The sequence below is a fragment of the Erinaceus europaeus genome, chromosome 21 (assembly GCF_950295315.1).
Source record: "Erinaceus europaeus chromosome 21, mEriEur2.1, whole genome shotgun sequence".
NCBI lineage: Eukaryota > Metazoa > Chordata > Mammalia > Eulipotyphla > Erinaceidae > Erinaceus > Erinaceus europaeus.
Genome location: NC_080182.1, coordinates 20907983 through 21484698, shown reverse-complemented (window position 1 = coordinate 21484698; position 576716 = coordinate 20907983). Strand labels below are relative to the sequence as shown.

At 42.2% G+C, this 576716-nt stretch overlaps 5 protein-coding genes, 1 non-coding gene and 1 pseudogene across 11 annotated transcripts in view; 2 read left to right on the top strand and 5 right to left on the bottom strand.

Annotated features, from left to right (window-relative positions):
- Positions 1-7400: 7400 nt before the first annotated feature.
- Positions 7401-83602, bottom strand: GPD1L (glycerol-3-phosphate dehydrogenase 1 like). 2 transcript variants are annotated; one of them, XM_007524047.3, is made up of 8 exons: positions 83383-83602; positions 70637-70814; positions 47499-47639; positions 44578-44716; positions 37681-37793; positions 27913-28146; positions 27339-27445; positions 7401-10461 (listed from the first exon to the last, which is right to left on the bottom strand). In XM_007524047.3, exons 1-8 carry the CDS (start codon positions 83427-83429, stop codon positions 10365-10367), a joined length of 1056 nt encoding a protein of 351 aa, XP_007524109.1. In that variant the 5' UTR covers positions 83430-83602; the 3' UTR covers positions 7401-10364. The 2 variants fall into 2 exon arrangements, with proteins under 2 accessions (XP_007524109.1, XP_060036471.1); XM_060180488.1 differs by lacking the exon at positions 83383-83602 and adding an exon at positions 77395-77505.
- Positions 83603-165568: 81966 nt separating this feature from the next.
- LOC103108571 (heterogeneous nuclear ribonucleoprotein A1-like) lies at positions 165569-167292 on the bottom strand. The gene is made up of 2 exons (XM_007517531.3): positions 166871-167292; positions 165569-166342 (listed from the first exon to the last, which is right to left on the bottom strand). Exons 1-2 carry the CDS (start codon positions 167230-167232, stop codon positions 165742-165744), a joined length of 963 nt encoding a protein of 320 aa, XP_007517593.2. The 5' UTR covers positions 167233-167292; the 3' UTR covers positions 165569-165741.
- Positions 167293-200930: 33638 nt separating this feature from the next.
- OSBPL10 (oxysterol binding protein like 10) lies at positions 200931-506361 on the top strand. Of its 4 annotated transcripts, none has more exons than XM_060180485.1 (12): positions 200932-201724; positions 315617-315792; positions 322594-322673; positions 363511-363702; positions 428275-428485; positions 445010-445164; positions 477220-477369; positions 489466-489670; positions 499141-499327; positions 501367-501549; positions 504412-504565; positions 506247-506361. In XM_060180485.1, the coding sequence occupies exons 1-12, from the start codon at positions 201447-201449 to the stop codon at positions 506289-506291; spliced, it is 2016 nt and encodes a 671-aa protein (XP_060036468.1). In that variant the 5' UTR covers positions 200932-201446; the 3' UTR covers positions 506292-506361. The 4 variants fall into 4 exon arrangements, with proteins under 4 accessions (XP_007516900.1, XP_060036467.1, XP_060036468.1 ...); XM_007516830.3 differs by having other exon boundaries at positions 489466-489946; XM_007516838.3 differs by lacking the exon at positions 363511-363702 and having other exon boundaries at positions 200931-201724; positions 489466-489946.
- Positions 207777-207910, bottom strand: LOC132535381 (small nucleolar RNA SNORA70). The gene has a single exon (XR_009547161.1). It is a non-coding gene; the product is annotated as a small nucleolar RNA SNORA70 (small nucleolar RNA).
- On the bottom strand, positions 433316-433840 carry LOC107522228 (large ribosomal subunit protein eL39-like). The gene has a single exon (XM_060180486.1). The coding sequence runs from the start codon at positions 433642-433644 to the stop codon at positions 433489-433491; it is 156 nt and encodes a 51-aa protein (XP_060036469.1). The 5' UTR covers positions 433645-433840; the 3' UTR covers positions 433316-433488.
- A 20982-nt stretch (positions 506362-527343) lies between the features above and the next one.
- The window catches only part of STT3B (STT3 oligosaccharyltransferase complex catalytic subunit B), an 82216-nt gene continuing 32843 nt past the window's right edge, over positions 527344-576716 (bottom strand). For both annotated transcript variants that reach the window (XM_007516848.3, XM_060180483.1), the window contains exons 4-16: positions 565914-565979; positions 563973-564072; positions 553358-553456; positions 551062-551208; positions 549527-549575; positions 548021-548175; positions 545445-545656; positions 541304-541491; positions 540588-540759; positions 539480-539653; positions 534840-534953; positions 531847-532059; positions 527344-528966 (exon numbers count right to left, since the gene is read on the bottom strand). In XM_007516848.3, coding sequence (XP_007516910.1) covers positions 528886-528966; positions 531847-532059; positions 534840-534953; positions 539480-539653; positions 540588-540759; positions 541304-541491; positions 545445-545656; positions 548021-548175; positions 549527-549575; positions 551062-551208; positions 553358-553456; positions 563973-564072; positions 565914-565979 — 1770 coding nt within the window. In that variant the 3' untranslated portion in view covers positions 527344-528885. The remainder of the gene's footprint in view (positions 528967-531846; positions 532060-534839; positions 534954-539479; positions 539654-540587; positions 540760-541303; positions 541492-545444; positions 545657-548020; positions 548176-549526; positions 549576-551061; positions 551209-553357; positions 553457-563972; positions 564073-565913; positions 565980-576716) is intronic.
- Positions 556322-556408, top strand: LOC132535356 (small nucleolar RNA U3; annotated as a pseudogene).

The following is a 576716-nucleotide window of genomic DNA, read 5'->3' as shown; positions in this document are numbered from 1 at the left end:
ATAATGCCATCTTGTATAGGTTTACTCTACTCTGATGTCTTTTTAAAAACATTTTATTTATTTATTTTTACCAGAGCACTGCTCAACTTTGGCTTATTGTGGTACAGGGGATTAAACCTGGGGACTTTGGAGCCTCAGGCATAAGAATGTCTTTTCATAACTACGCTGTCTCCCCAGCCCTTTAACATTTACTTATTTATTTGTTGGATAGAAACAAAGAGAGGGGCAGAAAAGAAGTACCATTTGTGAAGCATCCCCCCTGCAGGTGGGGACTGGGGATTTGAACCCAGATCCTTGAGTACTGTAAAATGAGATCTCAAAAAGGTGCACCACCACCTGGCCCCCCATGCTGGCTTATTAATTGCCTCACCCACACACCTCTGCCTGCCTGCCATCCCTTCTGATCTGTAGGCCAGAATATTCTCTTGTCTCTAGATAGGCTCCCTCCCAAAGGCCCCAAGCAGTTAAACACAAATATAAATTTGGCTCTCCACCCAGGTTCTTTCCATCCGGATAGTCCCTAAAGTGCTCATGGGACTGTAAGAAAAATTACATTATTTTTCAGTTTTTCAAGCAACACAAATTCCTAGATAAGAAAACCATAGCACAGAGAGGTTTGGTAATCTGACCAAAATTACACAGAGTCCAACATCGGAATTTCCATTTGACTCCAAATTCCTGAAACAGTTTTGGACTTTAAAAGGTCAAGACTTCCCTCCCAATTTCTCTTTTTCTTTGTCCAAAATAAATAAAATAAAAATATTTTTAAACTATACATTCCTGGAGTCTTTCCTAAGAGCAAAATAGTGGATAGCAGATGTTTATGCTTTTATGAGAATGTGAGGGTCAAAATGAGAGGAGACAAAAATTTAACAAAAAAGCACACAAGAGTGAGTGTCCAGCATCAAGGAAGAGAAAAAGACCCAGAGAAATAAAATTTGATCAAAAGACTAAGTGGACACAGACCAGAGGGAAATTAGAATTGCTGTAGTTTGAGTAAAAAAAAAAGTCAAAATAAGACCTAGAAAACTGCCTGGAACAAACTAAGCTTAGTGCAGAAAAAAAATGTGTGTCCTTTAAAAACCTTATCAAAGAGTCAGATTATTCATTTATTCATTCATTTATTTATGTATTTATTTCAGGTTGCTAACTGCACTTAGAGGAAAAGATACTCCCCAAAGAGCAGCCTCTAGTGGCCATGATAAGAGTTTATGAGACAAGTATCTCATCCAATTGCAGATTCTGTTTTGTTTTGTTACAAGAACCTTCTGGGGTTTTGCTTGACAATGAAGTTTCTTGGATTTTTTTTTTTTTAATTAATGTCTCTAGTTTCACCATTCCTTTTCAGTGTCTTATTTGCCTAAGTCATTGTGTGCCTATATCAACTTTTTAAAAAATTGCCACCAAGGTGCTGGCACTATGAATCCAGTGTTCCTGGCAGCCATTTTCTCTTTTCTTTTCCCCTAGTATTTATTTAATGAAACTGAGAGAAATTGAGAGGGTAGGGGAAGATAGAGAGGGAGAAAGAAAGACACTGGGAGTTGGGCGGTAGTGCAGCAGGTTAAGTGCACGTGGCGCAAAGCTCAAGGACCCGCGTAAGGACCCCGGTTCGAGGCCCCGGCTCCCCCACCTGTAGGGGGATAGCTTCACAAACGGTGAAGCAGGTTTAGGTCTGGAGATGTCTTTTCTCTGTCTCCTCCTCCTCTCTCCATTTCTCTTTGTTCTATCCAACGGACTACTACATCAATAAAACAACAAGGGCAACAAAAGGGAATAAATATTTTTAAAAAGTTAAAAAAAAGAATAAACAATAAAATCCCAAGCAACTGATATGAAAGAACATTAAGATATAATATGAAGGGGGCCGGGTTAAGCGCACATGGCAGCGAAGCGCAAGGACTGGAGCAAGGATACTGGTTCGAGCCCCCGGCTCCCCACCTCTTGCGGGGTTGCCTCACGGGCAGTGAAGCAGATCTGTAGGTGTCTATCTCTCCCCCTCTCTGTCTTCCCCTCCTCTCTCTATTTCTCTCTGTCCTATTCAGCAACAACAACAGCAATGGCAACACTAACAACAACAGCAACAACGGTAACAACAAGGGCAACAAAAATGGGAAAAAATGGCCTCCAGGAGCAATGGATTCGTAGTGCAGGCACCGAGCCCCAGCGATGGAGGCAAAAAAAAGATATTACGTGGTAGGGTTTGGGTCATCTTGTACCTGGTAGAATGCACACATTAATAGCACAATGACCTGGGCTCAAGCCCCTAGTCCCTACCTGAATGAGGGAAGCTTCACAAGTGGTTCTGAAACAGTGCTGCAGGTCTCTCAATTTCTCTCTCCATGCCTCCTTCCTCCTCTCAATTTTTGTCTTATCAAGTTAAAAAATGACAATTATAATAAATGGTAAGTAGCAAAAGATGCAGAAATAAGCTCTGCTTTGTGTAGAAAAATGGAGGAGGGGGAATAAGAAGGATATGTGTTTGTGGGAGTCGGTCGGTAGCGCACGTGGCGCAAAGCGCAAGGATCAGCCTTAAGGATCCCAGTTCAAGCCCTCCGCTCCCCACCTGCAGGGGAGTCCCTTTACAGGCGGTAAAGCAGGTCTGCAGGTCTTTCTCTCCTCCTCTCTCTCTGTCTTCCCCTCCTTTCTCCATTTCTCTCTGTCCTATGCAACAACGACAACAACAATAACTACAACAATAAAACAACAAGCACAACAAAAAGGAATAAATTAAATTAAAAAGTTTTTAAAAAAAAAGTATGTGTTTGCTTATAGAGGATGAAATTCTAGAAAATGGGAGGTGAGATTAATTTATTGATTTACCATCGGGGTTATGACCAGGACTGTGTACCGACACTACTTTATACCTCTCCTAGTAGACATTTTTTTCCTTAGGAAGTCAGAGAGGCCAGGTGGTGGTGCACCTGCTTAAGTACACACATTACAGTGCACAAGGACCCAGGTTCAAGCCCCTGGTCCCCACTTGAAGGGGGGAAAGCTACACAAGTGATTAAGCAAGACTGTACGTGTCTCTCTCTACCTCCTCCTCCTCCCCTCTCAATTTGTCTCTATCCAATAATGAATAAAAATATATAATTAAAACAGAAAGTCAGAGACAAGTGAGGGGAGAGAACACAGCACCACTCCACGGAGCTTATGCACTGCAGGTAATCCCCTGTGGTGGTTCAGGGCTTAAACCTGGTTCCTTGTGCATGGTAGTGTGTGCTCTCTACCGGGTGAGCCACCTACAAGCCCCAGACTTTTTTTTTTATTTTTTATTTAAGGTTTTATTTATAAAAAGGAAACACTGACTAAACCATAGTATACAATTCCCACCAGAAGAACTCTGTATCCCACCCCCTCCCTTGGTAGCTTTCCTATTCTTTAACCCTCTGGGAGTATGGACCCAAGGTCATTGTGGGATACAGAAGGTGGAAGGTCTGGCTTCTGTAATTGCTTCCCCACTGAACATGGGCGTGGCAGGTCGATCCATACTCCCAGCCTGCCTCTCTCTTTCCCTAGTGGGAAGGGCTCTGGGGAAGCAGAGCTCCAGGACACATTGGTGGGGTTGTGTGTCCAGGGAAGTCTGGTCAGCATCATGTTCTGGACCTGGTGGTTGACAAGAGTTAACATACAAAGCCAAACAAATTGTTGACCAATCATGGACCTAAAGGCTGGAATAGTGCAGATGTAAACTTGGGGGGGCCTTCCATTTTGTAGATAACTAGTAGGCCTATTTTAGTTATATTCCAAAGGGCCTGTGGCTATACTAGTGTTTTTTGTTTGTTTTTTGCCTGAGCTTGAAATCTGATATGCAGGTGGATCCTAATTATTGTCTGGGGAGGTGGTGTCATGGCTGGCAGAAGGACCAGAAAGCTGGATCAGGGAAGAGAATAGCTCCCTAATATGGGAAAGGGGTATAAATATTGTTGACTGTAAACCCCATCGATTTGATGTGATCTGGGGCCCATATTCAGATTAGAAGCCTATGCGACCTCTGCATCCCTGTAGATCTGATTCTGTGGTCATGAGTAGGAATGTTTGAGGCTGCCCCAATATCAGGACCCATCTTCCTCAGATGTAGCATAGAGTATGTTATCCAGCCTCCCTTCGGAGGATGGAACATTCTCTACTGTTGTTGATCCAAGTTGAGGGCAAGGCCCTACAGGGGACCCACAAAGGGGTCTATTGTGTTGTTCCTGCTAGGAATGACCGGTAACAGTGGAGAGAGGGATTTATTTGAGGTCTAGGCCCTAAATCATGTCTATATGGGAATCTCAGGACTCCCCGACTAGGGCTCCAGCTGACGGTGTGGCCTGTTAAGTGACTAAAGAGTCATCATTAAAATATGCCAGTTTCTTGCCCTTATTCAACTTTTGCAGTCCTTGCTTTGATGAGTTTAGCTTTGGAGTGACTGAGAGAACTATAATAGGAAGTAGGTAAGGAGGGTATCTAAGTCTACCATTTCATTATGAACTTTATACTGACTCACTACAGACTATTGTGTATTTTTGCTTTCAGGTATATATTTTGCCCTAATTTATGGATACATGTGAATATATATGCTCTATCTTACAGGACCTGTCTATATCCAGGTTTTGGGATTTTGCTAGGAAGTGAACCTCCTGAAATGGAATTTGAGAATACAGAAGCAAGCGGTGGCACAGCTATATACAAATAATGTCAAAGGACATAAATTATGGTGATGTTGTGTATTATACAGCAAAAACTAACAAAGGGATATTTCAAAGTTAACCCAATTGCCAAATAATGTGTTATAGTAGTAACTATCTATTGCCTTCTTAAACCCTAAGACAGCAGAAACCTCCCGCTTCCTCTATAGAGCCTATATTTCCCCCAGTTCTGGGACCTCTAGGATGGGGCCCACTTTCCTGCATTCTTCTCTCAATTCATACCAGATGATATTGCATCCGCCAATCCCAACCTAATCAACGCAAGGAGTACCACTTCAGCATGCTTCACTTCAGATTGTGTCCAGAGACATGGAATGTCAACCCTTCAGCCTCATTACTCAGGTGAGACCAGACTATTTTTTTTTAACCAAGTGACTTTTACCAATCCAAAAATCACAGGTAGAGCATGAGACCTGCATTGCCTAAAATCTCTGGTTCAATTCCTGACACTACATATACCAGGTACAAAATTATAAAGCCTATGTGGTGAAATTTTAATAGAAATTCATTATAGAAAATAACAAAATTGAGGGGCCAGGCAGTGGCACACCTGGTTAAGTGCTCACATTAGAGTGCATAAGGACCCAGGTTCAAGCACCTGGTTCCTACCTGCAGAGGGAAAGCTTTGCAAGTGGTGAAGCAGGGCTGCAGGCGTCTGTCTTTCTTTCTCCCTATCTCCCTATACTCTCTCAATTTCTCTGTCTCTATCCAATAATAAAAAAGAAAATAACAAAATTGATTGTACATAATTCTAAAAAAAACTTCAGCCTCTATTTTTTTTCCCTTCCCCTAAGTGATTCTCCCTCTTCTCCCTATAGGAACTCCTATTTGGTGAACGTTGATTTTTAAAATTTAATAATCTCCATTCCTTACCACTGATGTTGCCAATGTTTTTCCTTGATACTGTCTGTTAATATGTTCAGATCTGTTCTCCAGTTTGTTAATTCCATCTCCAGTTTTGTCAAATTTACATTTTATTCTGTCTGATGACTTAATTGAACTTAAATTTATTTCTAGATGTCCAATTCTACTTGGACTTTTCACAGAATTTTGTCTTTAATACTTTAGTCCTTTTATAACTTTACTTTTAAAAATATTGAAACTAGGTATCAATGATCTGAAATCTTACATATTAATTCTATTTTAAAAATCAACTGATTTTCACCTAGCAAATTATTTTTGCCTCCAAGGTTATCGCAGGGACGCAGTGCCTGCACCACAAATCCACTGCTCCTGGTGGCCAACTTTTTTCATTTTTGTTGTTAGGTAGTACAGAGAGAGAAATTGAGAGATGGGGAAGACAGAGAGGGGGAGAGAAAGACACATGCAAACATGCTTCACTACTTGCGAGGGCACCCCCCTGCAGGTCGAACCAGGATCCTTGTGCTTAACCCAGTGTGCTACCGCTCAGCCCCCCCCCCTTAGTGAACTATTTTCAAACCATTTTTATACTATTTTCTTTAAAAAAAAACTTTATTTGTTAGATAGAGACAGAAATCAAGACAGAAGATGGAGATAGAGAAAGCTACAGCACTGCTTCACCACTCATGAAGTTCCCCCTGTAGGTAAGGACAGGAAGGGGTGGGTTGAACCCAGGTTCTTGCATATCATTCAACAGGGTGCCTGGGCCCATTTTATACTATTTTCAAGTGGGTAACCCAGATCCAAACTGGACTTCTGCAATGTCTTTCTGTTGGCTTCGAACAATCATGTACTAGCATCACTGACAGCTTCTAATTTTTATGCTTTTTTTTTTTTTTTTGGCAGGCAGCCTAGATATAAAAATTCAAACCCAAAAGTCTTCTTGATGTTGGACTCATGGTGACAGACTTGCAGCAGGCATTTTTTTGTCTACCTAAAGACTAGTTTTCTCGTATGCATCTGTAGATAAGATTTCCCTTCATTCATTCCGCCCCACCCCCTTGGGGAACCCAAGTTTTAGTGTGAGTTTCACAACTCAAACCCTTAATGAAGGGCATTCCCATTGCTCTTCTGGTGGCCACAGAGCCACTGCCTTGTGATGTCACTACTCTGTTTTCCAGCCCCTCTGTGTTTCAGGCTCCTGGGAATTTCACTCACGCTTTCTGTGAAATTAGTTCTGCATACATGGCATACAGTTCTGCATTGATGGCTACCAGTTATATTATATTTTCCTGCCTTTCTACATATTGGGGTGGAAGTGATGAATATTCAGTTCATTAGTTTACCAAATACTGGAATTGCAAGACCTCCAACTTATAACTACAGTTATAAACAAATATCAGCAAGCAATGGAAACAGAAAAATGGGACAGCTCTGTGTGTGTGATTATAAAGGAAACCTTTCTTTGTAAAAGATGCCTTTTAATGATCATTTTTAATGCAGTGCTGGGGAGTGAACTCTGCGCCATGCACAAAACCACTTAGTTGCCTCCTTGACCCACTTTTATATTTTATTTCTTTGTGTGTGTGTGTGTGTGTGTGTGTGTGTGTGAAAGAGAGAGAGAGAGAGAGAGAGGGCCCAATATACCACTCCACCAAACATGCAGTTAACACTTAAGTTCGTGGTACTACTATGTGATGCTGGGGACTGAACCCAGGGCCCCATGGATTGCAAAGTATGTGATTTACCTGTTGAGTTACCTCCCAGCCCCCTCTATGATAGTGCAACAGAAGACAGGAAAATAAAAAAACAAGCAGATTTTTAAAAAGATAGTAACTGCAGTACGGGTTTGGGGGAGTTAAATGTTTATTAAACCAAGCTCTTAAATTATATCCACCTATGGTTTATAAACAAATACAGTACACATGTAAGTAAAAGGCTCTTAGATTAGAATTAGTGGAAAAACAAAAGATCTTTCTGTACACAGGCACCTTAGCACTCCTTAGGCCATGTCACAGAGCCGTGATGTATTTGAGTTCACTGGAAACCTAGAAAGAGTGTAGCCTCAATTCCACCAGCCAGGATAGATTTCCAGATGGGAATCTGTTCCACATTACAGTAGGGCGGATTATTGCAAGGCAACAGTGAAGTTTTACATTCACAGATTGGCTGAAACAGTATAAATTAAGCTTCTCTCCTAGGTCTCTTTCCCTATTTACCACAATTAATAACATATATGAATTAAGATAGGTGATAGACCACAGGTGAATACAAAAATAGATAACTCATAGAGTAATAAATATCTATAGTCAGCAGAGCACAAACATATCATATTTGCCTTCTTCTATATGGGGCAGAAAACTCAAAGTTAGTTCCAGAGGTACAGTCCTCAGATTTCAGAATGGTTTGAGAGCATTTGTAAAGCAAGGCAACTCAAGTACAATACTCAGAATTAGAAGCTGAATGCAAAAGTCCGAATTTCTCACATCTAACTGTCCAGCTTAAAAGACAAAATTCAATTGCAGCCCTTTAAGTATCTTAAAAAGTAACACTTTGTTACCTGTGTATAAACTTTTAAAAAGATTACTCATGAGACCAGAAAAAAAAAAAAAAGATTTAATAGTGGCACTCACCAAAATCAATGAAACTTGTAGTATTCTATGTGCTTTCATAAATGTGTGTGTGTGTGTGTGTGTGTGTGGGGGGGTGTTTAAAAATGCCCCTAAAGTGTCCCAGATGGAGTGTTGAAAATTCCTACAACACTTGCTTCTACATCATTTCAGGCATATAAGGAAAAAGGCTGTCAACTGGAAAATAAAAAAGCTCAACCTTCTGACTAAAGCGACTAAAAACCATGAATATATAAGTGATATCCATGTGTTCCCTCAGCACTTATCAAATTCGATAGAAAGCAACTGTAATGCTACCCTGAAACCAACCTCATTTAAGATGACACAGTAATTCTCATCCTAGAATTAAAAGCACTCACGTGACACATAATGCCTTGCGTCGAGGGTGACATCAAATGGCTTGTACTAGACAGTGTCATCTTAAAACTTTATCAGAGATTCTTGGCAGACCTCAACTGTGGAAGTTCAAAACTAGCAGGCCATAAAAGAGGGAAGAGTATAGCATATACTCTAAGGTCACCTTCAACAGAATAATGTGATGTGTTTCTAGGAAACTTTGGCAAAAAAGGGGGGGGGGAAGGGAGGGAGGGAGGAAGGAAAAAGGAAGAAAAGAAAGAAGGAAGAATCTCTTTAGGCTGAGCTGTTGAGAGACTGCTGGGTAGAATAAACAGGTTCCACTGACAGACATATGCTATACCTTCAAGAGGGCCGTTACAGAAGTAGCCTTCTCCCAAACTCACTTGGCCTTGCCAGGAAATGCCCAGAACAACCATTGGTCTGAGGACACTCATCATTTCCTCTAGAACACAGTTTGAGAAGTGCCAACCTAAAGGAAACATTCTAAACGAGTGGTTCTAAAAGTACTTCGAGCATCAGATACAAAGGAACATATTTAAAGCAAAGACACTCTACCTAAGTTCAGAGGTCTGAGGTGTATTCTTTTCCTTTTTTTTTCTTTTTTTTTGGGGTCTGGGGGGTGGGATGGGAGGAGGCTGGTGGGAAACCCATATTTCTAAGAACTCCAAATGAAGCTGATGTTCTGTTGAACGGAGAACCACACTCTGAGTAGCATCTGTTTGGACAATGATTCACACAAACCTCTCTCATCTAGTGTCAAAGGAGTTGCATGTGGCATTTGTCACGCAGCCAGTTAGCTGGAGGTCAAATCAGCCAGCTGATGTCTCAGAAGCTTCCAGCACTTTGGTGGGCAGAGAAGGTTCAGGGAGGAGACTGAGCTATGCTGGACTCCCCTCCCCAGACAGCTCCTGACTCCACCCCAGTTTGCCAGGTGAGCAGGCACAGTGACTGCTTCTTAAAAGATCCCAAAACAGCAGTCCTCCCCACCCCCCAGGGGATCTGTGAGGTTGCCAGAAAATGTCTACACAGAGGTACTCCCCAACACAAAACATCACACTGGCATTGTCAATCAGAAGAATGTGTCCGTCACTGCAGGAAACTCCCAGATGGGTTTTCTGTCTTCTGCCAATAACTGAGCCTTTGTGGAAGCACATTCTGGCAGCTAATGAAGAGAAAGTGAGGCTAAAAATACAGGAAAGTACAGCAAGAGGGAGACACTGAAGTAGGTTACCTAATTAAAACTGTCTAGCTGTTAGAAAGAAGATCAACCTACAATCGAAGACGTTAATGATGCTGGCTTTGGGATAGTGTCGAAAAGTTACAGTATGTTGAACACAGGCATTCCTCCTCTCTACCATGTTAATGCTGGTTACATGTTAACATCAAAAAAAGTGAGAGAGAGAAAAATTCCCTCCCTCAACCACATATGAATTAGATCTAAAAATTCAGTGGGTAGGGCTCCAGTCTTATACCTTACCACAATGGGAAAATTTCAGAGTATTTTTTTAAAAGTACATTTAATTTTGATTCATAGACACACTCACAGAATGAGAACTGGACAGATGGACACACACACACACAGACACACACACACACACACACACACACACACACACACACACACACACACACACACACACGCCTCTAGCTATTGCCTGGTTCACCTTAGCCAATGAACTGCTTTTGGCAATTCCAAAATGAACCAGCAAAAATTCATCTATATTCAAGATGGGTTACAAACATTGTGTTGCCAAGTCCCAGTTTCCATGTGAATCCAAGAGATTGATCAGACAGGTAGAATCCTCATGCTGTCGCAGAAGTCATATTATATATGCTCTGGGTGGCTCTGGAGACAAGACAACATCTCTTTCACGGGTTTGCCTTCATAGCAGATCTGGTAGACTGCAGTAAACAAGGGAAACCTAGTTGGGGTGGGGGTGGGGGGTGAGGAGACATGAAAAGACAAGTTAACCACCCAGATTACCTTTATAGCAAAAGGTAACTTCTCTGCTCTGTCTAACAGACTGCAGGTTAATGTGCTACTTGCAGAGGGCAAAGGCATCACCTTTCTTTCTTTCCTTCCTTTCCTTTCCTTTTTTTTTTTTAAATAGAGGATAAGAGGCAGAGGGAAGGAGCGACACAGCACTGCTCAATTGCTCATGAAATGATCCCCGTGCACATGGGACCCAGGGGACTTGATCTTGGTAACATATGTGCTCTACTTAGTGCACCAACTCCTGGCTCCAATACTGATCTTCTTCTCCCTCTCCCTTTCTTCTTCTTCTCCTTCTTCTTCTTTTCTACAAGAGCACTGTTCAGCTCTGGTTTATGGTTGTGTGGGGGATTGAACCTGGGATTTCAGAGTCTCGGGCATGGGAGTCTTTTGCATAACCATTATGTTATCTACCCCTACCCCTTCTACTTCTCTTTACAATTTGCTCTGCAGAGAGCCTGTAAGATCTTGGTATGATCTAAATCATTTTTGCCTGGTTGTGGAGTATATTGTCTACAAACAAAGCATAAAAGAAGATCTATGGGAGTCGGGCAGTAGTGCAGGTGGCACAAAGTGCGAGGACCAGCGTAAGGATCCAGTTGAAGACCCCGCCTTCCCATCTGCAGGAGAGTTGCTTCACAAGTGGTGAAGCAGGTCTGCAGCGTCTATCTTTCTCTCCTCCTCTCTCCATTTCTCTCTGTCCTATCCAACAACATCATCAATAACAACAATAATAATAACTACAATAATAAAACAAGGACAACAAAAGGGAATAAATATTAAAAAGAGAGAGAAGCTCTAGTGGGTATTCTAAGATCTATAAGAGACTCAGGCTCCTGGTCAAATCCTGAAAAAAATTCCAGTTTCTGTCACAATTTAAAAGCCTGGAGGGCAAATGTTAAATTGCGAAGCAGTATGGCTCCCCCTTCTCCAGAGAGGATCACCCAAGGATGAATCTGTAACAGCCCACACAGCCCCAGAAATAATTCAGGCTGGCGTATTCCTGCAAGAAACAACATGTGGACCCCACAATTAACAAAACACCGAGCTTACACTGGAGGTTGAGTTTATTTATTTTTCTTCCCTTATATGAACAAAGACAGAAGTGAAGTTTGAAATGAATGAGGGTAGAGACACATGGTCTAACAGTTCACAGGAAGAAAAGAAAATATTTCCCAAGGTGCAATTTATTCACCATTTTGTCCATTTGTTTGAATGCAGCCCCAGGGAATGAATCCAAAGTAACCTTTGTGGATTGATTTTTTTATTCTTATTCTCATTTATTGAGAGGGAGAGTTACAGAGGGAAAGATCAAAATACCACTTCATCATCCCTGGGGCTCCCCATGGTGTTCCCACGTGGTGTTGGGACTCAAACCCTCAAACCTAGACCCACATACACTAGGATCTGCACTCTGTCAGGTGAGCCATCCATCCCTCTGCCTCAAGCTTTTTTTTTTTTCCTTCAAGTTGTCAATACAAACGTATGTGTGCTTATACCACTCCTAGGTTTGTTTTTCTCTCCTTCTTATTTCAGATAGACAGATAGAAAGGAAGACAGAGGGGCAGAGGGAGTGGGAGAGATACCACAGCACTGCTTCACCATCATGGAATCTGTCTCTCCCAGCCCCCACCTACTATTGTGCTCTCATATGACACACAGTCTATCAGGCCAGCTACCTCCTGACACCACAGGTATTTTTCACTGGAAGAAATACAACCAAGTTAATTTTAATCAGTTTTTTTAGTCCACACACACAGTTCCAAGTGAACCTGACAGAATAAATAATGTTACCTTAAAGGTCATTCCAAGAACCACCAAGTTATATATTGATAATTTAAGAAGAATAGTCTGGGGAGGTGGCTCAGTGGTAGACAGCATTACTATGCATTGCATAAACAAAAGACACAAAAACAGAACTGGCTGGCAAGATAGCTCACTTGTATAGTGTACTGCTCTGAAATATGTGTAACACAGGCTCAAGCCTGGCACCCACCACACTAAAGGAAGCTTTAGTGTTGTGGTATCTATCTATCTATCTATCTATCTATCTATCTATCTATCTATCTATCAAACAATAGAACATCAGAAATTATAGAATAGTGTTTTGTTCTCTGTCTCTCACAACATTAAAAAAAAAAAGCAAATAATACCAGTAGGTCATGTAACATTATGATAGTCTATTATTTTTGTCTTTCCATGAGAAAGGCTAAAGCACCATTCTGCCATTTATAATGTTTCACTTATTTTGCCTTTTGTGCTTGTGCTTGTATGTGGTGCTGGAGATCAAACCTAGGACCTCATATGCACAAGGCAAAAACTCTGGGCTGGGTCACCTCATGGGCTCCATTGCTGTTTTGCAAACCTTAAAATGTTCTATCTCTTTGGAGGAGTTAAGTAGACTTAATAAAATAGGGCTCCACAGCCCCTTTTTATTATTTTTTTTTGAAATTTATTTGATAGAAACTGAGAGACACTGTGGTCTGGGAAGTGGCACAGTAGATAAAAGATTGGACTCCCAAGCATGGGGTCCTGAGTTCAATACCTAGCAGCACATGTACCATAGTGATGTCTGGTCCTTTCTCTCTCCTCCTATCCCTCTCATTAGTAAATAAATACCCCGACACCTATGGACATCTAATCTTTGATAAGGGGGCCCAAAGTATTAAATGTTTGAAAAAGGAAGTTCTCTTCAATAAATGGTGCTGGGAAAACTGGTTTGAAACATGCAGAAGAATGAAACTGAAACACTTTATCTCACCAGAAACAAAAATCAACTCCAAATGGACCAAAGATCTGGATGAACAAATACTTAGAGGAAAACATTGGTGGAACACTTTCCTACTTAAACCTCAAGGACATCTTTGATGATACAAACCAAATTGCAAGGAAGACTAAAGCAGAAACAAAGCAATGGGACTACATTAAATTGAAAAGCTTCTGCATAGCCAAAGACAAAGAGACCCCTCACAGAATGGGAGAGAATCTTCACATGCCATACATCAGACAAGAGACTAATAACCAAAATATACAAAGAGCTCAGCAAACTTAGCACCAAAAAAAGCAAATGACCCCATCCAAAAATGGGCAGAGTATATGAACAGAACATCCACTACAGAAGAGATCCAAAAGGCTAACAAACATATGAAAAATTGCTCCTGGTCGCTGATTGTCAGAGAACTGCAAATAAAGACAACATTGAGATACCACCTCACTCCTGTGAGAATGGCATACATCAAAAAGGACAGCAGCAAAAATTGCTGGAGAGGCTATGGGGACAGAGGAACCCTTCTGCACTGCTGGTGGGAATGTAAATTGGTCCAGCCTCTGTGGAGAGCAGTCTGGAGAACTCTCAGAAGGCTAGACATATGATCCAGTAATTCCTCTCTTGGGGTTATACCCCAAGGACTCCACAATGCCCAACCAAAAAGATATGTGTACATCTATGTTCATAGCAGCACAATTCGTAATAGCTAAAACCTGGAAGCAACCCAGGTGCCCAACAACAGATGAGTGGCTGAGAAAGCTGTGGTATATATACACAATGGAATACTATGCAGCTATTAAGAAGAATGAACCCACCTTCTCTGACCCATCTTGGATGAAGCTAGAAGGAATTATGTTAAGTGAGCTAAGTCAGAAAGATAAAGATGAGTATGGGATGATCCCACTCATAAACAGAAGTTGAGAAAAAAGAACAGAATGGGAAACTAAAAGCAGGATTTGACTGAACCTGGGGTGAGGGTGAGGGTGGATCTTCGGCTTCCCAGGGCAGCAGGGGATGGGGGTGGGTGGGATGGGACACAGTCCTTTGGTGGTAGGAATGGTGTTTATGTACACTCCTATTAAATTGTAGTCATATAAATCACTATTTAATTAATATGAGAGGGGAAAAATTGATTGTATGTCTCAAACTTTTTAAAGCACAGACTGAGTCTTTTTAATACATAGGCTGAGTCTTTGATACCTTGACTCTCTTGAAAGCCTAGACCAGGGAGAACAGAAGCAACCGGTGGCACAGCTATATACAAATAATGTCAAAGGACATAAATTATGGTGATGTTGTGTATGATACAGAAAATCCTAACAAAGGGATTTTTCAAAGTTAACCCAATTGGCAAATAATGTGACTATAGCAATAACTATTGTCTTCCTAACCCTAAGACCACAGGAACTTCCCATTACCTCTATAAAGCCTCTATTGCCTCCAGTCCTGGAACCTCTAGGGTGGGGCTCACTTTCCTGCATGCTTCTCTCAATTCATACCAGATGGTATTGCATCTGCCAATCCCAACCTAAGCAACGCAAGGAGTACCACCTCAGCATGCTTCACTTCAGACTGTGTCCAGAGACGTCAGGCATGGAATGTCAACCCTTCAGCCTCATTACTCAGGTGAAACCTTTCCTTGATAGGGCTCTAATTCCATTTCAGGTGGTTCACTTCCTAACAAAGTCCCAAAACCTAGGTCCCATGAGATAGAGCATATGTTCACATGTATCCATAAATTAGGATACATGTTCACGTATTCACATGTATCCAAAATATATACCTGAAAGCAAAAGTACACAATAGTCAGTATAAAGTTCATAATGAAACACTATCTAATTAGACGTAGATACCCTTCTCACCTACTTCCTATTACAGTTCTCTTACTCCAAAGCTAACCTTAGCAAAGCAAGGACTGCAAGAGCTGAATAAGGGCAAGAGACTGGCATACTTTAATGATGACTCTTTAGTCACTAACAGGCCACCCCATCAGCTGGGGCCCTAGTCGGGGAGTCCTGAGATTCCCATATAGACATGATTTAGGGCCTAGACCTCAAATAAATCCCTCTCTCCACTGTTACCAGTCATTCCTAGCAGGAACAACACAATAGACCCCTTTGTGGGTCCCCTGTAGGGCCTTGCCCTCAACTTGGATCAACAACGGGAAACAATGTTCCATCCTCCAAAAGGAGGCTGGACAACAAACATACTCTATGCTACACCTGGGGAAGATGGGTTCTGATATTGGGGCAGCTTGAAATGTTCCTACTCATGACCACAGAATGTGAGCTCAGATCTACAGGGATGCAGAGGTCACATAGGCTTCTAAGCTGAATATGGGCCCCAGACCAAATCAAATTGATGTGGTTTACAGTCAACAATATTTATACCCCTTTCCCATATCAGGGAGCTACTCTCTTCCTTGATCCAGCTTTCTGGTCCTTTTTCCAGCCATGACATCATCTCCCAAGACAATAACTTGGAGCCACCTGCATATCAGGTTTCAGGCTCAGGAGAAAACAACAACAGCAGCAGCAGCAGCAACAACAACAATAACAACAACAACAACAAACTAGTAAAGCCACAGGCCCTTTGGACTATAACTAAAATATGCCTACTAGCTCTCTACAAAATGGAGGAACCCCAACTCTTCATCTGCGCTATTCCAGCCTTTAGGCCCATGATTGGTCAGCGATTTGTTTGGCTTTGTATGTTAACTCTGTTTTCAGCCACCAGGTTCCAGATGCTAGCAGGATGCCGACCAGACTTCCCTGGACAGACGACCCCACCAGTGTGTCCTGGAGCTCCGCTTCCCCAGAGCCCCACCCTACTAGGGAAAGAGAGAGGCAGGCTGGGAGTATGGATCAACCAGTCAACGCCCATGTTCAGCGGGGAAGCAATTACAGAAGTCAGACCTTCCACCTTCTGCATCCCACAATGACCTTGGTCCATACTCCCAGAGGGTTAAAGAATAGGAAAGCTATCAGGGGAGGGGATGGGATACAGAGATCTGGTGGTGGGAATTGTGTGAAGCTGTATCCCTCTTATCCTATGATTTTGTCAATGTTTCCTTTTTATAAATAAAAAATTAAAATTAAAAATAAATAAATATTGTGGTCCGGGTGGTGGTACAGTGATAAGACTTTGGACTCTCAAGCATGAGGTCCTAAGTTTGATCCCTAGCAGCACATGTGTCAGAGAGATGTCTGGTTTTTTATCTCTCCTCCTATCTTTCTCATTAATAAATAAATAAATATTTTTTAAAAAATGAAGAAACTGAGACACCTGCAGCACTGCTTCACTGCTCCTGAAGCTCCCCCCTCTGCAGGTGAGGACTGGGGGCTTGAATTTGGGCCCCAGTGCTACTCCACCAGGTGCACACAGCCCACCCCTCCACAGCCTTTTAACACTGGGCAAGTTTCACATTCCTTTTAATCCTAATTGTTCATCTGTAAAATGGACCTTGGTGCTCAGATCTGTTGTGTTAAACAATGCTTGTGTGAAATATACTGTGTTACTTGATATGTATGCAGTATGTGACAGTTCATAAATGCAGCCACAAGATGGCCACTAAGTCCTGTATCAGGAGCTCAGGCTGACAGCCGAAGGCTGTTTTGCTTACTTCTGTATCCCGGGGGTGTGGCACCATGCATGGGAATGGTGCTCAGTATCTGTAAAATTGACTCTTGGGAATGAGCGTTACAGCCTAGAAACTTGTTTCCTCCTATGTCCTTCCATAGTTTAGTCTTTTCTGTTACTAAGATGAGAACAATTTTGTCCCCAAAGCAGGGTGGCAACTGATGGTGTCAAAGCCATCCTTGTCCCCTTCTCCTCTTAATAAGGTTGGAAATACAAAATGCTCATTGACCTAGTCTGTCTTTCACTGTACTGAAAGTTGCAGAAGGATATATTAGAGTTGCAGAAGGCTTCCTTCAGAGGAAGTAATTTCCCTCCTTGAGAAACTTATACTGTGTATAGTGTATTATACCAAAGCAAAGGACTCTGGGGAAGGAGAGTAAGGGACAGGATGAAGGAGCATTGGAGTCCAGTGTGTCTCCTAGACACCAATCAGGGGAAGATGAGAGGCTGTGCCAGCCAATGTACTAAAGACTATACTGTAAATCATTAACCTTCCAATAAAATAAAATAAAGTAGAAAAATCTGCTACCCCAGACTGTTCTTGTTCACTGCTACTGAGAGTAACTGGGTGAGTATGTAATGCTGGGAACTGTTGCAGCCATCTTGTTGCAGGCTTTGAGGAAGCTAAAAGAACTGCTGAGGTTCTAATTCAGAGGCAATGAACTAACACCAATAATCTCCATCTCAAGATTCTTGCTATCTGAGAAAAATATTTCAACTATTCAAGGCTATTATTATTATTATTATTTAATTGCAGTACCTGGGTCTCATGTAGGTATGATTTTCACAGCTCCTTGGCTGACTTTTTTTAGTCATTATATTTCAGATAGGGAGAGACAGACATCACAACACCACTCCATCATCTGTGGAGCCGTCCTGGTGCTGTGGTGCTCAGATACAGATGGGGTGTTGACAAATGAGATGTGGGAACAACTAACTGCCTTAATCCTCACAATCAAAACATGAGAAAGGGAATATTATCTCCATTCTATAGGTGAGAAAACTGACTTAGAGTTTCTGACTTTGGTGTTAACACTCAAATATTAGGCTACACTACCCATCTTTTTTCTGTAATTGAAAATGCTGTAAGTTAGGGCTGGGAGGTGGTTCAGCACATAAAGCAAACACCTAACCATGACTGAGGCCCTCTGTTTGAACCCCAGCTCCACATGGACAGTACCTGGGGGAACTCCATGGATGGTGGTGGTGGAGTGCATTGGTGTCTCTCCCTCTTGTGAAACTATACAGAATAAAGAGTGAGCCAGGGAGGTGACTCAGTGGTATGACACATGCATAAAATATGCACCAGACAGAGAATTTCTAAATGCCATAAACCAATTAGAGGGCTTGGGAAGGCCTATAAATAAGGTCATAGATTAAGAAGGACAAAAGACAATAAAGTAGAGGGGAAAAAAAATAACATAAACCAGTCAGCCATCCATCTCATTGATGAACACTGAGAACTTTAAGATATGTCATGTTTCAAAAAAGTGCAAGATGAGTTGTGTTTTAAATAAGGCCCAGGTCTCAAAGGAACATAAAACACTGTGAGTAAACTCTGACCCTACTCCCAAATGCATCCAATGAAGAAGTCCTAGCCCCATGTACTGGGAAATATGGTTAAGGAGGTAACCAGGTTAAAAACAGTTTCTTAGAGAGACATGTGAAGAAACAGGGAGAAGAACACCATTTTCAAGCTGAGAAGAGAGACTATGGGAGATGTTAACACTGTGACAGCTTGATCTTAACTACCATCCTCTGGAACTGTAAAAGGTAAATTTCTGTTTTAGAAGTCACGTGATTTGTGGCATTATTAATGTGGCAGTCTTAGCAAAGACAAACACTTCACACTCCCGTGTATTCATAAAGCTGCAAGTACAAGGAAATATAATTAAGCTAATGATTTAATATCAGAAAAACACAGGTAGCTTTAGTATCTATCAGAAGGAGCTTGGTCATATATTGGATTATTGGAAAAGTTATGATGCATTTTTACTAAGGAAAACACAGAAAAATACATCACGACTTTTCCAACAATCCAATATATGCTGTGCTTCTTCCATACAATGGTCAGTGAAGAACAGAGATATTGTCACATATATGGAATGGTGGCAGGGGGGTGGGGGACACACACAATCTTTTTTTTTTTTGCCTCCAGGGTTATTACTGGGGCTTGGGGCCTGCACTGTAAATCCACTGCTCCTGGAAGCTATTTTTTCCCCTTTTTTGTTGCTCTTGTTGTTTGTTGTTGTCATTGTTATTGTTCTTATTGCTGTTGTTGTTGTTGGATAGGGCAGAGAGAGATGGGGAAGACAGAGAGGGGGAGAGAAAGTCAGATATCTACAAACCTGCTTCACCACTTGTGAAGCGGCACCCCCACCCCCGTAGGTGGGGAGGCGGGGGCTCAAACTGGGATCCTTACGCTGTGCCTGTACTTCGCGCATGTGTGCTTAACCCGCTGCCCTACGGCCTGCCCCCCCCCACAATCTTAACCCTGCCATTAGTCCCCACCCACAGGGGTGGAGGAAGCTTCCCAAGTGGTGAAGCATCTCTGCAGGTGTCTTTCTGTCTCTCTCCGTCTCCCATCATTTACTTACTTACTTATTTATTTTTGCCTCCAGGGTTATCACTGGGGCTCAGTGCCTACACTATGAATCTACTGCTCCTGCGGCCATTTTTTCAAATAGCACAGAGAGAAATTGAGAGAGGAGGGGAAGATAGAGAGGGAGAGAGAAAGATAGATACCTGCTGACCTGCGTTTCACTGTGTGAAGTGACCTCCCTGCAGGTGGTGAGCCAGAACTCGAACCAGGATGCTTGCATGGGTCCTTGCGCTTTATACTATATGTGCCTAACCCAGTGTGCCACCACCCAGCCCCCATTTCCCATCCTTTATAGAGGAGGGAGAAAGAGAGGAAGAAAGAAAGGAGAGGGAAGGGAAGTGGCTGCCAGGAACCATGGAGTTAAGTACACAGCCTAGTATTAACTCTGGTGGAAAAAAAAAAAACAAATAACACAGACTGGTGGCAGCAGGGATTGGTGAAAACAGTTAAAAGATCGAAGATTACAATGCTAATCTAAGTCCCAGTGGGTAAGATACAGCATGAGACTACAGTTAATAGGACTACAGAGGGATATATATGGGCAAGAGAACAGCAGACCTTAATGATGGCTCTTTCGCTAACTAACAGGCCACCTCATCTCCCTGGGCCCTAGTCAGGGAATCCTGGAATTCCCACACAGAACTCTAGAACTCTAATAGATCCCTCTCTCCACTGTCACCGGTCATCTCACCAGGAATAACATAATGGGCTCCTATGTGGGCCCCTACAGGATCTTGCCATCAAAGTGGATCAACAATGGTAGGGACTGCCTTATTCGCGGAAGGAAAGCTGAACTAAAATCCTCGACCACTCGAGGAAGATGGGTCTGACAATGGATGCAGCCTAGAACACTCCTAGCTACGATCACAAAATGTGAGCTCAGACCTACAGGGATCCAGAGGTTACACAGGTTCCTGCACTGAATACAGACCCCAGATCGATGGGGTGTTGTTAAAATTTGGAGGCTCCAGCTGGCCGGGCTAGCTTCACGGGCTTCACATAGGTAACAGAGATGACCAGAGACATACGGCTGGGCAGGGAAGCTGTATTTCTTTATTCAGGAACAACGATTCATAAACTAAACCAAACTAATCACCAGACAGAACTCTGCTGCTTCTTTCCCCCCGCTGCGGCGCCAAGCACTTTCTCTAACTCTCCAACTCTGGAACTCTGGAACTCTCTCGGGGTTCCTTGGGGCGGGGCCAATCGGGCCCGCGACTAACTGGACTGATCCAATTCTCTTGGCGGGGGAGAACTAGAACAACCCAATGTAAAGCATACAACAATTCCCCCTTTTCTTTTTAACTAAATGACTACAGTATCAAGGGTGTGAGGTGAACAGAAACCTATATCGTACAGGCAATTAAAAAAAAAGAAACTGGCACAAACATGGAGAAACATGCAAGCAAGTAACAAGAACCAGTGTGCTGCCAAGGGAAGGCCTGAGGGGGCCTTTTTTGCCTCTGTGGGCAAAACTTTATCAGCTTAAAAAAAAACATTTCTTGCCTCTGGGGGGTGTACTTGCCTCAACGGGCATTTGCTTGGGGGCGGGGAACGGCCTAGAGTCCCAAAGGCAGCTGGCTGCAATTTACTTACTATGAAATAAAACTTGTTATTAGCATCTTTAAAACCTTTTGTTACACCCATTCAAGATGGAGACACACCCTAGGTGTGCACAGGAAAGGAAACCTCAGGCATGAGAATAATTAGCATAGCCATTGTGCGATCTACCATTTCTAATAGAGAAGGTAATGGAGAGTTTTACATATCAACAAGTCTATTTAACCTTTTGTTTAGACCAACTTAGTTAAAATATATTGCTTGTTAACTAATTTTTACCTCAGACTTTAAATGTAAGTTAATTTTATCTTTATGAGAATTACGTTGAAAACGTTTTTCATTTAACTTTGACTAGTAAGAATTTAGCCTTAAAGTTAGTTTACCAAACTTTAAACATACACATAAACATGGTCATTAATACACAAGGAGAGAAACCTTGGTTACGAAGACATGTCATTTTAAACACGAATTTAAATATGTACTGTCTTAGTTGTTGGGGGGGGGGGTGCGTTGTCCAGTGGTGGTCTCTTGGGCATCTTCACTTCTAGGAATCGCAGGTTGCAATCTCTGTACAAATCTCTGTGTACTCCAGCTTGTCTGCCTTCAGACCGGAGCTAAGGATCTCTGCCAGGATGTCCAGTTTCGGCAAGGAGCCCGGGGGTCCGGGAGGTCCGGGATCATTCCAGAATTCATAGCAAGAGGGCGGGCGGGCCAGCTTTGTAGAAGGCGTGGGCCTAGGTGCCCAAGGGTGGCGGCCATGATAGGCCGCCGCGGCCCTGCCCCATGGCCCTGTCATGTCTGCTGCCCTGCTCGCAGTGGCCGAGCAGCGTGGAGGGATCACGCGTCCAGTGCCCTGTGCCACGCGGTGGAGAGCCGGCTCCTGTGGGCTGGCCTGCGTGCTGGCATTGGGCTCCTGTGTGGTGGCATCGGGCTCCTGCGTGTTGGCATTGGGCTCTTGCGTGCTGGCATCGGGCTCCTGTGTGGTGGCATTGGGCTCCTGTATGGTGGCATCGGGCTCCTGTGTGGTGGCATCGGGCTCCTGCGTGCTGGCGTCAGCCTCCTGCGGGCTGTGGGGCTGCAGGCGCGGTGTGCGGGGTTGTCTGGGCGCAGCCGGCTGGCTGGCTGTTTAACCAGGTGGAAACAGCAGCTCCGCGCCTCGCCTCCCGCCCGCTGGCTATTCCCGCTGGCTGTTCTGAGTTTGCCCGAGCGAGTGGAAACCACAGAGTGGTCCAGAGATAAATGTTCCAGAAACAGCAAAACAGTCTCGTGAAGAAAGAGCAGAGGCCTTTGGAGATCTCTTCACAAGCAGAAGAGAAGGCCATAGTACATAGGTAGCCAAATTGTCTTAACTTATCTGAGAGATGCGCAGGTCAGGTCCACGTGGGCGCCATTTGTTGTTAAAAATTCGGAGGCTCTAGCTGGCCAAGCTAGCTTCACGGGCGGGTAACAGAGACGACCAGAGACATACGGCTGGGCAGGGAAGCTGTATTTCTTTATTAAGGAACAACGATTCATAAACTAAACCAAACTAATCACCAGACAGAACTCTGCTGCCTCTTTCCCCCCGCGGCGGCGCCAAGCACTTTCTCTAACTCTCCAACTCTGGAACTCTGGAACTCTGGAACTCTCTCGGGGTTCCTTGGGGCGGGGCCAAGTGGGCCCGCGACTAACTGGACTGATCCAATTCTCTTGGCGGGGGAGAACTAGAACAACCCAATGTAAAGCATACAACAATGGGGCTTACAGTTAATTGTATTTTTAAAATTAAAAAATTAAAAGTATTTAGATACTTTTCCCAGATTTGGGAGCTATTCTCTTCCCTGATCCAGCTTGCTAGTCCTATTTCCAACCCTGACACCATCTCCCCAGGTAATACCTTTGGCCCGCCTGCATGTTAGCTGTCAGGCTCAGGTAAAACAGTAAAGTCACGGGCCCCTTGGAATATACCTAAAATAGACCTACTAACTTTTTCCAAAATGGAAACTTCAAACCTCATCTGCTATATTCTTGCCTTTAGGTTCCTAATTATTAAACAATTTGTTCTGTTTTTATATCTTAATGCTCTTTCAGACACCAAGTTGCATATGATACTATGATACCAACCTGACTCCCCCGGGGAGATGATCTCACAAATGTACCCTGGAACCCCATCTTTCCAGAGCCCTGCCCCACTAAGGAAAGACAGAAATAGTCTGGGAATATAGATTAACTTGCCAACACCCATGTCCAACGGAGAAGCAATTACAGAAGCCAGGTTGTCCACCTTCTGCACCCCATAATGATCCTGGGTTCATACTCCCAGAGAGGTAAAGAATAGGAAAGCTTCCAGTGGAGGGGATGGGATATGGAACTCTGGTGGTGGTAAATGTGTGGAATCTTACCCCTCTTATCCTATGGTTTTGTCAATATTTTCTATTTTTTATTTTATAAACAAATTAAATAAAAATAATATACTTAGGTCATATATTTGAAAGTTGCTAAGAGAATAGATCTTCAAAGTTCTCATCACAAGGAAAAAAATTAACTATGGGCAGTGGTGTTATCTAGATTAATGGTAGTCATCATTTTGCAACATATCAACAACAAATTATCACGTTATATGCCCAAAACTAATATAATGAATGGTATTTGTCAATACCCACCCACCCCAAAGAAAGTCTCTAGGCACAGACTTCAAGTGATAGCCTTAAAAGAGCATATTTTTATAAACCACTGTTAAATCACTAATAACAGAAAGAGATGATTTAAAAAAATGAACAGTGCAGGGCTGGGGAGAAGAATATAACAGTTATGCAAAAAAGACTTGCAAGCCTGAGGCTCCCACATCCCAGGTCAATCTACTCCCATTATAAGCCAGAGCTGAGGGGAGTCAGGCTGTAGCGCAGCGGGTTAAGCGCAGGTGGTGCAAAGCACAAGGACCGGCAGAAGGATCCCGGTTCGAACCCCGGCTCCCCACCTGCAGGGGAGTCGCTTCATAGGCGGTGAAGCAGGTCTGCAGGTGTCTGTCTTTCTCTCCTCCTCTCTGTCTTCCCCTCCTCTCTCCATTTCTCTCTGTCCTATCCAACAACGGCAACAACAATAATAACTACAACAATAAAACAACAAGGGCAACAAAAGGGAATAAATAAATAAAATTTTAAAAAATAATAAAAAAAAAAATAAGCCAGAGCTGAGCAGTGCCCTGGTAAAGTAATAATAAGAATAGTAACAATAATCACTGCAACAAACAAGCAGAAACCTCTCCTCTAGTGAAGAAAACCACAGGACAGAACGACATGTGGCTCTCAAGTCCATCAGACACCGGCACTGAGACCTGAACTTTAAAGCTGCTGGTGTTTAGGGTAAAGCTTAGGGTTCATTCTTCACTGTTTTCCTTTTAAACCCAAAGCATCATCCCCCTACTACAAATGTTATTACTGCTATTTTAGATAGAGACAGAGGTAGGGAGAGAGAGAGAGATACTACAGCACTAAAGCTTCCTTCAAGCCCCAGAACAGGCCAGGCTTGGCCCTGGGCTGCACACATGACCCAAGTGAGCTATTTTGCCACTCCTCTCCCTGCTGCACCATTTCAATACAAAAAAACCCATCCCTGACCCAGGTTCAAGCCCAGCCCCCATGACACTGAAGAGAGTTTTGGTGCTGTGGTCTCTTTGACTTTCTGCCTTTGCCACTAAAAAAAAAGGAATAAATATAAATAAAACTATGTTTATGTAGTAAGCCCACAGGACATGAGCAGTGTGACTACACCAGCAATCAGCAAACCTCAGCTTAGAAACCAAAACATGTCCTGTGACCTGTTTTTGCAGTGCTTGTAAGTTAAGAATTATTCTCACATTTTTAAAGTGCAGAAAGAAAGAAAGAAAGAAAGAAAGAAAGAAAGAAAGAAAGGAAAGAAAAGAGAGGAAGGCCAGGCAGTGGTGTTCCTGGTTAAGCACTTGTATTACAGTGCACAAGAACCCAGGTTCTAGCCTCTAGCCCCCACTTGCAGGGGGAAAGCTTAATGAGTGGTGAAGCAGGGCTGCAGGTCTCTCTCTCTCTCCTCTTTCCCTTTATCTCCCCTCCTCTCTCAATTTCTGCCTTTACCCAGTAAAAAAAGAAAGAGAAATATATGACAGACCCTATGTGCTTTTTTTTTTTTTAAATAGAAAAAGATTTCTGATCACTGGCCTAAGTTAAAATCAGGCAAGTTATTTGTGACAGGAGAAAATAGAAGAAGATTTCTCTGAGGAAAGGTACAAGCAGCCTGCAGGGTGACGAGGATTCAAAAAGCACTAAGGAGCAGCCCCGTGAGCAGGAGGACATGCACAAAGGAGTCTGAGCATGACAGTATTTGGGGCTGAGAGTGGTTTGCTTTAACTAAAGAAGGTCATGCAGAGTAATAGGACACAGTGTTAGAAATCAAGCTGGTACTGGACAGGGCTGCCTCCAACCTGAAGAGGTGAACTTTGTTCTGAGAACAGAGACCTCAGAGTTAGAACTGAAAACAAAGGAAACAAGGCAGTCCATCTGGTCTACCAGTTTCTTTTGTTCATAGAAAGGTGGGCGCAGAACAGCTGAAAATGGGACCTGCCCTTCTGTTCACTGATCCCTTTGTAGCAGTGGAGAAAAGAAACAATAGGAGAGATAAACAGAGGAAGGCAGAATAGTGGCAACTGAAATGAAATTAAAAAAGGGAAATCAAGTACAGGGAGAGTAGCCATTTTGAGAAATAGCCCAGTGGCAGGAAACATTCCCCCCCCCCACACACACACACACACACACTCCAGCCTGGGAGACAAGTGGTGTCCTTCCAATCCAGTAATGACCTCATTAAGTATACACACGGCCTGTTCAATTTTAAGTCAGAAGCCAGAAAATGGGACATGACTGAGGGGAAGAGGCTTCTGCTCAGAGTTGAATTTGACCTGCTTGATTACACCTGCTTTATAAGACAGTCAGGTTCTGATCCCAGAATCCCAGGTCCAGTCCACATCTGCTGGGAATTAAATGATGAATGCAGACTCATTGTCCCACCAAATTGTCAGTCTGTGGCATCCTATCAAAAGCACCACTTGGAAGTACACAGACAGCACTGTAAAGCTATGACGGGGGCTTTCTCAGCATCAGCAAATACCCAGGTACTTTTAAAACCAAATTCTTGATAAATATTTAATGGTCTTTAACACAGCCCGACCACATTCAAATCCATCACTGTCTGCTGTTAAGTACATCAGGAAAACCATGCATGTCAGGGGTGTTTTCCTTTTAGTCACAATTTAAAGTTAATTCTCCTCCTCTGGAGACTTGTTTATGAATTCCATCTCTGCCTGGCTGATTTTGAAAGCCATTTCAGAAAAATAAAACGTAAATTACAGAAGGGAGACAAATGCCCTGTCCTCTCTCATTTTCAGCCCTGAAAAGGGAGCTCTAGGTTGATCAATGCACTTGGGTGAAAAGAGAAGAGCTGTGTATAGCCTGAGGTGAAGATGCCTGGCTGGGAGATGTGGACATTGCAATGATTTGAAGAGGACAAAGGGAGTGACTGACAGACAAACCCTCCTTTGGCTCAGGCCCAGCTGGAGGAATGAAAACAGCTCCCCAGCTCCCTTGAAATAGTACAGAAGCATTAAGGGTACAGAGAATTTGTTGCAGGAGGATGCACTTGGTGGTGTATTTGGTATCTGGAGTCAGAGGGAAGATGAAGGGTTTTAGGACAGGAAGTGGCCTAAGAGAGGGTGGGAAGCTTTTGTGGTGCCCTGGGGCTTCCTCCCTTGACTGGTGGCAGATCAAACTGACCTGAACCCACCTTTATTATGTGAACTGCCCACATGGGCAGCAAAAGCTGGCTGCATCCTTCTGTCCACATGCCTAGTAGGTACAGTTCACCAAACCTTAACACAGTACCTTCTAGAATTAGAAGTCTGGCATGACTTGTTCTTCCTAATTTCCTGAATTAGTTGATATTTTATGGAGATGATATGTCTCTTTATAAAATCTCTTCCTCTCTCTCTTATATTGAACACCTAGCAGGACAAGTTTAAATATCAAATTCCTACTTTATCTTCTTTTAGAACCTTCTTCCTGCAGTTGAGCAGGAAGTGTACTGGTTGTGTACTTTGCATAAAGATGTGTTCAGGTCAGGGAGCACTTGCAGGGCAAGGCACACTTGCCAGGCAGTTGTGCTCACGCACACTGGGCTGGGTCACACGGGTATGGGATGAGGAGCCTTTCTCTGGGGCCATGAATGGGGGACTTACTTGTCAAGCAGCCCCTTCTGCTTGAGGATGCGGTACACTTCAGCAGAAGTCTGCGGTCCCTGGAGCTTCTGCCCATTCAGCATCTCCCTCTCCAGCTCTTCAATAGTCTGAAAAGCAAAGGATGAAAGAGAAAGCTAAGGGGTTGGGTGATGGCACATCTAGTTGAGTGCATGTTATCATGAGCAGGTGGATCCAAATTCAAGTCCCTGGTCCTCACCTACAGGTGAGAACCTTCATCAGTGGTGAGGCACTGCAGGAGTATTTCTCCCTTTCTCTATCCTTCCCATACCTTTCAATCTCTGTCTTAGAAAAGGAAGGAAGGAAGGAAGGAAGGAAGGAAGGAAGGAAGGAAGGAAGGAAAGAAGGAAGAAGACTAGAGAGGCAGAGAGGGGAGCAGCAATCCTTATCTACAGGCCAAGGAAGAAGGACTTAGGTGAAGCAATGAGTCACCAAAATGATCCCAGAAAACAGCGAGTGCTTATGTCTGCTTCTGCTGGGCTGAGCAGCTCAAGCCAGCCCTGGGGAGTCCAGCAAAGGGAAGGGGGCCCAGCTGGGGTAGACTGGTCAGGGTTACCTTTCCCGTTTTGGCAAATGCTTCAGCCACCCTGCGGTTCCGGCCCCCATAGCAGGTGGTGATGAGGTCAGCTACGCCGCAGCTCTCCAGGAAGGTGGCTGTGGACACCTGGCCCTTGCAGAAGATCCTGGCGAAAGCAATCATCTCCATGAGCCCCAGACGGATGACAGCAGCTTTGGTGTTGTCTCCGCAGCACAGGCCATCGCTGAAGCCGGCTCCCACTGCCACGATGTTCTGTGAAGGGGAGCCACAAGTCCTTGTGATAACAACTTTCAAGTTCTACTCTCTTGGCAACTTTCAAATAAATGATCAAGTATTGTTAACTGCAGTACCCATGTTGAATATTGCATTCCCATAACTTATAATTGCAAGTTGAATATAATTTGGATGCTTTCATTAACCCCTAGCAGCCACCAGTCTGTTATTTATTGCTGGGGTTAGATACCTACAGGGCTTCACTGCTCCCAGCAGCCACTTTTCCTCGATTTATTTCCCTTTCTTTCTTTCTTTCTTCCTTTCTTTTTTCTCTTTATTTTATTTTATTTATTTATTTCCTTTTGTTGCCCTTGTTGTTGTTGTTGTAGTTATTATTGTTGTTATTGATGTTGTTGGATAGGACAGAGAGAAATGGAGAGAGGAGGGGAAGACAGAGAAGGGGAGAGAAAGACAGGCACCTGCAGACCTACTTCACCACTTGTGAAGCGACTCCCCTGCAGGTGGGGAGCCAGGGGCTTGAACTGGGATCCTTGCACCAGTCCTTGTGCTTTGTGCCACTTGCGCTTAACCCGCTGTGCTACAGCCCAACTCCCCCCCCCTTTTTTAATAGAGGATGGGAGACAGGGAAAGAGAGAGGGAGGGAGTGAGAGAGAAAGAGAGAGAGAGAGAGAGAGAGAGAGAGAGATTTTCAGCTCCTTTCCTGCAGGTGGGGACACAAGAGATTGAACTAGGACTAGATAGGCACACAGACTGCCTGTGAAAATGCACTGGCTCACACACAACCCTGGGTTCAGCTCGTACACCCTGTTGATTCTACGTTTCTATTTAAGGGTCAAAGAGCCCAGATCCAAAGCCAGCAGGAGACAGAGGCTGAGCATCAGCGAGGCAATGACAACAGTCACTATATTCACAAGCCTCCTCTGACTAGATGCTGTTAAATACTGGTCTTAAGAGATTATTTTGCCTTTCTATTAAATTAAAAAAATTTATTATGATAGAGACAAAGAGAAATGGGGGGGATGGGCAGGAGGGAGACCTGCAGCCTCTTCCGCTGCTTGTGAAGTTCCCTGCAGGTGGGGAGCTAGGGCTTGAACCCAGGTCCTTGCACATGACAACTTGTGTGCTTTATTGGTTGTTTCACAATCCTGTATTTTTTTTGTAATCAATGTTTTGTTCATCTATAACAATAAATCAGGAAAGAGCACAAATCCTAAGCACATAACCTCATGGATATTTGCCAACTAAACACGCCCACAAAACCAGTGCCTGCTCAAAAAACTAATCAGTTCTCAGAAAGTCCTTTCAGCCCCCCTTCCAGTTCCTTGTGCTCCCTGGCCTCCAAAGGACAGGTATTCTCTTAGCTCCCAACAGCACAGATTCACTTTACCCCTCTTTATACTGGATGTCAACAACAAAAAAATACATTATCTTTTCCTTTCTTTCTTTCTTCCTCTTCTTTTTTTTTTTACTTATTTTTATTGGATACAGACAGAAATCAGGAGGGATGGGGGAGATAGGGAGAGAAAGAGAGACACCTGCAGTACTGCTTCACCACTCATGAAAACTCCCTCCTGCATATGGGGATCAAGGGCTTAATTAAGCCCAGGTCTCTGTGCACTATAACATTATCTATTAATTTGTGCCTTGCTTCTCAGTTTGGCATCACATATGTGATATTTAGTGCTCACTTTGCAGACAACACATTTAGTTCAATTTCTGCATATTACTGCACGTGTGTGGCTGTAGTGCAGTGTACATCTCCATTCTTCTCCTGGGTAGTGGTGAAGTCATTACAGACCCAACGGCTTCGGATGCCCTGGTGCCTGTTGTGGTGGCCGTGTGCAGGCACTTCACTGGGTACATACCCACGAGTGGAACTGCTGCTGGTCACCGGGGCTACAGTATATTCAGAAGCTTGTTTTATTTAGGAATCCCTAAGATGAGTGTGTTTGGGGCCCTTGTTCTATGCACAGCATGCCCTCACAAACAGACTTGCCTCTTCAGAACTTGATCGTCTCAAACTAAGGCCAACTGCCATGATTTTGTAAACAACGCTGCACCACACGTGGGCACATGCTTACTGTCAGTTATATACTGTCTCTGACTGCCTTTGTGCTGTGTGTAGAGCACAGTCATTGCCAGGGATCAAGTAGCCCCACGAAGCCACAACACAGCCTATCTGGCCCTTACAGAAAAAGGCTGGTTGGCCCCTGGCCTAGCAAAAATAAATGTTGTGCACAAATAATTATAGTGCATGGAAGAAAGTGGCATTCCATAGAGGTGCTGAGAAATCTGACTTCATCTCAACCTACATACTGAGCTTACAGTGTGGGAGATCCTACAAGGGGTCCTGGAAGGACAGGACAATGCCTTGGAGAGGTAGGAAGCCCCTGAAGGAGAGATGCAAAGGTAGAATCAGACACAGAGTTAGTTCTCAAGGACTTAATATTGCAGCAGAGGAAAAGAGACAATGAAGCACATCATGAGACAGAAGGAAGAGAGAGCAGAGACGGTGACAAGTGGTGGGATATACAGCAAGGAAGGCTGCATGGAGGAGGTGGCATCTGAGTTGGGCTACAAGTCATATGTAGAACCAATCAACCATGTCTGATGAGTAATGCCTATGTGGTAGCATGGGACAAGGGGCATCAATTTGGAACTTTAGTGGCACACCCAACCCAGGGCAACCTGGCCTTTTGACTTTACCAACTTCTTCATCAAGAATAACACTCACTGTGAAATAAAATGTAAGTATTCTGACTCGGTCTAAACATACTAGCATTTCCTTTCCACAACACCTATTGATTACATATGGATTTTTGGCTTAAGAATTTTTTTTTTTTTTTTTTGGACAAAGAAAGAAATTGAGAGGGGAGATGGAGGAGAAAGAGAGATACCTGCAGCTCTGCTTCACCATTTGTGAAGCTCTCCCCCTACAGGTGGGGACTAGGGGCTTGAACCCAGGTCCTGGTACACTGTAGTGTGTGTGATTAACTAGGTGCACCACTGCCTTGCCCCTGTGCCTTGAAAGATCTTGAAGCATGAAGCTAGTTGGTAACATTTGAGAAATACATTAAAATATAACCCAGGCAATTTTTTTCCTAAAAAAAAAAAATTAAGTCTTACTAATGACAGAGAATGCCTTAAGACATTAGGTCTTTAAATTATGAGGGCGGAGATGAAAAATGGAATGTGTTGGGGGAGAAAAACGCCTTCTCTGGCCGATAAACAGTTCCTGAGAAAATGCATCAAATTGCATTGATGTAACCAGGCTCAGTCTGAGAAACAGATTTGCTCATTTAGACGACATAGGTGTCGATAGGAATGAACTCTTGGTCACTGGAAGCTTCCAAACAGAATCTGTAGGCATGAACCCTGAGCTTCAAAGCAGCGTTTCTTGTTTTGCATGAGAGGAGGGAATGAGGGTACCCACAGTCTGATGGCTTCCATCACTGTTTGCCCCTCTGTGATCCCTTCTCTGCAGGGCAGGCAGGTAGCAGGAGATGAATGTAGGGTAAGCGCCTCCTTTTTAGAGGAGTTCAGCCCCTAACCCCATTTAATCACCTTATGATGGATCTGGAAATCCTTACTCTCTCCCCTCCACCACTTATCCTTGTCAAAGGAGAACAAACACACGGAGCCCCTCAGAATGTGTTTCAATAGCATCCGAGCAGATGTCCTCCGAGATTGCTCAGCTGTGAAAGTTATCATTACCCACTGTGCATTTAAATCTGCTCTAAACTATTCTGGGGCTAAAAATACCGTAATTTCCGGATGACAGACAAGCTGAAGCCCTGCCCCATTTCCTGGGAACGGCCATACTCAGAGGCCATCACACCCTGCAGGGCCATTGCTGCTATTCTGAATCAGGCGGGTTGTGCAGGGCTCCACTCTTACCACTCTTGTCCTTCCACATGAATATACAAGAGAATAGCCATGATACACACACACACACACACACACACAACTAAACATTTTGCAAAAAACTCTCACCATCTAGGAAAAATGGCCCCACTGAAGCCCAAGTTTCGTCATTTTCTTTCATTTCATTATTTTAAAAAATATATTAAAGATTTTAGAAAGTATTTTATTTATATTTGAGAGAGATTCAGAGAGAGAAACACCAGAGCACTGCTCTGGCTTATGGTGGTGCGGGGGAACTTGGAACTTTGGAGCCTCAGGCATGACAGTCTCTTCACATAACCACTATGCTATCTACCTCTGCCCAAAAATATTTTATTTATTTCATTTTAATGAAAGAGAGGTACAGAGAAAAAGACAGAGACCAGAGCATCGTGCTGAGTTCTGGCTGCATAACCATTATATTCTCTCCCCCGCCTTCATTTCATTATTGTTATTTTTAACCAGAGTACTCCTTAACTCTGGCTTATGGTAGTCATTTTTCTTTATTCTCACCAAAAAAAAAAAAAAAAGAAGGTTATGCTGTGGTCTCTAACTATTAAAAAAAATCTTTTACGTGAGAGACACAGGAATGGGGAGGTAGAGAGGGAGAAAGAGAGACAACTGCAGCATCGCTCCACCACGCTGTAAACCCCACCCTCGAAGGTGTGTACCAAGGGCTTGAAGTTGGATCCTTGTGCAGTCACTAATTTCCCTTCTTTCCTTCCTTCCTCCATCTCTCTTTTATTGCCACCAAGTTTATTGCTGGGGCTCAGTGACACCACTACAAATCCACTGCTCCCAGTGGCCATTTTTACCCCCCCCCCCCCAATTTTATTGGATAGGAAAAAGAGAAATTGGGGGAGGGGGAGAATGGGAGAGAGGAAGTTAGACACCTGCAGAATGTTTCACTGCTCATAAAGGGCTCAATTCAAACCCAGATCCTTGCACACAATACTATGGGATCCACTGCCTGGCCCCCACCATTTTCTTTTAACCCAACTCTCCATGCAACTCTTCCAGAGACCAGTTCTCAGTGGATTTGACCTAAGTGGACACTGTCTGCATCACAGCAAGTGAGCTCTGATGGCTTGCAGGCTGTCCTGTATCGGGCAGCCTGGCTAAGATGTCTAAGAGGGCTGAGGTCAAGTCCATCCTTGACCTACTTAGCAGGGCACCCTGATAAAAAGCTGCCTCCACTATAATATCATGTCTAATATTTGATGATCCAAAAGAGTAGCTACTAACCACTGAAGCTCACTAAAGAATTGAGTCCTCCTCGCTCATATGGTTGCGCCAGTGGACGAAGGACCTCCAGTCCGGCAACCCAGCGGATGGTGACCACGTCGTGACCCTTACCTGTGAACAGCCATTATCGGGTTGACTGTGTGTTGAGTGAATTGTGTGACCCTTCTATGGCTTCTAAGAATAATTAAAAACGTATTGCTTAGCCCCCCCCAAAAAAGAATTGAGTCCTGAAGCCGGGTGGTGGCACACCTTGTTGAGCACATATGTTACAATGTGCAAAGACCAGGGTTTAAGCCCCTAGTTCCCACCTGCAAGGGGAAAGCTTCATGAGTGGTGAAGCAGTGTCCAGAAGCAGAGGCATCTCTATGTCCTCCGGTCACTCTCAAGTCCTGGCTGTTTCTATTCAATAAGTAAAGATAATAATAATTAAAAAAATAACTGATTCCTTTTTGAAATGGTACTGCTGTGAGTTAGAAACTGAAACTTTCTTGAATGTAAAACATTAATTCCCCAATAAAGAAATAAATTAAAAAAAAAAGAAACTGAAATTTTCAGGGGGTTGGGTGGTAGCACAGTGGGTTAAGTTCACGTGGCACAAAGTGCAAGGATGTGAGACACTGAAATTTTCTTTTCAGGTTTTTAATTAATTCCAGTGTAAACATGAATAGTCACAAATAGCTGGTGGCATATAGCAGTGGCCCTGGCTAGGAATAAAGCCTAAGACTGTGGATCACAGCGTGCTTTATTTTTATTTTTATATTTTTTAGATAGGACAGAGAGAAATTGAACGAGGAAGGGGGAGATAGAAGGGGAGAGAAAGACAGACACCCATAGCACAGCTTCACTACTTGTGAAGCATTTCCTCTGCAAGTGGGGAGCAGGGTTTTGAACCTGGGTCCTTCTGCTTGGTAATACATATGCTTAACCATACAGTGTATTTTATTACAGCAAAACCCTGGAGAGGTTTGAGCTACATACTCAGCAAATAAGGATATTTAACCTCACAGCTGCACAAAGAAATGGCAGGATCTGTGATACAAGACATGGGATTACCCTCATCTGTTTTCATCTTATTCCACAGTATCAGTGCCCTGAGTCTTGGAAAGACAAAAACAAAACAAGAAGCAACTATTTCCAGTCTCCCATGTAGCTATACACTGTTACACAACTAAATGTTGACCATTGAGATGAAGAGTCTGCCCTAAATGACAGGTGCCATGTGGCCTTTGTCCTTTTTTCCTTTTCCTTTTAAAATATTTTATTTATTTAGTGACTAGAGACAGAGAGAAACTGAGATAGAAGAGGGAGGCAGAGAGAGGGAAAGAATGAGAGACATCTACAGCACTGCTTCACCACTCATGAAGCTTCTCCCCTGTAGGTGGGGACCCGAGCCTTGAACCCAGGTCCTTCTTCAGGGTAAGATGTGCTCAACTGAGTGTACCAGAACCTGGCTCCTTTCCTTCCTTCCTCCCTTTCTTTTTCCTGTACCCTGCTGTGTAGAATACTGCCAGGAATGCTGACGATTGATCCTGTTTCAAAGGACAGCCAGGAGAAAGATGATACATGTAATTGGTCCCCACCTGGCCCTGTCACCCACAAAGCACTTTCTGCGATGACAGCAGGCACAAGTCCACTTACAGGCTTCCTGCCACCAAAAAGGAACAGCTATTCTAAGTTCAGACACAGACCAGCATGGGGTCCCATTAGCAGAAGCCTTTCCAGAGCCCTTCATCTAGAATCTTTTTCTCCCCTAGTGGCCTTTGTTCTGGGCAGGATCACCAGCTTCTCCATCCACCACTACAAAAAAAAAAAAAAAAAAAAAAGGGCTTTGAGCAGAGTGGAGCATTGCTGGGCAATTAGGAATTCATGGTACCCCTGCTGTCAAGTGGTCATTAGTTTAATGAAGGACTATTAAAAACACATAAAAATCTCAACCAGTGAAAATAAGCAAAGCAGCCCAAGCCAGCATCTTCAATGTGTAACAAACAGAACGTGCAGGCAGTTGGATGAATGCCCCACATGAGCCCAAAGAAGCAGGAATGTGCACTGCTCCAGAGACCAAGGCTCCACCTGGCTTTAGGTTTTTAAATTCTCACTGTGTAGGGATGACAAACTCTCACACACGTTATATTTATTCTAGATGTGACTTTAAGTTCCAATTTAAAAAGGACATACAGGCCAGGCAGTGGTGCACCTGGTTAAGCACATATAATATGAAGTACAAGGATCCAGGTTTGAGCCCCTGCTCCCCACCTGCAGGGAGATCATTTCACGAGCAGTGAAGCAGGTCTGCAAGTGTCTATCTTTTTTCTCCCTATCTTCCCCTCCCATCTCGATTTCTTTCTGTTCTATCTAATAAAACAGAAAAAAATGTCACCAAGAGCAGTGGCTTTGTAGTGCTGGCACTACACTCCAGAGATAACCCTAGAGGGAAAGAAAAAAAGCACAAATCAGAGAAAGAACCACATCATTTGGACTTGGGTCTCCTAGCATCCAAATTTTAATTTATTTTTCATTTATTTATTTATGAGAGGGAGATGGGGGGGAGAGAAAGAGAAAAAGAGAGAGAGAGAGAAAGAGAGAGAAAACCAGAGCATCACTCTAGCATATGTCGTAACAGGGACTGAACTCAGAACCTCAGGTTCATGGGCCCAATGAGCAACTCAGGCAACTCAGACCACTACTTTTTTTTATTATTATTATCTTTATTGATTGGATAGAGGCAGTCAGAAATCGAGAGGGAAGGAAAGGACAGAGAGGGTGAGAAACAGAGAGACACCTGCATCACTGCTTCACCACTTGTGAAGCTTTCCCCCAGCAGGTGGGGACTGGAGGCTTGAACCGAGGTCCTTGCGCATTTTAACGTGCACTCTACCAGGTGTGCCACCACCCGGACCCCAGACCATTACTTTTGATTTTTGCAATTCTGACCTGACAAAGGAGAGAGACTACCAGATGGTCAAATTTCCACCCTAGGTATTCCAATTTGTGAAAAGCAACTTTTGCTACTCAGAAAGACTCAATGGGGGTATTCCTAGGGAGAGTTTTCCCCTCACTGCTAGAAAGCACCACTAAAGCAGTTCTGCTTTCAAGGAAGGACCAGAAATCAAAGCCCCATTCCCAGGAAGCTGTTTCTGGAGTTAGAATCAATAAAGACCAACACCAAGGCTTTTTTTTCTTTTCTTTTAAAGTATTATTTATTTACTTATTTATTCATTTGTTTGTCTATGTGTATATTAACACGAGACAGAACCAGAGCATCCCTCTAGCACAAGCAACGCTGAGAATCAAACTTAGGACCTCATGCTTTCAAGACCAATGCTCTAGCCACTGCACCAGTTCAAGCCAAGCTGAAGTATCAAGACTTTCAAAGCAGAGGTGGTGTCTGAAGAGTCTGCATCAGATTTGCCTGCCTGAGGTTCCTAGTTTGATACCTGGCACTACAGGTACCAAAGAAGTGCTGTTTGCCTTTCCTTTTATTTCCTGTGAAATTCTTTTTGTCATATGAATAAGTAAAATAATCTTGAATAAATAAGTGCACACAGTAACTCAGGAGGTGAAGCAGTGGATACAGTGTTAGAGTTGTAAGCACGAGGTTCTGAGTTTAATTCCTGGTCTCGTGTGTGCTAGAGTGATGCTCTGGTTCTCTCTGTCACTGATTAATAGACCTTTAAAATAAATAAATATACATAAAAGGCAGAGATGAACAGTGTGGAATTGTACCCCCTGTTATTTTGCAATTTTGTAAATTGCTAAAAAAAAAGACATGATGTGAATCGAAGGGCTGAGAAAACTTTTTAAAAATGCAGAGGTGAACAAGTAAGATGCCCAAGTGCACAAACATCCTTTTCTCTTTCTAAACCAACAGAAGTTGCTTCTTTAATATTACTTTTTCCTAATGGGTACAGATAGAACTATTTTTTAGCAAAGCCTGTCTATAGCAGACTATTTTCTGTTTCATCAACAATCACCACCAACCAAGCAGAGTGGCATAATATAGAGGAAATAAGCAGAGTGGCATAATATAGAGGAAATAAGTTCTTTTTTTCTGTTCCAGATATGTGGAAGAGTGAATAGGATACTTTGCCCCCGTGGGAACCTTAATCTTGCTACTCATGATATTTTCTAAACATTAGTGCTACCCATTTTTCAAAGAGCAGAACACCATGATTCTCTCCACTTTTACAAAGAAGAGCAAACCAGGAAAGAGAGAGGAACTCAAACCACCCAGGAAAGTCTGCAGCAAAGCAGGAAGTGAGAAACAAAGCTCTCAATTCACTATTCTTCCCTGCAGTAATTCCAGAGAACACAGAGCTTATTCTCCAGGATTAGATTAAATAATGCTAACAGCAGCCTGCTTGATTAACTCCTCTGCTGAAGCAGAAAGAATGAGGCTGACTTTACCTTCAGAGCACCACAAAGTTCAACAGTGTCGGCATCATCAACCACGGTGATTCGGAAATTTGGAGTCTGTAGAAGCTCCTTGAAGAGAAGGCCATTCTCCATCACTTTGCTGCCTGTTGAAAGGTTAGAGGAGAGAAAATTAATAAGCATCTCCAGTCTTAATTCTCATATCTCACAACAACTGAAGGTGATTCTTATTACAAAAATAACATCCACTACAGAAAAAACGAAAATTCACAGAAAATAGAAAATTTTTAAATATTCCATGATCCCATCACAGATAATCATGTATGATTTGGGGGCTAGGTGGTAGTGCAGCGAATTAAGTGCACATAGTACAAAGCACAAGGTCCAGCATATGGATCCCATTTCGACACCCGCCCCGGCTTCCCACCTACAGGGAGTCACTTTACAAGCGGTGAAGCAGGTCTGCAGGTGCCTATCTTCCTCTCTCCTTCTCTGTCTTCCCCATATCTCTCAATTCCTTTCTGTCCTATCCAACAACATTGACATCAACAATAACAATAAGGGCAACAAAATGGAAAAAAAATGGCCTCCAGGAGCAGTGGATTCATAGTGCAGCCACCGAGCCCCAGTGATAAGTCTGGAGGCAGAAAAAGGTATGTGATTTTTATAGTCTGCTTTCTCACTTTATGACACAAATAATTTTCAGTGACATGCATTCTACATCATTTATAATGTCTGTTTAGCAGCCTGGGAGGTGGTTCAGTAGACTGACTTGCTGGACTTAAAAACATGAGGTCCTGGATTCGATCTCCAACATCACATGTGCCATAGTGATGCTCTAGTTCTCTCTTTTTCTTTTTTAATCTTTTAAAAAATTATCTTTATTTATTTATTGGATACAGACAGATAGTAGTTGAGAGGGAAGGGGGAGATAGAGAGAAAGAGAGACATGCAGTCCTGCTTCACCACTTGCAAAGCTTTTCCTTTGCAGGTGGGGACCAGAGGCTTGAACCTGGGTCCTTGTGCACTGTAGCATAGTGCACCACCTGGCCCCGTGATGCATTAATTCTCTTCTTCATGCCAATCGATAGACCATTTTTTTTTAAGAAAAAATGTTTGGGGGGGGGGGTAGATAGCATAATGGTTATGAAAACATAAGAGGCTCCAAAGTCCCAGGTTCAATCCCCCACACTACCACAAGCCAGAGCTGAGTAGTGCACTGGTAAAAAAAACAAAAACAAAAAAAAGGAAAAATATTTAGTATTTTACAGTAGGTATTATATTTTATCTATCTCTCTATTGTTTGATATCTAAAAATTGTAGTTTTAAAGCGAAGGAACAGGTTAAACCAACCCTTCCTTGATGTGAGCCACAGAGCTGAGGTTGCCAGGAGTACAAGAATGGGTGTTTTCTTTAACAATTATTTACTCTTCCTTCCTTCATGCCAAGGCTTTGCTGGGGTTTACTGAGACTTGTGTAATGGTACCCAGATGCTGTTTTTCTTTCTGTTTTCCTGATAGAGGGTGTAAGACCAAGGGGGAAGAGACGCCACTATCTAGCTTCACTACTTGTGAAATATCTTCTTTGTATGATGCTCCTGTGGTGCTTGAGTGCAAACCCGAAGTCTTCTCTTCACACAAGGATTATGTGCTCTACCATGGAAGCTGTCCTTCTCTAAGCCCCCACCTTGTCATTTCACATCCCTGCCATCACTCTTTACCTCACCAGATAGAGTCACAGAGGTAACAATAACCCTGGTGGCCATAACATTATTCCTAGTCACAGGCAGTGGTGTGACAAACAGAGAGCTTGGCCACCAGTGATGTGGAAGGGCTGCTTCAAATTCAGATGAAACACAAAACTGTGGGCCAGATGGCAGGTGCACCTGATTAAGTGAATATGTTACCATGCACAAGGACCTGGGTTCAAGCTCCACTTCCCACCTGCAGTGGAGAACCTTCTCGAGTGGTGAAGCAAGTACTGCAGGTGTCTCTCTGTCTTACTCCCTATCTCCCTCTCCCCTCACAATTTCTCTGTCCTGTCAAATCAAGGAGTAAAAAAAAAAGGGGGGGGGAATAATTGCTGGGAGAGTGATGTATTATCTGTGCAGGCAATAAACCTGGTGGAAAGGAGAGGAGAGGAGAGGAAAGAAGGGATGGGAAGGGAATGGAAAAGAAAAAAGAAAAGAAAAGAAAAGAAAAGAAAAGAAAAGAAAAGAAAAGAAAAGAAAAGGAGGGCAGGGATAGATAGCATAATGGTTATGCAGAGGGAGTCTGGCGGTAGCTCAGTGGCTTAAGCGCACATGGCGCAAAGCACAAGGACCGGCGGAAGGATCCCGGTTCGAGCCCCGGCTCCCCATCTGCAGGGGAGTCGCTTCACAAGTGGTGATGTAATTCTGCAGGTGTCTATCTTTCTCTCCTCCTCTCTGTCTTCCCCTCCTCTCTCCATGTCTATCTGTCCTATCCAACAACGAAGACAGACAACAATAATAATTACAACAATAAAGCAACAAAGGCAACAAAAGGAAATAAATTAAAAAAAACTTAATTAAAAAATGGTTATGCAGAGACTCTCATGCCCGAAGATCCAAAGTTCCAGGTTCAATTCCCCACACAACAGAGGGGGGGGGGAGGGAGGGAGGGAGAGAGAGAGAGAGAGAGAGAGAGTAGGAAAGAGGAAAGAGGGACAGAAAGATCACCCTTCTAAATGACATAGTGGGGGTTGTATTGTTAAATGGGAAACTGGGGAATGTTATGCATGTACAAACTATTGTATTTACTGTTGAATGTAAAACATTAATTCCCCAATAAAGAAATAAATTTAAAAAAAAAAAAAGAAAGATCACCCTTCTCGCGAGTTGGGGGGTATAGTTCAGCGGGTTAAGCGCATGTGGTGCAAAGCACAAGGACTGGCATAAGTATCTGAGCTCCTGGCTCCTCACCTGCAGGGGAGTCGCTTCACAAGCACTGAAGCAGGTCTGCAGGTGTCTTTCTCTCTCCCTCTGTCTTCCCCTCCTCCCTCCATTTCTTTCTGTCCTATCCAACAACGACAATAACAATAATAACTACAACAATAAAACATCAAGGGCAACAAAAGGGAATAAATAAATAAAATTAAAAAAGAAAAAGAAAGATCACCCTTCTCAGGGCTGGGGCAGTGGTGCACCAGGTTGAGCGCATGTGTTACATGTTACATTGCCTAAGGACTGGGGTTCAAGCCCCTGGTCCCCACCTGCAGGGGGAAAGCTTCACAAGTGGTGAAGCAGGTCTACTGATGTCTCTCAGTCTTTCTTCCTCACTATCTCTTCCTTCTTGATATCTGGTTGTTGCTATCAAACAAATAAAGATAATAAAATTTTTTTAAAAAAAAAGATCACCCTTCTCTTGCAAACCAGTTTTGAAGGTTACTATTCAGTAAGACTCCTTCAAAGTCTCATTTCAGTCTATGATTCCATAGTTTTTGTTTGTATACTTAGAAGTTCCACAAGGAGCTTAGGCATTCATGACATTTAGCACTATAGCTGATACACAATCGGCTTTGAAAAAGCTTTGTGGATGACAGTATTCAAGAAGTCTTAGAGACTGTGAAGTCAGTTCAAACAATGAAGGGAACTCTTACCACTAGGGGGCACCATAGCTCACCAGGCTGGTTATTTTTTACAACGTTCTGAAAACAATGGCATTTTTAATTCTACAGAAGACTCAGTTGAGCTTAGATTCCTGAACCTAACATGATTAAAAATTAATTGGCTGCTATTGTCGTCAAGAAGGGAAATGGAGGTGACCACAGTTCAAATGATCAAATGGTGACAGAGTTCCTAAGCAACAATTCATAGTCAGGTCTCACCAATGTTGTCTTGCAAGGTAACTTTATCTCCCACACCCTAAGATGCCAGATTCCAAGCTTCACATTAGGGTCCTGCCTCTAGAGTCTTCTCTAACTGGAAACACCCCTTACCCATTCACTATCTTTCATGATACTGACTGACATTTTTTTCCCAGGTGCAGGTCAGTTGTTCCGTAACTTGCCACTTTGTTCTTGTCCGGTATTTCTTTTCTTTTCTTTTTTTGCCTCCAGGATTATTGCTGGGGATAGGGGCTTCACTATGAATCCACTGCTCCTGGCGGCCTTTTTTTTCCATTTTGTTGTTGTTGGATAGGACAGACAGAAACTGAAGAGAAGAGGGAGATAGAGAAGGAGAAAAAAGAGAGACACCTGCAGACCTGCTTCACTGCTTGTGAAGCATCCTACCTGAAGGTGGTGACCTGGGGGGCTCGAATAGGGATCGTTGCGTTTTCTACTATATACATTTAACCCAGTGTGCCACCGCCCAACCCCCTTGTCTGGTATTTCCTCCTGATTAAATTCTGGTTCTAGAAAACAGTTTCGAAAATCGTCACACTGTGTTTTATCTTACTTTCAGCATTTAATTTAAGTCAGTTACTCTTGCCAGCCACATGCCATGCACAGCAGGGGAATGGATGCATGGGGGTAAACAACATAAGCCAGAGGGGAGATTAGCTCCTTTGGACTGGTGTCTTTACAAAGGGAAAAAGAAGAAAAAGCACCCAACTGGAAGCTAGCCTACAACAAACAGTGCTAGCAGTAGTTTTTTTTAAAAAAGTCATAACTGGCATGCTTGTGGTAACCAGTCATTTCTAGCCAACTGGTAAAATGGGTTGGCAATTGGTTATTGGCAAAGAGGACTCAACTGGTACAACTTGGTAACTGTTTCTGACAAAAAAAAAAAAAAAAAGAGCCATTACATAATTTCACAGGATACCTTAAAACCACAGATGGCTAGAATAAAACCTATAATGCAGATAATAAAACCTATAACACACACACACACACACACACACACACACACACACTCACACACACGTGTCTATTTTTTTTTTCTGGGCTATTAAACTTCTCCCAGTGACTCCCTTCAGGAAGAGGGGGTAGATGAGCAAGCACAAAGCTGATTCGACTTTTATGCTTTCTCATATTGGTGTTTTTTTTTGTTTGTTTGTTTTTAACCTGTGTCCATAATACCTTTCTAAATGTCAACAGGATAAGGGCATTTTACTTTTTTTTTTTTTTTATAATTTTTGTGGTATCTCTCCTCCTGAAAAATATTACTTCTCAAAAAAGAAAAAAAGAAGAAAAGTTTTGTGGTCCAGGAGGCAGCATGATGAATGGATAAAGCACCGGACTCTCAAGCATGAGCTCCTAAGTGTCAATCCCCAGTAGCAAATGTACCAGAGTGATGTTATGGTTCTCCTTCTCTCTCTCCTTTCTCAAATAAATAAAACCTTTAAAGAAAGGTTTTCAGTTCCCAGACACATGAGATTGTTAGTGAATCACTCTAGGAGACTGCTCATCAGTGCATAAGGCCCTATGTTCTCTTGACAGCACTGAAAATAAAATAAAATAAAATAAAATAAAATAAAATAAAATAAAATAAAATAAAATAAAGGAGGAAGGGCCAGGTGGTGGTTCACCTGGTTGAGCACACATGTTACAATGCTTAAGGACCCAGGTTTGAGGCCCCAGTCCCCACCTGCAGAGGGAAAGCTCTGTGAATGGTGAAGCAATGCTGTAGGTATCTCTCTGTCTCTCTCCCTCTCTATCACCCCCTTCCCTCTTGATATCTGGCTGTCTCTATCCAATAAATAAAGATAATAATAAATAAATAAATAAATAAAATAAGTAAAGGAGGGGAAAAAAGAATTTTCTCTAACTTGCAGGCATGTTAAATACCAGTATCTACAATTTGCCACATCCCCAGCCTTATTAGAGAACTTGACCACATTCAGAGCTGCCTTTCACAAAGCTGCCAAGATGTAATGATTCACATTGGCAGTGTGTTTGACAAGGATGGAAGCAAGTTCTGTCATGGTAAACAGACTTTCATAAGACACCTGCAAATATAACAATCTTACGTTTATATGAGTCCTTTAATATGGTACCTGGACACTGGAGAATTCCCAAGTCCCTTCTAAAAGAAACAAAAATGTTGGACAGGGGGACAGCATAATGGTTATGCAAACAGACTCATGCCGGAGGCTCCAAGGTTCCAGATTCAATCCCCTGCACCACCACCATAAAGCTGGGCAGTGCTATGGTACCCCCCCCCCCAAAAAAAAAAAAAAAAAAAAAAAAGCAAAAGCAAAAGTTTTCACAACCACAAATCCCAATGTTGTGTAGGAGTGGAACAGTGTTTTTTATTTTAGGATATATGGGAATTAAGTCCTTACTGGGGTTCGGTTTTACCAGTGTGTGCTTGGGAGAGCTACCTTAATCTCTAAGCCTCCATCTCTCCACCCAAAAAAGTGGGGATCATTTCCCATTAATCTTTAGATCTAATTGGAATCCAGTGGGTGGTCAGATAAAGCTGGTGGAAAAAAAGGTAAAGAAGAGGCCCACAAGGTTGCTCATTTTGTTAGAGCATCAAGTTGCATGCCTGAGGCCCCAGATATGGTAAGTTCAGTTCCCTGGCTTATGCTAAAGCTCAGTGGTGCTCTGGTCCTCTCTTCCTCCTCTCATTCCCTGTAAATAAAAAAATACACAGATACACAAATCAGTAAATCTTCAAAAGGTAAAGAAAAGCTAGGTTTCAAAAGTCTTACGAGAGTGCCCACCAATGGAAGTACCCCCTGACTCTTAGAACTAGCAATCCTGAATTTTGAGTCTGTAAGAGAAAACTCATTGTTTGATTATAGAGGCTCAAAGCAGTCTCCTTGGCTTTTGAGACTGGAGGGTATTTAAAAAAATACTTCAACTTCACAGAATGGCTTCTTCGACGAAATCTCCACCTGACTCAACATCCACTTCAAGAATGTTACTGTGGCAGGAAGAGTCCACTGCAAAATGCCAGCAGCAGGAAGTACACACACTAAACTACCACAGGTCCAGGCTCCCGAAGCCCCAGCCAGCCCTCACCAATGGTGGTTTCACAGAACTTCTCTGCAGCCACCTCACTGGCGATGTTGGCTCCCATCAGCACACTGATGTCAATGCCCATCTTCTCTCGGATGATGTCGGAAATGAGTTTCAGCCCCTCTGGCCCCTCGTCTATGCCCTATAAGGAATTTGAAAAGTTAGGGAGGGTACTGTAAAACATTAATTCCCCAATTAAGAAATTTAAAAAAGAAAATAAAAGTTAGGGGGAAACTACCATCAAATAAAAGAAGCATGAGACGGTTTATTAAAAGTAATTTAGGTTCAGACATATAATGGCACAATTTGAAAAAGATCTCTTAGTCAAAAGAGTTACCATCCATGCTGCAAAAGTGCTATCTAAGAATATCAGTCGAGGCTGGTTGGCAGGTGAGTCATCCAGTAAAGCGCATGTTACCATGTGCAAGGACCCAAGTTCAAGTCCCAGGCAATCACATGGAACATCTGCAAGGAGGAAGCTTCACAAACCCTGGAGTGATTCTACTGTTTGTGCTTTGCCTTCTCTCTTCTCTCTCTCTCTCTCTCTCTGTGTCTTTCAAATGTAGAGGGGGAAAAATGGCCATAAGAGTTGGTGAAGTCCTGCAGACACAGAGCTCCAGCAATAACCCTGCCTACCCCACCCCCCAAAAAAGTAACAATAAAATGAAAAGCACATGTACGTGTACCTTTTGTGAAAATGTAACCACCCAGGGTAAGAAAGCAGACCATGAGCACTTGAGTCCCAAGTCTCTCTCTCTCCAAATTCATCCTCCTCTTTCACCCTTGCCACCACAGTGAACCCTTGCCACCACAGTGAACTACTATCCTGAACATTGTGTGTCCTGTTTTTCTTGAACATTTTTCATATGTCATGTATGTATTTCTCTTTTTTAAATTTTATTTATTTTCCCTTTTGTTGCCCTTGTTGTCTTTTTATTGTTGTTGTAGTTATTGTTACTGATGTCGTCATTGTTAGATGGGACAGACAAAAATAGAGAGAGGAGGGGAAGACAGAGAGGGGGAGAGAAAGATAGACACCTGCAGACCTGCTTCATTGCCTGTGAAGCGACTCCTTTGCAGGTGGGGAGCCGGGGACTCAAATCGGGATTCTTATGCTGGTCCTTGTGCTTTGCGCCATGTGCACTTAACCTGGTCATGTATGTATTTCTTATGTCTGTGTTCTGAAAGTCTATCGTACCAAAAGAAATCGTACCATCCTTTGATGAACATTTTGTGTGACAGTCACCACCATCTCCAGGAATGTTCTGAGTCATTCCTGCTGACTACTCTGGAGAATTCATTTATCCCTTTTTTTATTACTGATTGGCTTTTGGGGTTGCTTATAAATATTCTGAAACAGAAGTAGAAACTAGGGAGGATCAATTTCCCTGTGAATGCAAACTTCTAGTGATTTCCACTGCAAGCTGGGACTTGAAACACTCTTCCTTGGTAATGCAGACTCTGCCCCTGACAGTCTGGTGATGTTTGTGAATTCATTCTTGGCATTTCATAAACATAAAACAAAATATATAAGATTGCCCAGGAAACAATGACATTGAGATATAGATAGCAAAAAAGTCACAAAAACAAAATTTGTGATAGTTATATGTGCTATTTTTTTAATTAGAAAAAGGTTTTGTGGCCTAGGAGGTAGTGCAGTAGATACTTTGTTAAACCCCTAAACATGAGATCCTGAGTTTGATCCCTGATAACACATGTTCCAGAGTGATGCTTTGCTTCTCTCTCCTGTTCTCAAAAATAAATAAATTTTTAAAAAATGTCATGATGGGTATATATACTTTTTTAATGTCATGCTAGGTCTAACAGCAAAAATTCCAAGTCATAGAGATAATAATACCATGAGATAAGTGAAGCCATTCTAAAGTGATGTGAAAAGTGTAAAGTACCATCCCATTTATTGGCTTTCAAAAACAGGCAGTGATTTGACATATATGTTACATGAACAGTTAAATATATGTGTGTATGCATGTGAAGTGAAAATATTTATGATTTCTATTGACAACAAGGTTACAGGTTCTGCTGATGCTAGTGGCTCAGGCTTATGACCCATATTCATAAATTTAAACCAGTTAAGAGGTTAAAATAAATACAAGGAGACTCCTCCATACACACATTTAAGTCTATCTTCCTGAATTCTGTCTCTAAACTTTAGAGGTCACTGATAGACTTCTGCTTAAAAACTAACTCTTTGAAGTATATCCAGGAATGGAAACTAGTGATGCCCACTTTCCCTGCAAATGCAAAATGCAAACCTCTAGCGGTTCCACTGCAGGCTGGGATCCAGGCACTGGGTGGAAAGTTCTCTATGACAGCAAGGCTCACTGGGGAAGCCCAAGGCTCACCAGGGGAAGCAGCTACCCCTGCCCCCATCTGAGCTATGCTAAGCTCCCAGTGTGTGCTTTTTGAATTATTTTCCAGGCATCACAAAAGTAAATCAAGCAAAACCCCAAAGAGCAGACACAACAACTTCCCCCTTCAGTTTTTTTTCCTCCAGGGTTATCGGTGGGGTTTGGTGCCTGCACTATGAACCCACTGCTCCTAGAGGTCATTTTTCCCTTTTGTTGACCTTGTTGTTTATTGTTGTTGTTGTTATCATTATTATTATTATTGCTGTTGTTGTTGGATAGGACAGATAGAAATCAGGAAAGATGGGGAAGACTGAGGGGGGAGAGAAAGATAAGACACCTGCTGACCCGCTTCACCACTTGTAAAGTGACCACCCTCAGGGTGGGGAGCCAGGGGATCGAACCAGGATCCTTGCGCTGGTCTTTGTGCTTTTTGGCATATGCCCTTAACCCGCTGCACTACCACCCGACTGCCCACCCCTTCAGTTTTCTACCTTCAACCAATAAAAGTGAAGCTGGTCAATGATGCCTTATCCCGACAGTCTGCATACAGGTTACCTTAATCAGGGTGATCCCCAGAGCTTTCTTGGGCACTCTGCCAGTGATCTCATCACAGATTCTGTGGATGAACTGGTGGGGAATGACAAACACCAGCAGGTCCGCATCCTGCACGGCCTCGCTGAGGTTGGGGACAGCAACCTGCAATGGGGAGGGGAGGCGACTTAGAGCATTGGTTTCACTGGCCATTCCGCCCACAGGTGCCTGCTACCTGCAGAGCACCTCAGAGACGGTGTGGGTGAATGTGCTGTATATCCTGCTTTCCTCACTCAGGACGTGTTGGAAGCCAAAAGCCTCCCCTCTCTGTCACTTAACAGCTGTATAAACGATTTTACACTCTCCGTGCCTGTTTCCCTGTCTAATATAAAGAGTTGTGGGGATGCTGTGTGGGTTGTTCTCTGCTGTTCTCCCAAAGCCCTGGATGTCTTTTCTTTTCTTTTTTTAAAATTTTATTTGTAAAAAAGGAAACACTGACAAAACCATAGGATAAGAGGGGTACAATTCCACACAATCCCCACCACCAGAACTCCATATCCCCTCCCTTCTCCTGATAGCTTTCCTATTCTTTATCCCTCTGGGAGTATGGACCCAGGGTCATTATGAGAGGCAGAAGGTGGAAGGTCTGGCTTCTGTAATTGCTTCCCTGCTGAACATGGGCATTGGCAGGTCGATCCATACTCCCAGCCTGTCTCTCTTTTTCCCTAGTGGGGCAGGGCTCTGGGGAAGTGGGGCTCCAGGACACCATGGTGGGGCCGTCTGCCCAGGGAAGTCCAGTTGGCATCATGGTAGAATCTGGAACCTGGTGGCCCAGGTGTTGTCTCCAAGTCACTGTCTTGGCTTTGCCTCCCCCAGGATGTCTTTTCTGCCCATCTTTATGCCACTCTGTTCTCCAGGGAGGCTGCTTTCTCTGAACTGTTTCCCCAGGATGCCCCTGCTCCCTGCACTTTTTAATCAAAATGATTCTTAGCTTGTTCAAGCCCATGTACACATAAAGCATGCAGAGCCAATAGGTCCAGAGAAGTAGAATACTTTTAATTAGAATTCAGGTTGCCAGGTCTTGTATAAAAAATACAGAGCAGAAATCTCCATCTACGTATGGCCAGTAACTAGCTCAAGGGAGAATGAGAGGCCAGAGTTCTTAAGAGACTAATAGGTCATTGAACTGGACCACAGGTGAATATGTAAAAGCATAATAAGGTTTATGCATAAAGGGACACTCAAAAGAGACTAAGAAATGGCTTTGTTTGCTTGTTTGTTTTGTTGTTGTTGTTATAATCTCTAGTTGCAAGGGAACCAACAGAAGGTGGATTTTTGGTGATGAATCAAGTGACTACCTATGGCTGTCCAGCATACATTACCAACCAGAAATTCCTCTGAAGAAAAAATGTTTTTCCCATACCTTTCTGGGATATAAATAAAGAGGGAGAGTGTTCTGGGAGGTGGCACAGTGAATACAGCTTTAGACGCTCAAGCATGATTTTCAATCCCCAACAGCACATGTACCAGAATGATGTCTGATTCTTTCTTTTTCTCATTAATAAATAAATAAAATCTTTAAAAAACAAATAAATAAAGAAGGAGAAATGACAAGTTTTGGGCTGTGATCTGTTATGTGGGAACTATGCTACCACTCAAACCTGCTGAAACTCATATAGAGAATGTTTTGGTTCCCATGACTAAAATCCAGGTGTGACTGGCTTCAGGAATGTAACCTGAACCAGTGGCTTAAATGATACCAGCAAGGTTCTGTATTTCCCTCTTGTGTTTTACTCTGCCTCCCACAGGGTTGGTCATTGGTCGCCTTTCACAAAATTGCCCTCATTCACAACGGAATCCCTTGTCAGGTCTCCTCTCACATTTACAAAATGGTTGTACCTGTTCTAGACCTCGCACCATCACTCCATATGGTTCAAGAAAAGATCCGGTAGCTTGCAGAATAGTAGAGAAGCAACCATTCCCCAGAAGTTCCAGCAAGCGTCAACATTCATTTTAATTTATCAAAGGAATCAGAGCATCATTCTGACAAATGTGGTGCCAGGGGCTGAACTCAGGACCTCATGCTTTCAAGGTAGAAGCTTTATCCACTATGCCACTTCCCAGGCCACTCTGCCACTGTTGTATTTCCTGCTTTCTATACTTCCCCTGCCCCATATCCACATTCACCCTAACTGTATACCTTCCCTTCTGATTTTTCATGGCATTTTCCATGATGAGGTAGATTCAGTACTAGCACCAAAAAAAAGTAAGGACATAAGCTTGAGTCCCACATCTGCCACTGACCAGCTATGTGACCTTGTGCAAGTGACCTATCTTCACTGGCCTTAGTTACCCCATATATAGAATGGGACTTGAAATGGAAATCATCTTTCCTACAGCTACTTCATAGAGCCCTTTCAAGTTCAGCAATACAAATGGCAGTGCTTGGCAATGATGTGAAATCCATATGAAAGAGATTATTCATCATGATCTGCAGCTCTCCTACAATTGTTTTGTTTTTATTTTTATTTATTTATTGTTCCTTTTGTTGCCCTTGTTGTTTTTCATTGTTGTTGTAGTTATTGATGTCATTGTTGTTAAACAGGATAGAGAGAAATGGAGAGAGGAGGGGAAGACAGAGAGGGAGAGAGAAAGATAGACACCTGAAGACCTGCTTCACCACCTGTGAAGCAATTCCCCTGCAGGTGGGGAGCCGTGGAATTGAACCAGGATCCTTAAGCTGGTCCTTGCGCTTTGCACCAAGGGCACTTAGCTCACTGTGCTACTGCCCGACTCCCCTAATTCTTGGTTTTTAAGACATTATCCCATCTTCATGCAACCTGCTTAAAAATCCTCAAAAAAGGAAGCTGCCAGCTGATTCCAATTTCCTCCATGTTTTAGCTCTCCTTCAACCAATCAATGAAGAACCTGAGGTTGGGTGGGATGGCTGGCTCTCTCTAGGACAGTATGCCTGGGGGCTCATGGAGCATGCTCAGATGTCCTTCCATTTTCCTTGATGGAATACTGAGGGATTAGCCCACAAAGCATGGTGTATGTAATACAAGTTGTACCGGTGTGGTGTGCATGGTGCATTCACAAAACAGTGTTCCTCTTATACAAAACAAAGCAAGTGCTCTTTAACAGGACTCTAAAACCTTCTTTCAGAAGAAAGCCTTTTTTAAGCTAAGCATCTTTCACTCTGGATCAAATCAAGACACTGCTTTGACTATGTCACCAGCCTCCTGTCAAATCTTTCTGAGGGTGTCCACCAATGACAACTCAGAATAGGGCTTGCCTTTCATTGGCAAGTCGGACAAAAACTCAGATTGGAATTAAGCATCATGCTGGTCCACTCAATACTCAGACTTTTGGGAATCCGGCATTCATGGTGCAAGATGAAAGGCAGTAACAATAATGTCCGAGACCTTAGAGGCCAGCCCCAGGTTCAATCCCTGGCAAGAGCTGAGCAGTGCTCTAGTTTCTTTGTTCCATATGCACACACAATCTCCTCCTCTCCTTCTCTCTTGTAAAAATGAATGTGTCAACCAACTATCCAGAGCCAGGTTTCCACTAGGGAAAGACAGAAACAGGTAGGGAGTATGGATCGACCTGCCAACACCCATGTCCGGCGAAGAAGCAATTACAGATGCCAGACCTTCCACCTTCTGCATCCCATAATGATCGTAGGTCCATACACCCAGAGGGATAAAGAATAGGGAAGCTTTTAAGGGAGGGGATGGGATATGGAACTCTGGTGGTGGGCACTGTACCTCTATTATCTTATGGTCTTTTTAATAATAAATAAATAAACAAACAAATAAATAAATGCATCTAAAAATAATAAATTTTAAAAGTTACTTAAAGCCAGTAAAGTCTGGTTGGACAAGCCTAAAGCTTCTTTTCACTTCCTGGAGGAGCTATTGTTGTCCAATGTGAGCTCAATAAGCTTTTTATCCAGTTTCAATATCTCATCTGTGGTCACTGGAGCAGACAAGAACAAACTGCACTCCCATCACTTACCTTTTGACCCTTCTAAGATGCTGTTTTATGGCCTTTAAGGCCAAATGAAATCAGAGTTCTCTACAGTCATTTATAACTACAAACAGACCTATTCCCATGCCCCACAGGGAGGAAAATAGGAAAACAACTGTAATCCCAGCACCAGAAATTACCACTATCAATATTTTCATATGTCTTCTTCCAGGACTTTCCGAGATGACCAGTAATATCTAAAATCATCTCTAGGGATACAGAGATAGCATAATTCTGCAAAAGACTGTTCATGCCTGAGGCTCTGAGGCCCCAAGTTAAATCCCCAGCTCATCATAAGCCAGAGCTGAGTAGTACTCTGGTTGAAAAAGCGGGGGGGGGGGGGGATACTATAGCTGTCCTCATTTCTTTTCTTTTCCTTTTTTTTTTTATTTATAAAAAGGAAACACTGACAAAACCATAGGATAAGAGGGGTACAACTCCAAACAATTCCTACCACCAGAACTCTGTATCCCATCCCCTTCACTGACAGCTTCCCTATTTTTTATCCCTCTGGGAGTATGGACCCATGGGTCATTATGGGGTGCAGAAGGTGTAAGGTCTGGCATCTGTAATTGCTTCCCCACTGAACATGGGCATTGACAGGTTGATCCATATTCCCAGCCTGTCTCTCTCTGTCCCTAGTGGGGCGGGGCTCTGGGGAATCGGGGCTCCAGGACACATTGGTGGGGTTGTCTGTCCAGGGAAGTCTGGTTTTGGAATCATGCTAGCATCTGGAACTTGGTGGCTGAAAAGAGAGTTAACATACAAAGCCAAACAAATTGTTGACTAACCAGGAACCTAAAGGCTGGAATAGTGCAGATGAAGAGTTGGGGGTCTTCGTTTTGTAGATAGCTAGTAGGCATATTTTAGTTATATTCCAAAGGGCCCATGACTATACTAGTTTTTTTTCCCCTGAGCCTGAAACCTGATATGCAGGTGGATCCTTGTTATTGTCTGGAGAGATGATGTCATGGCTGGAAAAAGGACCAGAAAGCTGGATCAGGGGAGAGTAGCTCCCTAATAATGGGGAAGGGGTATAAATAATTTTGACTGTAAACCCCATCAGTTTGATCTGATGTGGGGCCCATATTCAGCTTAGGAACCTATGTGACCTCTGCATCCCTGTAGATCTGAGCTCACATTCTGTGGTCACGAGTAGGAACATTCCAAGCTGCCCCAATTTCAGGGACCCATCTTCCTCAGGTGTAGCATACAGTATGTTACCCAGCCTCCCTTCGGAGGATGGAACATTCTCTACTGTTGTTGATCCAAGTTGAGGGCAAGGTCCTATGGGGGAGCTGTCCTAATTTCTATCCAATCTCTTAGGATCATTAAAGAGGTGGGCTAGCCTAGGCCAGATGGCTCTTGTGTAAGTCTGTATGGATTTACCCGATGACACAATTTTAGCAGCTATCAAGAGCAGCATGGGGTCAGCAAGACCCCTCACCAGGAGGGTGCCTGCTTTGTCATGTGTGCAACCCAAGGTCAAACCCAGTTCCCTTTGAACTAGAGGAAGCTTCTGGGACATGGTATGTTTCTCTCCTTCTGATTATCTCTGTATCTTTCTTCTTATCTGAAAAAGTCTGCCCAAAGTGTTGAAGCCCAGGCAACAACAATTACAAAAAGAAAACCTTGATTTAAAACTAACCTGACTGCCCTAGACTTGTGAGGTATCTGCCTGCTTAGCTGGACATTACAGGCAACCTACCTACACTCTCTCTAGAGAGAGAGAGAGCATTTAAACTTGAGAGTAACAGCGAAGAACAACAGTAACTGGTGCAGTATAGGTTTGACAATACTATGCTTCCCCATCCTGTCCTGCTAATCACAAGCTCAACAAGGATCACAGGTGAAATGTATGTGCTTGACTCTCCATTCACAAAAAGGATACTCGGACATAGATGTGATTTGATGATTCTTATATATTAATAAATGCATCACCGTTGGTAAATGAGGTGGCTTCTTAATGACTAGAACTGTCTCCAGTAGCATCAATTTATGAAAGAGACCTATGGAGCCCAAATTGATTCCTAAGTCAACAGTATTACTACCACCTGAGAACTTGCCAGAAATGCAAAAGCACAGGGCCCCACCTGGGAACTTAGGAGTCAGAAACCTTCAGGGTAGAATCTGTTAGGTCTCCCATGTAAGACTTTGTGAAATGCTAAAAATTTTGAAGTACCAGTGAAAACTAGCAGGGTGAAAATAACTTCCAGGGGGGGGCTTGGGCAGTAGCGCAGCGGGTTAAGCGCACATGGCTCAAAGTGCAAGGACTGGCGGAAGGATCCCAGTTCGAGCCCCCAGCTCCCTACCTGCAGGGAGGGGTCGCTTCACGGGCAGTGAAGCAGGTCTGCAGGTGTCTATCTTTCTCTCCCCCTCCTCTCTCCATTTCTCTGTCCTATCCAACAACAATGATGTCAATAACAACAATAATAACTACAACAACGATAACACAACAAAAGTGAAAAAAAAATAGCCTCCAGAAGCAGTGGATTCGTAGTGCAGGCACTAAGCCCTGGAGACAGAAAAAAAAAAAGAAAAGAAAAAAAAAGAAAGAAAAGAAAAAAAAAAAAAGAAAATAACTTCCAGGGACCAGAGGAATAGCTCACCTAACTCAACTAGTAGAGCACAGGACTTAATGTTCAAAGCTCCTGGTTTGATCCTTGGTGTCACATGGAATGGAATGGTGCTGTGGTTCCTCTCTCATATAAAACTCTGTCTACTCCACATGGAGTAAATATGTCTCTGAAATTACTCCCATAATGAAAATTTTAAAAAGCTAAACCTACATAGTCTGGGAAATGGAACAGTGGATAAAGCACTGGACTCTCAAGCATGAGGTCCTGAGTTCAATCCCTGGCAGTACATGCACCAGAGTGATGCTCTGGTTCTCTCTCTCTCTCTCCTCCTATCCACTCATGAATCTTCCTCCCTACAGGTGGGGACCAGGGGCATGAAATGGGGTCCTTGTGCACTGTAATGTGTGCATTTAACCAGGCTTGCCACTGCCTGACCCCCTGCAATTCTCCATTGAACTAATCAAGACTCCCTTCAGTCAAAATGAGTTAACATTATCATAACTCACCACCCTAAAATAGTCGATTTTATAGTGGTATAACATCATATCCCACAGGATACTTCCTAGGACACTAACAAAACAATTTGCATGCATTTGTTCTATCTTACCATTTTCCCAGTGGTTCTTAGCTAGCAATCTTTCAGACCACAAATAATGCCATTACTCTAGGTACGAAGAAAACAGCAGTGAAGGCAGGTCTATGCAGTAAACCAAATCCAAAGAGTTAATAAGAAAGGGAAATATGCAAGTTGGGATTCAAATTTTACTGCACTCAGAGCTGAGTGGTGTCGCACCTGCTTGAGCACAGGTTACAATGTGTTCAAGCCCCCACCCAGTCTCCATCTGCAGACCGGAAGCTTCACACGTGGTGAAACTGCTGCAGGTGTCCCTGTCTGTCTCCCTCTGTTTCCCTTTCCCTCTCAATTTCTGTTTCTATCCAATAAATAAATGAGCACACAAATAAAATATTTTTAAATTAGTTAAAATATATATTGTGTTAAGATGTCAGGGAGGACAAAAGAGAATAAATGAATAAACAAAAGGGAATAAATAAATATTTTTAAAGAAAGATGTCTGGGAGGTGACTCAGCAATAGAATACATGCTTTATATGCATGGGAGCCTGAGTTTGATCCTTGGCATTACATAAACTTGTGAAGAGGGCTCTAGTGATTCTCTCTCTGTATTTTCCCCCACCCAAAAAAAAAAAAATATGGGCCCCAGATCAGAATGATGGGGTTTACAGTCAACAAAATATGTATACACTTTTCCCATAATTGGGAGCTACTCTCTTCCCTGATCCAGTTTTCTAGCCCTTTTTCCACCCATGACATCATCTCCCCAAACAATAACTTGGGTTAACCTGTATATCAGAAGTAATAAGGCATAGGCAAAAACTAGTAAAGTCATGGGCCTATTAGAACATACCTAAAATAGACCTACTAGCTTTTTCCAAAACGAAGACCCCAAATCTTCATCTGCAATATTTCAGCCTTTAGGCTCATGATTAGTCAACAGTTTGTTCTGCTTTATACCTTTTTTAAAAAAGATTTAAAAAAATATTTATTTATTCACTTTTGTCACCCTTGTTGTTTTATTGTTTTAGTTTTTGTTGTTGTTATTGATGTCATTGTTGTTGGATAGAACAGAGAGAAATGGAGAGGGGAGGGGAAGACAGAGAGGGAAAGAGAAAGACACCTGCAGACCTGCTTCACCACTTGTGAAGTGAACCCCCTGCAGGTGGGGAGCTAGGGACTCGAACCAGGATACTTACGCCAGTCCTTGCGCTTTGCACCACCTGCGCTTAACCCACTGCGCTACCACTCGACTCCTTCTGCTTTGTATCTTAACTCTTTTTCAGCCACCAGGTTCCAGATGTAACCATGATGCCAATCAGACTTCCCTGGGCAGACGACCCCACCAATGTGCCCTGGAGCCCAGCTTCCCCAGAGCACTGCCCCACTAGGGAAAGAGAGAGACAAGCTAGGAGTATGGATCGACCTGTCAACACACATGTTCAGCGGGGAAGCAACTACAGAAGCCAGACCTTCCACCTTCTACCCTGGGTCCATACTCCCAGAGGGATACAGAATAGGAAAGCTATCAGGGGAGGGATGAGATACAGTTTTGGTGGTGGGAACTGTGCCCCTCTTATTCTATGATCTTGTCAGTATTTCTATTTTATTATTTAAAAAAAAAAAAAGGATACCACCTAAAAAAGTGAAAAGCAGGGCTAGGAGATGACAAAGTGTGAGGCCCTGGACTCAATCCTCAGCAGCATTTAACAACTTCAAAGAAGCTAATTGGGTGGTGGAGTTATGTTCTGGTGTCACTCTAAAAACATGTCTTTAAAAACAAAGCAACTGGACTGGGGTGACTCAGTGGTAGAGGGCATCAGTAAGGGAGGTCCTGGGTACAATCCCCCAAATCATACAAAAGATAAGAAAGCAGAGACCTGTAGCAAACCCCTCTGAACTGCATATCTGAAAATGAACTCATATTTAGTATATGCAAAGAATTCGATTTAGACTTCCGGAGGCGGAGCTACGAGCAGCAGATTGCTTTCTCTCCTCTCCTCACCTCTCCTCTCCTGGATCAACTAGGAATACCAAAGGAGACCACCCGGGACCGAAACAAGACAGGACTAGAATGACCACAGGAACCCAGTAAATCACCAGTGAGTACAAACACGTGTGGCTGGTGACAGAGAGGAGAGAGGAGCCTAAGGAGAGATTGAGTGACTGCTAACAGTTCAGCAGTTTATCAGTTGAGACACCACCTCCAGTCTGCTCCACCAACAAGGGGTCAGCTTAAGGGAGGAGCCGACTCCCCAGAGACTCACCAAGTGCAACTCTGAGTCTCCATTGCTACTACCCTCAGAATCTGGAGCAGCGACAGGGAGGGACACCAGGGGACAGAGATCTAACCAGGAAACTCAGGAGAAGACCTATACCTCAGTGGAATAGCTGAGGGGCTGTGAAAGTCTCTTTGCATAACCACTGGATTATCTCTGCCACACCCTGCTTTATCTCTTGGTCAGGAGTCAGTGATTAAGCTAAGAAGCCTATTGATAGTTTAAAAGCCCTCAGGCTCCCATAGCCTACAGGGAAGAAAAAAAAAAAAGGCTTTTAAGCCACTGAGCTCCAACTCAGGGATTGAAACAACTGTTAACTTCCACCACTGTGAACCCTTTAATTAACTTACTTAGACACAAGTCAATCCAGGCAATAGTGAACAATAATTTGAAAATTACTGATAAAGGGAACTCATAACATAATATATAAAATGGTTAAAACAACAAGAAAAAATATTGGAGAAACGAACCAGGACAAGAGTCCAGCTAAAAGTCCTCCAGAGGATGAAGCACAAAATAACGAGTTCAACATCTAAACATTAGCTAAGGAAATAATAACAGGAGTGAGTAAAGAACTGAAAAAATTGTAATCAGAAATGCAGGAACAACAAATGAGAATATGGAAGAAAATACTAATTATCTCATGGTTATTAGAGAGCTGAAAGCTGAAATCACTGAGCTAAGAAGGCAACTAGCTGAACAAGCTAAAACAGTATCAGAGCAGGGCAACAAAATAGATGAACTCCAGAAAACAGTAGAGGGTAGAGAGAATAGAATCTATGAGGCTGAAGACAGAATTAGCAAGATTGAGGATGAATTAGAGACAACTAAAAAAGAAGTAAGAGATCTCAAAAAGAGATTAAGAGATGCTGAAAACAACAACAGAGTCCTATGGGATGACTTCAAAAGAAACAATATATGCATTATTGGCATAACAGAGGAAGAAAGAGAAGGAGAGGAAGAAAGCATTTTCCAGGCCATAATAGCGGAAACTTTTCTAGTCTAGACAACATCAAAGACATAAAGATTCAAGAAGCCCGGAGGGTCCCAAACAGAATTAACCCAGACCTAAAGACACCAAGACATGTCATACTTAGAATGAAAAGGAATAAGGATAAAGAAAGCATCCTGAAGGCTGCAAGAAAAAAAAAAAGAGTCAGCTACAAAGGAAAACCCCTAAGATTAGCAGCAGACTTCTCCATACAAACACTACAGGCCAGAGAGAATGGCAAGATATATATTGAGTGCTCAATGAGAAAGGCTTTCAGCCAAGAATACTATATCCTGATAGACTGTTATTCAGACTAGATGGAGGCATCAAAACCTTCTCAGACAAGCAACAGTTGAAGGAAGCAACCATCACCAAGCCTGCCCTGAGAGAAGTTCTGAAAGGTCTCCTATAAACAACCAGACCACCACAAATAGGACATATATCAAAACACTCTAAAACTCTACAAGAATGGCATTAAAATATCTTCGATCTTTGATATCAATAAATGTCAGTGGCCTGAATTCACCTATTAAAAGACACAGAGTAGGAAGATGGATCAGAAAGCACAACCCAACAATATGCTGTCTACAGGAAACCCACCTAACTCAACAAGACAAACACAGACTTAAAGTGAAAGGATAGAAAACTATCATTCAAGCCAATGGCCCACAAAAAAGGGCAGGAACAGCTATTCTCATATCTGACATGATAGACTTTAAAATAGATAAGATTAAAAAAGATAGGAATGGACACCACTTAATTCTCAGAGGATCAGTCAATCAAGAGGACTTAACAATTATTAACATCTATGCACCCAATGAGAAGCCATCTAAATACATCAAATGTCTACTGAAAGAGCTACAGCAATATATTAACAGTAACACAATCATAGTAGGGGACTTCAACACCCCACTCTCTCAACCTGACAGATCATCCAGGCAGAAAATCAATAAAGACATAAGGGAGTTAAATGAAGAGACAGATAAACTAGAACTTTTGGACATTTTCAAAGTCATTCATCCCAAGAAACTGAAACACATTTTACTCAAATCCACATGGGTCATTCTCAAGGATAGACCATATATTAGGCCACAAAGACAGCATCAGCAAATTTAAGAGCATTGAAATCATCCCAAGCATCTTCTCAAACCACAGTGGAATTAAACTAACACTTAACAATCAACAAAAGATTAGTAACAGTGCCAAAATGTGGACGCTCAACAGTACACTTCTTAACAGCTTCTGGGTCAAAGAGGAAATCAAGGAAGAAATCAAAATATTTCGAGAGTTCAATGAAAATGAAGACACAAGCTATCAAAATATTTGGGACACAGCTAAAGCAGTCCTAAGAGGGAAGTTCATAGCTATACAAGCACACATTGGGAAACAAGAAAAAGCACAAATAAACAGCCTGATTGCACATCTTAAAGATCTAGAAGAACAACAAAGGAACCCTAAAGCACCCAGAAGGACAGAAATCACTAAAGTTAGGGCAGAAATAAATAACGTTGAGAATAAGAAAACCATGCAAAAGATCAACGAAAGCAAATGTTGGTTCTTTGAAACATTGAACAAAATCGACAAACCTTTAGCCAGACTCACAAAACAAAAAAAGGGAGAAGACCCAAATAAATCGGATAGTAAATGAAAGAGGAGATATCACAACAGACACCGCAGAAATTCAACATATCATGAGAGGCTTCTATGAACAACCCTATGCCATCAAGCTAGAGAACCTGGAAGAAATGGACAATTTCCTAGATACCTACCAACTTCCAAAACTAAGTAAAGAGGAAGTGGATAACATGAACAGGCCCATCACAGCTAATGAAATTGAAACAGTTATCAAAAATCTCCCCAAAAATAAAAGTCCTGGACCAGATGGTTTTACAAATGAATTCTACAAAACCTTCAAAGAAGAACTAATACCTCTACTTTGAAAAGTCTTCCAGAAGATGGAAGACACTGGAATACTCCCTGCCAGCTTCTATGAAGCCAACATCACCCTGATACCAAAAGCAGACAGGGACACAACCAAAAAAGAAAACTACAGACCAATATCTCTGATGAACATAGATGCGAAAATATTGAACAAAATTCTAGCCAACCGGATACAGCAGTATATCAAAAAGATTGTTCATCATGACCAAGTGGGGTTTATTCCAGGCATGCAAGGTTGGTTTAATATATGTAAATCAATCAATGTGATCCACCACATCAACAAAAGCAAGACCAAAAACCACATGGTCATATCAATAGATGCAAAGAAAGCCTTTGACAAAATACAACATCCCTTTATGATCAAAACACTACAAAAAATGGGAATAGATGGAAAATTCCTGAAGATAGTGGAGTCTATATATAGCAAACCTACAGCGAACATCATACTCAATGGTGAAAACTGGAAGCATCTCCCCTCAGATCAGGTACTAGACACTATCACCATTACTATTTAACATAGTGTTGGAAGTTCTTGCCATAGCAATCAGGCAGGAGCAAGGAATTAAAGGGATACAGATTGGAAGAGAAGAAGTCAAACTCTCCTTATTTGCAGATGACATGATAGTATACACAGAAAAACCTAAGGAATACAGCAAGAAGCCTTTGGAAATCATCAGGCAATACAGTAATGTGTCAGGTTATAAAATTAACATTCAAAAGTCAGTGGCATTCCTCCATGCAAACACTAAGTTAGAAGAAATTGAAATCCAGAAATCAATTCCTTTTACTATAGCAACTAAAACAATAAAATATCTAGGAGTAAACCTGACCAAAGAAGTGAAAGACTTGTATACTGAAAACTATGCGTCACTACTCAAAGAAATTGAAAAAGACACAAAGAAGTGGAAAGATATTCCATGTTCATGAGTTGGTAGAATTAACATCATCAAAATGAATATATTACCCAGAGCCATCTACAAATTTAATGCTATCCCCATCAAGATCCAAACACATTTTTTTAGGAGAATAGAACAAATGCTACAAATGTTTATCTGGAACCAGAAAAGACCTAGAATTGCCAAAACAATCTTGAGAAAAAAGAACAGAACTGGAGGCATCACACTCCCAGATTTCAAACTGTATTATAGGGCCATTGTCATCAAAACTGCTTGGTACTGGAACATGAATAGACACACTGACCAGTGGAATAGAATTGAGAGCCCAGAAATGAGGCCCCACACCTATGGACATCTAATCTTTGACAAAGGGCCCAGACTATTACATGGGGAAAGCAGTCTCTCTTCAACAAATGGTGCTGGAAACAATGGGTTAAAGTATGCAGAAGAATGAAACTGAATCACTGTATTTCACCAAATACAAAAGTAAATTCCAAGTGGATCAAGGACTTGGATGTTAGACCACAAACTATCAGATACTTAGAGGAAAATATTGGTAGAACTCTTTTCCACATACATTTCAAAGACATCTTCAGTAAAACGAATCCAATTACAAAGAAGACTAAGGCAAGTATAAACCTATGGGACTACATCAAATTAAAAAGCTTCTTCACAGCAAAAGAAACCACTACCCAAACCAAGAGACCCCTCACAGAATGGGAGAAGATCTTTACATACCATACATCAGACAAGAGTTTAATAACCAAGATATATAAAGGGCTTGTCAAACTCAACAACAAGACAACAAATAACCCCATCCAAAAATGGGGGGAGGACTTGGACAGAATATTCACCACAGAAGAGATCCAAAAGGCCAAGAAACACATGAAAAAATGCTCCAAGTCTCTGATTGTCAGAGAAATGCAACAATGAGATATCACCTCACTCCTGTGAGAATGTCATACATCAGAAAAGGTAACATCAGCAAATGCTGGAGAGGGTGTGGGGTCAAAGGAACCCTCTTGCTCTGCTGGTGGTAATGTAAATTGGTCCAGCCTCTGTGGAAAACAGTCTGGAGAACTCTCAGAAGGCTAGAAATGGACGTACATTATGACCCTGCAATTCCTCTCCTGGGGATATATCCTAAGGAACCCAACACATCCATCCAAAAAGATCTGTGTACACATATGTTCTTGGCAGCACAATTTGTAATAGCCAAAACCTGGAAGCAACCCAGGTGTCCAACAACAGATGAGTGGCTGAGCAAGTTGTGGTATATATACACAATGGAATACTACTCAGCTGTAAAAAATGGTGACTTCACTGTTTTCAGTCAATCTTGGATGGACCTTGAAAAAAATCATGTTGAGTGAAATAAATCAGAAACAGAAGGATGAGTATAGGATGATCTCACTCTCAGGCAGAAGTTGAAAAACAAGATCAGAAAAGAAAACACAAGTAGAACCTGAAATGGAATTGGTGTATTGCACCCAAGTAAAAGACTCTGGGGTGGGTGGGTGGGGAGAATACAGGTCCATGAAGGATGATAAATGACATAGTGGGGGTTATATTGTTAAATGGGAAACTGGGGAATGTTATGCATGTACAAACTATTGTATTTACTGTTGAATGAAAAACATTAATTCCCCAATAAAGAAATAAATTAAAAAAAAAACAAATAATTCTTACAACTCAATAATGAAAACACATTGAAAAATGTTTTCAATGGGCCAAGTACCTGAATACACATTTGTCTAAGGAACATTGACTAAGTGAAATGATGTTCAGTATTATTAGCCAACAGGTAACTGAAAATCAAAACCACAATTACATACTCACTAGACTAAAAATGCTAAACAGTTACACTTATTGGTAAGAATTCAGAAAGATTGTTCAACAATTTGTTTGGCTTTGTATATTAACTCTCTTTTCAGCCACCAGGTTTCAGATGCCAGCATGATGCCGACCAGACTTCCCTGGAGAGGTGACCCCACCAATGTATCCTGGAGCTCCGCTTCCCCAGAGCCCTGCCCTACTAGGGAAAGAGAGGGACAGGCTGCGAGTATGGATCAACCAGTCAACACCCATGTTCAGCCGGGAAGCAACTATAGAAGCCAGACCTTCTTTCACCTTCTGCATCCCACAATGACCTTGGGTCCATACTCCCAGAGGGTTAAAGTGTGGGAAAGCTATCAGGGGAGGGGATAGGATATGAGATCTGGTGGTGGGAACTGTGTGGAGTTGTACCTCTCCTAGCCTATGGTTTTGTTAATGTCTCCTTTTTTAAATAAATAAATTTTTTAAAAAAGTCAGAAATTAAAAAGAATTCAGAAAGATGAGGCTGGGTGGTGGTGCACCTGGTTGAGCACACATGTTAAAATACACAAGGACCCAGGTTCAAGCCTCGGTCCCCGCCTGCAGGGGGAAAGCTTTGCAAGTGGTGAAGCAGTGTTGCCGGTGTCTGTTTCTATCCCTCTCTGTTACCCCCTTCCCTCTCGATTTCCAGCTGTTTCTGGCCAATAAAGAGATAATAAAAAAATAAAATAAAGATATTAAAAAATAATTCAGAAAGACTGCAGTCTTCATAAACCACAGGTAAAATGGTGCAACCACTTTAGAAAATAATCCAGCAGTTCATAATAACATAGAGTTGGCATCTGACCCACCAACTGCACTCCTATGTTATACCCACGAGTGAAAACATGGTTCACACAAAACATTGTACACAAATATTTATAAGAGTATTATTCAAAATTGCCCCCCAAAAAGTGAAAATCCAAACGTTCATTGACTGAGAAATGGACAAACAAAATTGGCTATACTACTGAAACAGAACATCATTCAGCCACAGAAAAGATTAAGTACTGCTACAAACTACAGTAATGATCAACATGGAAAATATTGTGCTAAGTAAAATAAGCCAGTCACAAAAGATCATATATTGTATGGTGCCAGTTATAAGAAATACCCAGAATAGGCAAGTCTGTAGAGACAAGAAAGATTGGGGTTAGGGCTGAAGGTGGGAGTGGGTAGTAAGAGGTAAAAGAAACTGACTGCTAAAGGGTTTATGATTACTTTTTAGGGTAATAAAAATATTCATTAAATTGGTGACAGTGGTAGTTACACAAAGCACAGAATTCTTAAAAACTACTGAAATATACACTTCAAATGAATGGATTGTATGTTCTATGAATTATATCTCAGGAAAGCTGGCAGGTCTTAGAAGACAAAGATGAGAAGTATGTTCCATAGAAGATACTGTGATCATAAATCCCAGGGTCTCACTGTGGCTGCTTACAACTGGGAAGAGAAGGCAGGCGAGCTCTCTCCCTGGGTGAACTCTAATCACAGAGCCTGGACAGTAATGAAAGAGGATCAACAGTTGTTATCTCTGCAGTGCAGCAAAGAAGAAGTGAACTTTCTATTCAGGTTTAAGAGGAAATCAGATGGTCTACATCAACAAAACAGAAAATGGCAGGTGCTAGAGAGATTGTGGAGAGAAAGGGAACTCTGTTACACTGCTGGTGGGAATGCAATCTGGCATAATCCCTTTCGAAGACTAAATGCAGAGTCCTCAAACAAATAAAAATGGAATTACCTTATGATCCAGCAATACCATTCTTGGGAAATTATCAAAGGGACACTGAAATACTAATTTATACACCCTTAAGTTCATAGCTGCATTATTCACACACAAAAAAAAAAAAAGAAAGAAAGAGAGAGAGAAAGAAAGGAAGGAAGGAAGGAAGGAAGGAAGGAAGGAAGGAAGGAAGGAAGGATGGATGGATGGAAACAACCTAAATGCCCACCAACAGATGACTGGCTAAAGAAGTTATGGAAAGGGGGCCGGGCAGTAGTGTAGCCGGATGAGTGCACATGGCGCGAAGCACAAGGACTGGCATAAGGATCCTGGTTCAAGCCACCAGCTCCCCATCTGCAGGGGGGTCACTTCACAAGCAGTGAAACAGGTCTGCAAGTGTCTATCTTTCTTTCCCCCTCTTTTGATTTCTCTCTGTCCTATACAACAACACCAATAACAACAATAATAATGACCGCAATAATGATAAAAAAAAAAAAAAAGGGCATCAAAAGGGAAAAAATATCCTCCAGGAGCAGTGGATTCATAGTGCAGGCACTGAGCCCCAGCAATAATCCTGGAGGCAGGAAAAAAAAAAGTCATGGGATACATACTCCATGGAATACTACTATGCAATCAAAAGTCAACTTTGTGTTCTTTGAGACAAAATGGTTGGAACTGGAGGTGATTATGCATACTGAAATAAGGAGATGAAATATAATTATTGGATGGCTTCATTCCTATGTGGAATCTAGAGGACTGTACCTGCAGGAGGAAGCTTTATGAAAGGAAAGTATCACAAGTGATGAAGCACCGCTACAGGTCTCTCTCTCTCTCTCTCTCTCTATCTCTCTCTCTCTCTATCTATCTCCCCCTTCCCTCTTAATTTCTCAGTTTCTATCAAGAACAAAAAAAGGGGAGAGGGGAGTTGGAGAAGGAAAAAATAAATGACTGCCAGGCAGTGGATTGATCACATAGGCACCAAGCCTGGACTACTACTAAGGGACTTATTCAATGGTCAAATGAGATGTTTGAATAAGCTGATATATAAAATTTGGGGTAGGGGCTGAGTGGTCGTGTGCCTAGTTGAGTGCACATGTTACAATGTGCAAGGACCCAGGTTCGAGCTCCTAGTCCCCACCTGCAGGGGGAAAGCAGTGTTACAGGTATCTCTCTCCCTTTCTTCCACCCTCTTAGCCTCTGGATTTCTGGCTGTCTCCAATAAACAAAGATAATAAAATATTAAAAAAAAAAACTTAGGGGAAAAAACTCACTGGTTTTTAATAATTTATCTGGATCTTTTCATTTAGTTGTCACAAAACCCTTAAAGTTAAAGCATTTAATAGCAACCCATCATGCCAAGAGGAGAACTATAACTCTTATAAGTGTGTTCTTCACCACCATACTGCACTGCACCTTCACTCAGCTTTTAAATGATTAATTGCAACATGACAGCTCACATATACCATTCAAGGCTAGCAAAAGTATATTTAAAAAAGAAGAAGAAACAAAGACAGTTCTTTGCCTTCCACTGGCTTTGGAAATAGAACTTTCTAATCGCCTCTGCATTTCCTTGACCAATTTCTACAGTGCCTACCTGCAGGGAGGAAGCTTCATGAGCAGTAGAGCAATGCTGCAGGTGCATCTCCCTCCCCCCCCCCACTCCCTCTTTCCTCTCAATTTCTGTCTCTATCCAAAAAGTATATATATAAATAAAAAGCAAACAAAATAGCGGTCCAGGAGGTGGTGCAGTAGATAAGCTATTGAATTCTAAAGCATGAGGTCCCAGCAGCACATGTGGGAACTGGGGGCTCAAACCTAGGTCTTTAAGAATTGTAACATGTATACTACCACATGTTACATTTTCATGAAGCTACAAGTCTTTGGATTCCAGGGGAATCCTGGGAATAATTAGTGCCTCATACTCTCCTTCTTGTCCACATCCATCCCTAAGCTTGAGGTCAGTGGTGGGACTAGTCAATCAGACTCTGAGTGGTGCTGCTCTTGGCTCCCCTATGGCATCCCCCTTCTTCCTAGCCTCCTGCTCCCCTGCTCATGGCACAGGCTCTGGATTTATGAATCACTCAGCAGGTTTGCCTCTGCTGGCATTCCTTCAGTGCCCAGGTATTGGAAAAGCATTGGAAAAAAATGGAAGGAGAAAAAAGAAGGCATTGGAAAAGTATAAGGGATGAGGATAGATAGCATAATGGTTATGCAAAGAGACTCTCACACCTGAGGCTCCAAAGTCCCAGGTTCAATCCTGCACCACCATAAGCCAGAGCTGAGCAGTGCTCTGGTAAAAAAAAAAAAAATGTTGTAAGTAAAGTGGGTGAACAGAGAATCAGATGATCAGATACACCCAGAGAGAACAGGTTTAACAGACAAACAGGTACCTGAGGGACTGACGCAAAGCAGAGTAGAAGAAATAGATTAATGAAGCATGCGGCTCACAGAAGAGAAGGAGTAACCAGGTCTGACAAGAATTACAGAAAGGAGGCTCAGATGAATTTCCTTCTCCAGGCAACATCAGAGATGACCAGAGGCCTTCTACTGCAGGGGAAATAGTTGTTCCTTAATCCTTCTCATTGGACATGAGGGCAACATCACATCCTAGCCCAGACCCTAGGAATAGGTACAAACATTTCAATACGTATACGAAAGGAAGACCAGAGCACTGCTTAGCTCTGGCTGGGGATTGAACCTGGGACCTGAAAGCCTCAGGCATGAACCTTTTACATAGCCATTATGCTGTCTGCATAGCCCAGAGCAACAGATTTACATGTCTGAGGTCCCAAAGGTCCTGGGTTCCATCTCCAGAGCTATCGTAAGCCAGAGCTGAGCTGTGCTCAGGTACAAAGACAGGGAGAGGGAGAGGGATAAAGTGAAAGAGGAATGGGGAGGGGTAGAGAGGGGAGATGAAGGAGCCAGGCTAGCAGGAAGTAAGAGCCTAGGGGTTCATTTCTGTCTCTAGCAACAGCACCAAGAATAACCTGGGGAAATGCTGGCTGACTCTGGTTCAGGAAAAAGTCACCATTTGAAAGCAATGGGAGGAGGGGCCGGGTGGTGGCCACCTGGTTGAGTGCACATGCTACAGTGTGTGAAGACCCGGATTTGAGCCCCTGGTCCTCCACCTGCAGGGGGAAAGCTTTACTAGTGATGAAGCAGGTCTGCAAGTATCTCTCTGTCTCTTTCCTGCTTTATCTTCTCCTTTTATTTCAATTTCTCTCTGTCCTATCAAACTGAATAAAGAAATATACAAAAAAATTTTAATATAGAAAAAAAGAAAGAAATGGGCTGGGGAGGGAGAGCATAATGGTTTCATGTCTGAGGCTCTCAAGCCCCAGTTTCAAATTCACCATTAACCAGAGCTGAGCAGTGTTCTGGTGTCTTCCCCCCTCATTAAAATAAATAAAATGCAAGAAAAGAGAAGGAAAAGGAGGAGGAGGAGGAGAGAGAGAGAGAGAAAAAAAAAAGAAAAGAGAAAGAAAGAGGAATGGATTTGTAAAGGCTCAGGAATTAACCCACCAGGAATTAAATTCCAACTCTAATTGTGTGATCTTGGGCAAATTCATTAACCTCTTGAGCTTTGGTATCTTCTATGAATTCAGAATCATCATCATTACAGGGAAATTAACAGCATTCACTTAAGAGAGTGATTGCTTAGAATTAAATGAGACAATATATGTAAGTTACTTAGGGCCTGAATGACACAAACACCAACAAAAACTTTCAGCAAGTGAGACCTTTGCATTTCCAATCTTCCTGGTACTTACCAGTTTACAAATCTTTCACCCCTGAGGGATTTTCCCATCTCAGTGCTTTGTATGCACAGTACACGCTGTAGACATGTGAGAGTGAAAATAAGTGGGAACTGCATTTCATTAACAAAGAAGATGAGTTCTACATTTAACCAGAGGAATAAGGCAGCCATAGTTGCCTGGTCTTCAAACAGACAACTACAAAAAGCCACCAAGGAGTGAATCTGGTGAGAGAAGTTCGTAAGTTCATTCCACTCAACAGGAAGCAGGTATACGCTTTTCATTCCCCTGCATTCCCTCTCACAGCAAGTGACTGGAATGAGGCCAAGCAAGAACCTCTATTTTCACCTCCTGGATCTATTCAACAACAAGCTGGAATTCTCAGTTGTCAGTCTTAGAATTTTCCCTGTTCTCTCTCCTTCAGGAATATCATCCTTGACCCTGATATTACAGGCCTATTACCTCAGCTGTCTTTGTGAGCAGATCAAACTCACTCCCTGAGAAACGACATAGAGGGAGCTGGTGGGGCACACAAGCAAGGCCGTCAGTTGTAGCTTTGACAGGACGGCACTTTGAATGGCATAGAATAGTTTATTGAGGGCTGAACTATGCTCCCACCCAAATGTTGCAGTGCAGTCCTAACCCTAGCACCTTGCCCCATGACTTATTTATAGACAAGTTGCTAAAAGAGGTCATTAAGTTAAAATAAGATCATTAGAATATGTTATAAGAAAAGGAGAGTATGGTCCAGGAGATGGCATAGTAAATAAAGCATTGGATTCTCAAGCATAAGGTTCCGAGTTCAATTCCCAGCAGCACATGTACTAGAGTGATGTCTGGTTCTCAATCTCTCTCTCTGTTTTCCTATCTTTCTCATTAATGAAGTCTTAAAAAAAGAAGAAGAGGGGAGTCGGGTGGTAGCAGAAGGTTAAGCACAGGTGGCGCAAAGCACAAGGACCGGTGAAAGGATACTGGTTCAAGCCCCTGGCTCCCCACCTGCAAGAAAGTCACTTCACAAACGGTAAAGCACGTCTGCAGGTGTTTATCTTTCTCTTCTTCTCTCTGTCTTCCCCTCCTCTCTCCATTTCTCTCTGTCCTACCCAACAATGACAACATTATCAACAACAATAATAACTACAACAATAAAAACAACAAGGGTAACAAATGGAATAAATAAGTTTTTTTTTTTTTTTTTACAGAAAGAAGAGGAGGAAGGAGTTAGTTATGAGTAGAGGAGACAGCATAATGGTTATGCAAAAAGACTTTCATGCCTGAGGCTCCAAAGTCCCAGGTTCAATCCCACACACCATGAGCCAGAGCTGAGCAGTGCTCTGGTCTCTCCTGCTGCACCTTTCACTCTCTCTCTCTCTCACTAAAATAAAATAAGTGAAGGAGGGTTACCAGGGCCAAGGAGGAGCACATGCCTTGATTACAGAAGGTCCTGGGTTCGATCTCTAGCACCAATTTAAAAGAACAGGATAGAGACACACAGGAAAACTATGCAAAGATATAGGAGGAAGCTGGCCATTTACGGGGGGGGGGGGGGGGGGGGAAGGGAGAGGGAGACCTCAGGAGAAACCAAAGCTTCAGTCCAGGAGACAGTACAGTGAATAAATCATTGGATTCCTAAGCATGAGTTCAATCCCTGGCATCACATGTACCAGAGTGATGTTCTGGTTCTTTAACTCTCACTAATGAACAAAAATAATACATATTTTTAGTGGGTCCTGGTGGCGATGCAACTAACAGAGTGTACATGTTAGAATGTGTAAGGACCAGGGGCTTGAACTCGCAGAGGGAAAGATTCATGAGTGGTGAAGTAGTGGTGTAGGTGTCGCTCTTTATCTCCTCCTTTCCTCTCAGTTTCTCTCTGTTTCTACCCAAAAAGAAAGAAAAAAAGAAAAAAATTAAATAATTTTTTTAAAAAGAAATTAAGACAGCCAATACCTTGATCTTGACTTGAAGCTTCCAGAATTGTGAGAAAGTCAAGTTCTATCACTTAAGTCATGTAGTCTATTGTGTTTTGCTGTGGCAGTCCTAATAAACTAATACAAAGCCCATTTGCAATGGCAGGAAAAGCAAAAATCAGCCAATCAAACAATTTGTTAACAAGCAGGAAGGGGTAGGGGGAAGAGGAATGGTGGTGTACCCTGTTCAGTATACATAATGCCGTGTGCAAGGACCCAGATTCGAGCCCCCACTCCCCACCTGCAGGGGGATGCTTCATGAGTGGTAAAGCAGGTCTGTAGGTGTCTTTCTCCCTTTCTATTTTCTCTTCCCCTCTCAATTTCTCTCCGTCCTGATAAATAAATTAGAAAGAAAAAAAATAGAAAACATGGCCACCCAGAGCCGTGGATTCATACAGCTGGCAATGAGCCCCAGCAATAACCCTGGTGACAATAAAATAAACAAATAAATAAATAGGAAGGAACGGGAAGGGGAAGTAGCTTCTCCATTCCTCCAAGTACTAACCACTACCTCAGCATGGTATAGTTATCAAAATTAAGCAAGAATACGTTTCATCCCCAAGTCTTACCACATTTTCTGGCAGCTTGTGTCCAGGGAGATATTTGACATTTTCATGGTCATTATTTATGATGTCTGTCAGTTTCCTCCCATTAACCGTTTCTTCAAAGACCCACATCTTGACCGTGGAGGCAAACTTTTTAAGATTCTTGACATTATTACCAATTATTTTTGCCACAGCTGAACCCCTACAGAAGAAACAATGAAAAACAGAAATTTAATTCAATTAAGTATAAGATTAGAAAGCACTAGGTCATAATTTCAGAAGAGCCAGGTTTGGATTTTGAGTCAAGCACTGAGCTTACACAAGATGTGAAAGCTACCAGCCACAAGTCAAGTGAAACTAGGTTTTCACTTGGATATTACACCCCCACTGGGATCCTGAAAGCCACAGAATTTGGTCCAGGGTCAAAAATCTCTATCTTTGAGAGTAAGGAAGATAGCGTAACGGGTAGGCAAAAAGACTTTTATGCCTGAGGCTCTAAAATTTCAGATTCAATTCCTTGCACCACCACAAACCAGAGCTGAGTAGTGTTCTGGTGAAAAAGAAAGAAGAGGAGCACACTATCCTTGAAACTAGTAAACACCAATCTATTTTGGAAGAAATTAGCACATGTCAGAAGAGAAACCCCCCCCCCTTAAAAAAAAAAATAGGGGCCAGGTGGTGGCGCACCTGGTTGAGCACACATGTTACAATGAGCAGGAACCCAGGTTCAAGCCCCCAGTCCCCACCTGCAGGGGGAAAGCTTCACAGGTGGGGAAGCAGTGCTGCAGGTATCTCTCTGTCTCTCACACTCTCTATCTCTCCTTTCCCTCACAATTTCTGACTGTCTCTATCCAATAAATAAATAAAGATAATTAACAAAAATGACATGAATAGCTCCCAGGCAATTATTCAAATCTCTGCAGATTAAAAAGTAATGGCTATTGAACAGATTGTATTCAGATCAAACACAACAAGCCTACATTGGAGGTCATAATAGAAAGACAAAGATTTAAATAGATTGCAGAAAAGGAGCAGAGTAAGTATGTGGGCTGAGTAGCCCGAGAATTTGGTTCACCCATCATCAGATACCAGCCCGCCTCTAGCTTCTCCAAGCTCTGTTTTCCCCTTTGTAGTCTCCTCTTATAGTCTGAAAACGGATCTCCATAGGCTTTCCTACTGGGAAAAAGTAGAAAATGACTGGCCACTGCCAGCTCTCTGGCATGAATCTGTAACAGGTCAGGTGAGAGAAATGTTTGTGCTCAGCCCAGACACCTGTGCCCATGTTACACACTTGCTGGGAATGCCAAGGGTCCCCAGCCTGCTGGCTATGCTGGGGAGTAGGTCCCAGCTGACTCAACAAGCTGTTCCTGCAGGACTTGGAGAAATAGCATGTGTGTGTGTGTGGGGGGGTGATGGTGGTCGAGAACCCCTGTACATCTCTAGCACCTTTATTCTAGTCTTGGAACTAGCTGCTCCCATACTCACAGAAACAACTTGGGCTCAAAGTGTTCCCTGGCACTAAAATGTACAAGCAAGGTCAAAGAGAGCAAGAGAGACTGTAACTAGTCTACAAGACACTAAGACTCCAAATCTAGAAAACCAAGTGGGAAATTACACCAAAACCACAAGGCCCCAAGATCTTCAACTCTCAAGAAACATACTCCAATTCCTCCATTTCTGAAAAACAGTTTCAAGGAGCTGCCTCCCCATATCCAAATCTGTGGGTGTCCAGGCCCTCCTCCCTTGTGGTGTCTGTCTACATCCTTGCACTTACCATCTAAAGATTTAACTGGATCCAGTTGACTAAATCAGTACATGATGATGGCCTGGATGTAGAAAACTAACTCTATTTAGGGGGGAAGGGAGAATCTACATCAAAATGGGCTCATCAGTTCAAATCTGTTTTGTTCAAGGGTCACTTGACTCCCAGTTCCAGTATGTACTGGCACAAAAACAAATAACTCAAGGCACTGGAACAAAACAGAGCCCAGAAATAAATCCAGGCACACATAGTTAACTGATCTTCAACAAGGGCATCAAGAATACACATGTGGGAAGGACAAACTTTTTTCTTTTCTTTTTTTTTTTAACAATAGCACTGGGGCCAAGTGGTGGCATACCAGGTTGAGCACACATGCTATAATGTGGTAGGACCTGGGTTCAAGCCACCAGTCCCCACTTGCAGGGGTGAAAGCTTCACATGTGGTAAAGTAATGTTGTAGGGATCTCTTTTTATTTCTACCTCTCTACCTTCCCCTTCCCTCTCAATTTCTCTCTGTCCCTATCAAATAAATAAATAAAGAGCACTACTGGGTAGGGGAACAGCATATTGGTTATGCAAAAAAAAAAAAAAAGAACAACCTCTCATGCCTGAGGCTCAGAGGTCCCAGGTTCAATCCTCACCCCTACCACAAAGCGGAGCTGAATAATGCTCTGGTAAAATAGTTTGGTTTTGGCTATGGTGGTGCTGAGACTTGAATATGGGACCTTGGAGCCTCAGGCATAAAAGTCTGTTGCATACAGCTGCTATATTATCCCCTTGGCCCAGGAAGCACAGTGTGAGTGTGAGTGTGAGTGTGTGTGTGTGTGTGTGTGTGTGTACACACAAGCATGCTTGTCACTGGGGCCTAGCACACTACTAATCTTTAAGGTCCCCTCTAGGTTAACAGTCAAGTTCAGTATTCCCCTAATGGCTCAGTGCTACCCACACACCGCACACATGCTACTGCCCTTCTGAGAAGGGTGGAGAATGTCTCACTTGAGTTCTACTATGTTCTTAACCGCCTGTGACATTTCCCTTTTGCACAAGGGGTGCAGGAAGGGTTCAGACTGCCTGGCTGGAGTAGTGCTATCTGGCAATAATTTTCTAACAGTTTTGTTTCTATTCTACCGCTTGTTGCTATTGCCTAAATTTTACTTGTAGAACTTATAGTGGTAATAAAAAGTTTTCTTTGGGGGTAGGCCAAATCTCATGTGCAACTCAGGCTGAAGGAAGCTCTGGTGCTGTGGTTTCTTTCCCGTTCCCTTTCCCTCTCTCTGCCTCTGTTTGAAAATGTCAGCCAGGAGTGGTGAAATGTGAAAGAAAGAAAGAAAGAAAGAAAGAAAGAAAGAAAGAAAGAAAGAAAGAAAGAAAGAAAGAAAGAGAGAGAGAAAGAAAGAAAGAAAAAGAGAGAGAGGAAGGAAGGAATGTGGGTGCCAGGTGGTGGTGCACCTGGTTGAGGGCACATGTAACAACGCGCAAGGATCTGGGTTCCAGCCCCCAACCCCCACCTGCAGGGGGGAAAGCTTTGCAAGTGATAAAGCAGTGTTGTAGGTTTTCTCTCTGTCTCTCTCCATGTCTATCACTCCCTTCCCTCTCAATTTCTGGCTGTCAATATCCAAAAAATAAATAAAGATAATTTTAAAAAATTTACAAAGAAAGAAAAAGAAGAGAGGTGAGGGGAAATGAGACCCTTGGCACCACATATACCAGAGCTGAGCGGCGCTCATCTCCTGTCTTTCTTCCACACACAAAAGCTAACAGATATTTAAAAATATAAATCGGGCAGGGGAGCTAGCATAATGGTTATGCAAAGAGACTCTCATGCCTAAGGCTCCGAAGTCCCAGGTTCAATTCCCATGCCACAATAAGCCAGAGCTGGGCAGTGCTCTGGTGTTTCTCTCTCTCTGCATCTCTCTCAAAATTAAATAAATAAAATATTTTTAAAAATAAATCAATTGTTTAAAAAGATTTATTTCATGTGAATTAGTGTGTGTGTGTGTGTGTGTGTGTGTGTGTGTGTGTGTGTGTGTGTGTGTGTTGAGAGAGAGAGAAGGCAGAGCAACACTCTAGTACTTAATAGCATTGGGGAGTGAATCAACAGCCTCGGGAGTGCAAGTCCTTTTCTGTCAGGTGAGAAACACACACACACACTTGAACCTAAAGTCAACTTTTGTTTTATTTTTAAAATGTATTTATCAGTTTCATGTGAGAGGTGGGAGAGAGGAGGCCAGATCAGCATGTGAGATGTGAGGTGCCAGGGATGGAACAACCATCTAGGGCTAGCAGTTCTGGAGAGATAGCTCACCAAGTAGGTTGCATGCCTTATCATGCAAGCAAAGCAGCCTAGATTTGAGATGCAGTGTGTGTGTGTGTGTGTGTGTGTGTGTGTGTGTGTGTAGGGGGACTTTCAGGAGATGTAAGAAAAGAGAGGAAGAGAGTTTTTTATTCATATCCTATGCTTGTAGGGAGAGGGAGAAGAAAGGGGAAGAGAAAGGCTAAAAGAAAGACAGGGGAGCCAGGCAGTGGTGCACCTGGTTAAGCGTCCACATTACAGTGGACAAAGACCCAGGTTGAAGACCCCGGTCCCCACCTGCATGGAGAGAGCTTCACAAGTGGTGAAGCAGGGCTGCAGGTGTTTGTCTCTGTCTCTCTCTATCCTCCCGCTCCCATTTCAATTTCTCTGTCTCTATCCAATAATAAATAAATAGATAAATAGTTTTAAGTATATAAAAACTTAAAAAAAGGCAGATGGAGAGAGGACAGATTTGGGGACAAGGACAGGTGACGGGCAAGGGGGTTTGGAAGTAGAGAAGGGGCAAGAAGAATAGCAGAAATAACACTGATTTGCTGCCCATCAATGCCAAGCACCCTACTGTTTCCAGTTGCTGTTTTTATGGCAATGTAATTGGCAGATAACACCATGTTCCTTTAAGATGTTGGCTGAGTACACTTGTGGTACAGTTGCCACCAGTAGCACTGCTTAAATACCACTATAGCCCTCTGAGCCTGGCACCATCATTAGCTTTACTTTTTACAGGAAGCCCAGACATCGCACAGATGGTTGTGGGGAAGAACAGGGATTCACTCTGTCCTTATACCCAGTCTAGTGCGTTCACTCTGCCCACAGCCTTCCTGTTCCATGCTATCTAAAGAGTGTAAATATAATCTGGTTAGAATGCCCTACAACAGCCAAGGAATAACACCTGTCAACTCAAAACTTGGTGGTCCGTGCATCCTTATGGTCTACAGAATGTTTCTGAGCTAGAAAGGACTCAAAAGCTCTCCTTTGTTTTACTAAAAAGTAAACTGAGATGCAGAAGGAGAACTGGCAAGGGTTCTGCCAGATTCTCTATGTTCCGCCAGATTCTCCACGTTCCATGTTCCAGCCTCTCTCTGAGCTGATTCTAACAGTGAATCCAAGAGAACAGGGAAAATAGCAAGAGGTTATGCAAAAAGACTTTCATGTCTGAGATTCTGAGCTCCCAGGTTCAATCCCCTACACCACCATAAACCAGAGCTGAGCAATGCTTTGGTTAAAATAAAATAATAATAATGAATAAGCAAACAAGAGAAGAGGGTGGAGCTGGGGAAACAGCATAATGGTTATACAAAAAGACTTTCATGTCTGAGATTCCGAGCTTCCAGGTTCAATCCTCTAAAACACCATAAGAACTAAGCAGTACTATGGTTAAAAAAAAAAAAAAAGCGTAAATAAACAAGAAAAGAAGGTGGTCAAATGTGGTTTAAGTAACAGCTACTTTTTCACTCTTGAAAGCAGTATATGAAAGAAGAAAAAACAACACGAAATCTCCCCACCCAGGGAGAACCACTGTTAACATTATGTAGAACTCTTTGTAGTTAAAAAGCTTTTAAAGTGCAGTCAAATGCCAGAGTATTACATTCAAATGTGAAAAATGAATTATCTTAAAAATAGATTCATCTTGGTAAGTGTTTATTTGATCTCTGGATAGGGAGGCCTTCTAAGTTTAAAATCAAAAGAAGAAAGCACAGATTTAAAAAAAAAAAATCAGTGTGTGCGAACAGCTTCACATAAAGGAGAAATGAAAAAAAGGCTATCAAAATTCAAACTGTAGAGGAAAAAGCCTAAGCAAGAATGTTACAATAAGCAAAAAAAAAAAAAAAAAAAAAAAGGATGTGCATTGTGCATGCCATAAGAAAGCACAACTAACTAAATACCACCTCATACCTATAAGCACAGCTACTACTAGGGGCTGGACGGTGGGGCATCCAGTAGAGCATACACATTACCACATGCAAGGACTGGGGTTCAAGTCTTTGGTTCCCCACCTGCAGGAGGGAAGTGTCACAAGTGACGAAGCAGTGCTGCAGGTGTCTCTCATTTTCTTCCCCTCTCTTCTCCCAGCCCCCTAATTTCTCTTATCAAATAAAAGAGAAAAAAGGGGGTGCATACACTAAGAGTAGTGGCACCAAGCCCCAAAGATAACTTTGGTGGCAAAAAAAAAAAGCTACTAAATAAAAAAACCACACAAGGGAGTCGGGCGGTAGCACAGCAGGTTAAGTGCAGGTGGCACAAAGTGCAAGGAGTGGTCTGAGGATCTTGGTTTGAGCCCCCGGCTCCTCACCTGCAGGGGAGTTGCTTCACAGACAATGAAGCAGGTCTGCAGGTGTCTGTCTTTTCCCCTCTCTGTCTTCCCCTCCTCTCTCCATTTCTCTCTGTCCTATCCAACAACAATGGCATCAACAACAATAATAACTACAACAATAAAACAAGGGCAACAAAAGGGAATAAATAGAATTTAAAAAATTAAAGAAAAAAAAAACCCACACAAATACAATGTGTCAGGATGTAGACCATTAGAACCCTTGGGCATAGCTTATATAAAGTAAAGTGGTAAAACTGTTACAGAAAACAATCCAATGATTCCTCCAATAATTAAAACCAGGTATCACATGATACAACAATTCCACTTCAGGGCATGTATTAAAAAAAACCTAAAGCTGGAAGAACAGAACCTGTGTTTACAACAGAATTACTTACAACAGACAGAAGGTAGAAGCAACCAACGGGCCCTCCTGATGGGTAAACAAAATGCTACATGCATACAACGGAATATTATTCAACCTTAATCAGGAAATTCTGAGACATTACACCACGTGAAGCTAGTTACAAGAGAGCTAGTTACAAAAAGACAAAGGGTTCCACTTACATGAAATTGGGGGAGGAGTCGCATCTCCCAAGGGCACAGCCCTGAAGCAGAATGACAAAAGGCCACAGGGAGAGCACTAACTGAACCTAGATTTCCTGCCCCCATCCCCAGTCACAGGGGAAAGCTTCCCAAGTGGTGAAGCAGGTCTGCAGGTGTCTCTCTGTCTCTTTCCATCCCTACTTTTCTCTTCCTCTATATTTCCCACTATCCTATCAAATAAAACAGTTAAAAAATTAAAAACTGGGAGTCGGGCAGTAGTGTAGTAGGTTATGTGCAGGTGGCGCAAAGCGCAAGGACCCGCGTAAGGATCCTGGTTCGAGCCCCTGGCTCCCCACCTGCAGGGGAGTCTTTTCACAGGCGGTAAAGCAGGTCTGCAGGTGTCTCTCCCCGTCTGTCTTCCCCTCCTCTCTCCATTTCTCTCTGTCCTACCCAACAACAACATCAATAACAACAAAAACTGCAACAATAAAAAAACAAGGAGTGGTCCGGGAGGTGGCGCAGTGAATAAAGCACTGAACTCTCAAGCATGAGGTCCTGAGTCCGATCCCCAGCAGCCCATGTACCAGTGATGTCTGATTCTTACTCTCTCTCCTTCTTTCTTTCTCATAAATAAAATCTTTAAAAAGAAATAAATAAACAAGGGCAACAAAAGGGAAAATAAATAAGTATAGGGAGTCGGGCGGTAGTGCAGCAGGTTAAGCACACGTGGCGCAAGGACCGTGAAAAGATCCCGGTTGGAGCCCCTCCCCGCCCCCCACCTGCAGGGGAGTCGCTTCACAGGCGGTGAAGCAGGTCTTCAGGTATCTATCTTTCTCTCCCTCTATCTTCCCCGTCTCTCTCCATTTCTCTCTGTCCTATCCAACAACGACATCAATAACAACAACAATAACTACAACAACAATAAAAAGACACAATGGCAACAAAAGGGAATAAATAAATAGAAAAATATATATAATGAAAAATTAATTAAAATATATATGTAGACATTGATATAAACAAATAGATATAAAGTTAACCCATATGTGACCCTGAGAGAACTACTGCCGTTTCTAGTGGGAGGGATGGGGACACAGAACTCTGGTGGTAGGAAAGGTGTGGAATTATACCTCTATTATCTTATAATTTTGCAAACCATTATTAAATCACTAACTAAATCATTAAAAGAAAGAAAGTCTGTCTTATCTTTGCAGAATTCAGGAAGGTCTGGTCTGTTTCTGAGTAGTTGGGGCCATAGAAAGCACCTCCAAGCACACCCAGTAGGGGACAGCACAGCAAAACTCTGAGGGCTGCAGGAGACTCCCACCCTGGCTGGCCTAGAGGAATGACTGTGCCAAAGGGCAGGGCAAGAGCACTACCTGATCCAGGCTCCCAGGCAAGTCAACTAGATTTGGTGTTCTGGTATCTGTATTGCAACTGCTGATCATTTCTGATCACTTCCTGGGTGAGGCTCAGTGTGAGGACCGCAGTCACCTTAGCTGTGAGTTTAGGAGCAACACCTCTATTTATACAAGCAGCGGAGTTGCTTCAAAGCACCAAGTATAAACACTGCTTCTGGAACTTCACATTCCTGAGGCAAGGCCCATAGCTGAAGTACTTTCAGAGTAATCTGCTTTAAAAATCAGAAAGTAAGACTCAGCTAATCTAGCTGCAGTGACGGTTCCCATGCTGGTGATCTTTGCACCACATTTTAAGACACAGTGTACAAACTGTAATATCCAGTGGCTGCAGAGACGGCTCTCCAGGTGGAGCACAGGATTTGCCTGTGTAACCCTGGACCCAGTACCTGCGGATGCAGATGCTGGACTGCAGTGGTGCTCTCAAATGCAGTGGTGCTTTCTTGCTGGCATAAAATAACAATAAAATGTAACAGCTTGTCTTGGGGCTGATATTTTTTTCTACTTTGTATTTCTTTTCTTTAGTTCTTTCTTCTTCTTCTTTTTTCACTTTATTTATATTTATATTTCCACCAGGGTTTTCACTGGGACTCAGTGCAAACACTACCAACAAACAAACAGGCTAGGTGGTGGTGGACCCGGTTGAGTGCCCACATTACCATTCACAAGGACCTGGGGTTCCACTGCTTGTCACCAACCCCCCTCCCCATTTTATTAGATAGGACAGAGAGAAATTGAGAGGGGAGGGGGTAAAATAAAGAGGACGAGAAAGAGGGACACCTGCAGACCTGCTTCACTAATTGTGAAGCTTCCCCCCTGCCAGTGGGGAGCAGGGAACCCCAGGTACTTGTGAACGGTAATGTGTGCACTCAACTGGGTCCACCACCGCCTAGCCTGTTTGTTGGTTTGTTTCATGAGAGAATGACCAGAACAGCGTTCTGGCATGTGTGGTGTCTAGGACCCTAACCCAGAGTCTCACACTTGCAAGTCCTGAGCTCTTCCCAGAGCCACCTCCTTGCAGTCCACTAGGTATCTCTTTTGACTATATCTTCCAACTTACCTATTTCAGACTTGGAGGTAAGTGGTTCTTTTAAAAAATTTTTTAGTATTTTTATTTACTGGGTAGAGATAACTAGAAATAGAAAGGGTAGGGGAAGATACAAAAGGAAAGAGAAAGATACCTGAAGCACTGCTTCACCACTGCAAACTTTCCCCCTGCAGGTGGGGAGGCTCCTTAGACCTGCATCCTTGAGCATTGTGTCATGTGTACTCAACCACTACCCAGCTCCTGGAGGTAATTTCTTTGAAGCAGAAAATGGGTTGTGTTAGAATCTCTGGAAAGACCATAATCAATGTAGGGCAAACATTCAAGACAAACACCTAATGGTCAGAGCTTTCACCTTTTGATATTGCTAGAGTTTCATTAATTCAGGCCAATCTTTTTCATACAGAAAAGAGAAAGACAGAAACAGTGAGAGTGTGGTCCAGGAAGTGGCACAGTGGATCAAGCACTGGGCTCTCAAGCACAAGGTCCTGAGTTCAATTCTGGGCAGCACATGTACCAGAGTGATGTCCGGTTCTTTTTCTATCTTTTTCATTAATAAATAATTTTAAAAAGAAAAAGAAAGGAACAGAGACAGGGCTCAGCACTGAAGCATCCCCCCAGTGTTATTGTTGTGGTGGTGGTGGTAGGGGTGACGGGCAGGCGCAGAGCTAGAACTTGGATCATGGGCATGGCCAAAGAGCTGCCATCCCAGGTGAGTTATCTTGCCAGTTCACTCCATACTGCTTTTCACTCCCAAGTTTCGGCATCTCTCTGGGGAGGTCACAACCCTCTCTCTAGGACTGGAGTGGCTCTCTACCCCGGTTAGTGGCAGAAGAGCCAGCAAGTGTTTCCATCTGATCCCATAATTAATGGAGCCAGGCAGCCAGCTCAAACTATCAGCACATTTCTCAATTGCTCTGCTCTAGTGTCACTAGCCAAGTTCTAGTTCATTTCCTTGGGCTGGAGTGGGCCATGAGAGCAATCAAGTATATCAGAGTGCAGCAGTGGGAAGGCAGCCAAGTCCCAGTGGAGTGAGCAGGAGGCTCCTTTACTCCTCTCACTCCTGGATACATCCAGCACGCCAAAGCCATCCTACTGCACCTTACATATTAAGGAGACACACTGTCACCCTCAAGTGTGTTGTGTCAAAGTTGCAAGAACATGTGTTCAATGTGTGCTGTTCCAGTCCCAGCCAGCAGGGCAGCTGACATCCCGTTCAAATGACCTTGGGGATCAAAACCAGCAAAGCCAAATTGAGTCTAAATGGAACTCCACAACAAAGAGGTTCCAACTCCCTTAAATGTGCATAACATTCCATTGGCTGTAAAAGGCTTACACACACATAATGGCTTATGCAAAAGACTTTCATGCCTGAGGCTCTGAGGTCTCAAATTCAATCTCCAACACCTCTCTAAACTACAGCTAAGCATTGCTCTGGCCTTTCTCTCTTTCCCTAAATAATAAATAGTAATAAGTAATAAATAAAATATTTTTTAAAGTAAAGAAGAAAGGAAAGGGCTTATAGAAAAGTTGCATACTAACAGTAGCTGCAGGCAGAGAGAAATGCCACAGATAGAAACATTCATTGGCAGTTACACAGATTTCCTCCCCAAAGGGAGAAGGGGGCTGCTGAAACTGGTTTACTTCCAGGAGGTATCCTGGGAGACAAGTGTGGGTGGGAAATGTCTCACTGGTTTCTTCTGGATTTTTTTTCTGGGGGGTGGATATCTTTTGGGTTTTGAGATTATTTTTTATTGTATTCACAGAGCACTGCTCAACTCCTACTGACTAAGGTGCTGGGGATTGAACCTGGGTCCTTTGGTGCCTCAGACTTGACTGCCCTTCCACATAACCATTATGCTATTCTCCCTGTCCCCCAGCCCAACCTTTGGTTTCTGAATACTATGAATGGATCACTTAACTGAATGTAGTTACATTTCAGTAAAAATAGTTATAGTGAGGGACTGGGGAGACAGCATAGTGGTTATGCAAAAGACTTTCATGCCTGAGGCTCTAAGGTCCCAGGTTCATTCCCCAGCCCAACCATAAACCAGAGCTGAGTAGTGCTCTGGTCATTCTCTCTGTATCTCTCTCTCTCTCATTAAAATGAAATAAAATATCTTTAAAAAGTGTTTAAAATAAAATAGTTACAGTGAATGGGAAGATGTGCCAGGCACTCAAGTAAAGAGCTGGGTAAGGAGGGGTGGAAGCAAATCATCTCATAAATCACCTTGCATTGAAGAGGTCAGAAACAGGCCAGGGAGTGGTACAGCACTGGCCATGCCAGGACCGAAAAGTAGACAACCAGGTAAGGTTTCCCAGGAACTACTTTCTAGGTCAAGTCCTAAAGAGCTAAGACTAAGCAATAAATAAGGTCAAGTGGCTAGTACCCACTGCTGCGAGACACCTTGGGCACCTGAGCTATAATGAGCATCAGACCACGGGAGAACCAGATCCCTGAGAGACATCACTTTAAAGGACTCTACAACAGCCCCTCCAGCGCGGGGAAAAAATATCGCACAATACAGAAAAACGAGACCGAAAATATCAGCTGCTGTGCCATGCTGGGAGTCCACCACCCCCCCTTCCTCCACATCCATGCAAACACACCAGACAGACAAACTCAAATTGTGTAAATTTGAGAAAAGGAACTAATTCAAGAGCTGGCATTTCCAAAGTGCTTAGAAGAGAGCTGGGCACCATACATTTTATAAATGCAACAGTAAAAATAACTAACTAAATAAATAAAGCCCAGTGGAGACGCAAAGCTTCGCAATCATCTTCCAGAGGATTCCCTGGACTGCTCCGGGAGTCAGGCCTGTTAAACTTGGACTTTTCCTTTCAGCACGGCGTTATCCTGATACTGGACTTATCAGAAGTCCTGGTAAAACCCGCACTTGGAACCGCAGCGTCCTGGCCCCTTTAGTCCTCTCGGCCTCAGTTTCCACGAGCTCCAAACGAATACACCGAGAATGCTCACGCCTTCCCTCTATTCCTCGACCCAGGCGGTCCGCCGAGAAAGGAGAACGCCCTTCGGATGTTGCTCAAAACACCCGGGCGGGGGGAGCAGGTGGCCTCGCAGCTCTCGCCGCGCAGGAACCCAGTGCAGACAGGTGCCCCGGTGCGCACAGCACCCGGTCCGCGCGCCGCCCCCCGCAGACACGCGGGCCCAGGGCCTCCCGGGCGAAGCCGCCGCGCGGCCTCTCCGGCCGGCCGGGTGCAGGGTGCACAGTGCCCTGCCCGGCCGAGAGGCTGCCCGCCCTGCCTCCCTGCGCGCGGTGCCCGGTACCCACGCCACGCCGGGGGCGCGCGGCCCTACCCCGCCCTGCAGAGGGGCTTCCCGGAGGCGGAGCCCACGCCGCCGATCCGTCGCAGCTCACCAGTTCCCTGAGCCCACGATGCACACTTTGAGGGGCGCCGCTGCCATGGCCAGGCTGGAACGCAGATGCACCACCCGAGCTTCCCAAGCCGGCAGCCAGCCTGTGCCCGCTCCGCCTGACCCGCAGCGATTCCACCGGGCCCCGCCCCTCCCGCCTCTCCGCCAATGGTCGTAGCCACTCCCGCCCCGCAGCCCCCGGCCACAGCTGACAGCCCGGGAAGACCCGCCCCGCCTCTCCCGAGAACCACTGCGCTCACCGGAGCCAGGGAGGGGCGCCCGCGGCAGGGCTCCCCGCCGTCACGCCCCCGCCGCGGGCATGCCGGGACTTGTAGTCCGCACCGGCTCCCACCGCGCCACATGCTGCCGCGGGGATTGGCCAACCACCGGCGCTCTCGGCTATGGAGACTGCACCCGCGTGTGGCGCTGCGGGCCAGTCCCGCCTCTCAGTGCCCGGCCCCCACTCACCCCGGCTCTTCACGCGCAGCGAGCTGCTCCTCTGCACTTTGCAGCTGAGAGGTGATTTCAGATTTGAAGTTGACCCGACGTGGGCTCTGGACTGGGAGCTTCTAATGCCCTCAACTACCTTTTCAGCCACTGCCTCACTTGGCAACACCAGCTAGCCTTGCATCCCCCGAGCTGCTATGTGAATGAACACTTTCTGGGGGGCATTTCAGGACTGTATGGTAGCTGCGTTTCACTGTGGACACTTTCTAGTTAGGAGTCTGGAGACGTGCACGCATTGGAAGCGCCCCGTGTCTTGGCCCCAGAGCATCAGGAGAATTTGTGGTTCAGAGACTGTCAGAACATTTATTCATTCTGAGATCACTGCACTTGTCACCGGTGGGGGAGGACCACGTGGTTTAAAGCAGGGATTCTCAAGTTCTGCAGCCTGTGTAGAGCCCCTGAAGCTTAAACTCAACAAACAACAAAACCACCTCAGGCACCACCCCAGATCACTGACATCAGAACCTCCCAGGAAATGGGGCCGAAGCATTAGAGGCTGTATTTGTTTAATTATTTATTTGGTTGGTTTTGTTTTTACTTCAAGAGGTGATTGCAAAAGATTGAAATTTGAGAAAGCAGGGAACTAAAATATGAGTGGAGATTTGGCTAAAGAAACAAATGCTCTAGTAGCTAGAAAAGTACTAAACCGGGAGCTGGGCAGTGGCACAAATTACCATGTACAAAGACTAGGGTTCAAGCCCTCAAGTCCCCACCTGCAGGGAGGGTGTTTCTCTATCCTATGAAATAAAACAAATATTAAAAATAGAAAAATAAAAATGATAGACCTAATCCATTTAATGCCCTGAGAATCTACTGTTACTTTTGTTTTCATCTTTACATTGTGTGAAAGATTTATCCCGACTGGATATGCTGTCTACTTAAGGAAGTACTTAGAGTGAATGTAACATATCCTTCTCTCCATTCCCTCACTGATGGTTTGATCTCAGTTATTTGCTCTAATGGAAAGCTACTTAAGCAGAGATGAAGTGGGAAATTAACCATTCGAATGCAACTTTGATTAGTGGAGATGAACTAGCTCTTCATTCTTCCCTTTTGCATTTGTGCTATAAGATGGGTGTGCCAAATGAAGTAAGGTACACTGAGAAACACACTCATTTTAAGCTTGGACCTAACTGACTGACACCTCATATGGAAATTTTAATTTCTTGGTGTTGCTTGGGATACCTGTTTGATTATAGGCTGCTTGACCAGCATAACCTGCCCAGTGTCATCACCTGCTATCCACAAAGCATCCATCCAGAACAGACATGGCAAGTAGTCATTTACTAGACTGGCTAAAAAGATTTGGATAAAGTCATACAAGACATTGGGAAATAGCTTGTCAGCTAGAGTGCATGCCTTACTAAATGCAGGACCCTGCGTTCGAGCCCAGGCGCCACATGGGAGCACCATAATACCCAGAGAAGCTCCAGAATGGTGGAACAGATCTGTATATCTCTCCCATTCCCTCTCTATCTAAAAATTTAAAAACCACATATAAAACTGGCAAATATATTTTGAGAAAGAAGTAAGTGATTGAGTACAGTTTGCTTGCATTTCTGTTTTGAAATAAACAAAAGTAAATGTATCACTGGGAATATATACACAGTAAAACTAAAGGGAAACAAGAGGAAGATAAGCTCAGGATTTGTGTTCTGGTGGAGGTGAGGGTTGTTATTCTTTATACTTTTTGCATGTATTATAAACAGGGTTATATGTATTTTTAAACAGGGTTATATGTATGTTTATGTATTTTTAATTAAAATTATGGTGGAAGGGAGAAGCTATAGTATCAAAGAACCAAGAACCAATTTCAGGCTGCCTGGGAGGTGGCACAGTGGTTAAAGCATTGAGTTCTCAAGCTCAGAGTCTGGAGTTCGATCCCCGGCATTGCATGTGCCAGAATGAATCTGGTTGTCCCTATCTCCTCCATCTCTCTCATGAATGAATAAAGAAATCTTAGTCTACAAAGAAAATGAAAGATAGCCAGTTTCCAATAGACAGCCTTCTGCCAGCTCCCCTCCTGGCCATGGCACTGTTGCTAACATTGGTCTTCCGTGTGCCATCTTCCTCAAGAGGGAGGAACAGCTTGAAAGACATCGAGCTAACCAGCGTTGTGTCATGATAGATAGTGTTTACTCTTTGGGGACTCAGTGAAGCCACATGTGAGTTAGATCTCATGTGTGATGACAGTGTCTCTGATGATGGTGTGACTTGAGTTTGCAAGTATCATGATGAAAACTTGCTAGGCAACTAGAAGAAGCCAGGCAACACTTTAGAAACACAGCCAATTTTTTTTTCCTTTCTATGTCATTGTCTCACAAAGTACACTTCTTATTTTCTGCATGACAGAGGAAAAAGCAACGGTATTACCCCGCTTTCCTGCATGGCTGGAGTCCCCTTTTCTCTAGGTCCAGATAACATTTCCCTTAGTTCATTTGAGCTCTCATCACTGACCTCCTACTCCAACCCCAGCCTTCCAGAAAGTCTTTCTTTTTTATCTGTAGCTGCTGTGTCCCAAAAACAATGCTGCATGATGTGTAGCAGTGATTATTCCGTTGGTGCCAAAATCCATTCTGCTTATCATTTATAGCATAAGAAGTCATTCCAGAACTTAAATACTTGATATTTTATTAATTTATTAGCATGAGAAAGAGAGAAGGAGGGGCCAGGTGATAGCACACCTGGCTAAGCACACACATTACAGCATTCAAGGACCAAGGTTCAAGACCCTGGCCTCCACCTGCAGAGGGGAAACTTCATGAATGAATGGTGACGCAGGGCTGCAGGTGCCTCTCTGTCTCTTTTCCTGTCTATCTCTCCCTCTCAATGTCTCTATCCAATAGTAAATAAATAAAAATATGAAAAGAAAGGAGGAGAAACAGAGCATGACATTAAATTTTTTAGATGAAAAATTTTTGTTGTTTATTTTAACTAATTAATTATTGAATAGAAACAGAAAAATTAAGAGGGAAGGGGGACATAGAGAGGGAGAGTTAAAGGGAGACACCTGAAGCACAACTTCACCACTTGTGAAGATTTCCACTGCAGGGAGAGACTGGGGACTTGAGCCTGAGTCCTTGAGGTTTGTACATACATGCTCTACCAGGTGCACTACAACCTGACCCTGGATGCTTACATTTTAGAGATATAGGCCAACTAAAGGTAAGTATGCTATGCTACTTATTTTTAAGTTTACCATGTAGACATATTAAGTAGTTTACCATGTAGACATATATATTCAGATATGATGGTTAAGGAAAGGCTTCCTAGATAAAATAAGCTCTCTGTTGAAGTCAGAACAAAAAAGATGGCATCAACAAGATGAGGAAATATAGGGGAACACAAACGAGCTCTTCCACAGGGAGGTGACGGAATTGGCAAGATCCAAACAATGGAGAGAGAATTGCAGGTTTAAAAGCAAAAATTATTTCAGTATGGATAGAGGGAATAATAAATTAGCAATATGTCGGGGAAATTGTGTGGAGCCTCACAAAGCACCCTGCATTCCTGATACTATGGCCTATCTACATAATCATTGTTTTGCCTGAAAGATCCCCACCCATTCCATTCCTTTGATTCATTCTTTCTACCGTCAAGACCCTCCCTCCTTGCCTGCAGGGTAATATTAATCCTACCAGCTAAAACCCTCACAAAAGTTGCTAAGGAAGTTTCTACCTTCCCAGCCCCTTTTGCCTTTCTCCGCCCCTTTCCTAGCTTTCCGTTTCTGACTTGCCACTTCCAGGTCTGCCCTTTAAAAAGCCTGGGCTCTCTGATCAATAAATACACTGCATTGCCCCTCCACGAGTCTGTTCCTGAGTCATCTCCCTTTGAGTGAGTAGCAGCCCAGGCAGGCTCCAGTTGAGTTCTCTCCAGCCCAGAGAGTACACGCCCAGGAAGAGGCACCCTCACGCTAGCCTGGCAGCAATAGAGTGAGAGAAGCAAGGAGTAATGGAGAAAAATGAAGGAAGAGAATGTGCCTGGTATCATTAGCTTTTTAAACCATGGCAAAGGGGGCAGGGAGACAGCTTATGCCAAAGACTGTCATACCTGAGACTCTGAGGTGCCAAGTTTAATGCCCTGTACCACCATAAGCCAAAGCTGATCACTCTCTCCCCACCACCACCAATTTAAACAAATAAATAAAATACTTAAATATAAACCATGCAGAAGAATTAGAACTCAAGTCCTGAGGCCATAAAATAGGAGCTTGTTAATCATCAGCCTTGTTATAGAAAAGCCAGAAAATAGAAACCATATATAAGCCTTCTGGGGTATTCTCTATGAAAAGGAAGTGGCTTGAACTAAGCTGGAGACTGGCATGGATGCTGCTAATGGTAGAGGTGAGAAGTGGGTGAAACTAGCCTGAGGGTTTTCACAGAAGGTAAAATGCCAGAGTAGCAGGCCTGAGGAGGTCTAAGTTCAGTCCCTAGCATTTCTGCTCTTGTTCCATCCCCCTCTCTCTGCTATTAATTAATTAACATTTTTAAAAAGTAAAATGAGTGAACTGGAACTATATATAGAAAGAAAGAAAAAAGAACTTTCTTTTTGAAACTTAAAAAAATCATTTTCACCAGTGACTTAATATTGATTCACAAGATTATAAGGTAATAGAGGTATAATTCCACACCGTTCCCACCACCATTCCCTATATTGGAAGCTGCAGTAGTTCTCCCAAGGTTACAGGTATGGATAAGAACTACTTTCTTATGTGGGAAAGAGTATGACTCCAGCTATTAGGTTTGGGCGGTTGAATGAGTATCAGGGAAAGGTGAATAGATTTAGAGCAAAGAGTGATAAATTTAAACAAGCTGTTTCATGAGTCCATTTGGTACTCTAGTAGCAGATGGCTATGTGGGTCTAAGATTAGATACCTTTGCCATTCATCAGCAAGTACTAAATCCACTGCTTCCAGTGGCCTTAAATAGAAACAAACCAGGATAGGACTCTGAAATGGACTCACTGTTCAAGAGCTAGACCAGAGAGGAGTCTGAGAGGATGAGAAAGAAGCAGCAAATATGTAGAGTATGATATCCTAGCTGTCAAAGGAAGACAATGTTTCAGGAAGGAGGAGTGGTCATTGGAGAGTTTGAGAGTTGTCAAGAAAGATAAGACTGGAGTGGATCTTTCAAGTTAATAGAAAAGAGGCAGAGATCTCAAGTATGATTGTGCAAATAGTGCACTGCACAAAGCCCTGCCTTCGGTGAGTGGTAAATAACTGTTTTTCTTTTTCCTTTCTTTGTATATAAATTTGATGTGAATTCTCACATTCCTGTTTCTTTATATTAGCTTCTTTTTAAAAATTACATATTTTAACTTATCATTGGATAGAGACAGAGAGAAATTGAAAGGGGAGGAGGTGGTGCTTCACTACTTGTGAAGCTTTCTCCCTGCAGTGGGGACCAGGGGCTTGAACTTGGGTCCTTGCACACTGTAATATGTGTGCTTAACCAAAGTGCATCACCGCCCAGACCCAATAACCAGTTTTCTTCTTCCTTCCTTCCCCCTTTCTTTCTTTCTTTCTTCCTTCCTTTTTCTCTTTTATGTGTTTTTCTTTTTGAAATTTTCTTTCTTTCTTCCTTCCTTTTTTTTTTTTTTTTTTTTGCCTCCAGGGTTATTGCTGGGACTCCGTGCCTGCCCTAGGAATCCACTGCTCCTAGAGGCCATTTTTTTTCCCATTTTGTTGCCATTGTTGTCATTATTGTCATTGTTGCCATTGATGTTACTGTTGTTGGATAGGACAGAGAGAAATGGAGAGAGGAGGGGAGACAGAAAGGTGGAGAGAAAGATAGACACCTGCAGACCTGCTTCACCACTTGTGAAGAGACTCCCCTGCAGGTGGGGAGCTGGGGGCTCGAACTGGGATCCTAAAGCCAGTCCTTGCACTTTGTGCCACGTGCACTTAACCCACTGCACTACTGTCTGATCTCCTTTTTTGAAATTTTATTAATAACTTAATATTGATTTACACAATTATAAGGCACCAGGGGTATAATTCTAAACTGTTCCCATCACCAGAGTTCTGAATTCCCATTCCCTCCATTGAAAGACACAGTAGTTGTTCTCCCAAGTTGCAGATATGAGTTAGCTATTAATTCTATAACTGTCAATATTTGTATATATATTTCCTCCTCCCCATTTTTCTATTGTTCTACCTCTTCTTTTCTAAGTCACACCCACATGTATTACTACTTCTGAATGTCCTTCCTTTTTTAAATTCTCTCTCTCCAAATCTTGATGCAGTTGGAGTTCAGAGCCCTCTGGTTATCTTTCCCTATCGTTTCTCCCCGATGGGAGTATGGACCAAAAAACTCGGGGCAGGGGGCACGTGCAGAAAGTGGGAGTTCTGGTTTTTGTAATTGCTTCTCCGTGGACATGGGTGTTGGCAGGTCAATCTATAATCCCAGCTTATTTTAATTAATTAATTAATTAATTTATTTTCCAGCTTATTTTTATCTTTCCTGGGCAGACAACCTCACCAATGTGTCCTGGAACCTTAACCTCTCCAGAGCTCTACCACACTAGGGAAAGAGAAAGGAGCTCCAGTGGAATAATCAATTAGCACACGGTACTTGTACAGGAAAGAGAGAGGCAGAGAGGAAGAGAAAGAGGAGGACAGCACACAGCTCCACTCAACCATTCATGCCTTGTGTCACCAGATCTTGGTGCTTATACTTGGTAAAAATGTGTGCTCTACACATGAGCTCTCTTCAGTTCCTTATAGCCCTGTAAATAGAGTAAAATGAAGCCCCATGAATCTTGTGAGGATTTGAAGAAGTAAACAAGCATGGCAAAATAGAAAGTTCTTTCACACAGTGGAATGTCAGCAAGAACAGATGGAGGGAATGAGGGTGCTACATTTGTGGGGGTTTTTGTTTTGTGTTTAATAGAGTGTGTTTATTATTAGATAGAGACAGAGAAACTGAGAGGGGTGGAGGAGATAGAAAGAGAGATAGCTGGGCGGTGATGACTGTGCGGGAAGATCTTGAGAACTTGTCTCGTAGCGGGAAAGGCTTGGCCATTGACTGTGCTAATCCAGCACAGGTCAGGTGAGGAGTCTTTATTCCATCTAGCACTGTGAAAAGAGCCTGGCTGTTTGGGATCGTATAATAGGGAGAGGTCATTTGCTGAAGCCCAGTCGGCTAAGATAGAGCCATCAGCACGAGTGGAGGAATATCCCCAGTCTTGGTGATGACTGTTAAAGTCTCCAACGTAAACAGCTGGGTGATTCAGGCTAGGCAGGACCTCATTATCCCATGAGGCACTGGGAGGCTTATATACGTTGATGAGCTGAATAGTTCCAATAGTAATGGAGTCGTAGAATGTCGAAGAGGCCATATGGTAAACGTCTGCAAGATATGATTTGGCGTAGATGGCTTGGCTGTGTTTAGGATGGAGATTATAGCATATTAAATCGAATCCACTGATGGTGAATCGATCAGCTTCATCGACTGCTATATGTGTTTCTTATAGGCAAATAACATCTGCCTGATGCTATATCGCCAATTGACCAATAAGAACGTGTTTGGCAAAGGACAGCCCCTCAACATTAAGTTGGAGGACTCGAAGAGCAGGACCAACAGCTTGAAAGCTGTCAGGAGCTGCTTGTTGCTGGCTTTGAAAGTGACTGGGATCCATGTGGATTCAGTCGGCTAGGAAGGATCGTCAGTTTCCCCAATGAATGGGTACTCAAGGGATGAACCACGGGAAGGTCCATCCAACGCTGGTTAATAATGGCTTGTTAAGTGCTGGGGAGATAGCATAATGGTTATGCAAATTGCCTCTCATGCTTGAGGCTCTGAAGTCCCAAATTCAATCCCTGCACCACCATAAACCAGAGCTGAACAGTGCCCAGGTAACAAAAAAAAAAAGGACTTTCCTGCCTGAAGCTCTGAACTCTCAGGTTCAATACAACCACCACCACCTTCCAGACCTCACCATAAACCAGAGCTGAGTAGTGTCTTGGTAAAATAATAATAATAACAACAATAATAACAATGAATGACTTGTTGGGGGCGGGTAGTACTGCACTTGGTACAAAGTATCTGTTAGAATGCTCAAGGACCCAGGTTCAAGCCTCTGGTTCCCATCTGCAGGAGAGGGAACTTCACAAGTATTGAAGCAATACTGCAGGTATCTCATTTTCTCCTTCTCTATCTCCTCCTTCCCTCTCAATTTCTCTCTGTCTCTATCTGAAATAAGTAAATAAAATATCTCCTGGTTCGAGCTCCTGGCTCCCCACTTCCAGGGAGGTCGCTTCACAGACAGTGAAGCAGGTCTGCAGGTGTCTTTCTCTCCCCCTCTCTGCCTTCTCCTCTTCTCTTGATTTCTCTCTGTCCTATCCACCAACAACAGCAGCAATAACAACAACCATAATAACAACAAGGGCAACAAAAATGGGAAAAATAGCCTCTAGGAGCAGTGGATTCGTAGTGTAGCCACAGGAGCCCCAGCAATAACCCTGAAGGCAAAAAAAAAAAAAAAAAAAAATTCTGTCCTGCTTTATATCTCACTGCCTATCACCTCCCAAGTTCCAGAAGCTGATTTCTCTGATTTCCCTGACTTCCCTGGGCAGATGACCTCACCAATGTGTCCTGGAACCTCACATCTCCAGAGCCATACCCTTTCGGGGTGTCTCTCTCCTTCTCCGGCAGGGTGTCCTCCAGGGGAAAGGTAACGGGCTGGTTCTTTCTCGCTCACGACAGGGGTGACATGAAGTAGAAGACACCAGGGGACTCTTAGCGTGAATCTAGAATCTGAGTCCTTGAGTCCCAGAATCCTAGAGTCCATTTATTAGCAAAGTGGACATGAGTTAAATAGAAAAGCAATGGAGGTAATTATTGTTGCAATATGACAGAAATTACAGGTTTCTTAACAGTCAGCATGCCCCTAAGGTAGGGGGTTGGTATGACAGGAATTGATGAGATACAAGACAGTTATTTTCCATAACACAAGCAACTTAATTATCCAAAGGTATTTGAGAGAAGCATAGGGGTTAAACCCGTAGGGTGAGACAGAGAGAAGATGGATATCAAAAGGTCATATAGTTTGGAATTTCTCTTGTCTGGGGTCTGAGGTGTGTGATGAAGTGTGTGATAAGGTGTGTTCTTTTGTGATCAGAAGGTGACTTTGAATGAGTGAATCTGCGGCCATGTGGCCTGCAGTTAATGGAGGGAAGTACTGGGGTAACTGTGGGCCTGAGAGTCAAGAAGGAAAGAACCAAGTCTGAGTTTCCCCCCTTATGCTCACCTCAGTTGAGAGAGACTTACCAAGAGGTTATCTTCTCAGACCTCCATCCAAAGATGGGGGTGGTTCACCCTAAGCTCTATCAGGCTCACACATGTTCCCAACAATACCCCTTTAGGGAAAGACAGAAACAGGCTGGGCGTATGAATTGACCTGCCAATGCCCAGGTACAGCAAATAAACAATTACAAAAGGCAGAACTCCCACCTTCTGCACCCAAAAGAATTTTGGTCCATACTTCCAGAGGGGTAAACAATAGGGGAAGAAAACCAGAAGGCTCTGTAACCCCATTTCACCAGGACCAGAAGAGTTTGTCACCAGGAATCTTGTATTTATAGCATCACTGAAAGGGAAGTGAATCTGGAGAGAAAGCCAGGCGCTGTTTATCTTATTTGAGAGAGAAGAGGAAAAAAGGAAGGACACTCATAAGTAGTAATATGTATACAGGTGACTTAAAAAGGAAGTGAAGGGGGCTGGGCAGTAGTGCACTTGGTTTAGCACACATGTTACAGTGCACAAGGACCTAGGTTCAAGCCTCCAGTCTCAACCTGCAGTGGGAAAGTTTCATGAGTGGTGAAGCAGGTCTGCAGGTGTCTCCTTTCCTCTCTTCTCTATATTTCCCTTCCCTCTTGATATCTGGCTGTCTCTGTCAAATAAAGATAATTAAAAAATTAAAGGAAGAAAGAAAGAGAGTGAAGTCAGGACCATTGAAAAAATGGGCACACACACACTATACATACATACATACATATATATATATATATTTTTTTTCTTCCAAGGTCAAAATATGGGCCGATAGAATCAGCCCATATTGAGCCAGGCAATGGTGCACCCAGTTGAGTGTGTACAATACCATGCATGAGGACGTGGGTTCAAGCCCCTGCTTCCCACTTTCTCTTGATGACTATTTTTTTCTTTCTTTTCTTTATTGGGGGGATTAATGGTTTACAGTCAATAGTAAAATACAGTAGTTTGTACATGTGTAACATTCCTCAGTTTTCCACATACTAATTCAACCCCCTCTAGGCCCCTCCTCTGCCATCATGTTTCAGGACCTGAACCCACCCCCCATGCCAAAGTCTTTCTTAACTTGTTTATGCCAATAAACTTCTTTTTTAATTAAAAAAAAAAAAGAATCAGCCCATATCTTGACCTTGGGAGAACTACTACAGTTTCCAGTGGAGGGGATGGGGGACACTGTGTGGAATTGTACCATTATTATCTTATAATTTTGTAAAACAGTGTTGAATCACTAATGAGAGAGAGAAAGAAAGAGAAAGAGAGATATGTGGTATGGGCAGTGATGCAGTGGGTAAAGCATTGGATTCTCAAGAATGAGGTCCTGAGTTCAATTCCCCGCAGCACATGTACCAAAGTGATGTCTGGTTCTTTCTCTCTTCTCCTACTTTTCTTATTAATAAATAAAATCGAGAGAGAGAGAGAAATATCAATCTGTCCATGCTTCTAGATTTGAGGGGTTTTAAAAAATTTTTTATTTATAAAAAGGAGACATTGACAAACCATAGGATAAGAGGGGTATAACTCCACACAATTCCCACCACCAGAACCCCACATCCCATCCCCTCCTTTAATAGCTTTCCTATTCTTTAACCCTCTGGGATTATGGACCCAAGGTCATTGTGGGGTGCAGAAGGTGGAAGGTCTGGCTTCTGTAATTGCTTCCCCACTGAACATGGGTGTGACAGGTCAATCCATACTCCCAGCCTGTCTCTCTCTCTTTCCCTAGTGGGGAGGGGTTCTGGGGAATTTGGGCTCCAGGACACATTGGTGGGGTTGTCTGTCTAGGGAAGTCTGGTTGGCATCATGCTAGCATCTGGAACCTGGTGGCTGAAAAGAGAGTTAACATATAAAGCCAAACAAGTTGCTGACTAATCATGAACCTAAAGGCTTGAGTAGTGCAGATGAAGAGTTGGGAAGGGTCTCCATTCTGTAGATAGCTAGTAGGCCTATTTTAGTTATATTCCAAAGGGCCTGTGGCTATCCTAGGATTTTTTTTCCCCTGAGGCTGAAATTTGATATGCAGGTGGATCCTAGTTATTGTTTGGGGAGATGATGTCATGGCTAGAAAAAGGACCAGAAAGCTGGATCAGGGAAGAGAGTAGCTCCCAAGTATGGGAGAGGTGTATGAATATTGTTGACTGTAAACCCCATCAATTTGATCTGATGTGGGGCCCATATTCAGCTTAGGAGCCTATGTGACCTCTGCATCCCTGTAGATCTGAGCTCACATTCTGTGGTCATGAGTAGGAATATTCCAAACTGCCCTAATATCAGGACCCATCTTTCTCAAGTGTAGCATAGAGTATGTTGTCCATCCTCCCTTCAGAGGATGGAACATTCTCTACTGCTGTTGATCCAAGTTGAAGGTAAGGTCCTTTGGGGGTCCACAAAGTGGTCTGTTTTGTTTTTCTTGATATAGATGACAAGTAACAATCTAGAGAGGGATTTGTTCAAGGTCTAGGCCCATCATGTCTATTTGGGAATCTCAGGACTCCCTGAATAGGGCCCCAGCTGATGGGTGGCCTGATAGTGACTAAAGAGTCATCCTTAAAGTATGCCAGTCTCTTGCCTTTATTCAGCTTTTGCAGTCCTTGCTTTGATAAGGATAGCTTGGGGGTGAGGGAGGGAGGTATAATAGGAAATAGGAGAGAAGGTATCTCAGTCTAAGTAGACACTATTAAATTATGAACTTCATACTGACTCACTGTAGACTATTGTGTACTTTTGCTTTCAGGTATATATTTTGCCCTGATGTATGGATACATGTGAACATATGCCCTATTTCATGGGACCTAGTCTATATCTAGGTTTTGGGACTTTGTTGGGAAGTGAACCACCTGGAATGGAATTAGAGAATACTATGAAAGGAAAGGTCTCACCCGAGTAATGAGGCTGAAGGGTTGACATTCATGCTTGATGTCTCTGGACACAGTCTGAAGTGAAGCATGCCTAGATGGTACTCTTTGCGTTGATTGGGCTGGGATCAGTGGATGCTGTGTCATCTGGTATGAATTGAGAGAAGCATGCAGGAAAGTGAGCCCCAGCCTAGAGGTTCCGGGACTGGGGAAATATAGGCTCTATCTATAGAGGAAGCGGGAGGTTCCTGCTGCCTTAGGGTTTAAGAAGGCAACTGAGAGTTATTGCTATAATCATATTATTTGGCAATTGGGTTAAATTTGAAAAATCACTTTGTTAGGATTTGCTGTATCATAAACAACATCACCATAATTTATGTTCTTTGATATTATTTGTATATAGCTGTGCTACCAGTTGCTTCTGTTCTCCCTGGTCTAAGCTTTTTTATTATTATTATTTATTCCCTTTTGTTGCCCTTGTTTTATTATTGTCGTTGTTGTTGGATAGGACAGAGAGAAATGGAGAGAGGAGGGGGAGAGAAAGATAGACACCAGCAGACCTGCTTCACCGCTTGTGAAGTGACTCCCCTGCAGGTGGGGAGCCAAGGCTCGAACTGGGATCCTTCTGCCGGTCCTTGTGCTTTGCACCACCTGCGCTTAACTCACTGCACTACAGCTCAACTCCCTGGTCTAAGCTTTTAAGAGAGTCAACATATCGAATACTCAGCCTATGCTCTGTGCATTAAAAAGTTTGAGACATTCAATCAATTTTTCCCCTCTCATATTCATTAAATAGTGATTTATATTATTACAGATTAATAGGAGTGTACATAAACACCATTCCCACCACCAAAAGACCCCCACTCGCCCCATGAAGCCAAACATACACCCTCACCCTTAGCCCAGGGTTTTTACTTTGGTGCCCTACTCCAGATTCAGGCAAATCCTACTTTGACTTCTCTTGTCTGTTCTTCTTTCTCTACTTCTGTTTATGAGTGGGATCATCCCATACTCATCTTTATCTTTCTGACTTAGCTCACTTAACATAATTCCTTCTAGCTCCATCCAAGATGGGACAGAGAAGTTGAGTTCATTGTTCTTAATATCTGCATAGTATTCCATTGTGTATATATACCACAGATTTTTCAGCCACTCATCTGTTGTTGGGCACCTGGGTTGCTTCCAGGTTTTAGCTATTACGAATTATGCTGCCATGAACATAGATGTACACATATCTTTTTGGTTGTGTGTTATGGAGTCCTGGGAGTATATCCCTAGGAGAGGAATTACTGGGTCATATTTTTAAAAACTTTTTTACCCTTATTGTTGTGATTGTTGCCATTGCTGTTGTTGGACAGGACAGAGAAATCGAGAGAGGAAGGGAAGACAGAGGAGGAGAGAAAGATAGACACCTGCTGACCTGCTTCACCATCTGTGAAGCGACCACTCTGCAGGTGGAGAGCCAGGGACTCGAACTGGGATTTTTACACCAGTCTGTGCGCTTTGTGCCATGTGCACTTAAGCCGCTGTGCTACCACCCAGCCCCCAGTACAGCTTTTTTTCACACTGCATATTCTTTGGTGTCCATTCTTTCTTTTTTCTTTAGTAAAATAATGTCTGACTTTTAGCTGAGCTGGGGGCAACATCCCCCCAGTCTTCCTTGTGGTGCACTCTGGTCTGGTAACTAAATTTTGGTCAGTAGAATGGGAGTAGAAAGTGGGTTTTTTGCACAGGTGGTGCAAAACCCAAGGACCAGTTTAAGGATCCTGGTTGGAGCCCCCTGGTTCTCCCACCTGCAGGGGAGTCGCTTCACAAGTGGTGAAGTAGGTCTGCAGGTGTCTTTCCCCCTCTGTCTTCCCTCTTCTCTCCATTTTTCTCTGTCCTATCCAACGAGGACGACATCAATAACAACTACAACAATAAAACAACAAGGACAACAAAAGGAAATAAATATTAAAAGAATTAAAAAAGAAAAAAAAGAAAGTGGGTTTTTTCACTTCCATGTTGTGATCTGCACAGGGTGTTCAGAAAACAAAAACAAAAACTGAGGAAAAATCTTCAGAAAGGAGACAAATGCTAAATGTTGACATTTTCAGACAGATAAATACGGAGATAATGAATAGGAATGTGGCCCACCCTTCTGGGTTCTTCTTGGGCTAGATGAATAAAAAAGTTTTAGATAGGAGGCTGAGCAGTGGCTTACCTGGTTAAGATACTTAAAGTTATATGTCTGACTGAGACACTGAGGTGTCTCCACTGAGCATATATCCCCACAGGAGCGAGGATGAACACTACAACACCCCCTTGAGTACCAGGAACCTCTTCTTAGCAAGTTACAACTTCTCACTTTAATTTATCAGCAGTCAACTTAATCCAGGGGCCTTTGTGTCCTAAATGCGTTTGCAAGTTGACCTTCCCATGCTTGAGGAGTTTTCAGACAACTTTATAAGTACAGGGTCCTCCAGGTACTGAGATACTAATTACAGGAACCAGGCTGTGGTGCATTGGTTGAACACACACATTACCATGTGCAAGTACCGGGTCTGAGACCCCTGCAAGGGGGTGCTTCACAAACTGTGAAGCAGGTCTGCAAGTATTTGTCTTTCTCTCTCCCTTTCTTTCTCCCCTTCTCTCTCAATTTCTCTCTCTCATCAAATAAAATAGAAACAACCTACAGCTTCTCAAGTTTAACAGAAATTCCCCCCCCCCCCACAGCACTCATTAGCCCTGGCTTATGATGGTACAGGGAACCTGGTTGAGCACACATGTTGCAATACTCAAGGACATGGGTTTGAGACACCAGTCCCCAACTTCATGGGGAAAGCTTTGTGAGTGCAGGGATGCAGGTGTCTCTCTGTCTCTTGCCTTCTCTATTGCCCCCTTCCCTCTCGATTTCTGGCTGTCTTTACCCAATAAATAAATAAAGATTAAAAAAAAATTTTTTAAAGAATTCTAGGGGGGCAGGTGGTGGCACACAGGCTGAAAACACACTTTACTATGTTCAAGGACCCAGGCTTGAGCCCCCATTCCCCACCTGCAAGGGGGATGCTTCACACGTGGAGAAGAGGGTCTTCAGGTGTCTACCTTTCTCTCTCCTTTTTTTTTTTTTTAAAGATTTTATTTATTTATTTATTAATGAGAAAGATAGGAGGAGAGAGAGAACCAGATATCACTCTGGTACATGTGCTGCTGGGGATTGAACTTGGGACCTCATGCTTAAGAATCCAATGCTTTATCCATTGCGCCACCTCCCAGACCACTATCTCTCCTTTTCTATCTTCCCCTCCCCTCCCAATTTCTCTCTGTCTTATCAAGCATAGTGGAAAGAAAGCAAAAGCAAAAACAAAACAAAGAAATAGGAAAAAAAATGGCCACTGGGGATGGTGGATTTGTAGTGCTGGCACTAAGCCCCAGTCATAACCCTAGTGGCAATAAAAAGAAAGAAAGAGGGGCCAGGTGGTAGTGCACCTGGTTAAGTGCACATATTACCATACATAAGGACCCAGGTTTAAGCACCCATTTCTGCCTGCAGGGAGAAAGCTTCATGAGTGATAAAGCAGGTCTGCAGGGGTCTCTCTTGACATCTCTCTCTCCCTCTCCCTCTCAATTTCTCTCTGTTCTATCAAGTAAGTAAATAAAGTTTTTCTTTTTTTAAAAAAAGAATTTCTACTTAGAAGGAAAGCAAGAGAGAAATTCTGGAATTATATTTTGTATCTATTATAGCTAAGGGAGGAACTCAAGTTTGCATCTCACCATTGCCAGTCCCTGTTCAGGGAGCCATTTGCCAGGCTGGCTAGCTTTGTGGGTGGGAGACAGATGACCAGGGACTCATGGCTGAGCTGGGAACACAGTTCAATCTTTATTGACGAGTGGGGATGCAGTTCAACAATCTAATCTCTTCTAATCTAATCTCTCTTCATTAGAAACCTCTGTCTTTTCTGTCTCCTGACGGAAGTGTCAGGAAGAGGAAGTACGTAGGATGGGGGTGGGGAGAAGGAAACCAGTGGGGATTAAACCAATAAAAACAATGATTATGTAAATAGACTACAACGTCAAGCAATGCAACAGAAGGGGTCTTAGAAGCAGAATTTAGAAGCATACCAACATTTCCCCCTTTCTTTTCAACTAATGGCCATAGTATCAGGAGTGTGAGGTGAACAGAAACCTATATCATACAGGCATTTTCAAAAGAAGTGGCACAAGACATGGAGCAACAAGTAAGAGAGCAGCAAGAACCAGTGTGATGCCAAGGGGAGGCCTGAAGGGGGCTTTTCCTGCCTCAAAGGGCAAGGTCTAGCAGGAGAAAGAGCATTTACTACCTCTGTGGGCATCTCTTGCCTCTGGGGGCATTTCATGCCTCTGTGGGCAGGACCTAGTAAGGAGGGGGGGTTCCTGTCTGTGGGGACAGAGTCTGCAGGCAAGGGGGCGTGTCCTATAGAGTCCCAAGGCTCTGGCTGCCAAGTCCATGGACTGCTGCTGTCAGTCTTTGAGAAACCCAGCAGCATAAAGGGAATCTGCTGTAAAGTTGTGTAAAGTGTCCAAGAGGTGTACCAGTAAATCCAACAGAAGTGTCAGTCCAAAGCAGATGACCACGGAAGAAATGCCAGGGGATGAAACATTGCACGTCTGTCTCGATGGGGAAGGCCAACCACTGTAATTCCTCTTTTCTGTCGAGAGTGAGCTTTGGAGTCTGTTAATCAGTTTCTTCAAGTCGTGCCAGGTCACATCATTGGTGGGGGGATGCTATCGTCATGCCATCTTGTGGGCAATGTCAGAGAACAGGGGTCCAAATGGATTTCCGGGGATTTCATTTGAGCAGATGCTTTTTCATGTGACGACTTGACAGCTGAAATCACTTACTTGTCAAACAAAACTTGTAGCAGATTAGAAGTTTACTATAATTGATGACTCCATTATAACTGGAAGTCCTTTCTAGTATGATTTTAAGGTTGTTTAACAGTTTAAACTCAATAAAAGAACCATGGTTAGAAGCCTCAGGCATGAGAATCATTAATATAACCATTGTGCTATCTACCCCGCCCATATTTCAGGATTAAACATTCCATATTTATGCCAAGATGTAAAAAAAAAATCAAAAGAGAAAAAAAACAATTTTTGGATTGTTTCTGGATGTCTCTAGAAATCATGGCTGTGTCCAGCATTTTTTTTTAAGTCAATGTCATACAAAAATTCAGTCATTCAAATCACTCTCTTATGAAATGCAACTGAAAGCAGACAGCAAACTTAAGATATTTGGAGAGAACAACGAAGGGGGAGAGAAAGGTGGTAGGCAGTTTTTGCTTCTTCTTGTTTTTTTTTTTTTTTTATTGCCACCAGGGTTATCACTGGGGCTGGCGACTATACAATGAACACACACCTCCTGGTGGCCATTTTTTCTTTCTTTTTTTTTTTTCACTTTTTTTTTCTTATTGGGGAATTAATGTTTTACATTCAATAGTAAGTACAATGGTTTGTACATGCATGACATTCCCCAGTTTCCCATATAACAATACAACCCCCACTAGGTCCTCTGAATCCTTCTTGGACCTATATTTTCCCCACCCATGCACCCCAGAGTCTTTTACTTTGGTGTGATATAGTTTTTGCTTCTTTCACCTTGAACCAGATTATCCAGATTTCACCATGTAGCATCATGAGTCCCCAGAGGGCATCCTAGTCCAAAAAGCTCCTAGAAATTCCCTTTAGGGTGCTTCTGATGGTTTCTGCTGGATTGCTGCAGGCACCCATTTTTAAAAGTGTCTTCCCATCAAAGAAAAAATCGAATCAGGAGGGTAGAACTAACCACGTTTCTCCATTCTTGGGGACTGCCAGGGTACTGGAGAATGCTCTTCAAGTTAGAGTAGTCCTTCTCTGTGGGAAACATGTGAGAGGAAGTCCAGAAAGTCCAAGGAGAAATCTCCGTGCACCTCCCAAGCTCTATGGTCACAGTCATAAGAGACCAAAGTGTGGCCTGGAGCAAAATGTTCCAGAGACAGAGAAACTGTCTCATGAAGAAAGAGTAGAGGCTTTGGGAAACCTCTTCATAAGTAGAAAGGCAGGCCATGACGGATGGGTAGCCAAGCAGCTTTACTTATCTGGTCTTCTTAGGTCTGATGCTTGTGTGTGGAGCCGAGGTTCATGCCCCACGTTGGTACACCATATGCCAGTCCCTGTTCAGGTGCCATTTGTGGGGCTGGGCTAGCTTCATGGGTGATAGAGAGACGACCAGGGACTCATGGCTGAGCTGGGAAGCAGTATCTCCTTTATTAATCAGATACACCGCCTTTTCACCGGAAGTGGCAAGGGAAAGGAAATGACTAGGAGAGGGGGCAGAGCAAAAAAAGAGCGTGAACAGAACATAGAGAGCTTCCATCTAACTAGTGGGGATTAAACCAATACCCTGCAGGCAGGGCGGGACCCAGGTAAAACAGTGATTATGTAAATAGACCATATCTTAAATAATACAAGTGAACCTAATGTGATGATCAAAACAGAAAGTCTTATAAGCAAAATTTAGAAGCATACCAACAACCATGACACCTAAATTTCCTGAGAACATCAGTATAGACCAGCAGGCACATCTGGGCAAGAGAAGAAAAGATAATCCAGATACCCAGTCTCCATGGCTTTTCTGCATATCTTGCATAATCTGCACTGAAAAGAAACACAAGATGGGCTGTTAGCATATGATACTGAAAACATGGTGTCCTGCAGGCACCCAGATAAGATAGAGGAGATATAGGAAGGAAAAGGCGATAGTGGAAGGTGAAGGTGATTTGAGATATTTACCTCTCTGTCATACTTCTGTTCCCAACATTGACCTGAATGAAAGAAAAGACACACACACACACACACACACACACACACTCAGACACACATTTCCTCTCTCTTCCTCTCTTCCTCATGCATGTGTGTGTGTGTGTGTGTGTACCAGTGCAAGTGTAAATGTATACAGACCCAGAAAACCAGGCTACTCCTCCAAATATTTCAAGTCACTTCCTTAAGTAATTTTGGCTAGAGGAAGTTGGAGATAGGGGAATTAGTTTTGGGGGCTACCAAGAAAGGCACACTGGACTAGAATGTATTGACTACTGTATAGATTTAAATAGATGTCTCCTCTAACAGTCAGATTTCAGCTGAGGAGCTTCCCTTACAAATGGGGATTATAAAAATATTTTTCTGTAGTCCAGGAGGTGGTTCAGTAGGTAAAGCGCTTGACTCTTAAGCGTGAGGTCCTGAATTCAAGCCCTGGCAGCACATGTACCAGAGTGATGTCTGGTTCTTTCTCTCTCTCCTCCTAGCTTTCTCATCAATAAATAAATAAAATCTTTAAAAAATCTTTTTCTGTGAATTTTACTTTATTTTTTAATCATCTTTATTTATTAGATAAAGACAGACATCAAGAAGGAAGTGGGTGATTAAGAGGGAGAGAGAGAACAGAGAGACACCTGCAGCACCGCTTCACCATTCACAAAGCTTTCCCATTGCAGATGGAGACCAGGGGCTTGAACCTGGGACCTTGATCATTGTAACATGTGCACTCAATCAGTTGTGCCACCACCCAACCCCATAAATTTTATTTTAATGAGAGAGATAAAGAGAGACCAGAGTATTGCTCAGGTCTGGTTTATGGTGGTCCAGGGTATTAAATCCGAGACTTAAAGCCTCAGGCATGAGCATGCTTTTTTTTTCTATTTAATCTTTTATTTATTATTTACTAGAGACAAAGAGAAATAAAGATGGGAGGGGGAGATAGAGAGAAAGAAGTGCAGGGGTAGATAGCATAATGGTTATGCAAAGAGACTTTTGTGCCTGAGGCTCCAAGTCCCAGGTTCAATCCCCCGCACCACCATAAACCAGAGCTTAGCAGTGCTCTGCTTATAAATAAGTAAATAAATAAATAAATAAAGGGAGAAAGAGAGACACCTGCAGCTCTATTTCACCACTCGTGAAGCTTCCCCTCTACAGGTGGGGACTAGGGGCTTGAACTTGGGTCCTTGCACACTGTAATGTGTGCACTTAACTAAGTGTACCACCACCTGGCCCTCCTTTTTTTTCTTTTTTTTTTTTCATAACTGTTATGCTATCTCTTCTGCCCAAATGGGGATTTTTTTTCTTTATGCATGTAAATGTATCTGAAGAAAAGTAACTTTCATCCAGCTTTCTGAGCCCTTCCTAGAGAATCCTTGAGCTATGGAGACAAAATTTAAGGTTGTAAAACTTGATTCCCTACATACACAAAGGCAGTGGAATAGTAAAACTTTTTTTTTTTTAAAAAAAAGGTTTATATTTATTTATTTATTGGATAGAGATAGCCAGAAATTGAGAGGGAAGGGAGTGAGAGAGATGGAGAGAGACAGAGAGATACCTGCAGCCCCTGCTTCACCATTTATAAAGGTTTCCCTCCTACAGGTGGGGACCAGGGCCTCAAACCCAGGTCCTTGAGCATTGTAAAGTGTGTGCTTAACCAGGTGCACCACCACCTGGCTCCTAAAACTTACTTTTTAAAAAAACATTCTTGGGAGTCGGGCGGTAGCACATCAGGTTGAATGCGAGTGGCACAAAGTGCAAAGACCAGCGTAAGGATACCAGTTCGAGCCCCTGGCTCCCCACCTGCAGGGGAGTCTCTTCACAAGCGGTGAAGCAGGTCTGCAGGTGTCTTTCTCTCCCCCCTCTGTCTTCCCCTCCTCTCTTCATTTCTCTCTATCCTATCCAACGATGACATCAATAACAACAACAACAATAATAACTACAACAATAAAACAAGGGCAATAAAAGGTAATAAATAAATAAGTATGAAAAAAGAAAACATTCTTAGGGGACCAGGCCATAGAGCACTGAGTTAAGCACACATAGTGCAAAGCTCAAGGATCCCGATTTGAATCCTTGGCTCCCCATCTGCCAGGGTTTGCTTCATAAGCAGTGAAGCAGGTCTCTAGGTGTCTTTCTCTCCTATCTTCCCTCCTCTCTCAATTTCTGTCTTCCCTATTCAACAACAACAATGGCAGAAACAACAACAATAACAGCAACAATGATGACAACAACAATGGAAAAAAGATATCTGCCAAGAGTAGTGGATTCCTAGCATAGGCACTGAGCCCCAGTGATAACCCTGGAGGCAAAATATATATATATATATATATATTTAAATGTATGTTGGAATGAGATAGCAATTGATAGGGAAGTGGGAGATAGAATCGAAGAAGACACCTGCAGCACTGCTGCACCATGCAGAGCTTCTGTCCCTACAGGTGGGGGCCAGGGGCTTAAACTTACGTCCTTGGACATTGTAGCATATGTGCTTACTGGGTGCACCACCTCTCAACACCCCTAAAACTAACTCAGTACAGATTAAAGGAATGGGCAGGCTGTTGGATTCCTAGTGCCTAAGCTCTCTGGGGAGTGAGATGGTTTTCACTCATATTTAATGCTGTGTGACAGATTGCTCATTTTTATACATCTCTTTCATCATCTTGCTTTCACAGATGACTCTCAGGCTCTCTCTGCCTCTCTGACAGAGACAGTGACAAAAATTCAGGGGCATAGAGAAGATGTCCTTCTTTAAGGGCTAACCCCCTCGCTGGGCCAGGAAGACCTAGTTTCTAGCTCTTATTCTTGGAGAAAACAGTACCTTTTTTTCCCTTTATTTTATTTAGGGGATTAATGGTTTACAGTCAATAGTAAAATACAGTAGTTTGTACATTTGTCACACTTCTCAGTTTTCCACATAACAGTTCAACCCCTTCTAGGTCCTCCTCTGCCATCATGTTGCCAGGACCTGAGCCCTCCTCCCTACCCCACAGTCTTTTACTTTGGTGCAATACACCAAACTCAGTCCAAGTTCTGCTTTGTGTTTTCTTATTTTTCAACTTTTTTTTTCTTTTGCTTACAAGGTTATCGCTGGGGCTTGGTGCCTGAACTATGAATCCACTGCTCCTAGAGGCCATTTTCTCCATTTTGCTGTTGTTGTTGTTGCTGTTGTTATTGTTGGACAGGACAGAGAGAAACTGAAAGAGGAGGGGAAGACAGAGAGGGGAAGAGAAAGAGAGACACCTGCAGACCTGCTTCACCGCTTGTGAAGCAACCCCTCTGTAGGTGGGGAGCCGGGATCCTTGTGCTAGTTTATGTGCCCTTAACCCAATGCACTACCGCCTGGCCCTCTATTTTTCAACTTTTTTTTTTTAGTGATTTAATAATGATTGGCAAGATTGTGGGATAAGAGGGGTACAGTTCTCCCATCCAAGTACTAACCAGGTCCGACCCTGTTTAGCTTCTGAGATCAGAGGAGATCAGGCATGTTCAGGGTGGTATGGCCATAGATGAGGGGTACAGTTCTATACAATTCCCACCACCAGAGTTCCATATCCCTCCCCCTCCACTGGAAGTTTCCCTATTCTTTATTCCTCTGGGAGTATGGACCTTTACGGAGAGATCTTTATGGGGAGCAGAAGGTGGAAGGTCTGGCTTCTATAATTGCTTTACCTCTGGACATGGGCATTGACAAATCAATCCATACCCCCATCCTGACTCTGTCTTTCCCTAGTAGGGCAGGGATCTGGGGAGGTGGGGTTCCAGGGCACATTGGTGATGTTGTCTGCTGAGGGAAATCAAGTTGGCATCATGGTAGTATTTTTCAACTTCTGTCTATGAGTGAGATCATTCCATTTTCATCCTTCTCTTTTTGACATTATCTCACTTAATGATTCTTTCAAGCTCCATCCAAGATGAGGTGAAGAAAGTGAAATCACCATTTTTAATAGCTGAGTAATAGTCCATTGTGTATATATACCACAAATTCCTCAGCCACTCATCTGTTGTTGGACACTTGCTTCCAGGTTTGGGCTATTATACACAACCAGACAGCACCTGCAGTGATGGGGATTGAACCTGGAGCCCCAGGTGTGCAAGTCCTGTACTCTACTGCTGAATCACCTCCAGGAACCATGATACAGCATTTTCCAGAACTCACCTATTGGTGTTGGGGGGAGTAAGTGGGAGGAGAGTGATCCTTCTCTTCTATGTTTTACTCAGCTAACAAGTAATCACATTAACAGCAGGCAGGTTAATAGGCATAAAAAAATTCTACTTTTGCAGATACAGGCAATTCATATAGACATGAAGATTCCTCAGATGGTAGGGGAAAAATGGGAATTTGTGTGCTATTCTGTACTAAGAAGTGGTTCAGGGTCTGGGACATAAAAGGGAAGGGAAGCAACTCACAGGATGATGAAAAGATCATGTTTGGTAAACTGCTTTCTGATTGACATGCAGAAGGCAGGATAGTGGAATTTGGGAGCCAGCAGGTGGCTTAACTGACAGAGCAGAAATATTACTTATTTGTGAGGACCATGGATTTAAGCCATTAGTCACCACATATGAGTTTGCAGCAGGGAAGTTTCACAAATGGTAGAGTAGTGCTGTGGTGTCTTCTCTCTCAGCCTCTCTCTCTCTCTCTCTCTCTGCCTCTCACACTCTTATCTAGAGGGGGTTGGGAAACATGACTATTGGAAGCAATGGAGTTACACAGATACCAAGCCCCGGTAACAAACATAATGGCAAAAAATGAGAAATTTCAACAACTAGACTTTGCTATAGTCACCTAGGAAAATCTTTTTGCCCTGCCTACCACTCCAGCTCAGAGTCACTGGCATTAACTCCAGTGCTCACTGACTTCCTGGCACAAGTCTTCTATCTCAATTCTTTAGACTATTCAGGAGCACAGAGAAGATTTCCCTCTCAAGGGCCAACCCCCTCACTGGGCCAGGAAGACCTAGTCTCCTTAGCTCTTATTCTTGGAGAAGACAGTACTTTTTTTTTCTTTATTGGGGGGATTAATGGTTTACAGTCAATAGTAAAATACAGTAGTTTGTACATGTGTAACACCTCTCAGTTTTCCACATAGTAATTCAAACCCCTTTAGGTCCTCCTCGTCATCATGTTCCAGGACCTGAACTCTGACTTCCTTCTGAATTTTGAGTCTTAATTGCCATTAAGATGATTCATATGCCTAAGTGGCATAGTTTGGGGTCATGCAATCTGCTCTCCTGAGAGAGCTTAACATGGAGTGTTAAGCAAAGTGCTGAGCTGTTAGACTCAGCTCCTGGTCTCAGGTAGTTTGTATGCTAGCAATCTAATCTTAAAAGCAATCCTAAGAGATTAATTGGGTTAATGTTCTTCTTAGAGGTCCAGGAACCAAGGGGGTGCAGAATGAATAGGTGACTTGCCTAGGTCTTCCTGGTAGTACTTGGAGAGTTTGAGGAATGCCTCCTTAATTTGACATTACACACCCCACCCTTAACCTCTACTTGGACCTGGTCCTGCTGTAAAGCGATGGCTTGTTGTTCCTGACCCACCCAGTGTCCTTCCTGGCCTTCAACACGTGACTCTGAAACCCCCTTGCTTTCTCTTCAGCCTCACGCTTCACTGCAAGATTAAAGGGTGATGTGGTCACTCTTTTCCTGGGGCTAAAAATAGCATTTGTCTCTTCCCTGAAGAAGTAGATTAGTATCACCCCCCTAACTTTGGACAGAAGGAATGCAATATTATGTTACTCTAGTCTTGAAACAAGTCCAGGTTGATTCAACAGTCAAGAGACAGGGTTGAAACTAGAAGTGATTCGGGGCTACAATTCAAGTTTTATTACATCCCACTGCAAGGTTTTGAAAGATTGCTGTTGTGCTCATCAAGTTGAGGGAATACATAAATATTTTTTGCACATAAACTGCTGTGAATTGAGGTTATCTGTGATCCATGGCTAATATCAGGATCTATGCTGTGACGGTGTATTCAAGGTAAAAAATGGTGGGAACAAGGAAGATTTTTATTATTATTATTATTTGAAAGGATTGGTTATCTTGTGAGTTTCTGAAACAGCTTACAAAAATAGATGGATTGCCTTTATTTTTAATTTTCAAATATTTGCAAAACGTGTTAGGGAGTAAGAACAGAAGATTAAGGATTTGAGGATTGACCACTGTCCCAGCCTACCCAAAGTTCTCAATAAAGTTGCAAGTCATCTGTTGGAAGCTCAGTGTGTGAGGACGTGGCAGGCTGTGGGCCACATTAGTGCAAAATCCAGGCTTGGCACAGGAAGTCCACCCCCAGTCTTTGCTCTCTCCTTTTGAGCTCTGTATCTTGGCTGAGTTTCCAAATCTCAAGAGTTTTTTGAACCAGATGGAAAGAACGTTCTAAATGCTAAAATTGATTCATATTACACAAACAGCAACTATTGTGACTGAATACACAATTGAAACCCTATGGGGGAAGTTAGTAGCAGATAAAACCATTCTTTTGAGGGGTCAGGCAGTAGAGCAGTGAGTTAAGAGCACATGACACTAAGTGCAAGGACCAATGCAAGGATCCCAGTTCAAGCCCTCGGCCCCCACATGCCGGGTGGTTCACTTCACAAGCAGTGAAGCAGGTCTGCAGGTGTCTTTCTCTCCCGATCTCTGTCTTCCCCTCCTCTCTTGATTTCTCTCTGTCCTATTCAACAATGACAGTAACAACAACAATAATAACAACAACAACGGACAACAAAAGGGAAAAAAATAGCCTCCAGGAGCAGTGGATTACTAGTGCAGGCACCAAGCACCAGTAATAACCCTGGAGGCAAAAAAAAAAAAATCCTTTAATTAGAGCCTGACAAGAAAGAAATGTATAGATTCAAGGTGATATTTGTGAAATATTTAATAATCATTAACATGAAAATGTTTACTTTCCCCAAATACTACTTCTATTTTTTCATATTTTATTTATTTATTAATGAGAGAAATAGGAGGACAAAGAGAGCCAGACATCCATCTGGTACATGTGCTGCCAGGAATTGAAGTCAGGACCTCATGCTTGTGAGTCCAATACCTTAGCCATTGTACCACCTTCCAGATCAGTCTAAGTATTCTTTTGTTTTCCTTTTTGAAAAAAATCATTGTCACTGAACAACGCTCCTCTCTTCCCCCCTCCTCCCCCTTTCCCCTCTTCTCCTCCTCCTTCATCTTCAGCTCTATTTTATAATGGTGTGGGATTGAACCTGAGACCTTGGAGCCTCAGGCATGAGAGTCTATTTGCATAACCATTATGTTATTCCCTTGCCCAAAGAACAATGTTTCAAAATGGCCTGAATGATTAGGAGATCCTACTTTAAGTTAATTCATTTCACCAACAGAGAAACTGAGAAACAGTGAGATTTGCTAATTTGACTGAGATCAGATAGTGAATTAGTATCAGGACTGGGTCAAAAGTCCAAGTCTCCCAACCTTCCAACCTGACCAGAGTTCTCTGTGTGAACTTTGTTTGCATCGTCTGCATAGTAATGTCTGCCTGGATTTACTTAAATTATAAATTTTCTCCAGAGTCATGCCTGTTTGCATTTATTTTTATTTATTTATTTATTTTCTTCTTCCAATTCTGCTGTCTTCCCTTTATCATTCTAAACTGGCATCCAGCCAGGTGTGTATCAGAGAATAATGATTCTTCTCCCCCCACCTCTTTTTTGCTTCTAGGTTATCACTAGAGCTTGGTGCCTACACTATGAATACACTGATCCTGGCAGATACTTTTTTTTTTCCCCTATTGGATAGGACAGAGAGAAATTGAGAGGGGAGGGGGAGATAGAGAAGAAGAGAAAGATACCTGCAGACCTGCTTCGTGGCTTGTGAATCAGAACCGACCTACTCCCACTCCCACCCCCACCCCCTGCAGGTGAGGAGCCAGAGGCTTGAACCAGGATCCTTAGGCAGGATCCTTAGAGCACTTCCTACTATGTGCTCTACCACCGGGTGCCCTAATTTCTCTTTCCTTTTCTGACCAGAAAGTATCAGTCCCCCCCCCCCGAAAAAACTTCCAACCTAGCTGCCTACCCTCTCTCTAAGGAGGCTAACTTATTAAACCCAGCAATTTGCCTCTCTGTAAGAAGTGATGGAAGTTAACAAAGGGAGATACTATTCACTGAAAGTGTAAGGTAGCTTACAGAGGACCCCAGGGTTTTAATCTTAGATAGTTATGCTCACTAAAACAAAGCTGAATTTGAGCCGCTACTTGGTGGCACAGAAAACAAGCACTGTCACAGCAGCTTGTACAAAAAAGAAAAATGCTCATTTTTTTTTTTTGCAGGAACAATGCTCATACCACCTTCCCCCTTCTTTTAGTTTCAGGGGGCATTTGTACAGGTAAAGGGGGGTGAGAGAGTCTGCAAAGCCAGGAGGTGGCTCAGGGGAGGTAAGAAGATGCGGAACCCTTCAGATTACCCCAGTTTCTGGATCTTGGCTGTGTGGATCATGATGGGTCAGTCTTCTTCAAACTTCCTCCCAGAACAAAGTTTAATGGGTCTTAAATGTTTAGATCTTAAAAATTGTTATTGTTATCATTATTATTTGCTAGCCAAATATTTGGAAACAGACCCAAGAATTATAGTTCAGAAAATGCATGTTATGCAACCCCCCACACCACCATAAGTCAGAGCTGAGCAGTGATCTGGTGTTGTTTTCGACAGGTTATGTTGTTTTCAATGGGCTGGCTTCACGGGCGGGTAACAGACGACCAGGGATTCATGGTTGAGCTGTAGGCAGTATCTCTTTATTCATGCAGGATGCAGCACAATCTAAGCCGAGCTAAGCTAAACTAAAGTACCCTAAAACTCACAATGCTATCTTTATATATACTTGCCAAGTAGGGTGGAAACAGGATGTGACATAGAGAGGGTAGAGAGAAAAGTGACTGGTGAAAATCAGAGTGTGACAAGGAGGGGGCAGAGCAGGCGAGAATCCTATCACTGAACCACCAATGCCCTGGAGGGAGGGTGGTACTTGTTAACAGTGGTTATGTAAATAGAATGAAGTGGTTATGAAAATAGAATAGTGTTAAGCAGGGGGGATTTAAACCAAATGAAACAGAAGGGGTCTCATGCATACCAACAATCTGGTAGAAAAAAAATCACTATAAAAAGAAAATGCATGTTACGTGTTAGCATAGGCAATTAAAAAAAATGGGTGCTAACTCCACAGACCAAAGAGGGGAAAGGAGACTAAATAATAATAGTCCATTGAGAGAGTTAATAGGAAGACTGAAAGCTTGTCTTGGGCAAAACTGTGGCCCTTCTCATTGGTGGACTGGTTGCTGGGCGGGATAGATCTTCCTTGGAGAATTAGGTGACTTCCTTGTTTGGAAATGAGTCTAGTTCCTGTTGAAGTGCCCTCTACAGGCCATCCCTCTGCACTCTCAGATCAACTCTTCCCCAACCCAACCCCAACCCATCCTATTTAATGGGGCAGGGGGGTTAATGTATAGTCTTTTTTTTTTTTTTTTTTTTTAAGATTTTATTATTAATGAGAAAGATAGGAGAGAGAGAACCAGATATCATTCTGGTACATGTGCTGCCGGGGATTGAACTTAGGACCTCATGTTTGAGAGTCTAGTGCCTTAGCCACGGTGCCACCTCCAAACACTAGTTTTTGTGTTTTTTTTTTTAACCAGAGCACTACTCAGCTCTGGTTTATGGTGGTCAGGGGAATGAACCTGGGACTATGGAACCTCAAGTATGAAGAGTCTGTTTGCATAACTATTATGCTATCTGCCCCCATCCAAGATAAGGGAGGTTTTTTTTTTCTTTGTGTGTGTGTGTGTGTGTGTGTGTGTGAATAATTTGCACATTAACGTCCTCTTTGTGAATAAACTTTTTTTTTTTGCCTCCAGGGTTATTGCTGGGGCTCCGTGCAGGCACCATGAATCCACTGCTCCTGGAGGCTATTTTTTCCCTTTTTCTTGTGTTTTTAATCATTGTTGTGGCTATTATTGTTGTTATTATTATTATTTGCCTCCAGGGTTATTTCTGGGGCTCGGTGCCTGCACCAGGAATCCAGTGTTCCTGGAGGCTATTGCCCCTCCCCCTTGTTGCCCTTATTGTTTTATCATTGCTGTGGTTATTATCATTGTTGTTATTGCTGTAGTTGTTGCTGGATAGGGCCGAGAAATCGAGAGAAGAGGGAAAGACAGAGTGGGGAGAGAAAGATAGACATCTGCAGACCGGCTTTACCGCCTGTGAAGGGACACCCCTGCAGGTGAGGAGCCAGGGATCCAACCTGGATCATTATGCCGGTCCTTGAGCTTAACCCACCCCCTATTATTATTATTATTTTAACCAGAGTACTGCTCAGCTCTGGTGGTAAAGGGGACTGAACTTGTGACCTCAGAGCCTCAGGCATACAATATTGTCTTTAACACATAAGCACACACTCTCATCTCCCTTTGGTTGGTGTGTAGGAGACATATCAGGACTCCAGTGTCCCTTTCCCTATTCCCCCAGAGTCCTTTGTTTTGATGCAACATGCCACATTTAGTCCAAGTTCACTTATGTACTCCCTTAATGTCCTTTATTTCTAAATTCCACCTATAAATGAGATAATTCAGTATTGCAGATCTTAAATTATTAAGAGTATTGAGCCCCATGTATACTACAAGGCGGTGTTTTGGGTGTTAAAATAGAAATGTTTTGCCCAGCATGCCTTGTTTACCATGGGGTGTTCCACAAAGAATAGGGGAAGCTGTGGTCAGGCATTACATACTTTATTTAGGAAAAGGAAACACTCACAGAGAAGCCAGGGGTCAGCTGGGCAAAGTGGTGAAGGGCTGACCAAGCAGGGACCTTTTTATAAGACCTCTCTGCCTTCTTTTCTAAGCCATGCCTCCAGTGTCCTTCCTTTTTCTTCCCTCTAGGTTAAGGAAACAAAAGGTCTGACTTCCTCTTCAGGTGTTTACAAAATTCTCTTCCCTCTCAGTGACAGAGTTAAAAAAAAAAAGGGGGAAATCCTGGTAACTGGGGTTCAAGACACTGGTCCTAATCTACAAACAGGGGTACTATAGCACCTGGAAAACTTTAGTGCTATAGCATCTCTCTTTCTTACTTTCTACCTTAAAAAAGTCAGCCTAGAGCAGTGAAGTCCCAGCAATGGCAGAGAAAAGGAGAAAATTTACTAGAAAAGAATTAAGAGGAAATTTATTATAAAGGGGCCACATACTCTAGAGAAAGGAAGTGAACCTACGTAAAAGAAATATTTTAGGGGGCAAGTGGTGGCGCACCTGGTTGAGTGCACCTGTTACAGTGCACAAGGACCCAGGTTTGAGCCCCCGGTTCCCACCTGCAGGGGGGAAGCTTCAAGAGTGGTGAAGCAGTGTTGCAGGTGTCTCTGTCTCTCTCTCCCTCTCTATCATTCCCTTCCCTTTCAGTTTCTGACTGTCTCTACCCAATAAATAAATAAATAAATATAACAAAAAGAAAGAAAGAAAGGAAGGAAGGAAGAAAGAAAGAAGTCTTTTAACTTAAAGCTTTTGACAAATTCACTTACGTAAAACATACTTGTTAAGCCCTTACTAGATCTCAGGTCTTGGACTGGCTATTGGGAAATAGTGAATCAAGGACAGATGTTTTCCTTGGTCCCATAGTCTGTACACCTTATCTGGAGAATAGATACTAAGCAAATAATTACACTAAGGTGTGGTGGCTGTTCTAAGAAGGGGGCATTGGGGGCATTCACGGGACACAACAGGAAGACATGAAGGTAGAGGAAGTGGCTGAAGGGTGCTCAGGAGTTGGCACAGTGGGGAGGAGAGGAGAGTAAGAGTTCTGGGAGAGAACAAGTGGGACTCACTGCAGACTGGGGATTGGAGTGAGTGAGTGAGTGAGTGTGTGTGTGTGTGTGTGTGTGTGTGTGTGTGGGTGTGTGTGTGTGTGTGTTTGGAGAACAAAGTGGGGTCAGCAGACTGAAGAGGGGGAAGACCAAGCAGGATCTCAGATTAAGTCAGGGTGGTGGGCAGGCTCTGTCCCAATGGTAGAGGGAGGACGCTGAAGGGCATTTATTTGCTTCTTACTTACTTACTTTTCTTTACCAGAGCACTGCTCAGCTCTGGCTTATGGTGGTGCTGAGAATTGACCTGGGACCTTGGAACTTTGGAATCTCAGACATGAAAATCTTTTGCCTAACCATTATCTATTTCTACCTCCTTTAAAACATTTTCTTTCTTTTTTTATAGTTATGTATCATTTTATTTTATGTGATATCAGAAATGGCAAAAGCACAGTCAACAGGAAAAAGAAGCACTGGGATGCCATTATCAGATCTAATAATGACACTGGGTAGATGATGATCACTTACTCTGAGAAAACATTTTCTTAATGCTGTACTCAGAATCAGACAATCACGGCATGTATTTGTCATTGAACCATCTCCCTTTTTCAGTTCTTTCTTTCTTTCTCTCTTTATTTCCCTCCTCTTTCTTCCTTCCTTCCTTCCTTCCTTCCTCCCTCTCTTTCTTTCTTTCTTTCTTTCTTTCTTTCTTTCTTTCTTTCTTTCTTTCTTTCTTCCTTTCTTCCTTTCTTCCTTTCTTCCTTTCTCTCTTTCTTCCTATATGAGACAGAGTGAAGCACTGTTCTACCACCCACAAATGTTGGCTCATTTTGTCTTGGTTGCTCTCATGCTGTGTTATGAGATTGAACCCAGGACCCCATGTGTGTAAGGCAGGTGCTGTACTGCTGAGCCCCCTCCCAAAGCACTTCAGTCCTTTTAAGGCTCAAAAGTTTGAATAAGACAAATTTGTCTTATTTGAACATTATTTCAGGGTGTGATTAAGGGAATGACTGGAAACAAAAGGTGAGAGTCTCCTTATTCTTGGGATATAATGTCTTTGGCCAGGGTAGAAGTGGGATGTTCAGATAGATTTGGGTTAAGTCAACTTGTATGGTGTGTGTGTGTGTGTGTGTGTGTGTGTGTGTGTCTGATGGCTTGTGAGACAGATAAGGACAATCAGCACACTGAAGTGGAGGGAGAGCTCCTCTGCAGAGGAATTTCATCAATAAGTACTTCATTCATTAGTTAGCTAGTTAATTGGTTTTCAAATTATTTTAGGATATACATATTCGGGATATCATCTCCATCAGTACCTTTAAAGGTCTCTCAATTTTTAGAGAGTTGTTGCTTTTCATGAAACAGAAACAGATGGAGAGAGATAGAGATAGAGATAGAGATGCCAGAACACTTCTCAGCTCTGGCATATGGTGGTATGAGGGATTGAACCTGTGCCCTCTGTAGCCCATGGCATCAGTATTTCCTCCAGTCCCCTCCCATCATAAATTATATTGGCCAATTATATTGGCATACAAAACATGCTCACACACATGCATACACAGCCATATATGTAATAAAAAAATTTTAAACAAATGTTTTTTATTTTTATTTATCTATTTTTAATTTTTTAATTATCTTTATTTATTTATTGGATAAAGACAGCCAGAAATTGAGAGGGAAGGGAGTGGTAGAGAAGGGAGAGAGACAGAGAGACAGTTTCAGTCCTGACTCACCTCTTGCAAAGATTTCCCCATGCAAGTGGGGACCAGGGGCTTGAACCCAAATCCTTGCACATTGTAACATGTGTGCTCAACCAGGTGCGCCACCACCCGGCTCCAGTGATCAGTCTTTTTATTACATCAAAAAGGCTATAATTTTTTAAAAATACTTATTTTGTTTACTTATTCCCTTTTGTTGTAGTTATTATTGTTGTTGGATAAGACAGAGAGAAATGGAAAGAGGAGGGGGGGAGACAGAGACGTAGAGTGAAAGATAGACACCTGCAGACCTGCTTTACCGCTTGTGAAGCAACTCCCCTGCAGGTAGGGAGCCAGGGCTTGAACCGGGATCCTTCTGTTGGTCCTTGTGCTTTGTGCCACGTGCACTTAACCCGCTGTGCTACAGCCCAACTTTCTATAAAATTATTTTTATATAAAAGAAAAAGACATGGATAATGCAATAAATAAGAATACAGTTAAGAAAAAATATTTTCATAAATTTACATTTTTTCCTTTTCTTATTTATAAAAAGGAAACATTGATAAAGCAACAGGATAAGAGGGGTACAACTCCACACAGTTCCCACCACCAGAACTCCATATCCCATCCCTTCCCCTGATAGCTTTCCTATTCTTTTTTTTTTTTTTTAACCAGAGCACTGATCAACTCTGGTTTATGGTGATGCAGGGGATTGAACCTGGGAGCCTCAGGCTTGACAGTCTGTTTGCATAACCATTATGCTATCTACCCCTCTCCAGCTTTCCTATTCATTATCCCTCTGAGAGTATGGACCCAAGGTCATTGTAGGATGCAGAAGGTGGAAGGTCTGGCTTCTGTAATTGCTTCCCTGCTGAACATGGGCATTGACAGGTCGATCCACACTCCCAGCCTGTCTCTCTCTTTCCCTAGTGGGGTGGGGTTCTGGGGAATCGGAGATCCAGGACACATTGGTGGGGTCGTCTCCAGGGAAGTCTGGTTGGCATCATGTTAACATCTGGAACCTGGTGGCTGAAAAGAGAGTTAACATACAAAGCCAAACAAATTGCTGACCAATCATGAATCTAAAGACTGGAATAGTGCAGATGAAGAGTTGAGGGGTCCTCCATTTTGTAGATAGCTAGTAGGCATATTTTAGTTATAGTCCAAAGGGCCTGTGGCTATACTAGTTTTTTTTTTTTTTAATGGTGATGTTGTATATGATACAGCAAATATTAACAAAGGGATATTTCAAAGTTAACCCAACTGCCAAATAATGTGATTATAGCAGTAACTATCCATTGCCTTCTTTTTTCTAAATTTTTTTTCTGTTTTTAATATTTATTTATTTATTCCTTTTTGTTGTTCTTGTTTTATTGGTGTAGTTATTGTTGTTGTTGTTATTGATGTTGTTGTTGTTGTTGGATAGGACAGAGAGAAATGGAGAGAGGAGGGGAAGACAGAGAGGGGGAGAGAAAGATAGACACCTGCAGACCTGCTTTACCACTTGTGAAGTGACTCCCCTGCAGGTGGGGAGCTGGGGCTCGAACCGGGATCCTTCTGCTGGTCCTTGTGCTTTGCACCACGTGCACTTAACCTGCTATGCAACCTCTATTACCTTCTTAAACCCTAAGGCAGCAGGAACCTCCCGCTTCCTCTATAGATAGAGCCTATATTTCCCCAGTCCCGGAACCTCTAGGCTGGGGCTCACTTTCCTGCATGCTTCTCTCAATTCATACCAGATGATACAGCATCCACTGATCCCAGCCCAATCAACGCATGCTTCACTTCAGACTGTGTCCAGAGACATCAAGCATGAATGTCAACCCTTCAGCCTCATTACTCAGGTGAGACCTTTCCTTTCATAGTATTCTCTAATTCCATTCCAGGTGGTTCACTTCCCAACAAAGTCCCAAAACCTAGATATAGACCAGGTCCCATGAAATAGGGCATATGTTCACATGTATCCATATATCAGGGCAAAATTTATACCTGGAAGCAAAAGTACACAATAGTCTGCAGTGAGTCAGTATAAAGTTCCTAATGAAATAGCGTCTACTTAGACTTAGATACCCTCCTCACCTACTTCCTATTACAGTTCTCTCACTCACTCCAAAGCTAACCTTATCAAAGCAAGGACTGCAAAAGCTGAATAAGGGCAAGAGACTGGCATACTTTAATGATGACTCTTTAGTTACTATCAGGCCACCCATCAGCTGGGGCCCTAGTCGGGGAGTCCTGAGATTCCCAAACAGATATGATGGGCCTCTCTATCAGGAACAACAAAATAGACCCCTTTGTGGGCTCCCTGTAGGATCTTGCCCTCAACTTGGATCAACAACTGTAGAGAATGTTCCATCCTATATCCTCTAACATACTCTATGCTACACCTGAGGAAGATGAGTCGATATTAGGGCAGCTTGGAATGTTCCTGCTCATGACCACAGAATGTGAGCTCAGATCTACAGGGATGCAGAGGTCACATAGGCTCCTCAGCTGAATATGGGCCCCAGATCACATCAAATCAATGGGGTTTACAGTCAACAATATTTATACACCTTTATACACCTTTCCCATATTAGGGAGCTACTCTCTTCCCTGATCCAGCTTTCTGGTCCTTTTTCTAGCCATGACATCATCTCCCCAGACAATAACTAGGATCCACCTGCATATCAGATTTCAGACTCAGGGGAAAAAAATTTTTTTAATTTTATTTTAATAAGAAAGGTAGAGAGAAAGACCAGAGCACTGTTCAGCTCTGGCTTATGATGTTTCTGGAGTCTGAACCTGGGACCTCAGACCTCAAGCCTGCAAAGCCATTATGCTGTCTCTTCAGTCCTATAGCTGAATTTAAAAAATATTTTTAATTTATTTATTGGGGGGGCCAGGCAGTAGTGCAGTGGGTAAGCGCACATGGCGTGAAGCACAAGAACTGGAGTAGGGATCCCAGTTCCAGCCCCAGGCTCCCCACCTGCAGGGTGGTCACTTCACAGGCGGTGAAGCAGGTCTGCAGGTGTCTCTCTTTATCTCCCCCTCCCTGTCTTCCCCTCTTCTCTCCATTTCTTTCTGTCCTATCAACAACAATGATAGCAATAACAACAATAATAATTACAACAACAATAAACAATAAGGGCAATAAAAGGGAAAACAATGGCCTCCAGGAGCAATGGATTCATAGTGCAGGCACTGAGCCCCAGTGATAACACTGGAAGCAAAAAAAAAATTATTGGGTGGAGACAGAGAGAAATTGAGGAGAGGCAGAGTTAGAGAGGGAAAGAGAGTGACACCTGCAGCACTGCTTCACTGCATGTGAAGCTTCCTCTCTGCATGTGGGGACCGAAGGCTTGAACCCAAATCTTTGAGCACTGTAACAGGTATACTCTACCAGTTGTGCCATTGTCCAGCCTCTGTAATTGAATTTTCATCAAGATAACTTTATAACTGCATAAACACTACCCTGATCCCAAAACACAACAGAAATCCCAACAGTGATCTCTTAGTCCCTATTCCAAAATCCTGGCTTCCAGAACCCTAGAATTTTATATGCTTTTACAAATTGTATCAAGAAAATAATAGCATATGTAGTTTTTGCTTTATTTTATTACTATTTTTCTTAATCCTACCATTCAGAATTGGCTATTGGTGGCACCAGGAATTGAACTCAGGTCCTTATGCATTTCCTGTTGCCATCTCTCTCATTCTGTGTGACCTTTTGTATAGCCTTGTCCTTTTAAATGACTGTGCATTGTTCTGGTGTGTGGTTCTAGCCTAATTTATTGAGCCAGACCCCTATAGACAGTATTTAGGTTGTAGTGTATCATTTGCTGCCACAAACAATACTGCAATAAATTCTTCATAAATAACCTCCAATACCTGTAGATCTGCAGTGTTTTTTTTTTTGCTTCAAGCAACTTGCAAACAAGTTGAAAACTGTAAGCAGCAAGGGAATTTGTTGTTTTACCTCAAAGTCAGGAAGCACCTGGTCGCAGTACTGATTAATGTAATTCTAATACCTTTACCAAGGTCCTTTCCTTACTTCGTTCTCCTCTGCTATCCACAGACTTCTCTTTCCCCCCTAAGATATCTACCTTCTATATTCCTTTTCTTTTCATCTTTTTTAAAAAAAAAAATACTAATTTTGCGGGCTGGATGGTGGCACACCTGGTTGAGCACACATGTTACAATGCGCAAGGACTCAGGTTCAAGCTCCCAGTTCCCAACTACAGGAGCAAGCTTTGCAAGTGGTGAAGCAGGACTGCAGCTTCCTCTCTCTCTCTCTCCTCCCTCTTGGTTTCTGGCTGTCTCTATCCAATAAATAAATATATTATAAAAAATTAAAAACAATAATTTAAAAATATTAAATTTTAATTGGATAGGATAGAGAGACATTGAGAAGGGAGAGTGCCCCGACCAGCAGGGCGGTGAACAGGGGCTAGGAACCCAATGAAACCTGAAATGATAGGGACACGAGACACGAAGAACGACAGCAAGTCAAGTTTCTGATCAAGCTGTAAATTTTATTGTGAGCACAGGCATTATAAGGCTTTGGGAAAGGAGGGGGGAAGTGCTGGAGGAGGAGGAGGGGGAGCAATCTTCAAAGGGGGAATGTTCCTTGCAACATACAATGGATGAAATCACATTTGCTACCACAACTATGTGTTGTGTCACTGTTTCTGGTAAATGGTCTACCTGAGGGAAAAATGGCCTGCCCAGGGGAAATGAAACTTGTCTCGAGGGCTTCCGTTGTCTCAAAGCTTATCATCTATCAAGCAGAGAAATGGCTCCTGGCAGGAGAGGGATGTTGGAAGAGAGAGAAAGTGAGTCACCTGCAGCATTTCTTCAACACTTGTGAAGCTTCCCCTCTGCAGGTGGGGACTGGGAGCTTGAACCTAGACCTTTGTATGTGGTAACGTGTGCATCCTACCAAGTGCACCACCACCTGCATCCCTCTCCATATTCCTTGTTTTATGGAAATTATGCTCATAGATTTTGCCCATTTTTCTCTTTGTATATATAGCTAATTTAAATTGAGTAGTTAATGTTTTTTCCTTAAAAATTAACTCATGGAGTCAGAGAGGTAGTTCACTCAATAGGTTTGAACCCTAACAGCACATGGGAGTGCCACAGCACCTGAAGAAGCTCAGTGTTCTGGTGTCTTTCCCTCTCTCTTTCTCAGTGGTTGAGCCACATCCTTGGTCATATGCTGCTTTAAAAATATATATATATATATATATGTAGATAGATATTAAATACTTGTTTATTAATAGGGGAGAGAGGAAGAGGAGGAGAGAGAACCAGGACACTAATCTGATACATGCAATGCAAGGGTTCAAACTTGGGACCTCATGATTGAGAGTCCAACACTTTGTCCATGCCTCACCATCACTAGATGATGATGATAATGATGATGATGATGATTTCACCGGAGCACTGTTAAATTCTGGCTTATGGTAGTGTGGTGGGGATTGAGTCCAGGACTTTTAGTAACTCAGGCATAAAAGTTTTTTTCTGTAATTTCTTTATTGGGAGATTAATGTCTTACATTTGACAGTAAATACAATAGTTTATACATGCATAACATTTCTCAGTTTTCCACATAACAATACAATCCCACACTAGGTCCTCTGTCATCATTTTTGAACCTGTACTCCCTCTCCCTACTCCAGAGTTTTTTACTTTGGTGCAATACACCACGTAAAAGACATTTTGCAAACCACTATGCTATCTATCCAGCTCATGATTTTATATTTTTACACAATACCAGAGCTTGTGTGATACCATCTCTGAGCAGTTTCCCCCAGGTCAACTTTTTTATCCTTTTGTTGTGGACAGAGAAGGGTGAGAGAAAGAGAGGCAGAGAGAAATAAAGGGGAGTGACCCCACAGCTCTGCTCCTATGCCCATGGTGCTCCTTTGTGATGAACCCAGGACCTTGAACTCTGCAAGGCTAGGGTTCTTCAGGGTGCAGGTGCTGTGCTTTCAAGTGGCTGAGAATCTTGGACTTCATCTGCTCGCACTTAGTACACACCCATACAAATCCTTTCCTGCATGTTCATCTAGTACAGCAGACTCAACCCTGTGGGTTGAGAAGGGCAGGGAGCTTAGACTCACTTTGTTATCCAGCCTCCCCAAATTTCATTTTAGGGGTGTTTCTGTGAGAAACCTGAGAGGCTAATGAAGTTCTTAAGCCAGAGACATCAGCAGAACCTTTAAAAGTGCTTGCCAAGGGCCAGGTAATGACTTACCTAGTAGAGCATACACATTACCATGCTGGCTGGAATGCTAAGGTTTAAGTCTCTGGGATCCCCCAGCAGAAGGCAGAAGGGAGTGGTGGAGCCAGTGGCAAAGGTGTCTCTGTTTCTCCCTCTCTCTCCTCCACCTTTAATTATCTCTTTCTATCAAAAAAAAAGGGGAGGGGAAATAGCCACCACAAGCAGTGGATTCATTGTGTAGGCATCTAGTCCCAGGATAAGCCTGGTAGGGAAAAAATAAAAGTAGGGGCAGGGAGGAGAAGGATAAAGGGGAAAAAATTGTCGGACCTAGGAGGTAGCTCAGCTGGTAAAGTGTGTGCCTTCCACGTATGAAGCCCAGAGTTCAATCCCTGGGAGCACCAAAACAGCACCAAGGGAACTCTGGATGGTGGGGCAATGCTCTCTGCTCTCTCCCTCATCCTCTCTAAAATACAGAATAAAAACTGAGTGGAGGTGGTGGCTCAGAGATAGCTCACATGTGTGACATCATGAGTTTATTCCTTGACACTGTATTTAAAAACATGCTGGGGGTGGGTATCAGGTGGTGGTACACATAGTACTAAGTGCAAGGACCTGTGCAAGGGTCTGGGTTTGAGGCTCCAGCTCCCCACTTGCAGGGGTGTCACTTCACAAGTGGTGAAGCAGGTCTGCAGGTGTCTACCTTTTCTCTCTCTCTCTCTCTCTCTCTCTCTCTCTCTCTCTCTCTATCTCCCACTCCTCTCTCAATTTCTCTCTGTCCTATCCAATGAAATGGAAAAAATGGCTGCCTGGAGTGGTGGACTTCTAGTCCAGCACTGAACCCTAGCAATAACCCGAGAGGCAAAAAAAAAAAAAAAAAAAAAAAGAAAGAAAGAAAGAAAGAAAAGAAAAGAAAAGAAAAAGAAAGGAAGAAAGAAAGAAATGCTTGCCACTTCTGACTTCTGTCACTTTGGAACTTTCTGCATGGAAAGCCAACTCCATTGGTTTTGTCTATATTTCCTGTTGACTTTGTTATACAAAGGTTTACCTTTTACACCCTTTCTCAGGCTCTTTCTCAACGTTCTTTGCAGCCCTTTTGCACACTGACCCTGTCAGCTTAAACTCAGTTGGCTGTTTACTCTTTTATCATACATAATCCTAGCTGCTATTAGAATTTACTTTTGCAATCTATATTAGTGTAATCTGGCTCCTCATAAGACTATTTCCTTGTATCTGTGCCCAGTGAAAGCTACATGCAAGAGTGGTGGAATGTTCTCTGGCATAAAGCCTGTACCATATGGAAACCTTACCCCTGAGTTGTGCTCCAGCCAGACTTGTTTCTCATTCACTCAACCTCAAGGCCTCACCCACTGGGGCATCTTAAAGGGCAAAGCCCCTTTTATCTGAAAACTTGCAACAAAGCTATTAAATTAACTATATTTGGTGTGGTTCAATTCAGTCCTATAGATTATCTCACATTGGAAATGAACATTAAAAGCAAGACACAGTGGAGTCACTCTGAAGCCTAGCAAAGCCTAGTTTGCCCTCTAGAGTCAGCTTCCCTCTTCTGAAAATTTCAAGTAGTAAGTGCATTGCATTGCTGGATAAATAAAGTGGAGGATATGATTCTTCCCATACACTAAACCAGGAGATGTGTGTGCCCTGCCGTGTGTGAGTCCAAATTTGAGCCCCAGCACCACAGAGAGTAGGAAACTTTGGTGCTTTGGCATTTCTCCTGTCTCTTTCTGCCTCTCTCTGTCTGAAATATTTTTTTCAGCAAATGATTTTGAGTCCGTACTATGTGTCATGCTCCCAGCTAACAGCGTGTACGCTGAGTGTTGGTCTTGAAAGGGGGGAAGATAGGACAGTGGGCAGCTAAGTAGTATGGCAGTCTGAACCACACATGGACTCTAATCCTGGTGCTGAAGGAAGCTTCAGAGAGGGCGAGGTAGTTAGTGGGGCCTTTAAGGACTAATAGAACTCATTCTGCTAGAGACTGAATGGTCTAGCAGCCCACTGGGTAAAGCCTTGGACTCACAAGCATGATGTCTTGAGTTCAGTTCCTGGTATCTCATGTACCAGAATGATGCTTCAGTTTTTTCTCTTTCTAATCACAATTAATTAATTAATTAATTAATCAATTAATTAATTTTTCCCAGCACACCACTCAGCTTAGGCTTATGGTGGTATAACTGAACATGGGCTCTCAGAGCCTCAAAAGTCTTTTATAACCTCTGTGCTCTCTCTAATCCAATAAATAAATTCTTTTTTTTTCAAAGTCTGAATAGGGTGAGAGAGATAGCACAATGGTGATGCAAAAAGACTTCACTACTTGTGAAGCTTGGGGCTTGACCCCACTTCCTTGCATATGGTAACATGTACACTCAACCAGGTGCACCACCACCTGGGCTCTTCTTGTATTGACTTATCTTCCAGCCTATGACCTAGATGGGTAGAAAGAGATTGGCTGCCTCCGAAGCAACAGAAAGGAACATAGACCTTGATCTCTTGATCCCTGTGTGACCCTTGGGAAGGTTTTCCCACGCATACTGGCAGCAAAGCAAAGGGAGCACGTTGAGGTGTTTCTGCCTGTTCAGTCCCCAGGTGCAGCCAGAACTCCAGGTGTGGGGTAGAAAGTAACAGCAGATGGAGCTCTAACTGCAGGTCAGCAGCACTGTGTGAAGAATCTTAGCTTCCTTTGAGGCAAGCACCAAAGCATAAATCACACACCCCAGGCTGGGGAGATAGCATAATGGCTATGCAAAAAGATTTTCATGCTGTAGGCACCAAAAGGTTCCAGGTTCAATCCCCAAGTCACTATACGCCAAAGCTGAACAGTGTTTTGGTTAAAAAATAAATAAATAGGGGCTGAGCAGTAGTGCAGCAGGTTAAGCACACATGGTGTGAAGTGCAAGGACTGGTGTAAGGATCCTGGTTTGAGCCCCCTGATTCCCCACCGATAGGGGGGGTCGCTTCACAAGTAGTGAAGCAGGTCTGCATGTGTCTGTCTTCCTCCTCCTTTCTCGATTTCTCTCTGTCCTATCCAACAACAAGGGCAACAAAATGGGAAAAAAAGGGTCTCAGAGCAGTGGATTCATAGGGTAGGCACTGAGCCCCAGCGATAACCCTGGAGGCAAAAATAAATAAAGAAATAAATGGGGCCAGGTGGTGGTACACCTGGTTGAGTGCACATATTACCATACACAAGAACCTGGGTTCAAAGCCCTGGTCTCCACCTGCAGGGAAACTTCATGAGTGGTAAAGCAAGGCTGCAGGTGTCTCTCATTCTCCATCCCCTGACCTTTCTCTCTGGTCTATCAAATAAAAATAAAAATAAATACCAGAAACAATCAAATACTTAGAGGAAAACACTGGTAAAACAGTTTCCCACCTACACCTCAAGGACATCTTTGATGAATCAAACCCAAGCAAGGAAGACTAAAGCAGAAACAAACCAATGGGACTACATCAAATTGAAAAGCTTCTGCACATCCAAAGAAACTATCACACAAAGAGACCCCTCACAGAATGGGAGAAGATCTTCACATGCCATACATCAGACAAGAAACTAATCACCAAAATATATAAAGAGCTCAGCAAACTTAGCACCAAAAAAGCAAATGACCCCATCCAAAAATGGGCAGAGGATATGAACAAAACATTCACTACAGAGGAGATCCAAAAGGCTAACAAACATATGAAAAACTGCTCTAGGTCACTGATTGTCAGAGAAATGCAAATTAAGACAACACTAAGATACCACCTCACTCCTGTAAGAATGGCATACATCAAAAAGGACAGCAGCAACAAATGCTGGAGAGGTTGTGGGGACAGAGGAACCCTTTTGCATTGCTGGTGGGAATGTAAATTGGTACAGCCTCTGTGGAGAGCAGTCTGGAAAACTCTCAGAAGGCTAGACATGGACCTTCCATATGATCCAGTAATTCCTCTGCTGGGGTTATACCCCAAGGACTCCATAACACCCAACCAAAAAGAGGTGTGTACTCCTATGTTCATAGCAGCACAATTCATAATAGCTAAAACCTGGAAGCAACCCAGGTGCCCAACACCAGATGAGTGGCTGAGAAAGCTGTGGTATATATACACAATGGAATACTATGCAGCTATCAAGAACAATGAACCTACCTTCTCTGACCCATCTTGGACAGAGCTAGAAGGAATTATGTTAAGTGAGCTAAGTCAGAAAGATAAAGATGAGTATGGGATGATCCCACTCATCAACAGAAATTGAGTGAGAAGATCTGAAAGGGAAACTAACAGCAGGACCTGACCAAATTCTAAGTAGGGCACCAAAGTAAAAACCCTGTGGTGAGGTGTAGACATGCAGCTTCCTGGGACAGTGGGGGGTGGGAGTGGGTGGGAGGGATGGGTCACAGTCTTTCGGTGGTGAGAATGGCGTTTATGTACACTTCTAGTAAAATGTAGTCATATAAATCACTAGTTAATTAATATGAGAGGGGGAAAATTAATTGTATGTCTCGAAGTTTTTCAAAACACAGATTGAATCTTTTTAATACATAGGCTGTGTAATTGATATGTAGACTCTCTCAAAAGCCTAGACCAAGTAGATCAGAAGCATAGCTATATACAAGATACTGGGTACTGTACAGCAAACCCTAACAAAAGGGCTTTTCAAAGTTAACCCAATTACCAATTAATGTGATGATAACATTAACTATCGATTGTCTTTTTGAACCCTAAGACAGCAGGAACCTCACATCTCCACTATAGAGCCTCTACTTCCCCCAGTCCTGGAACCCTTGAATAGGGCCCACTTTCCCGTATGCCTCTCCCAATCCATATCAATATAATATTGATCAAATAATATTGCATCTGCCGATCACAACCTAACCAACACAATGATTGCCACCTCAACATGCTTCACTTCAGACTGTGTCCAGAGACTTCACGTGTGGAATGACAACCCTTCAGCTTCATTACTCGGGTGAGACCTTTCCTTTCATAGTATACTCTAATTTCATCTCAGGTGGTTCACTTTCTAACAAAGTCCCAAAACCTAGATATACACCAGTTTCTGTGAGAGAGAGAGCATATGTTCACACGTATCCGTAAACTACTGCAAAATATATACCTGAAAGCAGAAGTACACTAGAGTTTGCAGTGAGTACCCCCTAACACTTCCTCTCCACTATTCCAAGCTTTGGGTCCATGATTGCTCAACAAATTGTTTGGCTTTGTATGTTAACTCTCTTTTCAGTCACCAGGTTCCAGATGTCATCAGGATGCCGGCCAGGCTTCCCTGAACTGAAGACCCCACCAATGTGTCCTGGAGCTCCGCTTCCCCAGAGACATACCCTACTAGGGAAAGAGAGAGGCAGACTGGGAGTATGGACCGACCAGTCAACGCCCATGTTCAGCGGGGAAGCAATTACAGAAGCCAGACCTTCTACCTTCTGCAACCCACAACGACCCTGGGTCCATGTTCCCAGAGGGATAGAGAATGGGAAAGCTATCAGGGGAGGGGGTGGGAAATGGAGATTGGGTGGTGGGAATTGTGTGGAGTTGTACCCCTCCTACCCTATGGTTTTGTTAATTAATCCTTTCTTAAATAAAAAATAAATAAATACATACATACATACATACATAGTTAAAAATAAGTAAACAGTGGACCGGGAGGTGGCGCAGTGGATAAAGCATCAGACTTTCAAGCATGAGGTCCTGAGTTCAATCCCTGGCAGCACATGTACCAGAGTGATGTCTGGCTCTTTCTCTCTCCTCCTATGTTTCTCATTAATAAATAAATAAATAAAATCTTAAAAAAAAAAAAAGTAAGCAGGGGGCCAGGTGGTAGTGCAGTGGGTTAAGTGCATATGGCACAAGGTGCAAGAACTGGCATAAGGATCCTAATTCGAGTCTCTGGCTCCCCACCTGTAGGGGGTTAGCTTCACAGGTGGTGAAACAGGTCTGTAGGTGTCTCTCTTTCTCTCTGTTTTTCCATTCTCTCTCGATTTCTCTCTGTACTATCCAACAACAATAACAGCGCTAACAATAATAATAAAAACAACAAAGATAAACAGGCAACAAAAGGGGAAAAATAGCATCCAGGAGCAGTGGCACCAAGCCCCAGAAATAACCCTGGAGGCAAAAAAAAAAAAAAGTAAATAAATAAGTAAACCACACAGCACAATAGGATAAGTTCATTTTGCTGTGAGTCAACCTTTTCTTTTGAGAAATTCCAGCTGAGCTGGGCTCTTAGCCTCACTCAATAATCTCTCCATTCTGGGTTCCCACACATCAACCCTTGCTCCTCCTTTCTTGGGATGATTGCAAAGGGGAGGGAACTGGCACCTGCCAAGATTTGCCTGCATAGTCCTGGGTGATTCAGTCAGCAGCTTTCTATTGTGCTGATCCTAGTTTCAGAGTATCTTCTCATTTGAACAAAAATAATAATAACCGTTGCATACTTTTTCTTTTTTTTGCACCAGGATTATTACTGGGGCTCCAGGCCTGTATGATTCAGTCTCTCCCAGTGATATCTTCCTTCAGTTAGTACAAACCTAATTATTCTCCCAGAAATGTAAAATTGAGAAGCAGTTTATTTTTCTCTTCATAGGTAAAGTTCACCAAAGTTCTCCTCAGCTATATTCAATCTTTCTACTTGCCTTGTGGAAATATTTCATATATTTCATATTTCTTATCATTCATTCCCTTTAGATAAAAACATTGCCATTGGAAAAAATGTGATTCCAACCAGAGAATATTTTATATAACTTATAAGCATTGTGCTTGTAAAATTTTATCACATACTTCTTTTGGAAAATTTAGAGTCTATAAATTTATCCTGTAACCTTCTTTGACATAATCCACATTCTCATTTTATGACACAGTCTCCTCTGTTTTATTTAATGGCTTAATAATAGAGTCATGTTTGAAACTATCTGGAAAGCAATTTCAAGAAATGGTTTGCAGGCTGCTTTTAATGAGCAGTGTTAGACTATTTATTGTGCTCAGATATAACATTATTATTACAATTAAAATTTATTTGTTGATTACTGGTGGTTGCACCGGAGGTTGTAGGAGACATAAAGAAAGCATAATCATTGCCCTATGTCTCATTATCTGACTAATACAATATCTATGTCTCTATATGCTGTTTCTGGCTCTATCTCAGTAGTTTTTCCCTTTAGGGAAGGACATGGCTTAGAGTGAGATGATGCCTTTTCACTTTTTTTCTTTATTATTGGTTCTCTTCCCACAAATATTAGATTACCTGGCAGTCAAATTGAACTCCTCAGAGAAAGCACTAGGAAAGTAAGGAATACCAACGACCTTTACAGGCACATAATGTTGATTTATGATTCCAGGATTTGCATTAGGTTTGTTTTGCTCAAACTTGCTAAGCAGATGTTTGAAATAACCTAAAAGGTTATGGCCCTTCAATACTCACTGGAAGAAAAATTTCCCCAAGGAGAACAGATGTTGTGTTGTTGACCCCAACATTACTCAGAGAGACATAAATAATGTGTCTGAGACCCTGGAGGTGTCTCCACTGAACATACACCCCTATGGGGGGGAGACAGACAATGGAGCACCCCCTTACAGCAAGAGCCTTTTTATAGCAAGTTTTACTATACATCACAAACGCCAGCTTCGAAAAAAAGAGTTGATTCAGCAGCAAGCAGAACACGCAGTGGGGAGCGTAAGCAAACGGTTTTAGGATATGGAAAACAGTAATTGGGTCTAAACATTCTAAATCTAAACTCAGCATCTAAATGACTACCTGTCTTAGTAAGTTACTGATTCTTCCATTAACATATCTGGAGTCACCTTAATCCAGGGGCCTTTGCATCCTCATTGACTTTGCATGTTGACCATTCCATGCCTGAGGACTTTTCAGATAATTTTACTGGATACAAAGTCCTCCAGGTGCTAAGTTGTATATTAAATGTATACTAAGTCTGGAACGAACCATCAAATGTCCAATTGTAATGTGCTGCTACAGAAAGATGCAGGGATTTTTTTCATATCCTCTCCCCATTTTTGGATGGAGCCTTTGTTGTTGTTGTTGTTGTTGTTATTGTTGCTGAGTTTGATGAGCTCTTTATATATTTTGGTTAGCCTCTTGTCTGATGTATGGATATGTAAAGATCTTCTCCCGGTCTGTAAAGGGTCACTTTATTTGGATGGCAGTTTCTTTTGCTGTGCAGAAACCTTTCTTTTCTTTCTTTCTTTTTTGCCTCCAGGGTTATTGCTGGGGCTGGGTATCTGCGCTACAAATCCACTGCTTGTGGAGGCCATTTTTTCCCATTTTGTTGCCCTTTGTTATTGTTGCCATTGATGTTGTTGGATAGTACAGAGAGAAATCAAGAGAGGAGAGAAAGACAGAGAGGGGGAGAGAAGGACCTGCAGACCTGCTTCACCGCTTGTGAAATGCCCCCCCCCCCCCCCAGGTAGGGAGCCAGGGTCGCCAACGGGGATCCTTGCTCAGGTTCTTGGGCTTCGTGCCACATGAGTTTAACCCGCTGCGCTACTGCGTGACCCCCTATGTAGAAACCTTTTTTTAAAAAATAATGTTTCTAGTCTTTTCATCAATAAATATAAAACTTTATAGACAAAAATTGACTTGTCTTTACTCAGCACTCCAGTCCTCTTCCTCTGTGACCTCAGTGCTGTTAGTATTGATGAGTTTAGGGGCTGGGGAGATAGCATAATGGTTATGCAAAAAAAAAAAAAAAAGAAAATCACATCTGAGGCACCAAAGGTCCCAGGTTCAATCCATAGCACCAATATAAGCCAGACTTGAGTCGTGCTCTGGTAAAATAAGTAAATAGTACTGATGAGTTTCCCTGCTATCTTCTACTCCATATTTTGTGAGTTTATTTGTTTTTGTTGCTAAGGCCTCACACATGTGAAATTCCATTATATCTGGCAGACCTTTTTTTCATTCCAATTTCAAATGAGAGAGAGACAGAGACAGAGAGAGAGAGAGGAGAGAAACTACAACACCACATCCACTCTTGATGGAGCTTCCCCCAGTGCTGTGCATGGTGCTCCTGTACATGGTTGCCAGGTGCTCAAATTCAGATCCTTATACACAGAAAGTGTGCACTCTCCTGGGGAAGCTGTCTCCAGACCCATATTGTAGAATTGTCAAGTGTTTAAAGACAGCGAGTACCACTCCTGTGTCTGCATTGCAAAGAGGATCAAATCTAGGGGTCTCAAGCATGCTGTTTCTACGCTCTCCCTGCTGAGTCACCTCCACAGCTGCTAGAGTTTCCGAGCATAATTGTTTATAGCTAATACTATAGCTAGTAGTACTCCCTTGTGTGTCTTTTTAATGAGAGAGATAATGAGACAGAGGGAGAGACAGCTCCACCATCCATGGGATTCTACTCATTTTGCCTTTGTTAAATTCACATATCTGGTCAGTCCATATATGGACTGACCAGTCAACGCCCATGTTCAGTGAGGAAGCAATTACAGAAGCCAGACCTTCTACCTTCTGCAACCCTCAATGACCCTGGGTCCATGCTCCCAGAGGGATAGAGAATGGGAAAGCTACTGGGGAGGGGATGGGATATGGAGATTGGGCGGTGGGAATTGTGTGGAGTTGTACCCCTCCTACCCTATGGTTTTGTTAATTAATCCTTTCTTAAATAAAAAAAATTAAAAAAATTCACATATCTGTTTATTAATTTTTAAAGATTACTTATTAATGAGAGAGAGAGAAAGAGAGGAGAAAAACCAAAGCATCATTGTGGCACATGTGATGCCAAGGATTGAGCCCAGGACTTAATACCTGAAAGACCATTTTGCCACCTCCCAGGCCACTATTATATTATATTATATTATATTATATTATATTATATTATATTATATTATAATTTTTACTAGAGCATTGCTCAGCTCTGGCTTATGGTGGGCCAGGGACTGAACCTAGAACCTCCCAACCTCAGGAATGAAAGTCCCTAGACCACTGTGTTTACACCCCCAGTCCTACATATCTGTCTATTAATAAATCACTCCACAGTTGGCTGTAACTGCTATCTGTCAAGCTTGTGCACTTGTTTAACGAAGTTTTGTTCTGAGTACAAGAGCAGTTTTTCTGTGGCGCTAATGCAAATTTGCATGGCAGCTAGTGCAGGCATCAGGCATCACTGGCTCTGAAGCTAAGGTTGTTACTGACACTCTGAGGAGAAGTTAGGCCCTCTGCCTATTTCCTCAACATAGAATGGTTTCAGCTAAAAATAGCAGAAGTTGTTTGCCATCTGGGAGAAGCAGCTGTGTGACCTCCTCATTGTTTTGTTGTTATTGTCGTTTTTTACCAGAGCATGGCTCAGCTCTAGTTTATGGTGGTGTGAGTGTGGGGGGGGGGGGGTAGGGGCTGCAGGGGGTTGAACTTGGGACTTTGGTGCCTCAGATGTGAGAGTCTCTTTGCATAACCATATGTTATCTACTCCCACCAACCCCCTCATTTCCACCAGGATGATCTTTGCTCACTAGACAAAGGGTAACGCAGAAAGTGATTGGCAGAAAGATTTTCTGCATTTTCTTCATGAGACACCATGGTGTTTTATTCACTGAGAGCTTTTCTGATCCGTATACAATGGGCATTTACAAAGAATTTGGGGCATTGACAGCCCATACAATAAAAAATATACATGTAATTTTTTGACTCCCCCCACATTTAAATGTTTTATTTTAATTTTATTTTTTTAATTTTTATTTATTTTCCCTTTTGATACCCTTGTTTTTTTATTGTTTTGTAGTTATTATTGATGTCATCATTGTTAGATAGGACAGAGAGAAATGGAGAGAGGAGGGGAAGACAGAGAGGGGGAGAACGACACCTGCAGACCTGCTTCACCGCCTGTGAAGTGACACCCTTGCAGGTGAGGAGTCGTTTGAACTGGGATGCTTATGCTGGTCCTTGCGCTTTGCACCAAGTGCGCTTAAACTGCTGAGCTACCACCCAACTCCCAGTTTTTAAAATTTTTTAAAATTATTTTTATTTATTTATTAGATAGAGACAGCCAGAAAGCAGAGGGGAGGGAGAGAGAGAGAGAGAGACCTGCAACTCTGCTTCACCCCTTGGGAAGCTTTCCCCCTGCAGGTGGGGATCAGGGGCTTGAACCTGGTTTCCTGTGCAGTGTAACATATGTGGTCAAACAGGTAGGCCACTTCCTGGTCCCCAAAATTTAATTATCAATAGCCTCTTACTAGCAACATGAACTATCAATTAACTGCTTATCAACACAATGAAAAATATTACTGTATGTTATGTTTATATTACTGTATGTTATGTTATGTTACACTGCATTACAATAGTGTAAACTGGAAAAGAGAAACATTATTATTAAAATCATAAGGAGGGAGTCGGGCTGTAGCGCAGCGGGCTAAGCGCAGGTGGCGCAAAGCACAAGGACCGGCATAAGGATCCCGGTTCGAACCCCGGCTCCCCACCTGCAGGGGAGTCGCTTCACAGGCGGTGAAGCAGGTCTGCAGGTGTCTATCTTTCTCTCCTCCTCTCTGTCTTCCCCTCCCTCTCTCCATTTCTCTCTGTCCTATCCAACAACAACAACAATAATAACTACAACAATAAAACAACAAGGGCAACAAAAGGGAATAAATAAATTAAATAAATATAAAAAAATTTAAAAAAAATCATAAGGAATACGAAGTACATTTGGAAGTCTGAGAGGTAGTCATCCCATAGGGGTCATTTAACAAAAAACTATCCAAAGATGAAATTAAGAAAACAATTCAAATTCCTAACTGAATCAGAAAGAACTAAATACTTAGGAGTAAATGTATCAAAAGTAGCATCAGAGGGGCCAGGTGGTGGTGCACCTGGTTGAGTGCACATGTTACAGTGCACAAGGACCTAGATTCGAGCCCCCAGTCCCCACAAAATCTTCATGAGTGGTGAAGCAGGGCTGCAGGTATCTCCTTCTCTATCTCCCCATCTTATTTCCTGGCTGTTTCTATCCAAATAAATAAATAAAGACAGAAAATTTTTTTTAAAAGTAGCATCAGATAAGTATATGTACTGAAAACAAGTACTGAAAATAAGTACTGCTGAGAAACGCTAAAGACAAATAGAAATATACGTTCATGAACTGGAAGGCTGGATATTGTTAAGATGGTAATTTGGGGAGACGGGCTGTAGCGCAGCGGGTTCAGCGCAGGTGGCGCAAAGCACAAGGACCGGCATAAGGATCCTGGTTCGAACCCCGGCTCCCCACCTGCAGGGGAGTCGCTTCACAGGCGGTGAAGCAGGTCTGCAGGTGTCTATCTTTCTCTCCTCCTCTCTGTCTTCCCCTCCTCTCTCCATTTCTCTCTGTCCTATCCAACAACGACAACAACAATAATAACTACAACAATAAAACAACAAGGGCAACAAAAGGGAATAAATAAAATAAAATAAATATTTAAAAAAAAAAGATGGTAATTTGCCCTAAATTGATGAATTCAAAGCAGTTCTTATCAAAATCCCAGCAGACTATTTTTTTTTCTTGTAGAAATCAAAACCTTGATTGTAAAACTTGTATGGAAATATATAACCATGCAGAAACTAAAGCACTTTTGAAAAGGAAGAACAAGACTGAGAAATTAGCATAACTGTTATGCAAAGAGATTTTCCTGACTGAGCCTCCAAAGTCCCAGGTCCAGTCCCCTACACCACCGTAGTGCTCTGGCAAAGAACTGGAAAACGGAGGGGAGACCAGGCAGTGGCACACCTAGTTAAGAGCACATTACAGTACTCAGAGACCCGGGTTCAAGCACCTGGCCCTCACCTGCAGGGGGAAGTTTCATGAGGTGAAGCAGTGTGGCAAGTGTCTCTCTCTCTCTCTCCCTCTCTATCTTCCCCTCCCCTCTTAATTTCTGTTTCTATCCAATAATGAATAAGTAAAACTATTTTTTAAAAAATTGAAAAGAACACAATTAAAAGACTTATATTATTCAATTAAAAACCTTACATGAGTGGTTCGGGAGGTGGCGCAGTGGTTAGGCTTTGGACTCTCAAGCATGAGGTCCTGAGTTCAATCCCCAGCAGCACATGTACCAGAGTGATGTCTGGTTCTTTCTCTCTTTCCTATCATTTCTCATGAATAAATAAATAAATAAAACCTTACATGAATCAGTAAATGGAATGCAGGACTTGCAAGCATGAGGTGACTGTTTTTGACCCATGATACTGCATATAATAGAACAGAGCTTTGAATTTAAAAATTTTTTCTGCATAGGACAGAGAGAAATTGAGAGGAAGATAGAGAGAGATAGAGATAGAGAGAGATATCTGCAGACCTGGTTCACCACTTGTGAAGCGCTCCCCCACCAAAGTTAGGGAGCCTGGGGCTCGAACTGGGATTTTTACACTTAGTGCTATGTGCACTGAGCTACTGCCTGGTCCCTAGAACAGAGCTTTGACTTCTCTCTCTCATACACACATGCATGCACACAATAAATATTTTTTTAAAAACCTACTATTGTGCCAGGGAAATATCACCATTGGCAGAGTAAGAAACTTTCATGTCTGAGACACCAAAAGGCCCACGTTCAATCCCTGACACCACCATAAGCCAGAGATGAGCAGTGCTCCAGTAGTAAGGGAGGAAGGAAGGAAGGAAGGAATCTTCCTATTCAAGCTACAACAATCATAGCAGTGTGACGTAAACTAATATTTTGTTATTTAGGGTAACCGTGCTGTAGAATTTTCTTTTTTTTTTATTGGGGAATTAATGTTTTACATTCAACAGTAAGTACAATAGTTTGTACATGTATAACATTCCCCAGTTTCCCATATAACAATACAACCCCCACTAGGTCCTTGCGGTATCTCTCTCTCTCTGGTTTGGGGAAATTCTGCCCTACGCTCTGGGCACCAGGTTTAGGTATCTCTCTCTCTCTGGTTGGGTGGTCTCCAGGGGAAAAGTAATGGACTGGTTCTTTCTCACTCACGGCAGGGGTGACACGAAGTAAAAGACACCAGGGGACTCTTAGCGTGCCTAGAATTCTAGAATCCTAGAATCCTAGAATCCGTAGAATCCGTAGAATCCGTTTATTAGCAAAGTGGACATGAGTTAAATAGAAAAGCAACGAAGGGAATTATTGTTGAAATATGTCAGAAATTACAGGTTTCTTAACGGTTGGCATGCCCCTAAGGTAGGGGGCTGGAATGACAGGAATTGATGAGATACAAGACAGTTATTCTCCATGACACAAGCAACTTAATTATCCAAAGGTATTTGAGAGAAGCATAGGGGTTAAACCCGTAGGGTGAGACAGAGAGACGATGGATATCAAAAAACCATATAGTTTGGAATTTCTCTTGTCTGCGGTCTGAGGTGTGTGATGAAGTGTGTGATAAGGTGTGTTCTTCTGTGATCAGAAGGTGACTTTGAATGAGTGAATCTGCGGCCATGGGGCCTGCAGTTAATGGAGGGAAGTACTGGGTTTTCTGTGGGCCTGAGAGTCAAGAAGGAAAGAACCAAGTCTGAGTTTCCCCCCTTATGCTCACCTCGGTTGAGAGAGACTTACCAGGAGGTTATCATCTCAGACCTCCATCCAGGAATGGGGGTGGTTCTCCCTAAGCTCTATCAGGCTCACACATGGTCCCAACAAGGTCCTCTGAATCCTTCTTGGACCTGTCTTCTCCCACCCACCCACCCCAGAGTCTTTTATTTTGGTGCAATACGACAATTCCATTTCAGGTTCTACTTCTGTTTTGTTTTTTTTTTCTGATCTTGTTTTTCACCTTCTGCCTGAAAGTGAGATCATTCCATATTCATCCTTCTGTTTCTGACTTATTTCACTTAACATGAATTTTTCAAGGTCCATCCAAGATCGGCTGAAAACGGTGAAGTCACCATTTTTTACAGCTGAGTAGTATTCCATTGTGTATATATACCACAACTTGCTCAGCCACTCATATGTTGTTGGACACCTGGGTTACTTCCAGGTTTTGGCTATTACAAATTGTGCTGCCAAGAACACAGATCTTTTTGGATGGATATGTTCGGTTCCTTAGGATATATCCCCAGGAGAGGAATTGCAGGATCATAGGGTAGGTAAATTTCTAGCCTTCTGAGAGTTCTCCAGACTGTTCTCCACAGAGGTTGGACCAATTAACATTCCCACCAGCGGTGTAGGAGGGTTCCTTTGACCCCACACCCTCTTCAGCATTTGCTGCTGTTACCTTTTCTGATGTATGACATTCTCACAGGAGTGAAGTGGTATCTCGTTGTTGTCTTTATTTGCATTTCTCTGACAATCAGAGACTTGGAGCAATTTTTCATGTGTTTCTGGGCCTTTGGATCTCTTCTGTGGTGAATATTATGTCCATGTCCTCCCCCCATTTTTGGATGAGGTTATTTGTTGTCTTGTTGTTGAGTTTGGCAAGCTCTTTATATATGTTGGTTATTAAACTCTTGTCTGATGTATGCCATGTAAAGATCTTCTCCCATTCTGTGAGGGGTCTCTTGGTTTGGGTAGTGGTTTCTTTTGCTGTGAAGAAGCTTTTTAATTTGATATAGTCCCAGAGGTTTATACTTGCCTTAGTCTTCTTTGTAATTGGATTTGTTTCATTGAAGATGTCTTTAAAATTTATGCGGAAAAGAGTTCTGCCAATATTTTCTTCTAAGTATCTGATAGTTTGTGGTCTAACATCCAAGTCCTTGATCCACTTGGAATGTACTTTTGTATGAGGTGAAATACAGTGGTTTACTTTCATTCTTCTGCATGTTCAAGCCATTCTTTCCAACACCATTTGTTGAAGAGACTCTTCTTTCTCCATTTAATAGTCTGAGCCCCTTTGTCAAAGATTATATGTCCATAGGTGTGCGGGCTCACTTCTGGGCTCTCAATTCTATTCCACTGGTCAGTGTGTCTATTCATGTTCTAGTACCAAGCAGTTTTGAGGACAATGGCCCTATAAAACAATTTGAGATCTGGGAGTGTGATGCCTCCATTCTGTTCTTTTTTCTCAAGATTGTTTTGGCAATTCTAGGTCTTTTCTGGTTCCAGATAAACATTTGTAGCATTTGTTCTGTTCTCCTAAAAAATGTGGTTGGGATCTTAATGGGGATAGCATTAAATTTGTAGATGGCTCTGGGTAGTATATTCATTTTGATGATGTTAATTCTTCCAACCCATGAACATGGAATATCTTTCCACTTCTTTGTGTCTTTTTCAATTTCTTTGAGTAGTGACTCATAATTTTCAGTATACAAGTCTTTCACTTCTTTGGTTAGATTTACTCCTAGATATTTTATTGTTTTAGTTGCTATAGTAAAAGGAATTGATTTCAGGATTTTGTGCTTTTTCTTGTTTCTTATAACTTAGTGTTTGCATAGAGGAATGCCACTGACTTTTGAATGTTAGTTTTGTAGCCTGACACCTTACTGTATTGCCTGATGATTTCCAAAAGATTCTTGCTGGATTCCTTAGGTTTTTCTGTGTATACTATCATGTCAACTGCAAATAGGGAGAGTTTGACTTCTTCTCTTCCAATCTATATCCCTTTAATTCCTTGCTCCTGCCTGATTGCTATGGCAAGAACTTCCAACACTATGTTGAATAGTAGTGGTGATAGTGGGCAGCCCTGTCTAGTACCTGATCTGAGTGGAAATGCTTCCAGTTTTTCACCATTGAGTATGATTTTGGCTGTAGGTTTGCTATATATAGACTCCAGTATCTTCAGGAATTTTCCATCTATTCCCATTTTTTGTAGTGTTTTGATCATAAAGGGATGTTGTATTTTGTCAAAGGCTTTCTTTGCATCTATTGATATGACAATGTGGTTTTTGGTCTTGCTTTTGTTGATGTGGTGGATCACATTGATTGATTTACGTATATTAAACCAACCTTGCATGCCTGGGATAAACCCCACTTGGTCATGATGAACAATCTTTTTAATATACTGCTGTATCCAGTTGGCTAGAATTTTGTTCAGTATTTTAGCATCTATGTTCATCAGAGATATTGATCTGTAGTTTTCTTTTTTGGTTGAGTCCCTGTCTGCTTTTGGTATCAGAGTGATATTGGCTTCATAGAAGCTGGTAGGGAGTATTCCAGTGTCTTCAGTCTTCTGGAAGACTTTTAAAAGTAGAGGTATTAGTTCTTCTTTGAAGGTTTTGTAGAATTCATTTGTAAAACCATCTGGTCCAAGACTTTTATTTTTGGGGAGACTTTTGATAACTGTTTCAATTTCATTAGCTGTGTTGGGCCTGTTCATGTTATCCACTTCCTCTTTACTTAGTTTTGGAAGTTGGTAGGTATCTAGGAAATCAACTATTTCTTCCAGGTTCTCTAGCTTGGTGGCATAGGGTTGTTCATAGAAGCCTCTCATGATATGTTGAATTTCTGCAGTGTCTGTTGTGATATCTCCTCTTTCATTTACTATCTGATTTATTTGGGTCTTCTGCCTTTTTTGTTTTGTGAGTCTGGCTAAAGTTTTGTCGATTTTGTTCAATGTTTCAAAGAACCAACATTTGCTTTCGTTGATCTTTTGTATGGTTTTCCTATTCTCAATGTTATTTATTTCTGCCCTACCTTTAGTGATTTCTGTCCTTCTCGTTGCTTTAGGGTTCCTTTGTTGTTCTTCTTCTAGGTCTTTAAGATGTGCAATCAGGCTGTTTATTTGTGCTTTTTCTTGTTTCCTAATGTGTGCTTGTACAGCTATGAACTTCCCTCTCAGTACTGCCTCAGCTGTCTCCCAAATATTTTGATAGCTTGTGTCTTCATTTTCATTGAAGTCTCGAAACATTTTGATTTCTTCCTTGATTTCCTCTTTGACCCAGAGGTTGTTAAGAACTGTACTGTTTAGCTTCCACATTTTGGGACTATTACTAATCTTTTGTTGATTGTTAAGTGTTAGTTTAATTCCACTGTCGTCTGAGAAGATGCTTGGGATGATTTCAATGCTCTTGAATTTGCTGATGCTGTCTTTGTGGTCTAACATATGGTCTATCCTTGAGAATGACCCATGTGGATTTGAGTAAAATGTGTATTCCAGTTTCTTGGGATGAATGACTCTGAAAATGTCCAATAGTTCTAGTTTATCTATCTCTTCATTTAGCTCCCTTATGTCTTTATTGATTTTCTGCCTGGATGATCTGTCAGGTTGAGAGAGTGGGGTGTTGAAGTCCCCTACGAGGACTGTGTTGCTGTTAATATATTGCTGTAGCCCTTTCAGTAGATGTTTGATGTATTTAGATGGCTTCTCATTGGGTACATAGATGTTAATAATTGTTAAGTCCTCTTGATTGACTGATCCTCTGAGCATTAAGTAGTGTTCATTCCTATCTTTTTTAATCTTATCTATTTTAAAGTCTATCATGTCAGATATGAGAATAGCTGTTCCTGCCCTTTTTTTGTGGGCCATTGGCTTGTATGATAGTTTTCCATCCTTTCACTTTAAGTCTGTGTTTGTCTTGTTGAGTTAGGTGGGTTTCCTGTAGACAGCATATTGTTGGGTTGTGTTTTCTGATCCATCTTCCTACTTTGTGTCTTTTAATAGGTGAATTCAGGCCATTGACATTTATTGATATCAAAGATTGAAGATATATTTTTTTAAATATTTATTTTATTTATTTATTCCCTTTTGTTGCCCTTGTTGTTTTATTGTTGTAGTTATTATTGTTGTTGTCGTTGTTGGATAGGACAGAGAGAAATGGAGAGAGTAAGGGGAAGACAGAGAGGAGGAGAGAAAGATAGACACCTGCAGACCTGCTTCACCGCCTGTGAAGCGACTCCCCTGCAGGTGGGGAGCCGGGGTTCGAACCGGGATCCTTATGCCGGTCCTTGTGCTTTGCGCCACCTGCGCTTAGCCCGCTGTACTACAGCCCGACTCCCTATTGAAGATATTTTAACACCATTCTTGTAGAGTTTTAGAGTGTTCTGATATATGTCCTATTTATGATGGTATGACTGTTTATAGAAGACCTTTCAGAACTTCTTTCAGGGCAGGCTTGGTGATAGTTGATTCATTTTTTTTTTTTGTCTTATTCGGTTTTTTATTTATTTATTTTTTTATTTAAGAAAGGATTAATTAACAAAACCATAGGATAGGAGGGGTACAATTCCACACAATTCCCACCACCCAATCTCCATTTCCCACCCCCTCCCCTGATAGCTTTCCCATTCTCTATCCCTCTAGGAGTATGGACCCAGGGTCATTGCGGGTTCCAGAAGGTAGAAGTTCTGGCTTCTGTAATTGCTTCCCCGCTGAACATGGGCGTTGACTGGTCGTCCATACTCCCAGTCTGCCTCTCTCTTTCCCTAGTAGGGTGAGTCTCTGGGGAAGTGGAGCTCCAGGACACATTGGTGAGGTCTTTAGTCTAGGGAAGCCTGGCCGGCATCCTGATGACATCTGTAGCCTGGTGATTGAAAAGAGAGTTAACATACGAAGCCAAACAAATTGTTGAGCAATCATGGACCCAAAGCTTGGAATAGTGGAGAGGAAGTCTTAGGGAGGTACTCACTGCAAACTCTAGTGTACTTCTGCTTTCAGGTATATATTTGCAGTAGTTTACGGATACATGTGAACATATGCTCTCTCTCTCACAGAAACTGGTGTATATCTAGGTTTTGGGACTTTGTTAGAAAGTGAACCACCTGAGATGGAATTAGAGTATACTATGAAAGGAAAGGTCTCACCCGAGTAATGAAGTTGAAGGGTTGTCATTCCACATGTGAAATCTCTGGACACAGTCTGAAGTGAAGCATGTTGAGGTGGCAATCGTTGTGCTGGTTAGGTTGTGATTGGCAATGCAATATTATTTGATATGGATTGGGAGAGGCATACGGGAAAGTGGGCCCTATCCAATGGTACCAGGACTGGGGGAAGTAGAGGCTCTATAGTGGAGATGTGAGGTTCCTGTTGTCTTAGGGTTCAAAAAGACAATGGATAGTTAATGTTATCATCACATTAATTGGTAATTGGGTTAACTTTGAAAAGTCCTTTTGTTAGGGTTTGCTGTACAGTACCCAGTATCTTGTATATAGCTGTGCTATTGGTTGCTTCTGATCTACTTGGTCTAGGCTGTTGAGAGTGTCTGCATATCAATTACACAGCCTATATATTGAAAAGATTCAGTTTGTGTTTTGAAAAACTTTGAGACATACAATTAATTTTCCCCTCTCATATTAATTAACTAGTGATTTATATGACTACATTTTACTAGGAGTGTACATAAACACCATTCCCACCACCGAAAGACTGTGACCCATCCCTCCCACCCACTCCCACCTCCCACTCTCCCAGGAAGCTGCATGTCTACACCTCACCACAGGGTTTTTACTTTGGTGCCCTACTTAGAATTTGGTCAGGTCCTGCTGTTAGTTTCCCTTTCAGATCTTCTCACTCAATTTCTGTTGATGAGTGGGATCATCCCATACTCATCTTTATCTTTCTGACTTAGCTCACTTAACATAATTCCTTCTAGCTCTGTCCAAGATGGGTCAGAGAAGGTGGGTTCATTGTTCTTGATAGCTGCATAGTATTCCATTGTGTATATATACCACAGCTTTCTCAGCCACTCATCTGGTGTTGGGCACCTGGGTTGCTTCCAGGTTTTAGCTATTATGAATTGTGCTGCTATGAACATAGGAGTGCACACCTCTTTTTGGTTGGGTGTTATGGAGTCCTTGGGGTATAACCCCAGCAGAGGAATTACTGGATCATATGGAAGGTCCATGTCTAGCCTTCTGAGAGTTTTCCAGACTGCTCTCCACAGAGGCTGTACCAATTTACATTCCCACCAGCAATGCAAAAGGGTTCCTCTGTCCCCACAACCTCTCCAGCATTTGTTGCTGCTGTCCTTTTTGATGTATGCCATTCTTACAGGAGTGAGGTGGTATCTTAGTGTTGTCTTAATTTGCATTTCTCTGACAATCAGTGACCTAGAGCAGTTTTTCATATGTTTGTTAGCCTTTTGGATCTCCTCTGTAGTGAATGTTTTGTTCATATCCTCTGCCCATTTTTGGATGGGGTCATTTGCTTTTTTGGTGCTAAGTTTGCTGAGCTCTTTATATATTTTGGTGATTAGATTGCCAAAACCATCTTAAGGAAAAGAAACAGAAATGGAGGCATCACACTCCCAGACCTTAAACTATATTATAAAGCCATCATCATCAAAACAGCATGGTACTGGAACAAAAATAGGCACACAGACCAGTGGAACAGAATTGAAAGCCCAGAAATAAATCCCCACACCTTTGGACATCTAATCTTTGATAAGGGGGCCCAAATGATTAAATGGAAAAATGGAAAAAGGAGGCTCTCTTCAATAAATGGTTCTGGGAAATATGGGTTGTAACATACAGAAGAATGAAATTGAACCACTTTATCTCACCAGAAACAAAAATCAACTCCAAATGGATCAAAGACCTAGATGTCAGACCAGAAACAATCAAATACTTAGAGGAAAACATTGGTAAAACAGTTTCCCACCTACACCTCAAGGACATCTTTGATGAATCAAACCCAATTGCAAGGAAGACTAAAGCAGAAACAAACCAATGGGACTACATCAAATTGAAAAGCTTCTGCACATCCAAAGAAACTATTAAACAAACAAAGAGACCCCTCACAGAATGGGAGTTGATTCTTTTAACTGTTGCTTGTCTGAGAAGGTTTTGATGCCTCTATCTAGTCCAAATGACAGTCTAGCAGGATACAGTATTCTTGGTTGAAAGCCTTTCTCATTGAGCACTCGATAGATATCTTGCCATTCTCTTCTGTCCTGTAGTGTTTGTGTGGAGAAGTATGCTACTAATCTTATGGGTTTTCCTCTGTAGGTGACTCTTTGTTTTTTCTCTTGTAGCCTTCAGGAAACTTTCTTTATCCTTATTCCTTTCCATTCTAAATATGATGTGTCTTGGTGTCTTTAAGTCTGGGTTAATTCTGTTTGGGACCCTCTGGGCTTCTTGAATCTTTATGTCTTTGATGTTGTCTAGACTAGAGAAGTTCTCAGCTATTATGGCCTAAAGAATGCTTTCTTCCTCTTCCTCTCTTTCTTCCTCTGGTATGCCAATAATGTATATATTGTTTCTTTTGAAGTCATCCCACAGGTCTCTGTTGTTGTTTTCAGCATCTCTTAATCTCTTTTTGAGATCTCTTACTTCTTTTTTATTTGTCTCTAATTCATCCTCAATCTTGCTAATTCTGTCTTCAGCCTCATTGATTCTATTCTCTCTGACCTCTACTGTTTTCTGGAGTTCATCTATTTCATTACCCTGTTCTGATACTGTTTTAGCTTGTTCAACTAGTTGTGTTCTTAGCTCAGCTATTTCAGCTTTCAGTTCTCTAATAACCTTGAGATAGTGTTTTCTTCCAGAGTCTCATTTGTTGTTCCTGTATTTCTGATTACAATTCTTTCAAACTCTTTACTCATGCCTGTGATTATTTCCTTAGCTAATGTTTGGATGTTGAACTCATTATTTTGTGCTTTACCCTTTGGGAGGCTTTTAGCTGGACTGTTGTCCTGGTTAGTTTCTCCAATATTTCTTCTTGTTGGTTTACCCATTTTATATATTATGAGTTCCCTCTCTTAGTACTTTTCAAATTACTGATCACTATTTCCTGGATTGACTTGTGTCTATGTACGGTAATTAAAGGGTTCACTGTGGTGGAAGTTAACAGTTGTTTCAATAGTCTTTTAATCCCTGAGTTGGAGCTCAATGATTTAAAAGCCTCTTTTTTTTTTTCTTCTCTGTAGGCTATGGAAGCCTGAGTGCTTCTAAACTATAAGTATGCTTCTTAGCTTAATCACTGATTCCTGGCCAAGAGATAAAGCAGAGTGTGGCAGAGATAGTCCAGTGGTTATGCAAAGAGACTTTCACAGCCCCACAGCTATGCCACCTAGGTATAGGTCTTCTCCTGAGTTTCCTGGTTAGATCTCTGTCCCCCGGTGTCCCTACCTGTTGCTGCTCCAGATTCTGAGGGCAGTAGCAATGGAGACTCAGAGTTGCACTTGGTGAGTCTCCAGTGAGTCCTCTCCTCCCTTCAGCTGTCCCTTGTTGGTGGAACAGACTGGAGGTGTTGTCTCAACTGATAAACTGCTGGACTGTTATCAGCCACTTAGTCTTTTCCTAGGCTCCTCTCTGTCACCAGCCATGTGTGTTTGCACTCACCAGTGCTTTGGTGGGTTCCTGTAGTCATTCTAGTCCTGTCTTATTTCGGTCCCAGGTGGTCTCCTTAGGTATTCCTACTTGATCCGGGAGAGGAGAGGAGAGAAACAGATCTGCTGCTACTCGTAGCCCCACCTCCGGAAGTCCAGAATTTTTTAAAATAGATTTTATTTATTTATTATTGGATACAGACAGAGAAAAATTGAGAGAAGATGGGGAGATAGAGAAGGAGAAATAAAGAGAGACACCTGCAGCCCTGCTTCAACACTTGCAAACCTTTCCCCCAGCAGGTGGGAACCAGGGGCTTAAACCCAGGTCCTTGTGCAGTGCAATGTGAACACTTAACCAGGTGCGCCACTGTCTAGCCCCAGTGATGTAGAATTTTAAGTGCACAAATAAGCCTTTACATTTATGCTAAATTAACTTATTATGTATTCATTTACCAGAGCACACTCAGCTCTGGCTCATGGTGGGGGGGGCAAAGGAGGGGACTGAACTTGAGACTTTGAAGTCTAAGGCATAAAAGCTTTTAGATGTTAAATTGATTTTAGGTGGAGGTTTTAAGATAAGCTAATGGAGAAAAGACTGTCTTTTCAGAAAAAAAAGTTGGGACAACTAGATATTCATATGTAAAAACAAATTCCTTTCTTTACCTTCTGTCATACACAAAAACTAAACTAATTCAAAATTAGTCATAGATTTAAACTTAGGAATAAAAGTTGCAGAATTTGGGGGGCGGGTAATGGTGTGCTTAGTTGAGCACACATGCTACAATGCAAAATGACCTGAATTTAAGTCTGAAGTTCCCTCCTGCAGGGGGAAAAGTACATGAACGGTCAAACAGTATTGCAGTTGTCTCTTTTTCACTCTCCTGTATCACCCTTTCCCTAATCGATTTTTCTCTGTTTCTGTACAATAAGTAAATAGAATTATATACATAACTTCTAGAAGAAAATATTAGAGAACAATGTTTGTGATCTTGAGCTAGGCAGAGTTTTAGGACATGACTCTAAAATCACAGCAATAAAAGAAGTTGTGTTTAAACTGAACTTCTAAAATTTAAAAACCTTTGCTTTCAAAATATACTATTAACAAGGCACCAGGAGATAATTCCCCAGTAGAGTGCACATGTTGCCACAGACCAGGAGCTGAGTTTTTCACACTCTGGAAAAAAAAAGAAGAAAAAAGAGCCCACTGGATGAAAATATTTAGAAATTATCTGATAAAAGATGTATATCTACAACACTTAAAGAACTCTTAAAACTCAGTAATGAGAAGAAGCAATTAAAATCCAATTTTAAAAAGGGCAGTAGACTCCTGGGCAAATGACCTCACCAGTGTGTCCTGGAATCCCACCTCTTCAGATCCCTATCCCACTAGGGAAAGACGGAAACAGGTTGGGGATATGGATCTACCTGACAACACCCATGTCCAGTGGAGAAGCCATTACAGAAGCCAGAACTCCTACCTTTTGCACCCCAAAAAGAATTTTGGTCCATACTTTAAGAGGAGGAGAAATGCTGGGGGAAGATGACCAGAAGGCTCTGAAACCCACTTCCATCAGGACCCAGAGAAAAAAGAGAAAAGACATTTGGGAAGTAGCAATAGGTGTAGGTGTGATTTGAAAGGAAGAGAAGGGGGTCTGGGTGGTAGCACACCCGGTTGAGTGCACATGGTACAATGCGCAAGGACCCAGGTTTGAGCTCTTGGTTACCACCTACAGGGGGAAGCTTCAGAAGTGGCAAAGCTGGTCTGCAGGTGTCTCTCTCTCTCTTCTCTACCTCCCCCCTTCCCTCTCAATTTCTGACTGTCTCTATCCAATAAATAAATAATTTAAAAAAGAGAGAAATGAAGGCAAGGCAGGACCATAGGGAAAATGGGCAAAAATATAGATTATATATATGTGTGTATATATATATATATATATATATATATATATATATACACACATATATATATATAATTATAGAAATAATAGTCAACTCTTATCTGTGAAGTTTCTAGTGAAGGGATGGGGACACAGAACTCTGGGGATGGGAAAGGTGTGGAATTGTACCCCTGATATTTTAATTTTGTAAGCCAATATTAAATCACTAATAAAAAAAACCAGGAAAAGGAAAAGGAGGGACAGAGAGGGGCCTGTGAGATGGCTCACCCAGTAGAGCACACACTTTATTACAAGTGAAGACCAGGGTGGGAGCCCCTGGCTACCACATGAAGGTGCTTGCATGAGGGAAGCCTCATGGGTAGTGCTGTGAGAAATGGAAAAAGAATTAAAGATCCCATGGTCTGGGAGCTGGCACAGTGGATAAAGCATTGGACTCTCAAGCATGAGGTCCTGAGCTCAATCCCCGGCAGCACATGTACCAAAGTGATGTCTGGGTCTTTCTTTACCTCTCTGTCTCTAAAAAAATGCTCAAATGATCAATGAGATATAGGTCTGTATTTATCTTCGATAAATTCCCAGTGGCTAAAATATATTCAATATTTTATTTATTTTTAAATACTTTATTAGATAACATAATAGTTATGCAAAGAGACTCTCATGCCTGGTGGTGCTCTCCACACTTCCAGAGAAATTGAACCGCTCTACTCTGTTGTTGAGGTGCGAGAGTTTCTGAGTTCGAGAGTAAGAAAGAGGGTTCCTGAGTTCGAGAGTGCCAGAGTTTCAGAGGGTTCCCCAGTAAGAGAGTTCCAGAGTTCCAGAGTTGGAGAGTTCCTGAGTTCGAGAGTAAGAGGGAGTGCTTGTGCCGCCGCAAAGAGACAGCAGAGTTCTGTTTGGTGATTAGTTTATCTTAGTTTATGAATCGTTGTTCCTGAATAAAGAAATACAGCTTCCCTGCCCAGCCGTTGTCTCCGCGTCTCTGTTCACCACCGTGAAGCTAGCCGGCCCGGCAAGAGCCTCTGAAAATTTTAACAACAAATGGCGCCCACGTGGACCTGACCTGCGCATCTCTCAGATAAGTAAAGACAATTTGGCTACCTATGTACGATGGCCTTCTCTTCTGCTTGTGAAGAGATCTCCAAAGGCCTCTGCTCTTTCTTCACGAGACTGTTTTGCTGTTTCTGGAACATTTATCTCTGGACCACTCTGTGGTTTCCACTCGCTCGGGCGAACTCAGAACAGCCAGCGGGAAGAGCCAGCGGGCGGGAGGCAAGGCGCGGAGCTGCTGTTTCCACCTGGTCAAACAGCCAGCCAGCCGGCTGCGCCCAGACAACCCCGCGCACCGCGCCAGCAACCCCGCAGCCCCGCAGCCCGCAGGAGGCCTACGCCACCATGCAAGAGCCCGATGCCAGCACGCTAGAGCCCGATGCCAACATGCTGGAGCCCGATGCCAACATGCTGGAGCCTGAGGCCAGCCCACAGGAGCCGGCTCTCCACCGCGTGGTGCAGGGCACTGGACGCGTGATCCCTCCACGCTGCTCGGCCACTGCGAACAGGGCAGCAGACATGGCAGGGCCATGGGGCAGGGCCGCGGCGTTCTATCATGGCCGCCACCCCTGGGCACCTAGGCTCACGCCTTCTGCAAAGCTGGCCTGCCTGCCCTCTTTCTATGAATTCTGGAACCATCCCGGGCCTCCCGGACCCCCGGGCTCCCTGCCAAAACTGGGCACACGAGATCTCCAGCCGCCGGTCCGGTCTGAAGACAGACAAGCTGGAGTACGCAGAGATTTGTGCAGAGATCACAACCTGCAATTCCTAGAAGTGGAGCTGCGCGAGAAGCCACCTCCGGATGGTGAACCCCCCCCCAACAACTAAGACAATATAGATTTAAATTCGTGTTTAAAATGACATGTCTTCGTAACAAAGGTTTCTCTCCTCGTGTATTAATGACTATGTTTATGTGTGTGTTTAAAGTTTGGTAAATAGTAGCTTTAAGGCTAAATTCTTACTAGTCAAAGATAAATGAAAAAGGTTTTCAACGTAATTCTCATAAAGATAAAAATTAACTTACATTTAAAGTCTGAGGTAAAAATTAGTTAACAATCAATATATTTCAACTAAGTTGGTCTAAACAAAAGGTTAAATAGACTTGTTGATATGTAAAACACTACCTTCTCTATTAGAAATGGTAGATGGCACAATGGCTATGCTAATTATTCTCATGCCTGAGGTTTCCTCTCCGGCCCACACCTAGGGTGTGTCTCCATCTTGAATGGGTGTAACAAAAGGTTAAAAGACGTTGTTGATATGTAAAAGTCTCAAATTCCTTCTCTATTAGAAATGTTAGATCGTGCAGTAGATATGCTAATAACAAGTTTTGTTTCATAGTAAGTAAGTTGCAGCCAGCTGCCTTTGAGACCCTAGGCCGTTCCCCGCCCCCATGCAAATGCCCGTCGAGGCAAGTAGCCCCCCAGAGGCAAGAAATGTTTTTTTTTTCAGATATGGCCCCCTCAGGCCTTCCCTTGACAACATGCTGGTTTTGGTTATATATGTTTCTGTTCACCCCACACCCTTGATACTATAGTCATTTAGTTAAAAAGAAAAGGGGGAATTGTCGTATGCTTTACATTGGCTTGTTCTAGCCCTCCCCCTCCAAGAGAATTGGATGAGTCCTGTTAATTTCGCGGGCCTGCTTGGCCCCGCCCCAAGGGACCCTGGGAGAGGGTTCCGGAGTCCGAGAGTTCCTGAGTTCCCCAGTGACAGAGTTCCTGAGTTCCGGAGTTCGAGAGTGCGAGGGTGCGAGAGTTTCTGAGTTCGAGAGTAAGAAAGAGGGTTCCTGAGTTCGAGAGTGCCAGAGTTTCAGAGGGTTCCCCAGTAAGAGAGTTCCAGAGTTCCAGAGTTGGAGAGTTCCTGAGTTTGAGAGTAAGAGGGAGTGCTTGTGCCGCCGCAAAGAGACAGCAGAGTTCTGTTTGGTGATTAGTTTATCTTAGTTTATGAATCGTTGTTCCTGAATAAAGAAATACAGCTTCCCTGCCCAGCCGTTGTCTCTGCGTCTCTGTTCACCACCGTGAAGCTAGCCGGCCCGGCAAGAGCCTCAGAAATTTTAACAACACTACTCTGGCTCATTTCCTTCCTTTCTTTATCAAGACTCATAAGACTTACTGATGACTCCCTTATCTACCTGCCTCTATAAAATCTCTGCTCTCTTACCCTTCTTTTAGAATCTTCTCATTAATGAATGTTTTCCCTATGGCAGCAGCCTGACTAAAATCTTCTCCTTAATTGCCTGGTGCATTTTGTCTTTCACATAATAAAGATTCATGTGCAGCATGATAATTTACTCACCGTCTTATTTTAAAAACAAACAAACTTGGGAACAGAGCTGGGAGATAGTTCCCAAGGTAAAGCACATGCCTTAGCATGAATGAGCCATGGCTTCAATTCCTGGTTCTAAATGGTATATCACCATAGACTGCAGTAGGAGAATTCCATGGATAGTGGGGCATTACTTTGGTGTCTTACTCTCCTATTTCTCTCTCTCTCTTACTCTCTTCTCTCCACCCCTATAAATAAATAGAATAAAACAAATCAGATGGCCTGGGAAGTGATGCAGTGAATGAAGTGTTGGATTCTAACATGAGTACCTGAGTTCAATACCCAGCACCACACATGAAATACTCAGAAATACTGAGGCTCTTTTTATCTGTTCCTCTCTCTCTCAGTCTACCTCTCACTTGTAAAATAAATTAAAAGTCTTGAAAACAAATTAGGAAAGCTAGTTGGAAGTATTGCACATAAGCTCAATCCAAGTGCTACATTAAAAAACAAAACAAAAAACCTAGAAACAATTCTAATGCTCATCTGAGGGAGCTCATGCCTCCCCAATTTTTTAAATATTATTTTATTGGATAGAGACAGCCAGAAATCAAGTGGGAAGGGGTGATACAACAGGAGAGAGATACCTCCAACACTGCTTCACCACTTGTGAAACTTTCCTTCTGCAGGTGAGGACCAGGGGCTTGAACCCTGGTCCTTGCACATTGTAACATATGAACTCAACCAGGTGCACCACCACTCAGCCCCTCAGGTCCCCCCACACACACACTTAATATGGGATTCTTGCTTATACTAGTATAGAAATTAATTTGAAGCTACTACCTATCAAAGGTATGAAAAACTTAAACATTCATTAAAGGTACAAAAATGTGATTTTATTGCCATAAATTATAGACAGTAAAATCAGTATCCATGGTAACTGCTCCCGGCCTCCCCCAAGAGATTGCCATTGTTGCTGGCCCAGCCCTAGCTTGTCCTCTGCTTGGCTCAGCCCTGTTCCATGCTTGCTCTCATTTCTACCTGCATCTCCTTCTTCATCTATCCCTACATGCTGCTGCTTCTCCTTAACCCCTTCTTCCTCTGCTCCTGATATTTATGACTCAGGAATCAAAGGTCAACATTCTAGGTCCTCTCTTGTTCAGGTGCCCTGTATTCTTTCCTCCGGGTACTTTTTCCTTTCTTTGTTGATTGGTACTAGGAATTCTGGGAATTGTAGTTTTCCTTTGTTAGGTTGCACACATTCTTCAGGATCATGAAGCAAAGGTAACAACAGCCTAGTAGTGACCTGTAATGCACTGGTTAGTGGATTAATAAACAATACATATTAAGGAGGAATTATTTAAAAAGGAATGCTATAGGGAGTCAGGCGGTAGCGCAGCAGGTTAAACGCACGTGGCACAAAGTGCAGGGACCTGCGTAAGGAACCCCGTTCGAGCCCCCGGGTCCCCACCTGCAGGGGAGTCACTTCACAAGCGATGAAGCAGGTCTGCAGGTGTCTATCTTTCTCTCCCCCTCTTTGTCTTCCCCTCCTCTCTCCATTTCTCTCTGTCCTATCCAATAATGACGACATCAATAACAACAATAGTAACTACAACAGCAATAAAAAGATAACAAGGGCAACAAAAGGGAAAATAAATTCAAAAAAATTTAAAAAGGAATAAGTGCACCAATATGAGTAGCACTAAACACTATAAACTAAAGGCACATGCAAAATAAACAACATATAGCGTGATTCCATTTATATAAAATATTCAGGTCAGAGAGGTATCACAGCAGAAGCACATTGGCCTTGCATTCAGAAAGAACTGTCAGAGTCACTTCTCTCCTAAAGTAGATTAGGTTTCCAGATCTCTGATGTTAAATGGGTTAAACTCACTTTCCTTCTGAGGAGCACAATGGGATCTGGAGAGAAAATTCCTCCATAAATTTGGGATCCATGTTTGATGTGAACATCTAATTAGAATGAACTATCAGAGCCAGAGACTCTTGCTACCATAGTAAAAGACCTATAATCATGATTTATATATTCCAGTACTAGAAACATAGGATATAAAGTGAAGTTAAGTCAACAAGGAGCAAGACTATAAGATAAGCTACAACCATGGAGCCCGAGATAAGATGATGAAAGATTATAAGCAATTTCATCCTGCAACTTGGTAATGAGTTGTGTAATTACACTTAAATTATATTGAATTTTAAAAAATAATTCATTCATATTCAGTTATTTACAATGGAATTAACCCCCCCCCCAATCACACCACTGTATAGCTCTGGCTTACAGTAATGGTGGTGGTGGAAGAGAATTGACCCTGGGAGCAGGGGTAGATAGCATAATGGTTACTCAAAGAGATTCTCGTGCTTGAAGCTCAGAAGTCCCAGGTTCAAGCCCCTGTACCGCCATTAACCATCTGAGCAGCGCTCTGGTAAAAAAAAAAAAAAGTAATAAATATATAAATAAAAGAGAATTGACTGACTCTGGGACTTTGGAACCTCAGGCATGAAAGCCTTTCACATAACATAACCCCATCTGTGGATGTTGAATATACATCAGCAGAGCTAATAAAATGTTTTCTGTGGCCAGGGAATTGGTTCGGCAGGTGGAGTGTAGAACTTGCATCAGTGAGCCCTGGGATTTGATCCTCAGCAGTACATATGCCAGAGTGGTACTCTTATCCCACCCCACGCCTATAAAATGAATAAATCTTACTTAAATAAGTGTCAGGTAAACACCTCACTTGGATAGTGTATTGTTTTGCCATGTGCATGACCCAGGTTTGAGCCTTGCCTCCACTGCATTGAAAGAAGTTTTGGTGCTGTAGTGTCTTTCATTCCATATCTCTCTCTCTCTCTCTCAACAGAGCACTGATCAGTTCTGGCTTATGGTGGTGCAGGGGGTTGAACCTGGGACTTTGAAGCCTCAGGCACCAGAGTCTCTTTGCATAACCATTATGCTATCTTCTCTCTCTTTCTCTGTATCAAAAAGAGATGGGAAAGAAAGAAAAAAGGAAGAAATTACTTTTTCTTTTCGTTTCTTTTAAAAGTCCATTTACTGGGGGAAATATGATTTACAAGACAGTTGTCATATGAGGACAGTTACTTATCTCTCCATCACCACCAACTCTGTCTTCCTCTAGCATTGTGCAAGGGCCTCAGCACCCTGTCAGCCCCTTTCTGCTTCTCCCAGTTACAGACCCGGCTCTGAGGCAACAGACTACAGATACTCTGTACTATCTTCTTTCTCTATATGTCTTCTTTCTCCCTTCCTTCCTTCCTTCCTTCCTTCCTTCCTTCCTTCCTTCCTTTCTTTCTTTCCTTCTCTCTTTCTTTCTTTTCTTTTTCCCATGTCCCACCTATGAGTGAAGTCATCTGGCATGTGTCATTTTCTTTGTGGTTTTATGTCATTTAACATGACTCCTTCAATTTCCATCTGAGATGTGGCAAAGGAGAAGATGCCATAATTTCTTACAGCAGAGTAATAATAAAACACTTTCTTGGGGTTGGGGAAGTGGCACAGTGGTAAAAGCACATGCCTTCCATGCATTTGAACTTGGATTCAATCCTTGGCACTACATAAAAACAAGAAAGACAGTCACTCAAAATGTGGTACAGTGAGTGAGTGGCCAGAGTGCAGGACTTGTAGGTCTGAGGTCCCAAGTTTGACTCCTGTTATTTATGTGTCCTCACTATATATAAATCTTAAAAAAATTAAAATAAAAACATCATAAATGGGGGATCAGTGGTGCTCTAACTTCTCTCACTTTGCAAGATTTTTTTTTAAGATTTTATTTATTTATTAATGAAAAAGATAGGAGGAGAGAGAAAAAGAACCAGATTTCACTCTGGTACATGTGCTGCCAGGGATTGAACTCAGGAACTCATGCTTGAGGGCCCAATTTTTACCCACTACACCACCTCCTAGACCACAAGATTTTTTTTTAATTTAAGAAAAAAATAATATTTGGTGGTCTGGGAAGTGACACAGTGGATAAAGGATTGAGCTCTTAAGCATGAGATCGTGAATTCAATCCCTGGCACTATATCTACCAGAGAAATGATGCTCTGGTTCTTTTTCTCTCTCCTCCTAGCTCTCTCACTAGTAAAGAAAATCTTTATATGCTTTTCCTTTTTGTTGTTGCCAGAGTTTGGTGGGCGTGGAGATCTAACCTGTGAAGAAAATGTTTTCTATTCCGATTAGACTGGAAGCTTACTTGATCTTTGTCTCCAGTCTTCTTTCAAATGTATCCCTTTCTTCAGAACCTTTCTCCTAAGACACACTCTGCTTATTATGCATTCCTACATAGCTCATTTCTGCTTGAACCATAATGATTTTCTGTCAATGCACCAATTACCCTGGAATATGAAGATTGGTGCCTTATTCTCGGGGCCGCCTCTAGGTTGCGCTGCATTGCTAACCAAGTGCTTCTTGAACTGATGGGATGTATCTCCCCCTAGTGGCTGGATAGAAGAACAACTTTAGACTTGGCTAAAAGATGGTCTGTCCCCTCTACCCCACCCTCCCAAACTCCTGTGGACTTTGAAGGACTCATTTTGAGGAAATGTGGCTAGAGAAGTAGTAAAACTGGCATTTCGCGATGATTACACGACCCCCCAATTCAAGAGTATCTCACGTCCTCTCAGTGATAATTACCTCCCCTTCTCTGTGAGTCTCCAATTTTCCTGTTCCTCTTTCTCCTCTCCCCATTTTTCCTTTCTAGGCCCTTCTTTTCCCCATACCCACCAGCTTAAACCCGCCTCCCCTGCCCCATCTCCTGTGCTTCTCATTCTTGTCTTCTCACTCCTCACGTCTTTGACATTTTAGTTTATTTTAGTTCTGCTTGTTAATACTAAATTATTTCCAATGTTACCATACAAGACTCAACTCTCACGCGCATGTGCACACATGTCTTTCACTGCCTGAATCTTTTGACTTTAGGGCTGAGAAGATAGAATAATGGTTAAACAGAAAGACTTCTATGCCTAAGGCATCAAAACTCCCAGGTTCAATCCCCAGCACTCACCATAAGCCAGAGCTAAGCAGTGCTCTGGTGAAAGAGAAAAAAAAAATCTTGTAATTTTGTAAACCACTGTTTAAGTCACTAATGATAAATGCTATTTAAACATTAAATTAAAAAAATTATTGTGAGCCAAATCTCAAATTTAGTGACTGGTACCGAATCTGAGGATTAAAAAAGCCTCTCCAAAACCACTATTTTGAAGCTAGAGAGATGACCTTAGCTGCAGAAGGCTTACCATGCATGAGTAAGGCCCTGCGTTTAATTCTTGTCACTGCACAAAAGCAAGAAAGCAAAGGCAGAAAATCATAAATGGTGAAGTGATGCTTTGGTATTTCTCTTTTATAAGTTTATTAATTTCTAATTTTACTGATAGGACAGAGAGAAATTGAGAGGGAAGGGGGAGGCAGAGGGAGTGACAAAGAGACATACCTGCAACACTGCTTCACCACTCATGAAGCTACCACCCTGCAGGCGGGGACCAGGGGCTTGAACCTGAGTCCTTTTACATGGTAACCTGTGTGCTCAACTGGGTGAGTCACCATGCAGCCCCATGCTTTGGTATCTTGCATTTTCTTATTTAAAAACCAATGGTGTGCTGCATTTTTTATTAATTTTTTCAAGTGTCATTTTCCATCTATTTTTTTCAGTTTTAATAAGGAGCCCTTTTAATCATTTTATTTATCATATTATTTATTTTAATCACTTCAGTGGCTTAAAGTTCATTTGTCAACACATGCATACAATTTCTCATCTTTTTTTTTTTTTCTTTTTTAACTAGAGCACTGCTCAGCTCTGGTTTATAGTTGTTCGGGGGATTGAACCTGGGACTTCAGAGCCTCAGGCGGAGAGTCTCTTTGCATAACCATTATGCTATTTACCCCTGCCCAATTTCTCTTTCTATGGTAGGTGTCTGTATGATAGTGTCACCCCCTAACTTAGGTCCACTTCTGCCATCATACACCTCTCCAGTCCCTTCCCTCTCCACCTTTCCCAGAGTCCTTTGCTTTGCTGCAATACACTATATCCAGTCCAAGTTTCACTTTGTATTTTCACTTTTTGTCCCTGTTTTCTAAGTTACACTGAAAGGTGAAATCATCTGGGTTTTGTCCTTCTCTTTTTTTGGCTTATTTCACTTAGCATGAGTGCTTCAAGTTCCACCCAAGAGGGGCAAAGGACATGACTAAATCATTTTCAATAGCTGAATGATAGTCCATTGTGTATATATACCATTTGTGTATATATAACTTTCTTGGCAAGGACTCTTTTTTTGAATTTTTTTTTTTTTTTTTTTTTTTTTTTTTTACCAGAGCCCTGCTCAGCTCTGGCTTATAGTGGTGCAGGGGATTGAACCTGGGACTTTGGAGCCTCAGGCATGAGAGTCTCTTTGCATAACCATTATGCTATTGACCCCTTAAGGACTCTTTTTTTAATAGTGTTTTTTTTTTTACTTTTTATTTTATTTTTCTATTTTACAATATTAATGAATACATAGTCATACATTTTATTTTAATAATGTATAATTAAAAGGAAATAAAAGGTAATTCTAGTAGATACAGATAACAAGATACATTATGTAGAAAATAAGTAAATGTAGTTGCTTAAAACAATATATAATCAGGAGTCGCACGGTAGGGTTAAGTCCGGCAGTGGGTTAAGCGCATGTGGCGCAAAGCGCAAGGACAGGCTTAAGGATCGTGGTTGGAGCCCCCAGGTCCCCACGTGCAGGGGAGTGGCTTCACCGGCGGTGAGGCAGGTCTGCAGGTGTCTCTCTCCCCTTCTCTGTCTTCCCCTCCTCAGTCAATTTCTCTCTCCTATCTAACAACGATTACATCAATAACAACAACAAGGGCAACAAATAGGGGCTGGGTCGTGGTGCACCTGGTTGAGTGCACATGTTGCAATGCTCAAGGACCCAGGTTGGAGCCCCTGGTCCCCACCTGCAGGGGGAAAGCTTTGCAAGTGGTGAAGCAGGGTTGCAGGTGTCTCTCTGTCTCTTTCCCTCTTTGTCTCCCCCCTTCCTCGCAATTTCTGACTATCTCTGTCGAATAAATAAATAAAGATAATAAAAAATTTAAAATAATAATAATAATACAAAATAAAATAAATAAAAAGATAAAACTATGTTTAAAAGAAAGAAAGGCAGAGAGAGAAGGTACCAGATATCATTCTGGTACATGTGCTGCTGGGGATTGAACTCAGGACCTTATGCTTGAGAGTCCAATGCTTTACCCACTGCACCAACTCCTAGACCACAGATTCCTGATTTGTATCTTCCTGATGTGTTCTGCTGTCTAAACACAGCGTGGAGGCAGTAAGGGAAAGCAGCCCAAGTGCTAGATGCTTGTAATCTTGGGTTTGAATCTAGGCACTTCCACATGCAAAATCACATTAGAAGATGATTTAAATATCACTCTCTTCATCAGTAAAAAGGTTATAAAGTCTTTCACTGGTCATATAGAGTTATTGTAAAGGTTGGAAACATAAATTTCTGGCAGGTTAAAATGTATTGTTCAGGAGTTGGGCGGTAGCGCAGCGGGTTAAGCGCACGTGGTACAAAGGGCAAGGACCGGTTTAAGGATCCTGGTTCGAGACCCCAGCTTCCCACCTGCAGGGGAGTTACTTCCCAGGCGGTGAAGCAAGTCTGCAGGTGTCTATCTTTCTCTCCCCCTCTCTGTCTTCCCTCCTCTCTCCATTTCTCTCTGTCCTATCCAACAACAATGACATCAATAACAACAATAATAACTACAACAATAAAAACAACAAGGGCAACAAAAGGGAAAATAAATAAATAATATAAAAAATATATATTATATTATAAATATAAATAATTTTTAAAAAAATATATATTGTTTAATAAGAGGTCATCATATGCATTCATATAATATTGACAGAATATTGCCTTAGGATACTGAATATGTTTTAGGACTCCAGCTTGATTCAAGCCTCTTCAAATGCAGGTGGCCACACCAGCTTCACAGTGAGAGTCTTGGTGTCCCAGTCCAGTCCTCTGGACTCTTGTACTCTCTCATTAACCCCTTCCCGCCTAGTCACCTTACTTCTGATGTCAGCCAAAGGGCTTATCTTCATCTGCCTACTACATATGAGTGGGGTTATCCACTCTCCTTCTGGATCCAGGAGCCAGTCCTGTGTGCATGAGGCCCTGGACGTGCTTCCCAGCACCACAGGGGAGCACCTGGATGGCAAGGGGGAAGGGAAGAACTTAGATGCTACCTTTTTCCTTCTGGTTTATTTCACTTAGCAGAATCATCCCAGTCCTACCTGTGTTGTCACAAACAGCAAGGTTTCAAAATAAGTATACTATCTCACATAAAATAAGTAAATCTTTAAAAAAAAAAAAAGGAAGAAAGAAAAAGTAGTGGCCAGGGAAATATGTCAGTATGTAGTATGAAAGTTTCGATATACAAGTCCCTGGGTTTGATCCCTGACTTGATATATGCTGGGCTGGTATTTTGAGTCTTCTCTCTCTCTCTCTCTCTCTGCGTCCCTCCCTCCCTCTTCCTTCTCTTGATCTCCTAAAATAAATATTTCTTTCAAAATGAAAATTATATTGTGATGCCAGTGCAACACAGCAACTCAGAAAGTGCTCTTGAGTCAACAGCTGGTGTTTCTAGTTGTCAGATATGTAGACGCTATTTAACTTCTCTGAAAATTAGTTTGCTCATCAAATGTGAGTAACAGTGCTATTTTCCTCTTAGAATTTCTAGAACCTTAAGTGGAATATGCATGAAAAATTTAGACATGCTTGGCACACAAGCTAGAGCTCAAGAAATAGATGCTATTATCAGCATCCTTTTGAGCTGCCACTATGAGTTGGAACTTCTTAATGGACAACACATTGAACTAATTATTTGAATCTCGGAATATTGAATCAGAAATATGATATTCTTTACAAAGTGTTGAGGTTTTCAAGGAAAGCAGTAGTAAAAAAGTAGGCTTTTCATTGTCAGGTAGATAAGCTACTGGCCATGGGCCATGCAGTTACCATGTCTTAACAGTCTCTGGTTTCATTCAACTCCCTTCATAGTCCAGTGAGTTAGGTAACCAAAATGCTGAGCCACAGACAGATTAAGTACGGGATCCAGGGTCATGTGCCTGCTGAGAAGTAGTGTTAACCCAGTCCTGGTTACTCCATTGGCATTATTTTCATTATACCTAACTGAACTGTTGGCAGAATTTAAACCTATCATAAAATCTCACTGCATTTGCAGTCATAATCATCTAAACCAGTAAGAGTTGACATCACCTACATATGACTCATGATGCTAGGAAAAGCCCTTGAATGATTGTTTCTCTCTCTCCCTTTCTTTTTATTTAGTTTTCCATGCAGTGCTCACAGCTCAAGATTGAGTCAGGGTTTCACAAAATGTACAGCTCCCTGGCCCAATTGTTTATCTAATTAATCAATTTGTGGGTGGGAGAGATAATAATGGTTGTGCAAACAGACTTTCATGACTGAGGCTCCAGTGTCCCAGGTTCAATTCTCTGTGCCAGTGTAAGCCAGAGCTGAGCAGTACCCCAGGGGTGGGGAGTGGGGTGGAGGAGGGAAGGACCAAATTAATTAATTTGCTTGTTTTTATGCAGTGCCAGGAAATGAACTCAAAATTTTGTGCATGTGTGATCTACCACTGTTTGGCTTCCCCATGATGCTTTTTCTTTTTCCATTTAGAGAGAGGCAGAAAGAGACAGAGAAGGAGAAAAGACCATCACACTGCCCCACCATTCGTGGTGCTTCTGCCTCTCTAGTCCATGATGCTTCCAAGTGGTTTTGGGTCTTAGACTTAGGCTTCCTATATGTAAGGCCCACACTCTACCAAGTAAAAGTAAGCTACTTTAGTAAGCTATCTCCCAACACTGTGTGTGTGTGTAATTATTATTATATTTATTTATTTATTTAATGAGAGAGGGAGGAGGAGAGAGAATAGGAGAGGGCAAAAGCACCACTCCACCATCCATGGAGTTCCATTTGTCTTGTCTTAGTTGCTTTCTCGTATAGTGATGTGAAGGGAACCCAGCTGTCATGCACACAAGCAGACATTCTACCACTGAGTCATCTTCCCAGCCTCCAGTGTTAATTATTTGGGATAGATGCCCATAAATAGGAATTTTAGGAGTATATAATTGTCTAGTTTTGGTGGTGGTGGTGGTGGGGTTTTGGGGGGGTAGAGGCATTGAGGTATTTATACTATTTTCTAATGTGGCTGCATAAATTTCCATTCCCATGTGGTGCACTGGGTTAAGCACACACAGTACAAATTGCAAGGACCTGTGCTAGTGCTCATGTAGGTGGCCTCGCAACTGAGGTAGGCACTGGCTTCCCCGTCACCAATTCAAGAGATGCGTGTGATGCAGAAGGGACAACCAGGAGAAATTCAGGTATGAACTTCCAATTTATTCAGAAAAAGAGAGGGCTTATATAGCAAGGTGGAACAAAGAACCTTTTTCACATATGTCAGTAATCATAGGTTTCCAAAATGTCAGTACCCCTATGGTGGGGAGGGCTAAGGAATGACGAGAACTGATGAGATACCAAAAGGTCAAGACAATTAGTTACCATGAGGCAAGAGATATTAATTTACCAAAGTTATTAAGAAAAACATGAAAAAAAAAAAAAGAAAAGCATGGTGGTTAAAACAGCAGAGTGAGATAAAGCAGAGAAGGGCAGAGTATTGATGTAAGACATGATGATCAAAGAACGGGGAAATAAGGTGTGTGTGGGTCTCACTGTTAAGTTTCTGGAAAGGCAGGATGATGAAGTATAGTTTGTATGTGATCAAAGATGGTGAACTTATAGTGAACTTTAAGTGAACTTTCAAGCAGGCAACCATTTGGTTTGTAGCAGGGGAATGAGTTAAGTGTTAGAGGTTGCAGGCCTCTGTGAAGCTGGGAGACTGACAAGGGGGAACTAAGTTAGGTAAGCATTTCCCTCCAAGCTCTATCCCCGAAAGGGAGAGACTGACAGGTGGGGTGTCTTTTCAGACCTCCATCTCAAGGATGGGGGAGTTCCCCTGTGGTCTACCATGCTTTCACATAATCCTACAGACCTGTTCAAGAATCCTGGTTTGAGCCCAGGCTCCCCACCTGCAGTAGGGGTGGGTAGATTCACAAGTGGTGAAGTAGGTCTGCAAGTCCCTCTCTCTCTCTCTCTCTCTCTCTCTCTCTCTCTCTCCCTCTCTTCCCCTCCCCTCTCATCTTCTCTCTGTCCTATCCAAACAAAACATTGAAAAAATGGCCACAGGGCAGTGGATTTGTAGCGTAGGCACAGAACTCCTGTGATAACCCTGCAGGCAAAAACAAACAAAATTCTTCCCTATCAATGGTACACAGGGTTTCCCCCACACTCCCCCCCTTTTCTTAATTGCCACCAGGATTATCACTAGGGTTCAGTGCTCACACTAGGAATTCACCACTTCTAGTGGCCATTTTTTCCCTTTTCTTTCTATTTTTATGAGAGGGGATGGGGAGATGGAGAGAGAGAGAGAGACAAAGAGAGATGCCTGCAGACCTGCTTCACCACTCATTACGCTTCCTCCCTGCAGTTGAGCAGCAGGGGCTTGAACCCAGGTCCTTGCGCATGGCAGCGTGGCCTTTCAACTGTGTGTACCACTGCCCAGCCCCCACAGAGGTTCCCTTTTCTCCATACTCTGACAGCACGTATTATCCTTTATCTTTTGATGACAGGCCTGCTGATGTTTTCTTAGCTTGGCTGTGGAAACTGCTGGTTCCTCATTGTGAAGTCTAGGCGCTAGTTTCATGAGTGTTGAGAGACAGTTTTAGAGCATGAGGCCTGGTGTTTGTAGTCTAGTGTCCTATCACAAGCTTCAGGGTGTCAGGAGGCTTTTGTGATGGTGGCACAGCTTCTTGCTCTGTGGCTCACAACTCTGAGAGTTGGCAACCAGCTTTTCCAATGGCAACTTTTGACTCTCCCCTCTCCAATCCTGGTCTATTCCAAGAGTCATTTCTAGAGACCAGACCATAGCTTATGTCACCGTGCCATTTAATGGGTTTATTTACTGAAGAGTTACTGATGAGACAGGTGGAGGGGGAGGGGGAAGAGAGGCTAGGCAGTGGCACACTTGGTTGAGCGCACATGTTATAATGCACAATGATCTGTGTTCAAGACCCTAGTCCCCACCTACAGGGAGGTAGCTTTGCAAGTGGTGAAACAGTGCTTCAGGTCTCTCTCTCTCCCTGTCTTCCCCTTCCCTCTCAATTTCCCTCTGTCTCTATAATATAAAATAAGACCCCCCCAAAAAAAGAAGAAAAAAAAAACCAAAAAAACTAAGTTAGTAGAGAAAGAGAGAGCAGAGGACCAAAGTATATGAACTGCCAATAATCATATTTAGGACTTCTATCCCCAGTTCCAATGTAAGCCAGAATCAAGCAGTGCTCTGATAAAAAAAATTAATAATGACAAAAGCAAAGTTGTGTGGTCTGGGAGGTGGCACAGTGGCTAAAGCATTGGATTCTCAACCATGAGGTCCTGCGTTTGATCCCCAGCAGTACATGTACCAGAGTGATGTCTGGTTCTTTCTCTCCTCCTATCTTTCTCATGAATAAATAAATTTTTAAAAAAAGCAAAGTTGTTTAAAATATATATTTGAGATGGAATATATCCCTCCATGTGTGTGTGTGTGTATGTGTGTGTGTTTTATTTTCCCCAGACCCCACCTGTGGGGGGAAGCTTCATAAACAATAAAACAGTGCTGCTGCAGGTGTCACTATATTTCACTTCCTCTCTATATCCCCCTTCCTTCTTAATTTCTCTGTTTCTACCCAAGACAGATACATAAATAAGCATTAAAACAAATTAATAAAAACTATTTTGACAGGGCATAAAATACACACACACATACACGCTACCAGCTTCAATTTTTATGCACCTGATATGTAGCTGATTGTTGTTAAAATTCGGTGGCTCTAGCTGGCCAGGCTAGCTTCACGGGCGGGTAACAGAGATGACCAGAGACATACGGCTGGGCAGGAAAGCTGTATTTCTTTATTCAGGAACAACGATTCATAAACGAAGACAAACTAATCACCAAACAGAACTCTGTTGCCTCTTTCCCCCGCGACGGCGCCAAGCACTCTCTAACTCTGCAACTCTCCAACTCTCCAACTCTGGAACTCTGGAACCCTCTTGGGGCGGGGCCAAGCGGGCCCGCGAAATTAGCAGGACTGATCCAATTTTCTTGGCGGGGGAGAGCTAGAACAACCCAATGTAAAGCATACAACAGCTGATAGTGCCAATGTTAGGGGAAAATGAGGGTCAGAGAAGCCTGAACACCAGTTCCATCAGGACCCAGACTTTTGTGACCAGGAACCTTTGTTTTTGCCCTGTTAATTTGGACATCAGCAGAGGGAAAAGGACAATGAAGAACACCTGAAGTGGTAATGGGTATAGGTGTGGCTTAGAAAAGAAATGAAGGGGCCTTAGAAGTGAATAAAATGGGCACTGGCTTCAGCATGGAGCCATCTCTCTTTGCCCAATCTACTTCTCTGGTGCATGCCTTTACATTTTCCTAATTAAAAGTTTAAAATATCTGAAACTATAGTGTCCCCAATGTTTTATAGCATAATGAACTAGACACTGTGGGGGGCACATTTCAGCCTCTTTTCCATGCAACACATTATCTTCCTGGTCTTCTAAGTAAAAAGGCCAGGAGTTTGCCTAATTAATCCATTAAAAGCAGGTCAGTACTCAGACCTACCGGGATGTGGAGGTTACAACGGTTCCTGTGCTGAATATGGGCCCCAGATCAAATTATGGCATTTACAGTTAACAATATTTATGTACTTTTCTCATGTATGGGAGCTACTCTCTTCCCTGATCCAGATTTTTAGCAGGTGTCTCTTTATCTCTCCCTCTCTGTCATCCTCTCTTTTCTCAATTTCTCTCTGTCCTAGCCAGTAAAATGGGGGGGGGGAGGCCACCAGGAGCAGTGGATTTGTAATGCCAGCACCCCAGGCGGTGGTGCACCAGGTAAAAGCACTTAGTACAAAGGGCAAGGACCCACACAAGGATCCTGGTTTGAGTCCCCAGATCTCTACCTGCAGAGGGTAGCTTCACAAGCTGTGAAGCAGGTCTGTAGGTGTCTATCTTCCTCTCTCCCTATCTCCCCCTCCTCTCTTAATTTCTCTCTGTCCTATCCAATAAAATAGGGGGAAAAATGGCCTCCAGGATTCACAGTGCAGGCACTGAGCCCCAGTGATAACCCTGGAGGCAAAAAAACATGGAAGCAGTAAGGTAAAGCAGCCCAAGTGCTAGATGCTTCTACTCTTGGGTTTGAACCTAGGCACTTCCACATGCAAAATCACATTAGAAGATGATTTAAATATCACTTTCCTCATCAGCAAAACGAAAGAAAGAAAGACACATACATACACACGTGTAGCCCTCAAGAGTGAGTGATGCAACAAGTTTCCTGGTGCTTCTAATTTTATAGTGGGCCCAGGGATGCCAAGATTAACTTTAGCCATCGTGTACATTCTTTTTTTTTTTTTAAAGACACATTTATTCAGCGTCATGATCAGACTATTACATTTAGCAATCAACAGCATGGGTGCAAAAAAAAAAAAAGTCTACATTAAAACCCTTTGTTGGAATGCTTTACACTTTCCGCAAAACAGAAACTAAAATAACCTGTTATACAATTAGTCACAAATACAGTCCTCCAATGTTTGTTTGTTTTTTTTTGCCCATACACAAGAGTATTGTCTAACACAAGTCTTCTTTGTAGCAGCTAGGCCCTGCCACCACTGTGCTTGGCTGAGTTCACAAATCTGTTGTAACCTGTAGCTTCCCTGTCACTTCTCTGGCTCTCCTCTCCTGCTAAGCTTTGTTTCCTGGCAATTAAAGCCTTCTGGCGCTGCCATAGCTACTGCTGCTGCTGGAGCCACCATATCCACGTTGGTTTCGTGGTTTGACGAAGTATTGACCGCCACCACCATATGGGCCAGAGCTTCGGCCTCCAAAGTTTCCTCCTTTCATAGGTCCAAAATTGGAGGACTGGTTATTGTAATTGCCAAAATCATTGTAGCTTCCACCACCTCCAAAATTGCTTCCATCATTGCCAAATCCATTGTAGCCATCCCCACTGCCACCATATCCGCCACCACCTCGGTTGCCACTGAAGCCACCTTGACCACTAAAGTTTCCTCCACAGCTGAAGTTGTCATTTCCACCAAAGCCACCTCCATGGCCACCACCAAAGTTTCCAGAACCACTTCGTCCTCTTTGGCTGGATGAGGCACTAGTCATCTCTTGCTTTGATAAGGCTTTCCTCACTTCACAGTTGTGGCCATTCACGGTATGGTATTTCTGAATGACAATCTTGTCAACAGAATCATGGTCATCAAAGGTTACAAAAGCAAAGCCTCTCTTTTTGCCACTGCCCTGATCAGTCATGATTTCAATAACTTCAATTTTCCCATACTGTTCAAAATAATCTTTTTAAAAATTTTTTTAAATTAATTTTATTTTTATTTATTTATTTATTTTTATATTTATTCCCTTTTGTTGCCCTTGTTGTTTTATTGTTGTAGTTATTATTGTTGTTGTTGTTGTTGTTGGATAGGACAGAGAGAAATGAAGAGAGGAGGGGAAGACAGAGAGGAGGAGAGAAAGATAGACACCTGCAGACCTGCTTCACCGCCTGTGAAGTGACTCCCCTGCAGGTGGGGAGCCGGGGTTCGAACCAGGATCCTTATGCCGGTCCTTGTGCTTTGCGCCACCTGCACTTAACCCACTGCGCTACAGCCCGACTCCCAATTTTATTTTTGAGAGAGATGGAGAGAGAGAGAAGAGAGAGAAGAGAGAGGAGAGAGAGAGAAACACCAGAGCACTGCTCAGCAGCTCAGGCTTATGGTGGTGCGGGGGATTGAACCTGGGACTTAGGAGCCTCAGGCATGAGAGTCTGTTTGCATAACCATTATGCTGTCTCCCCTGCCCCAAAATAATCTTAAGATTATTTTATTTATTAAGGTGGTGTTCTTCAGTGTCTTCTTTAATGCCACCAACAAAAATCTTTTTCACAGTTAAATGGGCACCAGGTCGTTGAGAATCTTCTCTAGAGACAGCTCTCTTTGGTTCCACAACTCTCCCACCCACCTTGTGTGGCCTTGCATTCATGGCAGCATCCACCTTCTCCACGGTGGCGTATGTGACAAAATCAAAACCTCTGGAGCGCTTGGTGTTTGGGTCTCTCATAACCACGCAGTCTGTGAGAGTTCCCCATTGCTCAAATTGGCTTCTCAGACTCTCATCTGTTGTTTCAAAGCTCAAGCCTCCAATGAAGAGCTTCTGCAGCTGTTCTGGCTCCTTGGGAGACTCAGATTTTGACATGGTGGCAACTGAAGGAGACAAACTCACGATGCTCACTCGGCAACGTCCACAGGCAGAAAGGAGTAATTCTGCCGACGTATCTCATTGTGTACATTCTATAGAGTAAATCTCCTGTAATTCCCTGGCCAGTCATCTGTTAATGGGCATTTAGGCTGCTTTCACTCTTTGGCTATTGTAAATAATGCAGCTGTGAACATAGAGGTGCATATGTCCCTTTGAATTGGTGTTTCCTTTGGATAAATGCCCAAGAGTGGCATTGTTGGTAATTTCATTTTTATTTATTTAAGGACTCTCCATACAGTCTTCCAGACAGGTTGCACCAGTTCACATTCCCAAACCAGTGTAACAAAGTCACTTTTTCTCCACAACCTCTTCAATACCTGTCATTTCTTATTTGTTAGTGGAGGCCATTCTCAGAGGTATGAGATGGTTTCTCAGTGTAGTTTTAATTTGCATTTCTCTAATGATAAGTGAAGTGGAGCATTTCTTCGTGTGTCTGTGGGATATGTGAATCTCTATTATTTTTTAATGTTATCTTTATTTACTGGATAGACAACCAGAAATCTAGAGGGAAGGAAGTGATGGAGAGGGAGAGGAGACATCTGCAACACTGCTTCACCACTCACAAAGCTTTGCCCCTGAAGGTGGAGGCTGAGGGCTCCAACCTGAGTCTCAAACATGTGCTGAACCACTGCCTGCCCCCCCCCCCCCAATATCTCTTCTTTAGAAAACTATTTAGTTCTTTGACCCACTTTTGATTGTTGGGCTTTTTTTTTTTCCCTTTTGTAGATCTGTACCAATTCTTTTTAGATGTTTGTTATCAGTCACTTGTTGGATGTGTGATGTGTAAATATCTTTCCCAGTTACTGGATTGCCTGGTTATCCTTGTGTAGTTTGCATTCAATGTGTATAGAAGCTTTTTAGTTTCATGTAGCTCCATTTGTTTATTGTTGTTTTCACTCCTGCTCCCTACTTCTGATTGGGCTTGGCTCATAGAAAGACAAGTAGGAGGATTATCTGGTTTGGACAATCTGCTCCCTCCAAAGATCCAGAAAGATACAACTCTTTTTTAAATCTAAATCTTAGAGGCCACCCTGCTGCTCATTGTAGCCAGTTATATCTAGAATATTGTGTTCTCTCTTGCAAGCTGGCACTGGTTGAATGCCAGTGTGGTTCCCATAAAGTGCTCAGAAAAGAGGAAAATGGGGCCAGGCAGTAGTGCACTTGGTTAAACACACATTACAGTGCATAAGGACCCAGGTTCAAGCCCCTGGTCCCCACCTGTAAGAGGAAAGCTTCACAAGCGGTGAAGCAGGGTTGCAGGTGTCTCTCTGTCTCTTTCCCCTTTTCCCTCTGTTTCCTCTCTGTTTCTATGTAATAATAAAAATAAATAAATAAAAATATCAAAAGAGGAAAAGAAGATTGAGCAGTTAAGGGCAAAATTTACAAAATGATGCCACTGTCTTCTCAAGAGTCCTGGCATTTTGCTTACAAGGCAAAACTGTCAGCTTTTAGACACTCCAAATATCAACAGATACACAACTTTACACCTGATAATCAAATTGGACAAAATCTGACCCTGAGGGGCCAGGGCACACCTGGTTGAGTGCGCGTTACAATGTGCAAGGACCCGGGTTCGTGCCTCCAGCCCCCACCTGAAGGAGGGAAACTTTGTGAGTGGTGAAGCACGACTGCAGGTGTCTCCCTCTCTATCACTCCCTTCCCTCTCAATTTATGGCTGTCTCTATTCAATAAAGATCATTAAAAAAAATTTTTTTTAAATCTGACCCTGATGCCAGGGTGGCTAGTGGCATATTCCTCCCTGTTTCCCCAACAGCACAATTGAAGAGTATGTAAGCAGAAAACAGGCAGCAGCTGTTCTGTGACTACTGAGCCACTCTGTCATACTTATAATAAACCTAAAACTCTTCTGTTACTTTGTCTGTAAACTTATTTTGCTGTCTGTGTGTATTCACACACCATCTGGGTTTTGGTGCTACATCAGGTGCCTCTAGATGTCCTTGAGTGGCACTGTCCTTTGTAAGCATACTTGTCTTTTATTTGCATATAAATAGGAAGATTACTAAAATAGGTCTTTCCTGAACACAGAACATACACACCACGGTGCCCTGTGCTTTCCACTATAAACTGTAGGAGAGTCTAGTATAAACTTTAATTACGTTCCATGGCTCTCCCCTAGCATTCCAGACATTCTTTTGATTCATCTTTGCCAACACTTGCAACTGCTCCCATTTGTCAACCTCTCCCTCATTAAAGAGATATTTTATGAGAGACAAAGAGGGAGAGAGTGAACCAGAGCACTGCTGTGGCATAAGTGGTGTCAAAGAGCAAACACAAGGCCTCATAAATGCAAGTCCTGTGTTTGACTGAACCATCTCCCCAGTAACTTCCCTCTTTCCCATGTCTTGTCTAGTATTTACTGGATGGTAGCCTGCTTCCCACCTACATTGGGCCAACTTCTGCTATTACCAAATGGAAGGACTGCCTCCTGCGGGTGGTTTTCCTTAACGTGAGTTATATCTAAATTAAATCCCCTGTTACAGCACCTTCTCACTGTGTCATAATGATCTGATTACCACTCCCATTGAAAGACAAGCTTGGTCTTTTTTGTTTTTGTTTTTCTTTTGCAACCAAAATTATTGCTGGAGCTCAGCTGGCATGAGGAATCCACCACTCCTGGTAGCCATTTTTTTCCTTTAAATATTTTTTTTTATTAGAACAGGGAGAAATTGGGAGAGAAGTGTGAGACAGAGTTGGAAAGACAGAGATACCAGCAGACCTAATTCACATCTTGTGAAGTTTCCTCCTGTAGGTGCAGAGTGGGAGCCAAACCTAGGTCCTTGTGCATAACATGTGTACTCACTTAACTAAGTGCACGACCACCCTGCCCCTAGCTTGGTCTTTTAAAATCTACCTTTAAGTTCAGGTACCTCTGGAGCAGGGAGGCCAGCCCAGACACCAGATGCCTGGGGGGCTCTTAGGTAGATGTAGGCATCCTTCATTCTTTACTTCTTGACGTGTATAGTTATTGGGTATTTGCAGCACTAGCTAGCTAGGCCAAGACTCTTCGACTTAGGGTATGACACCTGTTAGCCTCTGGCCACAGGTTTTTCTTCTGCCAATTCCATTGATGGATGTTGAAGGCACAGGCCCTAGTCTAGTTAGCTTCTGGCCACAGGTGTTACTGCTAATTCCAATGGAGGGTGGTAAAGCCAGGAGGGGCTTTATTTAATATTAAAATTAAAATCCTGCATGGCGCTGGCAGGAAGGACAGCTTCACTTGGTGATGGTGCTTGTGTTTCTTCTGTTCCCGATGAGGAGGCTGAGGCTGATGGCGCCTCCGGTGCGACCCGGCCGCTTCCTTCTCCCCACGGTGCTTCTTGGACGACCCCATGGAGTCTCGTCTGCCTGAGCACGGCCGCCACTGAGCCCCGACAACGCAAAATGAGAACACTTCTGGCTCGCAAGGCAGCCTCTGTTCTGTTGCTGGAAACCGAGAGGTCCCGCTTCCAGCGCCCAAAACCCAGGTTCCTGCCGCCAGCCGCGAGGGTCCCGCCCATAATGGTGATCCGTTGTGGGGCTAGGTAGATGGATATTGTTGAGGAATTTTCTATAAAATCATAGACTATCAGGAACATTGCTGGGTGAGACTATGTAAATAAGGACAGAAAATCCCATTCTTCTTGACAAGAAGAAGCTGCCTTGATTAACAATTCAGATACAACTCCAGGAGTCAGATATTCACATTTCACAGATAAGGTCACTTTATTATTTCTAGGAACCATTTGGTCTTCCGGTCCACGTCCAAGACTTAGGATACAATTATGCAGGACCCCACTTTGCTTTGGGCCTGTCAAACATACTGCTCCATATACCTTATTTCACTTATACTCCACCCTTTCCTGCAATTCTGTGTGGAGAGCTGTCCTGCTACCTCTCTGGCATTCAGTTCTTCTTGCATTAGGTTAGTGAGCTTGGCTTTGTCAAACTGAGCCTTGCTTCTAGTCATCTCTAACTGATGTATCTTACATATTTATTTTTCCATTTATTTTTCTTCTTCTAGCGTTTGCCCTTCTTCCATAGCCAGTCAACAGTGTCAGGTTGAGCCTGATGTAAAGTTTCGACACCTCCTTTGAATCTGGAGAGGTGGCAGTCGTTGACTGTGTGGGTCATAGTCTGTCTGGAGCCGCAGGGGCAATTCAGGTCGTCTCTGGCTCCCCAGCGATGGAACATAGCGGCGCACGGGCCATGGCCTGTTCGATAGTGATTGAGGAGGGCCCAATCATAACGTGCTAGGTCAAAACCGGGTTGACACTTGCAGGGGTCTGTGATGAGGTGTTTATTCTTTACCTCAGCTGACTGCCAACTCTGTTTCCAAGAGACTGGAACAGAGAAGTTCAGTGTAGGCGTAGGGGACCAGATTGGGTGACGAGACGTCAAGCGTTGGGCAGGGTGGGTGAAGATATCCGCGTATATTGGCAGGTCAGGTCGAGCGTAGACGTGGAAAATGAACTTAGATGATGCCGCATCCCGACGAATATCTGGCGGGGCGATGTTGCTAAGAACTGGCAGCCATGGAACCGGGGTGGAACGCATAATTTCCAGAAATTATCCTCATGGAGGAATATAATTTGGAATCGACCAAGTGGACATGGGGGCTACAGAACCATACTGGGGCAAAGTATTCTGCAGTGGAATAGCATAATGCCAGAGATGATGATCGTAGTGTGGAAGCACTCGCGCCCCATGAGGAGCTGGCCAGTCTTGCAATGATGTTATTCCTCGCGCCCACCTTTGCTGCAGTTTTTATGAGATGATCGTGAAATGACAGAGTGCGATCGAGAGTAACGCCAAGATAGACTGGCTGGGCTTCATGCTGGATTCTCGTATTGCCAAGCTGCACATTAAGCTCACGCGAGGCCGAGGCATGGTGTAGATGGAAAACAGATGATACCGTTTTTGCAGTGCTAGGGATTAGTCGCCATTTTTTACAGTAATCAGATATCAGAGACATGTCTTTCGTGAGTGTTTCCTCGAGGATGTCGAACTTTGATGCCTGAGTTGCACATCAGATGTCATCGGCGTAGGTGAACTTCCTTGAAGAAGTTTCTGGAAGGTCATTGATGTAAATATTAAATAGCGTAGGAGCCAGAACAGAGCCCTGGGGGAGGCCACTTGAGACAAGTCTCCATCTGCTAGACTTGTCACCCAGATGCACCCGGAATCTTCTGTTTTGGAGAAGAAACGATATAGTGTTGGCCACCCATGGAGGCAGGCATCTTGAGATCTTCACTAGGAGACCACGGTGCCAGACCGTGTCATAGGCTGCTGTGAGATCAACAAAGACAGCACCCGTCTTTAAATTCTTCTGGAATCCATTTTCAGTGTAAGTTGAGAGGGCCAGGGCTTGTTCGCAGGTAGATCTTCCTGGATGGAAACCAGCTTGGGCGGGTGATAGGAATTTCTCTGTAAGATGAGAAATACGTGACAGAAGCAGCCTCTCAAGGAGTTTGTAACACACAGAGAGGAGAGAAATTGGTCTATAGCTGGCGGCCAGTGTTGGGTCTTTCTTTGGTTTCAAAACTGCTATAATCTTCGCACGACGCCAAACTTTGGGCATAAACTCAGATTCCAAGATGTGGGACAGGAATGAAGCGAGCCACTTCTTTGCCGCGGGGCCCAGGTTAAGAATGAGTTCTGGGGTGGTGTTATCATAGCCAGCAGTTGTTCCCGGTTTAACCCTCTTCAAAGCTTCTTCCAGTTCAGACAGTGTAAAGGGAGAGAGTTTTGGAGATGGACAAGAAAACCAGAAGTGGGATGACCACTCATGGGAAATTTCTCTTTTCCAGACTGGGTCGATCTTAGCACGTCCAACTTGAGTTAGGTGACTGGCCACTGAGTTTGGAGATACGGGAGGATGGGAGATGGGAGGGGGTTGGCTACCGGCACCCAGTCTGTGAAGAAGCTTCCAGGCCTTCCTACTTGAGTGGGTGAAGTTCAGACTTTCCTTGAGTTGTTGCCAGCGGGCTTGGCGTGCTGCATCCAGGGAGGCAATGAGATGGTCAGCCACATCTGGGTCGCCCGACTCATCATACTGCTTTAGTAGTTGCTCGCATTCAGCATCAAGACAAGGCGTATAGTTAGCACGTCTCCCACGAGGAATGGCTTGGGAAGCTGCTTTGAAGATGGCTTGGCGGAAGCGCCTGTAGGAATCTTCAGAGGGGATAGAGTTAATTGGAATTGCAGGAATAGATTTGTTGGTAAGATCACTGAACAGACGCCAGTTTGCTTTCTGAAAGTTCCATCTTAGTTTCTCCGAGCACAGAATCAGTGGGAGCTGGAGACCAATGTGGATGATAGCTGGGCGGTGATGACTGTGCGGGAAGAACTTGAGAACTTGTCTCGTAGCGGGAAAGGCTTGGCCGTTGACTGTGCTAATCCAGCACAGGTCGGGTGACGAGTCCTTATTCCATCTAGCACTGTGAAAAGAACCTGGCTGTCATTCGCTGAAGCCCAGTCGGCTAAGATAGAGCCGTCAGCACGAGTGGAGGAATATCCCCAGTCTTGGTGATGACTATTAAAGTCTCCAACGTAAACGGCTGGGTGATTCGGGCTAGGCAGGACCTCATTATCCCATGAGGCACTGGGAGGCTTATATACATTGACGAGCTGAGCTGAATAGTTCCAATAGTAATGGAGTCATAGAAGGTCGAAGAGGCCGTATGGTAAACATTTATTTTTATCAGAGCACTGCTCAGCCCTGGCTTATAGGGATTGAACCTGGACCTTTGGTGCCTCGGGCATGAAAGGCTTTCCACATAGGCATTATACTATCTACCTCCCCAGCCCTGATTACCATGTGCAAGGACCCAGGGTTCTGGCTCCTGATCTCCACCTGCAGAGGGGATGATTCAGTTTTGGGCATTAAGCCAGCTCCCCTGAATTCCTGATACTATTGCCTATTTACAGAATCATTGTTTTGCCTGAAAGGATGACCCTACCCAGCCATATCTTTGATCTATCTTCTTTCTACCTGGAGACCCGCCCTGCCTGCAGGGTAACATTAATCCTACAGGTTAAAACCTTCCCAACAGTTGCTGAGGAAGTTTCTACCTTAGCCTGCTTTTTCCTTTTCTCCACCCCCTTTCCTAGACATTTCGTTGTCAGACTTGCCACTTCTCGTTCTGTCCTATAAAAGATTGTCTCTGATCAATAAGGACACATTGTGTTCCCACTCCACCAGGAGTTCCTGGTCTCTCCTGCATCGCTGAGTAAGCAGCAGCCCAGGCTGGTTCCAGTTGAGTTCTCTCTAACCCAGAGGGTTCTCACTTGGGAAGAAGGCACCCCCCAGGCTAGCCCAGCATGCCTTGTCTTTGGGTCTGTTTCCTTCACAGCAACCAAGTGGCTTTGAATCAGTTTGAATAGTTCTATGGTAAAATAGTGTGCACGTCACATTTCCTCTGGTCATGAGCCTGACCTGGAAAAGGCAGAAGGTACAAAGGTGAAATAGGCAAAGTATAGATCTTATTATTCTCACTTGGGCATAGTTGTGATTGCCATATTTCCTGAACCCCAAAGCAACACATAGGAGTGGCAAATGATTCTTTAAATTTATTTATTATTATATTTAGAAATGTTTTAACAACTTAAACCCAGTGCCAGAATTCAATCAGTTTACAATTTTGAAACATTAAGTGCCTAAACTAAAAGAATATATACTCTGAACTGAAATCTAGGCAGTTAATGAAGTTGAGACATTCAATCTATTTTTCTCCTGACATATTGAATCAATAGCGATATAAGATTATAATAGGAGTATAGGTTAACATCATTCCCAATAACCATAGGTCTGTGTCCCTATATTATTATTGTTACTTACAAGATTACTGCTTAGCTTTGGCTTATGGTAGTTGGGTGGTTGAACCTGGGACTTCAGAGCCTCAGGAATGAATATCTTTTGCATAACCATTATGCTATTGTCTCTACTTTTAAAATATTTTTTCATATATATATGTGTATATTGGGACTCGGTGCCTGCATGATGAATCCAACACTCCCAGTGGCCAGATTTTCCTTTTTCTTTTTTCAATTTATATTTGATAGGAAAGAAAGAAATTGAGAGGGGTGGGGAGAAGATAGAGAGGGAGAAAGAAAGAGACACCTGCAGACCTGCCTCACCACTTCCATCCTACAGACGGGGATCAGGTTTTGAACCTGGGTCCTTGGACATTGTAACATGTGTACTTAACCGAGTATGCCACTGCCTAGACCCTGATTTTTTTTTTTTAAATCTCCTAGAATATAATCAACCATGCATGTCAGTTTATTTGTGTGGTGTTTGACCAGAGCACTGCTTAGCTTTGGCATGTAATGATGCCAAGGATTAAGCTTGAACAGTTGCATTTATTGAAAAGAAAGAAAACATTTCAGGCCATATAGTCACCACTGGCGATGCCCTTTAGGGGAGGGGCTAAAAAGGTGGGAAAGTGATAACTTTTAAAAAAAATATTTATTTATTTATTCCCTTTTGTTTCTCTTGTTGTTTTATTATTGTAGTTATTATTGATGTCGTTGTTGTTGCATAGGACAGAGAGAAATGGAGAGAGGTGGGGAAGACAGAGGGGGGAGAGAAAGAGTGACACCTGCAGACCTGCTTCACCGCTTGTGAAAGACTTCCCTGCAGGTGGGGAGCCGGGGCCTCGAACCAGGATTCTTATGCTGGGCCTTGCTTTGTGCCACCTGCGCTTAACCTGCTGTGCTACCACCTGACTCCCAAGTGATAACTTTTTTAAAAAGTATTTATATTTATTTTTCCATTTTTGTTGCCCTTGTTTTCTATTGTAGTTATTATTGTTGTTGGTGTCGTCATTGTTAGATAGGACAGAGAGAAATGGAGAGAGGAGGGGAAGGCAGAGGGGGAGAGAAAGAGAGACACCTGCAGACCTGCTTCACCGCCTGTGAAGGGACTCCCCTTCAGGTGGGGAGCCGGGGGCTCAAACTGGGATCCTTATGCTGGTCTTTGCGCTTTGTGCCACATGCGCTCAACCCGCTGCGCTACTGCCAACTCCCAAATGATAACTTTTGAGGTGGCCACTGCTAGCCTGGTGCAGTCTGTCTCTGGAATTAAAATAATGTCAGACAGACAGCCTCTAAGTCCCAGGGCAGCACCCACAGCAGAGTGGGAACAAGTGAAAAGTAAAAATTAGGTCCTTTCTATATTCCAGTCCACATTTGATTTAACAAAATTTGTAAATTATGTCCCTTCTGCTTCCTTCTTTATATATCTTCTCCAACTTTGCACTTTCTTTTTTTTTAATGGACCTTTTTCAGTTTACTATTCATTTATTAATTTTGATAAAACAGAGAGAAATTGGAAAAGAAAAGGGAGTGGGGGGTAGAAAGACCTGTAGCACTGCTTCACCATTTGTGAAGCTTCTTTCCTGCAGTTGGAGACTAGGGACTTGAACCTGGGGCCTTCCACTTTGTAACATGTGTGCCCAACCAGGTATACATGCCTTCCTTGCAAGATGCGGCCCTGGGTTCAGTCCCTGACACTATATTAAATGATGGAACTGTGTTCAGCTAAACAACAACAACAACAACAAAACCTAATACAATGACTAGGAAAGACAAAGAAACTGGAATTTATTTATGAGTTCTGTTGATGACAGAATAAGGATCTCAATCACTGCAATCCCAAATTTATGTGGTCTTGAGGTTCCCTTTGTAAATTGTAAATAAACCCTATACATGGAGAGGCAGCTGCTTAAATTCTGACAGTAAACAGTTCCCCCTTGCTAGGGAGGAATCAGCTGGCTGGGAGCACCTTGTAATACTTGTGAGTAGTTTAGATTTGGCTAATGAGCCACCTGTGGTATGGGGAGTGTAAGTTGATACTCTTCAGATTTTCCATTTCATTTGGTGGCAAAAAAAAAAAAAAAAAAAAAAAGCTATAAGGGAAACAAACAAAAGAACCCAAAAGCACCTCTCATTTTTGAAAGATTCGTTTTATCTATTTGATGAGAGGAAGAGAGAGACCAGACCTCAGACATATAAGCCCTGTCCTCTACCCACTAAGCCACCTCCTTGGTTGTATCCTTCCCGTTTTTTCAGCACTTTGGTATTTACAAAGCACAACCCAAAATAACTGACTTTAGTCTTGTGATGACACAATGAGAAGACAATCTTTCCTGATAGATAAAAAAAAAAAAAAAAAAAAACTCAAAGAAAGAGTTGATTCTGTTACAAGGAAGAAGCAAAGTCAGATGACATTCAGATTTGCTGGACCGCAAATGCTATTGTACCACAATTCTCTCATGTCCCATCCTAAAATGCTTTTTTTTGATAAAATGTTTTGGGGACAGACTACTTGCCATGTAGATTAAAAAAAAAAAATCTCTGACACCTGCCAATTCCCTCACTATTCTCTTCCTCTTTAAAAATGAATGATGCTGATAAGTGCTCATAAGGAGACTATTAGAACTTGAACATTGTCTATTGACATTGTAATAGTCAGACATTGCAGGCTCTTCTGCGCTCATAAATCGGGCATGCTTTTATAGCCAGAGATAATTTACTGCATAATGTCTGCCAGTAAATTTGAGCCTCTGATGATCCTAAATGTGTCCTGTCAGGAAGCAAACCATTCGCTGTAAGAAGGGCACGCTCTCTATAAATACAGGCACCCACCTTTGTCTCAAGATAAGTCTCCACGATCATTCCCTTTCTCATGGCTTCTATCCTACTCTAAGTGGGACCCTTATAGATAGAGGAGTTGGGGCCCTTTTACTTTGCTTTACTTCTCCAAGATTTACAATCTCATTGCCATTTGAAAGGGAGTTCTCAGTGCCAGGCAATAGCCCACTTGATTGAGTGCACACATTACAGTGCACAAGGACCTGGGTTCAAGCCCTCTATCGCCACCTGCTGCAGGGGCAGGGGAGCTTCACGAACTATGAAATGGTGCTGCAGGTGTCTTCTCAATTTCTGTGTCTATATCCAAAAGAAGGAAAGGAAGTGAAAAAAGAAAGAAAGGAAGGAAGGGAGGCAGAGACGGAAGTGTGAGAAAGAGAAAGTTCTCATAACCAAGGGTTTTCTATCTAGTCAGAAATACTTGCCAAGTTTTTGTTTGGGTTTAGATTTTTATTTTTTTTTAACTGCATAGTAGAGAATAAGGTCTCTTGATCTACATTTTTTAACATTTATTTATTTAGTAGAACACTACTCAGCTCTGGCTTATGGTGGCACTGGGAATAGAACTTGGGTCCTCAGAACTTCAGGTATGAAAGTCATTTTGTATAACCACTATGCTCTTTTCCCAGCCCTTTTTCTTGTATTTGTTATTTTTATTTATATTTTTTTATTATTTATTTTCCCTTTTGTTGCCCTTGTTGTTTTATTGTTGTTGTTGATGATGTCATCATTGTTGGATAGGACAGAGAGAAATGGAGAGAGGAGGGGAAGACAGAGAGGTAGAGAGAAAGCTAGATGCCTGCAGATCTGCTTCACCACCTGTGAAGCTACTCCCCTGCAGGTGGGGAGCCGGGGGCTTGAGCCAGTTATTGATGGGGCTTAGTACCTGCATGATGGCTCCACAGCTCTCAGTGGCCATATTTTTTTCTTTTAGTAGAGGGTAAGAGACAGAGAGAGATCAAGACAGAGAAGCGAAATACCTGTAGCACTGCTCCACTACTTGTGAAGTTTCCCCCATTGTAGGTGGGGACTGGGGAGTAGGGGACTTGAACTCATCCAGTATTGTGCATGTGTGTAATGTGTACCTTCTGCCAAGTGTGTTACCACCTGGCTCATTTTAATTGTATTTGCTTACTTAGTTTTGCTTATATGATGCTGAGGCTCGAACCCAGGATCTTGCATATTGACTTGAATCTTTGTTTATCATGGATGCCTGCTTTTTCTTTCTGTATTCTTCCTGGGATTTCCTTTTTCTCCCCTCAGGCTGGGGAATACATAGGATAATAGATTTCCTATAGAATTGTCTTCTCTCTTTTAATTGATTACTTATTGGATAGAGACAGAGAGAAATTGAGAGGGAAGAGGATGATAGAGAGGGAGAAAGACACCTGCAGCACTGCTTCACAGCTCAGTAAGCTTCCTCCCTTTGGGTGGGGACCAAGGCCTTGAACTTAGGTCCTTAAGCATTTTAACATGTGCACCAGGTGCACCATCACTCCCCCTCTCTTTCTCCTTTAATTTAGTTATTTAATTTAGAGGGTGAAAGAGGGAGTCAGAACAACTCTTGGGCATCTGTGGTGCCAGAATTCAACATGGGATTATGCAAGTCCTGTGTTCTACTAATAAGCCACCTCCTGGCTCAGTCTTCTCTTTTTTATATTTTGTTTTGTTTATTGGTAAGAATAGGGGAGATGGAGAGAGAACCAGAGCATCACACTGGCACATTAATTGCCACAAATCAAACTTAGGATCCCATGTTAAAGTCCAGCACTTAACCCATCCTACCACCTCTTGGACTACAATCTTCCCCACCCCCATTTTATTTATTTAAACAGAGGGAAATTGAGAGGGGAGGGTGAGCTAGAGGAGGAGGAGAGAGAGAGGGACAATGTGTAGCATTGCTTCAGCACTCTTGAAACTTCCCCTCTGCAGATGGGGACCAGGGATGTGAACCTGGGTCCTTGTGCATGGTACCATGTGCTCTCGATAGAGTGCATCACCAGCTGACACTTACTAGAATCTTTTCTTTTTAATTAAAAAAAAAACAACAGTCCTTAGATCTGTGTTTAAGTGCCTTAAGGTGCACTGGGGTACCCTGTCTCTGCCTCAGAAATTTACACCAAAAAACTACCCAGCTCCTGGCCTGGGGTGGCTCACATTTAGAGACAGTGACCAGCTCATTTTTAAAGACTGAGGAATGTTCCAAGAAAAAAGTAACACACAGTGGGGGCCGGGCAGTAGCTCAGCAGGTTAAGCGCATGTGGTGCGTAGTGCAAGGACCAGTGTAAGGACCCAGGTTTGAGCCCTGGCTCCCCACTTGCAAGGGGGTCGCTTCACTGGTGGTGAAGCAGGTATGCAAGTCTTTCTCTTTTCCTCTGTCTTCCCCTCCTTTCTCGATTTCTCTCTGTCCTATCCAACAACAACAATAATATCAACAACAATGATAAACAACAAAGGGCAACAAAAGGGGGAAAAATAGCTTCCAGGAGTAGTGGATTCCTAGTGCAGGTGAGCCCCAGAGATAACCCTAGAGGCAAAAAATTAAAAAAAAAGCAACACACAATCATGTCCTTGTTCTCTTACAAGGAAAGAAAGCATAGAATAAGCAAGTACTCCCCAGAGTATTGTAGCAAAAAGAAAGTTATAATTGTCACTAAAGTAAAAAGAAAAAAGAAGGTTTTTTTTTTTTTTTTTGGCAGATTTATCTCTTTTTCTTTCTCTCTCTCCCTTTCTCTTTGCTTCAGATTTATTTTTTTCTCCTTCAAAACATTTTATTGGGTAGATAATGGTTGACAGTACAGTTGCTGATCCCTGGGTACAATTTCTCAGCACGCTGTGACAGCTGTCTGTAAAATACTCTCACCTCAAACTTAGATTCTTTCCTGTCATCTTGTACCGGGATTCGAAGGTGCTCGCCACCCCTTCCTAGTTTTCCTTCCCCAGAGTCCTTGCTTTGGTGCAATACAGTATACCCAGTTTAATTCACCTCATGTTTTCCATTGCTCCTGCCCCTGCTCCCCCTCTGTAAGGTGTATCTATTTATTACTATGACAGGGAGAATGAGAAAGACCAGACTCATGAGCCAGAGCAAGAACTCTGGCTCATGCAGTGCTAGGGATCAAACTCAGGCTCTCACGTTTTTAAGTCTAACACTTTGTTTATTGTGCTGCATCCCAGACTGCCACTTTCTTTTCTTAAATTCCAAATATTTTTCTTTATAGAAACAACAAGTTGTGGGTGGGGGTATAGCATAATGGTTATGCAAAGAGACTTTCATGCCTGAGGCTCTCAAGTCCCAGGTCAATCCCCCACACTGCCATAAGCCAAAGCTGAGCAGTGCTCTGGTAAAAAAAAAAAAAAAAAAAAAAGTAAGGCAGTAGAAAGATGACTAAAGGAAAAATAATTATCTATTACTGGGAAGACCAGAAACAACAAGTTGTTTTTCAACTTTTTGTGTCTTTACATTTAATAAAATATACTTTTTGGTGGGCCATCTGTAAGCTTTGATGAGGGCATGGGGTCTGTGCAGCCATCACTACAATTAAGATATTGGGTCATCAGAAAAGTCATGATTCGTTTTTGCATAGGAAAAGTCGGGGGTGCACTTGGTTAGGGCACATGCACAAGGACCTAGGCTGGAGCCCCTGCTCTCCAGCTGCGTGGGGAAAAGCTTCACGAGCAGAGAAATAAATACTGCAGGGGTCTCTCTCTCTCCCCCCTCCTTTTCTACCTCTCCTTCCTGTCTCAACTCAATTTCTGTCTGTCCTATCCAGGAAAACATAGAAAGAAAAAAAAAAAAAGAAAAATATGGCTGCTCTGAGTGGTGGATTTGTAGTGCCAGCATTAAGCCTCAGTGTGCCAATAAAAAATTATAATAGAAAATACGGGAGCCAGGCAGTGGTGCACCTGGTTAAGCACACATTACAGTGTGCAAGGACCCAGGTTCAAGTACCTGGCCCCCAATTTCAGGAGGAAAGCTTCATGAGTGGTGAAGCAGGTCTGCAGGTGTCTCTCTGTCTCTCTTCTCTATCTCCCCATTCCCTTTCAATTTCTCTCTCTCTATCCAATATTAAATAAATTTAAAAAATTAGAAAATGTTTAGGGAACTTGGAAATGGTACACCGGGTTAAGCATAGATAGTACTAAGCTCAAGGACCCGGGTTCAAGCCCCCATTCCCCACTTGCAGTGGGAACACTTCATAAGCAGTGAAGTAGGTCTGCAGGTATCTGTCTTTCTCTTTCCTTTGTCTTTTCCTCTGTCTCCAGCTCCTCTCAATTTCTCTCTGTCCTATTGAATAAAACAGAAAAGAAAAAAAATGGCCACCAGGAGCAGTGGATTCGTAGTGCTAGCAGTGAGCCCTAGTAGTAATCCTGGAGGCAAAAAAAAAAAAAAAAAAGGAAAGAAAGAAAGGAAGGAAGGAAGGAAGGAAGGAAGGAAGGAAGGAAGGAAGGAAGGAAGACCAAAGGGAGGCTGGGTCAACATAGTCTGCCACTTGAAGAAGACTGGCCCTGAAATTAGTGCAGCCTAGAATGTTCCTAACTATGACCATGGACTGTGAGCTCAGACTGACAGGGACTCAGAGGTCACACAGGCTTCTATGCTAAATACAAATAGACATTGGTCCTAGGTCAGATCAATGGGGTATTTATATGCTTTTCCCATACTTGGGAGTTATTCTCCGCCCTGATCTAGCTTTCTAGTCCTATTCCCAAGTCTTTTTTTTTTAATTTCTTTATTGGGGAATTAATGTTTTACAGTTGACACTAAATACAGGTTTGTACATGCATAACATTCCCAGTTTTCCACATAATAATACAACCCCCACTAGGTCCTCTGTCACCCTTTTCCAGGACCAGTATTTTTCCCCACACTTACCCCAGAGTCTTTAACTTTGGTGCAATACTCCAACTGCAGATCAGGTTCTACTTGTGTTTTCTCTCCTGATCTTGGTTTTCATCTTCTGCCCAAGAGTGAGATCATCCCATATTCATCCTTCTGTTTCTGACTTACTTTACTTAACATGATTTCTTCAAGCTTTATGCAAGATGGGCTGAAATGGTGAAATCACCATTTTTAGTAGCTGAGTAGTATTCCATTGTGTATACCACAACTTGTCCAGCCACTCATCTGTTGTTGGACACCTGGGTTGCTTCCAGGTTTTGCCTATTACAATATTCCCAACTCTTGACACCATCTCCCCAGACAATACTTTTAGCCCACCTGCATGTTATCTGTCAGACTCAGGCAAAAAAAAAAAAGTCATGGGTCCCTTGGACTATACCTAAAATAGACTTCCTAGCTTCTTCCAACATGAAGATTCCCAAATCTCATCTGCTCTACTCTTACCTTTAGGTTCCTAAGCAATTTGCTCTACTTTGTATCTTTTTTTTTTGCCTCCAGGGTTATTGCTGGGACTTGGTGCCTATACTATGAATCCATTGCTCCTGGATACTATTTTTTCCCCTTTGTTGCTCTTGTTGTTTATTGTTGTTGTTATTATTATTGCTGTCATTGTTGTTGGATAGGGCAGAGAGTAACGGAGAGAGGAGGGGAAGACAGGGAGAGAAAGATAGACACCTGCAGATCTGCTTCACCACTTGTGAAGGTGCAGGTAGAGAGTCAGGGGCTCTAACTGGGATGCTTATCCTGGTCCTTGTGCTTTGTGCTATGTGCGCCTAACACTCTGCCCTACCATCTGGTCCCCTCTGCTTTATATCTTACTGCTTTTCAGCCACCAAATTGCAGGTGCTACCATGACACCAACCTGACTTCCCTGGAAAGACAAACCCTCCAATGTGTCCTGGAATCCCACCTCCCCAGAGGTATCTTTCCCTATGGGGGCAAGATAGAAACAGGCTAGGGGGTATGGATGTTCATCAGAGAAGCAATTACAGAAGCCATATCTCCCACCTTCTGCACCCCGTAAGAATCTTTGGTCCATATTGCCAGAGGGATAAAGAATAGGGAAACTTCTAGTGGAGGGGAGGGTATATGGAACTCTGGTGGTGAGAACTGTACCCTTCTTATCCCACAATCTTGTTGATTATTATTAAATCACTAATAAAATAAATTTTTTAAAAAGAGAGAAAAATACACCATGACTTTTAAAAAATATTTTTATATTTATTTATTTATTCCCTTTTGTTGCCCTTATTGTTTTAGTCGTTGTTGGATAGGACAGAGAGAAATGGAGAGAGGATGGGAAGACAGAGAAGGGGAGAGAAAGATAAACACCTGCAAACCTGCTTCACTGCTTGTGAATCGACTCCCCTGCAGGTGGGGAGCCAGGGGCTCAAACCGGGATCCTCACACAGTCCTTGCCCTTTGTGCCAGGTGCACTTCTTCTTCTAGCGTTTGCTCTTCTTCCATAGCCAGTCAACAGCGTCAGGTTGAGCCTGATGTAAAGTTTCGAGACCTCCTTTGAATCTGGAGAGGTGGCAGTTGTTGACTATGTGGGTCATAGTCTGTCTGGAGCCGCAGGGGCAGTTCGGGTCGTCTCTGGCTCCCCAGCGATGGAACATAGCAGCGCACCGGCCATGGCCTGTTCGATAGCGATTGAGGAGGGCCCAATCATAACGTGCTAGGTCAAAGCCGGGTTGACGCTTGCAGGGGTCTTTGATGAGGTGTTTGTTCTTTACCTCAGCTGACTGCCAACTCTATTTCCAAGAGTCTGGAACAGAGAAGTTCAGTGTAGGCGTAGGGGACCAGATTGGATGAAGAGACGTCAAGCGTTGGACAGGGTGGGCGAAGATATCCGCGTATATTGGCAGGTCCGGTCGAGCGTAGACGTGGGAAAGGAACTTAGATGATGCCGCATCCCGACGAATATCTGGCGGGGCGATGTTGCTAAGAACTGGCAGCCATGGAACCGGGGTGGAACGCATAATTTCCAGAAATTATCCTCATGGAGGAATATAATTTGGAATCGACCAAGTGGACATGGGGGCTATGGAACCATACTGGGGCACAGTATTCTGCAGTGGAATAGCATAATGCCAGAGATGATGATCGTAGTGTGGAAGCGCTCGCGCCCCATGAGGAGCTGGCCAGTCTTGCAATGATGTGATTCCTCGCGCCCACCTTTGCTGCAGTTTTTATGAGATGATCGTGAAATGACAGAGTGCGATCGAGAGTAACGCCAAGATAGACTGGCTGGGCTTCATGCCGGATTCTCGTATCGCCAAGCTGCACATTAAGCTCACGCGAGGCCGAGGCATGGTGTAGGTGGAAAACAGATGATACCGTTTTTTGCAGTGCTAGGGATTAGTCGCCATTTTTTACAGTAATCAGATATCAGAGACATGTCTTTTGTGAGTGTTTCCTCGAGGATGTCAAACTTTGATGCCTAAATTGCACATCAGATGTCATCGGTGTAGATGAACTTCCTTGAAGAAGTTTCTGGGAGGTCATTGATGTAAATATTCCTACACTACTGCCCGACTCCCACATCTTGACATTTTTTTAACAACTCAAGTTAAATGGGTCCTTTACACTAAACCCTCCAAAAGTGTCTCCAACTACCTCTTTGTAATCAAATCCTTTTCCCACCCTTAGCAACCATTAATCTATTCTCTATCCCCTATAGTTTTGCCTTTTGCAGAATGTCATTTATATGGAATTGTACAGGGTGTGTCTGAGTCTGGCTCCCTTCACTTGGCAGAATGCATTTGAGATTCTCTGCTACACGGATCGATACCTGGCTCTCTTCTATTGCATAAGTACATCTCAGCATTGTTGCTCTGAGTTCATTCTCTGGCTGAGGGATACTACGTTGTTTCCAGATTTCAGGGATAATGACTAGAGCAGCAATAAATAATGTTTGTATACAGGTCTTGTGTATGTGTGTATGATATGGATTTTCCATTACATTTGGGAAAATATCTAGAAGGAAATAATTAGGTCATATAACAAATGTTTAACTTAATTTTTTTTCCCTAGTGGGTGGAGGGAGGGGAAGGAGGCTGGGAGACAGCAGGATTGTTATGTAAAAGACTTCCATGCCCCAGGCTCTAAAGTTACAGGTTCAACTCCTAGCACCACCAAAAACTAGAGCTGAGCAGTGTTCTTGTAAAAAAAGAGAGAGAGGAAGAAAGAAAGAAACAAGGAAACAAAGAAAGAAAGAAAGAGAGAGAGAGAGAGAGAAAGAAAGAAAGAAAAGAAAGAAGAAAAAGAGAAAGAAAGAAATTCAAGTAGCCTGGATGGTGGAACATTGGACTTATAAATATGAGGTGCCAAGTGTGATCACAGATATTGCGTATGTCAGAGTGGTGCTTTGGTTTTCTCTTTCTCTTCCCCTTTCTCTAGTCTCTATCATGAATACATAAATAGATCTTTAAAATATTTTTTAAATTTCTTAGAATTTTTCAGTGTTTTATGAGTGTTGCATTCTTTTATTTATTTATTATTTTTTTTAACCAGAGCACTGCAGCTCTGTCTTATAGTGGTGTGGGGGATTGAACCTGGGACATTGCAGCCTCAGGCATGAGAGTCTGTTTGCGTAACCAGTATGCTATCTACCCTCTGCTGCCCTGTTGCATTCTTTTAGATGAGCTTTTTTTTTTTTTTTTTTTTTTTTTTTTTTTGTTAACCAGAGCACTGTTCAACTCTGGCTTATGGTGGTGCAAGGGATTGAATCTGGGATTTTGGAACCTCAGGGATGAGAGTCTCTTTGCATAACCATTATGCTATCTACCCCTGCCCTAAACGAGCTTTTATATTTACTTACTGCGACAGAGAAATTGAGAGAGGAGGGGGAGATAGAGAGGTAGAGAGAGGGGGGCTGGTGGTGGCACACCCTGTTAAACACATATATTATAAAGCACAAGGACCTGCACATGTTTCCTGGTTCAAGCCCCTGACTCCCCACCTATAGGAGGAACACTTCAGAAGTGGTGAAGTCTGCAGGTGTCTTTCTCTGTCTCTCTCCTTTTCTATTTTCCCCTCCCCTCTCAATTTCTCTCTGTGCTATCCAATAAAAAAAAAAATGGAAAAAATGGCCTTCAGGAGCAGTGGAGTCATAGTGCCAGCACCCAAGCCCCAGCGATGACCCTGGAGGCGAGAGAGAGAGAGAGAGAGAGAGAGACCTACATTAGTGCTTCATTGCTAGTGAAGCTTCTCCCTGCAATTGAGGACTGGGATCTTGAACCCAGATCCTTGTGTATTATAATATGTCAGAGACAGAGATACAGTGAGGAGTGCCAGCCATTGGTAGAGAGGACCATGAGCCACAGAATACAGGAAGCCAGTTCTCCCCAGAGCCTTCACAGAAGTGTAGCCATGCTGATACCTTGATTTTAGCATGCAAGACTCATTTTCAGTTTTCTGACTGCCGGAAGTATAAGGTGATAAATTGGTTTCAAGCCATTAAGTTTGTGGTAATATTTTACAGCAGCCACAGGAAGCTAATGCAAAGAGTTGTATTGAATTACTTTTGCACTTTTGTGAAAAATCAATTGATTATATTTATGTGAAATTACTTCCAGACTCTATTCTGTTACAGTTTTCTATGTGTCTATATTCTTGTCAATACCATAACATCTCTCCCCCCACCCTCAAGCTGTCTTGATTCACTTATTTATCTCTGTTTCATATTTTCTGGGTGTGAAAAGTAATCAATGATAATGAGAAGAAACCCTATTTATTTGCAAATAAAAATGACAAAGTTCAAGGTAACTATCTGTTTTTTTAATCTATTGCTAAGTAACATATTACCCCTTCATGCAGTGGTTTAAAAAAACAAAGATTCATGATCTCACAGTTTCTGAGTGTTGGAAATCTGGAAGCGGCATAAGTGGATACTTCCAGCTCAAGGTCTTTCACGAGGTCACAGTCAATTCAAAGTTTAACTTGCTGATGGTCTGCTTCCAAGGTTGCTCATCTAATTGTTAGCTGGGCCTCAAAATCTGTTTCTGTAGCCTAAGAGATGGTGCAGTGGATAAAGCTTTGGACTTGCAAGCATGAGGTCTAAGGTTCAATCCCTGACATTGTATATGCCAAAGTGATACTCTGGTTCCCTCTCCCTCTTACTTTTTCTCACTATAGAGAGAAAGGAAAGAAGGAAGGAAGGAAGAAAGGAAGGGGAGAGGAATATCATGGGATTTGTAGATATATTTTTTAAAATAAATAATTTTATTTATCTAATGAGAGTGAGATAGAGGAATATAGTAGCTAGAGGGTCATTCTGACATTTGCAGTACCAGGGAAAGAATACCCAGCCTTTCACATGCACATTGTATGCCCTTCCACAGATATTTTTTTAAAATATTCAAATCTCTTTTTTTAGTAATCTTTATTTATTGGATAGAGACAGTCAGAAATCAAGAAAGAAAGGGGAGATAGAGAGGGAAAGAGACAGAAGACACCTGCAACCCTACTTCACTGCCTGTGAAGCTATCCTCCTGCGGTTGGGGACCAGGAGCTCAAACCTGGGTCCTTGCGTACTGTAACATGTACGCTTAACCATGTGTGCCACTGGCCAGCCCCTAGATATATATTTTTAAATATTTTATTTATGTATTTATTTATTGGATAGAGATAGAAAGAAATTGAGAGAGGAGGAAGGGAAGGGAGGAGGGAGGGAGGGAGGGAGAGAGAAAGAAAGAGAAAGAGAAGCACCTGCAGTGCTTCACAACTCTGTAAGCTTCCTCCCTGCAAGTGAGGACCAAGGGCTTGAACTCAGCTTCTTGTGAATTGTAACATGTGTGCCTAACCAGGTACACCAGTCCTGGTCCCAGACAAACTATATATTAAAAAAATTAATTAATTAGTTTGTATATTACTGAGAGAGAAGTAGAGAAAGAGACAGAGTAATAAGATCAGAGCACCACTCTGCTCTAGTTTATAGTGGTGCTAGGGACTGAATCTGGGACCTTGGAGCCTCGGGTATGAAAGGTTTTTTTGCATAACCATTATGTTCTCTCCCCAGCTCCTTGAGTCTTATTTTCTTTTTCTTTCTTTCTTTCTTTCTTTCTTTCTTTCTTTCTTTCTTTCTTTCTTCTTTCTCTCTCTCTTCCCTCCTTCCTTCCTTCCTTTTTGCTTCTCTCTCTCTCTTTGAGTATGAAGTTTAATATGTTTTCACAATTACACCTGGTAACCAGCACCACAGTGACAACTGTACACACTCCTACCACCTCCTAAAATTTGTTGAGCCCTTACCTGACTTGGCCCCAGCCTACCCAAACTACAGTGGTGGCATCAAGGAATGAACTCAGAGTCTCAGGTATGAGAAACTTCCTCAGACCCAAGTCTTGTCTTATCTTTTCTCTTCTTCTCTTTTTCTTTTCTTTTCTTTTTTTTTTCATTTTTTCCCTTTGTTGTGGAGAATTAATGGTCTACAGTAAAATACAGTTGTTAGTACATGTGTAACATTTCTCAGTTTTCCACATAACACTCTACCTTGAGTCATATTTTAAAAAACCACTACTGTCCACCTTCTTGTCACAAATTATTTATATTTCTCCCACATGCAAGATACACGCACTCACTCCTCAAGAGTCCAAAGAAGTCTTCAGATTGAAGTCTGGGATCATGCAACGTAAGTCTGATTCACATGTAATTCCTTAAGATCCGCTCCTAAAGTTTAGTTCTTTATTTTATTTTCATAAAAGAGATGGAGAGAGAGAGAGAGAGAGAGAGAGAGAGAGAGATCCCTCCCAAAACACTGCTGTGGCTTATAATAGTACTGGGGGTTGAACTTGGGACCTCAGAGCTTGCGTAATCATTATTCTGTCTCCCCAGTCCAGTTTTGTTTTTTTATTTTATTGCCTCCAGGGTTATTGCTGGGGCTTGTTGTCAGTGCTCTTGGTGGCCATTTTTTCCACTTTATTGGATAGGACAGAGAGAAATTGAGAGAGGGGAAGATAGAAAGGGGGAGAGAAGGATAAACACCTGCACACCTGTTTCACTGCTTGTGAAGTGGCCCCCGTTGCAGGTGGGGAGCCAGGGGCTTGGACCTGGATCCTTGCATATGTCCTTGAGCTTTATACTATGTATGCTTAATCTGGTGTACTACCATCCAACTCCCCACCTGGTTTATTCTCTATGACCTGAGATACAGTCAGTGAGTTACCTGCCCCTGTCCCATAAATATCCATCAGTGAAGCAGGCATTGACTAATGCTCTAGATAAAAGGGGGAAAGCTGGAGGAATGAAGGAACTGGTATTCCACAGCAGTCTAGTCAGGCAATTACATCCAGCTGTGAATTCCTGGACTATTTTTTTTTTAAAGATTTTATTTATTTATGAGAAAGTTAGGAGGAGAGAGAAAGAACAAGACATCACTCTGGCACATGTGCTGCCGGGGATCAAACTCAGGACCTCATGCTTGAGAGTCCAAAGCTTTATCACTGTGCCACCTCCCGGAACACAAATCCTGGACTATTGATCAGGCCTGGGACTCACTCTCTGAAGTTCTTGACCCTCTTCTCTGAACCCTGTGTTCTGCCTTCTCTATCAATCTTCCTTTTCCACAAAAAGCACTATGTATTTTATTTTTCTAAACAAAATTGGTAACGATTTCTCCTATGTTGTGGTCTTCATAGAATAGAGATAAATTGAGAGGGAAGAGGGAGATAGAGAGAGACATCTACAGCACTGCTTCAAGGCCTTTATGAAGCATTTCCCCTGCAGCTGGGAGTCAGAAACTTGAATCTGGGTCCTTGAGCATGGTAACATGTGTTCAACCGGGTGTGTGACCACCCAGCCTATCTCCTATGTTTTGATTCCTTTAAAAGCCTTACATTTTATTATTTTTATTGTATTTTATTTATTTATTTATTCCCTCCAGGGTTATTGCTGGGCTCGGTGCCTGCACCATGAATCCACTGCTCCTGGAGGCCATTTTTTTCCCTTTTGTTGCCCTTGTTGTTGTAGCCTCATTGTGGTTATTATTACTGCCATTGTTGATGTTGTTCATTGTTGGATAGGACAGAGAGAAATGGAGAGAGGAAGGGAAGACAGAGAGGGGGAGAGAAAGATAGACACCTGCAGACCTGCTTCATCGCCCGTGAAGCGACTCCCCTGCAGGTGGGTAGCTGGGGGCTCAAAACGGGATCCTTACGCCTGCACTTTACGCTACATGCGCTTAACCCATTGCGCCACTGCCTGACCCCCCTTACATTTTATTTTTAAATGGCTTGTGTGTGTGAGGGGGAGGCTGCGGCACATCTGGTAGAACCCACACGTTGCCATGTGCAAAACCAGGCTCAAGCCTCTGGTACCCACCTGCAGGAGGGGAGGGAGCTTCATGAGTCATGGAGCAGTGCTGCAGATGTTTATCCTCTCCTGCACTCTCTGCCTTTCCATTCTCAAGTTATCTTTTTTAAAAATTTTTTATTTTTAATTTGTTTTTTATTAAGAAATTTTAAAGAGGCATTTCTTTTTTAAAAAAATTATTTATTTGTTCCCTTTTGTTGTCCTTGTTTTATTGTTGAAGTTATTATTGTTGTTATTGATGTCATTGTTGGGTTGGTCAGAGAGAAATGGAGAGAGGAGGGGAAGACAAAGAGGGAGAGAGAAAGATAGACACCTGCAGACCTGCTTCACCACTTGTAAAGCGTCACCCCTGCAGGTGGTGAGCTGGGGTATTGAACCAGGATCCTTATGCTGGTCCTTGTGCTTTGCACCACCTGCGCTTAAACTGCTGTGCTACCACCCGACTCTCTTTTCTTTTTAAAATTACATTTATTGATTTGTTGGATACAGACTACCAGAAATTGAGAGGATAGGGGGAGATAGAGAGGGAGAAAGACAACTGTAGCACTGTCTTACCACTCTCAAAGCTTTCCCCCTGCAAGTGTGGAACAGAGACTCGAACTCAGGTTCTTGTGTATTATAATATGTGCCTTTAACCAGGTGCACCCCCGCATGACCCCACTCCTTTCTCAACTTCTCTGTCAAGAAAGAAATGTGTATATGGGGGGAGGTGAATAAAGTCACTGGGAGTTGTGAATTCATTTTTTAGGCACTGAGCCCGGGAATAATAACCCTGGGAGAAATTAAAAAAATATAAAAGATTAATTTTTATGTGTGGGGGGTGGGGAGAAAGAGGTGTCAGGCTAGCGTTGTGGGCAGGAGACCAGGAACTCGTGGCGGTGTGGTAATGAAATTCTTTATTCATGCAGGAGCCCCAGAGTTAGGTGTGAGCACAGTGGGTTAAGCCACGTGGCACCAAACTGCAATGGCCGCCATCCGCCTCCCTGTCTGCATGCCTGCCCTCCTCCAGGTCGGGACACGGAAAGAGAGAGAAACCAGAAACAGAAATTACTTTTATAGGATAAAACTGGAAGTGGCAAGTCGGAAACAGAAATGGCTAGGAAAAGGGGTTGGAGAAAGGAAAAGGCACGTTGGGGACTTCCTTAGCAGCTATTGCAATGGTTTTAACTGGTGGGATTAATGTTACCCTACAGGCAGGGCGGGTCTTGAGGTAAAAAGAAGATAGATCAAAGGGTGGAGATCTTTCAGGCAAAACAATGATTATGTAAATAGGTCATAGTATCAGCAATGCAGAATGGAGCAGGGGGTCTAGCTTAATGCCCGACAGAGAGGTCCTAGCATATGGCATGCCAGAGGATCAACCCTAGGTCCTTATCTGTGACCATCTTGTGTTCTACCTACGTAAACAGCTTCCCAGTCCCTATTTTCTCTTTTGACCTATTTTGAGGCAGTTTTTATATAAAGTGTAAGTTATCCATGTTTGTTTTTTTTTTCCATATGCTACAGCTCCAGTATGGTTTGTTTGTTTTTTAGGAATTATTTTCTGTCTGCCTCATTTACATTTTCCATTTAACAGTCTGAAGTGGGCTCCTGCTGCAAGGGGTCTGAGGAATTCTCCATTTGCAGGCTGTCTAGGGCTCCAGACATTGAGCAAATCTCCCTCTACGTTACTGTGGGAACCCAGAACAATGGTGTGTGGCCTCCTCCCTGCTCGGGGTGTAGCACCAGCACTGATTGTTGAAATGTAGCAGAAGGGACCCTGTGCCAGTTCCAGCTTGCCTTCAAGAGGCTTTGCACACTTCCTCTCCAGCCACGAGAATGACCCTGGGCTGGAGGGGAAGGTGCCATGTAAAGAGAAAGCCTAACTTCTCAGTCAAGGCCAACTTAGAACATCCAGCCAAGGTTTAAACATGAAACCTTATGATCCACATAGTAAAAATTGACTCAGGCTTTCTGGAAGTAGCTTTATAATACCTGAGCTATATTTTCATATCTATATGCTGTGTGCTATATGTTACCTCTGCCTGGTAACCTGTGTGCTATGCTGGGGGGGGGGTTAGCTCCTGGCACCCAAGTTTTTCTTTTTAAATTTAATTTATTGTATCTCCTAATAAGAGAGAACAAGTATATCGTTCTGGCATATGCAACGGTGGGGATCAAACTTGGCTCTCACATATCCAAGTCCAGCAGCCTAGTCACCGCATAGCATAGGGCCACTAGAATATTGATTTATTCACTTTCTATATTCACCTCTGCATGGATGAAACTTTTTAAAAAGAATATTTTATTTATTTATTTTTAGTGAAAGAGATACAGAGAGAAAGAGAGAGATCCCAGAGACTGGCTTATGGTGGTGCTGATGACTGATCCTGGGAGCTCAGAGCCTCAGTTATGAAAGTCTTTGCATAACCATTGTGCTATCTTCCCAGCCCTGGATATATCTTTAAAAGAAAGAGATCTCTTTATTTAAGGAAGAGACAGCAATAGAGAGAATGACTAGAACACTGCTTTGCCCTGGCTCATGAGATTTTAGGGATTCATGCATGCAAATCCTGCACTACTCATTGAACCACCTTCCCAGCCATTGTGTGTGTGCACTGCACCTCCTGAAATAAAACTAATCGTCTGGTTTCCCTGGATGTAACCCTCAATATATTCCTTTTTAAAGATATTTTTTATTTTCTATTGCCACCAGGGTTATTGCTGGGCTCGGTGCCAGTAGTACAAATCCATCATTCATGGAAGCCACATTTCTTTCTTCCTTCCATTCTTTCTTTCTTCCTTCCTTTCTTTCTTTCTTTCTTTCTTTCTTTCTTTCTTTCTTTCTTCCTTTCTTATTACATAGGACAGAAAGAAATTGAGAGGAGAGAAAGGGAGAGATAAAAACACTTGAAGACCTGCTTTACCACTTGTGAAGTGTTTCCCTTGTAGGTGGGGAGCTGGGGTTTGAACCAGGGTCCTTGCACATGGTAATGTGTGTGCTTCACCAGGTGTGCCACTGCCTGGTTCCTCCTCAGTGTATTTCCTAATGAAGCTGTTCATTCACAGGTTGGTGGACTGTCTGAAACACTGCCTTTTTCTCCCCCTGGATAGTAGGGTTAAATGTACACATCATGGCTTACATTCAGAGAAAAGCGTGTATTTGCAAGAACACTGGATTTGGAGCCAGAAGACTTTGGTTCAAATTTAACATTTGATCCTCTTTTATAAGTTTCTGATTCTCTCTTTCTTTCTTTCTTTTTTTTTTTTTTTTGTCTCCAGGGTTATTGCTTAGGCTCAGTGCCTACACTATAAATCCACTGCTCCTGGAGGCTATTTTTTCCTCTTTGTTGTTTATCATTGTTATTATTATAATTGTTGTTGTTATTGCTGTCATTGTTGCTGGATAGGACAGAGAGAAATGGAGAAAGGAGGGGAAGACAGAGAGGGGGAGAGAAAGATAGACACCGACAGACCTGCTTCACTGCCTGTAAGTGACCCCCCCCTGCAGGTGGGGAACTGGGGGCTTGAACCGGGATCCTTATGCCAGTTGATGTGCTTTGTGCAATGTGCATTTGACCCACTGCACTACTGCCCAGCCCCCTTCCTTTCTTTCTTTCTTTCTTTTTTTTAAAGATTTCTTTAAATTTTTTTTTACCAGAGCATTGTTCAGCTCTGGTTTATGGTGGAGAGTGAACCTGGGACTTTGAAGCCTCAGGCATTAGAGTCTGTTTGCATAACCATTATGCTATGTCCCCTCTGCCCGAGTTTCTGTTTCTTCCTCAATAAAATTGGGCTTCATTCATCAAACAAAAACATTTGCTGACCATCACTGTGTATAGACCGTTTGAGTAGATGCTGGAGGCTTAAGTTCCTGCCCTCTTTCCCTGATAATAGTGATGGGAGGATCAGTTCTTAAGTGAACAAAAATACAATTTGAAATGGAATACCAGTCATAGACCTCTGTTTTCATTAAGTAGAAGAAATGAAACTGGGTCTCAGATCCTTTATGAAGCATGTGGTTAAAATGTGGTAGTTAAGAGCACAGCCTCAAAACAAACAAACAAACAAACAAAGCAAGTCAGGCTGGGTAGCCAAAGTGCATGAGTTAAAATTCTAACTCCATTGGGCTTTGCAGGATTTTACTTAACATCCTCTCTCTCTTTTATTGCCACTAGAGTAATTGCTGGGGCTTGGTGCCAGCACCATGAATCTACCATTCCTGGCAGCCATTTGTTATATATATATATATATATATATATATATATATATATATATATATATATATGTTATTTGATAGGACAGAGAGAAATTGACAGGGGAGGGGAGACAGAAAGAGAGACAAAGGAGACAGAAACAGAGAAAGATAGTCACTTCTGCTTCACTTCTTGTGACGTGAACCTCCTGCAGGTGGGGAGCAGAGACTTGAACCTGGGTCCCTCGCGTAGGTCCTTGTGTGTAGTACTATATGCACTTAACGGGGTGCACCACCATCTGTCTCCCACTTAATATCTTTCTGATTTAGTTTTTTTCATCTATAAAACAGAAGTAAGAATAGTGTGTACTATATATATTTTTTCTTGCCACCAAGCTGGGGTTCAGTGCTTACATAGTAATGCCACCATTCCTGGCAGCCATTTTTTTCATTTTATTTTTCTAATTTTTTAAAAAAGATTTTAATTATGTATTAATGAGAAAGATAGAAGGAGAGAGAGAGAAAGAACCAGACATCACTATGGTACATGTGCTGCTGGGGATTGAACTCAGGGCCTCATGCTTGAGAGGCTTTATCCACTGTGCCACCTACTCAACCACATTTTTTTCCCTTTATTGACACAAGGGTTATCGCTGGGGCTTGGTTCCAACACCATGAATCCCAGCAACCATTTTAGAGAGAATAGATAGAAATTGAAAGGGGAGGGGAGTAGGGCGGTAGTGCAGTGGGTAGTGCAGTGGGTTAAGCACACGTGTTGTGAAGCTCAAGGACTGGTGTAAGGATCCCCACCTGCAGGGGTGTTGCTTCACAGGCGATGAAACAGGTCTGCAGGTGTCTTCCCTCTCTGTCTTCCCTTCCTTTCTCCATTTCTCTCTGTCCTATCCAACAACGATGACATCAATAACAACAACAATAATAACTACAACAATAAAACAAGGGCAACAAAAGGGAAAATAAATAAACAGTAAAAAAAAAAAGAAAGAAAAAGAAAATTGAGAGGGGAGGAGAGGGAGAGGGAGAGGGAGAGGGAGAGGGAGAGGGAGAGGGAGAGGGAGAGGGACAGGACCACCTGCAAACTAGCTTCACTGCTTGTGAAGCCTTCCCCCTGCAGGTAGGGAGCAGGGATTGAAACCCAGGTCCTTGAACATAGTAATCTATGCACTTAACTAGATGTGTCACAGTCCAGCCCCCTCCTTCTCCTCCTCCTTCTTTTTAATAGAAAAAAAAATGGAGATGTAGTTGAAGTATTTCTACCAATTTATTATCCTTTGTCCTTCAACTGTTTTAAAAATTTTTTTTTATTAGTGACTTAATGATTAACAGAATTGTAAAATAACAGGAGTACAATTCTATATTGTTCCCCTCAACAGAGTTCCATTTCCTATCCCATCCATTGGAAACTTCCTTATTCTTTATTCCTGGGGGAGGGAGGCCTAGACCAAAATTCTTTCTGAGGTACAGAAGGTGGAAGGTCTGGCTTCTGTAATTGCTTCTCCACTGCATATAGACATTGGCAGGTCGATCCATACCCCTAGCCTGCTTTTATCTTTCCTTAGTATGCTAGGACTCTGGAGAAGTGAGACTTTGGGACACATTGGTGTCCCAAACTTCTTGGATGAGGTGACTATTACTTTAAAATTCCACGAGTGGAGGGAAGAGATCATAATGTAGCATATGCAAATATTGAATGTAGTGCTGTATATCTGAGGCCTGTAGAATGACATGGACCAGTGTTACCTTATAAAACAAACAAGAAACCAAACTCCTTGAGTAAGAAGCAAGAAGTACAAACCAAATGAAAAGCTTACAGAGGGAACAGCATGTACTTATTTCTCTCTCCTGGTAGTGCTTCTTCTGGCTTATCTGCTCTACTCATCTCTCAATACTGACCTTCTGCCTCAGTGCTTTCAGCTCCTGTGTAATTGACTTGCTTTGGGCAGGTTCTGGCTGTTAAGGGCTGAATGTTTCGTCCCTTCCCCCCATATGCAAAGCATAATGCCCAGTGTGATGTGGGAGGGGGGTTATCTTAGGTCCTGGGAATGGAGACCTCAAGAATGGGATTAGCGTGATTATAAAGGAGACCTCCTCAGGCCGAAGTTGAAAAACAAGATTAGAAAAGAAAACACAAGTCGAACCTGAAATGGAATTGGAGTATTACACCAAAGTAAAAGACTCTGGGGGAGAATACAGGTCCATGAAAGATGATGAATGACATAGTGGGGGTTGTATTGTTAAATGGGAATCTGGGGAATGTTATGCATGTACAAACTATTGTATTTACTGTTGAATGTAAAACATTAATTCCCCAATAAAGAAATAAATTATTAAAAAAATATATATATATATAAAAAGGAGACCTCATAGAGCTGCCCAGATGTGAGGATACAGTGTTAAGTCAGGGACCTGGAAGAGAATTCAGACTTCTGGCCATCAGAATTATGAGAAACATGTTTCTGCTGGGATATTTTGTTATTTCGAGTCAATAACCAAAGAAAGACGCTGCCTTTAATTCTTTCTGCTGCCCACGCCCTCTTCCCCCAACTCAATAGTTCACAGGATCTCAATTCTTTGGTCCAAGGGTGAGAATCTGTTTTACTATCTCATCCAGTTACAGAATGGCCAGGCAGCACAGAGTAGTGCTGTTAGGGTTTTGACAGGACAAAAAAAAAAAAAAAATGGCAGCACTTTTCTTTTAGCAGATGTTTAAGGTAGTTACAGTCTCATAAGAGGGTGTTGTTTTGATATATAAATGACTGCCAATAAAATGTATTATTATTATTATTATTTTGGATAGAGATTGAGAATTTTTGAGGGGAGGGAGTGATAGAGGGTGAGAGACAGAAGGACACATACAGTATTGCTTCACCACTTGTGAAGTTTCCCTCCTGTAGAAGGGGACTATGGATAAATAGGACATGTCCAGAAAATCTATATCATTATGCCAGGCTTGTACTTGCCATAGGCTTGTGCAGTTCATAGCCTAATTATTCTGCATGGCCCGCAGAGATCTGTAACTTCTCAAACACTAACAGGTGTCAGTGGATGTCAAAGCTCCAGGTCATAGCCAACTTGATACCTGATGTGAATGAAGGAATACTGATTTGCTAGCCACTGCAGCCCTAAGTTCTGCTGACATAATTCTTTTACGAGTACTAATTTGGAGAGACCTTTAAAAAATGTTATTGAGAAGAGGCTTTTGTGGTCTGGGAGGTGGTGCAGTGGATAAAGCAGTGGATTCTCAAGCATGAGTACAATCCCCAGCAGCACATGTACCAGAGTGATGTCTGTTTCTTTCTCTCTCCTATCTTTCTCATTAATTAATAAATAAATTCTTTTTAAAAAGAGGCTTTTATGGTTTTAACACCACTTATAAGTTCCCTATGCAGACTTACTTTACTTCATCGGTTTCCCTTAAACAAACTATTCTCTATGTTATTAATTTAAGCTGTCTCAAACTTCCTTTGATGTATCTTGTAACTAGTAAAAGACAGTCAACTCAGTCTACACCACAAGAAGTCCTTCTTCAGGCCATAAGTCATCAAAGTTCAGCCAACCCAGGCTTCTCAAAAGACCAGACTTGAGTCTTTGAGGAATTAATTGTCCCTGCATTGAATACTTGAAGTCAGTTACACAGGGGACCATGGGTTTGAACCTGGGCCTCTGCACATTGTAACAAATGTGCTCTACCTGGTGCATCACCACCTGCCCCCCCCCCGACATTTTTTTAGTTTCATATGAACCTAGCTTTTCACAGTCTTTACATCAATGAGTGATTGCATGAATACTCACATATTGAGTGGTTGGTTTAAGTAAAGGTGTGCTGTAGTACAAAATAATTCCTAAAGTCTCACAGCAACATGAATGGCTCATAGTAAGCATTTTGTACATGTGAAATGCCCAAAATGACTTTGGCTCTTTTGTATTCTTCATGTGTCCTCATTCTAGGACTCAAATGTGAAGAAGCACATTTATCTGGAACATGCCATTAACCTGGTAGACGGAAAACTGGGAGATGGCAGCACCACAAGAAATCTTATGTTTGTAATCGTCCTATGTTTACCTGTTCATATTTTACCAGTTAGACCAATTCCATAGCTAAGTGTGAGGTCACTGTAGAGGGAAGATATTCTGACCACAGGAAAAGGCCATAAATTCTTGGATCGAATAAACATTCTCACACAGTTTATCATACTTGGTGTTATTACTAGTCCCAAGTGGCAGCTGAAAAAAACCAAAGCTATCAGATGTAACATGGACTGGCAAGACAGTTCACCTGGGAGGGCATTTACTTTTGCCATGTCAGAGACCAGATTTGGAGCTTGGTCTCACAGCAACAGGGGAAGCTGTAGTGCTGTGTTGTCTTTCTCTCTCCTTCTCTCTCTACCTGTAAAATAGCCTGGAGCAGTGAAATGGCCAGTGAGACAAGCAAACAAGAGAAAGAGAGAGAACAGAACTTGATCAAGATCATAGACAAGAAACCAGTTCTGCTGTCAAAGTTGGTTTACTATGTAATCTCTTTGGGTGGATTCTTCTGCCTTCCTTTCCACTGTGCAGGTAGCTGGAATTGTGATTTATTCAGGGGTGCAACCACTTCTCACCGCCCCCCCCCAGAAGTTTCTCCATCAAAATTGCTAACACTAAACCATCTCTGAAAGCATCCTAGTAGGATATAAAGTTAGAAAGGGGTCAGGTGTGGGGAGCTGTCCCCAGGAGAGCAGACCGTTCCATTTAGTAGGTTTTTTTTTTAACTGTTGAATTATTTATCTGCTTTATGGGTTTGAAAACCATTTAGATAGGGATCACCTATCAACTTTTGTCTTTGTTTTCTTTGTGTGCATGAACACGTGTGCTTCTTAAAGCTATTTTAAACCAATTTTAGAAACTTCCAGATTGCTTTGGCTTTTTATGTCTATCCAAATCATTAATGAGCTGGAGGGAATGCAAACCTGACTACTTTTGCCAACGTGCAATGATTTTAGAATTTAAAATGTAGTTGCAGTGCAGCGTCTCTTGGGTGGGATGGGGACAGAAGTTACAGCTAACGCAGAGAAATCTTAACTGTTTTTGTAAATGCAGTGGGGTCTTAGAACAGGAATTGCTGAGAACAGTCCTAGCGGTTTCAGTCTCTCCCAAGTGCTTGGTGCTGTTTGCTTAGGAGTAAGTAGTGAGTGTCTGGAGAGGTTTAAGTGTGGCCATCAGAGAAGGCTTTAGGGTGAGACGAGAGCAGCCGCCTTGGCTAATGGACACAGGCGCTTGCAGTAACCTGAGAGTTCTCTGCCTCGCTTCTGCTCGGCCCTGGTGTTCATTATGCATTTATCCCAAATCCGATGCGTGACAATGCCCCCGTGAGCAACCTAATGAGAACCACCCGCCCTCCCCTCTCCACCCCAATTCCAGGACATCCCGGAAGCCCTCGCTGCCGGGCTACTTGGCTCTGCCAGGGAGCTTCATTTCCAGGTTACCCTGAATCTGTGCCTGGCTCACAGAAGACAGAGAGCACCGGGCATGTGAGCCCGTATTAGACCGGGCGGGTCCATATCCGGGTGGATGAGATGGGTGGGGCCACTTCTCCCTCCAGGTCCCGAGGTGGTCTGGGGGCAGGGAGTGACGCGCGGTGATTCCCTTTTCGCCCCTTCGGCTCCGAGAGGGGGCGGCAGAAGGAATGTGAAGGGTGACAGGGCGTGGATTCAGGGCGTGCCCACCCTGCGGCTCGGCGCCCCGAAGCACCGCAGCAGCGGGGACACGACACGACACGACACGACACGACACGACGGAGGAGAAAAGGAGGAGGAACGGGAGGAAGGCTCTCGAAGCCGGCCTCCCTCTCCGAACTTGCCGGGGAAACTAGTGCGGAAGGAGGGGCTGGGGCCAGCCTCGGAGGGAGGAGGGGCGGCCGCAACTGCATCCAGCCTCTTTGGCTTTCTTCCCAGCTCTCCTCCTCCTCCTCTTCCTCCTGTATGAGTCAGGCATTTCCCGGGGATTTAGAACAGCCAGGCGCGGGCCCCGGAGCTGTAGCAGTCGCCGCTGCCTCAGGAGCCCCAGTGCCCGGGCCGCCACCGCGGCGGGCACCCGCGTCCCGGGCGCGCACGGACCATGGAGAGGGCGGCCCAGGGCGCAGACGGCGGGGGCAGCAACAGCAGCAGCCGCAGCAGCAGCCGCGCCACCTCGGCGGGCTCCTCGCCCTCCTGCTCCCTGGCGAGCCGGGGGGTCTCCGGCCGGTCAGCCGGGGCCGTGCTGGGTGCCGGGGGCAGCCGCAGCAGCCCGGGCTCGGTGGCCGCTAGCCCGTCCGGAGGAGGCGGCCGCAGGAGGGAGCCGGCGCTCGAGGGCGTGCTCAGCAAATACACCAACCTCCTCCAGGGCTGGCAGAACAGGTAACGCGCCCGCCGCCCGCGCCGCCGCGCGCCCCTCGCTCGCGCCCTCCCCGCGCGGGGTGTGAGGCGCGCGCCGCCTAACCGCGTGCAGGGTGCAGGGTGCAGGGTGCCCGCCGCCCGCCTCGGCGCGCGCCTCTCGGGTCCCGGCCCCCCCCCCCCCCCCCCGTGAAGCTCGCTTGTCAAGCCAGGACCTCACCTTAGTGGCCCGGCCGGAGCTGCGAGCCCTGCTTGTCCTTGTGGCTTCTTGCGGCTACCAGAGTGGCGGGAGGAGCGCGCAGGTCCCCGGGCCCTGCAAGCCGGCGATTTCCCGCACCCCTCCGTAGAGGCTACGAGAGGGAGACAGAGGGGGCGTGCTTTCTGCACCGGGGAAAAAGCCTTGATCGGTCTGGGCCCTCCAAGGCACTTCTCTCCACAGCGTATACATTAGAAACTTAAGTATGTATATATACATATATATATACATATATATACACACATACATACATACACACACACACACACACACACACACACACACACACACACATATATATATATATATACACACACACACACACACAGAGAGAACCCAGACACTCATCCTCAGCACCTTCCGGCACGCAAAATCCCCCCCCACACACACACTATTCCTAGTTGTTGGTTTGGTATCTCCAATCTCTGCCACGGAAGTTTAGTTGTTATTTTAACACCCTCTTCTCTTTCGAAGTGGGCTGTGTGCCACTTAGTTATTCTGATTATCCCCCGTTGGCTTAGTTTCCTGCTCACTGTACCCTGAGCGTTGGGAAGTCTTAGTTATGGATAATTGTTAGGATGGGTGTCGGGATGGGGCTTCCAGAGAGCATTTGGAGGGGGTAATAGTGCGTGGGCTACCTCAGTGAGGCTGATTTGGAGGGAGTATATGTAGGGGACGCTGCTGTTTATGTTTTTTAACTTAGGTGTTTTTTTTTTTTTTTAACCAGAGCACTACTCAGCTCTGGTTTTTGTTGGTGGTGGGGATTGAGCCTCAGGCATAAGAGTCACTTTGTATAACCATTGTGCTTTCTACACCACTGATTTTTTTTTTTTTTTTTTAAAGAAGTTGTGGATGAGCTCTTCTGTCCTGCCTTTAATAACCCTTGGATATTAGGACTCTTGGGGTTCTTTTAAGGATACTTGTGAAATGTGAATCACACACGTTGCCTGGGGTTAAACTAGATTACTTGGCTATCTCCCTGCAGATTGTTTGGGAAGATTTAGACCGCTTCTAGCAGAATAGTAGCAGGCAGTTATTTATAGGAATCAACTAGGAGGAAGATGAATACCTAAGTATAGAGGTATATAGGTTCTCTATAGCACCAATATTCCATATTGGTGCTATAGAGAACTTGCCTAGCCACTGGGTTTCCTTGGAGATCTGTTACTATGTTGGTGGAAGTTGCACTTTAACTTTTAAATCTTTTCAATTCTCAATGTAGCTCAGTGTCTGCTCTTACTTTTACCCTTTGCCATTTAGTTATTAAGGCAGAAAAAGAATAGGTAGAGTGTGGGGGATATGAGAGAGGTGACTGAATCTGCTTTCAGTTCTTGGGAATTGTCTTGTAAATGGCACGTGAAGTAACCTTGTCAGTGGCAACGTTTTATTTGTGCTTGGGCAATCACTTTTAATATATTACCCCTACCCTCACTCTCCACCCACAGATAGGGATTTTACCCAGATTACAGTTATTTTACTTGGGGATGGCATTTTACCTGCAGTGTATATTAAGGGATTTTTGTTCTTTGGAGTGGATTTAGGAGGAATTGGAGTAACTCATGTTTTTGTATAATTTAAAATCTACTGGGGAATTTAGGTTGGAGGCCAGATTGAGAGGAAGAGGTAAAGTTACTAATAATAACCAGTAAAAATGATAAGAACATCACCTAGATGGTTGCAGGCTGCCGAGGTGAAATGCGGCTAGGTGTGCATTACTGAGGTCTCTTTATTGATTTTGTTTACTGTTGTTTATTAGTGTCTGCCAGTTGGTGTCTTTACAAAGTAGACTCACAGTTTTATAAATCTGCCACCAACTTTAAAAGCCTGGTTGCTTTCTAAGCCTAATGTCTTTGCGGGAGGAACTGTGTTTCTATCTCAGTGTTTGTTGCCCATCAGGTGTTTAAGGAAATAATTACTGGTTGAATCTAGAAGTGATGGGAAAATAGTTGACATTCTTGGTGGCTGTTGTGTGTTCTTTGGGAAAAGTGGACACTGCAAATATGAAGCTTGTTTGTTTGTTTTTCTGTTTTGTCTTGTTTCTTTGGTAATTGGCTGAAGTTAAAGACCAGAATAGGTTCTGTGTTTGCACACTTCTGCCTTTGCAAGGGATCTTCTTTGAAAGAAAGAGAAGAGAGGACAGATAGAAACCTGGAGAATCTTTTTATTTGTTCAGCATTTTATTCAGAGGCTATTTCATTCAGAGGGCCTACTATGTGCCAGGTACTGTTCTAACTGCTAGAGCTACTATGGACAGGGGGTCGGGCGGTGGCACAGCGGGTTAAGTGAATGTGGTGCAAAGTGCAAGGACCGGTGTAAGGATCCAGGTTCGAGCCCTCGGCTCCCCACCTACAGGGGAGTCGCTTCACAGGTGGTGAAGCAGGTCTGCAGGTGTCTGTAATTCTCTACCCCTCTCTGTCTTCCCTTCCTCTCTCCATTTCCCTCTGTCGTATCCAACAATGAACAACATCAACAATAACAACAATAACCACAACAAGGCTACAACAAGGGCAACAAAAGGGGGGGAAATGGCCTCCAGAAGCAGTTGATTCATGGTGCAGGCACTGAGCCCCAGCAATAATCCTGGAGGCAAAACAAACAAACAAACAAACAAACAAACAAAACCTATGGACATCTTCTGTTGAAGTAGTGGAGGAGACACGGAATTATAAAGCAGGAGAAGCCCATCCTTTCCTAGTCAGGGTGGGAGAGGGAGGATAATGATGCCTTACTGCAGATCAGTGAGCTGATAGATTCATGTTAACATAATTTTGTGGTCGCATGTTATCTTCTGTAAATTATCTGCAGTTTAAGACAAGTCTCTAGCCTTAAAGCTTTCAGGACTTAACACTAGTCACCAGCTGAACTTTTTGTTCCCTCTGTGTCCTGAGGTTGCTGGAAAGCTTATTCTGTCTTTATTTGTAGCACTGTCAACCCACTCACTGTGACTTTAGGAAGACAGTTTGGGCCAGACACAAAATAAATGGCATAATGTTGTAAGGCCAAGTGGTGGCACACCTGGTTCAGTGCACATTTACTATGTGCAAAGAACCGGGTTCATGCCCCTGATCTCCACCTGCAGGGTTAAATCCTTATGAGAGATGAAGCAGAGCTCTAGGTGTCTTCCTGTCTCTTTCTCCTGCTCTATTCCCCTTCCCTGTCAGTTTCTCTCTGTCCTATCAAGTAATAAATAAATAAAACAAAATAAACTATTAAAGAAATAAATGGCATAATGAGAGGTCATGTCTGGGACACACTGAGATTAGGTCTGGAACACTTGGTTTAAGCACTCATATATGGGGTGCTAGGATAATGGTTATACAAAGAGATTCTTAAATGCCTGAGGCTCCAAAGTTTTAGGTTTAATCCCCTGCACCAGCATAAATCAGAGTTGAGCAGTGCTCTGGTAGAACAAAGAAATAAAATAAAACACATGCATTGACTGCAAGAGTGTAAGATCTTCAGAGCATGGGGGAAATGAGCACTCAGGTTTCTGTAATTCACTGTTGCAGTTATGTAAGAAAATATTTCAGCTAGGTCAACTAGGAAGTGCCTACCTGATGTACATGCTGTGTTTGAGCCCTAGGACCATAGGGGAGCACCATGGGCCATGTGTGGGGGAATTTTATGGAGGTTGAAGGGGTACATACTGTGGTGTCTTTCTTTCTCAAAAATAAATAAATAAATAAATAAAACATTTGACCACAGGGAGGCTTCTTAGCCAGTGGTATTGTGCATGTTTGTTCCTAGTCCTGCAAACCAAACCAAAACAAGAGAGGATAAAAAAAAGTAGTTATATTAGCATAAGACAGACTTCTGAGACAATTTAAAAGACTGAATGCACCTAAATAAATTAGCAAAACACATACACCCCTTAGAATGTGGTAGGTGCTATGTGTAATGCCCTTAAATGATGAAATAAAGGAAATAACTTTGTGTGAATCAAGTGTCTTTACTGCTATTCACATTTTAACCTAGAGCTTTATTTGTCTTTCCTGCTATTCACATTTTAATCTAGAGCATTATCTTTTCACCCAGTTTTTGCTTTTCATGTAGAGTGAACCAGGGGGCCGAGTGGATCCCAAAAGAACTTGAGGAAGCAAGTCAGTGCCAGGTCACAGGGTGCCAGGTAGACCAGAGGAAGAATTGAAAACAGTCTTCTGGTTGCCCAGAAGGGTTTTAGTCAGGAAGGTGATGCTGTCTGGGTTGGGGTAACTCACAGTGTCATCTGTTTAAGGATCTAATCTCTTTGTTTCTTTCTCCTTTCTCCCCCCTTTACTCCAGCAGGACTATTGCTGAGGCTCCGTGCCTACGAATCCACCACTCCCTGCAGCCATTTTTCCTATTTTCCCCCTTTATTTCTTACTAGATAAGACAGATTGAGAGGGGAGGGGGGAATAAGAGAAGAAAAAGACACCGGCAAACTTGCTTCACTGCTTGTGGAGCGTGCCCCCCCCCCCCAGGTCCTTGTGTGCTCAGCTGGGTGTGCCACTGCCTGGCCTCCTAGGATCTAATTTCTTCTTATTTTTTAAAATTATCTTTTAATTTTCTTTTTATTTTTTTAAAATGATCTTTATTTATTTATTGGATAGAGACAGCCAGAAATCGAGAAGGAAGGGTGGGATAGAGAGACAGAAACACAGACAGACATCTGCAGCCCTGCTTCACCTCTCGTGAAACTTTCCCCCTGCAGGTGGGGACCGGGGACTTGAACCTGGGTCCTTGTACACTGCAATGTGCACTCAACCAGGCGCACCACTGCCTGGCCCCAGGATCTAATTTCTGATGGGATCTCGGAAGTGGAGCTCAAGTAGTTGAGGGTCTTCACTTTTTTCTATTTGGAGAAAAAAAGACATTGCTAATGTCGGATATGCCTCCAATTCTTTTTCTGATGACTGGTGGAGTTAGTAAAATGCTAAAAGGTAAATTTTGAGTAGAATAAGAAACTTAAGTGTTGATGAAAGAAACTCTTCACCCACCAGTGGGCATTTATTTGGGAGATGAGAGTGGAGGGACTTTGGGTCAAATCCCAACACTGGCACTGAGCACAGGTCTCTTTAGGCCAGTTCCTTAGTTGCTCTTGGTTCCCATGTTCTCAAATGTTAAGTGGTGACAAGAATGTCACTATTCTCATTTCAGTGTGAGGGTTAAAAGAGGCCACTGGTGTTTAGCAGGATCTGGAAAAGTGGTAGGCGTTACTGGATAGAGTTTCCATTTGCTTCTCTTTGAGTAGACTCTTGTTGGTACATAAGGATCTTGGTTTGCTTTCTGAATGCCGTGGTTACTTTGGGGGCCACATTAACATAATTATCTCAGAATTGGAGAGATAGTACTTCATTTTAGCCAGACCACTTGAAAACTTGGAACCAAACATTTTCTTTTCTTTTTTTTTTTTTTTAAGATAATCATGATTTTGATTTATTGTCATTGATTAAGGGACACCTCTGAGGCTCTCAGGAGTGCAGGGCCTGCCACTTGTCCAGGGGACCGCGGTTGGGGATGTATTTGACTCCACAGCCGTCTGGAATGAGGCGCTTTTCAGCCACCATGTCTTCAAATTCATCTGTTTTAAACTTGGTGAAGCCCCACTTCTTGGAGATGTGGATCTTCTTGCGTCCAGGGAACTTGAACTTGGCCCTGCACGCAGGGCCTCGATCACATGCTCTTTGTTTTGCAGCTTGGTGCCGATGGACATGATGACCTGGCCAATGTGGACTCTGGCCATGGTGCCCTGGGGCTTCCAAAAGCACCTCGCATCCCCGTCTGGAGCATAAAGTTAGGGAGAGCAGGAGATCAGGCATAAAATGAACACAGAGCAGGAAGGGCTGTCTCCAGGGTCCCTTAGGGCAGCCTATACAAGCAACAGGCTGCATACACTACCCAGGAGGCTGCTGTCTGCAGCCACTGCACACCAGGCACCATGGGGAGGGCAACACGGTCGGCTTAATTGGCTGCAGATCTTTTTTTTTTTAATTTCTTCTTTACTTTCTTAATTCTTATTTAGAAGACTGAGACAGAGAAATTGAGAAAGTAGGAGAGATAGAGGAGAGAGGAAGAGACACACCTACAGCACTGCTTCACTGCTTCTGAAGCTTCCCCCTTGCAGATAGGGACAAGGGGGCTTGGGGTGAGCGGGGGACGTGTTTGAACCTAGGTCCTTGCACATTGTAACATGTTTGCTCTACCAGGTGCACCAGTGCCTGGCTCTAAACCAAACATTTTCAGATGAGTCTATGAGAGGTGATTTAACTCTCTTCTCTACCTTGAGTCCATCCTTATCTTCCTTCTCTGTTTGATTCTACTACGAAATACTCTCTGCTATGCTCCTTGGTTCTCTTTTGTATCTCTGGGGGAGCAACCTGAGGACAGAAAAGAACAGTTTTGTCTGTCTTGTCTACTATTGGATTAGAGCAAGGTCACACACACACACACGCTTCAGTCATATTAAGCAAATAAGAAAAATGAACAACCAAGAAGATGTCAAACCAAGTTTTTTTCTGTTTTGACCAATGCTTATTACTATCATTAATTCTTGATTGCCTGCTCATATCCTAGTCCTTATGTTAATACATTTATCACTTGCCCCGCTCTCTACAACCTTGTCTTCTGGGCTAGGAAATCTGACTTTTGTGCCATGTCTACCCTACCCTCAGGATGCACCACAACCCACTCAGTGTGAGGCTTTCGTGACCAACTACTCAGCGCTTGCTTTTGATTTAATCTGCACTAACAATATGCCTTGAGAATGCAGAGTTTAGCAGTGATTTCTAGGGGGGTTGGGCAACATGTGACCCATTTAGATACATCATTCAGGGCCTATATTCACTTCTGAAATCACACTGAATTAAAATACTTACTTTTTGAGCAGTCCAGTAATTTCAGAGGTGATGCGAGGGCTGAAAATCACTGCTCTGGATTTGTGTTCTTGCCTTGGTATACTTAGGAAGCAGTCATCTTGCTGTTTAGGTTACCAGATTGTTCTGGACCTGCTCATGTCATATCTCTTTTTTGTTGTTGTTGTTGCCCTTTTTTTTTTTTAATTGTTGTAGTTACTATTGTTGTTATTATTGATGTTGTCATTGTTGGATAGGACAGAGAGAAATGGAGAGAGGAGGGGAAGACAGAGAGGGAGAGAGAAAGATAAGACACCTGCAGACCTGCTTCACCGCCTGTGAAGCAACTCCTCTGCAGGTGGGCAGCCGGGGCCTCGAACCAGGATCCTTCCGCCAGCCCTTGCGCTTTGTGCCACGTGCACTTAACCCGCTGAGCTACCGCCTGACTCCCCATGTCATATCTTAGGGACATTAGATTGCTTCATTGATAGTAATAATGAAGGGACGGTTTTCTAGGTTATAGTGTATATATCATAGAATGGTGCATATGTAATATGATTTATTCACTATGGTTCAGAATATTTGTTGATACTTCCTTTGTGTTAACCACTTCCTGCAGGATTCTATCTCCTTTTTAGCATGTAGGTGTATTTGAGGAAGTTTATGCCAAATGGTTACCATGGTTCTCCTTGGCTAGTGGGATTTATGGGGGATTTTTATTTTCTTCTCTTTACCCTTATCTTTTTTCTCCTAAATTGATGTTGTATCCATTACACCATTTGAAAAAATTGTTGAGAAAAGGAAAATTATTTATGCCTTTTTAATAGTTTCTTAAAAATTTATTTATAAAAAGGAGACATTAACAAAACCATAGGATAAGAGGGGTACAACTCCACACAATTCCCACCACCAGCTCTCCGTATCCCATCCCCTCCCCTGATAGCTTTCCTGTTCTTTAACCCTCTGGGAGTATGGACCCAAGGTCATTGTGGGATGCAGAAGATGGAAGGTCTGGCTTCTGTAATTGCTTCCCCGCTGAACATGGGCGTTGACAGGTTGATCCATACTCCCAGCTTGTCTCTCTCTTTCCCTAGTGGGGAAGGGCTCTGGGGAAGCGGAGCTCCAAGGCACATTGGTGGGGTTGTCTGTCCAGGGAAGTCTGTTTGGCATCATGCTAACATCTGGAACCTGGTGGCTGAAAAGAGAGTTAACATACAAAGCCAGACAAATTGTTGACCAATCATGGACCTGAAGGCTGGAATAGTGCAGAATTCATGCCTTTTGAAAAAAAAAATTTTTTTTAAAATTTAGTTACCATCAGGGTTATCTCTGGAGCAGGGTGTCTGCAAGACAAATCTGTTACTTCTGGTGGTTATTTCTTTTTCTTTTTTTTTTTTAATATTTATTTTATTTATGTATTCCCTTTTGTTGCCCTTGTTTTTTTATTGTTGTAGTTATTATTGTGGTTGTCGTCATTGTTGGATAGGACAGAGAGAAATGGAGAGAGGATGGGAAGACAGAGAGGAGGAGAGAAAGATAGACACCTGCAAACCTGCTTCACCGCCTGTGAAGCGACTCCCCTGCAGGTGGGGAGCCGGGGTTCGAACCGGGATTCTTATGTCGGTCCTTGTGCTTTGCGCCACCTGCGCTTAACCTGCTGCGCTACAGCCCGACTCCCGGTTATTTCTTTTTCTTTCATTTGATGGAAAAAAGAGAAATCGAGGGAAGAGGGAGAGATAGGAAGAGAGAAAGAGAGATACTTATAACCGCTTGTGAAGCTCCCCCTATAGATGGAGACTGGGTGTTTGAGCCCAGGTCTTTACACATGGTGACATGCGTGCTCAACCAGGTGCATATCCACCTGCTCCTTTATTCATGTCTTTTTAAAAAAATTTTTTTCTTTTTTGTTGCCCTTTTTTATCGTTATTGTGATTATTATTGTTGTTATTGATGTTGTTGTTGGATAGAACAGAGAGAAATGGAGAGAGGAGGGGAAGACAGAAAGGGGGAGAGAAATATAGGCACCTGCAGACCTGCTTCACCGCCTGTGAAGTGACTCCCCTGCAGGTGGGGAGCCTGGGGCTCGACCGGGGATCCTTACGCCGGTCCTTGCGCTAGGCGCCCCACTGCACTACCACCCAACCCCCTTATTCATGTCTTTTTATCTTGTCTCCAAATAACTGAGCATTGGAGGATCATTTTAAAACTTGTATTTTTTAAATCACATACATACACAGCACTATTTAGCTATTTAGCTCTGGCTTATAGTGGAGCTGAGAATTCAGTCTGGAGCCTCTGGGAGCTCAAGCATGCTGGAAGGTGAATTTCAAATCTAACGTAAATTCAGAATCATACACAATTACAAGTGAGCATAGTTCAGTGAATTTTCATAAACAACACACACTCAGATCAAGAAAAAAAAAAGGCAGCCACCCCAATGCACCCCTGCTAGTTCCATAAGGCATCTGCTGCTCTGCCCTCTTGTTCCCTAGATTAGTTCGGCTTCTCCTTGAACTTTGTGTTGTGTGATCTTTTGTGCTTGAATTCTTTTACTTACTATTGTTTGCAAACATTATCCTTCCTTTTTGCCCAGTGACGCTTTGTGCATTCATGATTCTACCACTCCTGGCAGTCTTTATTCCTCCCTTCTTATTTCCTGTAGAGAGAAACAGAGAAGGAAAAGGTGAGGTGCTCTTTGTAATGGTGGGGGCTCGAACTTGGGTCCTCAAACACGGTAGTGTGTGTGTGTGTGTGTGTGTGTGTGTGTGTGCGCGCGCGCGCGCGCGCGCGCGCGCGCATGTGCGTGTGCTTGCTTGTGCTTGCTTGTGCGTGCGCTGCGCGCGCTGTCCTGAGTGAGTTATCTCCCAGCCCTAGTCCCTGTGTATAGTTGTGGTATGTTTACTACTGCTACTTGGTATTTCATTGTGTGAATATGCCAAGTACATTTAAAACTCTGGTAGATGGAGACTTGAATTCTTGCCAGTTTCTTTTGGCTCTTCCAGAGTGGCCATTTCAGTACATGAGTCTGGTGTCCTCATCCAGGATTGGTATTTGTTTTCATTTAATCTCACTGTAGTTTTAATTTGCCTTCCCCTGATGACTCATGAAGTTTTGTGTCTTTTTTGTGTGTCCTCTGGCCATCTGGACTCTATGTTTGGTGAGAGGCTATGGGAATCTTGTTTCTGTCCACTTACGGATTGGAGTGTCTCTGCCTTTTTTCTTTTTAACTTGGAAGAATTCAATTTTATATTCTGGCTACAGTTCTATTGGTGGATGTGTGTACACATGTGGTGGGCATCTTTGGTCTAACTTGCCATTTCACCTCCTATGACTGTCTTGTTTCTTTTATTTTAGTGGAACCAGCACAGTGTCACTGCTCTAGGCCACTTTAAAAAAAAACTGATTTATTTAATTTATTTTATTTATCATCTTCATTTATTTATTAGATTGAGATAGCCAGAAATTGAGATGGAAAGGGAAGATAGAGAGGGAGAGAGACAGAAAGAAACCTGAAGCCCAGTTTCACCAGTTGCAAGCTTTGCCCCTACACGTGGGGACCAGGGGCTTAAACTCGGGTCCTTGAACATGGTAACATGTGCATGTGCTAGACCAAGTGTGTCACCACCCACTTTTTCCTTTTTAATTTTATTGGTGTGCATGTGTGATACTGATTTATACTATAGTTTTGACACTTGAGTACAGTTGTTCTTATACTTGTGATACTCCTATTACAAGCACACTACTCCATTATCCAACCTAGGTCCTTTCCTGCAACCATACACCAGGTACCCAACATCCTTTCTGCCCTCTCTGGTGCCCTCCTTCCCCAGGGTCTTTTCCTTTGATATATATGCCACGTCCAGTCCAAGTTTCACCTTGTGTTTTCTATTTCTTGCCTTGTTTCTTAAGTTCTCCCTATGAGTGAGATACCTGATATTCATCGTTCTTCATCAGACTTATCTTACTTAACATGATTCTTTTGAGATTCATCCAAGATAAAGTGGGGGAGAAGACTTCATTAGTTTAAACAGCTGACTAGTAGTTCACTGTGTTTTCTTAGCCATTCATCTGTCGTTGGGCATCTGGATTGAATCCAAATGTGGGCTATTAAAAATTGTGTTGCTGTGAACAGGAGTCTACAGATAGCTCTTTGGGTAGGTGTTTGTTTTTTTTTTTTACTTTCTTTGAATAAATCCTTAGAAGAGACATTCCTGGGTCATAGGATAGATCCATGTCTAGATTCTGAGAGGTCTCCAGACTGTGTACCACAGGGATTGGACCAATTTACATTCTCACCAACAGTATAGAAGGCTCCCCACCAGCCCCATCCTTGACAACACAGCTTTCTGTTTTTTTTTTTTTTTTTCCTTTTCTTACCACAGCACAATTGAGCTGTGATTTATGTTGATGTGTAGGGGATTGAACCTGGGAATTTGGAGCCTCAGTCTTGAGAGTCTCTTTGCATAACCATTGTGCTATCTCCCCTGCTCTTCAGTCTTTTCAGATGTAAAGAGTTATTTCTTTATCCCTTTATTGCATTTAACTGATAATCAATAATTTTGAGCATTTTTCTGAAAAATGTTTGTTGAAGAGCACTTGCTTCATTCAGGTAGAAGGGCAGGAGAAACCCTGCTTGAGCGACCTACACACACACACACACACACACACACACACACACACACACACACACACACACACACGTCAGTATAGATAAGCCTACGGAGCTATCTCTCTAACCCCTCTTATTTTTGTGTTGCTAAACAATTCTTATTTTTAATGTGGAAATCAGAAAAGCAGTGGCTTTTACAGATCTGAGTATTTAGAAGTTTGAGTTGCTACAGGTAGCTGTTTCCAGTTTCATTCCTCTTAGAGTCTAACAAATGTCTACCAACTTGATAGTTTGCAACAAGGGACAGTTATCTTCTCTGGGAGACCAGAAGTCTGAACTCAGCTCCTCTGGGCTCAAACCAAGAAACCAAGGAGTTGACAGAACTGTGCTCTCACTGGAGATGTGAAGGGAAGGTTTTTTCCTTCTAGATCCAGGTGGCTGCTGATTTTCCTTAGCTTGTAATGACATCCTTCCAGCTTCTACCTTGGTCCTCACTTTGTCTTCTGCTCTCTGTGTGTCCAATCTCCCTTTGCCTCCCTCTTAGAAGGGCTCCTGTGGTGACATTGAGGCCTGCACAGATGATCTCCATGATCTTCTCAGCTCAGCATCACATCTGCTAGAAATACCAAGTCTTGTGGTCCGGGAGGGGGTGCATTGGATTCTCAAGCATGGGGTCCTGAGTTCAATCCCCGGCAGCACATGTACCAGAGTGATATATGGTTCTTTCTCTCTCTGTCCTTTTATCTTCATGAATAAATAAATAAAATATCAAAAAGAAAAAAGAAAGAAAGGAAGAAAGAAAGAAAGAAAGCAAGTCTTTGCCACAGGAAATGATGTTCACGGAGTGATCGTGAATACTTTAGGGGTGAGGGCACCACAATCATAGCGTCCACAGTCTAAGGTGGCTTTTTTTAAAAGTTTTTAAAAATATTTATTTATTTTTTCCCTTTTGTTGCTCTTGTTGTTTTGTTGTTGTAGTTATTGTTGTTGTTGCTATTGATGTCATCATTGTTGGATAGGACAGAGAGAAATGGAGAAGACAGAGAGGGGGAGAGAGACCTGCTTCACCACCTGTGAAGCAACTTCCCTGCAGGTGGGGAGCTGGGGGGCTCTAACCGGGATCCTTATGCTGGTCCTTGTGCTTGGTACCACGTGCGCTTAACCTGCTGGGCTACCACCGACTCCCGTGGTGCTGGCTTTTTTTTTTTTTTTTTTTAATTGCCACTAGGATTATCACTGAGTCTCAATGCCTGCATGATGAATCCACAGCTCTTGGCCATTTTAAACTTGTGCTTTGTACTATGTGCGCTTAACCCAGTGTGCCACCGCCTGACCCCCTGAGGCCATTCTTTCCATTTTGTTGTCGTTGTTGGATAGGACAGAGCGAAATCGAGAGAAGAGGGGAAGACAGAGAGGGAGAGAGAAAGATAGACACCTGCAGACATGCTTCACCACCTGTGAAGTGACTCCCCTGCAGGTGGGGAGCGGGGGCTTGAACCAGAAAGCTTGTGCTTCGCAAGGTGTGCTACTGCCCCACCTGGTAACTAGCTTTTAAGATATTTTTTCTTGGACTTGGGTCAGGATAGAGGTTCATCTGTAGCTGGCATGCCTGAAGTCTTAGGCTCCAATCTGCACACAATTAAAACAAAGCAAAGCAAAGCAAAACAAAACAAAACATAAAAACCTGTCTTCTCATCCACCTTTCCTACCCTTCACTGGTTGCTATGGTGACAGTCCTTTCTTTCCTGGTTGCTGATGTGATTCTATGTGGGCTTGTTAAGGGGGAGTTGGTAACCTCATTCATCTCTGTCTACTAGACAGACCCCTTGGGCAAATGTAAAGTAGATAATATTATGAGGGAAATTGCTTCTCATGTCAGTGAGTGAAACTAATTTTTGTTGAATAGGCAGATGGAGAAATCTTTAGGGTTTCTTTTCAATACCACTGAGCAATCAGGTTTGGAAGGAATCATATAATCATCTCTATTTTCTGTGTCACCAGGATGACTCATTTGCCTGAGGACTTTTGTTTATAAGGCGTAATTAGCCTGTATAAAATGTGCAGATCTTAGGTGTTCTTTGATGAGTTTTGGCAACTGTTTACACCTTGTGACCACTGTCCCAAAAGGCTTAGGATATTTCATTCCCTCAGGAAGTTTTTTTGTGCTTCTTTCCAGTGAATCCCCCTTCTTCTACAATCCCTTCTGGAGTTTTATCACCATGAATTTGTTTTGTATGTCCTTGAGTTTCATATAAATGAAATAATACAGGATGCCTTTTTTGGAGTTCTGGCTTCTTCAGCCTAGCATAGTTTTCTGAGCTGTGTCTTCCCAGTACTATATCATTCATTTCTTCTTCTTGTTGAGTAAAAAGGCATTCTGTAGAGTTAGTTTATGTATTCACTCACAGGTGGGCATTTTAGATGGTTTCCAGTTGGGGGTCTATTAGGAATAAATCTGCAGTTTGTATCTTTGTGTGGTCATGTTTTCATTTCTCCTGGGTCACGGTCTAGAATTGACATGGCAGGGTCATAGGACAGGGACAGATAGACAATCTCAGAGAGTTTTCCAGATTGGATGGGTTCCCTGGTGCATAACTTTCTGGACAGCTTCTGGAAAACAGGGACTTCCTCATTCTCACACAAGTAGAATTGTTCTTCTGAGAGGGGCATCTGTAGAAGCACAGCCTAGTGAAGCTGGGGAGACCTCTTGCCTCCTTTTTGTGCACAACCTTGGATGAGTCACAACTCTTTGGTGGTATAATATTCACTTGCAGTGTTGCAAGGTTACTCTAAGCACTACTGTCTCAGGGAAGTGCACAGTATGTCTCCAACAGTCTTGCATTTTAGATAGGCCAATGGGCAACTTTGTGGACTTTAGACACATTAGCCTTAGCATAGTGAAAGTGTCTCTGCTCTTCTCACCTCTGCCAGGCAACCCAGGTGCTAGTTTTATCTACTTGGGGGTGACCGTCTCCAGTGGCTGCTCAGCCTGAGGTTCCTCACAGTCTGCTCACATGGGCAGGTGTTTGAGAACTGAGGAGATGATACACCATAGGTCTTTGTGTCCTGAAAGGAGGATTGAAATACCATGGCGGAGATGTGGGAAGTTTTTTGCATTTCTGCCTGGCTCTTGATGGAGGCTATTTGGGCCCTGGCCAAGAAGAAATATATATATATATATATATCCAGAATTTGATGTTTGATAACTCAGACTGGATCAAATATGGTCACATCTCAGGAAGAAAGTGCTTTATTTGTGCTTTGCTTCACACAATGGTTATCAATGTTAATGGTCAAATTAGGAAACATTATACAAAGTCTCATTGCAAGCCTGTTTTTTTGAAGGTTAAAGGCAGCATTTCAGCTGAGAATAATTGCTTTCTTATTGTATTGTAGTAGAGAACTCTGTGTTTTCTTGTGGCTTGGCAACTTTCTACAAATATTGTGATAAAAACATAATGAGTGGGAAAGGCAACGGACTCATTTCTTTCCTCTTTTAACTAGAACATTGCGCATCTCTGGCTTATGTCTGTGCCAGGGACTGAACCTGGGACTATTGCTGCCTCAGGCATGAAAGTCTGTTTCATAGATCATTATATTATTTCCAGCAATGCCAGGTTTTTGTTTGTTTTTACAGATATATTTCTTCCTTTTTCTTTTCCTTTTGCCACGAGGGCTATTCCTGGCATGATGATGCCACCATTCCTAGTGGCTATCTTTCTCTTTTCTTTCTCCCTCCCTTTCTCCCTTCTTTCCTTCCTTTCTCTCTTTCTGATAGAGGGTTAGCGACAGAGACATCGAGAAGAAGAGGGGCTATATCAGGCTGAGTGCACACGTTACCATGTGCAAGGACCTGGGTTCAAGCCCCTAGTACCTACTTGCAGGAGGAAAACTTCACAAGTGGTGAAGCAGTGTTGCAGGTGTCTCTCCTACTCTATCTTCCCCTTCTCTCTAGATTTCTCTTCATCTCCATCCAAAATAAATGAATAAATAAAATGTTAAAAAGAAGAAGAGGACATACACTTCCAGCATTATTCCTCATCTCGTGAAGCTTCCTTCCTGCAGGCAGGAGGCTGGGGGCTTGAACCCGGGTCCTTGTGCATGGTAACTGCTATGTGTACTCTATCAGCTGCCCCACATTGACCCCACCTAACATTGGTTTTTAATATGTCTATTCCCAGATGTGTTAAGTCTGCAATGCTGACCCCACAACCAGTGAACTGTGGAAGAGGCTGGTGTGGGAGATTGTATTCCCTCAAGCAGTAGAATTCAGGGGACCCCAAAATTTGATTGGGGACTCCACTGAAACCCCTAGCTCAGGATAGCTGAGTGGATTAGGTAGCAGATCTGCAGTGGCTCCTTCTGGAGCTGTGGCGGACTGCTGACAATGCCAGGAAGCCAGTAGGATGGTTTGCCCAGGCCTACGGGTTGATAGCACAGTCTGGACAGAATTGGGAGATTCTCCAAATTCTGAGCGATCTGGCAGCATCAGCCCCCAGACAGACATGCTCCCCCACCCTGGTAATTAGGCCTGCTGGAATGGTCCTAACCCATGGGCTTATTATTGAGTGCCTTTTGTGTGTCTGCCAGATGCTAGGCCAAGTGCAGGAAACGCAGAAGGAAAAAGCACTAGGCCTTCCCTGAAGGAGCTGACAGTCTGAAACAGAAGCAAGAAAACTTTTTCTGTGCGGGGCCAGATACTTAGTTCTGCCACCATAGATGAGTGGGTGTGTGTCTGCTCTAATAAATCTTTCTGTACAACAGGCAGTGGGTTGGATTTAGTTTGTGAGGTATTATTTGATCATCTCTGGCCTGAAATGGCAACCAGATCCTTAAAGTAGTGAAGTCAGCCTGGTTGGTGGCTTAGAAAGAGTTCAGGGGCTGAGTAGTGGTGCACCTGGTTAAGTACACATGTTACAATGCACAGGAAATAAGGGGTTCAAGTCCCAGGTCTCCACCTGCAGGAGGAAAACTTCTCAAGTGTTGAAGCAGTACTGCAGTTCTCTCTCTCCCTATTTCTCCTTCCCCTCTCATTTTTTTCTCTTATCTAATAATAGTAACAATAAAAAAGTTATAGAAGAGTTCAGAGGGCTGGTGACAGCTCCACTTGTGTAGTGTGTTGCTTTGCAATGTGTACAACGCAAGTACTTGTACTGAGCCAAGTGATAACCCTAGATGCAAAAAGAAAGAAAGGAAGAGAGAGACAGAGAGAAAGAAAAGACAGAAAGATAGAGAGAAGGAAAGAAAGAAAGAAAACCAAGTGCTGGGGAGTTGGGCGGTGGCACAGTGGGTTAAGTGCATGTGGTGCAAAGCGCAAGGACCAGCATAAGGATCCCGGTTCCAGCCCCGGCTCCCCACCTTCAGGGGAGTCGCTTCACAGGCAATGAAGCAGGTCTGCAGGTGTCTGTCTTTCTCTCCCCCTCTCTGTCTTCCCCTCCTCTCCCCATTTCTCTCTGTCCTATCCAACAACAACATCAGTAACAACAATAACTACAACAATAAAACAATAAGGGCAACAAAAGAGGATAAATAAATATTAAAAAAATAAAACAAAAGAAAAGAAAGCTAAGTGCTGTGGTCTCTTTCAATCTTTCTCTTTCTCTCTGCCTCTGTCTTTGTCTCTATCTTAAAGAAAAAAGTGTTCTGAACTTGCAGTCCAATTATCTAGATGGATCCTGACTCTGCTTTTACCACCCATGGGGGCCTGAGACAACCTTTCTGTGCCTCAGTTTCTTTTTTTTTTTTTTCTCCTATAAGGATGTTCAGCTCAACTGAGAAGCTGTGTGTTAAGGGCCTCGGACTGTGACTGAGGAAGAAAACACTTAGATACAAATTGTCGTTGATATAACTAGAGTGCAGGTTGTGTGTGAGGCGTGGCCAGACAGGAAACTGTAAAGGGGGGAGACTGGCTGTAGCAAGCACTTCACAAAGGGCCTCTCAAGCCACTGTGATCACAGTATCAGAAAGAGAAGGAATACATTTAGGCCCAGGAAGCATCAGTTGCTTTACACATGCTGTCCAGTTCAATATTTTTTAAAAAAAAAAAATTAGTTAATTTATTTATTGATAGAGACAGAGAAATTGAGAGGAGAAGGGAAGCTAGAGAGGAGATACAGGGAGACCCCTGCAGCACTGTTTTCACCACTTGTGAAGGTTTCCCCCTGTAGGTGTGGGGCCGGGGCTTGAACCTGTGTCCTTGCGCACTGTAATTTGTGTGCCACTGCCTGGCCCCTCCAGTTTAATCTTAAAAAACGAGATGGGGACTGTTGGAACTTTGTCCATTCTCCATCTGTCTGTGAGTCATAGATTCCCCCTTCTGAGCTGAGATTCCCCATCAGGGCTTGGAGAAACTACAAACTTGCACAGTTAGTAAGTCTTCGACTCAGGGTTTATTTAACTCCAGAATGCATTTTTGTTTCACTGCTTTGGAAATAACTTGGAACTCTCATTTAACTTGACACCCTCATTTTAGAGATGAGATCACAGGGAGTTTGGCCTCAGTGTATACCAGCCCCTGATCATTGTGCTGCAAGATAATCTGTATTCTTCTTTATCCTTCACCTCCTTTCTCCAGCTCAGTCCAGGAAGAGGGGAGACTCTCCAGCAGTGGTCTTCCCAAAGAAAGGGCACCTCTTTTTTTTTTTTTTTTTTAAGTAATACCACCAGGGTTATTGTTAGCAATTGGTGACTGCACAATGAATCCACTGCTCCTGTTGGCCATTTTAAACACTTCCTTTCTTTTCTTTTGATAGGACAGAGAAACACTGAGGGGCAGAAGGGGAGAAAGGGAGAGAGAGAGAGTGTGAGAGAAAGGGGAGTGGGGGTTTGAACCGGAGTCCTTTCACAAGGTAATATGTGTAATCAACTGGCTATGCTATGGTCCTAGGTACCCATATTTCTATTAGTATTGTGGACCCTTCCCTTGGCCAGAATCTTGTTCTGTGCTGCTTGTGTATACCTGCTGGACTTTTCTGGGTCAGAAAGTGTCATTGCTGAAGGGCTGTGTGTGGAGAACCTTCCACTGTGCCTTCCCTAGCCTGAGGGTTGAGGCTGGGGGCCCTTGAGTCCTTTGTAAGCACTGAGAGTGTACACAGAGCCCTCCCGGTGACTGAGCACAGAATACGGACTTTGGCTGAAATGAGGCCACATGTTTCCCACATGCACTTTGGAACTCTTAAGTGAGCTGCACCCTGTTACTAATACCTTAAAAATGGGTCTCCTGAGCCTTACAACTTTTCTGTACACATGTTCTAGCTGATTCTTTTACTAGACTGGCCTTTAAAAATGTACACGGGGCAAAAACCAGTTTGTACTGGTAAAGTGCTATTTAGAGAGCGCTGTTCCATATTGATTATTTAGCGTTATATAATTTATATGCATAACATTTTCATATATATCAAAATATAATAATATTTTAATTTTATTGCCGTTAGATTTATTGCTGGGAATCTATGCATGCATGATTTCATTGCTTCTGGTAGATTTTCTTTTTTTTTTGGATAGAGTATGAAAAATAGGGATATAGAGACAGGTGATACCACAGCACCACTCCATTTCTCATGAAGCTTCCTCCATGCAAATGCACCCTTGTGGTGACCAGCGACTTGGACCCAGGTACTTACAAATGTGTATTCTACCAGGCAACCCAGCTCTTGTCCCCCTTAGTATTTCATGTTTCTGTCACTCTTTTGCACCAGCATTCTTTGTGGTACTTGTTGTTACCTTAGCTGATGTGTGCCCTTTTTTGAAAATGAGAAGTCTACAGTTGATGTGGTGGCACAAATTGCATTGTAATATTATTATAGTCAGTTAACTCAGTGTTTCCTGCAATTAAATTCTTTTGTTCAATCTGTTTCTTAATTCCTTTGGAATCAGCTGGAACCCAGGAGATAGTATTGAAAGCCCAAACTTCACATTTTTCCCCCATGTCGAATGACAACACTTCAGTCACTTTTACTGGGTAGGCATGTATATTTCAGAATGCCTATATAAAAGGTAGAGAACAAAATTTGTGTTGGTGAAATCAAATTTAGGCCTGGATAAAGTAAGTTTTTTTTTTTCTTTTCTTGTTGCTGTTGTTGAACAAAAGCGAAGCATGACCTAAGTCAGAAGAAACTAAATTGTATTTAGTCATAGAATTGTTTGGATTCCTCTTTACTTGAGGACTTATTTCCTTTTCCTTCCTAGCATTGGAGCAGTAATTAGTGTTTTTAGTATTAAGTTTTGCTTGTTTCCTATAGTTTTGATTCTTAGTCTGAAACTATAAATTCTTTAAAAAATTTTTTTTTAATTTTTTATATTTATTTATTTTCCCTTTTGTTGCCCTTGTTTTTTATTGTTGTAGTTATTATTGCTGCTGCTGTTGTCATCGTTGTTGGATAGGACAGAGAGAAATTGAGAGAGGAGGGGAAGACAGAGAGGAGGAAGAGAAAGATAGACACCTGCAGACCTGCTTCACTGCTTGTGAAGCGACTCCCCTGCATGTGGGGACCCGGTGGCTTGAACCGGGTTCCTTACGCCAGTCCATTGCACTTTGCGCCATGTGCGTTTAACCTGCTTACTGCCCCGGGCAGACTCCCAGAAACTATAAATTATTTTGTAATGCTACATACAAAAAAAAAAAAATATATATATATATATATATATTTTTTTTTTTTCCCTCCTCCTCCAGGGTTATTGCTGGGGTTATTGCCTGCACCATGAATCCACCACTCCTGGAGGCCATTTTTCCCCCTTTTTTTGCCCTTGTTGTAGCTTCGTTGTGGTTATTATTATTATTGCCCTTGTTGATGCAATTTGTTGTTGAAAAATATATTTTTTAATGTGAAAAAAGTCTTGTAGTACAGTGGTGGTACATATACTACTTGTGTGATACCACCATTCCTGGGATAATTTTCTTTTTCTTTTCATTACTGATGTTTTCGATAATTATAATGTTTTAGGAGTGTAATTTCACATCCACATAAGGTATGTGCGAATCATTACACCTTCCATCAAAGACTTTTTTTTCCCCTTCCAGGATTATTGCTGGGGCTCGGTGCCTGCACCACGAATCCACTGCTCCTGGAGGCTATTTTTTCCCCCTTTGTTGCCTCTGTTGTTTTATTGTTGTGGTTATTATTATTGTTGTCACTGATGTCGTTGTTGGATAGAGAAATAGAGAGAGGAGGGGAAGACAGAGTGGAAGAGAGAAAGATATACACCTGCAGACCTGCTTCACTGAATCGGGATCCTTATTCGGGTCCTTGCAGTTTGCACCATGTGCGCTTAACCCATTGTGTTACTGCCTGACCCCTCCTCCATCAGAGTCTTAACCCCATAACCCCTCACCTCATAACTACCACAGTTCTCTCAAAGTCTGAGAGATCGTTTGGTTACCTTTGGAGGAGGAACATTTTTATTTTTCATATTTTTAAACACTGGACAGGAAGTCAAAAAGCAGGAGGTGGACACAGAGAGAGACTGTTCCCAGCAAGAGACACTAAGGCGTCACTCCACCATCCTGCTCCACCATGAAGCTTTCCCCTGTGCCATGTGTTGGAACTGTAGTGGGCCACTTTCTCCTAGCAACCTCTCTATTTCTTTGGTTTCACTGACAGGACTGTTGATAACAACTATTGAACTTGGTTCAAGTATTTGCTTCAATGGCAAGGTGGTGAGGTTACTTCCTGGAGTCTGAGATTCATGGGGCTGTCTCCTGATGGAGGACGCCAGTGTTTTCTCTACTTGTGAGGGTCTTGGCTGTTTCAATGTCCCCTTGGTCTTTCCTGTGCTCTGTTGTATCAGATGTATGCTCTTCCTCAAGCTGCAGTGGTATGAGGTATGAGTTTCGACACTGACCTGGCAGGGTAGTGGTTAGCACCAGGATTTCCTGACTGAGAGTGACACCGGGTGGACTTCTCAGAAAGGCTAAGGTTTTCCTGTCCTATTAAAGAAGCGGAAGGGGACAAGGACTTTTTATAAACCTGAACTTTGCAGTTGTCTGACTGGCCTGCTGTAAATGTTGTAAGAGAGCAAAGAGGTGAACAAAGAAAGAGCAGCCTTTCAGAGGGTTGGGAAGGCCACTGGGGTCTGCCTAGTTGATGGGGTTCTCCTCCTCCTTCTGTTCCTGGCTAGGCGGGCTCCTCCATCTGCAGCCCTGCCTGAGGACAATGGAGAACTTGATCTGTTCAGGGAGCGAATGGAAGGCTTCCACACCCAACTTCCCTCCTCACCCTCTGTCTTTGTTTCCTCATGTGCAGAATGAAGCCAAGAAGAGAATTTGCCTTGTAGGACTGCTATGAGGATCTGACTGAATGAGTTAAATGAGTCAGTATTAAAAGGTGCAGGAAAGTCACTGTCTGTTGTTGGTATCTGGGTTGCTTCCAAATTTGGATTATTACACATTATGGTGTTATGCATATACGTGTACATAGAGCTCTCTCTTTTTTAAATTTCTTTATTGGGGGATTATTGTTGTTTACAATCAACAGTAAAATACAATAGTTCGTACATGCATAACATTTCCACATAATAATATAACTCCTACTAGGTCCTCCTCTGTCACCATGTTCCAGGACCTGAACCCTCCCCCCCACACCAAACTCTTTTACTTTGGTGCAGTACACCATCATAGATCTCTTTGAATAGAACTTAAACAAAAACAGAAAGGGAAAACACAGAGTAAAACTTAGACTGGGTTTGGTATATTGCGCCAAAGCAAAGAACTCTGGGGAAGAAGGTACTGGAGGGGTCTGGGGCAGGGGACATTGGGGTTCTGGTACACAATGATGGAAAAGACTGTAAGTTGGGGTGAATGTTTTGCAGATTCCTATAAAAGGGAGATGAGGGGGAGTCGGGGCGGTAGCGCAGCAGGTTAAGCGCATGTGGCGCAAAGCGCAAGGACCAGCGTTAAGGATCCCGGTTCAAGCTCCCGGCTCCCCACCTGCTGGGGAGTCACTTCATAGGCGGTGAAGCAGGTCAGCAGGTGTCTGTCTTTCTCGCCCCCTCTCTGTGTTCCCCTCCTCTCTCCATTTCTCTTCTTCTTCTTCTAGCGTTTGCCCTTCTTCCGTAGCCAGTCAACAGCATCAGGTTGAGCCTGATGTAAAGTTTCGAGACCTCCTTTCAATCTGGAGAGGTGGCAGTCGTTGACTATGTGGGTCATAGTCTGTCTGTAGCCGCAGGGGCAGTTCGGGTCGTCCATTTCTCTTTGTCCTATTCAACAATGAACAACATCAACAACAACAATAACTACAAGAACAAAACAAGTGCAACAAAAGGGAAAATAAATAATAATTTTTTTAAAAAAAAGAGATGAGAGATCTAACCTGTGCGTCAACAACTACGATAATTCAGTTATCTCTCAATTACAAATACAGTGCAAAGGACCTCATACACTATCAGCATTTTCAAACAAAATAAAAAAAGAGGAGCATGTGTCCTGCCTTCCTGTGAAGAATGGGCGAGATTACTAAATGGAGAAATGGGATTTTTTCTTGCTTGGCCAACATTTTCAGATAGAGACAGAGGGAGCAAAGGAAAGACAGCTCCAAAGCTTCCCCCAGTGTGCAAGGGTTGGACTCCAACCTGTGTTATGAGCATGGGATGCACCCTTCCAAGTGAACTATCTTGCTGGCCTTTGTGCTGAGTTTTAATGATAAAGTGGATCATTTATGTTCTGTCTTCCCACTGAGCGTTTACTGAGATATGCCACAAAGGCACTGCTTACCTCTTTAAGATGTGTGTATCAAAAGATCTCTTTAAATGGCCCATGATGTTAGTTTATTTTTCCTGACCAGAGACTGCTCAGCTATGGTTTATGGTGGTATGGGGGATTAAACCTGTGATTTTGGAGCCTCAGGCATGAATGTCTTTTTTGCATAACCATTATGCTGTCTAACCCACACCCAATGTTAGTATTTTTTCCTTTAGTCATTTTACTGTGTTGTGATGTCTCCTTGTGACTTGAATTTGTAAGCCCCAAGTGGCTAGTGGTGTTGAGCATCTTTCTGTGAACTTGTTTGCCATCTGGCCATCATCTTTGTTACAGCGCCTATTAGCTCTTTGGCCCATTTTGAAATTGGGTTGTTTGGTTTCTTACTGTTACATTTTGAGAGTTTTCTTTGTAGATTCTGGATGCAAGTTCTTTGTTGGAGATGGGATTAGCAAATGTTTTCCTCTCAGTCTGTAGTTTGTCTTTCCTGGTTTCAAATGTTGTTGAAGCAAGATAGTACTTTTCTTTTCTATTGTGGTACATACTTTGATGCCATATCCAAAAACTTACCCAAAGTCATGAAGTTTTTTTTTTAAAAAAAAATTATGGTTTTTACTTACATTTAACTATGTATTCCATTTACGAGTTTTTTTTTTAAATATAAGATGCAAAATTTAGGATAAGTATTATTTATTGTTTGTTGAGGAAAGCTACAGTTTCTACATTAAGGTGCTTTGTACCTTTGCCAAAATCCATTTGGTCATAATTCTGTGGCGTGCTTCTGGAGTCCATTCTGTTCTTATTTTAATTTGCTTATTAGTGAGAGAGAAGAGTGAGAGAACCAGAGCATCACTCTGGCACATGCAATGCTGGGGCTTGAACTCGGGACCTCATGCTTCTAATTCTAGTGCCCTAGGTCATGTGCTACCTCCAGCGCTGCTCATCCTGTTGTCACAAATGATGAATAGCCATCTAAGAGGCTCCGGACCACTACTCACCCATTGAGCTTGCTGAGTAGACTGAGTTACTGGAGAGTCGTGTGGAAAGGTACCTCCTAAAGAGGGAGCTTTACCTGTATTGCCCCAACACATCTGAGTACACCAAGTCTTCTAGAACCTGGGAGCTATTGTTTGGACAGGGTCACATCAAGATTACATTCCGAGAAGAAGGGCCAACTAGAGTTGTTGGGTCTTAGTCAGATTTGATCCAATTGAGGGTTCAGTCCTAAAGTGCAGCCTGCTCTGATTCTCATAATATTCTTATTCCAGAAGATTTCAGTGGCTGGAACCAAAGGGAATGGGACTGTCATATCATGGGGAGGCAGTGGTTCCTGTCAGAGTGCTTCATTAAATAACCGAGGCAGGTGTTATATTTAAGTAGTTTATTTTTTAATGTCACCAGGGTTATCACCAGGGGTTGGTGCTTGCACCATGAATCCATCACTCCCAGCAGCCATTTTTTCCCCCTTTATTTAATAAGACAGAGAGAAATTGAGAGGGAGGAAGAGATAAGGAGAGACAAAGAGAGCTATCCTCAGCATTGCTTCACTAGTCTTGAAGTTTCCACCCTGCAGTTGGGGGCTGGGGACTCAAACCTGGGTCCTTGAGTGTGATCATGGATGCATCAATACCTGGTCCATAGGCAGACATTTTAAAATAATGAGAATTCCATTTCCCATGGAGTTTTTGAGGAAAAGTCTTGTGGAAATCAAGGGAGTGACTGTTGCTGTCAGTCAATTTGGTGGTTAAGGCAGGAGCTTTGAGTCAGTATTTTAAATCCTGAGCACCAGCCCTTCTCCATCTTGGACAATTGTCAGGTTTGAGTGTGGCTTGTCTGTTAGGTAGTACCACAGAGTCAATGTTAACATGCCAGGGATGGCCTTTCTGTGTGTCTGTCTTAGTTTGGGGCAGACCAGACTGACACTGTGGTGTGTCCTTGCCAGCAGCTCAGTACACTAATTCCCCTGAGGTCATAAATTAAGAGCTCATGTTTCTGCTCTCTCACCCTGGCACTGTGTGTTCCTTTGACAGCTGAGTCGTAGAGGTAAAATGTCACCATCCATTGCTGGTGTAGATAGCATAATGGTTATGCAAAGAGAACCTCACACTTGAGAATCCAAAGTCCCAGGTTCATTTCCTCACACCACCATAAGCCAGAACTGTGCTCTGATTAAAAAAAAAGAAAAAGAAAAAGAAAAGAAAAAAGGAAAGAAAGAAAACTACATGGAACATTTAGGGATAAAAGGAAATGTCCATGATTAAGCCGCAAGGAGTTCTGGAAAGAACTTATATATATGAAGAGAAGAACTGCAGGATAGAGTCAGAAGGGAACTGGGTGAATGTATGGATGGAGGGGAGGAGAAGAAAGGGGGTGAATAAAGGAAGAAGGGACACCTCCATGAGGTCTAGCTAGAGCTCATGATAAAGCAGATATATCAAAACCTTAGTAGTTATTGCTCCTGGGTAAAGGGATGTCTCTGCAACTCTTCTCTAAGTTCAAACCATTTCAAAGGACAAAGGAAGGCAATTACAAAGAAACCAAAAGAAAACATTCGGTGTCTTTGAGAAATGCAAGTCATATCATGTCCTGTAGAGTTATTTGAAATCACTACCTAAATGACGTTTGACTAAAACAAGTCTCAACATCCATTGCAATATCCAGGAGACCAGTGTTTGACCTACGTGTTAGCACATAGTAGGCACTTCAATCTTTGTGTGAATGAATGGAATCAAAGTGGCTGTCATTGTGGACAGATGCCGCACAGATGCCTTACACCCAGCAGATCTGAATGGCCTTCCCTAACAGGCCTTTCGTGCTTCCATGGACTTCCCAAAAAATCAACCAAATGGAAAAGTTTGTTCTAGGGGACCTTACATTACAATTAGTGTAATGGAAGTGCTTCAAGCTCTAATTTTAGACTTCTTGCTGGTAAAGGCACCCTCTGGGGTCAGGCAGAGTGTACATGACTTTTCTCCTGTATTGGTTCCTAATTTAAAAAGTGTGCAATCTCAAACAAACAAAAAAAATATGGTGAGGTATAAGCTAATGCTGTTTTTATTCTGGTAAAATATACTAACACCATATTTAGCATTCTGATCTTTTTTTTCCTTTCTTTCGGTGCTCTGCCTGGGAAGCATTCTGATCTTTTTTAAGTGTATAGTTCAGAAGCATTAAACATACTCTTACTGTAATATGACTATTCATCTCTCCACTTAGCCAGCTCAGAACTTTCTGGCATTCCAAACTGAAACTCTGTACCCATTAAACAACAACTTTTCTTTTTATAAAATAAATAAAAATAAAGATTTTCTTATTATTAGCAAACCAATACAGCAAACTATAATTATTGCCTTCAGTATTATTGACTACTGGATCCTGAGCCTAAAATTGGTGGCATACAAATTTGAGAACCTACTTAAATTTACTTATATTGAAATGGAACACTTGGAAACTTAACAGGAGCACTTATTGCGGGCTTATACAAATTAACCTTACATAATGATTAATAACTCACATAGTATATAGTGTGCTATTTAAAATGAAATGCAAGAACTCTAAAGCTTTTTTTTTTTAACTTAAAATTAGCTCTAGGGAGACATTACTTATGGATGAGTATACTTGTTTTCAATCTATAGATTTGAGCTTTAGATGTTCTTTTTGCTTTTATCAGGAAGTATAATTTCACATCTACAGATAAATGTGTGTATAGCTCTCTAGTCTATACTTACCATTAAAGTTCTCATGCCAGCTCTCCAGCTCTCCAATTGGAAGCCACCACCTCTCCTCTTTTTGTTAATTAATTTATTATTTAAAATATTTTATTTATTAATGAGAAAGGAGGAGAGAAAGAACCAGAAATCACTCTGGTACATGTGCTACTGGGGATTGAACTCAGGAACTCATGCTTGAGAGTCCAATGCTTTATCTACTGCGCCACCTCCCAGACCACATTATTAATTAATATTAATTAATTAATCAATTAATTTGTCTCCAGGGTTATCGCTGGGGCTTGGTGCCAACACAGTGAATCCACTGTTCCCAGAGGCCTTTTTTTTCTTTTTTCTTTTCTGTTGGATAGGACAGAGAGAAATTGAGAGGGGAGGGGAAGATAGAGAAGGGGAGAGAGAGGTAGGTTGAAGACCTGTTTCAGGGCTTGTGAAGTGACTTCCCTGCAGTAGGGAAGCTGGGGGCTGAACCAGGATCCTTGTGAGGTCCTTACATTTCATACTATGTGCACTTAACCCTGTGCGCTAATGCCCGACCTCCTCCACCTCCCCCAGCTTCTGATAATTGCCCTAGTTTTGCCCTTGGCTACTACAATTATCAGGTTTTTTTCTTTTTTTCTTTTTTTAGTTATCTATATTCCACATATGAGTGAAACCATCAGGTAATTGTCTTTCACTTATTTCACTAAGCAAAAGTGCTTGTAGTTTATCCATTTAGCCCTGATTGATTCTTATATATTTTTAAATATGAAAATACAAATATGGGGCCTGCTGGTGGCATATCTGCTTGAGCGCACCTGTTACAATGTTCAAGGACCAGGGTTCAAGCCCCCAGTTCCTTCCTGCAGGAGGAAAGTTTTGCAAGTGGTAAAGCGGTGCTGCAGATGTCTCTATGTCTCTCTCTTTCTCTGTCACCCTTGTGATTTCTGGCTGTCTCTATCCAATAAATAAATAAAGATAATGAATTGTTTAAAAAAATACAAATACCATTGCCTTCCCTTTTACTGGTCATTCTCTGTTTTGATGACTTTTCTCCTCCAAATTATAAAGGTAGTATTTCATGATCCTTATGGAAAATGTGGAAAATCAATATAAGACTAAGAGGGAAAGAAAAAAAAGACTTTAACACAGATAATTATGTATTATGAAAATGCAGAGAGGAAGGATCAGAAAACTGCTAAGCTCTGACATACGATGCTGCTGGGGGTTGAACCCATGGCCTCTGGGGCTTCATTCAGACTAGTTCCGTGCTCTTAACTGCCTGAGCCATCTCCCTGATCCAAAAATTAAGAAAATTTTTAGGCTCAGAGCAAAATAGAATGAAAATTACAGACTTCCTCTGAATATCCTGATTCCCCCAGTGGTTTCAAACTATAGTTTAATTATAACAATAGCATCTTCTTACTAAGATAAAATTCAGAGATGCTAACCTTCTGAGCTCTCAGACTCCCTGACCAGCACCTGTCCCGACACCTGAGGTCCTTACACCATCTTGCTTGGTGACCCAGGACACAGCACTACCCCTGGGCTTTGTGTTTGCCCAGTAGAGGTTCTGTTTGATCATTGAGCTAATGAGTGTATTTATAGTGTTTCAGCACTTGGTTTATTACAGACACACTCTGAAGTATTCCTTTTGAGATGAGCTCTCCATGAAGCACTTTGGAGATGAGCTCTCCATGAAGCACAGAAAATGAGAAATGGCTCTGACAAATACATTGGAAAGCAACAACAGCAAGAACCCTTTGGCTTCTTGATTAACTGACCTGGGAGATGGTCCACACCCCATTTCGGTGGCCATTCTCTCTGTGGATGAGTTTGTTTTGAACTTTGGCATGTTTTTTTTTTTTTTTTCTAGAAAGAGGCATAGATTTAAAGGGAATGATGTATGCCTGAAGAGAGAGAGCAGGTGACTCTCCCAGGTGGCAAGCAATAGGAGAGTGGGAGGGGACAGATGACACAGGGCTGATGCCTTTGAGGGAGGAGCGGGTCACATGGTCCCTGGAGAGCAGGTTTCCAGGAAGGTTCAAGGATGCTTATTTGGTTTCTGAGTTTGGGAGTGGGGGGGAGGAATAGGGATGTCTGTGCGTGGGGCAGAGCAATTCCCATTTTACTTGGAGAGGTTTCAGCTGGGGAGGCTTGCACTATATAAACTGGTTTGCAGTCATATATTTTCCGCTATAGCTCTGCTTTCCCATTTTAGTCAGGTGGATCTGAATAAGGAATTTGGCCATATGAAAAACTATTTGAACTCGTTTCCCTTATCACATTTCAGTTCCACTGTTTATAAATCCTCAGTGATGTAAATGTTCTTGTTATCTGGAATGCAACTTGAGTGCAGCCTTCTAATTTGTTTAATCTCATGTCATGTTAATAAACACAACCAAAGGGTAGCTGAGGCTTTGAATGACAAGCTGAGTATGACTGGTGCCAGCCTTGGTCTGGCATTCTTTTTTTTTTTTTTAATATTTATTTCTTCTCTTTTGTTGCCCTTGTTTTATTGTTGTAGTTGTTGTTGGATAGGACAGAGAGAAATGGAGAGAGGAGGGGAAGACAGAGAGGGGGAGAGAAAGACACCTGCAGACCTGCTTCACCACCTGTGAAACTACTCTCCTGTAGGTGGGGAGCCGGGGGCTCGAACTAGGATCCTTATCTTTATCCTTATCCTTGTGCTTTGTACCATGTGCACTTAACCTGCTGCTCTACCACTGACTCCGTTGGTCTGATATTCTGAGCTACAGGGAGAAAGAAGGTGGTTTTAATTGGGAGGCTGGTTAAACCCCAAAACTATTTCAGGAAGGGAGCTCTGAAGCTCCTTATTCCAGGGGTTCCCTAGAGATATTTGCTGTGCATGAGTTTTTTTTTTTTTTTTTCCTTCTTGTAGTTTCTTAAGCATTCAGCACTGTGCTGAGAAGGTTTCTTTGTCATGGTCTGGGAGGTGGCGCAGTGGACTCTCAAATAGGAGCTCCTGAGTTCAATCTGCAGGAGCACATGTACCAGAGTGATGTCTGGTCTTTCTCTGCTATCTTTCTCATTAATAAATACATAAAATCTTTTTTTTTTTGAAGGGAAGTTTCTCTGTCGCCAGGAATTTGGAAGAATGGTTTTACAGTAAGAGACATCATACCTCGGGAGGGAGAATTTGATGATTAGTTTTTAACTCAGAGACAACCTTTCACTCTGCGTTTGAGAGAACCTGATTTCAAATAGCACAATGCCCACCTGTCACAGGTTAGGGTTAGCCATGACATCTGACCTATTCCTTTTCTGGAAAACACTCTACAAATTTAAAAATATTGTTGCCCAAGAGGAAAGCTGGAGGAGTGGTTACTGCTTTCTTCATAAGACATGATTTGGGGGCTCCGTATATCCTCAGGTAAGCTTGCTCAACCCTAAATGCAGGTGAGGAAGCAGCTCCAGAGAGATGGTGTTTAATTCAGTAAGTACTGAGTTTGTGGCTGAGTTAGAATAAAAAACCAGATCTCTGCTCCCTGCTTTTGGAAAAACTCCAGGAAAATGTGATGCTAAATACACTCTTTCTGCTTTGTGGCTTTATCTAGCAGAGACTATCCCTGGCTTCTCATTGTAAGGCTCTGAGACTCATTTCATGTTCCGGTTTATTTATTAGCTGTTTTAAGTGATGGAGAATGTGCAGAGTGTTTTTTTTTTTAATTCTCTATTCCTGAGATATTAAAAGATTGTGCTTGGGATACCTTATCTCTGACACTGATGTTAATTTCCTCTAATATATAGCAAAGAGAACTTGGTTTTGTAGTTTCTTCCAAGAGTCAAAAGTTGCTCTTTATTTTCTGGGTTATGGATAAGGAACTTTAGGACTGCTTGTACTTTATCAAGAGATAACAGCTAAAATAGAAGACAGATTTCTAAATTCAGCAAGACACCTCACTAGACTTGATGAGACTGCATTAAGCATTAGAGACTTTTCTGTTTCCTAGCAGTTGTCTGAGAGAGAATGTCAGTTGTGTGGGAGCAGTTGTAGCCTGGATCTTAGCTTGTTGGCAGATGCTGTCCATTTCCCTTGAGTTTCCCCCTACTCTCGAAGAACTGCTAATTTGGACTACAGTTACTCAAAGGGTCTTTCAGAATCCTGACCTTTCCCATGGTGCACGAAACTTTCCATGTGCAGTGGTGGATCTCACTCTTTGACTGAATTCAGGGATTAACAAACTTTTCTGTGAAAGACCAGATAGTAAAATAGTTGTTGGAGCATGAAACAGTCATAGATAGTATTAAGTAAATAGGCATAGTTGTGTTCCAATAAAACTTTATAAAAATAAGTGGGAAGCCAGGTTTGACCCCTTGTTTCCTTAGCTCTGGGTTAGGGACATTTTTGGATAATGAAGCTGAAGCATTCTTGGTGTCAGTGGGTGATAGAAACAAACAAACAGACAGACAAACACTGGAACCTGAACTCTTAAGTTGAAACTTGACACCTCTTGTAGGGAAGATGCCTTTCTGTTCTTTTTCAATAACTTTTCAGTTGAGACAACAAAAATAAAGGCTTCTTAGAGGGAAAAAATGGTCCCATTCTTACCACTCTTGTTACAACTCTAATTTTCTTTCTTTGCACATTTCTCTTGAACTATGTTCTCTAGAATATGTCTTTTGGAGAGTCCTGCTGTGTGCACAGGCCAGTTGGCATTACTCAGAGGCAAGATGCATCCACATATCTGACAATTACTGGTACATCAGAATTGACTGATACCTGAAAAGTATACACTAGATTTGACAGGTAAGACAACTTTAAGAATGGATTCAATTTTTTTCTTTGCTAGGGATTGAACCTGGGATCTCAGAGCCTCTAGCATGAAAAACTTTTGCATATCCATCATGCTATTTCCCTAGGTTTTTTTTTTTTTTTTTTTCCTGTGCTAGGGCTTTGTACATGCATTGCTTCCAGCTAGCTTTTAAATTGTATTTCAGATGGGGAGAGGGAGAGGAAGGGGCAGCATAGCACCATCTCTGAACATTCCCAGGTACCGTCTATGGTGTCCGGTCTGAGTCTGGAGTCTTGTGCAGGTTAAGACATGCACTTTCCCACCTGAACTATCATTTGCAAAGCCCTATAATTCACTCATAAGTGCCATGAACAGGCAGTTCTTAGTAGACATTTTCATTGGAGGAAATCAGGCCAAGGCTTAAGGAAATCAGATAAATGGCTATTCAGGCCCAGAAGTCACACGTTAGCTCTAAGCTAGCTTGTCATGGTGTCAGGGATTCATGATGGCATCCTTGCCACTGACCACAGTGACCTGGCCAGAGAAAACTGATTTTTTTCCCCCTCCTTTCTTGTTTGGTGAATATAGCATGAATCAAGAAATAAATCACCACAGTTCATTCACACTTTGTAAGATGGGTGACAAATATGTACTTTCTGAAACAGCAATTTCCAAGGGTGGCAAGGTGCTTATGAATGTTTACAATGCTATTACTACTGCTTCAAGTATTTTGAAACTCCCTTTTTTTGGTTAGGGGGATTTGTCTTTGGAATAAGTTACAAGCTGCAGCAGGAAAGAAAGTCTGGCTGCTTTGTAGCCTCGCCTCAGTTTTGACTAAAAATGGGATCAGGCAGCACCACCCCCTCACCTTGGCTCATGCTCTCAGCTCTGAGTTACTTTCAGGCATTTCTTTCTCTTCTTTTCTCTTTCTTCCTTCCTTCCTTCCTTCCTTCCTTCCTTCCTTCCTTCCTTCCTTCCTTCCTTCCTTTCTTTCTTTCTTTCTTTTTCTTTCTTTCTTTTTTAACAAGAGCACTGCACAGCTCTGGCTTATGGTGGTGTGGGAGATTGAATTTGGGATTTCAGAGCCTCAGGCATGAGAGTCTCTTTGCATAACCATTGTTACAACTCCCACCTTCAGGCACTTCTCTCTTTCTTTTAAAATATTTATTTATTTATTCCCTTTTGTTGCCTTTGTTTTATTGTTGTAGTTATTATTGTTATTGTTGTCATCATTGTTGGATAGGACAGAGAGAAATGGAGAGAGGAGGGGAAGGCAGAGAGGGGGAGAGAAAGACAGACACCTGCAGACCTGCTTCACTGCTTGTGAAGTGACCCTTCCTGCAAGTGGGGAGCCAGGGACTCGAACTGGGATCCTTGCACTTTGCACCATGTGTGCTTAACCCTCTGCGCTACTGCCTGACTCCCTTTCTTTCTTTCTTCCTTCCTTCCTTCCTTCCTTTCTTTCTTTCTTTCTTTCTTTCTTTCTTTCTCTCTATCAGTTTCTTACAATGGTATTTAACTAGATATTCATCTAAAATGTGATGATTAGTTGCAAAAATGTATACCATATATGCCTTCTGTAGGTGTACTATGAGACTATAATTTCCTTTAAAATGCATTTATTCTCTCAACTTCTGAACACATTGATGGATTTATATGCTTACAGATGTGTTTTGTATATCTCATTTATTATTAACACAGTGCTGGACAACAGTTTAAAAGTTATGCAAGGCAATACCTTGAAAATTCTTAGTAAAACTCATATCTGGCTATAGTTTTATGTCCCCATTCCTGTTTCCAAGCTTTTTTTGTTTTTGTTTGTTTGTTACAGATTGTAAGAGTCCAGGGAATAGTTCTACACCACATCCACTACCAAAGTTCTGTGTCCTCACCCTCTCATATTCCAAAGATAACCCCATAGTTTTCACAAGTCTTAGAACAGTCTGCTTGCTTCTGTGTTTTTTTTTAATTTATCATATCTCTAGATTTCACATGAGTCAAACATCCAAAGTTGTCTTTCATCTCTTTAGTTATTTCACTAAGCATGATCACCTCCCGTTCCAGCCATTTTGTCCCAGAGTACACAATATCTTTTTTATTGCAGAGTAGTATTCCATGGAGTATATATCCCATAACTTCTATAGAAGGTCATCTGTTGATGGGCTTTTAGGCACTTTGAGGTGTTTCTAACTCTTATAGCTACTCTCGGAGATGGACTTGCCTCAGCTTGGCAAAAGGTTGTGTGTAGTACCAATAAGCCAGGAACCTCTGAGAGTGCCCCTTTAGAGAAAACACATATATTTATTTCTCTGTGGAAGTTGTGCTGGTTAAAAACAAACAAACAAACAAACAAACAACATACCTTTGTGTGTCACTAGGCTGTCCCTAGACAACACAGCACTTAAATGAAATCATCCTAACAGGAAGTAGCCTTCGAGAATGGTGGCTTTCTCCCTGGTGCACCCCAAGGGTACAGTACCAGCAAGGGTTTTGAAAAGCCCTTATATTTACATGCTCCCTTGTCCCTGTAAGCTGCAGCATTTGGAGGGCGGATAGAGGGGATAGAGGCTTAGTTTGCTGGGAGACCACACATAGTTTAATAGACACTGACAGACTGTGAAGTGTTCTCCAGCTCTTGTCCCCGACTGGCCTCCTTCTCTCGTTTGCATCCTGTTCCAGGCAGTTCTATTGTCTGGCAGACAGCTTTGTGGGCTCATAACTTAGGAGGTGGTATCAGAGCTCTCTCGATGGCAGATAGTAAGTTAGTATCTTAGATGTAGATGCCTTCTAGGTTGTCTAAACGGCAGGGGCTTTACTCCTGTGAAGAAGAGAGCTTCCCCAATAGCAGTTTGTCTCCAAGCAATTTCCAACCACAGCATAACTCTAACCCCCTTCTGCCCCAATTCCTGTGCCACTAGAGACAGCACACTAAAATCTTTACCACACAAGGAATCAAACATACTTCTCATTGTCTTGCCAGAAATTCAGCCTTCCAGCACAGGACTGCTCCCCACTGATCTCCTCTGCCTCTCAAATCTTGCCTGGCTGTGTCTGCTTCGAGGTCGGTCTCTCTCTCTCTCTCTCTCTCTCTCTCTCTCTTAGTCTCTGTATCTCTCTCTCAGTAAAATGAAATAGAAAAATAAATATTAAAAAAAGAAAAATCACTGATTTCTGAGTGCCATTGATATTCATTTCTTTTTTTCTTACAAAATGCCATTTTAATTTCTTTTTTTAGAAATTCCTATTTATAAAAAGGAAACACTGACAAAACCATAGGATAAGAGGGGTACGATTCCACACAATTCCCACCACCAGAACTCCGTATCCCATCCCCTCCCCGATATCTTTCCTATTCTTTAACCTTCTGGGAGTATGGACCCAAGGTCATTGTGGGATGCAGAAGGTGGGAGGTCTGGCTTCTGTAATTGCTTGCCCACTGAACATGGGTGTTGACAGGTCAATCCATACTCCCAGCCTGTCTCTCCCTTTCCCACTTCTGAGGAAGTGGGGCTCCAGGACATATTGGTGGGGTTGTCTGCCTAGGGAGGTCCGTTTGGCATCATGGTAGCATCTGGAACCTGGTGGCTAAAAGAAGAGTTAACATATAAAGCCAAACAAATTGTTGACACACCATGAACGTAAAGGCTGGAATATTGCAGATGAAGATTTGGGGTCTCTGTTTTAAAGATAGTGAGCAGGCCTATTTTAGTTGTATCCCAAAGGGCCCATGACTATACTAGTTTTTTCCTGAGTCTGACCTCTGATATGCAGGTAGAACCAAGTTATTGTCTGGGGAGATGATGTCATGGCTGGAAAAAGAGCTAGAAAGCTGGATCCAGGAAGATAGTAGCTCCCGAATATGGGAAAGGTGTATAAATATTGTTGACTGTAGACCCCATTGATTTAATCTGGGGCCCATATTCATCTTAGGAGCCTATGTAATCCCTGCATCCCTGTAGATCAGAGCTCATATTCTGTGTTCATGAGTAGGAACGTTCCTAGCTGCCCAAATATGAGGACCCATCTTCCTCAGGTGGTAGATAGAATATGTTATATAGCTTCCCTTCGGAGGATGGAACATTCTCTACCGTTGCTGATCCACATTGAGGGTAAGGTCCTGTGGGGGCCCATAAAGCAGTCTGTTGTGTTGGTTCTGATGGAGATGATCAGTGACAATGGAGAGAAGGATCTATTCGAGGTGTAGATCATGTCTGTGTGGGAATCTCAGGACTCCATGACTAGGGCCCCAGCATGTCACACACTTAACTCAGAAGCTCTCTGAGGCAGGCAGGCCATAGGAATTTTGTTTTACACTAGCCAAGTATAATGATGTCAAAGTGGACAGTTAAGTAGCCTAGTGGTGACATACCCCATTGAGTACACATGTTACAATGTGCAAGGACCTGGGTTCAAGCTCCCACCTGTAGGGGAGAAGCTTCATGATTGATGAAATAGTGCTGCAGGTGTCCTTCTCCCTCTCTTTCTTCTTCTTCCCTCTTGATTTCCGCCTGTCTCTATAAAATAAAATAAATAAATAAATATTAAAAGGCAAATATAAAAGTTCTCTTAAACAAGCAAACAAACACACACAATGTGGACAATTAAACAAGTTATTCTGAGCCCTTATTCTCCTTATCCTGTATTCCCAATGATTCCTTCTTGTGAGTGCATTCCACATAATGGGATGGAGTGTTGTTGAGGGGTTCCCACCTCAGGGGCTTGACAGGAGACAGAGTGGACCATGGTTAAGTTATGTGTGAGTACTCCGTGCCACTGAGGGCTACTTGCTGCCATTGAGTCTTGGCTTGATATGCAGGCACTGTTTGTGGAGGAAACATCATGGAGTTAAGACCTGGAGTGAGGTAGTGAGGGCTCCCTGGGGAAGTGGGGAGAGAAGGTCTGAAGTTGGTTCCTTAATCACTAGAGTAGATGAACTTGGCTGAGGAAAGCTCTTTCTCAGGCCTCCATCCTGCACCAAGTCAGGGTTTCTATTTAACACCAGGATACTCATTTGCATTTGTAAAATGAAGCACCGCTTCCTCATGGGTTTTCTGTGAATTGTGAATTTCATTGAATTTTAAAAGGATTTTGCTGTTTTTCATATGACCATGTGTGAAGAAGATGGAGAGAAAGAGATGATTTTAGAGCTAAGAAATCCTGAATAAATGATGTTTATTTCTCACCACTCATGGATGGCATGGATACTGGAAGGCGTTCTGGAAGAAGAGCTGCATGTTTAAAGGGTCTAGGAGAGACTCCTAATCTTGTGATTTCCCCACCCTGGTGTTAACCTTAATGGAACAGTTTAGAGTTAAAAGCTAGGATTTATAAAATAATTTCCTTTACTGGGAGAATCATGATTTACAAATGTTATTGCATGTGTATAGTTTCTTCCTTTCCCTCCCTCCTCCCCTCCCTCCTTCCCTTCTTTCCTTCCTTCTTTCCTTCCTTCCTTCCTTCCTTCCTTCCTTCCTTCCTTCCTTCCTTCCTTCCTTCCTTCCTTCCCCATCCCCTTTCCTATTCTTTTAATCAGACCATTGCTCAGCTTATGGTAGTGCTGGGGATTGAACCTGGAACTTTTGGTGCTTGTCCTTTTTGTATAACCATTATACTATCTCCCTAACTACTGGTGTACAGTTACTAATCTCTCTTTATTAAGTATCTGCACACTACACCCACCACTATCTGACATCCTCTCAACTTTCTCCCCCCCCCCCAACTTAGGTACCTACTGTAATAGGACCTAGTCTAAGTTTCATCCTGTAGTTTTCCTTTTGTGGTTTAAGTCCCACCTATCAGAGTGTCTTATTCCTTTTCCTTAGAGCTTATCTCATTTAACATGACTCCTTCAAGTTCCATCTATGGTATATAGCAAAAGAGAAGACTTCATAGTGTCTTACAGCTGAGCAGTATTCCATTGTGTATATGCATTACAACTTTGTTAACCACTCATCTTGCATTAGACATTGGGCTGTTTCCACATTTTGGCTATTAGAAGTCGTAAATGAAAGACTTACAAACAAAATTAAGAGCCCAACTTTCCCATTTTCATTTAGCTGGATTGTGAAAGTTACTATTTAGTTCGTTCATCAGCTAAATAGGGTTAATAATAAGGGATAGAGAGTGGGAAAGCTATCAGGGGAGGGGATGGGATATGGAGACTGGGTGGTGGGAATTGTGTGGAGTTGTACCCCTCCTAGCCTACGGTTTTGTCAATGTCTCCTTTCTTAAATAAATAAATAAAAAACTAATAATAATTATTTGCCTTATATAATCTAAAAGTCATCGCTTTATGCTTTCTAGTCTTGTAGTTTTTGTACTGTCAGTGAATGAATATGTGGACTAATTATTTTACTTATCATTGAAGCTGTAACATTTGATTAATTGAAAGTACACATGCAATTATATAGGTGTCATGTTGTAAGCTTACTAAGAAAATGAGCAGGCATGGACTTGCTACTCAGTACAGGGAGGACAATATAACATGAGTATCATCTACCAATGTCCCCACCATAGTCCCTTCTCCCCTCTCTGGTAGCCATCAGTTCTGGAGTTTTGAGCTAATTTCGTCTTTGCCTTGTTACACATAAATGATATCGTTATCTCTAAGCCTATAGCATTTTGTTTTCACTTTTATATATTTAAAAAGTATGTTCTTGATTCTACTTAGATGAATGGTGGATGATTTCATGTATAGGTGGAACTTCACAAGGAAGGAAAGGAAAAGCAAAAGGTGAAGCGGACCGGGTGTGCCCTTCTGCAGCAAGCCAACGACCGAGAGGGCGGGGGAGGTGGTGGGTTGTTGAGGAGAGGAGACCCAGTGCAGGATGGATGGTGGAGGAGTCATTAGGGAGGTGGTGGCAGTGGTATGCAGACACCTATCACAGGGAGATAAGAAATTGTACTCGTGACAACAATTGCCCAGTAAATCATTCTTTTCCTGATTAAAGTTTTTTTTTTTTAAACTAAAGTATGTTGTGTATTCTTCATTTTTTCCCCTCATTGTGGTTCCAAAAGCTATTCCTGTTCTTGTATTTAACTGTGGTGCATTGCTTTCTTTCTTTTGTAGATGCATAGTTTTCTAAGCTGTCTAACAGCTTAGATGTGTGAGATGCCACTAATGATTAATGTTGGTAACGTGCATTTGGATTGTCTAAATCTTGATCCTGTGGGTAGAGTTTCCACTAAACATGCTAGTGTGAATGTGCAAGAATTCATCTAGGATGTATCTATTTTGATTTAGGGCATCTAGATGCTTAGTTTTATAGTATAAAAGTAGCTTATTTTCTGAAGTGGATATACCTACTGACAGAGTATAAATGTTCCATGCTTGCATATCTTGATTTTGCCAAGTTAGTAGGTACGAATAGTATCTTACTGATTCTTTGATTTGTGTATTTGTGATAATAGGAAGATCAACTTTTAGTGTTTTTTTTTTTTTTTTTTTAACACCAGGGTAATTGTTGGGGTTCTGTGCCTCTGCATTGCATATACTGGGTTGGTGCTCTGGTTTCTGTCTCTCCCAGTGGGAAATTTAATTTAATTTAATTTAATTTTAGATAGAAGATGTGAGATAGTGAGAGACAGAGAGAGGCAGAGAAAGGGAAAGATACCACAACCCTGCTCCACTGCTTGTGAGGCTTCCCCGGTGCAAGTGCTCCCATGTCATGGCTGGGAGCTCAAGCCTGGGTCCTCATTATGGCAAGTATGGGGTGAGCTCTCTCTCAGCTCCCAGCTCTTAATTAAAGGAAAGACTTACTGGATTGGCAGAAAAGTCATGACGTATTTTTCTCTTGACTTTTCCAACAGCCCAATAATTCCCCCCGCCCCCCACACACATTCACTGAGCTACCTCCTTGGTCACTCTGGATCATTCTTATTCTTTCTTTTTTTTTTAATATTTTATTTATTTATTAATAAGAAAGATAGAAAGAGAGAGGAAGAACCAGACAGCACTCTGGCACATGTGCTGCCGGGGATCGAACTCAGAACCTCATGCTTGAGAGTCCAAAGCTTTATCATTGCGTCACCTCCCGGACCACAGATCATTCTTCTTTTGTAAAATTCTGGTTGTGTCTTTTTGCCCAGTTGTCTACTAGGTTTCTTACCCATTTTTAGATTAGTGTGTAGGAACTCTTCCGTTCCAAATATTTAACCTTTCATTGAATATGTATCTTAACAAATGTCTTCTCTTAGTTTATATATAGCTTGTCTTTGTGTGTATGTGCATGATACTTTTGAAAAGCAGAGAATTTATTTGTTCCCATGTTATCTTATTGTGCTGCCCACTGCTGATAGCTGTTTCAGTCCATGGCAGGAATTGCCATCACTCCTGGCAGGCTCAGCTGAGATACCTGGGGCACCAGCACAACATGGCAGACTTCCCATAGGGATTTTTTTTTTTTAGTTATTTTTTAAATTTTTTATTTATAAAAAGGAAACATTGACTAAACCATAGAATAAGAGGGGTACAACTTCACACAGTTCCCACCACCAGAACTCCATATCCCGTCCCCTCCCCTGATGGCTTTCTTATTCTTTAACCCTCTGGGAGTATGGACCCAAGGTCATTGTGGGATGCAGAAGGTGGAAGGTCTGGCTTCTGGAATTGCTTCCCCGCTGAACATGGGCGTTGACAGGTTGATCCATACTCCCAGCCTGCCTCTCTTCCTAGTGGTGAAGGGCTCTGGGGAAGCAGAGCTCTAGGACACATTGGGGGTTGTCTGTCCAGGGAAGACTGGTCAGCATCATGGTAGCATCTGGAACCTGGTGATTGAAAAGAGACTTAACATACAAAGCCAATCAAATTGTTGACCAATCATGGACCTAAAGGCTGGAATAGTGAAGATGAAGGGTTGGGGGGTCCTCCATTTTGTAGATAGCTAGTAGGCATATTTTAGTTATATTCCAAAGGGTCTATGGCTATACGAGTGTTCTTTTTTTTTCTTTCTTTTTGCTTGAGCCTGAAATCTGATATGCAGGTGGATCCTAATTATTGTCTGGGGAGATGATGTCATGGCTGGAAGAAGGACCAGAAAGCTGGATCAGGGAAGAGAGTAGCTCCCAAATATGGGAAAGGTGTATAAATATTGTTGACTGTGAACCCCATCAATTTGATGTGATCTGGGGCTCATATTCTGCTTAGGAGCCTATGTGACCTCTGCATCCCTGTAGATCTGAGCTCACATTCTGTGGTCATAAGTAGGAACGTTCCAAGCTGCCCCAATATCAAGACCCATCTTCCTCAGGTATAGCATAGAGTAGATTGTCCAGCCTCCCTTTGGAGGATGGAACATTCTCTACAATTGTTGATCCAAGTTGAGGGCAGGGTCCTATGGAGGCTCACAAAGGGGTCTATCGTGTTGTTCCTGATAGAAATGACTGGTAACAATGGAGAGAGAGATTTATTCAAAGTCTAGGCCCATCATGTCTGTTTGGGAATCTCAGGACTCCCTGATTAGGGCCCCAGCTGATGGGATGGCCTGATAGTGACTAAAGAGTTATCGTTAAAGTATGCCAGTCTCTTGCCCTTATTCAGCTTTTGCAGTCCTTGTTTTGATGAGGTTAGCTTTGGAGTGAGTGAGAGAACTGTGATAGTAGTAGGTGAGGAGGGTATCAAAGTCTAAGTAGACACTATTTCTTTATGAACTTTATACTGACTCACTACAGACTGTTGTGTATTTTTGCTTTCAGGTATATATTTTGCCCTGATTTATGGATACATGTGAACATATGCTCTGTCTTTCAGGACCTGGCCTATATCTAGGTTTTGGGACTTTGTTAGGAAGTGAACTTCTTGGAATGGAATTAGAGAATACAATGAAAGGTGAAGGGTTGACATTCCATGCCTGATGTCTCTGGACACAGTCTGAAGTGAACATCTACCCTCACCCTCACCCTCACCCTCAACTCAGGGTTTTTACTTTGGTGTCCTACTCCAGGGGATGTTTTAAAACAGGACCAGGAGCAGGGCTAGATAGCATAATGATCATGCAAAGAGACTGTCATACCTGAGGCTCTGAAGTTCTAGGTTCTATCTCCTGCACCACCATAAGCCAGAGCTGATCAGTGTTCTGGTAAAAGTGAAAGGAAAAAGGAAAGAAAGAAAGAAAGAAAGAAAGAAAGAAAGAAAGAAAGAAAGAACGAAAGAAAGATACAAACCGGGTCAGGCTGTGGCTATGCATGAGGACCTGAGTTTGAATCCCTGGCCTCACATGGGAGCATCATCTAAGGGGAAAGCTTTATGAGTGATGAGGTAGTGCTGTGGTGTCTCTCTTCCTCCTCTCTCTGTATCCCTCTCCTTTCTTGCCTTTCACTTGGGGGTGGGAACAGGGGACAGTCTCCTGGGAGCAGTGAAGTAGTGCAGGCTCAGAGCTTTAGCAGAGCCCTCCCTGTCTGGCAGCAAAAAAATCTTGCTGGCTCTCAGATCATTGCTTCATCCCATGGTGCAACTGACAACTCATATTTTTCACTGAGAGCAACTGCCACCTCTGATACCAACCAAGTACACCCATGGCTCACCTTGGGTTGAGAAGTTCTCCATTTAAAGTGGCATGATATTAATTTTTTTTTCTGGTTATTTAGAGAGGCTGCACGTAACACACACACACACACACACACGTCTTTTTGTTTTCTTTGTGATGCTTTTGAAAAGTGGAGTTGTATTTCCCATGTTATCTTTTTTATTCTTCCCATATATACATGATAAAATATACATATTTATTATTTTGTCTTCAGGTCATTGGTGGGGCTTGGTGCTGGTACTATGAATCCACTGCTCTCAGCAGCCATTTTTTCATTTTATTTTATTTTATCTATTTTATTTAATAAAACAGAGAGAATTTGAGAGGGGAGGAGGAGATGAGAGAGAGAGAGAGAGACCTGTAGACCCTCACCATTCATGAAATGTCCTTCATTGACACACAAGCAGGTGGGGAATGGGGGCTTGAACCTGGGTCTTTCTGCATATGTGGTCAACTGGGTGTGTCACTTCCTGGCATTTATTTATTTATTTATTTATTTATTTATTTATTTATTTATTTATTGCCAGAGCGCTGCTTAGCTCTGGTTTATGGTAATATAGGAGATTGAACCTGAGACCTTGGAGCCTGGGGCATGAAAGTCTCTGCATAATCATTGTGCTATCTCCAAGACCACCTTCTCCTATTCTCCCCCCCTCATGTTTTATAATTTCACCTTTTTCAATTTCCCTTAATCTGTCTAGAAGCTCTTGTGTCGGCCATGTGAGGTAGGGATCCAGTATCTTTGTATATTTCCACCACCGCACAGTGTTTTCATGATGAAGGAGAGAAGTGGAAGCATTTAGCTCTGTATAGTTTTGGGCACAGGGGAGTACTCTGAAGATTAGTTGTTGCTATTTTAACCGGTAGTCTCCTGTTTTTTTCAGCTGACTTATCTCCTCATGAAATCAGTATGTGTACATTTGAGGGAAGGCAGCTGAGATACATTAACCCTGGTTAAGAAACCAGGCTGGAGCCTTCACTCCCCTCCCCTCACTCTGCCCTACTATTGTCAGAATCTTGACCTTTTATGTTTAATCAGAGAGAAAATCATAATTAGTCGTTGATTGACTTGAGCTTTCATTTCCTTGTGGATCTGGATGGTGATTCTGAATTTCTCTGGCATCTTAACAAAACTTTATTCCCTCTCCTCTGAATAATCAGATAGTCTCTTATTACAAAATTAATCTCATCACTTTTGGAATTTGCCTTTTCAGCTTCATATTGCCATGCTGTGGAATTTGCACCGTCTGACTACATTAAGATGGGTAGTGCTAGGGCTTCAACTGCGATACTGGGAGTTCTCCTTAAGTTAATTTCTGTGTGAATGTCTTGGACCTGACTGTATAGGCTGCATAAAAAACTTGCACTGAGGGCCTTTTCTAATTTCTTAACCATGCTGTGGTGGGGAGGAGAGGCAGAGAAATACTTCCTGGAAAATTAAAACTGCTCAGCCACACTCGTGGGGCACATTGAATGCATGCAATGAAATCTGGAAAGTAAAACATGAAACTTTATAAAGTGAGCATAAAAGCCCCCATAAAGAATGGGAGGAATGTTGTCAGTTATATGGCTGAGGCTGCTTGCCCATTTATTGCTCTAGTGCAGTCACGGAGTTTACTGCTGAGGCTCAGGGCTTCCCGGGCAGAAAGCAGGATGGACTGAGGCTGCTGCTGGTGAGAGAGAGAACACCCACCCCAGTACTCTGGGCCCAAAGGCCTTGTCCACGACATTGTACTTCACCTTCTAGGCTTTTCTGGGGCGGGAGGGGTGGAGGCTCAACTACCTTGGGGAGTTTGTTAACCTCCTGGAGAGTTTCTAGGAAGGTAGACAGACAGCCAGCCAGATTGAGAATGATGAATTTCCCAACCCACCCCCAGTTTTCCTATCTCTGTGCTGTTCACCTGGTCTTCCTGGTGTGTTCTGAGTAGATGTTTGAGTCTTTCTGGGCTCATTGTCCCAGTACTCTGGTACTGCAGGTTTAGTCACTGACACCTCAGATGTGCCTTCACTGGAAGATGCTGCCTAGCCTAGTGGGAATAGACCATCCAAGGCAGTGCCTCCTTGTCACCCAGGGGTGGCCTGCACCCAGGGACTGAGGTCAATGACTGATGCCAGTGATTGGGGGTATAAAGCCCAGCCCTTTGCCTCCCAGCAGTGCAAAGTCTATAGTGCAGCTCACTCCAGGGATCCGACTGAGGTTGAGCCCTGCTAGACAGGGGTAGAGAGCTTTTCCTTTCCCATGCTATTCCCCTCACTTAATAATTTATTTATTGGGGGCCAGGTGGTAGCGCAACGGGTTAAGCACAAATGGCGCAAAGCGCAAGGACCGCTGTACGGATCCCAGTTTGAACCCCAAGCTCCCCACCTACAGGGGGTTCGCTTCACAAGCGGTGAAGCAGGTTTGCAGGTGTCTATCTTTCTCTCTCCCTCTCTGTCTTCCCCTCTTCTCTCCATTTCTCTCTGTCCTATCCAACAATTACAACAACATCAACAATACTGCCTACTTCCTTTTTTTTTTTTTTTTTTGCCTGCCTAGCTGACCACATTTTGGATCCTGTCAGTTTCAGACAGAGACAGAAAGGGAAAAGATAGAGGAGCAGGAAAGACATCATGAAGGATTTTGTGACTCCTGACTCCTGCTGTGTCTCTTCCTCTCTCCAAGACTTAACCAGTCATGGAGCCCTAATTTACTGCCACTCTTCTCTGCCTGTCACCTCTGTTCAGATTCTTGTCACTCTCGCCTGATGCCCATGACTGTCTTCTCTCTATCCTCTCTGAGCCTGAGCAACTCCTCCTATGGTCACCTGTCAAAACATATGATATCCTTTAGTCGCACATGATTTCCCATGACTTACAACAAAACTCAGGCTCTACTAAGATGGTGCCCAATGCCTAGTTCCAATACCACAGTCCCCTTGTCTTGTACTCAGCTTTTTCCTCCTTCCCTTCAGCTCTGGCTTATAGTGGTGGTGGTGGTGGGGGGGATTGAACCTGGGACTTTGGAGCCTCAGGCACGAGAGTCTCTTTGCATAACCATTATAGTATCTAGCCCTGCCCAGAAAGTCTTTTATAGAACCATTATGCTATCTCAGTCCCTGATTTCAGCATTTAAAAGCAAACAAAGATATAAGCAAAATATTGTTCTGATAAAAACAAGCAGACTGATGGGTTGGCTTTTAAAATATAATGCATGAATATAATTATATTATTACTTATAACTATGAAAAATAGAAATTAAATAGAAGAGTGGCTGAAAAAATTATGCTATGCCCACCTGTTGAAACATTAAGATTCTATGTGATGCTTCTGGAAACATTTAATGACAGTGGGGTAAATGCTCTTAATAAAATTCTAACTATAAAAATTCTGACTCAATTTAACATATGTATGTATGTTTTTTTCTCTGAGTGTGTATGCAACCAGTGAGACTTTAAGATAATGTTACAAAAATATTAACAGTGTTTTATTTGAGTGGTATCGCTATTTATCAGAATTTCCACATTGAACAAGGATTGCCTTTACAAATATGGGAAAAAAATCATGTTTTTTTTTTTAAACTATAGAATACCAAAACTGTGTTGTAGGGTATAGCAGTAGGGACACTTAAGTAGATAGTGGTATGCCAGTGGCCACTGCAGCATTATTCACAAGAATCAAAAAGTGGAAGCAACTAAATGTCAATCAGCAGAAGGCTGAATAAGCACAGTGTGCTGTGTCCATACAGTGGAGTATCACCCACCATAGGAAAGAATGAAGTCAGACATATGCTGCCCTGTAGATGAATTTTGAAAACACCCTGCTTAGTCAAGTAAGCTGGTCACAGGAGGAAAAATCTTACTAGATCTTACTTACATGAAATTCATACAAGCGGAAGGTAGGTCTAAGGCTACCATATGTGAATTAAGGGGAGACAGAAATGGAGAATGATTGCTTAGTGTTTTATAAACCTTCTGTTCATCGTAGTAAAAAAAATTGTAGAAGTAAACAGTAGGAGTGTTTGCATAAAGTTGTGAATGTAACATAAATCACTGAATTGGACACCTAATAAGATTAAGTGGCTACTTTCATTACAGGTATATTACCACAATAATTAAAAAAAAATTTATTCCCTTTTACTGCTCTTGTTGTTTTATTGTTACTGATGTCGTCATTGTTGGATAGGGCAGAGAGAAATGGAGAGAGGAGGGGAAGACAGAGAGGGAGAGAGAAAGACACCTGCAGACCTGCTTCACCGTCTGTGAAGCGACTCCCCTGCAGGTGGGGAGCCGGGGCTGGAACCGGTATCCTTAGGCTGGTCTTTGCACTTTGCACCACTTAAACTGCTGCGCTACCGCCCAACTCCCTACCACAACAATTTTAAAACATTTGTTTATTGGGGGATTAATGGTTTATAGTTGACAGTAAAATACACTAGTTTGTACATGTGTAACATTTCTCAGTTTTCCACGTAACAATTCAACAATTTCAATACTTTAAAAATTTTTAAAAAATATTTATTTATTCCCTTTTGTTGCTCTTGTTGTTTTATTGTTGTAGTTACTATTGTTATTGATGTCATCGTTGTTGGATAGGACAGAGAGAAATGGAGAGAGCTGGGGAAGGCAGAGAGGGGGAGCGACTCCTCTGCAGGTGGGGAGCCAGGGGCTCAAACCAGGATTCTTATATTGGTCCTTGCGCTTTGCACCACCTGCTCTTAACCTGCTGCGCTACCGCCTAACTCCCATTTAATAAAATTTTTAAATAGAAATACAAGATAACTATGCTAATCACTGGTTGTATTGTTTATTTGTCTACACACTGTAACACATAGTTTGCCTTGAATGGTCGTGGCTGTTATTGTCTGCCTGTTTATCTCAATTTTTGCTTGTATACTTTTGCTTTATAGATATGCTTGTACTGTAGATTATTATTTTGAAGGTCTCAACTTCTAATCTCCCATACTCATAATGAAACAAGTTAATGAAGTAATGAGACATCTAGGAATCTTTTTTTTTTTTTTCCTCAAGATTTATTTATTAATGGGAGAAGGGAAAGAAGAGAACCAGAGTGTCACTCTGGCACATGTGATGTCTGGGGTTGAACTTGCGACCTCATGGCAGAGAGTCCGATATTTACCTACTGTGCCACCTCCCAGGCTACACATCTAGGAGGTTTTAAGAGAATTTACAAGGAGAAGGAAATACATCACTTCTAATAGTAGTCCCCGTGTTTAGGTCTTGACTAGGAGAAGAATGAGAGGCCCTGCTGACCAGCAGCATCAATGGTAATAGTTCTGGAATATTCACAAGTGTTCTGGTAAATCACCTTAAAGAAATACAGCCAGTACTTTTTTTTTCTTTTTTTCTTTTTTGCTTTGGGAATTCATTTGGCAGCAAGAAGTGCTAAAGGAAGAACTTTCCTTACATTCTCTGCTTCCTGATATTTAAGGAATTCATTTCACCTGCAGCTTAACACTTGTCCATTTTATCTCCTTTGCGAAGGACAGACTGTGCCCCTCTCAGATGTGAAGGATGGTGGGTGGCTGTAACTCCTTTTCTTAAAGTCGACTTCTTGGCAATTCACTGAAAAATACAGTGAGCCTGAAATTGGGGTCAGGACGGCACTTGGTAAGAGGTGAGCAGCATGACCCCTCTGGGAATGTGGAGGCCCTGAGACTTGATGCGGTTGAAATCCTGCGGCATTTTCAGATTCTTGTTTGGCTCCAGCTGCTTCTCTTGGAATTTACACAGTTCAAAGAGGTTTATCGGACAAACTCACAACTCCCTTTAAATCAACTGGAGTGACCACTTTCATATTCACCGCGTGTCTACTCTTTGCTCAGTGATTTATTTATTTATCCAAGATGACTTCCAGTATCCTTTTATCTTGGTTTTTGGCGGAAGAGTTAGCTGAGTCTGTTTGTCTTCCTCTCCCTGTCTATTTCCAGCAGATCTTGAGACAACACGGGCTCCTATGTATCTGCTGTTACGAGGGTATTAAATATAAAAAAATCATTTTCTTCCTTTTCCAGCTATTTTTCCTTAAATATTGATAGTATTAGCCTCTATCCCTCTGTGTTTAACATAAGAAAACATTTTTGATTTGAATATTTCTTTCATCCACTGAACAAACATTAAGTGATTTCGTGTTGTCCTCATCAGCCAGCACATCCAGTAGCAAATAGCTCCCTTGCCCTGTTCTCGAGGGGGCAGGTGGACAAGCACATTTCCGTGTAAGAGACTGACTCAATAAGCACAGGGAGTGGCAGGTGCTCTAGAGAGATTGCTAACTGTGAGGTGTTGGGAAGAGCTCTTGGAGGAAATGACATTGCCACAGAGTCTTGTCAGTGAGAGGTAGCTGTGATAAAGGATGGGGACCTGTCCCATAGAGGCTGAACAAAGATGTCAAAATCTTGGCAAAATAGAAGAGGGTGACCTCTGTGAGGTGAGGGAAGAAGGGGTGAGTGTGGACATTGTGGAGCTAAGTATGGTATGAGGGCCTGTGACTCTCCAGAAAAAAAAAAAAACAGCAAGGAAGTAATTTGATCAGATTTTAATTTTAGCAAGCTTACTCTGTTTGGCACTTATTTGCTTGCAGAGAATATGCATACGCATTATATACATACAGTGAATCACACACAGTAAAATGGCCAGGCCTTAGTTGATGAGCAGTTGAGGAAGTTTACAGTTGTCATGCCACAACCAACAAGAAACAACAACTCTCTCCCCTGGAAAAGTCTCTACTCCCCAGTCATTCTTTGTCAGGGGAGAATGTCACACAGATTGCAAGAAGGTATTCTGCTGCACTGTGATGTATGCTGCACTGGGTTTGAATGCATTAAAAATGAAGAGTTAATAAAACATTAAACATCTAATGGAAAATTAATAAGCAATAAAACGAGGCTTCTCAGAGGAGAAAACAACATACTAACTTTTGTCCAGCTCATCAGAGAAATGTAATTAAGCCATAATGAGCCATTGTTTCACACCCTTTACAGTGACAAAAGAGAAAAAGAGAAAGAAAGAAAAAGAAAAGAGAGACAGAGAGGGACCACAGCACTGCTCCATCATTCATGAAGCTTCTCATCCAAATACTCTGATGTGGTGACTGGAGGCTTAAAACTTGTGTGTGCTTTACTGGGTGAACCACCTCCCAACCCCTTCTTTCACTAATTTTTTTTTTTTTTTTTGCCTTGAGGGTCATTGCTGGGGCTCGGTGCCTGCACTAAGAATCCACTGCTCCTGGAGGCTATTTTTTCCCTTTTGTTGCACTTGCTTATTGTTGTTGTTATTGAATAATGCAGAGAGAAATAGAGAGGAGGGGAAGTCAGAGAGGAGGAGGGAAAGACAGACAACTGCAGACCTGCTTCACCGCTTGCAAAGCAACCCCCTTGCAGGTGGGGAGCTGGGGGCTTGAATCGGGATCCTTCAGCCGGTCCTCATGCTTCACGCCCTGTGCACTTAACCCAGTGGGATACCACCCAACCCCCTTCTTGCACTATTTTTATGAACAAAAGTGAGCTTGATCAAAGTACCACTTTCCTGAAGTACTAGGCATTGAACTAGGGGCCTTATGCATGCAGGGAGAGTGTTCTGCCTGCTGAGCTATTTTGCCATCATAAGTAGTTGTTTAAATCAACGAAACTCAGGACTGTGTATCATTCAGACTCAGGTCTGCATAGTAAAAACAAGAGGGGATTGTGGTTTCCTCTCAGGAGTATGGAAGGGCTGGCTCCCAAGTCTTTCATCCGGCTGATGCTTTGTTTTCCTGAGAGATGCTGAGGACAGCAGTGTCTGTTGTGTTTCTCTTTGTGCCTTTTTTGCATTATTGAGGATAGAGACTTGAGAATGTAAATATGGAAAACAGTGGATTTTAAAGTGTTTTGATATGGACCCAAATAAGGAAATTTTATTTACTTATTTATACCAGGAAACTGTTCAGCTCTGGCTTGCTGTAATTCAGGAGTTGAATGTGGAATTTAGGAGCTTCTGGCATGAAATCTTTTCCAGAGTCATCATGTTGGCCCCCCAGCTAAGAAGGAAATAGTTATATTCCATGTGTACATGTGTATACAAAGAGAAATAAGACACAGAGAAATTTTTCGTGGAAGACCTTTATCCTTTTTTCATTTCTCTCCTTCCCTCCTCCCTTTCCCTTTCTTTCCTCTTCCTCCTCCTCCACCTCCTCATTTTCTTCTTTTAAAAAAGAAGATTTTAAGGAGAGAAATAGGAAGAAAGAACCATGTGCTGTCTGGGATTGAACTCTGAGCCCCATGTTTCAGAGTTCAGTGATTTGTCAACTGAATCACCTCCAACCACAGAGATATACCTGGCAAACTAAGAATTATTTCCTGGACATGCTTCAACAGATGGATGTTAAGATCATTCACAAAGAACTGGACTTGTGCCTCTAGAAAGCTTAAAGCAGACAGTGAGATAGCTCACTTGGATAGTGCAGTGCTTTGCCATGTGTGCAGCCCGGGTACAAGCTTGGCCCCCACCAGGCTGAAGACAACTTCAGTGCTCTGATCTGAAAGATCATTTCTCTTTCAGCCTCTCTGTTTCTATCTGGGGGGGGGGGGGAAGAGAACGAAGCCAGACAAGGTCTTCAACAAATAGGAAAAAATGAGTGATAGAATTGGAAAGAAATTTCAGCCTGGGGAGGAGCAATCTTATCTTGCCTTGGGGAATGATGAAGCTGTAATCTGTATCCATTCAAAGCGCCAGCTTTTAGCTAAAATAGGATGAGGGGTTGGAGTGAGGAATGGTTCCAAATGGACAGTAAAAAGGTGTGGGAGGATGGGAACCAGTATGGTTTGGGAGTGTGAGATGATGTGAACAGATAGATGAGGTGCTGCAGAAAGGCATTTCTTGGACTGTTGGAAAAGTCAAGACACATTTTTGCATAGAAAAACATAGAAAAATATATCATGACTTTTCAGACAGCCCAGTAAACTTGAGATCAGTCAGAAAGACATGATGGGAGGGAGGGAGCTTCCCTGGTTATAGGAGTATACTTGTCTTCGCTCCAGAAGCAATTTGGGAAGTGTCTGCTATACCAAGACCAATGCTATGTGCATTTCAGACTTAGAGTTGACTGTGCTTTCTCTTTTGTTGTAATTAATGGAATGAAATTTCTAAAGAGGATGGGGCATTCATAGGAATTGTCACTACAGGGCTCTTCATGGCATCTGAATGGTTCATGGTTCTCTGACATTCTAGAAGTATTCCCAGCCTATTTTCTTTTCCTGGTTACTAGGAGGAGAAAAGTAAGAAGACTCATTTGTGGTTTAGTTTGTTTCAGTAGTTTCACAGAGAAGGGTGATAAGCCTTGCCTGATTCTTCTAAGTCAACTGTGAATAAACCTTTCTCATGAGAGAGCATGGTATCCTACTGGGAAATTTAAACACGTTTCTTTAATGGCTTAAACAAAAAGTTGCCCTTTTTTCATGAAAGTTTTCTGTGCTTGACCTATATAAGAGGTGACATTTTCCTACTTCCTTTCTTGAGAGGAGAAGCACTGCACTTTTTGACAAGGAAATACCTGTGCATGATGTGGAAATGGATAGTATATGGAAATGTAAGAAAATATAGTCTTTCTTGCCTTTTTATAACTAGCAGTGAATTAAAAAAATATGTACTTATATATATTTCAGAAATGGATATTTTAATAGAACTGGTTATGATTGAATGGCTTTTTAAAAAAAGCTTTAGTGTCAGAATGAAAAATTCCATTTTGATTTGTCCCCCCCCCCTTTTTCTTTAACTTGATAGGGCAGAGAGAAATTGAGAGGAGAGGGTGCAGATAAAAGGAGAAACACCTGAAGATCTGCTTCACCACTCATAAAGCTTCCCCTCTGGGAGCAGAGGCTTGAACCCTGGTCCTAGTACATTGTGATGTATTCACTCAACTGACTACAATAATGCCTGGGTCCTGTTTTTCCCTTCTAAAACACAATCATTTGTTCTTGGTAGTAATACTACCACTATAATATGTTTGTGATGGCACTTAGTTAACAGCAGCCCCCATGAAGTATAACAGGATGGTGGTAGTTGCAAAGACTGAAAAATATATATGCAAAATATATGGGAAAAGGAGATCCAATCCGTAAATCCTAAAAGCCAAACTATTTCGTAGTTTAATTTAAAAAAAATGGGAGAAGGAAGAAGTGTTCTTAAGTGTAAGGAACTGAATCAAAGAAATGGATGAAATCTTGGAGAAATTCTGGAATGGATTTTTTAAAAAGTACTTTATTTATTTTATTTTTGAGACAGATGCAGAGAGAGAAACACAAAGAGAGAAAAAATAAAATAAAATAATCTGGAATGGATTTTGAAAGGTCACATTGAAATGCTAGTGCTGAGAGATGCTACATCAAGAGATGACAGTTCTGATGTTGAGAAGGGATATGAAGAGGAAATGAGACATGACCCAGTTTTCAAAGGAAAAAGCCTTTTTTTTTCACTTGAGTTGTGACTTTACACAAAAGTGAAAATATATGAACTTCTGATAGTACCATATTTTGTTTATTCTTCTAAGTATGGAAACACTCTTCAGAGTAGCTTTCTCTTCTGAAGCTGTGCTGTATTGAATGTTGTTTCAACAGGCTGTTTGAAGAAAATAAGGGCTTTTGTATTCACCTAAGTTTGGGGAGTATTGTGTTGGGTACATTTCATTGGAGACCTGTAAATCAGAACTACAGTGAGATATTCAAACCTGTGTAAATCATCTACCTGAAAAGATAGTAAACAACAGGTGTTGGTGAGGATGTGGAGGAAAAGGAACACTGTTGATGGAAATGCAAACTGGTGGGGTGTGGGGCAGTAGTGCACCAGGTTAAGCGCATAGTGTGAAGGCTAAGGACCTGCGCAAGGATCCGGCTTTCTGGGCTCTCCGCATGCAGAGGGTCGCTTTGCAAGTGGTGAAGCAGGCCTGCAGGTGTCTATCTTTATTTACCCACCTTTCTCTCTCCCCCCACTTCCAATTTCTCTCTGTCCTATCCAACAACAGTAACAATAACAACAAAATGGAAAAGATGGCTATCAGGAGCAGTGGATTCGTAGTGCCTGTACCAAGCTCCAGCGATAACTCTGGAGGCAAAAAAGCAAACTGATGCACCATTGGTGGAAATCAGTATGGAGAGTCCTTAACTAAAAACACCATATGATCTAGCTAGGCATGCATTCAAAGGACATGAAAGCACTAATTTGATATGACATTGTGGACCTCTGTGTCCATAGCTGCACTACAAATAAAATATGGATACAACCTAAATGCCCATCAGTGATGACTGGATAAAGAATTGTGGGATATATATTCAGTGAAGTACTGCTATGCAATTATAAAAGATGTTATTAGGCTGGTGAGATGTTATTAGGCTGGAAGGGTGCATTCTTGTCACGCATGTGACCTAGGTTTAAACTGAACTTCATTGCACTGGGAGAAATGGCATCTGTCCAGATGTGTGAAGCCTCAACAGTTCCAAAAAACAAGTAAGTAAAAAACAGAAAACATTGATACTGTATCATTGTTTAGGACAAAATGGATGAGAGACTGAAGGTGATTATGCTAAGTGAAAGACAACTGCTTCATGGTTTCACTCCTATGGGGAACACAGAGAACTTAAGCAAACAAATTTTATACATTTATATATATATGCATATATATATGTATATATATATGTATGTATATATATGCATATATATATATAAATTTTTCCCCCTTCACATTTTATCTTATATTTGTGAGAATGATGGTGTTAATCACAGGGAAGGGAGGCTAGAAGAATTCTTGTGGTGGGTGTGATAAGTTATACACACACATGCAGGTGTGAAACGATACCCCTGAAACTTTACACTTTTGTAAACCACTAATAATAAGAATTGTTAAATACATAAAGCTAAAAAAGTTAAACTGATTTATTAACTGCATATTGATAGTTTCTTAGAACTGTTCTAAGAATATTGAATATGACTTCATAGGCCTATCATATCTATTGGGGAATCCAAGGATTCTCTGACTAGAGCCCCAGATGATGGAAACACCCTACATTATTTTGCCTGTAGTAGGTGGGGATTTACAGTGGTCTCTCTGTTTTTAAATCATTATTATTATTGCTGCCAGGGTCTCTGTCTCTGTCTTTCTCTCTGTGTGTGTACAGAGAGAAACAGAGGAAAGACAACTTAACACTGAAATTTCCTCCAATGAAATTGCCCCTGGTGCTGTGGCACTCACCCGTGGCGCCCTAATTTGAATGTGGACTGTGGGCATGACCAAGCACGTGCTCTGCCAGGTGAGCTGTCTTTTTTCTAGTCCCTTATTCATGTCTTTTGTTATTTTTTAATTCCCATCAGGGTTTTCACTGTGGCTTAGTGCCAGCTCTATGAATCTACCATTCCCTGTTGCTATTTACCCCCCTTTCTTTCCATTTTATTTGATAGAACAGAGAGAAATTGAGAAGAGAGGAGAAGACAGAGAGGGAGAGAGAAAGACACCTGCAGCACTCCTTCACTGCTCATAAAGCTTCCCTCCTACAGGTGGGAAGTGGGGGCTTGAACTTGGGTCCTTGCATATAGTAACATTCACTTCACCAGGTGTGCCATTTCCTTTTTTTTTTGTTACAAGATTTTTTTTAATTGGGGAATTAACGTTTTATATTCAACAGTTAGTACAATAGTTTGTACATGCATAACATTCCCCAGTTTCCCATATAACAATACAACCCCACTAGGTCCTCTGAATCCTTCTTAGACCTGTATTCTCCCCATCTACCCATCCCAGAGTCTTTTACTTTGGTGTAAAATTCCATTTCCATTTCAGGTTCTACTTGTGTTTTCTTTTTTGATCTTGTTTTTCAACTTCTGTCTGAGAGTGAGATCATCCCATATACATCCTTCTGTTTCTGACTTATTTCACTTAACATGAATTTTTCAAGGTCCATCCAAGATCGGCTGAAAACTGTGAAGTCACCATTTTTTACAGCTGAGTAGTATTCCATTGTGTATATAGACCACAACTTGCTCAGCCACTCATCTGTGGTTGGACACCTGGGTTGCTTCCAGGCTTTGGCTATTACAAATTGTGCTGCCAAGAACATATATGTACACAGATCTTTTTGGATGGATGTGTTGGGTTCCTTAGGATATATCCCCAGGAGAGGAATAGCAGGGTCATAGGGTAGGTCCATTTCTAGCCTTCTGAGAGTTCTCCAGACTGTTCTCCACAGAGGTTGGACCAACTGACATTTCCACCAGCAGTGTAGGAGGGTTCCTTTGACCCCACACCCTGTCCCGCATTTGCTGCTGTTACCTTTTCTGATGTATGACATTCTCACGGGAGTGAAGTGGTATCTCGTTGTTATCTTTATTTGCATTTTTCTGACAATCAGAGACTTGGAGCATTTTTTCATGTGTTTCTTGGCCTTTTGGATCTCTTCTGTGGTGAATTATTCTGTCCAAGTCCTCCCCCCCATTTTTGGATGGGGTTATTTGTTGTCTTGTTGTTGAGTTTGACAAGCCCTTTATATATCTTGGTTATTAAACTCTTATCTGATGTATGGTATGTAAAGATCTTCTCCCATTCTGTGAGGGGTCTCCTGGTTTGGGTAGTGGTTTCTTTTGCTGTGAAGAAGCTTTTTAATTTGATGTAGTCCCATAGGTTTATACTTGCCTTAGTCTTCTTTGTAATTGGATTCGTTTTTACTGAAGATGTCTTTGAAATGTATGTGGAAAAGAGTTCTGCCAATATTTTCCTCTAAGTATCTGATAGTTTGTGGTCTAACATCCAAGTCCTTGATCCACTTGGAATTTACTTTTGTATTTGGTGAAATACAGTGGTTCAGTTTCATTCTTCTGCATGTTTCAACCCATTGTTCCCAACACCATTTGTTGAAGAGACTCTGCTTTTCCCATTTAATAGTCTGGGCCCTTTTGTCAAAGATTAGATGTCCATAGGTGTGGGTTTTTTTTTTTTTTTTTTTTTAATAAATAGAGTTGTCCTAAAATTTTGTAGATGAATCGATTCAGATGTACATTTATTTTTAACATCTGGAGATAGTTTCTTTTGAATGGCTTTATTCTTGGCTGTGACACTTAATGCTTTTTTTTTTTTGTCTTCTTTCCTACAAGATTAATGTTCTATACACCAACACTTACGCACCCCAGAGAAATTCATGTGAATGAATTTTGTGAAGTACGAAGTCTTTTGTAATTTGATTAAATACCCCATAATTCTTCTCATTCTGTAGGCTGGATTTTCCTATGGGTTTAGACTCAGTTCTCTGATAGTGCTTGCAGATCTTCCTGAAACATTGAACACAGGGTGTGACGTGTGTCGTTTTTCTGCTAAGTTACTTCTAGGCTCCTAAAATAATTTTCAACCCCTTCCTCCATTGTGGTGGTGGTCTCCTCCTCCTTCTCCTCCTTGTGTGCACTTAAAGGAAATTTCAAATCAACAAGACAGCACAAAAGCAGAATGCTTATGTGTAAGGTAACCTATAGCTAATGAATGTGTTCTCATTATTATTATTATTTTCTCCCCGAGCACTGTTCAGCTCTGGTTTATGGTGGTGCCAAGGATTGAACCAGAGACCTATGGTGCCTCAGGCATGAAAGTCTTTGCATATCCATTATGCTATCTCCCCAGCCCTGTCCTCCTCATTCTGTATCTGATGGGACTGAGAACTGGCCTAAGGCCTTGCTTCTAAGCCAAATGGTTGCAGTGAGGCTCTATCCCATGAGTCCTGCTTGGTTGAGTGATGACCTTGACAGTAACAGTGTAGGAAGTTATAGAATCCAAGCCACTCATCTCACCTCAGATCCTATAGTGTAAGAATTTGTGTCACTGATTAGGCCTCAGTTTCACCATTGCTAAAAGTGGAGTAACTTCATTTTTAGTCCAGCTTATGGTAAAATCTTGAAACTACTTTGAGTTGCTTAGATTTTAATACTCCTTCTAGTCTTGATTTTTTTTTTTTTTTTTAACCAGAGCATTGCTTATCTCTGGCTTATGGAGGTGTGGGTGATTGAACCTGGGACTGTAACTTGAGTCTCAGGCATGAGAGTCTCTTTGCATAACCATTATGCTATATACCCCCACTCTGTTCCTAATGTTGAACAGAACTTTTCTCTTTGTAAAGGTTCATGTTTTTTAAGGTTAAGGTATACTAGAGAAAATAAAAATTCAGTCTTTTCATGTGCACGATTTGATGAGTGCTGACAAATATATATAGTCTGTTTATGAACCCACTACCCCAAACAATGGAGAACGTTTTCACTATCCTAAAAAGATTTTCGTTCTTGCCTCCTGCAGCCTTGTACCTGTGTGATTCCACATGGGACTTGAACCTGAGTCCTTAAGCGTGGAGAAATATACACTTTACTGGATAATCTATCCCCTTGTCCTTACTTCCTCCTTACTATAAAATAGCAATACTCTCATTTCCTGTAAAATACTCTATTTTGTTTATCCAGGTGTTCAGAAGCTTAATATTTTGTGACACTTTTGAATATTCACATATTGTTTCCATGGAAGCTTGATAAACTTTTGATTTGCTATTTTTTACTGACACCGAATCCAATTTTATTTTATTTTTTAAATGTTTTTTAATGTTTTATTATTATTATATAGAGACAGAGAGAAATTGAGAGGGGAAGATAGAGAGGGAGAGAAAAAGAGAGACAGAGAGATACCTGCAACCCTGCTTCACCACTTGTGAAGCTTTTCCCCTGAAGGTGGGGACCAGGAGCTTGAACCTGGATCCTTGTACACTGTAACCAAGTGCGCCACCGCCTGGCCCCACCAAACCCATAAACAGAAGACCAAAACATCTTTAAGATGATACTAAATGGGAGGTGGGGCTGGTCACCCCATGGCAAAAGAAAAAAAAAAGACACTAAATAACCTTTTTATGATATTGAGAGTAAGTAATAATATCCAGGTAGAAGGAAAAGGATAGGTGACAATTCAGTAGACTGGACTTATTTTTGTTGTGCAATTTATAACACTTTACAGATTTTCTTGTGGGTTTGGAAAGATGAAATATTTACTAAGTTTACATCATGAGGAAGCTGCAGCCTAAATTGATGAAACATTCTGTAAGTTTTTTCTTTTTTTTTTTATAAAGCATTTTTTTAAAAATTTAAATTTATTTTCCTTTTGTTGCCCTTGTTTTTTCAGTATTATAGTTATTTTTGTTGTTATTGATGTCGTCATTGTTGGATAGGACAGAGAGAAATGGGGAGGGGAGAGAAAGACAGACACCTGTAGACCTGCTTCACTGCTTGTGAGGCAACTCCTCTGCAGGTGGGAAGCTGGGGTCTTGAACCCGGATCTTTACGTGCCAGTCCTTGCGTTTTGCTCCACATGTGCTTAACCTGTTGTGCTACCGCTGGACTCACATTAGTTAGTACATTTTTTTAACACTAGTATTGAGACAGCATCAAGATACTTAGACCATTTGCATTTCTTTTGAAATGAATGAAGTCAGGTGACTTAGGATAATGAATTAGAAGTTGTCATTAAAATTATTTTTATATTTACATTTTTATTCATTTTGCACTAGTGATTGAGTAGTGGTTTACAAGATCAAAATTACAGGGGTATAGTTCCACACCCACCATCACAGTTCTGTGCCCTCCCCCAGAGATAACATTTACAGTTTTCAGAAAGTTTTATGGACAGTTTGGATGAGCCCCCCCCCCCAATTGAGTAAAACCATCTGGTAGTTGTCTTTCAGAAGATGCAGGCCATTTGGTAACAGATATAAACTGTAGCAACAAGAGTCCTTGAATGAAGGATAAAACACACAGAATGAAGGATAAAACTCCTTGACTTTACCTCTTCTCTCTTCCCTATAATTCATTTTAATGTGTGTGGGAGGTCACCCAGTCATTATGCAAAGGACTTACTTGACTGGGGCTCCAGAGCTTCAGGTTCATTCCAAGACACCATTAAAAACCAAAACTGACAAATGCCTTGGTGAAAAGAAGGGTTGGGGTAGTGGGGGAAAAAGAAAGAAAGAAAGAAAGAAAGAAAGAAAGAAAGAAAGAAAGAAAGAGAGGAAGGGAGGAGAAAGAAAGGGGGAAAATGCAACATTCAGTAGATGAATTCAAGATGAATACAGGATACCTCTGTGCTGTCTCATGAATCCTTTCCTTTTTTCCTTTCCCTTTCTTTTTCCTCCCTCTCCGCTCCCTTCCTTCTTTTATTTATTTATTTTTTTCACTTTAGTTAGAGAGGGAGAAGGAGGGAGAGGGAAGGGACAGTAGAGACATCACACCATGAGTCAGTTGCCATCTTTTACAAATATTTTAATTAGAGAGAAAAAGAGAGATACACACATAGAGAAAGACCAGAGAACTGCTCAGCTGTGGCTGATGGTGGTGCTGGAATTGAACATGGGACCCTGGAGCTTCAGGCATGGCAGTCTTTTGCATAATGATTGTGTTGCCTCCCAAGTTCACAGTTGCCATATGAAAGGTGAGGCAAGTTCCTGAGCATAGTGGGCACATAGGGGTAGGGGAGTGGGGGGTGGGGGATATGGGAAAGGTGGAAGTAGACATAAGAACATTTTTTGCAGATGGTAAAGCAAGTGAGAGTGGAGAATAGATAGCATAATGGTTATGCAAGGAGTCTTTCATATCTGAGGCTCCAAAGTCCCAGGTTCAATCTTCTGTACCACTATCAGCCAGAATTGAGCAGTGCCGTGGTTAAAAAAAAAAAAAAAAAGTGAAGTGGGCTATCTCGAATAAATTTGTCTCTTTGGTTAATACAATAATAATAATGTGTTTTTTCTTATTTCTTCAGTCTAAGGTTCTCCCAACTGATCTCTTTTGGCACATTGTGTTTTTCTTATTTCTCATTTATTTATTAATGAGAAAGGAGGAGAGAGAGAAAGGACCAGACAGCACTCTGGTACTGTGCTGCTGCGGATTGAACTCAGGAGTTCATCCCTGAGAGTCCAGTGCTTTCTCCACTGTGCCACCTCCCAGACCACAAGAATGTTTTTTTCAAACTCTTTCCTCCTGAAGTTCCTTGAATGGGAGACCGTATCTATCACTTTCATTGCAATTTTTAGTGTGGTCTTAGGTGTATGAATTTTATTAATTATGTCTACTGTTTATTGTATTGTACTCATTTATGTGAAGACCTATTCTTGGGGCACCTGCTATGTGCAAGATTTTATACTAGGATTTCTAAAGAATAAAACAATACGTTAATAGTTGACATCTAAGAAGGTTCTAGTATAGGTGGGAAGTCTAGAAAAAAATCACAGATAGCTCACCTGGTAGAGTGTATGCCTGGACTGGAGCCTTAGCACTAGAAGGTGTCACCATGAACACCAAGGGAGCCTCATGAATGGTGGAGTGGTGCAATGGTATCTCTCCATTGGCTTCCTTTCCCCTTCTTCTCTCTCCCTTTCTCTCTATCTCTCCCCTTTTCTGAAAGTAAAGAATGAATAAGATGGCTTTGAGAGATCTTTCAGCAGTAGTATCACACATGCACAAGACCCAGGGTTCATTCCCTGATGCCATATTAAAAACAAACAAACCCAAAAACACCATACACAACTCCCCTGAGAAAATATAATAGAGCCAAGAGGTAGCTTGGATCTGAATGCCAAATGAGGAGTGTAGCAACTGTAGGTGATTGTTTCCTTGGAGGGGGAGGAACTTGGTGATAAGAGTTGAATGCTTTATTCATGGGGAAGGAGGTCATGGGAAATAAGCTAGGGTGTTTATGGGAGTTGTCCAAGGAGATGAAGTTGGGTTATATCCACAGAGTTGGGAAGGAGATAGTCATTGTTTATTCTGATATCTGTCGCCTACTTGTGTCTGATAAAGATCAGACATTTCCATCATCAAGCCATGAAAGCCTGTATTGTCAGTGTGTGCTGTCAAGCTTTTGAATTCTTAACAGTCAGATTTGGAAATCATTTCTCAGTTTAGTTTTAATCTCAATACATCTGATTGTGAATGAAGCTTTTGTAGAAGTGAGAGAGTCATTTACATTTTCTGATCTGTGAACTATCTTTATATTGCTTGACTGTTTTTTTTTTTTAATTTTTTATTTAAGAAAGGATTAGTGAACAAAAGCATAAGGTAGGAGGGGTACAACTCCACACAATTCCCACCACCCAATCCCCATAACCCACTCCCTCCCATGGTAGCTTTCCCATTCTCTATCCCTCTGGGAGCATGGACCCAGGGTCGTTGAGGGTTGCAGAAGGTAGAAGGTCTGGCTTCTGTAGTTGCTTCCCCGCTGAACATGGGCGTTGACTGGTCGGTCCATACCCCCAGTCTGCTTCTCTCTTTCCCTAGTAGGGTGTGTCTCTGGGGAAGCTGAGCTCCAGGACACATTGTTGGGGTCTTCAATCCAGGGAAGCCTAGCCAGCATCCTGGTGGCATCTGGAACCTGGTGATTGAAAAGAGAGTTAACATATGAAGCCAAACAATTTGTTGAGCAATCATGGATCCCAAGCTTGGAATAGTGGAGAGGAAGTGTTAGGGAGGTACTCACTGCAAACTCTAGTGTAATCCTGCTTTCAGGTATATATTTTGCAGTAGTTTATGGATACGTGTGCACATAAGCTCTCTCTCACAGAAACTGGTGTATATCTAGGTTATGGGACTTTGTTAGAAAGTGAACTACCTGAGATGAAATTAGAGTGTACTATTAAAGGAAAGGTCTCACCCGAGTAATGAAGCTGAAGGGTTGTCATTCCACACGTGAAGTCTCTGGATACAGTCTGAGGTGAAGCATGTTGAGATGGCAATCGTTGCTTTGGTTAGGTTGTGATCGGCGGATGCAATATTATTTGGTTTGGATTGGGAGATGTATACGGGAAAGTGGGCCCTATCCAAGGGTTCCAGGACTGGGGGAAGTAGGGGCTCTATAGTGAAGATGTGAGGTTCCTGCTGTCTTAGGGTTCAAAAAGACAATCAATAGTTAATATTATCATCACATTATTTGTTAATTGGGTTAACTTTGAAAAGTCCCTTTGTTATGGTTTGCTGTACAGTACCCAGTATCTTGTATATAGCTGTGCTATTGGAAGCTTCTAATCTACTTGGTCTAGGCTTTTGAGAGAGTCCGTATATCAAATACATAGCCTATATATTAAAAAGATTCAGTTTGTGTTTTGAGAAACTTTGAGACATACAATTGATTTCCCCCTCTCCTATTAATTAACTACTGATTTATATGTCTACATTTTGCTAGGAGTGTACATAAACACCATTCCCACCACCAAAGGACTGTGACCCATCCCTCCCGCCCACTCCCACCCCCCACTGGCCCAGGAAGCTACATGTCTATCCCTCACCACTGGGTTTTTACTTTGGTGCCCTACTTACAATTTGATCAGGTCCTGCTTTTAGTTTCCCTTTCAGATCTTCTAAGTCAGCTTCTGTTGATGAGTGGGATCATCCCATACTCATCTTTATCTTTCTGACTTAGTTCACTTAACATAATTCCTTCTAGCTCTGTCCAAGATGGGTCAGAGAAGGTGGGTTCATTGTTCTTGATAGCTGCATAGTATTCCATTGTGTATATATACCACAGCTTTCTCAGCCACTCATCTGGTGTTGGGCACCTGGGTTGCTTCCAGGTTTTAGCTATTATGAATTGTGCTGCTATGAACATAGGAGTACACACCTCTTTTTGGTTGGGTGTTATGGAGTCCTTGGGGTATAACCCCAGGAGAGGAATTACTGGATCATATGGAAGGTCCATGTCTAGCCTTCTGAGAGTTTTCCAGACTGCTCTCCACAGAGGCTGTACCAATTTACATTCCCACCAGCAATGCAAAAGGGTTCCTCTGTCCCCACAACCTCTCCAGCATTTGTTGCTGCTGTCCTTTTTGATGTATGCCATTCTTACAGGAGTGAGGTGGTATCTTAGTGTTGTCTTAATTTGCATTTCTCTGACAATCAGTGACCTAGAGCAGTTTTTCATATGTTTGTTAGCCTTTTGGATCTCCTCTGTGGTGAATGTTTTGTTCATTTCCTCTGCCCATTTTTGGATGGGGTCATTTGCTTTTTTGCGGCTAAGTTTGCTGAGCTCTTTATATATTTTGGTGATTAGTTTCTTGTCTGATGTCTGGCATGTGAAGATCTTCTCCCATTCTGTGAGGGGTCTCTCTGTTTGTTTAATAGTTTCTTTGGATGTGCAGAAGCTTTTCAATTTGATGTAGTCCCATTGGTTTGTTTCTGCTTTGGTCTTCCTTGCAATTGGGTTTGATTCATCAAAGATGTCCTTGAGGTGTAGGTGGGAAAGTGTTTTACCAATGTTTTCCTCTAAGTATTTGATTGTTTCTGGTCTGACATCTAGGTCTTTGATCCATTTGGAGTTGATTTTTGTTTCTGGTGAGATAAAGTGGTTCAATTTCATTCTTCTGCATGTTTCAACCCAGTTTTCCCAGCACCATTTATTGAAGAGAGCCTCCTTTTTCCATTTAATACTTTGGGCCCCCTTATCAAAGATTAGATGCCCATAGGTGTTGGGATTTACTTCTGGGCTTTCAATTCTGTTCCACTGGTCTGTGTGCCTATTTTTGTTCCAGTACCATGCTGTTTTGATGATGATGGCTTTATAATATAGTTTAAGGTCTGGGAGTGTGATGCCTCCATTTCTGTTTCTTTTCCTTAAGATGGTTTTGGCAATTCTAGGTGTTTTCAGGTTCCAGATAAATGATTGTAGTGTTTGTTCTATTCTCTTAAAGTAGCCTGGTGGAACTTTGATGGGTATTGCATTAAATTTGTATATGGCTCTGGGGAGAATATTCATTTTGATGATATTTATTCTTCCAATCCATGAGCATGGGATATCTTTCCATTTCTTGGTATCAGTTTCTATCTCCTTGAGTAGCGACTCATAGTTTTCAGTATACAAGTCTTTCACTTCTTTGGTCAACTTTATTCCTAGGTATTTGATTGATTTTGCTGAAACAGTAAATGGGAGTGATTTCTGGATGTCTTCTTCTTCAGATTTAGTGTTTGCATAAAGAAATGCCACTGATTTTTGTACATTGATTTTGTAGCCTGATACCTTGCTATATTGCCTAACAACTTCCAGTAATTTTCTACTGGATTCTTTAGGTCTTTCTATGTATACTATCATATCATCTGCAAATAGTGAGAACTTGACTTCTTCCCTTCCAATCTGTATCCCTTTGATTTCTTTCTCTTGCCTGATTGCTATGGCAAGAACTTCCAATACTATCTTGAAGAGTAACGGAGACAGTGGACAGCCCTGTCTAGTCTCCGATCTGAGGGGGAATGCTTTCAGCTTCTGTCCATTGAGTATGATGTTGGCTGTAGGTTTGCTATATATAGACTCCACTATCTTGAGGAATTTCCCATCTATTCCCATTTTTTGTAGAGTTTTGAGCATGAATGGGTGTTGGATTTTGTCAAAGGCTTTCTCTGCATCTATTGAGATAATCATGTGGTTTTTGGCTTTGCTTTTATTGATGTGATGAATGACATTGATTGATTTACGGATGTTGAATCAGCCTTGCATTCCTGGGATGAATCCCACTTGGTCATGATGAACAATCTTTTTGATGTGTTGCTGTATCCGGTTGGCCAAGATCTTCTTTAATATTTTGGCATCTATGTTCATCAGAGATATTGGTCTGTAGTTTTCCTTTTTTGTTCTGTCCCTATCAGCTTTTGGTATCAGGGTGATGTTGGCTTCATAAAAGGTGGAAGGGAGTATTCCTGTTTCTTCAATCTTATGGAATAGCTTAACAAGTATGGGTATTAACTGTTTCCTGAAAGTTTTGTAGAATTCGTTTGTGAAGCCATCTGGTCCAGGACTTTTGAAAGCCTGTATTGTCAGTGTGTGCTGTCAAGCTTTTGAATTCTTAACAGTCAGATTTGGAAATCATTTCTCAGTTTAGTTTTAATCTCAATACATCTGATTGTGAATGAAGCTTTTGTAGAAGTGGGAGAGTCATTTACATTTTCTGATCTGTGAACTATCTTTATATTGCTCGACTGTTTTTATTTTAGCTCTTTTCTTAGTAGGAGCTATTTATATGTTAGAAGAAACAGTCTTGTGTCTCTGACGGGTATTGTAAATATTTTTCACATTGTGTACTTGCTAATATATATATATATGTGTGTGTGTGTTTGTGTGTGTGTATATATATTTTTACTTTGCTTTGGGTAGATTTTTATCATCCAGACATTTTAATTTCTGTGAAATTACCTTTGTGAGACTATGTCACAGTTAGGAAAACAGAAAACAAAACAAAATACCTCTCCACTTCAGGTTTATTAGAGGAAGCCATATGTGATGTTTTTGGCACTTTCATTTTGTCATGTTTAAAATTTTTATTCACTTAGAATTTACCTTAGTGTTAAAACTGATGCATATGAGGTAAAAATAAATTATTTTCAGATGGCTCCTGGCTTGCCCCTCTGTTGTTTCTTAAATAAACTGTGTTAAATTGAGGTGCTACTTTTATGTTATCAGTTCTTCAAAAATTCTTCTTTTTTTGTATTTACTTATTTAAGGTAGAGACAGAAATTGAGAGGAATGGGGAGGTTGAGGGAGGAGAGACAGGGGGAGAGTAGGGGGAGAGAGAGAGAGAGACCTGCAGCTCTGCTTCACTGCTCATAAAGCTTCCCCCCTGCAGGTGGGGACCAGGAGCTTGAACCTGGCTCCTTGTGTACTATAATGTGTGGGCTCAATTGGATGAGCCACTGCTTGGCCCTGTCCTCAGTTTTTACATGCATGGTAATCTATTTCTGGACGTCTGTTCTTCACTGATATCACCTCCTGCTTATGCACCATTTAATTGTCGTAGCTCTATAAGATATTTGTCTGAATATTTAATAGGGCTGCGCTCTCTTCATTACCTCTATTGTCAGAACTTTCTTGGTTATTCTGCCCTGTTAGTTTCCCCATATGAACGTTAGAATATGCTCTTCCAGTGCCATCCACCTCCCAAGAGGTTTCATAGTAAGAGTATTAAAATTATATTAGTTTTCTAGATTAGCTTAGGGGGAATTAATATTTCAATGTAAAATTTATCCCTGTGGCACAATATGTCTTTCTTTAAGCCTTTTAAAATGATGCCTTGAAATGTTTTAAAGTTTTCCTCATGTAAGTCTTGCATATTTCATACAAGGTTACTACTGTGAATTTTACTTTCTGTTTTATGTCGATCATGAATGATGGCTGTCATTTTCTTCTAGTATATTTTATAACTGGGTATTTGCATTTATTTTTAAAATCCAGATTACTTTCTTATTTTTGTTTATTTTATTTTTGTATTTGATACGATATAGAGGAATTGAGAGGGGAGGGAGAAGTAGGTAGAAAGAAAAAGAGACCCCTGTAGCACTGCTTCAAGACTGGTAGTTTGCTCCTTGCGGGGGGTGGGAACAGGTGGCGGGAGGGTGGGGTTGAGCCTGGGTTCTTGTGTATATTCAACCAGATGCACCCTACCTGGGTATTTTAAATACTGAGTTGCTATGTTAAATTTGTTCCAGAAAATCCTTTCCCTGCCTACTTGCATTGACTGGAATCTATATCTGTGTTAAAAAATGCTCTTCCTCTCTCTCTCTTTTTTTTCTTTCTAGTGGACTGACATTAGTATACAACCTGGCAGCGTTTCAGGTGTACAACTGTGCATGTTGACATGCATAAGTACTACATTATTTTTACCATGCGGTTGACCCCTTTTCACCATTTAACCTGACCTCATCACCTTCACCTTGAGTAACTGCCATCATGTTTTCAGAATCTAGGGATTTTTAAGACGTTAGTTTGTTCATTTGCTTTGCTTCTACTCTATTCTATTTTTTGTACCTGACTGGAATTTCTCTAGGAAGCATGATGCTGACTTTCGTGTTGATATACATTTTGTGATGTTAGAAAAGTACCTATTTTCCTCTTTTTTTTTTTTTCCTTCCTAGAACAGATGTTGAATGTTGCCCTTGTAGTGGCATGTACTGTATCAGCTGAATGATTCTTTTTTGACGCTAGCTGGATGGAAAGGAGGGCGATGAGATTTCAGGGTGGGATGTCTTTATACAAGCCATCTCTTTTATCAGATACTACCATCAACAAAGACCTGATTGTAGATAGACTCTGGATAGTGATTTTTTTTTTTCCTGCCTTTTAAAAATAAATGCGGTGCTAGGAAATGCGTTGAGGGCTTTTAGCTGAGTCCACTTCTCTGGCCTAGTTTTGCTTTACCTTTTATTAGTGAGAAGAGAGAAGCACAGATTGCTAACCACACCACTGCTACTGCTGAGTCTCCACTTGTTTTGTCTTTGTTGCTCCCCATCCCTTTTCTTCTTTTTCTTTCCTACCAGGGTTACGGCTGGGACTTGGTGCCTGCATAAGTCATTGTTCCTGGTGGTTCTCCCCTCCTCTTTTCCTTTCCTTTATTGGATAATAGAGACAGAAGAATCGAGAGGGAAAGGGGAGCTAGGGAGAGAAAGAGATACCTACAGCCCTGCTTCACCGCTCATAGAGCTTCTCTGCATGTGGGGACAGGGGCGCTTGAACCTGAGTCCTGGTGCATTGTAGCATATGTACTGTGCTAGATGTGCTAACACCTTGTGTCAAGGAACTCTATGAAGAACCAAGATGACTAAAGCCAAGGTGGGTGGAGGAAGAAAAGAGCCTTTTATTTATGTGCAGGCCAGGAGCTCAGATGATTCTGATAACTGTAACACTGAGCAAACTGATGGTACAAGCTTCTATAGGTACAGGCTTGAGAGCAAAAAGCGTCATTACAGAAGCAGAGGCTGCAGGGTTAATGGGTGGGACTTGTACCCATCACTCAGGGTCTGGTTGCCTTAGTTACTGTTACCTTTCCTGGATAGCTGTGTCTGGGAAAGTTTAGCCTTAGCATAAGATATACCACTGGGGTGAGGGGGGGTGGGCACCTTTTTGGAGGGCAGAAGCTAGCCAGGGTTACAGAAACTTCCTTCTCAGTAAAAGTTCAGTCTGACCGTCGTCTCTACTCGTCACTTGCTCACTCAGTGAAGGCCAGCCTGCGGCATTGTCCTAACCACCTGCACTATCTCAGACTTTCTGCACATTTGTAACCTTTTATTATATTTTCAGTCTATCTGTCCTGGATTGAGGCCTACTTACAAATGCATCACAATCATATTATAAGCACATATTCTAAGCATATCCAGGAGCTAAAATTTGGAAATTTCCTATCTTTTGCCCATTATTTCTTTTTGATAAAGGGTGAGAGACAGGGGGTGGGGAGAAGTGGAGGGAGAGGGAGAGGGAGAGACAGAGACAGAGACAGAGACAGAGACAGACATCTGCCCTTTCACTGGTAAAGCTCCCCTGCTCCAAGACATGGGGAGTGAGCACTTGAACATGGTTCTTGTTTATGGTAACACATCTACTGTAGAGACTGAGCCACCACCTGTTCCCATCTTCGTTGCTCTTATGTGGTGCTGTGGGCTGAACCCAGGACCTCCCATGGAAGACTCTACCACTAAGTCACCTCTCCAGCCCCTCTTCCTCCTCCCACACTGTTTAGTAGCTGTCCATTAAACTTCAAGTCTAGGATGAAGCTGAGTGCATGTAACTGTACATTCTTGTCATTGTTAGTTGCACAGGTCTGAGGTTGATGGAGAGGCTGTGTCTTCTGAATCTAGAGTAGAATATTGGGAAGTAGGAGAGATGGTACCACACAAACTGTTGTCTGGAAGTGTGGAGATGAACTTTTGAAAGTCACCTTCATATATGAGTCATTCCTGTAACTCTCAATTAGATTTTTTTTTTTTCTTTTTGCAGGAAGGGTAAGAGATGCCAAATGGACAGGAAGCTTTGGTTATATGTTGCCTGTTTTAAAAGGATCAATACCACTGAATTAAAGTTTTCTGAGGACCTAAGTGCTTGTTTTCTGTAGAGTTTTAAATAACATCTGCAAATCTCAGTTATTTTTCTTGAAGGTATTTGTGTTGTAAGAGTTGAGGGTAATTGATGTAAATGTAACTAAGCTGATCAGAACTCTACGGAATTTAATGACCTTGTTTTCACTGATTGTAGCTCAAACTTAATTTACTCTCTGTATATTGCCCTTCAGTTTGTTAATGTGACCTATTCCTTGGGGGGGGTGCCTTTTTTAAACTTCTAATTTCTTACCTTGTGACATTTAAATTTTTCTTGCCTACAAGAGTTTGGGGTTTGGGTGGATAAGAGGAACTATAAAGCATGAACATGCATAGCTGTGAAAAAATAACAGCCTGTTAAATTCTTTGCCTGGCCTTAGTAGAAACCTTCAGCCATTCCATCACTCAGTCTCTGCCCATTATTCAGTTTTTTTTTTTTTTACTATTAATTTCTTTATATTAGAATTGTAGAAGAGCTAAAGTAGAAGAAGCTGGAATGAAGACCCAAGGCAGGACATCAACAAAACAGGAAATGATAGGCATTGGTTAGCATGTGGAGAAAGAGGAACTGTGGTATGCTGCTGGTGGGAATGCAAACTGGTGCAGCCAGAACGCAGGGCAGTATGGAGAAGTCTTTTTTGTGTTTAAATTTTTTAATTATCTTTATGTATTGGATAGAGACACCAGAAATCAAGAGGAAGGAGGAGATAGAGAGAGAGAGAGAGAGAGAGAGAGAGAGGCAGAGAGACACCTGCAGACTTGCTTTACCACTTGCAAAGCTTTCCCTTTGCAGTTGGGGACTGGGGGGCTTGAACCTAGGTCCTTGTGTATTGTAACGGGCTCAACCAGGTGTACCACCACCTGATTCCTTTATAGAGAATTCTTAAATAAAAATGGAAATACCTTATGATCCAGCAATACCACTCTTAAGCATTTATCCTAAAGGCATGACGACACTAATTCAAAGGGATGTGTGTACCTGTGTGTTCATAGCTGCATTGTTCACAATAGCCAAAATATGGAAGCAGTCTAAATGCCCATTGACAGATGATTGAATAAAGAAGTTGTGGGACATATACTCAATGGAGTACGACTCAGTGATTTAAAGAGATGATATTGTGTCCTTTAGATAAAAAATAGATGGAGCCGGAGGTGACTGATTATGCTTAGTGAAGTAAGAAAGTGAAAAACAAGTACTAGATAGGAGCACTCATGTGGAATCCAGAAAACTGAAACACACAAACTTGCAAAAACAAACAAAAAACCAAAAAACAACAAACAAACAAAAAAACAAGTAGTAGCCAATTCATCTTTAAGACTTTGGAGGGAGTCAGGCAGCGGGTTAAGCGCACATGGTGCAAAGCACAAGGACCGGCATAAGGATCCCGGTTCCAGCCCCCGGCTCTCTACCTGCAGAGGAGTCCCTTCACAGGCGGTGAAGCAGGTCTGCAGGTGTCTATCTTTCTCTTCCCCTCTCTGTCTTCCCTCTCTCCATTTCTCTCTGTCCTATCCAACAATGACAACATCAAGAACAACAATAACTACGACAACAATAAAACAACAAGGGCAACAAAAGGGAATAAATAAATAAATATAAAAAATTAAATAAAAAAGACTTTGGGAGAACTATGGTTGTTATCATTGATGATGGGGGCACAGAACTTTGGTGGTGGGAGAGGTGTGGAACTGTATTCCTGATACACTGTAAATCATCAATAAAAACCTGAAAATTGGGTGGGGGTAGTTAGCATAATGGTTATGCAATAAGACTCTCATGCCTGAGGCTCTGAAGTCTCAGGTTCAACCCCCCAGAGCTGAGTAGTGCTCTGGTAAAAAAAAAAAAAAAAAAAAAAAAAACCCTGAAAATTAAAAAGGTAAGTAAAAGGAAAAACATTAAAAAAAAAAGCAGCTGAGGCAGGAACACTGATTGAAGAATAAGAGTGGTAGCTTACCTGTGCTGAAAATGGGCCCCAGATCAGACCAATGGGGTTTATGATTAATGGTATTTATATACTTTATCCATATTTGGGAGCTACTCTCTTTCCTGATCGAGTTTTCTAGTTTTATCCCCATTTCTGACCCCATCTCCCCAGACAATACCTTTAGCCTACCTGCATGTTAGTTGTCAGACTCAGACAAAATTAGTAAAGTCATGGGCCTCCTTGCAGTAGTTCTAGAATAGACTTCCTAGCTTTTTCCAAAATGGAGACCCCAAATATCATCTGCTATATTCTTACCTTTAGGTGTCTGATTATTAAACAATTTGTTCTGCTTTATATTTTAATGTTTTTTAGCCACCAAGTTGCAGATGCTACCATGATGCCAACCTGACCTCCCTGGGCAGATGACCTCCCCACTGTGTCCTGCAACCCCACCTCTTCAGAGCCCTGCCCCACTAGAGAAAGATAGAGACAGGTTGGAGTATGGATCAACCTACCAATGCCTGTGTCTAGGGGAGAAATTCTGCATCTTGTAATAATCCTAGGTCCATACTCCCAGAGAGATTTTATTTTCTTTATTTTCTTTTTATTATTTTATTTTATTTTTACCAGAGCACTGCTCAGCTCTGGCTTATGGTGGTGCAGGGGATTGAACCTGGAACTTTGGAGCCTCACGCATGAGAGTCTCTTTGCATAACCATTATGCTATCTACCCCTGCCCTTTCAATTTCTCTCTGTCCTATCAAAAGGAAAGGAAGAAAGAAAGAAAGAAAGAAAGAAAGAAAGAAAAAAAGAAAGAAAAAAAGAAAGTAAAAAAATGGCCACAGGAGCAGTGGATTTGTAGTGTAGGCACCAAGCCCCAGCAATAACCCTGGAGGCAAAAGGAAAGGTTCCAATGGAGGGGTTGGTATACAGAACTCTGATGCTGGGAATTGTGTAGAATTATACCCCTCTTATCCTACAGTCTTTTTGATCATTATTAAATAAATAAAAATTAAATTTAAAAAAGAGTGGCAGCATACTGAAAGACCCTAAATTTTAAATGGAGAAAGTGGTTATTTGGGGACCATTTAGTGAAGGGGGTAACTTTCCATCTATTTTCAGCAGGTGTAAGAGTTATTTTAGCACAATAAAATATTAAGAATAGTATGACTGGACAAGCATGAAAGGAAAACTGGATGTAGTTCTGCTTATGAAGGCAGAGGTATGTGGTGCGGTTTAGACACATTTATTTGGGAGACAAACTAGTCAGATTTTTGTTAATAAACTTAAAGGTTTGTTTTTCTTTTTGTTTCTTTGTTTTTTGCCTCCAGGGTTATTGCTGGGGCTTGGTGCCTGCACCATGAATCCATTGCTCCTGGAGGCTATTTTTCCCCCTTTTTGTTGTGGTTATTGTTATTGTTATTGATGTCATTGTTGTTGGATAGGACAAAGAGAAATCCAGAGAGGAGGGGAAGACAGAGAGGGGAGGAGAAAGATGGACATTTGCAGATCTGCTTTACCGCTTGTGAAGAGACCCCCTGCAGGTGGGGAGCGGGGGGGGGGGGTTCGAACCAGGATCCTTGAACTGGTCCTTGCACTTTGTGCCATGTGTGCTTAACCTGCTGCGCTACCGCTCGTCTCCCTGGATCAAAGATCTTTATGGGGCACAGAAGGTTGAAGGTCTGGATTCTCTAATTGCTTCTCTGATGGATGTGGGCATTGACAGGTCAATCTATACCCTCAGCCTCTTTCTGTCTTTCCCTAGTAGGGTAGGGCTCTTGGGAAGTTAGGTTCCAGGACACATTGGTGAGGTCTTCTGCCCAGGGAGGGCAGGTTGGTGTCATGGTAGTATTTTTCAACTCTGTCTATGAGTGATATCATCCCATATTCATTCTTCTCTTTCTTACTTATCTCATTTAACATGATTCCTTCATGCTCTGTCCAAGATGGGCTGAAAATGATGAGATCATCATTTTTAATAGCCAAGTAGTATTCCATTGTGTATATAGACCACAACTTTCTTAGCCACTCATCTATTGTTGGACACCTGGGTTGCTTCCATGTTTGGCTATTACAAATTGTTCTGCTATGAACATAGGTATACACAACTCTTTTTAAATGGGTGTTTTTGGTTCCTTAGGATATATAATATACCCAGGAGAGGAATCACAGGGTCATAGGGTAGGTCCACTTCTAGCCTTCTGAGGGTTCTCCAGACTGTTCGCCACATGAGGCTGGATCAATTGACATTCCCATCAGCAGTGCTGGAGGGTTCCTTTGTCCCCACAACCTCTTCAGCATTTGCTGCTGCTACCTTTTCTGATGTATGACATTCTCTCAAGAGTGAAGTGGTAGCTCATTGTTGTCTCTATTTGCATTTCTCTGACAATCAATGACTTGGAGCATTTGTTGCCCTTTTGGATCTCTTCTGTGTCTCAGTGGCTTTTCTTTCCTTCTTTTTTGATAATGGACAAAAGATACCTGCAGCACTGCTCCACTGTTTGTGACCCTGCAGGGCAACCAGGGGCTTGAACCCAGGTCCTTACATGTGATAACATCTATACTCTCTTAGGTATACCAACACCTGCCCTCAAAGGATTTGTTCTGATGGAAAGAGTTGATGACCAAGTTTTCTTTTTATATTATTATAATTATTTTTTATTGATTGCCACCAGGGTTATCTCTGGGACTCAGTGCTGCCACTGTGAATCTGCCATTCCCAGTGGCCATTTTTCTTTTTCTTTTTTAAAAAATATTTTATTTGATAAGACAGAGAGAAATTGAGAGGGGAGGGGGAACAGAGAGGGAGAGAAAGATAAACACCTGCAGATCTGTTTCACTGCTCATGAAGCATCCCCTCTGCAGGTGGGGAGTGGGGGCTTGAACCCGGGTCCTTGTGCATAGTAACGTGTGTGCTCAACTAGATGCACTACCACCTGGAAATTTATGGAACTGTATGGTTTGAAATGGACTCTTTTTTTTTTTAATACTACAGTGATATTTGGTTTAGATTATAGCTTAGAAAGTATAGACTTAAATTTTGTAATGACTGTAATTTTAGTTTCTTTTGATTAGTGATTTCACAGGTTGAGCTGTCTCCCCTGACCCTTTAATCTGCTTTGGAGACCAAATGGCAGGACTTGGGAAGGATTCAGAGCTTGCAGCTTTCATATCACCTTTGATTTGGTATGTAGTTGAGGAATCTGCTTGTAGTATTTACTTCTCCAGCTGCAAATATTCTATGTCATTCACATATTAGATGGCCTATCTCTGCATGAAAATAGCATTCCGAGTACTCTGCAGTGGCTGGGGAAGTAGTTGAATGATAGAGCTGAGGATCTGTAAACATGGGTGTTGAGTTCAAACCCTGGTCCTGCATATATGCCGGAGTGATGCTCTGACTCTCATTCTCTCTCTCTCTCTCTCTCTCTGTCTCTCTCTCTCTCCCTCCCTCCCTCCATTATACACATACACATACACCTTCTCTCTCTAAAAATCAGGAAGCTTTCTTTTTCCATAAAAGTGCTCAGAGCCAGGCAGTGGTACACATGATAAAGCATACATATTACAATGTTCAATGACATGGGTTCAAGGCCCAGGTCCCCACCTGCAGAGAGAAAGAAGGCTGCAGCTGTGTCTGTCTGCCTATGTATCTGTCTGTCTACCTCCCCCATCCCTCTCAGTTTCTCTCTATCTCTATCCAAAAATAAAAAGCAAATAAAAATTTTAAAAAATGCTCTGCATAGATAGCATTGTGTATCTGTACTGCTCTTTAGACCAATTCATGAATAAGTACAATCTGAGCCATGTCGTATTTGTCTTATGTTGCACTGGATCCTTGAGTGTGGTGATTTTCTTAATATGTGTATGCCATCTGTGCTGAGAATTTTTGTGATTTTCTATTTTTGCCATATAGAAGTTGTAGTAACTACATGAAGTAAGCTAAAGCTTTAAGTTCGTTCTAGGGATTCTCACTAATAGCAGTGTGGATACTTTGGGTAGATGATTCTTTGCAGTGTGTGTGTGTGTGTGTGTGCGCGTTATCCTGTACATAGATGATGTAGCACTATCCCTAATGCCCCTGTGCCCCCCCCCCAGTAGATACAGAGTGGCTCAACTGGTTGTCACAATCAACCCCCCATCCCCAATTGAGAACCACTAGTTTCTGTTATATGCAGAAGGGTTTCGACAGTAAATAAATAGCCTGTGCTTTTTTTTTTTTTTTTTAACTAATTAGTGAGAGAGGTAGGAGAGAGAAAGAGATCCAGAGCATCATTCTGGTACATGTGGTGCTGAGGATTGAACTCAGGACCTCATGCTTGAGAGACCAATGCTTTATTTATTTATTTTTTAAAAAACTTTTTATTTATAAAAAGGAAACATTGACAAAACCATAGGATAAGAGGGGTACAGCTTTGCACAATTCCCACCACCAGACCTCAGTATACCATCCCCTCCCCTGATAGCTTTCCTATTCTTTAACCCTCTGGGAGTATGGACCCAAGATCATTGTAGGATGCAGAAGGTTGAAGGTCTGGCTTCTGTAATTGCTTCCCTGCTGAACATGGGCATTGATAGGTTGATCCATACTCCCAGCCTGTCTCTCTCTTTCCCTAGTGGGAAGGGCTCTGGAAACCAATGCTTTATTCACTGCACCACCTCCTGGGCCACAGGTAGCTTGTGTTCTTATGAGAAAATGATTCAACCAGTTGCTGAGAATAAACTATAAGACAACACTATTGCAAAGCTAGATGAGGTGAACAAGTGTGTCTGTCCACAAAGAAAAGAATACATACGAACAAGAGAATATTAAATTATGTGATAAAGGGTCAATTTGTAATAGCCAAAACCTGAAAGCAACCCAAGTGTCCAACCACAGATGAGTGGCTGAGCAAGTTGTGGTATATATATACAATGGAATACTACTCAGCTGTAAAAAATGGTGACTTTACCATTTTCAGCCAATCTTGGATGGACCTTGAAAAATTCATGTTAAGTGAAATAAGTCAGAAACAGAAGGATGTATATGGGATGATCTCACTCTTAGGCAGAAGTTGAAAAACAAGATCAGAAGAGCAAACACAAGTCTAACCTGAAATGGAATTGGCGTATCGCACCAAAGTAAAAGACTCTGGGATGGGTGGGTGGGGAGAATACAGATCCAAGAAGGATGACAGAGGACCTAGTGGGGATTGTATTATTATATGGAAAACTGGGAAATGTTATGCATGTACAAATTATTGTATTTACTGTCGAATGCAAAACATTAATTCCCCAATAAAGAAATTAAAAAAATAAATTATGTGATAAAGGAGGCATAAAGACAAGGGAATGATTTTGATTGCCTCTGGCAGAAAGAGGTCAACAGAAGCATAGGAAAAAGGTGCGTGTGTAGGGGGTGGGGGTTGGATACTTGACTTGGGCTTTTGAAGGATGAGCAGGAGTTTGGCAGAGTTGAGTTGGCAATGGATTTCACCAAAGTGATGGCATCGTGAGTAAAAACTAATGCCCATATGTTAGGGTTTGTTTCAAGTAAGTCAAACCTCTTTTTAATAATAAAAAAAGCTAGTTGTGTGTGCACATATGTGTGTTGTGTGTTTGTGTTTTGGTTGGCATTTGATCCTTCTGATCCTCTGGTCTAGCACCAAGCAGCTAGCTCAGCATAGCTAGAGCAAAAGGACTTGTATGCCCAATTTCTCTCCTCAGCACCAACATAAGCCAGAACTGAGTGACAATCTGATCTCTTTCTCTCTTGTGAAAAATAAATAAATCTAACTCTTCATTTCCTCACTCTAAAGGCTGCCTTTCACAGTGATGGTTAGATTCCAACAAGGCAACCAGAGGTGACAGAACCTTAGCAAGACAGTGTAATTAACCAGAATTGGTGGCCTGACCTCCAGCTTTCTGGTTAGCTCAGCTTTTTGTGGAGGTTGGCTGCTTGTTTTCAGGGACCTTCAATAACAAGAGTTACACTAGAACACTGGTTGAGATAACTCGAAATACTTTTAAGTCCTTTATGGCTCTGAACTTTGCCCCTTGCTCTCTCTTTGTGAATTGTTCCCACAAGGGTTTCTTTGATCTTCCTTTTGTTCCCTTAAAGCCCTAAGCGATTTTTATATGCCATGAAACGCTCACATGAACCACTTGATTTTTTTTTTCCCCCTGGGAATTTCAGGTAGCACTTAAAATAACTTCTGTATTGTGTTCTGTAAAGTTCTTGCTGCTGATTGCTATTGGCCATGTCTTAATGCCAAAGTGCTTTGACTTGAACTTGGATGCAGTGCTAAGAGAATTCCACCATAGTAAGCTGGTTATGCTTGGAGCCTGTGGGCAGGCAGAGATACCAGTAACACTGGTCTAAAAATCAATACCCCAAAGCCTTGTCCTTCCTTTACCCTTTTCCTTCCACTTTAAAAAGAAATTAAGAGCCTTGATTTTTTTTGAACAGTTTTAGACTTACAGAAAAATTAAGCAGATAGTACAGAGAGTTCTTGTATACTCACCCACCCCCTTACTTCCTCTATTATTAGCATTGTGCTTGAGTGTGATGCATTTGTTATAATTAATGAATTAGTATTGGCATTGTGTTATTAATAGAAAAATGTGCAGTATGCTCAGATTTCTGTTATTATTACCTGTGTCTTTGCAGTTGTTCTAGAATCTCACCCTGCACACCAGTTACCAGTCCTGTCTTTTTAGGCTCCTGTTGATTGTGACAGTTTCTCTGACTTGTTTTTGATGACTTTGCCAGTTGCAGGGAGTGCTGAGCAGGTGTTTTGGAGGAATGACCCTTACTGGAATCTGTCTGGTGTTTTTCTCTTGATTAGACTGGGATTATGGGCTTTGAAAGGAGGAATTCCCAGGAGTACAGTGTCATTTTTATCACATCATGTTAATGATACCTCTGCCTATCTGATTTTTGATGATTGCTGTTAAGTTTTATTACCTAGCTTAAAGTAGTGTTTGTCAATTTTATTCTCTGGTAAGTCACTGTTTCCTCCTCTTTTCATTCTTTGCTCTTTGGAAGGAAGTCACTATGTTCAGCCCACACTTGAGAAGTGCAGAGTTAATGTTCCACTTTTTAATACTTTTATTTATTATCATTATTATTGTTATTGTTGTTGCCTCCAGAGTTATTGCTGGCACTTGGTGCCAACACTACAAATTCACTGTTCCTGGCAGCCATTTTTTCCCCTTCTATTTTATTCAATAGGACAGAGAGAAATCAGAGGGGAGGGGCAGATAGAGAGGAAGGGAAAGATAGACACTTGCAGACCTGATTCACTGCTTGTGAAGTGTTCCAACTGCAGGTGGGGAGTATATCCTTGAACCTGGGTCCTTGTGCAGGTCCTTCCACATACTATGTGCACTTAACCTGGTGTGCCACCACCTGCCTGGCTCCCCTTTCTATTACTTTTATTATAAAAAAACCACCTCAAAATACCTCCAGGGGCTTTGAACTCTTGGTTTCTATGAGAGATTTGGAAACAACTTCAGGTGCCACCCCTGTGTTTGCTAAAGCAAGTTGCATCTTTGGTAAATAAACCTTTTAAAAAACAAACGTAGGGGCCAGGCGGTAGTACACTGGGTTAAGTGCACATAGCGGGAATCTCAAGGATCTGGGTTCGAGCCCCTGGCTGCTTACCTGCTGGGGAAGCAGCATCTGCAGGTGTCTGACTTTCTCTCCCCCTCTCTGTCTTTTCCTCCTCTCTCAGTTTCTCTGTGTTCTATCCAACAACAGCAGCAGCAGCAGCAACAACAACAATAATAACAGCAGTAACAACAATGGGAAAAAGACGACCTCCAGGAGCAGTGGATTGTAGTGCAGGCACTGAACCCAGTGATAGCCCTGGAGGCAAATAAAAACAGCAAAAAACAGCTCCCTATATGCAGGGAGGTCCCTTCACAAGCTGTGGAGCAGGTCTGCAGATGTCTTTCTCTCCCCCTTTATGTCTTTCCCTCCTCTCTCAGTTCTCTCTGTCCTGTCCAACAACAACAGTAAAAAAATGGAAAACATGGCTGCCAGGAGCAATGGATTTATAGTGTAGGCACCAAGCCCCAGTGATAACCCTGGAGGCAAAACAAACAAACAACAAGCAAACAAACAAAAACTAAAACAAATACAGGGCTGGGAAGATAACATAGTGGTCATGCAACAGGACTTTAATGCCTGAAGTACCCATGGTCCCAGATTCAATACCCAGCACCGCCATAAGCCTGAACTGAGCAGTGCTTGGGTGAAACCAACAAACACCAGTACATTTACTTAAAAAAATGGATATGTTAAAAAAAAAAATCACTGGTTGGATCTGGAAGAATAAGACAGTCTGTCAGCAGTGGCCCCCAGTGGCATTGTGAAATGGGGTGTGCTTCCCAGTTGCTGTGGGTTTCCCTTTCCTGGCTTTCTCCCACTTCTTCTTCTAGCGTTTGCCCTTCTTCCGTAGCCAGTCAACAGCATCAGGTTGAGCCTGATGTAAAGTTTCGAGACCTCCTTTGAATCTGAAGAGGTGGCAGTCGTTGACTATGTGGGTCATAGTCTGTCTGGAGCCGCAGGGGCAGTTCGGGTCGTCTCTGGCTCCCCAGCGATGGAACATAGGGGTGCACCGGCCATGGCCTGTTCGATAGCGATTGAGGAGGGCCCAATCATAATGTGCTAGGTCAAAGCCAGGTTGACGCTGGCAGGGGTCAGTGATGAGGTGTTTGTTCTTTACCTCAGCTGACTGCCAACTCTGTTTCCAAGAGACTGGAACAGAGAAGTTCAGTGTAGGCGTAGGGGACCAGATTGGGTGACGAGACATCAAGCGTTGGACAGGGTGGGTGAAGATATCCATGTATATTGGCAGGTCCAGTCGAGCGTAGACGTGGGAAAGGAACTTAGATGATGCCGCATCCCGACGAATATCTGGTAGGGCGATGTTGCTAAGAACTGGCAGCCATGGAACCGGGGTGGAACGGATGGTTCCAGAAATGATCCTTATGGAGGAATATAATTTGGAATCGACCAAGTGGACATGGGGGCTACGGAACCATACTGGGGCACAGTATTCTGCAGTGGAATAGCATAATGCCAGAGATGATGATCGTAGTGTGGAAGCGCTCGCGCCCCATGAGGAGCTGGCCAGTCTTGCAATGATGTTTCTCCCACTCAATGATTTTGTCTCTTTTGTTCTAATGTACTTGGTCAGCCAGCTGGGGCAGTGGGACTGGTGATGTGTTTGCTTCCGGCTGGTTGCTGTTAAGTCACCAGGGAGGCCAACTACCACCACCTGACCTCATTGATCTTTCACCTTTCCATTCCCAGTGTTGTGAAGCATACATCATCATCTAATTTTCTAAGGGGCTTGGTGTGTGTACTTTAAACTTTGTTATTACTCCTTGTAGTGACTCCCCGAAGAAGGTATCAAATAATGTTATAAGGGCTAATTGAAGTAGTGTGGTCATAACTGAGGATGACATCTTAGGTCTAGAGTGGAGCATTTATAGTAATTGTTCTTTTTCTTTTTTTTTTAGTTATTGTTCAGCTTATTACCATTATAAATATAAACTAGTCTGTTTACAAACTAGTGATTTTATTTTATTGATTTTTATTTGTCACTTTTTCTGTCAGGGCTTCACCATTGTGAATCAACATTTTTAGAAAGAAAGAGAGAGAAAGGCACCCCCCCACACACACACACACAGAGAAGCACCACAGCACTTAAAGCTTCCTCCTATATGGTGGGGGCTGGGCTCAAACTTGAGCTTCAGGCATGGCAAAGCAGTGCATTATCCAAGTGAGTTATTTTACTAGCCCTGAGCTAGTAATTTTAATGTTAAGAGGTTCATTTAAGGTTAACATGCACTTAACTCCTGAACACAACAAATTAAAGTTCTTAAGGCTTGTAGCAGTGTACATTTATTCACAATTCTTTAATGGTTTAAGTGGTGGTCACAAACTTAAAGAATTTTTTTTCCTGTCTCTCAAACACCTTAACTAAGGTTGATAGAAAGCAGTGGGTCAACAAGGGAGATATAGTGTAAATAACTTTCCTATAAATAACTTTCATGTCTGAGGTTCCAAGGTCCCAGGTTCAATCCCTACCACTACCATAAGCCAGAGCTGAGCATTGCTTTGGTAAATAAATTTTACAAAAAAAAGAAAAAGAAAAGCAATAAAGAGATCTTTCATATTTTAGTAACTTGTAGGAGTTTATAAATCTCACATGTCCATTTAGCCAGTAGATTTTAAAAAATATTTTGTTTTTATTTGATAGAGACAGAAATTAAAAGGGGAGAGATAGAGAAGGAGAGAGAAAGACAATTGCAGCACTGCTTCACAGCTTGTGAAACTTCCCCCTTGCAGGTGGGGACTGAAGGCTTGAACCTATGTCCTTGTGTAACATGTGTGCTAAACCAGTTGTGCTATTATCTGGCATCTGGATTTTCTTAAATGTCTGAAACTGTCTCATGTTCATTCAAGTAACTCTGAACTTTACTCCTCAAAACTTAGCACAGGCTAAATATGAATATGCATGGCCTCTGAGTCAGATTGATGTGGTAAACAGTTAATTGTATTTATATATTTTCTTCAAGTTTGGGAGCTACTCTGTTTCCTAATCCAGCATTCTAGTTCTATTCTCAACTCTGACTACATCTTCCCAGACAATATTTTTAGTCCACTTCCACATTAGGTATCAAGCTCAAACAAAAAATTCCTGAAGTCATGTGTCTAAAATAAATGTCTTAGCTCCTTCCCACCCTAAGGTCCCTGCTTTATTCCTACTTTCTGGTTCCTATTTATTAAACATTTTGTCCTGCTTTATATCTTACTGCCTTTCAGGCACCAAGTTGTAAATGCTAGTATGAATCCATCCTGACCTCCCTGGGCAGATGACCTCACCAACGTGTCCTGGAACCTTACTTCTCCAGAACCCTGCCCCACTAGGGAAAGATAGAAACAGTCTGGGGGTGTGTGTCGTTCTGCCACGCGGAGAAGAGAGAGAGGAGATCCGGAGCGAAGAGGGAACACAAATCTTTATTTGCGCTGGCACCTCAGAGTTGGGTGTGAGAGAAGCAGGTTGGGCCACGTGGAGGTAGGAAAAATGGCCGCCTCACGCAGTAACCTTTCCTGCGTCTAAACACTGAAGTTAAGGGCTGGCAAGAGAGAGAGGTACGGAAGAAGAAGGGCTTTTATAGGAGTAGCTTTCACGAGAATGGGAAGGGGGAGGAGTAACCATAGCACTCCAGGATAGGATGATAACTCTCGTGAGAATGGGGGAGGAGTAACCAAAGCACTCCAGATATCATGGGGAAATAGACAATGCCCTTAGGGCACAACATGGCGGAACAGGCACTCCGAGAATGTCCCAACTCTTGCGGGAACTAGCAGTAGCCTGAGGGGACAACATGGAAGATGTGACTGCATCTGCACAATTTCCCAGCAGGTGTGGATTGACCTGCCAACACCTATGTGAAGCTGTGAAACAGTTACAGAGGCCAGAACTCCCACCTTCTTCATGCCCCCCCCCCAATTTTTTTTTTCTGGGTCCATACTCCTAAAGGGAAAGAAATGTTAGGGGAAGTTGACTAGAAGGCTCTGGACCCCAGTTTCATCAGGACCCAGAGAGAGAAGAGGAAAAAAGGAAGGACACTTGGAAGTAGTAATAGATATAGGTGTGACTTAGAAAGGAAGAGAAGGCAGGACTATAGAAAAAATGGGCAAAAGTATAAATATAGGGATACAGTTATAGAAATAGTAGTCAACCCATATCTCTGACCTTGGGAGAACTACTGCAGTTTCCAGTGGATGGAATGGGGACCTAGAATTTTGGTGGTGGAAAAGATGTAGAATTGTACCTCTATTATTTTATAAGTTTGTAAATCAACACTAAGTCAGGAGTTTAAAAAAAAACTAGCACAGGCACTGAGGATATGGAGTTTTAATCAACTTTTTGATGAATGTATTATTATTATTTCCAAATCATTTTATGGGAAAATAATACTTCACAGGGCCATTGTTGACACATGGGTATTATTATTTTAGACTTGATGGACCTTCTAAAGAATAAAATAATCCTACTGGAAATTAAGAGGAAAGGGCTCACCATAATCCAATCAAGCTTCCATCCATGTCCATGCCTGTAGTCTGACATGTCCTCCTCTGTTCCCTCTCCTAGGCCAAGCTTACCTGTTCTGGCAAATGACTTGACTGATTCTTATTACCATACTGGACCTATTTGCATTTTCCAAGGGGCTTAGGTCTCCACAGCTGTGTGCATGATTACAAATCAAGCTTACAAGTTGAGCAAAGGGTTTGATTTCAGTCTTCTAGTTGAGAACCCGTTGCATGTGTTGACTTGTTTACGTGTAACCAGGTGGCCTAAACCACCCTTCATAGAAGTTAATGGGGGCTCCTGGATTTGTTTTCTGCTAGAATCAAGAAGCAAGGATTTGTTCTTTCACTCTCCACAGAGCAGTAAAACCTATCTTGTTAATAGCTCTCCATTGTAAGACATACTTCTGAGCAGATGTACTTAGCACTCTGCAGCAGGTTGGGCTGTTGAATTTTAATTCCTTTCAAGGCCCTTGCTCTCCTGTCCCATGGCTGTTGTATCCCTGTGGTATAACATAGTGCTTCTGTGGGGTCATATCCTCTGGTGAGAGTGACACTGACTTTGTCCTTGTTTCCCCATCATTGTGCTATTGACCTCCTTCCTGGAGTCATATTATTTATTATGTGCACACATAAAGTAAGAGAAGGCCTCACATGACTTAGCATTTCAAGAGGCTTGAAATTTACTTCTCTAAAGCTAAATGTTAGAGCTAAATAGATATGCTTAACAATACACTTTTTTTTTTTGGTCTGTGTATTATTTAACAGGGACAGAGACTTTGCAATAAAGGCATTCATTAAACAGAATACTTCAAGCAAAATGCCAAAGGGGACATGAGGGGCTAGTTTCAGAAAAGGGCCAGGTGGATGAATCTACACAATTGGCCTCTTTAGCAAGAACATGAAAACCCCACTCATTTTGTCTTTGTTAATTGGAAAGAGCAAGGCAGATTAGAAGGTGCTGGAGAAGTAGTTAATCAAAGAGTTACAGAACTTTTATGTTGGGGAAAAAGGTGATTGTGAGAGTGCCCACTTGAGTCTTTAAGAGTATTGAGTGGGAAAGACATTTGCATTTTTATTGTTCTGATTAACATATTCAGTGATGGGCTATGAGCTGTGGACAGTGGCCATTTGGGGGTGGTGGTGGTAAAAGACCCAAGTCAATTTAGGGGGAAGCCTAACAGGAAGTGTGTAGGAGCGCAGTTCAGCTCTGCCTGTGAGAACACAGATCCCAGGTTACAACTGACCTCCGTGCTTTTAGAAGCAAATAGACAGCCACTCATTCTTCTATGCAAGTATTAGCCTCCACCCACCCTGCTCAGCTCCCAAGATCTTACGAGATTGGACTTGTTAAGAGTGGCATGGCTGGCTTGCTCTGCACTGGCCAGTTCTGCTCAGCCAAGAAGACAAAGCAAGAAGGCTTACTTTACGATTATTAGAATTGAGGTGAGAGTGGGCGGGGAGATGGATAAAATATTACACTGGGTGCCAGGAATATGTCAGTAGCTCAGGGTGAGAGCACAGAGCTTGCATGCCTGAGGCTCCAGAGGTCCTGGGTTGAATTCTTGGTACCACCATGTATGCCAGAGTTGAGCAGTGCTCTGGTGTCTGTCTATCTGTCTCTCTTTCTTGTAAGAATCTTAAAAGAAAACAAATACTCATTGCTTTTTGCATGTTGACTAATGCTGAAGTGTTCTAGGTTGTAGGCTTTCTCTTTATTTCATTTTTTATTTATTTTTATTGTCACTAGGGTTATCTCTGGGGGTTGGGGGTGGCACTCCAAATCCACTGCTCTCAGTAGCCAATTTTTCCTCCCCTGACTTCTACTACAGAGAGAAATTGAGAGGTGAGGGGCATGGGGACTTGAACCTGGGTCCTTGTACATGGAGTGCTTAACCACTCAACTGTTAGCCACTGCCCAGACACCTAGAATGCTGGCTGTTTAGTTAGACCCCAAAACGGAGGATCAGTCCATGGTTGTGTGTTTCAGTTTTTTTTTTCTGTGTGTGATATTTAAGCAGTGTTGATGAGAATAAGCAACCATTTGTTCAGTTGAATTATTGACTTACTGGGTCCATGAGGAGGCCCTGCCCCTCCCTTACTGACTTTATTGAGATACAGTTTAATGCAGCACTGTGAAACTTTAAGTTGTGCAACAAGACAATTGGATACATATATTTCACATAAGCCTGTGGTCCAGAGTAGCTTGAGTTAATACATGCACAGTATAGTTTTGCTTTTTCCCCTTCTCTCTCTTTTTAATTTCATTATTTATTTTTGGATGAGTTAGAGAGAGAAAGCAAGGAAGGAAGGAAGGAAGGGAAAAAGAAAGATAAAAAAGTGTGTTTCATCTTCTCACTGAGCATACAAAAAGCTCCATGAACTCTGTTAAGTCTCTTCCTCTGCTTGGTATATATTAAAATCACAGAGCCTGAGGTATATCAGACCCATAAATGGTATTTCAGAAATCCTGGCTAGATTGAATTATGCATTCGTTTTCACTCATGACTATTATGTATGGATGTTTGGGGTCTGTGTATATGCAGAAATAAGGCATCTGTGTTTGCTAATGCCTTAGTTAAAATGAGAACTGATTGTATTCAAGGTTGTGGGCATAATAATGCCACTCTTGCCTGCCCTGTGGAATAAATGGAGAGCAGCAGAGAAGGAGATGGTGTACTCAGATGGCTGGGCCTGGTCTCGTACCACCATTCATCTTGCTTATGATGCTGAGGTGGCAGAGGAGGTGGGGAACTGCTGGGGAACACATCTTCCAAGGGCCCTTTCAGTGCTGGAATTCTGTCATTCTCTGACAGTTTTATTGAGTTTTCATTGTGGCAAAACAGTGTATGGTGGGCCAATTTAAACTCTAGCATCTACAGGGAGGTAAGCTCAAAAATGGGAAAGGCTTCAACAAAGAAAATGTTTTCTGGTGAACTTGAGTTTGAGGCTTCTAAGAGGGCAATAGTTTCTTGAGTTCCCTTTCTCCTTTCTCCTGTCCTTCCCTTTTTACTTCCTTTCTTTGATTATTGCAGGAGCCCAGTGCCTACATGGCTCCACCATTCCCAATTACATTTTTCTCCTTTTTCTTTTTGATAAGAGAGAGAGAAGCAGAGACAGAGATATCACAGTCCAAAAAGCTTCCTTCAGGGAGGTGGGGGCTTGGCTCAAACTTGAGTCATACCTCTGCATATTATCCCAGGGGCTTTTTCTCCCCCTAACTCCTAAACTATTTTACTAGGGAAATAATGGTTTACAGGACGGATTGACGCAAGTACAGCTCTTCCCTCCCTCCTTCCCTTTCTCCCTTCCTTTCTTCCTTGCAGCCTTCTGACCAAACAACCTGGGTTCTTACTGGGACTTAGTGCTGGCACAGTGAATCCACTGCTCCTGGTGGCCATTTCCCCCCACCCCTAGCACCTCCCCCCCTTTTTTTTTAAATAAGACAGAGAAATTGAGAGGGGAAGGGGAGATAGAGCAGAAGAGATAAAGAGCAACAACTGCATACCTACTTCACAGCAGTTTGGAAGCTAGGGCTCAGACCCTGGTCCTTGTGTCCCCCCTTCTCTCCCCTTCCCTCTCCCCCTTTCTCCTTTCCCCTTTTCTCTTTTTCTCTTTCACCAGAGCACTGGTCAACTCTGGCTTATAACAGTGCTGAGGATTGAACCTGGGACCTTTGGTACCTCAGGTATGGAAAGCTCTTTACATAGCCTTTATGCTGTCTTCCCAGCCCATGGGTATAGTTTATCTCCCTATAGAAAGAGGTCTGTACACCATTTCCACCACCAACCTAAGTCTCTCTTCACTATTGTGTTCTGGAGACCTGATGCCCCTCCCAACCCCCCCCCCCCATCCTACTCCCTTCCCCAAGTCTCTTAAGGGAGCTATCTTGTCTACACTGACTGTTGCATTTATTTTATTTTTATTTTTATTTTTTACATTTTATTTATTTTATTAATGAGAAAGATAGGAGGAGAGGAAGAAAGAGCCAAATATCACTCTGGTACATGTGCTGCTGGGGATTGAACTCAGGACCTCATGCTTGAGAGTCTAGTTCCTTAACCACTGTGCCACCTCCCAGACCATTGACTATTGCATTTAATTCAGCTCTGCTTTGTTGTGCTAAAAGGCTGTGCAGTTTTGATAACAAAAATCAAAGTAGCTGCCCAGTATTCTGACCTTGAAACAATGTTTTGTGATTAAGCAGAACATTTTATTTTTGACCATACTTGAAATGAGCCTGCTGGGTTACATAATGGCTTGAAGAAAAGAAGTATGGACCCTTTAATTCATGAAGTGGTTTATTAGGAAGGTCATTTAAGCATGCTATAAATATTTGTAAGACACAAGAGACTTATGGATTCTGTTGAAGAAAGTGATGAGTACTTGTTACATCTTGCAATGAAAGATTGAGCTGTAATTTAGCACTACTTTTGGTTCCTTATGCGTTCTATTTGCTAAACAGTACATGCAGCAAAGGGGGGGAATTTCCTTTTTTAAATTTTATTTATTTTTTATTTAAGAAAGGATAAATTAACAAAACCATAGGGTAGGAGGGGTACAACTCCACACAATTCCCACTACCCAATCTCCATATCCCACCCCCTCCCCTGATAGCTTTCCCATTCTCTATCCCTCTGGGAGCATGGACCCACGGTCATTGTGGGTTGCAGAAGGTTTCAGAAGGTCTGGCTTCTGTAATTGCTTCCCCGCTGAACATGGGCGTTGACTGGTCGGTCCATACTCCCAGTCTGCCTCTCTCTTTCCCTAGTAGGGTGTGTCTCTGGGGAAGCGGAGCTCCAGGACATATTGGTGGGGTCTTCAGTCCAGGGAAGCCTGGCCAGCATCCTGATGGCATCTGGAACCTGGTGGCTGAAAAGAGAGTTAACATACGAAGCCAAACAAATTATTGAGCAATCATGGACCCAAAGCTTGGAATAGTGGAGAGGAAGTGTTAGGGGGGTACTCACTGCAAACTCTAGTGTACTTCTGCTTTCAGGTATATATTTTGCAGTAGTTTGTGGATACGTGTGAACATATGCTCTCTCTCACAGAACCTGGTCTATAGCTAGGGTTTGGGACTTTGTTAGTAAGTGAACCAACTGGGATGGAATTAGAGAATACGATGAAAGGAAAGGTCTCACCCGAGTAATGAAGCTGAAGGGTTGTCATTCCACACATGAAGTCTCTGGACACAGTCTGAGCTGAAGCATGTTGAGGTGGCAATTGTTGCGTTGATTAGGTTGCGATCAGCAGATGCAATATTATTTGATATGGATTGGGAGACGCATGCGGGAAAGTGGGCCCTATCCAAAGGTTCCAGGACTGGGGGAAATATAGGCTCTATAGTGGAGATGTGAGGTTCCTGCTGTCTTAGGGTTCAAAAAGACAATGGATAGTTAATGTTATCATCACATTATTTGGTAATTGGGTTAACTTTGAAAAGTCCTTTTGTTAGGGTTTGCTGTATAGTACCCAGTATCTTGTATATAGCTGTGCCATTGGTTGCTTCTGATCTACTTGGTCTAGGCTTTTGAGAGAGTCCGCATATCAAATACACAGCCTATATATTAAAAAGACTCAGTCTGTGTTTTAAAAACTTCGAGACATACAATTAATTTAAGGGGGAGAATTTCTATCAGGGTTTTAGATTCTGCAACTGCCCTGTTCATTAGTGACAGCTCTCCCTGTGTTTAAAGACCAGAGCGGAAGGATACCACACAAGTGGTTATATAATAGACCAAAAATCTGCCACCCTCAATATGTCTTTGGCAAAAGGTTATATATTTTTTCATTAAAAAATAATTGTCGGGGGCCAGGTGGTGGCACACCTGGTTGAGTGCATTTGTTACAGTGCTCAAGGATGAGGGTTCGAGCCCCCAGCCCCCACCTGCAGGAGGAAAGCTTCACAAGTGGTGAAGCAGTGCTGCAGGTGTCTCCCTGTCTTTTTCCCCCTCCTCTCTTGATTTTTGTCTCTCTATCCAATAAATAGATAAAGATAATAAAGTTTAAAAAAAAGAGGAAAAAATTGTCACCAGGATTATTGTGGGGAAAAGGGGCTTGGTGCCTGCACAATAAATCCACTGCTCCTGGTGGCCATTTTTCCTTGATTTTTAAATGTTTTTATTAGATAAGACAGAGAGAAATTGAGAAGGGTCCAGAGAGGGAGAGTAAAAGAGAGATACCTGAAGACCTGCTTCAGTACCTGTGAAACTTCCTTTCTTCAGGTGGGCACAAGGTCTCTAACTTGAGTCCTTGAGCATGGTAACTTGTGCACTCCACTGGGTATGCCATGAAGAAGGTTAATTTCATGGGAGAGAGCCTAAAGGTAGAAGGGAGATTACCACTGAAGGATTACCACATTGGAACGTCTCCTAAGGTGCTGTCTTAATCATTGGCGCAAGCCGAAATTGAATAATTTTGCCTTCTCTTTCTTTTTGTCTGAAACCCTTTGCATCAGCTAAACTAATTAAGGATGGTGTGTAAGGCTACATGGTCTTACATAGCTTTGCTAGGATTATAGATGTGCCAATAATAAATTTCCCCTTACTTTCTCTGTTATCAGTCTCTTTGATACTTGTCTGTTTGTCCAACTTCTGAAGAGCCCAGAGTGGTACAGGAAAATTTCCTTTGAGTCTTGACAAAGACAATATATGGGACTATGAATTATAGAACATTAACTCCAGAGGCTTTTTACTTGATGCTCTTGGACTTCAACTTTCAGTGTCTTCTCAGAATTACTATTATTATTATTATTATATATTTTTGGAGGATATTGTGGGGCTGTCATCAGTGAAAGCTGTTACAGAATGGGAAACATTTAAGTACCTTGATGTGCAGTTCACAGATGGCAGGGAATTGCTTAGTTCCTGGGATGCGGAGAGTAACCCTGAAAGAAAAGCAACCATGGATGCCAGTGGTCTCTATAAGTTATAATGCTTGTTTCATCTGGGGTGCCTGTGTGGCTTTGCTGAATCACTGAGGCTGTGGAAATGTTCATTTGCATTTCTCTGGTAATGAAGTAATTTTCTAATTGGCATTTTAGTGAGACATTCTCTCCTTACCCTATTATTATTATTTTTTAATTTCTTTATTTGGGGAATTAATGTTTTACATTCGACAATAAATACAAGTTTGTACATGCATAACATTTCTCAGTTTTCCATATAACAATACAACCCCCACTAGGTCCTCTCTCATCCTTTTTTGGACCTGTATTCTCCCCTCACCCCCACCCCAGAGTCTTTTACTTGGTGCAACATACCAGTTCCAATTCAGGTTCTACTTGTGTTTTCTCTTCTGATCTTGTTTTTCAATGTCTGCCTGAGAGTGAGATCATCCCATATTCATCCTTCTGTTTCTGACTTATTTCACTCAACATGATTTTTTCAAGGTCCATCCAAGATCGGCTGAAAACGGGGAAGTCACCATTTTTTTTTTTACAGCTGAGTAGTATTCCATTGTGTATATATACCACAACTTGCTCAGCCACTTATCTGTTGTTGGACACCTGGGTTGCTTCCAGGTTTTGGCTATTACAAATTGTGCTGCTAACAGCATATGTGTACATAGATCTTTTTGGATGGGTGTGCTGGGTTCCTTAGGATATATGCCCAAGAGAAGAATTGTAGGATCATAGGGTAGGTCCATTTCTAGCCTTCTGAGAGTTCTCCAGACTGTTCTCCACAGAGATTGAACCAATTGACATTCCCACCAGAAGTGCAGGAGGGTTCCTTTGACCCCACAATCTTTCCAGCATTTGCTGCTGCTACCTTTTCTGATGTATGACATTCTCATAATGAAGTGGTATCTTGTTGTCTTTATTTGCATTTCTCTAACAATCAAAGACTTGGAACAATTTTTTCATGTATTTTTCATCCTTTTGGATCTCTTCTGTGGTGAATATTCTGTCCATGTCCTCTCTCCATTTTTGGATGGGGTTATTTGTTTACTTGTTGTTGAGTTTGGCAAGCTCTTTATATATTTTGGCTATTAGCCTCTTGTCTGATGTATGGCATGTAAAGATCTCCCATTCTGTGAGGGGTCTCTTGGTTTGGGTAGTGGTTTCTTTTGCTGTGCTGAAGCTTTTTAATTTGATGTAGTCCCAAAGGTTTATGTTTGCCTTAGTCTTCTTTGTAATTGGATTGATTTCATTGAAGATGTCTTTAAAATTTATGCGGAAAAGAGTTCTGCCAATATTTTCCTCTAAGTATCTGATAGTTTGTGGTGGTCTAACATCCAAGTCCTTGTTCCACTTGGAATTTACTTTTGTATTTGGTGTTAGATATGAGAATAGCTGTTCCTGCCCTTTTTTGTGGGCCAATGGCTTGTATGATAGTTTTCCATCCTTTCACTTTGAGTCTGTGTTTGTCTTGTTCAGTTAGGTGGGTTTCCTGTAGACAGCATATTGTTGGGTTGTGTTTTCTGACCCATCTTCCTACTCTGTGCTTTTTAATAGGTGAATTCAGGCCATTGACATTTATTGATATCAAAGATTGAAGATATTTTAACACCATTCTTGAGATTTTTAGAGTGTTCTGGTAGATGGTATATTTATGGTGGTCTGACTGTTTATAGGAGACCTTTCAGAATTTCTTTCAGGGCAGGCTTGGTGATAGTTGATTCTTTCAACTGTTGCTTGTCTAAGAAAGTTTTTATGCTTCCATCTAGTCTGAATGACAGTATAGCAGGTTACAGTATTCTTGGTTGAAAGCCTTTCTCACTGAGCACTTGGTAGATATCTTGCCATTCTCTTCTGGTCTGTAGTGTTTGTGTGGAGAAGTCTGCTGCTAATCTTATAGGTTTTCCTCTGTAGGTGACTTTGTTTTTCTCTTACAGCCTTCAGGATCCTTTCCCTATCCTTATTCCTTTCCATTCTAAATATACTGTGTCTTGGTGTCTTATGTCTGGGTTAATTATATTTGGGACCCTCTGTGCTTCTTGAACCTTTATGTCTTTGATGTTGTCTAGACTAGAGAAGTTCTCAGCTATTATGTCCTGAAGAATGCTTTCTTCCTCTGGTAAGCCAATAATGCGTATATTATTTCTTTTGAAGTCATCCCATAGGTCTCTGTTGTTGTTTTTAGTATCTCTTACTCTCTTTTTGAGATGTCTTACTTCTTTTTTAGTTGTCTCTTATTTGTCCTCAATCTTGCTAATTCTGTCTTCAGCCTCATTTGTTCTATTCTCTCTCCCCTCTACTGTTTTCTGGAGTTCATCTGTTTTGTTACCCTGTTCTGATACTGTTTTAACTTGTTCAGCTAGTTGTGTTCTTAGCTCAGCTATTTCAGCTTTCAGCTCTCTAATAACCTTGAGATAATTATTGCTTTCTTCCAGAGTCTCATTTGTTGTTTCTGCATTTCTGATGACAATTCTTTCAAACTCTTTACTCACTCCTGTGATTATTTCCTTAACTAGTGTTTGGATGTTGACTTCATTATTTTGTGCTTCAACCCTTGGGGGGCTTTTAGCTGGACTCTTGTCCTGGTTCATTTCTCCAATATTTCTTCTTGTTGGTTTAACCATTTTATATAGTATGTTATGAGGTCTCTCTCTCGGTACTTTTCAAATTACTGATCACTATTGCCTGGATTGACTTGTGTCTAAGTAAGTTAATTAAAAGGTTTACAGTTGTGGAAATTGACAGTTGTTTTCAATATTATTTTAACCCCTGAGTTGGAGCTCAGTGCTTAAGATCTCTTTTGTTCTTTTTCTTCCCTATAGGCTATGGGAGCCTGAAAGCTTTTAAACTATAAGTAGGCTTCTTAGCTTAATCACTGACTCCTGACTGAGAGATAAAATGGGGTGGAGCAGAGATAAGCCAGTGGTTATGCAAAGAGATTCTCACAGCCCCACTGCTAGGCTACTGAGGTATAGATCTTCTGCTGAGTTTCCTGGTTACTTCTCTGTCCCCTGGTGTCAGCACAGGGCCTCCCTGCTGCTGCTCCAGATTCCGAGGGCAGCAGCAATGGAGACTCAACAGTTGCATTTGTTGAGTCTTAGGGGAGTCCTCTCCTCCCTTCAGCTGCACTCTCCATTGGTGAAACAGAGGAGGTTGGGTCCCAACCGGGAAATCACCGGACTGTCACCAGCCACCCAGTCTCTCCCCAGGCTCCTCTCCATGTGTGCAAGCCATGCGTGCTTGCACTCACCTGTGACTCAGTGGGATCCTGAAGTCGTTCCAGTCCCATCCTGCTGTGGTCCCAGGTGGTCTCCCCTGGCACTCCCAGTTGACCCTGGAGAGGAGAGGAGAGAAACATAGCTGCTGCTGCTCTGTAGCTCCGCCTCCGCAAGGCCTTACCCTATTATTATTATTTAATTTTTTATTATCTTTATTTATTTATTGGATAGAGACAGCCAGAAATCAAGAGGGAAAGGGGTGATAGATAACGAGAGAGACAGAGAAACACCTGCAACACTGCTTCACCATTAGTGAAGCTTTCCCCCTGCAGGAAGGGGCTGGGGTCTTTAATCCGGGTCCTTGTGCCCTGTAACATGTGTGCTCAACCAGGTGTTCCACCACCCGGCCCCCCTATTATTATTTTTTCAACCTTGAGCTTCACCACTGATAACTATCATTAATCACAAAAACCATAATATTCATGGAATCTTTTTATATTCCATTATGCTACTTCTCTAGGACTAATCTCCAGGTACCTTACAAAAGGCTTCACAAAGCCGAAAATCTTGAACCAAATCTCCTTGGTATTCTGGTTCCATGCCAGCAGAGATCCTTGTTTAGGAACTGCGGGTTGTGGCAATGGAAAGTTTTCTCACTTCAGTAGTTTGTAGTTGGAGGGAGAACATTTATAGAAAGATAACTTTGCTGCACCACCGGAAGACCTGCAGTCTGAAAGACGATATGAGCTCTCAAGTTATTGGATATTTTATTCATTAACCCCTAGGTAGCTGGGCCTCTAGAAAGGAAAAGGGATTAGCACGGCTATAAAGAATCCTACTGAGTGCTGGCTATGCTTCTGTGAGGCGGTGTCCAAGGGTAGTGCTACTTCTCCCGAGTGGCCAAAAGTCCCTTGGCCAGCCTCAGCTGTGGAAGTGACGTCAAGGTTTCCTGTCAGTTACTAATCACTGGTTAAGTGAAAGACCATGCAGCTGGCGGTACCTGGGGGAGAGCTGCCAGGCTTCACTTTCCATTTTTGCACCAAAGTGCTGCCATCATTTCTAGGAGATCAATATTTTCTAGTTACTTAAAACATCTCCCAGCCTATAGAAGTGGAGAGTTACATCAGGGAATCGATCACCACAGTCTTGAGAATCACACAATGTTTAAGAGGCAGGTCCACAGTCTACAGTAACAGGAAGCTCAAGTCCACACTGGCTTTCCTGCCCATTCCCTCCCTTCACCTTGTCCTGACCGCTGAGCCAATGCTGATGCGAGTGGAGCATCTACACAGCAAAATCACGGGTACCATGGTCCCAAGTGGGCTCCTTTGCCTCTTCATCAGCCAGTGGAGGAACCAGGGACTGGGAGATGATTCACCAAGTAGAGCCAGTACTTCACTCTGCGTGAGGAGGCCCCTAGCACCATGTGGTAACATCATGCAAAGGGAAAGCTTCATGAATGGTGCAGGGGTTCTGTAGTGTTTCTCCTTTCTCTCTCTCTCTCTCTCTCTATCTCTCTCCATCTTTCCCTTGCTCTCTCTGTCTCCCCCCTTTTCTGTTTCTCACCCTCTATGTGGAAAGAAAAAAGAATTTGCCTAGAATGATTGCATAAGCATAAGCACAAAGCTCCAGTGAAGCCTTAGTCAAAAGAAAAAAAGAAAGAAAGAAATTGATTGTAAGTGGAAGAGAAGAAGAAGTGGCTCACTTGGCTGTGACGGAGAAGTGAGAAGGTAAAGATTTCTTCTATGTGACCTTTGTGTGGGAGGCTCTAGTTTCAGTCCTTGGCACCACATGGGAGCAGGAAGGAGAACCCCATGAGTGACAGAGAGGAGCTTTGCTCTCTCTCCTTCTCCTTTCTCTCTCGTTCTAAAACTAGAAAAAAGTCAGGCTGAGGAGCTATCTCAGTGGTAATGTGCCTGCTTAAGATGCTGGGTTCAGTCTTCTGCACCCCATAAAAATAACAACTTAATGAACTATTGACTGATATTTCAAATGTCTCTTACTTAAAACAAAAAAATTAAATTATTTATCTATTTATTGGACAGAGACAGAGAGAAATTGAGAGGGGAGGGGAGAGAGAAGGAAAGAGGTGGACACGTGTAGTATGAAGTTTTTCCCTCTGCAGGCTTAAATCCAGGTCCTTATGCGAAGCACCTCTCTTGTGCTCAGTAGCTGCTTATTGGCTATTAGCTCATATTACTTTGACCCTAGTCACAGTCTCTCAGGTGGGCTCAGGGCGTTGCATCTAGGCTGTGACCTGTGACCTAATGGAGACCCTTTGATGAATGATGTCAGTATTTCAGAGGCACACTGATTTCATTGCCTTTCCACAGGGCTTGAGGAAATGTTTTATTGTCCAGAGCCATCAAAGTTCTCTTAATAGGAAAACTTCTGCAGAAGTGGGCTTGTCCCCCCGCCCTGGCTCCCCACCTGCGGGGGGGGGGTAACTTCACAAGCGGTGAAACAGGTCTGCAAGTATCTATCTTTCTCTCCCCCCCTCTGTCTTCCCCTGCTCTCTCAGTTTCTCTCTGTGCTATCCAACAACGACAGCAATAACAACAACAGTCATAACAAGGATAAACGAGGGCAACAAAAGGGAAAAAGTGGCTTCTAGGAGCAGTGGATTCACAGTGCAGGCACCGAGCCCCAGCAATAACCCTGGAGGCAAAAAAAAAAAAGTGGGCTTGTCAGGCAAGCGGTGGTCAGTGACTTTTTTCAGTGAGTTCACTGTTAGCCAGGGATCATCTGCCTCCAATATCATCACCATGAGATATGGAGCCTTTCCCCCTCGTCCCTTTAATTCAGATTCAGTAGCTAGTGATCAACTATATGCGAGAAGGTTCTCTTAGACCAGTGAGGGTTAGAGCCCACGGTGGCACCAGATTGCATCCCCAACGATTGGAGATTGTTTTGCTAACTGGTTGGTTCTGACTCAGGGTGATCATAAGGGGGTAGAAAATGTGTGTGTGTGTGTGTGTGTGTGTATGTATATAGTTTTTCATTAAGAAACAAGTTTAGCCTGGCGATTTCTCAGAATACTAGAAATGGATCTCTCCAAATGGACCTAGAAATGGACCATACTAGAAATGGGCCTAGCAATTGAGTAGCTCCTATAAAATTAAATGAGTGTTTTGTCAACTGAAATGGAGAAACAGATAGTCTTAATTCAACATCTGAAATATGTTTTCTGCCTTCATTTTTGCAACATCATGAGGTTAAACAATCAGGAGACCAGCCACAAGTTGGGGCTTATCTTTTATCCTGTGCTGACTCTGTGCCAGACACTAGACAGAATTGTTTTCTCCCTATGCATTTTACACATAATAACTTGTTTAGTGCTCGTCAAAGTCCCGCAATACGTACTTTTATTACTTGATTATTATTATTATTATTATTGTTCTAATAACTTTATTTTGTGTTCAGGTGGCAGCTATAGACTTATGTTTGTATCCTCCACGTGTAGTTGAAGAAAAAAAAATTCTTGAGTTGATAAAATCTCACTTGCGTTGCCACGTGTGTGATCCACATTCAAGCCCAGCTCCCACTGCACTGGACGAAGCTTCAGTGCTGTGGGGTTCTTCCATCTCTCTGCCTGTTTCTCTTTTTGAGAAAGTCAGCCTGGAGTTGTGGAGCCTTGACAATGACAGGAGGAAAAAAAAAGAAAGGAAGAAAAGAAAGAAAGAAGAAAGTAAAAACACCTATGAAATAGCTCAATTTGGTAGTGTGCTGTTTTGCCATTTTCTGCCTTTTATTTTTTATTTTAAGATTTAAAAAATTTTTTATTTATTTTCCCTTTTGTTGCCCTTGTTGTTTTTTATTGTTGTTGTAGTTAATATTGTTGTTATTGCTGTCATTGTTGTTAGATAGGACAGAGAGAAATGGAGAGAGGAAGGGAAGACAGAGAGGGAGAGAAAGATAGACACCTGCAGACCTGCTTCACTGCCTGTGAAGTGACCCCCTTGCAGGTGGGGAGCTGGGGGCTCGAACCGGAATCCTTTCGCTAATCCTTGTGCTTCACGCCACGTGTGCTTAGCCCACTGTGCTACCGCCGGACTCCCTGTACCTTCTCTTCTATCTACTAAAAGAAAATGAATAAAAGAAAAAAAGAATTCCATAAACTGATACCTCCTCCCCACCTTCCCAAAACCTTGGGTTATTCCACCTTTTATTATGTTTAATTTTTTCTTTACTCTTGCAACTCCAGGATCTCACATATCTATGACTTCACTCCCTCCAGACTAACTTCTCTACTATTTAAATGACTTCACATGGGGAAAGTGAGCGAGTTACCACAGCATCAGATTCCCTCGGCGCTATGGCCCTTCCCTGTGGTGCCAGGGCTCATACCAGGGCCACAGGGATGGCAAGGCCTGTACCCTACCCTTCTGGCCCTCCTCTCTTCTTTGAACTCAGTAGCATAGCAGTGTGCCAGCTATTCTCACAGGCACAGCTCTGAAGATCAGACTGGATGGTTAAATGATTTTATTTCAGCTTCTGAGCATCAGAGGGTGAAAGGGTGAATGGGCAGAAATGTCAGGACTCCCTCCCCCTTGCCTGTCCTCCCTTGGGATTATGTGTTCCCCACAGAGCTGAAGAGCCAGTCAGTAGTCACCCAGGAGGACCCTGACAGCCTCAAGGAGGGTTTGTTTGGGGACTCAGCTGTGGGCTGGGTGGATCATGTCGCCTGGAGGCTTTGGAGAACAGCTGAGATTTTAATCTTGTTTAGGGTGGCATTTTGGGGGAGACATTTGACCCTTGTAGGCTAGTTGAATTAAATGTCAGGTAGAGTTGGCCAGCAGGTAGGTTTCATAGTGCAAATGTTTACCACCTCCCTGGCTCCTTTAAGGCAACCCATGTGGCATGGCCATCCATCACTATGGTTTATTCTTGCATTAGTGCCGGGGACTAATTGCCCTGCTCTGCCTTTCCTCCCTGGCTCTAGGGATCCAGATCGGCTGACTGGTTGGCTATTATCCTCCTGCTGAGTGTTTTGGTTTCCTGCCAGTCTGGGAGGCTGGGGATCCTTTGCCCTGGGAAGGTAAACAAGTAATAAAATTAAAGCTGGGTACTTATTAGGAGGCAGATTTGGGCAGGTGTGCAGGAAGTGAGCTCTCCTGAGTGAATCCTGTTCACCTTCCTGGGGAACCTTGCTACAATAGGAGTTTGGATATTCTCTACTCCTTCCTGTCTCTGAACAGGTTTGCCATCTGCCAAAATCCTTTTGAGAAATTCCTCCTGGGGTTGTCTCAGTTCTCTGCTGTTCCACCAGTTTCTCACCTTTGACTTCAGGTCTGGGTAGCCATTGTTATCCTCAGCCCCTACCCTGAGAACTTTCTTTAAAGTTGAGACCCTGGTCCTCCTGTGAGGTGGGAAGAGGAGTTCAGTATATTTTCGTCTTTCTGAGAAAGGTAGGAAAGTGCTGTGTTAAGGGACCAGATTGTCTGGGCTAATATGGTCTCTGCCACCAAGGGACTGTGTGACTCTGGTGAATGAGAGGCACTCTCTGTGCCTGTTTCCTTATCTTTGGAAAGGTGTACTAGTGGTCTGGTCAGATTGTTCATCTAGATTGTGAGCCTGATTTGTCATGTACAGGAAACTTCAGTGCTCTGGTTTCTTTCCCTCTCTCTGTCCTTCTGTCTTCTGTCTTTCTCTATATGTTTTCTGTTTCTGGGGGGAAAAAATCAGCTAGAGCAGTTAAGTCATGGCAATGATAAAACAAACAAATCAACAAAAAAAAAATGTGGGGTCTGGGTGGTGGCACACCAGGTTAAGCGCACATAATACGAAGCACAGGGACCAGTGCAAGGATCCCAGTTCGAGCCCCTGGCTCCCCACCTGCAGGGGAGTCGCTTCACAAGTGGTGGAGCAGGTCTGCAGGTGTCTGTCATTCTCTTCCCCTCTCTGTCTCCTCCTTCTCTCTCCATTTCTTTCTGTCCTGTCCAACAACAAAAAATGACTACCAGGAGCAGCGGTTCAAAGTGCAGGCACTGAGCCTCAATGGTAACCTTGGAGGCAAAAAAGCAAAAGCAAAAACAAAAACAAAAAAAACATTACCCTGCTCAAGGGCCCAGGTCTCTACCTGCCAAGGAGAAGCATCTCGAATAACGAAGTAGTGCCGCAGGTGTCGTCTTTTCTTTCCTCCTCTGTCTTCCCCTTCCCTCTCTATTTCTTGTTTTTTTTTAAATTTTTTTATTTAAAAATTTTTTAAAAAATATTTATTTTATTTATTTATTCCCTTTTGTTGCCCTTATTGTTTTATTGTTGTAGTTATTATTGTTGTTGTTGGATAGGACAGAGAGAAATGGAGAGAGGAGGGGAAGACAGAGAGGAGGTGAGAAAGATAGACACCTGCAGACCTGCTTCACCGCCTGTGAAGCGACTCCCCTGCAGGTGGGGAGCCGGGGTTCGAACCGGGGTCCTTATGACGGTCCTTGTGCTTTGCGCCACCTGCGCTTAACCCGCTGCACTACAGCCCGACTCCCTATTTCTTGTTTTTTTTTTTTTTATCCAATAATAATAAAAATCAAAGTGCAATAATGATACCTATACCATAGATCTGGGCAACTATCAGTTGTTACTTTCTTCTGTTGCTCTGCTTCATAGAGGGATGGAGGCATATGGGTGGTGAGATGAAGTGGGAGCAAGAGTAGAAAGCAGGTGTCTAGTCTGGGGAATAGCATATGTGAGCACTCAGAGGCAAGAAAGGTAAGGAAGCAGAGAGCTGGGTATTGAGGCAGGAGTGGAGGGAAGGTGGAGCAAATAGGCAAGGAGACTACTAAGGTGACTGGAGTTGTCTCTTGAAAGGTCTTTCAAGATCCACTAAAGCTTTTGCACTTTTTCTTGAATGCAGTGGGAAGCCATTTAAGGATTTTAATGAGAAGTGCATGTGACCTCATTTATAGGCACAAAAAAGAAAGCCCTTTATGTGGAGTAGAGGGAGAGCTTATGAGAAATGAGTGAGAATGAATGTGGGAAATACGCAGAAAGGCTTTGTTTTGGCTGTCGGGTTTAAAAGTGTATTCAAAATCCATATGATTACTTTAACAGATGTTGACAGTCACTGCTCAAAAGTCAGCATCTATTTTTACTGGCTTTGGATTTTAAAAATAATTTTAGATTTATACCAGAGTTATAAAGATAGTAAGAACATTTCCATAAAATATTGCCCCAGCTTTCTCTAATCAACATGTATTTTCTTTAGGATTCTAGTTTGTGCATGCCAGTGTGTGTGAACACACACACACACACACACTCACACACACTCACACACATGAACACACACACACAGTGTATACACACACATACAATTTATTTATTATGTTTTAATTTCTTTATTGGGGGATTAATGTTTTACATTTGACAGTAAGTACAGTAGTCTGTGCATGCATAACATTTCTCAGTTTTCCACATAATAATACAACCCCCACTAGGTCTTTGCCATCCTTTTTGGACCTGTACTCCCCCTCCCACCTACCCCAGAGTCTTTTACTTTAGTGCAGTACATCAACTCTTGTACACACATACAATTTAAAGAAAGGATGGTGACAGAGAAAACCAGCTTCACTCCAGCAGTATCAGGAATTGAACTTGGGACCTCATACATGCAAGTTTTTTTTTTTATTCCCTTTTTTGTTGCCCTTTTTTAAATTGTTGTAGTTATTATTGTCGTTGTTATTGATGTCGTTGTTGTTGGATAGGACAGAGAGAAATCGAGAGAGGAGGGGAAGACAGAGAGAGGGAGAGAAAGAGAGACACCTGCAGACCTGCTTCACCACCTGTGAAGCGATTCCCCTGCAGGTGGGGAGCCGGGGGCTCAAACCGGGATCCTTACTCTGGTCCTTGTGCTTTGCACCACATGTGCTTAACCTGCTGTGCTACCGCCCAACCCCCCACATGCAAGTTCTATAGTGTTCTCACTGAGCCATTTCTCCAGTTATCAACATAACTCCAGGGTTATTTCTGGGGCTCGTTGTCTGTATGACAAACACATCACTCCTGGCAGCTATTTTTTCCCCTTACCCTGCCTTTCTATTTGATGAGACAGAGAGAAATTGAGAGGATAAGAAGATAGAGAGGAGAGAGAGGAGAGAGAGGGAGAGGGAGAGAGAGAGAGAGAGAGAGAGAGAGAGAGAGAGAGAGAAAGAGAGAGGAGAGAGGGAGAGAGAGGGAGAGAGGGGGAGGGAGAGGGAGAGAGAGAGAGAGAGGGAGAGGGAGAGGCAGAGGGAGAGGGAGAGGGAGAGGGAGAGGGAGAGAGGGAGAGAGAGATTCTTCCACTATGGGTTTACTACTTGTGGAACTTTCTCCATGTAGATGGGGACCTGACTTGGGACTTGAACCCAGGTCCTTGCACATGGCAGTGTGAGCTCTCAGCAGGGCATGCTACCATCCACCCTATCAACACCTGTTGTTTATTAACAGTCTTGAGTAGTTGAAAATACTTATAATGAAATCTGTATATCTGGATGGGCTGGTTCTCCACCTTGTCCAAGACTGGTAAAAGAAACAGAGTTAAGCTTTACAGAAAGTACACACAGTTCTCACTTGATTAGATCTTCTAGAACATGGGGTCCTTGTGCTTTGGATTGGGAGAGTTTGACTCCCCCAGTGTGTATTATCTTAACCTGTCTTTTGGAGAATAATTACTATTTTTATCTGAAGTCTGAAAAATGATGCATTAATTTGTTATGCTCTACAAAGTATATTGGTGAAAAATCATGTGAGGATCTCAAGGGAGTCTGTTTTGAAAGCTTTATGATGAATGCTGGATGCTTCAGTCATGCACTTGTCACCCAGCTCTTGGAGTTTGAGTTTCTTAAAATGAATGTTGCATTGTTCCTGTTACAATATTGTCAATAAATGTTACAATACTGTAAATAAAGAGATGCAGAATGTGTGAAACATACTTTCTAGTGGTGTGCGCACGGGTAACGGAGTTGGAGCAATCACGTTGAGTTTTTCTCACCAATTAATTAGAAGCACTTCCTGATACACTATTCAGATTTGTAGATTCCTAATATGGTGATATTTCTCCTCACTCAAATCATATATTTTTTTCTAGAATTTTTTGCATCATGGTTGGGGGGAAAGCTTCTTGAGTGGTGGAGCAGTGTTGCAGGTGTCTCTATCGCTCTCTCCCTCCTTGTCCATCTCTGTCCCTCTTCTCTCTCAATTTTTTCGTGGTCTCTATAAAAATGTAGAGAGAGAAAAAAAGATTAATGGAGTTCATAGCAAGTTTCCCCAAGATGATCCTCATTGCCATACTGATTATTTTGAACTAAAATTAAGAAATAATGGAGGCAGGAACTAAACACACCCATCCAGAAAGACTTGTGTATACCTTTGTTCATAGCAGCACAATTTGTAATAGCCAAAACCTGGAAGGAACCCATCTGTCCAACAACAGATAAGTGGCTGAGCAAGTTGTGGAATATATACATGATGGAATCCTACACAGGTACTAAAAATGGTGAATTCACCTTCTTTCCCTCATCTTGGATGGAGCTTGAAGAATCATGTTAAGTGAGATAAGTCAGAAGCAGAAGGATGAATATGGGATGATGTCACTCACAGGCAGAAGTTGAAAAACAAGATCAGAAGAGAAAACACAAAGCAGAACTTGGACTGGAGTTGGTGTATTGCACCAAAGTAAAAGACTCTGGGGAGGGTGGGGGAGGGTTCAGGTCCTGGGACATGATGGCAGAGGACCTAGTGGGTGTTGTATTGCTATGTGGAAAACTGGGAAATGTTATGCATGTACAAACTACTGTATTTACTGTCGACTGTAAGACATTAATCCCTAATAAAGGGAAAGAAAAGAAAAAAAGAAGTAGTAGATACAAAACCAAAACTAAAACACCATTGGAAGCACTTTGTCCTTGCAAGCAGGAATTCCTCATGTGACAAAGTAATTGCCTTGTAGCACTGTAGACTGGGTGCCAGTAGGCATCTTTATCACTAGAGATAGGAAGTATAGGGATGAAGAGACTATATAACAGACCTTGTTACTACTTCTTCATTTAATTTATAACTCCAAACCTGTTTCTTCTTCTTTATTTAAAAAGAATATAAATGCCAAATACAGGTGTCATGTTTTGGGCTCCATATCTGTGGAGCCTCCATACTGTTGTGCTTCTAAAGAAATTTGCCCTTAGTTCGTTTTCTAAAGAATTTTATTTTTTTTTAAGGAATCTTTAAATTTTTTAAATCTTTATTTATTTAAAAGAGACAGCCAGAAATTGAAAGAAAGGGTGATATAGAGAGACAGCTGCAGCACTGCTTTACCACTCGTGAAGCTTTCCTTGTGCTGGTGGGGACTAGGGGCTTGAACCCAGGTCTTTGCGCCTTGTAACATGTTTTCTTAACACACACAAAGAACTTAAACTTTTTTTAAAGTCTCTGTTAGTCTGTCTTTTATCAGCATCATTAGCCAAAGAACCTAGAAGGGGGAAAGATAAATTTTCCTTCCTATAAAATTCATTTTGTTCTTTTACAAAGAACATCATGTGGGGTTCTTGCCTAAAGAGTGAATAGGCATTCAGAAGGCAGTGAGGTAATGGTCTGAAAGTGTGTATTAATCCTTGTTAGATAGGCCTCTGGTCTTGCTTTGGGTATTAAATCACTGAGTCTTTAAAAGCAGATTGAATCTCATAATAGATCAAATCCTGTGTTAAAAGTTTGCTCTGACTGATGCTGGTTTTTTATAAGCTGGGTCTTGAGGCAGCAGCCTCCTGGTGTAGACGTTTAATCTTAAGGTGTTTCCTCCAGCCTGGCTTGGGGAGGGGGTGGTCTGCCCACGGGAGCACCTGTGTTTACAGATGATCCAATGATGCAGAGGCTGTGTGCTGGGTGATTGTCACTTCTTTGTCTGTCTAAACAAAACATCTTCCAAAATGAAGGAACTGAGGAGTGTACTGCCTGAGCTGTTACGACTTAAAAGTTGGATTTAGGATCGAGACCAACACAAAATGAAGCTGAGAAAATATATTGTGAATGGACACATGGGCATGCGGATGTTTGCTGCGTGAATGACTGGGGTTTGGGGTAGGGGGACGAAATAGACAAGAAGGCAGGGGTGATGGCTTGCCCTGAATGGTTATGTGCCCTGGCCTAGACTTTGCACAGATTCTTATGTTAAGACGTTATGGGTGTATTAGAGAAACAATGAAATCCATATGCTTGATTTTCTGATCTCATCTGAAGATTCTGTTTTTTATGATTTTTTAAAATTTATTGGGGAATTAATGTTTTACATACAACAGTAAATACAATAGTTTGTACATACATAACATTTGCTATTTGATTTTTTTTTTTAATCCCTAACTGGTTCCGAAGCAGGAAATAGCCAACCCCAGCTGTTAAGAACATCTTTTTTTCTTAGAATGCATATTATTACAATTTTCTTTTTCAAAACCATTATTGCAGTCTTTTAATTATTTTTATAGATTGCATTTTCTTTTGGAGATCCCTTTTCTCTCTCTTTTTCTTTCTTTCCCTCCTTCCTTGCTCTCTTACTTCCTCCCTTCTTTCCTTCCTTCCTTCCTTCCTTCCTTCCTTCCTCTCTCTCTTCCTTTTTGTCACTGGAGCTCAGTGTCAGCACTACGAATCCACTGTTCCCACTGGCTGTTTTATTTTATTTTTATTTACTTTGATAGGAAATGGAGAGGGAGAGAGAGAGAGAGACACCTGCAGATCTGCTTCACTGCTTATGAAACATCCCCCCTGCAGATGAGGAATGGGGACTCGAACCTGGGTCCTTGCATATATTTAGTGTGTGTCCTCAAATGAGTGTGCCACCACCCAGCCCCAGGATATTTTTATTTCTGTTGACATTTAAGAAACAGTCAAGTAGCCTGGGAGGTGGCAGAGCAGCAGAGCCCAGGACCTGCGTGCATTTCCTAGCACCTCACATGTGGGAGTGGTCCTTTGCTTCTTTCTTGTTTTTTTTTAAATTTTTTCATATGTTTACTTATTTGTTAGATAGAGAAAGAGAGAAATTGAGATTGGAAAGGGAGATAGAGAGGGAGACAGAGAGACACCTGCAGCCCTGCTTCACCACTCATGAAGGTTTCCCCCTGCAGGTGGGGACCAGGGGCTTGAACCTGCATCCTTGTGCACTGTAGTGTGTGTGCTTAACCAGGTGCGCCACCACCTGCCCCCCCCCTCTCAGTTCTTTATAAACTTTTATTTTTATTCACTAATGAGAGGGAAGGAGGGAGGACCTGGAGCATCACTCTGGCACATGGAATATCCGCCATCAGATTTGGGGGCTCACAGTCCAGGCCAGACACTCCATCTACTGCGGCATCACCCAGGCTGCAGCTCTCCACCTCAGGCCCTTTATTCTGGTTGCTTTAATTTTCACTTTAAAAATCTAGGTAAACGGATGTAGCTCTTTGTCAGGATCTGCTTGCCTTACAGAGTTCCTCTCCAAAGAAACTCCTCTCCACCCACTTGCTTCCCCCTCCCTCTTATTTATTTATTTATTTTTCTTTATTGGGAGATTAATGTTTTATAGTCGACAGTGAATACAAGAATTTGTACATGCATAACAGTTCCCAATTTTCTGCACATAACATTACAACCCCCACTAGGTCCTCTGCCATCCTGTTCTAGGACCTCAACCCCCCCCCCCCACCCCAGAGTCTTCCACTTTGGTGCAATACACCACCCCTTTCCCCTTTGTAACTCTTAGAGCTTGGTTGGTGGTAACTTCTGCTGCTTGTCAGTCCCCCAGTCTTTCCCACTGTTTCTGCTTCTACAGCTTTTGGCTGATGAGGGCTGGTGTGCTCTCGGGCCTGGGTCCCCTCTTCTCTCAAAATGAAAATGAGTGTTTTTTGACATTTAGATCCTAAAGTTGAACTTAATGAAATTGTGTCAGATAGAGAAGGTGCAGGAGAAGTTAAGAGGCGACAGGTGAATGGCCTTCAGTGAAGCAGAACTTGGAAAAAGAAATGATTGTTGGGGGATGGGCTGTAGTACAGTGGGTTAAGCACATATGGCATGGCGCAAAGCACAAGGACTGTCACAAGGATCCCAGTTCAAGCCCCTGACTCCCCACCTGTGTGGGGGGGGGTCACTTCACAAGTGGTAAAGCAGGTCTGCAAGTGTCTATCTTTCTCTCTCTCTCTGTCTTCCTGTCCTCTCTTGATTTCTCTCTGTCTTATCCAACAACAATGACAGCAATAACAATGACAATAAATAACAAGGGCAACAAAAAGGGAAAAAAATAGCCTCCAGGAGCAGTAGATACATAGTGCAGACACCGAGCCCCAGCAGTAACTCTGGAGGCAAACAAAAAAAAAGTGATTGGTGAGGGTGGTGGCTGTGTATGTGTGAAAGTAAGAGCATGTGCAAGAGAGTGTGAATGTGTGTACACATATGTGAGTGTGAGACTGTGGAGTGTGAGTGAGAATGTATAAGTGAGTGTGCAGAGATAGTGCCCATGAGTGTGTGCGCCCACACGTGGGTGTTCTTTCTAAAGCAGTGAGGTTTGTCTGTAGGATAGTAGTGGGCAACAGATTATCTTCAATCCTTCCGTGGAAGAACTTGCCTTCTCTCTCAGCCCTGGAATCACCCAGGACTGCAGAAACTGACTTGATAAAAATGAAAATGAGGGGAGTTGGGCTGTAGCGCAGCGGGTTAAGCGCAGGTGGCGCAAAGCACAAGGACCGGCATAAGGATCCCGGTTCGAACCCTGGCTCCCCACCTGCAGGGGAGTCGCTTCACAGGCGGTGAAGCTGGTCTGCAGGTGTCTATCTTTCTCTCCTCCTCTCTGTCTTCCCCTCCTCTCTCCATTTCTCTCTGTCCTATCCAACAATGACAACAACAATAATAACTACAACAACAAAACAACAAGGGCAACAAAAGGGAATAAATAAATAAAATAAATATTAAAAAAAAGAGTTAAATATCAGAAAAAAATACTTTAAAAAAATGAAAATGAGCTCAGGACCTAGGTTCAAGCCCCTGGTCCCCACCTTCAGGGGGAAAGTGGTGGAGCAGGACTGCAGGTCTGTCTCTCTCCCTCTCTGTTTCTCTCCCTCTCTATCACCTCTCCCCTCTCAATTTCTCTCTGTCTCTTTCCAATAATAAATAAATAAAAGCGAGAATGAATTTCTTCATGGATTTGTTTGTTTCCCCGAGTTCTTTCCTTTTGTCTCCCCAGTACATTCTTTGGCCTGTGACTAGAGAAGGAGGTTAAATATGTTCTGTCTGTTGTTAAGTTCATGAACATATCAGTCAAGACTCATACTAAATTTGTACACTAAAAAAAAAAAGAGAGAGACTAGAGATTAGATGTCTGTGTATGTTTTTTTTTTCCTTTCTATGAGGAGAGACTTTTAAAAAAATGTCTCCACATTTAATCTAGGAATGTTACTTGACTGGTACAGCCTAGTCCAGAAATATGGTTAACTTTCCTAGCTAGAATGAAAGCTGTGGCTTTCAGATGTAGCTTCAAACCCCAAACAGCAGTACCTGACAGAGCTGTGACCCCATAGGAGACCAAATGTAATTTCTTTCCTCCCAGGAGATGTGACCAATTGGAATTGCCTGCCATACTGCCGTCTGGACAGTTCTTATCTGTGCATGACTCAAACCAACTTCATTTTCAAAGGCCAACCTGAAAGATCGCTTTTCTTTAGTTGCCTGTAGTTTAAGATGCTGTATTTTCAGGGCTGGGTGGCGGTGCACACATTACAGTGCTCAAGGACGTGAGCTCAAGACCTCAGTCCCCACCTGTAATGGGGGAAGCTTCAGAAATAGTGAAGCAGTGCTCTCTTCCTCTTTATCTTCCCCTTCCTTCCATCCATCCAATTAAAAATTAAGTAAAATTATATATTACCCCCCTCCAAGTATGATAGAATTTTTAACTATCTTTAGCAAAGGAATCTATTTTTGGTGAGCTTCCTTAGCACACACGACTCAGACTTGTGCATTTGTACTTAAACTATTTCAGAAAGTAGGAGAAATATGTTTTTCTCCCCATGCCAGACAGAAGGGTAGAATTAAGATGTCACTTGGAATTAAGTAGTGTGAAAGTCATTAATGTGTCTCTGTATCTGGCCTAATATGATATCAATTGCTTATTCTGTTATCCTTATGGGGGAGGGGGAGAAAACCTGCATTCATTTCATTTCTTTGTGCTGTCATCTGAATAATGTCTGTTTGCAAAAGTATAAGGGGCTGATTTGAATAGGATGCATTTAGGAGGCTGCTTTTAGGATTAAAACGGGCAGGCTCTTAATCCATCAATTGGTAGGAGCAGCAAAACTGAGATAGAATCCTTTTCCTCTAATAGAAATTTCTCCCTGTGTGAACAGTGCCTGCTTTGTGTGTGTGTGTGTGTGTGTGTGTGTGTGTGTGTGTGTGTGTGTGTATGTGTGTGTGTGTTGGGAGTGGTGCTTGGGGAGGTGCTTCAGCACTGTCTGGTTTCACAGTGTGTTGGAGGTCGAGCAATGCTGCTTTCCTACACTAATAAGGATTGTGGCTGACATGCTGCAGCGCCACAGTCACCACGACTGTAAATGTAGGTCAAGTTGAAAGCTTTTACTCCTGAAAAGAAGATAGAGCCAGCGCCGAAACAGCTTGACCACTGGCAGTCCAGAAACGACTCTATTACTCTCACTGAAAGCCTGTGGTGTTCACCTCCACATAAGGGAGTAGGAGCAAATTGCAAGTAGGATCTTACAATAGAGTTTTTTTTAAAAAAAAATGATTGTGTATGTGTGTAGAGGCATGGGGGCCAGAGATGGCTCACCTGGTAGAGTGCACATTTAATCATGCACAAGGATGCAGGTTCAAATCCCTGGCCACCACTAGGGATCTCCTGCATAGTAGAAACCTCATGAGCTGTAGAGCAGTGCTAGTGCACTGGATCTTCTTTCTCTATCTCCCTCTCCTTCTCCCTCTCCCTCCATCTCTCACTCCCTACCTGGGGGATAAAAAAAAGAGTAAAGAGAACAAGGGAGGAGGCATGCATGAATGGAGCCCTAGCAACAGTCCTGGTGACAAAAAATGGTAACAGTTGTATCCATTTATTTATATTATTTTATTCATTCATTCATTCATTCATTCATTCATTCATTCATTCCCAGGGCATTGCTCATCTCTGGTTTATGATGGTGCTAGGGATTGAACTTGGAACATTTGGTGCCTTAGGCACGAAAGTCTTTTTGTATAACCATTATACTATCTTCCCAGCCCTATGAGTGAATTTACTGTAAGGTTGTCTGCTGTAATAGGTTCTGATCTCAGTGGCCTAATTAAGCAGATGCTGTCCTCTTTCACAGAGCAGTCCGATCTGAGTTCCTCTGTAGGTGACCCTCTTCTGGGGGGTGGGGGAGGGGGTTAGGGAAGGCAGGCTTCTGCTCTCATGTCTCTGCCATGCCCGTTGTGGGATCCCTGAGCTGCCTTGCTGCTTTTTCCCTTGTCAGTGTGAGCAGCCAGGCCTGTGTTACTTCTGTCCACACTCTCTAGACTAAAACTTAGCTGGAGGCCACACCCTAAATGGCAGGAAGTCCTGGGCATATAGTCTGGTGGTGCCTCCAGGAGAAGGGGAAAGGGTTTATGAGTCATTGAGTCCTGAGCCTCTCAGATTTGAGTTGCATCTGAATTTCCTGGAGCATCATTTCCTGGGCTCCTTATCCTATATTTCTGATTCTGTAAATCTTGGGTGGGGGCCAAGAATTTCCATTTCAAGTGTGTAGTGCTGATATAAATTTGACCTTCGTAGGAACCATACTTTGAAGAATCCTGGTCTGACATATTCCTGTGTGGTGACATTCTGTGGTAATCATGAAAACCAGAGCTGTCTTGTCAGTCTGTTTTTAAAATATCTTACTTATTTTATTTTACATAGATACAGAGAGAAGTTGAGGGGGAAGGGGAAGAGAGAGAGAGAGGGAGAGAGTGAAGCACCTACAACATTGCCTCACTGCTTGTGAATCTTCTCCCCTGCAGGTGGGGACTGGGAGCTTGATCCTGGGTCCTTGAACACTGTAATATGTGCACTCAGCCAGGTGTGCCACAACATGGTCCCTTATATAGTTATTGTAATGGTTCAAGAAATAAAAGGTGGGGTGAGACTGGAAGGTAGTTCATCTAATAGGGTGTATGCCTTAGCATCCATGAAGCTTTGGGTTCAAACCCTGGCACCGTATGGGAGTAACACGATACCAGGACCAGTTCCACAGATGGAGGAACAGTGCCTTGTGTCTCTCTTTCTCTGTCCCTGTTATCTAAAATAATAAAGATAATGTTAAATAAAACCAGCCTGGGGGTGGTAGAATCATGTATGAGAAACCCCCCCCCCCAGCACTGCAAAAAAAAAAAAAACAGGAACAAGAAAGAAATTGGAAAGGGAATAAATTAGTTTTGGTTAAGTCACTTAAAATGTTAAAAATAAACATGGAAGATTTTTTTTTAAAAAATTTATTTATAAAAAGGCAACATTGACAAAACCATAGGATAAGAGGGGTACAACTTCACACAATTCCTACCACCAGACCTCCGTATCCCATCCCCTCTCCTGATAGCTTTCCTATTCTTTAACCCTCTGGGAGTATGGATCCAAGGTCATTGTGGGATGCAGAAGGTGGAAGGTCTGGCTTCTGTAATTGCTTCCCCACTGAACATGGGCATTGACAGGTTGATCCATACTCCCAGCCTGTCTCTCTCTTTCCCTAGTGGGGAAGGGCTCTGGGGAAGCGGGGCTCCTGGACACATTGGTGGGGTTGTCTGTCCAGGGAAGTCTGGTCACATAACATGGAAGATTCTTAAAGGAATCGGTGTGTTGGAGGTTTGAGACCTGACGGTGTGTTGATAGAGAAGTGAGAGCACCTGGTTCTGTGGGAGGATGGTGCCTAGGAGCCTCTCACCCAGTGGAGCTTTCAGCTCAGTGGAGCTTTCAGCTCTGTTGACTCTGTGAGAGCAGGAAGACTTGGAGAAGAAAGGATATATATTATATATTATGAAAGTGTGTGTAAAAATGAGAGAGAAGGGAAGTTGAGAGGTAAGAGCATTGCTCAACTTTGGCATCAGGTGGTGCTAAGGACAGAACTTGTAGCCTCTGAAGCCTCAGGCATGCAAGCCAGTGCTCTAACAGGCTGAGATATCGATCTCCCTAACTCTACTTCCTCTAGAATCTGAACTTTCCAGCCCACAGAAATAAATCACATACCAGAAACCCAAGAAAGTTCCACCTGACCATGGCAGTTATTTTTCCCACAAGCCCTCCGGGCACCTTCATGGTACTAACCCTGGCAAGAGTTGACATTTCTAGTTCTTCAGAGTCAATCTTTGGGTTTCCCATAAGACTATGTTCCTTGGAGGCAAAAGTGTGCTTCCTCCTTGGTGCTCAGAGACTGTGATGATGCCCAGCAAGCATCTGTTTTTTGTTTGTTGCCTCCAGAGTTATCGATGGGGCTCAGTGGTGGCACTATGAATCCACTGCTTCTGGCAGACATTTTTTCCATTTTGTTGGATAGCACAAAGAGAAATCAAGAGGAAAGGGGAAGAAAGAGAGGATGAGAGAAAGATAGACACCTACAGACCTGCTTTGCCACTTGTGAAGTGTCCTGCCTGAAGATGGAGGTGACACCAAGTAAAAGACACCAGGGGACTCTTAGCGTGAATCTAGAATCTGAGTCCTTGAGTCCTAGAATCCTAGAGTCCATTTATTAGCAAAGTGGACATGAGTTAAATAGAAAAGCAATGAAGTTAATTATTGTTGAAATATGACAGAAATTACAGGTTTCTTAACAGTCAGCATGCCCTAAGGTAGGGGGTTGGTATGACAGGAATTGATGAGATACAAGACAGTTATTCTCCATAACACAAGCAACTTAATTATCCAAAGGTATTTGAGAGAAGCATAGGGGTTAAACCTGTAGGGTGAGACAGAAAGAAGATGAATATCAAAAGCCATATAGTTTGGAATTTCTCTTGTCTGGGGTCTGAGGTGTGTGATCAGAAGGTGACTTTGAATGAGTGAATCTGCGGCCATGTGGCCTGCAGTTAATAGAGGGAAGTACTGGGGTATCTGTGGGCCTGAGAGTCAAGAAGGAAAGAACCAAGTCTGAGTTTCCCCCCTTATGCTCACCTCGGTTGAGAGAGACTTACCAAGAGGTTATCTTCTCAGACCTCCATCCAAAGATGGGGGTAGTTCTCCCTAAGCTCTATCAGGCTCACACATGTTCCCAACAAAGAAAGAAAGGAAGGAAGAAAGAAAGGAAGGAAGAAGGAAAGACCCTACCAAATTCCAGTTTCTGATCCATCCACCAGAGCAGCTAAATCATTGACTGAACTTGGCGGCACAGCAAGTCAGAATATGTCTGTTGCTAACTCAGGTTGTCTCACGGTGCTGACATTAGATAGAGCCACATTCCTTGCAGTGATATCGTCTCTTGGCAGAGCTGGGTTTTCAGCAGGTGCAGGAATAAAAAGTAAACATCGGCAGGGAACAGGAAAAGAGAACAGTGCCCACTGATCCCAAGGCTTGACAAGCTGGGCAGTGCCCTAGGCACACATATCCCAACAATAAGCAATTGTGGTTATTAAATATATAAGTATAGGGGCTGGATGGTGATGCATGCAGTAAAATGCACATATTACCATGCACAAGGACCAGGGTTCAAGTCCCCAGTCCTCACCTGCAGCAGGGAAGTTTCACAAGTGGTGAAGCAATGCTGCAAGTGTATCTATCTCTCTCCCTCTCTCCCTTCTCAATTTCTCTGTCCTATCCAAAAAATATATAGACAGATTACTACCTAGATTTCTTTCTTTTTTCTTTTTCTTTTTCTTTTTTTGTTTTTTTTTTTACCAGAGCACTGCTCAGCTCTGGCTTATGGTGGTGCAGGGATTGAACCTGGGACTTTGGAGCCTCAGGCATGAGAGTCTGTTTGCATAACCATTATGTCATCTACCCCTGCCCAGCACAATTTCTTATCTTCCCATGATAGGGGTCTGCAGAACACTCTTATTCCCAACTTAGGTCCTTTTCCATCATCATGCATTAAGACTTCAGCCTGTTCCCCCATGCAGTCTCCTGCTCCTTTCCCAGAATCCTTTGCTGTGATGCAACACAGAAAGCCCAGTGCAGGTGCTGCTTTGTGTTGTCCCTTTCTGTCCTTGTTTCTTAAGTTTCACCTTAGAGTGAGAATCTGGTATCCCTCCTTTTCTCTTTGGCTTATCTCACATGGCATGTGATTCCTTCAAGTTCCATTCAACATGAAGCAAAGGAGATGAGTTCATTCTTAACAGCTGAGCAGTATTTCACTATTCATATATACCACAACTTTCTCAGCCATTCATCTGTCGTTGGAAACGTGGCATACTTCCAGGACACACTACATCTTAACTCAAGAATCAAGTGCTCTCGCCTGGCTGAAGGGATGGGATTGACACTTGTGGGACACCAGAAGGGACTTTTCCAGCTGCGCTTTCCTGGATTTGGAAACTTGCTGATGATTTGATAAGACTTACCATGCTTCTCCTCTTTGCTGTTAGGACTTGGCTGGGAGAGAAAACTGACACTCTGCATTTTCTTTGTACAGGTACTTCGTGCTGGATTTTGAGGCTGGCATCCTGCAGTACTTTGTGAATGAGCAAAGTAAGCATCAGAAGCCCCGAGGAGCCCTGTCTCTGTCAGGAGCCATTGTGTCCCTGAGCGACGAGGCTCCCCACATGCTGGTCGTGTACTCTGCTAATGGAGAGATGTATAAACTGAGAGGTACGTCTCCTAATATCAGGCAGCCCTGGTGGGCTCCATTCATAGTTTCCATGGTGATGACTCTGCTTCGTTGTTTTTAATCACTTTTAACCACTTGAGAACTCTGCCGACAGTCACTGCCTCTCTGTCCTCCGGGGTGAGGAGAATGAGTTGACTTTAGGAAGGGCTTCTCTGATTTCCTGAGGAGTTCAGGACAAAGCAGGAGGTGAGTTTGCAGAGCCTGCAGAACCAGAAGAGCCTTAGGACTTCTGAAAATGTTTAATATTGGCTTAGTATGTATTCTATGGTTCCTTCATACCGTATTCTCTACACAGTGCCAGGTGGGGCTGAGCTATAAAGACAAAACAAACCCTTTAAGGCCCATAGTGTTCTCCACCACTTCCCACCCCTCAGTTTCTCTAGAAATATCTTTCAGTGAAAGGATCTATTATTTCTGTTTTATTTAATTGATTTTTTTTTTTTTTTGCTTCCAGTATTATTGCTAGGGCTCAGTGCCTGCACTACGAATCTGCTGCTCTTGTGGCCATTTTTTCTATATTTTATCTTTTTTTGGATAAGACAGAGAGAAATCGAGAGGGGTGGGGGAGATACGGAGGAAGAGAGAAAGATAGACACCTACAGTCCTACTTCACTGCCTGTGAAGCAAGCCCCCTACAGGTGGGGAGCTGGGGCCTCGAACTGGGATCCTTGTGCAAGTCCAGGGCACTTCGTTTTATGTGTACTTACCCCAGTGTGCCACCGCCTGCCCCCTTATTTCTATTTTATATAAACTACTGTAGTATGAAAGCCTGGTGAGAAGCCAACTGATATTCATTTCCTTTCATTATGTATTTTCTCTCCTTCCCTTTGACTCTAGAAAGCTCATGTTGACTCAATTTTCTTAGGGATGCAGTTGACACTGGGGCCAGGGAGGAGAGCCTAGTGTTTACCCATATATGGAAGCTCCACCCCCCTCCCCCAAGGTTCATTCCTCATTGAGTTTTTCACAAATGCCAGGCTTGACTGTTAAGTCATTCTCCCAGTATTTTGTTCTTCATGGTTTTGCTATGATTGTTCTATGAGTTTCCTTGAATAACAAAAACAACAAAAATCCAAAGTAGTGTTTGCACGTGAATTTGTGTGAGCAGGCATACACACAGCCCTATTACAGAGGAAAGGCGCCATGTATTATGGGTTGGGTGGTAGTGAATAATTCTTACCTTCTTAACATTTTTCATTGTCCAAATAAGGGATTAAGGACTAAGAAAAGGCCCTTCATCTCTCCCCAGGGATTGTTAAAATGTTGTACAACTTCACTTTCCCCCTCTCTTCTTGTCAAAAATCAGATGGACTCTCTAGTATTAGGGAAGTTTAAAAAAAAAACTCATTTGCTGAGACTTGTACTTTGGACACTATGGAAACCCTTCCCTGGGAGAAATTCTTTTGGCTTCCCGAGAATCAAGAAATGTCTTTGTACTGATAAGTGCCCCAGGCCCTTCACTGGACAGAACTGGTCTTCAAAGGCCACTCAAACTACAGTCACTTCTCCTCCTCCCCCACCTTTTTCTCCTCCTTCTCTTCCTCCTTTTTCTCTTTAAAGGAATTCTAATTTATTTATTAGTTTATTGGATAGAGGGAGAAACGGAGACAGAAGTGGGTAGTGGAGAGGGAGAGAAACAGAGAAATACCTGTTAGCACTGTTTTACCTCTCCCTGCAGGTAGGGACTGGGGACTTGAACCCAAGCCCTTGCACATAGTAAGTAATGTGTGCCACCACTTGGCCCCTATAGTCATTTTTCTTCTCATCATCATACATTAAAAAAAAAAAGTTCTTCTGAAGACATCTCCACCATTTTCTGTACCTGTGGTGTAATGAGGTATGCTTGTTATGTGTTTCTCAACACATGCCCTTCATAAACATGCACAATTTTCTTTTTTTTAAATTTTTTTTCTTTTTTTTAAATATTTATTTTATTTATTTATTCCCTTTTGTTGCCCTTGTTGTTTTATTGTTGTAGTTATTATTGTTGTTGTTGTTGGATAGGACGGAGAGAAATGGAGAGAGGAGGGGAAGACAGAGAGGAGGAGAGAAAGACAGACACCTGCAGACCTGCTTCACCGCCTGTGAAGCGACTCCCCTGCAGGTGGGGAGCTGGGGTTCGAACCGGGATCCTTATGCCGGTCCTTGTGCTTTGCGCCACCTGCGCTTAACCCACTGTGCTACAGCCCCGACTCCCAAACATGCACAATTTTCGTAGGGAACTCCTAAATGAGTGTGGACTACTTCACTCTGACCGTACTCACCATAAAACCAGACCTCCACTTTCTCTTTTTGAATCTTGCTCTACAGCCCTGCTGCTGCTTAGTCTAACTTCCCAATTTACACGTTGCCTCTTCTTCTTCTTCTTCTTCTAGCGTTTGCCCTTCTTCCGTAGCCAGTCAACAGGGTCAGGTTGAGCCTGATGTAAAGTTTCGAGACCTCCTTTGAATCTGGAGAGGTGGCAGTCGTTGACTATGTGGGTCATAGTCTGTCTGTAGCCGCAGGGGCAGTTCGGGTCGTCTCTGGCTCCCCAGCGATGGAACATAGCGGCGCCTCTTAGCCAATAAAAGTCTTCTTTTCTCTTGAACTGTTCCTGTGCTTTTTGAACAACATGTCCAAGATATAATAGGTCACACCTCTCAGTTCAGTTGTCATTGTTTTATGTCTCTAGGCACACTGAGAGATAGAATAAGCTACTATTTCTGTATGATCCAGCCAATAGTCGTATTTCAGAGTCTAGAAAACAATCCAAAACCTATAAAATGAAGATACCTGAATAGTTGAAGAAGAAAGTTTCCCAGTTTGAGGGAAACCTGCTGAGATTCATGTTCTGTTTAGAGATTCACATAGGGGGCGTTCCAGGGGGCTAAATTGATATGGTCCTTGGCTTCGCTTTGCTGTTTATTGCTTAATAAATTGCCAGAGCAGAAACAATAGCAGGTAAAAAATGTAATGTGACTTGTCTCCATGCCTGTGGTTTGTGAAGTGACACAAACCCATGTAAAAAACAAAACAAAATAACCTAAGTAATTTGACAGACACTTGAGTCATCTTATAGCATCTTTGTGTTGTTATTACTTTTTGGATTATTAAACTCTAAGTGTTTTCCTTCCTCCCTCCCTCCCTTTCTTCCTTCCTTCCTTCCTTCCTTCCTTCCTTCCTTCCTTCCTTCCTTCCTTCTTTCCCAGTTTCAGGTATACTGATTTATATATCAACATCTGCATATACTACATTATGATCACCACCAAAAATCAAGTTTCTATCTAACAACATTCTTTCAGTTGACTCCTTTTACCTGCTTTACTTTTCATGTGTGCTTAATATTTTTTTTTCTTTTTGTCTTGTTATTTTACTGGGAGTTGGTCAAGGGCTTACAGTATGATTGGATTCATAGAATATATATGGCTTCTTATGTCCCTGTGATGCATGTCTGCAGAACACTCTGATCCTCAACTTGGGTCCTTTTCCACCATCACACATCCGGGTTCTTTTTTTTTTTAATTTTATTCAGGAAAATTGAGAACATTCATGTTAGGACATATGAAAGAGAGAGAGAGAGAAGCAGAACTTCATGTGATGAGGGTTCTAATGCCCTCTCTATCCCTTTCTTCTCCTTCTTCCCCAGAGGCCTTTGCTTTCATATAATTCTAAGGTTTATTGATTTGTTTGTTTATTTTATTGCTACCGTGGTTATTGCAAGTGCTTGGTGCTGGCACCTCCTAATGGCCATTTTTTATTTTGTCCTTCCATCTATCCTTCTTGCTTTCCTTCATTTTATTAGGTAAGACAGATAGAAATTTAAAGAGGACGGGGATAACAGAGAGGGAGAGAGGAATATAGACACTTACAGACCTGTTTCATCATGAAGTGTCCCGCCTACAGCTGAAAGGCAGGGGCTTGAACCTGGGCTCTTGGGCATGGTACCATGGATGTACTACTGTCTGGCCCCCAAGGTTCTTTTTTCAGGGATAGTTTTCATACCAATTTTATTTTATATTTAAAATATTTTATATGTAATTTTATGAGAGAGAGAAATACCATAACACTGCTTCACTCTGGTTTATATTGAAGTCAGGGATTGAACTGGACCCTCTAGGGCCTCAGGTATGCAAATTCAGCTCTCTTAACATACTGAGTTCTCTCTCTGGTCCTGGATAGCAAATTTAAGACTTGATATCTGCATGAAATAATCACAAGAACTACATTTACCTAGAATTTATAAACTGTGAAAAAGGCAGGATACATTTCTGCCTATTTGTGACTGGCTTGCATAAGTCATAAGGACCCAGGTGACATTCCTTCATTTCATATTTTTTTCTACCCATACATAGAGTTGAATCTTGATGTCATTTGATGCTCAGAATTGGGATATATTTTCTGTGCTGTCTTTGGATGCTTCTACAAACAGGCAATTAAGTTTCCTAGGAAAAAGGCTACTTTTTTTATTTGTTTGTTTTCCATAGAGACAGAGAAATGGAGAGGGAGAGGGAAGGTAGAGAAGGAGAGAGGCACAGGGGCTGGCGTAGATAGAATTGTGGTTATGCAAAGACTCATGCCTGATGCTCCAAAGTCCCAAGTTCAATCCCCATACCACCATAAGCCAGAGCTGAGCAGTGCTCTGGTTAAAAAATGAGAGAGGGAGAGGGAAGGACAGAGAGAGAGAGACTATTTCACTACTTGTGAAACTTTCTCTCTGCAGGTGGGGACTAAGGGTTCAAATTCTGGTCTTTGTGCAGTGGAATGTATATGCTTTACTGTGTGTGCCACTTCCCAGCCCCATATAGATATGGAAATGGATATGGATATGGATATGGATATGGATATGGATATGGAAATGGAAATGGAAATGGATATGGAAATGGAAATGGAAATGGAAATGGATATGGATATGGATATGGATATGGATATGGATATGGATATGGATATGGATATGGAAATGGAAATGGAAATGGAAATGGATATGGATATGGATATGGATATGGATATGGAAATGGATATGGATATGGAAATGGAAATGGATATGGATATGGATATGGATATGGATATGGATATGGATATGGATATGGATATAGATATAGATATAGATATAGATATAGATATAGATATCAGAGTGCTGCTCAGTTCTGGTTTATGATGGTGCCAGGGATTGAACCTGGCAGCCTCAGACATGAAAGTGTTTTGCATAACCATTTTGCTATCTCTCTGCCCAGGAAAAAGAATCTGGTCTTTGCAAAATCCTTTGTCTTTGGAAATAAAATTCACCTGACCTTATATTAGATTACAGCTCTAGAGTTCCTCATTTTAAAAGTTCAAACTACATGTGGTGCAAAGCACAAGGACCGGCATAAGGATCCCGGTTTGAGCTCCCCGGCTCCCCACCTGCAGGGGAGTTGTTTCACAAGTGGTAAAGCAGGTCTTCAGGTGTCTATCTTTCTCTCCCCCTCTCTGTCTTCCCCTCCTCTCTCCATTTCTTTCTGTCCTATCCAACAACGACGACATCAATCACAACAGAAATAATAACTACAACAATAAAATAGCAAGGGCAACAAAAGGAAATAAATAAATAAATGAATTTTTTTTTAAAGTTCAAACTAGGGGGTCAGAGGTAGCACAGCAGGTTAAGTGCACATGGCACAAAGCACAAGGACCGGTGTAAGGATCCTGGTTCGAGCCCCCGACTCCCCACTTGGAGCCTCACTTCACAAGCGGTGAAGCAGGTCTGCCAGTGTCTATCTTTCTCTCCCCCTCTCTGTCTTCCCCTCCTCTCTCCATTTCTCACTGTCCTATCCAACAATGACGACAGCAATAACAACAATAATAACCACAACAATGATAAAATAACCAGGGCAACAAAAGGGGAAATAATAACCTCCAGGAGTAGTGGATTCATGGTGCAGGCACTGAGCCCCAGCAATAACCCTGGAGGCAAAAAAAAAAAAAAAAAGAAGTTCAAACTAACGTTGAGTTTAATTGACAAGTAACACTTAGGCCTATTTTTGTATATAATTATAACTTACAGGGCTATCAGCTTGTTTTCTGCAGGGTCAACATCTACACACTTAGTATTATATTAAAATATTTATGCCATTAATCATGCATTTAAATTGATTAACGTTTTATTAGAACTTCTTATGTATCTGTGATATTTTAAGAAAATAAATTTGATGTATTGGCAAGATGGAAGTATAGACAGAACATTATGACTATGCAGTTGACTTGTATTTTAATGTCCCTTTGGGAGAAATTTGAGACTCTCCTAAGAGTTCCTTTGGTATTTGAATTTGTCCACTCAGAATAAAATTCCATGAGAACAGATATTAAGGTGGTAATTCAACTGAATGCTTATCCTGTAAATGCTATTAACTCCTACAAATAATCCTTGTAGATAACAAAAGACCCTAGAAAAACTACACTTTGATCTTTTTAGCCACACATGATAGAGGTATTTAAAAATAATCATGTTTTCCCTTTCCTTATTGCCTTTTTAAACACATGAAAAAGGCTTTTTTTTTTTTCCAAAGAGGCTTTGAAAAATGGCTTTAAAAATTGTTCTTATCACAGAAATTTCAGAATGCATTTTCAGCGCGGCTTATGAGGGTATTTTCTGTTTGAGTATAATTTGATTTGGGGAGGACGCACAGGCTGCTCCAGTGTGTTTCGAGTTGAACCCTGCTGCCTCCCCACCTCTCACTCCCAGTGGCCCCCACCCACCCAGGTGGGCGCAGACATTGGTTGCAAGTGTTTTGGAACAATCTTTGCAAGCCTTTCTTTCTCTGTTTCAGCTGCTGATGCAAAAGAGAGACAGTTTTGGGTGACTCAGCTCCGCTCTTGTGCCAAATACCACATGGAGACCAATTCTAAGGTGAGTAACCATGGGGAGGAGAGGAGGGATTCGAATACACTTGGATGGCTGCCCATCCGCCCCATTACTTGTTTTCTGGGGGACGCTGTTTTCCATGTTAGTTAAGTTATCCACCATCACGACATTCCTACTTATCCTGTTGCATTTAAATTTTAAGCAAAGAGAAAAGGAAGAGGATTTGCATGGAGGTAGAATGAAGAGGCGCGCAGTCATCTTTCCGGAACTCCTCTGGAAAAGGCACCGCCATTGCTTCTCGCTTGTCTGTGTAGTCAGCTGGTCACTGACCTGTGGAGAAGCTTCTTACTGAAGGTTTCATTGTGGAGACAAAGGAATCAGACTGACTGGTAGTGAAGAACAGTTGTTGTCTCTGATCCTGAAAGAAAACCCAGACCCCAAGCTAAGCTGTACCATTGGTGAGCTCTCCTGCCTTCCAAGTTCAGGGAAATAGTCTTGGGTAATGTAGCACCTAGTTCTGAACTAGGAGAAGTTCTGTGCAGGAGAAGGGAAGGAGGCATTTTCATGGATTTTTTTGAGAATCTCCTATCGTTAACAGATAGGAAATGATGACAAAATTAATTTATTTAGAGCTGTAACTGTTTGTTTAAACTAATGTGCAGAGGGCCACTTTTCTATATTATTAACACAGCTTGAATTTCTATGTCTAACTGCAGTTATTATTTTTCTTGGTACATCAGGTCCCACACTTACTTGAAACACCTGGTGACTCAGTTTACTAACTTGCTGACAGTCTTACTCGTATGATTCCTGTTCTGCCTCCAAATACTAATGGGAATTGCTTCTTCCCAATAATTTCATTTCTTTCTTTCTTTTTTATATTTTTATTTACTACTGGATAGAGACAGAGAGAATTTGAGAGTGGAGGGGGAGATAGGGAGGGAGATAAACAGAGAGACACCTGCAGACCTGCTTCATCACTTGTGAAGCTTCCCCCCTGCAGGTGGGGACCAGGGGCCGACCCAGGTCCTTGCGCACTATAGTGTGTGCACGTAACCTGGTGTGCCACTGCTTGGCCCCTGTTGCTTTCTTTCTTGCTTGCTTTTAAACTTTCTTTTTTTTATTAATATTTATTTTCCCTTTTGTTGCCCTTGTTTTATTGTTGTTGTAGTTATTATTGTTGTTGTTGTTGATGTCATCATTGTTGGATAGGACAGAAAGAAATGGAGAGAGGAGGGGAAGACAGAGAGGGGGAGAGAAAGATAGACACCTGCAGACTTGCTTCACCACCTGTGAAGCAACTCCCCTGCAGGTGGGGAGCCGGAGGCCTCGAACAGGGATCCTTGGCTGGTCCTTGCGTTTCGCGCCACGTGCGCTTAACCCACTGTGCTACCACCCGACCCCTTGCTTTCTTTCCAGAGGCCTTCTTTTATACTTTCATACTTGGCTTTGACACAGTCTTGCTCAGTGTGTATTTCCCTTGGACTTTGCCCCAACAGAACCTGGGTAACCAAAACTAGGGCCCTACTTCTGAAGCTTTTGTCCTTTTGGTTTCATATATTTCCTAGGAATTACAGTGGAAATTTGGGGACATTTCACTAGTGATTTTATTTACTTATTTATTCATTTATTTATTTAATATGTATTTGCCACCAAGATTATTACTGGGGCTCAGAACCTGCACAACAAATCCACTGTTCTTGGCAGCCATTTTTTCCTCTCTCCTTTCTTTTGACAGCAGAGAGAAATTGAGACAGGAGAGGGAAACAGAGGGAAAGAGAAAGAGAGACACCTGCAGCACTGCTTTACTGCTTATTAAACTCCCCCCACAGGTGGAGACTGGGGGGTTGAACCTGGGTCATTGTGCATGATGATGTGTATGCTCAACTGGGTGTGTCACTGCCCCGGTTCCTTCACTAGTGTTAATTAAATACCTCAGCAGAACGGTTTAAAGATATCTTTATGTTTGTGTAAAAACAGATGAGAGCAGAAGGGGATAAAATGAAAAGGAATCATCTCCACCTATTATATGTTCCATGCCATATGTGCTCATTAGAGAGAGTTGATCTTAGCTTTTCTTGTATGTTAATCTAGTGAATTTCATTATTTGAGTGTATAAGGGGACATCTCTGTTTATCCACATCTATTTTTATGCAAGTAGGATCATACCACATGCACTTTTGTCTCTTCCCCCCACTTACTGATATATTTTGTGGATCTTTATTGGACGTATGTATCTACTATACTCTTCTGGGGATGGTCAGATGGTCTGCAAAAGAATGGATGTCAGTTCTGTGTAAGTCATCTGTTTATATTTTACATTTAAGTTGGTTTTTCTTATTATACAGAATGTTCTAGTAAGCATATTTGTGCATATGTGAATTTGTACCAGTAGAATTGGCTTTGGAAGTATGCCCAATGCAGGAGTTGGTATACTGTTTGTACAGGAGGGTGATATTCGGAAGCCCCAGGATGGGGGGAAGCTGTGCATGGGAACCCTAGAAAGCCCTAGGATGGGGGCGGGGAGACCAGCCTGTTGATGGAAGTAATGATCATGCTTCTTTTTAAAAAAAATATTTTTATTTAATTTATTTGATATTGGATAGAGACAGAGAGATTGAAAGAGAAGGGAGAGATAGAGAGGAAGAGAGACAGAGAGACACCTGCAGACCTGCTTCACCGCCTGTGAAGCGACTCCCTTGCAGGTAGGGAGCCAGGGGCTTGAACTGGGATCCTGACCAGTCCTTGTGCTTTGTGCCACGTGCGCTTAACCCACTGCGCTACCGCCCAACCCCTAATGATCATGCTTCTAATGCCAGCCATCTTCATCTGTGTGTGCTTTGATCTTCACAGCAGCCCTGTGAGGTAGGCGTTATCGCAGCATGTTAAGTGCACATGGTGCTAAGCGCAAGGAATGGCATAAGGATCCTGGTTCGAGCCCCTGGCTCCCCACCTCCAGGGGGGGTCGCTTCACAGGCAGTGAAGCAGGTCTACAGGTGTCTGTCTTTCTCTCCCCCTCTCTGTCTTCCTCTCCTCTCTCAACTTCTCTCTGTCCTATCCAACAATAATAACAAGGGCAACAAAATGGGAAAAATAGTGTCCAGGAGCAGTGGATTATTCGTGCAGGCACCAATCCCCCAGCAATAACCCACCCTGGAGGCAAAATAAAAGTTTATAAGTAAGGGGGCTGGGCAGTGGTACACCCAGTTGAGTGCACTTGTTACCGTGCTCAAGGACCAGGGTTGGAGCCCTCACTTTCCACCTGCAGGGTGAAGTTTTATGTTTTATGAACAGTAAAGCCGGCATCATCCTTTCTTTTCCTTCTCTATCCTCCCCTCTGCTCACAATTTCTCTCTGTCCTATCACACAAATAGCAAGAAAAATAAAAAATAGGGTGGAGGGAAGATAGCATAATGGTTATGCAAACAGACTCTCATGCCTGAAGCTCCAAAGTCCCAGGTTCAATCCCTCGCACCACCATAAGCCAGAGCTGAGCAGTGCTCTGGTTAATAATTATAATAATAATAATAAAATTAAAAAATAAAAATAAAAAATAAAATAAGAAAATGGATGGTCCAGGAGGTGGCACAGAAGCTAAGGCACTAGACTCTCAAGCATGAGGTCCTGAGTTTAATCCCTGGCAGCACATGTGCCAGAGTGATGTCTGGTTCTTCCTCTCTCTCTCTCTCTCTCCTATATTTCTCATTAATAAATAAATAAAATCTTTAAAAAAGAAAAAAGAAGAAAATGGCTGCTGGGAGAGTTGGATTAGTAATGTAGGTACCAAGCCTGGTGGCTACCTCCCCATTCTGAAATTAATTTTTTTACAGTTCAAAAAAAATAATACTACATTGGGATGCTAGGCACATTTTATTAAAAGAAAAATATATTACCTAATTACTTACATATTTGGCTAGACCTGGATCTGGTTGTTGACAGGAACTAATTTGAAAATGCACATAGATGAGATCCTCCCTCTCCTGCCCTCTCCTGCCTCCTCCATCTCAGCATGAGCCTGTCAGACTGGCTGTTGGCTGTTGTATGCTTTACATTGGGTTCTAGTTCTCCCCCGCTGAGAGAATTGGTTGGCAGGAGACTTCCCTTTGGGCTGATTACGGGGCCCGTGTATTAGGTGCTCTTTGTTGGCCAGGAGAGAAGGCAGCAGTCTCTGAAGAGATCACATCACTCTTCCTTCACGGCAGTGATGCTGACTCAGGAGGGACTGCATGAAGCTGCTTGTGAAAGCTCTTCTTTTTGCATTTAGGATTCTCCGTCATCATTCAGGCTCTCTTTCCTTCCTTCTCTCCATTCACAAATGAGTTCACCATCCCTTTGATACACTTTTCATTCAGAGGTAGAGAGGGAGAGACACTACAGCCCTAGAGCTCGCCCCTGTGTGGTAGCATTCCTCTGTATATCAGGGCTTGAACCTGGGTCAAACACCTAGCAAGATATGCTCCGTATCCAGTGAGATATTTCTCTGGTCTCTGATTTTTATTATTGTTATTTCACATATAAAGGGAGAGAAAAACAGATGGAGGGGGAGAGGCAGAGGAGAGTAGAGGAGAGATACCACATAAGGAGTTTCACATGCCCAATAGCTAAAATCTTCTTTGATAATATATCTGCAAGAAAATGAAGAGTTTCCAACTCCTACAGGATTTGGTAGGAAACTGTGAGGACTTCCTTTGTATTACGTTGTCTTTAGGACTAAGTGGCTGGGTATTGAGCAAAAAGGTCTGTAGTTTTTATCTTTTTAATAAGGAAATTTTAAAAAGTTTTTTAAAGTCATTTTATTCTTAATTTTTACAGAGACAGAAATTGAGAGGGAAGGGGGAAACAGAGAGGGAGAGAGAAAGAGAGATACCTATAGCACTGCTTCACCACTCATGAAGCTTCCCCCCGTAGGTGAGGACCATGGCTTGAACCTGTGTCTTTGAGCCTATAGTAATGTGTGTGCTCTACTGGGTACCACTGCCCAACCCCAAAGTTTTGTAGTCCTGGCTGTGCACAACAGCATCTTCTGGCTAATGTTGTCTACCCAGGGTTGCTCTTAGGTGACCTGAAGTGGGGCAGAAGCAGGCCACTTGAATTCATTCCCGTCACTTGGCTTCACAGAAGACCACATCTGCCGTCTTTGTACCTCTCCTGTGAGGTGGTGCCAAATGGTGTCTCTAGTTACTTTTGTCCTCTGGGAAAAGTGTAATTATGAGAATAATAGCCCAGTGATTAGAAAAAATTTTTTGAAGATTATTTTTTTCATGTTGTTGGCTTTTATTCCCAGTTCAGTGAAGTTTTAGAAACTGCACTTGGTAGAGGCTGCCTGTCGTTTGACTATTTCTTTGACTTTTTGTCATCTAGACTCGGGAAGCGGATTCACCTGTGGGCGTGACTCAAGCGTTAAGAGTTCACTAGAATGCTCTGATGCTTCTCTCCTGACTTTCAGTTCTAAAGGAGTAATGTGAGGCATGTGGTAATAATTATCACTTCCTCCTCAAGTAGACTTTCAGCCACCACACAGTGATGAGATGGGCCAGGTATCTTGAGGGAGCTTCTGACATGCCTCTGTGGCTCCGCTGGCTTCTTTCCTTTTTCATCTTCACCACAAACATGGTCTTGCTATGAATTCACTGCCAACAGTTTGTGAAAGCTTTTGTTTCCATAATAGAAATAACCTATCTTTAAAAAAAATTATAAATACTACCTATATCCAATGTAGAAGATTTAGAAGTTAGGGTAGTATAAAGACAAAAAAAATCACCTCTAACCTAGTGGGGGTTGTATTGCTATGTGGAAAACTGGGAAATGTTATGCATGTACAAACTGTTGTGTTTACTGTCGACTGTAAAACATTAATCCCCTAATAAAGAAATAAAATAAAAACTAAACATAAAAGAAAAGAAATCACTTCTAACTCTAGGGGCAGACCCAACTTCTGGGGATTCATTGGATGTGTATCCTTCCAGATACTTCTCTCTGTGGATTAGTGGAAGGCTACCACATGCCTCCTTTTGGAGGTCTGTGCTTCTACTTTTTTTTTTTCTGTACCCGTCTTGCACAGATATCACACAAATTCGTTTCCACTATCAGCTTCCTTTTCCATGAGGATGGATTCTAAATCAGCCTTTGTCCTCAGACCAGTTGTGCATTTGGGTGGTTTTATTGCTTTAATTTGTTAAAAATTTATTTTTATTAAGGCACTGGTGGTCTGTAACACCAGTGTTTTAAGAGTACCACTTCATGCCTCATCAAAGACATGCTACCATGCCGTGCCCTTCACCACAGTCCATTAGGCTCCTTCTGCCTGGTTTTTTCTGTAACATGACATTGTGTCTGTATGATTTGTGACCATTTTCTAGAACATCTCTGGACTTTTCATTAGGTTTTTAGCTTTGTCCGCCCTTCTTAGTCATTTCTCATCATTATTATTTCTCGTGCTCTTGTTTAGATGCAGATGGGAAGTTGAGCATGTCTTGACTGGTAATCCCACCCAGAACAGCATGGAAAGTGGCATTTTTTTCACATGTTGGAGGTCTCTTTCTCCGTTTTGTTTTTTTTTTTCCCTGCTAGGACTTTGCTAGGGCTTTATGCTAGCCACTCCTGGGAAACTCTTTCTTCTCTCTCCCCCAAATATCAGGTTAAAAACAGAGAAGAAGGGGAGATACTGCAGCACTGTTTCCCTTCTTGGGAAGTTTCTTCATTGCATGATGTTCCTGTATGGTAGCTGTGGCTCAAACTTGTGTCCTCTTAAATGATAAAGTACGAGCTATCTCTAGCTCGCTCTCCCCCCTTGAGAAATTCAAGTCAGGAAATACAGATTCCTAGGGCATCTGAAGCAGTTTATATCATTCACTGCCATCTTTGTACTTATTGCCTAGATTCTGATGATCTGGGTCTCTGACCTTGGTTCTGTGCCTGCAGAGAGCAAACATGGCTACCACTTGTGCTTAGGAACACAACAGTACCAGGGAATCTGTGTGAGGAATTTGCAAGCACTGTTGTGATATCAGCTGGCTGTGTCCAGTTAGGGCTCTTATCCTTGCTTGCTAACTCTAATTAAACCTCAAGTCTCAGGGTACCCTCTTCTGCAGACTAGGTCATGAAGGAATAAGACTGTCTAATGCAGGATTTGAAATTCATGATTAGTCTTGGGAGGTCCTGAGTGTGCTGTAGAAGCTGCTGAGTCTGTTTAAATATTCATTCCGGATCTGCCCAAATCACAAGTATTTTTATCCCCCCCCCCAACATCTCTTAGAAGGATAGCTGGCATACTAATTTATATGAGGCTTTGAAGTACTAGGACACAGTCTCCCCTGTGGTGGTGACCTAAAATGGACAGGCCAGCTCTTCCTCTCCCCTTTAACCTTGAGGAAGCTCATGCCTTTTTAAGAGCCTGTTCTTGTTTATATAGTGTGCCTGTGACAGATGACACTGTCAACTTGCTTCTGGTACTCCAAGGATATGGAACTTCAGTTAGATCGGGGTGGGGGAGGGCTGTGCATTAAATAGTGAGAAAGGAGACTGAAAATGATGAGGCCACCTGGCAAAGTAGCTGGCACTGGCTGGCTTCACAACCTCTCTGGCCTGGGAGAGCTTGGTCCTTGGGCGCCATCTGTCCCAGCTCCTTGTCCCACGCACTGGAGTAGGTGGGCTGGGGTGCCTTACTGGTGACCTCACCTTTGGCTTGCTATAGACAAACAGTCCTGTGTGGGGACAGTCAGAAGCTTTGTCTGGAGGTGGTGTGGGGATTTGTGGACTGCTTCTGGGAATTAGAATGTTTCTCTGTTGAGGGTGGCAGTGGAAGTAGGTGGAGAATTCTGAAAGTATGTGAAATCTCTGGCCAAGTGTGAAAGTGAGACTTGAAGCCAGCTGGTTAATGGTTTCTCCCAGCAATCTAGGTTTCTTCTGGTGAAAGGCTACAACTTTCCAGACTTCCTGCCACCCTGGAGTGTGAGCCAGAGAGCTTTGGGTGAGGCGCTTTCATGTTTAGTTTTGGATGGATCACAACAGGAAGCACCTGCTTGTTGAGACTAACCCAGTGACATCTGTAGAATCTGAAACCACACAGTTACAGGGGACATCCCATGTCATCCAGTCCTGTGTTCTGAATCCAATTTATCCCACTGTTTGTACACAATGTGCATGCTAGTGATGGAGAAATATGGGTTGATACTCCGCAAAACTATACCCTATTTTATTCACATAGGGAAGGCGCTACTGGTGAAGAGTGCTTCAGTTACTAAAGGGTAGTAAGACGAGGCTTAACCAGTGTGTAGTTTCAGCCCTTCTTGTGCAATAGACAGTTCAAATTTTGATCTAGAAATGTTGACCGCTTCTTTCCCACAACTTGCCTTTAATGTGTCCCTTCTGTCCTTCCATCTGCTCTGACTTCAACATTCAAAATCTTCACCATTCTCACTCTCTAGTTGCCTTGTTTCTGTGACAGGGACACCCCCTTGGCCTACCTGAAGACAGAAACTAGAATTCTCTTGCTGATTTGGTTCTTTTCCCATCCACCTGCTGCAGCTGTTCTCGGGGAAGCATCTAGTGTGAGGAGCAGATGAGTCAGGAAAGGTTCCTGATAGCACTGCTCCCTGACTCAGCCTTCAGAAACATCCCACTTCCTACGGCTTGTTTACTTGGCTGTGTCCCTTGAACTCTTTAAATCTTTTGTCATTATTTATTTTTTGGTTGAGCCATGAGTTTATATATTCTGGATATTAGACCTGTACCAGGATTTGCAAACATCTCCCATTTTGGGACTTGAATTTATTTTCAGTTTTCTTTTTTGAAATAAAAAAAGAAAACTGAAGAAGAAAGGATAGAAAGAAAGCATGGAAGGAAGGAAGGAAGGAAGGAAGGAAGGAAGGAAGGGAGGGAGTGAGGGGAGAGAAGGAGGGAAGGAGGGAGGGGAGGAAAGGAGGGAAGGAGGGAGGGAGGGAGGGTAAGCAATTGAGAAAAAGGCGGGCAGACAAACACAGCATGTCTGGTGTTATGTGTGGAGTAGTAATTGGAGTAGCAGGGCCTGGTTTCCAGTTGTGCCCAGGCTACTCAAAGTAAACTAACCTTACAACCTTGAGTAACCTCTCATAGCTCTCAGCTTCAGTTTCCACTTCCATGGATTGATCAACATAATGGTCCAGTAATACAGGGTGATTTTAGGTCTGTGTGACATAAAGAACTTCACAAATATCAGTCCTTTGTATGACTCACCCAGCCAACTTTGCTAGGTAGGACACAGGTGACTTGGCTGGTGAGATGGACTGCACCTGTAAATGGATCACTTAGGAGAAGTAGCTAATATCCTCCCCATAAGTCTAATTATAATGACTTTCCCCAGAAAGATTTAATAAGCTACTCAATGAGTAGTGTTTTTTTTACCTTTCAAAAAACTGGTCTAACCACACGTAACTCGTTTGGCGTTGTCCACCTTGTGTGGTGTGGTGGTGAGTGGTCCAGCCTCACTTTCTGTGAGGCTGCGGGCAGAATGGACAGTACATAAAGCCCACCATACAGTGCCGCTTGGGGCAGGTTACTCTCAGAGCCCCAGAGCCCGTCCTGTGAAATGGGGACAGCACTTGTGGATGTGGACATTGAATTATGGGTGTGCAGAGGGTTCCATGAGATCTTATCTGCCATGCTCCAACTCAAGGGACAGATGCTGGGTCAGTTTCCATGAGGAGTGTGGGGCTAGTGGAGGGATTTTTCCAAGGTGGGTTTCATGAGGTGATCTATCTACCCAGTATTGGAAATGGGGTGTTTCTGGTAAATGCATCTCTTATCAGAAGAGAAACCGTGTAAATACTCAACCCTATTAAAAGTGATGGCCAGCTTTTATAAAGGAGGTCTGGAAGAGGCAGTGCTATGGAGCCGGTCAACCATTCCCAAGGAACGAAGTACAGAGAAAACACACACACAACCATCTATGGAAGAACACTCGAGGGATGGGTTGTCCCTGAGAGGGAAATGGGAAGTACAAATTTACGGTAGAAACTAGGGTTTGAGGGGGGTCAGCCAGTAGCATAGTGGGTTAAGCACATGTGATGCTAAGTGCAAAGACCAGCAAGGATCCGGGTTCCAGCCCTGGCTCCCCACCTGCAGGGGAGTCACTTCACAAGCGGTGAAGCAGGTCTGCAGGTGTCTGTCTTTCTCTCCCCCTCTCTGTCTTCCCCTCCTCTCTCCATTTCTCTCTGTCCTATCCAACAATGACGACATCAGTAACAACAACAGTAATAACTACAACAACAATAAGGGCAACAAAAGGGAAAATAAATAAATAGATACATTTTTACAAAATTAAAAACCAAAAATACTAGGGTTTGAGTTATAGTTTTATTTTCAGCTTTCAAGTCAGCCACTGATAAAAAGCAAGTCAAAGAGATGCCAAAAAGAGAACAATGAAAGGTCATTGAAAAATGCAGCCTTTTAAGAGAATAACTTCATGAGAATGTGAAGCTTCAAGACCAATGTTTTTTATTAGTGATTTAATAATTATTGACAAGATTATGGGATAAGAGGGGTACAATTCCATACAGTTCCCACTACCAGAGTTCCATATCGCTGCCTCTCCACTGGAATTTTCCCTATTCTTTATCCATCTGGGGGTATGAGCCAAAGATCTTTATGGGCCTGGCTTCTTTATTTGCTTCTCCAGTGGACATGAGCATTGACAGGTTGATCCATACTCCCAGCCTGTTTCTGTCTTTCCTCAGTGGGGCAGAGCTCTGTGGAGGTAGGGTTCTGGGACACACTGGTGAGGTCGTCTGCCCAGCGAAGTCAGATTGGCGTCATAGTAGCATCTGCAACTTGGTGACTGAAAAGCATTAAGACATAAAGCAGAACAATTTGTTTAATAATCAGGAACCTAAAGGCAAGAATATAGTAGATGAGATTTGGGGGTCTCCATCTTGAAAAAAGCTAGGAAGTCTGTTTTAGGTATATTCCAAGGGGCCCATGACTTTACCAATTTTTGACTGAGGCCAACAGGTGGGCTACTAGTATTGTCTGGGAAGATGATGTCAGAGTTGAGAATAGGACTAGAAAGCTGGATAAGGGCAAAGACAAGCTCCCAAATTTGGGGAAAGTATATAAGTATTTGTAGGTGCTGAAAGTTTAAATCTTTAAAAAAATTTTTTTTATTATTATGACTAGGGTTATCACTGGGGCTTGGTGCCTGCCCTATGAATCTACCACTCCTCGTGGTCTTTTTTTTTTTTTTTGACAGGACAGAGAGAAAATTAGAGAGAAAAGGGAGCTAGATATCTGCTTCACTGCTCATGAAGCAAACCCCCTTCAGGTGCAGAGTGGAGACTTGAACCCGGGTCTTTGTGCATGGTAATTTGTGTCACTCCCAACCCCTCAAAAGTTAAATCTGTGAGTTTTCTAAAGCTCTGAGTTGGTAGGGTAAGTGCTATGCCCCAGGCCTGGTCAGGTGGGCCCTTGGTCCTGCAGGGAGCATCTCTTCAGCAGCAGTGGCTGATTAAACCTGCTTCTCATTTCACTCTTCACTTGACAGTCTTCAAACCAAATGTACTTGAAAATATTCAATAATTCCAAATTCCTGCCAGTTAAGACGAGGCTTCTATTCTAGCCACTTGGAATTGATTTTTCCTGATAAAGTTTGAAGTGTTTAAAGTTTAATATTCCTTGAGGAAAATATGTCTCCCTCCTTCACCCTTATTTTTAATTAAACTGTGATTAATGATGAACTTAGAGCTGCCTTTTCCTCTTCTGAAGCCTTTAGGGTTGGGCTGGTGCCTGGTCGGCAGTTACCTCCTTTTCAGTCTCCCTTAAATGGGGTGTCCCTCGGCAGGGACATTGTGAATGGAAGCCACTGGAAGCTGATGGGAGTAACACCACACACCTGGACAGCATCTCAAGACATTCTCCTCACCTCTTACTAGTTTTGATTTAATATAGTTGATTTATTTATTTGATAGAGACACAAACTGAGAGGGAAGGGGGAGATAGAGGAGCGAGAAAGAAAGACTCTGCAGCACTGCTTCACTGATTGCAAAGCTTTCCCCCTGCAGGTGGGAGCTGGGGACTTGAACCTGGGTCTTTGCACATTATAACATGTGTGGCTCAACTGGGTGTGGCCCCTGTTTTAATATTTTAAAAAATATTTTCTTTTCATTCACCAAATAGTTGAATAAAAAGCAGATGAGCTACATCTCCATTGGAGATCCACGAAGAGCAGTATATCATAGGGTTACTGTTTGTTCTGCTGTGTAGCAAGTCTTTGGGGGTGGGGATGGAATATGATAGTTTTAAAGTTGATTAAACTTCCAGTAAGTAAAGTTGAACGACGTCATCTGAAGATTTACTCTTCCCCTGATTCTCTCGCCCTGTTTTCTGCTATCGGGTGATTTTACTTGCCTGTCAGTGTCATTTTTCTTCTGGTGTTTTTCCACAGATAATTACCTCTCGGATACTTACAACAAGTGTAAAACATTACCCTCTTAAGCACACCATCAAATTAAGTAAATAAAACACAATTTAAGAACAGCTCTTATTAAAACAATAAAGTTTAGGGATTTTTTTTTTTTATTGTCTTAATAAAGTGCAACACTTTTGCATACCTTTTCAAGCATAATTTTAAACTTAGGCTGCCTGCTTTACCCAGAAGGAAAGTATAAATGCTACCCAATTTTTTGATACACACACACACACACACACACACACTATTTTTTAAGAAAAAGAGCATGGTTTTGATTAGGTTGAGCTAATGCAGGTGGGGCCCAGGGGCTTGAACCCAGGTCTTTGGAGCACTGTAATTTGTGTACTTAACCAGGTGCACCACCACCTGGCCCCCTACTACAGTGTATCTTTAAGAATAAACTTTTTTTTTGGATAATCAAAATAAAGTTATCAACACTCTTCATCTAACCTGCTAGCCACACCCCAATTTTGTCAATACAAAGTCAAGGTATAGTGGGCAGGCAATGTAACTCACTTAGACAGTGCACTGCAGTGCCGTGTGTGAGACCCAGGTTTGAGCCCAGCCCTTACCACACTCAAGGAAGCTTTGGTGTTGGGGTCTCTCTCTCTCTCTCTCTCTCTCTCCCTCCCTCCCTCTCACTGTCTCCCTCTCCCTCTCTCTCTCCACCTCTGTCTCTATCTGGAAAAGTCATCCTGGTGTGATAGAGGCCTGATGATAAAAAATTAAAAAATCAGGGGCTGGGAGGTAGCTCAGCAGGTTAAGCACACATGGCGCAAAGCGCAAGGGCCAGAGTAAGGATCCTGGTTCGAGCCCCCAGCTCCCCACCTGCCGGGGGTCACTTCGCAAGTGGTGAAGCAGGTCTGCAGGTGTCTATCTTTCTCTCCTCCTCTCTGTTTTCCCCTCCTCTCTCAATTTCTCTCTGTCTTGTCTAACAACAACCGCTATGACAACAATAACTACAACAAGCGCAACAAGGGCAACAAAATGGGAGAAATGGCTTCCAGGAGCAGTGGATTCATAGTGCAGGCACCAAGCCCCAGCCATAACCCTGGAGGCAAAAAAAAAAAAAAAAAAAAATCAGGGGGTTTGGGCAGTAGCACAGCACTTTGGGCGCAAGTGAAGCACAATGACCTGCTTGAGGATCCCGGTTCAAGCTCGCAGCTCCCTACCTGCAGGGAGGTTGCTTCACAAGTTTAAAGCAGGTCTGCAGGTGTCTATCTCTCCCCCTCTCTGTCTTCCCCTCCTTTCTCCATTACTCTCTGTCCTATCCAACAACAACATCATTAATGACAACAATTACAATATCCACAACAATGATAAAAACAAGGGCAACAAAAGGGGGGAAAATAGCCTCCAGGAGCAGTGGATTTGTGATGCAGGCACCGAGCCCCAGCAATGACCCTGGAAGCAAATATATATATTCACTTTAGGGACAGCTTCTGCATTTAGCTATTGTGTTTCTAGCCTCATTTCTGCTGGAATATTCCCAGTCTTTTTGATCTTTATGTTATTGACATTTGTTTCAAAGAGCATAGTACATATAGCTATGGTCTTTGAATGGCAATACCTTAAAATACTCACTTTTGTTTTCTAATCTCTGTCCTTTTTTTTTCTTTCTTTCTTCTTCATAGAACCTATCTCTATCTGACATAGTGACTATTGGTTTGTTGGAAAAATTCAGCTAAGCACATGTAGTACTAAGGGCAAGGACCCACACAAGGATCCAGGCTCGGGCCCCCAGCTCCCCACCTGTGGGGAGATGCTTCACAAGCAGGTGTCTTTCTCTTTCCCTCTCTATCTCCCCCTCAGTTTATCTCTGTCCAATTCAATAAAATGGAAAAAAGTGGTCACCAAGAACAGTGGAGACATAGTGCCAGCACCGAGTCCCAGCGATAACCCTGGAGGCAAAAAAGGGAAAAGTCATGACACAGTTTTGCATACAAAAGCAGAAAAAAGTGTCATGGCTTTCCTGACATTGCAATTTTTTTAAATACTTATTTATTCCCTTTTGTTGCCCTTGTTGTTTTATTGATGTAGTTATTATTGTTGTTGTTGGATAGGACAGAGAGAAATGGAGAGAAGAGAGGAAGACAAAGAGGGGGAGAGACAGATAGACACCTGAAGACCTGCTTCACCACTTGTGAAGTGTCTCCCCCGCAGGTGGGGAACCGGGGGGCTCAAACCAGGATCCTTACACCCGTCCTTGGCGCTTTGTGCCATGTGCGCTTAGCCCGCTGCGCTTCTGCCGGACTCCCCCTGACACTGCAATTTTTACTTGTTGATTGTCATCCCACAAAAGCATAAGCAGCAACAGGTCCTCTCCCTCTCCCTCTCCCTCTCCCTCTCCCTCTCCCTCTCCCTCTCCCTCTCCCTCTCCCTCTCCCTCTCCCTCTCCCTCTCCCTCTCCCTCTCCCTCTCCCTCTCCCTCTCCCTCTCCCTCTCCCTCTCCTTCTCCCTCTATCTCTCCCTCTCCCTCTCCCTCTCCCTCTATCTCTCCCTCTCCCTCTCCCTCTCCCTCTCCCTCTCCCCCTCCCTCTCCCTCTATCTCTCCCTCTCCCTCTCCCTCTCCCTCTCCCTCTCTCTCTTCCTCCATAGTCCACCACTGCACTCCCCATGCCTAGAACAAAACAGAAACCAAACAAACTTTCTCTAAACAATTGATCCCAACATTATAGATGAATTCTCTTTTCTTGAGTGTATTTTCTCAGAGCTTCCTGCAATGAACTTCAGAAATGTTCTCATACCAAGAGCTGTCAATCAAAACTTCTCAGATGTGTGGTCCGGGAAGAGGTGCAGTGATAAGGCTTTGGATTCTCAAGCATGAGGTCTCGAGTTCGATCCCTAGAACACATGTGCCAGAGTGATGTCTGGTTCTTTCTCTCTCCTCCTATCTTTCCATTAATAAACCAATAAAATATTTAAAAAAACACTTCTCAAATGGACATGAATAGCATCTTCATCAAAGACATTTTATTTTAAAAAGTGCTCAAAGTCACAGATTATCAGAGAAACGCAAATAAAGACAACGAGATACTACTTCACACCTGTGAGAATGTCATATATTAGAATAGAAATAAGTACTGATGGGAGCCAGGCAATAATGTACCGTGTCAGGTGCATAGAGTGCGAAGTGCAGACCAGCAGAAGATTCCCGGTTCCAGCCCCTGGCTCCCCACCTGCAGGAGGGTCACTTCACAAGCGGTGAAGCAGGTCTGTAGGTGTCTATCTTTCTCTCCTCATCTCTGTCTTCCCCTCCTCTCTCCATTTCTCTCTGTCCTATCCAACAACAAAAACAATAACAGCAACAACAAAAAGATGGAAAAAAGATGGTTGTCAAGAGGAGTTGATTCATAGTGCAGGCACTGAGCCACAGTGATAAGCCTGGAGGCAAGAAAAAAAAAAGAATTAAGTGCTGGTTAGGATGTGGGGTGGGGGGAAGGAAATTTTCAACACTGCTGGGGGTAATATAAATTGATTAAACTCCTGTAGAAAATAGCCTGGAGAGTTATCAGAACCTTAGAAATGGATGACACTTAACACTATGAACCAGCCATCCCTCTCCTAGAAACCTATCCAAAGAAAACAAAAACACCTATCCAAAGACATCTGTGTGGACCTATGTTTACAGCAGCAATGTTTACAATAGCCCAAACCTGGAAGCAACCTATTTGTCCAAAGACAGGTGATTGGTTAAAAAAAAAAAAAAAAGCTGTATTATCTATACACAATAGAATACTATTCAGCTATAAAAAATGGTGAAATCTTCTCCTTTGACACATCTTAGAATTTGAAGGAATCATGTTAAATGAGGTAAATCACAAGGAAAAAGATGAATCCTGGATGATCTCACTTATAGGTGAAATGTAAGAAATAGGAAAGGGAAAATAAGAGTGAAACTTGGACTAGGTGGGGCCTGTTTCAACAAAGTCAAGGAATAGGAGGTGGGGGTGGGGAGGGGAGGAGGAGGGAGTCCAGAGGGTTTCAGACCCAGTGCATAATGGTGGAGAAAGACTTAAGTTGGTTATGGAGATGATGAGCAAGCACCTGTTGTGGGAGATAAAGTGTCATGGACCGGGGAGACAGCATAATGGTTATACAAAAGGCGTTCATGTCTGGGGATCTGAGGTCCCAGGTTCAGTACCCAGCACCATCAAAGCCAGAATTGAGCAGAACTCTGGTCTTTCTCTGTATTTTCCTCTCTGTATCTCTTTCATAAATAAAGAAAATATTAAAACAAAAGAAACTGTACTCATGTCAACAACTGTCTTGTAAATCATCATTTCTCTAAGAAACTAATAATAATAAAGCTGTTTAAAGATCTCTTTATATAAAATGATTCACCAAAATTCTAGACAGAAAGCAAGTAAACTATTCTAGACCAAATATTTACTTAAATACAACTCAATAGTAGCTTTGTGTGCATATGGCCCTGGGTTCGAGTCTCTTTGCATAACCCTTGTACATTGAAATGTGAGCTCAATCAAGTGCACCACAACTTGGCCCCTGATACATGTAATTTACCTTCATATAGTTTAAGAAAAAAAATTCTTTGTATTTATAGGTAAGAGAGGGAGAGAGTCTGGGGCAAAACATTAATAATTTGTGGAATAGTCAAGAATTCCTTGTTTTTTTTTTTTTTTAACTTGGTACAAGTTTAAAAGTATTACCATATAAAACTTTTTTAGACAGGAAAGGTGGCCAGCTGATATAGTATTAGCTTTATGTGCATAAGGACCTGGGTTCGATTCCTGATCCCACATGTAATGGGGTGCTGGTCTGTTCTTTTATTCAGGAAAAATAACTTCATGTATAGATAGGGCCTGGGAGGTAAACACCAGACTTGAATGCCTGAGGCCCTGGAGGTTCCAGTTTCAGTCCCTGGCATTGCCCTGTGCCAGAAGTAAGCAGTGCTCAGGTTTCTCCTTCTCCCTCTCCCTTTCCCCGTCTTCCCCTCACCCGAAAATAAATCTCTAGGGGAAAAATTCATGTATAGGGTGTGTGTATGGCAGAAGATAGCATAATGGTTATGCAAAGAGACTGTCATGTTTGAGACTTTGAAGTCCCAAGCTCAATCCCACACATCACTATAAGCCAGAGCTGAGCAGTGCTATGATAATGATGATAACAATAATAATCATACACAAGTAGAACCTGAACTGGAACTGGCATATTGCACCAAAGTAAAATACTCTGGGGTGGGTGTGGGGGAGAATACAGGTCCAAAAAAGATGACAGAAGACCTAGTGGGGGGTGTATTGTTATATGGAAAACTGGGAAATGCTATGCATGTACAAACTCTTGTATTTACTGTCGAATATAAAACATTAATTCCCCAATAAAGAAAATTAAAAAAAAAACAGTAATAGTCATACATAGTTTTAACACTTTTCAAAACAAATTCCTGGTTTTTAAAAATGCATGTATTCCTTGGGAAAACTTTCTAATCAGTCATTTACATATTGGTATGCATTTTAAGACCACTGTTTATTGATGTAAATTATTCACTAGCTGTTAATTAGCTAAGACTAACCACCAAGGAACTCGGGTTTTCTGAGAGATACAGACACTTAGGGAAAGGAGGAAGTGTAAGGATATTGCTGTTAGGCTAATATGGAGAAGTGGATAGAAATCTGGGCCTTGGAAGATTGTGGAGAACACAGTGCTATGGGTGATCATCTTTAGAAAGGAAACTGGAGGGGCTGGGTGGTGGCGTACCTAGTTCAGTGCACACATCACTGTAACGTGCATGGACCTGAGTTCAAGCCCTGGTCCCCACCTGCAGAAGGAAAAGTTAATGAGCAGTGAAGCAGTGCTGCAGGTCTCTCTCTCTTTTTTTAAATTAATTAATTTATTTATTTATTCATGAGAGAGATAGGAGGAGAGAAAGAGCCAGACTCTGGTACATGTGCTGCCGGGGATCGAACTTGGGACCTCATGGTTAAGAACCCAGTGCTTGGGAGTTGGGCGGTAGCGCAGCGGGTTAAGCGCACGTGGCGCAAAACGCAAGGACCGGCTTAAGGATCCCAGTTCAAGCCCCCGACTCCCCACCTGCAAGGGAGTCCCTTCACAGGTGGTGAAGCAGGTCTGCAGGTGTCTATCTTTCTCTCCCCCTCTCTGTCTTCCCCTCCTCTCTCCATTTCTCTCTGTCCTAGCCAACAACAATGATGACATCAATAACCACAACAATGTTAAACAATAAGGGCAACAAAAAGGGAAAATAAATAAATATATAAAAAAAAAAGAACCCAGTGCTTTATCCACTGTGCCACCTCCTGGACCACAGGTGTCTCTCTTTTTGTATCTCTGTCTCCCCTCCTCAGTTTCTCTCTGTCCTGCCAAATAAAAGGGGGAAGGAAAAGGAAAGTTGAACAAGTGCTCAGTTCTGGATTATGGTGGGACAGGGGCCTGAATCTGGGACTTCAAAGCCTCAGTGTCTCTTTGCATAACCATTATGCTATCTTCCCCCCCCATTCTCTTTTATTTTTAAAAAAACACTTTTATTATTTATGTATTTATTTAACTTGGTTGATTGGTTGATTGGGTAGATAGAGTATATAGAGATGGAAAGAGAAAGAAATAATGTGAAGCTTTTCCTTTGCTGGTGGGGTCTGGGGGCTTGAACCTGGTTCCTTGTGCTTTGTAACATGTACAGTCTACTAAGCATACCACCACCTGGACCAGGATGATCCTAATTCTGTCCCAGAAGCACTCCTCTCATCATCATCTACTCCCAGTTGCCTTGACAGCCCTCCACAGACGCCTCTCCCCCCGCCCTCTCGACATTCTGGAGTGGCCATTACCAAGCCCAGTGGGGCTTAGGATATAGGAACATTTTAGATGGAAGTTGGGGTGACTTCCATTAGTGCGCTGGCAACCACCTTCAGGATCTTTCTTCACTGTGAATCCTCCTTGGCCAGGTCAGCAACTAGAAAAGGTTGCTGATGCCCAGTGTCTGTATTTAAGACATTTATTTTTTCTTTCATCTACTTGGCAGCTGATGGTAGTAGCACATTTCCTTTATCCCCTTAGGTCCTGCTACAGGTGGCAGATCTGCATACCTCACTGAATTAAAAGCACAAGGTTCAATTATGCTTCCCTTGTGCTCAGTAGATGCTTGTAAATTTCTTATTGTGTGAAATTCACTAAGTTGTTGGGTTTTTTTTTTCTCTCTTTGTAGCTTATAGTACAAATGATCATTATAACTATGTAAAACAGCAACAACAACACAGGAAGTGATTTTTGTCCCACGGAGAGAGTTTGTTGAAATGCCACAAATACATATTCTGTTCCCTCAAAGTTACTCTGACTTGGCAGGCACTAGTTCATAAATTGCCCTAACCTCATATATCACCTGAGACCAGGGTTTCTTAGCCTGGGCATCACTTCTGTTTCAGGCTGACTAATACTCTGCTGTGAGGACTTACTCTGAATGTTCTAGAATGTTCAGCAGTGTCCCTGGCCTCTGCCAACATCATCTCCCCCCCCATTTCTAGTTGTGAAAAACAAACAAGTCACTGGACTTTTTCAAATGCATGCTGGCAGAAGGGCAAATTTACTCCCAGGCAAGAACAGTTTGCTTCATCATAGTCTTCCTACAAACCTACCAGGAGACTGTCTCCCTTTTGCAGACAGGGATATTGGGCACTCTGGCCATATGGCCACCTGGCTAGGACATGACAGAAGTGTGACTTGAAGTGATTCCATATGTCCAGCTCTTCATTTGAGGCTCCTTCCCTGCCTATGCTCACTGGAAAGCTGGAGTTCAGTGTAGGAGCGAAGCCAGGACTGCTCCACAGCTGGGTGTTTGCTGCTGGGAAAAGTCCTGCTCTCCTGCCGACTGGGAGACAGCCCATCCATCACATCCCTGAGACTCTGGGGCCTCTGTCTCAGGAGGGACACAGATGGAGACAGGGAGAGTTTTCAGCAGCAGAGCAAGAACACTTTCTCATTCCACAGTCTCATTCCACTAGGCTGCCAGAGACTGTGCTAGAGGGGATCTCCAGGGCAGGCATGGAATGCAGGGACCCCAGCCTTGCAGCCTTGGACCTCCTCTTGTCAGGATTCTGCACAAAGCTGAGAAGAGGCAGGCGGCACCTCTGGCATGTGTTAACTGCTGAAGCAAAACATCACAAATTCCTGAAGTTTTATTTCCTCCTCATGCTCTGCACTGTGCTGACAGTGGAGAAGAGAGTGGAGAGAATGTACAACTGAGGTTGAACTTTGAAGGCCTGTGTGAGCTGTGCTGGGGCCAGACTGCACTGGCCAGGGTCCCCTTGGGCCTCCTTATGGGCTGCACCCATTCGGCTGCAGTGAGGACCCACAGCGGCACCTCCTCTTGCTTCATGAGCCCCCTGTGGCTGGATGCAGAGAGAGGTTCCTGCCGGCTCCCTCAGCCCTGGTCATCCGAGGTAAATGGGCTCCAGGGAGTTGGGGAAGGGAACACTTTTACACTCTGGCTCTCTTTCATATGTCTTTGGGTAAGGAAGAGGCACATCTCCCTTGGGATGACATAGGCCCAGCCTCCCAGGGCACTCTGGATTGCCTGCCATTTGCTGTGAAGGCCTATTCTTTCCCCAGTGGGATGCATAACACAGCACTAAGAGGAAATCTCTTTAGCGTCTGATTTTTGTGATAGGAAATGAAAAACAGTCACTGTCTTTTTTTTTTTTTTTTTTTAATTTTTTTCTTATTTATTTATTTATTCCCTTTTGTTTCCCTTGTTATTTTATTGCTGTAGTTATTGATGTCATCGTTGTTGGATAGGACAGAGAGAAACAGAGAGAGGAGGGGAAGACAGAGAGAGAAGGAGAGAAAGATAGACACCTGCAGACCTGCTTCACCACCTGTGAAGTGACTCCCCTGCAGGTGTGGGGAGCCGGGACTCGAACCAGGATCCTTACTCCGGTCCCTGGGTCCTTGCGCTTTGCACCACGTGTGCTTAACCCGCTGTGCTACCGCCGGACTCCCCAACAGTCACTGTCTTATGAAGGCTTTCTGCTACTTTAGACAACTTGGGCTAACTGCTTGGATCTTCTGGTTCCTGAAGTCACCTAGCCTTGTCATGTTGATAGTGTTGTCCTCAGTATCTCAGATACCAAGTGCTATGCAGACAGATGTAGCACTGGGTGCATGTTAGGTCTGAGAAGCAAGAAATAAGAGGATTCTGATAGGTGCTGCCATTGACCTTCAACCTGAACTGTTGTCTTTTGTTGTGCACCTCAGTTTCTTTTCCTGCAAGATAAGGGAAGCATTTCTCTTTCTTCATGTTTCACAATGACACTGCAGGACAAGTAGACGAATACTTTGAGAGGCTTAATCATAGTCACTATTAATATCATAATTATAATGATGATGAACAGTGTAATTGCCAGTTTTCTGTGCTGAAGGTGCTGGGTGAGGGAGCTGGGGGAGCTACTTCTGACCCCTGCTTTTCTGGGAAGAGAGCACAGAACATTGTTCTTGCAGGGACAAGTGGTGGCACACCTGGTTGCGCACACACATCAGGCACAAGGATCCAGGTTCAAGCTCCATTCTCACCTGCAGGGGGATAGCGTCATAAGCAGTGAAGCAGTGCTGCAGGTGTCTCTGTTTCCCTCCTCTTTATCTCCCATTTGCTGTCTAGTTTTGCTATCTCTATCTAACATAAAAATAATAATTTTTAAAAAGAATAAAAGAATGAAGAGATCAACTATAGGGTGGCATGGTGGAGCTGGGATAACAGAAACCAGCCTGTGGGCGGATGATGTAATAAAGGGGCAAGTGAAGCAGTGGGTTGGGGGCCCCATTGTGTGGAAGCACTTTCTAGATAACTGGAAACCTGTGTGTCATCTGAATGACGTTGAAGTCTCACAGTGGGCCTTTGTGGTTCCTCTGAGAAAAGATGACAGTTGAAGAAGATGCAAGTGGGGAAAAGGCCTCTGTAGAAAGAAGTGCACACGCATAACCTTGAAGACTGGACCTAAAGGCTTGTCTGCAGTTGGGCGAGGGAGAATAAATAGCAGACCCGTGTGAGATGAAGGATGTACAGTCAAACGCAAGGGAACTGCGATGGTTTGTCATCCCCGAAGCTTTCCAAGGTGAGATGGTTCAGCACCAGAAACTGCAGAGAAATAATGAAGGGCAAAGGAGGCAAAGTCTTCAGATGTTTGCCCTGAGGAAAGTTGAGAGCAATGCCTATATTTAGCCAGCAGCGTTAGTTTAATTGTCTCAAGTAGATTCTTTAAAAGAAAAAAAGCCATTTCTTCACAGTGTTACCACTCAGTTGCTGCAGGTGTTCTCTTCACACGTGCCATCATCCCATGGTCTGACTCCATTTGTGCAGGGTCCCTGTTGAAGTCAGGTAATCTATGTTCAGACCATCCATGGAAACTTAAAATCACAGTAGTGCAGAAACCAGAAAGAACTTGCCTGCTGGACCTAAGGGAAGTTTGGGCATCTCAGAAAAGTATCAGCTTCCTCGCAGGGCATGTAGGATGGTGGAGACATTCATATCTGGATTTGGGAGGCAGATGGCTTTTGCTTTCTCCCCCCACCCCATGTAGTGGTTGGATCATATGTTTTGCAGCTCCTCTGAGTGAAATCTGAGAGAGTTCTACTGAGTTCTGCTCTGTGTATAATGTAAGAAAATTTCATATTAATATATGAATATTTTATAAGAAAATTCCATATTAATATAGTTTACTAAAATATAGTTTATAGACTGTTATAAGAAAATTTCATATTAATATATAAATATAGTTTACAAAAAATAGATCCCAGGGAGCCCCTGGCTCCTGCAGGGGAGTCGCTTCACAGGTGGTGAAACAGGTCTGCAGGTGTCTATCTTTCTCTCTCTGTCTTCCTCTCCTCTCTCCATTTCTTTCTGTCCTATCCAACAACAACAGTAGTCAACAATAATAATGACAACCACAAGGGTAACAACAAGGGCAACAAAATGGAAAAAATGGCCTCCAGAAGCAGTGGATTCATAGTGCAGGCACCAAGCCCTAGCAATAATCCTGGAGGAAAAATAAAATATAATATAATAAAATAAATATATAGTTTATATATCTAACTATATATAAACTATATGAATAATATAGTTTACTGAAAAGTGTTATAATAACATAAGAAAATTTAGAAGGAACAGCATGGTCTCTATAAAACTTCCACTGCTAATAATTTGGGAGTATTTTTTATTTTTATTAATTAGTTTTGCATTGGTGGACTCCCTATTTTTGAAATATTTATTATTATTATTTAATTTTTATTATCTTTATTTATTGAATAGAGACAATCAGAAAGAGATAGGGAAATAGGAGGCAGAGAGGAAGAGAGACAGACACCTGCAGTACTGCTTTATCACTTGCAAAGCTTTCCCCCTGCAGGAGGGGGCTGGGGGATTGAACCTTGTGCACTGTAACATGTGCGCTCAATCAGGCATGTCATCAACTGGCCCTTGAAATATTTATGTATGTATGTATGTATGTATGTATGTATGTATGTGTGTGTGTGTCTGTGTGTATGTATTTATTTATTTATTTTTACCAGAGCACTGATCAGCTCTGGCTTACAGTGGTGCAGAGGAATGAACCTGGAACTTAGAAGCCTCAGGCATGACAGTCTGTGAAATATTATTTACGAAAAAGACAGATTGAATATGGAAGGAGGAAGAGGAGAAATGAACTAGGACAATTCTCTAGTCCATGCAATGCCAGGGATGGAATTCAGGATCTCATGCTTGAGAATTCAGTGTGCCATCATCCACTGCACCATCTCCAGGGCCATGTTACTTTTCTATTTAAATGAGAAAACTTGGACCTTTGTTAAGGATGTCTCTTATGTCTTTGCCCAGTAGTCCTGGAGATATAATTCTACCCATATTAAAGGGAAATAAGTCCACTCATTTAGTATAACATAGCATTCGGTTGTGTTCTGTGTACATAGAATAAATATAAGAAGCTTTTTCAGGATAAGTAGAAGAACATGAGGAGAGAAAGAAAGACAATATTAGAGTTGTCCTGGCAAATTTGCTTGATTATTATTATTTCTTTATATATAGAGAGAGTGGTAGAGGGGCAGAGAGAGTGAAAGAGAACACAGCCTTGAAGATTCCAATTCAAGTTTGCTAGATTCTTAAGGTGTTGATCTTTATTTTTATCATTTTTTAAAAATGGAGGTAGCATTCACATAGCACAGTTTTAAAGTAGGCCTTTTGTTGTGTTCTGCATATATGGAATAAAGTAAATACTCTGTGAATGTTCACTGTTGTGCAACCAACACTTATTTCTAGTCCCCAAACATTTTCATAATCCCAAAATCAAACTCTGTACCCACTAAGCTGCTACTCCTTATCCCCCCACCCGAGTCCTTGACATCCACCAATCTGCTGCTTCCTTTGTTCTTTCAACCTATTTTTGTTTTTCATATAATTGGATTAATGCAATACATGAGACTTTGTGCTTGATTTCTTTTATTTGGCATCATGTTTTTGAGGATCCACCATTTTGTAGCATGTGTGGGTATGTAATTGCCTTTTTAGGGCCAAATGCTGTTCTTTGTGTGGCTATACCACAATTTGCTCATTGGTCAGTTGATGAACCTTTGAGTTGTTTCTACCTTTTGGCTATTGTGAAGAGTAAAGCTGTGACTACTCAAGCACACTATAGTTGTTTGAGTGCTTGCTTTTAATGCTGGGGGGGGAGGGGCATAGGTTGTAAAAACACATTATTACTATTTTTTATTAGTGATTTCTTCTCCTTCTTCTTCTTCTTCTTCTTCTCCTTCTCCTTCTTCTTCTCCTTCCTCTTCCTCTTCTTCTTCTTCTTCTTCTTCTTTTTCTTCTTCTTCCTCTTCTTCTTCTTCTTTTTCTTCTTCTTCTTTTTCTTCTTCTTCTTCTTCTTCTTCTTCTTCTTCTTCTTCTTCTTCTTCTTCTTCTTCTTCTTCTTCTTCTTCTTCTTCTAGCGTTTGCCTTTCTTCCGTAGCCAGTCAACAGCGTCAGGTTGAGCCTGGTGTAAAGTTTCGAGACCTCCTTTGAATCTGGAGAGGTGGCAGTCGTTGACTATGTGGGTCATAGTCTGTCTGTAGCCGCAGGGGCAGTTCGGGTCGTCTCTGGCTTCCCAGTGATCTTCTTCTTCTAGCGTTTGCCCTTCTTCCGTAGCCAGTCAACAGAGTCAGGTTGAAAGCTGTCAGGAGCTGCTTGTTGCTGGCTTTGAAAGTGACTGGGATCCATGTGGATTCAGTCGGCTAGGAAGGATCATCAGTTTCCCCAATGAATGGGTACTCACGGGATGCACCACGAGAAGGTCGATCCAATGCATCCCCAGTGATGGAACATAGCAGCGCACCGGCCATGGCCTGTTCGGTAGCGATTGAAGAGGGCCCAATCATAACGTGCTAGGTCAAAGCCAGGTTGATGCTTGCAGGGGTCTGTGATGAGGTGTTTGTTCTTTACCTCAACTGACTGCCAACTCTGTTTCCAAGAGTCTGGAACAGAGAAGTTCAGTGTAGGTGTAGGAGACCAGAGTGGATGAAGAGACATCAAGCGTTGGACAGGGTGGGTGAAGATATCCGCGTATATTGGCAGGTCCGGTCGAGCGTAGACGTGGGAAATGAACTTAGATGATGCCGCATCCCGACGAATGTCTGGCGGGGCGATGTTGCTAAGAACTGGCAGCCATGGAACCGGGGTGGAACGGATGGTTCCAGAAATGATCCTCATGGAGGAATTTAATTTGGAATCGACCAAGTGGACATGGGGGCTACGGAACCATACTGGGGCACAGTATTCTGCAGTGGAATAGCATAATGCCAGAGGTGATGATCGTAGTGTGGAAGCGCTCGCGCCCCATGAGGAGCTGGCCAGTCTTGCAATGATGTGATTCCTCGCGCCCACCTTTGCTGCAGTTTTTATGAGATGTTCATGAAATGACAGAGTGCGATCAAGAGTAATGCCAAGATAGACTGGCTGGGCTTCATGCCGGATTCTCGTATCGTCAAGCTGCACATTAAGCTCACGCGAGGCCGAGGCATGGTGTAGATGGAAAACAGATGATACCGTTTTTGCAGTGCTAGGGATTAGTTGCCATTTTTTACAGTAATCAGATATCAGAGACATGTCTTTCATGAATGTTTCCTCGAGGATGTCGAACTTGGATGCCTGAGTTGCACAGCAGATGTCATCGGCGTAGATGAACTTCCTTGAAGAAGTTTCTAGGAGGTCATTGATGTAAATATTAAATAGCGTAGGAGCCAGAACAGAGCCCTGGGGGAGGCCACTTGAGACAAGTCTCCATCTGCTAGACTTGTCACCCAGATGCACCCAGAATCTTCTGTTTTGGAGAAGAAACGATATAGTGTTGGCCACCCATGGAGGCAGGCATCTTGAGATCTTGACTAGGAGACCACGGTGCCAGACCGTGTCATAGGCTGCTGTGAGATCAACAAAGACAGCACCCGTCTTTAAATTCTTCTGGAATCCATTTTCAGTGTAAGTTGAGAGGGCCAGGGCTTGTTCACAGGTAGATCTTCCTGGGCGGAAACCAGCTTGGGCGGGTGATAGGAATTTCTCTGTAAGAGGAGAAATTCGTGACAGAAGCAGCCTCTCAAGGAGTTTGTAACACACGGAGAGGAGAGAAATTGGTCTATAGCTGGCGGCCAGTGTTGGGTCTTTCTTTGGTTTCAAAACTGCTATTATCTTTGCACGACACCAAATTTTGGGCATAGATTCGGATTCCAAGATGTGGGACAGGAATGTAGTGAGCCACTTCTTTGCTGCGGGGCCCAAGTTAAGAATGAGTTCTGGGGTGATGTTATCATAGCCAGCAGCTGTTCCCGATTTAACCCTCTTCAAAGTATCTTCCAGTTCAGACAGTGTAAAGGGAGAGAGTTTTGGAGATGGACAAGATAACCGGAAGTGGGATGACCACTCATGGGAAATTTCTCTTTTCCAGACTGGGTCGATCTTAGCACATCCAACTTGAGTTAGGTGATTGGCCACTGAATTTGGAGATACGGGAGGATGGGAGACGGGAGAGGGTTGGCTACGGGCACCCAGACTATGAAGAAGCTTCCAGGCCTTCCTACTTGAGTGGGTGAAGTTCAGACTTTCCGTGAGTTGTTGCCAGTGAGCTTGGCGTGCTGCATCCAGGGAGGCAATGAGATGGTCGGCCACATCTGGGTCGCCCGACTCATCATACTGCTTTAGTAGTTACTTGCATTCAGCATCAAGACAAGGCGTATAGTTAGCACGTCTCCCACGAGGAATAGCTTGGGAAGCTGCTTTGAAGATGGCTTGGCGGAAGCGCCTGTAGGAATTTTCAGAGGGGATAGAGTTAATTGGAATTGCAGGAATAGATTTGTTGGTAAGATCACTGAACAGACGCCAGTTTGCTTTCTGAAAGTTCCATCTTAGTTTCTCCGAGCACAGAATCAGTGGGAGCTGGAGACCAATGTGGATGATAGCTGGGTGGTGATGACTGTGCGGGAAGATTTGAGAACTTGTCTTGTAGCGGGAAAGGCTTGGCCGTTGACTGTGCTAATCCAGCACAGGTCGGGTGACGCGTCTTTATTCCATCTAGCACTGTGAAAAGAGCCTGGCTGTTTGGGATCGTATAATAGGGAGAGGTCATTCGCTGAAGCCCAGTCGGCTAAGATAGAGCCGTCAGCACCAGTGGAGGAATATCCCCAGTCTTGGTGATGACTATTAAAGTCTCCAACGTAAACGGCTGGGTGATTCGGGCTAGGCAGGACCTCATTATCCCATGAGGCACTGGGAGGCTTATATACGTTGACGAGCTGAATAGTTCCAATAGTAATGTAGTTGTGGAAGTTCGAAGAGGCCGTATGGTAAACGTCCGCAAGATACGATTTGGCGTAGATGGCTTGGCCGTGTTTAGGATGGAGATTATAGCATATTAAATCGAATCCACTGATGGTGAATCGATCAGCTTCATCGACTGCTATATGTGTTTCTTGTAGGAAAATAACATCTGCCTGATGCTGTATCACCAATTGACCAATAAGAACGCGTTTGGCAAAGGACAGCCCCTCAACATTAAGTTGGAGGACTCGAAGAGCAGGACCAACAGCTTGAAAGCTGTCAGGAGCTGCTTGTTGCTGGCTTTGAAAGTGACTGGGATCCATGTGGATTCAGTCGGCTAGGAAGGATCGTCAGTTTCCCCAATGAATGGGTACTCACGGGATGCACCACGGGAAGGTCGATCCAATGCATCCCATTAGTGATTTAATAATGATTAACAAGATTGTAAGATAACAGGGGTACAATTCCATACAGTTCCCACTACCAGAGTTCCATGTCCCATCTCCTCCACTGGGGAAACTTTCCTGTTCTTTTTTTCTTTCTTTCTTTCTTTCTTTCTTTTTTTTTTTTTTTTTTTGTCTCTTGGGTCATTGCTGGGGCTCGGTGCCTGCATTATGAATCCGCTGCCCCTGGAGGCTATTTTCCCCCTTTTGTTGCCCTTGTTGTTTATCATTGTTGTTATTATTATTGTTAATGCTGTCATTGTTGTTGGACAGGACAGAGAGAAATGGAGAGAGGAGGGGAAGACAGAGAGGGGGAGAGATAGACACCTGCAGACCTGCTTCACTGCTTATGAAGTGACCTTCTGCAGGTGGGGAGCTGGGGGCTCGAACTGGGATCCTTAGGCCTGTCATTGTACTTCATGCTATTTGCACTTAACTTGTTGCACTACCGCCCAAACCCCACTTCCCTGTTCTTTACCCCTCTGGGAGTTTGGGCCAAAATTCTTTTTAAAGTGCAGAAGGTGGAAGGCTATAATTACTTCTCCACTGGACGTGGGTGTTGGCAGGTCAATCCATACCCCCAACCTAAAAGCACATTATTGAGGTAGTTCCCTTTGATTTTGGCAACCCTTGCTTAGAGGTCACACAATTTGTTTCTTCTTCCCACAAAGCACTTCTCTGCTTACAGTAAGTTCTTACTTAGTGTTATTTAATTCTTAGAAAAGGTAACTTCAGGCTGAATCTCTTATAATAAAAGCAGATTTTTGAATGGCATCTTTGTATTAATTGTCGTGTTTTCTTCTCACTAATGTGACAGCAAAATAATGTTAAATGAGATGACGTTAAAGACCTGCTGCCTATTGATTTGAATTGTGACTCAAGAGCTAATAAGTGGGAGCTCCTTTGCTCATCGAGGGTGACTGGTGCTTCATTGCAGCAACCCTAATCCAGCATCTTATTTGTACAGTGGGACTGTGAGTTCCGATGGAGCCATTATGTTTCTGTGACACCCATGTGGGCCAGGTCCACCCTAGAGATGGAACGAACACACACACACACACACACACACACACACACACACACACACACGAGTTGTTATTCCTGCCAGTCATTTTTTTCCTTTCTGATAAAGATAGAGAAACTGAGAGAGGGAAGTGATAGAGAGGGAAAGAAGAAGAGAGACCTGAAGCACTGCTTTACTACTTCTGAATCTTTCCCGTTGCTGGTAGGGACCAGGGACTTAAACCCAGGTCCTTATGCATGGTAATGTGTTCCTTCAATCAAGTGTGCTACTGCCACACCCCTCAATTTTTTATTTAGATGATGCAATTAACACAACGAGGATATCTGTATAAGCAAGGTAGGGACAAGTAGGCTTTCACAAGTAGGTATCTGATTTATCTGTGGATGTATCAGAACATGTGGCAGAAAGAGGAAGGCAAATGTCAGTAGTTTCTAACATTAAATGGGCTGAATTTCTGGTTAAATAGGCTACATTTAGGAAAATATCCCAGTTGACACATGGGCAAATAAGGCTTCTGTGGGGACCTCTGTCTGCTGCACCCTTTGATGACTGATTAGGAACTGTATACCCAGACTCCCCAAGTCTGAGCAAATCTTGCATTTCTGTCTTAGCCTTATGAGTAATTATACTCATCTTGGAGTAAGTAATTCATGGGGTTTATTCCACTGAGCCTATAGGTTTCTGGGTGCAGCTAAGGCCTATTGATAGTGGTGTGATTGAATTTTTGTAGTGTGAAACTTTTGGAAATGCCATTAGGAGTGCCTTCCCGAACCTCATGCTTCTTCTGTGCCTGAGCATTTGGGAAAGAGATAATGACAGCCTGTAAGTAGAGTGAAGTGCCTTTGTCTGAGATTAGGTATTGATTGGGAGCAAATCACATTTGCTTCTGTCCTAGAATTGCCTTGGACTTTTTATCCCCATGACTGGCCTCACCCCCCTGGAAGGTGACAGAAGTTTAAACATGAAATAAGAGTTCTCTTCCCCAACCCTGTAATGGAGTGATCATTTATAGAATGCCTTGGCAAATGGTATTCTTTTGTTCTATGATTCATTTCTGGCATAAAGTATCTTCTGGGTCGATTATATTGAGACGTGAGAAGAAATAAGAGAGCAGAATAAATCATGAGACACTCATCTTCAGGGCACTGATAATGTCATTTTGCCATGAAAATGATCCAATAAAGATGACACATGTCATGGAGACATATGCAAATTATATGCAAATGGAAATTGAATACCTGGATATGGCCCTGAAGACAAAAGCTTATTGGAGCCCATTGTTCTAATTGGCTCAGCATTCGGAGTGACCATATCAGTCCCGGGTCACACCAGGCACCTCAACTTGGCTGACAATTGCTTGTGATTTCTGATTAAGGAGCTCATCTTTCCAGTTTGTTACCTCTCTGACCTCACCTCCTCCTGCTCAGGGCCTGGCTCAGCCCCACCTTTGACCTTTGTAGCTTTTTTGCTGAAACATCAGCGAATCTCCCACCCAGAGCCTTTATACTTTTTGAGTTTCTTTCTTCTTATGCTTTCTTTTCTCCTTCCTTCCTTCCTTCCTTCCTCCCTTCCTTATAAAGAAAGGGAGGATCATCCTTTAAAGGTCAGATCATCCTTTCATTTCTTTTCTTTTTTTATTGTTATTGTTATTGATGTTGTCATTGTTGGATAAGACAGAGAGAAATGGAGAGAAGAGGGGAAGACAGAGAGGGGAGAGAAAGACAGACACCTACAGACCTGCTTCACCGCCTGTGAAGCGACACCCCTGCAGATGGGGAGCTGGGGGCTCAAACCAGGATTCTTGTGCTTTGTGCCACATGTGCTTAACCTGCTGCTCTACCGCCCAACTCCCTTTCATTTCTTTTCTCTTAAAAATATTTTTATTTATTTATTTTGGATAGAGACAAAGAAAAACAAAGATACCTGCAGCAGTGTTCCACTGCTTATGAAACTTATATTCCTCTCTGCCAGTGGGGACTGGGGGCTTGAACTTGGGTCCTTGTGCATTGTAACATGTGCACTCAACTAGATGCTCCACTGCCTGGCTCTATTGAGTTTCTCCTTTCTTTCTTTCTTTCTTTCTTTCTTTCTTTCTTTCTTTCTTTCTTTCTTCTTTTTTTAAATATTTGATTATCTTAATTTTGTTTGATAGAAATAGCCAGAAGTGAAGAGGGAAGGGGATGATAGCAAGGGAGAGGGGCAGAGAGGCACCTGCAACACTACTTCACCACTTGCAAAGTTTTCACCCTGCAGGTGGGGACCAGGGACTTGAACCTGGATCCTTGTGCACTGCAATACATGTCATCAACCAGGTGCGCCACCACCTAGCCCCAAGTTTCTTTTCTTTTCTTTTTTTTAATTTTATTTATTGATTCATGAGAAATGATAGGAGAGAGAGAGAACCAGACATCACTCTGGTACATGTGCTGCCGGGCATTGAACTCAGGACCTCATGCTTGAGAGTCCAATGCCACTTCCTGGACCACCACTTGTTGAGTTTCTACCCTTCTGGGTAGAAACCCATATTCTTATGGGTCCCCAGAGCTCACCAGGGCTCCTTTGCTTCATTCCTATCTTTGAGTCAAAGATAGCCTTCTCCTGAGGCCTCCCTCACCATCTGTCTGAGACTGGGAAGTCCTCCCATTTTCTCCAACTCTGCTTCTTCTTCCCATGTCTTATTGAAAACAGTCCTCGGGGCCTGTGAAATCTCACTTGGTTAGTATGCAGATGTGTCATGTGTGCGACCCAGATTCGAGCTCAGCACCCACTGTATTGAAGGAGGCTTCCAAGCTGTAGTCTCTTTCTCTGTCTCTAAAAAAAAGTTCCCATTTTACTAATGTATTTATTTTGGTCTCATTTACCACCCATGGTCAGGAATGCTTGTCTGTTCTATGGACTGTTCTGTTCTCAATTGCCTGGAGAAGTACCTAGCACACAGTATATGGTCAAGAAATACTTGTTGAACTATCTAAGCTATACTGTACTGCCCATCAAAAGCTATCATCATTGGTAGTTGATTAAAAACATTTTGTCTTAATGACGTTACTGTTTAGCTGGAATATACTGTGGCATTTAAAAAGTCTCCTCCCAAAATACAAACTAAGCTCTCAGTTATGATATTATAAGGTCCCACACATTGGAAATGAATGGAAGGTGCATAAGCTGAGAGGATGAATGTATAGGTTTTGAAATTATGCATAACCATTTCTGGATGGATCTGGAAGGTGGCAAAAGCTGAGGGAAGTGGTGTGTGATAGTGGGAGCCACTGCTTTCAGGATAGATGTGAGACCTTCAGTCTTGACCTTGAAGATTTTGGACAAGATTAGGACTTTTTGGGTTCTGGAATCTTTGATTCAGCTGCTAGAGAAAAGTGAACAGGATTAGTGGAGGGTGGGGAACCTACAATTGTTGGCAGAAAAGGCAAGCTAAATGGCCATTTTCTTTCCATTTTGCTGAAAATGGAAATATGTGGATTTACTTGCAGTGATTTCTCCAAGCTCTGACTTTTGCATGTATAATCATGGGTGTGTTTAGAATAGGAGCAGACTAGAGACTGCTTATCTGGGGAAAATTATGATTTTTTTCTTTGCACATATTTGCATGTGCATGAGTGTGTATAGAGAACATTGGTGTAAGATTAGTGAGAAATGTTTAAGATACATATACAAACAGGAATGGAAGAAATTCCCTTGCTTGTTAAAAGTTCAAACTTCTAGGCCAGCAAAAAACTCACTTGAATAGTGTGCTACTTCGCCATGTGCGTGGCCCAGGTTCGAGCCCAGCCCCTACCACACTGGAGGAAGCTTCAGTGCTGTACGAGTCTCCTCTGCTCTCTGTGCCTCTTTGTCTCTTTTAATCTTGGGGGAAAAAAGTTATTTTGGAGCAGTGAAGCCCCCGTGATGACAAAAGGAGGGAAAAAAAACTCAAAGCAGGATTTGATTGAGTTTGCAGTAGGGCACCAGAGTAAAAGTCTCTGGGTTGAGGGTGAGGGCAGATGTTCGGCTTCACTGGGGTTGAGGGATGGAGGGGGGAGGATGGGATGGGGCACAGTCTTTTCGTGGTGGGAATGGTGTCTATGTGCTCTCCTATTAACTTGTAGTCATATAAATCACTACTTAATTAATATGAGGGGGAAAAATGATTGGATGTCTCAAACTTTTTAATGCACAGACCATAGACTGAGTCTTTGAAATGTTGACTCTCTTAAAAGCCTAGACCAGGAAGAACAGAAGCAACTGGTGGCACAGCTATATACAAATAATATCAAAGGACATAAATTATGGTGATGTTGTGTATGATACAGCAAATCCTAACAAAGGGATTTTCAAAGTTAACCCAACTGCCAAGTAATTTGATTATAGTAATAACTATCTATTGCCTTCTTATGGCCCAAGATAGCAGGAACCTCCCACTTCTTCTATAGAGTATTTCCCCCAGTCCTGGAACCTCTAGGGTGGGGCTCACTTTCCTGCATGCTTCTTTCAATTCATACCAAATGATATTGCACCTTAAATTTTAAAAATAAACAAAAGGAAGGAAAAAATGTTAAAGATTTCTTCAATACAAGAGTTTGGAAAAGTAGAGTGAACTAAATATAACATTGAAAAGTTAATCATGGGAATGAATGAATTTGGAAAAATGTCCCAGTTTAAAACAGTCTTATTTCTGCTAGGAGATAGTATAATGGTTATGCAAAAGGCTTTCTTTTTAAAAAAATTTTTAAAAATATTTATTTATTATTTTCCCTTTTGTTGCCCTTGTTTTTTTTTTATTGTTGTTGTAATTATTATTGTTGTTGTTGTTGATGTTGTCATTGTTGGGTAGGACAGAGAGAAATGGAGAGAGGAGGGGAAGACAGAGGGAGCAGAGAAAGATAGACACCTGCAGACCTGCTTCCCGCCTGTGAAGTGACTGCCCTGCAGGTGGGGACCCGGGGGCTTGAACCGGGATCCTTACACCAGTCCTTGCGCTTAACCCACTGCACTACTGCCTGACTCCCAGCAAAAAGACTTTCATGCCTGAGGCTTCCAAGTGACTAGTTCAATTCCTGCCACCACCAAGAGCCAGTAGTGTTCTGATTAAAACAAACAAACAAAAAAACCTTCTTTCTGTTTTCATCTGTTTTAAGCTTGAGATAACAGCACATTAAAAACACAAACAAAATCAGGTGCTATAAATTTACTAATCAGAGTAGATTTGTTTTTAAAATGCTTCACATTCAGATTTTGACAATCAAGAGAAAAAAATTCTGAATAATTGTTAGGTCCTGAATATACTGTTTTAAAAGCTGCTTTCCCTTTGTTGATGATTTTGAAATATACATGCTTTTGGAAAGATAGGAATAAATCACAATTTTATGCTTAGCTTTCATATATTTGGAAATGCTACATTAATTTTTTTTAGAGGAAAAGTGTAGGAACATAATGAAATGATTTTAGTTGGTTAAATTTGTTTTTCAAAATGCATAACAAGGCTCTTTGATTTTTTTTTTCTGCTTCCCTTGGGTTATTTTCTTCTGATATATAGTGTTTTTTTCCCTCCTCACTGTGAAAGAATTCAAGGAAGTGCAGAAAATATGCTCCAAATTAAATGTCACTTGAATGCTGTCATAATTTATTGACTCTCAGCAATTTTTCCCATCAGAAAAATTTTCTGCAGCTAAAGGGTTGCTACAAATGTATATTTATTTTTCCCTTACTCATTTTCAGCTTAATTCCAGTTCCAGCAGGCCTAATTATTAGCTTCTTATACATGTTTTTCAAGGGCTTTTTCTTTTGACTAGATGATGATATTTTCAATTTGAAACTTCATATTTTATTTCAAAATGTTTGTGGGAAAATGCCCATTCTTTTTTAAAAACCGGCACTTTTACATCTTGGTGTCTATTTGGCACTGGAGTGATGATGTGTAGGCACTCTGTTTTTACCATGTCTGAGACTTTGAAGATGTGAACTCATGTCTTACTTTTGAAGGCTTTTTTAAAAAAATTGCCACCAGGGTTATCTGTGGGGCTTGGTGTCTACATGATGAATCTACCACTCCCAGCAGCCCCGTTTTTAGTTCCTTTTATTCAATAGGGCAGAGAGAAATTGAGAGGGGAAGGGGAGGTAGAGAGGGAGAGAAGACACCTGCAGCACTGCTTCACCCCCCTCCCCTGTAGGTGGGGACTGGAGTCTTAAACCTGTATCTTTGTACATGGTGCTGTATAACCTCGATTGGTTGCACCACTGCCTCACTCCTTTGATGCAGTGCTGGGGAATGTACTCAGGACATTGAACAGGTTTGATATCAGGCCATTTTCAAAATTGTCTTCTTTTTTAAGAGAGAGAGAGAGAAAGAGAGAGAGAGAAGACTCTACTTTGTCCTACATGATTATCTCTGCTATCTGTGGTGCCCCCATGTGGTGCCAGAGCTCGAGCTCAGAGCCTTCTGGGTGGTAAGGTCTGAGGTCTACTGAATGAGCTATCTCCTGACCCACTAAAAGTCTTAAAGATATTATTTATTTGGCAAGAGAAAGTGAAAGAGACAGACCAGAACATCACTTTGGCATATGCAGTACCAGCAATCAGACCTAGGACTTCAGGCAGACAAGTCTTAAGCTCTATTTATTGATCCACCTCATTGGTCATGAAATCACATTTTAAATGCACTTTTTTCTCTGGAAAAAAACTGTAATTTTAATTAATTGGACTGATTGTGCTTAATTTACTTAAAAAATTGATTCTAGAAAGTACTAGCTTAGGGAGCTGTGAGTAAAACTCACTTTTCATCCTTTTAAAAAATTTATCTTTACGTATTTATTGGATAGAAACAGCCAGAAATCCAGAGGGAGGAGAGTGATAGAGAGGGAGAGAGATGAGAGACGCCTGCAACACTGCTTTACCAGTTGCGAAGCTTTCCCTCTGCAGGTGGGGACTGGGGGCTTGATGCTGGGTTCTTGTGCATTATAACTTATGTGCTCAACCAGATGCACCACCGTGTGGGCCCCATTTTTGCCTCTTTTTAAAATTTTATTTATTTATTTATTTATTTATTCCCTTTTGCTGCCCTTGTTGTTTTATTGTTGTAGTTATTATTGTTGTTGTTATTGATGTTATTGTTATTGATGTTGTTGTTGTTGGATAGGACAGAGAGAAATGGAGAGAGGAGGGGTAGACAGAGAGGGGGAGAGAAAGATAGATGCCTGCAGACCTTCTTTACCAATTGTGAAGCGACTCCCCTGCAGGTGGGGAGCTGGGGGCTCGAACCGGGATCCTTATGGATCGCCAGTCCTTACACTTTGGGCCACGTGCGCTTAACCCACTGCACTACCACTCAACTCCCCCATTTTAACCTCTTTTTACTCTAGGACCACTTGCGTTCACCAGACCCTGGCACCTGAAGGCCTCCTTATTCATTTATGATGCGCTACTTCCTGTGGTGTGGGCTTTGCCTACCTCTTAGTTCATCCTCCAGCAGTCTTGTGAGGTAGATAATACTATTTTATTACAAAAGAAAGCACATTTTTAGGCCAGGAGACTCTTGAGTAATGGAACTTCGTTCAAAATGAACACAGGTCAGGCATTTTAGAACCCACACTCTTAATTACCTTCACTCCCCACCCCTTCATTGAACTAGATTCTTTTGCTTCTCTTTGGGACAGTGAAGTCACAAGGAAGCCTCTAGACCATTCAGTGCTTCTGTTTCAGCTATTCTAGAATAAATGTCACCTCTATAGCTTGTTGCTTGGTTTCTGTCTGAATAATCTTTCTACTGCTTCCTTTCCCTTTCTAAATCACTCCTATTTAATTAACTAATTAATTTTTAATGAGAGAGATAACAGAGGGAAAGGTAGATAGATGGATAGACAGACAGACAGACAGATAATAAGACTACTCACCTTTGGTTTATCGTGGTGCCAGGGATTGTACCTGGGACTTTGGAGCCTCGGGCATGAAAGTCATTTTGCCTAACCATTATGCTGTCTCCCCACTCATGGCACCTTTTCTCCAAGCCACTTTTGCCAGCATATACAATGTGCATATACCTTCCTGGTGACTTTGGGAAATTTAGGAATCCAGTGAAGAATGTAGAGGAAGAGCCAGAAATGGGTGAATAAATACCACACAACCTGACTGCATGCTCAGTGCCTGGCTAGACATCCTCAGTTCTAGATAGGGTGTTATCTGCAGCTACCACACTCTCTCCTTTGAAATCTCCCCACCACAGTCAGGTGAGATACAAGGGATGCTTCTCCATGGTAAAGGGTACCTATTACTACTGCCTGGGTGGAAACTGTTACCCTTGACTCAGGCTTTCACAGATGGTGCACTTGGCATTTCTAGTCGCCCCCGCTGAAGTCAATATTTGAGGCAAAGCCTGTCATGTTGTTCCTCAGACTCTGATACTATTTTATATTAAATGAATAACAAGGATGTGTGTGTGTCTGACATCTAAGCACAATTTTAAAACAAAACCTAGTGGTTTTGGACAGTGTATATTTAGTGAAGAGTCAGCTCGTTTATAGTAGATGCAGCTTACTAACTTTTCTTTTTTTAAATTTTTTAATTATCTTTATTGATTTATTGGATAGAGATAGTCAGAAATGGAGAGGGGAGAGAGAGGTAGAGGACCTGCAGTCCTGCTTCACCACTCGTGAAACTTTCCCCCTGCAGTTGGGGACCGGGGCCTCAAACCAGGGTCCTTGGGCATTGTAGCATGTGCACTCAACCAGGTGCGCCACCACCCGGCCCTAGACTACTGACTTTTCTTACTTTTTTCTGGTGCCTATGGGATTTACCACGAGTAAGACTTTCTTTTATATATATTTACCCCAAGAGGAGGCAAGGTTTTGAATTAAACCACAAGAAACCCCCCCACCCCCAGTTAAAAATCAAAAGGAAAAATTAAAGGTTTTTCAACTCAGACTTTCTGATTGCAAATTAAATGACAGCCATTAAGTAATGATCATGTGGTCAGACATCCACAGCAGAATAATTTGACTCGTGACTGAATTTCTTGATTTATTGCCATTTGCAGTGACATTGCTCCAAGCGAAGGTGCCTGTTGCCAGAGTGGCCTTCCTCTCTGGTTTCTGATGGGTTCTCATTCTACCCAGAGTTGAGAAATGCCTGCCCCCCCGCCGCTGCCGCCCCCCCCCCCCCCGCATAGTCTGGCATTGTAATTGATCATGTAGATACTCCAGTAAGTATTTAATTAGAGTTTGGGTTTCATCACAATTTGGTCTATAGAAGATAAGGATCAGGTCAGTGATTGCTTATGGTTTTGTGTTAAGTGACTTATTAACATTTTGAAGTTCAATAAAGACTTCACTGATAAAGTTTTAGGTTATGTAAGGAAAAAGAACTAACTTTAGTCATGCGGCCTTTGCTTATTAGGCACTGTGCCAACCGTTTTATGTCCCTGATCTAAATATAATTGTTATGGTGGCTTTTAAGGGTCAATATTGTTATTCCTTTCTTAAATACTAGGAAATTGATCCTTAGTAAGAAAGCTTAAATAACTCACTCAACTTTCCCTTGTGAACTTTGCCTGTCCTGACTTCAAACCACAGTGAAAGATCTGCTTTTCCTTAGGCTAGAATCAGCCTTTCAAACAATCAAAATGCCTTTCAATGCTTAGGTAAACATACTTACATTAAAGACCTACAGAAATAACTTCTTTCTCCTACCATACTTCAATTGAAATGATTAAAGTTGAAAAGAATTCTTTTTGTATTTTCTTTTTTTTTTAAAGCTTTATTTCTTTTTTATTTTCCCTTTTGTTGCCCTTGTTATTTAACATTGTTGTGGTTATTGATGTTGTTGTTGTTGGATAGGACAGAGAGAAATAGAGAGAGGAGGGGTAGACAGAGAGGGGGAGAGAAAGACAGACACCTGCAGACCTGCTTCACCACTTGTGAAGCGACTCCCCTGCAGGTGAGGAGCCGGGGGCTTGAACCAGGATCCTTCGCCGGTCCTTGTACTTTGCGCCACGTGCGCTTAACGTGCTGCACCACTGCCCAACTCCCTTTTTTGTATTTTCTTATAATCAAGGTATATGTAACTCTTATGTAAATTTTTTGGGGGGTGGATAGCATAATGTTTATGCAAACAGACTCTGAGGCTAGAAGGTTCAATCCTCCCTTACCACCATAAGCCAGAGCTGAGCAGTGCTCTGGTTTAAAAAAAAAAAGTAAATTTCTCTGGTAATTTATATATTTATATATAAAGTAATTTCAGAATACACTACTTCCCAATTTATCTGTATTTTTGCTAATCATATTCAAGTTCAAATTCAGGGAAACTTCACAAAGTACTGTGGTATCTTGCAGGTTAATTAATGCAAAATTATGACTTTTGCTGTGATTCCCACACATAGCAGTAAGAAGTACAGAGAGGCTGAGTCATACAAGGATATTCCTCACAAGTCACACAAGGATATACAGAGATGAGCTAAGTTTTGAAGGTTCAACAGAAGTTTTCCAGCCCTGAGGGAAAAGAGATTCTAGGAAGAGGAACCAATAAGTACAGAAGCACAGATTCATGAGAGTTAATATACTGAGTCTGAGAGAACTCCCATGCAACCCTGGTGTGGGGTAGAGGCAAGGAAGACAACTTGAGACCAAGGTCCAAATTTTGAGTTTTTATTACCCAGCCGGGGACTGCCTTGACAGCAAAGAGTGCTATGCAGAGAGCAGTGCAGGCTAGTCTCACAAGCCAGTTTTTCAAGGCAAAAACCACAATTGCAGCAAGCAAGCAAGCAGGTTACAGAAGCTAATATAGGCAGTTATTTTTGGAACCATCTTTGGGGAACCATCAAGTACCCCTATCTTCCACACCCTCTTTCTTAAGGGTGTTTCGGGAATACACTGTTTACTTTTGTTGGGTAAGAATTTTCCTGGAACTGGTAGGGTCTATGAGGTGTCAAGATAGCATTATCCAGGTCAAGTGGTCACAACCCTTCATGATGATGATAGTGTAGGACAGGGGACACAGTTGAAGAGAACAGGTTCATGGAGATTGTTGAAGTCAGTGTGGGATTGGGGCATACGGTCTCATAAGACCTTCCTCAAATTTCACCCTTCTGAGCAGATAATGGGATAAGATTAAGAGGTCCAAACTGAATGCAAGCCAACACTTAGCTGTGTTCTGTAGGCTGGTTGCTGAGTTTTGACACCTGTTGCTTATTCTAGACTACTCCAAGCTCCCGAAGCCGAAGTCTCACTTTGCTCCCCCATGGAACACCCAATTCTTCGTCTCCCTGTAGCCAGAGACACCTCAGTGCGGGGGCCCCCGGTGTTGTCACAATCACGCATCACAAGTCGCCTGCAGCTGCCCGAAGAACCAAGAGTCAGTATTCCGGCCAGCTTCACGAAGTCAGAGAGGTAGGCCTTGCTCTCCTACTAGGTTAAATGGTCCATGGGAGTTGAGGACTGTGACCATTACTCTGCCTACTTCTCTTCCTTTGTACCATCTTGGTCATAAAGAGTGAGGATTAGCAGCAGACCTCTTTGCCACAAAGCAGTGATATCTTCCTGATACAATTTCTGTGTCTCAGGTTAAGCGATTTTTATTAGGAGAGCTCTGTCAAAGCTCTTAGGACAGAAAAACTAAGGCCATAGAAACATGAATCTCCATGATTATAGCAAACAATGGCCAGTATAAAATATGCATGATCAGGAAATAACTAAGGATGTTTTGAATCTTAGGAAGTGTTTAGCCTACAGCTAAGTTTCCCACTTTCCTGTCCCACATATGTGTGTTATTGTGGCTTACAAGATTATAAGGTAATAAGATATAATTCCACACCACTCCCACCACCAAAATTCTGTGCACCACCTCCCCCAATGGCAATCACCATAATTCTCCTAAAGTCATAGTTATGGGTTGACTATTGCATTTTTCCCCTCAACTTTTTAATTTTATGTGTTTCAGTTCTCTATATATTCCCCTTATGAGTGAAATCATTCCATAGTTGTCCTTCCTTTTTCCTCTTCCCTCTCAGATAAGAGAAACTGCCTGACTTCCTCATGTGGTCTCCAGAGTCCTTTCCCTCTCTGTGCAGGTGCAAAAACAAAGGTTCTTTGCCACAGAAGTTCCTGGGATCTGGTGGAACTGGAGTTCAGAGCCCTCTGGTCATCTCCCCCTAACACTTCTCCTTCTGAGGATATGAACCAAAATTCTTTTTTGGGGTGCAGAAGATGGGAGGTCTGGCTTCTGTAATCACTTCTCTGCTGACAAGGATGTTTGCTGGTCAATCCATACCCCAGTCTGTCTCTGCCTTTCCTTAGTAGAGTACACCTCTGGGGGAGGTGAGGTCTGCTGTCTCACCTTTCTCTCCTAAGTGTTTTCATCCTTTTTATATCACTGCCATAACTCCAAAAAGAATGCTGGACAGTGAAAGGACACTGTCCCTGGATTCAGAAAACTCTTGTTTGAGAGTAAGTCTTAAAGCTTTGAAATTGAGTTTCTGCATCCCAACCCCTCAAGGGGAGACAAGGGTCACTTTTGATAATGGACATAAAAGAACTTCAGCAGTGAGTGCCTTAGGAACATATGTAGGGCTATACTTTGTTTTACTTTTGATACAATGGGAAGTCATCACTTTGCAAAAGCTCAGATGTTTCATATCCATATCTCCCTCTGCAACTGTAACTGAGAACAAAGTAAAATTATATATATATATATATATATATATATATATATATATATATATATATATATATATGTCTTGTTGGTCTTGGCTGCCTAACTTGTGTTGAGCGCTGAGACCTTTTGTCCTGCAGCTGACTGGTGAAGGACCAACTGTCCTCTTTTAGAAGGGGAAGCAGAGCCCTTGCTCTGTGTCCCGTTAGGAGAGTGGAAGGAACTCCTGGAACGGGGTCTCCAAGGTTGACTCTGCTTGCACCTCACTTTGTTCTTCAAATGTCATAAGCCAGGGAATACTGTATTGGTTGACTGCCTTGGTCTGATTCTGACCCAGAATAGAAAATCTGAGATCTTCTGAATCAGATCTTTATATCCTTATATCAGATCTTTATATCCTTGATATCATTTTTATGCAAACCTCATTATAAGTTTTTTTTTCTTTTTCAAGAACTTTACAGACTATAACCTTTAAAAGAAAAGGAAGGGGCCAGGTGGTGGCGCACCTGCTTGACCGCACATGTTACAGTGTGCAAGGACCCGGGTTCGAGTCCCTGGTCCCCACCTGCGGGGAGTGCTGAAGCAGTGCTTGCTTCACTTGTCTCTCTCCTTGTCTATCACTCCCTTTCCTCTCAATTTCTGGTTGTGTCTATCCAATAAATAAATAAAGATTAAAAACATATATTAAAAAATTTAAAAAGAAAGAAAAGGAAAAAGGTAGGTTGAAAATTCATGGTGTTTTTACATTTTTTAAAAATTTTATTACAATGCATCTCTAATAGACTTACTGTTACAAGTGAGGATGAGGGAGTACTTTACAGTAAGCGGTGGTTTAATTAGAGTTGAAAAATATCAGTTTGTTTTCGTGGTAAGGTATGCCCAGCTCTTCTGTGCCTTCATTTGTTAAAAGTCATAGTTTTAAAAGAATGAAGTTTTGTGGTTTTTTTTCAGCATATGTGTATAGGAATATTTAATAAGGGCCTGGATGCTGGGACACATAGTTGAACATACATGTTACCATGCTCACAGACCCAGGTTCAAGCTCCGGGCTCCTACCTATAGAGGGCAGTTTCACATGCAGTGAAGCAGGGCTGCAGGTGTCTCCCTTTCTCCCTCTCTGTCTCCCTTCCCTTTCTCAATTTCTCTCTGTCCTATCAAATATAGGAAAAAATAAAATAAAGCAAAAAAATTTAAATAATTGTCTAAAAACAAAAGAAATATTGAATTAGACGTGTTGCTTGACAAGAGGGACACATTCTGAGAAATGTGTCATGAGGCATTTCTGTGACTGTGTCAAGACCACGAACTGTGGAATCAAACATATCTAGCTGCTACTGCTGTAGCCTGTTTGCACTCCCATCATGTATGTGGTCCACTGTTACGGAAGCATTATTTAGCAATGCTTATAAGCATAAAAAAACTGTATATAAGATGGATAGTGCAAGTACCTATTGCAAAAGAATTCTAAAGAAAAATGTTTAAATCACCCAAAATTGTTCTCTTTTTTTTTTTTTTCAGAGAACCACTTTGTTAACCTCAGTGAATTTATTTGTTTTTTTTAAAATATATTCAAGCTACATATTTAGACATGTAATTGTAAACAGTTACGTATTTAATCCTTTATTTACAGTATCATCTCTCATTTTTCACCTATGGGGAAATTATTTTGATTTCCTAAGGGGTTTCATTAGGTGAAATTTCTTCATAATGAATTTACTCTTTTTAGTTCTGTCCAAAGCTTCACTGCTCTGGACTAGATTTTTCAGATGTAATCAAAGAGACAGAAACAGAGGGGAAGAGGGAGAGGAAAGGCAGCATACACCAAAGCTTCTCCCAGTGCACTGGGAACCAGCCTTGAACCTGGACTGTGTGCTATCTGGTAAGCCCTCTTCTTCTTCTTCCTCTTCCTCTTCTTCTTCTTCTCCTTCTTCTTCTCCTTCTTCTTCTTCTTCTTCTTCTTCTTCTTCTTCTTCTTCTTCTTCTTCTTCTTCTTCTTCTTCTTCTTCTTCTTCTTCTTCTTCTTCTTCTTCTGCTTCTTTTTTTCCAGTGAATCACCAGCTTCTGGGAAGGACAGGTTTTGAACCCAAAAACTCTGCCTGTCTGTCTCAGAGTCCACAGGCAGAGCCACTACTCCAGCCTGACAGTGAAGCCCTCTTTTTTTTCTTTGTTTTTTTTTTTTTTTTTTTTTTTTTGCCTTCTCCTTCTATTTTTGCCTCCAGGGTTATTGCTGGGTGCCTGCACTACAAATCCACTGCTATTGGAGGCCATTTTTTCCCATTTTGTTGCCCTTGTTGTTGCCCTTGTTATTGTTGCCATTGATGTTGTTGTTGGATAGGAGAGAGAGAGAGATTGAGAGAGGAGGGGAAGACAGAAAGGAGAGAAAGATAGACACATGCAGATCTGCTTCACTGCTTGTGAAACGACCCACCTGCAGGTGGGGAGCTCGAACCAGGATCCTTATGCCAGTGCTTGCACTTAGTGTCATGTGTACTTAGCCCACTACACTACTGCCCGACCCCCTCTGCCCCTCTTCTTAATGATTTTGATATGGCTTTTGTTCTCCTGGGCAGCGGCATCTCTCCAGGTGATTGCCTTTGGCTATCGACAACATTTCTTATTGAAAATTAATTTTGAATGAGCTTGTGGAGATCTTCGCCCCAGCATTGGTAGCGGAGAGAATTGCAGGGTGCTGAACACATCTGAATGGAATGTTAGAGGTTAAGAACCTCAGATACTGTGTCTTGTCCAGTTTTATTCCTACTTGGAGAAGGGTAGCTGTTTGGTTAATATCTGTCATTTAATGGTGTGAACAAATCCACTTTGGAAATTTCACTCAGAGCAGAAAGTTCTGCAGCTTCAAAGTATATTAATTTCAGAGTCTAGAGGTGTCTGCTTTCAGCTTCCACTGTATTTATCTAAAAAGTAGCTGGAAGAAAATGGAATAGTATTTTTTAACCCAGCTGTACAGAGAAGATAAACTTGGGACCGCTGAAGCAATGGAGAAAATCATCATATACAAGACAGATGTGCTTGAATATCTGGAGAAGAAAAGAAAAACAACCGGGCCAAAGGCAATAGAATAAATATTAAATGGAATGCCACAGTGTGGGTAAAAATAATGGGATAATTTCAAAGATTAAATGGCCATCATCAAAAAATATAGAGAATAGAGATCCCAATGGTCAGTCCCCTTAGTTCTCTCTGGAGGTGACTAGGGAGATGACTTAGAGGGTATATAAAACTTGGTATCCTCATGATGGGGGCAGTGGGTGTACCTTCACTACTATTTCAAGAAATAAAAATGGAGACTACTTTGCCAAATTGGCAGAAATCATTATAATCCATTATTGGTTGGGGTGTTAATAAATGTTGGCAGTGCTGTACGTAGATATGTATGTCTTCTGCTACTGTCTAATGATCTATCATAATGACACTTGAACAAGGCTGTGCGCTGTGCTGACTCATCAGTTCCCCATTAGGAACTATATATATACTGAGGAAATAACTCATAGAGTTGAGAAATGAAAGAAGAATGTTCATTTAAGGGGTGGGGGGTAGATGGTGGCAGACCTGGTAGAGCACACATATTACAGTGTGCAAGGATCCGAGTTCAAACCCCTGGTCCCAACCTGTAGGGAGGAAGCTTCATAAGGAGGTGTCTCTCTCTCCCCACGTGTAACTTCCCCTTTCCTCTCAATTTTCCTCTGTCGCTATCCAAAGTGAAACAAACAAATAAATAAATACATGAAAACTTAAAGTTAAAGTTTATTTGGGTAATGCTGTTCATACTAAAAAAAAAAAAAAGTCCCTATAAAGCACCATGGAATGACTAAAGAAGCAATTATACACCTAACATTAAATTACTGTATAGCAATTCAAGAGAAAAGCTCTGCCAATGTGTGTGTGTGTGTGTGTGTGTGTGTGTGTGTGTGTGTGTGTTATAGGACAATCAGGTTTATAATAATACACATTGGACCCTATGTTCATCATACTAAAGTCCAAGAGTTGCTTCAAACAATGGTTCCCAAATTTTGCATTCTACTTGTAAACTATAAGCTAGAATTTTGAGAGTTAACATAGTATTGCAATTATTTTTTTCCCTAATGAGAACATTTGAAATTTTTTCTTTATTGGGGGACTAATGGTTTGCAGTTGACAGTGAAGTACAATAGTCTGTACATGCAGAGAGGAATTGAGAGGGTGGAGACAGAGATGGAGAGAGGAGACACCTGCAGACCTGTTTCACCAGTGGTGAAACGTCCCCCCTTCAGGTGGGTAGCTGGGACTAAAACCTGGGTCTTTGTGCATGGTGACATGTGCCCTCAGCCAGGTGTGCCACTCCCTGGCCCCCAGAGCACTTTTCTACTTTTTTATTTTTCAAGGTTTTTTAAAAAACATTTTTTTTGCTCCATCTTTTTTTTTAATATTTATTTTATTTATTCCCTTTTGTTGCCCTTGTTGTTTTATTGTTATAGTTATATTGTTGTTGTCGTTGTTGGATAGGACAGAGAGAAATGGAGAGAGGGAAATGGACAGAGAGAAATGGGGAAGACAGAGAGGAGGAGAGAAAGATAGACACCTGCAGACCTGCTTCACTGCCTGTGAAGCGACTCCCCTGCAGGTGGGGATCCAGGGTTCAAACCGGGATCCTTATGCCGGTCCTTGTGCTTTGTGCCACCTGCGCTTAACCCGCTGCGCTACAGCCCGACTCCCACATTTTTTTTTAACTGGGGGGAATTAGTGGTTTATAGTAAATTGAGTTGTTGGTAGAAGGGTAAAATTTCTCAGTTTTCTGCAAAACACTGTCACTTCCAGCATAGGTCCTCTACCATTATGCACCATGACCTGAAAGCTGCCACCCCCACTCCCTACCCCCACCCCCAGAGTCCTCCAGGGTTATCGCTGGGGCTTAGTGCCCACTGTAGGAAGCCACTGTTCCTGGAGGCCTTTTTTTTTTTTTTTTCCATTTTTGTTTCCCTTGTTATTGTTGCTGTTATTGGATAGGACAGAGAGAAATTGAGAGAGATGGGGAAGACAGAGACACCTACAGACCTGCTTCACCATTTGCCCCCCCTCCCAGCCCTGCCCGGCAGGTGGTGAGCTGCATCTTTAGTCTGGTCATTGTGCTCACGTGTGCTGTGTGCTTAGCCTGCTGCACTATGGCCCACCACCACCCCCTCCCAATCCAAGGTCTACTTTGTGTTTGCCCTCACTGTTCTTGCTTAGAAGTAGATAAATAAATAAATAGAATTCCATCATCATTCCTGGGGCTTCACTGCTCCCGGCTGACTTTTTCAGAGCAAAAAGAGAAATGGAGACCAAGAGGCAAAGAAGGCTAAAGAAACCACCGCAGCTTCCTCTAGTGCAGTGTGTGTGTGTGGGGGGGGGGGGGCAGGCTTGAACCTTACCTGCTTTATAAAGGACATTTGGAGACTTTCTTGATTGCAAACATGCTGATAATGTGAGTGGAAGAAGCCTGGTGGTCAGAGGTTGTCCAGCGTCATTTGGGCTTCTCTGACTTGCAGTAGCATAGGATGACCATACACCTAGAGCACTGTGTGGCCGAGGGAAGGTGGAGAGTGTGAGCCTCTCAGTGCAACACTAGAATTTCAGGTAAAAATATATATATTTTTTTCTTATTTTAAATAGAGGCAGTGAGAAATTGGGAGGGAAGGAGGAAATAGAGAGAGAGAGGGAGAAGGCAGTGAGCACTGCAGGCTGTATAGGTGATGCGTTACTTTGATCAAATCAATTAGATGTGATGTTTGAGACTTTAAAACTACACTTAGTAGGGCTGGGTCATGCCACACTTGGTTGACTGCACACACTTATCATGCACAGGAATCAGCTTCAAGCCTCCTGTCCCCACTTGCAGGGGGCAGACTTCACAAGGGGTGAAGCAGTGCTGTAGGTATCTCTCTGTCATCTTCCCTTCAGAGACAGTCTCGATTCTGTAGATTGATAAGGGGAAAGGTCATGCTGCTGAATTGTAATGTGGGTGTGAAAGGCATATATTTGGACGTAATTAAGCTTTTCATTATAGTTCATTGACAAGTAGGGATTATCCTTAGGCTTTTTTTTTTTCCTAAGTATTTTGCTTCTAGGTTTATAACCCTTTTGAAGAAAGAAGTGTTTATCTGCTACTGGCTTGATAAATGGCATTGAGACAGGTCATTGAATATGACTGAATATACCCTACAGAGTCTTCATAGACTTTAGCACTATTTACTTAGTACATCTTTAAAAGAAAATATTTTTATGAAGATGCCATCTTTATAAATGCAGTTGGCCAAAAAAAAAAAAATTGTAGTTGATTTAGAGTTCTCTCCCTTCCGGATGACTTTGGTTTGACCCTGGTGCACATGAAATGAACGCCAAGTTAGAAAACTTGCTTCTTGCCCAGCCTTTTGTTATAGAAGCAGCAACTGTAAAATATCAGCCTAATGATTTTTACAAACTAACCAATTGGAAGGTAGTGCTCAGAATTGGCAGTCACCAGGGAGACCACATTTAGGGTGTAGAGTACACTTATTCTTTGTGTGAACAGACTGATTGCTTTTTAATGTCCTGAATGAATTCTTCTGTGTCCTCATTGGATTAACGATGGCAAGTAACACTAGCTCTGTCAAAATTAGTAAGCATCACACTTTAGTTTGCAAAGCCAGTAATGTGGATTTAAGCTCACTGGTTTCCAGCCATTTTTAAGGTTGTAATGGGTTGCTTTTGAATAAAAGCATCATGAATTCTTACTATATGTAACTAGGGGAAAGTTTTATCAGTGCAGATTGATTTTAGAATGTGAGATGATGATTGGGGGGGTCTCTACTTCTTTTATTGGAGGATTAATGATTCATAGTACAGTTATTGACACATGCGTAGAATTTCTCATTTCATGATGGTAGGTGTCTACAAAACACTTACCCCCAATTCAGGTCCTTTCCCTCCATCATGCAGTAGGACTCCCCTTACCTCCACACACATCCCCCATCCCAACCCTCTCCATAGTCTCCTTCCCCAAAATCCTTTGCTTTGTTGCAATACAACAAACTCAGTCCAAGTTATACTTTGTGTTTCCATTTTCCATTCTTGTTACTTAAGTTCTGCCTATGAGTGAGACCATCTGGTATTTGTCTTTCTTTTCAATTATGTATGTTTAGCACTTAACACAACTGTTGCAACCTCTTACCACCTCTGTGTCTGTGCAGCCTGAAACATTTGCATACCTTTTGAGACACAGTTCAGGAGTCATTGGGTTGTTAATTAATCCTTTCTTAAATTAAAAAAAAAGTCATTGGGTTTTTGCGTTGATGATACTTCAGGTGGAAAAAAAATATCAATATTTCCATTTTATAAATAAAAAAATTTTTTTTTCTAAAACAACAAAAGCAAAATAGGGAAATAATGTGCCCTGATATCCCTCAACTCCTCCTTACTCAAACCACCACCCTGTGAGAAGGAGGCTTTGAAATCTCACCCTATTCAGGACACAGCATAGTTGGAATGGAAGGTTGGGAAAACTGAAGCCAGAACGAACCACTGAAGTGAGTGCTTGGTATGCTAGAACAACAGAAGTGTACATGGTTCTGTTCTTCACCATGGATATTGTTCATTTATTGACAGATGGGTGTCAACCTAACTACTTGTTATGCAAATCCCTTGTGTCTTACTTTTGATTCCCTCCTTACTGTCAGTGGATTCTCACCAGACTCTTTGATGATCTTATTATATTTGTGAATATGGCATTTATTTGCTTACTCACTTGTTGTCTGACAAGCATCTTTGTCCTCTTGTCCCTCCATCCAGAGAGCATGTTTAAAAAATTTCTTTATATTTCAGTAGGCAGCTAGCACATAGTAGGTACACCATAAAAATTTGAGTGAATAAATGACTTTCCATAAATAAGATCACAGACATCGGAAACTACTCTTTAGCAGATTGGTTAAAAGGCTTTGCAGAGGAAGCACTTTCTTGTCCTGTGTCAGTCATATTGTAGACTTATGGTTCTAAAACAGAGGCAATAGGGAGTTGGACCCAACTGCAAACTGTACTTAATAGTTGCTGTCAACTACTGCAGGGTCAAATAGTGTTCATGTTCATTTAACCAACCACTTAGGTTATCAAATATATATATATAATTTTTCCCAGCAATTTCCTAATTATATATATAAACACTAAAGCATTAATTCATTCACAATTCTGAATTCTGGGACACATTTCAGGGTTCCTGATGGCTTGTGAAGCCCAGAATTTCTCTTGCTCAGTAGAGACCAGTCTTTTGTTCTGTCCAGGCTTTTGGTTGGATGAAGCCCAGCTACTTTATGGAGGGCATCCTGCTTTGCTCAGAATCAGCCAATTTATGTAGTAATCTCCCCCGAATATGCTCTCCCTGAAACATCTGGAATTATCTTTGTTCAAATATCTGGGCCCTGTGGTCTAGTCAAGTTGGCATAAAATGAACTGCCACAAGCATCCTGGTTTTGCCTGCAGTCTTAGTGTGCATGTCTGTTCCCTGAGAGCCCCAAGCCTGTGATTGGGAAGCTTGCCTGCTGCCAGTGAAACTGTGCTTGTTATTGTCTTCACTGTGGGCTCAGCACTGGTCTTTTTCCTTTAAAACAACAACAACAACTGCATTTGGGGCTGAGTACTGGCACACTTTGTAGGGTTCACATGCTACAATACACAAAGAACAGAGTTCAAGCCCCTGCTCTCCACTTGCAGAAGGGAAGCTTCATGAGCACTGAAGCAGTGCTGCAGGTCTCTCTCTCTCTCTCTCTCCCTCTCCGCTCTTGATTTCCCTTTAGTTCTATTCAATAAGTAATAAATATTTTTGAATTTCTTTTTTCAGATCTATATATTCAAGTACTGTTCAGCTCTGGAGTATGGTGGTGCTGGGGATTGAACCTGGGAGTTCGGAGCCTTGGGTTTAAAAGTTGTTTGCATGGGCATAATGCTGTTTCTCCAGCCCTTCAGCTACATGCTTTTAATCAGGGGTGTGCTTCATTGTTAAAACATTCAAGCAATGTTAACTCCATTCATGTTGATAGAAAAGAAGCTTAAAAATGCACAACACTGTCAGCTCATACTACACAAACCCGTATTACCTGTTCATGACCAGTTTCTGTTGTCCTTAGACTTGTTCCTTGGCATTCAAATAAAAAAAATAAACAGCTAAAAATGCAAAGGTCTACACACAAAGAAGCAAGGCAAAGGATATTTAAACTTATATCTTAAGCCTATAATCGTATTAATAAGACACACCTTCTTATATATAAGGAGTTCAGATTATATAAGCACTGTATAGTCCAAAAGTGCAACTGAGAATAAAATGAAGTAGGCATAGGGTAAAAAAAAAAAAAAGATTATATGTATTTACAAATATCATAGATATACACATACACTTTTGGTATATTATGAAAGTAGTAGTGTTACATTATTGTAGCCAAACCATTCATCTACCTTGTTCCAGGTGAACAAAAATAAAACTCAGCATGTAACCCTTGCTTTTTTAAGACAGCATTGTCTCAATATGGGGGTTAGTTGGGGTTGCATGTGCTGCCTGGCTCGCTGACTCCCAGGGACTTGATGATCTAGGTGGTTGGTTAAATTTATATGAACATTACTTGGTGCTGCAGTAGTTAGCAGCAACAGGAATTTACTAGAAGTTGAGATCTGTGTGAGCTTGTCTTCTCTCTGCCTAGACCTCACCCTTTGGGCCACAGCTCAGCCCCAGTCATATAGGAGTTTAGTACCAGGTACCTTCCACTAAGTGCTTTGAGACCGTAACATAATGTGTTTTGGATATTGGCCAAGTTTCAGGTTCTTACTGTCAGATGTTACCTCAGAATTCAGCATCTATTTTGAATGAACATATGCCTTAACACTTTTTCTTTCTTATGATAAGGATATTGCTGGGCAGAATTATAACTTTTTTTTAAACTTTATTTATTTTACTTGATAGAGACAGAGAGAGATTAAGAAGGGAAGGGGGAGTTTGAAAGGGAGAGAGAGACAGAGGGACACAAAAGACACCTGCAGCCCTGCTTCACCACTCATGAAGCTTTCCTCCTGCAGGTGGAGGCCAGGGGCTTGAACCTGGGTCCTTGTGCACTGTAATGTGTGTTCTTAACCAGGTGTGCCACCACCCAACCCTATAACTTTAAAATTTTTTTTCTTTATTTATTGGATAGAAACAGCCAGAAATTGAGAGGGAAGGGGAAGATAGAGAGGGAGTGAGACAGAGAGATACTTGAAGCACTGCTTCATCACTTGCAAAGCTTTCCCCCTGCAGGTGGGGACCAGGGTCTCAAACCCAGGTCCTTGCATATTATAACACATGTGCTCAACCAGGTGTGCCACCATGTGCCCCCCTGGGAAGAATTATAGATACACCCTGTTTCTAGGCAGAATTAAGTTGCAGGTTAATTACAGTGATTCCTGAATGATTCACCTTCTTTTGCCACTTTCTGCCATCCCCACTCTCCCAAACCATGATTATTTTCTATTTCCTTGAGCTAAGCTTCTCTAGTTTAAGGTGGAACACCTTTCAATTCTGCTTTAGTTGTCAGAGATTGGATAGCATAAATTTATTATTATACGACAAAATGCCAAAAGAGTCGATAGTTTGAAACTGAAAAAAAAAAGTTTATCCTGTTAGGAGATTGGCAGCTTGGCAGGATGACTGTCTGCTCTAGGATGTCTGAGGTCATTTGTGTGATTCTTGAGGGGCAGATCCCCAGGGATGGTGGGGCCTTTCCACATAGGTACTCTATCTTTCCCCCTTGTCCCCCGCTTCCTCCCTCCCTCCCTCCCTCCCTGCTTTCCTCCCTCCCTCCCTTCCTTCCTTCCTTCTTTCCTTCTTTCCTTCTTTCCTACGTTGATATTTTATATGGCTTACGGTATGGTTGTTGACACATTGGTACAGTTTCTCATTTCCCCCTGGTAGGTGTCTGCAGAACCCTTTCACTTTCATCACCTCCTTCCTCAGAGTCTTTTGCTTTGTTCTATATGCCCCACCCAATCCAAGTTTCACTTTGTGTTTTCCTTTCTTGTCCTTGTTTCTTAAATTTCACTACCTGTAAGTGAGAACATCTCATATTTGTCCTTCTCTTTTTGGGTTATCTCACTTAACGTAATGCTTTCCAGTTTCATCCAAGATGAAGCAAAGGAAATGACTGTGTCATTTTTAGCAGTCGGATAGTATTCCATTGTGTGTATATATCACAATTTTCTTAGCCACTCATCTGTCATTGGTCTCTGTCTCTATTTGAAAAAGTCAGCACAGAGTGGTGAAACTGTGGCTTTTCTCTTTTCTGACCTGTCAAATGTTTCACTCTCTATTCTCTTGGAAAAGAACACAGAAGGGTTGTGGGGGAATATTCCCCACACTCCAACACAAGCAAGACCAGAGTTTGAATCTACGATGCCTTACCCTGAAGCTCTTTCTCTCAAGTATACACAAAGCCTTTATTGCTCCTTATTTCCTTGCCTGCCCCCCCCCCCATTTTCCATCTTTCCTACATAGTGATGGAGCAAGAGTAGTGTCCAGGCTCCAGCCTGGCTTCACCACAGAGACCCTCCCTTCCCTGTTATCCAGGTTACAATATGTGTTTACATTTTATCACTACAAAGTTCTCTTAACACTTTGTCCCATGTGTCTACACAGACTAAAACTTGTACTGGTATAGACACATAGAAGGCCTGGTTTAATCTACAGGGCTGGATGGACAGTGTGGCAGGGATTCAGTCTGATTCCTGAGGCCTGCATTGCTCTGTGACCCTTGACTAAATTATCTGACTGTTGCCCCTTCTGCAAAATGAAAGCACTAGACTGTAGCATCAACTCAAAGACTGTTGTCTTTCAACCAGAATCTGATGTAATGGTAGAAAGCATACAGTCAGATTTCTTCCTGGAGTCTCTTCTGCCCTCTCTTTATTTTCAGTCTTTGGTGGTTCTTCTTCCCAGTGCAAGGATGTAGTCTGTAAACAGATGTGTGCTGAAGCCTGTCTGTATTATTATTTTCAGAGAAATTCCTTCTGTAGTGTTTTCCTCGCTTCAATATCAAAACATACAAGGTGTGATTTACACTGTTTGTCCAGTAGGACAAACATAAGAAACATAAAAGTATACAAAGACATCTGCCCTGTATTTGGGGAGAAAAAAATAAGGTGTTATTTTAATACAATAAAGTAAAATGTCTTTCTGCTGTGCTATCCCTGTGTATCCATTCCCATACACCTGCAGAATAAGCATCCATCAGCCTAGTGCTCCGAAGATGCTAAAGTGAGGTGAGGATTTCTCACTGACAGAGAAATTATCATAGCCCATACACGCTATTTAGAATTTACTAACAGTTGGGACATGATCACTGTAGTGATACTTATAATTACTCCATGTCTTTCATTGCTGTTCTCGAGCCCCCGGCTCCCCACCTGCAGGGGAGTCGCTTCACAGGCAGTGAAGCAAGTCTGCAGGTGTCTATCTTTCTCTTGCCCTCCTTTCTCCACTTCTCTCTGTCCTATCTAACAATGATGACAGCAATAACAACAACAATAATTTTTAAAAGGGCAACAAAAGGGAAAATAAATATTAAATAATAATAATAAAGAATTATGGACTAATTTGTAAGATGTAACAGTCATATTCGACTCCTGGCTTGGAGTGTATTGATGAAGATCATTTTAGAAATAAAAATCGGATGTTGTGGGAAGGTGTCTTCCAATCGCACCAGTCCTGGGGGAGGTTAGTCAGGTGCTGAATTGTGTTTACTACAGTAACCTGACCAAGTGCAATTGGGTGGTGCATCTGGGTGATTACACACATTGCCATGTGCAGGGACCCAGCTTCAGGCCTCAGGTCCCCACCTGCAGTGGAGAAGCTTCATGAGTGGTAAAGCAAGGCTACAGGTGTCTCTCTCCCTCTCTGCCTCCTCTTTCCCTCTCAATTTCTCTCTATTCTATCAAATAAAAGGCGGGGGTGTGTGTGTGTTCACAGATCAAAACAAACACTAACCTACCCACTTGTTGCCAGTCACTTACTTCTGAGTTTTTAATAAGTCCACATGAGATAGAATCTAAAAGGTGCATATGTAACCAGAGAGCCAGGTGGAGGCCATATGTTGATAATGGTCTTTTTTCTTTAGCTTCCTCAGGTTAGAGGCTTAACCTGAGTTGCTACCAACCAAGCCCCCTTCATCATCCTTTTTTATCTTCTAGATCAAACTGGTGTCACATATATGCTGTCCTTGAGCCAGTGCTTCAGACTTCAGCACAGGAAGGGAAAGGGAGATGGAGAGAGGAGGAGAGACACCACAGCACTGTTGCACCACTCATGAATCCTCTCCCTTGGATGGTGCTCCCATGTGGTGACCTGGGACTTGAACCAGAGTCCTCATGCATGGCAATATGTGTGCTCTACCAGTCAGTCCATCGAAGATTTTCTTTCCTTTAAAAAAAAAAAATTATGAGAGAGGGACCGAGTGTATAAATCACTGATCTAACTAATCCTTGGAGTTTTTATTCCTTTTGTCATTGTTGCTTTTTTTAGGGTGCCAGAGATTCAATCCAGGCTCTCTCATGTATCAGACACACACTCTACAACTGAGTCACCTTCCTGTTCCTGTACATGTTTATCTTTAAATGAGTCTTGTTTAAGATAACACTTTGCTATAGTATGTTATACATAGTAGTACGTACTTGCTACTACATCCCGTTTTGGACTTGACTTCTTTCACTTGGAAGCATCAGTATGTCCAAGAACTGTCTTTTGTTTTTAATCAGGACACTGCTCAGTTCTGGCTTGTGGTGCTGCTTTGGATTGAACCTGGGGCATCAGAACCTCAGGTCTGAAAGTATTTTTACATAGCCATTATGTTATCTCTGCAACTTGTCTTTTTCCATTTTAATGTCTGCAATGTGCCTGTCTGTATGGGTCCACCATGGTGTGCTTGAAGACCTCTCTTTAAGGAGTCAGCTGCAGGCTAGAGGACTCAGACCCAACGAAAGGCTCTTACAAAGGCTTCATCTGGTGGCTCCTTGTGGGGAAGCTGTCTACGAACTAGGGGAGTAGGGCACTGCCATGTTCATACACAAACCTCCATTTCTAGTTCAGGGGCTTCTATACCAAAACATTCAGTTTATATGTTGAAGAAAGCAGAAGAGAAAGAAGCATCTATTTGCAATTTCTCACTGGCACTCGTTTGTTTTCCAACACCGCTGACTGAATAGTGACTTTCTTCTGTAATGACAATGTTGTCTTCGCCACTCTTCTCCTTTGGTTTTCATTGGGGCTTCTTGCTTGCATGGTCCCACTCTTCTGTATGGAATCCCCTTTTCTTCTTTTTCAGATAGCTCATGAGAGACAGGGGAGAGACACTGCATCACTGCTCCACTGCTCCTGAAGCTTCTCCTTGGCATGGTACTCCCATATTGTAGCTGGAAGCTGTAACCTTGGGTCTTCTTATATAGTCCCCTGGAAATGCCTTCTAAATTCATATTTAAATATTTGGACCTGTCTGACTGATTTGTCAGACTGTTCGTAGAACACTAATATTTTGTGACTCATCAGTGTAGACTATGCTTTAGTACCTGGTGCAGCCCATGTGCCCTGATCCTAGTCCCACTTCCTTTCAGTCACTTCCGAGAGGTTGTTCTCCCTAACATCTTGAGCACTGGCACGCCTAGTTCTTCTTTTTCCTTCTTTCTTTTTTCATACATTTTCATTTTTATGGAGTAAGATTATTGTTCTTTTTTATTGATTGGGTAGAGACAGAGAAATTGAGAGGTAAGGAGGAGAGGGGTCGAAGAGAGACACTTGCAACACTGTTTCACTGCTCCTAAAGCTTTCCACCCGCAGGTAGGGACTGGAGACTTGATCCCAGGTGTTTTCACACTATAATGTGTGCACTTAACCAGGTGTGCCACTGTCTGGTCTCTTTTTTGATAGAGACGGATGAGGTGGGGGAAGAGGGAGTGAGAGAGACACCTACAGCACTGCTCCACAATGTGTGAAGCTCCTCTTGTCCCTAAAGGTGGATACCAGGACTTGAACCCAGATCCTTGAGCATTAGGTAATATGTGTGCTCTACTGTGTGCACCACTGTCCAACCCCTATGTCTACTTCTTACAGACACTAAGGCTCCCTCTGCCTATTGGCTTTTTTTTTTTTTTAACTACAATTGCATGTAACTTTATGCATTACTTAACAATTGACATCTAAATGATGTCCTCTCAAGAGCCATTCATCTTGAAAGTCACTTCAGTGTTCTCTGTGTCCTGGGGGAGCACTTTAAAGCATATAGATCGTGCATGTTCCTTTAAATCGCTAAGTATTTCATCTTTTCTGTTACTATTGAGAATGGGATTTTTCTTCACATCATGTTTTCCATTTTATTGGGTGACTTTTAAATAAGGAAGGTGGTGTTTTCTGTGGGTTAAATGTATTTCCAGAAAGATCAATTCATTCTGTTGTGACAGTTTCTCTGTTGATTTTCTTGGGTTTTATAGCAGCATATTCTGATCTGTTGTGTAACGTGATTTTTTTTTTTTATCTCTTATAATAGTGGCCATTATGGTCAATCATGTTGTGTGCCTTAGCTGTAGTTTTGATGAATATACTTCTACTTTCCCTCATTACTCATGAAATAAGTATACATATGCATACATACAGTGTGCATATGTATAATAAATGTGTGAATATTTAAAAACAACTTTATAAAAAGTTTTAGAAATCTAGTAGAGATACTCACTTGATGTTTTTACAGAACTGTGATGTTCCAGGTGGGATTCTAACTTTGTGGATTCTATAGAAATTGAAGCAGAGACCAAGCTTTTTAATTTTTAATTTTTTTATTGCCACCAGGGTTTTCACTGGGGCTTGATGCCTACACTACAAATACATTGCTCCTAGCAGCCATCCCCCCTTCTCTTTTTTGCTTTCTATTTTATTGACTAGAACAGAGATATTGAGCCAGAAAGGGGAGAGAGAGAGAGAGGAAGAGAGAAAAAGAGACACCTGCTTCACTGCTCATGAAGCATCCCTGCAGGTGGAGAGCAAAGACTCGAACCCAGGTCCTTACACATGGAAATGTACATACTTACCTGCATGTGCCTGAGACCAGGCCTTTGTTGTCAAGAAACTCAAAGTCTAGTGGAACAGACAGGAACAGAAATCAAATAATCAGTCTGTGTCAGTCCCATGGTAAAGCATGGAGAGACAGAGATAACAATAGAGTGAATTTTATTAGGATGGTGAGAGAAGGATTTTGTTTTTCCAAGTGGCTTTTTATGAGCTCTCATTTTTACTACATAATTTGAAATTTGGGGTACACATGCTTTCTTTCTCTGATCCCCACTTCCTTTCCCCAGACTCAGTGGCCAGCACCCAGTCCACCCCAGCCAGAGGAGACTTCAGAGCCAGCCCAGTGATTGATTTACCCTTTCAGTCCACTGGTTGGTATTTGCTTGTTCTCCTATTATTTCCAGGACACTGATTGTTTAAGAAATGAACCGAATTTTCTAGAGAGCAGGGTAATTTATCACCTCAGATAAAGATACTGTTGCTAAGACAACTGGCTGTGTTCTGGGATTGTAGTCTGCCAAGCTGATACCCAGCTACTTCTAGGCTGCCTGGGAAGTTCTTCTGGCCACTGTCTGTCTCTCCAGGCTGGGCAGTCTCTCTGTTCCCTGCTCTTTCTGCTGGCTTGTTGAAATGCCTGTCTTCACCTCTGCACCTTCATCTCCTCCTCCAGCCTTGTGTAGTCTGCCGGGACACAACAGAGAGACATAGGCATGACTTCAGTCCCACAGGGTGAGTGCACAGTCCTCACTCTTTGCTTTGGAAGGTGCCACCTGGCTCCAGGTGACTGATCTTGAGTGGGACCAGGGTCGCCATAGCTGATAGTTTTCCTGTTAACAGGATCAGCATGGAATATGAACGGTGGCACTTACTTTCTGCTGTGCAACACCCTCCCAATTCCTGTAGTTCTGTATAAAAATGTGCAATAAGGTTATTAATACATCCCTATATATTTACCTAGCCTATGTATTCTATTTCTTAAATGTTTCCCAGTTATTAAATAAATTCACACTTTATTTCATTATGTTATTCATTTATTTATTTATGCCACCAGGGTGATTGCTGGGGCTCAGTGCCTACACAACAAATTCACTGCTCCTGGTGGTTATTTTTTTTCCTTGTTCATTTTACAAGTAGAGACAAAGAGAGAGAGAGAGAGAGAGAGTAAAGAGGAGAAGAGAGACACCTGTAGTTTGCTCCATTGCACATGAGGCTTGCCCATCTGCAGATGGGAGCAAGGACTTAAACCCCAATCCTGAAATCCTGATGTGTTATGATGTGTGTACTACCACCTGCTCCCTCTATTTTTAGGTTTATTTTATTTATTTATTTATTTATTTATTTATTTATTTATTTATTTATTGTGGAGTCAGGGCCTTGTGACTTCACTCCTCACATCTGCCTTACACCTTCAGAGAGAAAAGGAAAGTCATTACAGACTAGACCTTCTTCCCAGTACTGTTGCATTTTCATGGTGTTCCAGGTCTGGAACATGGGTGGTGGTCCTGGAAAGGCAGGTACCCTACTTGGCGGCTTACCTCTCTGGCCCTCAGTGTCCTTTCCTCTCTAGAGGAATTTGATTCTAAGTATGGCTGAAACATGTCTTATCTCTTCTGTGAACATTTGTGTCCCAGCAGCAAACAGTGCTGCAAATAGACCCTGATTGACCTTTGGCAGAGCTGATGAAGGTGGGTGAGTGCGGGGGCTTCTGTGTATGTATGTGGAGGGGGAGTCTCAACCCCCATCCAGAGTCCATGACAGGTAGTCACTGGTCCTGGAGGAGGTGGGGAGTGGGGAGGTAACAGTTTGTATAGTGGCAAAGCTCCAGGCTCGGTAGCCAGACCCCCAGGCTTTGCTCTGTATCTGCTTTGTGATCACAGCTTAGCATTTAATATGGGTTGTTGCTCTTTATGTCTCACCCATTAGAGCCATAAGGCCTAATTTGTTAGTTGGCATTCACGGCAGAGAACCCATTCATCAGTCACTTCAGAATCTGCAATGGAAAGCACCGTGTGACCTTGGGAGAATAAGAAATTATGAAGCCACTTATGGTTGGCTTAAAGAGTTTTGCTTCTACTCATAATAGGAGTTGTGTCTGTCCTTAGCACTTCTGGAAGACTCCTTTGTGGATGGGGTATAGGAGAGGTCCCAGCTGAACCCGCTCAGTCTCCTTATGACGAAGAGTGTAGCAGATCTCTGGAAAGGGCTGGCATACAGTGTCTTGGCAGATTGTGGAATATGTTTTTAATTTTTGTTATTGTTTTTAATTATGTACTTATTTTGGATACAAATGGAGAGAAATTGAGAGGAGAGGGGAGATAGACACTTGCAACAATGTTTCACTGCTTGTGGAATCCTCCCCACCCCCGCAGGTGAACTCAGGTCCTTGCACATCGTAATCGGTACAGTCAACTGCGTTCATCACTGTCTGGCCCCAAATAGTTCATTTTCAAGCTAGAAATCCATACTGGCATATTTAAAGTGTGAGTGAAAGATCAGTTTCAACTGATACTGATACAGCAGACCTGGAACACTTTATAGATTAAAAAATGCCAGTTACCTTTTTTTTTTTTTTAGTAGAGACAGAATGAAATTGAGAGGGAGCAAGGAGAAAGTGAACCAGTGAGAGAGGCACCTGCAGCTGTTTTACTGCTCTTCCCACCACCACTTTAGGTGTGGACTGGGAGCTTTGAATAAGGGTCCTTGCACAATGTAGTGTGTGCGCTTAACGAAATGCACCTGGCCCTCCAGCTCCAATAATAAGTTGTTATTGTGAAGAATAACAGATTTTGTAACTGATGTTGAAAACCAGAAGGGAACTTGGATATGACCCTGAGAACTCAAGTCATTAAGCAGAAAGATTCCCTTGAGGGAGGTGCTGCTTGTTAGAATATCTAAATCGTGGGCAGGGTAGATAACATAATGGTTATGCAAAGAGACTTTCATGCCTGAGGCTCTGAAGTCTCAGGTTCAATCCTGTGCACCACTGTAAGCCAGAGCTGATGTCTGGTGTTTCTCTCTCTTCCAAAAATAAAATTTTTTTTTAAAAGAGAATATCTAAATCATTCTCACTGAGCAGATGTATATCTCACTTTGTATACTCTCTCTTTGTATAAAGTGAGAGCCTTGATAATTCCCACAGCCCGCAATCAATTGTAAACCGTAGCAACTCATAGTGGTAAGAACAGTGAGATCTTACTGAAGTTGAGTAACCTGTGAAACAGCTAATTGTCTCAGCTTCACTTATTTATGAATTTGGTTAATTGCCACCGGAAGCAGCACTATGTATTGATCAAGTTACTCTGAGTCTTCTTGAAGCACTTTATTTATTTATTTATTCCCTTTTGTTGCCCTTGTTTTATTGTAGTTGTTGCTGTTATTGATGTTGTTGTTGTTGGATAGGACAGAGAGAAATGGAGAGAGGAGGGGAAGACAAAGAGGGGGAGAGAAAGACAGACACCTGCAGAGCTGCTTCACCACTTGTGAAGTGACACCCTGCAGGTGGGGAGCCGAGGACTGGAACTGGGATTCTTAAACCGGTCCTTGTGCTTTGCACCACATGCACTTAACCCGCTATGCTACCGCCCTACTCCCCTTGAAGCACTTTTGTAGCTCCTCTATTACTGTGTCCACACAGGGTCAAGGGATTTGGCTGGGAAGATGGCAAGTGATTTTGGAATGAGTATATTTACTTGTTGGGGCTGGTCAGTGATGCACCCATTTGAGCTCACACATTACCATGCTTAAGAAAAAGAAAAGGAAAGAAAGAAAGAAAGGAAGGAAGAAAGAAAGAAAGAAAGAAAAGAAGGAAGAAAGAAAGAAAAGGAAAGAAAGCCACTGGAAGCAGTGGATTCATAGTGTAGGCAGTGAGCCCCAGTGAAAGCACTTAAGAAAAAAAAAAGTTTGGGGGGCTGGGCTGTAGCCCAGCGGGTTAAGCGCACGTGGCGCAAAGTGCTTATCGGCTTAAGAATCCCGATTGGAGCCCAGCTCCCCACCTGCTGGGGGCCACTTCACAGGCGGTGAAGCAGGTCTGCAGGTGTCTATCTTTCTCTCCCCCTCTCTGTCTTCCCCTCCTCTCTCCTATCTAACAACAACAACAGCAATCACAACAAAATAACAACAACAGTGCTAAACAACAAGGGCAGCAAAAGGGAAAAAATAGCCTCCAGGAGCAGTGGATTCATAGTGCAAGCGCTAAGCCCCAGCAATAAGCCTGGAGGCAAAAATCATGTTAAGTGAAATAAGTCAGAAACAGAAGGTTGAATATGGGATGATCTCACTTTCAGGCAGAAGTTGAAAAACAAGATCAGAAGAGAAAACACAAGACACTTTCAGTCCCCTGATTACACTTGCCTAGATTCTCCCCTCAATTTCTCTCTGTCTTATCAAATAAAATGTGTGTGGTCTGTGTGTGTGTGTGTGTGTGTGTGTGTGTGTGTGTAGGGGGGATAACCCCAGAGATAACCCTGGAGGTAAAAAAAAAAAGAGAGAGAGAGAGAGAGAGAAAGAGAGAGAATAGAGATAAGACAAGAGAAAAAACAGAGACTGAGAAAGGGATATGGTACAGTCACAACAGGCACATGACTGATTGAGGCTGGATCCAAAATCTCTTCCCTCATGTCCAGTGGCTATATCTAGATTCCACCTAGCGCTGGATTGGCCGCCAGAAGTCTCAGAGAGATGGGGTCTGATGAAGAACCAGAATGCTTTCCGTGGTATTCTTCCACCACTGATAACAAGCTCAGCTGCTCCACTCCTGGCTTGGAGCCAGTTGTCACCAAGCTTGACCTCTTGAATTCCAAGAATTTCCTCCTCACCCCTTTTCCACCCACTGGTGATGCATGTCTGTGCTCACCTGTGGCTTAGTGAGTTTCTACAGAAATTCTGGTTGTATTTTGTTGTTTTTCCTAGTTTCACAGGAGAATGGGCCTTTCTGCCTTCCTCCTACCCAATATGTTTTTTTCCTTTGATTCAGTATGGTAAACCTGACCAGTTTACATTTGAGTCATAATGCAAATTGAATCATACTGCAAAATGTAACACTGTTTTCCCATTCCTGTTTGGTCACCTGCCATTCATATGTCTGGTGAACATTCATGCAGCTCCTCTATGTGCTGGGAGAGACACTGAACAACAAGTCCTCTGCTTCATCCCAATGATAAAAGACAGCCCAAAATAAAACAAGAATAAGTGATAAATAATAAAGCTCTCATCTAGAGGAGAGCCCCATTCAAAACATTTGAAAAAACTCTCTCTCTCTCTCTCACTCTATCAAAACAGAAAGAAAAAAAGGCAGAGAGAATGGTGGAGTGGTGCAGGCAATAAACCTCAGTGATAATCCTGGTAGAAAAAAAGAAAAGAAAAGAAAGATTATTTCATAGTTAAGGTAAACTCTCAGAAGTCTGGGACTCACTCCCTTATGCTCACCACAGAAGAACCTCACTGTGAAAGTCCAAAGCCATTACAGAGTAAATCTGATAACATTTCTCATATTATAGACTCCTATAATTTCTGTGTCTCCTAAGCTGTTACCACTTTCTTTTTAAAGTAAAATTATATGTGTACCATAAGTTTTTATAGCATATTGAATTTCATGGTATGACTATGAATTTTTAACTCGCCCCCAAACACAGCTCATTAAACACCTTTCTTGGCCATAACCCAGGATGGCTTTTATGGTGATTGTGTATTCCCGTTAGCAATGGTATTTAGCTTAGTCCAGTGAGAAAAGACACTTGGGGAAATAGAAAGCATTGCTTGGGTCAATAGTTTAATACTAGTTATTGGGCTGTGGACTCACATTCATTTTATTAGCAAGCCCAGAGGGACTGAGACTCTGCCATGTAGTGGGATAGTGCCCCCACTCTGGCACCAAAGGATGCTGAGACATAAAATTAGAACTTCTCTCCTTTCCAGAGATGACTTTGAGTTGAACTTGAGTGTGCTGGAAGACAGTCCTCTCCAAGAAAGCTAGTACTGTTTATATGAAATAGGGCTGTGGGTATTGAGGGTGGCAAAGCATCTGGGAGTATATCTTGTTTTGGAAACACCTTTTGCCTTCTGCCTGAGCGTGCACAGCATCTGGGGCCAGGACACCAACATGATAGAGTTAAGGCAACAAGTAGAACAATCCCTAAGATCATCTAGACTTTTAAAAATTTTATTAGTGATTTAATATTGACTTACAAAATTATAAGATAATGGGTATAACTCCATACCATTCACACCCCTAGAGTTCTATGTGCTCATTACCTCCAGGTAACACTCACGGAAACACTCACGAAAGACATGTCTCTGATATCTGATTACTGTAAAAACTGGCAACTAATCCCTAGCACTGCAAAAACGATATCATCTGTTTTCCATCTACACCATGCCTCGGCCTCGCGTGAGCTTAATGTTCAGCTTGGCGATACGAGAATCCAGCATGAAGCCCAGCCAGTCTATCTTGGCGTTACTCTCGATCGCACTCTGTCATTTCACGAACATCTCATAAAAACTGCAGCAAAGGTGGGCGCGAGGAATAACATCATTGCAAGACTGGCCAGCTCCTCATGGGGCGCGAGCGCTTCCACACTACGATCATCACCTCTGGCATTATGCTATTCCACTGCAGAATACTGTGCCCCAGGATGGTTCCGTAGCCCCCATGTCCACTTGGTCGATTCCAAATTATATTCCTCCATGAGGATCATTTCTGGAACCATCCGTTCCACCCCGGTTCCATGGCTGCCAGTTCTTAGCAACATCGCCCCGCCAGATATTCGTCGGGATGCGGCATCATCTAAGTTCATTTCCCACATCTACGCTCGACCGGACCTGCCAATATACGCGGATATCTTCACCCACCCTGTCCAACGCTTGATGTCTCGCCACCCAATCTGGTCCCCTACACCTACACTGAACTTCTCTGTTCCAGACTCTTGGAAACAGAGTTGGCAGTCAGCTGAGGTAAAGAACAAACACCTCATCACAGACCCCTGCAAGCGTCAACTCGGCTTTGACCTAGCACGTTATGATTGGGCCCTCCTCAATCGCTATCGAACAGGCCATGGCCAGTGCGCCGCTATGTTCCATCGCTGGGGAGCCAGAGATGACCCGAACTGCCCCTGCGGCTACAGACAGACTATGACCCACATAGTCAACGACTGCCACCTCTCCAGATTCAAAGGAGGTCTCGAAACTTTACATCAGGCTCAACCTGACGCTGTTGACTGGCTACGGAAGAAGGGCAAATGCTAGAAGAAGAATTACCTCCATTGGAAACTGTAGTGGTTCTCCCAAGGTCACAGATACCAGGCTGGCTATAATTTATTTTATTTTTTCTTTTTCTTTTTTTTTAAAACCTTTTTATTTATTAGAAACAGAAATTGAGGGGGGAGATAGAGGGAGAGAGACAGAGAGATACAGCCCTGTTTCACCACTTGTGAAGCTTTCCCCCCGTAGGTGGGGACCGGGGGCTCAAACCCAGGTCCTTGTTTTCTATAATGTTAGTGTTTAATCAGGTGTGCCACCACCCGGCCCTCGACTATTATTTTCATAAATATCTATATACATATATATTATATATTTGCCCTTTATTTTTCCCTATGGTCTTGCCTTCTCTTCCTTTCTAAGTCACACCTATACCTGTTACTACTTCCAAATGTTCTTCCTATTTTCATTTTCTCTCTCTGAGTCCTGATGGAATTGGAGTTCAGAGCCCTCTGGACATCTTCCCCTAACATTTATCCTCTTCTGGGAGTATGGACCAAAATTCTTTATGCAATGCAGAAGGTGGGAGTTCTAGCTTCTATAATTGCTTCTCTGCTGGACATGGGCACTGGCAGGTGGGTCCATACCACAGCCTGTATGTATCTTTCTTTCCCTAGTGAGGTAGGGCTTTGGAGCAGTAAGGTCTCAGAACATATTGGTGAGGTCATCTGTCCACAGAAATCAGGATGGGATCATAGTATCCGCAACTTGGTGGCTGAAAGACAGTAATATATAAATCAGGACAAAATGTTTAATAAACAGGAACCAAAAAGTAGGAATAGAGCAGATGAGAATAGGGCTCTTAGGATGGATAGAAGCTAGGAAGTCTATTTAAGGTATGTTCCAAGGGGCCCTATAGTAATTTTTGCTTGAGCTTGATAGTTAATATGGAGGTGGACTAAAAATATTGCCGGGGGGGGGAGGGGGGTTCCAGGCATTAGTGCAGCAGTTTAAGCGCACATGGCGCAAAATACAAGGACTTGTGTAAGGATCCCAGTTCAAGCCCCTGGCTTCCCACCTGCAGGAGAGTCGCTTCACAAGTGGTGAAACAGATCTTCAGGTGTCTTTCTTTCCCTCCTCTTCCCCTTCTCTCTTGATTTCTGTCTGTCCTATCCAACAATGACAGCAATAATAACAATAATAATAACCACAACAACAATAAAACAACAAGGGCAAAAAAGGGAAAAAATAGCCTCCAGGAGCAGCGGATTCATGGTGCAGGCACCGAACCTCAGCAATAATCCTGGAATATATACATATATATTCTGGGAAGATGATGTCAAAGTTGAGAGAAGGACCAGAAGGCTGGATTAGGCAGAGAGTAGCTACCAAATTCAAAGAAAATTTGTAAATACAATTTACTGTTTACCCCATCAATCTGACCCAGGGCCCATATATATTCATATTTTGCACCGGAGCCTGTGTACCTTCTGAGTCCCTGTCAGCCTGAGCTTGCAGTTTATGGTCTTAGCTGTGAACATTCTAGGCTGCACTCATTTCAGGACTAATCTTCCTTGAGTGGCAGAGTAGTGGCCTCTGGTTAGGGAGGAAATACTCATTGGATTTTATTGGGGTCTAAGTTAACCTTAAGTTTTACTATATTTACTTGGTTGATGATTCTAATAAAGGATGTCACAGGGACAATAATTGACCTTTAATTGATACATATTTTTTCCAGTATATCTTGCTTTAGACTTCTTGACCTTGTCGTATGCTTTACATTGGTTTGTTCTAGCCCTCCCCCGCCAAGAGAATTGGATCAGTCCAGTTAATTTCGCGGGCTTGCTTGGCCCCGCCCCAAGGAACCCCGAGAGAGGGTTCCTGAGTCCGAGAGTTCCTGAGTTCCTGAGTTCGAGAGTTTCAGGGTTACAGAGTAAGAGAGAGTTCCAGTGTGCCAGAGTTTCAGAGGGTTCCCCAGTACGAGAGTTCCAGAGTTCCAGAGTTGGAGAGTTCCCAAGTTACAGAGTAAGAGGGAGTGCTTGTGCCGCCGCAAAGAGACAGCGGAGTTCTGTTTGGTGATTAGTTTGTCTTAGTTTATGAATCGTTGCTCCTGAATAAAGAAATACAGCTTCCCTGCCCAGCCGTTGTCTCCGCGTCTCTGTTACCCACCCATAAAGCTAGACCTGCCCGGCAAGAGCCTCCGAAATTTTAACAACATGACCTTTTACCCTTTTGTTGAGCAAATTAAGTACAAGCACTAAATTTCTTTTTTTTTTTAAAGACTATCTTTTTTTAAAAAAAAGAATTTATTAATTTATGAGAAAGATAGAGAAAGAACCAGACATCACTCTGGTACATGTGCTGCCGGGGATTGAATTTAGGGCCTTTTGGTTGAGAATCCAGTGCTTTATCCACTGCACCACTTCCCGGACCACAAGCATGCACTAAATTTCTTTTTTAAGATGCAGATTTGGGCCAGGGAAATAGTACCAGCTTTACTGCAGCAGACTTTCCTGCCTGGAGCTTGGAGTCCCAGGTTCAATCCCCAGCACCACCATAAGCCAGAGTGGAGTGGTGCCCTGATCCTTCTTTCTCTAGCTCTCATTAAAAAGTATTTTTGAAGTAAAAGATACACCTTTGTAAGATGTGTGATTAGGAGTTAGCTGTTTAAGTTACTGGTGCTTCTGTTTATCTGTTGAAGGAGGCTGATGAATATTGGCTACCATTTCTAAACAACTTACCATATAGCAGCTGGGGCTTGGTGCCTGCACTATTAATTCACCATTCCCAGCAGCCATGTTTTTTTTTTTCCCTTCCATTTTTTTTTTTTTTTATTAGATAGGACAGACAGAAATTGAGAGAGGAAGGGGAAGATAGGGAGAGAAAAAGAGACAATGAAACCTACTTTACCACTCGTGAAACATCCTCCCTGCAGATGGGGAGCAGGGGCTAGAACCTGGGTCTTTGTGCGTGATAATGTGCCGCTTGATGGAGCTATCCCTATTTTATAAAGGAAAGTGTAAGGAGGAAAAGTAATTTTTTTCTCCACTCTTCTGAGTTTTTGGCTAAAATACCTGTGATAGACAAGTGAACGGGAAACAAATGTGAGTATCAGCAGGTTTACCTGTTGTGCCAAAAGAAAGGATGCTTTGGTGATACTCATTCTAAGTACCAGGGATAGAGATAAAGAGCTAGTGGAGTTTATGTAGAGTCCTTTGCACCTTCTCCAGGTTGATAGGGCCTCAGGTAGGATAAACTTGCCCTTCCTGGTTAATTAGGGGGCAGGGTGATTGATGGAGGGGTAGGGGGGAGATGGACTCAAAACTTTGTAAATTTATGTGCCACTTTCAAGCAATTAAAGGGAAAATAGCAAGCCTGCCTCTCTCCTCTCCTCTCCTCTCCTCTCCTCTCCTCTCCTCTCCTCTCCTCTCCTCTCCTCTCCTCTCCTTTCCTCTCTTCTTCTCTCTTCTCTTCTTTAGTGTGTTGTCCAAAAATGAACCCAGGACCTCTTAAAACTTTTATGGAGTGAGCCAGTATTTTCACTCTTCATTTCTTTGAGGGAGAGAAGGCAGGGAGAGGCCAGGCAGAGAGAGAGGAGAAACACACTGTAGCACTGCTTCACCAGCTATGGAGTGCTCCTAATGCCATCTATGGTGGGAGCTTGTTTTTATACTTGGCTTTTTTTCAATTGAACTTGACATCAGCAAAATTCAGCTCAAAATTATGCGAAAGTACATTTTGGGGGTGTGATATAATCTGCTACTCTCTAAAGGTCTGGATACTCAGAGAGACGTGTCCAGTCACACAGGGTTACTGACTTTGCCAGTGTTCAGTTCTGGCCAAATTTTTGGTACATTATAGGTTGGAAATAGTGAAACTTGATTGACACAGATCAGCATCCTGTGTCAAGGTAGAAGTGTGTGTGTGTGTGTGTGTGTGTGTGTGTGTGTGTGTGTTTGAATGAGTTTCCCCACACACACACACTTTTTTTTTTCCCTTTGGAAAAATTGCTGTGACCCTTGGTAGGGTTCACAGAAATCATAGGTTGGAAAAAATGGAAACTTGAAATCAACTGGTTGAACCTCATTTTCTCTCCTGGGCCCTGGGGATAAGGGAGGTTAAGTGATTTGTAGGAGGGTCACAGTTGTGTGTCTCCTAATCTCCCACGGTTGTTTTGCCATCATACAGAGAAGGTGACCATGGGAATCAGTGGCTTTTAAGAACAGCACAGAGCCAAGGGAGGAAATGCTATCTGAGTGTTAGGAGATAGTTTTGCATCTGAACTTTGTTTTGAGCACCTGCCTTGAGTTTCAGGTTGGCCACCCCTGAGAATTTGTAAGGGCTGTCAGTCTTTTGGGTCAGGGTAGGAGAAAGGGGAATGTTACTGCTTGAAAAGCTTGTTAGTGAAGCTGACACCTCTCCACTGGGACACATAAGGTCAAAGCTCCCCAAGATCAAAGTGAGAATGGTCAGCTGTCAGGAATCATTGTGACAGGATCTGTCAATCCCAGGGCATTTAACAGTCTAGAGACGGTTGGTAACTGGCATTAAGTGGGTGAAGGCCAGTGATGCTGCTGAACAGATTGGCATCCACAGAACTGCCCAGTTACCTGGCCTCCAATGCCAACAGAGAGCATCTTGAGAAACTCTGACTGATATAGGACAGGGGCAAAATGCGTAGATAGCCACACTGTCTGGATTTGAAAGGTGAATTTTCTTGGCCCTGAGACAGCTTCTTAACAGTGAGTATAAACTAATTGCAGTTGCTTTTGTGCCTCAGATACAAGCAGCTTTTTATAATTCATTGCTATTTTATAAGCTGGAGAACAGTTACAAAAGACCAAGGGAGGAACAGTCAAATCTATAAGGTCATCTTGTTTCAAGAAGGTGAATGTGGAGGCCAGAAGATTGTTCACCCAGTAAAGCATACACCTTTACCATACGTGAGTACCCAGGTTCATTCCCCAGCACCACATAGGAGCGGCATAGATTACAACAGGGGAAGATCTATGCTTGGTAAAGTGGTGTTGTGGTGTCTCTCCTTTGTCTGAGATACAAAGAATGGAAAAAAGTGTTACCTTCATGTGAGTGAAACTATGCGGTAGATATCTTTCACCTACTTAGACACTTCACTAAGCCCAATCACTTCCAGTACCATCCATGGTGTTCTGAAGAACGTGTCATCTTTTTAAATTACAGAGTAGTATTCTACTGAATATATGCCCCATCACTTCTTTATCCAGTCATCTGTCAATGGGCTCATATGTGGAAAACAGAGAATTGAAACACATGAACTTGCAAATTAATAATAATAATAATAAACAACCAACTTCTCTGTGAGGATGGGAGGCCACAAAACTTTGGTGCTAGGTACATAGTCACTACCCTGTAGTCTTATAATCTTGTAAATCTTTATTCCATCACTCACAAAAACATTCTGAAGCGCTGGCTAGGGGGCAGGAGCATTTGGATTTGTAATGCACGAAGCCTCAGCACTTGAGGAGCTAAAAACAGAAATAGAAAATGGATGTGGGGCTGAAGAGGACCGCACAAATAGTGCAGTGGTATTTTGATTTCTTTCTCACTAAAAAAATGGTGCTTCAGGTAGATGTGGCTCTGCAGGCTGCAAGAGCCGTGGCCTTGGAAAGGGCCACAAGTCCTACCACACCATTGGTGGTTCTTGCCGCGCAGCAGCTTGGAGAAGGCGCAATACTTTCCAGCTCCACTGTTACCACTAATAAGTATTGTTTGTAAAAAACAACAACAACAAAAAAAAACACCTTACCTAATAAACAATTTAGGACAGTAAAAAAAAAAAAATTGGTGCTTAGTTGCGAGTATGGTAGCACAGTTTCCATATGTGAATCTCCTCCATCAACTCACATAACTGTTGATGCCTAAAGCTTGGTGAATAAGTATTGAACAGCTATGTCATCAGACACTGTGAATTATATTACATTTAAGTTCAGAAATAGAGTTTAAGCTCTCCATATGTTTTAGTTTTCTGCAGAAATTGTTTATGCTATAGGGGTCATTCAAATGGGTACTTGGAGGTGATACTGGGTTTGTTTTTTTTCTTTTTCCTCAGCAAATTAGAAGGAATTGGCAGTGTGCAGCCACCTCTGCCTTTGTGGCTATTTTCAGTGGAGAGAAAGTGAAAGTTATTCTCCCTTTATGCTGGTGGGAAGGGGATGGGGGTGTCACAGGAGGTATAGATGCCACAGAGGGAGCAGGCAGCACTGGAGACGGACTGAGGGAACAGGAAGGTGTTCTGCTCCCTTGAGTGCTTTGTGAATATAGAGGCTGGGGAGAGGGGATAGTGGATAGTGGAGCTGGTGAAAAAAAATGGAATTAATAGTTATGGGAACTGAAAATTCATTTCGTGCTTTGCTTCCAGGAAATCCAAATTGTGTAAGCTCTCAGGGACAAAGCCAGTCCCTGTGACTTTCTGGAACATCCAGTCTGTCTGGACAACTGAATTTCAAATAAAATAAAACAAAAAACTGTCTATGATTCCCCTCATCTTTTAGTAATTATGAGCATATCATCACATATACGGGGAGGGAGGGAAGAAGGGGAACTTAAATACAAGGAGGGAGGGAGGGGAACTTAAAATGGGACATTTAAAAGCTTCCCTTGTCACACTTTCCTTAAGAACTTCACACTTCTATGGTGGGCGAGGTGTGCTAGCATTTATTTTGGGGAGATGGGAAACTGTGCCTGGAAGACAGCAACTGTCTTGGGAATAGCATTTCCTCGGTTTAAAAAAAAATGGAGAAATTTAAATCTGCCTGTGACTTTTTTATTTGAAAGCTTAGAAATATTTTGTTGGAATGATCAAGTTTACTTCTTGATTACTTCTGCCTCCTGAATGTTCTTTGAAAGTGACACATACTGTCTTATTATTTGAAAACACATCGAAAATTCTTTGAGTTTCCAGGATATAATATATCTGGGCGATTCAAAAAACTCTTCACATCACCTATATCCTCTTTGTTCCACCTTGCCTGGCTCAGTAAATGTTGGACTGAACTGGGGTATTCTGTGATTCTTTCCCTCGCCTTCTCTTTATCTTTATTTCATGAGAGCACTGTTCAGATGTGGCTTTTGGTGGCTTGGGAATTGAACCTGGGATTTTGGATCCTCAGGCATGAGACTCTCTGCGTCACCATTACACTATCTCCTCTACCTCTCTTCTTACCATTTATAAGTGCAATCCTTAAAATCCTTTTTTTTTTTAACCTCGTGCACTTTCTTTTTTTTTTAAGAATTTATTTATTTATTCATGAGAAAGATAGGAGGAGAGAAAGAACCAGCCATCACTCTGGTACATGTGCTGCCAGGCATCGAACTCAGGACCTCATGCTTGACAGTCTAGTGCCTTAGCCATTGCGCCACCTCCTGGACCACGTGCACTTTCTTTTTAAGGTCATAATTAAGTACTTACATAAAAACCTGCTTTCTTCATTGCTGTCAACTAGCTCTGTGGGTATAATAATATGTGTTTAATCAATTTTAATTAATTTTACCATACGCAGCTGAATTCAGCAAAGTATTATAAAGCAACAGTATCTAATGCAGCCTCTTACACAAACCAATAAAAAAATCAAGGTTTTGTTGTTGTTTTGCTTGCTATTTGGAAGGCAGGTAAGGTTTTAAAATGAAAGTATGTTAGAATATAGTTGTAATGAATATCTTCAAGAATAAGATTGGATTTATCTTATGGCACACGCTTTTGAAAACAGTGTAAGGCTCAGAATGCCAGAACCTTAGAGTAAGGTGCCTCCACATTTTCTTATTCAACTTCCTCACTAACTTTCCAGAAGATTCCAGCCCTGGAATCTTCTTTTAAATGTATGTTAGGTACTTCAGCTGCCTGATTTTTTCTTAAGTGGAAGGTTTTAGCTCATGAATGTGCTCACCACATTTTTTTTTTCTCTTTGAAATCCACCAGGTTCATATTCTCAGGCCTCTGAGGTTTGTAAAGATGCATTACGGTTTTGAAGTGACAAAAATTTTCACTCAGTTTAAGAGCCAAATCTTTAGGACAAGTTGTTCTAGCATTAGAAAAAAAGAAGAAAGAAACAAAAATAATATTTCTATTTTTAAAACAATAGCAACAAAAATATTTTGTTTTGCTAAAAGGTCACACAGGTATTTGTTTTTCTGCGACATTCATTTTCATGATCTAAATGGAGCAAGTCAAGACCTCTCCAACCATCCCTGCTCCATGTTTGGTGAGATATTTACAAGTTTCCAATGTCTGAGTCCCTATACCAATCAGCCAGGGAAGCCTCCACCATATGGCTTAGGTTTGGGGATAACATTGAAATCAGTTCCAACAAGCATATCTGTGTTTTCAGTACCATCTGGTCTTCAGACACGTATGTAGTAGATCTTTCCTGTCTGGACCGGGTGATCTGATTTGCGTGATGTAAGGCTGTTGCCCAGAAAAGAAGGTCTTGCAGGCCCGGCTAAGGGGGCTTGGTGTGTAGTGTTTATTGCAAACAGCCCAGGTGGCTCTTGGATTCTGAAATCCCAGCTCAGAGGAAGCTCTCAGCTCTGCAAACATGCAGAGGCATATCTGCCTGAAGGTGGCAAGTGGAATATCCTAAGAATCATTTTGAGTCCCCACTTTGTGTGTGTGTGTGTGTGTGTTTTATAATATTTTATTTTAATGAGAAGAGAGATACAAAAAGATCAGAGCGCTACTCAGCTCTGGCTTATGTTGGTTCTTCTAGAATCTTCTTGAAGCCTTAAACATGAAAGTATTTTGCATAATTATTAGGCTGTGTCCCCAGCCTGCATCCATTAATATTCTGTCCTACTTTGTACCCTGTCAGCAATTGGCAACTGGAGATGCTGAATCCTAAAAACTGATTTAGAAACAACAGAAGTTGAGAGCCAGGGAGGTGTGGTTTAGTGGCTGAGTATTCCTGAGGCTCTGGGCTCATATATGGGAGTGGCTGTCTGGTCTCACTCAATTACATATATATAATTAAAATGTAATTTAAAGGGCCAGTGGACAGCTTACCTGGTAGAGTGCATACTGTACTATGATGAGGACCAGCGTTCAAGGCCTTGGCCACCACATGGCACAAAGGGGAAACTGCAGGTGATGGGGAAATGTTGCAGTGTTTTTGCTTCTCTGTCTTTTACCCTTTGTTTGGGAAAAAAAAATGGAAAAAAACAAAGACGAGAGTTCACTAGGAAGTTGGAATCTCTTATTTTTTTCCCCAGTGCATGTGAAATTAATGATTTTTATTTCTTTATTGGAGGATTAGTGGTTTATTGGCAACAGTAAAATACAGTGGTTTGTACATGTGTAAATGCCTCAGTTTTCCACATAATAATTCACATACTAACTTATTAATTTTTTTATTTTTTTAAATATTTGCCTCTAGTGGCTGGAGCTTGCTGCTGGCACTAGGATTCCACCACTCCCGCTGGGCAATTTTTTCCTTTTTCTGTTTTTTTTTTTAATTATTTGATAGGACAGAGAGAAATTGAGAGGGGATTGGGAGATAGAGAGGGAGAGAGAAAGATAGACACCTGTGGACCTGCTTCACCACTTGTGAAGTGACTCCTTCTGCAGGTGGGAAGTGGGGGCTCGAACCCAGGTCCTTGTGCATAGTACTATGTGCATTTGACACTGTGTGTCACTGCTCTACTCCGAAGGTTTGAATTTTGAAGGTGCATAGCTCAAGTGAAAACCTGGCAGAAAAAAATATATCATATGTAAGTTAGTTCTGAACTATTTGAGACATGCTTCTCGTTGAACATGAACATAGGGGCTGGCCAGTACTAACTACCCTTCCACAAGTAGTGCTTAAAGGCTTTGGGACATATTGCCAAATGGCCCAGGGAAAAATCCTCCCTCCTTGCACCCTTGGCCAACATTTGCACTGACTTCCTACTTCTCTGAATCCTTGCCAGCACCAAACAACATCGTTGAAAAGCTCTGGCTAACTTGCTTGGCAGAAAAACACAGACACATACACACACACACACACACACACACACAGACACACACACACACACACAGACGCACGTATCTTGTCGGTCTTCTCATTTGCATGTTTTACTTGTGAGATTGAAAACTGCCACTTGTTTATTGATCATTATTATTATTATTATTATTATTATTATTCCTCATTAGGCTCTTTAGAGTTTCATCACAAGGATTTCTGTTGAGCTGAAATTAGAGACACCCTGTGGTGTAGGGTACCAGATACCAGGCTTGAACTTGGGTTGCACGCATAGCAGAGCAATATACTCTCTAAGTGAGCTATTTCAATGGCCCTCTTTTTCATTTTATTTTTTTTTTATTTCTTAATTTATTGGATAGAGACAGCCAGAAACTGAGAGGTGAGGGGGAGATGGAGAGGGAGAGAGACATCTGCAGCCCTGCTTCACCACTCGTGAAGCTTTCCCCCTGCAGGTGAGGACTGGGGGCTTGAACCCAAGTCCTTGCACATTGTAACATGTGCACTTAACCAGGTACACCACCACTCATTCCCCCTTTTTATTTTTATATTCATTTTATTGCCTCGAGGATTATCATGGCTCAGTGTCTACACAATGAATCCACTGCTCCCAGTGGCCAGTTTCTTTTATTTGACAGGACAGAGAGAAATTGAGAGGACAGGTAGGGAAGGGAGGGGGGAGGGAGAGAGAGAGGGGGGAAGGAGTGGGAGAGGAGAGGAGAGGAGAGGGGAGGGGAGGGGAGGAGAGGAGAGGAGAAGAGAGGGGAGGGGAGAAGAGAGGAGAGAACAGAGGAGAGGAGAAGAGAGGAGAGGACAGAGGAGAGGAGAAGAGAGGAGAGGAGAAGAGAGGGGAGGGGAGAAGAGAGGGGAGGGGAGAAGAGAGGAGAGGAGAGGAGAGGAGAGGAGAGGAGAGGAGAGGAGAGGAGAGGAGAGGAGAGGAGAGGAGAGGAGAGGAGAAGAGAGGGGAGGGGAGAAGAGAGGAGAGGAGAGGAGAGGAGAGGAGAGGAGAGGAGAGGAGAGGAGAGGAGAGGAGAGGAGAGGAGAGGAGAGGAGAGGAGAGGAGAGGAGAGGAGAGGAGGGGGAGGAGAGAGAGAGACCTGTAGCAATGCTTCACCATTCTTGAAACTTCTCCCCTGTAGGTGGGGACTGGGGGCTTGAACCCAGGTCCTTGTACATGGTTATGTGTGTGCTCTGCTGTGTGCACCACTGCCCATCCTTATTAAGACACAGTCTAGCCTCAGTTTCCTTCACAGCCCCTGCTCTTCAGCATAGTCTGCCTCACTGACTAGACTTTGATTGCTGCTGGTGGCCTTCCTGAAGCAGTCTTCTTTCTCCAGTGGTCCTCCCGGCTCTCACCTTGGCCCCTGCTTCTCCTCCCATACGTGGACCTTAAGTCCTCAGTACCTGCCTTTCTGTCTAGTGTTTGTTGAACCATCACTCCTCCCCTGGATCCTACAGGAAAACTCCACAGCTCAGTCTCCAAGCTGTGCTCATGTACAAAGGGATTTTAGACATTATTTCTCCTCCAACTTGGAGACAGCCTCATAGGGAACCCCAAGAAGATCTAAGAATGACTTCTGTGTGGTGTAGACCCCCACCTTTAGCCTCTGTCTTTCACTGAATCTGTGGGTGGGGGCTTTTCGGGTCACATAATTTATAGAATATGAAAGATCACTTGATAACATTTTATTAAAATATTACATACAAAAATATTACATATTGGAAATACACAAGCATGGTTTTCTTCTATAGTAGTGGGGTTATAGGTGAATTTCCTTTTCTTTCCTCCTCTTCTTCTTCTTCTTCTTTTAAAACCACCAGGGTTGTTGCTAAGGGCTTTGTGCTTGCACTTCGAATCTGCCACTCCTGGCATCTTACTCTTTTTAAATTTTCATTCTATTACTCTTGTTGTGAAGGTAGGGGAGAGAAGGAGAGAGAAAGATAGATACCTGCAGACCTGCCTTACCACTGGTGAAGTAGACTCCTGCAGGTGGGGAGCTGGGCCTCACACCTGGGGCCTTCCTCGTGGTAATATATGCTCTTAACTGGGTGTGCCACTGCTCAGCCCCCTGGATTTTTATTTTCTTAATCCTTTTTTTTTCCCTGTAGTGTCTATACTATGTTTTTTACCATTCTATAAGGCTTTTTTTTTTTTGTTTTAAAAAAGATTAAGATTCCCCCCCTTTTTTTTCACTTCCTTAAATGTTAGAGAATAGGGGCAAAGTTAGTGATTAACTATTGTATGGTTTTTGGGTTATGTGTGATTTTTAGTCTTTCAGGTTCCTCGTTCTTCCACGTTACCTTCCCTACTCTTATTTGAAAAATTAGATGGAGAATTAAATGCACTATTGTCTCCAGGACAGAATTAGGCAGAGTGAAGAATTGAGAAAAAGCACAGCTGGTTGAGCGCACATGTCACAAAGCAAGGACCCAGGTTCGAATCCCTGGACCCCACCTGCAAGGGGAAAGCTTTATGAGTGGTTAAGTAGGGCTGCAGGTGTCTCTGTCTCTCCCTATCAACCCTTTCCCTCTTAATTTCTGGCTGTCTCTATCCAATAAGCAAATAAAGATTTAAAATTTAAAAAACAAAAAGAATTGAGAAAAAGCAGTTGTCTTTGATACTTGTTTTGACATCTATTCCACATTGATAAATTTTCTTCTATTAAATAATATTTTGACTGCAGTTGGTGTATTGCACCAAAGTAAAAGACTCTGGGATGGGGGGGGGGGTACAGGTCCCGGAAAAGGATGCCAGAGGACTTAGTGGGGGCTGCATTGCTATGTGGAAAACTGAGAAATGTCATGCATGCACAACCTGTTGCATTTACTGGTGACTGTAAAACATTAATCCCCCAGTAAAAGAAAACTAAATAAATAATATGTTGGCAAGTGATCCTTTCATAGGCTAAAGTGTGGTAACACAGTATCTTACATTTTTTGTTTTGTTTTGTTTGCCTCCAGGGTTATCGCTGGTGCTTAGTGCTGACACCACAAATCTACTGCTTCTGGCGGCCTTTTATTATTTTTTTTATTGGATAGGACAGAAATTGAGAAGGGAGGGGTAGATAGGGAGAGAGAAAGATAGACAACTGCAGACCTGCTTCACCACCTGTGAAGCATCCCCCCTGCAGGTAGGGAGCGGGGTCTCAAACCAGGATCCATGGGCAGGTCCTTGTGTTTTGTACTATGTGCACTTGACCTGGTGCGTCACCACCCACACCCCATCTTTCATTATTTCTATGTATGTTGATTTAGAAAAATAATTTATATGACCTTATATAACCCTGCTCCAGGATTAGACTGATAACATTGCTGATATCCAGGTATTGCTGATCTCTATGTGCCTTTAAAATCTATTCCAGAATCATCTTGCTGAGAGAAGAAAATGGACATATAATGTGTTAAGAACAACTAAGGAGGGGAATCTCTATTTTAATGTTCTTGAAAATGTTCTCATGTTTGTTAATTTGCATAAATACTGCTCATGCATTCATTACACTTATGGGAAGATAGATTAGTCTTTTTCAGTTAGCAATTTCCTATTTGTATTATGCTTATGTGTTTTAAATAAATAACATTCTATTTATACACTTACTGAAATACTAGAATTTACTTATAGGAAGTAATAAAATTCCCTTAATTTGCTTAGACAATACTGATTCTGTGGCTAGGTATTTAGACTACCATTTAAAAATCTTAATTTTAGATATTATTTTGGGCTAGGGAGATAGCATAATGGTTATACAAAAGACTTTCATGCCCGAGACTCTGAAGTCCTAGGTTCAGTTCCCAGTACCACCATAAACCAGGACTGAGTAGTGCTCTGGTCTTTGCTTCTCTTTGTCTCTCCCTCTCTCTTTCTGTCTATCTCTCTCTCTCTCATGTGCTGCCAGAGAAAGAATCTTTTTTATTACCTTTATTTATTTATTGGATAGCCAGAAATTGAGAGGAAGTGGGTGATAGAGAAGGAGAGAGACAGAGAGACACCTGCAGCACTGCTTCACCACTGGCCAAGTTTTCACCCTACAGCTGTCTGTATTTCTCTATCTCTCATTAAAATAAAATATTTTTAAAGCAATTATTTCAGTTCTGTCTTTACAGTACATAGCTATAAAGTCATTTTAAGCAATATGTTATACTAGGGAAGCAATATGTAAATTAATTTGACAGTCTTTTTGATCTGTCACCTTGTTAATCAGTGGTTTTGATATGAGTAACCCATCTGGCTGCCCAGAGAACATAGTGGGTCTGCCATGTGCTGACTCTCTCAGTAGAAAGGACACATTACTGTGAGTAGGAACAGAGTTCAAACCTCTGGATCCTACCAACTGTGGGGGAAACTTCACAAGGGTTGGAGCAGTGATGCAGGTATCTCTCCTCTTTGAGCCTCTCTGTCTTTGTCTCTCAGCCTCTAATTAAGAGAAAAAATAATGGCCATTTGGAGCAGTGGAGTAGTGCAGATGCCTAGCCCTAGTAATTACCCTGGTGGCTAAATAAATAAATAAATATGTTCCATAAAGTTAAAGGGGACAGGCTAAATGTAGTTTCATCTGTCCACAAATAGCCTGGATCTTAGATTTAGCCTGATTTTATCTCTCTTAAGCCTTCCAAAGGGGGGAAAAGGGTTTTGTATTTGTTGATAAGCAGTAAACTATTCAAAAGAGAAATAAGAAACAACTAAGAGGAGACATTAATTGTGTCTTGACACCCCTCCCCCTCACTCTCTATGGACATTGTGCAGACTGCTTTTCTCATAGTTTTGTCTTTTGTTCCCAGGACAATCTGGTAAACAGTGTTATCTGTGGAAGAGGGAACTGAGGATACAGTTTCTCGTTCTGTTTTGCTTTGCAGCCAGGGCTTCATGCCAGGGATTCATCCACTGTGCCTGGCAGACCCTTCCCCATAGATGGAGACAGACAAGGAGAGAGAACTAGAGAGAGAAAAGGAGGAACACCACAGAGCTGCTTCACCAAAAGCTCCCCATTTGCACAATGCTCTTATGTGGTGGCTGAGGGTTCGAGCCCAGATCCTCATGTGCAGGAAAGATGAGCTGCTTCTTGGTCCTGAGAACCAGGTGGAGTTAAATCACTTGCTTTGATTCTTAGTTAATCAGGACTAGAGCTGGTTCAGGTTCGCATCTGTTCATATCTCAGAAACCTTGTTGTTGACCTGATTGGTGCTGTTTAGAGCTCTCTAATTTACAGAAAGTGGGAGTTAGCTGAGAGGTGTGCCATGCTGCCTTCTAGAGGGAGCAGAGAATTGAGTAGAAAAAAAAATGAAACTGTGGTCCAGGAGATGGCACAGTAGATAAAGCATTGGATTCTCAGCCATGAGGTCCTGAGTTTAGTTCCTGGCAGCATATGTGCCAGAGTGGTGTCTGGTTCTTTCGCTCTCTGCCTATCTTTCTCATGAATAAACAAATTTTTTTGTAATATTTAATTTGTTTATTTTCCTTTTTGTTGCCCTTGTTTTTATCATTGTTGTGGTTATTATTGTTATTGATGTCGTTGTTACTGGATGGGACAGAGAGAAATGGAGAAAGGGGAAGACTGAGAAGGTGAGAGAAAGACACCTGCAGACCTGCTTCACCACTTGTGCAGGTGGGGAGCTGGGGGCTTGAACCAGGATCCTTGTGCTTTGTGCCATGTGTGCTTAACCTGCTGCGCTACTGCCCGACCCCCAATAAACAAATTCATTGAAAGAAAAAAGAAAGAAAGAAAAAAAGAAAGAAAGAGAGAGAGAGAATGAAATTTTGTTACATATGGATTCCTCTTGACTCTGAAATAGGGAAAGTCTTTTAAAACATGGCTTTAAAAAAGCCTTAAGGTAGTGACTTGTGGATCCAAGTCAGCAGGTAGAGAACCTTCCCTGAGTTTGATTCCTGTCATTGTATTTGCTAGAGCAAGTTCTCTGACCTTTCTCTTATGAAAGGAAAAAATAAACCTTAAAATAAATAAATAAACAAATAAATACCTTAATCTCAAGGCAAAGAAACAGATTCATAAATTTCACTTCATAAAAAATTAAGCATATATGTTCAAAAATATAAGTAGAATCAACCTCAGGGAAATAATGATAACTTATGATATAAAATGCCAACTCTAGAAATTAGTGAAGAAAAGCCCAGTAACTCAAAGGAAAGTGAGGAGAGCATATGAGAATACAGTTCACTGAAAAGGAAGGCAAGAGGGTAACCCTGGGTCTTTGCTCTTCCCTGATATGACCAGAAATTGGTTACTTATGATAATGAGGTCAAATTTGGGTCATTCAGTATTTTCCCAAGATGTTGCTATCTATAGAGATGAGTAACTTGGGTAGGGCCCTTCTGAATCACAGTCCTAGCTTGTGGCTGTCTTATAGCCAGAATCTTCACTTACCATTGTCTCCAAAGACACACTCAGAGTGAAACTCTAAAATTCAAAAAGTGTTTTTATTTAAGGGAAAGATTAAACTTTAGCTTGAGATCATTGTCAATGAGTAGGCCTTAATCAACATCTTCTATTGTTTAAAGATTTATCTTCAACAAGAAAAGGCTCAGCATGGATACTTTTTTTTTTTTTAGACCTGAGTGATGTATTGCTGTCAATCTGTAATAGTTTCTGCTTTTTTTTTTTTTTTTTTCCTCCTCCAGGGTTATTGCTGGGCTTGGTCCCTGCACCATGAATCCACCGTTCCTGGAGGCCATTTTTCCTCCTTTTTGTTGTCCTTGTTGTAGCTTCGTTGTGGTTATTATTATTGCCCTTGTTGACGCAATTCGTTGTTGGATAGGACAGAGAGAAATGGAGAGAGGAGGGGAAGACAGAGAGGGGAGAGAAAGATAGACACCTGCAGACCTGCTTCACCGCCTGTGAAGCGATTCCCCTGCAGGTGGGGAGCCGGGGGCTCGGACCGGGATCCTTACGCCGGTCCCTGCGCTTTGCGCCACATGCGCTTAACCCACTGCACCACCGTCCGACCCCCTCTGCTTATTTTTTAAAGGAATGTTTAAGAGAAAAATATATTCAGAATCTGACCCCTGGAACCAACCACTTTCCTGTTCCCAGATGTGATGCGTATGCCAGCAAGGAGACTTGTTGCTCCCACCCTAACTCCATACACTGTTTCTAGTCTAGTAGCTAGAAGCAGGTGATGGAGTTCTTCCATATTCAAAACCTGCTGGTACTGAGATGGCAGGTTCAGTCTGGAGCACAGCCTGGGACATTATATAGGGCCAGAAAAGGGTGCGTGTCAAAAAGACAGTAACAGAGAGAGTTCGTCACATTTGGAATGAACAGGGTAATCAGTAAGTCTGAAGTGCGAGCAAAAAGGGAAATGGCGGACAAAGGAGAAAGATAACTAATAGGCATGGAAAAAAAAAAAGAAAAAAGATAGGATTGGGAAAAAAATCACCCTTTAACCCTCATCTCTTGCCGTTTTTCTCCATGGTACTCACCACTTCTGACATACTTTACATTTATTTCTTCATGGTCTGTTTTCATCAGTTCATTCATTGCTGTGCCTAAAAGAGGACCCCATTTAAACCTGCCAAAGCTGAAGATATGCTTCCATTATTTCTTCCCTGAAACTTCAAATAGTCTTTAAAAATGATTGCCCTGTGAACTGCGGAGAAAATGCTATCACTCAAAGGTAACAGAACGGAATCTGTGGGTGAACATCATTTCGCAACCAAAATGATGGTTTGAACTGTGAAAATCCAATAAAATCTGTTATATAAGCCTACCCAGAGAATGATTTACCCCCCCCCCAAAAAAAAAGCATTTGAGGAGCTTTATTTTACATCCAAATCAATACCTTTAAGCTTTAGGGGCATGTCTCTGAATATATCTTCCTGAACTTGAGTAACCACCTTGGTGAAGATTGCTCCAGTCTCCTACTTGTTCATCACAGAATTTTAAAATAATTGAATGAAGTCAAGCTGCCTGTCTTGAGGTGGAGTAGTGAATAAGGAGAGTTTCTTTTCTTTCTGTAATCTGAGGCCTATAACTGCGAGAAAAGCAAGCAGTGGGATAGTTCTGTATAATCGCACACTTGCCCACTGGTTCAGCATTGTGTGTCTCCTTCAGAGACTGGAATGTGTTTGTGGTAGTTTGGTTGTACTGGGCACTGTAAATACTTTAATGATTAAAAATAAATTGATGATTCTCATATTTCATTAATTCTGTACCTACTTCCTGATATTTACCTGTCACGTTAGACTGGATGCTTGAGATACTTCCTGGTCACAGATGTGTGTAGAGTTATAAAAAAAATTTTAAAAAGGGGGGAGGGAGTCGGGTGGTAGTGCAGCGGGTTAAGCGCATGTGGCGCAAAGTGCAGGATCCCAGTTCAAGCCCCCAGCTCCGCACCTTCAGGGGAGTCGCTTCACAGGCAGTGAAGCAGGTCTGCAGGTGTCTCTCTGTCTCTCTTCCTCTCTATCTCCCTCTTCTCTCTCAATTTCTCTCTGTCTCTATCCAATAATAAATAAAACAATAAAGTTTTAAAAAATTTTAAAAATTAAAATTGAAAAATTGAGTTGATGGATATTTGTGTTCCCAAGTCCAACAAGATGACAGTCTGCCTTGCTTTAATGCTCACTTTGCAAATGAGAGGTGCTTTCACAGTCTCTCTACCACATTGTGGGGGGCTGCTAGTGACTTTTGCTGGTGATTTCACTCTTTCAAGTGCTCCTGAGGTATAGTGCTAGAGTGCTGTCAAATGTTTCTGAGAACAAGAAGGCTGTGATGTAACTGATGGAGAAAATGTGTTAGAAGAGCTTTGTCCAGGTGTTAGCTACTGTGCTATTGTGATTTCAATGCTAATTTCTATGTTAATTTCAATATATGCTCCCCTCCTCAAAAACCAAGTAATTTGCAGGATACACACACACACACACACACACACACACACACACATATCCACTCTAGACAGTATCAAAGTAGTATCTATAATGCATGATGAATGTATCGACAGGTTAGAAAAACAGATAAATCAGTGAATGTGTAAGATGATTACTGAATTAAAGTAAGATGAACCTCATCATTAAAGAGCTGAAAGTCTAAGGAAATTTTGGTTACATTACCCAAAGTCAGGAAAATATTGACCCCCCCTTTATAGTCAGTGGTGATTGGTTTTCACCATCCTAAAGGTGATACACTGTGTGGGGGGATTAATTTTATAGGTGAGACAGTTTCCTAATGATCAGGAGACTAAGGAAGAATTTATAAATTATATAGTCTAGTCTCATTTTTCCTCAGATTCTGAATTGAAACCTGTATTTCAGGTAGGGAAGTGGTGCGCCCGGTTGAGCACACATGTTGCCATGTGCAAAGACCTGGTTCAAACACCCTGTAAGGGGCGGGGAAGCTTCCCAGGTGGTGCAGCCAGTCTTCAGGTGTCTCTTTCTCTATCCCTCTCTGTCTTCTTCCCCCTTCACTTTCTCTTTCTTAGCTAATAAAGTTAATACATTTTAAAAGAAGACTTGACTACTTGCTAACTGTACTACTTGCTAACATTGATCTGTAACTCAAATCTTGATACTTGTAGCTATTTTGTAGTCATTTATTGATATATGTGGAGCATCAAAAAAATGCCATACATACTCCCAGCTAACATCAAATAAGGCAATGTTATTTTTTTCCGCTGTCATACAGGAGTGTGCAAAGGATGGAGATAGGTGAGGCACCTTTTAGAGAACAAAAACCCTGCATGTAGGGCCCTGCAAATTGCTCTGTGGATAGAGCACGGAACTTGTGGCCTTGGGTTCATACATGAGGCCTTGGGTTCATTTCTGGCATTGCGTATGCTTTGAGAACCTCATAGAAACTAAGGACTCTTAAGAGGAAGATTCTCCAAGGCTGCTAACTGTTCTTGAATACATCTTAAGAGTATCCCTAGACTTCCTGAGGGGCCCATTGAGGAACTGTCTTACCTTCATGAGCCCTAGGACCATCTCCCTTGGATGGTCTGTGAGCTCTTTTTGCCATTTATAAACAGCTAATTGAAATCAAGCACTCAAGAATATTTCTTAGTTCTTAGCTAGAATTAGATGTTTCTTTGCTGGGTTCTCTCGTTTTCCTACAGGAGACATTACTACAGGAGACAAGCCCATATTGGTGAGACGAGGTTCTTCAGCATGAAAAGCTTGGGAACCATTAGCTTGTATGGCACCCCTGTCTTCACAAGTCTCAATCTTCCCAGAATCCTTTTAGTTTGATAACCCTTATCTATAAATTAACAGTGCAATTTTATGCCAGTATTTTTATTATTTCAGATGTACATGTTTTGTCTCCTCTATTAACACTTAAAACCCTTATGGAACCATATCTATTGTCTCTCTCTTACTGTACTTGGGACCCAACAGATCAACTTACTGTATCTACAGCTGCCATTTTCTTTTTTTTTTAATTGTTGTAGTTATTGTTGTTATTGATGTTGTTGTTAGATAGGACAGAGAGAAATGGAGAGAGGAGGGGAAGACAGAGAGGGGGAAAGAAAGATAGACACCTGCAGACCTGCTTCACGTGAAGCAACTCCACTGCAGGTGGAGAGCCAGGGGCTTGAACCGCGATCCTTGAGCTGGTCCTTGCACTTGGCACCACGTGTACTTAACCCGCTGTGCTACCGCCCAACTCCCCAGCTGCCATTTTCTATGGAGAGAGCAATGTCTTGGAAGATGTTGATGCTTTTGTCAGCAGGGGGCAGCATAGAGTGGGTAAAAATGTATATTGTTCTTCAGGTTAGCCAAGTGTTTTCAGTTTTCAGAGTTGCAGGTCCCTTGAGCAATATAGGGCCCAATGTGAACACTAATGAAATTATTCTTAAAATAAATGCAAGTTTTTTAAAACCTAGGATATGCTCCAGTTTGCACAAGTATTTTAATTATTATTGTTGTTGTTATTATTATTATCATTATCATTATTTTTAAATCTACTAGATGAGTTGCCCCTTTTTGAGCAATGCTTTGAGGTTGAATGGAAAGTAACATATACCATCAGTGGCCTCTAGAGGGAGCCAATGAGCATTTCTTCCTAGTGACTGTTCCCTTTTATTGTATAAATATACATGGAAATAAAGCAAATTTATCCCTGGAGTGAAATATGAATTTCCATTGTAGTTGTGGAAAGAATTACAGCTTGTGCTTATTTGGCAGTTAGGGAAACGGAAAATATCTGGAAGAATATCCAACATTACACATGCTCTAAAGATGGTGAATTAGCTATGCACAGGTTGTTCTAGAGGGAAGTCAGTGTTTCTAAGTATTTCCTAAAATGAAGGAGAAAGCATATTTTCTCTCTGTAAATGTCCATATTTGTAAGAAAGGCAGCTTTAACTGAAGGAGAGCATTTTCACCTGAGAGGACAAATCTGAAAGCAGCAACAATATACCCAAAGCCTGGAGGAGGCATTTAGTAGTCTACTGAGAACCAAATTAGGGGCAGAAAGATAGCTCACTTGGATAGTAAGTTTGCTTTATTCTACGTACAACCCAGGTTCAAGCTTGGCCTCCACTACATGAAAGAAAGCTTCAGTGCTCTGATATTGAAGAAAGCTTTAGTGCTGTGGTCTCTCTCCCTCTCCCTCTCCCTCTCCCTCTCCCTCTCCCTCTCCCTCTCCCTCTCCCTCTCCCTCTCCCTCTCCCTCTCCCTCTCCCTCTCCCTCTCCCTCTCCCTCTCCCTCTCCCTCTCCCTCTCCCTCTCCCTCTCCCTCTCTCTCCCCCCCTCATGGAGAGGGGGTGGGTAGGTAGTGAGTGCATTTTTCATCACAGTGACATAGGGAAAGCTCCAGAGGGAACTTGGTGGAGATTAGCTAATGCTGTAGCAAAACTCAGAGGTCCTTGGTGATAATTTTAATTTGCACAGAGTTAATGGAAGTGTTAGGCTCATTAACCTGATATAAGGAATTAGGCAAAATAGTTAATTGGTTTTTTTTCTAGATTTTGGAAATCATGGAAGGAAGCAGCTGAGAGAGAACTGTGGGCTAAGCCCTGGTCTCTCTTTAAAAGCCTTTTTACCTGGTGGACTCTAGGAGCTTTGCGTTATGAGCTGGTGCTACAGACTCCAGTGGAGTTGGATGTTTGTCATGAGCTTTGCTAAGTTCATATACTTCCAGTGTCCTCTGACAGGAAGCTGTGTGACTGTAGTCTTCCTGTCACCTCAGCATGAAGACACCCTGTGGACTGCACTGGGATTTAGCCACCTCTTCAGGGAGAGCCTTGATCCCCTGGGATCATATAAACTAATGAGTTTAAGAAACTTGATCGAGGTGGTAGGGCGGTAGCACAGTGGGTTAAACACACGTGGCGCGAAGTGCAAGGTCCGGTGTAAGGATCCCGGTTCGAGCCCACAGCTCCCTACCTGCAGTGGAGTCACTTCACAAGCAGTGAAGCAGGTCTGCAGGTGTCTGTCTTTCTCTCCCCCTCTCTGTCTTCCCCCCTCTCTCTATTTCTCTCTGTCCTATCCAACAACAATGACATCAACAACAACAATTGTAACTATAACAATAAAAAACAACAAAGGCAACAAAAGGGAAAATAAATAATAAAGAAAAAGAAATTTGCCAGGCTAGCTTCGTGGGCAGGAGAGAGACGACCAGGAACTCATGGCTGAGCAGGAACGCAATCCAGTTCTCTCTCTTATTGATCAGAAAAGAATCTGCCTTATACCTTTGGAGATGGAAGTGGCAGGTTAGAAAAAGGAAGTGACTAGGAGAGGAGGCAAAGTGCAAAAGTAGCAAGCTTCCATCTAACCAGTGGGGATTAAACCAATGCCCTGCAGGCAGGGCGGGTCTCAGGCAAAAGAGTGATTATGTAAATAGACCACAGCATCAAGCAATGCAGCAGACCTGGCATAATGACCAACAAAAACTTGATTGATCCATACCCCCAGCCTGTTTCTATCTTTCCCTAGTGGGGTAGGGCTCTGGGGAGGTGGGGCTCCAGGGCACACTGGTGTGGTCATCTGCCCAGGGGAGTCAGGTTGGTGTCATAGTAGCATCTGCAACTTGGTGGCTGAAAAGCAGTAAGATACAAGCAGAACAAATTGTTTAATAACCAGGAACCTAAAGGTAAGAGTATAGCACATGAAGTTTGGGGTTTTCATGTTGGAAGAAGCTGGGAAGTCTATTTTAGGTATATTTCAAGGGGCCTGTGACTTTATTAGTTTATGCCTGGGCCCGACAGCTAACATACAAGTGAGCTAAAAGCACTGTCTGGAAAGATGCTGTCAGAGTTGGGAATAGTGCCAGAAAGCTGGATCAGGGCAGAAAGTAGATCCCAAATATTGGTAAAATATACAAATACTGTTAACTTTAAACCCAATCAACTTGACCTAGTGCCCATGTCTATTCATATTTAGCACAGGAGCCTTTGTAACCTCTGCATCCCTGTCAGTCTGAACTCACATTCCATGTCCATAGCTAGGAACATTATAGGCTGTGCTGCCCAGAGATATCTGATGTCCCATTAAAATGACCCATTCACTCTGGGAGATGGATACTGGGGAGAACTAACAGACTTTAAGGTCCAAGGTCCCAGGCTACAGGAGAAAGATACCTTTTATTCCTTGAGGAGAGTTATAACCCCAGCCTGGGCACAATGAAAGACACTCCTCAAATTTGCTAGAGAACCATGCCAGTTCATTAAAACTTCCCAAACCTTTGTTGCTTCATCCTTCTTCACCCCTGCCCTCTCTTCATTATCTTTTCCTTTGCCTCTTCTATGTTTTCTTCCACCCTAGTCCCTCACTTCTCCCCTCCTACCTTTCACTTGCTCTCTCTTCCCTCCCCTTCTCCTTCCTGCCTTCTTCTGTATCCATGCACCCAGCCAACATATGTTTGGCATCAGCTGTGACTAGAGACCATCCTATGAATAAGGTCTCCTAGCCCCTCCCCATAAAGGGTTCACAGTATGGCAGTGAGTTACTATTGACTGACTTAATCAGTAGGCTGGACCCTGGAAATGGACATGTGTGGGACTAATAACAGTCATTCCTGTTGCATGTTTGTTCATGTGGATTGTGATCATGGGCTACACATCCTGACATTTGTTTTCCTGAAAAGTGTAGGTCAGAGTTAATGGCAAGTTTGAGGAGGGATTCTAGCCCATTCATTTCCATCATGGGAGAGAAATTTCAGATGCCAGCCTCTGCAGAGGGTGGGGAGCTCTTTTGCAGAGCAGAGCCTATGATATGTCACTATTCTTTCTCCTATTCCAGCACCTTGAGGATTTCAGTGTAAGCAGTTTGTGTGCTGGAATTATGTTTTCTCTTCTGTAAAATGGTGACTGCAGTGTCATTTGCCCGGTAGAGACACAATAAGTATTAATTACTGGTGGCTTATCCCTTCACATAATTCTCCCTTGCAGATTAATGAAGCAGATGCCTAATAAATGCATTTGTCTCTCCAGAGTTTTCATTTGCCAAGTCTCAAATGCTATAAAGGGATTGCCTGGAGGTGTGGCATTCTTGTCCAATATTTCCCCCTCTTTCAAGTGCCCTTCAGAGATGTACTGCTTTCTGGAAAATAATTGGCACTGGTGAAATTAAGTTTAGCTGGAAAAGAGAACCAGGTTTTTATTTTTGTGTCTGCTACTTTCAATGATTATTTGGAAAAAAAAAGATAGTAATCACATTTAATTTTTTAAATTTTTTTATTTATTCCCTTTTGTTGCCCTTGTTTTATTATTGTAATTATTGTTGTTACTGATGTCATTGTTGTTGGATAGGACAGAGAGAAATGAAGAGGGGAGGGGAAAACAGAGAGGGGGAGAGAAAGATAGACACCTGCAGACCTGTTTCACTGCCTGTGAAGGGACTCCCCTGCAAGTGGGGAGATGGGGACTCGAACTGGGATCCTTACGCTGGTCCTTGCGCTTTGTGCCATCTGTGCCTAACCCACTGTGCCTGACTCCCAGTAATCACATTTTAAAAGAGAGTTGCAGGCTGTAAGGATGGTAGAGTTACTAAGGTCTCATATGAGGTAACCACTTGCTGCCAAGCTGAATGAGCACACAAGTATCTGGGGATTGGGAGGTGGCTCATCTGGTAGAGTTCACATGCTACCATGCACAAGGACCTGGATTTGAACCTCACGCTACCACCGTGTGAGAGTCCCTGCAGGGAGAGAAGCTTCATGAACAGTGGTGCTGTGCTACTTTATCTCTCTGTTTTCTTTCTCCCTCTTTATCTCTCACTTTCTATCTAGACAGAGGGGGAAACAGCTGTGGGAAGTCATGCAGGCATTAAGTACCAGTGATAACTCTGATGGTAAAAAAAAGAATATAGCTATCTGTTGGTACATTTTCTTCAGGAGTTCTGCAGAATAAAAGACTGGCTATATGTGGAACTGTAATGAACAAAGGAAAAGCAGTCTCAAGAAAATGGTTTAATTTCATAGTTGTTAGTCTTTCTCTTTTCCAAGAAAAACCTGATATACTATGTAGAGCTTGCTGAGAAATGTCTTTCTAGCTGGAAGACTTCTGACAGTATTATATGTTTTTGCTTTCTACAGGATGCAAGTTTCTGGTTAGAGAACTTATAGGAGAAATTAAAATGCTTGTGGGAAGCTTCTACTCTTGTTTGCAGAACACTTCCTCACCTTTTGTATCACCCCGCTTTTGGTGATGAATCACAGTTTGCTTTCTGGGGATTTTACACAGGAAGAGTCTGTGGTCTAACTGTCCTCATTCAATCCAAAGTAAACTGGGTTCTTTGCTCTCAATCATCGATTTCCTTTTAAGTGGAAGGTCAGGTGAGGAGAGTGTTAAATTGTATGCGCTTGCCTGAGAGTGAGTACGAGTGTGAAAGAGAGTGCGTGTGGTCATGTGTTGTGTGCTGTAACCATGAATGGTTTGTAGGGCAGTGATGCATTCATTCTGCTTGCATCTTGGGAAAGCATCAGGGGTGGAAAAATTGGGGTCCAGAACACTGGGATTTCTCCCTTACGTCTCCACTTTCACATATGGATTATGATTTGGACCTTCAGGTTGTATGAAATCTCAGTCACAATAACAGATCTGGCTTTGGAGCCAGGATAGAACTGTGAAGATTAGAGATTACGAATGTGAATGCATTCTGTGAAGACTAGAGGCTATTAATGTGGACTAGAGAGCTTCATTCATCCAGGTTAAAAATATCCCTTACTTGGTTACCCATGTCAGTGGAGAAAGTAAGGAGAGAAGGAAATCTGGGGAAAGGCAGAAGGTTGCTTTCTTCATTTTTCTTAAGCTTACATGTTGAGTTCAGAGCAGAACGTAGGCCTTACTTAGGCAGACTTAGTGAAGGTGGGAAAATGTCCTTCCCTGATCCAGTAAGTTCTGGGGGGTATAACCACTAGGCAATGGAAAAAAGATAGTAGAAATAGGCCTTAGAGCAGGAGAGTGTAAGGGCTTCAGGATAACTACTCTTGACTTCTGGTACCCTAGAGAAGATTGTGACTTCTTTGAGAGCTTTCTGCATTCACCATCTCCTCTCTTCCCTTGCAATTTCAGCTTTGCCTCCTATTGCCGGGTGCCATTTTGCTCTGGACCCCAGCCAACTACTTGCTGCTCCACACTCATCAAGGAAAACACATGCTTCGGACTCCCTTCAGTCTTTCTGTTTCAGTGTTCTCTGCTGTCTATAGATTTTTTTTTAAGTGCTACAGATAAACCCAGAACTTTGTATGTGTTCAGTATTCCGGCCAAAAAAAATTTTTTAAGAGGTATTTTATTTATTTTTGGGGGGTGGGGTGGGAAGGGAAGCTAGAGCAGCAGTCTGGCATATGCAGTGCTGAGGCTCAAACTTGGAACTTTATCATTCCAGTGTTCTGCTGCCCTACCTCCTGGACTGTCCAGTCCTAATGTTGTATTTTTTTTTCAACAAAATACAACAAAAGATGAGAGAAGGACAGAGAAAGAGAAAGATACCAAGGAGCTGCTCCACCATCGGAAAATTTGTGACATTTTTTTTTACCCCACACAATTATATGGGGACATGTGTGATGAACTAAAGCAATAGGGTTTTGGGTTTTTGTTTAAATTGTTTAGGTGAAAACTGAATTTAGAGTGTGATAAGAGAGAGGACAGCTCACATTTTGCTGAGGGAACACAAGGCAATAGATCCCCACCCCCACCCCCACCCCACCCCCAGTGAACCTGCAATAAAATTAGCTACAGAGACATTTGTTGAATTGTGTTCAGTTTGTCACAGAGAAGAAAGTTAGACTTCATTGCATTGTCCAGCAGCAGGAAATTGGGCAATAAATTGTGACACTTTTATATCTTGGAATGATCGACCATATTTTAAGTAGTATCACCGAGGGTTATTGATGTGATGTAAAGATAGAAAAGAGTTGAAGCAGCATTATGAGGTGCAATCATTTCCATGTAAAGTACAAGGACATTTATGCATACAAATTTTATAAATGCATACATCAAAAAAAAATTTTTTTTTCTCACCAGTGTTACACTGGGCCTTCGTGCTGACACAATTTCACTGCTTCCTGCAGTCTTTTTTTTTCTTCTTTTATTTTTAGGCAGAGTGGGAGAGACAGAGTGAGAGATGCTGCAGCATTGTTCCGTCATTTATATGGCTTCTCCCCGTGACTGACCCGGGACTCAAACCCAGGTCTTTGTACATGGTAACATGTGTGCTCTACCAGGTGAGAGATAGATAGCAGAGCACTGCTTGTTTTGGTTTATGGTGTGCTGGGGATTGAACCTGACAGCCTCAGGCATGAAAGTCTTTGGCCATAATAATTATGCCATCTCCCCAGCCCCATACACCAAGACTTTAACATTGATCTTTTCTAGTTTGGGATGTGTTGTGGATAATTTTTCCTTCTATTTGATCATTTGCCTGTTCAATGTTAAGTTTTGCTTTTTTTCTTGAAGAAAGAGGGGAGAAAAAAGTTTTTTAATGAAAACAAAGCAGAGAGTAAGTAGTCTGTTGAGGGTGGGGCTGCTCAGAAGTCCTGGGTGTGGGCGTTGTGTCAGAGAAGCCAGTGTATTGTCTGGAGAGAGCAAGCTCCCTGTGGCCTGAGTTAGGACCCTGTTCAGACCCGTGCTGGTGTGTGAGAGATAGAGTATGTAGACAGATGGTAAGGAATCAAGCTTACTGTTTGCTGACCTTTTACCTAGTACTCAAATCCCTCTGTTGACCTCTGGCTTTTTTCTTTTCTTTTCCTTTCTTTTTTTCCTTTTCATTTTATTTGATAGGACAGACAGAAATTGAGAGGGAAAGGAAGAGAGAGAGAGACCTGCAGACATGCTTCACAGTTCATGAAGCCTACCCTTCACTCCCTGCAGGTGGGGACTGGGTGCTTGGATCTATGTCTTTGCACATGGTAACTGGGTTTACCAACTCAACTGGGTTTGCACTCAACTGGGTTTGCCAGTGCTTGGCCCAGGACCTGTGGCTTTTTCTTTGAGAGCAAACTGTGACATCATTCTTCCTGTAACTTGCACTCCTGTTGAGCAATGTGTTAGTATTCAGTGCTGACATATAGCATAAAGCATAGTCTTTTATCTTTGTGCTGCATCTTCTGCAACTTAATTCTGAAAACACATTCTCAGTCTCAGTTTGTCCCTTAGCAAAAATCACCTGAGAAGTAGACATGGTGAGATTGTGACAAAGAAGCTTTTGTTCTAAAGCCAGAGTCTGCTGTCGTGTTCTGAGCTCTTCCTCACAGCAGGGTTTGTAATGTGGAAAAATGTCTATATGTGTGTGTGCAGGTTTCCTAGGGCTGCAACTCAAAGTACAAGCCGAGCAACTTCAGCCACAGACCTTGATTGTCTCTCAGTGTTGGAGGCCTGAAGTCCAAAACCAAGGCATCAGCAGGCTGGTTTTTAGCAAAGACTATGAGGGAAGGCTCTGTTCCAGGCCTTTCTCTGGTTTGCAGTCGTCTTGTCTCTGTGGCTACCCTCATCCTCTCTCTCTGCATGTACAAGTCCAGTTTTCTTCCCTTTTATAAGGATATCAGTTATACTGGACTAAGGTGTGATTTAAAGACCTCATTTTAAACACTATTGCCTCTGTACTGAGCCTGTCTCCAAGGAGGGTCGTGTTTGAGGTGCTGGGGATTAGGGCATCAGCATGTGAATTGGAGGAGGATGCAGTCCAACTCATAAGGATGTATCCCCCCCCCCCCAAGGACTGGTAGGTGGCTCACCTGGCTGGGCATACAGATCACCATATGCAAGGACCCAGTTTCCAGCCACCACATGGGAGCATTTGCGGGTGGGGTAGGGGGAGGGCTTCACGAGTGGCAGAACTTTGCTCCATTGTCTCTCCTTCTCTTTCTCTATTTCTCTCTCTCTTCCTCTCTAGTTCTCCTTGTCTCTTACTCTCTATCTAGAGGAAAGAAAAGAAACAAGAAAAAAATGGCCACAAGGCACAGTGGAGTTAGATAGACACAAAGTCCCAACAACAACAAAAAGTGTTTCCCTATACATTAGAAAGCTCAAAATTATGAAAATCTCATTTAGAAACTTAGAGAACATTGAACCCCCCCATGTTGCAAAAAACAGCTTTAGCAGTTTCCGAAACTGATACTGTTTTCTTTTTCTCCCCCCTCTACCTTCCCCTCCTCTCAATTTCTCTCTGTCCTATCCAATAAAAAAAGGAAAAAAAGAAAAGGAAAAAAAAACTGATACCATTTTGTTTCCCTCTTGCCCCTGCTCCTACCCCCAAACCCAGCTAATTTTGAAATAAATTCCATCTTTAGAGAAGATACAAATTGATGAAAGATGAAAACTTAATTGTAAGGGGTGATCCTTTAAAATAGAATAATTATTTGTGTGTATGTGTATGAATTTGAAGTTAGAATAATACCAGAATGTTAATAATTCTCCTCTCTAACAAGTAGGATTACAGATAATCTTTTTTTCCCCTCTTTTCTCAATTTAATTAATTTTGAGCTAGAGTGGTGCTGCTTCTTCTGGCATTGACAGGGTTAGAGCCTCAAGCCTCAAAGCCTTTTTTTTTTTTTCTTTTGCTTAACTAGTATGCTGTCTCCTGCCTGTGCTTCCTTTTTTATAATTCTTTTTCCTCTTTGATTGTCTAGAGCTTCTGGAATGAGCCAGCTCTTTTGTAATCAATTGTTTCCAGATCATGAGAGAAAGACTAGTGTGAAGGACTAGTAATTTAAAGAAGTTTTACTGTAGCTGTGTAGCTGTTTCTCAAGGCATGAGATTATATTTTACTTTTGCTAGAGAGAGAAGGAAGAGGGAGTATCCTGGATCTTGTCTCTTGGCATTGGGGATACCCCCTGCCAAGAGAGCTGTGTGACCTCAGCAGGGTTACCTGGCCTCTCTGAACTGCAATGTCCTGCAGAAATGAGAGGTCAACTTGACAGAGCCATTAAGAATCAGTTCACTCACCGTAAACTGTGAGTGTTCTGTGGTCTGAATATTTCTTGATCAGCTCAGGAGGAATTTGCTTTTTAGGAGTTTGTAGAGATGAAGTTTGCATTTCCTGTTTATGTAGGGATGATGATATTATTGAAGATGATGAGGAAATGACTGTAGTAAATGAAAAGTTAAAATATGACAAAAGGGGAATTTGTGTTTGAGCAGTAGCGCGATAGAGCAGACTCACTCCCCATATCACCAGTGATTTTTCAAGTGAGCGAAAGAGAGAAAATGTGTATGTGTATTCCAGAATTTTTTTTGCGTTTTGCTCTAGGCAACATGATCTTAGCTATGTATAACACTAGAGGCTTTTTTTTGGTAACCCTGTGTAAAGACTAGAACTAATTTTGCATTGTCTTTCTTTTCTGGGTCGGCCTTTCAACCCCTCTTTTATTTTGTTTCTATCCCTTTCATCTCATGATAAAAGCCAAGGGTCAAAATGTTGACCTTCAGGCTTTCCTACTTCCCAGGGGTGGATAAGGAATTCTGGTGTTATTCAGTAATGGTCAGCTTCAATGCTGACACACCATCAAGTGAATCTAGAAAAGGTGACTGTTTCTCTCATGAAAATTACTTAAAAGAAAGAGTAGATTCTGCATCCTTCCCTCTGGACAGTTAGACCTGCTTCATGAGGTAACCTTCAGCATGGAAGCAGAAATAGGGTATCTGCACTAAACATACCACTGAGAGGGAAAGCAGATTTTTATGACCGTCAAGGGCATAAGAGTGACTTCTGGCCCAAGACTCCCTTCACCAACTGTAATGCAGGGCCAAAGCTCTACAAATAAGCACACCTCCTGAAGCCACATTTCCTTTTACCCAGAGTGGGCTGAGGACATGCCTTCTGTCCTCAGCAGGGACAGTGACAGGCTGTAAACCAAGCAGATCAAAAGAGCACCACAAAGGCTCTGCAGTTAGATTGTAATTGAAACCATAGGTCATAAAAGTCAGCTGGATCCAGAGTGCTAAACCTTAACATATGATTGCCTTAAAAAAACAAAAAAATCAGATTGGACCTAGGAGTTTAGAATATAACCAGAATGTCCAGGATATAACTGCAAATCACCAGTCATAACCTGGGACCAGTCAAGTCACAATGTGAATGAGGAAAAACTGATCTGATGCCCAAACTGAGAGGACTCCAACATTAGTTTTGTAAGAATAACCAGCTACAGTCATCTGGTGACATGTGACTGCTTTCAAGCTACAAGTAGCACAATTGACCACTTGTCTTAAATACAGACTTTTCTGGCCTTTCATAGAAATTTTCCAATCACTGCAGTAAGGCCCTAAAAATCAAATGGTAAAAATTTTTGGAAGTCTTCTATTTTAAATATTATTTACTTATTTGACAGAGAGAAATTGAGAAGGGAGGGAGAGGTAGGGAGAGAGAGAGACACCTACAACTGCTTCACCACTTGTGAAGCTTTCCCCCTAAAAGTGGGGGTTGGGGACTTGAACCCCGGTCTTTGTGCTTCGGAACATGTGCATTCAATCAAGTGCCCCTCCACCCAGCCCCAAATTATTGGAAATCTTTATTTTTACCTCTTTTTTTCCCTAATATTTATTTATAAAAAGGAGATACTGACAAAAACCAAAGGATAAGAGGGGTACAATTCCACATAATTCCCACCACCAGAACTCCCTATCCCATTCCCTCCCCTGATAGATTTCCTGTTCTTTATCCCTCTGGGAGTATGGACCCAGGGACATTATGGGATAAAGAAGGTGGAAGGTCTGGCTTCTGTAATTGCTTCCCCGCTGAACATGGGTGTTGACAGGTCGATCCATACTCTCAGCCTGCCTCTCTTTTTCCTTAGTGGGGCAGGGCTCTGGGGAAGTGGGGCTCCGGGACACATTGGTGGGGTCGTCTGTCCAGGGAAGTCCAGTTGGCATCATGGTAGCATCTGGAGCCTGGTGGCTGAAAGAAGAGTTAACATATAAAGCCAAACAGTTTGTTGAATAATCATGAACCTAAAGGCTGGAATAGTGCAGATGGAGATTTCTCTGTTTTGTAGATAGTTCGTAGGTCTATTTTAGTTATATTACAAAGGACCCATGACTACACTAGTTTTTTTTTTTTTTTTTTTTTCCCCTGAGCCTGACATCTGATATGCAGGTAAATCCAGGTTATTGTCTGAGGAGATGATGTCATGGCTGGAAAAAGGAACAGAAAGCTGCATCAGGGAAGAGAGTAGCTCCCTAGTATGGGAAAGGTATATAAATATAGTTGACTGTAAACCCCATCAATTTGATGTGATCTGGGGTCCATACTCAGCTTAGGAGCCTATGTGACCTCTGCATCCCTGTAGATCTGAGCTCACATTCTGTGTTCATGAGTAGGAATGTTCCAAGCTGCCTCAATTTCAGAACCCATCTTCCTCAGGTGGAAGATAGAGTATGTTGTCCAGTTTCCCTTAAGAGGTTGGAGCATTCTCTACCGTTGTTGATCCATACTGAGGGCAAGGTCCTATGGGGCCCACAAAGGGGTCTGTTGTGTTGTTCCTGCCCCTAACAAAGAGAGCTAGGAGGTATATGAGGAAAGTTGAATGTCATCAAGGAAAGTTAGTATGAAGAGATGATTTGGGTGTAAACCCAGGACTTATTGTGCCCCAAGAATCAGATGTTCGGAGAAAGGTTTTAGAGATAAGAATATTGAAAATGGGAGTTGGGCAGTAGTGTAGCGGGTTAAGCACACATGGCGATGCACAAGGATTGGCGTAATGATCCCAGTTTGAGACCCCGGCTCCCCACCTGCAGGGGGTCGTTTCACAAGCAGTGTAGCAGGTCTGCAGGTGTCTGTCTTTCTCTCCCCCTCTCTGTCTTCCCCTCCTCTCTCCATCTCTCTCTGTCCTATCCAATAACAATGACATCGATAACAACAATAATAACTACAACAATAAAAAGGGCAACAAAAGGGAAAATAAATAAATAAATATAAAAAATTAAAAAAAAAGAATATTGAATCTCCAGATATCAGTAACCTATCTGTTGAAGTAAGTGACTTTATAGATGCCTGTAAGGGTGAAGCCTGCCTCCACACAGCATTGGCAGTGCTGTTGAGAGGGGCAGCTTTCGTTTGAGGCTTAAAAACATGGTTTACAATGCAGGGGCTTGCTCAGATCAGAGATCAAGATACAAGACTTCAGGATTGGAGGAAACAACAAGGCAAGGATTCTGAGGCAAGACATTTAAATGATTTATAAGATGCAAACAGATGATTTTATTTAATAAACTTGATAGTTATTTTAGGAAGTTCTATACTGAGCTATCAAGTCATTTCTAGGGCAGGGGATTCGAGAATACTAAATTTATGATCTCTCTCTCTGTCTTTATTTGTCACCAAGGTTATTGTTGGGACTTGGGCCTATATGATGATTCCATCATTCCCAGTTCCCCCTTCCTTTTTTTTTTTTTTTGGTCATTTTTTTTTTATTAGTGATCTAATAATGATTAACAAGATTGTGGGATAAGAAGGGTGCAATTTCCTTCCAACTGAGGAAGATGGGTTCTGAAATTGGGGCAGCTTAGAACATTCCTACTCATGAACACAGAATGTGAGCTTAGATCTACAGGGATGCAGAGGTCACATAGGCTCCTAAGCTAAATATGGGCCCCAGACCACATCAAATCGATGAGGTTTACAGTCAACTATATTTATACACCTTTCCCATACTAGGGAGCTACTCTCTTCCCTGATGCAGCTTTCTGTTCCTTTTTCCAGCAATGACATCATCTCCTCAGACAATAACCTGGATTTATCTGCATATCAGATGTCAGGCTCAGGGAAAAAAAAAAACAACTAGTGTAGTTATGGGTCCTTTGTAATATAACTAAAATAGACCTGCAAACTATCTACAAAACAGAGAAATCTCCATCTGCACTATTCCAGCCTTTAGGTTCATGATTATTCAACAAACTGTTTGGCTTTATATGTTAACTCTTCTTTCAGCCACCAGGCTCCAGATGCTACCATGATGCCAACTGGACTTGCCTGGACAGACGACCCCACCAATGTGTCCCGGAGCCCCACTTCCCCAGAGCCCTGCCCCACTAAGGAAAAAGAGAGGCAGGCTGAGAGTATGGATTGACCTGTCAACACCCATGTTCAGCGGGGAAGCAATTACAGAAGCCAGACCTTCCACCTTCTTTACCCCATAATGTCCCTGGGTCCATGCTCCCAGAGGGATAAAGAACAGGAAAGCTATCAGGGGAGGGAATGGGATAGGGAGTTCTGGTGGTGGGAATTATGTGGAGTTGTACCCCTCTTATCTTACGGTTTTTGTCAATGTTTTCTTTTTTTTTTAAATTGGGAGATTAATGTTTTACAGATGGCAGTAAATACAGTAGTTTGTACATGCATAACATTTCTCAGTTTTCCACATAACAATACAATTTTAATAAAAATTAAGAAAAAAAGAAGGGCACAATTCCATACAATTCCCACCACCAGAGTTCTGTATCCCATCCCCTCCTTTGGAAGGTTCTCTATTCATTATACCTCTGGGAATATGGACCACAAAATCTTTATGGGGAGCAGAAAGAGGGAGGTTTGGCTTCTGTAATTGCTTCTCCTCTGGACATGGGCATTGAGTGGTCCATCTATACTTCCAGCCTGTTTCTATCTTTCCGTAGTGGGGTAGGGCTCTGGAGAGGTGGAGTTTCAGGACACATTGGTGAGGTTGTCTGTCCAAGGAAGTCAGGTTGGTTGTCATGGTAGCATCTGCAACTTGGTGGCATCTGCACCATTTTGCCAATTTATAGCTGAGTTATAATATTTACCTATGGTTCCTCTTTGTCCCTTCCTCTATAGTTTCTCTCCTACTGGTCTGGTCCAGCCTGGAAATCCTGCTCTCACTTGGAATTCACAGCTTTAAGTCTTTTTATGTGTGTGTGGAGAATTGGTCAGGTGTTGTCTTTAAGGCACCACCTTGACCCTGGTCCCCCCCCCTTTTTTTAACAGACATAGAAATAGAAGAGAGAAGGGGATAGGAAGAGAGGTGGAGAGAGTTAAAACATGTGCAACACTGCTTCACTGCCCATAAAGCTCCTCGCCCCCCACACACACCCCCAGGTGGAGACTGGGGGCTTGAACCCAGGTCCTTGCACACGGTGTCCTTGCATGCACTCTACAGCTATACCACTGCCTGACGTGAGCCTTAGTTTCTTTGAGGTTCATTCACTTTCTTTCGGAACCTGCTGTAAAGGGAAAGTTGACATGGATTGTGTCACTAAAGACTGGAGTTCGGGAGTCGGGCTGTAGCACAGCGGGTTAAGCGCAAGTAGCGCAAAGCACAAGGACCGGCATAAGGATCCCGGTTCGAACCCCGGCTCCCTACCTGCAGGGGAGTCACTTCACAGGCGGTGAAGCAGGTCTGCAGGTGTCTATCTTTCTCTCCTCCTCTCTGTCTTCCCCTCCTCTCTCCATTTCTCTCTGTCCTATCCAACAACGACAACAACAATAATAACTACAACAATAAAACAACAAGGGCAACAAAAGGGAATAAATAAATAAAATAAATATTAAAAAAAAAGATTTAAAAAAAAAGACTGGAGTTCTGCTTCGCTGCAGATTGGACAAGGGGAGTCATTATGAGGTGTCTACTGTGTGTCAAGCAACACGCTAGTGTTGTGCTATGATCAGTGTTCAGCTTCCCGAGACTGATGTTGGAATCTTAAAGCGCTCGACTGTCGGTGTTTCTAGCACAGAGCTACTCAGGAGTGTGCTGGTAGCATTCTGAGCAGGATGGTTCATTGCCATGTAGGTGGGTCTGTGTCCTAATTTGTGAGGCATATGCACCTGAACACTCAGTGCCAGCTCTTCAGTCCCCATTCGCAACCTGCCCCTCACCACTTCCAAGTGACCCTTCTGGAAGCTGCTGCTCTCAGGAAATGTTGCTAGCAGACTTTTCAGCTAGCAGATGTGTGGAGTTTACCTCTGGGTATGTGTCTCTGTTGGAACAGAGTAGAAGATTCTACACATCAATTGTGTATTTTTACTACCTGAGCTTTACATAATGTTTTATGTTTGTGAAATAACAAGTATTTATCCCATAATATGTAATTGGAAAATAGCTCATTTTTCTTGTTGATTAAAAACAAGCACACTCCATGTAGTTGATAGCTTGATTTTACTCATTTTTTAAAAGCATTACAGCATCATCTTTGCTAGTCAAGAATATAACATACATTTCATTGTCATACTTTCTTTTCCCCTTTCAACACATCATTTTTCTAAGACAAGATTCTTACAGTAGGAATTCATGGAAATACTGACTATGACAAATGGCTTAAAATCTATTTCTCATTAATTGTTAGCAGCTCTACATAAAGTTGACTTTCAAGGAATCCATAAATATTTTATCTTGCTCAAAGAAAAATTTAACCAGTTGGCAGTAGTTCTTGGCAAACCTGAACTCATAATGGTGATTTAATTCTTTCCTGATTCTTCATCTATATCACACTAATTGACTGTGACAATATCTATGAACTTGTGTTAAAAGTACCTTCTTTCTAGGACCAGGTGGTGGCACACCTGGCTAAGTATACACATTACAGTGCGCAAGGACTTAAGTTCAAGTCCCCGGTCCCCACCTGCAGGGGGAAATTTTCATGAGGGGTTGAAGCATTGCTGTAGGTTTCTGTCTCACTCCCTCTCTATACCCCTTTCCTCTAAATTTCTGTCTATCAAATAAATAAAAATTTTTTGTTGGTACCTTCTCCAACAACTCAGTTAAAAAAAAATTAAGATTGGGTATTGGTTTTCATCCTTTTTTCACCCAACTCTCAATATTTACTGTACTTGGGAGGTAGCCATGAGCAACTCAGAATGATTCCTGACTTCATACTAGCACAAATAGACATAAATAAGTAAATTACAAGCTAGGTTGAAATGTAGCAAGTGCTATGGAGAAAAAAAAAAGTTGTTAACAGGTAAATGGGGAATAGGATTCCCAGTGCTCTGTTATAGATACAATGTCAAATCAAGTGAGTCAAAAACTTTTCCTTTGAATAAGTGACTTTTCAGAAAATACCTGGAGGAGAAATAAATCCTTATTGAGGCCCTGTGATGGCCCAGGCACTGTGTTAGGAGTCAGAATGGCAAGTTATAGCCTGGAATCTGCAAGAAAAGCAATATGCATGGCCAGAGAATAGATGTGCACATTAAAGTGACAATACACCAAGCTGTGCTGTATATTTATTAACACTGATTTAAAATCTTGATGCAATGGCATCTATTTTGGTAGATTAGGCTGCAATGGATGGATTATCTGTTTAAGCAGGTGACTATACACAATAGTGGAAAATAGCAGGGTTTTGTTTTCTGAAAGAAATAGGATACTGAAGTCAAGCTTGGAATGAATTTCGTGTTCCTGTCCAGCATTCTTTATAGATTACTTATTCTCCACAGCTAGTGTCAACAAGAGTCCTCCAGGGATGAGACAGTGATGAGGCAGGCGATAACTGCTTCAAATTAAGGGTGGTTTTTGTGGGGGCCAGTTTATAGATCAGTGATCTGGAATGTAGAGAGCAGGGCATGTTTCCTGATGCCCATGCCAGCCAGACCTTTCCCAATTCCCCAAATGACTATTTGATTTGCTAGACATGTGTTTAATGTACATCATCTTGTTTAGGGAGATAAGTTGTAAAACGAGGGAAATAAATGTCACACGGTAACCAGCAAGGTCTTTTTCTAGTTCTCTAGTTCTTTTCTACTTGATTTGTTAGTTCTAAGGTAGTCTACTGCCTCTCTGAAGCTGCTGATTAATGTATTTATTTGCCACCAAGGTTATCTCTGGGGCAGAGAGAGAGAGAGAGAGAGAGAGAGGATAACAGCACTATTCCATCACTCCTCAGCTTGCCCCTGCAAATTGCATGTAGTGACTTGGGCCTCAAATCCTGACCCTCATGTTTTGTAATGCTTTCTACTGCATGAGGTACCTCTTGGATCCTGATAAATGATCGCATTTATCTATTTGTGGAGCTGGAACCTCATGTATGCATGATTTCACCACTCCTGGACTGTTTATTCATTCAGATAGAGAAGCCAAGCACCTCCCATGTGGTGCTGGGACTCAAACTGGGGCTGTGTTTCTGGCAAGGCACATGCCCTACTTGATGAGTTATCTCTCCGACCCTAGCAGGTAAATTAAAGCCCAGGTCACAAAATGGGGACACCAATTTGTCACAGCTGCTGCGCTGCTGCAGCCATGGGATAAGGCTGATGTTGGAATTACTGGTTTTCCTGTTTCTCCTGGTAGTTTACATGGACCCCCAAAAATCTGGGGGGCTGGGCGGTGGTTTTACATGGTTAAGCACACATAGTACCGGGCACAAGGACCTGCCTTCAAGCCCCCACTCCACCCCCCACCTGCAAGGACCACCTCATGAGCAGCGAAGCAGGTCTGTCTTTCTCTCCTTCTCTATCTCCATGTCTGTCCTCCCTCAATCTCTCTCTTTCCTATCTGATAAAAATTTTTAAAAAGAAAGGGAAAATGGCTGCTGGGAGCCGTGGATTTGTAATGTCAGCACCAAGTCCCAGCAATAACCCTGGTGGCAATAAAAAAAATAAGTCACAATCTATATAGCATTTTGACAGGTTAGAGTGTTTTCATTTGCACAAATACCAGCCTGACTTTGGCTTAGAGCTGGAGTGAGAGGAAAGAATTAAGCTTTATCTGAGGCAGAGCTGTGGTGTGTCCAGTTCCCCATGATGCTAAGCTACCACAATAAAAAGACTTGTAGTCTGGCAAAATAGCTCACTTGGATAGTGTGCTGCCTTGCCATCTGTGTGAACCAGGTTTGAGCCTGGCCCCCACCACACAGAAGAAAGCACTGATGCTCTGTTCTCTTTCATTCTCTTTCTCCATCTCTCTGTATCTATCAAAAGTAAGTCAATAATGAAGGCTGGGTGGAGTGCACACAGTACCACGAACACAAACTTGGGTTCAAACCTGGTTGCCACCTGCAGAGGGGATTCTTCATAAGTAGTAAAACAGTGCAGTAGGTCTCTTTCTTTCTCTCTCTCTTTAAATTTATTATTGGTTAGAGACAGAGAGAAAATGAGAGGGGAGGAGAAGATAGAGAGACACCTGCAGCCCTGCTTCACCAGTCATGAAGCTTTCCCTCTGGAGGTAGGGACCAGGGGCTTGAACCCAGGTCTTTGCACACTATAACACTATAATGTGTGTGCTTAACCTGGTGCACCACTGCCTGCCCCCATGCAAGTCTTTTTCTCTACCACTCCTACTTCTGTTTCTCTCTGTCCTGTCAAGTAAAAAGGGAAAAAAAATTAAAAAGAAAAATGAAAAAAGAAAAAGACTGAAGAAGGCCTCCCCGGTGATCACAAAGACTTCTTTTTAAATGTAATTATTCTTTTTAACTTGTAATTATTGGCTCACCTTGAGAAGATATTAATGATGCACCCAGATGACCCTGATGGTCCACTCTAGATATAAGATTTTTCTTTTGATCAGAGCTACAGGTGTGTCCCTTTGGAGAGATCGACTTGCCTCGTGGACCAGTGAGCACAGGCAACCCTGAGCTGACTCTCACTCCCTTCTGAACGATGCTGTTTCTCGTCCCTCTCCTCTCTGACTGTCACCCAGTCTCATGGTGGTGGTGCTGCCTACCCCTCCCAGCCTGTTGAAAGGAGAACTGCTCACTCTCACCTCCTTGCTGTCTTGTCTGCTTTGCAGATGATGAGCCAGGTGGAAGGCCAGCAGAAGAACCTTGTGCACGCCATTGAGTCCCTGCCAGGCTCTGGCCCCCTTACTGCCTTGGACCAGGATCTGCTGCTCCTGAAAGCTACCTCTGCTGCCACCCTCAGCTGCCTGGGGGAGTGCCTGAACCTGTTACAGCAGAGTGTGCACCAGGCGGGCCCACCCGGCCACAAGCCAGCAGCCTCAGGTAAGGCCACCCCATGAGGATGCCGGGTCTTGCAGACAGTGAGCTAGCGTGTGAGCATGTGTGTCCCTGTGTGAGTGTGTGTGTGTGTGTGTGTGTGTGTGCATGTCCCACTCTTACTGCTTTTAAATATTTACTACTTATCGTTTTTCTATTTTAATTTGATAGGACAGGAAGAAACTGAGAGGGAAAGAGGGGCAGGGGGGAGACAGAGGATGAGAGAGACCTGCAGCCCTGCTGCACCACTCCTGAAGCATTTCCCCTGCAGGTGGGGAGTAGGGATTGGAACCCAGGTCCTTGTACATGGCAATATGTATGCTCCAAGCGTGTCACTCCCCAGTTCCCTTTACCCATCCATTTATCCTCCATCCATTCATCTGTTCTTTAGTCCAACTGTTTCTCCATTTACCCCTCCTGCCTTCCCTCCCCAGTTTAGAATAATCTATCTCTTGGGCGTCGGGCGGTGGTAGCACAGCAGGTTAAGTGCACATGGCACAAAGCACAAGGGCCGGCTCAAGGATCCTGGTTTGAGCCTCCGGCTCCCCACCTACAGGGGGGTCACTTCACCAGCAGTGAAGCAGGTCTGCAGGTGTCTAGCTTTCTCTCCCTGTCTCCCCCCCATTTCTCTCTGTCCTATCCAACAACAATGACATCAGTAACAATAATAATAACCACAACAACAATAAAACAACAAAGGCAACAAAAAGGAAGAAAAATAGCCTCCAGAAGCAGTGGATTCGTAGTGCAGGCACCGAGCCCCAGCAGAAACCCTGGAGGCAAAATAAAATAAAATAAAATCATCTGTCTCTTACAAATATGAAATTCAGCATCCTAAAACAAGTATAACTAACATGTTTGCATAAATATCACGTACTCCATTTAGAGTTGCAGGCATCACAGCTGGTATCTCTTTCTTTCTTGTAACCTCCATTGCCTTGTAGAATCTATTGGGTTGGGAGTCAGGCGGTAGCACAGCAGATTAATCACAGGTGGTGCAAAGCACAAGGACCACCAGTTCAAGCCCCCGGCTCCCCACCTGCAGGGGAGTCACTTTACAATCAGTGAAGCAGGTCTGCAGGTGTCTATCTTTCTCTCCCCCTCTCTGTCTTCCCCTCCTCTCTCCATTTCTCTCTGTCCTACCCAACAACAACAGCAATAACAACAATAAAAACTACAACAATAAAACAAGGGTAACAAAAGGGAAAAAATAAATATAAAAAAATTAAAAAATAATAATTGGGTTGTTGGAAAAGTTGTGACGTATTTTTCTATGCAAAAATGTATCATGATTTTTTCCAAAAGCCCAAGACAGTTCCCCTCCCCCCCTTTATATTTGTGTATCAGTGGAGAATAAACTCAAGGCCTTGTGAATGAGTGATACCACTACTCAGTAGCCTCACAGCACCCCTTTTTTTCTGCATTTGTTTAATTTAGAGAGGGAGTAGAAAGGGAGAGACACCTCAGTACTACTCCACCTAGTACCACCAGTGGTGTTTCCATATGGTTCTGGGGCTCAAGCCCAGGCCTTGTACACAGTGAGTTGTGATGTCTTACCTGTGAACTGTCTCCCACTCCTGTCCTGAAACTACTAACAGATCTCACAGTGTGGGTCCTGAATATCATGAACACCCCCACCATCTCCTGCTCTCAGTCCTGTCACTTCTTCCCAATACCCCCTCTGGACCCATGTGGGACTTCTGTCTGGAATAGACACCAGCAGCGTTTCTGATTCTTTATCCAGGAGATAATGATATAGACTCCCTTAAGATGCCTCAGTCCTTTCAGAGGAAAGTTCAATCAGTAAACAGCTAGAAAGATATTAGTGAAGATTAAATTCAGTGATTAAGATGAAAATAGAGATTGGTCATGTCTTGTACAATCACGAGGCATTAGCACTAGCAGATTAACAGAAGCCTCCTGGAGCCTTATTGCCCAGGGGTCAGTAAACTAGCAACAAAACAGGCAACTTTGGTTGATGAAAAATAAAGCTAGGTTGTGAGTGGTTGTATAAACTGCACACTTATGCCATATTCTCCTTGACCTCCTTATCAAAGATGAAAAGGGATGGTGCTTTTCTAGAGCTGAGTGCGAGTAGTGGGGCTCTTCCTATCATACCCACCCCATCATTGATTGAACTCTGATATTGCTAGCGTTTGGCCTTTGCTGCATATTTTCTTTCTTTTCTTTTCTTTTATTTTACTTTTTAAGGTAATTTTATACTTGCAGAAAATTTATAAGTACACTATGAAACATTCTTGAATACTTCCATCACTAAATTCTCCAAATGATATATTGATGTTGCCCTCTTTTTCTTAATTTTAGTAGTGATGTAATATTTATTTACAAAAGTACAAGATAACAAGGTTACAACTCTACAATCTCTCCCTTGTAAGCTATAGCAGTTCAATTAAGGTTACAGATATGGGTTAACTATTATTTCTACAACTGTCTATATATATTTATTAATAATTTAATAATGATTAACAAGATTGTATAGTAAGAAAGGTACATTTTCCACCACCAGAATTCCATATCCCATCCCCTCCACTGGAAGTGTCCCTATTTTTCCATAGGGCAGTATGGACCCAGGATCATTATGGGATGCAGAAGGTGGAGGGTCTGGCTTCTGTAATTGCTTCTCCACTGAACATAGATGTTTTAAGGTTGATCCATACTCCCAGCCTGTCTCTATCTTTGTCTAGTGGGATAGGGCTCTGGGGAGGTGAGATTCCAGGACACAGTGGTGAGTTCATCTGCCCAGGGAAGTCAGGATGGCTTCATGGTAGCATCTACATCTTGGTGACTGAAAAGTGCTAAGATATAATGCAGGACAAGTTGTTAAATAATCAGGAACCTAAAGGTAAGAATAGGGCAGGTGGAACTAATGGTCTTTGTGTGGGAAGAAGCTAGGAAGTCTATTTTAGGTATGTTCCAATAATAATTTTAGCTAACATGTAGGTGGGGTTAAAGTATTGTCTAGGAAGATGGTGTTAGAGTTGAGAAGCTGGAGCAGGGCAGAGACTAGCTCCCAAATATGAGGAAAGTATATAAATACCATTAATGGTAAACCCCATTGATCTGACTTAGGGCCTATATTCAGGATCCTGTGTAACTTGTTCCCAGCCTGAGCTTACAATCCATGGTCACAGCTGGGAACATTCTAGGCTGCACTCATTTCAGGACCAGTCTTCCTTGAGTGTCAGAGTACACTGACTCAGCCTCCCTTTGGAGAGTGGGGCAGTCCCTACCATTGTTGTTCTGTACCGAGGGCAAGATCCTGTAGAGGCCCACAAGAGAGCTTATTATGTTGTTCCTGATGGAGATAACCAGTGATGGTGGAGAGAGGATGTTAGATTATCTTTGTATATATTTGCCCTTTTTTTCCCCTATCATTCCATCTTTTCTTCTTTCCAAGTCACACATACACCCATTACTTCATCCCTTTCCCTCTTCTCTCCAGGTCCTGATGGAGTTGGAGTTCAGAGCCCTCTGGTCATCTTCCCCCCCACCCCCCATCATTTCTCCCCAACTGGGAGCATGGACCAAAATTCTTTTTGGGGTGCAGCCAGTGGGAGTTCTGGCTTCTGTAATTGCTTCTCAGCTGGACATGGGCATTAACAGGTTGATCCATACCTCCAATATACTGGCCTCTTTTCCTTCTAGATTAGCATATTGCAATTTCCTAGTCACCTAAGAGTAAGTTGCAGACTTGTGTTCCCCACCCCCAGGATTATCAGTAGGGATGGGAACTTACATGATGAATCCACAACACCTGGTGGTCATTTTTTCTTTTCTTTTTGATAGGATAGAGAGAAATTGAGAAGGGAGGGATATAGATGAGATAAAGAAGGAGAGAAGAAGAGAGTCACCTGCATCACTGCTTCACCATTTGTGAAACTTTCCTCTTGTAGGAGGGGACCAGGGGATTGTACCTAAGTCTTTTTGATGTGTGTACTCAACCAGGTGCACCACTGCCCAGCCTTCTATGATAAGTCTTTTATCTAAAATAATTTAATGTGCATTTTCTTTCTTTAAGACGCTCTGCGATAAATCCCATGTGGTTATGTCATCACAACTGTTAAGATCCAGTAAGCCAGTACAGATACCATCCTGTCCTTAATCTACAGATCTTAATAAATCTCATCACTCACCCTACTAATATCCTGTGTAAGAAAAGAAGAAAAAAAGATGATGTCAGCTTCCTCCCAAAAGAAGGTCTGTGTGTGTGTTCAATGAAGACACCTACACCTTCCCTCCTGTACCTCAGCTAAAAAAATGAAACTCTAATGATGAAGACCTGTTGGCATTTCCTGCTATAAATAGAGCTTCCCTCACCCTGCTGGCTTGCACACAGACTCAGAGTTAGATTGAGAGCCCTTCAAGCTTTCTATGGTGTCTCTTGCATACTCTAGCATGACTTCTCGCCGAGACAGCCGAATGGGCTTCTCTTAAGACTCTTTCAGGGGTGAATATAAACTTAAACCATTTTCTTATGCTTCAAATCAGTACTGTAACCTTTCTCCAGGGCTGATTTCTAGTCAACTTGATTCCTTTCCCCTGAGTTCAGTTGGATCTTTGGTGTTTTTAAGGCTACAGAGGTGCGAAGCTCATGTGGTAGATGTACAGGGGTGGTGACTGGTTGAAATGACAACTGTGTGGGAGAAGAGCTGTGACACTGAAGTCAGACCACATACAGGGCTACCCTCTGCATGCCTTCCCATGCTGGTCCCTCCTCCGACTTTGTGTTGATTCTCCTTTCCTTTTTAGCCATGTACTATCAAGGAACTTGACTAAGTTTTGGAATCGAGAGGAGGCTCAAAGCACCACAGTGGCTCCCCATATCTCACATATTTATTACATAGTCAGGCCACTAGTGCTGAAGCACACAGGCAGGGAAATGCCATTTCTTGTATACCATGTCTGAATAGTAGTGTTGTCACAGTTCAGTGTGACGTGGCTGGTGGTCTTGGTTCCACGTACATGTGAGCCTCCTCCTGGGTCATGCCTTATAGGCCCAGCTTTGTTCTTCTCCAATTCCTCCTTTTGGAATTGTACCTGATCGTATTACCAGTTTTCATCCAGATCCACTCAGGGCTGGGACGATTCTGCTTCTGCTTCTTGGCCAGCACTCGCTTAATCCTGAAGGTCTTATGAGAAGGCATGGTGAGGAACAGAGTCCATAGTGTGATGGCAGAGAAAGGGAGAGATTATTTCATGTGTCTCCTTAATCCTTTGAAAACACGGTCCCTTTAAAGCAGCTTTAAAATATTCCAAAGCACGTGCCTCTGAAATCTGTGTTACCACTGGGGAAATAATGGAATTCCTTCCTATGCCCGAATATGATAGTTGCTAGCCGTCCAGACAGAATTCCAGAATCTCAGGTGATTGGAATGAAGGGCTATGGTGATCTCACAGTGTCACCACAGGCTCTGATAGTAGCTGTAGCAGCCTGACGCCTACAGATTAAAAGAGTGCTTACATGTATAAAGAGTTCCGATCTGGGTTGCTGGAAACCTCATTAATGTGAAACTATCAGGTTTCCTCGAAATGTTCAGTGGATAGAGAGGCCCACGTTCCTGACTGCATATCAAATACTCACCTCCTTGTTCTTGCTTAAAAACCTCACCTCTGCTTCTCTGCCCTTCCACTGGTACTAAATGGACTCCATCAGCTTGTTGGAGGCAAGTGATTGATGGGTAGGGATAAGCTTTCCCCAGTCTAGATAGATGCATTCACTCTGTGAAAAAAAAGTCAGGAAAACCCACACTCAGAACTGGAGAAGGCTGGAGTGCTTGAGAGTCTGGGCTCTAGATGGGTTACTTGTATGGAGAAGAACTGAACTTTCAAAATGGTTTGAGGGTACAGAAAGCTCTGTAGGTTGTGCTCCTGAGAAGCTCCTTGATTTGAGGAACATGATTAGAGGGTTGGAGCAGAAACATATAACCAGACTAGCATATTCTAGTGTCAGGTAAGATCTGGCTGCCAACAGAATGGTCAGTGAAAGACATGTTCTACTAGTCAACACTGGAGTCAGGCTGCCAGAGCAAGCAAGAGTCAGACTTTCAGGGATCACAGTAGACAGCACACATGACCTTGAACAAAGGGTCAAGATACTCATAATTACAGAGGGATGAAGAACAGAACTGAATTGAGTGCTTTTTCTTAACTAGTCCTTTCAATAGCTCTTTCATTCTCATAGGGATTTATAGACAATGTTCTAATAAACCAGTTGCACTGGTCATTCCATTTTGTGCGGTGGCAAAAGGATCATGATATGAACTATTATATAAACTCTACTTTTTTTTTTTACTTTTTAAAAAATTTCTTTATTGGGGGATTAATGGTTTATAGTCAACAGTAAAATAGTTTGTATGTGCATAACATCTCCACATAACAAACAGTACAACCCCCACCAGGTCCTCCTCTGCCATCTTCTTTCAGGACCTAAACCCTTCCTCTCCCCCCATCCCAGTCTTACTTTGGTGCCATACACCAACTCCAGTCCGTGTAATACACGGAGAGGAGAGAAATTGGTCTATAGCTGGCGGCCAGTGTTGGGTCTTTCTTTGGTTTCAAAACCGCTATAATCTTCGCACGACGCCAAACTTTGGGCATAGACTCAGATTCCAAGATGTGGGACAGGAATGAAGCGAGCCACTTCTTTGCCGCGGGGCCCAGGTTAAGAACGAGTTCTGGGATGATGTTATCATAGCCAGCAGCTGTTCCCGGTTTAACCCTCTTCAAAGCTTCTTCCAGTTCAGACAGTGTAAAGGGGGAGAGTTTTGGAGATGGACAAGATAACCAGAAGTGGAATGACCATTCATGGAAAATTTCTCTTTTCCAGACTGGGTCAATCTTAGCACGTCCAACTTGAGTTAGGTGACTGGCCACTGAGTTTGGAGATATGGGAGGATGGGAGACGGGAGGGGGTTGGCTACCGGCACCCAGTCTGTGAAGAAGCTTCCAGGCCTTCCTACTTGAGTGGGTGAAGTTCAGACTTTCCGTGAGTTGTTGCCAGTGAGCTTGGTGTGCTGCATCCAGGGAGGCAATGAGATGGTCAGCCACATCTGGGTCGCCCGACTCATCATACTGCTTTAGTAGTTGCTCACATTCAGCATCAAGACAAGGCGTATAGTTAGCACGTCTCCCACAAGAAATGGCTTGGGAAGCTGCTTTGAAGATGGCTTGGCAGAAGCGCCTGTAGGAATCTTCAGAGGGGATAGAGTTAATTGGAATTGCAGGAATAGATTTGTTGGTAAGATCGCTGAACAGACGCCAGTTTGCTTTCTGAAAGTTCCATCTTAGTTTCTCCGAGCACAGAATCAGTGGGAGCTGGAGACCAATGTGGATGATAGCTGGGTGGTGATGACTGTGCGGGAAGATCTTGAGAACTTGTCTCGCTCGTAGCGGGAAAGGCTTGGCCGTTGACTGTGTTAATCCAGCACAGGTCGGGTGACGCGTCTTTATTCCATCTAGCACTGTGAAAAGAGCCTGGCTGTTTGGGATCGTATAATAGGGAGAGGTCATTCGCTGAAGCCCAGTCGGCTAAGATAGAGCCGTCAGCACGAGTGGAGGAATATCCCCAGTCTTGGTGATGACTATTAAAGTCTCCAACATAAATGGCTGGGTGATTCGGGCTAGGCAGGACCTCATTATCCCATGAGGCACTGGGAGGCTTATATACGTTGACGAGCTGAATAGTTCCAGTAGTAATGGAGTCGTAGAAGGTCGAAGAGGCCGTATGGTAAACGTCCGCAAGACACGATTTGGCGTAGATGGCTCGGCCGTGTTTAGGATGGAGATTATAGCATATTAAATCGAATCCACTGATGTTGAATCGAGCAGCTTCATCGACTGCTGTATGTGTTTCAGCATTCAAAGTGTCTTTCATGTCTTGCACCTCTGGAGTTTTGTTTTTTATCTGTACTTTGTAATTCTATGGTAAAATGATCTCTGAGTTCTTGAATCTGTACCTGTATGTTAAGTTTAGTTTCTTGAATTGATTTCATGATGAGTTTTTTGTACTCTGACATTTTTTTCCAGATCTGTGTCTGTCTGGTCATTTGACGTTTGGCATTGCTGTCTGTGTATTTCTCAGTTTCCATATTTAGTGTGGCTTTTGTTGTGCCAGCAGGAGGTGCTGTGACTAATGATAATAAGATGGATTTCCCTGTTTACATATCTTGGTGGGGGAGGGGAGATTTTATCCTGTGCCACCAGGCCAGTTTAGTGACTTTGATGTCAGTAAAGTGTCTCCTGTATTTTGTTATTGTTCCAGCCTCTGGGAATTCCTTTCTCCTTATTGGTCAAAGAAAAAGCAGGCTTTACTTCCATAACTGGATGTCCATGCTTGTAACCCACACAGGATTAGTTCTCAGGTTTTTGCCATAAATCCTGGTGTGAGCAATTCAATATTTTGATGCCCCAGAGGTCATAGTAAAGGCACCCTAAATTCCCTGCCTTCCTTCCTCTCACCATGTGCTATTTTGTAAGCACCAAAATGGTGCTTACCACTGAGTAGGGTAGGTATTGTTTGTTTGTTTTTGTTATTTTGGTTGCTTGGTTTTTTGTTTTATATATTTTTACCAGAGCACTGCTTAGCTCTAGTTTGGGGGTGGGGGAGGGATTGAAATTGAGACTTTAGAGCCTCGGGCATGAGAGTCCTTTTGCATAACCATTAGACTAGCTGAGCAGGACTTTTAAAGCCTTGGGAGCCTCTCCCTCATTCCTGATCAGACTGGCTTGGACCCACTTGTGTCTAAATGAGTTACTCACAGTTGTAAATTGACAAATATTTGTTTATTCAATTTCTCTTTTTAAACAGTTGTTGCTTTAATGCAATCCCAGCATTTGACTGGGATTTATTTGTCTGTGAGAACCTGAGCCAATCAGAGGGCTTTTAATTTCAGCCAGATTTTTTTCCTCTTAAACACTGGTGGGTTCTTGTGAGCAGTTCAATATCCTGTTGCCCTTGAGTTCACAAGTTAAGCAGCCAGATCTGCTTTCCTGCTACAAGCAATATGCCCTACTGGATAACTCCCACTTTGGTGCCAGCTGTCACTAAGTCTGGCTTTTTGAGTCCTGAGAATCTCACTCCTTTGCCAGCTGCTAACCACAGGTGTTTGCACTTACCTGTGGCTTAGTGAGTTTATGAAGAAATCTTGGCTGTATTTTGTTGAGTTTTCAGGTGATTTTCTTTGCTTTTTCTAGTTGATTGGTCAGAGTGAAGTGAGACAGCTGTTACTCCATAGTTACACCTCTGGAAATTCCCTCAGCATACTTTAATTTCCTTCGATTCTTTGATACTCATCCCGACTTTTGGTAATATAAGTTTGAGGTGTTAGGTATTGTTATTAATATTTTAATATTAATTTGATACTTCTATCATGTGTGATAATTATCAAGTATCTTAAATTTTTTAATATTAGAAAAAGTATTAAATTTATTTCCAGGGCTGGGACTAGGGTGAGGAGAGTGAAACTCTCATTCAGGTGTAAAATAATGAACTGCCAAACCACCAAAGTTAAGTGATACTTGCTATAATATAGTTATTATTTATTTTACCAGAGTACTTCTTAGCTCTGGCTTATGGTGGTACTGGGGATTGAACCTTAGAGGCTCAGGCATAACCATTATGCTGTCTTTGGCATAACATTATGCTATCTCCCTGACACTTAGAGTAGTACTTTGACATAACAATTCATGCAAAACATCCAGGGTGAACAAAGTGAATGTTTTAAATAAAACCAAGATTTGACATAATGAGACAAGTGAGGCTTAGTCTTACAAGACTGTTATTTTTTTTTCTTTAGTTTTTGATATTTGAAATATTGTGATAAGGTCAGGGAGGTAGTTCATGGGTAGAGCACATGCCTTGCATGCATCAGTAGCACATGAAAGCATGTCCTAAGTCACACAACAGTGCTGTGATCTATCTACCTATCTATCATCTGTCTGTCTGTCTAATAAAGTAATGTGATGGCTGAATTTCTTAGTGTCTCTCAAGTGCCTTTGGTCTCACTTTAGTCTTATCTTTGCTCAGCTCTGTATTTAACTGAATTCATTCACCATTAGTCCTTTTGCTCATGACTCCTAAATTCTTCTTTTCTTTATATATTGGTATATGCCTTCAAGTAATCCCCCCACACACCCAAAGCAGAGCATAGTCTGAGTCTCTGCAGAGCTGAAAAGGCATACATCTAGAGTTGAAGAGGAAGGCGGCCTTTGTTTCAATTTTCATCATCCTACTGCCTAGTTTTCTATGTCTCTGTTTCTTCCTCTGTCAAGTGGGCAATGTAGTTGCATGTCTCTAAGGGGTTGTTAGTAGGATTAGATGAGTGAACACAGAAACTGTAGGTAATAGTCCTATAAATGTTAACTCTCATTAGCTAGAGTGCTCCCCAACCTCCTCACCCTACACCAACACCACAGACTTTTATCTTCTTCTTCTGTTCATCTCTTTGCCTTCTGGCAGTTAGTGCTGTAGCAAAATTCAAGGCAAAACAGATTTTTTTTTCCTTTGAAGTAGGTCTGATTTTTTCTGCTTCATTTTTGTTATTCAAAATGTTGTCAAACTTCATGAGGTAGGTACTCACTAACTGTTCTGTCTCTGTGTTTCTATGCATTGGAATTTCAGTAATAAAAATCTAAAGGAAATACTGCCAGTCTGTGTGTAGAAGTGAGCGGTGTCCTGATGTTTTATGGGATTGCGTGGACTGCATTGGCAGCAGCCTTAGCTCACTCTCCAGTTCAGGCCATGATTCTTTGCATCTGTCATTGTTTATTGTTCCTGTTCCATTGATCTGAACTCTCTCTTTCAGCAGGGAGCCTCTGTCTCTTGGATCTCTGATGTGCACCCTCTCTGTTATACTCTGTCTCATTGATGTTTCTCTCTTTTTTCCTTTGCAGTTAATACAAGCTGGTAGAACCTGTCTTGCTTATTTGACTTTTTGTAATGCTGGCTTTGCTTTTTCCTGGTGTTGGTGGCAATTTTAGTTCTACTAATGCTGATTTCATTTTATCATAATATTTCTTGGTGCATCCGCCTTTCCTATTCCCTTCTATTTTTTACCTCAATGTATTTTCTTCTTGTGGCTCTCAGTTCCTGTTTTACAGAAGCTGCTTTATGCTGTATTGTCCTGAGGACGTACCTTTCCTGTTTTCTGTGTCACTTTATGTTAGAAATTTCAGAGATGCATTCTTTCTCTTAAGATTTCTGATAGTCACTCTTTTTCCAAGAAAGAAAGTTCTTTTCATTGTGTTAGAATTTTCCTTTTTTTGTTTTCAAATGAGATACATCTATGAACACACACACACACGTGCACACACACACACACACACACACACACACACACACACACACGGCAGTAGGACTGGTTTCTGGCCTCTCACTGATTGTTTTTACAATCTGAATCCATAGAATACTCTAAAAACTACATTTCCCACCATGCATTGCTACCTTCAATCTCCTGTCCTGATCTTTATCCCAGAATACAGTACATCATTACCAGATGCTCCTTCCAACTTCATTGTCTCCTATGTTATTATCTCTGAATGAGGACTGTATGGAGGGGAGGGAGAGCACAGTTGAGGTGTGCAAATAGTGAGGGAGCACTGTTCTGATTGCCTGTGCAGGTCAATCTCATTTCTTTTCCTAATGCTTTTTAAATTGTTTCCTAACTTTCCCAGAGATCATTTATTACTCATGTAACTGAATGAAAGTATAAGAGTTACTCAGTCATACTGGGTTCCTGCCATGTGTATTTATGTTATTATTAAGCTTTTTTATTATTAAAAGTAAGAAAAAATTAAACAGTAGTACTTTTGTGTTTACAGGACAGTTGCCCAGTGTTTAAGGTGTGGATTCAAGGGACTTGGGAAATGGCTTAGGCATAAGAGTGCTTGCTTCATAAGCATGAGGTCCTGGGTTTTATTCCTGTAACTACATAAAATGATAAACTGCAGTTAGGTTTCTCTCTCTCTCAAAAAAAAATAATTAAAAGAAACTACACACACACACCCAAGGTGAGGGGCAGAGGGAGAGAGCCTGACTCCAACTCCAGGCCTTTCTTGAATAGTTGATCTATAGAACAGGCAAGGCACGAGGCATCTTTCTACCTCTGTCATCTTCTGGCAGATTCTGGTGTCTTGATCCATGGCTTGGTTTTCTTAGTATAGTCTTTTCTGCCTTGTCATTTATGAAGATTCCTCCGAAATCACTTTTCTGAAATGATTTCAAGGTGGATGCCATTTTGTCTTTTTTTTTATTCCCTTCTGTTGCCCTTGTTGTTTTATTGTTGTAGTTATTATTGTTGTTATTGATGTCATTGTTGTTGGATAGGACCAAGAGGAATGGAGAGAGGAGGGGAAGACAGAGAGGGGGAGAGAAAGATGCAGACCTGCTTCACCACCTGTGAAGTGACTCCCCTGCAGGTGTGGAGCCGGGGGCTTGAACCGGGATCCTTTTGCCGGTCTTTGTGCTTTGCACCATGTACGCTTAACCTGCTGCGCTACCACCTGACTCCCCTGCCATTTTACCTTTTTAAAAAATTGCGGTAAAATACACATCTCAAGCTATTTACCCTCTCTCTTACCAGTTTCAAGAGTACAGTTCAGCAGTGTTAAGGACATTTACATTGTTGTGCAGCAAATCTCCAGAACTCACCTCTCTGTATAAAAACACATTTCCTAGCTCCCCTTTCCCAGCGCCTCATAATCACCATTCTCTTCTCTCCCCACCTCCCATCCCTTTGTCATATTTTCGTTTTTAACTTTAGGAGATTGTGAATATACATTCTTCTTGAATTTACAGGGCACATCTGTTAGGGTGACATGTTACAGTGTGCAAGGACCTGGGTTCAAGTCCCTGGTTCCCATCTGCAGGAGCAAAGCTCCATGAGCAGTGAAGTAGTGCTGCAGGTCTCTCTCTCTCTCTCTCTTCTCTCCTTTCTCTTCTTCTCTATTACCCTTCCTTCTCCATTTTTCTCTGTCTATATAAAAATAGAAACATAATAAAATAAAAAAAGAAATTTACTGCTTTCAAACATCTTGAAAGCTAGCCATTCATCTGGCGTTTGTTTATTGAGTGCATACTCCTTGCCAGACCAAGTTCTACATTCAGGGGACACATTTATGAGGCAGGGCAGTCGTATCTCCACCTACATGAAGCTGACATCCCAGGGATCAGAGACAGCAGACAAGTAGACAAATGAATAAGGTGAATCTCAATAGTGCTAAGTGCCTGGGAGGCAGTGAGATGACTGATGTGACAGGAAGTGGATTTTTGGAATTCCTTTGATGGGAATGTCTCAGGGACATCTCTGAGCAAGTGCCCCTCAGTTTTAGCTGCCCCTTAAGAATTCCTCTCCTACCCCCTGTAGAAATGATGGCTGACACTGTTAGCAGAAGAAACAGCACACCCAAGCCACTCCCCTCAAATGAGTTTGGTTCTTTGAAGGAATGGGGAAAAGAGCCAGTGTCTGGGAGGCTGCCATGAGACTAAGGCAGTCTCTCAAGCCCACCGGTGTAGATGGCAATCCACTTGCCACAGGAAGCTACGGGAGGCTCTTAGGCAGCAGAGTTAAGTGATTTAATACCTGATATTTAAAAAGAAAAAATTTCTTCAGGAAAAAAAGGAGGGGGGAGGCTTTGAGAGCCTGAAGGTGGGTCACCTGGTTGAGTGCACATGCTACAATGCACAAAGACCTGGGTTCAAGCTCCCAGTCTCCCCCACCTTTTGGGGGGGGATTCATGAGTGGTGAAGCATTGTTACAAGTTTGTCTCTTTCATTCTCTCCCACTCTTCTTTTATCTCACCCTTCTCCTCTCAATTTCTCTGTCCTACCAGATAATCTTTTTTAAAAAAAATACTTTATTTAAAAAATCAAAATCCTGGGGTTCAGCTGCAGAGTACACATGCACAAACACCTCCTCTCTCTCTCTCTCTCTCTCTCTCTCTCTCTCAATCGCTGTTTCTCTCGCTCTCTCACTCTCTCTCTCTCTCTCTTTCTCTCTCACACACACACACATCTCATCTGCCGCTGCTATTCTATCTCCATCAACTAGTTGTCCCCCTCAGGGTGCAAAGAGTTGGGACATGTATAGACTTATTGTTGAGTAAGTCTAATAAAAAGGCTGATGGATTTGGTGACTTTATGAATTGAATGCCTGAAATGCTGACAGATTGAGTTCTGGGTCGCGTGAGCATTCTCCAAGGTAGTCAACTTTGTTTTTGCCAGTTAACACTGCTCTTAGGCCCAGGGCAGAATTTCCAGAGGGCAGATCAGTTACATTTGAAACTTGCTCTTATCCCAATTGCAGAATTGCTATTGAATTAAAAAAAATCATTTTATGGCGCAAAGTGCAAGGACTGGCATAAGGATCCCAGTTCAAGCCCCCAACTCCCCACCTGCAGGGGAGTCACTTCACAGGTGGTGAAGCAGGTCTGCAGGTATCTATCTTTCTCTCCCTCTTTGTCTTCCCCTCCCCTCTCCATTTCTCTCTGTCCTATCCAACAACAACAACATCAATAGTAACTACAACAATACAACAAGGGTAACAAAAGGGAATAAATAATAAATAAATACTAAAAAAGAAATCTTTTAAGATAAAAAAAATCAGTCTGATCACTCCTCTCACCATCAGTGAGTATACACAAATACTCTTTAATAATGCTCAACTGTTGAAAATAAATTAAAGTCAATACCAGCATTAGAGTAGAAAGTCTTCAAGAGTTTGAATGGAGACTAGAAAAATGCTTTTATGGGGCAGGGTGATGCACATGTTACAATGCTCAAGGACTCAGGTTCACGACCTGGTCCCCACTTGCAGAGGGAAAGCTTTGTGAGTGGTGAAGTAGGGCTACAGATGTCTCTCTGTCATTCTCCCTCTGTATCTCCCCCTTCCCTCTCAATTTCTGTCAGTCTCTATCAAATAAATAAATAAAGATAATAAAACAATTTTAAACAGAAAAATGCTTTTAGGACTGGAGAGACAGTATAATGGTTATGTAAAACAACTTTTATGCCTGTGGCTCTGATTTCCCAAGTTCAACACCAGCACCACTATAACTCAGAACTCAGCAATGCTCTGGTAAAGATTAGAAGGAAGGGAGGGAGGAAGGAAGGAAGGAAAGAAAAGAGAGAAAGGAAGGAAGGAAGGAAGGAAAGAAGGAAGGAAGAAAGAAAGTGCCTTTTTGTTTCCTAGATTAGGAATTTGTAAAGTACTTCTTGCTGGACTAGAGCGACCTCATGTTTTCTCACTGTTCGTTTCCTGCCCCTGCCTGTGGGGCCATAGCTAATGGCAAAGACACCAGCCAGCAGTCACCTTGTAGCTGCCTTTTCTGCATTGTGGTCCTCCTGTTGACTGATACACAATATATTTTGAGCAGCCATTTCTGATAAAAATTGAACTATTGGCAGTTGGGCGGTAGCGCAGCAGGTTAAGCGCAGGTGGTGCAAAGCACAAAGACAGGCATAATGATCCCTTTTCGCGCCCCCAGCTCCACACCTGCAGGGGAGTCGCTTCACAGGCAGTGAAGCAGGTCTGCAGGTATCTATCTCTCTCTCCCCCTCTATGACTTCCCCATTTCTCTCCATTTCTCTCTGTCCTATTCAGTGATAACAACAATAATAACCACAACAATAAAACAAGGGCAACAAAAAGGGAATAAATAAATATTTAAAAAAACTAAAAAAAAGGGAGTCGGGCTGTAGCGCAGCGGGTTAAGTGCAGCGGGTTAAGTGCAGGTGGCGCAAAGCACAAGAACCGGCATAAGGATCCACCTGCAGGGGAGTCGCTTCACAGGCGGTGAAGCAGGTCTGCAGGTGTCTATCTTTCTCTCCTCCTCTCTGTCTTCCCCTCCTCTCTCCATTTCTCTCTGTCCTGTCCAACAACGACAACAACAATAATAGCTACAACAATAAAACAACAAGGGCAACAAAAGGGAATAAATAAATAAAATAAATATAAAAAAATTGAACTATTGTTTTTGTTGGAAATATTTTAGAGGCTGGGTCATGGCCTACCTAGTAGAGCACACACATTACCATGCACCGAGACCCAGGTTCAAGCTCCCAGTCTTTGCCTGCAGGGGTTGGAGGGGGGCAGAAGGGATCTTCGCAAGTGGTGGAGCAGTGCTGCAGGTGTCTCTTCTCCCTCTTCTTTCTCTTTCAGAACAGAAATAAAAAAGGGTAGAGCATGGTAGGTGCAGGCAACTTGTTAAAGAACAAGGGTTAAAAGATAAGAATATCTAGGTTTCATAAATTGTGAATTGTTTTCATTACAGATGAGAGAGGAAACAGCCTTTGGCCCTTCCAGTACAGCCACTGTGTGGAAACTAGTTCATAAATACATGATCTAGATCTGCATTGGGGACCCCATTCAGAACAGGCCCCACTTAAACCCATGCCCTAATTAAAAAGAAGCCCATTTTAAGTGAGTTTTTGTATTCAGTGAGTTCCAAATATGTCTTGGGCTATAAATGTTTAATTTGGAAAATACTTGGCATCATTCTAGGTCTTTATTTCAGAAAGCATCCTGGGATGGCATGGGCCCAAGTCACATTCCACAGAGCAGCTGAAAAATGGGACATTTGGCTCTTTGCCATCAGCCAGTGCCAACATGACCTGGGCGATTTTACCCAACCCCACAGAAGATGAACCAACCTTGCAGCCAGAGCCAGAGGTAAGCCTGCAGTCTTATCTTAGCACTTTTATGGCTTGTGGTAGCGCTTGTTCCGAAATACAGTAGTTATATTTGTAACTTGCTCATCTGTTGGTCATGAGAAGAGACAAATTATTAAAATGGAAACATTGCCCAGAGAGACAAAATCAGCTCTATGCACACCCGGCACTTCTGTTCCTGTGTCTGGCAGCTGCCATGGGTGAATTTTGAGGCTGCAAACAAGGAATCTCCTATTTCCCTTGAAATGGGAGTCATTTTCTCTTCAAGTGGGAGAAATTTGAACAGCACCCTTGGAAATGGTAACCTGTTGACATGATGGGAGCAGTTACAATATATCATGTGGCTCCCCATCCCTGAGCAATGGCTTCTTGGTGTGATTCTTGCTGACATGGGCTCCTGCCTCATGCGCTCCATCCCGCATGCTACAGAGCTGGGCCAAGGGTCATGGGGCAGCGGCTGAGATGCCTTCTAGGACTTGCACCACAGCAACAGGAAGAACTCCCGCTCAACTTAATGACCAGCCAGGCTCTGACAGCTTTCCAGGACTCTGTCACCTGTCCACATGACTCTCCTGACCGAACCTCTAATTGGCAACTGGGAGGAAGGCAAACCCCTTTCCTTTGTCAGGGTTTCTTTGTTTCATGAGTGAGTGATTTTTCTTTTCTTTCTTTTCTCTTCTTTTTTTTTACTTGCTTTTCTTTTGGTGTATGTGTCCCATCAGCGTGATCTAGTGACTTGGGTTGAGACCTTTAATGGTGCATTAGAAGTTGTTCTTCAGGTGGGGGGGATAGCACCGTGCAAACAGATGCTCATGCCAGAGGCTCTGAGACCCCAGGCTCAAGCCCCTGCACTACTATAAATCAGAGCTGAGCAGTATTCTGGTAATAAATAAATAAGAAAAAATTGTTATTTTTCATTATTTATTTGCCTCCTCCTTTATTTATCTTTAAGTTTCAGGAATTTTCAGTTTTTTTCCCCCCAGGGAAAATGAGAGCATACATACCATAGGACATACAGGCAGAAAGAAAGGAGAGAGAGAAGAAGCATTCTTCTTTTCCTACTTCCCTGGTGCTCCCTTTAATTGGTGCTGCCTTTAAGTTCTTCCCCACTTGAATGAGGAAATGTGGTAACACAGAACAAAGTGACCATGTCCAGGTTATATGGCACTTCAGGGCCCTCTGGTCATCTTATCCTAACATCCCCCCCCCCCCCCAACAGTATGGACCAAAGTTATTTTACAGTTGCTGAAGGAAGGAAGTCTGATTTCTGTAATTGCTTCAGCTAGATATGAGTATTGCCTTGGTCCATCCATACCCTCAGACCTGTCCCTATCTGAAGTTTTAATGATCACTTTAGCTTTAAGTTCGTGGAACCCTCACAAAATCTATTTTGAAAGATTGAATTTCCCAAGTCAGTGTCTTTGATAAAAATGGTCTGGGTTATCAATTGGAAAATTCAGGTGATTATTGTCTCTGATGGTGACTGGTTGTTTCACTTGTACTGAAGCAGTAAAGCCAGTCTATGCACAGATGTCTCAGTAACATCTGCAAAATGCTGAGTATGAAACTGGTAGGTGATAAGAATTCCAAAAGGGGTGGGCTTCCACCAGGACAATACATTTCAGATCAAAACCACTTGTAACCACTGACAATACATTTCAGATCAAAACCACTTGTAGCCAGTGTGCAAGTGGATTGGAAGGTAAGTTGGCAAGTGAGTAATTGTGGCAGTTCCAAAGAAGATCACATTGTTCCATCAAAAGACTTGGGTGGAGTGGCCTTGGAAAGATGGAATGTTCTGCAGAAAAAGGGTTGAAAAATACACTTGGGCCACTAGGCAGTGGCACACCCAGTTAAGTGCATGTGTTTCGTAGTGCAAGGATCCGAGTTCAAGCCCTGTGTGAGTGTATGTGTTGGGGGGGAGTTGGTTGGGGGGTGCTTTATGAGTGGTGAAGCAGTGCTACAGGTGTCTCTTTCTCACTCTGCCTCCCCTTCTCTGTCATTGTACTATCAAACAAAAATTTAAAAATACAGTAATCCTACTCGATTGGAAAAGAACCTTTGATGAGTTCATATCATCATGAACATGCTTAAAGTTTCTAGAGAGAAAATCCAAATAGAGAAGTAGATTATTAGATCAGAACTACAGTTAGCCCTCACCTAGTGATCTACTTGCTTATCAATGGCCCAGAGTTACAGCCAGATTTCTTGGTATTGTGACGATGTATGAGACCTCTGGTCATAGAAAATGGCCAAGCAGCAGCTCAGCTTCAGTTTCCATCTCCTTCCTGGAGTTGGTCACGTACATTATACTAGTGCTTCTCATCTGTGTACTTGCACTTTATTGTGCATGCCACAGTACAGTTTAACTCTTCTACTTTTATTACAGTGCAATCTATAGTATCCTAGTGAATAAACATTATGAAATATATGAGAATGTTAAGACTGATGGAAGGGTGGCCTTAAACTATCTAAAAATGGTTGGCAGACCCATGAGCGGTATGTTACATTATGCCTCAGACACTGATAAGGCGTGACTCTTTGTTTATGGTCTCATTGGTTTGTAGACTGGCTTTCTGGAGCAGAATTTGGTCATTGGTGAGGACTGTCAATAATAATTTTGTTGATTTTTATGCCCAGCAGCATTCTTGTGAAAAAAAAAAATCCAACAGTAGTTGTACCCTAATAACTTGTTAGGGCTGGTGATCTCCCCAGTGAAGTGTATGTGTGTTTTCAGCTTTTCCAAATAGCTGCCTCCTCTAGCCCTGAAGTTTCAGAGGCCATGTCTTTTTTTGACAGAACTGTTGCCCACTTTGCTTTACCAGTTAACGGCTTCAGCAGGAGACTGTATGTAATGGTTCACAGACAATATCTAGCTCCCAAGTTCAGCTTAAAAGGGGGGGGGGGTTGGGCCGTAGCGCAGTGGGCTTAACACATGTGGCACAAAGTGCGAGGACCACCATAAGGATCCCAGTTCGAGCCCCTGGCTCCCCACCTGCAGGAGAGTCACTTCACAAGTGGTGAAGCAGGTCTGCAGGTGTCTATCTTTCTCTCCTCCTCTCTGTCTTCCCATTCTCTCTCCATTTCTCTCTGTCCTGTCCAACAACGACGACATCAATAACAACAATAAAACAAGGGCAACAAAAGTTAATTAATAAATAAATGTTTAAAAAAAGCTTTGAAGCGAATAGGGAAAGCTTCCCTCCACCCCTTTAATTTAGGAACAATCATTAGTTTCTGATTTTCATTCCTGCCCTTATTCCCTTTTGTCAGAGAAATATAGGATATCACTGGATAATTCCATGTAGCAGAAAGAGACTTATGGGAGCCTGATGGGGCTTTGATGTGTTTCTGAGAAGGGAGACTTGGAGTTCTTTTGCAGAGACTCCCCTCATTTTTCCTGATGACAACTCTGGTAGATGAATCTTGCAACCCAAACAGCTATTGTTGGCTAGACACTATTTTATTTTAGGTCATTATGCTTTGTCACTTTTTTTTAACCTTTTAAGTACTGAAGAGACTAAGCACTGTCCCTAATAGTTTTCCCGTTAGAAAAAGGAAAATGTTCCTATTGCTCCTTTTTCATACTATTTGAAGAAATAATCAGAGAGGGAATAATGTGAATTTCCTACAGGCTAAAAATTTCTTAGGATAAGGTCCCCTATTTCTTTTGATGCAGAGAATATAGTTATTATGTGAGTGATCACTGGAAAACTAATTTTGTTTTAATGCGGTGCTAGAATCCACCTACAGCTTTACATATGCGCTCTACCACTGACCTGCCCCCCAGTCTAGTTTATTTTATTTTATTTTTTCTTGGTATATCAGGGTTATTGCTGGGATGAGGTGCCTGCATGATAAATTGTCATCACTGGAGCTTCACCAACTTGGACTGACTTCTTTAGATAGAGAGAGAGAGAGAAGGACAGATGGGTGAGAGAAGGAAAGACACCACAATGCTGCCTCCTTTAAATGCCGACAAATGGTGGGCTCAGTTCAGTTCTCATCACAATGGACTTGGGTGTCCTGTAACTCAGCTCAGTGCTGACACTATCTACCAGAATATGGCAGCGGAACCCACAGGTTACAAGGTTCAACTCCACAAGGCTGCCCACAAGCTTCATTCCCTGCCCTTCATGTCACCATCACAAGTCCAGGTTGTTATTGTGCTTCTGACCGACCCGTCGAAGACTAGAGGTTCCCATGATGCTCTCTTCAGGCTTGGTTCCTTTGCTGGAGTGGCTCAAAAAAGCTCAGAGAAGCATTCATTCGTTGATTCTGAAGGACTGAACCTGGGAGCAAATGGAAGAGCCAGCCATTTTCTCTCAGAGCTCCCCTCTCCCAGCACCTCCAACTGTTCACTAGCCTGGAAGCTAAGCTCCATGAACCCTGTCCTTTGGCGCTTTTATATGGAGGCTTCACTACACAGTTATGGTTGATCAAATTATAACTCATCAGTGACTGAGCTCAGTCTCCAACCTTATCCCCTTCAGCAAATAGGGCTGGTAGTTCCAAGTTTTTAATAGATCAGTTGGATCCCCTGTCAAACATGCCCTTCCCCATCCTAGCTACCTAGGAGCTTTCCAAAAGTCACCTCAATAAATAATCAAAACTATTTTTGTCTCTTATCTCAGAGAAAATTCCAAGGGCTTTAGGAGCACCGTGTAAGGAATAAAAACCCAAACTAAGTATAGCTATTTCTTATTCTAAATCACAATCTCACACTCTCCTTGCCTAGTTCCGACTTATCATAGAATAATTTACAGCTATCTGGGAAATTAATGCATGTTAAAGCTTAGTCTCTGTTAACTCCCAGCAGAATAAAACTCAAAGACTTTAATATTTAATACATGAGTTAGAAGAGAGCTGTAGTCGGGTTGCTTATCAAATTCAGTGATCCAAAAATGCTACCCTACTGGGGCAGGGTCTAACTAAACGTGAAACTGAAATAGTGTTCCATAATCCACTAAGTCAGGATCTCAGTTTTACCCGTTAGTTGAACACATTTTCAGCTAACACTGAAAAGTAAATTTTCACACACACACACACACACACACACACACACACACACACACACACTCACACACACTCACACATTCACACACACATACACACATTTTGTTTGTTTATTTATTTATTCATTCATTCATTCATTTATTTTTGTTATATTTTCCTCATAGAAGACTGAGGGCCTATGTTGGGGATGAATATTCTGCAGACACTTATCATGCGGAGATGAGAAATTGTACCCATGTGTCAACAACTGGACTGTAAGCCATTAGCCGCCTCCCTCCTCCCCTATAAAATGACAAAAAGGAAACAAGAAGACTGCTTTGTCTTAGGATGGAAAGCATGGTGACCTACAAAGGAAAACCCATAAGATTAGCAGCAGACTTCTCCATACAAACACTACAGGCCAGAAGAGAATGGCAAGATATCTATCGAGTGCTCAATGAGAAAGGCTTTCAGCCAAGAATACTATATCCTGCTAGACTGTCATTCAGACTAGATGGAGGCATCAAAACCTTCTCAGACAAGCAACAGTTGAAGGAATCAACTATTACCAAGCCTGCCCTGAAAGAAGTTCTGAAAGCTCTCCTATAAACAATCAGAAAGCACGGTGATTGCATCACCTCCTAGATCACCCGGACTTTCCTTCTACTGGGTTTATAGATGTCCAGCAGATGTCACAGACGCATCTGAGTGCAGCCTGGAAGGTGAAGGGGAAAGCAGGCTCCTGCCCGGTGCTTCTGGCAGGCAAGGTCTTGGGATAAGAGTGTAAACCAGCAGTCACACAGCGTCGCTGCTCCAGGACTGGGCTGCACCTGTAGGGGGCGATGCCGTTTGGTGGCTTCCCAGCATTTGGATTGTGGCCACGAGCAGTCGTGTGTTCTTGAATTTAGCAATCTATAGAGGCATTGGCTCCTCCAGACCTGTCAGTGAGCACCTAACCTCCAAGCCAGAGCCTTTTCTGATTGAAATGAATACCTACAGCTTTTGCTGTTCCCTGCAGTGTGTTGGTGCCAGCTGTGTGGGTGGAATAGGAGAGTGTCCACGTGTGAACATGTGTACCCCTCTTTCTGGAGGATGTATTTTACTTTTCTTACAAAGTCAGATTTATTGTGGTAGAATTCACAATGAGTACTTTTTTTTTCACAGTGAATACTTTTTACCTTGTTTAGATTTGTTTGTTTGTCTCTTTTTATGAGAGAGGTAAACAGACAATACCACAGCCCAGATCTGGTGTATGCAGGGCTGGGGTTGAACTACAGCCTCATGCTTACAAGTCCTGGACTCTTACCTGTTGCCTCACCTCCCTGTGAAAATCACCTTTGAACTTCAATGCAAGTTTATTGCTTTTCATGAATCTAAGTACAGAACAGTTCTATCACTTCCCTCCATTCTCTTTATGGTTAACACCTCCTTTTGGTCTTCGCAACTGTTGATCTGTTTTTTTTGTTTGTTTTGTCCTTAAGAGTTTTGCTTCTTGTAGAGGTTGATATACATAGAATCACACAGGTTGCAGCCTTTAAACCTGCCTTCTAATGTATTTGAGATTTAGCCATGTTGCTATGTTAATTGCTAGCCTGTATCCAGTGTACCTGGAGTTGAAACACTTGCTGGTGGAGAACTTGTGGTTAATCTTCAGAAATATCCTAAAATACTTCATGGATAAAGTAAGAAAGAAGAAGAAGAAGAAGGAGGAGGAGGAGGAGGAGGAGGAGGAGAAGAAGGAGAAGAAGAAGAAGAAGAAGAAGAAGAAGAAGAAGAAGAAGAAGAAGAAGAAGGAGAAGAAGAAGTGGAGGAGGAGGAGGGGGGAGGGGAGGGGAGGGAGGAGGAGGGGAGGGGAGGGAGGGGCTGTGTTAGACCTGGTTAAGAGTACATGTTATAATGCACAAAAACCTCTGTTCAAGTCTTCAGTCCCCATCTGCAGGGAAAAGTTTCATGAGCAGTGAAGCTGGGCTACAGGTGAATCTTTATCTCTCCCTCTCTATCTCCCCTTCCCCTCTCAATGTCTTTCTGTCCTAAGTTGATAAATAATTTTTTTTTTAAATGCTGCAGTACTAGTCATTTGAGGAAACATCTTGGTGCCCAGATACCTGGCCCTGGCCTAAGGGGGTAGAATGGAGACTCATTACTGTTAATCCTTCCACTGGAGATGCTAAGTAAAAGAATTTGAGGTCTGTGGCTCAGGACTGCGCTGTCAGCTCACATCAACTCCTGAGTCAATCGTTCCTCTGGAAATTTTGCTTTTTAGGTGTCTGAACTGCAGTAGCAACTGAGCTGTTAAGAGAACACACACTCCTACAGTACCCCCCCAACCTAGCAGGTTTAGAAAGATTCAACTTAATTAATGAATGTCCCTAAGTACTGATCAGCTTGTAACTTAGCCAAATGAACTTTAGTTAGAAAATAGCAGAACTGAGTTTTCAAGTAAGCTGTCACAATCACCCTCATTTCCTCAAGGGAAGAAAATTGTTTTACAAATAAAGGTAAAAGACAGATAGTACAGATTTAGCTGATTTGCCTCAAGAGGAATTTTCATGCCCTTGGTTGAATTATCATTTTAGAACTGAATTTTTTAACCACCTAACAGCATATAAAGATATCAATTTGAAATTTCCTAACATTTAAGTTGAAGCCTGGCTGGTCTAATCCCCTCACCCTATCTTTCTTTGCCTTTTTATTCTTCATCTCTTTGATAACTAACTGTATAGGCAGATGTTGACAGGTATGATATGTATGGCTTATATCAAACATGAGATGGTGGTAGATTTTTGAAGATAAGATAATATGCTGTTTTCATCCCTTGAATAATTCTTTTAACACAAATTTTTAACTTTACAGATTTGTTCAAGAAAAAAGACTTGACCCATACTTATTTCTTGTCAACCCTGGGCCAGCTACCACCAACTTAGAGTGATTAAAAATCACTTTATTGATTTCTGTGATCACCCTACGAACTCTTAATTCCAAATAGTTGCTATGTAAGAAACACCAACCACAGGAGTCAGGCGGTAGCGCAGCAGGTTAAGTGCACATGGTGCAAAGTGCAGGGACCGGCGTGAGGATCCCAGTTCGAGCCCCCGGCTCCCCACCTGCAGGGGAGTCGCTTCACAGGCATTGAAGCAGGTCTGCAAGTGTCTATCTTTCTCTCCCCCTCTCTGTCTTCCCATCCTCTCTCCATTTCTCTCTGTCCTATCCAACAACAATGACATCAATAACAACAACAATAAAAACAACAAGGGCAACAAAAAGGAAATAAATAAATATTAAAAAAAACACCAGCCACATAGAGAAATTGTTGCAAATAAATTCATGGGTGATAGGTATCCTTCCCAGCCCCTCCTCTCCCCACCTCCCTTCCTTTCCCCTCTTTTCTCCTCTCCTTCCTTTCCTCCCTTCCTGCTCTCCGTAGTCATTGGCGATTCACCACTCCAGGATGACAGAAAGATAGAGACAAAGAGGAGTCAGAGAGAAAGAGAGACCACAGCACCAAAGCTTCCTCCAGTGCCGCTGGGGCCAGGCTCAGACCTGGGTCATTAGCATGACAAGGCATTTGCCCACAACCCTTTCTGTCACCAGATTGTGGGATTTCACTTCTTTCCTAGATTCTATGGAAAAGTCCCACACCACCTTTGAGTCACTGAAATTTAGAATGATAGTACTCTCTAGAGGTCAAAAGACTATTCCCCAAACTAGAGTGGCTAACATACTTGGCAAAAGTGATGAACCTAGTCAGTGGTAGAGATGAGATTGCCATCTGGACTTGTTTTTCCCAACTGTTTTCTCTATACTACAATGCTTTCTGTACCCGTAGGATTCTTTCAGCTACCAGTAAGAGAGACCCTAACCAATAGTAGCTTAAATAATAGAGAAATTTGCTCACACACAAGAGTTTTGCCAGTAAGTGGTATATGCTTTGTGCATCAGCTCTTTATGGCCTCAGTGACACTCACTTCTAGAAAAAAAGCATAGAGGTATTTTGTTTGTTTGTTTGTTTTTTTCCCCAGAGCACTGTTCAGCTCTGACTTATGGTGGTACGGTGGATTGAACCTGGGACTTTGGAGCTTCAGCCTTGAGAGTCTGTTTGCATAAACATTATGCTATCTACCCTCCACCCAGCATTGAGGTTCTTAAAGAAACTAAAAATATAATCCATATGATGAATACAATCCAGAAATTCTACTTTTGGGCATTTACCTACAAGAATTACAAACAAGACCTCTAGAAGACATGTGTACTCATATATTTGTTGCAGTATTATTCAGAATAGTCAAGAGGTGGAAACCATTCAGTGGATGAATGAGTAATGAAATATAGTCCACATGAAATACTACTCTGCAGGACTATGGAATAGTGTCAGGGACTCTTCCGGATATCGAGGAGACTGGAGCTGATGAGGGTGAACATGAAAGGAGCTTTTTTACTTGCAGACCAAAAATCCAGATCACTCTGGGAAACCTCAGCGTCTGACAAGGCTTGGGGCATAGATATTTTATTTTATAATTTGCCTCCAGGGTTATTGCTGGGGCTTGGTGCTTGCACCATGAATCCAACTATTCCTGGAGGCCATTTTTCCCATTTTGTTGTCCTTGTTGTTGTCATTATTATTTTATTGTCATTGCTGTTGTTGTTGTTGGATAGGACAGAGAGAAATCAAGAGAGGAAGAGAAGACAGAGAGGGGGAGAGAAAGATAGACACCTGCAGAACTGCTTCATCGCCCGTGAAGCAACGCCCCCTGCAGGTGGGGAGCCAGAATTCAAACTGGGATCCTTGCACAGGTCCTTGCGCTTGGCGCTATGTATGCTTAACCCACTGCGCTACTGCCTGATCCCCGAGGCATAGATTTTATACTCTCAGGCAGGGCTGGGCTGAAGCAAGCTCAGGGTACAGGAGCAGATGTGCATGTGCGATTAGCAATTTGGCACACCTCTCAGGATTGGCTGTTTATTTATTTATAAAATGGAAACACTGACTAGACCATAGGATAAGAGGGGTACAGTTCCCACCATCAGAACTCCATATCCCATCCCATCCCCTGATAGCTTTCCTGTTCTTTAACCCCCTGGGAGTATGGACCCAAGGTCATTATGAAGTGCAGAAGGTGGAAGGTCTGGCTTCTGTAATTGCTTCCCTGTTGAACGTGGGCATTGACAGGTCGATCCATACTCCCAGCCTGCCTCTCTCTTTCCCCAGTGGGGCGGGGTACTGGGGGAGCAGAGCTCCAGGACACATTGGTGGGTTCGTCTGCTCGGGGAAGTCTGTAAAACCAAATTAGTTCACAGCATTTTTTTTTAAGTTAAGTTTCAGAATACTCAGAGCAAAATGGGTCGTACAAAAATCTGTCATTCAAATCACTCTCTTAAAAAACACTACTGAAAGCAGAGGGGTTAGACAACAAGCAGGATTAAGATATTTAGAGACAGCGAGGGCGGAAGAGAGAAATGGTAGGGAGGTTTTGTTTTTGGGCTCTGAAGTAATTTGGTGAAATGACCCCCCCTCCCCCTGCAGTTGGGAAGCCGGGGGCTCCAACTGGGATCCTTGCACCGGTCCTTGTGCTTGCACCACGTGCACTTAACCTGCTGCTGCCCATTCCCTTCTTTTCTTTCTTAATCACTAACTAATAAGCAATTAAGTGATTAAAAAGAAGTCTAATTATTACTGAAGCGTGCAGGGTCAGCTAGAGAACTTCTAGGCAGCTACCTAGCAGCAAAACTACCTTACTTCACCTCAGGGATTGAGTTAAAGTAAAAACAACTTAAAATTTACGACTATGGCCTTTTAAGTAACTCACTTAGCCACAAGTTGGTCTAGGTAATCTTGATCAGGGGATTGAAAAAGTGTGAGGGAGGAATCCTCCAAGACTTAAAAGCCATGCTCAGAGCAAACAGTGCAGTCTTGCTGTTTCAGTCCTCTGTTTCTCCCTTCAGTCTGAAGACAGATTCTATCTCTCATTTTCCAAAGGCACAGTGGTGTCACCATTAGATTAACAGCACCTCCCACTCCTGAGAATCATCAAAGGTAACTGGCTTCAGAGGTGCAGGGACCAGCAGGCCAGAAGCCGTACCTGAACAGCAAAACCCCGGACACAAATTTCAAAAGACATCAAATAAAATGGTCAACCTTCCCAAACAAACAAACAAACAAAAAACACTACAGAAATGAACCTGGACATAAGCCCAGAAATACTGCAATCAAAAAAGATATTGTGTCCTTTGGGACAAAATGGCTGGAAGTGGAGGTGATTATACTTAGCTAAAGAAATGAAGAGATGAAAAACAGTCACTGGATGGTTTCACGCATGTATGGAATCTAGAGAACTTGCAAAATAGAAAAAAATCTAGAAGCAAACTCTCTAAGATTGTGAGAACTGTGGTGTTATCTTTGGGTGGATGGGGTCATGGAACTTTGACGGTGTGTGAGATGTGGAACTTTGTAACCTACTGATAATCACAAATAAAAAGTGACCCAAAAATGAATTATTAGCCTTTGAACAGAAAGAAATCCTGATCTGGAGAGAGATCTCAGTGGAAAGAGTACCTGCTTACCAGGCAGAAGACTCACCTACTCTGGGGTCAATTTCCAGCCATTGGCCTTGACTAGCTACCCAGTAGATGCTCAGTGGTGATGGTTATGTGTGAAATATAATAATAATAGTTATTATTATTGTTACTTCTACCAGAGCACTGCTCATTTCTGCTTTTATGTTGATACCAGGGATTGGATCTGGGATTTTGGAACTTCAGGCATGAAGGTCATTTTGCATAGCCATTATGCTGTTTTGTGTGAAACTCCATGTGTGGAAACATCTAGAAGTTCCCCTGAGGATTTTTCTACTTAGGTCCTGACACAGTAGGAATGACCAATGATTTGACCATTTCTTTATCTCTTTGGGCTATTGATCTGGGGAGGGGGAGGCGTCCCAGCCATCAGACAAGTGTAAATGATGGATGCAGCTCAGCTCTCAGACCCTTGGGACTTATCAGTCAGAACGATCCAGGTAGTTACATGTGCTTGGAAATATACTGCTCCCTAATGAGTTTGTGCTTGAGTGAATTAAGACTAATTATTCTTCTACATTTAACAACACTATTTGCTCATTTGTTTACCAAACTTCAAGCTACTGTGTTGTGGGCATGAAATAGAACTCTTCATTTAGCAAATTTCAATAATCTAGTGCTATAAACTGGATTGTGCCCCTCCCCAAACTTCATGTGTCGAAGCTCTAAACTTCAGTGTGAGTCTACCTGGAAAGCAGGCCTTCTAGGAAGGAAATAAGGGTAAATGGAGTCATAAAGATGGAGCCCTAATCTGAAGGACTAATAGAAGAGGATGAGAGCACTGGAGATGTGCTTCAGTGGGTAGACCATAGAACTCACATGCATGAGCCTACGGGGTTCGTCCTCAAAGCTGCATATGCCGACCATTGTGAGCTCTGTTTCATTCGCTCATAAAAAAAGTCTTTTTTAAAAAGAGGAAGCGCTCCGTGTCTTCTTCAACATAAAGGCATCTGCCTGCAAACCACGAATAAAATCCAGCTAAACTGGCTGCTCTTCATCCTCTAGCCTCTGAGAAAAACAAATTCATTCTGTTAAAACCGCACAGTTTAGGTATTTTGTCTAAGAGATTGTTCTATGCACGTATCACAATGCTAATATCGTAGAAAACATTTGATTTCGTATGAGTTAAAGTTTCCCACAAGAGAGAGAAACCAGAGCACCAGTCTGGCACGTGTGGAGCTGCAAGCGTGCAATTCTGGTGTTTGACCAGCTGAGCTATGCTTCCCTCCTGCTGCTGGTATAATTACTTTAATTTCTTAGAATTTGAAGCAAGAAAAATGGTTTGTAGCCAAGTGATATTTCCAGGTGAATATGCCAAGGCTGTGTGGGTTTGGCCCATAGCAATTAAGAAATGGTCTATGAGATGAAATGAAGACTGTGGTCTGGGAGGTGGCACAATGGATAAAACACTGGATTCTCAAGCAGGAGGTCCTGAGTTCAATCCCTAGCAGCACATGTACCAGACTGATGTCTGGTTCTTTCTCTCTCTGTCTTTCTCATTAACAAATAAATCTTAAAAAAAAAAAGATGAAATGAAAATTGACATGCTTCTATGACCCACCAATATTTCAAAATTGTTGTGCTTTCTGTAGCTAAGACCTCCTCTCTGTTTTTGGAGAAATAAACTTTTTCTGCTCTCCTTTCTTCTTTTTTTATAAAGACATTTAAAAATATTTATTTATTCCCTTTTGTTGTCCTTGTTTTATTGTTGTAGTTATTGTTATTTATGATGTCATTGTTGGATTGGACAGAGAGAAATGGATAGAGGAGGGGAAAACAGAGAGGGGGAGAGAAAAACACCTGCAGACCTGCTTCACCACTTGTGAAGCGACTCCCCTGCAGTTGGGGAGCTGGGGGCTTGAACTGGGGTCTTTATGCTGGTCCTTGCACTTTGCGCCACCTGTGCTTAACCCGCTGCACTACTGCCCAACTCCCCCTCCTTTCTTCTTAACAAATCAGTAGCATGGGCTGGGGAGACACCATATGGTTATGCAGAAAAACTTCTGTGCCTGAAGCTCCAAGGCCCTGACACCACCACAAATGAAATAAAAAGAAATAAAATATTTTATAATACAAAAACAAAAACAAATCAACAGCTCATATAACTATCACACACAAACCTAAGCCCTATGTGGATTTTTAAAGCATTTTCCTACATTTGGTTTCTGGCTTTATCAGTAATCAATGAACTGCCCAATTGTATGAAAATTTGCTTTTCGGCGCAGCTTTAAGGATTGATTTCCATCTGTGTGCTACTTCCCCCATCTCTTTACCGTTCTTTCTCATTCCTTCTTGTGAGTGGTAATTGTGGAAATTGCTTTGGCTGGATGTTGCTTAAAGGTGAAACTTACTAGGAGGTCCAAGTCATACCTTCTTAGGAGTCTGTTAGGTCTTAGGACTCCCTCCCTCCCTCCCAACTCTAGGGCTTTGCTGCTCTGAGCTCACTTTATCAGATGGAGACAGAGAGAAAGAGAAAGACAATGTGGTGGGGGGCCAGGTTCAAACCCGGGCTGAGCGCATGGCAAGACAGAATCTATTCATGCAAGGTGTCAGGGAACATTGAATGGGCTTCCACATTGGGATCCTTAAGACTTTGGGAGTAGCCTTAGAAGAGGTGGCCATATTGCCTCCCTTCTCTCCCCTCCCCCATGCCCCTGTAGCTTTGTGACATAAACACCCACCAGAGTGTTGGAGAGGCATCTACCTAGGACTGGCCGATTGTGAGCTGGAGCCCTATGGAAATGGTCAGCACAGAGTGCTATCCCACAGCTGTGCACCTAGAGAATTAGGCACAGCTGGTGACTAAGGTCTATGTCGCTGTGAATTTGGGTCTTGCCTTTGCTCCCTCTCTTCCTTTTCTGTTTGCCTCCCTGTCATTCCTGTTGCCACGAGAGGAGAAAGCCAGATCTGAACCAGAGGCGAAGAGCTAAAGAGACTGTCGCGATGTGGTATGGTGATTTTTCAGTATTCTGTCCGGGGTGTTTATTTCTCATCCTGAGAACTTGGCCTCAAATTTCTGTCTCCTTGTACTTCAGCCTTGCCGTCTCAGTCCCATGAAATTATAGAAATGAGCTTGTCACCATCTGCTTGGCTTACATTTTTATTTGCCCATGATGAATAACTATTCTCAAGGTGATTTATATGTTGCCACAGATGACGTGCACTTTCCCAAGATGGAAAGTCAGTGCTCAGAGATTTATGATCTGGGAGGGAAATATTATGGAGGAAAAGAGTAAAATCGCTTTCTTTTTTTCTTTTTCCACATTGACTTGGCCTGAATGAGTTCTTGTATCCCTGTTGCAATTTGAATTGCATTTCTTAGATGAATATGATGCTGTGGAGTGTGTTAAATTATTATCATAAATTTAAAATTTTTTTTTGGTAGTGATAGGTTCAGGCAACTGGGCTGAAAGTTGTGTAGTTGAGAGCCCCAGGATTGTCTAAGCTCTACTAGCAGTTGTCAAACCCTGTAGATAAAGGACTCAGATACTCTAGCACTTGTGTGAACTTTATCAATCTGTCTGTCCATCCTACTTCTGGTCACCCCAGGACTACAGTTTCCTCTGCTGACATTAGAGTACCAGAGGCCAAGCAGATGGGCTCTGTGAGATGACCAGTGCACTCATATGTCATGTGACACTGCCAGCACCGTCCTTACTCTCTGAACCAGTACATCCCTACCCCACCTCCAAAGCCTTTTCCCTATTGTCCACTCAGCTAAACAGACACCAGCTGTCCTTTCACCATATATGACTCTCTTTATTGACTAGTCATCTTGCAGATGATCCTGTCATGAATCAGACTGAAAAGAGTGGCAGAAATACAGCCACAGGGGTTGGGCGGTGGTGCACAGGGTTAAGCGCACATAGTAGGAAGTGCAAGGACCACCCAATTATCCTGGTTTGAGCCTCAGGTCCCCCACCTGCAGAGGGGTCACTTTACAAGTAGTGAAAAAGGTCTGCAGGTGTCTATCTATCTCTCTCTCTGGCTTCCCCTCCTCTCTCAATTTCTCTGTCCTATCAAAAAAAAAAAATCAGGGAAAAAAAATGACCACAGGAACAGTGGATTCATAGTGCAGGTACCAAGCCCCAGTGATAACCCTGGAGCCAAACAGAAAAAAAAATACAGTCATATAATGGAAAAAATATTTTTGAAGCATAATTAAACAAAAGCCAGAATACTTTATTAGTCCTTAAAGCCATAGATTATCACAATCACTGTTCACATTTTCCTCGATGTCATCTGAATTTTGCCTGCCTTCAAAAAGAATGTATGACCATCTGAAAAAAAAAAGTTAATTTCAATTTAATTTGGCAGGAGTGTTAAATCTTAGTCTTCATGGTATTTGTGTAGTATTTAGCCTGCATTATGCATTAACGACAGGTTTGGGGAATCACTGTAGACATCGGCCTCTGTGGATGAAATATATGTATATTAGAGAAAATGAGTTTCACATTCCAAAAATCTCCTCTTAGTTGCTCATGTACTAAAATTCAGGGCCAGTTTGTCATTCTGGCTTAAAGAAATATGCTTTGTAATTTAGAGAGAAAACTCCTTTGAGGAATGTAAAGTAGTCTCATTGTGGACTGATAGCAATTTCATGTACTGAACTTAATGTGGGGTTTTATTTTTCCCTTTTCAGTTCCTTCCAATATTTCCCCTATCCCTTCAGAGGAAGTATTTTGTCCACCCTTTTTAAAAGACTTATTTATTAGTAAGAGAGAGAACGAACAAAAAATGTCACTGGTATATGCAATGTCATAGATTGAACTTGGGACCTCATGCTCTTTGTTCTAACACTCAAGCCATGGTGTCACTCCCTGGGGCACTTTTTATTCACTTGTTGGATGTACCTTTGGAAGCAAGAAATGAGGACAGTTATGATGGGAATCACCTCTATAAAATATTTATGTATAAGGATACCTATAATTAAGCCAGATAACTCTGAAAGTCAGTCTGCCCCTGCCCTTACGTCCTTTTACAAATTGGTTTCTGTGGAGATTGCAGAATTCTGTGTATTGGCATCTGGAAGCCCCTAGATGTTGCTCTGGGTTTGTGTGTGTTGTCTGTAGAAGGAAAGCCAACATGGAAACACACACTATCTGATATAAAAGATAAAAATAATTCTCGAGGCTGGGTGGTGGCGCACCTAGTTGAGCGCACATGTTACAATGCACAAGGACCTAAGTTCAAGCCTCTGGTCCCCACTTGCACAGGGGTGACTTTACAAATGGTGAAGCAGTGCTGCAGGTGTCTCTGTCTCCCTCTTCCTCTCAATTTTTGGCTATCTCTAGCCAATAAATAAATAAAGATAGTATTTTTTTAAATTTCTCTAGTAGAATCAAGTTACGCTCATTATGAACCTAGCTTTACAGAACTCTTGTACCCCTGTCTTCTCCATTTTCTGAAGCCCATGGTGAGATGTATAGAGTCAGCAAACCTGAAGCCCCTCTGTCTCCATTCAGGTTTCTATGTTGCTGGATTTTTAAAAAAATGTTATTTATTTATTTATTATTGGATAGAGACAGAGAGAAAATGAGAGGGTAGGGGGAGATAATGAGAGAGACAGAAAGATACCTGCAGACCTGCTTCACCACTTGTGAAGCTTTCCCCCTGTAGATGGGGGCCAGGGCTTGAACCTGCTTCCCTATTCACTATAACTTTGCACTTAACCAGGTGCACCACCGCTGGGTCCCTCTATGTTGCTGGTTTTTAAGACAGTTTTGTGCAACACACTTAACAAGTTAAAAAAAAAATAGCTTTAGTTCTCACCAATGAAGCATTTAATGACAGAAGTTAAGACTTTCTGCTGGTCTGTTTCAAAGTCTTTGAATTGTGAAGGGCATGCTAAAAATAAACTGTCCAGGTAAATTTCCATGTGTCTGTATGTGTGGGGGGGTGTATATTATGGTTGTACTCTGCGAATTAGATGAGGAGCTAATTGTCCAAGAGTGAAACATTCTGTCCAAATGGTTCTACCCAAGTGACAGCAGACCTGGCTTAAGATATCATCATAGGGGTTTTTTTAGTCAGAGGCAGAGTCTACACATCAGTGATCTCAATAACAGAAACAAGAGTTTTGCATTTACAATAGAGTGGTTATGCATGAGTCCATTTGCACCTCATCATTCACTGTCTGCTTCTGGTGGCAAATGTGAGCAGGCTTCAGTTCTGATCACTGATAGCCCTCACCACACCGTCTATGGTCTCCTGGGATGATTGCAGCTGTCTCACACATTTCCCCTTAAAGGTTTCACCGAGCAAAGCACTTGAGAGGAGAACAACACAGAGGATGATAATGTGACAGTTTTCTAAGGGATATGACATAGTTGGCCTCATTTGGATTTTATGGCAGCAGAATAATATGAAAAAAAAATGAATTGCTTCAATTACCCTCTTAGATCCTGAGTATCAATTCACACTTGAACAGAAATGTGGAGAAACCTGGTTATAATATCCTCTGTCACAGTGTCTAGAAAAATGGATGCAGGTAATGCAAATTAGAAAGCAAGAGAAAATGCCTTCTATTTGAGCCAAAGGGTATTGAGTGGTATTTAGAGACTGTGGCATTAATGGAGCTTGTGCTTGGTGCTTCCTCACTGTAAAATTAAGAAGCGTGATGGCTTTATTTGGCATATGTATTCTATAAAACACTAGCACCAATTTGCTTCTAGCAGTCTCCTCTTGGTTTGTTAATGTTTGCAGGAATTAGGACATAGCAGACATATGCCAGGGCCTCTTTGAAGACAGGTGGGAAGCCTCAAATGATCTGAGCTTTGGGTTTCTAAAATTCCTAGCTCACAACCTGCTTGAGGTACTCAATCACTGGATCTTTCGTGAGTCTGGCAGTAATAATTCAGAAACTCTTTAAGCAACGAAGTGTAGATTTGCCTGGTTTTGACCCTGCAAGGCTGAGGTACAGTTGTGCCTGTATTGAAATGAGCAGAGTATTTAAGAAGCTCTCAGTGAGCCCGGGCTCTGTCTGTCCTGGAGAAAGTATTACCTGCAGGAGAGTTCTTAATGCACTTTGCTTTTTCCATTATTCATGACGCATACCCTTTTGGTCTGCAAAGCACAGTAAATGCCTCTTGCTTTTAATGACTTGTAAATCAAAATTATTCTGTGGCTTGTGATATCTCTGGTTATTTCCTTTGTGTTATACCCACCATAAATTTCCAGCTGAGAGAACCAGTTGGGAATATCCAGGTAAGAGGAATAAATGATTAAAATAGATACAGTTCAAATTTAGAAATGAATGACCTCCTGGTGTGGCCCCTGTTGAAAATATAATTGTCCTTTTCCCATAGGATTTGTCTTCAGGCCATCAAATGAAATATCCAGAATCTATTCTGAGGTTGAGAAATAGCATTGTGGCTACATAAGCTTTTTGAGAAAAGTTGTGAATCTTGGACATCTAAGTTAGTGCCTCGTCCACATAGGACTGGGCTGGGAGAATGAGAAGGATCCAGAAACACACCTTCCCTGGGTGGCAGATCTCAAGCACACCTGCTTCCAGATTGTTCTCTGCTGTTCCTTTCAGCCTACACAGCCTACAATCAGTACAGAAATATTCAGGAGTTAGACTTTCTATCTCAGCATTATCTAGAAGGCTTGGTGAAAACACAGGTTTAGGGAGGCAGTCACAGGGAACGGGAGATTTTTCATTGGAGATGGTTTCAGTTTTGCAAAACAAAAGAGTTCTAGAAATTTGTTGCACAACAGTGCACATACAGTTAACACTGAACTATATACCTAAAAATAGTTAAGATGCTAAAAAAAAAATAATTGTACATAAGGTGATACATTTGTTCATAACTGATGGAACTATTTGCTAAAATCTGCATGTTGTCCCATAACAAAATGATGCTTCTGTTAAAACTAGGGTCAAGGGATAGCTTACTGGATAAGGTTCATGCTTTACCCCTCTTCTCACTTAGGTGTGAGCCCAGGCACCATATGGGAAGTACCATGGTGTGAGGGGAAGCTCTAGTGCCCCCTGCCTTTCTCTTAATGAAAAAGAGTGCAGGAGCGATGGAGTCACAGTGTGAGGCACTGCCTCTGCTGTTCAGTAAGTAGAAATAAAAACTAAAAAACACAGAGGTTTGGGTGTCTACACAAGGGCTTCTGATTCCCTCAGTCTGGAACAGGGCTGGAGATTACCTTTCTAGAAAGCTGAGTTCTCAGTGATGCTGAGGCTGCAGGAGAAGAGGACCTGAGTTCCAGCTCATCCCTGCTGCCTTTTTGCAGAGTTTGTTGCTTGGCATCTGCTTTCTGCCCTTCCCTGTAAGTTCCCTGAAGCTAAGGATGATGCTTCATCTGTAGGAAAAGTGGCATCAGCTGTAGACTCTGATGTGACTCCATGCACTCCATGCTCTTCACCTCATCATATTTATTTTCTGAATAAAAGCATTCAGCATCTGCAGGATCTGAAGAAATCCATCACCCAGCATGAAGCCTGAATCAATAATCATTTAAGCCGTAGCTGTAGAAAGCTAGATTTCTGCTCTCGGTGTGCAGCAGTGCTTATGATAGAAACAAATCACAGGTAGTAGAGGACCTTTAAGTTTTCAGACCCATAGTTATTTTATTATGATTGGTGACCCCTAAATTCATCATTTTGTTTCTGAGGTGAAGGTGGTCATGTGTGCACGTGTGTGTATGTGTGTGTGTATGTGTGTGTGTGTATGTATGTGTGTGTGTACACGCTTTGATAGTTTTAGATTTATCCCTTTTTGTTAAAATTTATATAACCAAGAAGTTAAGATCGGCATAGCAACCACCTGTGCATGACCTTGGGGCGCTTAGCATTGGGATTTAGAGCAGAGAGGAGTTGCTTCTGGCCTGGGGTCCTCCAAACCTGGGTGGTGATATGGGTGCTATTTTTGTAGAGAAGTAACAAATGGTAAAGAATTAGAGATGAACTTTGGGGGCTGGACAGTGGTGCAGGTGGTTGAGTACACGTGTTACAATGTGCAATGACCCAGGTTCAAGGCCCCAGTCTCCACCTGCAGAGGGAAAGCTTCATGAGTGGTGAAGCAGTGATGCAGGTGTCTCTCTGTCTCTCCCCTCCTCTATCTTCCCTTTCTTTCTTGATTTCCGACAGTCTCTATCCAATAAATAAAGATAATAACAATTTTAAAGAATGGACTTGGAATGACATTAAAATTTTTGAACAGACATTTTCTTAGAACTTGCTATGATAATGAAAATCTTTCCATTCTCGCTGAGCAGGAAGCTAACCACTAACTAACATGTGGCCAGTACTGTGGAGGAACTGAATTTCCAATTCCACTCAAGTTTATATTTATTTATTTTTGTTGTCACTGGGCTTCACTGCTCCAAGCTGACTTTTTTCAGATAGAATGACAAAGTCAGACATAAGAGAGCCAGAGAGAAAGACACCACAGCACCGAAGCTTCCTTTACTGTGGTGGGGGCCAGACTTTAAAGGGTGAGTGGTGAGTGGCCACCATGTTGGCAGTACACCTCAGCATGGCAGCTGGAGTGCAGCTGAACTGGGAACAAATGGTTAGGGTTTCGAGAACGGGCACAGGGTATGGAAGGACTGGAATGCTGGACTGAGCAAGTGGATCCTTTTCCCGTGGGCAGTGGAACCCCATGGAAGACTTCTGAACTGAGAAGTGTATATTTGGGAAGGAATGTCTCAGTGGTGTGAAACAAAGACCAAGTGTAACAGGCATCCAGACAGATCTCTGGGAGGTGTTAGGATCATATATTTGTGTGCCTAAAGCCTAAGGTGTGGTAGCAGAGACCAGGAAGACAAGGGCTGTGTGAACCAGGTAGGTTGACTGGAGGTTGGGGTGCTGAGAGGTGTCAGGGAACTTGGGCCCTTCAGCCTGAAGGATGAAGAGGAGGTGAACCAGGTGGAGGAGTTAGGGTACTGGTGGGGCCCTTTTCTTAGTTGCTTATGGGTCTGGAGAAGAGGAGAAAAGTTATATTAGCCCATCAAATGCTATATGCCCATGTGGATTGTAGCTACTTTGTGTTGCCTGTGGCTTGCTAAAAATAATTTCACTGGTTGCAGCCAGAGTTGTGTCTGTTATTTTTATGTATTTATTTTTCCTGTCTGTCTTAAATCACAGCTTCTCCTACTCCCAGAGATCAGGAAGGGTAGACCACAGGAAGGAGTTTCAAAGGAACTTCTTCTCTCCTTTCCTTCATTTTCTAGAGAGCTGTGCATGGCACACTCACTGTCCCTGTCACCTCCAGACACAGCTGGTCTCAGAGCTGACCAGTGGTTAATGAGTGCCACACTTCCTCTGGTTTCCTGTCCTTTCTGCTTTGAGGTTTTCTCGTGTGGTTCTTACATTTGTGTATTCTCCTTGACTCAGGGTTTCTTTTTTCTTTTCTTTTTTTCTTTCCCCCTTCTGTGAGTCCTTTCCTGGTGCAGCCCCAGATTCAGGAAATGATGCTACCTAGTATGTTGACATGTGGATCTGAACTTGCAGCCCCTGAGCCTTCTGCCTTTCTGCCTGGAAAGGCCTAGAAGAGAAGCTCGGGTACAGATGATGATGATGATGATGATGATGATGATGATGATGATGATGACGACTAACTAAGGAGAGAGAGAAGGAGAGCCAGAGTATCACTCTGGCACATGTGATATAAAGGATCAAACTCAGGTTAAGTGCACGTGGCACATAGCGCAAGGACCGGCATAAGGATCCCGGTTGGAGTCCCCGGCTCTCCACCTGCAGGGTAGTCACTTCACAGGTGGTGAAGCAGAACTGCAGGTGTCTGTCTTTCTCTCCCCCTCTCTGTCTTCCCCTCCTCTCTCCATTTCTCTCTCTCTCCTATCTCAACAGCAACAACATCAATAACAACAACAATAACTACAATAAAGAAAAAACATTGAAAAAAAAAAAGAATCAAACTCAGGACCCTAAGCTTCTAAACCCAATGTTCTAACTACTGTGCCCCTCTCCCCCACCCCTGCCTCCACCCCTAGCTTGCTACCATTTGCTACTAGAAGGATGCTGGAGAGGAATGAGAGACTTAAGGGGGTGGAGGGTTGCATTAGCAGTCAATTCTAGATCAGCAGGTCCATGGGTCCCACCAAGTGCCCATAATTACTAGGCCTCTCAGGACTGGGTGGGATGTCACAGATGGTACACCAGGCCTTACAGGTAGAAGATGGTAGGTTCAGGATTGATTCCCAGAGCTCTTTTTAGGGCCAGGGCTTCATGGGAGTTTCACTGGCTCCCTGAGCTATGTTGATCATGTTCTCTGCTTTAGGGTTCACCTCTTTTTTGTTTTTCTTTTCTCATGACTTTTATTCTAACACTTCCTGTGTATTTGTAGAGGTGACCTGGCTGCTTCTGAGACAACAGAATTAGGGTCGTAGTGATCTGTACTCCTCCGCCACTCAGAACTTTGCTTCCAGTAGTCTTACTGGGGCCTCAACCATGTTATTCATTTGGCTGCTAGATTTTGCTAATGGAGAGGATGCCTCAAGCCCCTGACATGGTGCTTGATGCCTAAGCCTTCTCCATCCTTGGCTGATGCTGAAGGCACTTAACAGCATGTCTTGTAGCCTCTCAGCTCCCGCATGGAATGGCCATTCTCCTGCTTCTCCTTCCTGCTCTGCTGCTGCCTCCTGTTTTCTTCTTCTTCTTCTTCTTCTTCTTCTTCTTCTTCTTCTTCTTCTTCTTCTTCTTCTTCTTCTTCTTCTTCTTCTTCTTCTTCTTCTCCTCCTCCTCCTCCTCCTCCTCCTCCTCCTCCTCCTCCTTCTTCTTCTTCTTCTTCTTCTTCTTCTTCTTCTTCTCCTTCTCCTCCTCCCCTCCTCCTCCTCCTCCTCCTTCTTCTTCTACTTCTCCTCCTCCTCCTTCTTTTTTCTTCTCCTCCTCCCCCACCTTCCTCTTCCCCTTCTTCTTCTCCTTCTCCATCTTCTTTTTTTGCATACTTTCTTTAGGTTTCCTTTGCTCTTTCTCAATTTGTTTCTTTCTTCCTTTAAATGATTTTTTCAAGCAGCTGTGTGGGAAGTAGAAAGGGAGATTCCATGAATGCTGCTCTCAGATGTTTGTAAAGAAACACCCACCGAGTCCTCTGATTCCTGATTCTCTTGGCTGATGACAAATGCCCCTGCGCCTCCCACCCCCTCCCCCAGAAGTGACTTCATCCACCTTCCAGGGTGCGCTTTATTTAAAATTAACCTTTCCACAGGTTGGCCCCTTTGCTCAGGAAGAGCATCTGTCCTTCCAGTCTATGCGAGCCAAGTGTGGTAAATGTGTGTGTATGTGTGGTTAGAGCAAGAAAGCCAGCAGCACATCCACTGGGAGGCGGCAGAGGGATTGTGATGTCAGTGACAACCAACTCAGCATCTCCAAAATGGCAGCTGGGACCAGCCTGCTGAGTGGACATGCTTAAACTTGAACCTGCCAAGGATAAGAGCTGACTTCTCCATGAGGCCTCCTTGTATCTACCTCCAAATGACAAGATAAAGTACGCTGACGACGGCAGTGGCCTTCACAGTACAAGTGGTCACCTGGCCTCAGACGTGACCCCACATAGAGGATAGTACATGTGAGGAGCCATCAGCAGTTACCCTGCGGCAGGGCCAAGGGGCATTAGCTGCACAAGATACCATCCCAAGACATGTGTCTGACACCAAGCTCTTTGGCACCACTTCTGACCAGAAGGCATCGACTGTCTCTTCAGCTGAGAGATCCTCCACCACACCAAGATGGCCTACCTTGGGAGATTTAGAGACAGGCATGAAAGAGACTCTACCCGAGAAGAAATCGCACCCAGGCTAAGCGTGAGATGGACAGTAGGTCATCAGGAGCAGCCATTTTACGTTATGACAAAATTTTTCGACTGTGTGTCCTCAGGGGAAATCCTTTGTGTTGAGCATGCGCTAGTGAGTCATATGATACATGTTTACTCTTGGTGGAATGAGAGACAAAAGAAATGCAAGTGAAATTTTCTGGCCTGCTGGTCAACTTTGTATACACCCTAGCCTCTGCAAATGTGATTGGCTTGTGTACAAAATTGAACTGGATTTGAATCTAGCTTTGCCAGTTTCCATGACCTTTGTTTGACTGTTAGTGGGACTTCTTAGGATATAAAATATTACTGAAGTGAAGACACACTGTGAGGATCAATTAATGATTGTGATCATTTGGCTCTCTGTGCTTGTAAATATTGAAGTGAATTAATGACTAGAGACAAAAAGGGCCTAAGTTCTTAGTTTTATGGACTTCATAATGGTATCAACAGTAATGCCTAGCCTTTGAACCAAAAATTTGGTTCAGTGATTGGTCCCTGGGTATCTGTACCTCTTAGACATTCAGCATCCCCCCACCCCCTGTCTCTTTTTTTTGTTGCCCACTAGGGTCTGTATTTGATCGCTGTGTCTTCTGCTTATAGTTTCCCACTCCTCTGGTCCCTAAACTTGTATTCATGTCTCAGATTCATATTCTTACTTTTCTAGAACCGTTTTGTTTTCTGGGAAGTCGATTTCTGTTGACTCTTCTCCCCTATGAGCAAAAGTGTTCTTGTCTTTGTGAGCATGGTTACATGTGCTTAAATTTTCTGTGTAGTTCTTGGAATTGTAAAGTTACTTAGAAGAACATACCACTTCCTGATTATTACTTTGTCCTGCAGCTAAATATAATATTTCTCTCACTTAAGCCTATCTCCTGTGGGCTTTTCGCCACTCCCACCCACCTTGTAATGACCTTCAAAAGAATAGATATTTGTTTTGACATGACTGGATTTCCCGTAAGTGAATAGTGTTTGGTTTTTGTCATTTAACACCAAGGTCCTTTGGTATGGCTCAGTTCACCCATTGTCTCCGTGCCACCATAGTGTTGTGTGGGGAGAGATGTGGGCTTTACAAATGACTGAGCTGCAATCTGCTTGCTGCTAGTAGAGAACTTGGTGTTCATTCTCTAGCTGGCTCTGCGTTCCATCCTTGGTCAAGTTGATTTCCTGGATGACTGCAGAGCATGTCAAGCTTGTCAACTCAGTGGGTTATGTTTCTCTATCAGAGATTCTGCCTGCTTAGGGATACTTATTTCAGGATGCTTATTTGCTTGGTCACAAACTTACTGTAGGAAACTACCTTAATCTTTGCTAGAGTAGACCCTTCACGCCTGCATGTCTGTGCTTTAAGACTGTGCCAAAGAAGAGCTCCCATGCAACCATGAAAAAGCCTTTTCAAGGTGAGGTAATGCAGTTTCCTATGCCTTTCTCAAAAAGCCTCAAAATGTAAGGAGTCAATCCTTTTAATTAAGATGCTAAACACAAAGGAGTCAAGTCCTTATTCATATTGGACTCGGCTCTCTAAAGGGAGGTCTCAGTTAAGAAAGAATGGAAGAGAAGCTGGGTGGTGCACCCAGTTAAGTGCATGTTACTGTGTGCAAGGACCAGGGTTCAAGCCTCCAGCTTCCACCTGCAGGGCAGAAGCTTCTCAAATGGTGAAGCAGTGATGCAAGTATCTCTTTCTCTCTCCCTGTCTCCCCTTCTTCTCTTTTGATTTTTCCTCTTTCTCTAGTCAATAAATAAAATGATTAGAAAAAGAACATTTTTGTAAAAGAAGGGGAGGGGTGTGCACGATAGTTCACTCAGATAATGTGCTCATTTGCCATGTGCACAACACAGATTCTGGCCTGGCCTCTTTCACTCTTCTCTTTCACGTTCACTCTTTTCTCTGCCTAAACAAGAAAAAGTAGAGATCAGTTTGAAGAAGGGAGGATGGATACACCGTCTGATGATAGTAAAGAGGAAGTGAAGCACTTGAGAAGGGAAGTAGAATTGGAGACATGGACTGAGAAAGACCTGGGACAAGGCCTCTTTAGATAAATGTCTGTTTCATGGTTGGAGATGACCCCAAATGTAATCAAATTACATATATATATATATATGTGTGTGTGTTGAATAAAATAGATTGGAATTTCAGATTGCTTGGAGTCTGCATTTGTACTGAAGAGTCCTGACTTTTTGTTAAAGAGAGATTAAAGATGCAGTGTCTCCCCGCCCCAACCCCAGCCTATGCTGGCGTCATTATTGAGAAGCCTTGAGCCCTATATAAGCCTCATACAAGTCACAATTTGTCTTCTGGCTTTGGTCTTCATCCATTATACACCATTTACTAGAAATGAGGGGGAAGTACTCAGCATTATTTCATTCAACATCAATTTTCTCATGAAAGTTTCCCCAGTCTTATTTTGTTATAATATTGATGAGGGGGAAAAATTCTAGCCAGTGCTTAAGGAAGTGGTATTTGAGTGCCTGCTTTCGCTGTATGTAGTAGCGGTCTGTGTAAAGTCTGTGGGGAAGGTAGGGTTACATCTGCAGATGCTGAGATATTGTCTGTTTAGACCAATTCCTGTGTGTGAGAGTGCATCTCTCACACAGTTTCAGACCTTTGGGGCTTGAGGTTCTCCAATCCAAGGTGAGCTATGGGATATGGGGAAGACATTTCCTTTTATTTCCTCAGGTCTTCTTGAGTTACTCAAATTAACACAGGCAGAGTAGCAGGAGAAAAGAGAAAATGTAGTTACCTACATATAGAGAACCTACTTGGATATAGATTCTAACGCAGGTAGGGGTATAACTTCTGGAGTAGGAGCCTGGGGCTTCAAGGATGGAAGTGGGAGCATCGTACAGACCGATGCTCTGCCATTAAGCATTTACCCTGACATACAGTTAGATGGGTGACTTTGGTCAAAAGGTTATGTCTGGTAAAAAAAAAAAAATCCAATTCTAGGTTTTAAAAAAATACCCTATTAAAATTATATTTCTTTTGAAATATATTTTATTTGGTTGTTTTGTAATGAGAAAGAGAGGGCTACAAAGAGATCAGAGCTCTGCTCAATTCTGGCTTATGATGGTGTGGGGGATTGAAAAAAATCCTACTTTCTTTTTTTTTTGAATATTTTTTATCTTCATTTATTTATTGGATAGAGACAGCCAGAAATTGAGAGGAGTAGGGGAGAAAGAGAGGGAGAGAGACAGAGAGACACCTGCAGACTTGCTTCAACACTCACAAGGCTTTCCCTCTGCAGGTGGGGACCTGGGGCTTGAACCCAGTTCCTTATGCACTGTAATATGTGAGCTCAACCAGGTGCACCACCACCTGTCCACAAAACCCCTATTTTAATTCCTCTTATCGATAGTTAAGGGATTATGGTAAAACTTTCTCAGGAGCCTGAAGGGCTTCAGTTAACCTTAGCTCAAAATGATTCACATGTCAGCATGACACATCTAGGGACTCCTCTCCCCAGAAAAATGCTCTGACACACAATTTTTGTATGAACTGTCAAGGATAATGAATACCCTGTGACATATCCACGGGCCCCCTGATTAAGAAGTCTGGCTGTACAATGTGGGTCACGGCTCAGCCTTGTAGGAGTGTCTGTAACCCCTGGCCTACCTGGGAAGCTGGGAAGCTTTGTCTTGTCCATGAGATCCACTGGCCGTTCCCCTGTTTGCTAATGGAGATGAGTCACTCGATTTTCATGGCACCATATGCCCTGAGGCGCTCATGTGGTAGAAATAGTGTCATAATTTTTGTTATTATTAAAAAGCTCATTTTTCCAAAGCTGGCTTCTCTTTAAAATGTGTCCTAACTCCATTTATTCAGGTTTGTGCATATTTTTTATCTGGCTCATTTGTAAAGATCTCTGGGGGATAGCAGAAATTTGAAGATCCTTCTTGCTTAAGCCTGATGAATTTTTTCAACATTATCAAACCACTTCTATTCAGTTTTCTTTTGAGAGAACATTTTAAGAGGAGCTTGAAAGTGTAGATGGGCACAGGGATTGGATCATGGAAAACAGCACTTTAGGACGGTAACAATGATTGCTGTGCTGAATTTTACATCAAAGTTGCAAAACCAAGAAATCCTGGATCCTCAAGGGACACTTTTCTGTCTTTGTAGCTCTACCAATGCCTAATTTTTAAAATCCCTCCTATTTTTTTTTGCAATACTACTAATAGTTGGGGATTTTGTTTGTTTATTTTTTGTATTTCCATTGACTTCTATGACACTGTATCCATTTGACTTCATTTTGGACACACACACACACACACACACACACACACACACCAGCAGATTTCACTGTTCTGCAAATGCACTATTCCAGGATGGGTGGAGTAAGAGTGTCCTCTCAGTTGCCCACTAACAATATATTGAATGAAGCTCGTGTTTTAAGCCTCTGATTAGTACTTGAAACTGAGCAGAATTTCTTGTAAATCATACTATACCTCCCAAAAAAAATTCTCAGAAGCTGTGAGAGACAGAAATCTTGTGAGATCCTTGCTAGAGCTTGGGGCACAGTTTGCTGAGGCTTTGTGCCAATGAGGGTGTGTGTGTGTCAGGCTCCCTATGTCCTTGACATGGGCTTCTGGGCCCCCAGGAGCTCTGACCACCAGTCACTCGAGTCAACTTCTGGGGTCTGGGCACCAGCTTTCATTCTCTCTGCTGGAGCCAGTGTCTCTGAGAGGCTTTGGCAGCCAGAGAAGGAAATGTGAAGACGATTGAAGTGGGAAGAGCTGGAGCTGTCTTTGTGCCTATTAATGTGTGTACTTAGTGGCCAGATCTTGTGGGGAGGGCTTCCTGACTGCTGGTGATTGAGGACAGCTGCCTTTAATTTTCAAGGAAGACAGCAGGACAAGGTAACTCAGAGTATGACATCAAAGGGGGATGGGGCGGGGCAGAAGATTGCTCTGTGCATTTTGCCTGTAGGTAAACAGCAAAACCTGTTTTCCAGGAGAGTCTGTCTTTTCTTGATAAAGCTTTGGGCAGCCCCACTTTGAACTATTTTTTGTCTCATTGGCAATCAGTGCTTTGAGAGACCAGCTCACTTCAAGCAGGAATAAGTGCACTCAGAATGTAGCTAGCTACCTTTCTTGAGTTGCTTAAGGAATCTGCAGCCTCACCTCCCCTGCTTCCTTGGGAGGATGGCTTGATTAGCTCCCAACTGTCATTTTGCCTCCCAAAACAAGACAGTTAGGATACTGGGCCCTTGCCAGCTGTCCCCCAGGGTTAAGGAGAGTTCACTAACACAGTAATCTGTGTTTTAGGTCACCCCAAAAGAAGTAACAACAGCAGTACCATTGCATTATAAGGGCTTACTTAACTCTGAGCTCTCTAACTTCTGGTTGGACATGAGCTCACAGCAAACTGAGACAGCTGCCAACTCTAGAATGGTCCTGAAGTCCAGAAAACAGATAAGAAAGGTGGGTCACAGGGTGGCCCCACTGTTGTATTAATAGCTTTAGCCATCCCATCTCATAGCTGCAGTGGCCCGGCAGTGAGTGGCAGGCGCTCTAGCACTGCGGGCGGTGGCATTGAGGTGGCCTCAGGGCACTTACTATACATGCTGAGTATACACCCTGTCCCTTCCTTCCCTGAGTACTGAGGTAAAATCAGGGCAAATCCAGCCCAACATACTTCCTACTGGTTAGTGTTCTCTAGAGCAGGATGGGATCAGGAATCCTCAGTTAGTATTTTCTAGAAATGCAACTTGCCTCATGACATCAGATCGTGGATGTTAAGATGGGGCAAGAGAGACAGGCATACAGTGGGAACAACTGATTAGAGAAAACCCTAGGGGGCTCTCCAACTTCTCTTTGGAACTAGAATTATCCAGCGGTGACTTGACTGAGAGCCATTTTAGAAAGTAGATGTATGGAGAACATCTATTTTCACTGACATTTTAAAATGCTTACCCTAAAGCACTATGTTTTCTCTCTGGAGTACTGGTGAGAAATGGGCAGCATGTGTGTGAAGCTGTGCAGTTACAACCACCTTGTAGGGGAAGAAACTGTTGTGTACTGCAAGGGCCTTTAGATAAAATGTGATAATTCTCTCTCTAATGAGGTCTATAAATCACTAGTTTGAACATTTGGGCGAGCCTCTGTCCTTTTATATCTAATGTCTTTGAGTACCAGCACTTTGGTATATTAAGTCCACTTGGCCTGACGTTTCATCAGTAATGAGAAGCATTGTATAATGTTCTGTGCAGAGTGCTTTTGCATAGCTTACAAACATGTGCATCCAAACTAGGGTGAATGTGGAATTGTAGAGTGGTGTTCTTTCCACAGAATTCCAAGAACATTCTGTCATAGGCAGAGTTCTTTTATTATATTTTAAATATTTGTTTATTTATTTATTTATTTATTATAGAGACAGAGAAGTGAAGAGGGGAAAATGGAGAGAGGGAAAGAGACAGAGAAGACACCTGTAGCCCTGTGTCACCACTTGTGAAGCTTTCCCCTTGCAAGCGGGGGCCAGGGGCTTGAACACAGGTCCTTGCGTACTGTATGTGTGTGCTTAAGCAGGTATGCCACCTCCTGGTCCCTGGCAGAGTTCTTTTCTTTTTATTTTCACCTTCAGAGTTATCGCTGGGGCTCCATGCCACCACTACAAATCCACTGCTCTTGGAGGCCATTTCTTTCTATTTTTTAATTGGACAGGACAGAGAGAAACTGAGAGAGGAAGGGAAAATAGAGAGGGGGGAGAGAAAGATAAACACCTACAGACCTGCTTCACCTCTTGTGAAGCAACCTCCCTGCAGGTAGGGAGCCGGGGCCTTGAACTGGGATCCTTGTGTGGGTCCTTGTACTACATATTATGTGCACTTAACATGGTGCGCTTAACTTGGCCCCCTCAGAGTTCTTTTTATTATTCATTTTTTTAATTAGAGAGGGAGAGAGCACCAAACATCACTGTGGCCTATATAGTACTGATTAGAACTCAGGACTTAAACTTGAGAGTCTAGTGCTTTATCCGTTGCTCAACCTCCCAGGTTGCTCTGACCAGATTTCTTTTGATAATTAGGTATTGGGAAATGTTGTACTCAATAATCCCCCGGGTACATTTTCCTATTTTCTGTATAACTTTAAAAAGTAGAATCAAGTAATTGAATGAATAGACATGTATTGAAGGAAAAGAGGCCTGTTAGCCAAGATTATTTCTTAAAATATCAGAGGTTTTTCTTAAATTTTTATTTGTGTTTCTTGTTTTCAATCTATCCCAACTCTGCCACTGTGATTCTAATTGCTGTGAGTAAAAATAGTCATGGAATAAATTTCCCCATAAATAAGGTAATTTTAGTCAGTCCCAGTGGTGTCAGACTTCTGCTTATAACCTGATAAATTTACACTAGATAGCAAGAACCCTAGGAAATATTGTGTAAGAATGTTTAAGATAAGAGGTCTGAGATGCATACATATATTTAGGTAGTTTCTTGAACTGCAGAAAGATACTTTTCATGGAAGGTCTTTAGACGGGAAGGTTCACTGATGATGGTTGATGGGGAAGATGAGAAGCCGTTCTAACATACCACAAAAGGGATGTGCACACCCCAAAAGCTTTCTGCCCTATGACCTAGGGGACTTATTTAGAGAGGCCTCTCCTAGGGTGGGTTGGGGTTGGGACTGGGTTCCTTCTGCCATTGTTAAGCATACAGGTGTGTTTCTAACTTCTACAGGAACAACTGATGAATTTTTTTTTTTTTTAGTCAAATTCAGCCTCTGAATTGGTTTTATCCGAAGATGAAAAAAGCGACACTGAAGATAAGGAAGAGACAGAACTGGGCGTCATGGAGGATCAGCGTAGTGTGATTCTTCATCTCATTTCTCAGCTCAAACTTGGAATGGATTTGACCAAAGTGAGTTGGCAGGTCCCATGGGCTTCGTGACCAGTGGTTTGGGGTCTGTCTCTGCCCACCACCACCACCCTCCCCAGACACCCCGACTCATATTATCCTCACTGTGGTGAACCTGGAAAAGGAGAGTGGAGGGAGACCAGAATCACAGTCAGAGACTGTCCAGGCATGGTTTAAAAGGATATTTTCACGTAAACACTCACACCTAAGTGTGAATGTGCTATTTGATTCTCTGGTGGAGACGCTATTGTGCAAGGGTGAGGAGAGTCAGAAAAGCATATGAGAGGTTGGGAGATGGCTCGGTGGGTAAAGTGTGTCCCTTCCCTAGTGTCAGACCCTGGGTCTGCTCTCTAGCACCACATGGGGGTGTCATGGATGGTGCAAGGAAAACTTGAAGGATGTTGGGACAGGGCTCTGATGTCCCTCGCTCCCTCCCTCCCTCTCTACCCAGGATGCAGAGTGGAAAATTAAACTGTGGAAGCTTCTCAAGGATAGTGTAGATGCGCTGAGGTCCTGGGTTCATCTCTCTACACTGCAGAAAACAATAGAAAGAAAAGCAAATGAGACAATAAGAACTGTTCCAAACAGGAATTTGCTGTCTCCTGCTATATTGTGTGTGTGTGGCAGGGGGGAGTTAAAGGGAACTGACAGAGGCAGGAACAGCATGATGGCCATTGAGAAGACAGGAAAGAGGAAAATGGAGCCAAGAGTCCACGACTTAACTGTGACTCTGTCCCTAGAGGGCAATTTCAGAGGAGCTCCAGGTGGCAATGTCCACTTCTAGAGGTAGAAGCACAATTCAGTCTTCTTGTGCTGAGTCACACCCGACTCTACTGAGGAGCCTCAGCAAATGAACCAGGGTTCATCCTAACCACTGACAGGGCCCACATGGGTCCTGCTTTGCCTGCCCAAGGTAAGAACTGGAGGGTTCTGTGGTCTCACCTGTGATGTGGGGTGTGGGGGGAAGTGGGTGGTACAGAGTGCCTGGATTTGGCCGGCTGGCTGCTACTCAGATACTCCAATCCCATTGCCTGGAAAGATGGTGTGAGAATTGGAGGCAGTGTGTAGACCTTGCCTGGTGCTGAACTCATAGTAGGCGTGTCATTGTCTGAGTCATAAATTGCTTTATTGGGGTGTGGGGTAGAGAGTGCAGCGAGGTAGAGCATCAGGTATCGAGGGACAGCAAGAACTGACCTGCGGGCAGGGTATGCTGGAGAATGGAAGTTGTACATTCCAAAGGTCTACCAGAGAAAGGAGGACAAAGGACATGGTCAGAGTCACCAAAGACACAGCCTGTGGGAACAGCCATGAGGACACTGGGCTTGTTTGACTGCAGGGAGGGGTCTATATTCTCCTAATATTTATTTATTTTCCTTTATTTGTTGCTCTTGTTTTTATCATTGTTGTGGTTATTATTGTTGTTATTGATGTTGTTGTTGCCGGATAGGAGAGAAATGGAGAAAGGAGGGGAAGAAAGAGAGGGGGAGAGAAAGACAGACACCTGCAGACCTGCTTCAATGCTTGTGAAGCAATTCCCCTGCAGGTGGGAAGCCTGGGGCTCGAACCCGGATCCTTACACTGGTCCTCAAGTTTCGCACCATGTATGCTTAACCTGTTGTACTACAGCCTGACCCCCGAGAGATTTTTTTCCCCCTCCTATTTTATTTGATTGCACAGAAAGAAATTGAGACGGGAGGAGAAAATACAAAGTTAGACACCTGCAGACCTGCTTTGCCATTCATGAAGATTCTCCCCTGTAGGAGGGGAGTAGGACTCAAACCCAGATTCTTGTGCAGGGTGATATGTGTATTCAACTAGGTGTGCTACCGCCCAGCCCTCCGGAGAGATTCTTTAAGAGGACAATGGCAGCATGGTGCCTGGTCACTCAGGGGAACAAGTGGAGCTGCATGCCTCAGAGGTGACAGGACCCCCCCCCCTTTTTTTAAAAAAGATTTTACTTATTTATGAGAAAGATAGGAGGAGAGAGAAAGAACCAGACATCACTCTGGCACATGTGCCGCCGGGGATCGAACTTAGGACCTCATGCCTGAGAATCCAGAACCCTATCACTGCACCACCTCCTGGACCACCACCGCCCCTTTTTTAAAAAGAAGTTTTTATATATCTGAATACAAGTCTATCTGCTATTGTGAGACAATTGCAAATTGTCTCACAATTGCAAACAAAGTGGTGAGCCTATCTCCAGGAAACATGACCTTCTCAAAAGTTCCCTGACTTTGCCTCTGACAACCCTGTGTTTGGATTTTCCCAGCTCTATTCTGAAAGTCTGCTGTCCATTATATTGCCCTCTCTTACTTTCAGTCTTTCAGCTTTATGATTCTCATCTCTGTTCTGCTAGAAGAATCAGCAAAATGCATGGCTTTTTAGAAGCCACCTCATTTTTATATGCGGATTGTGTGGACGGCTCTGATGGAGCCCGAGTTAAGTGCTGACAGATGGAATGTGGGTAATAATGTGCCCTGGCATGATCTAATGTCACAGTGTTTCCAGTCTGTGGGTCGCGACCATACAGCAGTTGGTAAAACCAATTTAGTGGGTCAGTGCGTGATTTCTAAAACATGAAATAAAATGCAATAGAAAAAAAATATCAGCGGGCACTGAACATGAAATCGTTATCATAGCTCTGTTGATGTGTGCTGGGGTTGCAGTGCAAGGATCTCACTGGAAATCAGATATATTTTTTTGAGGTACTTGTAAATCATTGATGAGATCATGGGTGCTCGATGAGAGAGACTCTCAGACTGACTGAAATTGTGTGGGTCAGAGGTGGAGAAACACGACAGCATACCAAGGGGCCACATTAGTTACCGGCCGAGCGAGCACCGAAGGCATCTCACATATGGCTCCTCTGTTTGAGAATGAAGAAATTATTAAAAAGAAATAAGAACTGTGCATTTTCTATTGTTATTTTATTAGGAGATGATTGCAATGCAGGAGCTACAGTCTCCTCTTAAAAGACCGTGTATTTCATTTATCTAGTCCTCGGTTGGCTCTTTGAAAGAAAAACTTTTCCAGCTTGTAGTTTATTATTTACTAGGGATAAACTACTATTAAAAAAAAAAAACAGGGATTCAGGCAGTAGCTCAGCGGGTTAAGTGCACGAGGTACAAAGCACAAGGACGGCGAAGGATCCCAGTTCAAGCCTCTGGCTCCCCACCTGCAGGGGAGTCGCTTCACAGGCAGTGAAGCAGGTCTGCAGGTGTCTTTCTCTCCCCCTCTCTGTCTTCCCCTCCTCTCTCCATTTCTCTCTGTCCTATCCAACAATGACATCAACAACAATAAGAACTACAACAATAAAACAATAAGGGCAACAAAAGGAAATAAATAAGTATTTTTAAAAAATCAAGGGGTGAGAGCGATAGAGAGAGAGAGAAGGGAAGAAAGATACCTGCCAACTTACTTCACCACTCAAGCATTCCATCTCCCCTGCAGGTGGGGGATCAGGGACTCAGATATATAATATGTACATAGTACATATGCACATAGTAATATGTGTGCTCAACCAGGTGTGCCACCACCTGCCCCCCCATTCGCCCTCTTATTGAATACAGAAAGCCTAAGTGTGTGGAATTCTCTCTCTCTCTCTCTCTCTCTCTCTCTCTCTCTCTCTCCCTCTCCCTCTCTCCCTCTCTCTCTCCTTCCTGCCACTAGAGTTATTGCTGGGGCTTAGTACCTACATCTTTTCTTCTGCTTTCCTTTAGAGTGTGAGACATAGGGATAGAAAGTGGAGGAGAGGGAGTCGGGCGGTAGCGCAGTGGGTTAAGCGCACGTGGCACAAAGCACAAGGACTGGCAGAAGGATCCCGGTTCGAGCCCCTGGCTCCCCATCTGCAGGGGAGTCGCTTCACAGGTGGTGAAGCAGGTCTGCAGGTGTCTGTCTTTTTCTCCCCCTCTCTGTCTTCCCCTCCTCTCTCCATTTCTCTCTGTCCTATCCAACGGCAACAATAATAACTACAACAACAATAAAAAAACAACAAGGGCAACAAAAGGGAATAAATAAATATTTTTAAAAAAGAGAAAGTGGAGGAGAGACACCTCAGCATTGCTCTACCACTAATGAAACTACTACTACACACACACACAGACAGGCACTCCCATGCAGTAGCCAGAACTCAAAACCCAGGTGCTCATGTATGGTGAGCCACCTGCTGAAACCAAATTGGGGAATTCTTATTCCCCCAACCCCTTTACAGAGAAGAAAGTGAATCTAGGAGAGGTGAACTGGCCCTGTACATGTGGCTGCAGCTTCCAGCAGATGACTCTCAGCTCACAGCTCTCTAAATCCTTTCTGCAAGCTGAGGGGATGTGAATTGCTTTTAGCATGTCTGTCTCTGCTTAGATAATAAATTAACGTCTTCTTGGAAAATGTGACATTTTTAGGGCCAGAGAGGTAACTCAATGGGCAGAGTACAAGTCTTGCATGAGTGAGGCCCTGAGTTTGACTCCAGACACCTCATGCAATGGAATGGTGCTTTGGCCTCTTTCTCACTCATAAAATTGACTTTGTTGTTTTTATTGCTGTTACCACCAGTGTTTTCAAACCTGCATGCGTTCACTATTTCTGGAAGACCTTTTTTTTAAAAAAAAAAAAAAGAGAGAGAGAAGGTGAGAGGCAGGTAAGGATAGACACACAGAATACCTCTATCGGGAGTCGGGCAGTAGCACAGTGGGTTAAGTGCACGTGGCACAAAGTGCAAGGACCAGCAATAAGGATCGAGGTTCGAGCCCCCGGTTCCTGACCTTCAGGGAATTGCTTCACAGGCAGCGAAGCAAGTCTGCAGGTGTCTATCTTTCTCTCCGCCTCTCTGTCTTCCTCCCTCTCTCCATTTCTCTCCATTTCTCTGTCCTATCCAACAACGACGACATTAATAACAACAACAACAATAATAAAACAAGGGCAACAAAAGGGGAGGAAGCAAATTAAAGAGTCCCTCTGTCACATCCTCTCCCCATTTTTGGATGGGATCATTTGTTTTATTGTAGATGAGTTTGGTTATTAGCCGCTTGTCTGATGTATAGCATGTAAAAATCTTCTCCCATTCTATGGGAAGTCTGTTTGAATGGTGGTTTCTTTTGCTGTGCAGAAGTCTTTTTAATTTTATGTAGTCCCATTGTTTTTTTTAATTTAGTCTTCTTTATAATTGGATTCATTTCATTGACGATGCCTTTAAAATTTAGACAGAAAAGAGATCCACCAATATTTTCCTCCTCTAAGTATTTGATAGTTTCTGGTCTAACATACAAGTCCTTGATCCATTTGGAATTTACTTTTGTGTTTGGTGAAATATAGTGGTTCAGTTTCATTCTTCTGCATGTTTCAATCCAATTTTTCCAATACCACTTGTTGGAGACTCTCCTTTCCCCTTGATCACTCATGAAGTTTTAAGTGTTGCCATGTGGTAACTGGGGACTTGGACCCTGCTCCTGGTAAAAGTGTGTGCTTTACTAGGAACTATCTCCCAACACCCCCCATACATAAATATGTAAAATTTCTTCTCAGAAAAATAAATACAAGAAAAATAAAAAATTTTATTTTAAGCCCTAGCCTACAAAAATTTTATTTGATTTTTGTTTTCTGTCATCCTCAGGGTTTTCTTTTTCTCTCCAGCCTGACTTTTTCAGACAGAAATGGTGAGGCAGAGGGAAAGGAACTACACACTAAAGGTCCCGCAGTGCAGTGTGGGCCAGGCTTGAATCTGGGCAGAACAGTGCACTCTCTTAACTCAGTGATTTTGCTGGCAAAATCCCTAGAAATTTTTTGAATGAATATCTTTTCTTAGCAACTGTATAGAAAAGGAGAAGTCATTTCTTTCCACCTTTCTATTTCTTGATAGAGATCCTTTCTCCCTTATAATCAAAAACAGATCAAAAGGAGGAAACCAAACTTGAATATAACAACACATATGGCTCCTCTGTACATGAAAAAGACCCAGAAAAGCTGAGTAACTTTCTGGATTTGCCCAAATCACTGTCTTTAATGCCACCCCAGCTAAAGACAAGAAATACAGGGGGCTAGGGGGTGGGGGTAGTTACAGAGGGCTCTCAGGAAAGGCACAGTGAATATGGGGCAAGCTTTGGTCCAGACGTTATGTCAGCGCCTCTCCCTTGGTAAGAGTTTCTAGAGAGTTTTTGTCCTGCCCTTCTTCCTAGTACTGAAAGAGAGACTAACAAAAATGAGTTTTACACTGTGGCAGCTTCTATCAATTTTCGGAGCTCTTCCTGTGTTTGCTGCTTCTTTAAAAAATAATTAGTTTGGGGCCAGGCAGTAGCACACCTGGTTGAGCCCATGTTATAATGTGCAAGGGTCTGGGCTCAAGCACCTGGTCCCTCCCTGCAGGGAGGGAGCTTCATGAGTGATGAAGCAGTGCTGTAGGTATCTCTCTTTCTCCTTTTCTACCTTCTCCTTCCTTCTCAGTTTCTCTATCTCTATCCCTAAAATGAATAAATAAAATAACAGTTCATTCTGGGGTCAGGTGGTGGTACACCTGGTGAGCATGCACATTACCATGCACAAGGATCCAGATTCAAACCCCTGGTCCCTACCTGTAGGGGGAAGCTTCCTGAGTGGTGAATCAGTGTTGCAGATGTCTTTTTCTCTATCCTTCCCTCCCCGCTCAACTTCTTTCTATCTTGTTGAACAGAAAAAGGAAGGAAGGAAAGAAGGAAGGAAGGAAGGAAGGAAGGAAGGAAGGAAGGAAGGAAGGAAGGAAGGAAGGGAGGGACAAAGGGAAGGAAGAAGGTGGAAAAAATGGCCACCAGGAACACTGGATTCAATGTGCAGGCACAGAGCCTAAGTGATAACTCTGGCAAGGAAGGAAGGAAGGAAGGAAGGAAGGAAGGAAGGAAGGAAGGAAGGAAGAAAGAGAAAGAAAAGAAGGAAATATATATATCGTGCATTAATTTTGGTGGGGAAGGTGGACCTAGTGTCTCTGCTCTAGTGTCTCTCAAAAAAGAATGAATGAATGAATGAATGAATGAATGAATGAATGAATGAATGAAAAGAAACAACAAAACAGACTCCATTGTGGGCCCCCATAGGACCTTACCCCCAACATGGATCAACAACAGTAGAGAATGTTCCATCCTCCAAAGGGAGGCTGGACAACATACTCTGTGCTACACCTGAGGAAGATGGGTCGATATTGGGGCAGCTTGGAACGTTCCTACTGATGACCACAGAATGTGAGCTTGAATCTACAGGGATGCAGAAGTCACATAGGCTCCTAAACTGAATATGGGCCCCAGATCAGATCAAATTGATGGAGTTTACAGTTGACAATATTTATACACCTTTCCCATCTCCCCAGACAATAATTAGGATCCATCTGCATATCAGATTTCAGGCTCAGGGGAAAAAAACAAAACAAAACAAATAATAATAAAAAAACTAGTACAGCCACAGGTTCTTTGGAATATAACTAAAATATGCCTACTAGCTATCTACAAAACAGAACCCCCCCCCCCACCCAACTTTTCATCTGCACTACTCCAGCCTTTAGGTTCATGATTAGTCAACAACTTGTTTGGCTTTATGTGTTAACTCTCTTTTCAGCCACTAGGTTCCAGATGCTACCATGATGCCAACTAGACTTCCCTGGACAGATAACCCCACCAATGTGTCCTGGAGCTCCGATTTCCCAGAACCCTACCCCACTAAAGAAAGAGAGAGGCAGGCTGGGAGTATGGATCAACCTGTCAACACCCATGTTCAGTGGGGAAGCAATTACAGAAGCCAGAACTTCCATCTTCTGCACCCCACAATGACCTTGGGTCCATACTCCCAGAGGGTTAAAGAATAGTAAAGCTATCAGGGGAGGGGAGGGAAGAGGGAGTTCCAGTGGTGGGAATTGTCTGGAGTTGTACCCCTCTTATCCTATGGTTTTGTCAGTGTTTCCTTTTTATAAATAAATTTTTAAAAAAAGAAAAAGCAGTTCATTGCAATCCTTGAAGAGGGAACTTCTGAGGTGGCAAATTCTTCTCCCTTTCATTTCTTTTTTAAAAATATTTATTTATTTATTCCCTTTTGTTGCCCTTGTTGTTTTATTGTTGTAGTTATTGTTGTTGTTGATGATGTTGTTGTTGTTGGACAGGACAAAGAGAAATGGAGAGGGGAGGGGAAGACAGACCTGCTTCAACGCTTATGAAGCAACCCCCCTACAGGTGGGGAGCCAGGGGCTCAAACTGGGATCCCTACGCCAGTCCTTGCCCTATGCCAGTCCTTGTGCTTTGTGCCATGTGTGCTTAACCCACTGTGCTACTGCCCAACTCCCCTCTCTTTCATTTCTAAGCACCCTGATGTGGGTATGAATGGAGTCTGCCCTTCAACGAGACCCAGGAGTGCCCCATTGGCTAAGATCCATAGCGTTGGTAGTGTCAATCATTACCCTTCATTTTGTAAGGTTGGATCCTGTACTTGCTCTGGTTTGCTTAAAGGGTTATAGAGATGAGTCTTACTGGGACTCCTCTCTTCTCTTGCTTGCCTGCACGGGTGGGTTTTCAGGGCCAAGGACAGAGTGTTATGTAGATGACTCTTGAGGTTATTAAGCCAATTAGTGTTTCTTTGGAAGAACTTGTCCCTGCACTCAGCCTTCCTCTGCAGAGGCTGCTGTGCTCCTTGCTGGGGGGAAGGGACTGGTGTTCTTTCTGGGGGTACTTCACCTTCTCCATGTTATCAATTATTTCAAAGTTCCAAGAGCCCAGTACAAAAAATTAGTTCTTTCCATCGAGATTGATGCGGCTTTAAATGTAATGAATTGCTCTCCGAATCCAGAGTGCAGAGTTCCTTCTGTTTCCCTCCCCCTCCAAAGTAGTTCATTGTCTTAAGTATGTTAATAAGGGAGAGGCAGCCCTTATTGATGGCTCGATAAATCTGCAGGAGTTATTTCCACCATCTGGATGCCATTGCTCACCTCTCTCTGTCAGAGACAGACAGCCCCAATTAGTGCTCAGCCCTTTTTGGCTCTGGAGCTCCAGTGTCCACCACCCAGATAACAAGTGCTTGAGTGACTTTTTTGCAAAGGTAACAATGGAAAGAGCCAGAGAGATAGAAGTCAGGCCAGATCCAAAGTCCACTTTAAGATGTGTTCATCTGCTTTGCCTTGGGTGCGACCCTGATTTGAGCTCGGCCACCGTGCCACGTTAGAGGAAGCTCTGGTGCCACAGTGCCTTCCTCTCCCTCCTCTTATCTCTGTCTCCTTCTCTCTGAAAAAGTCATCCTTGGGTGGTGAAATCCTGGCAACTGATAATAAGAATAAAAATCAGTGTGATGTCTTGCCCAGAGTATTTTTTAGAATTATTTTTATTTTTTATTTTATTACCTTTACTTATTGATAGAGACAGCCGGAAATCAAGAGGGAAGGGGGTGATAGAGAGACAGAGAAACACCTGCTACACTGCCTCACCACTCAAAAAGCTTTCCCCCTGAAGCTGGGGACTGGGGGCTTGAACCTGGGTGCTTGCACATGTGTGCTCAACCAGGTCATCCAGAATACTCTCCATTAATTTGTGTTGTTGTGTTTTAAACACTGTTTCTTCTTCCAGTGTGTTTTATAAAAACAAAGCAATAACATACAAAACGATGTAAAACCCATTCAGTTTTTGTTGCCCAGAGGCTCGCGTAACCTTTTTTTTTTTTTAAATGATACTTGGATAGTGTTACATATTCAGTTTCCCATCTGACTACTTTTTATTCCACACAAGTGCATTTCTTTCTGCCATATTTTCTAAATGAAAGATGGAAAAGCAGGGCTATCTGGGGAAAAAAACAAACTCACCTGAGCGGTGTGCCTGCTTTGTGGCGCCTGCGATCCAGCTTTGAGCTCATCCCCCACCTCACGGGAGGAAGTGTTGGTGTGTTGGTGCTGTGGTGTCTTCCACAGCTCGGTAGGTATCTGAATAAGTCAGCCTGGAGCAGTGAAACTGCAGTGATAACCAAAACAAAATCAGAAACAGAAAGACATTCGGAAAAGACACCTCCTTCACAGTGGACTGGACTTTCTCCAGTGTCTCTGAAGTCTGTGTTTGGCTCATGACATGGCCACCCATGTCATTCTCTCACCCATGTCATCTCCTCTCCCTCCCTTTGTGCCACATTCATTGTCTGAAAGGGTTGTAGCGATTGAAGCAGAGCTGGGTTCTGGCACTAGGGGCCCTGTGATATTCACGGTCAGCCATCGTGGCCCCTCAGGAATGTGTTCATGGACTCGGGACTCAGGAAGGAAGGAGCAGGCATGGACCAGCCACGGGACTAAGCTTGGGTTTGGGTTCGTCTGCCCTCCCTTGGGGTGATAAGCAGGAAGTGTAGGTTGGGATCGACCTTCCAGCTACAGAACCCTGTGGCTGTTTGTGAGGAGGAGCTGTGTGCAAGGCTGTGGTCAGAGCAAGTTATATCGAAGTTCAGTGGGTGAAATGTTTGTGCCCAATAACTATGCCATTTTAATGTCACTCTAGAGCACTGAGGAACAGATGCTTGATCCTTCAGGTAGGAATCATAAGTTATCTGCTATCAGCCTCAGTCCAGAAGATTCTCTCTCTCTTTTTTTTCTTTATTAGGCAGATTAATAGTTTACAGTCAAGATTAAATACAGTATTTGGTACATGTGTAACATTTCTCAGTTTTCTAAATAACACTCTAACCTCCCACTTAGGTCCTTCTCCACCATAATGCACCAGGACCTGAACACTCCCCCACATCCCAGAGTCCTTTACTTTGGTGCTGTACACCAAACCCAGTCCAAATTCTGCTTTGTGTTTTCCCTTCCTTTCTTATTTTTCGCCTTCTGTCTATGGGTGGAATTATTCCATATTCATCTTTCTTTTTATGGCTTATCTCACTTAACATGATTTCTATAAGCTCCATCCAAGATGAGGTGTAGAAGGTGGATTCACCAGCGGGGCTAGACAGCATAATGCAAATAGACTCTCATGCCTGAGGCTCTGAAGTTCCAGGTTCAATCCCCCACACCAGCATAAGCCAAAGCTGATCAGTGCTCTGGTTTAACACTTTAAAAAAAGGAAAAAAAAAAAAGGTGAGTTCACCATTTTTAACAGCTTAGTAGTAGCTTGAATTGTGTATATATACCACCACTTTCTTAGCCACTCATCTCTTGTTGGACAACTAGTTTGATTTTTGGCTATTACGAATTGTGCTGATATGAACATAGGTATACACAGATCTTTTTAGATGGGTGTTTTTTTTTCTAAATTTTTTAATATTTTCCCTTTGTTGCCTTTCTTTTTTATTGTTATTGTAGTTATTGTTGGTGTTATTGATGTCATCATTGTTAGATAGGACAGAGGGAAATGGGGAAGACAGAGAGGGGGAGAGAAAGCTAGACACCTGCAAACCTGCTTCACCACCTGTGAAGCAACTCCCCTGCAGGTGGGGAGCCAGGGGCTCTAACTGGGATCCTTTGAGCTCCTGTTCCCCACCTTCAGGGAAGATACTTTACAAGCAATAAAATGTCTGCAGGTGTATCCATCTATCTATCTTCCCCTCCCTCCCCTCTCAATTTCCCTGTCTTATCAAATAAAAACAGAAATTTAAAAAAAAGAAAAAGAAAAAAATAGCTTCTAGGAATAGTGGACTTGTAGTGCTGGCACTGAACTCCAACAATAACCCTGCAACTACTATTTAATAATTTTTTTTTTATTGCCTCCAGGATTATCGCTGGGGCTTGGTGCCTGCACTACAAATCCACTGCTCCTGGAGGCCATTTTATTTCCATTGTTTTTGTTGTTATTGTTGTTGCTGCTGGATAGGACAGAGAGAAATTGAGAGAGGAGGGGAAGACAGAGAGTGGGAGAGAAAGATAGACACCTGCAGACCTGCTTCACCACTCATGAAGCTTTCCCCTTGTAGGTGGGGACTGGGAGCTTGAACCAGGGTCCTTGCGCATGGTAATATTGTGCTTCCTACTAAGTTTGCCACCACCCGACCGCCCCTTTTGTTGTTTGTGCACAAACACAAAACTTTTGTTCCCTGACTCAAGCCAAGAGTCTGACTAGTTGCAGCCTTTATTGTTTCCACCCCAGGGTTTCCCCAGGATCTCTGTCTGATGTTGCCGTCTTTCCAACGCAGGTGGTGCTCCCCACGTTCATCCTGGAAAAGCGGTCCCTGCTGGAGATGTATGCAGACTTCATGGCTCACCCAGACCTGCTGCTGGCCATCACCGCCGGGGCCACTCCCGAGGAGAGGGTCATCTGCTTCGTGGAGTATTATCTCACAGCCTTCCACGAAGGCCGCAAGGGGGCTTTGGCCAAGAAGCCCTACAACCCCATCATCGGTGAGACGTTTCACTGCTCCTGGGAGGTCCCTAAGGACAAAGTCAGGCCCAAAAGGACTGCTTCCCACTCCCCAGCTGCCCACGACCACCCGATGATGGCTGACGACCCTTCGGGCAGCTACAAACTGAAGTTTGTGGCTGAGCAAGTGTCCCATCACCCACCCATCTCCTGCTTCTACTGTGAGTGCAAGGAGAAGAGACTGTGCGTCAACACTCACGTATGGACCAAAAGCAAGTTCATGGGCATGTCCGTGGGGGTGTCTATGATAGGGGAAGGTAAGCTGGGCTCTTGGCAGTGATGGGTGTATGCCTGAGAGACAATGGATGCTTCTTTTTTAAACTTTTTAATGTTATCTACTCATTGAGTTGAGAGGGAGTCAGGACACAAGGAAGGGAGAGAGACTCCTGCAGCACTCTTGCCCCTTGCAGCTGGAAACCAGGTCCTTGTATACTATGATGAGTGTGCTCAACCAGGTGTGCACCACTCAGCCCCACAATAGGTGGTTCTAGAGTTCTTTTAAAAATATATTTTTTGTGGGATATTGGGAAGTGGCACAGCTGGTAAAGCGCATAAGTTACCAGGTACAAGGACCTGGGTTCGAGCCCCAGTCCCCACTCACACGAGTAGTAAAGCAGGCTGCTGGTGTTTATCTCTCTCTCCCCCCAACTCTTGCCCTATTTCTCTGTATCTATAGTAATAAAGATTTTTAAAAATTGAGGAGGTTTGGTGAGGGTGGTGGCTTACCCGGTAGAGGACACACATTACCATGCCTGAGGACCTGGGTTTGAGCCCTGGACCACCACATGGGAGTGCCTCTAGGGGGGAAGTTTCACAAGGGGTGCTATGATATCTTTCCTTCTCTCTGTCTCTGTCTCCATCTCTGTCTCTCACTTTCTATCTAAAAGGAATGAAAAAAATGGCTACGAGAAGCAGGGAAGTCATATAGGCACTGAGCCCCGGCAATAACCCTAATGTCCAAAAAGGAAAGAAAAGAAAAAGGCAACATTTATTTGGAATTGGGTGTGGTTGGGTGGGTGGATGGAAATGAGGCTCTGGCTTGGCTACTTTGGAGTTAGATGCAGGCAATTTCCCAGTCAGTCCAGCACCATGGTCATGGTCATGGTCATGGTCATGGTCATGGTCATGGACGAGACCAGAAGGGTATAGCTCTCTCCCTAAGTGGCTGCCCACCTGAATCATCACGCTATGTCTGTGCATGAGGCATCATACATCTAGTTTTTTCCTCCCGTGTTGAATGAATATTAGAGTTGGCTCCATGGAAACATTTTTATTCATTTTCAACCATGTCCTGGCTTATGGACAATGAAGATTACCATGCTGCCTGTTTAAAGTCTGCTCATAAAAAGCCCCAAGGCAAATCTTGGGACTCTGTGATAGGGAGCTTCTGAGGCAAGAATTCAGAGTAATCACAGTGCTCGTGTGAATGAAGCTTATTCATTGTTTGAATACTCCCAGAGTAATCATCACTAAATTCAAGCATCTGTGTTAGTGGTTCCACAACTTCTTCTGAGTCACAAATCTCTTGGAGACTTTGCTTGGGGTGGGGATGGGGGAGACAAAACTCCAACACAAAATTTGACTTGCAGTTTCAAGGATTCTGAGGTTCTTGGACAGCCCAGCCCAAGCCCCTAGATTGAAACCACCTTCATTCACTTCTGTGCTCTTCTTGAGCAACAGCAGATATCACACTTTGTCTTAGGAACCATGAAAACTTGAATGAATAAAGTGGATGAGGAACTTTCTGGAAAGTGGAGAAAAATAAAACAGGAAGGGACCATCGAGTGCCTGTCGGGGACTGTGGGACTTTAGAAAGGCCTGGAGTAGATGGCAAAGTGACAGAAAGGGCCTCACACAAGTGATGTCAGAACAAGACCTGAAGGGACAGAGAAGGAAGTCTTGCTAGAAGACCAGGTGAGGATGTGTCCTACAGAAAGAACATGGCTGAGGCCTAGGGGTAGTCTGGCTCGGTGGTGGAAGCAGGAGGCTAGCTTGGCAGGGGTAGTTGAATGAGGCAGAGACAGAAAAGAAATCACACAGTGTTTTGCAGACCATAGAAAGCAGGGATTGTTGACTTTGACTGTGAGTGAGCAGCAGAGCAATGGAGGGCTTTGAACAGTTGAGCATTATGCTTGGATTTGTAGTTTAGTAAAGTCATCCCAGCTGCTTGTTGAAAATAAAACATGAGAAGGCCTGAAGTGCAGAAGAGAGGACCAGTTCTGAGATGGTGCTGGTAATCCAGGAGGCAAGAGACAGTGGTGGCTTGGTCCAGGGAGAGGAGAGACGAGACAGAAGAGGAAGTGTGTTAAGTCTGTTGGATGTATTCTGAAGACAAGAGGAGAATGGCCTCTGGGTGGGATATAGGGTAAAGTGACTTTAAGGCTTTTGCTGGAATGGGCCAGCCATGAACCGAACTGGGGAAGGATAGAGGGCTTCTTCAGGGGCAGGGAGATGTGTATCTTTAGCCCACTTATTTCCTGTATTGATCCTACACACTACTGGAATTTGTTGATAGGATCTGGAGTAGCTAATTTTTCTTCTCCTCCTCCTCCTTCTGTTTTCTTTTCTCCAGCACATTATTTAGAAAATTAGATCTGGGACTGGAAGATGAGTCATCGAGCAGGGTGTACATGTAGCCATGTATGGGGTCCTATGTTCCAGCCCCAACACCATGTGGGCAAGCACTATAGATAGCATTGTGTGTGCTCCATGGATGATGGAGCAGTGCTGTGGTCTTGGTCTCTCCCTCTTTTTTTTTAAATATTCATTTATTTATTCACTTTTGCTGCCCCTGTGGGTTTTGTTGTTGTTGTTGTTGTTGTAGTTATTTTTGTTGTCATCATTGTTGGATAGGACAGAGAGAAATGGAGAGAGGAGGGGAAGACGGAGAACTGGGGAGAAAGACAGACACCTGCAGACCTGCTTCACCACCTGTGAAGCGACTCCCCTGCAGACAGGGAGCCAGGGGTCCCTGCGCTTTGCACCACGTGCGCTTAACCTGCTGCGCTACCACCGGACTCCCTCTCTCTCTCTCTCTCTTTAAATTTTGTGTTATGTTTATTTATTGGACAGAGACAACCAGAAACTGAGAGGGAAAGGGGTGATAGAGAGGGAGAGAAACTGAAAGGCACCTGCAACACTGTTTCAACCCTTGCAAAGCTTTCCCCCTGCAGGTGGGGACTGAGGGCTTCAACCCTGGTCCTTGCACATGGTAACATGTATGCTCAACCAGGTTTGCCACCACCCAGCCCCATCTCTCTCTGTACAATAGATGAATGAGAAACTTGACTGGGAAGGGCTGCTGAGTGATGATATTGCACACCCTCCTGGCCCCAGCCACGTCATTACAAACACTTAGTCTTAAGTAAATCCCTTGGAAATTTTGAACATAAATAAATTTGGGTTTATCTCACTAAATTAGTACCTTTCATGGTGGCATACCAGCTCTGATATGAAGAATACCATTATAAAATGTTTCATTATGTTTTGACTTTGCTGAAACTGAAGCTCAGAGATATACCTCCCCCTCGTTTCCTCAGCTCTGATGCTGAACACCTGTAACTTTAGACTCAGCCCCAAGACCATATTCATGGAGAAAGCAAAGTCCCCCACACATACACACACACACACACACACACACACACACACACACACACACACACACACACACACACACACACACACACACACACACACACACACACTGCTCACCCAAGCCAGCACTGCAGGGAAACCCAAGGGCTTCCAGCTGCTCATGCAGCTTGCTGCCCTCAGCTCCAGCACCATTGCGGGGTTACTGAGGGCTTCTTCACAGGGTCTGTGGAGAAAGGTGGTTAAAAGTTCTGGAAAGGGAAGGCCCGTTTGGACTCTGCGCATGCGCAGCTGGCAGACCAGCGAGGTGCTTGCCTTGCCTGACTGACTGGCTTCCTCAGGTTGAGAATAGGTACAGGCTTATTGGAAGTTTTCAGCTTGGAGGTTTTCATGCATTGCCTTATGTTTATTGATAAGCAGTTTGTGAGGTTTAAAAGGAAAATCTCCCAGCTCAAGACCTAAGCATAGCAGGGGGCTGTGGGGTGGGTTATGTCAGGTTCCCTTAGCGCCTCAGCTTCTGGGCTAAAGAAGGACTTTGATTTTTGACCCCATTTGTAAGTCTAATATTCTTTTTTTTTTTCATTCATGTTAGGAATAGATGCTTTTAATGCAGCTTTGAAAAGCAGAGTCAGTGCTGAGAAGGCATAATTATAGGACTTAATGAGTGCACACGCATTTTTTGAATTTTCAGTAAAGAGCCAAAGGAATGTGAGGAATTTCACCTGGGTTTTGGAAGAAGTTTTTCTGAGAATGGAATGAGGATGCCTCTCACCTCTCTATTCCTTGTCCCACAAAGCTTTCCTTCTTGAGCCCCAATTGGAAATACTAGTTAAGGAACCCCAAGCCAGGTGGTGGCACACCTGGTTGAGTGCATATGTTACCATGCGCAAGGACCCAGGTTCAAGTGCAGGGGGAAAGCTTCATGAGTGGTGAAGCAGGGCTGCAGGTGTTGTCTCTCTGTCTTCCCTCCCGATTTCTGGCTGTCTCTATCCAATAAATAAGGATAACTAAAAAAAAAAAAAAAAACCATCAGTGGCCAGAGATGTAGCTTAGTGGCAGAGCACATGCTTTGCATATGTGAGGTCCTAGGCAGCACCAAGGGAGCTCTGTGGATAGCCAAGCACTGCTGCTGTGTCACTCCTTCCCTCTCTTGTTTATTTCTCTCTCCCCCAAAAAAAAAAAAAAAATATATATATATATATATATATATATATATATATATATGGGGGCAAATGGTGGCACACCTGGTTGAACATACATATTACAGTGCTGAAGGACACAGGTTCAAGCCCCCCAAGTTCCCACCTGTAGGAGGAAAAACTTCACAAGCAGTGAAACAGTACTGCAGGTGTCTATCACCTGTCCCCCCCCCAATTGTGTTCCTTGTTGGAGAGAGAGAAATGCGATGGTGATGCCTGCCCACATGATGGCGAAAAGTCCACAGAACTTTTATGCCTCCCACCTCCCCACCCCACCCCCCCAAAAATGGGAATGATAGAAACCCCTAAACCAAGCAACTGTGTCACTTTAGGTTTCTAGAACCAGCCTTCTATTCTAGCAGGTGGGCAGGACTGGCTTTACTAGGTGGATGGAATATGTGCCATTTGTAGGCAAGCCTAGTATGTTCTCTGTACCTGGCTGGAAGGTAGTTAAAGGAATTTTCAAGGTAAAATGTTTTATCAGTGAACACATCTTCATATTGACTTTAGAAATATGGCGTTCGGGAGTCAGGGAGTAGCGCAGCAGGTTAAGCACACATGGTACAAAGCGCAAGGAACAGCTTAAGGATCCCGGTTCAAGCCCCCGGCTCCCCACCTGCAGGGGAGTTTCTTCACAGGCGGTGAAGCAGGTCTGCAGGTGTCTATCTTTATCACCCCCTCTGTCTTCCCCTCCTGTCTCCATTTCTCTCTGTCCTATCCAACAATGACGACATCAATAACAACAATAATAACTACAACAATTAAAAAAAAAACAAGGGCAACAAAAGGAAATAAATAAATATTATTAAAAAAAAAAAAAAGAAATACAGCATTCATGGTTCCTCTAAATGGTTTAGCCATCTCTTTCCTCAGGTCCCTAGGTAAGCTCATCAAAACACACACACACACACACACATACACACACACACACACACACACACACACACACACACACACACGATTTTTCTCTGATTGGGCCAAGTCTAGTTCAAATTGATTGAGATACTTGTCTAGCCTGAGAAATACTGATCAAATTACTTAACATCTTAATTTCTTTATTCCCTTTTTTTAAAAGGTCTTAGCATGATCTCAGCTTTATTTATTTTTTTTAAAGATTTTTACATTTAAAAAATTATTAGAAAGGTAGGAGGAGAGAGAGAGAACCAGACCTCACTCTGGTACATGTGCTGCCAGGGATCAAACTCAGGACCTCATGCTTGAGAGTCTAATACTATATCCACTGCACCGCCTCCCAGACCACATGATGATCTCAGTTTTAATTAAGAACAAATATATGGGACTGGAAAGATAGCATAATACTTATGCAAGAAGACCTTTTTTTTAATTGCAGGGTTGTATTCCATTGTTTCTTTGCTAATTTTATTTTTAACTGTAAATAGAGACAGGCAGAGAGAGAGAGACAGAGAGAGAAACCACAGCATAGCACTGGCGCTTTCTTCAATGTTGTGGGGGTTATATGCACAGCAAAGATGCACGCCATCCAGTGAGCTATTTCACCAGCCCTCCTTGCTGATTTTAAAGTCACACTTTATTCTGTTTTGTTATTTTCCTCCCACCACCTGCAAAAACAAACTGATCTTATTTTTTAAAGCTTCAGATAAGTGATGATTTGCATTTTTTTATTTATTTAGAAAATGGAAATATTGACAAGACCATAGGATAAAAAAGGGTATAATCCCACAGAATTCCCACCACCAGAACTCCGTATCCCATCCCCTCCCCTGATAGCTTTCCTATTCTTTATCCCTCTGGGAGCATGGACCCAGGGTCATTGTGGGATGCAGAAGGTGGAAGGTCTGGCTTCTGTAATTGCTTCCCCGCTGAACATGGGCATTGGCAGGTTGATCCATACTCCCAGCCTGTCTCTCTCTTTCCCTAGTGGGGCAGGGCTCTGGGGAGCCAGGGCTCCAGGACACATTGGTGAGGTCATCTGCCCAGGGACATCAAGTTGGCATCATGGTAGCATCTGGAACCTGGTGGCTGAAAAAGCATTAAGATATAAAGCAGAAAAAAATGTTAGTCAGGAACCTAAAGGCAAGAATATTGCAGTTGAGATTCGGGGGCCCCTGTTTTAGAAGAAGCTCTATTTTAGCTATATATATTTTAGGTCTATTTTAGCTATATTCCAAGGGGCCTATGGCTTTACTAGTTTTTGCCTGAGCCTGACAGCTAGCATGCAGAGGGACCCAAGGTATTGTCTGTGGAGATGATGTCATAGTTGGAAAAAGGACTGGAAAGCTGGATCACAGAAGAGAGTAGCTCCCAAATATGGGAAAGGTATATAAATATTGTTTATTGTAAACCCCATCAATTTGACCTGAAGTCCATATTTGTCACAGGAGCCTGTGTAACTTCTGTATCCCTGTAGGTCTGAGCTCACATTCTGTGGTCACGGTGTTTCCGTATTATTATTTAAACATGGTAATAACTGCTGCTGCATAGTGTCGGTGTGAAGTGTAGAGGACAAGGGGCTGGTGGTGGTGCACCTGGTTGAGCGCACATGTTATAATTGTGCAAGCCCCTAGGTTCAAGCCTTTGGTTCCCACCCGCAGGGGGAAAACTTGATGAGTGATGAAGAAAGGCTGCAGGTGTCTCTCTGTCTCTTTCCCTCTCCATCTCCCCGTCCCTTCTCAATTTCTCTCTGTCTCTATCCAATAATAAATATTTTTAAAAAGAATAAATCGAGAGAGAAAGGGGTGATAGAGAGGGAGACAGAGAGACACCTGCAGCCCTGCTTCACCACTCGAAAAGCTTTCCCCCTGCAGGTGGGGACTGGGGGTTCAAACCCGGGTCCTTGTGCGCTGTAATGCATGTGCTCAGACGCACCACTGCCTGGCCCTTTCCCTCTCGATTTTTGGCTATCTCTATACAATAAATAAAGATGATAAAAAAATTAAAAACTCACAGCATTAGTTTAAAAAAAAAAGGAGGGCACAGTGGATATGAAGCCTATAGGAATGTGCAGTGGTTAGGAAGGACCACCTATAGGTGCCACTTCTCCTCACCTCCCCTCTCCCGCCCACAGAGGAACTGGAAGGCGTCACTAACCTTCTCTGATCCCATATGTCTGGCCACTGCCACCTGAGGCTTCCGTGCCCTTGGACAGTCACAAGGTCTGGGGTTGATGGCATTTGTGCAGGGGCCCGAGACCCCCAGGGCCAGCGTGGTGCTGAGAAGGCCTCTTACACAGAGCACATCTTGAAGAGCCCAGGGCTGATGGATGGGTGGGGTGCTGCCACTTGGTGCCCTGTGAGTGCCAGTGAAATGACCCCAAACATGGGCTGTGATTCAGCAGTGGAGTGGGCATCTGAGTGTGTAGACTCTCCTGCAGCTTCAGGGGGTTGGTGGTGGGCATGTTGGGATGCTAACCCTGCAAGCCTTTGAGATCTTGACTGGAGCTCTTTTCCCTAGAAAAATGAGCAGACCCAAATCCTCACTCCTTGTCTCAAGAGGAATACGCCCTCTCAGAGCATGGTGGAGAAGATCCTGGGTGGGAAAACTCGCGATCTGAGTGGCAGTGGAGAGGCTGAGACGGTGTTCTGCCATTTATGTCATTGTTTGGTTGTATCTTTCTTATTTTTATGCAGTGCCAGGCATCAATCAAATCCAGGGCCTCACACAAGGCGTGCACCCTCCCTCTGGGCCACTTCCCTGGCCCTTCCCTCTCCTCTCAGCCTACTCAGCTGTCACCTTGGGCAACAGCCCCTTGCTCAGGACACTTCCCTTTCTACCTCAGCTGCTTCACTGGAGGGCCCCATGGCTCCAGAGGCCTCATGACAGTTATGACTGAGTCTGTCCTTGGTGATTAACAGCCACCTTTCTGTTCTCCTCCTTGAGGGTCTGTCTTGTTCACTGTGGTGTTCTCAGTGTGGTAGCTGAGAGAAAGCACACAGCAGGAGCGTGGCTCAGCAGTAGAGAAGTTGCTTTGCATGTGTGAGGCCATAGGTTCAATTCCAGACATCACATAAAATGGTGGTGGAGTGGTATTCTGATGTCTCTCTCTCTCTCTCTCTCTCTCTCTCTCTCTCTCTCAATAAAAAGAATTTGAGAATATTTTATCTGAAGGGGGAATGGTTCATGAGTGATGAAGCAATACTGCAGGTCTCTCTCTTTCCTTCTCTGTCTCCCCTTCCCCTCTCAGCTTCTCTTGGTTTCTATCCCAAAAATGAATAAAGGGGCTGGGTGATGGCACACCTGGTTGAGTACACATGCTACAATGCTCAAGGACCCAGGTTCGAGCCCCTGATCCCCACCTGCAGTGGGAAAGCTTTGCAACCGGTGAAGCAGAGCTGCACGTATCTCTCTGTCTCTTTCCCTCTCTGTCTCCCCTTTTTCTTGACTTCTGGCTATCTCTATCCAATAAATAAATAAAAATAATTAAAAAATTTTAAAAACATGACAGAAAATGAATAAATAAAATGACTTAAAAGAATTCTTTTTTGTTTTAATGAAAAGAAAGAAGAGCACACAGGAATAAATGTGTGAGAGAGAGCAGCTAGCCTTGCAGAGGGGAATGTGACAGGCTCTGCAAGAGGCCATTTGGTTTCTCCTCTTCTGGGCTTCTGATCCCAGCTGGTGTGTGTGTGTGTGTGTGTGTGTGTGTGTGTGTGTGTCTGACTCTCCCGTCCTCTCTCTCCAAGGTGTGCTGAGGCTCCTGGAGCACGGGGAGGACTATGTCTTCACCCTACCTAGTGCCTATGCTCGGTCCATCCTCACCATTCCCTGGGTGGAGCTGGGAGGAAAAGTCAGCATCAACTGTGCCAAGACCGGGTACTCGGCAACAGTGATTTTCCACACGAAGCCTTTTTACGGAGGGAAGGTTCACAGGTAGGTGGCGGTTGGGAGCCTCCCGGGGGAGTCTCTTCATGGTGCTCTGGGGTTTTCTCTCTCTTCAAAGAGGCACTTCCAGACATGGTTGAGTTAAACATACAGTTCATAGGTCTCAAAAGATGCTCCTGAGGCTGTGTGGTTCGTGTGCCTGGTACAGTGTGCACATTGCCATGCATGAGGATATGGGTTTAAGCCTCCAGCTGGCATGTGCTGGGGAGAAGCTTCCCACGTGGTGGAGCCACGCACCCCTTACCATGTACAAGGTACCATTCCTACCTCTGGTCAGTGCATGAAACTCAGTACAACACGATCTGTGGAGCAGTGCTGTAGTGTCTCTTCTCTCTCTCTCTGCCTCCCCCTCTGTACCTCTTTTAAAACATTTTTAAAATTATTATCTTTATTTATGTATTGGATAGAGACAGAAATCAAGAGGGAAGGGGAGGAAGAGAGGGAGAGAGACAGAGAGACACTTGCAGCCCTGCTTTACTCATGAAGCTTTCCCCCTACAAGTGGGAACTGGGGGCTCAAACCCAGGTCCGTGTGCCCTGTAACATGTGCAGTCGGCCAGGTGTGTCACCACCCGGCCCCTTCTCTTTACTCTCCATCCTGAAGAAGAAAAAAGTCTTCTAGGAGCAGTGGAGTTGTGCAGACACGATGCCCCAGCAGCAAGAACGAATGAATGAATGAATGAAGACACCACAGTCCACATCATCTGTGAAGTCAGGACTTCTTTCCTCCCAGAGCTGGGAAAGCCATGTCCTCAGAAATCGAAGGAGCAAGTCGTTTTTATTCCCCTAGATATAAATATCTCTCCTTCCAGGCAGATCACCCCACCAGCACACTCCCATCTTGGCCTGTTTCTTGGTTCTTGGCAAGCGCTCTGGATGGTGTTCATGTGAGGGTGGTGCCGTGCACCTGGAAAAGTCCTTTTTGGAGTTGGACACACAAGCTGGCAGGAAGTGACTGTGTGTTTCTTTGTAGCTCCACGCTTCCTCTTACCCTGATGGTAGTTTGAGATCAGCTGTGAGAGACCACAGGCATTGACAGCTGCGATCCATCAAATGTTTTCCTTTCCCAGGAGCTCCTCGCTAAGCCTTCACCCACACAGCACTCAATGTCCTTACCCTGTGTGAGCCTGTGCCCGCTCCTGGGAATCTCAGTGTGTTAGGATAATATAAATATTGTATGTTCACCAAAACTAAAGAAATGAACATCGCTGCATTGCTATTAACCAATCTGCAGTCTTTTCAGACTCCCCCAGTGTTTCCACCAGTGTGCTTTTTGTTCTCTAAGTCATTTTTAAAAATTGTGATTAATAGCAGTTTCCAAGATTATAAGATTATAGGATATAGTTCCACCACCAAAGTTCTGTGCCGTACCATCCCAATAATCAAGCACTATAGTTCTCACAAAGTCTTTGTGGCAGTTTGTTTACTTCTTTTGATTTATTTGTTTGGTTTGGTTTGGGTTGTGTTTTGGCAGGCTCATGTATTTCCATTTTCTAGATTCCATACATGAGTGAAATCATAGTGGTCTCACTTCATATTTTGCTAAGCATAATCACCTCTAGTTCCATCTGATTTGTCCCAAAGGACATAATGTCATTTGTTTTGACTGCAGAGTAATACTTCATGGGGTATATATCCCAGAACTTCCATACCAGGTCATTTTCAGTGGGAGTATAGGCGGCTTTCACTCTTCGATTTTTGTGAAGAATGTAGCCGTAAACATAGAGGTGGGGCTGGCCTGTGGTGCACCCAGTCAGGCACACATAGTGCTAAACATAGAGGCGGGTATGTCCCTTCAAATTGGTATTTGTATGTCCTTCGTATAAATAGCTAAGATCTACCAGTGATTTCTTGTTCTACTCCAGGCTGTTAGATCACACTGTAAGACTTGGTCTCTGAGCAACATGGCAAAAGAAAAAAAACAAATCCTCTCCCCACAACCTCATTAGAACAATCCCTAAATGAGAGAGAGAACTCAGTTTAAAGTCTCTAAGTCTCTGCTTTCCTCATCTCTTTCACCAAATCCAGGGTTACAGCAGAAGTAAAGCACAACCCAACCAACACCATTGTTTGCAAAGCTCACGGGGAGTGGAACGGAACGTTAGAGTTCACATACAGCAATGGAGAAACCAAAGTCATTGACACAACCATGCTGCCAGTATACCCGAAGAAGATCCGACCTCTAGAGAAGCAGGGGCCCATGGAGTCCAGGTAGGGGGCAGGCTGTGTGCTTCTTTCTCTCTGGTTTTGTCATTTCCGGCACTTGACCAACGGGCCACAGAGCAAGTGGAAAGTGGAGTTGATGGCAGTGGGCTTGGAGTCAGGGCCTCTGACCTTATAGATACTTGAATACTCTGTGACATTTAGGACTCAGTCACCTTGTAGCTGTCAGTGTAGCTTTTGTACAGTTGTGCTGGGGGTGGAGTATGAAGAGGGCCCACAGCAGACTTTCAGTCTGGCCTAAAGAAGTTTATTAATTCAGTTGGTCCATTGGCTCATTACAAAGCTAAATACAGAGACATGCTGGTAAATTAAAAGCGCTGTGCAGAAGCAACCTAACAACATAATTTGAAAACATTCAATACACGCAAAAGTGTGATCAAAATGACACTCTCGAGACCAGGTGGTAGTGCAGTGGTTTAAGCACATGTGGCACGAGGTGCAAGGACCAGTGCAAAGATCCCAATTTGAGCCCCCAACTCCCCACCTGCAGGGGGGTGGCTTCATAGGCGGCGAGGCAGGTCTGCAGGTGTCTTTCTGTCCCCTTCTCTGTCTTCCCCTCCCCTCTCAATTTCTCTCTGTCCTATTCAACAACAACAGCAGCAATAACAATAAGGGCAACAAAATGAAAAATTGGTCTCCAGGAGCAGTGGATTCGTAGTGCAGGCACCGAGCCCCAGTGATAAGCCTGAAGGCAAAAAAATGAAATAAAAAGACATTCTCTATACCCTGTGACTTTTGTAGGAATGAGTGCTTTAGTTTTATTTTTGATAGAGACAAATTGAGAGGGTTGGGAGAACTGGGGGCCAGAAGGATAGAGAGAGAAAGAGAGAGAGAGACCTACATCACTTCTTCACCACTCATGTTGCTTCCTCTCTGCAGGTGTGGACCAGGGACTTGAACTAGGGTCCCTGGGCATGGTAGCATGTGTGCTGTACCTGATGTGCCACTATCTAGCCTTGAGGTCAATGACTTTAAGCTCATGAATTAATTTTAATCCTGTGTTCTACTTCTGGAAATACATATATTACATATATATATATATTATTAAAGAATTTATTCATGAGAAAGATAGAAGGAGAGAAAGAACCAGCCATCACTCTGGTACATGTGCTGCCGGGGATCGAACTCAGGACCTCATGCTTGAGAGTCTAGTGCCTGAGCCACTGCACCACCTCTCGGACCACCTGGGAATATATTTTAAGGGAGAGTTTTCAATTCAGAAAAAAAAAATTGAACTTTTTTTTTTTTTTTACCTGCCAAGGTCTAGTGCCTGCATGATTTAGCAGCCCTTCAGACTTTTCCACTGTTCTTTTTTAATTTCAGATGGAGACAGGGAGAAAAGAGAGGTTAAGAGAGGAGAGACTCAGGAGTCAGGCAGTAGTGCAGTGGGTTAAGCGCAGGTGGCGCAAAGCAAGAACACGCAGAAGGATCCCGGTTTGAGCCCCCAGGTCCCCCACCTGCAGGGGAGTCGCTTCACAGGTGGTGAAGCAGGTCTGCAGGTGTCTATCTTTCTCTCCCCCTCTCTGTCTTCCCCGCCTCTCTCCATTTCTCTCTGTCCTATCCAACAACAACGACATCAATAATAACTACAACAATAAAACAAGGGCAACAAAAGTGAATAAATAAATATTTTTTAAAAAGAGGAGAGACTCTAAAGCACTGCTCCACCATTCATGAGACTGTATACCTAATACTCAGAATTGGGAACATTTTTAAAAGGAAAGCTAAACAAGATTGTTGTTTACCTAAAATGTGACCGTGGGCTATCTGAATAGCCCAGCCCCCACTGCACTGGAGGAAGCATCTGTGCTGTGGTGTCTCTCTCTCCCTCTCCCTCTCCCTCTCTCTCCCTTCACCCTCCTCCCCTTCTCCTTGTCTGTTTCTGCCTGAAAAAATTAACCCAGAACAGCGAAATCAAAGTAATGACAACAACTTCTCTTTCTGTGGGTCTTAGTTTTCTTTTTTTTTTTTTATTTTTTTTTATATTTATTTATTTATTCCCTTTTGTTGCCCTTGTTGTTTTATTGTTGTAGTTATTATCAATGTCATTGTTGTTGGATAGGACAGAGAGAAATGGAGAGAGGAGGGGAAGACAGAGAAGAGGAGAGAAAGACACCTGCAGACCTGCTTCACCACCTGTGAAGCGACTCCCCTGCAGGTGGGGAGCCGGGGGCTCAAACCAGGATCCTTTCACTGGTCCTTGCGTTTGGCACCACCTGTGCTTAACCCGCTGCACTACCGCCCAACTCCCCGTAGTTTTCTTTACATTGTAGCGTGGATGAGAATAGTGCATCTATGTCAGTGGTTTAATGTAATGATTAAATGAGCTAACATAAAAATGTATACAATGTTTAGAGACACAATAAATGCCATATGCATGTCGTATTTTAGTGTTCTGATGATTATCATGATTTGATTTATGCTAATGAGAGAGAAATACAGAGAGACCAGAGCACTGCTCAGCTCTGGCTTACGGAGGTGCTAGGGGATTGAACCAGGGAATCAGAGCCTCAGGCATCAAAGTCTTTGGCATAACCATTATGCTGTCTCCCCATTTGTTTTTTATTGTTTGTAGTAGTTGCATCTCAACTACTGCTCTGTTACAAGACCCCATCCCGAGATTCTCAGAGCCATTGTGCTGCTCAGTGGAGACCAGAAGCAACAGGTTGGGTGGGGCCCGGTAGCAGTGGGTTCACGTCGTCCCTCCGAGAGCCTTTGAGGTACCCAGATTGAGGCACCCCTACCACTGACTCTCCGACTGCCTCAACCCCCTGCTCTAGCCCCTCCTTGCTGAGATGCTATCCTGGCGCCAACTGTCCCTGCCTGACTGCGTCTTCCTCTCCATACCAGGAACCTCTGGCAGGAGGTGACCCGATGCCTGCGGGTGGGGGACATTGACTCTGCCACTGAGCAGAAGCGGCGCCTGGAGGAGAAGCAGCGGACTGAGGAACGGAAGCGAGAGTCCCTCCGCACACCATGGCAACCCAAATATTTTATCCAGGAGGTAACTCAGCCACTCCTCACTGGGTGCTTGTCCCATGTGGGAGGGTGTGTGTGATTCCACTTGCTGCTGCAGCAGACCGTGAATAAGGATGGGGGCAGGAAGGTCCTGGGAAGTTTGGGTCTGGGAGACAGTGTGACTGTGGCTCCAGCCATAGGCTTGGCCATCCCTGACAGAGCTGAACAGCTGTCAACTTTTCCTCTCTGGCATCCCTCCATCATGGGTACCCCTCAGCAAGCCAGGGAGGACAAAAAATGGCTTAGGGTTGTACTCTGCATCCTGTGTGTTTTGTGTAAGAAAAGAAAGCCATTCACAACTCCTGCTACCATGTATTTAATAGGAAGTGAGGAGTGGACAGCTTCCAGCCCTTCTCTACCCCTGAGCGGGCTGGAACTTTCACTGCTGAGAACCACACTTCGATTCCACTGGGCCATGTGGGATGGCCACACTAGGGAAGGTCCATGTGTACCCCCAGTGCTGCTGCTGCCACTCAGGAGAGTGGCATTGGGGGCAGAGAGGGTAGCCACCTGACGGCCCACCCACGGGGTGAGGGAACCAGGTGCAGTGTGCCCAGGGAGGCCCTTCTGCTCTTAAAGTCATTTGTGGAGTAACTGCAAAAGCACTCTGAGGTCAGAACTGGAAAACATTTGAGTGTTACCTGGAATGTTCCTGAGTCTAATTGAAATGCTGATTTCAGCCAGAATCACCTTTACAGACACAGTCAGAAATAATGTCTATAATCTGGCTGTCTGGTGGCTAGTCCAGCTGACACATGAAAGAAAACATTGCAGGCTTCTTCTCTAAGGCAGATCTGTTCTCTCTGACATAACAGTTTGCCTGTCTTCATTAAGCGACAAAGTGACAACAAAAAGCTACATACAGTCATCCCCACTGGGAAGAAGAAGACTTGGGTACATATAAAGAATGAAAATCATCTGGGGCCAGGTGATGGAGCATCTGGTTGAGTGCACATGTTACAATGTACAAGGACCCAGGTTCAAGCCCCCAGGCCCCATCTGCACAAGGGAAACTTTGAGAGTGGTGAAGCATTGTTGCAGGCACCTCTCTCTCTCTCTCTCCCTTCCCTCTTGATTCCTGGCTGTCTCTATCCAATAAATAAAGATAAAAAAAAATTTTAATGTTAAAAAAAGAATAAAATCACCCCAACTGTAGGAATGGCCCCATTCATAATATTCCCTCTAGTCTGTTGTACACCATTTTGATATTCGCTGCCATGCCTTGTGTGTGCTGACTTATTTGTCACTAGCCTGCTGGAGACCATCTTGGTGATGCCTTCTCCTGCAGTCTGGTGCAGAGTTACTGGTTGAGGCCAAGTCCTCATTTGCAGGCATTTGCGCTTCTTAAGAAAATTTCTCCAGTCCATTCATCTAACTACCCTCTTCTAATTCCTCTTGTCCCACTGATTTTGTCATTGTTTTCTTGTCAGTGTTTTGTCAATGTATTTTTGTCAAATGATCATCCTTGATATAATCCAATAACAGTTCTTTGGGCTGTTCTGTGGGGTTTCCTCCTGAAATGCCAAGATGTGAAAGTATCCAGGCTCTAGAGGCAGTGGGTCTGAGGTGGGCTAGTCTGTCCTAGTAGCCTGATGCCTACTCTTGCTTCTCCCCACTCCCTACTGAGAAAAGGCCTCCGTGTTTACCTCTCCTTCTTTCTCTTCTAGGGTGATGGCTGGGTGTACTTCAATCCCCTGTGGAAGGCACACTGACGGGGTGGAGGTGAACAGCTTTCTGAAATAGCCCTGTTTTTATAGGAATAAAAGTGGTACAGGTGTAAAAGTTCTGCTGGTGTTTGCTGCGACATGTTGATATCATTCAAGGAACATGGTACCGGAGAGAGTTCTAATACTGTGAAGAATGCACTCCCCACCCAACTCTGCTTTAAGATCGAGTCACTCAAGAGCCATTTGGGGCATGTGTGCATACACGGGTGTGTGGGAGCTCCGGGGCCCACTGTATGTTCACATGTATGCACTCATACATGCATATTCTGGGTATTATTACATATGTAAATACTGTACTTCCCAAGGTTTGAGTGAGTGATTATGAGGGTAATTACGCACTCCTTTTTATCAGTGATTGAAATTTTCTATTCTTTACAAAAGTGTTTTGCACACACCAGGGTATTCTCACAGAAAGCTCTGGTTCAAACTAATGTGAACTGGTGCGTGCCAGTTGACATCCATATGGAAGTCTAGGTGGCTATCTTATTTTCAAAATTACTAATAGAGTCCCCACTTCAGTGTTTTTTGTTTGTTCACACCTAAGAAAGAGAATTGTTAACTCCTACTGGATGCTGAATGGATGGGAAGCTGTTAAGGTTTATGCCAGACCCTTCCCAGATAGAGAATCAAGAGCAGAGTCCACCCTGGGCTTTTTTCTCTGAGCTACTTGCCCCACAGTCTTTTCTGACAATTTCTGCTGCTCAATGTGCTACTCACAATTCTTTCAGAAGCTGCTTCTTACACAGTAGAAAACAAACCATATGGAGACTTCACTACTTTTATGATGAAAAAAAAAAAGGGCTTTAAAAGTTAAATGCATGTATGCATACACAAACATGCACAACCACAGCCTCAGTAGTGTATTTAATTTGGGGAAAGAGCAAAGGATTTCCACATTCCATGCTTCCTTCCACACCTCTTGTTTGACCCAAACTCTTCAAGAAAACCACTGTGATTAGACATTCATCAGCCTGCATACGTGTTCCCTGGTTTCAGTTGAGTTTCCATCCTCAGTCTTACCCATAAAGTCAGCATATGACTAGAACACAAGGCAGAGGGAATAAATGACATATTTGACATTGCTTAATGCTTCATTTATTTTTTACTGTGCCACTCCAATGAGAATATTTATAAAATCCAGTAGCATGAATGCTTCTCTGTAGTAATACTAATTTTGTGCCTTTTTGTCTGCTTTCTTAAGACCAATTGTTCACACTTTGTAGATATTAGACAAATATATTTCGATTAAATACTATGCCCTCTGTGTGTATGTGTTTTATTTCTAGGGATTCCAAAGTTTTGTTGAAATTTGTGACTCTGAATGAACTTGAGTTTTATTGGTTTGATGTTGTTCATTTGATGTGGACAGCAATCATTCACATTTAAAATGTTTTTTTAAAAATGTTTATTTATTCCTTTTGTTGCCCTTATTGTTTTGTTGTAGTTATTATTGTTGTTGTTATTGGTGTCGTTGTTGTTGGATAAGACAGAGAAATGGAGAGAAGAGGGGAAGACAGAGAGGGTGAGAGAAAGATAGACACCTGCAGACCTGCTTCACCACTTGTGAAGCAACTCCCCTGCAGGTGGGGAGCTGGGGATTTGAAATGGCATCCTTATGCCGTTCCTTACGCTTTGCACCACCTGTGCTTAACCTGCTGCGCTACTGCCCGACTCCCTTAAAGTGGTTTTTAAAACATTAAAATCTACAAAAGAGGGGGCTGGGTAGTAGCACAGTGGGTTAAGCACACATGGCACACAGCTCACGGTCTGGTGTAAGGATCCCAGTTTGAGCCCCATCTTTGGAGTGGGGGGATCGCTTCACAAGCTGTGAGGCAGGTCTGCAGGTGTCTATCTTTCTCTCCCCCTCTCTGTCTTCCCCTCTTCTCTCCATTTCTCTCTGCCCTATCCAACAACAACAACAACAACAACAACAAAGGCAACAAAAATGGAGGGAAAATGGCCTCCAGGAGCAGTGGATTTGTAGTGCAGGCATCAAGCCCCAGCAATAACCCTGGAGGCAAGAAATAAAAAGAAAAAACCTACAAAAGAAACATGATTTATGGGTATTTTCTGACACATTTGTAAGAACTTAAGTCTTTTTTAATTAAAGATTTTATTTATTTATTCATAAGAAATGATAGGAGAGAGAAAGAACCAGACATCACTCTGGTACATGTGCTGCCGGGGATTGAACTCAGAACCTCATGCTTGAGAGTTCAATGCCTTATCCACTGCACCACCTCCCGGACCACAAGAACATAACTCTTATCAAATAATTGTGCAGTTAGAACCAGGCAACGACAATGTTGTTCTGCTTTGAGTCCATAGTATTAAAGCAACTGGAGCAAAGTATGTGGAGCTGTTTTGTTTCTGACATGGAAAGCACAACATGTTATTTTGAGAGGAAAAGAAAAAAGAAATTTCAATAAGAAGTAATCACTGGTATTTAAAAGAAACATTTTCTTTTTTTTTTTTTTTGGTATTATCTTTATTTATTAGATAGAAACAGCCAGAAATCAAGTGGGAAGGAGGAGATAGACAGAGAGACACCTGCAGCCCTGCTTCACCACTCGCAAAGCTTTCCCATGCAGGTGGGGGACAGGGACTCGAACCCGTGTCCTTTCGCATTGTAACATGCCGCTCAACCAGGTGCGCCACCACCTGGCCCCAGAAACATTTTCTTTTACCAGAAAGACAAAATACTGTTGACCTCTGTCATGTGGTGGTGCTGGGGATTGAACCTGGAATCTCCAGAGTCTCAGCCATGAAAGTCCTGTCCTAATACACTGAGCTATCTTCCTGGCCCAGTCACTCATGATTAGATTCTCCAGTTTTACTCCAAAGTAAACCCAGCTTCAAAGCAAAATAGAGTTTTATTTTTTTTTTTTTGAGGGGGTTCACTTTACCTTTTAAAAAATTGTGAGATACACTGTGGTCCGGAAGGTAGCGCAGTGATAAAGCTTTGGACTCTCAAGCATGAGGTCCTGAGTTCAATCCTCAGCAGCACATGTGCCAGAGTGATGTCTGGTTCTTTCTCCTATCTTTCTCATCAGTAAATAAATAAAATATTTTTAAAAGTTGTGAGGTATTATATATAGATTTATATAAAATATACTACAGTTTCAAAAGAATCATAAAAGTCTCCAGGGTCCACCATTACAGAAAATGTGGTAAGTTTATCACCTTGAAAGTTCCCATTATGCCATTGTTTCCCGAGATACCACCACTGATTGTCCTTAGCTCTGGAGGGCTTACTTGGTTAGTTAATGTTTGCCCCCAGGGCTATTGCCGAGTCTCAGTGCCTGAACAACGGATCTACCACGCCAGGTGGACATTTCTTTTCATCATCTTCTTTTAATATTTATTTCCTTTTTGTTGCTTTTGTTGTTTTTATTGTTGTAGTTATTGTTGTTGGTGGTGTCGTCGTTGTTGGATAGGACAGAGAGAAATGGAGAGAGGAGGGGAAGGCAGAGGGGGAGAGAAAGACAGACACCTGCAGACCTGCTTCACTGCCTGTGAAGCGACTCCCCTGCAGGTGGGGAGCCGGGGGCTCGAACCGGGATCCTTGCGCTTTGCGCCACGTGTGCTTAACCAGTTGCGCTACCGCCGGACTCCCTCATCTTCTTTTTTTTAACCAGAGCACTTCACCCACCCTGTCCAACGCTTGACGTCTAGTCACCCAATCTGGTCCCCTACACCTACACTGAACTTCTCTGTTCCAGTCTCTTGGAAACAGAGTTGGCAGTCAGCTGAGGTCAAGAACAAACACCTCGTCACAGAGCCCTGCAAGCGTCAACCCGGCTTTGACCTAGCACGTTATGATTGGGCCCTCCTCAATCGCTATCGAACAGGCCATGGCCGGTGCGCCGCTATGTTCCATCGCTGGGGAGCCAGAGACGACCCGAACTGCCCCTGCGGCTCCAGACAGACTATGACCCACATAGTCAACGACTGCCACCTCTCCAGATTCAAAGGAGGTCTCGAAACTTTACATCAGGCTCAACCTGACGCTGTTGACTGGCTACGGAAGAAGGGCAAACGCTAGAAGAAGAACCAGAGCACTGCTCAGCTCTGGCTTTTGGTGGTATGGGAGATTGAACCTGAGACTTTGGAGTCTCAGACATAAGAGTCTCTTTGCATACCCATTATGCTATCTATCCTCTGCCCCATCTTTTCTTTTTTTATTCAGTAGAATAGAGGGAAATCCAGACTCTCAAGCCTGAGGCTCCGCCAATTCTCACGTTCAATCCCCTGCACCACCATAAGCAGAGCTGAGCAGTGCTCTGGTAAAAAAAATAATAAATAATAATAAATAAATAAAAGAATAGAGGGAAATCAAGAGGGGAGGGCTGATGGAAAGGGAGAGAGATAGACACCTGCATTACTTCTTAGCTCCTGAAATTTCCCCCATGTAGGTGGGTGGAGAGGGGCGGGGCTTGAACCCAGGTCCTTGCATAGTAAAATCTGTGCCAAACCAGGTGCACCAATGCCCAACCCTCTGGAGGGTTTTTGTTTGTTTTGTTTGTTTAAAATACATAACGTGTGTACTTTTTAAAAAGCATTTATATTTGAGAAATACAGAGACCAAAGCACTGCTTTTTTTTTTTAAATAGGGCACTTACAGCTCTTATGAGTTTATTATTCTGAGTTCATATCTTGCTTGTTCTCTCATCATGGTAAAATATGTCCTACATTATACAAAGCAAATCATTTTCACAGTCCAGCAACGTCACATTCCCATGACTGTGCAGCCACGCCACCTGCAGTCTCTGTCTACCCAAACTGAAACTCTATTCATCAGTGACTCCTCAGAAAGCGAGTAACCCATCATTCTACTTTGTTTCTATGATTTGCTACACTCTAAGGACCACATGTAAGTAGAATCACCTAATACTTGTCTTCCTTATTTCATTTGATATGGCATGTTCAATGATAAGCATTTCTCTCCTTTTAAAAGTTAATATGCCGGGAGTCGGGCAGTAGTAGTACAGTGGGTTAAGCGCACGTGGCACAAAGCGCAAGGACTGGTCTAAGGATCCCAGTTCGAGCCTCCGGCTCTCCACCTGCAGAGGACTCGGTGAAGCAGGTCTGCAGGTGTCTATCTTTCTCTCCCCCTCTCTGTCTTCCCCTCCTCTCCATTTCTCTCTGTCCTATCCAACAACAACGACATCAATAACCACAACAATGTTAAACAACAAGGGTAACAAAACGGAAAATAAATATATATTTTAAAAAGTTAATATGCCATTGTGTGTGCGTATATCCAGGCTTTGTTTATCCAGTCACTTGCAAACAGACTTCTGGGTTGTGAATAATGCTGCTATGAGTACAGATTGCAGATAGCTGAGTCCTGGTTTACAGCTCTTTCAGGGGTCATGTATTTGTGTTTGTATCCATATGTGGAAGTGCTATCTTACAGGAAAATAGCACACTTAATTTTCTGAGAACCTGCTATATATACCAGCAACATATAAGGTTTTGAATTTGTCCACATTTTCCTGAATGCCTGTTACTTTGTTTTAAAATGTTTTTTCTTTAACAAAATTAAAAAAAAATTTTTTTTTGTTATTTTCATTTATTGGATAGAGACAGCCAGAAATTGAGAGGGTAGAAGGAGATAGAGAAGGACAGAGAAAGACACTTGCAGCACTGCTTCACCACTTGTGAAGCTTTCCCTCAGCAGGTGGGGACTGGGGGCTTGAACTCTGAGCCTTGAGCATTGTAACATGTGCACTCAACTAGGTGGCTACCACTGGCCCCCTTACTGTTTTTTTTTTTTTTTTTTTTTTGTCTCCAGGGTTATTGCTGGGGCTCGGTGCCTGTGTTACAAATCCACTGCTCCTGGAAGCCATTGTCCTCATTTTGTTGCCTTTGTTATTACCCTTGTTGTGATTATTATTGTTGTTACTGCTGCTGTTGTTGGATAGAACAGAGAAATTGAGAGAGGAGGGAAGACAGGGAGAGAAAGACATCTGCAGACCTGCTTCACTGCCTATGAACGACTCCCCTGCAGGTGGGGGGGGGGCCTTTAACTGGGATTTTTTTTAACACATTTTTTTTAATTTGCTTTTATTTCCCTTTTTTTTTTTTTTTTTTCCTTCTTGTTGTTGATGTCGTCGTTGTTGGACAGGAGAGAGAGAAATGGAGAGAGGAGGGGAAGGCAGAGAGGAGGAGAGAAAGATAGACACCTGCAGACCTGCTTCACTGCCTGTGAAGCGACTCTCCTTCCAGGTGGGGAGCTGGACTCGAACCGGGATCCATACACCGGTCCTCGCTCTTCGCGCTACGTGCACTTAACTCGCTGAGCTACTGCCCTGCCCCCTTGAAGCAGGATTCTTAAGTTAGCGCCACATGCGCTTAACCCACTGTGCTACCGCCCGACTCCCACCTGTTACTTTTTAAAGTAATCAGTAAACGTGAAGTGTTAGCCCCCTGGTGTTTTTGAATGACATTTTCTTAATGTTAGTATCTTACATGTTCATTAGTCATTTGGAGAACTTATTTTCTTCATTTTAAATTGCCGTCCGGGTTATTGCTGCAGCTCAGTGCTGGCGCTAGCAGTCCAACCACTCCTGGTGGCTTTTCTTTTTCTATTTTATTTGATGGAACAGAGAAATTGAGAAGGGAGAGAGAGGGAGAGGGAGAGGGAGAGGGGGAGGGAGAGTGAGAGAGAGAGAGAGAGAGAGACAGAGAGAGACCTGCTTCACCGCTCAGGAAGCTACCTCCCTGCAGGTGAGGAGGTGAGGAGCATGAGGTCAAAGCTGGGTCCTTGTGCAGGGTAACGTGCAGACACAGCACTGTCCCTGAGAATTGTTTTCTTTTTTTTAAAATTTTTTTAAAAAAATTATTTTTTAACCAGAGCACTGTTCAGCTCTGGCTTATGGTGGTGCGGGGGATTGAAGCTGGGACTTTGGAGCCTCAGGCATGAGAGTCTGTTTGCATAACCATTATGCTACCTACCTTCCACCTGAGAATTGTTTTCTAATTGGGATGTTTTATGTGAGATACACACAGACACACTAATAAAAGAAAAAAATTGGGCCTGCTGATGCATCAAGTAAAGCATACATATTACTATGCCTTAAGGACTCAGGTTCAAGCCCCCAGTTCCCACCTGTAGGGGGGTGCTTCACAAGTGGAGATGCAGTACTGCAGTACTGCAGTACTTCTAGCTCTCCCTTCTCAAATTTCTCTCTCCCCAAAAAAGTGTGTGTGCATGTGCATACGTGTGGGTATGAATATTGGCCACCAGGAGCAGCGGATTCATTGTGCTGACACAGAGCTCGAGTGGTAACCCTGGTGGCAATAAAAAAAATTACTTTGTTTAAACACAAAGAAGAGAAAACCAGAGCATCATTCTGACACATGCTAGACTGAATTTGTAACCCCGTGTTTGAGACTCCAATGTACTAGCCATCATGGCTGTGGATACTAATCATTTGTCTGCTCTATCATTTGCAAACACTTTCTTTTTGCCACCAGGGTTATCACTTGGGGTCGATGCCTGCCCAATAATCCATCCCTCCCCTTCTCTTGATACAATGGAGAGAAATGGGAAGGGGAGATAGAGACACCTGTTGCATTGCTTCACTGCCCATGAAGCTTTCCCCCTGCAGGTGAGGAGCCATGATCCTTGTCTGCTCAACCAGGAATACCTTCATGCAACTCTTTGCAAATAATTCCCTCCATTCTGTGGGAATTGCTTTTTAAATTTTTATTCCTTCATTTTTGATAGTGCCCTTTGCACTACAATAATTTCACAGCATATTGCCCATTTGCTTTATTATTTGAAAAGTTTATGACATCACACTGTGGCATGTGATGCTGGGGATCAAATTCATGCCTGTTAAGTCCAATGCTTTAGCCACAGTGCCACCTCCCAAGTAGCCACTGAGTTTTTTCTTTTTATTTACTATTTTTTTTTATTGCCACCAAGGGTTATTGCTGGGGCTTGGCACCAACACTACAAATCCACAGCTCCTGGTGGCCATTTTTTTCTTTCTCTTTTTATTTAATTAAAGACAGTTTTTAAAAATTACCTTTATTTATTTATTGGATAGAGGCATTCTGGAATCTAGAGGGAAGGGGGTGAAAGAGAGGGAGAGAGACAGATACATGCGGCACTGCTTCAACACTTGCAAAGCTTTCCCCCTGCAACTGCTGCTGCTGGTGGTGGTTGTGGTGGGGCTCCAACCCAGGACCTGCACACTGTGATGTGCGCTTTACCAAGTGTGCGACACCTGGCTCCCGCCACTGGATTTTCTTTTTAGAGTTTTAGCATTCACGTTTAGATTTCATTTTTTGCCACTAGGGCTTTGCACCTGTGCATCACTCCCATTGGACTTTTTTCTTTCTTTTCCCCACATGGAGAGAAGAGATAGTACAACTTTAGCATTAGCGAAGCCTCCCCTTTGCCTGTTCTGTGGTGGGCTGGGGCTTTAACCTGAGGCCTTGCACAAAATAAAGTGTACTTTCTACCCGGTGAGCTATTATCTCCCCCTCCCCCCCATGTTCTGAGTTTTGATCCATTTTGAATAGATGTTTAGGGTGAGGGTTCAATTTCATTCTTTTCCATATGGATATTGTTTTCCTGGGGCCATTTGTTGGACTTCCTATTTAATGTTCTACTTATGGCAATAGCAGTTTTGATTACTGTAGCTTTATAGTAAATTTAAGTCAGAAATATGTTTACAGTTTTTTCAAGTTCAAGCTGTTAAGGTTTCCTTGAGATTCCACCAATTTGTTTTTTTCTATTCTCTATTTCTATTTGTTTTTTTCTATTCTTCTATTTCTATTTGCAATTTTCTATTCTCATTAAAAACACCATTGAGATTTTGATAGGGGAATACTATACAAAGCCACTGCAAGACCTAACATTGCCTTCCAGTTCAGCATTGCAGGATGTCTACCTTATTTTATTTTTGTTATTGCTATGACTTCACAGCTCCAGGCTCTTTTTTTTTTTTTTTCAGATAGAGATAAGCAGTGTGGAGGCTGGGTGGTGGCACATCTGGTTGAGGGGACATACTACAATACACGAGGACTGAGCCCCCGGTCCCCACCTGCAGAGGGAAAGTTTTGCGAGTGGTGAAGCAGTGCTGCTGGTGTCTGTCTCTCTCCTCTATCTACCCCTCCTCTCAGTTTCTGTTTCTATCCAAGTAAAAACAATTTAAAAAAAAATTTTAAAAAGATAGGCAGTGTGTGTCTGTGTGTGTGTGTGGGGGGGTGAGGGTGGTGATGCACGTTATAGTGCACAAGGACCCAGGTTCAAGACCCCAGTCCCCACCTGCAGGGGGAAAGCTTTGCAACTGGTGAAGCACGGCTACAGGTGTCACTGTTTTTTTCCCCTCGATACCTTCCCATTTCCCATCTCTGGCTCTCTATCCAATAAATAAACGAAGATAATTTTTTTTAAAAGGGAGCAGGATGGGTCGGGCGGTAGCACAAGGACCGGCATAAGGATCCAGGTTGGAGCCCCTGGGATCCCCACCTGCAGGGGAGTCGCTTCACAGGTGGTGAAGCAGGTCTGCAGGTGTCTGTCTTTCTCTCCCCCTCTCTATCTTTCCCTCCTCTCTCCATTTCTCTCTGTCCTATCCAACAACAATGACATCAACAACAATAATTAACTACAACAACAGTAAAAAACAAGGGCAACAAAAGGGAAAATTAAAAAAAGATGAGAGAGAGCACGAGCGAGCAAGAAAGAGGTAGGCAGTGAGGAAGATAACATAGTACTGAAGCTTCTTCCAGTGCAGCGAGGGTGAGGCTCAAACTTGGGCCACACGTATGGCAAAAGTAGGTGTAGTGCCCCAGTGAGCTGATTTGCCAGTACAAGATACCCCATTGAATCTTTAGGAAATGACCCAGTGTTCAATATACTTCACATTCTAAGTTTGTTCCTAAGTGTTTTATTTTTCCTGATGTGATTGTATTTGATGTAGAACTATTACATTTTTTAAAATTATGTACAGAAATTTTTATATTTGCTGTCCCCTACTTTGCTGGATATACTGGTTCTGACAGTTTTGTATTGGAATTTTTAGGGTTTCCACATATAAGTTTGTCAGTGAACTAAAATACTCTTACTTCCTTTGCAATATGAATGTCTTTTATTTGAAAGGAACTGGGTATGTCCTACTCTTGTTTCTGATACTAGAAGAAAAACTTTGTTTCGTCAATTAGACTTAAAACTACGGCGGAAGAAAACTATATAGCCTTTATGTTTGATTGTTGCCTTTTATCCCTACTTTTTATCACAGTATAATTTTGTTTAATGCTTTGTATTCATCTATTTAGATGAATATTTTTACCCCTCTGTTCTGCTAGCAGATGGTACTGCATTAATTTCAGATTTTGAACCGTCATTGCATTTCAGTAACAACCCCACTTTGCTATTTTATTGAGGGTTTTCACTGATAAACATGACTAGTCTGCCTAATACTTTTAAATTATGTACCAAGATACAGGTTTCCCTGCTATCCAATCATGTTAATTTTTCATGTGTTTGGGGGAGTGGCATTAGCATTAGTTTATACAGTATACATTTTTGAGTTCTTTGGACAAACCGCCACAAAATAAGCAAGAATACTGTTTTTTGGAGAGTGCAAGAAATCTAAAAAGTTGAGCTCAGTAAGTTGGGAAGTATTCCTACTTTTTAACATTTTTCTTCTCTTTTTTTTTTCCCCCTGCTACTGGGGCTTGGAGCCTGCATGAGGAATCCATCACTCGAACCCAGGTCTTTGTGCATGTGTGTGCTTAACCAGGTGCATCGCTGCCCAGTCCCCTACATTTTTCTGGTTTAAGGACTGAGGTCAACTTAGAAATTTGGAAAACTTCACTAGCCCACCCAGCTTTTGTTACATCTTCATTCCTTCATAGTCCAGTACCGACTGGTGTTTTATGCTTCTAGGAATTGTCCATTTGATTTAGGCTATCCAATTTTAAAATAGAAGGTGTGGGGGAGAGACGCCTCCAGTACTGTTTGTGAAGCTTCCCCTCTTGTGGAGAATGGGGGCTTGAACCCAGGTCATGATACCCAGCCAAGTGTCGATAGTACTCTTAACCACACACCCAAAAGAACTATCAAAATAAAACCTAAAAGAAATTACCAGAATATAGCCTTCCAAGACTGAAAAAACAGAAACCTTAATTGGGGAAATTCTGTCACACATTGAACATTTTTAGCTTGTCTTCAACTATTCCCAAAATTTTATTTTTTTTAATATTTATGTTCCATTTTTTTATTGTTGTAGCTATTGTTGTTATTCATGTCGTCGTTGTTGGACAGGACAGAGAGAAATAGAGAAAGGAGGGGAAAACCGAGAGGGGGAAAGAAAGACAGACACCTGCAGACCTGTTTCACTGCCTGTGAAGCGACTCCTCTGCAGGTGGGGAGCCAGGGGATTGAACCGAGATCCTTACACCCGGTCCTTGTGCCATGTGTGCTTAACCCGCTGGCTATGGCCCGACTCCCAAAAATTAATTTTATAAGGCTACAATTTTTCTGTTATCAAAAGCACTGACATCACACACAGAAAGCAAATTACAGCTATATTTGATAACGTCAGTGCCTAAACCCAGTATATACTGATTAAGGAAATGAATAAGCAGGTAGCAATGTTTTTGCGAGACTTGTATGTCTGAGCTTCTGCTTCAACTTGCAGCTCTGAATATGCTAGAGCAAAGCCTTGGCTGCCCCTGTGTGTGGGGGGGGAGAGACTGTAGTAAAAACACCACACAGCATGTTCAAGTAGAATTTATTTCAAAAGGGGGGGGGGGAGTCAATAATGATATTCAACAAAATGGATAAAAATATACCTTATTAGTGTGGAAAAAGCATTTGACAAGATTCAGCATCCCACTTATGGGGAAAGAAAGCTTGAGATGGAACACAAGGCAATAGTCACGCCCTCTATGACACACCTAACGAAACAGTTAACAGAGATTTTCCTCAGGAGTAAGGCCAGGCGCCAACTCTTTTTATTCAGCATAGCGCTGGGAGACATAGAAGTAAGCAAGAAGTAAACATTATTTACAGATGACAGGATTAAAAAAATATCCACTAAATATGTATTAGAAACAATAAAGTTGCAAAAAAAAATTAAAAATTACTTTTTCAAACTCCCCCTTCCGTTCCAGGAGCACTGGGGAATGAGATACTGCTGAGAAGCCTTGGGACCAATTTTCTACTCCACCCAGGGAGCTCCCAGGTGTCAGGGATCAAACCAAAAGCCTCAGAAGTAGAAGGGGAAAAAAAAAAGAAGTAGAAGGGGGTGTTATTCCAAGCCTTGTTGTGTTTCTATATGCAAACAAGAGCAAGCAAATTTTTTAAAGAAAAATTTAAAAATGAAAGGAGACCATTTAATGCCACAAACCAACATTAACTCAGAATGTTAAAGACCTGGATATTGAGCCCAAAATTTATATATCTATATCTTAACATCACAGACTTATTTGGAGACTTAACCCCCTGAGCAACTGAAAAGACTAAATGAGACAACAAATTGAAAATATGCTTTCTACACATGGAAAGAAAACTTAAAGGGGGCCAGGTGGTAGTGCATACGGTTGGTTAAGTGCACTTAATACTAAGCACAAGGACACACAGTGAGGAACCGGGTTTGAACCCCTGGTTCCCCACTTGCAGGGAGGAAGTTTCAGAAGCAGTGTAGCTTGTCGGCAAGTGTCTCTCTCTCCCTCTCTCAGTCCTATCCAATAAAATGCGAAAAAAGGCGGCCTGGAGCAGTGGATTCATAGTGCTGGCAACAAGCCCAGCAGTAACCCTGGAGGCAAAAAAGAAACAAACAAAAAAAAAAAAAAGGGGGAGGAGGAGGAAGAAACTTTAAAAGGTTAACTAAGTGGGGGAGTTGGGCGGTAGCACAGCAGGTTAAGCACACATGGTGCAAAGCGCAGGGACCTGCTCAAGGATCTCAGTTCTAGCCCCTGGCTCTCCACCTATAGGGGAGGTTGCTTCACAAGCAGTGAAGCAGGTCTGCAGGTGTCTATCTTTTTCTCCCCGTCTTCCTCTCCTTTCTCCATCTCTCTCTCTCTCTGTCCTATCCAACAACAACAATAATAACACCGGCGATAAACAAGGGCAACAAAGGGGGGGATAACCTCCAGGAGCAGTGGATTCATACTGCAGGCACCAAGTCCCAGCAATAACTCTGGAGAAAAAAAAAAAGTTAAAGTAACTTAGCAATTAGAAGAAAATACTTGCACATTATGTATCTGACAAATATGTGTAAATAACTCACAGCTCAACAAAGTAACATATGACCCATAAAAAGAGGGTGGAAGTTGGGGTGGGTCAGTAGCGCAGTGGGTTAAGCGCACATGGTGTGAAGCACAAGGACCGGCATAAGGATCCCGTTTTGAACCCCCAGCTCCCCAATGCGGGAGTGGGTGTCCCTTCACTGAGCAGTGAAGCAGGTCTGCAGGTGTCTTTTCTCTCCCCTTCTCTGTCTTCCCCTCCTCTCTCCATTTCTGTCCTATCCAACGACAGCAATACTAATAATGACGATAAACAAGGGCAACAAAAGGGAAAAAATAGCCTGCTCCCCAGCAATAACCCTGGAGGCTAAAATAGGTTGGAGGCAAAATACAGAAGATCCCTGGCAGTACCCACTTGTGTGCACTCAAGCACACACATTAGCACCTAAGGACCTGGGTTCAAGTCCCTGGCACCTGTATGGAGGAAAGCTTCAAGAACTAGGAAGCAGTGCTGCAGTTTCTCGCCCATTCCCTCTTTCAATTTTTCTGCCGTTATCCAAAATAAAAAAAAGAAAAGAAAAAGATGGGCACCGGTAGTAGTGGATTTGTCATTCAGGCACCAAGACCAGCTGTAACTGGTGGCAAAAACAAAAAACAAACAAAAAAACCCTGTGTGATCTATGGAAACATAGATCAACACTTTGTTCTTTATAATTAATTAGATGGGAAGATAGTTAATTTTTTTAATATGACAGGACAGAGAAATTGAGAGGGGTGGGGGAAATAGAGACACCTGCAGCACTACTCTTCATCTCATGAAGCGTCCCTCCTATAGGTGGGAACAGAACTTGAAACTGGGTCCTTGAGTACTGCAATGTGTGCACTCAACTGGGTATGCCCACTGCCCAGCCCTCAGTCTTTTCAACGAATAGTTAAATAATCACCACACCTTAAGCCATATACAAAGACTAACTCCTTTACAGACCTAAAAGTTTATGTTCTGTTTACTAAAGATACAAACTGGTAGGCCTATTTACAGGTTTGCTTTATAAATACCTCTTGGCTACTATTTGATCTTGAGTTTTCAATTTCATTAGCTCTAGCTCTCACTGAAGCCAATTTCACAAAATACCCCAGGCTTTTTTTTTTTTTTTAAACTGTCCACAAAAATTTGATTTTCTAAATAGCTGTGATGACCTGAGGCACAAAATTAGGATTGTCAATATGTAGTTTAATTAGACAGCAAGGTAATGGCAAAATCATAAGAAATAGTAAATGCTGTGTAATGTTTTAATGGTGCAACAGCTAGCTTGGTATATCATTTATCATCCTTCAAATTGGATTAAGTTGGTTCTGGGAACGCACAAGATTTCATGCCCAAGGCATTACAGGTCACAGTTCAATCCCTGGAACCACCATAAAAGAAAATACAGTCCTAAGTCTAACACATAATTTCTTAAACTTAGCTAAAAGCACAGACCAGAACAAAACCTGTGCATAACAGATCAAAGTACCATCACTAGGAAAGCAAGACCTAAGAGAGTTCCAGATAACAGATTTATAGGATCTAGCTCAAATAACTGTGCTAAGTAAACTATGTTGTGTGAGGCCCTACGTTTGGTCCCTGGCCCTGCATATGCTGTGGCTTTTTTGCCTTTAGGATTATTGCTTGGGGCCTGGTGCTGGCACTACGGATCCACTGCTCCTGGTGGTCTTTTTTTTTCTTTTTCTTTAATTGGATAGGGGAGAAATTGAGGAGGGGAAGATACAGGAGAAAGGTACCCGCAGCTCTGCGTCACCACTGGTGAAGTGTCCCCATGCATTTGGGATCTGGGGGCTTGAACCAGGAGGATCCTTGCGTGGGTCCCTGTGCTTTGTACTATGTGTGTGACCCGATGTGCTACCACTGCCTGATGCTACTGTGGCATCTTTTTTAATTTCATGGAATCTTCTTGTTGCTGTCAGTGGGGCTTCACTGCAGGTTAGTTTTTTCAAATAGAGGAAGAGGGTAGACACTACAGCACTTTACCTCCCCCCATGCAGTGGGGGGTAGGCTTGAACCTGGGCTCTGCACTTGGCTGGATCCAGATGAGCCATCTTGCCAGACAATAAAATGTTAAAATGGGTTAAGCGGGTTAAGCGCATGTGGCGTAAAGTGCAAGGACCGGCATAAGGATCCCGGTTCGAGCCCCCGGCTCCCCACCTGCAGGGGGGGTCGCTTCACAGGCGGTGAAGCAGGTCTGCAGGTGTCTATCTTTCTCTCCTCCTCTCTGTCTTCCCCTTCTTTCTCCATTTCTCTCTGTCCTATCCAACAACGACATTAATAACAATAACAATAAAACAAGGGCAACAAAAAGGAATAAATATTAAAAAAAATAAATGTTAAGGGAGTCGGGCTGTAGCGCAGCGGGTTAAGCGCAGGTGGCGCAAAGCACAAGGACTGGCATAAAGATCCCGGTTCGAACCCCGGCTCCCCACCTGCAGGGGAGTCGCTTCACAGGCGGTGAAGCAGGTCTGCAGGTGTCTATCTTTCTCTCCTCCTCTCTCCATTTCTCTCTGTCCTATCCAACAACGACAACAACAATAATAACTACAACAATAAAACAACAAGGGCAACAAAAGAGAATAAATAAAAAAAATAAATTAAAAAAATGTTAAAATTAACTTAATGGATGGGTTAATATCAGATTAGCCACATTCAAGAAAAATGAACAAATCAGGAACATACACAGTATGAAAGGGGAAGCAAAAGATTTCTATTTAATCAGAATTTCAGAAGAGAATGGGCAGCAGTAGTACTTACGAGATGAAAAGACCAGTGAGATAATTCACCTGGGAAGACACACGCTCTGCCATATGTGCAACCCCATGACACAGGAGAAACTGCTGCTAGCACCCCCACTGCCGCCTGCAGTTGCTGGGGCTTGGTGCCGGCACTATGAATTCACCACTCCTGTGGCCATTTTCTCCCCCATCATTTTATTTGATAGGACAAACTGAGAGGGGAGGGGAGATAGGGAGAGACAAGACACCTGCAAACCTGCTTCCTGACTTGCGAAGTGTCCCTGCTGCAGGTGGGGATCAGCGGCTCCAACCCGGGTCCTTGCAATTAGTACAATGTAGGCTTAACCAGGTGTAACACAGCCAGGCCCCCTAAGTGGTCCCAGAGCAGTGATGCACTGGCAGTGACAAATAAATGAGAACTTGAACACATTTCAAAGTAGGATAAATCTTGGATTAAAAAAAAAGGGGGGGGGGGACCGGGTGGTAGCACAGCGGGTTAAGTGCACATAGCACAAAGCGCAAGGATGGAAGTAAGGAGACTGGTTCGAACCTCTGGCTCCCCACCTGTAGGGGAGTCTTCACAGGCAGTGAAACAGGTCTGCAGGTATCTTATCTTTCTCTCCCCCTCTCCATTTCTCTCTGTCCTATCCAACGATGACAATAGCAATAACAACAACAACAATAATAAACAAGGGCAACAAAAGGGAAAAGATAGCCTCCAGAAGCAGTGGATTCATAGTGCAGGAAGCGAGCCCCAGCAATAACCCTGGAGGCAAAAACAAAACAAAACCTTAAGCTAACATATTTATTGTTAATCAGATAAAACAGGGTTTTTGCATTACTATTAATAAAGTATATTCTCCCATATTAAAGATTCCATTTACCAATTTAAGTTCCAAACGTAGGGTTGGGGAGACAGCATAATGGTGATGCAAACAAATTTTCATGCCCGAGACTCTAAAGTCCCAGGTTCAATTCCCAGCACCACCATAAACCAGTTAAGAAGAGTTCTGGTCTATTTGTATCTCTCATTAAAATAAAAATAGTTCCAAATGTATATATATCTAGTAATATGAGTTCAAAGAAAAAAAAGATAGTTCAAAATAGACGAAATTTTTTATGGTGTAAGATTTCAATATATCCTCCTTGCCCAATAAATTCTCAAAGTCTTTGGGGGAGATTTGATGTGTATAAACTTTGAATTGCAATGATTTTCAAAGGAATAAAACATAAAGCATACACATGACTACAATTAAAGTAGTAATTGATAATGAAAGTATAATTAAACACGGGCCAGGTGGTGGCTCACCTGGTTAAGTGCTCACATTAGAGTGCGTAAGGACGTGGTTCAAACCCCTGGTCCCCACTTGCAGGAGGAACACTTCATGAGTGATGCAGGGCTGCAGGTGTCTGTCTCTCTCTACTTCCCCTCAATATCTCAAATAAACACATTGCAAAAATCAAATCCACACTATTCATTTTTTTTAAAAAGTACAATTCAAATATACATTACCCAGAATATTTCATATTACGTGTGAGACTGTAGCTGGAATTTACAGCTTTATCAATTTAGTTATACTGGGAAATAATCCAACAGACTCAAAGAACACCTCTGGTGAGATAGGGGGCCTTGCAGTGGAGCACCCAGAATACAGAATTGGGAAGGTGGTGGTAGAAGCCTTAGAAAGGGTTCCTGAAGTAAAGCAGGTAGCAAGAGTGCCCCCTCCTTTCCACATCACGAGGCTGAAAACTAGAACAGAGCTCTAAGCAGTTTTGCATTTTTTTTCTTCCAGCCTCCTACAAATTCTATCACTTTAACCCTCATTTTACTTTATTTATTCAGTGATTTTTTTTTTTTTTTTTGGAGGGGAAGACCACCTCACCTGACTCCATATCTAATAACTGGGTGCCTTGATTCTGCCTCTTACGAAAACATGTCATAGTAACTTATGGAGCCAGTTAAGCACTTATTTTTGTGTAATTAACAGGATGAATTTCACAAAAACTAAGTTAGATGCAAAACAATGCTCAATTTATATAGTTCAAAGAACAGATGCAATTCAACAGTTTAGATAAACAATTAGAAACTGTTAGAAATTAATTAGAAATTAGTAAGTAAAAAAATTACTAGGAATCAAATCACTATTAAAGGAAGAGGGATTACCTTCTAGAATGGCAAGCGAGATAGGCTACTGACTGGGAGGGACCTGAAGAAGCTTCTAGAGTACTAGCAGCGTTACGGTCACTGACCTGGGTTGTTGTATGCTTTACATTGGGTTGTTCTAGCTCTCCCCCTGCCAAGAAAATTGGTTCAGTCCTGCTAGTTTCACGGGCCCGCTTGTCCCCGCCCCAAGGAACCCCGAGAGAGTTCCAGAGTTCCAGAGTTCCAGAGTTCGAGAGTGCTTGGTGCCACTGCGGGGGAAGGAGGCAGGAGAGTTCTGTTTGGTGATTAGTTTGTCTTAGTTTATAAATTGTTGTTCCTGAATAAAGAAATACAGCTTCCCTGCCCAGCCGTGTGTCCTCGAGTCTCTGTCTACCGCCGCGACGCTAGCCCGGCCAGCTGGAGCCCCTGAATTTTAACAACACTGGGTGACTCTCAAAGTGACTGGTTACGGTGCGAGAATGTGCAGTGGAGGAAGCACTGATACTCAAGCATGAGGTCCCAAGTTTGATCCTTAGCACTGAATCTACCAGAGTAATACTCTTATTTCCCGCATATTATCTTTGTGTTACTTTTAAGTTTTACTTTCAAAGAAATCTTAGCCATTACCAGCTACTGTCCCAGTTTCTTATGGTCTCAACTATTGATAGCACATGTGCTCTACAGTTACCCACTACTCTATTTGCCTTGTGGGGGCTGTGGCAGAACCCCCCCCCACACACACACACACAGCAGCAGGGAGTCCTATGAGGATTCTAGATGGGCTGTGAAACAATGTGAATGTACTCAGCCTACTGATCTGTACAACTGGAAATGGTTAAATGACAAATTCTGTTGTATTTTCAGTTAAAAAATTTAACACACTAATAATAAAATAGCTACAAATCTTATGGCCTTATGATCCCTTAACTATATAAACATTAATACTACATAGTTTTTATACCAAAGTCCTTGGGCCTTTGAGGTCATGGAATGCTGATGAAGCACAAACTTCAAGTAGGTGATACTGTTAAGTTTGAAAAATGCACTTTATCTCTGGACTTGCTACCTATCTTATTTATACACTACAGATTACTCAGTCTGTTCAATCTTAGGATATAGAACAAAAGCAAGCAAGCTATTTTATGGTCTAAAGCTTCAAGGTCATGTCTCTAGTAGCTATCCACATCACCATAATGTAAATAATGATCACACATGAGATACTGAGATATAAAATCTATTCTGAGTAAAGTATCCCATATTTCAATGTAATTTAAACTAATTTTACTTTCTTCTTCAATAAAACCACACGTGATTATAGTTAAGTATTTTACTGAGACAATTCACTGAACCAAAACAGTTTTGACTAAAAATGAAAGACAAGCTCATTCTTTGTTGGTATGCTTCTAAAAACCCCTTCTGTTTCATTAGTTTAATCCCCCCTGCTTAACACTATTCTATTTACATAACCACTTCATTCTGTTTACATAATCTGTTAACAAGCACCACCTTCCCTCCAGGGCATTGGTGGTTTAGTGGTAGAATTCTCACCTGCTCCGCCACCCTCTCCTTGTCATACCCTGATTTTCACCAGTCACTTTTCTCTCCACCCTCTCTGCTTCGCATCCTGTTCCCACCCTACTGGGCTAGTATATTTATAAGGACAAGATTGTTTGTAGTTTTTGGAGAGTTTAGCTTAGCTCGGCTTAGATTGTGCTGCATCCTGCATGAATAAAGAGATACTGCGTACAACCCAGCCATGAGTCCCTGGTAGTCTGTTACCCGCCTGTGAAGCCAGCCCGGCGAAAACAACAATTCTTTTTTTTTTTTTTTTTGCCTCCAGGGTTATCACTGGGGCTCGGTGACTGCACCATGAATCCACTGCTCCTGGAGGCTTTTTTTCTCCATTTTTGTTGCCCTTGTTGATATTATTGTTATTGCTTCTGTTGTTGAACAGGACAGAGAGAAATCGAGAGAGGAGGGGAAGACAGAGAGGGATAGGACACCTGCAGACCTGCTTCACCGCCTGTGAAGCGACTCCTCTGCAGGTGAGGGGAGGGTGGGGGCTTGAACCGGGATCTTTACACCAGTCCTTGTGCATGTGCGCTTAACCTGCTGTGCTACCTCCCACCCCCCCCCCCATTCTTGTTCTTAAGGAGAATATTCTGCAATGAAGATTTTGACTGGTTAAATACCAGAGCTTTTATTCGGGGGGTGGGGGTGGGGGAGGCAATTAACAGTTTACTGTACAGTTACACACAGGTACTTATTCCCCTAAACACCAGAACTTTGTCACAAGACTTGTTGAATGGATTCCCTATTAAAATGGAAATGAAATTCCCTTTTGTCTAGGTGTTTTCACTCACTCCCCCATAAAAAGCAGAAATGAGATTTTCATTCTAAGGTATAAAATAAATAGTCGGTGGGAGTCGGGCGGTAGCGCAGTGGGTTAAGTGCACGTGGCGCAAAGTGTAAGGATCCTGGTTCGAGCCCCCAGCTCCCAACCTGCAGGGGAGTCACTTCACAGGCGGTGAAACAGGTCTGCAGGTGTCTGTCTTTCTCTCCCCCTCTCTCCATTTCTCTCTGTCCTGTCCAACAACAGCTATGACAGCAATGGCAACTACAACAAGCACAACAACAAGGGCAACAAAATGGGAAAAATGGCCTCCAGGAGCAGTGGGTTCTTAGTGCAGGCACCGAGCCCCAGTGATAACCCTGGAGGCAATAAATAAATAAATAAATAAATAGTCGGTGTAAATTGAACTAATTTAGCACTTCTTTTCTACACATCTCTGAAACCTTTTGAAAAATAGAACAAGGAAAGATGTCTTTAGTATTCTGTAACTCCTTCTAAAAATAAAAGCTTTATAGAAAAGAAACAGAAAAAACAACACATAAGACAAAATTTAATTAACTTTATTTCCCCTACAGTCAAGGACTTCTCTGCATTAAATTTTAAAGCAACAAAGTAAAATAAAATTCCCCCAATGACAAGGTATCAGAAATCCAGATTTAGTTACACTTTATTTGTGAAAATGTCCAGCCATTTCGTTGGTCTGTAAAAGAACCATCATCTGGGTCAAAAAAGAATTCTATAAATCAAAGAATTTTCTACACTTTGGAAAAGAAAATCAGCGTAACATTCTTACTGAATATTGGAAATTACACTTTTCTTCATAAAAGGTACATACTATTTCTGCACTTTTCCACCAAAAGCAGTGGTGTAAGTTATGCTTGTTTATATTTAAAAAAAGTTATCTCCTATGGCAGGAAAACCCCTTCTCTTTCATTTTTACTAAATAACTGGAGAAAATTTTCAAGTCTATATAAAGTTGCCTATAAGCTGGAAAGTGAACATGTTCAATCTCCATTTATATTTTAGTGCATTTTTGACAATTGTCACATTTTTAATAAAAGTAAGAAAATGCATATAGCATTAAAGAGTGTTTCATCAAATACTTAAAGGATTACAAATGCTATGATCACTGTAATGGATGAAACTATAAAATGAGCAAATTTAGGCAAAGTTTACAAATCCTTTACCATTCTGAAGAGTCTCAGAAAATGAACTCCAATCACCGGCCTTTTTTAAGGGTTTTCTCCTTTAGTCTTTTACATGTAAACATAGTGCTAACCTCAGTACTAAGATACCAAACCTCATTTTGATAAGCAACATTCTGTGTTGTTGCCATGATTTTCAAAGGATATAAATTTAGCCCTTGAATGAATAAAATATATGAGATCTGCTCTGTCAGTACCTGGTGAAAACAACTGCTTAATGGCAGCAATAATATGGTCAACATAAAAAAAAAAAAAAAAAAAAAAACTTGAACCAATTACTCAGAGGTCCATATTTGCAACAGCAGCTTCTTAGACAGAGCAAACAGTAAGCAATACAAAATGCACATTTGATGAAACATTCTTTGTATTGAAGAAACATGAAAATAAATATAGCTCAAGGACGAATAATTACTTTTCAGATACCTCTTTAGACCTGTAAGAGTTTATTGGTTCAAGAAGCTTGCATCACACTCGTCACTTGTATTTTACATATTGCTATTTGGACAGTTCAAATAAAATGCAGGTCTTGTAAAAGAATAGAAACATTGACAAGTATGCATGTGCCAGGGACCAAATTAGAGGGCTCTTTGGTGCAATTAGTCCAAATTCTCAGATTTGAAGGAGTATGTACCAATAAAAAAAATCTGCTGCTAGACATTTACAGCAGTGCTCTGTCTTGCTTCACGTTACAAATTGAAAACAGCTGTTCTCAATAAACCAATTTTATTTTTTAAATCAGGCATTGCCAGAAAATTTTGTACATTAACCTGGAACAGTGATGGTTCTGGTACCTTCAGTTGCTGTGAAACATGACATGAGCTAAAGGCAAAGACTGGTTCTCACAAGGACCACTGCTTCAAATTAGGAACCAGAACAGTGCATTTAAGCAGTCTTCTTAGATGTCTTCTTGCCTTTCTTAAAAACTAGTTTGTTTTTAATGTAACCACGCTTCCTTTTTGAAGTCTAGAAAGAAAATAGAACACATGATGTTAGTGCAGGTTTCTTACAGGCTACACACATACATACAATTAGTTTGCTGTGTTGTGATGAAGACTGTCATAACAAGCCCATAGCTATGTGACTAAACTCTTGGAATAATCAATGACCACCACTGTTAACTCCAATGATAAGAGATCCTAGATGAGAAACCAGGTTTGAGCCCTGGTCTTCACCACAGTGGGAAGCTTCATGAGCAGTGAAGCAGTGTTCCAGATGTCTCCCTTTCTCTGTCTCTTACCTGTTATCAAAAAGACAGAAAGGGTCACTGAGTTCTAAGCAACAGTCCATGTGACCAAAAACAAACAACCACACATACACACACACACACACACACAAGGAAAAAACCCAACAACAATAACAACAACAAAGAACTAGTTCCCTAGCTTTAAGAACCTTCCTCAAATGCCCATCATAATCCTTACTCCTCTTTCTCAGCTAGATGTAATAATTACATTTCCAGGCATGATATAAGGCTGCAAAAAAGAACCAAGGGACCAGACAATGCCAATGCTGCTCTGGCTTAGTTTTTCATAACCAGCTATTTTAGAACTATAAATTAGTAATTTAGAAGCCCACTTTTATTTTTAAAAAAAATGGAGAAGTGAAATGACTTGGTGTATTGTCCAATTAGGATGGGAAGAGAGCACTTAAAAAAAAAAAAAACACGGGGGGAATATTTCATGCTTTTAACAATAACTTTTTTCCTTAAGAACCCAAGGTCTCAAAAACAACTTGCAATAGATGTTTTCTGATAAAAGAAAAATGTGGTGGTAAAAAAACTAGTGCAAAAAATTTTGTTAGAACACTCTAAGATAGTGGATATACCAACAGATACTGCAAAAAAGCAAGATTTATTGGGAAATAAGTAGTTTAATGCACATCAAAGCAGAAAGTTACCAGAGACTGATGATTCACTCAATTCAATTTTCACATTTAATTACAACTCTTAGAAGATGTACATTTATGATGTTCAATAAAATAATATAGGACTTTTTTCTAGTAGTGACAAAACAGATGGCAAAATATAATCTTATTCTTAAAGCTACAAAAGTTAACTATTGTAACTTGTCCACAGTACATGTAACTTATCAACTTATTTGATAAAGTTGCTTCTGGACACATAAGTATGTTCTCTGAGTATTCCAGGTTCTGGTCAAGTCTCAGGGTTTTTACTCTACAAGTATGTGAACCATGCTCAAGTCTTTCTGCAGCTCTGGACTACAATTTCTAGTGCCTTGGTTTTGCAGTGCCAGTAAAACTCCCAAATGACTGTTATATTCACACTCCTCCAATCTCCAAAAATAAAATCAGAGTGGGTCGAGGAAAGCAAACAAACCATTCCTCTAGTGCTAGGACAAAACAAACTATAAAATCATGGAAACCAGAAGCTCAAAGTCCATGTTACTACTGGCTTCTAGTAACTAGTTCCTGTAACCTTAAGAATTGTATTTTGCCTTTGTTCTTATCTCTATTAGGGAAGAAAAAAAAGAAAAAAAAAAAGTAGAATTTCAAATTGAATGGCCTTGTTTTCCAGGAAAAGTAGTCCTTAACAGGATTTAGCTGTTTCAGAATATCAGCTTTCATTACAGCACCATTGGTTTTGACTTCTACACTTAATGTTACTCACCAGTCTCTCCTATCACACACATAACTTGCCCTGTTATTTAATCTGAAGACTGGTAAATGTATTTGGTATGACTAACACAATGAAGGTCAATTGTGACATTTAAATACATTACTTTACATATGCAAATCTACATGTGGCACAGCAAATATTTGTTAAAGTCTTGATTTATACTTAAACTGCTTAAATTCAGCACGGTACAGACTGTATTCTAAATATATTTGAGTATTTTAAGTAACCAGAAGGAATAACTGCTTCAAACAATCAATGTAAATACAATCATTTTTTAATGGTGTGTTTAACCAGGTGTGCTACCACCTGGCCCCAAATACAATCATTTTTTAACATTTAAGGCTACAATCAGTTAAATAGGACCGGCGGTGGTGCACCTGACTGAGCACACACATTATCATGTACAAGAACCCAGGTTCAAGGCTCCAGTCCCCAACCTACGGGGAGGGTGTATGTGTATGTGTGTGTGTGGGGGGGGGGGCTTCAAGAGATGTAGTGTTGCAGGTGTCTTTGCCTCATTCTATCCCCTCTTCCCTCTCAATTTCTCTGTCCTATTAAAAAAGAAAAAAGTCACCAGGTAGCTCTAATGTTTCATTTGCCTGCTCAGTACTTCCTGTTTCCATGGCAGGTAATCTATATACTCATTTTTAGTGTTCTTTTATAGCAAAGGTTATAACTGTTTGACTTAAGTTATTACTAATGACTTTTAATAGTTCTAATGAGATACTTCATTTATTATTACAAAAATGTTGCAATAGTATCACCATTATTAGATATAAATTGTGTCATAACTACATTAAGAAATTAAGATAAATGACTTTAACCAATCACTGTCCATTGACTTGAGTTCAGCATCTTTATTTTCACAGTGTAAATGGTATTTTACTTTCACAAAGATTCAGAAAGTGGTGATCACAGACACACCACATACCTTCCTATACAAGGAAGTCTTCCTAACAGGGATGACACAAACTGAAGCCGAAATGGCTCTGCAAAAGCTCAGGCTGGCTGCTTAACTGTGACAATATGTAGAGAAAGTGCTCAGTTTGAAAGAAATATCTTGAGAAAGCTAGCATGTTGTTTACTTTGTACATTAGCTACACATTTTACAGATATAGCAATTTCTGCAATAATTTTTTAGGCAAACCAACAAACAACCTTGAGTGATACACAGTCTTTTAGTAGACATGAATCCGCTTGGCACCTACCTTCTTTGACAAGTACTTTTGTTTGGGGGATATGTTCGTGACTCGAGGTTTGTGGTCTAACGTCTCCCTGTTATCAGGTGCTTTCACTTTATATATCCTAACAAGCCAATGTTCTGATGTAAATGCCTCCTCCAAATGCTTAAACTTAATGTCCTTATTTCCAATCTCTGCGTTACGTGTTCGATCAAAACCTGGAGGTGTTCGAAAATCCAGCTGCAAAAGTGACATTAGCAGTGGATGTTAACCATGCTGCAAAATGATCAGTATTAGATGGTAGTTAACTATCATCATTAAGCAAAACTTGCTCTTTAAACTGAGAAAATAGAGTACGAGTAATATACTAATAGAAGGTCTCATATACTGCCAACTAGGTAGAAAGAAATCAGGAAGAGAAAAATCAATTACATGAGAATTAGAATTTTACTGAATCTACTTCAGTGAACAAAATAACTTGCAGACTTTAAAAAACATCAAAACAGCAAACTGTAGTCTATCAAGCTCTCCTCCATGCTGCTCAGGTGAAAAATCACTAAACTCATGGGCCCCTGGGAACATACCTAAAATAGACTTCCTATTTCTTTCTACCTAAGATCCCTATTCTCACCCACTCTATTCTGACTTTCTGGTTCCTAATTATTAAACATTTTGTCCTGCTTCAGAAGTTACTGCCTTTCAGACACCAAGTGCAGATGCTATTATGATTCCATCCTGAACTCCATGGGCAGATTATCTCACTAATGTGTCCTAGAACCTCACATTCCCAGAGTCCTATCCCACTAGGAAAAGACAGAAACAGGCTGGGGGTATGGATGGAGCCGCCAAAGTCCATGTCTACTGGAGAAGCAATTACAGATGCATCCCATAAAGAATTTTGGTCCATACTTCCAGAGGGGGAGAAATGTTAGGGGAAGATAAGTAGAGACCTCTGAAATCTAAAGGACCCAGAAGACATTCAGAAGTAGTAATAGATGTAGGTGTGACTTAAAAAGGAAAAGAAGGCAGGACTATAGGAAAAAGGGGGATATATATATTTATTTATACACAGATAGTTATAGAAATAATAGTCTTGTATTGTTATGTGTAAAATTGAGACTTTTATGCATGTAAAAAATAATGGAAGAGTCGCCAACAACAAAACCAATAAGGATGTTGATCAATATAATCAACAAAATAAATCAAGTAGAAGATAAATATTTAAGTGTTAAACATTTATGACATAATAGTCAACCCATATCTGTGAGCTTGGGAGAACCACTGCAGTTTCCAATGGAAGGAATACGTACACAGAACTCTGGTGTACATTTTCACAGAACTCTGGTGGTGAGAACGGTGTGGAATTGTACCTGTTATTTTTAAATCATTAATTAAAAAAATTAAGTTAGTTCTGGTGAAATCCCCCCACCCAGAAGAAAAGAAAAACCTCCATATTCAACTAATAAGCTATCTTATGGGCCCATCAAAGCCCCTTTTACAGGAAAAGAGGCTTCTTTTCTGCTTAGTGGTTTATACTATCTGTGCTCTCAGCCTGAATACCCTTCATTCAGCTTTCTCAAATGATTGGCTACTTCCTTTTTGGGGGGTGGGGAATCAAAACAACACCTCTTTAGGGAAATATTTTCTTGAGATTGAGAAGTCTCTCCCATTATATCCTTGACTCCTAGACTGCTAACCTTTGTATTTTTAAAATTACTTGTATCTTTCACCAGGAGGTAAGCTGCACGATTTTCATATTCAGAGTGCAGTTTTTATCTGCCTCATGTTACTTGCTAAATGAATGCTCAAGCAAGCAGTGACAAAAAGTAAGAAAATACAAAGGAAATTTTAAAAGCTGGGTAGACAGCAGAAGCTGTGCATCAAACTTCCATGAAAGAGGCTCCAGAGAAGTGAAAACACACACACAAAGTCTTTATCTAGAAGTAGAATTGTTTTCCAATTTTTAAGCTACCTACAGTTATTCTAAATGAGTAATAATGAAACATCATCTTGATAGCTATTCTTATATAACATTTAAGTCTTCCTATGCCTTCTATTATCAATAATTAAACTATGAATAGAAAGCAAACAAGAAGGGACTGGCTGGGTGGTATTGTGCCTGGCCGAGCACATATTACAATGTGCAAGGACCCAGGTTCAAACCCCCAGTCCCCACCTGCAGGGGAGAAGCTTCCAAAGTGGTGAAGCAGGTTTGCAGGTGTCTCTCTTTCCTCCTTCCCTTTCAATTAATCTCTATATATCAAATAAATAAATAAATAAATAAATATATATGTATATATATTTTTTTAAAGAGCAAGCAGGAGTCATGTTTCAGTGAAATCTTAGTATGGAAGTGTAACTTGGTACTACAGTCATAAATCTAAGTGCTATAGAGAGTCAAGAAAATATAGTCATCAGCCCAATCTCTACTGTATAGACTCAAGGGAAGGAAAAAAAAGGTCTGAAAAGAATGTTACTTGCCAAAAAAGAATCTGACTTGACAAAGATACATCTAAAAACTAGGAATAAGTCCATTCTCTTTTCTTTTTTTGCTACAATACCTCTGCAAAATCACTCATTTTGTTAATCTTTGAGCTTTAATAACATCTTTGTAATTTCCTGGGAAACTGACCCAGAAGCCTAGATATCTGTGGCAACGCAGAATGGGATAAAGTAGTATTTACAATGACTATAGAGTCCAACTCTTAATTTTAGTCTTTTTCCTGTCAAGTAGCAAAATACCCTAAAATTGTATTGCTTCCTACCACACTTTTCAAGCACGAGGTCAGAAGTGGGATGCAAGCAAAATTGGAATTTCTGGTTAGTGCTAATAATTGCTGATCTGATTTAAATAGTTTTAGAAATTAAAATTAATAAAGTTCCCTCTAACAGCAAAATTTAAATATGCACATTTTTTAATATATGGCATAGGCATATCATTATCCTGCTATCTAGAGGCAAACAAAATGTGGTTTGAAATACATCTGAATGAAGACTGTACGCAAATTAATGCAACTAACCTGCATTTCTCCGAATCTGTAGTATGACATTTTATACATAAGGCAATTCAGTAATGTGGGGGATCCTGCTTTGTCTACACGAAATTCTCCCTGTGGAGTAAAATAGTCACTTTCCTACAAGAAACCAGAAGATTGTGTGTCAATTCAGCACATACAAAGCAACAGTTTCCCCTTTCCATTCTCCCTTAAGAACCAGCCTTAAGGGAGCTTAATAGCTTCATAAATCCGTATTTGTTACATCTCAGAGAAAGTATGGTTAAAAAAAAAAAAGATTGACAAATTTAATATGCTCCCTAAAACCACGGCTTTTCCAAAGTTGTCTAAAAATAATTTATGGGGAGTTGGGCGGTAACGCAGCAGGTTAAGCGCACGTGGCGCAAAGCACAAGGACCGGCGTAAGGATCCCGGTTCGAGCCCCCGGCTCCCCACCTGCAAGGGAATCACTTTACAGGCGGTGAAGCAGGTCTGCAGGTGTCTATCTTTCTCTCCCCGTCTCTGTCTCCCCCACCTCTCTCCATTTCTCTCTGTCCTATCCAACAATGACGACATCAATAATAACTACAACAATCAAACAAGGGCAACAAAAGAGAATAAATAAGTAAATAAAAAATAAAAATAATTTATGGATTTAGAGTAGTCTACACAATATAGTATACACCGATGTTATTTCATTAAGTTTACATAACTAATACTTACATTATAACTCAATGTTATTTGAATTAAACAAAATCCAACCCAAGTATCAAAAAAAGGGAATAAATCATATCATGTGTTAAGGCCATGTTATAAATCCTCAATGCATTTTAAAATCGTCTCAGCATTACATATGTATATTTTAACGACAGAGGCAGAGAAGGTGAAGAAGGCTACAGCACTGAAGCTCCTTAGTGAGGTGGGGGTGGGTGGGGTAGGCAGAGAAGGTGAAGAAGACTACGGCACTGAAGCTCCTTAGTGAGGTGGGGGTGGGTGGGGTAGGCAGAGAAGGTGAAGAAGACTACGGCACTGAAGCTCCTTAGTGAGGTGGGGGTGGGTGGGGTAGGCAGAGAAAGTGAAGAAGACTACGGCACTGAAGCTCCTTAGTGAGGTGGGGGTGGGTGGGGTAGGCAGAGAAGGTGAAGAAGGCTACAGCACTGAAGCTCCTTAGTGAGGTGGGGGTGGGTGGGGTAGGCAGAGAAGGTGAAGAAGGCTACAGCACTGAAGCTCCTTAGTGAGGTGGGGGTGGGTGGGGTAGGCAGAGAAGGTGAAGAAGGCTACAGCACTGAAGCTCCTTAGTGAGGTGGGGGTGGGTGGGGTAGGCAGAGAAGGTGAAGAAGGCTACAGCACTGAAGCTCCTTAGTGAGGTGGGGGTGGGTGGGGTAGGCAGAGAAGGTGAAGAAGGCTACAGCACTGAAGCTCCTTAGTGAGGTGGGGGTGGGTGGGGTAGGCAGAGAAGGTGAAGAAGGCTACAGCACTGAAGCTCCTTAGTGAGGTGGGGGTGGGTGGGGTAGGCAGAGAAAGTGAAGAAGGCTACGGCACTGAAGCTCCTTAGTGAGGTGGGGGTGGGTGGGGTAGGCAGAGAAGGTGAAGAAGGCTACGGCACTGAAGCTCCTTAGTGAGGTGGGGGTGGGTGGGGTAGGCAGAGAAAGTGAAGAAGACTACGGCACTGAAGCTCCTTAGTGAGGTGGGGGTGGGTGGGGTAGGCAGAGAAGGTGAAGAAGGCTACAGCACTGAAGCTCCTTAGTGAGGTGGGGGTGGGTGGGGTAGGCAGAGAAGGTGAAGAAGGCTACAGCACTGAAGCTCCTTAGTGAGGTGGGGGTGGGTGGGGTAGGCAGAGAAAGTGAAGAAGGCTACAGCACTGAAGCTCCTTAGTGAGGTGGGGGTGGGTGGGGTAGGCAGAGAAGGTGAAGAAGGCTACGGCACTGAAGCTCCTTAGTGAGGTGGGGGTGGGTGGGGTAGGCAGAGAAAGTGAAGAAGACTACGGCACTGAAGCTCCTTAGTGAGGTGGGGGTGGGTGGGGTTGACCCAGGTCACACACAGGGCAAAGCAACACACTATCCCAGTGAGCTAATTTGCCAGTTCCACCAGGATTAATATCAGGTAGGTTGCTTCTCTTTAACTGTCCACTCCATAGTACCTATTTCTTTTTAAGAGTTTTCTTAAGTACTCTTTTATTTTTTCCATATGAACTCTATATAATCAGATTTTCAGTTGAAAAAGGAATGCTTCTGGGTGTGTGTGTGTGTGTGTGTGTGGGGGGGGACAGCATAATGGTTATGCAGAAACTCTAATGTCTGAGGCTCTGAAATCCCAGGTTCAGCCTTTCCCCCAACCCCCAAACCAGAGCTGAGTAGTGGTCTGGTTAAAAAAGGAAGAAAAAGAAGGAAAAAGAATGCTTTTTAAAACAATTCCTGTACACCTTTGTAATCTCATCAAATTTACAAACCAACTTCTACTAAGAAACCCAGTTTGACACCATAAAAACTGCTTATCTAGAAACCTATCCTACATTGTTTTATGGGTGAGGTAATGAATAAAAAAGGTTATTTATTGCATCACTATTTATGAGACTAAAAACCTAGGAACACTTTAAATGTTCATCACTAGTGAGAAGGTAAATAAATAAGCATAAATTATTGAAGAAAACACATTTGTAAAGCAATGAAGAACACTACATGTAATATGGAGAATTCTCTAAGATACATATTGCAGCTTAAAAAGCAAGAACGGGGGGGAGTCAGGCGGTAGCGCAGCAGGTTAAGCGCAGGTGGAACAAAGCACAAGGATCGGTGTGGGGATCCCGGTTCGAGCTCCTGGCTCCCCACCTGCAGAGGAGTCGCTTCATAGGCAGTGAAGCAGGTCTGCAGGTGTCTTTCTCTTCTCCTCTCTGTCTTTCCCTCCTCTCTCCATTTCTCTCTGTCCTATCCAACAACAATGACATCAATAACTACAACAATAAAACAAATATAAAAAAAAAAAAGCAAGAACAGGGTGCATATTTTACTATAGTTAGCTGCCTTAAGAATCATAAAACAAGAACTATAGTAAATGATCAGCGATTGGAGGAGAGGACTTTCACATTTTTTTAAAACAATGTGAATACATTACCTGTTAAAAAAAGTTTAAAAATACTGAATTTAAAAAAGCATAAAAATTTGGATATACCATGTAACCGGGCCTATCACAAGTCATTATTTAAATTTACTGAGATATTAATATTAACTTAATATAAGGAAATAATGTCTGCCAATCATAGTTAAGAAAAATATCACAACATTTACATTTAAATAGAGTTGGGAGCTTTATCATACCTGATACACACACACACACACACACACACCACACACACCCCCCTACCACTCAAAATTATTTCATTCTGGATCAATAGTATTTATTTTTTTGCCTCCAGGGTTATTGCTGGTGTTTGGTGCCTGCACTACAAATCCACTGCTCCTGGAGGCCATTTTTTCCATTTTGTTGCCCTTGTTCACAGGATCACAGGCTAAAGCGTGGAAAAAACATGTGGTAGGGAGACATGAAATTAGAACAAAAAAGAGTATTTTCTGAGCTTAGTTTTTTTTTTTAAAGCATTCCTTTAAAAAATTTTAATTATTTTTATTTATTGGCTAGAGACAGCCAGAAATCAAAAGGGAAGAGGGGAGACAGAGAGACACCTGCAGCCCTGCTTCACAACTCACAAAGCTTTCTCCCTGCACATGGAGATCTGGGGGCTTGAATTCAGTTCCTTGAGCATTGTAACACGTGTGCTCAACCAGGTGCACCACCACCCAGCCCCAAGGAGTTTAAATTTTATATCTGCTCTCTTAAAGAGATTATTTGTTAATCTTCATGTACATCACTATGACTTCTCATAATAGCACTAAACGAATTATATTTAATTTTCCCGTTAGTGATAAATTGAGGTACTTTAATCCTCACTATAACACAAGAATCTAAACAGAGGTAAACAGCATAATGATTAATTAAGGAAAGAGACTCACATGCCTAAGGCTCTAAAGTCCCAGGTACCACCATAAGCCAGAGCTGATCAGAGAGAGAGAAAGAGAGAGAGAGAGAGAGAGAGAGAGAGAGGGAGAGAGAAGGGAGCGTGTGTGTGTGTTTAGAAGATCTAGTGTATGAAATATCTAATGCTTACTGCCCCCCACCCCACCAATAAAAAAAAAATCTGTCTATAGCAGGATTTTATTTATTTTACTTTTAATTTGTATCTCTCTGGCTTCAAATCCCTTTTCCTTATTATACTAAAGGCTTTTAAGATGAAGAGTGAGATTATTAATGCCATGTTTGATTGGAAGAGGGAGTAAGACTAATGCAAAGATAACAATTTCAAGGTTACTATACTCTTTCAGGTTAGGTTTAGGGTAGTAAGAGTGAAAGAAATGGAAATGAGTTCAGAAGTTAAAGACTGAGGAAGACAAAAAGTCAGACTCATGATAAGGAACTGTTTCTTAGGGAAGACTGAGTATCAGGCATGGGTTGAGTTTAAATTCTAAAAAAATGCATATATTCTCTTCAACTAAAATTAAAGTCAGAGTAAGGAACACATGTGAAGGATAGAATGCTGAAAATAAATATACAAGCAGCAAGGTAAGAGATTTACTGTGAGCTCTTTTTCTCATATCTGGGGCAGTCTAATTTCTTACCCGAATGTCTTTTGGATGCTCTCCTTCAGCTATTCTAACCATCCAGAGAAACTTGTTGATGTCATCACCAGAATAGCCAATAACCCCTCCAAAAATAACCAAAACATAGTCTACATCCAGAGTTCTCATGATTTTATAGGCTGCTGTTTCATTTGAAGACATAGCTTTTCCAACCTACAGAATTAAAAAAAAAAAAAAGTGTTGAGTGCCAGTTCCACCATAGACTAAATTTAAAAAATGGATGTACATTTTCACCTTAAGAAGGAATACATTAGGAGTTTGATTTACATGGAATTCTTACAGAAATGATTTGTTGAGAATTCAAGAAATTTACTAGAAAACATACAGCAGAAATGTCAAAATCAGAAGACAAAGTCTACTATTTTTGCTAATAATTAACCTTCATGAAATTAACACTTTTAATGTAAAAGCAGGCAAATAATAATGTAAACCCCCCCCCCCCCACACACACACATAGAATTTCTCATTACCTGAGGTCAGGGATGACTAGTGATATGCCTGGCATGTCTCAGACCATACTTTAGCAGACATGATAATTAGCTACAACACTACTATAAATAAAATTAATTGGTTAACACCTATCTACTGAAAATCATTTTATCAGAGCATTGTTCAGCTCGGGCTTATGGTGGTGCCAGGGACAAACCTGAGATCTCTGGTGCCCCAGACATGAAAGTCTTGTTGAATTACTGACAGGTGCTATCTTCCCAATCTATTAAATAATAGGTGAGTCCCTTAATTTATATAAATTAATTCAATAATAGTAAATAATGTGTTCAAAAACACTTTACATATTAATAACTATTTTGACATAGCATTTTAAGTTTCAAATTTTGCCTCATTCTCCAGCTAGATATATCATGAGATCTGCCAGAAATCAGCTCACAGTTCTGAATGAAAAATAAGTACATACTATTTTAAAAAACAAAAATAAGTATACACTGAACTGACTTTACTGAATATGAATGAGGTATTTTAAGAATTTAGCAACCAAAGAGTATTTTCCCTACTTAATCAGAAGTGAAGCTTTTGCTAAGCAGTAAATAAAGATGTGTTATTTTTAGTCTTTTGTTTACCAAATTCTTACCAGTGCTATGTGGCTGTTATTCCAGGTGTTATTATCCACCAAAGTAGTTCTATTAGCCATTCCAGCTATCTGATAGCCATAATCCCACCAAGACATCACTCGGGCATGTTCATCTGTATTTTGCCTTAGCCAAAAGTAGGCTTCTCTAAAATCATCTAAGATATTCCTGGTGCTGAAAAGAATCACAGTACTCTTTTAAATGAAGAGGTAAGTTAAAGTCTTGAAGTGCTAAGCCAATGATTAAGTTCAACTTTTTATAAAATAGGAGTTAAAAGCCTCAACAATCGGGGACAAAATTCAGTGAAAAAATCAGACCCGTGCTTCTTGAACTCTAATGTGTAAATAATTCTCCTGGCTATATTATAAAAAAGAAGTTCCTCATATAGTGATTCTGGGAGGTTCTAACTTCATCAGACTTAGGTGGGGCCAATTTGCATTTCTAATAAGTTTTAAGGTAATGAGTGATGATGCTCTGTGTGCAAGGACAACATTGACAAAGAATGATATATATGACTGTGTATGTATGCAAAGATGCTCTGAGAGAGCATTAAGTACAACTACTGCTACCCAACTCCAGGACAGAGTGGGGGAGAGGGCACTTCCACAAGAAAAACATGATATTCAAATGCAGAGTCTCACTAACATTGTCATCTTTTGAGATGAGGACATAAAAAGATTAAAAAAAAAATCCCTTTGTAGTCAAATTCTTCTCTTACCCATCATGATTGTAAGAGGCGAGGACCACACTTGGACTGGAGTAGGCATTGCTGGTGACCCAGGTACAGTGGACTGCAAACATCATCAATAGCATCAGCATCAACATGGTGACAATACTTTTAATATTAGGGCCTAGTCCCTCTTCAGTTTTTTCCTGTTCAGTTACATGTTTTCTCACTTTACCTGCCTAGAGATACAAAAAGACTGGTTAGATAAATTCATCACCTGACTTGCTTCATTAGGAAAAGTTATTAATCTAGCAATTTAAATTTCTGAGAAGGAAAATGTAACATCAGTTATTCATTCAGATATGGGTGATATAAGGTAGACTCCAAAATCAAAAGTGATTGAGAAAGCAACCTTGGGGCGATATCCAAGGCAGAAGCCCACAACAGGGCCGAATATCTGCAGAAAGAAGCTGTCTGTAGACAGCAGTCCTCACAGATAGGTGTTACTTAACTGCAAAGGAGATAACTAAATAACTTTTCTGGCAATGTTCTCATACAAGATCTGAATTCCTTACCCTACTAAAAAACAAAAACAAAATGATGTAATGTCAGAATTGGTCTTCACATTTCTAAATCCAGAAACCAAACAGGAAACATATTTATGATTAAAAATATGAAAACAGGGGCCTGGTAGTGGTGTACTGGTTGAAAGCACACATTACAATGCCCAAGGACCCAGGTTCGACCCCCATCCCTACCTGCAATGGGAAAGCTTTGAGGTGGTGAAGCAGGCCTACAGGTGTCTTTCTCTCTACCTCCCCCTTCCCTCTCAATTTCTGGCTGTCTCTATCCAATAAATAAAGATAATTATTTTTTTTAAATATAAAAACAAAACACTGCTGGAGTCACAGATTTTCAATTATATGGCTAGTTCAACCACAAAACTACCACTGACAAAAGATGGTATGTGCTTATTAACACAAACTTTATAAATTATATTGATCCTATTATAAGAATTTCAAATACTACTACTTTGTGGTATTTTAAAAACGTAGTTAATAATCAAATTAGTTATCTGGAAAAAGGTTTCTTTAAAAAATCTTTTACTGAAGGAGTTGTTTACTGTATAGTCTTTAATATATGGGCATAACCTCTCATTTCACCTTGACTGGTGTCTAGGAGACACAGCAGGACCCCAATGTCCCTTCATTCTGTCCTTTCCCCCTCATCCCCAGGGTCTTTTTTTAAAAAAATATTTCCTTTTGTTCCTTACTGTTGTTGTTACTGGTGTCGTCATTGTTGGATAGGACAGAGAGAAATGGGTAGAGGAGGGGAAGACAGAGGGGGAGAGAAAGATAGACACCTGCAGACCTGCTTCACCGTCTGTGAAGTGCCTTCCCCTGTAGGTGGGGAGCCGGGGGCTCAAACCGGGATCCTTCTGCTAGTCCATGTGCTTTGCGCCACATGTGCTTAACCTGCTGCGCTACCGCCTGACACCCCCCCCCCCCCCCCGTCCCTGGGTCTTTTGCTTTGGTGCAATACACCACACCTAATCTTAAGTTTCACCTTATGTTTTCTCATACTGTTCTTATTTCTTTGTAAGTTCTACGTAAGTGAGATCATTTGCTATTGGTCTCTTTCTGGCTTCTCTCATTCAACATGCCTTTGAGTTCTGACCATTCTACTGCAAAGGAAATGATCTCATCATTTAATAGCTGCATAGTACTCCATCCATCTGTCCTTGGGCATCTGGACTGCTTTCAAGTTTGGGCTATTACAAACTGTGCCATGAGCATAGGTCTCTTCAGGTAGTTGTTTGGAGAGGGATTGCTGGGTTATAGGAGAAGTCCATTTTTAGAGTTTTTAAAATTTTTTATTATTATTATATTTACTGGATAGAGACAGCCAGAAATTGAGAGGGAAGAGGGTGATAGAGAGGGACAGACAGACACTTGCAACAATGCTTCACCACTTGCAAAGCACTCCCCTGCAGGTGGGGACTGGGGGCTCGAACCCGGGTCCTTGCGCATTGTAACATGCGCTCAACCAGGTATGCCACTACCTGCCCCCATTTTTTGAGTTCTGATGAATCTTTACACTATTTTCTTTAGGGGTTAGACCAATGAACATTCTCACCAGCAATGTTCCCCTTCTCCAACAGTTGGTGTTTCTTTCCCAATGTGTGACATTCTCACAGGTGTAAAGGTGTATTTCTTATATTTGTATTTCCATACCATCAGTGACTTAGAATATTTTTTCATGTTTGCTGGCTCTTTGGAGAAGATTCTGAAGCTGAGGGTAGATAGCATGATGGTTATGCAAACAGACTCTCATGCCTGTAGCTCCAAAGTCCTAGGTTCAATTCCTGCACCACCATGAGCCAGAGCTGAACAGTGCTCTGGTTTAAAATAAAAGGGGGGGGGGGATTCTGTCCACATCTTCTACCCATTTTTTCAATGAGATCATTTGTCTTTTTATTGTTGAATTTGGTGATTTCACTGTGTTTTTAGTTATGAGTCCTGTGGCATATGCCACATTTTCTCCCACTCTGTATGTGAAGGCTGCAGGGTGGCTTTTTGTTAGGGCGCTTTCCTATGCAGAAGCTTTTCAGTTTGATGTAGTTCCACTGGGCTTATTTTTGCTTCTGTTTTCCTTGCACTTGCATTTGGATCAGTGAAGATGTTGCAAAAACTTGCATTGGAGAGTGTTGCCTAGTTTTCTTCTAAATATTAGACAGATTCACGTCTGACTTTTAACTCTTTGATCCATTTGGAGTTTACTTTTGTACATGATAAAACCTGGTGGTCCAATCTCATTCTCCTGCATGTTCCAACCCAATTCTCAACACTTGTTTGTTGAATAGGCATTTGATTTGAATAGGCATTTCCATTTGATGTTTTAGGCATCTTTGTGAAAAAAAAAAAAAATAGCTGAACTTATGGGTGGGGGCTGATTTCTGAGCTCTCGATTCCATTCCACTGGTCCATTTTGGTCTCAGTACCAGGCCATTCGGATTAGAGTGGCCCTGTAGTATGTTTTGAGGTGAGGAAGCATAATGTCTTCATTCTTGTACTTTGCCCTCAAGATTGCTTTTGCTATTGTGGGTGTTTTCTGTCTCCAGGCAAACTTTTCTATCTTGAAGAAATCTGGTGGGACCTTAAAAGCGATGGCATTAAATCTGTGTATGCCTCTGGGTAGAACAGCTATATTGATGGTGCTAAGTCTTCTAATCCATGAGCATGAGGTGTCTTTTCATTTATCGTTTTGTTTCCTTGAGTAGTGTCTCACAGTTTTCAGTATAAAGGCCTTTTCACTTCCTTTGTTGGGTTCTACCCTAGATATCTGTTTTTACTGCTATGTTGAATGGAATCAATTTATGAACTTCTTTTTCTAGTTTGTTATTTGCATAGAGGAATGCCACTGATTTTTGTAGCCTGCCACATTACTATATGCTTGATAATTTCCAGTAAATTCTTACTAGATTATTTTGGATTTGTATAAAATACCCCCCCCCCCCGAGTTAGCAACAAATATAACCCTGTTTATTATCTGAAACAGTAAATTACATTGTACTGGCAAGGCACATGTTGCTATCAAGCTGGAGACTTTTAAAAAAAAGACATTTTATTCTTTTGCCTTATAATTCAATCAATCAACATACTTTCAAAAAAAAAAAGGAACCTCAATGATAAGTACTTGTGCTTACTATTTCAGAAGGGTGTATATTGTACTGGATTTTATGTGATTGAGTCGGTACTATATTTTTTTTTTTAATCTCAGAAATAGAATAGTTTGGTAAAATCTAACCACGAAGAAATAAGGATTCAAAATTTCAAGCCAAAAGTAGAGATGAACCAAATATATGTTTGGCTAAATAATTGTTTAATCAAGTTTTTAAATTTGCTATATTTTTATATTACAGAATTACATGTCGATGGGGATTTTGAACCCACACCATTCCCACCACCAGAGTTCTGAATCTTCGCTCTCCTCACTGCAACCCACCACTGTTCCCCTTTAGTTTTAGACGTGGACCAACCATCTTCTCTACAACTATCTGTCCACATTTATACATAGCTGCCCCTTCTTTTTCTGATCCAATCCTCTTTAATAAAGTTTCGTTTCCTGTATTTCTTACTGTGGTGGGGAAATACTCATATGAAGTCTAGAAGCCTTGCTCTAGATTCCCTACCTTATCATATAAGTTGCCTGGGTTTCTTTTGTCATCCTCATCACTGCTGTCTTCCACAGGTGGGTTTTCCCTTTTCAAGTCATCCCCCAAATAGTGTTCAAAAACATTTGAGAAGGCAATTGCAGACAGCATACAGACGACTGGAGTCAAAGTCAACATCAACCGCACCATCACTCCGGCAAAGTAGACAGCACTGATGGCATACAGAGCCACTGCAAAAGCAAGTCATCCTTTAACACTTTCTTTGGAAATAAAATGCTCTCATATACTGAACTGTATTTATGTTACATTATAACTCAAATCTGAAATTAGACAAATGCCTTATAATGGAAGTAATCAATTTTAAATGGACAATAGTGACCAACTGATCTGGGAGTCCCATTTAGAAATAACCACTGTTGTCTAAATAAATACTATATACACCAACAGTTTAAAGAAATGTTTGAGGGGCCCGTGGTGGCACAACTGGTTGAGCAAACATATTACAATGTGTAAGGACCCAGATTTGAGTCCCTGGTCCCCATCTGCAGGGGGAACCTTTACAAGTGTTGAAGCAGTGCTGCAGGTGACTCTCTCTTCCTTTACCCTCTCAATTTCTGTATGTCTCTATCCAAGAAATAAAGATAATTTAAAAAAGAGAGAGAGAAGAGTATTTGATTCAAATTTAAACTTCTGTAAAAAATAATGAGGCAATTAATAAAATAACTCTTTCCCAATTGTTACTGGGTTTCACTTCTTTCAGCCAACTTTTTCAGATATAAAGAGAGAGGGAGAAATATCACAGCACTGAAGCTCCCCTCAGTTCAATTCAAGTCACTCAGTTCAATTCAAGTCAGATTCCAACCTTGGTAGCACATATAATAAAACAGGTGCATTATCCAATTATCCTATTTTGCTGACCTCCAAAGTAACGTTCTGATTACATGAAAACTCAATGTCTAGCATCAAGCCTTCTTTAAAATAAGAACAGGATGAGAAAAACACAATTTGCAACCACAGAAGGAACTTGTAAAGAGTTGCCAAGAGATGTAAGAGGGGAAAAAAAAATTCAAAGTCAAAACCTTCTGGGTAATGTGCCAATTACAAGGGAAAATATGACTATAGGAAACCAATGTCATTTCACTGACGGATCCCTCATATTTGTTCCCAACCATTAACTGCCCTCCTTGCCCCCCCCAAGATAATTACTATCTTGACTTAAAAAATATTCATTTCATGGAGTTTTTTCAATTTCATAGAATTAAAATTGTATAATTATAATTACCTTTGATCTAGCATCTTTTATTAATTACTGTGTTGTTATATATGTGTGTGCATTTCACAAGTAATTTTTAAATTTAATTTTGTGATTTCAAATGTAACTTTGCTAAATGCGTTATTAAACATGTCCTTTGACAAATGCATTCATTTGTCTTATGCATATATCTCAGATTGGGGTTGCTAAATCATGATGTGGGCAATAAAATGTTTAATCCAAATCATTTTTTGAAAAAACAAAAACAAAAACCAGTGTCAATGTGAGCCTTATACAGAGTCTGCTAATCTGAGAGAGGAATGAGTGTCATACTTTGATTAGTACTCAAGCAGGTGCTTTATTTTCCTCTCAAGACTATTCCAGAATACTGAGATTTGAATGAAACTCTAAGAATCTGAGTTCCATATATATATATTTATTTATTTATCCAGGTCCTGGAACTACAAACTATTTGCTTGTGTCCCTGTGCATATTATAAATAGATCCCCCAATCAGATTTTATCAATATCATACCAACATGTGTCTTATGATGTTATAGAAGTCACTGATATTTTATTTTGTCTATTTACATCTTAAATGCCTTGATTATAAAAGTTTAATTATCGGGAGTCGGGTGGTAGCACAGCAGGTTAAGCGCACGTGGCGCAAAGTGCAAGGACTGTGAAAAGACCCCAGTTTCAGCCCCAGCCTCCCCATCTGCAGGGAAGTCTCTTCACAAGCGGTGAAGCAGGTCTGCAGGTGTCTATCTTTCTCTCCTCTCTCTGTCTTCCCCTCCTCTCTCCATTTCTCTCTGTTCTATCCAACATTTCTCCTGTTCTATCAATAACAACAATAACTACTACAATAAACAACAAGGACAACAAAAGGGAATAAATAAAAGTTTAAGTATCAAGTCTTGTCAGTTGATTTACCATGGACAATGGTGGTTGCTTAAAAGTTTTGTATTCTATTACAAATATATACTGCATTGAAATGTGAATAAGTTATGCCTGCAAACTTCTTCCTACTTAAATCAAATCTAATTTAGAAAACGAAGTCAAGACTGTACTGTACTACCAACAGTTATAATTTTTAATTCTTAACCACAGGCTATAACATTATTAACCTCTCAGAAATCAAGAATTTCAACAGAAAAAGAAAAGTTATATAGTAGCCCTAAATTTCAAATGCTAGAATATATATAATGTAAAATACCAGAATTTTTCTTGATTGAGCATTTATGTAAAATAAGAAAATGTATCTTTACATTTAAAATGAAGTGATAACCTCAACAAAGACTAATAATTGTTCTAAATCCAAGTACTTATTAAAAATATCTTACCAAATACTCTTTCATCGTTGATATTTTTAATGCAGAACCATAGGCCTGCTGGGAAGGTACACACAAGAATATGTAGATCAAAGAAGAAAGACACCCAAGTTGTGGGCTGATGCTCAGACACTGATGCAATAATTGGAATGTGGATTTTTGCATACCTGGTATTAAAAAATTAGTATTATTTAAAATTAAATAATTTCTTACACGATAATTTTTTTTAAGTTATAGAAATAGCTCCTACTCCCCAACCATTCCTATTTAAAAATATATTCTAGGGTAAACTGCTATAATGGAAATAAATCTGGCCCATGTTGGGAAAGCTAAAACCTTTCCAAAACTGTTAAGAGTTGTCTAAGACTAATCCTATAAGCACTGGTTCATACCTACGATGCAAAAAGAAATCTTTGTTCAAATAGGAATGTATTCTGAGGTTTAACTTAACATTACCTATGTTTGTATCAAGTCTCATTTGGACTTAATATAGGCAGAAATACCTTTATCTATGTTATACTGACACAATACCTTTCTCTTTTTAAAGACAAAATGGGGGGGGGGGGGGGAGAGAGAGAATGAGAACCAGAACATCACAAAGTAGGCAGAGAGAGGGATAATTTATCAGCAACTGATATTTCTTGTAATTTAGGCAAATATTTTAGAGACAAAAAGTTTTACTGATCAAGCTCTCTTATTTAAAATCAATTATTTTAGCAATTCATTTTTTATAGCATTATTTTAAAAACATACAATATTTGGGGCCTGGAGAAGGTGCAGTGAATGGGGGTGGTACTTACTAGGCTTGATCTACCAGTATACTATGTGATGTTACGGTATCCTCTCTTTCATTAATAAATGATTCAATTTTTAAAATGCCGTATTCCTTTTTTTTTTTAAAATTACTGATAAGAGATTTTATGAGAATAGGAATATAGTTCCACACCACTCTGGGAGCATCACTGACGTTCTGTTCCCCACCTATCCTCTCTCTGCCAATAACCACCATGGTTCTATCAAGGTTACCTTAGAGGTGGGGAGGCTACAGTTGTTTTTTTTTTTTCCTTTGCACATTCATGTAAAAATACAATATACTTTAACATTTTTGATAAAACACCAAGGAATTTGGAGAATGTGATTAACAGTTGATTTTTTTTTCCTTCATGTTTTTAACAAAGCATCTACCAATAATAATTTAAAAAATAAATAGTACTAAAAGATAAAACTTTTGACTACCTGAGTAAAAACATCACATAATTGTTACCTGAAATGATGATAAACTAAAATAGGGAGTTGCTCATACAGAACAGAAATATGTGATTTACATCTACTGAAAGTGTATCCTTAAGAGGTATTATTACAAAGATAAAATGCAAAGTGTTCCAAATATGCTAAATACATAAACTACAACTCTAGAAATGTTGCTCTAATATGCCAGAGATACTAACAACGTAAGAAGAGAGGAAAAAAGATATTTTGGGGAAAAAAAAATACACAAAACAACTCATCTGCACTTACCCAGTGTCCCACAGTGAGTAAAATCTGCCACTCCATGGTGCAATGTAACCTTAGAAGGAAAAATGTAGAACAAATAAATTTGCCTTTTAAATGTATTCCTTTACCATTACTGTTATTTCACACTAGTATTCAATTAATTTCCATTTTACTGGTTGTATCAACTCATCAGAGCTGGTAGATAAAATATGGCTAGTGAGTAGGGTTAAAAATAAATATACATGGAGGTTAGATTTCTAGAGAAAGGCAACAGGTTTAACAGGTTAAGTTTAGAATACTTCCCAATACTCAAACTACCAGTTAACTAGTAAAATAAAGATTTTGAGAAAGTGCTGGAAAAGCTTTAAAAGGGGGAACTGTCTAAATGATCGAATCCAGTATACTAAATTCAAATAAATTACAAAAACGACTTTAAGCACTTGTGCCTTTTACCCCTATCAATTAACCCTTCATGATTTTACAAGCGGGGCTCATACATTAACTTGATATATCGAACTCTTTAGAAAGAATATGACTTATTTCTAGAACCAGAGAAGCCAGGACTAGAAAGGAACTTATAATCCAGAAGCAGACCTAAATTGATTTTGCTAACTGTATAAAAAAGGAAGGACTATATACAGGTAAGACAAGAATGCAACAGACTAACCCTGAACATTAGAAAATCTATACTATTTGGGTCTGTTCATTTATAAAAAGGTACTTGAGAATGTATTTATCCATGTTTATAGCAACAAAAATTAAGATAAAAAAAACAGAAATTTGTAGTACTTATTCAGACTTCAGAAGTTTTGAGTATTCTAGAGAACTCCAGAAGGCTAGATATGGACCTACCCTATGACCCAGCAATTCCTCTCCTCAGAATTTATCCTAAGGAATCAAACAAACCTATGCAAAAAAGATCTGTGTGTATTTATGTTCATAGCAGCACAATTTGTAAAAGCTAAAACCTGGAAGCAACCTAGGTGTCCAACAACAGATCAGTCGTTAAGAAAATTGTAGTACATAATACACAATGGAATCTACTTAGCTATTAAGAATGATAAATTCACCTTCTTCACCTCATCTTGGATGGAGCTTGAAGGAGTTATGTGAAATGAGCCAGAAAGAGAAAGATGAATATGAGATGATCTCGATCTCACTTATGGACAGAAGTTGAGAAATAAGCATAGAAAGGGGAAACACAAAACAGAACTTGGAGTTGGTTTGGTGTATAACACCAGAGTAAAGAATTCTGGGGCAGGTAGAGGGCTTCCAGGTCCTGGTACATGACGGCAGAGGAGGACCTAGGCTGCAGATGACAGCTTTGCAAAATACTGAGAAAATTTATACATGTACCAACAACTGTATTTACTGTAAACCATTAATTCCCCAAGTAAAAATACTAATAAAAGAAAGTTCTGACTATTACATTATTCACAAAGAACAGGAACATAGCATTTAATCTACTAGAATAAAGTATATTCCAAATTTGTAAAATAACGATCCTTTCAAGTAATAATCTAAGACAAGATTTACATTCTACAACTGGTCATACCTACCTGTATATGTCAAATAGATGACACTAAGGAATACAGCTCCTGCAGCTAGTGATACGCCCAAAAAGAAAAGGGTCTGGAACTCTTGTTTTGTTAATCTGTCTCTTAGATACTGCAAGAAAGCATAAGCTTGCAGGAGTGCAAAGACACCTAATTAAAGAAAGGAGTGTGTAAGTGATAAAGTAGGTTTTTCAAGGTTTTAAAAAATATTAACATAATCCATTTTATAAATAAAAATTCTAAAAATATTATCATAAAGGAGTTTCCTAGAATATCTTGAACCATTTATAGTAAAGACTAGTAAATCCATCTGATATTTCCTTTGCCAAATGATAATTATAATTACCAATTAAATTTTTAAAAATCCTGTTAGGCAAAACAATTTTGAAAGAAAGACTCCCCCATATACGTAAAAGTCAAGAAAAAAAAAAACTTATTTCAGCAGCTGGGATATATTTAGCATTCAATTCCTCCCTTTGCCCCATATTCAAATGATGATTTCTAAAAAAGTTATCATTAAAAAATAAGATTCAGGGAGTCGGGCTGTAGCACAGCGGGTTAAGCGCAGGTGGCGCAAAGCACAAGGACCGGCATAAGGATCCCGGTTCGAACCCCAGCTCCCCACCTGCAGGGGAGTCGCTTCACAGGCGGTGAAGCAGGTCTGCAGGTGTGTATCTTTCTCTCCTCCTCTCTGTCTTCCCCTCCTCTCTCCATTTATCTCTGTCCTATCCAACAACGACAACAACAATAATAACTACAACAATAAAACAACAAGGGCAACAAAAAGGGAATAAATAAATAAAATAAAAATAAAAAAATAAGATTCACTGTAAGATAAAAATAACTTAGATGAGGGAAAACTGACATGTGTTGTTTGACATGTAGTAACAGCTATGATACTGTACACGTACATGATTCTAAATCAGTAAATAAAAGAGCATATATACTTAGAAGTATTTAAATATCAAAATGCAATCAGGTGATTGCTTATCTACACAGATATTTCTACGCATGACTGTATACTCAGAATCCAACATTATTCCTTTCTAAAATTATTGCTTGGTAAATTGATAGCATTCAAGTTAGAAATGGCAGTAAATGCATTTCCTAGATGTTATGGTGCTATGAGACACTGTATGAGGCTTTTTAAGGGGAGAAATATTTACAAATCTCACTAGGATTCTGATGAATAAAACTACCAAATGCCATCTTAAAAAGTTAGATATGCATTATCTTAAAAAGTTAGATATGGAGATTGGGTGGTGGGAATTGTGCGGAGTTGTACCCCTCCTACCTTATGTTTTTGTTCATTAATCGTTTCTTAAATAAAAAATTAAAAAAAAAAAGTTAGATATGGGGAGTCGGGCTGTAGCGCAGCAGGTTAAGCGCAGGTGGCACAAAGCTCAAGGACCAGCATAAGTATCCTGGTTCGAACCCCGGCTCCCCACCTGCAGGGGAATCACTTCACAGGCGGTGAAGCAGGTCTGCAGGTGTCTATCTTTCTCTCCTCCTCTCTGTCTTCCCCTCCTCTCTCCATTTCTCTCTGTCCTATCCAACAATGACAACAACAATAGTAACTACAACAATAAAAAAAAAAAAAAAGGGCAACAAAAGGGGATAAAGAAAAAAAAAAGAAAAAAGTTAGATATGGGAAATTATATGACTTTATAATCATTATGAAAGCCATTAATGCCAACTAGTAGATGTATTGGGTTGTTGGAAAAGTCATGACATTTTTTCTATAATTTTTCTATGTAAAAATGTGTTATGGTTTTTCTGCCCAACATAATGATGAGATGTAATGGGAAAATAAAAATTAAATGCTCTCTCTAAATTTACTAAAATGGAAACTAATGATATAGTAAAGAGGAGATGCATTATTAGCAAAAATAGCAAGGATTATGAAAAAGAGCTCTGTTCTCAAACACATTGTTTTTTTAATTAAAAATTTTATTATTAATTTTATTTATCTATTGATACAGACAATCAGAAATCAAGAGGGAAGGGGGAGGTAGAGAGACACCTGCAGCGCTGCTTCACCACTTGCAAAGCTCTCTCCCTGGAGGCTCAAACTGGGCCCTTGTGCATTATAACTTGTGCATTCAACTAGGTGCACCACCACCCGGCCCTTCCTTGAAGATACTGTTATGACAATACAGAAAATCTCACTAAAGCTATAGTATTCACACTTTGTATCGATACTTTAAAACCAATATGGAATTTAAAAACAAAAAAGCTGCCATCCCCTTGAAGACTGGCAGTCACACAGACATATTCTTTAGTTGGTACTTTTTCATACCTGCAGCTGCCATGTGCTCACTTGTTCTGATTGGCTGGAATCCCACAAAGGGTATTTGCATGGATAATATTAAGCCCACAATGTAGAAAGTGCTATATGCTACAAAGACAAAAGAAACAAGGTTAATTTATTACCATGAAGTACAAAACAAAAGTATCATAAAACCTAACCTATTTTAAGAGAACTTTGGCGGCTGGCAGTGATGCACCTGGTTAAGAGTTACCATGTAAAAGGACCAGGTTTGAACCCTTGATCCCCACCTGCAGAGGGGAAGCTTCACTAGTAGTGAAGCAAGCACCACAGGTATCTCTGTTTCTCTCCCTCCCCCTCAATTCTTCTCTATCAAATAAAGGAAGAAAAAAAGAAAAGAAAAAGAGAGGGGAGGGGAAGGGGAAGGGAGGGGAGGGGAAGGGGAAGGGAGGGGAGGGAAGAGGAAGGAAAGGAATGAAGGGAATGAAGGGAAGGGAAGGGGAGGGGGAAAAATGGGGCAAGAGGAGCTGTGCATTTGTTGTGCAGGCACCAAACCCCAGCAACAATCATGGTGGCAACAAAAATAAAACAAAATACAGGGAGAGAATCTTGAAGTGACGATCATGGTACATAGTTGATGGTTAATCATATATTACAAATCATGACAGTGATTTCATGACCCAAGAAGCTACTCATATACAAATGAAATAAGTAAACACTCCTATGGCATGAATAATAATTTTAAAAAAATCATAACCTACTGTTGTAAATACTTATCACATGTAAATCATTATAAAGAAAAAAAGGCCAAGACCTCAGAGATAGCTCAGTCTATCAGCACACCAAATTGTGACCCCAAGGTCACAGACGTGGCCATAGGTAATGAATGTCCAGTCCCAGGTGGAAAAAAAAATCTGTGTCTGCAATTTTTAAGAATTACTGGTTTGTTTTTAAATGAAAAAGTAGTATTTTTTCCTAGCAAAAATTTTATGAAAAAGTGAAAGTTTCTAGTCTACTTCACTTCTATGTCACATTTTCCAGACAAACAAGAGAAGCTTGGTAGATGCGTGTGCATGTGTGCACATACATATCTTGATTCTTCAAGTAGGACTACATGAGCTTATAATATAAAAACTTCCTCTTAGAAATAGGCTCAATTCATTTTCAAGTATATTCAAAAAGAGAAGAGTAAATTTGGCAGTACTCTCAGTGTTTTTATGTAACTTTCCAGAGACATTTACTGTTATTAATAAAGAGGGAAACACTTTATACAAAGGCAGATGTATTAAACTTTAAATTTATAGAATAGCGATGAAGAGCAGAAAAAGAAAATCTCAAAAAACAAAAGGCCAGGTAGAGGGCCAAGGATATATAGTACAGTGGTTATGCAAAAGACTTTCATGCCTGAGAAATGTCCCAGGTTCAAGCTGTGGAACCACCATAAACCAGAACTGACCAACTGCAGAAAAAAAGAAGAAAAAGTGAGGTGGAACTTTAGTTTGAATTATTCTATAAACACAGGCCAATGTCAAATGAAGGTGAACTAATATAAACAGTTCTCAAGGATATTTTACCTCTAAACATTCTTTAAATCAAATATGCTTCAAATGTGCCTTACCAACACAACAATGACAAACTGATAAATAAGACACATATTCATCCAAAGATAACCACTTTGCTTTCGGAGAACTGAACTCACCCACCCCTTTTTTGATAATTAGTCTTGAGGTATTAATTATTTTTATTATTTTTTAATTTTGATGTTTAATTAAAATTATTTTAGATAGAGACAGAAATTGAGAGGGAAGAGGGAGACAGAGACACCTGCAGTACTGCTTCACCTCTTGTGAAGCTTCCCCCTGAAGGTGGGGGCTAGGGGCTTGAACCCAGATCCTAGTACACTGTAACATGTTGCTCTACTGGATGTGCCACCAACCCAGCCCCACCATGTTTACATATATTCCATCTCACAGGAATCTACAATACTCAAACATTTCTATTAAATAAAATCCATGTTGCTTAATACTGCCTTTCTCCTTAATTTGTAAAATAGAGTCATATCTCTATACCTCAATTTCAACTGAGTTCAGTCCCAAGTCTCCCCAAATCCTGATGGTCATATATAACACCCGATGTTGAAACACTGAAGGGCTATACTCTTTAAAGTTTAAAATTCTCCTAGTTACATCCCTGAACAAGGAGAAACTCTCTAGTCTAAAATCCTAAAAATCAGAAAATGGAAAAAAGTGAAAATATAGGCAAAAGACAATAAATCTTCCCCACCAAATTTTCGTTTGTGTATGACTTCCTCCTTTAACACACAACACCAACTTTGCCTTTAAAAATCATCAGATTAAGAACATGACAAGCTGACTGAACTTGTGACTCAAGCACACTTGCTGATGGAGGTTCTTCTAGTATTACAAAACACATACACTGGTGAAATAGTCTTAGCTATCTGATGGTCTGAAAAGGCAGACTTATATCCAACACTAACTATAATAAAAATTAGTGTATGTTTCATTTTAATTATGAAAACCACTGTCAAAACTGTCCTCTTTGCTTACCTACTAAATGTAAACTATGACCATGATGGATATGAACGTTTAAGGGAAGAAAGGCAAAGCGATTTATACTTATTTGAGATTAGTGAACTTTGCAGAAGAACATGGATTTCAATTGACTACCTAAACTCCAATAAAATTTGGAATTAAGTGTATAATCAAGTCTTCTAAAATTAAATTTTAAGGCACTGTCAATACTGTTTTTGTTCCATTCAGCCCAAAGGATCTGATGGAAATTTACGATGAGTGGTTGACTATACTATAGGACAACAGTAATAAAGATGCATTGTTTGTATTAACATTCCTTTCTCTTAATTCTTAAAAGCTTTATTTGCTTGAAGAATTTTCACAAATGATTATGTGCACAGTAGGATAAAGATTTAACAATTGTATTGCAGTTCAATCACCAGTATTATTTATATCAAATCAGAAGGCTGTATTTTCTAGGATCATTTCTATAGTTCAACACTAGAGAAGTTTCTAAAAGTATAGAGCATCACTATAGTTCCAAATCTGAAGTTTACATATGACTGAAAGCAAAGTGGATAACATCAAAACACGGTACAGAAGATGGAAAATAAATTAATAGGAAATGCTATGTCAGTGTATACAAAAATCACAGAATTTAAAAAAGAAAATGCCACAGAGAAAATAAATTTGAATGTATTCTAAGAAGATGAGTCTGTAAAGAAAACAAGAGGCTGGGTAGTGGCGCAGCTGGTTGAGCACACACGCTTTCATTGGCATGAACCCGGGTTTTAGACCCTAATAATGTCCCCCTGCAGGGGAGTGAGTAGAGTGGTGAAGCAAGTCTGCAGCTGCCTTTCTCTTTCCCTCCTCAGTGTCTCTGTCCTATCAAAGAAAAGGGAGGGGGATAAAAAAAGAAAAAGAAAAGCCTCAGGGGAATCCAGTGGTGGCGCAGCGGGTTAAGCGCAGGTGGCGCAAAGCGCAGGGACCAGTGTCAGGATCCCGGTTGGAGCCCCCGGCTCCCCACCTGCAGGGGAGTCACTTCACAGGCGGTGAAGCAGGTCTGCAGGTGTCTATCCTTCTCTCCCCCCCGTCTTCCCCTCCTCTCTCCATTTCTCTCTCTCCTATCTAACAACGATGACATCAATAACAGTAATTACAACAACAATAAAAAACAAGGGCAACAAAAGGGAAAATGTAAAAATAAAAACAAAAGGAAAAGCCTCCAAGAGCAGCGGATTTATAGTGCAAGCAACCAGCTCCAATGATAACTTTAGTGGCAATAAGAAATAATAAAAGGGGAGTCGGGCGGTCAGCGCAGCGGGCTAAGCGCAGGTGGCGCAAAGCGCAGGGACCGGCATAAGGATCCCGGCTCCAGCCCCAGCTCCCCACCTGCAGGGGAGTCGCTTCACAGGCGGTGAAGCAGGTCTGCAGGTGTCTGTCTTTCTCTCCCCCCCTCTGTCTTCCCCTCCTCTCTCCATTTCTCTCTGTCCTATCCAACAACGACATCAGTAACAACAAAAATAATAACTACAACAACGAAACAATAAGGGCAACAAAAGGGACTAAATAAATAAATACAACAAAAATTAAAAAATAAAAAAATAATAATAATAAAAGAAAACAATACAAACCCTATTTCACATGATGCAAGACTTCATGGAAGTCACTTGGCACTAGCTGCTCACAATCTAACAATATAATACACTACTCCATATAGTTGTAAAACCTTTTTTTTTTTTTTTTTAGCTTTTCCTCACTGTTAAATTGCAGTCTGCTGATATATATAGCTCAATTCTTCATCGTTTTCATTACCAGAGGTATAAATTATGCATAGTCATTTAGTTCTCATTTGGTTTATTTGTGTGTGCTGTTTTGGAGATCTTTTTAAGTTTGCTTATAAGAGAAAGAACAAGAGCATCACTCTAACATAGCACATGTGATGGTAGGGACTCAACTTGCTATCTTATATTGTACCAACCATCTCCCAGGTCACTGCACATTGTTTTGGAAATATTAATCAACTAAATTTAAAGTCTATTTACAAACTTGTGTTTTTAGACATAGATATCAACAGATAACATTAGAATAAATAAATTTTCTAAAAGCAAACAAAAAATGACAATCTTTGCTACAAAATGAAGAAACACATTTTCCTTCAGGGTTTGTACTCTAGCCTTGAATAGCATACACTAATATATATATATATATAATCTTGTGCAGACACCTATCAAGAGGAGATTAAAAAAAACTACACCTTTGTGCCCACAATGCCATGCAAACCACTATTTCTCTCAATGACTATTTCCCTCAATGAAATAATCTGAGGGAAAAATAGTAGAAAAGTCAATATATGCATTTCCTATATGTATCTTGTCCCAAACCTAGAATTAAACAATGCTTATTAAATTCTCTATTTCAATATTCTTTATTTATGATAGAGAACCAGAGTACTACTGGTTCTGGTGCTGGGGACCAAACTTGGGACTGATGCTTGATAAGTCCAGCATTCTTTAGCATTATTTTACCTCCATGTAGGTAACATTCTCTGTAATTAGCTTTAGAATTTTTCATATTAAATTTTATTCAAATTAAAAACATCTCTAATACTGTTATGTATATTACAGTGTGGCATTTTAAAATACAACTGCACACAAATGATGGTAATACAGTTAAGCACATACATGTAACAAATGAAAAAGGAGGGGGAAAAAACACCCTACTTATACAATAGCTTCAAAGAATTCAGTCTCCTTCATATAGTCAACAAAATCTGTACATTCTCTAATGTCCCCCGAAGACCTCAAGAGCACAAACCCATAGCAATCATTCCCTATTAGTTCTTAAAAACTTAAGTGCATCTTGACCTAACTCCTAGCCCCATCTACCTAACCCACTTTTTTTGTTTCAAGAACAAGACAGAGGCAGAGAGGGAGAGAGTGAGAGTGAGAGAAAGAGAGAGAGAGAGAGAGAGAGAGAGAGAGAGAGAGAGTGAGAGAGAGAGAGACTGAGACTATAGGACCAAAGATTCCTTCAATGTAATACAATATGCCAATGAGCTGTATCACTGGCATTAACCTATATTTCTAATTCTATAAGCCAGAAGAAGAAAGTCTCCCATCAAAGCAGAGCTCACTAAGAAAATGTTCAACACCAATAATGTTGTAAATCATTTATTACATCATGAAAATGTTACCACACTGCCATCCTGTGGAAACACAGTTACCAGCATTCATTACTACAGACCAGACTTTCATTCATTAGAATTTCAGAAAAAAGTTAACATTAGAAAGATATAAACATGGTCCATTATTCTGTTTGATTATTTTAAGCCAAATGAAATTTCTTAAAAATCATATAAACAGAGTCCTAGCTAGCTTTCCATTCTTAAAAATATAGAGATGGGGGATGTCACTCAGGTGGTAGCGCAGCGGGTCAAGCACACATGGCGCAAAGCACAAGGATGGGCGGAGGGAATCCTGGTTCAAGCCCCCAGATCCCCACCTGCAGGGGCGTTGCTTCACAGGCGGAGAAGCAGGTCTGCGAGTGTCTGTCTTTCTCACCCCGTCTTCCCCTCCTCTCTCCATTTCTCTCTGCCCTTTCGAATGATGACATTACTACAACAACAAGCAACAAGGGCAACAAAAGGGAAAATAAAATAAAAAATAAAAAAATAGAGATAGGACCAGATTGAAACAGAAATAAACTACCATCCTTGACTTACGGTCAAGTTTTCTATAGAATATAAGTAACATATACAAGTGGTATCTGTAATGGTGTGCACCTGGAACCTGTTAGAAAGCAATGGTACACACACACACACACACACACCACACACCACACACACACACACACCTGCCACTGATAAAGAAAGGCCTAGTTTAATTTCCACTGAAATCTGAAGTCTTCAAGACATTCATGCTGTTCTTTAAAATAGTAATAATGTATTCTCCTTGACTAAACATTACAAAATGTGCTAATAGTACTATACTTAAAAAAAAAATTTTATTTTATTTATTCCCTTTTGTTGCCCTTGTTGTTTTATTGTTGTAGTTATTATTGTTGTTGTCGTTGTTGGATAGGACAGAGAGAAATGGAGAGAGGAGGGGAAGACAGAGAGGAGGAGAGAAAGATACACACCTGCAGACCTGCTTCCCCGCCTGTGAAGCAACTCCCCTGCAGGTGGGAAGCCGGGGTTCGAACCGGGATCCTTATGCCGGTCCTTGTGCTTTGCGCCACCTGTGCTTAACCCGCTGCGCTACAGCCCGACTCCCATAGTACTATACTTTTAAGTCACTGTTGTATACTTCCTTTTAACATTAAAAAAGGTTATGTGACTATACTCCCAATAACTTAGGTGGCCTCAAGTCTTTTAATATGACTTTAGCACTTCTGTGTAAGTACCGCGCGCTAACCAACTGTGCCACTGGAGCTCGACTTTAGCACTTCTGAATTTTTTTTCTTCTCTTTGCTGATATTTAAAAAGGAGTGGAAATATTCTTTAAAATATAGTCAATTTTGTCTTCTATTTAACAAATATTATTATAAGCTTTTAGTAGCACATGACCCAGGTTTCCAACACATAGGTGGCAACTTCATTAAGGTAGTGTCTCTTTTTCTCTGGGAAAAAATAAGTCAGTTTAGAGTAGTGAAGCCCCAGTGGTGACCCAAAAACAAACAAACAAAAACCTTTAAGAATGCTGAAGCCTTTAATTAACAAATTATTCCTCCATTTCTTTTGACTACTTGATTATTATGACTTTTGTAAACAAGCAGGATGAAAAATAAAAAGTTTATATGAATTAAAGCTTAAAAGAGATAATTCCTGACCAGCAGAGAGAAAAATATATGATTAACTACGTAGTTATGCATAATGAAAAAAATAATTATTCTTTTCCAAGGACACTGTGCATTATAAATTATATAGAGAATGTATCATCAAAAGATATACTTCAAGCTCTAGATTTGCAAAAGCAATAAGAACAAGTGAAAATATTCTCATACTGAATTCTAAATAAACTGTATCTGCATTTTGAGCTTGAGTTTTATTATGTGAACACAATTCATTTAATTTCTGGTAATAGTAATGAAACAACCCCCAAAGTACACTAAAAATACACATGATCTGTCTCTTTTAAGGACTGTATGAAGAACTTGTGACACAGCAATTTTTACATAACTTGAAAGCATGAGACTAAGCATGAGGGCTAAGGAGCTAGCTCACTAGATACCACATAAGGACCAGTTTGATCCCTGGCATGACATGGTCGTGAAGCAAGCGCTGGTATAGTGATGCACCCTCTTGTCTGAATGAAAATAGTCAATCCAGGAGTGGTCTTATACATGCAGGAGATCCCAGCTGTGCAATTTAAAAAAAAAGTAGTAATAACAAAAAGTTCAATAATGCTCCTCGGTAGTTTCTACAATTAAATAGATAATGAATCTGACACACAATAAGTAGGTATCAGCACCTTTAATTCACTCATACAATGAGTAAAACAAAACAAACTTAAATCACAAATCATGTTTTATTTACAATGGGTTAGTTTTCTATCTGCATTAAGACCCAGGATATCTAGAACAAGGGTCTTCCTATAATTTACCAGTAATCACTAGCTTAAACAAAAAGGCTTTGTCAGTGAACAGAAACAAAGAATCTTCATATTCTACAAGCTAAACAAGTGGTAAATCACTGGTGTTCTTATGTGAAATAGACAAGACCCAAATGAGATTTCCTTTTATGGACCTTTCTCACTGGGAATTCAGTCTATTTCGTAGTCTAGATTTGTTTCTGTATACTAAAATTAACCAATTTTTCAGTGCTACTAATCAAATGAATTTAGTTGCACAGTTAACAATAGAAGCTGACATTAAACGGTTACCCCATTTTTCTAAAACTTAAACTCTTATTTGCTCCTCCATAACCATTTAACTTAAAAAAAAAAAAATCACCATACATAGTTCCTCCCCCAATCCCAAAATCTGTGATTCTGTTTTCCTGATATCATAGGCTGATATATTTCAAAAGCAAGGTATTTACTGATGTGATGAGAATAAAGTGACCTGACCATTCATTCGCCCTTCCTTCCTTCCTTCCTTTCGCATTATGTGCTGTTGAGCCAAAATATCTAAGATCAGGCTCCAGTTCATAACTAGTTATATAACTAAAAACTTGTTTGATAGAGAAACTGAGAAGAGATGATGAAATAAAGAGGGAGAGAGAGGGAGTTGGGTGGTAGCACAGTGAGTTAAGCGCACATGGCGCAAAGCGCAAGGACCGATGTAAAGATACCGGTTCGAGCCCCCGGCTCCCCACTTGCAGGGGCATCACTTCACAAGCAGTGAAGCAGGTCTGCAGGTGTCTATCTTTCTCTCCCCCTCTCTGTCTTCACCTCCTCTCTCCATTTCTCTCTGGCTTATCCAACAATGACGACATCAATAACAACAACAATAATAACTACGACAACAACAACAACAAAAAGACAAGGGCAACAAAAGGGAAAATAAATAAATAATTTAAAAATAAAGAGGGAGAGAAAGAAAGACACCCTCAACACTGCTTCACCATTCATGAAGCATCTCTCCTGTAAGTGGGAGCTGCGGCTTGAACCCTAGTCCTGACACAGTGTCATTTGTTTGCTCAACAAGGTATGCCATTGCCTAGCCACCACTAGTTAGTTACATGATCTTAAGTTAACAATGATGTCTTCTCTTGCTTCCACCCCTGTAAAGTGAGACAGAAACAATACCAAGCCTCAGAGTATGGTTATGAAGATCCAATGAGATAAATATATGTAAAACACTTAACTCTTGGCAACTGCAGAACATACTGTCTCTAGATTTGCCTATTCTGAATGAATATATATATATGTAAATATATGTACATGTCCATACACATTTTTTCACATACATATTTGTAAGCCCTATAATGCATGGACTTGTCTGGCACCTTTATTTAAATAATGCTTTCAAGCTTCACGAAACAGCACATTCCAGTACTTCACTATTTGTGGCTGAATGATAGTCTATCTATGGACATGCAACCCTTTATTCATTCATCTGTTGACAGGCATTTGCTTTGCCCCCACTTTTTGATTATTATAAACAATGGTTGCTCTTATGAGCAATAGTATACAAGTTTTTGTGTGAATGCAGGTTGTCAGTTTGAGTGTATACTAATAAGTGGAACTGCTTAATAAGTTTTTGAGAAACCACCCAATTATCGTTAATATGGTTTATCATTTTATGTTATTATATTATTGAGATTATATCAATTTACTAACATTGGTTTCAGACCATAACTTCTCTGAATAATCTCTTGATTACATATTACAGACAAAACAAAACAAAAAAACCTCACCTACAAAAATGTGAATGCTCCTCTCAGCCCATATGTTCCAAACATAAACACCCAAGGGTAGTGAGAGGTAGGTTTTGGTAGGTGATTAGGTCAAGTGGGCTCAGTGAACTAGAACCCTTTTGAAAGAGGCTCCAGAGTTAGTTCACTTCCCTTTTGCCATTTAAGGGCAAAGTGATGAGGGGCCAGCTACAAACCAGAAAAAGTCTTCATAAAAATGTAGCTATTCACAACAAGGGCAACAAAAGGGAATAAATAAATAAAATAAATATAAAAAAAATGTAGCTATTCTGGCACCTTGATCATGAACTTCCCAGCCTTCATATCTGTGAGAAATAAATTCCTGTTGTTTATAAGCTACCCATTGTATGAGATGTTATATAGAAATGGCTTTCAAAAATGTTATTAAATTGCTTACTTTGAGGATACTTAACTTTATATTGTTGGATAATCTAAATTTGAATATGGATATGTAAATGTAAGTAATTTTCATGATAGAAATGCCTATTGCTTAAAGTTAAAAAGAAAAAATGTTGACAAGTATTAAATCTTGGGCATATTTCTATGAGAAGTAATTTTTTAAGTTGGTAACAAAACATTTAGGTAAAAATTACTGACCTGTTTTATTAATACAAAAAGCAACATAAATATAAGTTTTTCACTAGTAATGCTGGCCAAACAAAAATGTCTGTTCAATAAGACAAATGTATATAAAACACCTCTTAAGAGGTGACAGATGTCAATTCAAATCACTTACCTATGTAGACTCTTTTGCTGTATCTCTGCATCAGTAACAACACAAATACATGCAGTGGAATAAGGTTGATGATAAACACATAACCACCCCAAGCAGAGACCTATGGGAAAAAAAATGCTAAGTTAAAATTTTATGCTTTTTAAATTTTATAGACAGGTTCCTCTTTGTCATAATAATCTAAATACATAATGAACAAATATATTTATTTATTTTTGGATAGAGACAGAAATTGAGAGGGAAGGGGTGAAAAGGAGGGAGAGACACCTGCAGTACTATTTTGCAGGTGAGGGTTAGGAGGCTTGAACCCAGGTCCTCACTCATGGTAATGTGTGCTCAAAACTGGGTGTGCACACACCTGGCCCTCATAATGAGCAATTATCAAAGCCTTTAGCAATTTTGAGATGCTTACCAACAGATTTAGATAGCCTACAAAATACACTTACATGTATATAACCTACCAATGGTGGATTATCAACAAATAATACAATTCTTATTATCAACAATTTAAATACAATTCCATAATTCCAATATTTCAATATTCATTGGAGAAATGGTCAGATTTAACTAAATTTAATAAGAAAGTTGGTAAGTTTAATATGTAAGTTAAAATATATAAATTAACAACAAGACTTTCATAAAGCTCAGGAATATTAGGACAGAGTTCGATAATGTTAATAGAAAAAAGTGGTTTCTACTGCCATTTTCATGATAAAATTTTCCAAGAAACTTCACTGAGGTTAGGAACAATGAATGATCTGGACAGGCTTCAATTTTCTCAAAATAAACAGCACATATTAATATAAATTATTTGTTTATTTCCTATATATCAAGATCTTATTTTAATATTTAGCTGCATGACAGTTAAAATAATTTTTATTCAATCAGAAGAATCACAGCATGTTTCCATAATTACAAAAAAAAATCTAGATAATGGTTACCTTTAGAATTCATTTTTAGAAGTATATTAAATAGAAATATAGTCAAGACCAAAAGTATTTACTTGTACCAAATGTAACCATGAGAGTACATATTAGCATATGAATTCTAACAGTGCTGCCCTTGTCTAAAAATGTTCAGACTCATCTGTATGGAACTGCCTCTTTTTCTTTCTTTTTATTTTTTTGTCATTATTAAGGCTTCACACCACTCTGGAATTCGGATAGTGACAAAGAGGCAGAGCAGAGAGCGGAAGCTTCCTCCAATGTGATGGGGACTAGGCTCAAGCACGGGTTGAGCACATGGCAAAGCTGTACACTAATCCAAGCACTATTTTGCCAACCCAGAGGTTCCTTAATTTTACAATGTACACCAAGAACATTACATATGGTTCAGTCTGCTCAGTCATATGATGTTCTACCAAATCAAAGCTACTCTGATTGAGCTTGTCCTAATTTAAGGATTTCTGCTTATTTCCAAAGTGTAAGCCTAGATCTGAAAGGGAATACTGAGTACAACTGCAAAGACTTTACTGTACTGGAACAGATAATTTGGATATACTAATTCTAAAATATTTGTCCAAAAACAAAGTTAATGAAGATTATCATTAAAATTGCAGCACAAATCTATTATGTAGGCTGTGGTATATGAAGGAAGACAAGAGAATGAAAAGATAATACTGAACTGCAATCTTCTACAGGTTAACCTAGACACTGTGACTGTTAATTAGGTGAAGCTGTACATTCAAAAATCAAAACTGCTGTTCTACTTGTTTTAAATATTGTATTCAAGAGGTTGAGTATTAGCCCACCACCACCAAAGCTAAAGTTCTTACATGATCTAAGTTTGGAACAGAATGGTAGTAATCAAAGAGAATACTACATACTAAGACCCTAAAGATTTTAGGAGAAAAGAAGTGGAGAGTAAGTTAAAGATGAAAAGAGAATTTCGAGTTGTTCTGCCAGGTTTATTAGACTGCATATAATTTTAAGTATAAACTCTTACCATATAGAAATACGATAAGCAGCAGCACATTGTCCAAAAAACTGACCCAGTTTTTACTGATTTTACCTATAAAAAAAAGCAACTGATATAATAAAAAGTTTATAGATAGGCCTGCTGAATAAAAAATATTTAGTGAGCTTATATTACAAATAGCTACATTTTTTTAAAAAAAGGACTGAAGTTATGTGGATCCACTTAATACATTTATAACCCTGACAGCAGTTCAATATTTTATAGTTGTCTTTTTACAGTTTTCAGTAAAAACTGGAAAAATTAATTTTCCCACTTGTTAATAGTTTCTGCCTTGGAATGATCAAGATGAGCAAACTGAAATTTTAAACTAAAAATAAATTTTATTCAATAAATCACCTTGTCATATACGATTGCTTTTTTTACACCTAAAGCCTTAATCTTTTGTTTTACTTCACTTGCATATGTTGATCATCTGTTGTCTCATTAACATTCAAATGAATTCTCATTTTAGAAAACTTTTTAGCACCTGGAAACATCTATATTATCAATCATAGTGTTAATAAATTTATAATTCTACAATAATTTCTAGAAGTCCCTTGCATGTCAGTAAAATTCTCAGTTATGGCCAACTAGAAACACGACTTCCAACGAAGTTTCAAAAAACTGTCAAGTCTCTCTGTCTTAAATAAAAATCAAAGGATAATTTCCAAATTAAAAACCTATATGTTCACTTGACATAGCAAAATATGCTGATACATTCAGAAAACTGAATTTAAATTTTTAGAAGCCCAAATTCTCAATACTTAACGCCAAGAACAAATGGTCAACCAAATAACCTACAGAGATGACAGCCCTAAGTGGCCAAGAATATATCCCATGGATAGAATGAATGTCTTGCATGCAAGTTTATCCCAGGTAGATATGCACAAAAACACACACAAAAGAGAAAAATGAGGAAAAAAAAAAAGATAAACCAAAGTTTTGCTATAAACAATTCTGTATTAAAGCTATTTCCAATGTAATGATAAGAAAATGAACTTTGGTATATTCTATGGAGTTTATTTCAAGGAATTCTTTTTTAATATATATTTATTTATTCCCTTTTGTTGTCCTTGCTCCATTATTGTAGTTATTATCGATGCTGTCGTTATTGGACAGGACAGAGAGAAATGGAGAGGGGAGGGGAAGACAGAGAGGGGGAGAGAAAGACAGACACCTGCAGACTTGCTTCACTGCCTGTCAAGTGACTCCCCTGCAGGTGGGGAGCCGGGGGCTCAAACCGGGATCCTTAAAACGGTCCTTGCACTTTGCGCCACATGTGCTTTAACCCATTGCACCACCGACCGACTCCCTGAATTCTTTATTTTTAAAGTAAGTAACTATTAAAACATTAAAGCAAACTACAGGTGACACCGAAGTTTGAGAGAAATCATAAAAAATAAAAACAGGAGAAAGGAAATAAATGCAGTACTCCTAGTTTATAACACCTAAAGATGTATCGGGCTATGTGCTATTTGGACTAGTTAAAGACAACCTTAACCTCAGCAAAGTGGTGTTTATATGTATATGACACACAGCATGTGTCCCTAGAAATGGGCTATTTAAGGAGACAGAAGGAAATACACAAGACCAGAGTACCATTCCATATTCAGTGCTGGGAACTGAACCTGCGACCTCACACATATAACTCCTATGCTCTAGCACTGAGTCACATGCCTGGTCACAGTCATCTTTACTGAAAAGACGAAGGCACAGGCTGGAAATTTATTTAAATCATACTAAGGATTTAGATATTCTTGTGAGAAAGATAAGAGTGCTCTTAGCTCTGGTATATGAGGTACAGGGGTTCTAACATGGGAACTCAAACATACAAGTCCTATGGTATACCCAAGTTCTTTCCCTAGCCTGGGATATTAAATTAAGAATAAAACAAAAAATGGAGGTGGCAGATTTTGGGGGGAAAAAAAAGCCAGATCAGCAGAAAACAAAGATGAGATTTGATGACTGTTGGGAAAAGACATAATATGAAGAGTCACATCCATTGGAAATAATGAAGAGTACTGGAAGTAACCAATATGGAATGAACATAAAAGACTGTTATGATTCACACTTAAAACAGGGCAGGGAGGGGCAGGGGGTGGCGCACCTGGCATGAATTATAGTCCATAAGGACCTGGGCTCAAGCTCCCCAGCCCTGATAAATCAGAATTAAACAATGCTCTGAGTAAAAAAGCAGACAAAATAAGAAGACAAAGAAGGGGGAGTCTGAAGAGAATCAGAGAAGAAGACAATTAAAAAAAAAATTAAAAGGGGCCAGGTGGTGGCACACCTGGATAATCGCTCACATTACAGTGTGCAAAGACCCAGGTTCAAGCCCATGGTCCCCACCTACAGGGGGAAAACTTCACAAGTGGTGAAGCAGGGCTGCAGGTGTCTCTCTATCTGTCCCCACTGCTCTCTGTCTCTATCCAATAATAAATAAATATCTTTGAGAAAGTTTTTTAGAAATCCTAAAGTGTATCAAATAGACCCATGAAGCCCAACAAACCACCAAGTAAAACAGAGACAAATTATAGACAAATTGATGAAAGACAAAGAAGTCAATAAAAAAGGGGAAATACAATGGCATAAAATGGAAAGATTTCACTATATTGTCAAAGCATTAACTGAAGCTAGATTGTGATAACTTAAAGATGCATATGAATTCTTTGTATCAAAAATAACAAAAGCTTAAAAACAGGCTAGTAAAAGTAATATATTTAAAATACATTTTCATGGCTGGGGAAATGCTCAGTGGGTATAGCATCAGACTTGCTTGTCTGAGTCCAGCCCCAGCATGACATTTACTGAAGCGCTTCTTTGACTTACTGTTCTTCCTCAGTCTCAAGTGCCTTGCACTCACCTATCTATCTCTGCAGTAAATATGTCACGTCTTTTTTTTTTTTTAAAGGGTTGGGGAGATAGAGTGGTTATACATACAAAAGACTTTCATGCTCAAGGCTTCAAGGCCCAAGTTCAATCTCTGGCAACACTATAAACAAGAGCTGAGCAGCCCTGGTTAACAGGAGAAAAAGTATCAACACAAAGATAGCAAATGGAGATGGGAGGCACAAAAAAGGCATGAGGCAGACAGAAGAGAAATAAATGCTTCATACTAAAAAATAAATATGGACAAAATACATAAAGGCAGTGGTCATATAGGAATTTAAAAATGCTATCAATCAGTATTTAGTGAACTTGACAACCAAAATAATCGTAGATATATTTCTATACGAATCTAGATCAGCGGAGCAAAAGCTACACCAATGTATATGCATGAACTGTGTTGATATTTGGATGAACAGATGCTTTGTAAAACATTAAAAAAAAAACACCTAGATGCACAATACACAAAACATCAAAATTATCCAGTACAAAATGTCATGGTAGATTAACCTTAAGGTTTTACTTAAGGACAAAACCATGTCAACAGAAATTTTAAAAAAGCACTGATAAAACCTGATGCCCAATCATGATAAAAAGTTTCAAGCTGATGATAAAGAGCATTTACAGAAACATACACTATTATACTTTAATGGTGAAGGCTTACAATCTGAATGTTTTTCCTTCAAAAAAAGATCAGAAAGAAGAAATACATATTCATTCTCAATGCTTCTATTAAATACTGTACAAACTCTACTCAGTACAATTATCCAAGAAAAGAAAATAACATAAAGACTGTAATGGACAATGTGCTTATGTATGAAGTTACAGTACTCATAATAGTGTGGCAATAACATAGGGATTGATATATTATTCAAAGGAACAAAACTATGTACAGAAGTAGACTCATAATTGAGGTCAATTTTCAACAAAGATACCAACTTAGAGGGAATTGGCCACCTTCATAGCAGCAAATACCTGAATAACTGGTTGTGCAAGTGCCAATGAAGAGAATAACATAGAACCATATCTCATCTCTTGTTCAAAAATTTATTCCAACTGGATCAAAGACACAGTTGTAATAAATTATACAAGTTTATGAATAAAACAGTCTCCTGACTTTAAGTTAGGCAATAGTACCCCAGCTATGTACCAAGAGTACAATACATAAAAGGGGTGAAAAAAAATCACATTATACCCCTTATTCAAATTTAAACTTTTGTTTTTCAAAAGACCAGTTATCAGAATGTAAAGGCTAACCTGGATAAAATAGAGGCAAATTACATACCTAACAAAGATGAAGCAAGTTGGGGCTGGGTGGTGGTACACCTAGTTAAGTGCACATGTCACAATAAGCAAGGACCCTGGTTTGAGCCCTTGGTCCCCACCTGCAGCGGTAAAGCTCTGCGAGTGGTGAAGCGGTGTTGCAAGTGTCTCTCTCCTTCTCTATCACCCCCCTTCTCTCTCAATTTCTGGCTGTCTCTATTCAATAAAGATAATTTTTAAAAAATTTACAATCCTATTATTAGAAAGCTCTCCCCCTTAAAAAATAAATGTTTCAATAAATACTTCAAAGAAATGATATGAGTGGTCAATACACATGAAAAGATGTTTAACATCACTATTAGGAAATACAAATGAAAACTGAGATATCACTCAGGAATTCACTGGAACAACTATAAGCAAACTGGCAATACTTGTGCTTACGACTGTGGTAAAACTGGAACTCTTATATAATGCTGACTAGAATGAAAAATCTTACATCATTTGGAACAGTTTAGTAGCTTAAATAAGGCTCAACCATTCCACTAGATTGTCCACTGATAGTACATATTCAAACACAGGAATCCTATTCAATAACGAAACAGGAGGACTACGCGCAACAGAAATGAACCACTAGAAAATAATAAAAAGGTTTTTTTTAATGTTTTAAAGATTTATCTTTTAACGTTTTAAAGATTTATTTTTTAAAGATTTTTTTTCCTTTGGATTTTTTATTTGACAGAACAGAGAGAAACTGAGAAAGGAGGGGAGACAAAAAGAAGATGCCTACAGACCTACTTCACTGCTTATGAAGCATTCCCCCTACAGGTGGGCAGCCTGAGCTCGAGCCCGGGTCTTTCCAAATGGTGTTGATGTGTGTGCTTAACTAGGTGTGCCACTGCCTGGCCCCAAGATTTTGAAAATAGTTATCTATTTATTATTGGATAGAGAGAGAGAAATTGAGAGGGGATGGAGAGGTAGAGAGAAAGAGACACCTGTAGCTCGGCCTCATCAGTCATGAAGCTTTCTCTCACACTATATGTGCTTAACCAGGTGCACCACTGCCTGTCTCCCTCCCAATTCTTTTTTAAAGAAATTATCTGTGGTTTTCTGGATCTGGAAATAGGTATTCAAACAAAAGGAATTTTTGAGCATGATGGAAATAATCTAAAATGAAATCACTATGGTGGTCACAATAATTTATAATTTTACTACTGAAATTAAATGCCTAAATTTATCGCACACAAATCATACCTTTATAAAGATGTTTACAGAGGTGGAGGCAGACATCTTTAGAATTGATTGGCTGCCTGGCAGGATACAGAAATTTGTTTACCAAACAATTAACCACTATATATATATATATATCTCCACAGGAAAAACCAATGTAAATGTAAAAATGAATACAGAGGTAAAGTATACCAAAATAGTGCTATAATCAAGTATTTTTTTAAATGTACTCATTTTTGTAATTATATTTTTTGTAACAAAAACAGTAAAGGTAAAACTATACATTTCATATACCCTTAATTTCACTTTCATTACAACTTTTCTTCAGTGGATCAATCATATTCAGCAACAACAGCAGCAACAACAAAACAGGTGAAACTTTTTTTTTGCCTCCAGGGTTATCTCTGGGGCTCGGTGCCTGCACTATGCATTCACTGCTCCTGGAGACCATTTTCCCCATTTCTGTTGCCCTTGATGTAGTTGTTGGATAGGACAGAGAGAAATGGAGAGAGGAGGGAGTTGGGCGGTTCAAGCCCCCGGCTCCCCACCTGCAGGGGAGTCGCTTCACAGGCGGTGAAGCAGGTCTGCAGGTGTCTATCTTTCTCTCCCCCTCTCTGTCTTCCCCTCCTCTCTCCATTTCTCTCTGTCCTATCCAACAACAACAATAACTACAACAACAACAAGGGCAACAAAAGGGAATATTAAAAAAAAAAGAAATGGAGAGAGGAGGGGGAGAGAAAGATAGCCACCGGCAGATTTGCTTCACTGCTTGAGAAGCGACCCCCTGCAGCTGGAGAGTCAGACACTCAAACTGGGCTCCTTATGCTGGTCCTTTGAGCTTTGTGCCACCTGCACTTAACCAGCTGTGGACTACCCGACTCCCCAGGTGAAACTTTTTACTCCAACTTTTTAGGTCTTTAATTTGTTTAAATGTATTTAACAGTTAATAATGCCTGGTGAGCAAAAGTATAGGCAGATTATCATAACCTTGTAAACAGGATAAAGGGAAAGTTCATTTAGCTCAGGTGTTCCTATGGTAAAGATGACAAGAAAGATGCCACTTTTCCTGGCAAAATTAACTTTTTTCTTTTGCTCTTTGTCCCTGAAATAAGAATGTGCTATAAAGAGCAAATGTGTATTTATTCTGTAATGTTCCAAAAATTTTAAGCAAGAATCAGTTTCATTGGAACTGTATGATTTTTTTGGGGGGGGATAGTAGTATAGCAAATCAGAATTTAAAATTTAAGCTTAGAAATGGAACATTTGAGTAGACCTAAACAGATTACACTAAATCACAGTAATGATCCAAGAGAGTAAACACCAAGCCCACTGATAAATTCTACCAAAAATTTATGAGAAGATTTTTCTAAAACCTCTCATAGAAAACAAAAGCAGAAGCATCCTATAGCACAGCTATATACAAGATACTGGGTACTGTACAGCAAACCATAACAAAAGGACTTTTCAAAGGTAACCCAATTACCAAATAATGTGATGATAACATTAACTATCGATTGTCTTTTTGAACCCTAAGACAGCAGGAACCTCACATCTCCACTATAGAGCCCCTACTTCCCCCAGTCCTGGAACCCTTGGATAGGGCCCACTTGCCTCTCCCAATCCATACCAAATAATATTGCATCCGCCAATCACAACCTAACCAACGCAACGATTGCCACCTCAACATGCTTCAGTTCAGACTGTGTCCAGAGACTTCACGTGTGGAATGACAACCCTTCAGCTTCATTACTCGGGTGAGACCTTTCCTTTTATAGTACACTCTAATTTCATCTCAGGTGGTTCACTTTCTAACAAAGTCCCATAACCTAGATACACACCAGTTTCTGTGAGAGAGAGCTTATGTTCACACGTATCCATAAACTACTGCAAAATATATACCTGAAAGCAGAAGTACACTAGAGTTTGCAGTGAGTACCTCCCTAACACTTCCTCTCCACTATTCCAAGCTTTGGGTCCATGATTGCTCAACAATTTGTTTGGCCAAAAACTATTTGTTTTGTATGTTAACTCTCTTTTCAATCACCAGGTTCCAGATGCCATCAGGATGCTGGCCAGGCTTCCCTGGATTGAAGACCCCACCAATGTGTCCTGGAGCTCAGCTTCCCCAGAGATACACCCTACTAGGGAAAGAGAGAGGCAGACTGGGAGTATGGACCGACCAGTCAACGCCCATGTTCAGCGGGGAAGCAATTACAGAAGCCAGACCTTCTACCTTCTGCAACCTTCAATGACCCTGGGTCCATGCTCCCAAAGGGATAGAGAATGGGAAAGCTATCAGGGGAGGGGGTGGGATATGGAGATTGGGTGGTGGGAATTGTGTGGAGTTGTACCCCTCCTACCTTATGGTTTTGTTAATTAATCCTTTCTTAAAAAAAAAAAAAAGAAGAAAACAAAAGCAGAGAGGACACTTTCTAATTTCATTTTGTAAGAACAGCATTGTCCTAAAGTCAATCAAACAGTGGTAAATAAAAAATGACATATATATATATATATATATATATATATATATACATATATATAATATGTATGTATTTGGAGGGGTCACCAGGACTATCACTTTGGTTCTGCACCTGTGATTTTACCACTTCTAGCAGACACAGAAATACAGGCAGAGATTAATCATCTCAAAAGATTGAAGAGACCACATAACTATAAACACAGAAAATGTAGCAAAATTCAATCTTTCAGCAAACTAGAAACAGAAGATGTACAAAAATCTTAGAGCTAATAACACATTTAATGGTTAGAAAGTCAAAGCTTTCCCAGTAAGATCAGGAATAAAAGTAAGGATGCCCAACATCTATACTACCAAGCACCAGCTAACACAGTGAATAAATAAGTATACAGCATACAGATGGGAAGCATGCTGGTTTGGTTTGCAGATGATATAAATGTCTATGTAAAAAATACCAAAAGAGTAAAACAAACAAAAACTCTTATAAACTACGCCATATGAAAAGTAGCCTGCAAGATACAAAATTTAATTCAGATATTCTAGCAGTTAATCAAAATTTTAAACATAACCATCATCTTGGACACAAAACACACATTTAAATTCAAGGTGATCACAAAAAAAAACCACAGAGATTATTCTGTAGATAATAGCAATGTGACTTCAACATGTATATGGAAAAGACCCAGAACAATCTAATAATGGAGGGCTGACACTATCAGCTTCAAGATTTAAAGTTATAGCAATACATCCTTAGAGTAAATAGTGTAGTGAAGGGGGGGTGTGCGGGGGGGGGGGGGGGGGAGGCTTATGCTACAGACGCTTTCCCTGTCTGCAGGCCTTAGCGACCTCCACAGCATTTTGGCACCCATTCACAGCAATTCCTTTTATCTGGTACACCATACCCAGCTATGAAGTATTGCAAGGCACACAGAAAGGCAGACTATCCAAAACACAGTGAAGTTAATATTTGTGTAAGTTAAGATAGTTTAATTTCACAGAGGGAAGGCATCAATTCAAAAAATGTCAGAAATAAAGGGCGTTACATAAATGGGGCTATATTTTTTTAACAAAGACATAAAATTAAACTGAAAATCAATAGCAGAAGTAAATATAAATTAAAAATTTCAAAATATGTGAGGATCAAATGACTTCAAAGTAACACCTGAGTCAAATACGGTATCAAGAGAAACTTTAGAAGGGACTGCTAACCATCAAAACTTAGAAAAAACAGGGAAAGCAATACAGTGAAACATACAGCTCTAAAGGCATATTAGAAAAGACATTGATTTCTGCTTTAGGACTCTCGAAAAACTATGACAACTAAAAGCCAAAGAAAGTAGAAGAGATAGAAAAGAAATGGATAAAACCTAAATGGGAAATCAGTAGAGGAAAAAAAAAAATCAATGAAATCAAAAGCTGGTTCTTTGAAAGAGCCATCAAGTTGTTAAGTTGTGTAGCTGGTGAATGCCCAATAAGGACAAGCATTACAAGGTTGAGGCCCTGACAATGTATACAGCAAGGCAATACTCTTAGAGCCAGTCTCTATCATAAACTAAATCTATTTTCTAAAATAAAATAGTGAATGTTAACATTGAAAATACTGAAATATTAAATATTTATAAAGCCCTAGCTAGGCTAAGTAAAAAAGAAAAAGGAAGAATACAGATTACGAACATTCGGAATGAATGAAGGTACACATTACAGATCCCACAGATAAATACTATGGACATGGGGTCTGCTGTAGCACAGCGGCTTAAGCGCATGTGGCATGAAGCTCAAGGACCAGCATAAGGATCCCGGTTGGAGCCCCTTGTTCCCCACCTACAGGGGTGTCACTTCACAGTCGGTGAAGCAGGTCTGCAGGTGGCTATCTTTCTCTCCCTCTCTGTCTTTCCCTCCTCTCTCCATTTCTCTCTGTCCTCTCTAACAAGGACGACATCAATAACAATAACTACAACAACAATGAAAAAACAAGGGCAACAAAAAAGGGAAAATAAATAAATAAAAGAAATACTATGGACATAAAGGGAAACTATGCCTCAAAATCTGATAATCTAGATGAAGTGAACCAAACAATGCTTTAAAAGACAAAGTCGGGGAGTCTGGCGGTAGCACAGCGGGTTAAGAGCACAGGGCGCCCAGCGGAAGGATCCCAGTTCGAGCCCCTGGTTCCCCCCTTCACAGGTGGTGAAGCAAGTCTGCAGGTGTCTATCTTTCTCTCCCCATCTCTGTCTTCCCCTCCTCTCTCCATTTCTCTCTGTCCTATCCAACAACAACGACATCAATAACAACAACAATAACTACAACAGCAAAAAAAGGGCAACAAAAGAGAACATAAATAAATAAATAACTTAAAAAAAAAAAAGACAAAGTCAGCAAAACTCATGTAAGAAACAGACACTCTGCATTGACCCTAACTGAGAATCAGTAGCAGTTTCCCAGAACAGAAAGCAAGGAGAGTTGACTTGACGATTGTTACCTAACATGTTAGACAACTTAGCACTAACTCATTCTCCAAGGCCAGCATTATCCTAATACAAAACTAAAGATATTCCAAGATAATTACAAACCAGTATCAGAAAGTCAAAACCTTTAACAAAATATTAGCAACTGATCCAAGAAGATTATTTAAGAATTATAATACCACAACCAAGTGAGATTTATCTCACACATGTAAACCTGATTCAACATTTGAATGTGATTTGTCACATAGTTAGCAATAGATAGAACTTCTTTTAGCAACCTGATAGAGATTATCTGTAATAATAGTAATTAAAAAACCTATAGCAAGCACTATACTTAGTAGTGAAAAACTAGAAATTTCTTAGTTAAGACCATGGACAAAAGCAAAATTATCCCCTTATACCACACTCTTAACATTGTGTTAGAAGTACCAGCTACAAGCAGTACGATAAAGAAAAAGGGTACACACATTCCAG

Excerpts from the sequence above, each read along its gene's own strand:
- GPD1L (XM_007524047.3), bottom strand. The coding sequence starts at position 83,429 with ATGGCAGCGGCGCCCCTCAAAGTGTGCATCGTGGGCTCAGGGAACTG. Across the intron at positions 70,815-83,382 it reads ATCGTGGGCTCAGGGAACTG|GGGTTCAGCTGTGGCAAAAA; the intron begins GTGAGCTGCGAC and ends TTTCTTCTGTAG. Across the intron at positions 44,717-47,498 it reads TGGGGATCACCCTGATTAAG|GGCATAGACGAGGGGCCAGA; the intron begins GTAACCTGTATG and ends AATTCCTTATAG.
- LOC103108571 (XM_007517531.3), bottom strand. The coding sequence starts at position 167,232 with ATGTCAAAATCTGAGTCTCCCAAGGAGCCAGAACAGCTGCAGAAGCTC. Across the intron at positions 166,343-166,870 it reads GACACTGAAGAACACCACCT|AAAAGATTATTTTGAACAGT; the intron begins TAATAAATAAAA and ends AAAAAATTTTTA.
- OSBPL10 (XM_007516830.3), top strand. The coding sequence starts at position 201,447 with ATGGAGAGGGCGGCCCAGGGCGCAGACGGCGGGGGCAGCAACAGCAGC. Across the intron at positions 201,725-315,616 it reads CTCCAGGGCTGGCAGAACAG|GTACTTCGTGCTGGATTTTG; the intron begins GTAACGCGCCCG and ends TTCTTTGTACAG. Across the intron at positions 315,793-322,593 it reads AGAGATGTATAAACTGAGAG|CTGCTGATGCAAAAGAGAGA; the intron begins GTACGTCTCCTA and ends TCTCTGTTTCAG.
- LOC107522228 (XM_060180486.1), bottom strand. The coding sequence starts at position 433,644 with ATGCCTTCTCATAAGACCTTCAGGATTAAGCGAGTGCTGGCCAAGAAG.